This window comes from Leptidea sinapis, chromosome Z, assembly GCF_905404315.1.
Source record: "Leptidea sinapis chromosome Z, ilLepSina1.1, whole genome shotgun sequence".
Classification (NCBI taxonomy): domain Eukaryota; kingdom Metazoa; phylum Arthropoda; class Insecta; order Lepidoptera; family Pieridae; genus Leptidea; species Leptidea sinapis.
The window spans coordinates 28,274,301-28,821,551 of NC_066312.1; the positions used below are offsets into that span (position 1 = coordinate 28,274,301).

Below are 547,251 nucleotides of genomic sequence, written 5' to 3' on the forward strand. Positions count from 1 at the left end.
TCCTCTTGTGCCCATAGACAACCATCATGGTGCTCTCTTATTAAAAATATTTTTTTTAGTATACAAACCTCTGCTTACTAATCCATTTACTAAGACGTTTTTCAATAAAGGGGACTATACCTCAATAAACTATGAATTAGAGAACACGGACTGGTATTATGAACTAAACTCTAGGAGTATCGATGACACAGTTAATTATTTCTGTGAAGTATATAGTAAAGTGATCAGCGAGCACATACCTTCTAAAATTGTTCATATGGTCGATTCCCGAAGTGGTACTCCTCGAGTCTTAAAAAACTAATCAAAGAGAAACATAAACATCTAAAAAAATTAAGACTATATGGAAATAAGGCCGATGAACAAGCTTTTAAGTATTTACGGGCTCGAGTTAGAAGTGTAGAAGAAGAATGTTATAGTAAATATATTTCGTCAGTTGAAGCTTCTATTACGTTTAGCCCAAAAAACTATTGGTCATTTTTTAAAAATAAATCAAAATCGCATTATATTCCAAATTATGTCATATGGAAATAATGTGCTAACTTCCGGTGAAATGATATGTAATAGTTTTTCTGACTTCTTCCTAAGCAATTTTATTGCAGGTTCCACTGCTACTTCTCTAAATACCTTAGATAATCAAAATGTTTCATCCATATCAAATATTGAGGTAGACGCTCGTAGAATAAAAAATCTTCTTTTAAATTTGGATCCCTCTAAATCTGCAGGTCCAGACAATGTGCCAGCTATCTTTTTAATTAATTGTGCTAGTACTTTAGCCGTCCCTCTGGCAATTCTGTTCCAACGATCACTAGCTGATGGCATAGTCCCTACCATCTGGAAACGCGCCTTTATTACACCTATTCATAAAAAGGGTTCCAAAAACAATATTGAAAATTACCGTCCTATTTCCATCCACTATGTATAGTATCCAAAGTTTTCGAACAAATAATTTATTCTCAGGTCAGTCTTGCCTTAAAACAATCTTTCAACTCCCAACAACGCGGATTTTTAAAAAATAGGTCAACTACAACAAATTTAATTCTCCTTAATTCCAGTATTACCGATGCTATGGCTGATGGTCACCAGTTGGATGTAGTTTACACTGATTACAGTAAAGCCTTTGACAGGACACAGCATCGTATACTTATTGATAAACTCAAAAAGATAGGCATCAGCGGTGATTTATTGCGGTGGTTCACATCATATGTTCATAACCGAACTCAAGCAGTGGTCATTAACAACTATATATCTAGTTGGGTTCCTATCCCTAGGGGCGTCCCGCAAGGTTCCCTTTTGGGCCCTTTGCTCTTTGTAATATTTGTAGACGACATATACAGGTGCCTACATCACTCACAGCTTCTATGCTTTGCGGATGACATGAAAATCACATCCTTATCTCATGCTTTGTCTTTGCAATCTGATTTGAAACGCCTTGAACACTATTGCCTTCAAAATCAGTTAGAATTGAACGCGTCTAAGTGCAACATTCTGACATTCACTCGTAAACGTAATGTTCTATTGTTTGATTATATGCTTAAAGGTACTAAACTTCAACGTAGCTGTGTTATTCGAGATTTGGGTGTTCACCATGACTCAAAGTTACTTTTTGACACTCAAATTGATACAATAGTTAATAAAGCCTCTAGAGCTCTTGGTTTCATCATACGTAACTCAAAAGACTTTAAAAATATCAAAACTTTAAAAATTCTGTACATGTTCATTTTGTCAGGAGCAATCTAGAGTACGCCTCTCAGGTCTGGAACCCATCATACTTGAAGTATGTTAACCGCATCGAAAATATTCAAAGGAAATTCCTCAAACATCTTTGTTATCGTGTGAAAGTCACATACCGCTCTGATGACTACCTCAATCTTTGCAGTAAACATCACCTCCTGCCTTTACATAATCGTCGCGAAATAGCCGATATTACTCTCCTTTTAAAAATAGCCCCCTTGGGCTATTTTTAAAAGCAGAGTAATTGACTGTCCAGACCTTCTTGCTAAGCTTCGGTTCAATACCCCTGTTAGATTATTGCGACAGCATGATTTACTAAGACTTCATCACACTAACCTAAACTATAAAAGAAATACTTTTACTTGGCGAGCAAGTAATAGCTTCAACAATCTGTCAAGTAGTGATAATAATTTAGATCTCTTCTGTTCAAGCGTAGACTCTGTAAGACGTGCCTTAGCCAATAAATTCTTTACTAATAACCCTACATCTTCTTAAGTTGTTACACTAACTTTAACTTTAATGATAATGTAAATTGTAATTTTCGAATTGTATATGCTCACGTTGTCAGTTAAATTTTTTACTCTAGCACTAATTGTGGAAACCTATAATTGGCTCTCTGTAATTATCTTAAGTATCGTTTAAGTTTTTAAAGCTGTTGGTTTTCCAAATAAATAAAATAAAAATAAAATAAAATAAAAAATATTTCTTCTCAGGTCAACAAATCATAATTCTTCTAACGTCCTTACTTCCTAAGGAAATTTTATGCACAACCATATATTAATATATGTTTTTATTAATTATATATTATTATATTGATAAATCACAGTAAGGCGTGGCTAGGTTGATAAAATTTTAGTAGAAATATTCAAATGGACTTTGGACTATATCAGCATTTGCGTCTAATTCTTTGGATTTGGAACCCTGAAAATGGTTTTTATTTATTTCGACAAGTGTCTTCACGAACCTCAGATAGTGAATACGTCTGTCCAATTTCTTTGTAGCGTTCTTCTTGTTATACTTTTTCATAAAATTTTGATAGAGCTGGGGAGCTTTATCTAAGTCAAAAAGTTCAGTTGAATTAATTTCCATGTTTCTTTGTCTTCCAGCATATTCTGCATTTTTTGTATCAGACACTTCATAATCTGAAATAAACTTATTTTCTTATATAACGATATTATTAGAAGTTTGTGTTTTTTTCTTTTTTTATTTAAATATATTTAAAAGGTCAAGAGTAATTTCGTTTATAAATAGGATAAACTTCATTCTTATAAGGGCAAAAATATTACAATAAATTATTTTTCTGTACTCACACAGGTTTGATTTATTTCTTATAAATAAATAAAAAAATGAGCATAATTGAATTACGCGGAGAACAATTCTCACTTAATCTCTAGTACTCTTTCCATATAATCACAAACAAAGAACAGCGGCAAGAATTCATCACGGTTCATCTAGACTCCTTGAAATCAGTGCTTGAAAGTAATCTGCAAGCTACATTACTCCCGACCAGCACGACCTAAGGATCATCAAGCATAGAACATACTCATACTTCGAAGGCATTCCCATCAGCAACAGATATCTTGCAAGTGTTCATAAGCATTTACTATGACCAATTGGCCATTTGCCCCCTAATTTAAAAAATGTATATTTAAAATTGTTCTTACAGTTATATCTCTACTTACATGGCATAATTTTAATTGCAAATCGTTCATCAATTTCTGTAGGGTTTAAGTCAGCATATTGATTTATTATAAAAAATGTGTGTTTGTCCAATGTTTTCTCATTTAATGCTTCTACCTTATTTAAATTATCAACGAATGCTTTGTAATGCTTATTTTCTTCATTTTCATTTTTATATGCTTTATTATACTTATCCTTGAAAAGCTTAAATATTTCTCTTGTATTCTCGATAGTGTAAAGAACATTTTCAATTTTATCAAGAAATGAAAAAATAATTATAATTATTAATACGATACAAAAACGTATATTGAACATTGTATCAATTTTGGTGCAATTTCTTACGATACCGTTCATTATCTTTTCTTTCATGTGTAAAATTGCATTCGTTTCAAATAAATGTTGATAATGGATCTATAGTTTTCTTCTTTCATACTTTTATTGCTTATGTGGCATTACTTGTGTCGGCGTGGTGGTGATATTCCCCATAAAAAATGTCATGCGTAATGGATAGTGACTATATATTATCATTTGTCTAGTCAAAACTAATTATTTTAGAAAAATCAGGCAACGCTTGTGACATAGAGGTAGTTTTGAATAATTTTACTATAATTCAATCAACACTAGGTAAATAATATCGAAAGGAGTTTTTAATTTTTTTGATTGTATTACAAAATAATAACACATTTTAAAGTAACCAGCGTATTTGAAACATAATTTAAACTTAAAGTTATCATTAATGACGCAAATTATTAAAGTTAGTTTGAAATGACAAAGTCGCGTGATTCGTGACGCTTGTTTTTTAAGAGTTTCGACGTTTGTCGTTCTCCATTCAACATCGGAAGCTTTATAATTATGTATCACAGTTCTCTTTTTCGCTTTTGACCCTATTTTGTTGCTGAACTTTTACGCAAACTATGCTCTAGTTATCTTTTACAAATTTAAAAATGAAAAATTTAGGGAAGAGTGATGCACGTGAGTAGACGTGCAAACTGTACCGGCACGCGGATTAGTTCGCTCAAGGGAGTGAGTACGATCGGATCCTGGTCGGACGGGATTTCAAAAACAGATAAAACTAGGATTTAAGTTACATCCATGTGTTATAAAGTGATGCAGAATAATACGGATCGTCGTCAAAAGGGAAATTGAATCACATTTCAGGTGTAAGTAGACCAATTACTTATAAAAAGTACAATAAAATGTATTTTATTTGAGGGGGGCCTTATGCATACTATAAGTAGTTATTAATAAAATTATAAAGAACTAAAGTATTTATTCAGTTACTAACATATTCCGGTACACTGCTGTGTCTTTTTTTTCGTGTTATGTTCATTTTTTTTTGGAATCTTTCTACTCTACTGCGTGTTAGTGCGTTTCTTATTTTACGTTATTTTGAATTAAGATTATTACAAGACAGGAGTCGTAAAGATTATGAATTAAAACTGTTCAATTCGAGACATAGAAATAATATACATATAACCTGACCTAACAAGACATCTTAAAAGTGATCACTCCAATTTAAAAATGAAGTTATCTATGTATCCACTAAGAAATTCACGATGCTTTCTAAATGCGCTGTGGCTTTCTAAAGACTCGATGGCAATACAATTTTCAATGACATACTTAATTCCTTAGAAAAATACACACCATCAGTTTTTCAAGAGTTTCAAGCAAATTGCAAGAAGAAACTGGTTGATATACTCATCTCGCCAAAAACTAAATTCACTAACGATTTTTCACGGATTATATGCTTGTAATAATGTGCGTCAATTAAATATTTCTAATATCAAATTCTTATCCAATTATATTCAGTGTAACAATAAGTTTCTCTACATTTTTCTTTTGAACCATATCAATTTTGTTTGTAAGTTTTATGCGCATTAGATTTATGTTTTAATTAATATTCTCTTTACAGTAAATTTTTAATATATATATAGAATAATCAAAGATCTTAATGCTTTAAAATTTGGCAATTATAAAGCGATCATGTTATAGCTACGATTTACACAAACACGATATTAATTCTTATCATTTTATAACTACAAATTATTAAAACATTTAGAAATACCTTTTTTTTACAAATTTCCGATGGTTTTAGACAAAATATTTAATTATGAAGCATTGCGAAATAGTTTTGAAGAATATTAGAGCCTATTGCCATTTTTTTTTTGCTTTAAGATGAGACCATGGAGAAAAATATTGTCCAGTGGTAAAGTTAATGGCATTGATTCAATTCAAATTCAATGATAACTCTCTAAACAGAGAGAGATAAGAAACATCGAGAATCGCATCACAATTTTCCACTGTTTCTACATAGCAATCACGACCTAATGAGAGCGTAGAGAGAGAGAGGGAATGACTCTTATACTTGAATTTGTGTATAATATTGATATAGATAATTAATGTATATTTCTTAATCGTGAAATTATGCACGTCACACAGCTCGTACTCCGCGCACAAGTCAGAGCTGCCAAGGAATTCACAACAATATTCGGTAAGGCGTACCTAATTTGATTAATTGCTGTCGACGCGGTGCTCTTCTGATTGATAACGTTGTAATCTTGTTTTTGGCATGATTAATGTTATAACAGCTGTTCTTCATATTTTTTTTTCATCCGTAATTTTGCTTAATAAATTCAGACTATTAATATGACTGAAATAAAAACGCCTTACAATAAAATTGTCTCAATATTCAACGTCGTGAATGTGAGAAAACAATTCTTAAGTACAAATTTTATTTGTATTTTTGAGCAATTTATAATTTTGATCTTTATTGAGATTATTTTATATCATATAAATAAAAAATAAAAAAAATAGGAAAACAGTTGAACTAAGGGCCATTGAGTTTTTGGACCTCAAAAATATAGTTGTTAGAGAGAGCTTTATGAGCTCAAAAGTCTGATGAAGGATAAATAAAACACTATTTTTGAAATATCTAAAGTCTTTTTAAAATATAGGATGACATTACACTCACTTTTAATATCAGTCAACAAGTCACGTGTTACAGTGTAGTCCGATGTGTCGCGACCGAAGTCATAGCCGAAGTCATTATCATGGAGTACAACAGTTTATTTATAACTGCTTTTAATAAATTACTTGATAGGAATTATTTAATTGATATATAATACATCCATCTACGGATGGGTAAAGTTTACTTCCTATTCTTCAGTTCATTAGTCAAGTCTAATGTACTATGTACCCATATTTTCAATAAATTTTGTGTTATTAGTGCTGTGTACGCTGTAATTGTTATAAGCACAAGAACAAAACAAAATACTAATAATACTGATGTAATGCTGTAATGCGTTAGAAGCTGATAAATAAATAATGCTAAAGTCGAGTGAACGACCAGGTAAGAAATAATAATCTGGTAGCCATCAGATTGCAAGACACACACTGAAGTAAATGAAACCAACTACAAAAGTCCACTTAACGTCCACAAAATAAGTACAGCAGCTTGGGTGAACAATAACCATAACAATAACCCGAATAGTGATAAGGTAATAATAATTTACCAAAAAGGCACTTACTACGTACGTTACACAACATTAAGTCCACTCAAGTAACGTAAAGAATAAAAATGTAGAAGTGACGTGAAAATAAAATACCAACAATAAACTACCACGCAACAATGTGTTATTCAACATTATGTCAGAGCTCTGGCAGCTCTATCTGAAAATGAATGAATAATATGCTTTCTTTGAGGTATTGTTAGAAAGTTTATTTGTTATTGAATGTGTAAGTAGTTTGGATAAATCATTTTCAGCGTTTTCACGTGAAGTAGTTTATGTTATGTCACTTTCCTAATAGATTAAGAAACTTACAATAATATATCTTATTGTTTTCCCGAGAATAGCTATAATATTTTCCTCCTCCTACGGGTTAAAAAAGCTTTTTTTCGAGTTAGTAAGTCTTTTGTTGGGCGATGTATATGCTCCATATGCTATAATATGATCCCAGAAAATGTACAAAAAAATGTGTTACGAAAATTAATTCTATTAATTTTCGTAACACATTTGTTTGTATCCAATCCATTCTTCTTAGATCTGAGGCAGTCTCTTTTGAATGGATGGTAGTTTTTGACGTTCAACACTATCAAAACTTACCGCTTAGAGGTTACTTTTATGAATGCGTTTATTTCCATGAGCAAATCATTTACTGCAGATTTGTTCATTCAGAATCTATATATGAAATCGTAATCGTCATATTTCTCTATATAGTAAACACGCTTCTCGCGCTTTTCTTTATGTTCATCAGATTCCCAATGACTCAGTAACAAAAGTAAGTAATAAAAATATTTGAATTTGAATTTTACCTTTTCATTGTTTTGCTGTTTATTACATTCATTTATGCACCATGAATGCAAAAAAGTGGCAACAAACTATTGAGAGCATTTTTTTGGGAAAGGATTATGTTGCTAACCTTATAAAGCGTCGAAAAAACGTATATATTATTATGAATTCGAAATCCCTAAACATATTCGTTGGTACGTAGCGGGTTAAGATAGAACTAAATTCGATGTGGTTGAAAGTAAACAGTTTGAAGGAAGGGACCTTATATTATAATATGTGAAAAGGTTCCCTTGCATGTAAGTACAATACATAAGTAAATATGATATGATTTCAGATAATAATATTAAAAGAGAGAATTTTCTATGCCTTATTACAATGACTCAATTAAAAAAATACAGTGACATAAACATTCCCCTGAAATGCTTCGGATAAATGATGATGAAGAATTATGAAGTAGACTTAAAGAGCTATAATAGTATACAAAAATATTAATATTACTTCTCTTAATAACAAAAAATATCTTGAAATAAAGTCTTCAAGCTATTTCCATGAATTATGTCAGAAAGAAGTAAATCTGATGAATCACCTCAGCTTTGTCGACACTCATGAGTTTATTTCAGTCCAGGGGTGTCCCGACTAACAAGTTCGAGATGAAATAATTTATAAAGCGTACCTGCAAATAAGACTTTGTAATAAAAATGTAGATGTGGTAATTTTATTGGATTTCAAACGTATACTTCACACCTTTCTTGAATCCCACAATTTATTACGTAAATTTCGCAACATTATTTGGTATAAAAATTAACAACTGTTATTTTTCTCTTCGTTCTTCGCGAATGTCATCACCGATAATTTTAATGAAACGATATTGATCTTAAAGTATAATTGATCAATAACTAGGTGTTGCAGGTAACTGGATTGATCTAATGGTCCTATTAAGAAAATTACAATCAGCACATGAAGGTTCCAAAATAGAAACGACGATAAAAGTTGACACACCAAGGCTTTAGTTATATTTTCACTAATTAGCTTACGTACCTAACGTATACATGTATTTATATTTCTCCTTTCCTAAAATGTTTGCTCAATGTGTTTGATGAAGTTAGTAGTATGAGACGACGAGCGTTCTGATTGGTATTTTCTTTTCATACGCAATTTGCAAAACAAAGATAGTAAATATTGGAAAGTGTATACAATTTTCCATCTAAAATTATTGTTGTAATAGTAGTGAGGGCTGAAGGCCCATGTTACGGCTATTACGGTTCTGGTACTCACCGGCCGCTACCGCGGCACGCTGCGCGCGGCTCATGCGTTGTGTTCAATTTAGATTGATTGATTTTGAGATCTACTAGTAAACAAAGGCCCATATACTTAGATTACAATTATTTCATTACACTAATGCATAACTAAAATTAATGACTATAGAATTAATTAATACAAGAACAATACAACAAAACAAACCAATCAGAAACGGCGCCATAAACTAACGGCTTTAAATCACTATAGTGTAGCCGTGACATTAAAATGTAGCCGTGATACTAAAACCAGGCCGTTAAATTGTTAGAAATGAAGTCAATTAACAATCTACCGGTAAATTATAATACCACTAATGAAATTATAATACTGCGACATATCCAAAGAATTGGGAATAAGAGTATTTTAGCATACAAAGCTTTTATATTTTAGTTTTACTTTCTTAAATCAAAGAACAAGGAAACAATTAGGTATGATATAAACAGAAAAATATACAACTCATAGTTATTAGCCATTGTGAAACATAAAATGTTTTCGTGACAATATGATGATTGTATTGTTCTTTTGTTGACAGTCTTAGTTCGTGAATACTTACTTCCACATTGCTTAAAAATGATAAAGTATTCTTAATTAATAAGGAAACTCATAGCTCTGTTGAATGTATACCGGTGCAATTAACAATTTAATATTGCAAGAAACAATGTTCTGGCCTACTATAATAGTAGCATTCTAAAATCTTACTTAAGTGTGAGTATCAGGAAAATACCTATCGCAATTCGCTTTTGCGTAGATCTATTGCAATTTCCATATATTCAAGATATCTACATTAAGTCTTCTTTTGTTATTCATGACAACTAATTTATTCTTCAAGTTAATCTATGTTGTATCTATAGATTAATAGTTTTAATTCATAAATTTTGACAAATACCTCTGAGTGTGGAAGTAAAAGAATCCAGATTCTTATTTATTCTCACCTTCTTGTAAATTTACTGTTTTATTAATAAATGCAATGAAAAGTTACTATAAATTATTTCTCCTTGTCATGAAATTCTGTAGTGACAAAGGTAAGATAAAGACTAAAAGTTATTTTTCTTTTATTGAAAATAAGGGACGAGACAAGCAGGACGTTCAGCTGATGATAATTGATACGCCCTGCCCTTTACAATACATGAGGATTCTTGAAAAACCCAAAAACCGCACTACAATTATTGCTCTCGTCACCTTGAGACATAAGATGTTAAGTCTCATTTGCCCAGTAATTTCACTAGCTACGGCGCCCTTAAGACCGAAACACAGTAATGTTTACACATTACTGATAAATGACAGAAATAGGCGCCATTATAGTACCCATAATCTAGCCGGCATCCTGTGCTAAGGAGCCTCCCGATGGTAAAATGTTTGTCTTTTTGGAATAACTTAACTCCGCTTTAATCAAAAGCACAGAGCTTACATTAAGAAAGTATACTACGTAATAAGTAAGAAAAATACGTCATAAAGTATTAACATTACTCACCATGGAGCTAGAATAATAAAATCAATTTTAACACGAAGATGATATTAGAATTCCTTTTCTCATCTAAGGGAAAATGAACCACTGAATAACTTAGGGAACTTAACACAGTTCGAAAGCCCTAACTTTTTCTAAGGAGACTTAAATTGACTTTGAATAGGAAAATTAGCCTCCTTTTAAAACAGCTCGTCTTTGAGACGCCATTTTGTGGTTTATAAGTTAACCTAATCAAAAATGCTCTTTTAAAATCTTAATAACTGTCGGTATACTATACTGTCTCCGATAGTGGCTTCGTATTTATGTGACGACTGGGTTGAAATTATGTCGGATCATTTATTTATTTGTTATTTACTTGATATACGAGCAAAATAGTAGTTTGAAAAAACATTTATAACGAATTCCTATAAATTTTTTGGTTTGCTATAATTTGATGGAAAACCATTCTGGCAAGTTACAATTTTTATACAATATCTACGTGACAGCCGTTGCCCGAAGTCTTTTACACTTCATCTGGTGTGCGGACAAATTCGTTCTGCGACACGTTTAGTCACTGGTTGCAATGAAAATCGATGTCCAGTAATTTAACTAACATACCGTTTATTTGTACGATAGAGGTAAAACATATTGAATTGATTTCTGAAAAAAGCTGGACTAATTTGAAGCGTTTAAAATAAAGGACTACTATTGTTCAAAGGTTTGGTGTTATTTTTATGAAACTTATAATTATTGTGGTTGTAATAAATGTGAAAGTATAGTATGACTTCATATTGCTATAATATTCACTACTACCTTGCTATATTAAAGTCACAGCAGTAAACCTTATAATTTATCTACTATATTTACTTTCTATTTATGAAATACAGTCTTGCTATTCTGGTTTTTCTTTTGTGTCCAAGATTAACAATGGCTATGAGAGAAGAAGTATAACGTATTGTGCTAAACTAAACTGTGATAAGTAGATAGTATATTATATTTGGGAAAATCATTGGATTTTGCTCCAAACACGACTTGTACTATAAAAGTCCAGCTAAATGTTATTAAGACAGAAAGCAGAAAAATAAGAGTTAAAGAAATCACAGCTAAAATAGAGTGCTCTCACTTGTCATACACCTGCCATGTCATATTCAAAGTTTTATTTTATACAGTTGTAAAACAAATCGACATTTAAATTTCCCAATCATAATAAATCCAAACTCTATATCATAAAGAAAACTACACGCTCGTATTTGCTATATTGAATTAGATCTACGTTTCACTACGTACAGTCCTCAAACATTTGGTTTAAACCCCTATGCAGCTGTACAATATTTGGTTTTGATTGAGTGTAGCTAATGAAATGAATGATCCACTGAGATTTAGCATCTAATGTGTTAAGTAAGGAGAAAAGCACGATCGCGGGGCTGCATTGCAGTGGGAAAACTTATTAGGGTATATAACTTAGGGGTTAGAAGTAAACGAAGCTGGAGAAGGAGTTTTTTGAGTTTTTCAAGGAGCTTACTTCCAAGTACACAAAGCTACAAAGTACACAAAACTAAAGCTACAAAGGTATCTACAAAAAAAGCGCGTACACCTTTCCATAAAAAGCAGCTGATAAAATTTTGAACATTAACAATAATCACATATTTGTCTAGATCTCCTTTCTACGTCTACTGTTACTATTGTGAAAACATCGACGCCCAAAAAAGAGTAAAGAATTTCCAATTATCAAGAAGCCCCATAGTTTTAGAATGCGGTTCAAGCTTTATCCCAAATTCCCAAGTGACTTGTTGGTCGCGTGTTCCCGATAACGGTATGTGCGAGAACGTACTACATGCGGGCCGGTATCCGCAATCTGATAGCAGGGATCACTGTGCCACTCACCTTAATACTGCAGTCGATAGCGTAGCGATTTACCAGTGGGAGGCTCATTTGCACAGGATGCCGGCTAGATTATGGTATCACAATAGCACCTATTTATGCCATAAAGCAGTTATGTGTAAACATTATTGTGTTTAGTTATGATGGGCGCCGTAGGTAGAGAAATTACTGGACCAATGAGATTTAACATGTTATGTCTCAAGGTGACAAGCGCAACTTAGTGCCGCTCAGAAATTTTTAGGTATTTTAAGAGCAGCACTGCATTGGCACGGCGTATCAACTACATCAGCTGAGTTCTGAGATCCTGCTCGTCTCATCCCTTATTTGCATAAAAACAAGTCGCACTCGCTGGGTTTGAGCCACAGGTAAACTTGAAAAATGTTATTTTTTATTTATTAAACTAACTACATCACTTTTGGAAAATGGTCTGGAGGTCTTCTAATGGTAAGTGATCAGTTTCGCCCACACTTACTACATCTGAAAAATGGAAATATCATCCGAATGATATTTAATGCCTAGCTCACATACTTAAACGAAATAATAAAATTTCAAATAATCTGTATCATTAATAGGCACCATAATTACCTTAACCAAAGCTATGAGATATTAACGGTAATGTGCTGCGAATTCGTTATATTATTGTTTATTCTGTGTATTTGGAAATGTACAACATTGTTTACACAGGATTTATCGACAATCGACTCTAAATTAAAGCCTTCCTAATCCAAGTGTATAAAGCAGTAAACCAAATTTAATACTCACTTAGACAAACTTGTGCTTAACAGACACATGAGAAGTGACTTATACCACACTGTACATAATGTCTACTGTGCTTATAGTGATAATGACGTAATATACAAATATTACGCAGCCGCAATATTTACAATACTTCTAGGAAAATTAAAAAAATCAATAGTTTTTGAAAAGATATAAATGCCATAATACGACTAACTTTTGATGCCGTATACGTTTTGAGCTTTGTGGGAAACAAATGTAACACTATTATAAATATATTGCAAATATTGCTACCATTACCCGCGATGTAGACGAAAACCGCGACCAATCTACGTTTCTACCCTGATTATTTTTTTTTATGTAAAAGGAGGACAAACAAGCGTATGGGTCACCTGGTGTTAAGTGATTACCGCCGCCAGAGGAATCAAAGAAGCGTTGCCGGCCTTAAGGGAGTTGTATGTGCTTTTTTTGAAGGCACCCATGTCGTATCATCCCGGAAACAACGCACAAGGAAGCCATTCCACAGCCTTGTAGTACGTAGAAGAAAGTTCCTTGAAAACCGCACTGCGGAGGACTGCCACACATCCAGATGGTGGGGATGATATGAAACAGCTCGTCGGAACACTCACCATGATAAATACGATAGAAAACACACAATGAAGCAACGTCTCTACGTAACGCCAAGTGATTCAGCCATTCACAGAGAAACCCGATTATTTGAGGTTCTCTGTGTTGCACGCGGTCAAATTGTTCGAACTGATACTGGAGTGCGCCAGACCAGAGATGACAGACAAATTCCTCGTCGTGCGTTAATCATTACTTCTTACATAATAGTGGAGTACACAAATAGGAGGCGACCTTCACACATCTCTTTAATGGCTGAAAAGTATTTTATATTAAATAAATTTGCTAAGAAATATATCACTAGAGAGTCTTCTGAACTATTCCAAAAATGAATGAATGAATTCCAAACCTAATGAGCCTTAAGAAGTTTTCATTTCAATGAAGTTCTTACATTGCGATATAATATTTTATTAATTCAGTATGGACTGTACGCTTCGCTTACCGGAGGCTTCGTGTACGGCGTGATGGGCACAGTTCGTCAGATCAACATTGGACCCACCGTGTTGCTCTTTCTACTTACATTTACCTATACTAATGAGACATACCCTGACTGCAGTACTTCTGTGCATTATCGGTGAAGTTGTACAACTCATATCTGGTGTAGCAGAATTAGGTGTGTATGTAATTTATTTGGTAAAATTTTTGGAGAATTCAAAATTTAAAGAAATCTTTGGAATGATGGCGATGCTTATCCGATCCAAGTGTGGTTAACATCACAATCAATTACGAGCAATCATGTTATTTAGTAGAGCAAAATATATTAACATTAATATATTTGTAACAATTTACGAAAATGTTTATTTAAAATTAAGGTAGTTAATTTTACTGCCCAGGTTTCCTAGTGGAATATGTTTCTACGCCAGTGGTGTCCAGTTTCACATCAGCGGCAGCTTTCACAGTCACGTCGTCACAAATCAAATCACTTCTGGGCTTGCAATATGTCTCGTACACAACATAGCGGCCACTAAGTTACACGACGCCTTGCTTGGACTTGTCTGTTGAATTGTTCTAATGCAAACACAGGCAAAATATAGAAAATCTATTACAAATGTGTACTGTACATTTATTGTCTCTTTTAGGAAATCCATGCACTAAATGCAACAATATTAGTTATTATATGCATCTATTGTATAAAATGTTGAAAAAGTGCGTACACTTCCTTAAAGGCCGGCAAAGCTCTTGTGATTCCTCTGGTGTTGCAAGAGAATGTGGGCGGCGGTGATCACTTAACACCAGGTGACCCGTACGCTCGTTTGTCCTCCTAATCCATAAAAAAAACAGTATTACAAAATAATAAATTATTCCCTAGAACACTTTCCAACGCTTAATAAGTCCATAAATAAATAAATCTTGCAGTATTGTCAAAGTTTGTAGGATAGTCATTTGCCGGACCATTTACATACAATTCCAGAACATAATAATTGTTCATATAATTGTCCGCCGCGCAGTAGTACCAACTAATGTTACAATTTATTACATCTCTATTGTTCCCAGATTGCTATTTAATAAGTACTGTAACAATCGCTGTTGTACCTAATAATACGTTTTATATATTTTGTTACTTTCTAGACCCGGTTCATGATATTGTGTAAAGCTGTTTGTTGTATTAACTGTTTTGGCGTAATAATCTTTTTTTAGTTAATTTACTGATTCACACAAAATTTTTTTTTTGACTCATTTGACCACACAGATCAGAGAAATCAATTCAAATAATTACTTAAATAATGATAAAACCTTGTGTTTCATGTCACCAGTGTAATGCCGGCTAGATTATGGGTACCACAGAGGCGCCTATTTCTGCCGTGGAGCAGTAATGTGTTAACATTACTTTCGGTCTGAAGGGCGCCGTAGCTAGTGAAATTACTGGGCAAACGGTGATGAGGGCAATTGTATTGCGAAGAATTTATGGGGATTTTCAAAAAACCTGAGCGGCACTGTATTGTAATGGGCAGGGCGCTTCAATTACCATCAGCTGAACGCCCTGCTCGTCTCGTCCCTTATTTTCATTAAAAAAATGCCCAAAATTGACATGTATGACACGGTTTTACTTACAGAAATAACTGGTTATTGTTTCTCTATATTTTTTAGATTCGCTCTCTGAGCCAAGTTTACTAACCACAATTATGAGCGGTTTCTTTTATTGAAGTAATAAGCGAATTCTCAAATAATAGACATTTTAATACGATACCAATGATAAGAAAGTAAAGTACTATCATCAAGGGGAGAAATCTTGCGGTCCACGAGAAGTCACCGAGGAGAATTAACATTATTTTGATTTTAGTGGAGTTTAAATCTCTACTTTTTATTTTGAATTTTTTTCAGATTTCATACGAATTTGCTACACTAGGCCCATTAATGCTTTTTTTTGCTATATAGCTCTTAAAGAAAAAAAGAGTTGCAGCAAACTGAAATTGCAGCTTGGCGTGTGGTTCGCTAGTGTGTCCCGGAACGCATTCGTTGTGGTCCTAGCGTCTGTGGATGCCTTTATGCTGCAACGAGACGAACGAAATCAATTTATGCTAACGCGTGAGTTAAACAGTTTGTATCGTGAGTTTTACGAAGTTGAATATCAACCATATTCGTTCATATTTTATAATTTACACTTTTAGATCGCGAAATCACAGTAATAATGTAATTAATGTTCGTAGAGGTACGAATCTATGGACGTCGGTCTATGTCTCTCACGAAAAATTTTTATATTATCTTTTATGTATGTTGACTATCTATCTATTAGCACTGAGTAGGGATAGAAAATTATGTATTAAATATATTTATATCTTATAAAATAAAAGTTTTCAGTCACGATCAGTACAACTTTATTTTTCATATAAAATCAAAATTACTTATATAAGAAAAGGAATATAAATAACTTTGCAAATAAATAAATATATACTGCATTAATTAATGTAAGGTTAGTAGAGTTCCCGATGATAGTATTGTCCCTTTCACGAGTATGACTCATGGACTAGGCATTGCTTTCCTCATCACACATAGACTTAAATCATTAATTCAATATTTTCAAGCAAAGTAAGCTTTAGTCTTTAGAGCAATTCATACTGTTTGTTTCAATATTCTTAACGAACGATCATCTAGAGTACCCATAAAAAGCTTTTTCATTTACAAAGTATGAAAAATTAATCAATTATAATTAGTGTAACTCTTTAGTACAAAAACATCAATAGATTAATACATCATAGGGTAAAGTAAATTTGGCTTTGAATTCAAAACAATTAGTTCAATACAGCAACCCTAGGAACATTAATGATGATGCAATATGAGTGAACGGTTGTTAAAAATACCGAACGTACCCGAGATGATGCATTACTTTCGTACACCGACATGTTATGACTGTCTTATTGCTTTTGTGATATTGTCTCATATCACTGTTATAACACATTTTATAAAGGTGCTGTATGATCGCCACAGTTGAAGTAGAAAATAATGAACAAACCTTCAAACCTTTCTTTTTCATATTATATATGTAAGTATAGTTATAAAATTTACATTATATCAGTTAAATTCTAACTACTACCATCACTTCGGAAAGAAAAGGCCCTCCGAGAGAGAAGAAGCGGCGCAAGAACATCTCCTTGCATTCTTTTTTAATAAAATATAAAACATTGTATTGTAAATTTATTGAAGTAGGCGTTACTTTGTGGAAATCCATAATTATCCGAATGATTTGAGTCCTATTTAGTGTTAATTCCGCCAATGTAATGTCTGTTGCCAGCTTTTGGCGAGTCAACACGTCCTGAGGATGCCTCGTGTGGACGCGAAACATGCGTCGAATTGTTTAAAAACAAATATTGGCGGAATTAACACTAAAGAGGACTCAAATCATTTGGATATTGCACTGTCATTGTTATTGCTATGAAATAATCATCAACTCGTTCCAGGTTGTCCGATAACTTAGATATTAAGTTGTGGAGTAGTAGGATTTGCGACGGAGATATTATTTAATAAAACAATTAAATTAGTTTACAGATAATGCCTGAACAGTGGTTGGGACTTTATTATAAAAGTGTATACATTAACTCTTAAACCTATTATGTATCTTATGAAGCCTACTAGAAATCAAGCAATCCCTTATTTCTAGTATTATAATAATGAAAATCAGTATATAGAGCAAACAGGTGACGATTTTTGAGACTTATATAAAATTTTCATAATAATTAATAATATATAAAAAGAGATGAGCGGAAAATACATGTTATGGTTTTTATGGAACAGAAAGACAGCGTGTTGGTCACCTGGTTGGAAGTGATCACTACCAGATACACTCTTGCAACACCAGAAAGTTACAGGAGCTTTACTGGTCCTGACTCTATCGTCTTTTCCCATACATATTGATACCGCATCCGATGGACCATCTGCTTGTTTGGTCTCTCCCATAAAAAAAAGTGTTTCAAGAAATCATGGGAAGCAATATCTACTTAGTATCGTGTGAATGTTTTAGTGTCCTCTTATCTATGATAATGAAATAAAAAAATGTGAAACTAGGGTTCTAGGTGATTCTGATAATTAAAAAGAGATTTTAATAGCAATGTATTACAAAACCAATTTTGGGCTCGATGTTTACTTATTTAATGTTTATTACAATGTTCGCATGGTTCTTTATTTTTTTGGTTCTCAATAAAAGTTACAGAATATTACTCAACAAATATTTTTTAAAATGAAACAAATACCTATTTTTTTTGAGTTTTTTAACAGCAGCAAATATAATAATATATATATATATATATATAAATCACAGCTTTTTCTTTTCATAATGCTGGTACACATAAAACGCAAGACCCTAAGCAATAAAGACTCACAGAAAACACTGGAAATAAACAGTTGTATCAAGTCAGTTTGTTGCCCCACGCCGGGCTATCTACCAACAACTATCAGTATTACACTTGCAGCGGCATCTCGCTACGTGACCTCGCAATCATAATGTAGCCAATGAAAATGGGCGCTTAATGTGTTCTGCTAATTTAAAAGTTCTTTTTAACATAAATTATGTATTTAAAACGTTTTACTCATAGGATATCTATATAATACATAATAGAGACTCCTTAACATCTTGATGGAGCAATCACTCAACCCAGAGCCTTTTCTTGAAATTTTTCACAAAAGTTTTACTTTACGTTAGTGAGCACTAAGGTATTTTTGGGGGGACTAAGCTCAGCTTATGCTACTGGAAATAATATTTCGTGCATCCGCTGTACAGGCAATCCCTTAAGTGTAAGGTGAGATATACACCATTAATAGTTTATTACAAATCAGAACGGCAGACGTGAAATAACGTGTAAATGGTTGCAAGCCTCCGTGGCAATGTTTTGCCTAAAGCGAAAGTCTTCCCACATTGAATGCTTTGCACTTATAACATTTCTTAGTCATTCACTTTCACATATAGATTTCTATGATCGTAATAATATAAAACAAAGTATGTCATCCTTACTATATTTACTTAATGTATTATTTCTTTTATTTTAGCGCATGGGAAGACCTTGGAGATTAAACCTCTACTAAGAAACATAGTAGGATCTTTGTTCCGATCGTCTCCAGTCAACGGTTCGTTCACACGCAGTGCTGTTAGCGTTGCTTCGGGAGTGAGAACCCCGGCAGCTGGGTTTTATATAAGTTAGCAATTATAATTGATGTCAATGAATATTATATTTATCACAGCATTCAAAGCATCGTGAAGGTTAGGCACCTTCGCGACGCTTTGGTCTTCAAAAATAAATAAATAATTTTGTGTATTTTTTCTGGGATTAACAACATAACGTTGTTTTGGCTGTTAACTCCGTATCTCCACTTCATACCAAAAGCTGATTTAGCTGTGGTGATAGTCAATGCCGTGCTGCACATGGTGGATATAGATATTGTGAATAAGCTATGGAAAACGAGCAGTAAGTACATAAAGTATCGTTATAAAAATATGATAGTAGCTGAAAAAAATTACAATGACAATAATTACTAGTAATCATTAAAAAAAATTATTTTGTATGCCTTGATGAACTTACATTCGGACTGTATGTCACTTTTAGTTTCTCCGAGGAATAGTTTTGTTTTTAACTTTATATTCTATCGCAATCCAATATTGATGATAGGAGGATAATATTTTAATCTATTCCATCCAAAACATGTTGTTTTCATATCAATAACCGATCTATGGAACGTTTGTTGATCTCTTTCAATCCATTCATGGGATGGTGTAATGGTATTTTTAGAATTATATTTGTATTTTATGTGCCAGATAAGCGTTTTCTTTTTTATAATGTGGATTTGTCCTGCTGCTCTTGCTTCTCCCCCGTTCAAAGTTCATTCTTTTCTTTTATCTCAAACTAGCTGACCCCACAGACGCTGTTCTGTCAACAGAAAAAAAATTTAAGTAAGTATTTTCTGTAATGATGTAGTCTAAAGCCATGGGAAATATGCATTCAAAGTTAATGAGAGAAATGAAACAAAAACGTATTTCTGAATGTTTTTATAATATGTAGTTATAAAAAGATATAGATTAATATCGTATTTCTGTAAACAGTTTTTACAGTATCGCTTTATGAGTGCCAATTTTTTAAAGTAATATAGTATATTATCCTTAAGAGATAGACATATGCCCTCGCGGACTTTTCTGTAGACCTATTAAGATACACAATTCCACGATACATTAATTTGTTATACCACTAAGGGTTTGGACAGCGTTTTCGTTGAAACCTCCCAGGCGGTTTTTTTTTTTTTCAAAATACTTGGATTAATTATTATCTGAGCTCAACAACAGGATATATTTGAGGCTGTAAATAAATCATCCATCCAAAGCAGAAGAATATCCACTACCCGCTCGTTAATATCTTCAGGGCCATTTGGATTGGACGACTATATTGAATTGAGGGATTATCGTTTTCATCATTACCTAGATCATCACCTTCTTCAGTTTCGTCATCAGACTATTCCTACGATATACTAATATCTTCCACATCCAACATAAGACATCCAATAACAACCACGCCATAATTTCACCAGTCAGCAAGTTTGCTTAGTAACATACACAAGCCTTAATAATTTTTTGAAACAATTAATATTATTGTAACATCCCCGAAAAATATTGTTCTTATCCGCCAAACCACGTTGTCTCACGAAAAAGAAAATGCTCGGCGAGTAATACAGTTGAGATGACAAATAATATTGCGATTTTATCGCGTTACGTGATACAAGATTTTAAATATTTAAGAAAATCTGCTTATACTCGCCGTATTGACGGTGATAGGTTGTCTAGAGTGGTCTAAGTAGAAAGTTTTTCAGTCAAAATATATAAAAATGATTGCTGTTTCTTCATATAAGTCATAAAATTAATTATGAAAAAGCCATTTTTGCTTTTTTTGTCAAAGTCACGTAAAATCTAATGTGTGCTACATAGTTTATAAAAGAAGGTCAGTGTTAATTAAATACATTTTCTACGTAGAGCCATAATTAATAGCATTGCTTTAAAAAAGAATCATACACGAGACCTAAGGTTCAGTTTGCTCACCACTAATTCAAATTTTAATTACTTTTCACTTGTATAGCGAACTAATCTCAAGGCACCTAGTTTTTATTTGACAAAGAGATTTTATTATACGGCAAAGGCTTAAGGAAATTAAAAATGTTCCGACTTTGTTTTACATTTACGTGTCTATGGTAATAACATTAATAATAATAACGAGAATACTAAAAATTGTTTTAGTTAAAGGTTAATTATTTTAATGTGAATTATTAACGCGATGAAACTTTTGTAATGCCAGGCTGAATTTATTAAACATTTTTATCATTATGTACAACGAAATGTATAAATAATTAATATTATCAAATAAACTAATTTCAAATATTTGACAAACTGTTCGTGAAGTGGTAGATTAGAACTTCACTGACGGCCGTTCCCAATATTCAGTCTATCTCTTACTTGAGATAAAAACTGTAACTATCGACCTTTATTGTGACTATGACTATTGACTTTTCTATCCCAATAAACTTATCGACGGTAACTCACCTTATCCGTGTAATAGTGCCAGAATAAACGCGTTAGCACCGGCGTCAACTCAGGGGCACACGTTCTAAGTACGATTGGAGAAATGCCATCCGGCCCGCTCGACTTCTTGACGTCCAACGAAAACAGAGCTCGTCTAACAGTTTTCTGTCTGAACTGTACTTCAGGCATAGAGCTCTGACACCACGGGATGGTCGGCGGTGTTTTTCCGTTGTCGTCAAGAGTCGAGTTGGAGGCAAAAAGAGCGCACAGGAGATCGGCTTTCTCTTTTGCCGTATGGGCCAGGGTGTTGGCTTTTGATACACTTTTAATATTATATTATCAGCCACGGCCCAAAATAGACATCAAATTTATAAATATTAGAATTTGATACATATTATTATTATTGATAAAATATAAAAAAAAATTAACCAAAAAACCACGGACTTCAAAAACACTATTCCAAAACAATAGATATAATATGAACTAAAAAGTATGAAAGTAATTCCGTATTTTTATACAATCTAATTAATTAATCTAATTCTAGTAACGATTATTGTAATCTTCTCGTTCTCGCCTCTCGCCTCCTCGCCTATAACTATGTATGGGGTTACAAATCTACCTCGACTGACACCGACTTACATATTTTTAGATTATTGATGAATCAAAACTACAAAAACTAATAATTTGTCTAAATTTGTGTAGTTCTACTAAATTTTGCAATACAGCAATGAACGTAAGCGCATTGCAATTTTATTACAGACAGAAATTCTGGCACAAATCGCACCCTTACTGTGTAAGTCATCCAGGAGTTCGATTGATAATCATATTTGACTACAACAATTATTTGACCACAACAACATTTCGGTAGGTGACACAAATATCCGGATAGCATAAAAAAGCTATGGCCGAGTATCGTTAATTTGCTCCTAATAATTGAAGAGTTCCGTTACTTTGTCATGGATACCATAATTAGAACATAACTAAACTCTTACCAAACTCCCTTTGAAGTACTACATTTCTACTTAAAAAAAAGAATTATTGAAATTGGTTGGTTTTGTTGCGATTTTGAGTTATTCATAAATTTGTCACGCACATACTTATAGCAAATAAAATACTTTTATGGTTTTCTCATGGTGGCCATTGTCAGATCTGGACCAAATTACAATGGGACCACACGGGAAGAAAAAATTAACTATCAAAATCGGTTCACCCAGTCGAAAGATTTGAGGTAACAAACATAAAAAAAACATACCGGCTAATTAAGTGTACGCAGGGCGTACTATAAGAAGTGCGCATGTGTATGTAACCCGTAAGGGTTAATCTTATTTTAATCTACGTTTTAGTATAGTTATAATAAACTTGATATATATTTATTTTTACTTAAAAGTTTCTGTACTGCAAAACTGCGGCTTTATTATGTTAGAATCTCTATCAACATTTATCAACAAACCTTTATTTTTAACATTTTAAACCATGAAAGATACTGAGTTGTCACGTTTGGTTATGAACAGTTGTGATATGAAATGATATAGTTTATTACGATACAAGTGAGCTAAATTGCTCATTATATACGTTAGGTTGCAGCCCAAGCCACAAGCTAGGGCGTAAATCAGCCGAGTGTCTAGTGAGCAACTTAGCTCTCGAGTTTCATGCGCACTTTTTCATTTTGTAATATTGTGCGTACTTGTGTGTGTGCTATAGTTCGGTTTATGGCCCTAAGAACGATGTAATAAGATATTACGAGCAAGTGTGTTGAAAATAATACGTATTATAGTTCTTAACAAAACCGCTAGTTGCCAGGCAAAGTGTTGGGAATTAAATAAAAAGGTTGGACTTAAAAACATTTTTAAAATGAACAAAAAATACATGGAGCTAACGTAAACAATAGTTGACTGTAGCTGTTGTAGTTTTACCTGGTATTAAGGTAAAAGAGTAGCTACGTCAATATTGCTGTTTTCATTTCATTCTCATTCGTCGAATCGCTGCAATACAGTCGCCGGTTAAACAAAACCGTTAAAAAAATAAGCGTTGTATTCGAATGATTGATTTTTCCTCCCTTGTACCGTTTAAAACATGAAGATTCTTTATTAAGATGCAGCCAAAAAAAATTTAAAATCGCAATTTAATGTAACATAGTTTTTTAAAGTAAATTAAAGTATGAATAGAATCATAAGATACCAATATTTTATGGAAGTATGTCTTTATCACAAATTTTATTATTTGGCATTCCAAATAGCACCAAAATTCAGTTACGATAATATTAATAGAATAATTTTTAACCTATTAATATTATATTGTTTTAGTTATTATATTTAGTAATTGGAAAAATCTTAGTGATGTCACTAAGACTAACTACTGCGACGATCTAACAAACACGAACTTAAATAAAGTATAGAAATTATTAAATAAAATATCCATTGAAATTTCTGACTTCATATAGTCATTAGAGATGACTTAAGGAATGTCTGTTTCAAAGCATAGTATACCCTTAAAATTTCGCCGTGTGTATTCTATTCAAGTGGTTCGTAAATTTTTTATAGTTATTTATTATAATATATTTTATCGATTTTATTTTATTTTTTACTATAGTATATTTTTTACATGGATAACGTAATCGCCACGTTCACGTCGGCTGGCGGTAATCACGGTTCAACGAACTGTTTAATTTACTGAAAATTGTTTATTAACGGAATAAGCTTCATTTAGGTAATATATCGACCTGTGTGGGTAGAATCTCTTCATTATAATATCATCGTACTTGCTATTACTAATGTTGGTTTTGGCTCACACAAAATGCACTTGTATGATATAGTTCCCAGTACATGAACACAAAATATAATGACTGCCTAACTTACGAATCATTTATTACATGATGATAATACTTTATAGTCCGGTCTATTTAGACCAAAAAATGAGAGTGAAGTTACATAAAGTCCCAACAAGCTGAAAATCAGTGAAATTGTTCAAAACATAGTTATAAACAATGTTTAAGAGTTCCCCATCATTCCTGTGTATGGAAATATTTTTATTCAAGGTCAAAGGTAAAAAAAATGAGTTTTTCTCGATTTTAAGCAAAACGGTAAGTTTTATCATAAAAGTATCTATCAAAAAGGACAAAAATTGTAGATCATAAAATTATCTATAAAAAATGTGTCTATACTTTTTTTCTTACGAGCCACCGTTTCTGAGATATAACGATTTAAAAAGTTATAAAAACGCGCTAAGTACACTACCTCATAGGTGGCGTGGAAACGTGTGCATATTATGACGATAACAACTTTTATATACGAGACGCGACTCCCGAGCTGACAGTGCTATGTAATTAAAAACCGATTATCAAGTATTTCCAGACGCGATATTCAAGTACCTACTACATAATAAATTCTTAACTTATGTGTTGAATGAATGAATAATTATCTAAGTGTATTTTAATTTGCCGTAATGAGTAATTAAGGACCAACGTAAAATAAAAAATATTTTGATTTTAATTTGCTTGGGTTGTTGCCCCTGCAAGAGCGAGGCCCTGGGCGATTGCGCCTAAGGCCGCCACTGTCGGTATGAGTAAAGTTCAGAAAATATTACACGAACATTTTGGCGCCAGGAAGCTTTGTACCAGATGGATTCCCCATACTTATAACCGAGGATCAGAAACACCTTCGCATGGACTGGTGTCGCCAAATGTTAGATAAGTTCAACGGCGATGACTCGAATGCTGTATTTGACATCTCGTCACAGGTTATGAAAGATGGATACAGTCAGCTCAGTGTGTGTTTCCTTTTGAGGATCGGTAAAGAAAGGAATAAGTGAAGGAAAAAAGATGATTGCCTCATTTTGTGGTCACCTCGCGACAGTTGTGCTAGAAGATGGAAGGACAGTTACTGCAAAAAGTCCACAGCAGCACCCTCGAAGCAGGATCTTCCTCGACCACGACAATGCTTCAGCGCACTCTGCAAAACGGACTGTTGAATATTTGAGTATGGCAGGTGTCGAGATAAATGAGTCATCCGCCATACAGTCCTGAACTGGCGCCCTTCGACTTTTTTTTATTCCTAAGAACTAAAGATAAAATTCGAGGTATTCAAGGTGCTTTACGAGCCTTGAAGATGCGGCGAAAGCGTACGAAAACGCCATAGAAGAGACCCCTAAGGAAGAATGGGCCCACTGCTTTTCTCAGTGGTTCCATTGAATGTGACGATGTTTAGAGAGGAACGAAGACTACTTCTAAAAACAATAAAAGTATTGACAACTTTCAACATTTTCAGTGTTACCTAGGTATAAGAGGACAAACGAGCGTAAAGGTACGTGATGTTGTAATCACCACCACCCACACTCACTTGCAACACCAGTTGATTTACAGCACAATTCCCGGTAATTTGGGAACGTGTACGCGCTTTTTTAGTAGACACCCATATTGTATCGTCCCGGAAACACCGCAAAAGGAAGCTCATTGCACAGTTTAATAATATTAATAGACTTCAACAGCCGTTATCTCTCAACAAATTTAATAGGGTGCCTGAAGTTTTCATTTATATAAATAATCGAGCATTTTCTTGCGCGAGCACGTGAGTATCTGTCAGTCTGTTTACAATCAATTAAAAGAGATGAATAATTCATTCTATAAAACATCGCATTATGACGAAAATGCTTAAGCTGCATTTGTAGGTGCAGAGTGCTTCTTTTAACAACTGTTTTTACTCATTGAAACAAAAGCTTAACGGAAATGTGAGATCATTTGATGTATATTAGTTTTATTTATTTTCAAATATCTAAGATAAAATCAGTTATTCATGTACTGAATAAAAGTAACTTCAATGAAAAAGGCGAGAAAAATAGAGTCACAGATAAATGACGTTTGGCCCTGTGTGTTTCTCATAGACGAACCACAGCCAGCCTGCGGACATCGACATGGATTTGTAACAATCACACTAGTAGGATGGAAACAGAGGGCATTATATTTTCTGTAAATAATATTTATTTTTTATCACAATGTTGTCATTGTCAATATATTTTACTCATGAAATAATCGTAAAATAATTTTCATATTGATTCATTTCGAATTCAATAAGACAATATTATATTCAAATTCAATAAACGGCCGCAAGAACCTCAGCGGGATTTTTTATAGCATTGTAATAACAAGAAATTTCTTGTTAATTTTTAATTTAAATATTAACTTTATATTATTAATTAAATGTAGAATCTGTTAGTTAAAGGAAGGCAATTAAAATGACTCTATACAGGGAATTCATTTTTATTTAGACAGCTAAAGAATAGTGTTGTACATGTTTGTACTAAATGTATCCTTCTTTTGCCTCCATTTATCCGCTGTCTAAAAAAGTAACAACATTCGTGAGTGAGTCTATGGATCAAACGAGGTTGTTACATCACACGGTTTGATCGGCCGCAATCATAGATCTTTGTTCGTTTTTCACAAATCAATACAGTTTGGGGCTTTTCCAGATCTGAACTTTGCATCAGCATAAAATTCAAATAAGGTTTGTAAGCGTGTGTTATTTTCGGCAAATATTTATCGGCATCAGAGTGTTTATTTCTTTAAAATAAGGTAAAAACCTTTCTTTACTGGAATTTATAATACGAGATATTATTTTTCCGTTCTATTGTTTTGTTATACATTCTTATGGTCTTTATTTTAGAATTTGGAATGTTTTCCAAAATAAACGTTTTGTAAATTAATTTGGGGCGTAAAAATAATAGGGTTGTCCCAGGCCCTAGGGGGTAAGAGGCGACTACGGACTTTTTGAAAGTGGGAGAGTCACGCTGCCGTCTTTTGACGTCAGCACAAACGGGCCAGACTCGTCCGGGTTACTTACCACAATCGCACAGAATACTGGCGTGTAGTGGCGGCCTTGTGTGTTTTGTTTCACATAAGTTAGTGTCGAGGACCAGAGGCCACCCCCAACCAATAAAATATTAGAGCGGTCCTACAATAGATATTACCCCAGGAGGGTACCGGCTCTACCAGAGCTGGAGAATCCCTCCCTGAGCACCCTTCGCGCGCGGGCTGCCCTTCGTATTCTGGGGAGGGCACAGTACCGTGCATGTCACAGGATAAACAGTAATGTAGGCTTTTGTAACATCAGGGGAATTCACTCCAATTTAAGCACCATCCACCGCCGCCTTGAGACGGCGCAGCCGGCCTTGTATTTCCTTACGGAGACGCAGATATCTCGACCTAGCGATACATCATAATTAACGTACCCCGAGTACAAAATTGAGCAATAATTTTTGCCTCATGCTGGGGTATGTGTTTACGTTATGGAGGATATCTGATGTCGCCGTTTCGGCAATTTTGAGGGTAGGGACCTGTCTACTCTCTGGCTCCGCGTAGATTTAGAGGATCGCGTCCGCATCTATGCGTGTGTCTACAGGTCCCATAGTGTCAGGTCACCTCATGGGCTGCGTTCAAGCGGCATTTAATGACGTGCTTGCTCAGAACCCCTCCGCTTAAATCGTAGTCTTGGATGATTTCAACGGGCACAATGCCGAATAGTTTGGATCACGTGCCACAGACTACGCAGGGCGATCTGAGCATAATTTTGCATTGGCGTATGGTCTGTCCCAATTGGTTGAGTCGCCAACGCGGCTCCCGGATGTGGATAGCCACATGCCGTCTTTATTAGATCTTCTGCTAACTACACATCCCGATACTTACCAGGTCTTTGTCGACGCCCCTCTCGGAACTACTGACCATTGTCTGGTCAGGAGTGTAGTGCCTATCCGACGCAAACATCGCAGACCACCGCCGTGTTTGGTACTATAAGTCAGTAGATTGGGATAGGATGCGTTCCTTTTTTGCATCCTACCCTTGGGGCAAGGTTTCTTTCCCTTCGGATGATCCTAGTGTCTGCGCCGTTGCAGTAGCCGATGTGATGCTGCAGGGCATGGATATTTTTATACCACTACTAAAAACACGCGTATCGAACTGGGGTTGCGGCGCTGAGCTCATAAGATCCGAACTGCAAAGTTCTAAAGAGGAAATATAACCGTGCCTCCAGATTTTTTAAGCAGCAAATCGCCCGTGCAAAATTGAAGCACGACGTCAAAATCGGCGAGCAGCTTTCCAGTTACCTGACCGGAACACGCCAGTTCTGGTTGTTGTTCTAAAGCTGTTCTTGGTAACTTTAACCAGCCGTCCATGCCACCGTTGCACGTGAGGAATGACACCCTGGCCCATACGGCAAAAGAGAAACGCGATCTGATGTGCACTCTTTTTGCCTACAACTCGACTCTTGACGACAACGGAAAACCACCGCCGATCATCCCGCGGTGTCAAAGCTCCATGCCTGATGTACAGTTCAGACAGAAAACGTTCAGACGTCAGGAAGTCGAGCGGGCCAGATGGCATTTCTCTAATCGTGCTTAAAACGTGTGCTCTCTGACTCATGGAAGTCGGCCCTTATCCATCCGATCCAAAAAAAATGGAGACAGTTCGGATCCGGGAAAGTACAGTCCTACTGCTATTACCTCACTGCTCTCCAAAATCATAGAGAGCATAATTAGCCGCCAGCTCTTAGTATACCTTGAGGGTCATCTGTTGATCAACGACCAGCAGTACGGATTTTGCTATTGTCGGTCGGCAGGCGATGTTCTGGTATACCTAATACATAGATGGGTGGCGGCTTTTGAAAGCAAGGGGAAGGCCTGGCAGTTAGCCTCGATATAGCGATGGCCTTTGATCGTGTATGGCACAAAGCGCTCCTCTCAAAACTTCCATCATTTGGGCTTCCCGAGAGCTTACGCAAGTGGACCTCCAGCTTCCTCACTGGGCACAGCATACAGGTTGTTGTCGACGTTTACTGCTCGAATCCCAAGCCCGTGAACGCTGGAGTGCCCCAAGGCTGTGTGCTATCTCCCATGTTGCTTCTTCTGCATATCAATGATTTGTTGGACACCTCCAACATACATTGCTATGCAGACGACAGCACTGGTGATGCCGTATACACGGGCCATGCAGGTCTCTCTCGGGAAATCGTTGACCAGTTCTGGGAGAAACTTGTGTCTTATATCGAGTCCTCTCTCGAGAAGGTCGCGGAATGAAGGTCGTTAAATTGAACCTTGTCCAATTTAACCCCCAGAAGACTTAAGTTTGCACGTTTACCACAAAATAAACCCCATTTGTCGTATCACCGCTCTTCAACAACACTTCCCTTAAAGCCTCGCCTAGTATCGGAATACTGGGTCTAGAAATCTCGAGCGATTACCAATTCTGTGGCCATCTGGAGGGCAAAGCCAAATTCGCTTCAAAAATGCTGGGCGTCATTAATAGAGCACGGCAATACTTTAAGCCCGCCCACATTCTAGCGCTCTACATATCGCAAGTCCGGCCACACATGGAGTATTGCTGTCATCTCTGGTCTGGCGTACCCCAGTATCAGCTCGATCCATTTGACCGCGTGCAACGCAGAGCAGCTCTAATTGTAGGGGACCCAGTGCTCTGTGAACGGCTGTATCACTCGGCGTTGCGTAGAGACGTCGCTTCGTTGTGTGTCTTATACTGCATTTATCACGGGGAGTGTTCCGAAGAGCTATTTAACCTGATTCCTGCCGCCGAATTCCAGCTTCCCACGACATCTGGATATGTGGCGCTCCTCCACAGTGTGGTTTTCAAGGAGCTTTCTTCCTCGTACTACAAAGCTGTGGAATGAGCTTCCTTGTGCGGTGTTTCCGGGATGATACGACATGGGTACCTTCAAAAAAAGCGAGTACACCTTCCTTAAAGGTAGGCAACGCTTTTTTCATTCCTCTGGTGTTGCAAGAGAATGTGGGCGGCGGTGATCACTTAACACCAGGTGACTCGTACGCTCGTTTGTCTTGCTATCCCATAAAAAAAATATTAAGGCGTTCCAAGAAGCGAAACATACCTTGAGTTGAACATTAAACTATCGTATTGCGGTAATCCTTGAAGAAAAGCGATCACCATTTCTAAGCCGTCATTTTAAATGGTCAACGCTAGGACCTGCACACGATATTACTCTTATATCGTAATCTTAATTTTATAGCCAGCAACATTAAGATTACAACTTTTATATATAGATACAATTAGTGTCCATAATACAATTATCATTAATGCTTTTTTTACTCTGTGTCTGAGGATTTTTGCTTATAAGCTTTCGACAATTTTTGTGCAATATAGTAGAAAATAATTGTACATTACAAATAAAAAGGATTCTAGCTTCTTTTATTAGCCTTTTTGTAAACTATAATTTATTGTTGAACGAGAATTTTTATTTTATTAAATCCCACAAGAGTGAACAAGGAAATATTTTTAAAGTATTATTCCAAATACGTTACATTCGTCGCCAAAGTCAATTCCCTCCAGACAAATTCAACATCAATCAAGTGCGTTGGTATGTGTGAACATCAATCACATATACCTACATATGGATTGATCAGCAAAAGTTTTTGAAAAAAAGGTGTTTCTTGCTTTTACCGGATTCAGTTGACATGACTTTGATAAATCATCCATAGTTGCCATCATTTAGGAGTTTGCTCACGTTTCAGGGACTTGTGATTCTCAAATATTCATGATCCTGTGACTTACTAGCCTCAACGTGAGTATTCTATCTATAGTATCTTTATGTGATTACTTGTAATGTTACATTTCGTTGTTTACTTTATACCAATTGTAAGTCTAATATTTAATTTTCAGAGTTTTTATGGATACGATTAATATCATTAATTTCGAATAATATGTAAGACGCATAATTAAACACACATATATTTTTTGATTATAAATGGTTTAAGAATCTTTATTTCTCATGAGAATTAACAATTAACTTACTGAGAAAACTTAAATTACCTTAAAAGTAAAAAAAGTAAATAATTTACTTACAAAGTAGACAAGTAGGTAGGAAAAGTAACAAATGAAAGGTTCACTCATATCTAATAGGAGGGCATTTTCTAATACCAACTCCTTTACAATACAACAAAATATTATGACAACAAAATAATGATATGAGAATAAGTGAGAAGTCATAATTAGTCACAAGCCACGTACAAACAACGTATTAGAGGTTTGGAAAAATTTAAACTTTAAGTAGTATATTAAAGTACTTACTATGGATACTTTTAATTTATTTATATTATCTGTTTCAATGATATAAATTACCCATGTAAAATATTAATTGTATGATTTTAAGATCCCTTGGAAACGCCAATTATTAACGGTATCTTTCACGACATTAGGAATACTATTGTAGAGTTGAGCCCCTTCAACCATTAGGCTATTTTTCCCATTATTTGATAGTGTTCGTATTTGTTCTTGGTGCTCTAAGAATCTAGTTAGTAACACTCCTGAGCCATCTCTTTTGAATTTGTATCTTTTTGGTGAAAGAAATTGGAGTACGAATGTCATAATTGAGAATTTTAAAATCATTAAGTCAATCGGCCGTTTTCAATAACCTATCTACCCTTAGTTTATCTTACGGCCGTTCCCAATGTTCAGTATATCTCTTACTTGAGATAAAAATCGTAACTATCGTTGACTTTTCTGTCACAATAAACTTATCGACCGTAACTCACCTTATCCGTACACGCTGTCTGTCAATGGGACGACGTTAGCTTACAAGCGATAGAAGTTAGTATATATTTCAATTCACACGTCCCAATTTAAGGCGATAAGAATGACTTATCGGGTATATTGGGACATCTTCAGATTATTGGCAGCTAATTAATGACAGTAGAAGGTTTAGGGGGATGAAAAATAGATGTTCTTCCGTTCTCAGACATACATAATATGTACACAAATTTTCATGAGAATCGGTCAAGCCTTTTCGGAGGAGTTTAGCTACAAACACCGCGATTCAAGAATTTTATATATTAGATTTCGAATTGGTATTAAAAAAATTAAAGGTACGTAGGTGGAGGATATTATTATTTTTTTTAAATTTTTAGTAACATTCTAAATATATTGCGTAAGGTTAGAAATTATGTGAGTGTTAACACGGACTAGTAAAAAATAAGGTCACCTTACATACATAGGCTGCACTAAAAGTATCGGGAATGGAATATTTCCACTGTTCCTGTCATATTAAAATCTTTTTAATTGAAAACTCCTTGGTTTTAACAATCGAATACCATTTATTTATTTAAAAAAAGATTCTAGGTCTTGTCACAAGGTCTTGTTTAGTCGTTGAGAAAATGGAATTGACTCGAGAAAATTCTAGAGCGATGATTTATCATGACTTTCGAAGTGGTTTAACACAAAAACAGTGTGTTGACCGGATGATTTCTGCAGTTGGTGATGAAGCCCCATTCAAAACCACAATTTATCGCTGGTTTGCTGAATTTCAACGTGGACGTGTCAAGCTCAGTGATGATCCCCGTCAAGGTCGTCCAAAAACTGCAGTCACCAAAGAAAACGTTGATGCTGTGCGTAAGCTGATTGAGGAAGATCAACATGTGATATACCGCCAAATTCAGGCAACTTTAGATATTGGCATGAGTCAAATACAAATAATCTTGCATTAACAATTAGGTGTAAAAAAGTTGTTTCCCGATGAATACCGCATTTGCTCTGTGAAGAGCAAAAAGCGGCTCGGGTTACTTGGTGCGTCAGAACTCTCGAAAGATTCCAAGCAGGATCCTCAAATGCTGTATACAACATCGTATCAGGTGATGAATCCTGGATATACGCATACGAACCCGAAACAAAAAACCAGTCACGAGTTTGGGTGTTCGAAAATGAGTTAAAGCCAACAAAAATTGTTCGTTCACGGAGTGTTGCAAAAAAATGGTGGCCACGTTTGTCTCCAAAACCGGCCATGTTGCGACTATTCCTCTTGAGGGACAAAGAACGGTTAATGCAGAATGGTATGCTAGTATTTGTTTGCCACAGGTTGTTTCTGAACTCCGTAAAGAGAACTGCAACCGCCACATCATCACGACAATGCGAGTTCTCACACCGCGCACAGAACAAAAGAGTTTTTAAAGCAATAAAACATTGAATTATTAGACTATCCGCCGTACAGCCCCGACCTAAGCCTTAATGATTTCTATGCTTTCCCTAAAATAAAGAATAATTTGCGTGGTCAGAGATTTTCATCACCTGAAGAAGCTGTGGACGCCTACAAAACGGCCATTTTGGAGACCCCAACTTCGGAATGGAATGATTGGTTCCATCGTATGGAAAAATGTGTCAAATTTCGCGGAGAATACTTCGAAAAGCAATAAATACATTTTTAATTAGTAATGTTGTGTCACTTCCTTGATTTCCGAAATTTTCAGTGCCGCCCTCGTAACAGATTAGCACCAAAACAAGCTGATTAACGTGTAAATACTTAGCCCTACGCACACACTTACACTACTACAGACCGATAGGCGGCTATTATGAGAATTGTCATCGTCTGTGACAGATCAGTTTGCGTCTCAATAAAAAAATTTAAAATGCCTTTGTGCGTTGTGAAAGTGAAAAAACGATACTATATTAGTATTTGTGGACATACATATATGATTATTTAAGGGAGAAAAAAATTTGGAACTAGTATCCCCCGTAAACGCACTTCTTTTTTTACTCGTCCGTGACAGTTAATAAACTAAGGACACGTTTGCGAATCCGACAAATATGATATTTTTCGGTAGAGTTTGTGATGAAATGAAACTAAATCTAACAAAACTAAAAATTGACGAATTGGGGAATTCAGGATAACTTTTCTGCTACTACTTACAGAATTTTGTCACCTTAAAAATACGTAAGGAGAGCAGATATAATATTTTCAAAAACACGGGAAATAAATTAATGAATTTGTAATAAATGAACTCAGAAAAAAATAAAAATGAATCGTTTAAAATTTATATATTTTTCTGATAAGCATGAGCTAAATTGTGGTAGGGTTATTTTATTTTTTCACTCCGTACGCATTGCACAGAAAAATCTATCGAAACAACGTCAGCCAGTCAGTCCGCTCTCGGCCGCCGTCATGGGTAGACACTTTGTCGGTTGTAAGCAGCAGCTCGTGCTCAGAACGATCGCTGTACGAACATGAATATTTTTATAAGCTGTACAATACTGTCTTTGATACTTTACATATTTTGTACGCAGTCAGATATTCTAAAAAATTATGTTTGTGTATTTTTTGAAGAATTAGTGATTTATAAGTTCATCTCTACATAAAATTCTAATTAAATCGAAATCCAAGATGGCGCCTATGAAATTAACCAAATTCTCATCATGGGTTTTATTTTCATGGTTTTTGGGGTCAACAATAACGAATATCGGGTCAAAATCGAAATTCATGATGGCGCCTATGAAATCTACAAACTTTTCTTCATGGGTGTCAATAATTATGAATTTCGGGTCAAAATCGAATTTTAAGATGGCGCCTATGAAATTCACCAAATTCTCATCATGGGTGTTATTTTCATGGTTTTTGGGGTCAACAATAACGAATATCGGGTCAAAATCGAAATTCATGTTGGCGCCTATGAAATCTACAAAATTTTCTTCATGGGTGTCATTTAAAGCGTTAAAATTAGAATTCATTCATAAACTTAAATTTTATTATAAAAGGCCTGTCTAAAAATATCCCACATGCTAAATTAATTCTTCATTCCCTAAACAAGCTGAGAGTTGCAACCATACCTAAGAAAAAAAATAAAGTTAATTATATCCAATAAAGTTGCATTTATTAATTCTATAAATTTACTAACCTACGATCCCGAAAGGGGGGGGGGGGCACGTCCAAACCATCAACACATAAAATAGAAATATTTACGCTTCGAATTTTCACCCACAATATGTACAAAACACATTCCGTTACCAATCTAATTAAAAAATCTCAAAATTTGATTTTGAAAGACCTATCTAATGATACATACCTACATGCAAAAAAAAATTCATCCCCTTTTTAACCACAAGAAGCTCTACCCCTCTTATCAATTATTACCACCATATAATGTTGAGAAGAGTTTCAATAGATATTGTAATCATAAGGTATATATAAGCTATTACATAAATGTAACGTATTTTCCTTAATCACCTGTGTTTTGAGAACGCGTCCTTAACTGTCTCAAAAGAGGACATGGAAATTGACATTGAAAAATGCCCAAGAAACTTATTAATAATATTATCTTTAGGCCCCCTTTATGGAAATACTACGCTTATTAATATAACTATGCACAAAGAAGAGGATGACGAGAATTGACCCACATAATTTAAAAATTAAAGAAGCATCGTACCAGTACAGGTTTATATTAATTATAAATTTACGTTTATAAGATGTAAAAAAAATAACGAGGCGCTAAGAAATGGGATTCAAAAGAAATAAATTATTTTAATTTATTGAAAAATAAGACATCTTGCACTAACGGAACGTTTTGCGCACTTAACATATACATTTTTTGACATGACAGTCATTTTTTATAATATGGATGTTCCGACACTATCAAACTATCCATACCTACTCAAATTAGTAATTCAGGAGTCATTCAAAATAAGATGCAATAAGATTATTATCGTTTTCTAATACTAAAATCATTAGGTAAGTATCTTTAAAAGATTTGATACCTGCTTGAAAAAAGAATGAATTGTGAATCACCAATTATTAGCTGCTGGCCAACCTTCCACATATATATTATAATATTATCTTTTAGCAGACAGTAATTAGTAATAGACATAAGATGCAAATTATTGATTGAACAATAGATATTATTGATTAATAATTTTAGGTTATATTTTACTTTTAGGTTTATCATTTTTCTCCCACTTTTTAGACTTACTTACTATTTGCTTTTTTCTTCATTTTCTTACGTATTACAATTATTAATAAGTTTCCATGCCGTACGCCACTTCTTTCAGTGGGTCCCAAAAAACATGCATTCTCGCCATCCTCCTTTTGCATCCAGGTTATTTTGACAGATAGTACTTATCACACCACTAACCTTAAGATATAAAAGGTGTAGTAAAACCTATGGTGTGAAGACAAGGAAAATAATATTAACCTTCCATAATCATTCCTTATCTAAACTATCGAGAATGTCGGGATCATATGAATAGAAACTGACACATCATTTATATGAATTACTAACAGGGTATAGTAAAACCCTTGGTGTGACGACGAGGAAAAAAAGTATTTCCGAATCACACTGGTGTGACCACGAGTCGGGATTGTAATTTTTTGTGATTTTCGTTCGAGGAAGAGTGATTTAAAATGAAATTCGGAGAAAAAACTGTCAAACACTAAAAATATTTTTTATGGAATAATAACGTTTGTCGGGTCTGCTAGATTTATAATAAAATAGAGTGAAAAAGAGTATAGGTACTATATTATTGAAATACCTTATGAAAATGTTATATTTGTAATTCGTAGTAAGTATATCGAATCTAATTAATCATAAGTAGCAGTTAAAATTCCTTTAGATCTGATTTCTTCGAAAATTTATTAATGTTTTACAAAAATAATTTATAGTCCATCGGTAGGGTTGGGTCGACCCATACACAAAAGAGATTTATTATCGTTGGTGTGATATTCACAGAACGTGGACTGTAATGCTCTGATAATCCAAGCAATTCTGAAGATATATGATATATCGCCAACAGGCAGCAAAAGAGAACTTTGGAACAGTTTCCCGAAAAACATGCAGCAAATTACGAAACCTTTGATCAGCTCTTAGTATTTTCAACTTTAGTTAAGATCGAATACGAAATAAATTTGTTATACATTTAAGTCATTAGATTTTATAATCATAATCAATCTAAAATAAAATCTTTTAAATTTGCTTATTCAAAATATGGGATGAACGTTTTTGGAATGGGCAAAGAAGAAAGTCTTATCACAAAAGAAACAACCATATAACTAGATAGGAATAATTGTACTAGTACTATATATGTATATAATATAAGTAAATATAAGAATAATTTTAATCAAAGAGTACAATATATTTGATAAATATATTAAATAAATTTTGTAGATACCGACACGATGTGCATTATTCTGTATAATTATATAATGTAATATTTATGTTCTAGCTGTGCTGTTCGATTGATACGCCTGATAGAGTTGGATAGTATCCGTGAATCGTTGCGGAAAGTGCACCCCAGTATGAGGCGTGACGTACGAACTTTGTTCCTATTTCTGCCCTACGTACAATTATACGCCATGAGGTCAAAGAGTAACGTGCACTATATACAAGAAGAAATGCTGGCTGTAATTAATGCTAGTACGATGATGATGATTCACTTTGTATCTATCTATTACAGTGCATTTATTATGTTTAGTTGAAATATTTGCCATAATTTGTAGATTGCAGGCTTTACCGAGATGTCGATGTTATTTCAAACGTAAAATTCACCTGGAGACAGAAGTCATTTGCAATTAGGATTAATCCTTGAAGCGGCAGTATAATCTGGGCTGGAAGGACTCGTCATATCTGTACAAGAATGTAACGGCGGTAGCATTCTTGAACTGATACTGACGGCTGTTAGATTATTATACATGCGTTTATGGAATGCCAGGCGTCAGTGACTAAAATGAATACAAAAGAGACCAACAGTCAACAGGCCAAGAACAAAACGCCGATATGGTGTAACGATATAATTTTGAATATTTGTAGCCACCATCCCGCGAAAACTGGGGACTCCTGATGGGATGTATGTTGCTGGCGTACTGTAAACAAGAGCATGAAGTGTTCCAGACGAGTTATTCGGATGCAATTAGTCGACTACTTATGCTTATGGACTCGGAAACACGAGCCGAAAGTGCTTTGCGTAGTGTCTTGGGCTTGCACATTGTGACCGAGGCTGAGCAAACTGAACAGGTTTACTGTAAGTATGTTGCTCCGATTATATTTTATAACTATTTATTTAAATTAATCAGCTTTTCTCTGTGAAAATTTATATTATTATTATACTAATGGAAATTTTCGGTAGGAATTACTCTAAATTAACTTTTGTAGATAGATACCTACGTATTTATTTCAATTCATATTCATAAATGTTTGTATGTGAATACATACATAGAAGGATTTTGGTACTACTACAGCTTTTGCAGATTGCTTGCCGACTGTAACCCGTTTGTATTTCCTATGATAAATTATAAAAATTGCCACGATGAAAATGCTTGTTGTCTCGATACGCGGAAGGCTACAGAAATGTCCTTTTATTACTAATGAAAAAATGTTCATAATTGAAGAGTAATAGAATCGTGGCCAGATATAATGACAAATTTAGTCATTTCAAATTGTCTTATTTATCATTTATTGCTTAAACGTCAATAAAATACATTTAAATTTTAAAAGGACTCTAAGGTCTAAGGTATCTACGTCAGAAATAAATTAAAACTTAAGGCCAGAATAGGTATAGGTAATGCGCTTTCATATTACTCGGTAGAATTTCTTAAGATAATTGCCATGTTGTTAATCTCTAATCTTAGTTTGTGTTTCAGATTTGATAAAACTAAGAAGTTTAAAAGTCGTGCCATTATGTCTCGAAAATTTTTTAATATATTGATTTCATTTGTCCAGACGTCTTAATATTTCAGACTCCAAGATTTAAATGACGGAGATCGTCTTGCAGAGAATATTATCAATCAGTTCTTAGACGAATGGCGACAAAGGCTCTCTCTGGTACAGTCAGATCTAAGAAATAGCGAGCCTTTATTGAGAATCGAAGAATCTTATTACAACAGACTCAGATTTGTATCTCGTATTTTATGAATCGAACATTAGATATTACGCGTAATATTAAATTATTTTTTTAATATTTTAATGTCCTACCCAATTTCAATAATGTTTTGTTTGAATGGCTTGTTATGACTTAATAAAAATTATTGCAATCATCCCATTGACGTACAATAAACAACTCCTAATCGCCTATTAAAAAGGTCGTCAAGACACCTTATGTCGTGGCAGTAATGTTCAAAGTTTATTGTATACGTTCATTAGAAGCTTGGACGCGAACACGAGTCAAGAACATTTTGTTTTAGCAATTGAAATATAATTACTTAGGAAAATTATTGTAATCGTGAAGTTAATTACATAATTTTGTTAATAATATGAAGGGGCATTTACCTGAAATACGACACCACCCTTTTTATGTTTGGATTTTACGCTGTTATTTGGACAGCTTTTTTATTGAACACATTGTCATGGCGAGGCGTCGTATTCAAAGCGCGGTCGAAACAGAATTGAACCGAAACTGACTTATGGACGCGTAGTCAGTGTTTTGTTTCAGCGATTTAAATTTTTAAGCGAGATTGTGAGTCTAGTTTTTAATTGTATCTCAATTTATCATAATTGTCTTTTTTGTATTTTGATATTTTAATACTTTTTGACTTTTAGTACTTTGTTTCTTTAGTAACACACATCATTTATTATCATTACTCGTGCGTAATCGGTGCGTGTGATGTCGCACCAGAATATCACCACTCTATCTCCTCCCGTGGATTTCGTATGAGGTGACTAAGGGATACATAGAACAGAGATACAATTGCCAAATATTTCAACGATCAGATAGCCTGGTACAACACAATATTTTATATCAATAGCAAAAGCAAAAGCAATTACAAAATTTGCATTAAATAAAAGTGTATTTTAAAAGTGCGATAAATCAACTAAAGCAGTTTTTAAAGTGAAACTTTTATTACATCGTCTCAAACTTTTTCGTCTGTGTGTTGCATGTCGTGTGACGGTCGGGCGGCGCATATAGTTAGCAGCAGCTGACCGTGTAGTGTATAGACTATTACTCATTTGTGCCAGTGCTCCAGGCAATTTTGTTTGTTTTTGATGTTATATTTTATTAAAGTGAAACAATTATTTGCTTTTGGTAAACAACGACGCTAGTGGAATATTATTCCAAAAATTTTTAGTTAATTGTCTATAATGTCAAAAAATGTTTCACTTTTACCGTGGTTTCATAAAACCACACAATCCTTTTTGTCGAAGAGTCATTTTTTTCTACAACTGCTTCGCACTAGCTAAAGTGAAATAAAAAATAATTACAAAAAAAAGACTTCTTAAAAGAGAAAAGTTAATGTAACAACAATAGAAGAAAACTCATATTTACATAGGAAAAAATATTCCTCAGCTTGTGCTATAACAAAGCGAGCCCTAATCCATTTAAGGTTGAACTGCAATGTTCCGCAAACAAATAATACTCTAGGAAAATGAGTTTGTGCTTTGAGTGTTTCTCTTCATAATTTACTTGGGACGATGACTTGAGTAATTGAGTTTTATATTTTGTTCTGTGTGTCCTTATGATAATGACACACGAGTGGGTCAGTTGATTGGAAATAATACTCCGCTTATAGGAACGAGTCTTTATTTGCGTTCACTTTTTCTGAACTTGCACTTCGCCGGTCTGCCGCTGTTCCTATTGTGGGCTTCGGTACCTTCAACGCGTCACACCGCACCGAACACTAAGTCTCTTCTACCTTCTTCTTCTTCTTCACCTGGATCAGTTTCCACTAATCACTACTTCTCCTTTTCTTCTTCTTCTTCCTTTACACTTTCGAGTCAGAACTAGAACTGCAATAGGCCACAATTAGTATGGCTTATATACCCCCGGATCTGTTCTATTTTCAAAATGATTCTCCCATTCCATCTTTAAATTTAAATTGTACTAGAAATTTCTTTAACTTATTTTATTCTGCTTTCATATTTTCCATCCTTTTTACTCTGTTCAATTTGATCTTGACCTTACTAGAAATTTCCACTAACTTTACAAAACCCAAAAAAATCCAAACACTGGTAGATGTAACAATCCCGTGTCTACAGCGTCTGAAGTGAACACTTTACCGCTGAGCTACAAGTATTGCTGACGGAGCTGTTGAATTTATCAATATCTTGAACTGAAATGTTTGACAACTCTCATCATCTACGTTGCTTCACGATATGAAGTTTGACAACTCTTGTCGTATACGTCGAAGCGTTGCTACGCGACAATAATATGTGATTTAGAACGTCATTTCTATAAATGCCACTTTACTGTATTTCCTAACAGGGTACACGTTGTTTCGGACACTTAAACTCCAATATTTTTATCGAAGTTGGATAAAATCTTTAATTAAATTTAATATCCTGTAATGACTTTATAAAAAGAGTAATAATTTATCTATATATTATGTATATATAAAAATGAATCCCTATCTCCCTTGGTCATGCATCCACGCGTGAACGGCCGGATTGACTTCGTTAAATCTTTTTTTGTTGTGTTTGTTATTGTCAGGAGAAGGTTCTTATGAAAGTGAAAATTAAAAAGTTGGGGGGAAAATTTAAGAATAATCCAATCAGAGTCCGATCCGTATCCGTGAACGTACACGGTCCCGAGTAGTCTAAGAACTAACCTTCTCTATTTCAGTAAAAGTATTTTGCATATCTCAATCATAGTTTTAAATGTACTATGAAGAAAAAAAGGTATGCCAAGTTTGACGCTATTGGTACTATAAAGTTGAGAATAAAGTGAATTAAAAGCTATAACGCTATCAATCTTTTACTTACCGCTAAACCTTTGACCCCGGACTGTTTTGTATATGAAGAGGAGTTTCGAGAGATAAGAAGGATTGATGTTAAATCCTCCAATAACTTTATACTTCTATTTGACACGGGTCTTATGCCGACGACATTAAATTTTTATTTCTGTGAGGTTAACGTATTTCTTATATCCATAGAGAAAATCTTATGTATAGAAAACTATCTTGTGGGGCTCTTGGTGTACAATATCACAATCATTAGGCAAAAGGCATAGGCAATAGGAATTCATTTTTCTCAAAATTGATTCCTTTTTTACTTACTACTTCCGCTTCGTAAACAAATGGCGTTCAGATTCCTCATGGGCCTGAAACGTTGCTGTAGCGCTTTAGAAATGTACGTTTGATTCCTTTAATTCTATTCAGCGTAAAAGAATTGCATCGTTCAGGGTTGACACGTGTAATAACGGCATTAATAGAAGTCTGCCTGACAGGCTGATGCTATCAGCAATGTATCGACGCTGGGTGAATATTGCAACCTAGTTTCTATTTGTAATTTATATTTTTGACTTTATTTTAATTATATATTTTATGTGTGCTTTGTCTGTACTATGGATCAAGGGTCTGAAATATGGTATTATTATTACTATTAAAGGAGAAAAAGCGGCGCAAGAAACTCTTAAATATTCAAAAGTCACAGTGATGACTTTTTCTTAGTTATTCAATGTTTGAGCCATCTTCATAAAGTTCTTTTAATTTTATTTATAAGAAAATAATGTGTTTATTTTTATTATTGAGACTCAGTAACATTTTCTCTAGAGTACTTGAGAATAACAGATAATAAACTTAAAACAATGTTTGGAAGGATGGAGTGAGAGACATTTTGATTTATTTGTGGCCGTGTTATCTGTCTGTGGCTTCTTTCTCGACACAAGCCACTGAGCTATCAATCAACTTGTCCTACTGTAAGTGATTACTTCAATGGTCTCGATGACAATAAGAGCTTCTGTACTCGGTAAATATTTCGTAAATTCTTCTGAAACGGCCATAAGAAATGTTCATTTACTCAATTTAATGATACAGTTTCTTATCATGTCTTATTACCTCTAGTATTTATAGGCCCACAACTTAACTATACATTTTAGTTGTAATTACATTTATGTATAGAAATATTAGCAGTTAATAATTAAATAAGAAGTGGTTAAACTTCAAGGTAACATTTAACTAGTATGCTGTAACTTTTAACGTGTATGTAGGATGAAACTTTAAAAACTTAAAGGTGTGCTTACAGTCGTTTCAGTTTAGTCATAATATGAGTATCTTTGACATAACTTTTATACAAAACTACACCTTGGCATTAATTTATAGGCTCAAAAGTGATTTATTACCAGTATAACATAGTGTATATCCTTTATCTGTATCGTGTATACTAGTATAACATATCATATACTAGCATATTCTAGTTATAACTTTTAGTAAGTTGCCGATAAAATTTTCATTGAAATTTCGAGTTAAGTAGCTACTACTACTTGTTGAGAATATTTTGTTGCACAACCAAGTCATTTATTTTTTACAAATTGCTTGGAAGTCAATTGTACGAGTTCTTGTCATGTGTCGATAGAAATATGCAGATTATTTATTCTCCATTACTTATGACGGGTTTGGTTGTTATTTATATAAAACATAGATACACTTCTATTGGTGGTCTTTGAGGATGGTCCAGATCATGCCATTGTTTATAACTCGTGCAATGAGCTCAAAGATGCTCGAAGCAATCGTGCAATATTGTGAGTGTAGCGGTAGTGGTCAATGCTAGAATCTGACTGCCATATTGACAGAAAATATTGTGATAAGTAAAATATAAAAAAAACCGTCGATAAGAATGATACGGAATACTTACTTAATTTGGGGGTATTTAATTATAATTTTATTAATAGGCATAGCCAGTTTGTTAAGATAATAATAACTAGAAGGATTATTTGAGTATTTTATTTACGTTTGAGTATGTTTGTTGCATCATTTTACAAATTATATTGTCATTGAAATGATTTGTAAATCGATGGAAATGTAAATCTTGATATAAAAGAGTGACAATGAGTTTCTTGCTACTTCTTCTCATTGGCTCAACTATTTACGAAGTAGCGGTTAGATTCAGTAGGAAAATATTTTTTTGACATTATTTTTGTCTACTCTCTGGCTCCGCGAAGATTTAGTGGACCGCGTCCGCATCTATGCGTGCATCTACAGGTCCCATAGTGGTAACGCAAAAACCGATCACCTCATGTGCTGCGTTCAAACGGCAATGGATGACGTGCTTGCACAGATCCCCTCCGCAGAAATCGTAGTATTGGGTGATTTCAACGGGCACAATGCCGAACGGCTTGGATCACGTACCACAGACTACGCAGGGCGATCTGTGCATAATTTTGCATTGGCGTATGGTCTGTCCAAATCGGTTGAGTCGCCAACGCGGCTCCCGGATATGGATAGCCACATCCGTCCTTATAAGATCTTCTGCTGACTACACATCCAGATGGTTACCAGGTCTTTGTCGACGCCCCTCTCGTAACGTACGACCATTGTCTGGTCAGGAGTGTAGTGCCCATCCGATGCCAACGTCGCAGACCACCAGCCACCCGCCGCGTTTGGCACTACAAGTCAGCAGATTGGGATAGGTTGCGTTCCTTTTTTGCATCCTACCCTTGGTGCAAGGTTTCTTTCCCTTCGGATGATCCTAGTGCCTGCGCCGTTGCAGTAGTCGATGTGATACTGCAGGGCATGGATATTTTTATACCAAGCTCTGTAGTACCGATCGGTGGCAGATCACAGCCCAGGTTCGATGCGTCAGTTAAAGCAGCATCTGTCTGCAAAAAACAGGCTTACCGATTTGGGTTGCGGCGCTGGGCACAAAGGATCCGAACTGCAAAGATCTTAAGAGGAAATACAACCGTGCCTCCAGATTTTTTAAGCGGCAAATCGCCCGTACGAAGTCAAAGCACGTCGTCAAAATCGGCGAGCAGCTTTCCAGTTACCCGACCGGAACACGCAAGTTCTGGTCGTTGTCGAAAGCTGCTCTCGGTAACTTCAACCAGTCGTCCATGCCGTCGTTGCACTTGAGGAATGACACCCTGGCCCATACAGCAAAAGAGAAAGCCGATCTCCTGTGCGCTCTGTTTGCCTCCAACTCGACTCTTGACGACAACGGAAAAACACAGCCGACCATCCCGCGGTGTCACAACTCTATGCCTGAAGTACAGTTCAGACAGAAAACTGTTTGGCGAGCTCTGTTTTCGTTGGACGTCAGGAAGTCGAGCGGGCCGGATGGCATTCCTCCAATCGTGCTTAGAACGTGTGCCCCTGAGTTGACGCCGGTGCTAACGCGTTTATTCCGGTACTCTTATTTCAAAGGCGCAGTTCCTGACTCATGGAAGTAAGCCCTTGTCCATCCGATCCAAAAAAAGAGGAGACAGTTCGGATCCGGCAAACTACAGGCCTATTGCTATGACCTCCCTGCTCTCCAAAATCATGGAGCGCATAATTAGCCGCCAACTTTTGGTATACCTAGAGGGTCACCAGTTGATCAACGACCGACAATACGGCTTTCGCCATGGTCGGTCGGTAGATGATCTTCTGGTATACCTAACACATAGATGGGCGGCGGCTATTGAAAGCAAGGGGGAAAGCCTAGAAGTTAGCCTGGATATAGCGAAGGCCTTTGATCGTGTATGGCACAAGGCGCTCCTATCAAAACTTCCATCATTTGGGCTTCCCGAGAGCTTTTTCAAGTGGACCTCCAGCTTCCTAACTGGGCGTAGTGCTCTGTGAACGGCTGGATCACTTGGCGTTGCGTAGAGACGTCGCTTCATTGTATGTCTTCTACCGCATTTATCACGGGCAGTGTTCCGAAGAGCTGTTCAACATGATTCCTGCCGCCGAATTCCATCTTTGCACGACACGCCACCAATTAGGATATCATGCCCACCATCTGGATGTGTGGCGGTTCTCCACAGTGCGGTTTTCAAGGAGCTTTCTTCCACGTACTACAAAGCTGTGGAATGAGCTTCCTTGTGCGGTGTTTCCGGGACGATACGACATGGGTACCTTAAAAAAAAGCGCGTACACCTTCCTCAAAGGCCGGCAACGCTCTTGTGATTCCTCTGGTGTTGCAAGAGAATGTGGGCGGCGGTGATCACTTAACACCAGGTGCCCAAAAAGTGTTGTCTAGTCATCATTATGTTGAGAATGTTACTACTCAACGCTGGTTTTTTTGGTACATCATTTTTTTTCTATTGCTTGTATCGGGTTAGCTAGTATATTGATAAAATAAATAAATATTGTGTCATTAATTTAATAATAATAAATTTTTCAAGATGTGACCTTATTAAAGAGAAAAGGTGAGAGTAAAATTGTCGTAATGAAATATTATTGTCTTTACTGGTGGTTTAAAGTTATTATATCAGAACTGTGGTTCAAATCAGTCATTACTAATCCGCACTTTTACATGAAAAGTTATTCAACTTGTAAAAGTTGTTGAATTACACCGATGTACGATGAGATTCAACCATTCAGCATTTGACCCCATATTTTACGTGTATCATTATACATTGATTTTTATTTCTACACATATATACTAACTATTAATTAATCTGTCACACCTTCGGTTAATAATTTAAGTTTAATCCTCGATTCAGATCAAGTAGTGTAAGTGTTTATTGCAAGGATTAATTAGTATTTGCCAGATTAACTCTAATGTCCGTGTTATATACGTTCCCGGTTCAGACTATTCCTCCGGAATAGGTGCTATATTGGACAACTGTGATTAGTGCAGCTTATTTGGCTAAATCACAAATCTAACTAAATTGATGTTAATACAAATTAATGTCAGAATATTTATGTATTTTATCGACGCTGTTTTCTATACAGGAATAATGTAGTCTAAACCCATCGCAAATGTGTAATCAAAGTAAATAAGTTAAAAATGAAATAAAAACGTATTTCTGAAAAAAAAAATATTATATTATATAGTAATATAAAAAACTACGTATAAAAAAACCAACTTCAAAAACTAAAAGTATCAAATAACTAAAAATTTAATTTAATACTCCTCTCATGCAAACCTTTACCTTTAATATTAATTTATTTTATTTATTTATTTATTCATGTATAGGAAACAAACAGTATTAATAAAATGCTATTATATATATGTGCTACCTATTGATAGATTTTAATTCAGTGCCAAGCTCTAAACAAAATCTAAATCCCTAAAAAACTTTTCTGTTTTTGAAGTCGATTTTTTTAAGCGTATTTTTATTTTTTATTTTTTACGTTTTAGTGTCAGTTAATAATAATATATAATCAATCGGAATGAAAACTCTAAATAAAGCCGTTACAGAAAACAATTGTGTCATCCAGGTAGACAAATATTTTCATATAAATGTTCATAAAGTGAAAACTACTGTGCCGAACTGTGTAAAATTTTTATGGGACCGAATGGCATCTATTTCGCATCGAACAAAAGATCAATTACGTAAGTCGAATTGATAACCTCCTCCTTTTTGAAGTCGGTTAAAAATGATAAGGATTAATATCTTATTTGTGTAAACAGCTTTTACATACCCGCTTTATAATTGACAATTATTCTAAGTTTTAAGAGGTATATAGTATGTAATCGTTAAGAGATAGGCTTATGCCACTGTGGACTTTTCTGTAGATCTATGTAAGCGTACAGCGTTTTCGTTGAAAGCTCCCAGTCGGCTTATTATTTCCCGACACCTCCAACAAATATATATTTAAATATGTTTGCAAAAGCTTCACAAATTATGCTAAAACCTTCCTCGAGGATCACGCTATCCATTGGTTAAAACAGCATGAAAATCGGCGCAGTTTTTTTTGAGTTTATCGTGAACAGACAGATAGGCGCGATGGAGGACTGTTTTATAATGTAGTGATAAGTTTTGTGAATAGATTTAAATATAGTGTTATAAATTGATGTATTCATATATTTAGAAATCAAAATAAGATCTTCATTTAATATAAACAAAAGAAATACTGATATTAAAGTAGATAATATCATCTCCGTTTTCTTGAACCGTCAGACTGCAGTAGCCAGATATGTATGTTTACTTTGGTGAGTTGGAATATTAGTCTGTGGCTTAAATTAGATCTTTAGGAAATCTTAGAACTGCTATTATAAGGCTACGACTAGGTTAGTAGAAATGTATTTGCTATTGTAAGTAATATTACTGCATACTTTATATAATATTACATAATACAGGAACAGACATAAACTTGTGATGCCTACTACTCGGCTAAGTCGAGTTAGTAAGGCTTTTGTGGGGCGATGTATATGTTTTTACAACAAGATCCCAGAAAATGTTCAAAAAAAAGTATTATGTTATTAAAAAGAATTGTTAAAAAAACGTTAGTGATAATATAATATAAATGAATTTCTTAATGATACCACAGGTTGGGAATGGAGTGACCGCCCTCAGGTTATTAAATAATAAGTTTAATTGTACAATATTACTTTGTAAACATATTTATTCGATGAAAAAAGAGAAGCCCGCTGATTTTGTTGCGCCCATTCTTCTCAGGTCTGAGGCATTCATTTTGGAATGGGATAGCTTTTTTCTTTTCTCATAGCGCACGCTTTTTGACATTAATATCATAAATAGTTCTTTATTTCCAGGGAGGTTGTTGGAAAGTTTTAAAACAACTTAAATTGCTTTGTATTTCAATTCTACTAAATACTTATGTAGTGTATTTTAGTGGTATTTTTAGTGCAAAAACGTTAAAGATTAATCATTTTGTAAACACTTATCACGTGAATTGGTTTTTTATTTTTAATTTATGACTTCTTTATATCGAGGGAAAGTCGTGATCTGACTCCTGCTGGAACTCTGTGAGTGTAATAATATGGTCTATGCATCCACAGGTTATCATTGCCATTCAGGGATGGTCAAGCTGGAATAAGTGTAAGTAAAAGTGCTGACTGTGATTGTGACTGAACGTTGGGTACAATGTATCATATTTAGTACAACTATTACAGCCGATTTTGGAATGTTTTCTGACTTTCAATAAGTGATGTCACATCCTATTTTGAATAGAAATATTTGAATTTGAATATATCCTCAATCGTAAAGAGTAAACATTAAAAATGTTGCAAAAGTTGTAGACTTCGTTGGACTTGTTTCATTACCCGTTTACTAAATATTTGAAGTCATAAATGTGAGTCGTTTCACGACTTACACGAGGTAACTTTGTCTACGCCGTCTGTCTTTAGTATTCCTCCTACCTACGACATAATTCAATGTTATTATATTTTGCAATCTTTATTTTTGTACAGAAAATTCTTATCAGAGATTACATTTTATGAATTATTTCAGTTACAGTTACGTTTATTACATTGTTATAACAGATTAATAAGACATAGACTAATTAATTCTAATAAACACATTGTTTTTGATGCACTGACTTCCTTCCATTTTACTATTTTGATAACAGGCTTTTTATGATTCAAATCACGCTATTCTTATGGTTCATTGTAATAATGTCATTTTTTTGGTAATAATGTCAATGTTCATGGTAATAATGTCATTGTTTTGAGCAGATATTGCCGCTCAATATCATATGAACCATCTGATTGCTTCAGCATCTTCTCCCATATTAATATAAGGCTGTAATCACAGAACACACAAAGCTGTGTTCTGTGACTGTAAAAAATTTTTTGACCAAGTTTCAATTTAACATGTGTAAGTTTAAGTAATTACTTAACTACAGTTACTAAAATAAAACTATATATTGACAAAAAGCATTACTTTAAAAAGATACACAATGGAACACGCACTAGGTTAACCTGTATCATGGGCTTACGAATCTTAATTTACCAACACGATTGCTCTATTGAACTGTTAATTAATTACCTTAAAAATGGCTGCAGATATAAAATAGAAGTATAGTAAAAAACAAGAATAACATCATGTTCAATCTCGGTATATTAGTTACGGTTTCTGTTTTTTTAGGATTTATTTTCTCTTTAAGAAAAAGGTATCATTATAGGATTCGTTTTCCTTTCATTAAAATCGTTCTTCGCAGAAACGCTTGTAGCAATTAAGATGAACGTTACATCGAAAACCCACCCACGTTACAGTCTGTAAATAATTAAAAGTGTAAAAATATAAAACTTCAAGAAGAAAAAAAGCTATTGATAAGTGAATTTTATATACATTTTTTGTAATGTAATTGAATTTGAATTTAAAATACTAGTACTATTAAAAATATGTTATGATTTTTGTTAATTTGCGTGAGTGTCACACATACTTATCATATATATTATGTATCTATTATATATAAATGATTAAAGCAATTGTAATGTAATTTTATAACTGTAACCATAACTAAATATTAATGTTAATTGTTTCGTAAAAACAAACAATATAATATTAAAGGCCGGCAACGCATTTCTTGACACACCTGTTGTTGCGGATGTCCATGGGCGGTTGCCTCACCTCTCCCCATCCCGTGAGCCTCTTGCCCGTTTGCCCCCTCTCATATAAAGCAAAAAAAAAATTATCTCAATTGACTCGTGATCGGTTGTACTCATAAGGAATTCAACGAAACTTCTGGATATTGGATATTCTAGATATATATGTCACAGGGATATGATAAAACAGTGATTTTATCAAATCTCGAAGGATGTTAAAATAACAACACGGTTTTATCATTTCTCGAAACAAATTTAGTGATTTGACCAAATGCCAGAGTTTGTTCCGAGAAGTGGCAAAATGTATTTTCTTTGTTATTTTTAAGTTTATTTGGTATATGCCTTACACATACTTTGGTAAAAATTTAGTATCGTGTCACAGGAGAAGGTGAGAGGGGAAGGGGGAGGGATAGAAGTGTCCTGTGTCCCCTGGCTCACTCCCCCACTCCCATGAAAAGGTAACGCACCAGTCTCTTGAAAAATCATATTAATATAACCTAACCTAACTTCAAAACAGATAAAAGTTTATATAAAGTGGAAGTAGAAGCCCCGCTTGGCGTTGCGTATATTACAAAAAAAAAGCCACGAATGAAAATTACGTGCAAATTAGGTGAAAAACCACGAATGAAATTAGGCGGAATGTGGCATTCCACCTAACCTGTCCGGGTCGGGGTATAACTCAAGTCTGATGCTCGCTTCGCTCGCTTTTACATCCTAAGTTCTTCTAGTCGCGTCACTCATTGTTATTTCACGGAACCAACTATGGCATTTTAATCAAATCACTAGATTTGTTTAGAGAAATGATAAAATCGTGTTGTTCTTAAAACATACTCCATGATTTGGTCAAATCAGTTAGGGAATTGACCAAATCTCTGTTATTATCATTTCCCTGCGACATATATATAGTCTTCTGTACGTGTGTTGACAGTGAACTCCTCCTAAACGGCTGGACCGATTTGAATGAATTTTTTTGTGTAGGTTCAAGTGGATTCGAAGATGATTTAGATTCAGAATTGAACTACTTCCTAAACGGCTGGACCAATTTTGATGATTTAAGTGTATTGTGTGTTTTTGAATGTGTATTTAAGAATGGTTTAGATTCTCAGCTGAGATATACTAATTCTCCTGCCCATGTGTATGTTAGTGAACTCCTCCCAACGGCTGATCCGATTTTTCAAATTTATGACGTGTTTACAGGATCATGTCTTCCGGGTCCCGCTATTATAATATATAATTTAACGAAACAAATACTTAATCCTGAAATTCAGTATATAATAAACCTTTGTGTTATTTTATAAATTACTACGTTGCTAATGTCTATTAGAAGCAGATTATGTCAATATTTATCTTCATTGTCTTTTCTAAAAGCTTTATTAAAATCAAAACTAACTTCTTTCCACTAACCATAAAATTTTGTGTGAAAATAGAAAAAATAACTCCTCGTTACGAGTCGTGTTCAACTTGCCCGAGGCTACATCTAATATTTACCTCCTCAACGGTATTATAATTGACTCTTAAAATATTTTTAAAGTTATCTTGAAAGCAAGTTTCTCATAGCGCACGCTTTTTTACATTAATATCATAAATAGTTCTTTATTTCCAGGGAGGTTGTTGGAAAGTTTTAAAACAACTTAAATTGCTTTGTATTTCAATTCTACTAAATACTTATGTCGTCTATTTAGTGGTCTTTTTAGTGCAAAAACGTTAAAGATTAATCATTTTGTAAACACTTATCTCGTTAATTGGTTTTTTATTTTTAATAAATTAATAAAAAAATTATAAAGAAGTCATAAATGACTTCTTTATACATATCGAGGGAAAGTCGTGATCTGACTCCTGCTGGAACTCTGTGAGTGTAATAATATGGTCTATGGGTCCACAGGTTATCATTGCCATTCGGGGATGGTCAAGCTGGAATAAGTGTAAGTGAAAGTGCTGACTGTGATTGTGACTGAACGTTGGGTGCAATGTATCATATTTAGTACAACTATTACAGCCGTTTTGGAACCAATGTATAAAGTAGTATCTTTGGGCCTCAACAAGGCTACTGGACACCCAAGCGCTGGCAGCTATTTCGGTTCAGTATAGCTATCCAACCCGGAAATGAGGCCAGTATTATTGGTACGCTACCACGTAATGATAATTTTAATTTTATGTAGTAATAGTATTGTAAATATAGTTTATAATATTATTTTTTATATTGTAATTATATATTTGTTTTGTTTGAATATATTCTTACAAATAAATTATAAAGAATAAAGAAAAATCGACTTATGTCATTGGTTTTTATTTTCGAAAACCTTTTTGTGTGCCCGTTGCTTAAGTAGAACTCGAACGGATTTCATTTATAGTACATATTAATTGTATCGAATTTAAATTTTTATCACAATTGTGTTCTAGGTAATGGAAATGAGGTTTTACAAGAATTTCCAACAATTTTCAACGTTCACGTTTGCACAGTTTCCCGCTGCTGTTGTAATATTGCAGTTTTAATGAAATTCACCCGTCGACTCTTGTCACAGAGAACTTTAAAGGCTGGTTATGGTTGACAGTTTATTGTTCAATGGGAGAAAAAGGTGTAAAATGTAGAATGTAAGATCATGTATAAAAATCAAAAGTGAAAAAATATATAAATTATGAAGTCAATGAGTAAATTTACTGATATTAATTCTGTGTCTTATTGATTACAATTTTAGTTAAATAACAACACTTATACACAAATACATATATTGTTATTGGAGTTTGTTTCTCTGTAATGACAAGTTTCAATTTATCATGTCTTATTCTGCTTGTGTACATAATAAAACTTGAAGTACGAAGTATGGTTACTCAGGAACTAGGGTAAAATAGGGTTAGATAGAAGGTACTAGTAGAATTAGGGAGAAATGGTACAAAATGATTGCTGTTTATTTATTTATTTTGTTTTTGTATATACAAACACATACTTGTCTAAGTTACAGACATACATTTAGAAGTATTGTATAATATATATCGATTCTTCACTACTCTTATATACTACGCAATACTTCTTTAAAAATAACCTTAAACCATATTACGGTCTCATACAATTTCTTTTAAGAGTTCTTTAGCGGCGTTGAGCATCTTTCTTGGTATGGGTATAAAATGTTAAACTCGCGTCAGGATACGTGAACTGATCGATAATTCGATATTTTACTTCTGTCGATATTTTACTTCTGACTAATTGTAGTTAGGCTATATCTACTTAATGATCATAAGGTCATTAAAAGCCATAAAAGGCATTTATTTTCTCAAAATTGATTACTTTAGAATTACTTGTTGATGTCAGTTCTAATAAACTAGATACTAATACCGCTTCGGAATCAAAACATTGGACCAGGGATTGAATCATTGTGATTGCGATGCCAAAACACCGGTAGGTCGAGGTATCGAATCTCAGCCGTGAATTATTTTTACTGTTTATTATGAATTTAAAGTATTTTTTCTGTGAGTTAAACTTTTTAATGTAGTAGTTCTGAAGTTCTTAATTTTTTATGTAATATAAATTGTCATTTTGGTCCGATAGCGAAAAAATAAATATTGTAAGTAATGTGGTTACTTTCATACATACATATAATCATGCCTCTTTCCCGTAGGGGTAGGCAGAGACCACTTCTTTCCACTTGTTACGATCCTTACATACTTTTTTCGCTTCGTCCACTTTCATTATTCCTTTCATACATGCTCTTCGGTTTAGGGTACTCATGACCTGGCGTCGAAAGTAACTTAAGTTACTTACAGTACTAGTATTTATGTAAATGCTAGTACTTTTATACAGATAAATAGAGCAATTCATGCGAAATTATTCCAAAATATTCAAAAACGCACAACGTAAATGTTCAAGTTTTCACTTCTGCCGGCATTCTCATTTTTTTCAGAACTAAGGTGCGTTAATCCATCAAAACTTATATTAATATTAAGAGACAAGGTATATTATTATAGCTATGTATATTAGTTAATATTTTTCGGCTTGTAATACTCTTCCTTTCATGCAGCTATCAGTGAACTTATGCCAATTTATTTGGTTATTTCTATTGTTTTATAATATCTTCTTTCCGCGGAAACTGATTCATTATATTGTTTTAATTGCCCATTTAGGAAACTTACATTAAGCTTCTTTGACAATAATGCTTTTGTCAATGCGTGTCTGTTTACTATTTAATTATATTATAATAAGTAATATGATCCGACATTTAATTAATGTAAATAAGTCTACTATATTAATATGTTAGCATCAGATCGTCAAGTTGTCGTAATCTTACCAAATTTTTGACCTCATCACCGGTGGGAGGCTCCTCTGCACAGGATGCCGGCTAGATTATGGGTACCACAACGGTGCCTATTTCTGTCGTGAAGCGATAACGTGTAAGAATTATTGTGTTTTGGTATTAAGAGTGCCGTAGTTAGTGAAATTACTGGGAAAATTAGACTTATTATCTTGTGTCTCAATGTGACAAGCTCAATTGTAGTGCCGCTCGGAGATTTTGGGTTTTTCAAGGGTCTTCAGCTGTCAGAGAAGACAGCAGCTCGTCCCTAACTGTTATAAAAAAACCTCGACTGTCTCCTGCACAAAAGTGAATAAATGACAAGTGGCTGATCTACCAAAAGGTTACACTGTTTCTGTCTTTAAATTTCATCCGGGCCGTATAAATCACATGTTAAGCATTCCTTTCGCATTCAAAGCCCTTCTTCTATACGAGTGGTATGGGTGAGATTTCAGGGTTCCTTTTATTCTATCTTTTGGGGGTTCCTAAATTTCGTTATTAGCTGATCTCTGCTTGGCGAATGAAGTATTCCTACCAAATTTCAAGTGTCTACGCCTTATGGTTCGAGAGATATCGTAATAAGTCAATATATGGGTGGAAATCTCTTATATTATCTATATATACATAGACAATAACGAAGTATGTATAAGTTTACTATAAATCCTATAAGACATAATATTTTATCATGTATATGATGTTCTAGTAACTTTATAGTATCATTTAAAAATAAACACTCCAGATGTTTGATCCCCTAAGCGCCCCGCAGTAATAAAATCGTTGCATTTCATTGCGTCACGCAGTCAAATTAAGCACAGTATCTCGCTGTGAGATATGACGTGATAATAGCAGAGAACGAAATATTATATTTGTTGTTAAATTAAAATTACATGTTGCACAATACATTGAATTATATAACAAAAATATTTTGTTAAAATAAATTTTGGTTCATGCAGAGTTAGTAAAATTTCACTGCTTAAGAATCGTAATATTTGGAAAATATTTTAATAGTAACAATATTAATCTAATAGTTAGAGACCATTCGCACTTGATACTTTGAAGAAATACATGTTTAAGAAACATTATACATGAGACTTGCTGAATAAATAATTTAGAATATTAATAATAATGTCTTTAAATAGTTTATAACAGATAAATTATAAAGTAGCCTGGAATTGAATTGCTCTACTTAAGTGTAATCTGTTTTATCTGTTTGATATAATTTATTTATTGTTATGAAATTAAGTGTATGACTGAACTTAAGCTTTTGTCAATCAATATTGTTAACGTTTTGTTTTTTTTTTTGTTGTACCTACTTTAATATATAAATGGCACAATAGGTATAAGAACCGTTGACTCTTGCCATGGTGGCCGGTTCGATAGTCGCCCTCCAGCAACCAATTATGTACCAAAGTATTTTCGGTTTTCGAGTTCAAGTTTTGAGTTCGAGTAAGAATCTCGAGTAAGAGTTCGAGAAAGGTCGACAATGCTCTTGTATAACTTCTGGAAGATGGTATTAATATTTTCTTCTTACTTAAATTATCATGTATTAAGTATAACTTTAAAAAGTGAGCCTTGAGCTAATTTGAATAAAATAAAAATGGAATCGCAGAAAGTAATTGTAAAAATAAAATGGACTTATTAACTAACACAAGGCCTGGGCAATTGTCGACGAGCACTAGGCTTCAGATACCAGATTCACCTTGACACCTTGAATAATAGATGGCAAGAAGAGCTAGTTAGTCTTCGTTTACTCAGCTTACGGGCCTTCATGTTGTTTGTTTTGAAATAACAAAACAAAATACGGATCTTTCTAATAATAAAACATTCATGTATCTTACTTTTTTTTGCGTATTAAGACATGTCGGAGTGGGTGACTAGACGTTGCCTGATTGAACATCATTTTGCTATCGGACTACCAGGCTGTGAAAGGGCTTTTATCCCTTCGTCGATGATAATACCTTTAGACGCATGAAGCGTTTCTTTTATCACTATGCCAACGGGCTTGGATGTGGAATAATCTTACCACTAGAGTAAAAAGCTATGGTAAAGTAAAAAAAGTAGTACCTACTGTGCTTGTTACAATGACGTACGCATTGTCACTAATCATCAAGCTAAATTGAAGACGAGTCACTATGAAAGATAAAATGTCAACAATGAGAAATAAAGATTGATACCAAAAAATTAAAATGTAATATTATCATTGATTCACTTAGGTCAAAAAATTACACTTATTAATGTCGGAGCTATAATATAGTTTACCGTGTATCACTAATTCATAAATTGCTTTAAAGAGGATAAGTGGAAGGTAGCTGAGTATCCATTAATAATATTTACTAGATAATATTCCTCATTCCGTAACTGTCTCTTTTAAAACATATAAAAGATGTACTCGTACATCCTCATAGAAAAAAATTTGTTTGTAGAACATCTCAAGCGAAATAAAACTATGTAAGTGGTATTGTTACAGTTCAATAGTTTGGTCCCTGTCTGACTCGCGCTGACTTAATCCGATGCCAGCCACTTTACATAATATCGTTTCTTTTTATACGCTTTTATTATCTTGATATGTATCTATCTATGTAACGAATTCTGTTAACGGTATTTTCACTAATTTTAAACGTCATATACTCGTATCATATTTAGTTAAATTTGAAAAGTTTGAAAGGATTGATGACAACACAATATAGTCATAACTTTTAACTTATTTACTAACCTACAACTTACTTTATCTTAACCAGAAAGGTTAGCTATGTTGTTCATTATATCAAATAATTGTTGGCTATAGACAACTAAAAAATGCTAAATAAAAATATTCAGTTTTTAAGTATATATTATGTTAGATACTGTATTTTAATATATATGTCATTAACATTACTAGTATTGGCAATTATAGTAGTCTTACTAATTATTATTATAACAATACCACGATTTATCCAAATTCTTCTGATATCTTAATAGCGACGAAGAGAAAATTGTTCATTTGGATTTTTGCCTTTCGTAGCACGTATCGGGCTAGCGATAAACCGGTGTATATATCCTTATTTGTCACATAAAACGTACATAAAACAAGGGATCAAAATATGCCTACGATTTATATAACAACTTGATCCCGCACGAGCGCAGCGAATCGACTAGAAAAGTATCGTGTTCGCAGATACCCTGTGAAGCTTACTGAAGTATGATATGATATATAATATTACAGGCTAAAAGGTTATTTATATATTTATAGTCTAAAGGTAGATTAGTAATTATTTGAAGAAAGGGAAATACTTATTAATAAGTTACATAGTATATTGGGTATTGCGTTGTTTATACACACACTGTAATTTCTTCCCTTAACTAATCCTTAAATATTGTATTTTTGCTAACCTCTAAAAATGTAATTTTTAGCTGTAGCTTCCAGTAGGTAATTCTCCATTATTAAAATATCGAATTGGGTGTATCATTGATGTTATTTATGTGATTCCTTTCAACGAAAGACATAAAAGTTTACTTATTAAATTTCTTTTACTAATGCTCTTGAAGAACTTATATCACTGTCTAAGCACAGATCTGTGTTCGGTGGAATTATGAAGCTATTAATATTTACGTGCCTTTAAAAAATATGTTACAGTAATATTGAAGCACTTAGAAAATTACATTTTAGTAATACATTTTAATGTACCTATTTGAAATTTTCTACTTCAAGCTTGCTTCAATAAATAAAATTAGATTGAATAAGACGCGAAGGGGTGAAGCCCTAACTAGAAAGTTTCTACTTGATGACGTAATAATAAGTCCTGGCTACAGCGCTCTTCACACCGAAACACAATAATGTTTATACATTACTGCTTCATGGCAGAAATAGGCGGCGTTGTGGTAACAATAAAATAGCCGCCTCACATACATGTATAGTCTAAGAAATAATTTTACAAAGTCGCTTATTTTACTGTGAATAAATTGTATAATTAAATTAATAAAAAGATATTCTATACAATGTATAGAATTCCTGGACCGTGCAGGTAATATATTATATGATATGGCGTCATAAATAGAGCACGGTTGAACTTCAAGGCGGAAATCAAGGTAAACAATTATTTTCCCTCAAACACCCCGCCTTTTCCACCTCCTGATTTCAGATCATCCGTAACTTATTTTTTCATTTACCATAATATCTTCCCTTTTCAATGAGTTTCATCCTATTCTTATTTTTTTCACTTTTTATCATTTTCGAAGGCTTCAGCAATGGTCTATACAGACGTCATTGTGTGTTTTCTATCGTATTTATCTCGCGGAGTGTTCCAAAAACCTGTTTTACCTGATTCCTGCCGCCGACTTCCACCTTCACACGACACGCCACATATTAGGATCATCCCCATCATTTGTTTGTGTGATGGTCCTCCACAGTACAGTATTGTTATAATTGGACCCAACTAAACAGTTGGGTCCATTTTGCGTGCAGTATTAACCAGTCATTCCTCCCCACAAGCACACAGCCGGTCTGAGGTTCGAGTCTCCTTAGGAGACGCCCCGCGACTGTTGTTGCGTAGTCTTTGCGGCCTCCACGGCCCACGTCCTACTTCGCTGTGAAAGCCAGGGCTGCTAACAGCACAGAGGAGGTTTTAGTCGGTATGGGGCGTCCGCTTACGCGGACACTCGAGTCCGACATATTACGCCCCGTTCCGGGGCGTATATACGTAACAGTATTTCCTCCTGTCATTCCAACCAGCCCAGCTCCTTCCAGAAGTTCAGATCACTCCTAGGGTGTTCGCAGACTTCCTGGAGCGAAATTATATTTACTAAGGTTTTGGCCCATTGGTTGGCCACCCCAGCACATTCCAGGATTACATGAGTGACCGTTTCATCCTCGGTTACATAGTCCCTACACCTAGGACTCCACAATGCAGTTTTCAAAGAACTGTCTTCCGAGTACTACAAAGCTGAGGAATTAGCTTCCTTTTTCTGTGTTTCCGGGACACTACGACAAATAAAAATCGATAGTTCAATAAAAGCGCATACACTTTAATGGCTGGCAACTCTTCTGTGATTCTTCTCGTGTTGCAGGAGAAGGCGGTGATTACTTAATTAACACCTGGTGACCCGTTCGCTCGTTTATCCCCCATTTCCTAAAAAAATATATTACTTATTACATGTTGCATCTAATACTTTACATTGTTTAGAGTACCTGCTGATCCACTGGATATATAATATTAACGAAATTTAAACAAAATTTATTACCCTGTAAATTATATCGACATGCATGCATATTTCGGAATGAAAATAACATTTCTCTACTACATTTTATTATTGGTGTTGGTGCTGATATCATAAAGTATAATATTTTCGGTATTTGTCTGCATAATACATCGTTTATGTCGGATATTTGCTCCAGGATGGTCATTCTTATGTATTCATACAAATTCAGCTAATTTAAATCTTATTTGTTAAACATAATATCATGTGTGCAAGAGATGTAAACAAAGGTAGGTACTTTTATCTGCCATCGCATTATTCTCTTAGAAAATTATTTATAATCCTGACCTTAATTTATTATTATATGTGTTGGTTTGATCTTAATTTATCTTCAAATCACATTGAAATCTGTCTGTATCTTTGTCGGAATCGAGTAAAATTATTATTGTTGTCGTCTTGTTTCATTAAGTTCTCAATTCCCTCTTGAACTGTTTACAATTTGAAATTTATTAGTGTCGCTTTGTTAGATTTTCAATGTTATCAAATATTATTATCAAGAAACGTTATAATTTAAGTCAACAAATTTAATTGTGTCTTAACGAAGTTTTGATTTCAATAGCAATTAATTACTGAATGAAATTTATTGGTTTTATATTATTATTTATTAATTAGTAGCTGACCCGATAGACGTTATTCTCAAGATAATAAAAAAAAACAACTATTTTAAAAGGATTTTGCCAATAATATTTCAAAACATCAAAAATTATTTCGTAACGTATGCTCCTTGTTGTTATAATGAAATTGTTTCAAAGCAGAATTGTCAAACCGTGCGTCACAAAATTCTCTCATAGAAAATATCGATACAAAACAAATATTGGAAATAAAAATAATTATGGGTCCCGAATCGAAATAAAAAGTATCCTATCTCTCAAGTTGGACTAAACTGCACTCCATGAAGTATTACCCATTTCAATCCGTTCATTAGTTTAGGAGTTCATCGCGGATTAAGATTATATAGACACAATTATTATATTTGCTATATATAGCCAATCCCATTTTAGATAGAAACGTTTTTTTTTTGTTTTACAGATTCCATCAGCAATGAATCGAATGCCTCGACGAAAAAGATTTTTTGAATTAAATAAATAGCGTAAGTATTATGCGATTAAATGTGGATTTACGTTCAGTTGTGAAATTCGGAAAATCGTTAGTCTAGGTCTACGTAGTCCATTCATTTAGTATTTCAATTAAAGGGTGCTTTTAACTACGGCCAATGAATGCGGTGCACGACTAACTGAAACAGATTACAAAGTGTGAGTCTGGTGTTCACGGTTATCATACTATTTTACGCAATAACTATACATATACTGGCATATAGTTACTTATCATACATACTCACATACTTATCCCGTCAGTGGCTAAGATGCCACACCGCGCGTGGCGTCATTGCTATCGTTGGGCTCGGATTAACTAATTTAGCTTGCTTTTCTGAGGTAAAGTTATGTTTGATAATTAATTATGTACTGTATGTTTGGAGAAGTCTGCAAGTAAGATTCACAATCTGTGCTTTCTCGCAAGCACTCATTGTAGTCATCTATAAGGGAAGCATAAAGGTTTGTCCACATTTGAATACGTTATAATGTTAATAAAGCAATAAATATTATTTTCTTACCTTTTTTATGTGTTATGTTCTATTATTTTTTGTACCTATTGTCCTGCGTTTTTCAGTTTCATTTTTTTTTATGGAATAGGAGGACAAACGAGCGTACGGGTCACCTGGTGTTAAGTGATCACCGCCGCCCACATTCTCTTGCAACACCAGAGGAATCACAAGAGCGTTGCCGGCCTTTAAGGAAGGTGTACGCGCTTTTTTTGAAGGTACCCATGTCGTATTGTCCCGGAAACACCGCACAAGGAAGCTCATTCCATAGCTTTGTAGTACGAGGGAGAAAGCTCCTTGAAAACCGCACTGAAGAGGACCGCCACACATCCAGATGGTGGGGATGAAATCCTAACTTGTGGCGTGTCGTGCGAAGGTGGAATTCGGCGGCAGGAATCAGGTTAAACAGCTCTTCGGAACACTCCCCGTGATAGATGCGGTAGAAGACACACAATGAAGCGACGTCTCTACGCAACGCCAAGAGATCCAGCCGTTCACAGAGCACCAAGTCCCCGACAATTCGAGCTGCTCTAGGTTGCACGCGGTCAAATGGATCGAGCAGATACTGGGGTGCGCCAGACCAGAGATGACAGCAATACTGTGTGGCCGGACCTGCGCTTTGTAGAGCGCTAGAATGTGGGCCGGCTTGAAGTATTTCCGTGCTCTATTGATGACGCCCAGCTTCTTCGAAGCCAATTTGGCTTTGCCCTCCAGATGGCCACGGAATTGGCAATCGCTCGAGATTTCGAGACCCAGTAATCCGATACTAGACGCGGCTTTAAGAGAAGTGTTCTCGAAGAGCGGTGATACGACAAATGGGGTTTTTTAAGTGGTAAACGCGCAAACTTGAGTCTTCTGGGGGTTAAATTGGACAAGGTTCAATTTACCTCATTCCGCGACCTTCTCGAAAGAGGACTCGATAGAAGACACAAGTTTCTCCCGGCACTGGTCGACGATTTCCCGAGAGAGACCTGCATGGCCCGTGTATACGGCATCACCAGTGCTGTCGTCCACATAGCGATGTATGTTGGAGGTGATCATTGATATGCAGAAGAAACAGCGTAGGAGATAGCACACAGCCTTGGGGCACTCCAGCATTCACGGGCTTCGGGTTCGAGCAATATCCGTCGACAACGACCTGTATGCTACGCCCAGTGTGGAAGATGGAGGTCCACTTGCACAAGATCTCGGGAAGCCCAAATGATGGAAGTTTTGAGAGGAGCACCTTGTGCCATACACGATCAAAGGCCTTCGCTATATCCAGGCTAACTGCCAGGCCTTCCCCCTTGCTTTCAATAGCCGCCGCCCATCTATGTGTTAGGTATACCAGAAGATCACCTGGATCACCTTTTTCCTTCATTCCTTGGTTACACCTTTACTACACCACACACATTCAATGTTAATTTATGGTTACGGTGTGAGTGTTGCATAAAATCTTTCTCATATTTTGACCGTTAAATCTTTTTAATATTATTATTTTTGCTTACAAATGTATATTCTTGTATTACACTGGCCTTCAAAAGTAAGTATCACACTTTTAAAATTGGGATAACGTTTTAAGTTCCCAAGATATACTTTCGAAATAAAAAGGACTCCAAAGAGAATTTAATTTTGTACATTAAAACTTTATAGTCGGTAACATTCTTTTAAGAATTGGCTGAAAAAAAACTTCAAAAACAAAACCATTCCTTTTTCAAAGTGGACGTTTCCGAATTACAATTTTACCAGTCACATTTTTCTTTCTGTTTTAAATTTTTGTCAAGATCGATGGATCTTGTTTTAAAAATTTATGCTAAAAAGCACATAACATTTATTTATCATGCCTCTTTCAGTTGAAGAATGTGCTAGGAACATGGCTTTTCTGGAACTAGGCATCAGTATGCGTCGCACTGCAAGAATGGTGGGTGTGACGGTACGAACGGTCCAGAAGGTAAAGCAAAGGTACGAAGAGACTGGACACCATCTGAGGAGACCTAGTAATGGCAGACCCAGGTGTACCAGTGCCCGAGAAGATCGTTATATTATTTCCACTGTGTTAAGAAATCGCCACCAAAATGCAGTTGAAGTCCAGCAACAGCTACTTCAGACCAGGAGGGACTACATTAGTGACAGTACAGTGAGAAGAAGACTTGCTGAAGCAAATTTGAAACCCCGAAGACCAGCGAGTGGCCCAAAACTCGAGAGACAGCATTGAGTAGCGAGACTGCGATACGCCCGTGAACACATGCAGTGGGATGAAGAAGAATGGCAAGAATTTTGTTTGTAGATGAGTCTCCATTCTCCTTTTACACTTCTGATGGAAGGCGAAGTGTTTACAGGCGACCTGGTGAACGATACCTACAAGCCTGCATCTCAGAAAGAGTCCAATACGGTGGAGGCAGTGTACATGTATGGGCTGGCATATCTTCAGCAGGTCGCACAGAGCTAGTAGCCATAGAAAATGGCACCATCACTGGGCAAAGATATGCTCAAGAGATTCTCAATGAGTATGCAGGGCCGTATTTATCACCCATATGGTGATGGATCGATGCTGATGCATGATAATGCCCGGCCACACACGGCTCATATCGTACAAGAGTATATTCAGGAGGTCGGTATCAGAGTGATGGCTTGGCCATCAAGAAGTCCTGATCTCAACCCGATTGAACACGCCTGGGATGAGCTTGGGAGGCAAGTCAGAAATCGCCTACTAAGCTACCTACGCCTAAACCTACTACCCTCAGGGCACTAAAGCAGGCCCTGGTAGAAGAATGGGAGAATATTCCCCAACATCGGCTCCGAAACCTAGTATTCAGTATGCCAAACCGGCTCGAAGCTGTAATCAGTTTTGTTGAATTTTTTTACACTAAACTAAAAATGTCTATTTTCATTGTTTTATCTTTTTTAAGTTAAAAATGTTACTAATGTATAATTTTAGTTTCTAAGAATTAAAGCTTATAAAATTTGCAACAAACCGTTTTTAATCTGAAATCTCTACCTTCTATAGTTAAGAAAAAAATTTAATTTGAAAAGTGTGATACTTACTTTTGCAGGCCAGTGTATATCACCTGTGAAATGTTTTTTTTTGCACAGGACCATAGCGCCGCCTTCTTTTTACTATGTAGCGTAAAAGTGCATGTTGTTTGTAATAATAGCAAGTTATTAAAGGGTACCTACCGTAGTCAGTGAAATTACTGGGCTTATGAGTAACATCTTATGCCTCAAAGTGACGTGTGCTAAGATATAAGAGTGTTTTTAGAATCCTAACCAGCTCTGCTCATAATGAGTGTTAATCACTTTTAATGATCATATATTTTGCAATAGAGCAAAGGCGGTCATTATAACTATAACTTGACTACATGATCCTTAATTTTTTTTCCTTTTCCATTTACCTATACGACGAAAAGAGTATATTGAGTATTCAATGACTGACTCACAACTGTTACGTATGAATTGCATGCTGTAACTCATACTAAGCAATCAGCCGATCATTCTCTACAAGAAACACGTTCCTTACGATAATCCTTTAGATTCGAAACGGAAACCTTACATATGATATTCTTCATTTCCTTGAGCCTGTCAACTTCAAATTCATTATTTTAATATTACAAAATACTACAAGAAGATAATGAGCATTTAAGTACAATAAAAAATAGAGATTACATTTTGTTATATAAGCTTATAAAATAATATTATATTACCGTTAACATTATTGCAAATAAAAATTTAATGATATTAAATTAAAATCATACAATATAAAGCTTCGACGAGTGTTTGGTTGAATGAGCAGAAAACTCGTTAAAGAAAACGTGGTGCATCCGCTTGTGATGTTTATTACTGCACTCTTTCTTTTGTTTCTGTTATTACAAAACAAACCGTGAAATACTGAAAAGCTTTTTCAATTACAGGCTTTATTATTTATTTCTGAAGAATTAGAGTTATTTTACCTCGCAGAAATTGACTCTGAGGTAATGAAACTTACTATTGAAAACACACAAAAAGTTAACAGCATTAATTAAGTTTTGAATAAATTAAAGGTGATAAGGGATATAAAGTCATACTACGCGATAGGTAAAATTGTTTTTCTCATAAAAACAATGTTCTTAATAGTTAAAAATTAACCGCGAGAAACCTGAAATGATTCTTGTTGTCTGTCTTGGAGAATTTTGTTGAAGAGTAAAACAAGAATCAATATACAGCGTGGCATTACAATGGCGACAGTAAATAAACATATGGATTTTACTTTTTTAAAGAATTGTTTATCCGTAATCACAAAATAATATTCAAAATACATAATTCTCGTAAGAACATTAATTTTCAATAATATCATTTCGGAACACCCTGTAAGTAATCTAGTAGCCGCGTACTAGCGTAGGCATTGATACCTACTTCGTGCTGTCTCATGCGACGACGTGAGTTACTAATATTTTGTTTACTTTTATAATATATAATTGTTTTAATTATAGTTTGGTAGCTCTATCCGTGTGGTCATTTAATATCGCAATTATGGCGCCACGCTGTATGTATATAGGCGTCATTGCCGCAACAAGTAGAAACTCAGATGAGGCTTGCTTCGAGTTTTGTAATTATTTATTTAATTATTCCTTATAAGAAGTCCTCACTGTACACATACATTTACTTGATTCTTGAGCTATTAAGAAGTTTTTTTTTTTACGAGGAGGAAATACATTTACATACTTCCTCTGTACACTAAGTGGCACAGGGAGTGTGGGACTCAACCACTTCGACTATCTTCTACTTAGGTAGAAGTTGGCGAAGTTTGGTAATACCCACTAAAACCTCCTCGAACCTCATGAGGTTCCCCTGATTGCGAGGTTTTCCGGGGTCTTTACAGGGCATTTCACCGGAAAACCTCGAGGAAAATTTGCCACATTTGGCCGCTTACCGGGTGTCAGGTGGGGCCAGATTCGGAAGGGCATAGCGCCTTCTTCCCCTCCCACCCCGTCCAGTCGCTCTCTGAGCATCAGCTGCGACCCTCTCGCGGGTCCTTTCGACATCCTCCTTCTGCAGCATCACGTGCTCACAGAATTCAGACGCCGCTTTCCAAGCCTCTTCGTTGCCCAGCATGCTCTTCACCACGCTAGGCAACGACAGGTCTGGGCCGAGCACTGACCTCAGGTTGTGACGCCTATACTCCCTGTGCAACTAACAGTTGGTAGGTATGGTCACGGTAGACGGTCGTGCCCTATATAAGCCAGAGCGCTAAATTTCGAGTAGGCATTACTTATTGTGAATTATAAGGGAAAATTATGTCCTAATCGTCAATGATTATTGGAATTCTAAGTGGAAACTTTAAAATACAGATATAACAGTTTTATTGTGTTCGCTTAAATTACCAACCCCTTCTGCATATATTTCTTATACTTGATTAAATAAGAATTCTGATTATTGTTACTCTTACAATTATATTGTTTAACCAATATACAAAAATAAAAGCTAATATTTAGTTGATGCAACTATAAATTTCAATACGCTTTCTAATAACATGCCAACAATATTTGCGGTAAAGCAATGTTTCCATGTTAATAATTAAGGAGCTACATCTAACACAAGTCTGTATTGTTATTTCCTAGCTCGCCTCACAACAATCAAGTTCTCAAACAATCTCAGCTTTGTGGCTTCATGCATCTATATGCACCTCAGTGGATAACTATGTTAATTGATAGATTCCTTACTAGATTTTAACATAATATTTGGGAATATGCGCTTTTTAATTAGTTTTGAGATAGTCGTAAAAGTCAATAAAACCATAAGCGTCGTTAAGTAAACAAACAGCGCTCTGAAAATCTAATATATAAAATTCTCATGTCGCGGTGTTTGTAGTTAAACGAAACGGCTTGACCGATTCTCATGAAATTTGAGTGCATATTGGGTAGTTCTGAGAATCGGACAACATTTATTTTTCATCCCCCTAAATGTTAAGGGTGGTCCACGCCAAAGTTTTTTTTTTATTTTTTTTTGACATTTTTTTTAAATTAGTTTGATTATGAGTCAGGATTAAAAAATACATACAACTTCAAATTTTTACACAGTGTACAATCAACAGTTACTTTTGTATCGCGATTTTAATATCGGCAATACAACGTTTGCTGGGTCAGCTAGTACTATATTTATTTGATATACAGTTAGTACGTCCACGGGGCTCATGTTTATTAAACATCTTAAAATAAGTAGATCTTTTAAACAAATATTGTTTCTCGCTTTGCCAAACTTAATTTAATTTAAAACAAACGTGTTGTGTTAAAATTTCATCTTATAAGAAGCAGGATATTATATTGTCTACTGTGTAATAAAGTGTGTAATCTATTTTACCTGACAATATATAGTAAAATGTTTAACGTATTTTGCTTTGCATAAAATAATAAACATAAGTAAGTTACATGTATGCAGACTAACCCTAATTTGTACGGCGGAATCAGCAGCTGGGTGATGTGGAATTATGTTAATATCAACCTTGTTAAAATTTCTAATTTAATGTAAAACATACCAAATGCTGAAGTTTGGTTGGCTGGTACATGTAATATTAGCCTCTCAGAAATTCCTAATATTGAACAGCCAACCCAACGTCCCTCTTGTTTTTAAAACAATCGTTTTTTACCTGAAAATATAATCACTTCAAAGAATATATAGTTTTAGTTATGCTACATAGTATCAACCTTAAATCTTAACATAGGTTGTACTCCTACCTTTGTAACCAGAGCAAGGCAGGAAGTTTTGGACATAACCTTCGCTACGGAAAATCTTGCCAGACATATCCTAAACTGGAAGGTAAGTAATGAAAACTCCATGTCCGACCACAAACACATAACTTTTTCTTTAGCAGCCACTCCTGACTGCCGAACCATAACCTTTAGGAATCCGAGACGGACTACCTGGGACACCTACCAGGTAAACCTAAGGCGGAACCTAGAATCAATTCCGAAGAGTATCAAGTCCGTAGAGAGCCTTGATCTAGCCGTGTCGGCTCTGACGCAAGGTATTATAGATGCCTATGAAACAAGCTGTCCACTAGAAACAAAGACCTCGAATCGAGAAGTACCGTGGTGGAACTCTAAGCTTGAAAACCTTAGAAAGAAAACCCGAATATTATTCAACAAGGCTAAAAACACCAAAAACTGGTCAGTTTACACAAAAGCCTTGACGGAATACAATAAAGAAATAAGGAGGGCCCGCAGAGCATCATGGAGGAAGCTATGTGAGGACGTCATGAGTACGACTCAAGGTGCAAGACTTCATAAAATGCTCTCGAAAACACGCCCGAACGAACTGGGAGTTCTGAAAAGACCAGATGGGACCTTCACATCCAATGAGAAGGAAACCTTGGAACTTCTAGTCTCAACCCATTTCCCTGGAGCGCTCAATCTTGAGGTTGAAGAACTTAAGGCGAGTACACCATATAGAACTCGTAGGGAGGACTGGTGTAAGTCCGCCAAAGTAATAAGACCGGCACAGGTGAAATGGGCAATTAAATCGTTCCAACCCTATAAAGCAAGTGGGGAGGATGGCATTCTTCCTATCTTCCTGCAGAAAGGAATTGACATTCTCCTTCCACATTTACTCAGGATCTACAGAGCGAGTTTTGCATGTGGACACATCCCAGAACAGTGGAATAAGGTCAAGGTACTGTTTATTCCAAAGGCTGGCAGAAAGGACTACTCAATTCCAAAATCCTTCAGACCAATCAGCCTTACCTCATCCTTATTGAAAGGTATGGAGAAGGTGATAGACAGGTACATCAGAGATAAGGTTTTACCTAATAACCCCATCCACCGTACTCAACATGCCTATTGTAGAGGTAGATCTACCCCCTATTACAAGTCGTAGACAGGGTAGAAAGGGCACTTGAGGACAAACAAATTGCGCTTTGCGCCTTCCTAGACATTGAAGGAGCTTTTGATAAAACACCCATAAAGGCCTTAGTTAAGGCTTTAGCCGATAAAATGGCCGACTTTACCACGGTCAAATGGGTTGAGTCGATGCTCTCAAGTAGGATTGTTAGATTGAGGCTACATGGTGTCTTTCTTGATGTAATGACCACAAAAGGATGTCCACAAGGAGGCGTCATTTCGCCTCTACTATGGACCCTTGTCATTGATGGGCTTCTCTATAAGATGGATGAACTTCGAATTGACACTCAAGGTTATGCTGATGACCTAGTGATAATGAATCGAGGCGACAGCCAAAGTACCATCTCGTACCTTATACAAAAAGCGCTTAACATAATATCCAAATGGTGCCAAGAAAATGAACTGGCGGTTAATGCTGACAAAACTGTCCTGGTTCCTTTCACAAGGAAGCGGAAGTTGGAAGGCCTCATATCTCCGCGACTGAATAATAGATCGTTATCGTCGAGATACCGTTTTCCGACAAGGTAAGTTATCTGGGACTTACTTTAGACAAGAAACTTACCTGGAATAGTCAAGTGGACGGTATTGTGCAAAAGGCAAAATTTGCCTTAAGTAGTTGTAGTCGTCTTGTCGGCCAAAAATGGGGTCTAAAGCCCAACATGGCCCTTTGGCTGTACACAGCCATTGTAAGACCACTTATATCATATGGCTCTGTGGTCTGGTGCAGAAAAATTGCCCAAAAGACCGTTATTGCCAAATTAAGAAGCCTTCAAAGAACTGCATGCGCGATAACAACAGGAGACATGACGTCCACGCCGGGGGCAGCCCTAAATGCACTTCTGAACCTGCCGCCCCTAAACCTATATCTACAAAAGGAGGCGAGGGCCAGCATGCATAGAGTAATGACCCATATGCGGACTAACTGGCTCTCAAACTCGCTGCGGCTATTTGAGCAATTCGTACTGAGAAGTCTTGTATTAGACATGGTGAGTGACGCCATGCTGCCGAAATTTGACTTCATTAGCAACTTTAGTATTGAATTCCCCACAAGAGAGGACTGGTTAAACAATCGAATTACTTGGAAAAAAGGGAGCCTTAAATGGTATACCGATGGATCCAAGTCGGGTTCTGACGTTGGCTGTGGAATCTTCGGAGAGTGCCCCAAATTTGGCAAATCTGTCAACTTGGGAAACCTTGCCTCCGTTTTCCAGTCGGAGGTATACGCCATAATAGAATTTGCGGACACCATCCTAAATAAAGGCTACGTCGGCAAGTGTATTTATATCCACACAGATAGTCAGGCGGCTCTGTCCGCTATAGACTCCAACAGATCAGTCTCAAAGCTTGTAGACAACTGCCGGACTATACTGAATACTCTGGGAAGAATGAACAGAGTTACACTTCGATGGGTTCCAGGACATGCAGGAATCGAAGGCAATGAATACGCCGACGAACTTGCAAGAATTGGCGCTAAAAGCACTCAATTTGGCCCTGAACCCTTCTGTGGTGTCCCAAGGAGTCTTGTTAAATCAACCCTTGATACATCATGTTCACAAGAGTGCATTAAACTCTGGAGCAACACTCCGGGCTGAACCCATTCCAAAACCCTAATCCAAACCTTCAACAAAAAGGCTGCAAATGAGGCATTAGGGCTAAGTAGAGAAAACTTACGCATATGAACCAGGACATTAACGGGGCACTGTAGATTAAACAAACACCTCTCAATCTTAGGTCTCAGAGATTGCAGAGCGTGTAGATTCTGTAATAGTGCAGATGAAACCCCGCTACACATTCTCTCTGAATGTGGTCCTTTAATGCGTAAACGTAGCATCTCTTTGGGAAGTCCAATCCTTCCACCATTTGAGATACGTCAGCTCACTGCAAAAGACATAATAAGATTCATGAAAAGAATCAATGTTTGCAGTGAGCTATAGTTGAACAGTGGCTATCACAATAGATCACATCGGTCGCAGTGTAACAGGGCTGAAATGAACTGGATCAAAGCCACTTTACAAACCATAACCATACATAGTATCAAAATGTTAAATTTTAACGTCTCAAAACTACGAGCGAGTTGTAATACTAACAGTGTTTGAGCTCAGCGGAGCAAATAAGATAATCTTATAAAGTCTAATCAGTACGGTACTCACCGTAGCGATTATTTATAATTGGGTTGATAAATTCAAACTAAAATATTATATTCGCATAGAAATAATAGAGAATATTATAAATATATGTAATAAATGATCGGTGATCTTTAAAATAAATAACAAAATATTAATTAACAACATAGCTTCATAAAGGAAAATACCATAATAAAAAAACATTCTTGATTTAAAGCACTGATATAAGGAAATGAAGGGTTTAAAAAGCAAGAAACCTTCCCTACCTTAACGGAGTATGAGTCGTTTTAGAATTGTGTCATTACTCTGACGTTGAATACGAGCTACGGAGATTGATAAACGCAAGTTTAAATTTTAATTTTTCCTATAACGTTTAGTTCGGTACAATCAGTTCGTGGTAAGACTGGGGACCTACTCTTAAATCGATATGTGATACATCGTGGCATTAGTCGTGTCGAATCCTACTCATAATTACGTCGTATTCAATGTCGAAACGATGATTGAACGAACAAAACATTTTTCGATATTATCGGACCTAACCCTACTCTTAGTTGAAAATGTCAGAGACGAATATTCAAATATGACTAATAATCAAACGTCACTTTTACGACAATCTCAACGACACCTTCTAGGCAGTCATTGGTATTATCGTTTCAAGTTGTATAGATATATTTGACATACAATACGAGTATACATACTTTATAAATATTATTAAAATAATAACATGTGATTTACTATTCAACAGGATTTTTTTACTACCAAGTAATTTAAGTCATTTTGTTGATCGTTATGCGTAGAAAGTAATGCAAATGGCCGCCTGAGAAATAGGAAGCCGACGAGAAGGGTTGAGCTACTTTTCTTTACATTTAGTATACCCAAGTTTTCTATTATTTATTCAATTTTAAATGGTCATATTATATTCATTAAATAATTTTTGAATATTTAAATTTTGTGTAAATGATACCAAATTGGTGATGCAGAGTCTGGCATGGTCCTTAGCACCTAAGCTATGTTTTGACTTTTGACACTTAACAGCGACATAGCACAGATAATAATTTAGATTTTCAAGGTTTGCGCACTCTAACATCGTAAAAACATCTAAATATTAGTCTACGGTTACGATGTTGTTACGATAAACGATATGGAATACGAACATTTGTTAGAGTAGGGTAGGTGCGATATGTTCGGAGTATTATCGTATCATTCCAAATATATCGTTGTCGATTTTGCGAGTAGACCTCCTGAATTAACAGGTAGCTGTGTGCTGCAGCTTACTCTGCACATAAGATTTTACTTTTGGCTATAAAATGCCTACTTTGTATTATGCATAAACATATAACAATATATAACACATACAGATTGTGTATTAAATAAAAATTTTAGTTATTTGATACTTTTGAATTTGTGAAGTCGGTTTTTTAAACGTATTTTTTTATTTTTTTGCGTTTTAGTGTCAGTTAATAATAATACATAGTCAACTGACTGAAAACTCAAAAAAAATCCGTACACAGAAAGCAACAATGTCCTCCGACGACCGACGAAAATTTTCATATAAATATTCATAAAATTAAAACTACTGGGTCAAACTATGTAAAAGCCCCAAACAATTCATTGATATTATATTTAATTTCAGTACATTATTAAAATATATTATGACTAATATATATTACATATTTGTAATTCTGTACGTGTGTTGACAGTTAACTGCTCCTATATGCTGCTGACCCGATTTGAATGAATTCTTTTGTGTGTGTTCAAATGGATTCGAGGATGGTTTAGATTCACAATCGTACTACCTCCTAAACGACTAGACTGATTTTGATGATTTTTTTGTATGTTTCAGTGAATTTGAAAATGAGTGCATAATTAGATCTCCTGCCCATGTATATTCATGAACTCCTCCTAACGGCTGGACCGATTATTCAATTTTAAGACGTGTGCACGGAACAACGTCTGTCGGGTCCGCTAGTATTATATAAGTTTTCATAGGTCACAAATGTCACATTTACAAAAGTCATGCACAGCATTAATTATTAAATTACATAACCTTCTAACATTACCCGTAGCACTTACATTTTTAAATTGTCGCCTACCTATTATTGTCTATCAGAGTCCACCCCTGGGGTTTTTGAATGAAAGAATGAATGATACGAAACTTAATATGAAACATTTATCGGACAACATTACACACACGCAACGCATAAATTTTTATTTGACTAATAATTCAATTTTAACAGCATATAATATTATCTGTGATCACAATCTGAGTTAATACATTTTACCAGTGGGAGGCTGCGTTGCACAGGATACCGGCTAGATTTTAAATACCACAATGGCGCCTATTTCTGCCGTGAAGCAGTAATGTGTAGGCATTATTGTGTTTTGGTCTGAAGGGTGCCGTAGCTTGTGAAATCACTTGGCAAATGAGACTTAATATCTTATGTCTTAAAGTGACGAGCGCAATTGTAGTGCCGCTCAGAACTTTACGTTTTTCAAGAATCCTGAGCGGCACTGCTTTGTAATGGGCAGGGCGTATCAATTATAAAACAGCTGAACGTACTGCTCATCTTGTCCCTTATTTTTATACAAGTAATAACGTTTTGTGACAGTGTATTTAAAATACCCACAAGCAACCAGTCTCTTAGCAATACTTTCTTCTTACTGACTAAAACATTCTATAATATACAAAACTAAACAATCTCATTGCTAAGATCTACTATTAATTTTATCGTTCGACGATAGTACAGAAAACTTCGCCTCAAATTAATTCAATGTCTGATCATTTTGACAACGAGACAAGTACCTCAGGGGAATACTGTATATGAAGTTCACTTCACTTGAAGAAGCAAATTTTACTTTTTTATTTGACAGAGTTTTACTGTTTTTCATAAATATCAACAACATTGTTAAATACTGTCAGCTACAGTTAGTACAGTTAAGTTAAGTCGAAATATTGCTATAACTTTTTGTTTTGTTGACCTCTTATCCAAGAGTTTAGTGACCCTGACGACTTAGAAATTGTCCAGCGTTATATGAATTTTATTTCCTTGTCCGTGATATTTTTAGTTTAAATATGGTATAAATTTATCATGCATATAAAATATATGATAATAATATATGGTTAATTATAAATATATTAAAATGGCGTCATTTGTAGTCTGGCATGTGATTGTTTTGTAGAGTTATATTCTCAATGTTACGTTTCCGGCTAGATTATGAGTATCACTACGGCGGATATTTCTCTGTGAAGCAGTAATGTGTAAGCAGTACTGTGTATCTTTGTGCAACGCGCAGTATCTAGTGAATTTACTGGGCAAATGATACTTTACATCTTATGTCTCAAGATGTCGAGCGCAGTCGTAATTTGTGAGTCTTTCAAGAATCCTGAGCGGCACTGCATTGTAATGGGCAGGGCGTATCAATTACCATCAGTACGTCCCGCTTGTCTCGTCCCTGATTTACATAAAAAAAAAAACAAAGATGTTGTTCTCTTTGATTCTATGACTATTAAATGGCTGCAGGTAATAAACATACCAGATTAATTTGTAAGGTAGGTCATAAACTAGGTCCTAAATAACTGAATAAAAAATTGACTGTTGCATCTCAATATATTCCTTATAATGTTCAATATGTTCATAAGCACATTGAGGAATTTGCTAGAAATTGCAACAATCACAATGTTAACACGAAGAACAAACATAAACTTGTTATGGCTATATTACTCGGTTAAATCGAGTTAGAAAGTATTTTATTGGGCGATGTATATGCGTTTACAATACGATGCCAGCAAAAGGTATAAAACAAATGTGTTACTAAATTTAATAGAATCGTTAAAAAACTCGTATTTAAGAAAGTTTATTCTATTATAAATGATTTTCATAATGATACTACAGACTTGGAATAGAGCGAACACCCTCAGACTCATTAATTATTATAAATGTTTATTGCACGATATTACATTGTAATCCATATTTTATAAAAAGCTCTCTGAGTTCCTTGCGCCCATTCTTCTCAGGTCTGAGGCAGTCTATTTTGAATGGGTGATAGTTATTTACGTACAAGTGATTTGAATCTTATTTTGAATAAAAATATTTGAATTATGTTCAAAGTTGAAAAGTCCTTAATTATGAAATATTTCATAAAAAATTGTAAAAATAAACTGTATACATATAAATTATATATATATTAAATGCATCAGCCGTTAGAGTTAAAAATTCATTGTTTGTGTGAAGATGCTTCATAAACTTAATGGCCGTGAATACTGCGATAGTGTGTACTCGCATCAAATACATTGATTTATTAACAACAGGTCGACCAGGCACCACAGCACTCGCTTACGCGCTGACGCATGGACCAGCCGTCGCACATATTTGAGATAGATCTAATTGTAAAATCTATAAATCTTTATTATAAAATACAAACCTATTAGAGCAATAGCGGCAATTGTCATGCTAATTACAATGGCCTGAAAATTGGGGCTAATGTTATTATGATAATTTGAATAGTATCAGCTACGCCTAGTATAATCACGATTATCAGTGATAATAATTTAAATCAATGTTTGCGAGATATTCAAAATTTTGTAAAGGGCAAAGTACATTTTAAGACAGCTCTTAATAAAAAAATGAATGAATAAGTGGAGTCATTGTTTCTTACTCTTAGTTTGAAAAAATCAAAAATTTCGATTTAATTCCTTGCATATAATTAATCTTGGAATTTAAGATATACTATTTTTATTTCTTCTTCTTATTAAATTCACAGAAACAATACTTACATGAAGTCACATTATTATATTTATAGTATTTCTAGAACTGTTTATATTCTCTGGTTGCTTGTTATGCACAGGGCACTTCACTAGTTGGGCGTAACCCGTCTATAAAGTACGACATTACTGAAGTACATTATTCCAAGAAAAAAACGGTAGTTTATAGGCGTGAGCTGTCAAAAAGAAAATGAAGTGTTTTACTATAATCACAGTAAACATATGTACGGAAACTACCTATAAACGTTCGAAATGACACACTCACACTAACATGCGCTGCGACGAGGTCCCTAAGCTGTTTTCGCGGTCAAGATGAGTCGAGTGTCGCGTTGTTATTTGTCTCCGCGATCTTTTTATAAATGCAAGCGTATTGCGTGTTATACGGCTATTTGAACTCGGCTCCATCAAAACTCCAGTTTTCGATTTTAAACTATAGAATAGCAGTATATAAGAAGGATTTATTGTTATATTAATATTATAATTTTCTTGTAGTTATTCGAAATATAAGTCCCTGAGATCAATTATAATAAGTTCGGGAACATAATTCACAATGTACACTAAGATGGCGGCCGCAATATTAATTATCAATTTTTTTTTATGAGTGTGGTTTAATGGTTTTCTTGGATGTTTTTTTATATTTACTTATTTTGGACAAAAATACTTACCTACATGTGTTTTGTCATGGTTTTCGTGGGTGTTGAAACCAATACCAGGTATTGCTGCCAAAAGGAAAATTCAAAATGGCGGCTGTAAAAACGTATCAACTTTTTCGTCACGCGTGTCGTTTTCATGGTTTTCGAGGGTGCTGAAATAGATAGTGCTGTCAAAACGTAAATCCAAGTTGGAGGCCGCATGAAATTGACATGTTTTGCATCATGGATGCTCTTTTTGTGGTATTTGAGGGTAAAAAACTGATAGTGCCCTCATAACGTTAATCCAAGATGGCAGCCGCATAAAATTTCCTTTTTTTGCATCATAGGTGTCGTTATCTTGATTTTAGAGGGTACTCAAACTGATTGTGCTGTCAAAATATAAATGCAAGATGGCAGCTGCAAGAAAATGACAGCTTTTTTTCATGGGTTTCGTATTCATAGTTTTTGAGGATGTTAAAACTGATAGTGCTGACAAAATGTAAAACCAAGTTGAAGCTACATGAAATTATCAACTTCTTTATCCTGGGTGTTGTTTTCATGATTCTCGAGGGTGTTGAACCTGAAAAATGCTGGACTTTTGAAATAAAATTGTGTGTTCATCGGCACTCCCGAAAATTTCAAAAATGATAAATATCGATATTGATTTTAATGAAAATGTCACATCCGGCATCTTGGATCTCAAAATATACGTCATATTCGTTATTGACAATTGGTGTTATATCATATACATAAATTGGTGTTAATTGTTCTTAATTGAGACTCACGAAAACAATAATTGTCCCGTCTAGACTGCAGGGAACAGTTTCTTAAGACTGTGGTTGCTAAACTTTTACGGACAAAGTTTAAAATCACATAATATTTCAAAGTTTCCCTTGAATATATCAAATAAAATATTTCACAGAAATTTAAAAAAAATATATCCAAGAAAAACATTCCATTAAATGTTGTATTAAATATTACGTAACAGTCATCATGTAGACTATTATATCATGATACATTGTATAGCTATCAGACATACACTATACATAAAAATCTTACACTTTTTACTTTCTTTACGATCCGCAACTCCCTTAAGGAACTTCGTTCCAAAACTCTCTCCTTTTATAAAGTCGGCTAGAAAAATAACCTGACAACCAATAACTAATGCTTCAATATTTTATTAACAAGGCTTAGTTTCCGGTTTGTTACACATGTAACTGCCGGCTACTGTGCTATAATGATGCGTTTCTTTGAAATAAAAACGTTAATCTTTATCGTGTCTCCAAGGCAGTTTTATTGCAGTTTAATTATAAGAGAACTTGCTAAATCATTTTTTTTGCATACAGATATAGTACTTTGAAACAAATGAAACACAAATCTCTGGACTTACAGTTTTCCCCTCAATATAACAATGCTTTTGATTTTAAGCTTAACGCAATGCAAAATATATCAAAATTCAATGTTAGAAAGTTTTTGATTTATACTCGTATCTACTACGGAGCCACCGTCTGAATTTCCCCGTGTGAGTAATGTTATGATGATGAACTCTCAATCTATGATTCTTATTAATCAAGTTATTTGACGTTCAATAAAACAAAATTATAGAATTTAATTTTGTTTAATTATTACAAGGTTCTCTTTGGATACTACAGCGGCGCCATTTTCTGCCGTGAAACAGTAACAGCCCACGGCTAGTCTGATTGCGGGCCTAAAACTCCGAATTTTGGGTTATTTTAATGAAATCCAAATGCAGAAATGAAAAAGCCTATATTATATAGACTCCACAAACAGTTTATCAGCAAATACTATACTGATATTCTGTTTGTGGAGCTTATATCAGTAAACCGACCGCACTTCAATTTAATACTCCCTCAGGGACAAGCTGTGATTGACAATCCGTCGTAAAATGTGTTTGATTTTGAGTCCAAAATATATAACGACCTATTGATATGTAAATGGAAAGTTCTCTTTTTATATTTCATGTTTTATAATATTTTTATTTATTGAAGCGAGGAGGGAGTTTAAATTAAAATTAATTAATTTTAAAATGAATACAAATAAAGAAACAGATTTTATGTTGATTCCTTGTGACCTGTTGGTTGTTGACATCAAATAGTTATACTGTAGTTTATTTCTGCATCCTTCATTCATATTATTGTGTTATTTGATAACATTTGCGACGCCCGTGACCGCAATGAGTTCGACGTATTATTTCAATCACTTTAACTTTTTACTTATGCAAATATTATTGATACAGATACAACAAAATTTTCATAAGAATTCGTGCTGTTTCCTACACAATTTTCTACTATTATTTCAGTTATTTTCAAGGCATCATGCATTTCAGAAATGCCTACCTATTCAGTTTGATCAGTGATTTTCATTGTTACATGAAAGAAATAAGAAATTATTGATAATTACTATTCTAATAGGCTGCTTAACATTTATATTTTATCCTAAAAATGAATGGATGAGTGGACTAAAAATGATTTTTTTAAATTAGCGAGCGATTTTAGCATACATGCACACAATATTATATTAAAAAAACATTGAGTTGTATTGCATAAGAAAACTTTATTGCATTTGAAACCAATTTAATAATGAAGCAAAGCCAGATTGGTAATTTCAAACAATAGGAAATTTCGAGGATCGACCAACTAAGGTAAAGTCCTAAAGAATCATTAAGAGAAAAATTTAAAGAAATAAACATTTTGACTGTTGCTTCTCAATACATTTTCGATAATGTTTTGTATGTTCATAAGCACATTGAGGAATTTTCTAGAAACTGTGACATTCATAATGTTAACACGAGGAACAAACATAAACTTGTTATGCCTACTACTCGGTTGGGTCAAGTTAGTAAGTCTTTTGTTGGGCAATGTATATGATCCCAGAAAATGTACAAAACAAATGTGTTACGAAATTTAAAAGAATTGTTAAAAAACGTTTGTGTGGGAAAGGTTATTATATATATGCTATCATAAACGATTTTCTTAATGACAACACGGACTGGGAATAAAGCGAACACCCTCAGGCTCTTTAATTATAAATGTTTATTGTACGATATTACATTGTAATCCATATTTTATATAATAAAAAAAAAAGCCCGCTGAGTTTCTTGCGCCCATTCTTCTCAGGTCTGAGGCAGTATCTTTTGAATGGGTGGTAGATTTTGAAATTCAATAAGTGATTTTAAATCCTATTTTTAATTAAAATATTTGAATTTGAATTTGAATTTGAAAAAGAAAGGAAAAAATCAATGAATGAAAAGATGATTGCCTCATTCTGTGGTCGGAAAGGTAACTTCGCGACAGTTGTGCTAGAAGATGGAAGGAAAGTTACTGTAGACTGGTATGTCAGTCGCTATTTGCCTGTTGTCTTGGAAAAAATTCAACAGCAGCGCCCCAGAAGCAGAATACTCCTTCACCACGACAGTGCTTCAGCGCACTCTGCAAAATGTACTGTTGAATATTTCAAGTCATTCGCCATACAGTCCTTACCTGGCAACCTGCGACATTTACTTATTCCCAAGCACTAAAGATAAAATTTGAGGTATTCGATTTACGAGCCTTGAAGATGTGGTGAAAGCGTACGAAAATGCCATAGAAGAGACTACAGAGAATACATTTTATTTAACATGACAGTAACACAATCTTGAATCTCTTTCCCTCTTCTACACTGGCCTTCAAGAGTAAGTATCACACCTTTAAAATTGGGATGACTCCAAAGAGAATTTAATTTTGTACATAAATACGTTATAGTCGGTTCTTCGGTTTCTTTTAAGAATTGGCTGAAAAAAAACTTCAAAAACAAAACCATTCCTTTTTCAAAGTGGACGTTTCCGAATTACAATTTTACCATTCACATTTTTCTTTCTGTTTTTTAATTTTTTTTCAAGATCGATGGGTCTTGTTTTAAAAATTTATGCTAAAAATAGCATGACCCATATAATCACATAACATTTATTTATCATGCCTCTTTCAGTTAAAGAATGTGCTATCATGGCTTTTCTGGAACTTGGCATCAGTATGCGTCGCACTGCAAGAATGGTGGGTGTGACGGTACAAACGGTCCAGGAGGTAAAGTGAAGGTACGAAGAGACTGGACACCATCTGAGGAGATCTTGTAATGGCAGACCCAGGTGTACCAGGCCCGAGAAGATCGTTATATTATTTCCACTGTATTAAGAAATCGCCACCAAAATGCAGTTGAAGTCCAGCAACAGCTACTTCAGACCCGGAGGGACTACATTAGTGACAGTACAGTGAGAAGAAGACTTGCTGAAGCAAATTTGAAACCCCGAAGACCAGCGAGTGGCCCAAAACTCGAGAGACAACATCGAGTTGCGAGACTGCGATACGCCCGTGAACACATGCAGTGGGATGAAGAAGAATGGTCAAGAATTTTGTTTGCAGATGAGTCTCGATTCTCCCTTTACACTTCTGATGGAAGGCGAAGTGTTTACAAGTGACCTGGTGAGCGATACCTTCAAGCCTGCATCTCAGAAAGAGTCAAATACGGTGGAGGCAGTGTACATTATGGGCTGGCATATCTTCAGAAGGTCGCACAGAGCTAGTAGCCATAGAAAATGGCACCCTCACTGGGCAAAGATATGCTCAAGTGATTCTCAATGAGTATGCAGGGCCGTATTTAGCAAATATGGGTGATGTATCGATGCTGATGCATGATAATGCCCGGCCACACACGGCTCATATCGTACAAGAGTATATACAGGAGGTCGGTATCAGCGTGATGGCTTGGCCATCAAGAAGTCCTGATCTCAACCCGAACACGCCTGGGATGAGCTTGGGAGGCTAGTCAGAAATCGCAGACCACCACCTACTACTCTCAGGGCACTAAAGCAGGCCCTGGTAGAAGAATGGGAGAATATTCCCCAACATCGGCTCCGAAACCTAGTGTTCAGTATGCCAAACCGGCTCGAAGCTGTAATCAGAGCTCGAGGAGGCAATACCAGTTATTAAAAATTAAATAACATGTAATACATTTTAGTTGAATTTTTCTACACTAAACTAAAAATGTCTATTTTCATTGTTTTATCTTTTTTAAGTAAAAAATGTTACTGATGTATAATTTTAGTTTCTAAGAATTAAAGCCTATAAAATTTGCAACAAAACGTTTTTAATCTTAAATCTCTACCTTCTATAGTTAAGAAAAAAAAAATAATTTGAAAAGTGTGATACTTACTTTTGTAGGCCAGTGTATAATATTTTTTACTAAATATCAAAAATGTAGGTTTTGATATTTAGTAAATTAAATAAATAATTAATATTTTGATTAATTAGATTTTGAAATATAGTTGTTCGAAGGGTAAAAACTGTATATTAATTATAATAGTAAGCATTGTGTAACATCTGTGGTTGTTGGATGAAACGCCTTAGTGTTAGTTAAGTGCGATGAACTTCAGAATACAGGGAGTGTTTGCTTCGACAACACATCCCAATGAATCCCTCTCGACTTTGCTATATAGTATGTACGCTCCGACGAATTTATAGCGTTCTATGTTTTTATAAGTTTTTAAGGATGTTTGGATAAACATTGTTGTAAAATCTATTAAGAATTCTGCCATGTTTATTTTTACATGCTCATGAAAGCATACTTTTATAATATTAAAGTATTATAAAACTTTGGATATGTATATATAACAATAAAAAGTCGTGTGCTTAAGACTATATGATAGCATTGATAATTTAATCGTGGTTAATTATTTAATATGCATATATAATTAATTAATAATTCATAAAGTAACAACACACCTAGTTTGGTCATAGGATCTGTTACAGATAAAAATGCGTTTACTTTTATGCTATAATCTTAATAAATTAATACGTCTTTACTGCACTTAAGGCGCCTATTTCTGCCGTGAAGCAGTAATGTGTAAACATTCCTGTGTTTCGGTCGGAATAGCTAGTGAAATTACTGGGCAAATGAGACTTAACATCTTAAGTCTCAAGGTGACGAGCGCAATTGTAGTGCTGCTCAGAATTATTGGGGTTTTCACGAATCTTGAGCGGTACTGCATTGTAAAAGACAGAGCGTATCAATTGCCATCAGCTGAACATCCTGCTCGTCTCGTTCCTTATTATCAGAAAAAAAAAACGTATTTATTTATTGAATTGTCAGCAGTAAATAACAAATAATTAAATTCGAAATTCGAAACCACCTTTCAATTTCATGCAGGACTGTAATCTGTCTGGCCACGAAGTATCCATTGGAAATTTAATCTCTTGTTGTTCTAAAATTCTTAAATTATGCATAGAAATAAAATAAAAAAGTAAAAGAATTAAAAAAATCAGTTACTGTTATCAAGACTTTAGGCCCTTGCGTACTCATAACGCCCCTTTTCGGAATTATTTTACTCTAATTCCTTTATGACAGCATGTTTTCACGACACCTTCTCCCTCTAAGATTCTTTCTATAAATCTATCAATATCCCTACAGGAGAACGCATCAATATATTCAAATGTGAGTGGAGGTACTGCATTCACTCAGAATGCAATAATGTGTTTCATCCGGTCTGTTGGTGTAACAAGCTGTTTGTGTGTTAGTATTTCCTCCTTCCATAAATTATATTCTATAATTCCGTCTTAAACTTCTTAGGAGCATAAAACTATCACAGCTTTATTTTACCTACTTTTTATGATTACCTACATAAAATACACACATTGGAAAATTAATTATCACTACACTAACTTAAACTTATGGTTGTATTTATTGAAATTATATACACAAAATCTTCATCAAATTATTCCATGTGAAATGAAGGAAAATCACGTGTCACACTTATCGCAAGTAAAACTTATGAATGTTAAACAAAAGTTTGTAGCGAAGAGTTGAAGTTGTGAGACCAACTGAGAATGGAAATGCAGTAGATAAGTAGTTTGTAATAGTAGTTTGTGTAAACTGCACTCAAGTGAGAGCTCACCGCACTCTGTAAGTCAGATCAGATACTTAGACATTGTGTTTGGCAAAGTAAATAAATATTTCTTCAAAAATATCCATAAAGATAACGACCATCTGATAGTTATCAATACGTTTAACGGCCGTTCCCAATATACTACCTACAGATAGAGATAAATTACTACCTTCTATTGTCAGTAAGCTGTCAATAATTTGAAGCTGTCCCAATATACCCGATAAGTCATTCTTATCGTCTTATATTGGGACGCGTGAATCCCATTGACAGACAGCGTGCACGGATAAGGTGAGTTACCGTCGATAAGTTTATTGGGACAGAAAAGTCAACGATAGTTACGATTTTTATCTCAAGTAAGAGATATACTGAATATTGGGAACGGCCGTAAGTCAATAATTATGTTCACAAAAAATTTTTTTGGTAAACTAAAACACAAAATATTGGAGTTAAAATCAATTATTAAAAATCTGGATGTATTTTCGTTTACCTAAATTATGAATAGATCCATTCAAGTCCCTGGTTCTCCATAATATGTCTGTAAGTGGTTAAAGTATTGGAATCCACCGGACTTTGATCGCCAACTTTCCTTAATACTAGCGTAGCCTTTGCTTTGCTCGAGAACTGATTGAGCGCAGTATTCTGAGTGCATACAAATATTCACAATATGGATTTCCGCTTTCTATGTCAAAGAAACCGTTTGCTTTTCAAAAATACTTAAACGTGCACCATAATGTAAAACGACCTTTATATTTATAGCTTCCACTTCTTTTTTGGACATGATTGCATGAAGCCGAATAATTTATATTTTTACACAAATATATTACAGCCACATCACACTGCTATTAATATAAAGTCTTAAGATATTTATTTTATAATACCTACCAACAGCAATTTGTTTGTGCAAATGTTTAATACAAACGAGGATTTCTGTTCTGATTATAGGCTCAGAATGTACTTACTGATCTGACAGCCCGATGATATGTGACAAATTTTGATTTGTCAATGAGTGTTATTCAAAATATTAAAGAGCTAATTACAGCCAATGATATTTAAAAGTATAGATAGGTTACGTGGACAACATTCGGTGTTTGAAAATGATACACTAACGCTATAATAATAACGAATAATTTAACATTGCAATAGCACACTACATTACAATTACACATCAAATAAGGATAGTAAATGCAACTATCGCAAGCGAAAAAGAGAAAACTCTAAATTGCTAATTGCTTCGTATTTTTATAGAGAAAATACAGTTAATTCATCAGATATGATTTTTTACAGTACACCGTGATTTATGCCTAAATTACGATTCATTCATGAGTTCATGTAGTAAAAGCTATAAAGTAGTAAAACTGCATTGTAATTAGGTAGATAATGTCATTGATTTTATAAAAAAAAAATATATTGATTTTCATATATATAGCCACATTGATGATATTAATTATTTATACATAAAACAATAAAAAAACATACAGACACCAAAACAAAACCGAAGGGTATCTACAGTAAGGGTCCCATTTTTACAATTTTACTAACAACGGCTCCCAAAAAGTTGTTAAGATTACAATTATTATTTTTTGTATCTTATATTATTTATGAATGTCTTTTTGTTGAGGGTTTAATACAATAAGGTAATGAGAGAAGAAGAAATATATCAATTGATTCTTCTGCAGTTAGCAAGGGATATACTGAAATAACTCCTACGTAAACAAATAGCACTCACTGTCTACATCCGCAACCTACCCTAAAACTTGTTTTAGTAGTTTGATAGTTCAGCTACCTATATACGCACTTGTTTATTAAAAAATATTACATTCACTGCAACAATGACTTTTTTACATCATTTCCTAAAATATTCTACCTCGGTCATCCCGCAACAGACAGCATCAATATTTTGTCATTTCTGTACGTTAATCTATGATCGGCTTGGCGGCGATCGGCGTTGTCATGGCAACATATTTATTTTGTTGGATAAATAATGAAATCAAATAAAATGTTATAATTCATGATTTATTAACTGTGGTATGTAATTCTATGATTTTTTTTACTTTCGTAATTAGTGCATGTTCCTATAACACAAGACGGCATTTTAATGTTGTACCTATATCAAATTGTAAGCAATTCTGTCAACAACAAACGAGTGTGTACCGTTTTCGTACCGAGAGAGCGACTACAACCATACGAACCAATTGACTCAATTTAGGCTATTGATTTTATGACATATCTACCTCTTTTAATACTATAATATCATTGATTACAGCGTGTTTAGTTGTTTACTGTTTAGGCCCGACTTGTCACTCAAAATCAGTTACAGTTAGAGCGCTTTCGCACTATGTCCGATCTGTATCCGTGTAAACACGGTCCGAAGTAGTCGTAGAACTAATTCTTCGGTTGACGAAAAGAAATCGGGTGACGGAAGCCGGATCTATTATGTAAACTACCATAGAAATAGTTCTACGACTACTTCAGACCCTGTTTTCACGGATACAGATCGGACTCTATCGGACATAGTGCTAAAGCTCTCTAACAGTTCGCTTTCTTTTTTTATCTTGCTGTATCTCTGCTAGAGATATTCTTCTTTCTTGCACGCTTTGTTTGTCTATCTAATATATAAAATTCTCATGTCGCGGTGTTTGTAGTTAAACTCCTTCGAAACGGCTTGACCGATTCTCATAAAATTTTGAGTGCATATTGGGTAGGTCTGAGTAGCGGACAACATCAGCTATTTTTCATCTTCCTAAATGTTAAGGCTGGTCCACGCCAATTTAAATTTTTTAATTTTTTTGACATTTTTTTTAAATATGTTTGATTATGAGTCAGCATTAAAAAATACATACAACTACACCCATCTACGATCAATAGTTACTTTTGTATCGCAATTTTAATATCGACAATACAACGTTTGCTCGGTCAGCTAGTACTCTATATAATTATACTGTTTTGATACACAATACAAAGTGTAAATAAAGCCATTTTAGAAACAATAGGCTCGCGAATCTGCGGGAAATAGCTACTATATTATGTTTTTGCTCTTTTCAGTATGAATTCCTTTTAGAATCATCTGGTTTGTCAACTTATAAAGGAGTTTGCTTTTCGCGTATCATTTATATATACATTTTGCCATATTTTCTTTGAAGTATATTGGGCGGACTGCGGCACATTGATGTTTTATAGATTATTAAGAAATAAATTATGAGCTTTGACTGCTATTATTGATTCTTAAGCTAAAGCATGTTATATTTTAAGAAACAGAAGTAATACCACTTGTTTTACTACAATGTGGATCTAAGTATGGCGGATTATAACAAATACTTAGACTTTGAACCAACAAGCTTGACTTTTTATTTCATTTTAAAATTTCTAACAATGCATTATAATAATTGTAGATTGTTAACCGAGGGTCGAAAGAATCAATTCCCAAGGTATTTAGAGGCTATAGTCCGAGTAGGAATTGATTTTTTTAACCGTGTTTAACACTCTACTTTTCATTTCGAATATGAGGAAAATAAAACTATTTGTTTATCTAAACAATTCATAGATAATATGAAATAATATTAGTAGTACCTATTTAAAATTAATTGTCAAATTAGGGCAATTTATGTCCACTTTTTGAATTTTAAATATGGAACTCACCGCGTAATTGTTGCGGCTTATTCCGCTCAAAGAAGTTTGCGCTAAGTTCACACACATAAAAAATATGCCTGCAGCATATTTTTTATTAGTTTTTCTTTTACATAAAACTCTTCACAGCTGACAGCAGTTCTATTTTTAAAGTTCATTCCGGCTCTTGGGTGGGAAGTAATTTGTATGAGTTTTTCCCTCTCTGTGGAGGGAAGCAGCATTTTCTACCCAATAATCAGATCAAAACAACAATACTTTCCGAGTATGAGAAATAAAAACAATTGTACGCTTCAGCAATTAACTTTCAATTTATAAAGGTTGGAAATATTACAACGCTTGGAAATTAATAACAAGAGATAAACAAAAGCCCCTTTCAATTGGAGTACTTGATGTTAAACATTTATAGCAATAATATCCTGAAGGTGAAATGTAATTACAAATTATTCGAGTTACCCTTAATTCCCGCAATATTCCTTTTCATGAAATTCTATGATCGTGAATAGGAAATAAACGTAAACAATAGTCAGTTAGTTAATTAAGTTAATTAAGTTTTTTTGTAAGTAGTATAGTTAGTATTATAGTATATTACTGTTAGTATTATTGTTAGTATTATCTTTGCACAAGAGCTACTGCCGACAAACTACTTACGTAGTTTGGCAGACTGCACTCATGGAATTTGTAAAGGCTACTGCAATAAATGTATTAAAAAAAAGTTTTTCTTTAAGTAAAACAACGAATTAATTATAAGAAACCTGTAATTGTAATATTTTGATAGTGGATAATGATTGTACTTGATTCCACATAATGAATAATATTGCGTGCGCCAGACCAGAGATGACGGCAGTGATGGTTGGTATTGATCGTAAATTCAATTTTCAATTCCGATTTACTAATTAAAAAATAATATAATAATACGAAGGTCTTGCTTAAAAGCTAGTTAACACTGTGCCTGAACTAGGTAATCGTGTGTTTCAGGCGTAAAGACCTGATATTGAAACTAAATAATCACAAAAAAGGAAAACTGAATAAAGTAAAAAGGTATAAATTAATCTTGAGTTTAAGTAGGTTTATAAGAAAATAATGTCTTCAATGTAATGACGATTAACTAATACAAATAAAATATAGATAATGTTTATTTTAATACTATTAGTATTTTTTCTGTATCTTCGTAGAACATATTATTATAAAGTGCTTCGTGAAGAGCCTTCTTAAAATTTATATAATTAAGGGGATAAGTGTTTGCTATTGCGTTTAGTGTGTAGTAACGGTCCTAGCAATACATAAAACGTTGAAGTAAAAGCAAAGTTTGTTTGGTTTTTGAAGACATACACCTTTGCATATCTTATCAAAAAGTTCAGTGCTATATCTGCGTGCTGTTTCAATATTATGCTCATTATAAATAACTGTCGAACTGCTAGTACTTGCATAATTTATAGAGGATATTGGTAGGAAAAAGGAAAGGGCGACAGTTAATTACAATGTTTTTCCCGCTTCACCCCACGTGAATACAGTAACTTATAATTGATTGACATAGAGCAAAGTAAACTTGTCTAATTAATTTTCTATTACCGTTTATTTTAATATTATTTTTATTACCCTTATTATCGTTTTAAAGACATAAATCAACTTACGAATTCTATTGCACAAAGCTCCGAAGTGATATTTGAACGTAAGTGTTTCATCTAATATATAGATATTGAAATATTCTCATAAAATTAATATTGGAACACGTGCATTGTTTTTCAGTGGGAGCGCTACAATAATAGGCATACATTATTGAGTTACTTTGGGTTGATGATAGATCGCGCATCGAAAATTTAATTAAATTTGTCTTCTCTGCATCTGGGTGTAAGTAAATTAAGACGAAGACATTAATTAACGACATTCAATCCGTATTGTGCATTTTTATATACTTTGTTTTCAGCATCCTCCGAAAAATGAAGAACAGTGTCATCGGCGTATGATATAATTTTGCCATGATCGAGATTAATTTTACAGGCATAAATTATCTAAGTCACAAACAGGGTAGGGCCCAAAAAACTTCCTTGAGGAACTCCGAAAGAGGAATTACGCTGATAACATCGCCTGTCCTCAAAAAATAAAATGCATTAATAGTAAAAATAAAACTACAATTGTGTATTTAAATATAAAAAAAACAAATGTCAATAAATAATTTACCATAAAATACCTGTTTAAACCTCGCAGCCCTACCGTTGTAGCTGACTGAGAGCTGGCAACCACTCTTTTTTCAATTCTTGACATAATCTTCTTTAAAATGACGTACAATTTATTGAAAAAAAAAAACAAGTAGGTGAAATTTATATCAAAAAATTTAAAATGTTTATCGCTCATACATTGCCAACTCCCTAAAAGTTTTTTTTTTTGTTTATTTATCATATTACAATTTATACACAAAATTACGTCAACTAAGTATCTAAAAAACCACATAGTTAACAATTTATACTAATAATTAGAAAAATACTTACTTTATTAATTAAATTAAAAACAGTAAAAATGTTGTAAGACTTAAAATTTATAAATATAACTTTGCAGGTTAATTAATATTGTTACTGTTATCTATAATTAATGGTTTGAGTTGCTAAATTTTGCCGATCAATGGTTATTAGGACATTGAGTGGTTTAATGTTGGCAATATACTGTTTTAGAATCTTTAATAAATGATTTAAAGCAAGTAGTGTACAAAAATATTTAAAATTTGTTTCAACAAAAAATAATCTTACGCTAATAAGAGTATTAATTAATATAATTATCCTAGCATAGTATGATTAAAAAACATCACCATACTCCACTGGATATTTACGCGTCAAAATAAAAATACTGCAATTGAATCATTATTTGTATTATTTATAGTATAGTTGACACGTTACAATACTATGATCTTATGATTCTTTCAAAGAAATATTTTACTTGTGTCCACTGGCACAAAAAAATATCTATTCCGAAGGAAAATCGGCGGTGAAGGCTGTTGGGGAGATTAGGCGAGCGTGTCACCGGTTGGCACGAGGAAGACATTAAGCCCGGTGAAGGTTCATTGACTGAGTCCTCTGAGGAGGATTAGACAGGCTGCTTACGGCCGCAGGAGGCGGTGTCTGAGATCTCCGTGTCCTCGGGGACTGGGGGGAGGGAGGTTGCATCGGAAGACGCGGGGGAATCAGCGATAGGCTGCCTGAGAGGTGTGAAGGACAGGAGAATCTTCTCGTCAAATTGGATAGTCAAAAACTCCGGATATAATGTCAGGATAAAATTTTCTTATTATTGTTTCCTTTATGTAAGATCATTGAGTAAACAGGCAGGAGTCGATACATAATACTATACACCGTTTCTTTAAACTGCTATGTGTATATACCTATACTGCTTATATATGCTTATATATATAGAAATAAAAGATGGCGTATGTATACTTATATATTACTAGCGGACCCGACAGACGTTGTTCTGTTATAAAAAAAACTCTTGCGGATGGAATTTCTTTAAATCCGTTCTAGAGATCAGCTATCTCTACTCGGCGAAAGGAATATTTCAAGTCTCTACGTCTTATGGTTCCAGAGATATCGTGATCAGTGACTATATACATGGAAATCTCTTATATATATATATTGATAATTAACATATCAGAGACAATTACTGTGAAAGTATTATAATTATTTAGCTCATTAAAATATTCTATTCAAACTACGAAGAAATTCAGCAAGTTAGTAAAAGTATAGCAGTCTTATTTATTTTGATTGCTATTCACGCAGGCCCTTTAAAGGAGATAGAAATCTTTTGTGAGTTTTCATGAGGCCTGGGAAAATTACAAAAGTGCTTTCTCGGAAATTACTCTGGCTGATTTGAGAAAATATTTAAATTAATTCTCCAATATCCCATGCTAAACATAAAACATTATGTTTCTATCTTGAATCTAAACAATCGTTCTAACTTTATATAATTACTAGCTGATGCCCTCGACGTCGCGTGGACGCTATGAAGCCGTAAAAATACTATGCCTGCATGTTTTCTCGACCTTTTATGAATGTTCATGTAAAATTTGAATTTAATATTCTCCCATACGCTCCCGTGTACGCTTAAATATGGTAAGCGTTTCTATGGTCCTGTGCTACCGTGTCCAAATAGACACGGCAATACATCCGTTACAAAACTGCCGAAATATATTATATATCTCTAGACATAAACACCAGAGAGATTTTTTTATATGTGGGTGTATTAATTTTATTATTTTAAATTAATCTAATCTAAGAGCCATAAAACAAAGCGCAACGCTTTTTGATTTGAATTTAGCTGGCGCCGGCCATTTTTATTTGGCATACAACGGGAATATTATTTTGTGAAATTTATTTTAGGAAAAATAATAGTATTTTTGAAGGAAATCATAAGATCATATTATGATGTGTCCACTATACTAAAGATAATACAAAGAATTCAATTGCAGTATTTTTATTTTGACGTGTTTACCAAAATAGTCACAATTTCTCGTACAACTCTGAAAAAGCGGCGATATAACTACACGAATCTATCACAAAGCATGTTTTTTGTTTACAATAATTAAGCTTGTTTATTAAGCAACCCGTAACATAATACGCATATTGATAATTTATTAAACTTGTATAGCTATCTAAATTGCTATAGACTAAAAAACTTATAAGAAAAATAATTAAACTACCTACGCGTTATGATAAAAATATTAAAGAAAAAAACGAAAGAACTAAACACAAATAATAATATTAACAAATCTAGATATTACTTGTTAAGATCACTTTTTTAGTTGAAAAAAGTAACATAAAAAAGAGTCATCAGCGGAGAATACTAGGACTCCTATAAAGTCGAGGCGGTGGGACTGAGAATTCCGAGAATTTGAATTATGGGAAGTAGAACTTTAGTGCTCGAATTTACAGATGTTCAAATGTATTGAAAACCACTTGGATTACGGAGTTAACTGCGTACGTACGTACTAATCAACAGCCCGTTCCACGAAAATTTGGTACATTACCTATGATTTATACTAAACTAATGGGCAGATTTTACGGATTCAAAGGACAAAAATTATGTACATTGTTTTTTATGAAGAAGTAATTCAATTTAATGAAAAGTAGTGATATATTATTGCCAATAAAACCACCTAAAAACATCCTAGAATTTAAAGACATAAAGACTTATAGGTGTAGATATAGTGTGCCGCGGACATTTTTTTAGATATTTTTAAGTTCTATAATTCCTTAAAATATTTCACTGCCTATACCTATTTTTGAAGCGGTCACTCGGAATACTCTTCCTTATATTATTTATTTTATATATAAATAGTGTATCTACATATTTCAAATCATTGTGTTAATTGTGGGTGTCAACTTTCTGCATACCAAATTTTATCAAAAATTGTTCCAATACATGTAACGCCCACAATTTCTGCGCCGCATGCATAAATACCTCGATGATTGCAGATTTTTCCTTCTTACTGACACTTTTATCGTATTATTTTGGCCTTAAATGCCAACGAAATAGAGGTAAATAATAATAATTAAAACAATTAATCACTTTTAAAGTAATGATTTGTTAATAAGTATGTATTGTTTATTTTGATTTTGTAAAAATGATCTTAGAAATCAAATGGTGTTCATTGTCTCATTCGCTGGTCAGTTTCTAATGGGGCTACTAGTCGAAAAAGTCCATTCAGCTTCTGCACTTTTTGGCTTTATTGCTAGCATTTAATCATGAACAGCAAATAAGTATTCTCCTTGAACTCTTTCACTTTCAAACGTACTCAAATTCTTTATTAGTACTTTATCAAAATATTTATCGCAATAGTTTCAACAGACCTCCTTTTTTTTTAAATCGGATTCCTTGCTCTGAATATTGAATGTTAGATTATTTATGCCACATTCTCGTCTTGTTTTCAGAGTTGCAGTGTTTTTAAGATATCCGATAGTAAAACAAATAAATAATCATAAGGAAAAATAATTAATGTAATAATTAATAAGGTTTAATACAGTCTAGCAATTCAAGCGTTACTAGCATAATTAAGTATTCACAAATGAGCTTTGGTCTCAGAATAATGGTACTCTAATCGAGTTATCATATCAAAATTTAAATTAAAAAAATCACAATCGGTTAATAGAATTTGTACAATTCCAAGGTATTTATGTGGTTTCAAAGCCTTTTGTAGGAATAACTGCTAACGAGTGGCGTTATGAATCACGTAAATTAACTTTGTTTTCATTTAAAATTGTTCGCAATTTACACATTTCCTTGTTTATCTACATATGTTGAAGTAACCTACGTTACTGCTTCTTATTGAAATGACATTTCTGCTAGGAAATAAAATTTTAAATAGACGAATATTAATGGTCTCGAAACGAAATAAGTTGTATCAAACTCAGCCCAGTGTGCAGAATTTGATTAAAATCTTTTGAGTAGTGAGGTTTGAGTGGTGTTGAACAAAGTGACATGATTTTTTTATAAATAAAGATATACATTTTCATTGCAGAACAGCAGTAAAGAGTTAAAGAACAATCAATGGGGGTTGTATCATAAAACATTTATTCACAATTTATAAAAAAGATGATCCATTTGATGAATGAAGTTTGTAAGAATTTAATATTACAAGCAAACTAAATAAATTTAAATAACACGAAAAGTTTCTGTTAACTATTAGTTCGGAAATAGTTCGGAAAGTTTTGCAGGAATCTTAATAAATCTGGGAAGTTCTTCATATTTGTTGTGGTTTGCAAACATTTCTGAAAGCACTTCATTTAAAGTCACGTTCAAAATAGTTGCCTTTAAGTATGACATCTGAAGTAATATTACGCAAATGAAAATTTTGTGCTGTCAGTTTAACATGTTTTAATGGACCCTAAACAAAGTAACACAGGTGTAGTTTTAGTTGATATTTAATATTAAGATTTTTACATAAAAATAGAAAAAAACAATGAATTTTGGGGGTTCCCCATACTTAGAACAGAAACTCTCAATTTTATTTTCATCAAACCCATATGTGTTTTGGGTATCTATTGATTGGTCATCAAAAATGATATCGAGGTTCCTAATACATTTTTTTCTAAACTGAAAAGTTTACGCGAGAGACACTTCCAACGTGATAAAAATGTGTGTTCTGGAGGGGGAGCCCAGTAACTTCTAAAATAAGAGAATGATAAAACTAATATTTATATATATGATAGGTATACATTACCACGCAAACTTCCTCTGAAAATTGGTTTGAACGAGATCTAGTAACTAGTTTTTGAAAATACGATTTATGACATTTAAATTAAATTTAAAAAAAATACACTATTATTAAAATATCTATTTTATATTATTTTACTTGCTGATACGGAACCATCCATGAGCGAAGAAAGATTTACGCGTCAAATATATAAGGCAAATGTGTGTGGGTAAGACGGTCGCGGGAGACCTCGTAGAACATATTTTGTCGACCGAATTGAGGACGTTTTGAGAAAAGTAAAGGTCTGAGGCACCGCAACCGCCGAGCATGTATGAAAAGAGTAACGAATGTAGAGGAAGCGCGTGAGGACAAGGCGTGAGTATGTGTGTGTGTGGACCTTTCATTGGTGAGTCTAACTAGCGCTTGGCCGCTTTTTATGTCTTGTTACATTTGACAGCGAAATACATATATAAATATACAGACAGCTACATGAGTGCTGACTCTTTTGCGTTAGTCCTTATAGTCCGTAGCCAACGATTTGTACTATAATTTGTACTTTCCTTAACTTCTATAATATGTAAAATTTTTAGTGTTAAATAATCATTTTAAGAATGTGTTGATTAATAAATTGTTTTGGTGGTTAATCACAGTAATGTTGCCATCATACAAATATTGAGCCAACGATTACATTGTTATTTTAATGATAAATGGTACTTGCTGGGTTACTTTCATTTGTCCTCAAATTTGAGTCATGTATTCTTACCAGTGGGTGGCTTCTTTGTACATAATACCGGATTGATTATGGGTACCACAACGGCGCCTATTTCCACCGTATAGCAGTAATGTGTAAGCATTACTGTGTTTCGCTCTGAAGGGCGCCGTAGCTAGTGAAATTACTGGGCAAATGAGACTGAACATCTTATGTCTCAAGGTGACGAGCGCAGTTGCAGTGCCGCTCAGAATTTTTGGAGTTTTTCCAGAATCCTCAGCTGAACGTCCTCCTCGTCTCGTCCCTTATTTTCATAAAAAAATCATTAAATTATTGGTAATATTTTCAATTATCAATACAAATTTCCCACGTGGGCTTAAAATAATTCAGTTTAAAAAACCTGCAACTAAAGAAGTTTTAAAGACATTATAACTTACGTTATAAAATACACATTTGCTTAATTTGTAGTTTCATTAAGAGGATCTTTCACATACTTGAACAGACAATGTATTAAGTAAACACTTGAATGAATTCTACTTGGTTTGTAAAGCTCTTAAGGCCTTATTCCATTAATTAATGATTGTATATTAATCGATTTTCATAAAAACTGGTATTGGGGGGTTGAGGTTAAGCTTTTATGGATTTCTTGGTGTAATTGTTTATACAGCTTTATACTTTATACACAATAGGTGTTTCTGAAAGAATATATGTGTGATTTAAAAACTTTAATGGATTTTATCTATTTATTAACTGTAATATTCACAAGAGTATTCCATTGTATCTACAAGTTTATTCGACACAAGAACATGGTTGTATCAAACCCAATATAACAACTATCCCTAGGCACAACTACAAGTCCCTTTTTAGTTTTATAATCCACTGTGAAACCAGCAAGGCTTTCGACATTTAGGAGCCACGTGGTTGACTTTTTCAATTGACACAAATAACGTAAAGGCAAAATTATGTTCCGATCGAACCTAGTGTTTTAGACGTATTATAATAAGCCAAAACTAAAAGTTTACTGGAGATAACAGAGTCGTCAACTGCTGTTAGAAGGTGGTACAAGAGGCATTCACTCTCTTTAAAGGGTATTAATTATTGTAAGTCAGTGTTATTAAGACAATGAATACACCTGTTGATACACGCGTAGGTATAGACGCGGTCAGTAATAGCGGTAATAGGTCCCTTCCCTCAAAAATTCCGGTTTTTTTTTAAAGTTGAATAGGAATATTTAATTTTGTTATACTTTGATGAATATCAGCATAATTTTCACTTTATCTTTCAAAAACAGCTCATTCTTACTTTATTATCGTTGACTTAATTTGTCAAGCCAAGATGGAATGTTAGTAAATAGATAGGGAAACTCAATTAAGGTTGTGGTCCACACAGCCCTGCCGCTATATTTCAACGTCACCTTAATTTATATCTGCCACTAATCTCACCACCATCTTAACTCCTGGTTTATCATAAGTGTTATATAAGTGGGGTAACAACACACTGAAGCGATTCATTGCAAGTTTTCTGTTGCAATGTAAATATGTCGATCTATATTCTTCGAAAGTTACTATAACAATTATTATAATCTTAATGTGTAGAGAATAATGGTGTAATGAACATTATATTGAATTCTTATTATTTTAGTTTTAATACAGTGATACCCAATCATACCAAGGCTGATAAACGAATTGTTATATGGACAGTAAGGTTGTCCATATAACGATCAATCTAGTAACGGGCGTTCCCAATTACTACCTTCTACTGTCAATAATCTGAAGCTGTCCCAATATACCCGATAAGTCATTCTTATCGCCTTAAATTGGGACGCGTGAATTGCAATTTCCATGCAAACTTCTATCGCTGGTAAGTTATACGTCGTCCCATTGACACACAGCGTGTATGGATAAGGTGAGATACCTCCGATAAGTTTATTGGGACAGAAAATTCAACGATAGTTACGATTTTTATCTCAAATAAGAGATAGACTAATTATTGGGAACGGCTGTAAAACTATAATTGATAAATTCACCCAAAAGGTTTTTCAATAATTTTAATAGTTTTGCTCTGTAGTATTCTTACGTCATAATTGACAAAGAAAAACGCCCTGCTAACAATATGTATAACATTTATTTAATTATCTGATCTTATTTACAATTTCACGAGAGTTAATATTCTGTTTTCTAAAACAGAAGTAGTATAAATTGCTGCGTATAATATCTGCGAGTAAAAGTGCTGTACGCACAGACTGACAAAATTTTATGATTGGTATTTCACTATAAGTTCAATGTGTCACCAAAAGTTCATTTTTGTATAAAAAACTGTATAGGTACTTGAAAGTTTGAAGTACAAACAGGTAACACGTACATCAATTTTATATTAATAATTGATAGTAAATATTGGGTTATATTGGAGTATACGAATATCTAATACATAATATATGTGTAGGTATATGTATTTTACGCATGGATGAATCCCTTTAGTCTGCCGCTAAATACTGACAAAGATGTATTGATGTCTAGACTAGACATCAATACTTAAATTATGCTAGGGTTGTCACAAATTTGAAATAAGTTGTTTACGCACTATTACAGCACATAATATGGTAAGCATATTTAAGTAATAAAAGTACTAATTTGATAATAAATTTTAATTAATGAGTGACCCAAACTTGTGTATGTGAATTTAGATTTGCAATGGAATAAAACGGTACTGCCATAGACAACGCGGGCGGCAACTTTAACTTCAGGTACACCGCTCTGCTTCATTTCCGGACTCCGTCTTTGTTCTGTCAAGTGGTCAAGTTTTGTCATTATTAATAATTGCATTGGTGCACTATGACAGTATTAGTTTGAACCATTTTGTGATATCATGATTGTGATACTTAAAGTGGTATAATTTATCTGCTTATCAAGCTGACGTGCTAAAAATTGGAAGGAAACTTATATCCTTGTTGTTGTATGTTATGATGTATTTTTTATGACAATAAGGAGGAGATGAACAGGACGTTTAGCTGATGGTAATTGTAACGCCCTGCCCATGACAATGCAGTGCCGCTCAGTATTCTTGAAGAACCTAAAAATTCTGAGCGGCACTACAATTGCGCTGGTCTCCTTGAGACATAAGATGTTAAGTCTCATCTGCCCAGTAATTTCTCTAGCTACGGCCCCCTTCAGACCGAAACACAATAATGCTTTACATTACTGCTTCACGGCAGAAATAGGCGCCGTTGTGGTACCCATAGTCTAGCTGGCATGCTTTGCAAAGGAGCCTTCCACTGGTAAATTATCTGCTTATCAACCTTACGTGCTCAAAACTGGTAGGAAACTTATTTCTTTGTTGTTTTTGTTCAGTGTTGTGATGTTTTTTCCGGTTACAAGTAACGTTGACACAAAGTTATGTTGTGACGGTGTAACATAAGGAATAAGGAAATGACAAGCTATTTGTAACTATCGAGAAATACCTATAGTAGACCATTGATGGATTATTCCATAACCCAGTAGATTACAAAAATTATCACGTCGCCTCTGAGCTGAAGGCAATCATTGTACAGCGACTCTGTAAAATTTACTGTATATTATGAAGCAAACCAAGATAGTGCTGCTAGCTGTATTATTAAGATAATGTATTTAAAGCCAATTTAACAATTATATTAGTATTTCTAACTTGTGCAGCATTTATCGTGATGCTTTAGTTACTTATTATAACCTGCTATTTATATTGCAGTAAACATTATCTCTGATTGTATTATGAACAGTGTTTTAAGGAAATCTGTAGGCGCGCGGCAATAGATTTTGCATTTTTCAATTGAAACATAATAATGGTGTAAATTAAATATGGTTTAAAGGACACGTATACATGTAATTGTAATAAAAGCTTTTAAATCAATAATTATGTGATGAAATGGTTTTCGCCAAAAAATCAAAATAAAATTAGCAATTGTAATGTTACACAATATAATTTTAAAATTGAATGTGTGAAGCCCCTGGCAAACGTACTTTGGGATGTCATCAGTCATCAACCGGCAAAATATTGAAGTCTACGCAATCCAACCCAAAACGCATGGGTAAACCAAGGCAGCGTCAGGCTCAGGAGCAGAAGAAGATCGAGATCATTCTTCGGGTCCATTCATCCAAGACTAAGCGTCCTACCAAGGGCTTAGCCTCCTACTACAACCATGGAAGTCGCAACCGTGTCGCTAGCGTCCAGATATATGTGGCCATCAGGGCTCTGCTAGCTCGCCAACCCAGGTCCGCGGCAGTGAGCTCTGGTGATTGCGCTGCGATATACAAGTACGAATCTCGCCGCCGTTGATGTCACTCTTGCGTGCAATAACATTACACACGCAGACTTCTTAGAAATTCCGATAGATCAGAGAGAAACGCAGGCTTGACTTGCAGCTGGGGCTATTTCACAATAAACCAATAAAATTCGTGACATCTAAAAAGTCGCATCAAACCTAATATTTCAAGGTTCTAAATGCAGGCATAGCTAAAAGTTAATTTATTTTTGGTTTAAAATTTAAACGATCCACCGCTAAGTCGAGTCAAATTCACTTTAATTCATGTCAAGTTGCCTTTTTTTTTTATTCACCACCACTTCAGATATGGTTGAGAATCTTATTACCACTCTTTCAATTACAACGCTTACAGCTTCGTATTCTTAAAAATTATTTCAATCACAATATTTGTGAATCCATAAACACTTAAGGTAGTGTCACTTATATCATCAATTATCACCAAATATATATATAATATAAAATTGTGATAAATCTCATATTGAATTAATTTAATAAGTACGAAACTGTTTTAAGTTAGAATTGAACTAAAAATGTTTTTCACTGCACGTAATGAAATCGAGTTTCTGGAAAACTTCATCTCACGTGAATGTTTGTGTGTAAAATACATAGGTGTCTGGAATCCAGAAAACCGCGATGATGGCGCTGAATAATGTGTTCAAAAATATTAATACGAGTATACTTAAAATTTTCACTTATATTCGGCGGCACATGAATAAAATACTTAATCCTAAAATTTACTCAAAGCGTCGCCCCAAGGAAGTTATTAATGACCCCTGAAGGTGCAATCTCATTTTACTCTTTATTATTTGTACAGAATCAAGTTATATCTGTTCTGTGTGTATAACTTACTTCTTAATGGTGAAAAAAACAAAGTGAATAGATTCAAATGAAATATTATTTATTTAAATCGGCTTAACTCACGGCAGACACAGGCTATTTTTGGAACATTCAGAGGTCCTTCAACAAAATGTAAAGCTTATTAAAGTAAACATCATCTGGATGTGTAGCGGTCCTCTACAGTGCGGTTTTCAAGGAGCTTTCTACCACGTACTACAATGCTGTGGAACGAACTGCCTCGTGCGGTGTTTCCGTTACGATACGACATGGGTAACTTCAAAAAAAGCACGTACACCTTTCTTAAAGGCCGGCAACGCTCCTGTGATTCCTTTGCTTTGCAAGAGAATGTGGGCGGCGGTGATCATTAAACACCAGGTGATCCGTACGCTCGTTTTACCTTATTTTCCATAAAGAAAAAAAAATACAGGGTCTCATGAAACTTTATTACATCAGTTATATCAGTTATAACTTAAAAGCAATGTACAAAAATATAACGAGAAATTACGTAATATAATGGATGCTGCTACGTTAGCTGCTAAACTCCAATGAAGCCCTCATAAAGATAACTACTACTCGATAAGAGTAGGCATTGTTCTACTGTATACGTAGTAAAAATGTTCATTCGTTAAGCCTACATATTGACACTGCAACATTACTGTTTTTTATTTACGTTACGCCGTAGTTTCCTTTAGTTTCATTGAAAACTTTTTCTTTTCGTTGATTTCAGTGAATGAAGTACGTTTATTACGTTACAGTAAGGAAACAAACACACGTTTAAGATTTTATTCTTGTGATCTGGGTAACGAAGATAATCTAGAATTACTAGATTAAACATGATTTATTTATAGACAAAAATAACAATTATAACAAATTACGTTATTTGTAGCAATTATTCTCAGCGGTAACGAATATATTAGATAAAATAGTGATATTACCAGATTCAAAAATTACCGGGAGAAGTTGAGCTTTATTCATCAGTTTTAACATTTACAAATTCGAACCCCCAGCTAATTACGTTTCATCTACCAAGAAAGAATTCTCATGTCTAACGCGTCTAGTGACGAATCTCACAGTTTTGTAAAAACCAGATAGATTACAATTGAGGGTAACAAACAATTAGGTGATGGCAATTATTTTTATGGTTAAATTTTAATATAATATCAATCTTATAAAAATTATTATATCATCATCATCATCATTTCAGATGGAAGACGTCCACGGCTGGACAAAGGCCTCACCCCAATATAAAATTATATAGTTTTACTTCATTTCTGGTTTCCAACGGTGATCCAAATAACAATATATGCCTTGCAAATATAACACCAACGTTAAGTAATCATTATTTTGTATTGTAGGAGGCCAAATCTTAATGTTATCCTATCATTGATATAGTATTTGCTCTGCAATAGAGAGCTGTTCATCCAATATATCAGCTTGGACTCTCAAAGAAATATTTAAAGATATAAATATTATGACTGTTCATTTTCAGTACATATTTTATAAAAATTTTATATACGTTAAAAAAAATCATCATCTTTCTGCCTTTAATAATAATTAATTTAATGAAAATCGTTTCATTATTATAACACAAGAAATAAGGGATTGCTTGTAACCAGGGAGCGCACATGTCATGCCGATGACAGGCGTATGACGCCAAGCTACATACAGGATGGAAAAAACGAATTGTTGGTTTTCATGCCTATCTCTTCATTTAATTATGCGTGTTACTTAAAGATAAATTTATGAGTAATTACCAACGTATTTTGTTTCCAACCCCTTAAATACTTACTTTTTATATTTCAGAAACTATTATGTTAGAATCAAACGTTGATAGACTATCTGTCACTACGTTTTTTGAAACATTCTGTGTGTTTATATTAATACGTCATTATGACGAAACGGGCATGAAATGTACTCTCCCTGCTTGTAACTAATTCTAGTAGGCTTCATAAGATACATAATAGCTTGAAGAATAAATGTATACACTTGCACAATTAAGTCCCTGCCATTGTTGAGGCATTATCTATAAATAAATTTAAATGTTTTATTAAAAATACCTCTCTCGTAAATTCTACTAATCCACAGATGAATATCTAAGTGATCGGACAGCCTGGGACTACATTATAATTATTTTATAGCAATAGGGATGACAGTACAATATTGTAAATTTAATTAAAAAGGGTGCAAAAAGAGAATGCTGGGAGAGTTTCTTGCCCCGCTTCTTCTCTCTCAGAGCTCCATTTGTTTCCGAAGCGCTAGTAATAGTATCTAGTTTATTAGAAAAAACATCAAAACGAATTCTAAAATAATCAATTTTGAGAAAATAATTGCCTTTAATACCTTTTATAGGTCAATCATGAACAATTCTTGTTACGGAACATTTATACATTTTCAAGGAAGTTTTTTTATTATTCATTCCACTTATGGATGCTAAAGCTACCAATAATTAGTACGATAAAGTACTTTTCCAGCAACTTAATAAGTGGTTAATCTTAAACAAGCAGCAATTTACCCGCCTAGATTAACTTGACTATATGATCCATGAATAGGATTCCATCACAATTTAGGTGTTACAAATGTTTTGCGCAGAACCCTTAATAGACTTCTAATATAGAAAATATGTAATTATTTTATAAGGAGAATACAAAATGAAATACAAATACAAACATCAAAAAAGTCTAAGCAACATGCTAGATATTACAAATTTACCATTTATATTAATTAATTTCTTAGTTTTTATTCACTCAAAGTGCATAGATATGTAAACTTTTTTGTTATTGATGACATACTGGCTGTTTGTAAAAAAAAATTCGATAATGTTTTGTTTATTTTTTTTCATAAAATTAAATGAAAGGGAATTTGTTTGAATTTAAGTGCTTATGTCCATCCATTTGTACAAACCTTTGGCTCCGATTTTACGTTTATTCATGACAATGCACGTTCACATACAGCTCGGCGAACCAGTCAATACTTGGCATCGGAAAACGTCCGTGTATTGCCCTGGCCTGCACAATCGCCAGACCTCAACCCCATCGAGCACGCATGGGACATGCTCAATCATGTCATAATGAGAAAAACTATCCTAAAATTTAAATAAGTACATGTTGCTTAGACTTTTTTGATGTGTGTAGACACACACCCAGTGTTTACAAAAAGTGTGCTCAATCAAATATAATAAATGTTTTCTAGCAAATATAATATCCAAAATTACCCCTTAATTATACGTCAATCAGTGGAAGTACTATCGAAATGGACTTACCACATCATAATATATTAGCCGCGTAAGTATAAAAAAATAACCCTATGTATACAAGACTTACTAAAAAATGAGACCTACTAGATAAGATATGTTAAAGTTAATAAGGTAAAAATTTAACTTCTTAAAATTTATTTTCTACAATTAATGGCTCTGTTCAATGTCAAATCCTAGATGCAAAACCGTTTTAATTATCTGTGGTAATCTCGCACACTAGACCTCTTATTAAACTTCCGTTACATTCTGAATTTTGGTAGTCAGCGATAGTTACTTAGTAACAGCCGACATTGTGCATTTATTTGGTCTTCCCATTAGAGGGGTAAGATTACAGGAGCTAATTTAAAACATTATGTAACAAGTATACGCGACGCTTCCCAAACAAATTACAGAGAACCATATCAGTTTCAAATTGTGACATTTGTTTGAGGCAATAACGTGCAAGGTTAGATCGTTTAACATTATTTTAGTTACAAAATTATTAAATTGAATAGAAAAAATAAAATGCTAATTTAAAGTCTACATTGTGTAATTTTCTCTGCCCTGTTAAAAATTATGCGATTAGTTGTCAATTATTCCTTTTTATTTTGACATTAAAAATAAGGCATACTGAAATTATTTTCAATATACTCCTAATCGGAGTTTCCATCAAATCACCAACTGTGTTGTAAGAGCTAACTTAGTCCACGTTAAGTACGACTGTAACATTTTAACTTGTCTGTATTTCACTTCAAAGTCTCCATCAATTCTACTTATGAAAATGATCATTTCTGCAAATGCTTGTTTTGTTGTTAAAAAAAATAAAACAGTCAAGTTTATCAATCACTGTCAAATTAAAATGGAATAAATTAGATCAGCTTTATTAATATCCTCTAGTATTTTATATTATTACTTTGTTAGCAGTTAATTGATCATTTCATGTATTCATGTTATACAGGGTGTCCCGTAATCAGTGGACCAACGGGATACCCGTGATAGGGGTGGTCATCATCTATCGAAAACACCAAATTTTTCTGTTCTAGGGCCAGTAGTTCAAAAGATATGATTTTTTAAGCATTATTTTGAAAATTCTACCCTTATCAACACAAAAGTTGAAAAAAAATATTTTTTATTTTTATTTTGCCCTGTTTCTTAACTTAAGGTGGCTGAGGAAACATGTGTCTTCACAATTAAATCCATTTTTGTGAATAAATATTGCCAAATTGAAAATTAAAAACCAAAACATGCGCAAATATCAAATAACTAAATTTGGAACGTGATGTTTGAAGCAAGCTAGTGCAAAAAAAATGTATGACAGCCTTGCGGACCATTATTTAAAAAACATCTGCAGTTCATACTGATTCCAAAAAGGTATAACAATATTACATTTTACAAAAAAAATAACTTAATAACCAATTTTAGACTCCAATTGCGAGAAACATTTAAGCGCTATCTATTCTGAGAATTATTTTGTTATCGAGAGAGAGATAACACAATATGCTATCTCTTTCTCGCTCAGGTACCTTTTTCGTTTACGGGGTCCTATTGGCCGACGCCTATGATCCCCACACCCTAATTTTTCAAATTATTCTTAGTTTCATCAGAGACTTGCTCATAGCTCGTAGCTGCACACGTGTTTTTTACTTCGCTACCATTACGACTCTTTTTTTTGGTGACTGACGCTTGAATTGGACCTTGTTTGTCTTTGTGATTTGGATACTGTTTGCCCGGATTTTATAAAATGCCTAATACCTATACTCCTCGTGAATATGCTGAGATGTATTTTATTTACGGTCTGTGTAATGCAAACGCTCGGCAAGCAGCCCGTACGTATCGTGAGCGCTATCCTAATCGCGACCGCTATCCGGATCATCGAATTTTTCTCCGTGTAAATAACGCGTATTTAGAAGGCAGAATTCCCGGAGCTGCAAACAACGTGGGAAGACCTAGAAGAGTCGATGAACTTCAAATACTGGCCGAAGTGACAGAAGAACCTTCTACGAGTGTTCGTCGTATTTCAAGACGTACTGGTATAGCAAAAACAACAGTACATCGCATTTTAAAAAGAAACAGTTTATACCCTTATCATATTCAACGAGTGCAGGCACTATTACCTGCTGATTATCAACGGAGGATAGATTTTTGTGCAGAGATGCTTCGCCGATGCCGACAAGATCCACTATTTTTCAATTCAATATTATGGAGCGATGAATCGTGTTTTAAAAGAGTTGGAGTGTTTAACATTCATAATTTACATGAATGGGCTGTTGTGAATCCACGTATTGTACGAGAAGATAGATTCCAGCACCAGTTTGGAGTCAATTTGTGGGCTGGAATCTTAGATGGTAAACTTATTGGTCCATTTGAGCTCCCACCGAGGCTTAATGGTGCTCGGTACTTGCAATTTTTAAGAAATGACTTAAGTAATTTATTAGCAAATGTACCACAGGAGGTATGTGAGAGGATGTGGTTACAGCATGATGGCGCACCCGCTCATTATTGCAGACAAGTGAGGGAATATTTAAACGAGTCTTACCCAAGTAGGTGGATTGGACGAGGAGGTACAATCCCATGGCCAGCTCGATCACCTGATCTTAATCCATTGGATTATTTTTTATGGGGATATTTTAAAGAATCCGTATATGAAACCGTTAACGATAACGAAAGACAGCTAAGACAAAAACTGAATGTGGTGAGTGAAAAAGTCAAAAATAATGAAAGGGCGTTAAAAAGTTTAAAAAGAAATTTTATAAGAAGATGCCGGCTATGCCTTAGAGTAAGAGGAAGACATTTCGAACATTTATTATAAGAAATAAATAAAAAAATTCTAACTATTTACTTTTGTTTTATTGTAAATTCCGCCAAGAAATTGCTATCTAATGTTGATTTAAAATAATTATTGTCTTTTATTGTTTCACAATAATGATTAATTATACCTTTTTGGAATCAGTATGAACTGCAGATGTTTTTTAAATAATGGTCCGCAAGGCTGTCATACATTTTTTTTGCACTAGCTTGCTTCAAACATCACGTTGCAAATTTAGTTATTTGATATTTGCGCATGTTTTGGTTTTTAATTTTTAATTTGGCAATATTTATTCACAAAAATGGATTTAATTGTGAAGACACATGTTTCCTCAGCCACCTTAAGTTAAGAAACAGGGCAAAATAAAAATAAAAAATATTTTTTTTCAACTTTTGTGTTGATAAGGGTAGAATTTTCAAAATAATGCTTAAAAAATCATATCTTTTGAACTACTGGCCCTAGAACAGTAAAATTTGGTGTTTTCGAGAGATGATGACCACCCCTATCACGGGTATCCCGTTGGTCCACTGATTACGGGACACCCTGTATATTACAGTGCAGCAACTGGAGACAAGAAGATAGTTTTTCTATATATATTGTCTCACACTCACAGCAATAAGAAAATCAGTTAGTTGTGAAGACCACATAATATAAGAAAGTATGGATGTGGTAATTCAATCAAACGAGCATTACTCGAGAGTAACAGGTTAATTTTATTTAATACCCATAACATGAAGTAATCATCATGCCTAAAGAAGTTTCACTTCATAAGAACAAAAAGGTACACCGAGAAATAATAATATAATAATACTTACGTATCCATTCCTACTCTGTGGTAATAACTAACAAAACCAGTCCGTTATCAATCAGTGGGGTGAACATTGAAATGCCTTCGTCGACAGCAATAATTCATCAATAGTTGTCGTGGCAAACACTGACAGTTCTTCTGAGGTCACCCGCTTCTGTCTGGAAGACAATGTTGTATTTCATCTTATAACTTAACTTTAAAATATAAATGCTTATAGTTATCTAACTCATCATATCTATGTATATTGTTGAAGAACACCTAACACTTTCAATGCGGATCACACAAAATCGCCACGATACGATTCTTTCTTTTTCTTTCTTTCTTTTCCAATACAAGTAGTATTGTGCCTCTGGAACACGTGGTAAACCCATTTTTTACCATCATTAGAATATGAACAAACATTTGACCCATTCTGGCCATAAGTTATGTAATAAATAAAATCAGTATAACTGCATTTTATTTTCCATTTTATAAGTTGATATTTTACGTGGCAACCAACCGTTTCTATTTCTACCAATTTAAGATTATGAGTTCTTTTCGATATTCGTTATGTTACTAATAGTTTGTGGATTAGGTTTAAATAAATTGGTAAAAAATTAAGTTGTTCATAGGTAATAAAATTTGTTTTTCAAATAGCAATCGGCCTCATAGATATTTTGATACCGGCCTGAGTGGATTACCCAGTTGCATATTGTTTCTTCCTGCACTTCTATCAGAACCAAAGGTTTGTCCACAGCGAGATAAACACGCTATCTTAACCGTCTTCTCTTCCGCGATATTGTTTTTGATTTAATATTATAACAACATGATGTTTGTTCATATATACTCGTATTTCGCAATAGCTACAAAATCTTTTCGATAATATCTTCTTAATTTTGCAGATAATTGAATAATTTGATGGTTTCTAATATTTGTGGTAAAAAATACATAACTTTACATTATGGAAACGTGGTGAAACCCATTTAAAGAGAAATAATTACTTTGTTTGATGATTACTGAAATAGTATAGACTTATACTATGCATAATTAAAGTAGTACTTTAATCTTATCGAATTTTTTCCACTTTTTTTTCTTTTAAATGTAACGTAATATTCTATACAAATTTCGATTATCAAAGTATAATTCAAAAAAATAATACTTCTGCCCTATTTTATTAATTTAACATTAGTATCTTGATAACTCAGACTTCCATTGATTGATTTTGTTATTGATTGAGACACTACAAAGTTCAATGCAAAATTTGATTCGATGAAAAATGTAGCCCTAAGTAAAACTAGCAACAACTTTATTAGCAGCTTATCAATCAGTCAAGTAAACGTTTGAAACAATTAATTAAGTGTTGTCTTACTACTACTGTGTTCACTCACTCACGTTAATAAATAATAAATCTGTTCATTTTTTTATGAAAATAAGGGAAAACACGAGCAGGATGTTCAGCTTATAAATGCAGTGCCGATTCTTGAAAAGTTGCCAGTATTCTTGAAAAATTCCAAAGTTTATGAATGGCACAACTGCGCACTTCACCTTGAGACATAAGATGTTTAGTCTCATTTGCCCAGTAATTTCACTAGCTACGGCGCCCTTCAGACCGAAACACAGTAATGCTTACATACATACATTACTGCTTCAAGGCAGAAATAGGCGCCGTCGTGGTACCCATAATCTAGCCCGCATCCTGTGCCAAGGAGCCTCCCACTGTTCCATCAACATATTCGTATAGTTAAAAATATGTAAACATAGTAATGTTATTATAAACCATAAAATAAAATTTAAAACAAAATGTGTGTTCTAGATATGTACGTACTTACCAAGTTATATATTATATCAGTAAAACATAAATGACTACATAGTTTCTATATAATATTAATTATATGATAAATTACTTGTGGATGGGTGGTCGCAGAATAAATTCAAATAAACATTATTCAATTAGGCTTAAGCTTTATACACGAATCGTCACTGTAAATATTGCCGTTAGTTGTTATGTTTCAAGAATGTGACTGGTAAATATAACTTCAAACAATACTATTAGTAAAGTTATCAATTTATGGTGACGCAACTGACGGCACGCGCATCTTAATAATTCACTCCCATAATTTTTCTTCAACAGCGCCAAAAGAAAAAAAAAAATAAAAAAAAAATCATGAATCCGGCAGGCTATGTTAAATAATTTATTTTGATTAATATCAATGAAAACAGTATATTTCGATGTTTAAAATGTCCTGAGTTGCAGTAAATTGATGTTAACATTATAAGATGTACTCGACGTACATCCACACTAGCGACTCATCCAAATATTTGTATTTAAGTCCAAACTTTACATATCCTTCAAGTCAATTGACGTTCAAGAATAAAAATAATACCCAAACAAAGAGTTCAAAAACTGTACAAGAGTGAATCAATGACGTAGTGTTTATTATCGTGAGTTCTCTGGACTCGACCTGTTTAAAGTGTCGGCTTGGGAATTTATGGTTGATTAATTAATTTATTCACCTTTTATTTGACTTTCTTCGAAAATTTCTTCCATGCGCTGCATGTCTTAGATTATTCTTACGTCTTCTTTAATTTTTTATACTAAAACTTTTTTTTTATGGAAGAGAAGAACTTTGTTTTAATTTTAGCCAAATGCGAGTAAATCAGCTGTCAAATGTAAAATGAGCAAAAGAAAAATGTCAAATGACAAGCAGTCAAATAAATTATTGTCATATAATAAAAATATTAGTCTGTAATATTATAGTTTCGCCTTGGCCAAGATGAAATTGAGTTTTGCAGTTGTGTGAAGCTTATTGTATGTAATATAACATTACTTTAAATGTTTCTTTCTTTGTCACTCTTACAAAGAGTACGCGTTCTCTCTCTCTGTTTGATTGATGGCACCGGAGATTGCCTGTCTGGATTACCTCTACGATGGAGTCACGGGTTATTTAGTAGTTAAAGTTGTCAGGAACCAAATGGAGTGAACGAAACTTTCTGACTTGCTAACAGTATGAAGGACATCTCATTTATAAATGTTTATTATAGTCCTCACATTTTCTTCAAATAAAAAATATGCTTTTGAGATATGGCATAAAATGTTAAAACTATATTTTTTACGGTTCTAAAGTCAATGAAAAATAGATCCTCAGCCACGTCCTATGCATTACCTTGCACTTTGAAATAATTACTATCGAAAAAATGGATAATTTCATTTAAATACTTTAAGAGTAGGTACAAAGTCAAACGGAGATCTTTTTACACACTTTAGTTTGCGGATATCAAAGAAAAGGTCTTGCTAAAATATGGTTGTGATATTATTTATTGAAAGTAAAAAACTACCACCTATTCCAAAAAGAATGCCTCAGACCTGTGAAGAATGGGCGCAACAAACTCAGCGGGCTTTTTTTTATCAAAAAATATGTTTACAAAGTAATATTGTACAATTTAACTTATTATTTTATAGCCTGAGGGCGGTCGCTCCACTCCCAATCTGTGGAATCCTTAAGAAACTCATCTTTGGTATAGTAACCTTTTCCACACAAACGTTCTTTTAACAATTCTTTCGAATATCGTAATACTTTTGTTTTGAACATTTTCTGAGATCTTGTTGTAAAGGCACATATACATCGCCCCACAAAAGACTTACTAACTCGACTTAGCCGAGTATAGTAGTAGGCATAACAAGTTTATGGTTGTTCCTCGTGTAACTATTATGATTGTTACAGTTTCTAGCAAATTCCTCAATGTGCTTATGAAGCAACAATAGCTAGCAACTATGCGGGTATGAACGAGAAAAATAGAAAAACTTGACCAAATATTTAAGACTCACGTCTTCCAATATGGTGAACTTCACGCCCTGACCTTAAGGGAATGAATGATACATGAAATACATGAATTTATATAGGACTAAACGGCGGAATTCTATTCTAAGTGTAGTTTTCAGAATAATATTTGAGCTCTTGATTTCAGTTAATCACTTTTAGAGTAAACATTTCATAACATTCTTAGTGTTATGGTTACAAAATTGATAAGTGTTACACTGCATTAAAAATTATTCCATATTTTTATTCATGTGCTCAATCTATAGCATAAAAGTCTTATTACCATAACCTACGATGTAACAATACCGAGATAAACCCACTTCATAAAAGTAGAATTTAGATTTTGAATAGCATTGCCAATTTCCTTTATTGTCGTTTCAGTGCAGATATTTTCTGCAAATGAGTTCTCGTAGTCATTCCTTCGATAACCTGGACAATATCAAACTTTGGCTAAAATGTTCTTGTATAAAAAATTTACCAATTACAGTTTTATGTAATCATAATAATATATATGTTTCTTTATAATGTCTTATATCTCTCTATAATCTCTTTTACGCCCCCTGATATAACCCGTAAAATAAATGATATAATTGAAATAGTACAATAAAATATTTAATATTTAAATGTTTTATTATTTAATAGTCACATAATAGGATGTCATCGTCATTGTCATCATTGTAATGGACATTAATACTCGTAACATGTTTCTTAGAAGCATATATATTTTTAAGGGGAACATGGGCTATGTTCCCCTTAAAAATATAAAGTTCACACGTTCTTATAAAGAATTTGACGAGACGACGGACTTACTTTCGACATTAGAACCGAACAAAGACACGGCTATAATTTTGATAGAATTTGTTATTAATAATTTCCAAAAATTGCTTTATTTTAGAGCAGAGAATACAATTATTTGTTTCAGTAAGCTTGAAATATTGTGAATCTTTGAAAAAAACTTACAGTCAAATCTTAAATGCTTTTTCTTACCAAAATATAAAAAAATCAAATTTTAATATCTGGGCTATATAATTTTTTTTCGTAAAATGTATGAGAATATTTTTAGTATGGGGTCTAAAAATTTGAATAAAATGTTGAAATATTAGCGGTTAAAGTAATAAATTGCCGATTTGTACTGAAAAAGTATTTTTTTTTTATTTAAGATATTTATTTAATCAAAACAATTATTATTATTATCTGTTAATATTGCTGCCATTTAATAGGAAGGTCATTAACACCCTTGCGATAGAGCTGTGGTGATCTAGATTCAACAACCTATGTGAAAGCATTTTTTGTACTGCCGATGTAGAAAATTTTCCGAATCACGAAAAAAACGGCTGTCAGTTGGAGCAAGGTCTGGCGATGACGAATAATTTCTAAATGCAGTTCCTGTAGAGTTAAAACGGTTTCTCGTGCTGTATGAGGTCTCGCGTTATCATGGAGCAATAATGGTGAAGATCGATTCATGAGTCGCGACTATACTCATAGTATTGCTATCGTTTTTCGGAGTTTGGCACAGTAGACATCTGCCGTTATGGCTTGATCCGATTGGAGAAAACTATAGTGAAGAGCGTCATGCTGTGACCACACCAAACTGTTAACATTACCTTTTTATTGGTAAGCTTTGCTTTACACTGTTGCGACGTTTGACTTGTGGTCAGACATTGCATTTTTCGCTTAAGGTTCTCGTGAAAAATCCACTTTTCATCGCATGTCACAGTTCGATCCATTATTATTTAATTCAACAAGGCAACACAAGTTTCAACATGCGTTTCTTTCTGCAGAACAGTCAAGTCTACATGACTGTTCTGCAGAAAGAAGCACCCATTTTTCATATTAATTTTATATATTGATTTGACGCAAATGAGTCAATATTGTTAGTAAGGTAACGTTAAACCATGCCAACAATTCCTGGAAGAATTCTAAGCTGCTGGAATCGGCTTTCACCATCTCTATCAATTCACTGTTATTCCTGTGGTCCTGGCGGTCTTCCACGTTCATTCGTTCTTCAAATCAAAGTTTCCATCACGAAAGCGTTGAAACAAAATTGCACGTTGCGTTCATTGGCAGTCCCCTCTCCAAACACAACATTGATGTTGTAACTGTTTTAGCCGCGTTAGTTCCGCATCCGAACTCGTATTCAAAAATCACTCAAATGTTCGAAATATCCATATTTCTTGTTTAAGCTGACTAAAAAAACAGCTGTAGGTCTATAATCGAATGTTGTTTTTAAAAGTGAACTACATAGGTAATACGTGAAAAAAGTTTGACCTAAAAATCGCAAACCATGAAGGTTCTGTGTCAATTTGAAGTAGCTATTACAATTAAACAGCAATTAGATACTTTAACCTCTATTATTAATAATTAAAACATTTTGTTATCCTTTCGTTCGATCGTTATTCAGTACGTGTTCAAGGATGTAGCGTGTTTAGTAAGTAAGTTAATTATGATTTGTCAAATAGTTTTGTTCAACCGTTTGTTTCTGAAATAAATTAATAAAATAAATAAAGATACCAACCAGCGCAAAATAATTAATTGTTGTGTAAAACTTTGTTTAAAAATGACTAACGATTGTATTGTAACTACATATTTAAATAATAAAAAAATATCGATTTAAAACATAGATACACGTAGGTACCTATACTTTAAAAAATTAAACATATATATTATATAGCATTATAACTTTATAATAATAAGGTGTTAGCGTTCCTTTAGTAAGTATACAAATAATGCTACTTTGGGGTGCTGCAATATACGTCAACGTTAACCGGAAATAAATAAACAAAGATTAAATCGAATCTGATTACACGTTCTGACTTGACATGCGACGTTATGAGACAAAATTGCGCCAACTCGGCCTAGCGAAACTCTCTAAGAAAAAAAGCGATTAAGTCGATGGTATGCAACGTGCAGCATGCAATATATAGACAGATGACGGCTATGTTGTAAAAAACGGAAATTGCTGAAAGCCTACGTTTTAAGCAACTGTTCGCGTTCAAACTACGCCGGATTATACTTCATCTCCAATCGTTATACTGTTTTTACTATTATTTTAAACTTATGTCAAATCACGGCACGCTTCATAATAAATTTTTATTTAGGCAGTTCCGCCTCTTATTAAGTAGTATTTAAATCCTCTTTGCGCCAACTGACTGCTACGAGGTTGAGATGCGAAAAAGCTTAAAATTTTATTTCATAACAATTTGATAAGAGTTTTATTTTATGAATATAAGGGGCGAGACGAGCAGGACGTTCAGCTGTTGATTCTTGAAAAACTCAAAATTTCTCAGCGGTACTCCATTGCGCTCGTCACCTTGAGACGTAAGATGTTAAGTCTCATTTGCCCAGTAATTTCACTAGCTATGGCTCCCTTCCGGCCAAAACACTGTAATGTTCACACATAACTACTTCACGGCAGATATAGGCGCCGTTGTAGTACCCATAATCTAGCCAGCATCCTGTGCAAAGGAGCCTCCTACTGGTAAGTGAGTAGTGTATTAGGAGTGTTTGAGATAATCTGAACTCAGTTAACAAAGAAGAAAGGCTGTTTAGAATAGCGATGTTAAAACAAAATAACTTTATAGCAATAATAATACTCTGTGTTTCAAATGAAGTACATTTCTAAATGTCGGGTTTGTTTACGTGAGCCATAAAGCTGATGCAAACTTGATTGCATGAACATTTGAAAGTAAGACCCATTGGGAAATTATAGTCTTAAAGCCATAAAGAACGCGTCCTTATGTAGTGAAGAGTTACGTGAAAGAATAGGTTGGTATTTATATTTCCGTAGATATGTGCGAAGCAATTTCGCAAAATGCGCAACATCGGTACGATTTTATCGCCCTATTTTTTGTTTATAAAAAATGAAGCCCCAGAAGAAATGCCTAAAGTACGTAATTCATTACTTTAACATATGACTTTCGTTATTTGACAGTTTTCAATGAATTGCAAACTCAGCTCGTTATAAGCCGTGACTCATCCATGTCGATATTTTAGAAATAAATCATACGCGATATCTGATGGAACCTCTTGACATCAAAACTCATATCATATTCATAACCACACACTTAAAATGTATGAAATTGGTTTTTCCACGTTGCAGGAACAAATTTGATAGCAAGATATTTATTGCCTAGTCTTGTATAATGTGGTGTTTTGTTATCTTGTTGAGAATTTAATATTGTTTGCAGAAAATTATCTAGTTTGGTTTAAGAAAATTGATTGAATTAGGCTTGATTTTGCGGAAATCCATAATTTTCCAAATGTGAATTTTCTCGAGTGTAAATTACGCTTAGATTTGTCTATTTCAATTCCACACGTGCTTTGACTCTACACGAGGCATCCTCAGGGGATGTTGACTCGATAAACTCTGGCATGAAACTCAAAAGTCTCTTCAGTCAAATCTGAGCGGAATTTATACGCAAGAAAACTCAGAAAGTTGGGATATTTTGTTTAAATCAATAACTTAACTATAACTTATGCTTGTTTTTTTTAAATACGCCTGTCTAAACTGGAATCCCCAATATGTTATATATTTCACACAACTGGAGGCTGTTCAGAAGAAATTCTTGTGTATTTTAAACTATCGCGTGTAAGTTGGCAGGGCTACTACACTATGAACACTTCACTAAGTCAAAGGCATCTCTTGATAGTTTGTGTCACCTTAACAAAAATATGTGTGTTTGAACTAAATTGTCGCGAATATCTCGAGATTTTACCTTTCACTGTATCTGCCAGGTCTCTTGTCTGGTAAAAATTTAAAGAAATAAATATTATGACTGTTCATTGTCAGTATATTTATGAAAATTTAATATACGTTCACAAAAATCGTCACCTTTTTGCTCTTAATATTGATTTTCATTATTATAACACTAGAAATAAGGGATTGCTTCTAACTAATTCTAGTATGCTTCATAAATCATAAGATACATTTCATAATAAAGTGGGACTTTACTTTATTTCACTGTTCAGGCATTATCCATAAATAAATTTATAAGTCTTATAAAAAAATGGCTCTGTCGTTTTATAATAAAATCCTATTACTCCACAGCTGAATATCTAAATGACAGCCTGGGACTAGATTATGATTATATTATAGCGTTATAAATGACTGTACAATATTGTATATTTATATTGAAAAGAGCGCAAAAAAAAAGAATGCTAGGAGAGTTTCTAGCGCCGCTTCTTCTCTCTCACAGCGCAGTATATTAAAAATGACCATCAAAAAGAATTCTGAAGGAATCAATTTTGAGAAAATAAATGCCTTTTATGCATTTATGTCTTTTCTCAATTCATAGGATAATGGGAATGTTTCATTAAACCTTAACCTCTTTCAAAGTATCTTTTTTCTTGCTTCTCTTATCTTATCGTTTTATGTCCAGATTATTAATAGAATAGGCTAAAAAACTTTTAAACATACAGATTTAATAAAGGTATTCTTCGTTTCAGAATTTATCTTTGAAATAATTCACAATAAGTCACTTGAACTAAGAAGGATAGTAATACTGTTACGTGAATAAAGACGCTATTCTATAATTCATGGAATCTAGTAATTTCCCCCTCCCTTCTGACCTCTTTCCGACGACTAATAGTTTAAATCTGGGTTTTATTTGCGGTTGAATTAAATTTCCCCGACGAAAATGAAACTTTTTTGCTCTAATCAAATAGATTACAGTTGTATTTTATTGATGAGCAGAAATCTAATGCATTGCATAGTAATGACTGTGGTTTTATGAAATGGCTATTAAAACAAAACAGTCAAAGTCACTCAAATTAACACACATAGCAACTTTAGTATAAATTATATTTTGTTGGTCAAGTATTTTCCAAGTCCTTTAACACTGATAATATTTTGATATCTAATTGTTTATTCCAACTTTTTTCTTTCCCCTCCTTCATAATGTAATATTATACATGTTTGATACCAATTTAAAGTTATTATTGGCCTCCGACACGCTTTCCTACATTTAGCAACTTGGTTAAATTCCCCAGAAATTGAAAAGGAAAATATTTTATACTTTATGGGTCCCTCAAAAAGAAAAATAAACGTTGAGCTGAGCCACTAGTATTAGTAGTATATGTTGTTCAATTGTCTTTAGTAAATATTTTAAGAGAGAGTTGATTACACAAAGCTTTCTATTTAATTAAATTAACTCAAGTAATCCGTGCATTAAGTGTAATATACAAACTACAAACTAAATATTATAATAATATGGGACGTGTATTATAATGTAGATTTTAAAGCAAGCGACGTCGTTTCCACATCAGCAATACAAGTGATCTGATGTGGCTGACCGCAGCTCACACACATATTACTGTGCTCAAGGTAGATTACTATCTAACGGGAAGACTTTATATTATCTGCAACATTTTATCTTTGATAAATGATAAAACGCACGCTGATACAACTTATACTAAAGTTCGTTTTGATGTCAATCTATAGATACTTCATCTTGAAAGAATTTACTCATAAATAGTTATTCAGTCATACAATTTATTCGATTTTACTTTGTCTGTTTCCTACAAATCCACGCACAGAATAATGATTGCTCAGCTGTACATTATAAAAGGTCCTCTCAAAAAGAATGATGAGATTTTTAAAGGCTTTCTCGAATTTAACTAAGTTACTTTGACTAACGAGAACCGCTCAGAAGGTCTCGAAATAGAATTAAAACACTCAAAATAAATCATAAGATGCCCCACAATAATTACCGTACAAAATATTATATGAGCTATATTGTTTCAAATATATAGTAAGATATACATAATGATGTATATTAATAATTGAAGTAAGTTAATTTACCGACGGTAAACTTAGTTAACCTGTTTGCCTTATTCATATAATTCGACTCATGTGTGGCAGAATTTCATTGGTCTTAATTAACAGATAAGTTATTTGAAAATTGTTTGGCAATGTAATTGTGTACACATCCATTTGTATGCAATATTCATAGTATTTTTTATTTAACTTTAAGGTTGGTCTACTTTTATCTTGTATAAAAGTTGCAACATGAAAATAAAAAAGTTGAAGTGAATATTCAGAAGTCCTTGGTTGACAGGTTTGGATAGATGACCATTGTTATATCGAGCACTGCGTCTGAGTGGCTGGTATGTTGTTTATTCAAACCGACCCAAGTGATGAAATGGTAGCTGGTTACGACAGTGACTACGAGCAAAGCTAAAAAAGAAGGCGGAATCGTTTGTATTGTTCAACCGTGCTATCCACATATATTTTCTTAAATATAAATACGATTGGATTCACAATAATTTTAAAGCGTTGTTTAGCCTTAAATAGAGTCACTCAAAAATACTTCTAAGCATACAATCAAGAGTAGCAAAAAAAAATGTTTACTGTCTTAAAGATAGTTTAGAATAAATCTAAATTGAACTAATTACCACTGCCTATCTTGTGTAATGCTCGGAATTCAGTTGCTGAGGTTAACAGTAACAGTTAATTAACTTAAAACGGACGTGCCAGAAATTCTTCGGTGTCTCTATGTAGTATTCTCGAAAGGATATATGCAATATTTTATGTAAACTCATTCCCATTTTAAGATATACACTTCGAGGAATTCATTGAAAAAATTTTGGTATTTTTGTTTCTCATATTCAATTGAATGTAAACAAAAAAAAACACACTTTCGGAATAATCATTGATTTAGTTCAATCATGAATGAGTGATTTCGTTTCGTTGTTATATATTGTTTTACTATATTCGAATTATTTAAATGATTTGCATTAGATTGTAAGGTTTAATACGAATTATAATGGTTATATTTTTTTTTCTAAGCTGCTTATAATTTTTTAAGTCGTAGGCTTTTTGACGTGATAAGCATGAAAAGATGAAAATATATAAAATATAATAATAAAATAAATAAATAAATAATTCAATAAAATATAAATAAATTAATGAATTGAATGAAGGAATGATGAGAACTCCATGAGTACCAGAGCAGCGTTTTTCTTCTGTCATACAATAACGTCCTTCCATTAGTATTGCGTTTCGTTTTGTCTCAAAGTGACGTGCGCAATTGCGATGCCAAATTTTAAATTGTTTAAGAAACTTGATCAAAACTACATTGTAATGGTCAGGGCGTATCATTTACTTGTCTTGTTTTTCTCGTCACTTATTCCCATACAATACGTAGAATTTTCTAATTATTTAACACAATATAAGTCTGCCGCAGGTTTATGTGCGATTGAGTTAAGGCGTTCGATCCTCACCATTTAGTAATGTGTTTTCTATTTTGAAATTCATAGGTATGCTAATTATATTTTTTACGAAGAAAGAAATCAGCGTGACGAAACCTAAATACTCCTATACCCCCTGAAGTTGGCCAAACTCATACTGGATGTGGTTCACTCACTGGACTAATAAAACTGAGGCATAAAAATAACTTTTAACCAGGCTAGTTTTCACACAGACATGGTATACAATCGAAAGGCCTGCAACGCATATCTTGATACCTGATGTTGATGTCCATGGGCGGCTGCCTCATCTCTCCCCAGCCACTTGCCCATTTGCTCTCTCTTATATAAAAAAAAGCAACAGCAGAAAATGAAATCGAAGAACGGAATTTTTTAAAACAATAACTATGATTCTAATAATATCGTCACATTGTTCTAGAATGAAAGGATATCCATTTAAAAATTGGCTGTAACGACGTTCTCGTCATTTATTGGCTGCAATATTATTACTACTATCACTTTAAAATAAATAGATTTGAAAACACGATATGTCATGGTTGACTAATGGAGGCTTTATTAATGGGCCCACTCCGTCTTAGAATATTAAGAGCGAGAGTAGTTATTAAAGTTTCAAGGATACCTAACTCTACCTCAGAACCTCATTATTCTGACGCTCAATCTCTTTTGGTGACTTTGTGCCACATATTATATGACATTGCGCTCCTTAAATTTGAATTACTGAAGCTAAGATTTTTTGGTTAAAAACACACATAAAATATACACATGACTTGATACATCCCCATTTTTAAGTTTATTAAATTCAAATTCGAATATTTTTATTCAAAATAGGATGTGTTATCACTTATTGACAGTTAAAAAAAACCATCCATTCCATAATGTATGCCTCAGAACTGAGAAGATCGACCGCAACAAACTCAGTGGGCTCCTTTTTGTCATTAATATATATTTACAAAGAGATATCGTACAATTAAACATAATATTTAATAGCCTGAAGGCGGTAATTTTTCTTTTTTAAAAAGATTTTTCCTTTCCCAATAAATGAAGATTAATCATTAAGAAAGTCATTTATGTTATAGTAACCTTTACCACACAAATGTTTTTAAACAATTCTTTTAAATTTCGTAATACCTTTGTTTTGAAACTTTTCTGGGATCTTGTTATTAAGACATACTACACTACATACATACACACCCCACAAAAGACTTACTAACTCGACTAAGCTGAGTAGTAGGCATAACATTATGACTATGACAGTTTCTAGCAAATTCACTTATGGGCCTATGTTCATACATAGCGTTATCAAGAATATATTGAGAAGCGACAGGCAAGTTGTTAGTTTATTTTTGAATTTATTACGTTTAACAAAACACATGCATCTATATTTTTGACATTTGTAAAATTGGTAAATTTTATATATTTCGTTTTCTTACTATTGAACATTAGGTTATTAGCGCTAAACTAGTACGCGTTATTAGATATAATATCGTGTACTTTGTCATACAATTTATTTTCACTTTGAATATCAGTGAAGTGTCATCCTCCAACAATACAACCCTAAAGTTTTTTTCTGTAAGATCATTTATATAGATAAGGAAGAGGAATGGTCCAATATTAGACCCTTGTGTTACCCCCATACTGAGAGGAGTCACAGGCGATCTCCTACCACTCCCGTCTTCTTCTATTGTATAGATATGAAATCGGAAGATCGAGCATTGCATGAACACAATCAAAAGCCGTAAATGAATCACAGAATATACCAAGTGCATTCTGCAATTCCTCCCAGGCATCAAAAATATTCTTGATTAGTTCAACACCTGTATCTGACAATGAAAATCCCCTACTAAAGCCAAATTGTTTTATATGAATTAACTAATAAGTGTTAAAGTGAGTAAGCAATTGGCTTTAAATAATTTTTTCAAAAATATTACTATAGATCGGCAAGACTGAAACAGGGCGATAGTTATCCGGGTCAGAAGTGAGTCCTGATTTAAAAATTGGTGTAATTTTACTATATTTCAGAAGGTTAGGAGACACGCCTTGGTCAATACAGCTATTAAAAACTAGTGATAATTTCTCACTGTATAGTTCATAAAGCCGTTGTCAACTTCTATAAATGCCAGCTTTTGCCCGATTATTAAATGACAAGAGGCCACCTGAGTTAACTGTCTTAGAAGTAACAATAGAAGCGAACTCTATTTTAAAAAATAACAATGATAAACTGTAATAAAATACCAATTTCGATAACAATAAATAAAATAATTTAAGAATCTTTAATGCTTGTTGTAATAAAATTTCTGATATGAAACTCATACTAATCTCGAATTATGAAAGATTTATAGCTGCAATCAGTATTGATGATCCCGGGCCGCAACACATATCTCTCAGTGTCAAACGGCGTATACAATTAATCTGTCCTTTAATACGGTGTAATAAATAATATGAACTTGTACTAACTCGTTAATACGTGAAGGTAATATCTCCCTATAGGAATTTATAATCAAAATTGAAACAATGAAAAAACTTTTCTTTGAAAACTTAAGTAAAATTTAAGTTGTGTATTCCATATTTTATAATAATGTAGGTGTGGGAGCAATTACACTGATAAATCATTTTCCATCCAACAATCGAGTGTTCGTGTAAACTCTTAATTGTATTATTTCATCATAAAATTTAAATGAAATCTTGAAAAAAAAAACCTTCCTTTTATTTAAATATCTTCTTATTTTTTTTTTGTTTGAGAAAACATTTAATTTAACCGCAAATAACAATCCAAGCACAAAAGTTTTAGTTGCTCGTCGTCGGAAAGAAGTTTAAAGAAAAAAAAATATCTAGATTCTTTGAATTGTTCAGTTTCGTATCATTAGAGTCTAATGATTAGACGGAAGTGTCCTTGTCTTTCAATGTTTTAATTGATTATAATAGTTAGTGACATGTTTAAGTGATGAACATTGTTTTGTTTTTCAATAGATTTCTCGTGACAGGCATCGTCATACTCGCTTAAATGCCTCTGCTTGTGGTGGCAACGTGGGGTGGGTCGTTCCCTTCCCTAAAATATGGTCGAGGGAGGCGATGACTAGTCCATGCGTCATGCTTGTGAACGGGCGCTACTCGTGGTGGCTGGATGATCTTGTCTGTTTGATGTTTTTTTTTATTATTCCCTTTATTTTGTTACCTTAAAGTTATTATATATTTTATTTTATGAAATGTTCACATAATGCCCCTATTTATTTACGGTATGTGTGGATTGATGTGACTATTGTGTTTATAAGTATTAATTTACTTTTTTTTTCTTTTTTGACTTACTCGTGTAAGCCTTTCAGTTTTTGACATTTGAATATTTTTGTTGCGTCACTTTGCATATATTGTAATTGAAATGATTAGTAAAACAATGAAAATGTAAATCTTGATTTAAAAGAGTGGCAATGAGTTTCTAGCTACTTATTCTCATTAGCTCAACCCTTCACGAAGTAACGTTAAGTTCAATAAGAAAAATATTTCTAAAATATACGTAGCCTAAGTTACTCCGTATTACATCAGCTATCTGCCAATAATAATATATATATAATATATAATAAGTCCCATCAAAATCGGTCGAGCCATTTCAGAGATTAACCGCAACAAATAGACAGACAGACACACAAAAATTTTAAAAAATGTTTATTTGGTGTGCCGTGTATACATTCATATACATATAGTAAAAGACGGTTATTTCAATATTACAAACAGACACTCCAATATTATTAATATATATGTAGTATAGATAATTGAAAAATGAGGTCTTAAAAACCATTAAAAACAGGCTTATCGAGAAGAAATATATTACTTAAGATACTTATCTACTTAATTAAAGATACAAGTTTTAACACTCTGCTAATTGCTTGATATCAATTACAATTAAAATAATTGAAACAGTGAATCTACGTTTGGGTTCCTATCATCAGCTATTCTCAGAACTTTCTTCAGTTCCTCATCTACCTTCGTGGTATGTTCTACTGTCTTATGTCTCTCACTATCTGACATATCAGCGTGTTTGTTTAACTGAACCTTCTGTTTTCCATACATTGAATTAATCTCATTAATTTTTCGCAAGGTCTGCATAAAATAACTAAATCTTTCATAGTATTCCAAATCTTTATATGACTTTCCATATTTCTTTAAAAACTCCCTGAATATTTTTTCCCCATCCTTTAAATTGTAAGTAACAGGTCGTTCACTATAACCATCAATAAAATATGCACAGTTTAGTAATAATGTTGGTACAAGCCAATATTTCATCATTCGTTCTACAATGCTAAAAGATAACAGATTTCTCTTGAATGATTAAAACGGTAACTGACAATTATATTGCGTGAAATTACAATTATGAAGTCGTTTTGATATTTGAGAATTATTTTTCAGGCTTGAATTGTTTTATTACTTTATTCAGATTTGATGATTCCGAATTCGAATTCAGTATTAATATCTTAGATAAATTTTAATTAACACATTGGAGAATCTTGGTGGTTCATAACGAGTAACAGCGTCATAAGTTTGATATTAAAAATATTATCTATATTATATTAGATTGAATACACTTTTTATGAAAATATTCGCTTAAAAATACGCTTCTTCAGCGTTGCACAATACTTAAAAGCAATTACCATTCACTGCACTGGATGCAATGATTAAGTACAAAATGAGGATGGTTTTGAATCGGTGAAATTACGTAATTACCCTTTTGTCTATGATGGGAACATACAGAATTTCAGCAGTAAACTACAAAAAACTTTCAACTCAAATAAAACGACGTGCAAGCATTTCCCTGAATTACCACAAATCCCTTAATATCTTTCTTCTTTTATACTTTACTGCAAGAGCGAGGACTAAATACGAAGAATTTACTTTGAAATACATGAGTCGAGGGATTTCTATGTATCATAAAAATTCAGTATTAAAATTATAATCAATTTGAATTAAGCCCATCATTATGTCAATAATATTGTTTAAACTTTTTAACATAATTTTGTTTAAACTTTTTAACATAATTTAAAATCAAGGCCCCTTCTGCAGTCTGTCTGAATATCCACACAGTCCTCCTAAATTGATCATCAGTTGTTTAACTGGTCAGTAAATGTACAATATAACTATTTTCACCAGACAGACAGAGCTACGTATTTCTAACATCAACATTCACATAATCTGTGCCGCGTTCGCGTGTTCTACAGTGAGGGGTTCAATAAAAAAATTCTACTTTCAAAAAACCAGAGGAATAATCTTCCATCCGCCGCGACCGGATCGATCGTAGAGGTTCTTTAGGTTATTAAAGTTTTGTTTATTTAATGAAGAACTCAAGCAGAATTAGTACGGATTTATGGGTCGTGTTCGTAATTTTAAAACCTTAAACCGTGACAATAAATCGTAATTACGAATTGAGAATGTAATGCAAAAATATTACTTATAATGAATACAGAAAATATAAATAATTTTTATTGAGATCTAATGGTACATAATTATCCTTTTTTTGTTAATTAACAACGCTATCATGCAAATGGTATATTGTTACAAACTATAATTTTGACAGTGGCTTATAGAAAGTAGTTGTCCTACTCAGACAGCACAAATAATCAGTTTAAGGTTATTTTTTATGAATAATGTTTACTTATACTGTTTTTTCTATAGTTTTCAGATTTTTAGACTTATTTTAGTTTTGATCTCAATTTAAAGTATTAAATAATAGTTTAATATATAATCTTAATGTTTTATTAAATATAATATGAAATTTTACATTATTAAGTAAGTAACCGTTAGTAAAGTTATACAAAATACTTTAAGCTAAAGTTATAAAATGCATGGTACGATAAAAAGCTTTTAAATTTAAAATCGACCATCAATCTCTCACGTTTAACTGGCACAAGTTAAGCTGTGAAACGTAATGGTGAAATATGTTATTTTATGTTTAAAGATTTTATTTCAATATTATCTTGATAGTCTTTTAAATTACAATTTTTGTAATTGTTACTTGCAAAATAAGCAACTGTGATTACTATATTACTGCTGTTATTATATTACTCAAAAAGCATATCCAGTTTTATTTTACCCAGCAGCAAAAGGAGTAACTGACAGCATTTTGGCCTGTCATACACATTTTGCTCGCAGGGAAACTCCGAAATTGATGGTCGAATTTAAATTTAAAATATTTTTATCGTACCTTGCATTTTATAACGTTAAAGTATTTTGTATAACTTAACTAACAATGTCAAAATTCATAGGATATTTAATAAAAAATTAAAATTATATATTGAACTATTATTTAATACTTTAAATTGTGATCAAAATTAAAATAAGTCTAAAAATCTGAAAACTATAGAATAAACAGTATTAGCAAACTTTATGCATAAAAAATAACCTCAAACTGATTATTTGTGCTGTCTAAGTAGAACAACTACTTTCTATAATCCACTGTCCTAATATTGTTTTGTAAACTATATACGATTTGCATGAGAGCGTCGTTGGTATACAAAAAGGGAAAAAGATGTCCCAGTAGATCTCAATAAAAATAGCTTTATTCATTATTCCTGTAATCATTATAAGTAATATTTTCGCAATACATTCTCAATTCGTAATCTACAATTTATTGTCACAGTTTAAGGTTTAAAAATCACGAACACGACCCATAAAACCCGTACTAATTCTGTTTGAGTTCTTCATTAAATAAACAGAATATTAATCACCCATAGAACCTCTACGAGCTGTCCAGTCGGGTTTTTTATTGATACCCTCACTGTGGAACACGCGAACGCGGCACACATGTGTGGTGTGATATAAGAAATACGCAGCTCGGTCTTTACGGCGAAAAAAGTTATATGGTACGATTAATGCCCAAGAATACTGTTATATTTATTTGGAAAAGGATAAATTAATACCAAAAAGTAGTGTCTATATTGTCGCAAGTAACGCAAATCCTAATTAAAATTTAATGAAAAAAATTGTTACTTTGAGACATAAATAAACATGTAGAGATATACCATCGCCGAATGTTCTTTAGGATTTTTGAAGAACTATAATTCTTTAGAAGAATATTTTTATGAATCTCTTAAGGATAAGTAAACATTTTTATCTACATATTATGCCTTTATAAGCCTTCCGTGAAGAGTTAAGCAACTGATGATGAATATCGGATCAAAATTTATTGTTTTTATTTTTATTTGGAATAGGAAGACAAACGAGCGTACGGGTCACCTGGTGTTAAGTGATCACCGCCACCCACATTCTCTTGCAACACCAGAGGAATCACAAGAGCGTTTGTTTATAAGTTACTTTAGTTTTTTAAATATCCCACGGGAACCCTTTAATATTCCCCGATGAAAAGTAGCAAAATGCCAAAATTTTGAAATTATGTGTATAAGTTGTTATGTATTACGCTATATAAGTAAATATAGGTCTTTAACTTTCCCACGGGAACTCTTTAATTCTGCGGGATGAAAAGTATTTAAGATGTTGACCGGGCATTTAAGATCATGCAAAATTTCAATTAAATCGGTCCAATAGTTTCAGAGATTAGCCCGTACAAACAGACAGAGAAACAATAAATTTAAATAAAAAGGCACTTGTTCTATTTCCCTTCTTACATCCCCCTGACTCGTTTTGATCATTTTTTTTCTATGTACCTACAGAAATAAGATCTCTACAGATTTATTATAAGTAAAGAAGTATAGATTGAGTTTTCCTGTGAGATCGAATCAGATATGAGGAGATCCGTAGGAGAACCAAAGTCATCAACATACCCCAAATGAATGCGAAACTGAAGTGGCTGTGGGCAGTGCACATAGTTTGACGGACAGTCATATCAGATTCGTGAATGTTTTAGGGCGATGAGTCGAACATCTTTGCTCTTGCTGAACGTGGATATCCAACAAATGATGAAAGGATCCTTAACCAATAGGCGCACGGTAGACATCGAGTTGCGGAAAAATATGTCGTGATGTATCTCTTTAATGCTAACATTGCCACGATAATGGCAAATAGTAAAAAACTAAGGTAGCGAATTAAAATTTATACTAATATTATAAAGCTGCAGTGATTGTTTGTTTGTTTGAACGCGCTAATCTCTGGTACTACTGGTCCAATTTGAATGATTCTTTCAGTGTTGGTTAGTCCATTTATCGAGAAAGGCTATGTTTTTTTTTTTTTCAAAATTAGGGATCCGTAATAAAATTGCTATTTTGTAACACAAGGTGTAAAATCGAAAACCTATTTTTGCGTGCGCTGCAAAAACTATTGACAATAGAACAAAATGATGTACAGGCTATAATTTATTACTTATAAAACTATCGCGTGAATTATACTTTATATGGCAAAACAAAGTTTGCCGGGTCAGCTATTATAGTTTTATGGACACGAATGTCTTACAATTAATTTTCATGAGTTAAATTGCGTTATATATTTTGCATCACACAGTCTTATAGTGCTCAAATAGTTTTGTGGGTTTTGTACTAGTTCTATAAGCTTTATTATTTGTTATTGCCTCATTTTTATTTATAAGCTTACTTATGCGGTGTTACCGGAATGATACGACATAGGTACACCTTCAAAAAAAGTCTGGTGTTGCAAGAGAATGTGGGCGGCGGTGATCACTTAACACCAGGTGACCCGTACGCTCGTTTGTCCTCCTTTTCCATAAAAAAAACTATTTATAGTGATAAATAAATCTAAATGAAATATAAAATAAAATACCCTGTGTTTAGCCTCTATTTGCACTCGCACATAAGTGTCAAGTATTAACTTGACCGGTCTTTTATACCTTAGAGGTACGGAATCAAAAGAGATTCGGAAATTCTATATATTTAACATAAATATGTCATTATCATTTATAAATTGTGCTAAGATTCTGTTTTGTTTGCATTTAAATGAATTAAATCATTTATATCAAATCAATTAGAAACGCTTCAATCGAGTAATTACATATTTCCGTAATGAAAATTTGTTTGCAACGTTTTCAACAAAATTAAACGAATTAAATTGAGAGTGAAGTTGAATGCTTATTGATACAAAATATCAGTTATCCATTGCAACAAATGCAAATTAAATCAGTATTTATTCGAGTACCTATCAGTTAATGGATTCAAATTTGGAGGATATTTAAAACATAATTATTGTTGGTACAATTTTAAATCTACTCTCTGGCTTATACAATTTATTTAGAAAACAAAGATAGGTTTCATACCATCTTTGATGTCCAACGATAATATTCAGAATTCAACGAAATTAGAACATAACATATTCAGATATTGGATCTCGGTCGATATTGTGAACTCGGAAATTATCGTAGGCAGTTAAATAATTGTTATTTAAATTATATTGATTGGAATTATGCCAAATTAAAAATGAAAGACTTGTTGAAAACAAAGGGCTATTTATATGATATTCGAAGAAGAGAGGAGAATTTAGTAGACTGATTGGGCTAACAAACATAAGTAGACGCTTATACTCAATATTTTTCTTTTTTGTAATATCTGAATTTGTTGTCTCTTGGGAAAACTAAAAAAACTGTAGCACTGCATACGAGGGCGCCACTGAAAATTTCGGGAATCAAGGAAGTGACACAACATTACTATTTAAAATGTATTTATTGCTTTTCGAAGTAGTCTTCGCGAAATTACGAGGGAACCAATCATTGAAGCAACCATTCCATTCGGAAGTTGGGGTCTCCAAAATGGCCGTTTTGTAGGCGTCCACAGCTTCTTCAGGTGATGAAAACCTCTAATCACGCAATTTATTCTTTATTTTAGGGAAAGTATAGAAATCATAAGGGCTTAGGTCGGGGCTGTACGGCGGATGGTCTAATAATTGATGGTCTAATGTTTTCTTGCTCTAAAAACTATTTTGTTCTGAGCGCGGTGTGAGAACTCGCATTGTCGTGATGGAGGATGATGTGGCGGTTGCAGTTCTCTTTACGGAGTTCAGAAACGACCTGTGGCAAACAAAGCAACACTCCGTGAACGAACAATTTTTGTTGGCTTTAACTCATTTTCGAACACCCAAACTCATGACTGGTTTTTGTTTCGGGTTCGTACGCGTATATCCAGGATTTGTCACCTGATACGATGTTGTATACAGCTTTTGAGGATCCTGCGTAGAATCTTTCGAGAGTTCTGACGCACCAAGTAAAGCGAGCCGTTTTTTGCTCTTCACAGAGCAAATGCGGTATCAAGATTCATTGTATTTGACTCATGCCAATGTCTAAAATTGCTTGAATTTCGCGGTATGTCACATGTCGATCTTCATCAATCAGCTTACGCACAGCAGCCACGTTTTCTTTGGTGACTGCAGTTTTTGTACGACCTTGACGGGGATTGTACTGAGCTTGACACTTCTACGTTGAAATTCGGCAAACCAGCGATAAATTGTGGTTTTGGATGGGGCTTCATCAACAGATGCAGAAATCATCCGGCCAACACACTGTTTTTGTGTTAAACCACTTTGAAAGTCATAATAAATCATCGCTCTAGAATTTTCTCGAGTCAATTCCATTTTCTCAATGACTAAACAAGTTTGAAAAGACCTTGTGACAAGACCGAGAATCTTTTTTTGAATAAATAAATGGTATTCGATTTTTAAAACCAAGGAGTTTTCAATTGAAAAGATTTTAATATGATAGGAGCAGTGGAAATATTCCATTCCCGATACTTTTAGTGCAACAATTTAGCTTTATCATTAGCATTTAAACTCGCAATTAACTTACATTTAGTGTGTTAGATAACAGGACATTGTTAGAAAATTGTTTTGTATAATGATTATAATCAATATGCATTAAAACTTGAAAATAATTAGCTGTGCCATAAACGTTGTAAGGATATTTATATATTATGATACCATTATATAAAAGATCTAATTAGTAGTGGTAAGGTAGAGACAAAACTCATGCTAACTGTCTATCAGTAGCTTGCTTGCCCACCGATTAACAAAAGGATTTTCAAGAATATTAATAAACATTTTTGTTCAAATATTTTTAATAGATACTAAAAAAAATATGACTTTATACGAGCACTTTTGGAATTTTACAAATAAAATTTAACGCTATGTCTGTTAACGTAGATTAAAATTTGTATACATTAATTTGGTTAAATTAATGATTGTATTATAAAAAATTAGATTCAAAGTACTTTTGATACGTTGCGACATTTATTAAACGTCAACGTAATAATAGTGTGCCAGAAATCTACTCACATAATAAAAATAAAATAAAACAAAATAGGCTTTATTATTTACTACTAACTTATTTTTTTATAAATAAAACTTAAATTAACTTAACTAGTAATTTGTCTTTCGAAAAAGGTCTCTAAGTACTTCCACTTAACTCTACTTTACGCCACTCTCATCCAGCGGTCTTGCTATCCATTTAAAATCGTCCTACCATACTGTTTGATAAATAAATCATTAATTTTAATTTTAACGACAGACTGTTACTTAACAATGTAGCCTCGCTAAACTTATTAAAGAAGAATTGAACAAAAGTGACAGTTAACAAAATAACCTGATTAGTATCCCCATTATAGCAGTTATCATAACTGTAGCTTTAAAAGAGATTACATGAAAACTCCGAAGTTACCATTATTTTAAATTAAATATTTTCTTGATAAATTTTAGACCTGGAGAAAATGCAAATGCATTTGTATAACGGATGCGGTAGTTACGTACTAAGGCTACATAAAATAAAAGAGCCTATTTAAAAGAACTCTTTCTCAATTACTCGACTGCTTATAAATATTTAATATAAAGTTCTTAAGATAAGTCAGCACATCGGATATCTGTTCAAGTCAAGTCTGCAAAGCCCGAAAAAGGTATAAAACAACATATTTTCACTATTTATGCAAAGACAAAGAAATATCAAAATAGTCATTCCTTACTGTTATATTATATTGTTAAAAACAGTTCGAATACAAAGCCTTTCATATAAATTTGTTATAAAATAAGCACTTCGTAATTCACTATCAGAACATTTAATTTCACGAGGCACTTAGTCGTTTTACGCTTTATTGCTTAACATGTTGTTAAAGTTCACGCAATATTTTATGTAATTATTTGAGGCCAACTCCGCAACTTAAATCACTACCTGATTATTGCAGGCAGCGGAAGACAGCCTCCACATTCCCCTCTTATTGTGATAAAACGCGTGATGCTTCCCAATTTCTTTTATCTATTTATTGTAATTTGAAAATAATAAGAGATGTTTTCGAGGATTGTTTTGTTGCCTCTGTACCTACACTATTTCATATTTTTAGCCGACTTCAGAAAATGAGGAGGTTCTCAATTCATCGTTCTTTTATGTTTGTTACCTCAGAACTTCCGACTGGGCTTAACAGATTTTGAAATTTTTTTTTATTGAAAGCTGGTGCTTCCTATGTGCTCCATTGTAATTTGGTCCAGATTTAACAATGGCATCCATGAGAACACCATAAAAGTCTTATATTTTCGATGACTTTTTTCTTGAAATGAATATACTTCAAAGGTAGTTTGGTGAGAGGTTATTTCGGTTCTGATTATGGGATCCATGACAAAGTAACGATACTATTCAATTCTTAGGAGCAAATTAACGATACTTGGCCGAATCTTTTTTTATGCTAGCCAGCTATGTGAGTCACCTACTAACGTCGTTATAATCAAGAAATTGTCGTTGTCGAATATGATGATTTACTCACTATTTAATTTTAAACTCTACTCTTATAATATGATAAATAATGAAACATTTAAATGCATTCAGAAAACATATATATTTCAATAATACGGACAAACACTTAATTAAAAATCACATATTTGCTAACGGTCTTAGCTTTAAATGTTTGTCAAAAAGATTTCACTTAAACTATTTAAACCTTTCATTTGTAATTATGGCTAACTATTTAGTTGGAAATCCTTTATCGTTTTGATAAAGGAGTAATATCATTCCTTATCCTTAATACTTATTATATATTACTCTCTGTAACCATCTGTGTCATTAATTTTGTATAATTTATAAGAATCTATAAATCAATCTTTCTTTTAATATTGTAGAAAATAATCAAGTGAAATTACACGAAAAAATATATGCCCATGAAGATAACATTATATTTTAATTTGCGACAACAATTTGAGAACTTGAATATCACTCTGAGAACTCAAAGTGATACTATTGTCGAAGTTATTCCCGGATAAGATCGTCCGATACATTATTAGTCGCCACGATATCTTGAATTGCCTATTTCTCTATTAGATTCCGCTTTACTGTTCTTTTGTTTTATGATCGTATTTTTGCGGAATTATATCAAAAGTGGACACAAAATGTCTCTTTATATCCTCTTAATATTATTTCAGTTTTCGTACCTCTGACATGTGGTTTACACAATAACATAATATTATATGTATCTTATACCTTTAAACGAGCAATTCTTGTATATAGGTATATAATCTGAATCTCGGAAACGGCTTCAACGATTTTAATGAAATTTTGTATGCAGGTAGTGTCGGGGACGAGAAATGGATCTATGATTAAATTTTATAAAATTTACTTTTATCTGTGTTTTAATGAGAAACAGCTACAATAACATTAGGATACAAAGGTAAATTTCGTCACTATGTACAAGACTATAACAATCAGATGACATTGGATGATCCGGAAAACAGAAGACCCTGGTTCGAATCAAGATGTCCTACTAGTTTTTTTTTTGTTCAAGTTTTGTACTTTCGTATAAATCCGAGCAAGGTCGTCCAGATATTTCTACATTGATATGTCAATAAAATATAGTTAACAAAACTTTTGTTCTTTCCTACAATTTTTCATCTGCACATCAATTTTATTTTGGAAGCCTCCAAAACGTATTGTTAAACCAATGTCAAATCGAGTCCGCATACGCTACTCATGCAGGTCTTTGGAAGGAAATTGTCTCTCAGTGGCGAAAGTAACTTGTATTTTTTATCAAATTTTGCTTTTGTACTTTTTTGTGTGCAGCACTCTATACAACTTAGGTGTAGCCACATCATAATGACTTCGCAAACTCTTCAGCATTCACTAGAGCCACAAAAGTTACAATAATTATCTTTTGGAACACTGCAATGAAGTCGCGAACAATCAAAAGATTGAATGCCGTAAATAGAAATAACATACACTCAGAAGGGTATCCAAAAATATATCAACACAGACTCTAGACAATAATCGAAAGAAAGAAAAATCATATATTTTATAAGATCAAAATGACACTTATGTATATCAAATATTTTATCACCTCATCGGAAAGGTTGGAACACTCTTTTTAATCCAGTTCCAGTATTATATTATATACAATGTGATATTGATGATTTCTTATTATTTATTGATGATGATTTATACAAAGTGATGCATGCACCAACATTTCTCAAATGTTTGGACTTATGTAGGTTAACAAAAAGAAGTAATCAATATTAAAAAACACTCAAAACTGTTACGAGTGCAGCTGTAGTTGTAGCAATTCGCATACATTATGAATAAATAATCTCCAAGGAAAACACAAAAGCCGTCAAGCTAGCTACGTCGGTGAACCTTTGTGTTTGTCAGCCTGACATGGTTTGCTCGTCATTAAAAATGCAATCGCCATCGTCCAATTTTAACATTATGTAAGATTGGATACACTACGGTATAAAATAAAAACAGCAGAATCCCAATATTATGTCATGTATAACTTTAAGATAAAGTTTAGATATGACAAAGTAGCGGTCTCATAAAGAATCGTGTATATTCACACAGTCACGTTTTCTGTAAAAATCATTTAGGCATTTCCGTAGAAATAAAGCGTTATGGGATTAGCTACTGGTCATTAGATAGAGCATTCACCATTAATGTTAAATAGGTAAAGTAAGCATATAAAACCTCACATAAAATACGTATCATAAACTTAATCCGATGTTATTTATATGTTTGTAAAAAGAGGCCGCCCAAGAAAAAGATGGGTAGATGAAATCATAAGAATGGCAGGAAAATAATGGAGAGGAAAAGCACAGAAGAGGGATACCTTCATGGAGTAAGCAGGAGGAGGCCTATACCCAGACTGGGGCTCGAGTAACATAGCTTTTATATGATACGTGTAGTATTAAGATAATATTATGCATTCGAAGATTGTTGAAATCAATAAAAGGCTTGTTATGTTTTATAACGATTATGGTATCGCGATCCTTTTTTGTACATTTAACATTTTTTAGATGATTGTATTTAGCTATACCGAACCGTTACGTTGACCATTAGCAGTTTACGAGTACTATTTTTTCCTTCTTTACTTACTTTATAGAAATCTAGCATTTATTGTTCCTCGTGAATCTGGCAATTGGCTATTCGATTGTAAGTTGTAGAGATTTACTTTATCACTACTTTTCCGCTGTTAGTGTATGAGTCACCTGCGAGGTGACAATATGTGTAACATAGCTATGTAACCTCTAGTTCCCTCTTATTTTTATTTCTAAGATATAAACGCAACACATTTTTCTTTTGTAAGTATTCTTTCGCCATCGTTTATTTATGAGGACACAACGTAACAAGAATGAAGTACAATTAATACTCGCATTCTTGTTTACAACATCCATGAATTAGTATTGTTTTGCGTATTTTCAATTCTCTCTTCGTATATACCTCCACACTGTTGAATTGCTCGAAACAAGGAAGCAATAACGACTTTCAGTTATGCTAGTGGGGTGTAAAGTGGACGGTTAGAGCGTGTGAATTGCTGCGATGAAATAATTTATTCGAGCGGGTCTGTTGTAACCGTGGTAAACTATTTATTAAAATTTTATTTTTATTATTCATTTAATAAAATGTACTACTGTTAAACGTTATCGGTATGCATTTAAGCATGTTTAAGTGGTATTATTACTAAAGGTTATATAGCTAATATAGGTATTAATAAAAACTGCTAAAAGGCATATAAACTAGCTACGCGATCAACCTCCTTCCCTTCATAGATCCAGAACTGTTATGTGATACTGAGGAGTCTCTATTCTGCAAATTCATAAGGAAGCAGGAAAACATTGACGCAGCTTACCATTTGGTACTACATCGTCAGTAAGCCAGCTGCTGGAAGCCAACCAGTCAAGGTAATACACCTTACCCATGTATTAATAAACATGAACAGGATAGTATAACAACTGTGAACTCTGAAGGGTTTCTTCTCTGCAATTTGTAAGCCAGGCACCGGCATTCTATTGGGAAGCCAGTTCTGACTTACACGTTCTTTTGAAGTTACCTATTGCTAGTGTAAAAGTGAGTTGGCTTTAATTCTGCTCCAACAGAGCAAGACAAAGCTTAGGCCTTAAGTAATTGTTACGGTTTCGCTTGATAATATGTGTGGCAGAAATAGATACATTCAGGTAAATTCAAAAATCTATTTAGGGAATAGGAGGCTCCTTTGCCCCGAATGCCGGCTAGGTTATGGGTACCACAACGGTGCCTATTTCTGCCGTGAAGCGTGTGTATAGTGTATCGTTCTAATGGGCGCCGTAGCAAGTGAAATTACTGGGCAAATAGGACTTAATAGCTTATGTCTTAGGGTGACGAGCGCAGTTGTAGAGCCGCTCAGAATTTTTGGGCTTTTCAACATTCCTGAGCAGCACTGCATTGTAATGGGCAGAGCGTATCAATTACCATCAGCTGAACGTCCTGATCGTATCGTCCCATATTTTCACAAAATAAGCAATAAATAAATAGGTAATTCGATATCTGAGAAACTTATTTATAGTATAACCATCATCTTAAGGGAGTTTAATATAATATAAAATATAGTTTTCAGTTTTCTAATAACTAATAAACTGCGACTATAATTCGTAAGGGCTGTGAATGCTGAGATAAGCTGAGGCATAAAGGTAGCCTTTGGCGATCTAATAAATTTTATCAGGACTCGGAATTCATTTGATAAATGACCGAGATAATGTCGTGGGGGTTTCAACATATTCTAACATCTATAAGCACTTTCAAACTGTTGGTGTGACCGGTATATGAATGTATTCACCCAACACTATAAATAAAATAATTTCAACTGCTGTTGTAAGCGTCCTTCTCTTTTTATTTTATTACAATACAAATTAATACTATCTTGATAGTAATATGATAGCTTTTAACTAAATGTAAAAAACAAAAAGTATATTTGAACTACATTTTATGAAGTAGAGTATAAAAAAAATGTTTTCGGAGATTTCCGTTTTAAGAAAAATATATTTTTGCACTTTCTCATCCATATTTTATGTCTTTTTTTATATCTAAGGTTATATAATATAATATTTGTCCCGTGATTTGGCCGCGAATATTCCGTTAACTTACTTAATGATATGCCTTTAAATTTATATTTAATAGATTATTGCTTTTTAATTTAAAAAATAGAAAGTTTATAGGAATAGCATTTTTGTATGCTTCAGGCGAAATAACTGAAGTATTTTGTGGCGATGCTTAAAACTCACCACCGCGAATAAAGAGCTTGAGTCAAAAAAAATATGTGTGTCAGCTCCGACGCACGACTGGAGTTTACTCCTTAAGAACGATTGTTTTTGAACAGGTACTAAACAAAATCAAGTCCAATGGAGTTGGTTACAAACAAACATACAGCAGAAGCTAATAAAAGCATATTATTGAAAAATAATATAGAAAATCGATTCTTAATGAGTAAACTCCAAACAAAACAAAGTCAATTTATAATAGTCACGAATACCCTCCGGACACTGCGTTGCACACGAGACACTGCGTTGCACACGAGACACTGCGTTGCACACGAGACACTGCGTTGCACACGATTAGAGTATAGCTTTATTTTAAACATGATTCTATCGTGTGTTCTCTACACTCTTAGGCTTTACCAAGCGTCAGCTTAATCGCGATTTATCAAGAGAGTATTAAAGGTAATACATGACCTACGTTCATATATTTGGTCCGTTCATGATTCATCCTCCAACTTTATCGGCACAAGCAGTGTGAACAAACAAATTAACTGTCATGATTCGCCGTTATGAACTACAGGGCCTTCATAAAATAAAACCAGACTTTTGATGACCTCTTTAGGCGGGCACTTTGCTTTGGGTATTGAACTAGACTGCTGTCACGCTCGGCTATTCAACACTCAATGGACTCGAACTCGACTAGAGATGTCTAAGACTCGTTCGGTGAGTTCGGTTGCCTTGATAAAGTTTTCACTTATGTTATGCAGTTGGTCGCCGTGATGAAGTTGTCACTTATGAAATGCAGTTGGTCGCCTTGATGAAGCTTTCAATTTTGTTGTGCAGTTTGGGATAAGCACACCTCGTGGATGTATCTTTGATTTCTGTCATTTCTGTCTTTGTAATGACATTTATTTTTGATAGGTTCTATAACTTTCAGATTGGTCCTATTTAACAATGTTCGATCAATAAATATAATGAATTGATTTTTAATAAATCTGTAATTATTTCAATGTTAAGAATAAATAAATACCTTCATACATACAAACTGCGATACATTTTTCTAGGCGTCATTCCGAATTGAATTAGTCATCACTAATTACTTAGTAAGGGCTTTATGAAGAATTAATACCTTTTTGTACTTGTTGACTAGTATAAGTGTTTTCAATCGAATGTGAACTTTTTTTGAGTAATTACCTCATGGATATTTCACATTTTAAGTATAAAATATTTAGCTTATAAGCATTTTATTACTTCAGAGCTGCTAAAACTTTAGCTAATAAATTGTAATAATGCTATTTTGTAAAACAGAAAGGATCTAATCGCATTGGCTATTTATTCAAATTGGGTTCAACTTTCATCTGCAGTAAGGATCGGATAATGTGAACTAATAAAACCCTCATATTATATTTCGTAATTAGTTTATTTGAAGTTATATTTGTTTCTTCATCAGATTATCTTTAACCGACTTCAAGAAGGAGTAGGTTCTCAATTCGATTGGTTTTTTATTTTATTTTATGTATGTAAAGTGATTTCGCTGAGATAAATGATCCGATTTACATGTTTCCTATTAAGTTTGATGAAGAATATTTGCCATTTGATCCCATAAAATTTTACATACTTTGGCCCACTACTTTTTATTTTATGGACATTTGTTGCATATTTTTGTATTCGTGAATGATATAATTTGTGTATGGCTATTTTAGGGGTTTTCATTATATCAACATACATTATTATTAACTATTAACCCTGTCATTCAAACCTAACAAACTTCTCGATATTTCAGTGTCTCCTGTCATTTTTGTTTATTAGTAGTTAAAGACTTATACAATTATATTCAAATAATATTTTATATTCGAATACGATTTGAAATGACTTAAATGAAAATTTATGCCTCAGACTTGAAAAGAACGCGCGCAAGATACTCAGCGGGCTTCTTCCTTTTTTTAGAAACGTTCGTATAAAATATATTTAACTAGTCCTAGGGCGGTTGCTCCATTCGCAATCTGTAGTATCATTAAGTAAGTCATTTATGTAATAGTAACCTTTACTAGATAATGATTTTGTAACATTTATTTAGAATTTCGTTACTAATTTCGAAGTAAATTGTTATATAATAATATCTGGTAAATCAGGATAATGTAATTATATTTTGATGTTTGAATTGTGCTTGTCTTTCAGTCCAAGAAATCCGTAATACTTATAATAAATCTGTCATCCTTTGTCTCATTCATATCAGAATTTTATTCATACATCCTTCATTGTCTCTGGCTAAATTGAAATATTTCCATTTCCACTTCTATGAATTCAATCATTTTTCAATAAACTTAAGCGTGGAGATTGACGACGGGTTTATAAGCGTAACAAAATTAATCTGGCTTATGCCGACTACTACACGGTTTTACCGTCATCATTTGAGAGAAAAGATAGAGTGGTGTGAAAATGAAAATGACATATTTGAAGTGTAATTCAATAATTTACCTACGAATTAAAAAAAAATGTATGTTTGGTGATATCCGCATTCACACGATAGGCAAAACACTTTTAGATGAGACAATTTTCAGTGCGTTAGTACTTTCATATCTCTAATTTATCTTATTCCCAATATTTTTCGTATCTTATTCAGTAACTATAATAAAGCACAACAAGAACACCGAACTTTCGTTCCATTTGTAGATTTCTGATTTCAAAAAGTTCAAAAATGTATTAATTATTGTTAAAGCTCCTCAACTCAAAACAATTTCGACATTGACATTCGAATTCTCTCGACTGATTATAAAGATCACATCGATATTGCCAGTCCCTTACGATTTATAAAAAAAATGCTATTCTTGAGTCAAACTAAAGGTTTTTATGGCGTATAATTTCGTGCCCGTCATATACTCAGGATGACGATTCTCCAGGAAATGATCCATTCACGCCCTTTATAAGATTCCCTTTATATCGTTAATATATTGTGCTTTTTGGCGCTACTATATATACTAAATATATATAGGCTCTTTTTAAGTGCGGATATCGCAGATATTGGGGTTGTATCTCATGCCTTAGATTAGTTTGTGATGGATTATGAGTCAGATTATGTTGTTCCTGTTATAGGTAGGATTCAAGCCCTTTGTAAGATTCCCTTTATAACGTTAATATATTTAGCTTTTTGGCGCTACTATATATACTATACATATAGGCTCTTTTTAAGTGCGGATATCGCAGATAGCGGATATTGGGGTTGTATCTCATGCCTTAGATTATTTTGTGATTGATTATGAGTCAGATTATGTTGTTCCTGTTATAGGTAGGATTCAAGCCCTTTGTAAGATTCCCTTTATAACGTTAATATATTTAGCTTTTTGGCGCTACTATATATACTATACATATAGGCTCTTTTTAAGTGCGGATATCGCAGATAGCGGATATTGGGGTTGTATCTCATGCCTTAGATTATTTTGTGATGGATTACCAGTCAGATTATGTTGTTCCTGTTATAGGTAGGTTTCAAGCCCTTTGTAAGATTCCCTTTATAACGTTAATATATTTAGCTTTTTGGCGCTACTATATATACTATACATATAGGCTCTTTTTAAGTGCGGATATCGCAGATAGCGGATATTGGTGTTGTATCTCATGCCTTAGATTATTTTGTGATGGATTATCAGTCAGATTATGTTGTTCCTGTTATAGGTAGGAGATGCCACATCACATTACTTGTTGTATTTGCTCATTTGATCCATATTCACACAGATAATCTGGATGATGATTGACGTTTCTGAATTTATTTCCAAGTTTTTGTAATGAAACTTCTTTAGAATCGAACTCGAGATGATAGAGACGTGTCACAATTAGGACAGTGTTTTTTATATGTCATATAGACATAATAATCTATACATATAGACAATTCACGCCATAAAAAAACAAAGACGAAATATATTTATGTCAGAAATTACACCGTAATAAGCCTCGACTGCCATATAAAATGTATAATTTCTGCGTTCACTCCAGTTGTTTGAAATTGTATTGGTCAAAAGACAGCAAAGTAAGCATTTTGTTTAGTTTAAGCTGCGTATTTTGGATTTACGATTTGGACACAGTAACATCAGTGGAGTAGTAGTTAGGTATTTTTAAACCCTGGCGAAAAAGAGGGTTGCTATAAGTTTTACTTTTGTTGTTGGAGAGTTGGAGGTTTTTAAGGTTTAATCAATAATCTCACTCATATTATAAAGGCAAAAGTTTATATATTTATTTATCGGTTTGCTAATTTTTAATGCTTTAAATGGATTTGACAGCTTTTGTTAAATTATAAATGTGGCTAAATTGGACTTTTGTGTGTGCGTCTATTTGACTGAATATATTGACATTCGAAATAGATTTCAATACTTTGAAAATTAAAAAAGATTTTCATAATTTTTGAGAAGGAATTTTTCAACACTTAAATCCTTTTGGTGGTGAAATATAAATTGGCCTCGAGGAAATGATTCGAGCAAATGACACTCGAATTATTTGTAATAGACTTCACATCTTTCACTTGCTGAAAAAGGTTAGTTGCTAAATAAGTATCAATTATCACTTTTTATATATTGAGATTTACATTTATGTCTTATTGAATTATTTATACAAGTGAATTATTTATTATATGGCGAGCGCACTGTATCTCCAAAGTTAAACGGGCACCGCTGAAAATCAGTGCTGTTTCATAGCCACGGCCGTGTCACAGATAATCCTGAGTCGGTGACCCATTTCCTGCACTGCACAGAAACTCTCTAATTTTAAATCAAATAATATTTAATTACGTTCTTTTTTGGTATATTTTGTACTTTTATCTTTTTATATTAAGTGTGTGACTGTGAGTGTTTTGTGAAATAAATGTTTTTCTTTCTTTCTTTCACTTGGTAGCGATACGTCTGTGATACCGTGTAAATAGCACTAGTTTGTAAATGTTATTGTTAGCCATTCTTATTCTCCGTCAATTACTTTATGTACACATAATACAATATTGCTAATCATTGTTCACTGGGCCTTAAAAAAAACGCGACACAATAATTTCTGACAGTGTGCTGGTCGCGTCCTTTCATCTGTCTCTTTCTGACAAACGGGAGAGAAAGGGATGTCAATAATTGTCAATAATTTTACTATATTTAATGAAAAAAAGCCAATTAAGGCTTTGTGTTAGCCACTGTTATATTAATACAATGAACTTAACGGTGATAAGTCACACCAGTACTTTTTTATAGCACACTTAGGTTTGGTGATTTTGGTGTTTTATCAACACACAGTAGGAGAACACATGACTAAGGAGAAAAGTGTGCTTACATACAAATGTAAGCACACATTTGCCGTTCCATATATATATGTCCATAATATGTATGTAAAAGTCATTGATGTCACGTAATAAGTTATCAAAATTAAATAGTATCATTTTATTATTATCAGTACATAAATAATATATTTATACAATATATTTTTTATGTTTCAAATATTGCGATTTAAATTTAATGAAGAATTATTAAAATTAGTCACAAATAAGTTTCAAATTTTTAAATAACTAATATCTTAAAGATAGCCTAAAGTAATATAATGTATACACAAATAATTTATATCACATTAAAAAAATTATTCAATGTCCATACAATAGCAATGTTTACTGCGTGACCTGTATTTATTTCTGAAACAAAGAAAAATATAGATTAAAAACTTTATTTAAAAATCAAAGGAACTAAATATCTTCAAGATATTCCCTTAGAGAACTTATATATCATGTTTATATTATGAGATATTTTCCTTTTCACGTGAACAAAGTTTTCCAACACAATGAACTTATTTAATTTAAATCTTCGCACACATCTTTGACGAACTAACTTTTGAAGAATCCTTTGCGTAAAATAAGGAAGTTTTTCATTCACGATTTTACCATCTATCTAATACCGTTCAGAGAATAATATAAAAATTCAAATACTTTTCTGTATATAGATTCATTGAGTTTGACCATAAACATGTTTTGGCATTTATATACATACAATACAAAGCCAATACAGAACAAATACATAACATTTTTATCAAATAAGTACCACGAATACCTCAAGGATTTATGTGGGTAACTAGAGCCATTCATTATAAAGTATATATAATAATTAATATAAGCAGCCGAGTTTGACCACTAACCGTCACGTTAAAATATGTGATTCGCAAGACATTTCCTTACCTCGAACAGCCATTTGTAGATTTTCGTTTTTTTGTTTTTTACTAGAGGAATCACAGGAGCGTTGCCGGCCTGTAAGGAAGGTGTACGCGCTTTTTTTGAAAGTACCCATGTCGTATCGTCCTGGAAATACCGCACTAGAAAGTTCATTTCACAGCTTTGAAATACGTGGAAGTAAGCTCCTTGAAAACCGCACTGTGGAGGACCGACACACATCCAGATGATGGGGATGATATCCTAACTTGTGGCGTGTCATGCGAAGGTGGAATTCGGCGGCAGGAATCAGGTGAAATAGCTCTTCGGAACACTCCTCGTGATAAATACGGTAGAGGACACACAATGAGGTGATGTCTCTACGCTACGCCAAGTGAATCAGCCGTTCACAGAGCACATGGGTCCCCGATAATTTGAGCTGCTCTGCGTTGCACGCGGTCAAATGGATCGAGCTGATACTGGGGTGCGCCAAACCAGAGGTGATAGCAATACTCAGGTAAATTGGAAAAGGTTAAATTTACCCCATTCTGCGACCTTCTCAAGAGAGGACTCGATAAAAGACTCAAGTTTCTCCCGGCACTGGTCGACGATTTCTTTAGAGAGACCTGCATGTCTCATATATACGGTATCACCCGTGCTGTCGTCTGCATACCAATGTATGTTGGATGTGTCCAACATATCATTTGTATGCAGAAGAAACAGTGTGGGAGATAGCACACAGCCTTGGGGCACTCCAGCGTTCACGGGCTTGGAATTCGAGCAATTACCGTCGATAACGACCTGTATACTGCGCCCAGTGAGGAAGCTCGAGGTCCACTTGCATAAGCTCTGGGGAAGCCCAAATGATGGAACTTTTGCGAGAAGTGCCTTATGCCGTACACGATCAAAGGCCTTCGCTATATCCACTTAATTTGTGTAATTTCTTTAACTCTTACAATTTACATCATTTTGAATATGAATCCTAAAATATAATGATTTTATTGTTACTATGATTTGAAGGATGAACTAACCTGCTTTTGACACGTATTTAGAGAGTTGTGTTTGAGAAAGCAACGTTACGATAGCTGAAGTATCTCTAACAACTAGAGGCTCCACCATAAGTACTGCTTCACATTGTACTCTCAACGTGCCTGTGGTTTCTGGAGGCATCTTCAAGCGAAGGACTCTCGATGATGACTGAAGACCACCTGGCTGTGGCTCACTCAGTTCCGTCCGAAACCAAGCTACAGGCTAATAAATAACATTTTAAAATTACTTTACGTATTAATGTTGATATTCCATTACATAAAATATTTAATAATTTATAATCTTATGTGTGATTTAGAGCCATTATTATAAAAAGGGCAATCGAGCATGCTTTAACAGAAATATATGGCAACACAGGTACAGACAGGTTCATCGTTCAAAAATGTAAGGTTACCAATAGCTGTCAGTTGTGAAGTTTTTCTCCGTATTTTATATTGAAGTATTGTATCATGTCAACTTATAATATTGTAATCATTAGTAACGTTACTAAGCCCGGAAATATTGTTTTAGATTGACACAACCCGTGTAATCTTCTTACAAAATGATTGTTCCTCTACAGGTAGTGAACGTGTTGATGTTAGTATAACGAATGAGAAAACCCAGATATCATTTTTTTTTAGCTATTTTATGAATGTTCTTATCGTGTATCTAAATCTATTGTCTTAAGCGATACAAAAATCGAACGAAATATATATTAAGCTTCCGAGAATCTTCTTCAATGTAACGTTTATGAAGTGAAAACTTTTTTGGCGGCATTGAACACTTTTGTTGGGATGGGTATAAAATGTTAATCTCGCGTCAGGATCCGTGACCCGATCGAAAATTCGTAAGACAATCTTTGAAATTATGGATGAAAGTTGATTTTTCTGAGAGATAAATATTTTAATGTAAAATAATTGTAATAGTTCGGAAGTATAAAATATTTTATAATTTGAAAAAAGCAATTCGTGCGAAATTATTCCTTAACCATTCTAAAGTATTGAAAACGTTAATGTTCAAGTTTTCACTTCTGCCGGCACTTCCGGAGTGCAATGCGTTATTTCTTTAATTCTGTTGAGTTAGCATTTTTACCATGAGGATTTCCTTTATATTCTCTAAACATATATTAATGTAGAAAATTCATAAAAGTCGTAGCTTTTAAAATATTTTAAGTAATTTAATTTTATAACAATCTAGAGTAAACAAATGTATGATAATATATTTAATTACACCGCCATTGAAATTATCACGCAATAATAATAAAATATCATAATAAATCTCACCATTCTTCATTTTAAAAAATAGCTTTCAATCGCATTTTTATTGTATGAATATTATTATACAAAATGCATTTCATAAATCCTGTAATTCCAAGGATTGATACGTGCCCCATTGAACAACAGTTTCATCACGTTAGTACGTTTCATTTAACATAATATCGAACAGCTGGAAACTCAAGCCAATAGGACGCTATTAACCATTTGCCGTTTAATTTATTTCAACAAAAGCTACATTATCAGAATCGCTCTAAACGTCTTTTGCTTGTCTTGCTCTTGTGTCTGAGGCCAAAATCTAAATAAAACTTGAACAATGCTTTGCTTTAAAATGAAATACAATATTTTGTTTAACTGCGACTGTAATATATTTTTATTGTTTCAGTCTCTAAATATGCTATATCATTGTAGGGTCGTTGAACTATTGAAAATATTTAAGAACATTATTTTCTGGTTTTTAATTACTGATGCTAATTGTAATAAATCTGTCAGGTTCTCTATTAATATAAGCATAACATAAATGGTTCCACATCTTCCTCGGTTTGGCTTAACATACAGACACTTATATTAAAAAAATCAAAAAATCAAAACGTTTATTGAACTCATAACATTGATTTACAATGGCTTAAGTTCAGTCATACACTAAATTTCATTATAATAAATAAATAATATCAAACAGATAAAATTAAAATCAAACAAATCAAATAAGTAATATAAATAACATCAAACAATTAAAATCACACTTTAAGTAGATCAGTTCAATTCCAGGCTGCTTTATCATTTAAATAATCTTGGATATTGTAATAGCCTTTGCTGCTTAATTTACTTTTTGTGTAGGCTTTGAATTTATTTATAGACATATTTGCTATATGTTCGGGGAGTTTATTATAGAAGCGAACACACTGAAACCTAAAGGAATTACTGACTTTATGGAGTCTTGTGGCAGGCATGACAAGTCTACCCCTATTTCTAGTATTAATACTATGTAAGTCACTTAGTTTTGTGAACTTATTTTTATTCTTTTGTACAAACATCAAATTCTCGTAAATGTATTGTGAGGCCACTGTCATAATACCTATTTCTTTAAACTTATTCTTTAACGAAATTCTAGATCCCATGTTATAAATGGCTCTAACGGCTCTCTTCTGCAGCACAAATATCGTATCGATCTCAGCAGCATTACCCCATAAAAGGATACCATAGCTCATAATGCTGTGGAAGTAACTAAAATATACTATTCTGGCCGTATCTATGTCAGTCAGTTCTCTTATCTTCTTAACCGCATATGCTGCAGAGCTTAATCTGTTTGCTAAGGCAGATATATGGTCACCCCACTGAAGCTTCTCATCTAGAGTTATACCCAAGAACACTGTCTTATTTACAAGATCCAACATTTCTCCATTTAATTTAATATGTGTGTTAATCTTTTTCACATTTGGTAATATGAATTTTAAGCATTTCGTTTTCTTACCATTCAAAAGAAGATTGTTTACTTTGAACCATTGTTCTACCTTAGAAATAGCATTATTTACATGTTCAATAGTAGTTGCATGTCGATTAACTTTAAATAATAGTGATGTATCATCCGCAAACAATACTATATCATGTGTGTTCTTTATAAGATAGGGTAGGTCATTGATATAAACTAAAAACAGAAATGGTTCGAGAATTGAACCCTGCGGGACACCCATTCCTAACACGGAGCCTGAAGACCTTACACTATTAACTTCAACATACTGTATCCTGTTATTCAAATATGAGATTAATAAATTTAATGCACTTCCTCTTATGCCATAGTGTTGCAATTTCCTGATTAGAATTTCATGTTGGACGCAATCAAACGCTTTGGAAAGGTCGCAAAAGATTCCTAAAGAATCTTGTGAATCCTCCCAAGCACTAAAAATATGTTCCATTAATGCAACACCTGCGTCAACAGTTGAACGTCCCCGAGTGAATCCAAATTGTTTATCATGTATAATTTTATTTATGTTAAAATGAGCGCGTAGTTGACACAGTATTAGTTTTTCAAATATTTTACTCAGGGTAGGCAAAATTGAGATAGGCCTATAATTAGAGGGATCTGATGAGCAACCCGACTTGAATAAAGGTATTATTTTGCTATGCTTCATGAGGTCTGGAAATGTGCCACAGTCTATACATTTGTTAAATATTAGGGCTAGATCAGGCGCTATTATATCAATCAGAGAGCCTATTACTTTAACAGATATACCCCAGAGGTCAGCTGTCTTTTTAACATTAATCTCTTTAAATGACTTTATGATATCCGAGATATTAACATACTTAAATTGGAAATTATTTGAACATTTAGTAACATTTGCAGAAAGTAATGATATTGCCCTGGTTGGACATAAGTTTAAATGTTTAGTGGTAGATATGGGAACATTGGTAAAGAAATTTTCAAAAGCTCTAGCAACATCTAAGTTTGATTTTACAATTACATTATTAATATTTAGATTAAACTCAGAGTTTTGATCTTTTGTTTTACCAGTTTCATTATTAATAATTTTCCAAGTAGTTTTGATTTTATCGTTAGAATGTCTTATTTTATTTCTTAAGTATAAAGATTTTGCTGCTTGACAAACATGTTTAAATGTTTTTGAATATTTTTTTACATATTCCAGAAAGAGTGGATTATGGTTGAAAGTTTTTTCATCATAGAGGCTGTAGAGCCTCATTCTACTCTTATGAATTCCAGTTGTAGCCCATTCACTAAATTTGGTATTAGTATTAATTGTAATGGTCTTCGATGTAAATATTTTTTTAAATTCAGTATTAAATAAATTAAAAAAAATATTATATAGAACATTGGGGTTATTTTCCTCTAAAGGCATTACTTGCAATTTATTAAATAGGTAAGATTTAAATAAATTCAGACGGCCCTGTGTAATTGGTACAACAGTGATGTCTTTAGTTATAGTTTTCTTTGTCGGCCAATCAAAACTAATAAGTTGTCCACAGTGATCTGATTCTAGTTGATTTATTATACTTTTGCTGTTAGGCTTTATATTTGTAAAAATGTTATCTAGACAAGTAGCTGTGGTCAGTGTTATTCTAGTTGGCTCTATAAACAAGTTACTGAGATTATATGACATGAACAGACTTTTAAACTTAGTACACATGGAGGAATGTTCTTATAGATTAATATTAAAATCTCCACAAATCAGAATTCTTTTGTTGCCCTTACAAACTCTAGACAAGACTGCATCCATCACATTTTCAAAATCCTCATATGGTGCTGATGGAGGTCTATACACACTTATAATAATGAACTGATCTAATTGTATACAAGCTATCTCGGCCACTAGTTCCACAGAGAGGCTCACAATGTCCTTTCGTTCCTTGAATTTAATATTTTTATTAATTAATATTAATGAGCCACCATGTATTGAAATAACTCGGCTAAATGAACTACCAACTCGGTGATTAGTGAAGTTAAACATGATGTGATGTGATTTAAGCCAGTGTTCAGTAATACAGAGTATATGTATGTTATTGCAATTCATGTATATTTCAATTTCAAGTTCCTAATTTAGCATACCCTGAATATTTTGGTGTACCAGATTAACAACATTATTACAACAAATAAATTTTGATTTGTTTGATACTATACTATAACATGGTTCATTGCAAGAGGTATTCCCTTTTGTCTTATAAATTAATTTAAATTGTTTGGAATAATTCCCAAAGTTTTATTTTTATTATCAATGTCAAATTTAGACTGCTCAATAGAAGCAGTGTGATACACCAAGTTTTTGGCTGATTGTATAAAATAAAATGATAGCGATATAGCTAATCGTTGTTTTAAATATATTGGAATAATATTTCTCATAGAGAAATTAGATTTAATATAATTATTTATATCAATCAAATGGAATTTATTTCTATTATTGCATATCAACATGTCAAGTGATAAATTCAATTTATATCTGATATCATTTTCAGATTGTGACAATCTGTGACCGTAGGGGAAAGTAAACAAAACAACATTCTTTATGTTTAGAGAATCTAAACACTTAAACTGTTTGATTAGCTGTGTTCTGTTTGTATTTCCTCTGTTTCCAATTAATAACATTAAGGTAGTGTCAGGGGTGAAGTTAAATTTAGATAGCCTTTGCACAATCTGTGAACAGGTTAGTCCTGGTAAACAATAATTTGTTACTGCCTGTCCCATCTCGCTTGAAATAAGCCGGCCCATACCTTTACCTAAGTTATCACTAAACATTACAATTTTGCTATTCACATTATTTGGTTTAAAGGAACTGATAGACTTAGTATCAGATGAGCTTGTGTTTTGATTATATTTGTGTGAAGGTAATTGCTGATTAGCAAGAGGCTCACAAGTAGGCTCAGATTTCTTCTCTAAGTTGTAGGTAACACATTTGTGGTGTCTTGTCACGGACTCCTTGTTTATAAGAAGTTCATCTAAAACCAGTACTTGATCCTTCACTTGTTTGTTTGTAACATTGTATCTGTTATTCATTGTTTCCAATGATTTCTGTAGATTTAGGATTTCATTATTTAATTTATTTATATCTGATTCATATTTTAATTGGTTCTTTTGAATTGTTAATGAGTATAAATTTAATTGATTAATTAGATCTATTCTTTCTTTACTAAATTTTACATTTTTGTTCATTAATTTTTGCTTATTTACTAATTTATTTGTCTTTTTTATGTATTTATTTATTTTAATATACTTTTTCAGCTTGTTTCTGCTACATTTAATTCTCTTAACCTCTTTAGATGAATTCAGGTGACTATTGTGACTTGTAAGGTTAATTATTAAACTATTGTTGGAATTAGTCTTAGTAGAAACAACTTCAGGAGCGCTACAGACCAACTCATCAAATAAACTTTGGTTATGTGAGGGAGTCAAATTGGATTTATAGATCTGAAAATTACTGATTTCATTTTTAGCATCATGCAATTCAATTTCTAACTCAGTGATGCGCTTCAGGGCCTCTTCATATGCATCACTACAGTTCCCAAAACCTTCTAATATCATTTGAAGTTGGTCACGTTCCCCAATAGCATTTGAACATTTCTCATCCAACTCAGCCATCTCGCTTTTCAACTGTCTATTCCTGGCTAGCATATCAATTAATTCCTTTTCATTTTCATCCCTTTCCTTATGCAACTGCAGGATTTCCTCTTTAGCTGCCTTTAATTGCTGCAAAGTCAGTTGGAGGTTAATCTCCTCCTGACGAGCTAAGGCTCCGCGAGTCATCATTTTGGTCGTTTTATACAAAACAATATCCAAAAACAATGACTTACAAGGTTATAAAATAGTAGAAGTTTATAAAATAAAATACAAAGACAAAAAAAAAATTAAAATTAGTGAAGTAATATCATGTAAAGTAGTTTTATGTGGTGTATAATATATTATAGTGTGTTAGTTATTTTGTTATTTTGAAAAGAAATACTCCCTGAGATTATTTTGAATTCAATCTTCTGGTTCCTTTTGTACAGTTTAAAATCCGACCGTTAGCACGAACAATTTTAAGTACACCGGACACCCGTCTGCCTCATTATTGCAAACACACGCTTAAATTTCATTTGTAATAATGCATAGACAAATCGATACCCTCTAACCTTCCTAAAACGGCAGTGTCCCAAGGCACTAGATTTTTCAGATACACTAAAACCGAAAGTGCCGTACGGCACCCTCCTCCCTCACCAAGTTCTGACGCTTATTTTATTTATAAGATGGTTTCTTTTACATGATCTTACAGCTTGTTTCAATAGTTTTCAGATACATTCACTCAAATCATCCTAATTATAAGCAAACTATTGCTACACGTAAAATAATACGCAATGACATTGAAAATCTCGCCGATCTCAGGCATGCCCGCGCATCAGAGTTTCCCGGATCGGAAAGGATAGTTCACTTCCATTTATTTTAATTCAACGCTTGCTTTAAAAGGTGCTCAATCAACTTAATTGATAGTGTATCTAACTGAAGTAGATTAGATTCGTGAATCCATTACTAAACTCTGAGGGTAAATGGTTTAATCGGATTAGGTCATCTAGAGAGTGCATGCAGGTCACTCTGTGAGCGAGGTTTTGTTCCTTTAACCTAACACAATAATACTTCAATTTCAACTTTGCCAATTTATATTACTCTGGGATTAATTTATATTGAAATTCTGATTTATGACTGAAAAATTTGCTATTATATTATTATAAAGGTCCTATCGTTTCTCGTAGTATATTTGAATGCTTCAACGTACACGACAAGTCGTGTCCGTTACAACTTACAATATTCATTCACTGACCACAATTAAACACATAATAAGGGAAATCAGAAAATAAAAAAAAAATTGACTGTATAGACGACCCCACCGCATGCATGGTAATGTTTTTTACTCCAGTACCGCTGCATCTGTTAAGGACGCTAAAACCTCAAGTCTTCAAATTACTGAAAATTCAAAATTAATGAAAATTGAAATTCAGTTCTTTTTTGTGTCCGTATGTTGGCTGTTGTTCCAACATACGAAACACAAATAGGAACAGATTTTTTATTTACGGCCATTATTATGTTGTCAATTTTACGACCGTGACTTTAGTATAATGTTTCATAGAAGTGTCGTTAATACCTTTTGTAGCTCGTCGTCTATATACCAGTTAATATCAGACGGTGGTAATGAATAGTCCGAGGTACATTTCAGCAGTGCCTCCTCTCCAGGCTTCAATAATCTCGGAGCACCAGTTATAACCGGATCTAGCTCTGGCAGAGCTGGCAAGTAATGGTAATTGTTAAATATAATATAATGTCTTCTGATATACTCTATATTACACTACCACAATATTATTATAAAGAGGAAACTTTTGTAGTTTAGTTTATGATAAATACTATTTCATCAGATGATTAGTAGTTTATCATTGAGTAGCATGGACTGTATTTTAAATAAAATTATTGGAGTTTTTAACGTAAATTTAAATATAATATGAAAAAAGACTTCGTAACCAATTCTGATTTGCAATACGGCTGTGTGAACTTGAATAATATAACTTTCTGTCATATGAACAGGATTGATGGTACTACCTTTGCAATTTATCTTTGTAAATTTGTAATACATAAATACATCTCAAGTTTAGTTACACATATCCATGCACATAAATAAGATGAACACTGCAGAGTCGGAGACATTCACACTCAACTCAAGATACACAATTAAAGATGAAACAAATTAGTTTGAACCACAGTTCTGCTTCTGTGCCTGTTTGATATTCGCCACTTTGGCGCTGTTGGCCATATAGCGAGAGTCTACGGTACTAATACTAGTGATGACAACCTCAGCAAACATCGAAGGATGGTGGGAAACTATTAACAAAAATAATTGTGTACTTTATTACGTTGATTCTTGAAGTATAAATAACACGGAAAATGAACGAAATTAATTCAAAATGCAAAAATACTTCAGAGTATTGTACGTTCCTTGGCAGCCTTGTATTGTACTTCAAAAAATAGTTCTCTGGACGCTCGCGAGTGGCGCTTCAAATAGGCAAAAAAAAATTGCTGTCAAACATATGGAACAGCCTGTCCAGTGGTACTTATCAGGTCTATATTGGTTAGCGGTTTGAACAATTTCGGAACTATGTCCGAAGTGTCAGTAGATATTTGACAGCTGAGAGTAACTTACGCGTACATGCAGGCAAAGTTCACTCGCATTACTTACGTGGCGAAAACAGGTCGTGGCCTTGTGTGCTTGCGTAGCGACCGTGTTTAGTAGTAACAGACATCATCCACTTTGATTGTTCCCTTCCTTCCCGGCTTCCTTAATGCTACTCCTCCAACTGTTCGTATAAGACAAACAATATCTCACCAACAACAGTCATCTGTTTAGTTTCCCTCGCTATCATAAACTTGGGTCCTTCAGTAGATATCTCACAGGTGTAGGCGGCTTGTGTGGCTTCCGGGTCGGGCATCACTCGCACCAGACACCACTCACTCTCACACTCCCCACCTTGAACCATAACGCCGGTCACGTTGTACAAATGTATCTGAGGCTGTTAAAATAAATGAAATTTAATTAAATTGAGTTTAAAAAACACCTTATCGGAAAAGGGCTATCATGTCAAAGTTCAGGCCAATCACTTGAGGACAATTAAAAATTATATTGCTTGATTTGACTTGAAAATATTTTTGAAGTAAAACTTCTTTGCAAGCCTGAGGGTAGAATTTTTAAAGATGAAACGCAATAATAGTAAATTTAGTGATACGAAAATGTGGGACGTTTTTGTCCAAGAAGCGGAAGAGACCGATTGAGACCGATTAAGAGAGAGTGAGAAAGGGCGAACGTATTATGATCTATTCATGGAAAAATAATCGCTAAAATTGGCCCCCGTTTCTAGCTAATTCCTACAAAGCCTTGACTTTCCTTAGAATCTCAAACAATACTTTATTCAGTTTTCTATAACTTGTAGAAACATTTCACACTTCATTATAATAATACAGAAACTATTCAACGAGTACATTAGCACACTGATTATTTGCATACAGAAGCTCTATTATGAAACAAGAGCTATAATAGTTTGCATGAGATGCTCAATGCATTATTTTGCATACATTATTCCGCTGGAACTTGTATAATGTATTATACTAAATATTATTTAATATCTTCATAATAAATTACCTTCTGTGAAGGGTTGTATCTGAATATCTCGTCCAGGTCTCGGTACAACTTGACAGAATGCAGCTCGTAGTTGTCCATTATGAAGTGACAACTCAGCTCGACTGCACGGCGGGGGTCCGCGTACAGCGGCACCTTCAGCTGAGTGATCTTGTACGCTGACGTCACCGCTGAATACAACAGGCTCATTAGAATTCAGGAAAAACATTTAAAATATTATTTTAATGATGCTACCAGCGTGGTTAGTCTCTTTTACTCAAATACAATGTGAAAGAAAAATCTAGCTCATAAGCATCAATAAGTAATCATTGTTAGCGCTGCGCTGCTAACATTATTTTATGTTTGTGCAGGTATTTATCAAAGAATAAATGAAAATATTTCAATGAAAGACTTGTTAAATGATAATTAAATTTTTACGAATGAAACGCAATAAAGCGTCACGAAAATGTGGGACGTTTTTGTTCAAGAAGAGGAGGAGGTTTTTGTTCAAGGGAGAGAGCGATTGACACCGATTGAGGAAGAATATTTCTTACTCTCGGGCTTCCCTACTAGCCTTGTGTCGTGCAGTCGCCGCAGTGGCGCCGCTCAAATTAACAAAAATTATGATTTTAACAATATGGATATGGAATCCGAGCTTCTCGAGGGTGCAGAGAACGAATTTGGGATCATTTTTGAAATCCAAGATGGTCGTCGCGCAAATTTATTATTTCAAAAATATGGATATCGAATCCGAGGTTCTCGAGGGTGCAGAAAGTAACTTTTTAAATCCAGTGTTTATATGTGCCTCTAAAGTGTCACGAAAATGTGGGACGTTTTTACCCAAGAAGAGGGAGAGGGAGATTGAGATCGATTGAGATAGAGAGAGAAAGTTCGCCCGTAGCATGAAGCACATGGCACCGCTAGTAAGTAGAACAACTTCGCTACTAGCGTTGTATCGTATAGGTTTCTACCGCTATATCATACAGGATTAGCGCGTAGCCGTGAGTAAAGAGAACATCTAATAATTTCTAATATTGACAAAGGCATTTGGCTTAGAGAACATTAGGATTATTGATAAAACGAGATTTAAAAATTAGTTTTTCAAAATGTTTCACTTCTGCCATGTGTACTTTGTACGCACGCAATTTTTATTTATTATTATTTTACGACGTTTAGTAACATTTTCAGAACACGTTTCCAGGGGGACTGCGGTTGAAAGGAGTCGAAATAGTATTAGTCATAGTTGTCATTATGAAGTTTAGCGCCACTTGTTGCCTCGGAGGTGGTATTTGCTGTAGACAGATGGTTTTTGGCAAAATTTACTAAAAGTGTCCTCTTCTTATTTGGTATGTGTAGTTTTGGGGTTTAATTTAAAAATTCTTGGATCCCAGGTGTTACACAATTTTAGCTCGTCTGCTCTATTGAAATTTTGGTGCTTTTTATTACAATGGCTTCACAGTACGTGAAGAAGTCTTGGGAGAAATGTATTGATTCTCTTTTGCCAAAACTGTTGGTTGTTCAGAGCGTTGTAGTGGTTTGTGGTCACAGCTGACTTAGTGTTACGTCTGTGTTTCATATCGGCAATATTATGTTCTTTAAGTCTGCTTGAGATGTTACAATTACACGCGTTTTAATCATTAAAATTTTTTTTGTTTCAATGTGTAACACTTGCGTTAATCACAAAAATACTAAATGAAATTGGTTTCTTAATATTTACAATACAGTAAAAACCTACCAAAAAATTATATCGCCTATGTTTCATAGTAGTACAATCATACGACACTACTAAATGTATTCAGATGTTAGGTATAGCAACCATAATAATTAATATAGTTATGATCCTCATATTACTCATACACTTATTTTTATAATTGCATTATTTTCACAAAATGGCATTTAATTTCACAAATAAATTTTACCCGAATATGTTTTTTTTTTATGATAATAAAGGACGAGACAAGCAGGACGTTCAGCTTATTGTATTTGATACGTAATGGGCACATTACAATGCAGTGCTGCTTAGAATTCTCGAAAAACCCAAAAATTCTGAGTGGCACTACAATTGCGCTCGTCACCTTGAGACAAGGTGTTAAGTCTAATTTGCCCAGTAATTTCAATAGCAATGGCGCCCGTCAGACCGAAATACGGTAATGCTTACTCATTACTGCCGGCAAATAGGCGCCGTTGTGGTACCCATAATCTAGCCGGCATCCTGTGCAAGGGAGCCTCCCACTGGTATATGTAAGCTTTTTACGCGAATATATTTACAACAATTGCACATAAGTACAGATAAAGAGATTAACAAAAATGTTCAAGTATGTAGACATCTCAAAAAATTTATGAGTACTTCTTGTAATGTTTTATAAAATATTTTTCTCTGTTTCTGTGAGTAATAAAATAATATATAATATTCATGTATCTTTTATCAGAAGTGTTCATACTATAGAATTGCTTAATTGTAAGTTATCCAGCCTCTCTCAGATAGTAAAACAAAGGACGAATGATATTATTTAGTAGAGACATTACAAATAGTGATATTTATCGGCTTGTTCCTGCATATAAAATATAAAAAAATAGCCAAGTCGAGCAAAACACACAACCTCAGACTTGACAAAAACGAGCGCAACAAAAGCAGCGGGCTTCCTTTTTTTTTAAATAAAAGTATGGTTACAATGTAGAATCTATACTATAATATTATAAAGCTGCAGTGTTTGTTTGTTTGTTTGTTTGTTTGTTTGAACGCGCTAATCTCTGGTACTACTGGTCCGATTTGAATGATTCTTTCAGTGTTGGGTAGTCCATTTAACGAGGAAGTTTTTTTTTTCGGGATTAAAATTAGGGATCCGTAATAAAATTGCTATTTTGTAACACAAGGTGTAAAATCGAAAACCTATTTTTGCGTGCGCTGCAAAAACTATTGACAATAGAACAAAATGGGCAACAGGCCATATTTTAGTACTTATAAAACTATCGCGTGAATTATACTTTATATGGCAAAACAACGTTTGCCGGGTCAGCTAGTCGTACAATAAAATTTATTATTTAATAGCGTGTGGGCGGTCGCTCTATTCCCAATCAGTGGTATCATTAAGAAAGCCGTTTATGTTATAGTTAGCTTTACCGCACAAACGTTTTTTAACAATTCTTTTGATTTTCGTAATAAATTTGCTATGAACATTATCTATGATCTTGTTGTAACAGCATATACAACGCCCCACAAAAGACATACTTACTCGACTTAGCCGAGTAGTAGGCATTATAAGTTTTTGTTTGTTCCTGGTGTTAACATTAGGGCTATGACAGTTTCTTGCAAATCCACTTATAGGCCTATGTACATACATAACATTATCAAGAATATATTGAGAAGCAACAGTCAAGATGTTTATTTCTTTAATTTTTGCTCTCAATTATTCTTTAGGACCTAGGTTATAAATAGTGCGAATAGCCCTCTTCTGCAGTACAATTATGGTATTGATATCGGCACAATTGCCCCATAGCAATATACTATAGGACATAATACTGTGATATACCAAGAACCCTGAATTTTCAGCAGCCAAGCAGATATTGTATAAACACGATATATTTCAATGATAAATAGATTGACTTGGCCATCGCACTAAACAATCTAATTTAATATAATATGTACTAATTGTGAGGTGACCTATATTTTAGTTTAATTATACCAAGTTAATATATTTATCATAAAATATATTTAATATTTATATGGTCACTACAAGAAGTTGTTAGGTTTGCTAATCTTGTAATTACTTAAGACAAAAGGCCCGACCGTTAAGTTAGAACTAAATAAATTGCCCGACTTGGTATTACATGGATCTCACAGCTTTTTACGGTTTGAGAACTGAGATGGGAGATATTACCCTTTATTCATAATAGTCTGCTAACTTAAAGCATTGCTAATTATCACTCTGTCTTCTTCTATTGACCTAAGTCAGAATGAGAAAAAACACTCCTTAGCGGCTGTTTAAAGTTAGCGGACCATTATGAATAAGGGATTAATGTTTATTACGAATTATGTATTTGATGGCATATAATCTGTCTTCTTTGAAAATATTATTAAAATTTGGAATATTTTGGAAACACCTAATACTTTTCGGACACATTTTTGATTTTCCTATATACTGTTAATTAATTTGTTTTATTCAAAGGTTTTTAAGATAATTAAGAAAAAAATTAAAGAAGTTTTGAATAACACACTTACCACAGAGGACAGTCAGCAATAAAAATGTCATCTTAGAGTTTGCGATATCCAGCAAGTTCATAATACCTCATCCAACAAAAAGCATCACAAATTCCATACTTTAAACTTCACTTAAAACTGAAGTAATGCATGAAAACACTCGAACAAAAAGTGTTAGTCATTACTATTGTTTGTTAATGTTCCGATGGCGGGAAAACTCAGAGATTCATATATTGACTGTCGTTACAAGCGTGCTGTTAGGTTTGTGCTCCGGAGCTGTTTGAATGTTCGTCATTGGTTTACTCCAGCAGGGGCTAACTACGTCATACGCAATACGTCCCGATACCCCAAAGAGTCCTTAAGTTGATTAACTTTACGCCGGGAAATAACGTCTTATTAAATTATTGTAATTTTTGAAGTCGGTGTCATCCAAGATAGGTTTGTAACTACATACATGAGATGGGCTTGACTCGTGCGGAAGCGAGAGGCGAGAGCGGCTCGCGGCGGAAGAACACCGATTCCAAAAATTACAATAATCGTAAATAGAATTAGATTGATTAATTAGATTGTACAAAAAAAACGCAATTATTTTTATACTTTTTAGTGCATATTAGATCTATTGTTTTGGAATAGTGTTGTTGAAGTCGGTTTTTTTTTTGTTAATTTTTTTAACAACAAAGGGTAGCTTTTTGTCTATTTTTAAACCAAATATAATCACAATTGATTTCGGAGTTAGGCGTGAACGCGTGACTTTGCTTAGACTTCCATACGAACTTTAATCCCCACAAATGTCGAAATTTCTAAAAAGCTAGAAAATATATTTATAAACATCTAACCAAGTGCCTAAATACAAAGTTTCATGGTGTGATGTTCCATAATGTCGATCCTCCATACAAACTTCTATGTCCTATTTTAACTCTTTCCCTACCTCTAGTCTTTCTATGTACTGAATATCATCAAAAGTAGATCATTGGTATAGGCGTGAAAGCTTAACAAACAAAGTTACATTCACATTTATTATATAAGAAGGGAAATAGGGATATACAATTTCTCATTTTAAAGTAGATTTTCATATTCTTTATTCATTTTTCCAATTCGGAAACTCAAATCGGTTGACGTGTATGCCTGCGACCACGCTGAGTGCGTTTAATTCTCAATCCGCGTTGGCACATTATCATCAATTACTTACTTGTATTGGAACTGTACTTGTATGTGGAATAAACTATAACAGGAAGATGTAGTCTCTTCTAAATCTTAAGCCCTAAAGTATTAGGCAGACACCATTCTACCAAACTCAATCTAATTAAAAATTTGATACAAATTGTAAGTGTCGTTTCATACTTACTAATATATTCGTTTTTCTATTTAAATATAAAAGAATTTCGCTGTTAATAGTATAAAAAATTTCAATTATAGTTTCGTCCGTCTATTTTCACACGCACTGCTATGAAAATTCCATTGCCTTCAACGCCGTACTGCTGGAATCGTTTCAGGAAATTCCAATTTCGTATCAAACATATTCTCATAGCACCACATTATTTGAATGCTTGTCGAACAAAAAGTTTTGTTCAATTGCTCACATAGCGGTTAACGGACACCAGTTTCTATTGTCAACGAAACGCTAAAAAATTTGCTAACAAAAACAATTAAAACTCTAACTGCGTTCGAAATTTCATTGAGAGCAACTATATTTTTTTATTTGCTGCTGGCTGTTTTGTATTTTACCTGTAGATATACTATCATACTTTTTAAACAATTTGTTATATTTTAAGGGGATAACCCTCACTTCTGGGATTAATACAAATGACATTAATTGCACAACTTGAGAGTTGAACAAAGCATACAAGAATTTATCAACGATACGTCACTCGAAGGCTTGGTTTAGTTGAAAAGAGTGCTCGCACGGAACGCGAGATTTCGCGGGCTCGAGTCTCGCATCGTTCATAAAATTTTATTTTCAGTTTTATTTGTGTAATAATACTTTTTTGTTAATGCATGTAGAAATAACATATTTTACAGGAAACTGGTGATAAAATACCTTTCATGTACGATAATATTATGCCTGCAATGTACTACGTACTACACTTGCTATTATGAGCAATCTGTAGAAACCACGAAATGCTAAAAAATTTGCTAACAAAAACAATTGAAACTCCAACTGCGTTCGAAATTTGATTGAGAACAACTATATTTTTTAATTTGCTGCTGGCTGTAAGCCTTCGCATTTTACCTTACCGTACTATGAGGTAGTTATGTGCCTATGTTTATGTTTAGATACTTTGAGAAAACTCCGTATTCGGTGCTAGACCTTGTTTTCGATACGTCAGGGACGAGATTCTCGTTCGGTTCTTCAAGCAGCCGTATTACTATCACTCTATATCTTTCGCTAAGTAAAGCTGCACTGATACTGTTTGGTTCAGTAGAAAAATGATATAAAATAATAATAAAAATAGCCTATATTACAATGTTTTAAATTCCAATATAATTTGGCAACCAGTTTACTTACTATACAGCATGTCTTTGGACATAAGCCTCCTCTAGTATCTTCGACTCCTATCCATGTCGAGCCATAAGTAGCCATAACATAAATCATCCTCCCATCTTTTAACCCGTGTTTCTCTTCTTTTCTTTTTTCGTTAAGTGGTATCGACTCTGTAACAAGAAATGATATTATGTTACGGCTAATAAATTCAAATAGGGTGGGATATCTTTTTCAATCGTCATTTATTTAAATGAAAAATAATTGCGTTCATTAACATTATATCAGAATTATCTGACATGTGGTCAACTCTCAAATTTGCCATAATTTAAAAGATAAAAATCTACAGTGAATACATATAAAAAAGGGTGTGCGTGTAATCTTTACGCGCGTTTGAAGTAAAACTTAATTCTAATTAACTTATCTGAAAGCTCATAGACAAAATATGTTATTTTCGTTTGCCCTTGTTTTCCACCTATTTTCGGATATCCAGTGTATAACAAATATTAAAAAAATAATAATAATAATAAATTAATAATCATTTGAATATTAATAATATTATTATTAATTCTTAAAAAGTTGAAAGACAAGAGGATTTAATTTATACCATTACATATATACTTACATCACTTAAAGCCGCGTTATTAATAAATAATTGAATAAAAATAATTAAATTATTAATATCACACATATCAATATAACGTTGTTATTGTATATGGCTCTATGGTCTCGGACCTTTTACCTGTCCGATGGACGAAGAAAAAATAATGAATGTCGCAAACGTCAGACTGAGACCTTTTATTTACCATTTATTACAAAGTAGTAATAAATATATGAACATAAATGAACAGATACACTTGGAGATATACAATTTGAGCAACTTTTTTAAACCATTAAATAATAATGAGTTACCAAGTCACGCCTAAAGAACTTTTACTTCAAAAAAAATTATCAATTAAAACTTCTTCGTTTTTGAATCAGTTTGAAAATATCATAACTCTGTTAAAATGTCAAAAAAATCAAGTTAACTCGGCTGAATTGACGAGAAATAAATACTAGGATGATGACGCCGGATATTGGACTGAAGTTATTCGATAATTTTTTAAGAAATTTGGTAAGTCTCCTTATTTTTGATGACTATTTTCTACAAAGATTTCTAAGCTTTGGTAGTAAAATAATAGACGTAACAATAAGTTGTAGAAATTAAACTTTTATTATCTTTTTCAATAACACATGCAAAAGTTACTTTACGTATTTAAACGTTACATGTTTATATATTGAATTTTTAGTAAAGCATTCTAAGCAAAAATAGGAATCAATAATCTTATGTAATAGTAGAGTGATCCAAATAAATGAGCTTTATAATATGAAAATTAAAACGAAACAGTCTTTCAGGGTCATGGGACTGCTGTAATGATCTGGGCAAATGATAATGTGGCACACATGACAAGTGTGAGACGTTTTTTTACCCTTTTAAGATGAATGTACTTGGCATCTATTGCGAGTTCCTGGAACTTTTTGTGTAATCCGCTATCTTTTTGCGTAATTGACGAGATAAATGTATACGTGCCTTTCTAGTTTGTAAATACTCATGTTCTAAAGTTAGTCCCAGATTTTTTTAGAAAATTTCGTCTTGTTGTTATTGGCCCGATCTATTATATTTGCATTTATGCAGATATTACAACATTGCAAAGAAAATCGTCTGTAGCCTTTCTTTTCAATTTTGTTTTCGCGTTTTAAGGTGTCACTGAGTTCGTATGCTACATATACACCGCATTGTATAAAGTTATTTTTTCGGGTTTCTGTTTATCAATAGTGATATTATCAATGGTAGCATCATGGTGTAAGCCTGTCATTCATATCCACGAAGCTGCATGGGAGCCTTCGTTGTGTGAATCAGACTTATCTAGTCTAAGATCGCCATAATTCTATCTGGGTCAAAATACTACAGCAGCAATGACGCTGGGTCATAATTACCCGTTTTTACTTGACACAGGTGTAACTCCCAGCGCACGAGCCATCGCACTGAGCGTACCAATGAAGCGAGTAGAGGGGGGCTGTATCTCCAGCTACACTATTTTTTGAACCATTCGACTGACGCAAAAATTAAATATGTTAGTTTAAAATTGCCTCAGGTCAAAATGACCAAGCGTCAATGTCACGGGGTTAAAAGTTAAGGACTATGTTTGTTTTATTATATTCTCAGGGATAGAATGTAACTAAATATAAGTGAAAGAACGCAGATAGAACTCGACGACTAGATATGATTCAGAAGTTAAATTTTAATCAATTTCATCATGAAGTCCTGGAATATCGTTTGTTACCAAAGTTGAATATCAACGTCTACTTTGTTTGTATAAGAGCGAAGTTGTCTCAATATTTATGATGATTCCGTCCATTGAATGCAAACAACTCGCTTCCAACTAGCTTAACCCTTCGAGAATACCCGCGTCGTAACGTGAATTGTAACAATTCGGTCGAATGAAATGGTTCCGTTTTAATCTCAACGGTTTAAGTTAAATAAGGAGACAAAGCTTATTGTTTGTGCTTCTTCACTTGTTTCAAATCTACTTATTTCACTCAAGAACAAATTCAATGTTTTATATAAGATAAATTTTATACTCTGAAATGTAAGTACTTCGTTAGCTTTATGACAAAATGAGAGAGATGTTCTGGCTTTAGATAGATCCACATATGTGTGTAGACAATTTTACATATTAAATGTATTATTGAAAGATTATACATGTTTGAGGATACCTAATATATAAAATTCTCATGTCGCGGTGTTTGTAGTTAAACTCCTTCGAAACGGCTTGACCGATTCTCAAGAAATTTTGAGTGCATATTGGGTAGGTCTGAGAATCGGACAACATCTATTTTTCATCCCCCTAAATGTTAAGAGTGGTCCACGCCAAATTTCTTTTTTAATTTTTTTTGACATTTTTTTTAAATTTGTTTGATTATGTCAGCATTAAAAAATACATACAAATTAAAATTTTCACCCATCTACGATCAACAGTTACTTTTGTATTGCGATTTTAATATCGGCAATACAACGTTTGCCGGGTCAGCTAGTAACATTATATTATTAAGCTCCATATTGTTAATTGATAGAACACTATTATTATCACAAGTGACACATGTTCTTAAATGTTGCAATGCTTGTTCAACTCTCGGGTTGTGGAGCCATTTACAGTAAATTACCTGCTCAACATCAATAATTACATATTAGGAAAGTGACTTGAGATGTTATTATTCAAATCTATAAAAACAATTTGTTGTTATATTCGTTCATAAATCAATTAAATTATCTTAATTATTTGTAATAAATCTATTATAGTTTCAAGGCTTTAATAACAGTTAGAGAAATAGTGGTACAAGTAGATGACGTGTAATTAGATTTCCGTTAGTAATGTTGAACGGGTGTGATGTTAATACGAAAGAAGTTTTTACGAGATATAATTCCCCTTCTTTTCATTACGCTGAAGATGTTTCAAAGTTTTGAAATATGGAATAAATTGAATTTTTTTTTTTTTTCAGTATTCATATTTAAATATTTTAAGAAGTCAGTTGAAAATATAAGAGGCACAAAAGGCAATTATTTTCTCAAAATATATTGTATATTGAAATAAGTGATAATTTATTGCGGCAAGAGTGTCACCTATTACATATAAAAGGCATTTATTTTCTCAAAATTGATTCCTCTAGAATTCTTTTTGATGTCATTTCTAATATACTAGATACTACTACCGCTTCGGAAACAAATGGCGCTCTGAGAGAGAAGAATAGACGCAAGAAACTCTCCCAGCATTCTTTTTTTGCGCTCATTTTAATAAAAATATACAATATTGTACTGTCATTGCTATTGGTATAAATAATCATAATCTAGTCCCAGGCTGTCCGATCACTTAGATATTCAACTGTGGAGTAGAAGGATTTACGAAAGAGCCATTTTTCAATTATACATTTAAATTTTATACAGTGACAGTTTATTATAAAAGTGTATACATTTACCCTTAAAGCTATTATGTATCTTATGAAGCCTACTAGAATTAGTTACAAGCAATCCCTTATTACTAGTAATATACCACCGTAGTCATACACAAACTCTGCATTATAATAAATTAAAACAGATTATTAGTAGAAGTGGCAGTTCCCGGATATTTAATATATCCAAGCTAGCAATCTCGTGTTCAGCACAGCGTGATACTCCTGATGCGTCACGTAGAACATGTATCGTATAAATTACATTATCATTGTCTCCTCGCAAGTTACTCACAAACTTGTCTTAATTTACTCGATTACGTTTAAGTAATTTCGAGTAGAAAAAAATTGTTTTTCTTTTTTATTTTATCAATGATAGTTGATGATGTTGTTACTGTAACATTAGTTACGTGTAACACTATTGTGTATGGTTTTTTAAATATCTGCGTATCAACAGGTTCCCTTAATATTATAGTAACAATAACTATGACAATGTAAAATGTTATTTATCTACACCCATGCTTTAAAGATTCTAAAACAGTTAGCTTATTGCCAACATTCAAACATCCAATGTTCAGTACAACATTACATCATCCGTTTTCATAATAACATTCCTTTGGATGATATTAGGTTATTACGAGTACTAGGACTGGCTCTTTTAATGTTAGCAGTAAGCTAACTGTTTCAGAATCTTTTAAAGGATTCATATTATTGGTGTTGATAAAATTGTATCTAACTGTTGATAATTATGTATTAAAACACTCATGTGATACTATTAACATTCGTGTTTAATACCCCTTATTACACAACAGTTGCACAAATAACTAATATCGACTGATAGCATAAAATATTGGATATTTACGTCCTCTTAACGAAATAGTTTTTATAGTATTAGTAAAATTATACGTACATTATTCCATATTCTTTGTGATTTCAAATACAGCTAATACTTTCAGTTCGGTATTGATAAAGGTGTATGTTAGAGCAAAGAGTACATGGAAAAGGCGGAACTTACTTGACCATTACTCGATGTCCAATCTGAACACGAAGTTAAGATTTAATGCTGAGTCGGTAAGAAAACTCAATCTCTGTAAAGCTGGGGCCACACTAACGAGATACGCCGCCACATGGCTATAATAAAATGAAAAATATATTCTTATTAGAAAAAATTGGTTGAAAATCCGTGTATCAATCCAACTCAAGAAGTATATGAATATATTTATGCTATTGTTACCTATCACAAATGAATAACATGAGGATAGCAACATAGTAATTTCTTGCACTCAAATTTCGGGCACTAAAGTTTTAATCGGTTTGTTCGTAACTTTTTAGTGTTTCGTTGACAATAGAAGCCAGTTACTGTTAACTGCTATGTAAACAATTGAAGATAACTGTTATATATGTGACAGAATGCTTATCAAAAAACTTTCAATAACGATCAATGTAGTGATGCAATGATAACAACCCTTTATCAAATTATTTAGGATGCAATTTTAAGCAATATTGTACCTTATTGAAATTTACTTAAGCATATTTATCTAGTTACTAAATGAAAAAATGACATCAAAAAAAAAAGAATTCTAAAGGAATCAATTTTGAGAAAATAAATGCCAATCAGAAAAATACTTTCTGTACATAAAGCAATATGAGATAATAAAGAACAATTCCACCCAGATAAAGTAATCGACAATTCTGTGGAGTTGAATGAATGTGCCCAATTTGCGACAGCGTTTATCACGTAAAGGAAACTTTCATTATCGCTCGAAATTGCTCTCACTTCACGTCATATATCTGAGCTAATCACATACACCCATATATCAAGCCTTTGATCTCGTGCTATTGAGAAATCTATATTATTTCTGTAATCAATCAATCAATTTTTATATTCATGTGCGGATCAATTTTATTAAATACCCAAAAAATAAAGTTCGCTAGATCAAGTTTCCACTTCGAAAACACCTAAATGTAATCCGCGGTATAATTTAATAAAGATTTAAATGAGACGAGGTGAGCAATACGTTAACCTTATGTTAAATTATACGCCCTGCCCATTACAATGCGGTGCCGCTCAGGATATTTGGTTGAACACAAAACTCTGAGTGGCATCGCAATTGCGCTCGTTACTTTATCATTTTAGGTGGTTATTTTTGTGAGACCAGTAGTTTCACAAACTATATAATATATAATATAATATAAGCGTATTTAAAACCGAGACACTTGGACATTACTGCTTGACATAAAACGGTGCCGGTGTGGAACCAACCCAGCAGCGCAATCCTGTGCAAAGAAGCCTCTTTCTGGCCCGAAATCCAGTGACACTCACTATCAGGATATTTATTTCGTAATTAATTGAATTATAACAATTAAATTAATAAGAATGGAACATTTTTTATTCAGCAGTTGTTGGAGATACGAGCGACATCGCGCCGGTGACGACGGAGACGGGAGATAAAACAAACAAAAGCTTATCAGTACCGTAGCGGGGTCACGTAGAGCGTAAAGCCGTGGAATAACGTCGTGGTTGGCTACAGTTGGCTTACTCTTATCTTTTAACTTAATATCTACCTGAAATGGCCACTTATGAAGGTGAAACAAAAAACCACCTTCATATTTTCTTAGGACTCACTACCCTGATAAGCTTCGCAGTTTTTACTAGATTTCTACGAGAATTGTACATGCTCTCACGAATAATGACTTTTTTGTTTTTTTTTTTTATGAAAATAAGGGACGTTCTGCTGATGGTAATTGGTACGCCCTACCCATTGCAATGCAGTGCCGCTCAGGATACTTAAAAAACCCAAAAATTCTGAGCGGCTCTACATTTGCTTGAGCCATAAGATGTTAAGTCTGATTTTCCCAGTAATTTCACTAACTACGGCGTCTTTCAGACCTAAACATACTAAAATGTACACATTACTGTTTCACCGTAGAAATAGGTGCCGTTGTGGAACCCATAAACTAGCCGGCATCCTTTGCAAAGGAGCCTCCCACTGGTACAAACTCATTGCCACTCTTTTAAATCAAGATTTACATTTTTATCGTTTTACAAATCATTTCTATTACAATGTAATATGTAAAGTGATGCAACATACATACTCAAACGTCAAATTGTCGATACCTTACATAAGTAAGTCATAAAAGTAAATGTAAATTAATCCTATTATATAATATTATAAATGTGAAAGTTTGTATGTCTGGATGTATGTTTGAACTTCTTTAACGCAAAAACTACTGAATGGATTTTGATGAAAATTTATAATAATATAGCTTATACACCAGAATAACACATAGGCTATTATTTATAAATTTATCGCCTGAATTATACTTTATATGGCTAAGCAACGTTTGCCGGGTCAGCTAGTACAAAATAAATGTCAGTTAATGAGTACAGTAGCTGCATCATCCACACACATCGTAAATAAATAAAAGTATTCTGTGAGCATTTTACAAGCGATTATATATTATATAAAAATTAAAAAAAAATCTTAATATTTAACACACACGTAGAGCTAATTCAGATCTTCTTATTAGAAGTCAAAATAAATTAAAGAACATATTACTATTGTCACACTATTGTTGCTACTTACCAAGTAATGCTGTTAATTAGGAGAGAGGTTGTAATGCTGTTATTGTAATGAACGGAACAAAGTCGGTATTTACACGTGTTAATTCAAATCCAGTTAATTAAGGGACTCAGTTCCGTTGAGAATTGCGGCGACATTCGTAAACTTGTCTCGTCGACTCGTTAGAGGCTGGCTCGTCTCCTGAATTCGTAAACGTGTCATCCACGATTTAGAAACTGAAGACGTGACTGTTGACAAAAAAACAATAATAAGATTTATTTACCATTTCGAGAACTGTTATCTTATTTCTTTCTGCCTTTTGATGAGTACTTGACACAGTAAAATAAGTTAAGTTAAGTTAGATAATTTATACGTCATGGTAGAGTCTCTTACTGTCAGATAATCTATATAAACAGGCCAGGAATATTAGTCTAGTGTGCGTTACAAGCTACGTCTTACACGATTTATATGATACTTTGTGTTAGTGTGCGTGAATTGCTGCTCAAAATAGAGGTTAATTATAAATTCGACGTTTTCACAGCTGTCACAGTGTATCTACACGTATAATTAATGATCTAAAGCATAAGGCACTTCTCCCAAAGCGTTCATTATTTGGGCTTCCCGAGAGTTTACGCAAATGGAACTCTAGCTTCCTCATAGGGCGCAGCATACACGTCGTTGATGACGGTTATTGCTCGAACCCGAAGCCGAATTAGCACCTTTGATTCATGTGAATCCTCTAGTGTTGCAAGAGAATGTGGGCAGCGGTGATCACTTCAACATCAGGTGACTGAATGCTAGTTTGTCCTCCTCTTCCATAAAAACAAAAATACCCAAAGTATTGAAGCACAACATCCACTGGGACACAAATTAACATTTTATAGAATACTCTTCAAAAGCGTCAAATATCACATCAACTAAAGTTGTGTGATAATTATAAATTTTCTCCATCGATGTTTAAAAAAATTGAGTGTCTGCGCCTCATTCTATATTTGATAAATGTTGGTATCTATATATCATCATCAGCTGGAAGACGTCCACTGCTGGACAAAGGCCTCCCCTAAAGATCTCTACGACGATCGGTCCTGCGCTTCTCTCATCCAACATATCCTTGCGATCTTGACCAAATCGTCGGTCCATCTTGTGGGCCTAACAACACTACTTCTGACTACCAAAGGAAATATAACCTTCAAAAATACTCCAATTTAAAACCAACTTATTATTTGAAAAGATTTCAGGAAAAAATATTTTTCAGTTAAAGCGAGCACACCTATAAACGCCTCGTGTGATTCTGGTTATGGTAGGATATTATGATAATGGGAGGTCAGAATATATTTCGTAGTATATTCGTTTATATACTACGGCAATAGATACTTTAAATACCTATTTCTCAATACCATAGGAATCGTTTTGCGAGTACACAGATTCTATTTTATGACAAAAATCTATTCAATACATCATGATGAAACTGTAAGCGCGCTGTTTCTATATATGTAATATTTCCAAAAAATATGTTGATACATGATGTACTTATGTTAGCGAGGCCAAAATAACTGCAACTGTATAAGACGCAAATTCGGCCTCTGGGAGGAGTTCTGTTCTTACCACTGTGCGGGCGCTCTCCAGTATCACCTTCTTCAGGCATGAAGTATTGAATAGATTTTTGTCATAAAATAGAATCTGTGTACTCGCACTATTACCGTATACAACGAAGAGCGGCTCAAATGCATTCATGATCAATTCATCTCCGATCGCTTTGATTCTTTGGCGTTGCGTAGAGATGTATAAAGATAATAATAAGACAATATAATATACTAAAATTTGATTGATGATTGACCGAAGACAGCAAGCGTCGCAAATATGTTGGCCTCAGTGAGTCATACATCTTTGTGCCGTTTGGTCTCGAGACATTTGGCCCGTGGGGCCTAGAGGCGCGGAGAATGTTCAAAATACTATCTTCGCGCCTCAAGAAGGCTACTGGAAACCCAAGAGCTGGCAGCTATATCGGTCAACGGATCAGCCTTGCTATCCAACGCGGTAATTATGCCAGTATTCTTGGTACGCTTCTACGTAATGATAGTTTTAATTTTATGCAGTCGTAAGATTTGTTTTGTTTGAATAATATTTATAATGTTATTGAATTGTTATCCATATGAAAAAAAAAAATGATTAAATGATTTGTCTGAATTATTTTGATAAATTTTCATTGTATCAACAATTATCCTTTCATTAGCTAATAGTAACTAAAAGAAGGAAGGAATAATTTATTCAATTCTGAAATTCATGTTAATTATCAAATCCGTGATAGTCACGGCAGTTCATGCTTTATCCACATCCTAAAAGTGTCCAACGTGCTTAAAAAAGTTTTCACTTAGAAATACTACAGTATGTATATATATAATATGTTAGGTACAATGTATTTGTACATAATTATCCTTTTTCATAATATTGCAATCGGTTTTTGACTTAACAACTCCATAGACTACCAGTGCTTATATTTCATTTTCCTGAATCGAATACGTTTTCATTTTTTTTAATTGAATTTATAAGAGTTCTGGCATGCTATGTAAAAAAATATTATATATTTATATTTTACAAGCCTCAACACTTGCTTATCACAAAAACATAGTAAAGCTGAATTGGTAGCATAATCCTTCATTAAGCCTGGTGTCCTGACAAGAATATATTGAGGGGACAACGTTTGTTATTCAAATATTTATTTTTCGTTATATTTCCCAAGAGATAATTCCCTTGTTAATACAACTATAATATTTTACAGGTTTACGTTATAATTTATGAGTGTCAACTTGCTTAAAAAACATGTAAATAATATTTATAAAGACCCCAAGTTGCGAGGTAAGTGTAGCTTGTGCAGGAAAGTAAAATCGAAAAAATGTGTTACGGAATGGTACACAAGGAATGCAAAAGTTATAACGGAATCAAGTAAATTAAAACAAGAACGTGGGCGTAGGATTAAAAGACATAGAAGGCATTTATTTTCTCAAAATTGATTCCATTGGAATTGTTTTCGATGTCATTTATAATATACCAGATACTTATAAGGTATATTATATAGCTGGTATATTATATAGCTTCGGAAATAACGCTCTGAGAGGGAAGAAGCGGCGCTAGAAACTCTCCCAGCACTTTTTTTTTGCGCTCTTTTCATTAAAAATATACAATATTGTACAGTCATTTCTATCGCTATAAAATTATCATAATCTAGTCCCAGGCTGTCCGATCACTAGGTATTCAGCTGCGGAGTAATAGGATTTACGACAGAGACATTTTTTATAAGACATTTAAATTTATTTATCGATAATGCCTGAACAGTGGCTGGTACTTTACTATAAAAGTGTATACATTTACCCTTAAAGCTAATATTTATCTCATGAAGCCTACTATAACTAGTTACAAGCAATCCCTTATTTCTAGTGTTATAATAATGAAACACTATTAAGGGCAAAAAGGTGTCGATTTTTGTGAACGTATATTAAATTTCCATAAATGTACTGTCAATGAACAGCCATAATATATATTTTTTTTTTTAATTTTCTTTGAGAAACTGTCTATAACCAACCTGAAATAAAGCACGAACAGCTCTCTTTTGCAGAGTAAACTATATCAATGTCAACAGCATGAGCCCACAGTAAAATACCATACGTTATGATGCTGTGAAAATAACTGAAGTACACTTATTTGCCCAAAATATCACGAAGAGCAGCACTGGATTTAAGGAACGCGGAACGAGTGAGAGGAGGCCAAGACAGTGTCACCTGATAAATTATAATAATTGATTTTTGTCTGTATTATTTCAGAAATGTTACATAATATAGACTCAACTTCAAACACGATTTAATTATGATTCAAGACAGTATTCGCGAAGTACTCAATGTTTAACTTAATTTTGAAATAAGTTATTTTATATTACACTGTTTCTTAAGCCTATAATAATATAAAGAGCGACATTTGTGCGCGCCTTGAATGCGATTTCTAGTTTAAAAAGTATTCATTTACAATTCCTTCACATTACAGTTTTAAGTCAAAGAATGTGCAACGGTTTTTTTTTCCAATAAGGAAAGCAATGTCATAAATCCATAGAGGCATTTCATAGTGAAGTAAACGATCCCAAAAATTGTTCGCAATTTATTCGGTTCAAGGGTGACCCGAATATAGAGTGAGGCATTTCCCGTTCGTCAATGTATTTATTTATCGGCGGACATTGCGGTATTGGTCCGGATGAAACATTGGCCTCAAGCATTGATCTTGTGTTGAATGAAGTGGAAATTATGTTTGCCTTTGATGCTTAGTCGTACATTCATTATTGACGAGATAACCGACTTCAAAAACAGTGAGTGGTTTTCAAGTAGAGTGTATTTTTTAAATCAAATAAAATACAAATTATTTTGTTCTAGATGAATATATAACACATACGAATTTAAAAAGTTATAATACAGGTCACCATATGCCACTACTTCAGAAACGTTGAGAGCTTAATTTATTAAAGAAATAGCAAGAAATTTATTGCCACACTTTAAAAATTATTATTTAGCACAATTTCATAATTTACCACATTACTTTAAATATAAATATCATCACTATACACAAATGCTAGATATTATTAAAAATAAATATATATTTATATTATTATGAAAAACCACTAGTATTATTAAATCTCAACATAGTGTAAATAAAGGATAATGAGAGTTTATATATGAGTCAAGCCACCCAGAACCTTAGAGTTCATTTTAAGAAGATACATAATGAACATAAAGATAACAATATAACAAGACCTTATAAACACAAAAGTCAGACAGAGGAAGCAGTTATATCAACACACTGGACTTCGAAGAACGAATTTATTAAACAATGAACTCATTAAAAGAACATTATGGACGAATGTCACAATGAACTTATTAAAAGAACACAATGGAGTAATATCGGGTATTGGTATTGAATAACATCCTACACAACGGTAGCCCTCTTCCCGCGCTGCAGTACCGCACCACAGTATACATATATACAGTAGCATTGGCGAGGAGCATCATTCACATAACCATAGCTTAAGTAATACATTTGTTAAAGTAAGATAAGAATTTTGTAATCTATATATATAAAAATGAATTGCTGTTCGTTAGTCTCGCTAAAACTCAAGTACGGCTGGGCCGATTTGGCTAATTTTGGTCTTGAATTATTTGTGGAAGTCCAGAGAAGGTTTAAAAGGTGAATAAATAGGAAAATGCTGCTAAATTAATTAAAAACAACAAATTTGTTTTTCCTTTGATGTGTCCATACATAATTTCTATGAGAGAATTTATTGACGCACGGTTTAACAGTTCTGCTGTGAAACAATTTCATTGAGACAGCAGGGTGCATACTTTACGAAGTAATTTTTGATGTTATGATATATTATTGACAAATTCATATAAAAACATTATTTTATTTATTATATACAGAACAGCGTCTGTCGCAGCTAGTCTACATGTATAAAAATTAATTGCTGTTCGTTAGTCTCGCTAAAACTCGAGAACGGCTGGACCGATTTGGCTAATTTTGGTCTTGAATTATTTGTGAAAGTCCAGAGAATGTTTAAAAGGTGAATAAATATGAAACTGTTCGGAATTAAATAAAAACAATTTTCTATGAGAGAATTTATTGACGCACGGTTTGACAGTTCTGCTGTAAAACAATTTCATTACAACAACAAGGAGCATATTTTACGAAATAATTCTTGATGTTATAATATATTATTGACAAATTCATAAAAAACATTATTTTATTTATTATATACAGAACAACTTCTGTCGGGTCAACTACTTATTAAATAGAGTATTTTTTTTAAATATCTTAAATTCAGATATTTTGACTAATGCGTAAAATGAACATATATATTTTACATTTATATTATTATAATTATTACAAGTATATTATAATTACTTAATATTAACTTTATTTATATTAGTTATACAAAAAGCACAGATCACAGCACCAAGTGCATCTTGAGACTGGGATGCGTCTTTGAAATTAACATTTCTTTTCTCACTACAAGATGAGGCTATCAGAGAAGTACCAGCTCCATGTATTAAACGCAACAGGTAACGATCAAGTTTTCTCCGCTTTGTGAAATCACCTGTCGGCTACAGTCTTCCAGAGCCGAAACTCAGGAATAAAGAAACTTCAGGATTACCACTAACCCTCACTTCAAATGCAACATAAACGCAACATTTGATTCAGATGACGTACCATCAAATCTAATATTATGAACAATGCAATAAACTCTAGAAAGTAGCGACTATCTTATAAAAATAATAAACAATAACATCACAATCTATTTATTTTCACAGCTGGTTAATTAAGGGGGTCAGTTCTATTTGTAATTTGGAGTGAAACAATTCGTAACCTTATCTCGTCGATTCGTTAGCGGCTAGTAAACCTCCTGAATTCGCAAACTTGTCAATCATGACTAAGCAATAAAGGACGTGACAATGAAAAATTAATAATATTTTTTTCAGGAGTTTGATCAAGAGGATTGCACTTTTTTATCTCGATATTGTCAATATGTCGAGTTGGAGATTTAACTAAACACGCCTTTTTTATTTTTAAAAGCCAAATCAATATAATGTATCATGTTTCTTCTTTAGTTTATAACATTAGCACCAGACTGGACTTGGAGTTGGCTTGGACTTTCCTGTTTTTTATATACCGAGAATGTGAATGAAAAATTAATATTTACTTTTTCAGCTTAACGTACCGTATTTTGTTTATAATCTGTGACGAGGTGTTCAAATAACATAAGTTGTAATTCTGTTGATTTTTATAACAAAAAACAATACGGAAAGCCAGAAAGACCTGCCAAGATTAAACTTATGTGCTTATCTGTTTTTGCGTTTTGAATGCAACAATTGCTAATTCATATTATATTATATACTTTACAATATGATCAATTTGCAAAATTCATAAAATTATTCGTATTTAACATTCAAAAATCAATCAAATCTAGGAATATTTTCTGTTTAAGGTTATAAGTTCTACCCGGATATTTGACTAAGTATAGATAAATATTGGAATTACAAAGAAAAGGGTTGTCCTCGCAATGTATTCTTGTCAGGAATCCGAGCTTAATGAAGGATTCAGCGGAATTTGGTTTTACTTCGTTTTAGTGATACCCAAGTTTTCCTTTTATTCTCCTTAGATAGAAAAATACTCATCAAATGAGATATTCATTATTTCAAAAATGAAATAGGGAAATGAAAGAATACGTTTTAGATTTAGAATAATAAAATCAACCAATTACACTATAGTAAATCTTGTAAGCTACAATGACTTGTGATAAAATACTGACAACTGTTTACGATATTGAAACTTGAAACTCGTAAATAATCAATAACATCAAAAACATAACTTGTAAGAAAAAAAAAATTGCAACTCAGTTAATTTACGGTAAAAAGTCAGTAAATGTATTGTTCCAACTTCCTTCTGGTTTAAGTTATTACGTAATTAGCTAACCTAGCAACAGCTTATAGTGGCCATATCAATATTAAAAATCATTTATGTTTTAAATAAATAGTTGGATTTACTTTTCCCTCACATGAAAACACAATATATTTTTTTAACTACCAGATTGACCATTTTAAATATATATATATAATATGCACTAAAATGTATAAAAATAATTACGTATTTTTTATACAATCTAATTAATTAATCTAATTCTAGTTACGATTATTGTTATTTGGAATCGTTGTCCTTCCGCCGCGACCCGCTCTCGCCTCTCGCCTCAAGCACATCTCACCTAGAACTATGTATGTAGTTACAAACCTATCTTGAATGACACCGGTTCCAAAAATTACAATGATCGTATTTAGAATTAGATTTATTAATTGGATTGTGTATAAATAATACGTTATTATTTTTATCGATTAAAAATAGGGTTTTATTTAACATTTATCAGACTTTTGAGTTCGAAAAGCTCAAAACATACAAAAGCTAACTTTTTGAGCTAGAAGAGCTAAAAATAACGCAAATTATATTTTTGAGCTCGAAGTGCTCAAAATCGTCATAAGTAAAATTTGGAGCGTTTGGGTCTGGTATTAGCGGGAAGTTGCAGGTATATCCTCTACAGGTCAACCGTTCTCCTATTTTTTTAAATTAAAATACAATATATCTCACAAGTAACACATATTTTATAAAATTACATTACTTAGTGCGATGGCTAAGTCAATCTATTTATTTAAAACATAAACAACGACATAACATATAAAAAACGACGTTTGTTAAGGATTCTAAAAGGAATATAAGAATAAGGCTGACTACCAACAGCATTATAACAATTTTATGTCCAACTCTGACATCTCTTGACCACTGGTACTGTCCATGGGTGGCCACTTCCCGTCACATGAGTCTAATTTCCCGTTTGCTTTCTCATATATAAAAAATAATCGTTATATGGATTACTTAAATCAACTCCAAGTGAAGATCTGCCTTATGTTATATACCCATCAGTTCTCTAACTTATGCGAAGAAGTAAATTAAAAAATCATTACTGTAATAAATGTCACATAATCAGTGTGTAGTATATTAATAACATCAAACATCAAACAGACAATACTAAACTAAATATTTAAGAAAATCCTTAATTTTAAAACAACGTACGCTTTTTGTTTGAATCGGTAAGTTTAATAAAGTACTCTGAAAGTTATAGCGTTCCCATAGAATACACTTGAAAAATAATAGGAATATTAGAGATAATGAAAAACATATGAATTATTTCTAGTCTTAAGTCTAAGTATTCAATGGCCCACAGTAACAATTTGAAACACTTCAGCATAATTTGCGAGTCCATTTTGTATAATGTGCCCTGTCTCGTTTTAAACTGAAGTACCATCTTGACGTTTGACATTTGAGCGTCATTAACTTCAACATTAATATTCTGTTAAATGGCAACAGGCCAACATAGAATCCTACTCATTTTGGTCATAGCTCGTTACAATAACAGGAAAATAACTATTATTATTGTCACTAAAAGATCTTTTTTTACACTGAAATGTATAGCTTTTGTAAACACTATAATTGGATATGTATTGATACAAACTTATGTGCCAATAATACATACACATTTCATGGCTTATGGTGTCAACAGGTGGTTAGACCATTGTATCATCACTAAATCAGCGCAAACTGTAGGTATGATATTTACAATATGGCGCCTATTGGTCGAATCATTATCTCAATGTATTTAAATAAGATTAAACCTATAATTATTTGGTTCAAAAAGTTTACAGAAATCTTATAACTAATAACAATGTGGACATTACAGAACCAAAATGGTGTCTAGTCAGCATCATGTTGGGAATTTTACTCCTCAACATAGTTATTAAGATAATTATAAATAAAATCTAAAATAGATAAAGTAACGACTACCTACTGTGTATAAATAAGTTTGCCAATTATAACTTGCCAGCACAATTCAAAGACGCACACAATAAACTCCACGTTATTAATGGTAAGTAAATTCCAAATGCGTCGACAAAATTAAATTCCGTTGGTTTCATAATAAATAATTGTGTGTCTGCTTTCCTGGCGCCTCCAATGTTTAACTCTTTTACAGGTAAGGTTAAACATAAAAGCGTCGAAAGTTCTGGAATCTAGAACATAACCATTTGGATCAACTTTTAAATATGTATTATATTACTAACGCGTTTTGATGATATTATATATTATGTACTATCACGTATATACGATAGATAACTTAACTGTTTGTCATACTACATATTATTTAGAATTAACATTATATTGATTCACATAAGTTATAGGAAATGGAAATCTCTGTAGGGGGATGGGGTGAAGGGTGTATGTAGTTGGTGCTGATAAAAATAGCACGAATAAAGATTTTAAATAACAAGAAAGATACCTTGACGTTAACAGTAATGGTTATGCAATCAATTAAAAATAAATTTTGATTCATTTGAATTATTTTGAAAGACTCGACTTTGAATTACTACATAACAAATACTCGAACCTCTCGAAAAAAAGTGTGTGCGTACTTATGTATACACGCAAGAAGTTATACCTCTTTGGCCTAACAAAGCAAAAATCCTTAAAATTATTTATTCGTCGTGCTATTCTTCGTTTGTAGAAAGAACACTATTGTAAAAATCTTGCAACGATGGCTTTGACAATTAATTATTAAATAACGAATACGGCTGTACGGGCTTGAACACTTTGCCTATCCTAATAATGGACGAAGAAACCAAAAACAAAAATAACGAATGTCGAAAACGTCAGAAAATTTTAGGAACCAACTTCACCCTGTTGCTTTTGCATTACAGTGTTGCGCGCGCATCTTAAAATTACACTCTCATCATTTTTCATAATGCGCCTAAAGAAGTATAACTTCACAAATATAAACAAACCGTAAGCGATCACCAAAATGATCGCCAAACGACATCGACAAATCGTTCCCAGTAACGTAAGGCGAAATCGTGCGTGCAGTTAGAGTTCGAAAAATTTATTGAGTACTTTAACTTCAACATGTTATTGGAAAAAAAAATAAAAACCTAGTTAGGGTTCTGTTTGCCAAATCGCAAACAAGGGAACCCTAATGGATTCGTCATGTCTGTTTGTGTCTAACCGTGTATGTCACAGCCACTATTTTCCAAAACTATAAATATAATTATACTGTTGAAAGTTGATAAGTAGATGTATTCTGTGAACATCATTAACAATTTCACACAAAAATAGAAAAAAAAATATTTGGGGGTTCCCCATACTTAGAACTGAAACTGAAAAAATTTTTTTCATCAAACCCATACGTGTGGGTAATATCTATGGGTAGGTCTTCAGAAATGAGATTGAGGTGTCTTATATAATTTATTCTAAACTGAATTGTTTGCGCGAGAGGCACTTCCAAAGTGGTAAAATATGTTTTGCCCCATGGTAAACGAATAAAAATATATGATGTACATTACCATGCAACATTCCTCCGAAAACTGAATTGTACGAGATTTTGTAAGTTTTTTTTTTTATGGAATAGGAGGACAAACGAGCGTATGGGTCACCTGTTGTTAAGTGATCACCGCCGCCCATACTCTCTTGCAACACCAGAGGAATCACAGGAGCGTTGCCGGCCTTTAAGGAAGGTGTACGCGCTTTTTTTGAAGGTACCCATGTCGTATCGTCCCGGAAACACCGCACAAGGAAGTTCATTCCACAGCTTTGTAGTACGTGGAAGAAAGCTCCTTGTAAACCGCACTGTGGAGGACCGCCACACATCCAGATGGTGAGGATGATATCCTAACTTGTGGCGTGTCGTGCGAAGGTGGAATTCGGCGGCAGGAATTAGGTAAAACAGCTCTTCGGAACACTCCCCGTGATAAATGCGGTAGAAGACACACAATGAAGCGACGTCTCTACGCAACGCCAAGTGATCCAGCCGTTCACAGAGTACTGGGTCCCTGACAATTCGCGCTGCTCTGCGTTGCACGTGGTCAAATGGATCGAGCTGATACTGGGGTGCGCCAGACCAGAGATGACAGCAATACTCCATGTGTGGCCGGACCTGCGCTTTGTACAGCGCTAGAATGTGGGCCGGCTTGAAGTATTGCCGTGCTCTATTAATGACGCCCAGTTTCTTTGAAGCCAATTTGGCTTTGCCCTCCAGATGGCCACGGAATTGGCAATCGCTCGAGATTTCGAGACCCAGTATTCCGATACTAAGCGAGGCTTTTAGGGAAGTGTTGTCGAAGAGCGGTGATGCGACAAATGGGGTTTTTTTAGTGGTAAACGCGCAAACTTGAGTCTTCTGGGGGTTAAATTGGACAAGGTTCAATTTACCCCATTCCGCGACCTTCTCAAGAGAGGACTCGATAGAAGACACAAGTTTCTCCCGGCACTGGTCGACGATTTCCCGAGAGAGACGTGCTTGGCCCGTGTATACGGCATCACCAGTGCTGTCATCTGCATAGCAATGAATGTTGGAGGTGTCCAACATATCATTGATATGCAGAAGAAATAGCGTAGGAGATAGCACACAGCCTTGGGGCACTCCAACATTCACGGGCTTCGGGTTCGAGCAATGTCCGTCGACAACGACCTGTATGCTGCGCCCAGTGAGGAAGCTGGAGGTCCACTTGGACAAGCTCTCGGGAAGCCCAAATGATGGAAGTTTAGAGAGGAGCGCCTTATGCCATACACGATCAAAGGCCTTCGCTATATCCAGGCTAACTGCCAGGCCTTCCCCCTTGCTTTCAATAGCCGCAGCCCATCTATGTGTTAGGTATACCAGAAGATCACCTGCCGACCGACCATGGCGAAACCCGTATTGTCGGTCGTTGATCAACTGGTGACCCTCTAGGTATACCCAGAGCTGACGGCTAATTATGCTCTCCATGATTTTGGAGAGCAGGGAGGTAATAGCAATAGGCCTGTAGTTTGCCGGATCCGAACTGTCTCCTTTTTTTTGGATCGGATGGACAAGGGCTGACTTCCATGAGTCAGGGACTACGCCTTTGGAATAAGAGTGCCGGAATAAACGCGTTAGCACCGGCGTCAACTCAGGGGCACACGTTCTAAGCACGATTGGAGAAATGCCATCCGGCTCGCTCGACTTCTTTCGAAATTTTTTTTTTTTTATAATACGCATAAATGTTGAGAGCGCATTAGCACTATGATTTTGAGCAAAGATTTTCTGCCTCCTCCATTTAAATAATTGAACGTAATTTTCCTTTCCATATAACTTTTATATTATGTTACATGCTGCTATGGAACCCTTCATGGGCCAGTCCGACTCGCACTTGACCATTTTTTTTAAATTACTTTTTATTCTTAACTTCCCCCACATTCATAATATTTATTACTAGAGTTGTGGAACGACGTGAATCTTCCTAATAATCATAAATCAGGGGATGAATTAAAGTTGTAAATTTAGATTGTACAATACCCTGACCAAGTGGTACAATTTATATTGCATTAAAACTGGAAAAGCTTTTAAAAGCACGGAGACCACTCGACAACTTGATCTGACAAATTGTTGATAGTGACATTAGACACTTATGTAAGCCTTTAAGGACGGTGCAGATAAGAAATCTTACCGTTTTCTGCTCTAATGTTATAAGTTATTTGGCTTCATTTTATCAGTTTGGCCATTTCTACAAGTTTTTATTTAATTTGCATCCTTTGAAAGTTCTTGGTGTCAAATCTTACAATTTTAAATATTTTAATATCAATAGGCAGACCTGAAATTTGTATTTATAGTTAAATTCAATCAAATTGCCTTCCAGTATTATCTCCATTACATAAATGAATTCTAATTTTCTAAAACTCTTTATCGGTTAACAGTAAATACGATTTTTCTTTTTTTTTGTTATGAAAATTAGGGATGAGACGAGCAGGACGTTTAACTGATTGTAGCCGTAGGAATACCTGCCGCTCAGGATTCTTGAAAAACCCAAAAATTCTGAGCGGCACTACAATTGCGCTCGTCACCTTGAGAAGTAAGATGTTAAGTCTCATTTACCCAGTAGTTTTACTAGCTCACATTACAGCTTCACAGCAGAAATAGTACCGGATACCACATCCATAATCAATCTGGCATCCTGTGCAAAGGATGATGACATATTTTTAAATAACCAGTATTTAATAATATGTCATCAATGACAAACACCTAGGCACCACGTATTATTAAAAAGCTTGCCTTAAATTTTAATACTTATTGTGTACATAATAGGTGATCACCTGACGTAAGATCAACCGCTTCAATAGAACTTTAAAAAATTGGCCTCGGTCTACTCAGTAATTCGAGACAGTACTTCAATTCAATTAAATAAGGTGCATATTCGGCCCAATTAAAATCTTCATTTTAATGTTAATTCTAAAGATTTTAAAGGAAATGCTCTTGTCCAATTAATAAAAAATGACTTAATCTGTCAAAGACTAATAAAAATAATAATAACATAATTATTAAGAAAACCTGAATTTAAGTTAGCAAAAACAATAAATTATAATTTCGCAAAGATTAAATTTATTACATTGTTTAATACTGAAAATCCAATTATTATTATGAAACCTTTTGATCCCATAAGTCCAATTATTATTATGAAAGCTCAACACAGCCTGCGTCAGTTGAAACTTTAATTCTGTTAAAAGGCAGTTAAATTAATGCGATTTGCATTAATTTAACTGCCTCTTAATTTTCATAATAGAGCACGTTAATACGTTATGTTTTTAAATTGTTTTCACACATTGTGTTCAGCATCAGAGCCTCGTTGGAAAATATCAGATTGGTGTTGAGCTTACCTTTTTATTGCATTATTGAGGATTATTTTCGGTCACTGTGGAAACAAAATCATTGCGGTGATTATCATTATTTTCAGGTTAATATTTATGATCGGCTTATAGCATCAATAAGAATCTATTGAATGTTTAAATTTAAACCTTTTACTTGCAGCTTCATCCGCATCAAATTCGAATCCCGATTATATCAGGCTTACTTGGGAATTCTTTAAGTTTAAAAATATTAAAATGTAATCGCATGTCAGCTGTCGGAAGAATTAGCTTTGAATAACTAATAAATATAAAACACAGACAAGTATATCAGGTTTCTAAATGTTAATGAATTTCTTTAGAGTAAAATCCGACTTTGCTCATGCCTCGCCTCTACACGAGGAATCTCCAAGAGCTGTTGACTCGCTAAATGCCGGAACGAGAGTTATCTCTTTGTCACATATGAAAGTGACTCTGTGAAACCTGGAATTAACAATAAATATCTCCATAGATAACATTTTAAATGGAATTATTATTAACAATTAACTCTATCAGTTTCTTTGTTATAAGATTATGTCAGGAATACGGTAAGTCTCTTCATAATTTCTGCGGAACACTCAGCGAGACAAGCGTAAGCAAATAAGAGTTTATGCTAGTAGCTAGTATTATATGAGGCGAATATTCCACACGAAGTAACTGCCTACCTTGACAAGAAACCACAAACCCCTGGGTAAACTCAACTTATTCTGCTTATATTATGTTAGGTACGCCAACTATATTATTTTGTGTAGATTTACATAAATAATATGATCTTATCTAATCCTCGTATATTGTTAACCAAGAATATGTATCTATTAAATATTTGCGTGAGGTATTTAGTGTGATTTGTACAATAAAACACATCTTGTGAAATGATAGTACCTAATGGAAATATTGTTTAAGATTGAGTTAAAATTATATGATTTTACATTTGTATCAAGTTGTAATATTTGTATATTTACGATGTTATGTTTAAGAGGAAGCTCGAAAGTAAAGACTCACACAAGAGTCAAGATTCTTCAAACGATATAATGTAAAATGAATGTTATCACCGATTTTTAGTGCCGTGTTCATATACCTTGTACTTATTTTATATAATATACTGTACGTCTGATTCTTCTAAAAAATAATAATGTTAAAGTATGTCTTGACATTAAATTTCTGAATTATATTTATCTGAAATATTAATATTTATATGTTTTATATTATATTAGTTACAATAATTCTATAACCTCCTCCTGCCCAGGCGTTTAATTCCGCGGTCGTCTAGCAAAGCTAAATTGGCTTCGAAGAAGCTGGGCGTCATACATAGAGCACGGCAGTATTTCCCCACATTCTAGCGCTCTACAAAGCGTAGACCCATCCACATATGGAGTATAGCTGTCATCTCTGGTCTGGCACACCCCAGTATCAGCTCGAACCATTTGACCTCGTGTAACGAAGAGAAGCTCGAATTGTCGGGGTCATCATCTCCTAAGTTCATCTAATTCAATGTTTGTTAACCTTGATTGTGTGAAGAAAATACCCAATGTGATTTTAAAATGACATAAATTTTTCGGAGACTACGAAAAAACAAATACTAGCAATTTTTAAAAAATAATACTAAACTCAAACAAGTTATAGATTAAACTAACCGTTAAATACATTCATTTCAAGAAAACATAAAGGATTATGTGAAAAAAATAGATTTAAACATACCTTGTCTCTGGCGTTGCAACATCTTGGATGTTGATTTGAGTTATTACTGTCCGAAAATATTTTGTCTATGATCACATCTTGTCACTCATTAATTGCGAAATGACCAATCATAAAACAAAATTAATTTTGCTATTTAGCGGCAATTTCAAATCCTGTGTATGAAAAATTATTATGTTATTTTTGCTGGACAAAGGGCATAAAATTAACCTTAAGAATAATTTACTTGGGCAGGAACCATGTAGTTTAAAATGTACTTTAAAAATACCAATGGCCAGGATAAGGCGACAATACCTCTTTATTAGACAAAGCATAGTATTTTTTATTTATTTATTGGAATAAAGCAATAGTTATTGAAGTATAATAAGTAAAATATGTATTATACTTAATGCAAAACCAATCTATCACCTCATAATAAAAGACAAATTATAATTTCGGTATCGTTAAAATGTCGCATTATGTTTTAGCTCACGCTCAGAAAATAAGTTGATTAGAACCATAGAAATTCAAATAAGAAGGTAACAGTATATTGAAATAAGTGATAATTTATTGCGGCAAGTTAGACATATAAAAGGCATTTATTTTCTCAATATTGATTCATTTAGAATTCTTTTTGATGTCATTTCTAATAACTACTAGATACTACTACCGCTTCGGAAACAAATGGCGCTCTGAGAGCGACGAAGCGGAGCAAGAAACTCTCCCAGCATTCTTTTTTTGCGCTCTTTTCAATAAAAATATTCAATATTGTACAGTCATTTATATCGCTATAAAATAATCACAATCTAGTTCCAGGCTGTCCGGTCATTTAGATATTCAGCAGTGGAGTAATAGGATTTACGACACAGCCATTTTTTTATAAATCATTTAAATTTATTTATAGATAATGCCTGAACAGTGGCTGGGACTTTATTACAGAAGTGTAAACATTTACCCTTAAAGCTATTATGTATCTTATGAAGCCTACTAGAATTAGGTACAAGCAATCCCTTATTTCTAGTATTATAATATGTACAATATATTGTTACGTCCGCTTGTTACACTCGAGGTACAACAATGTAAGGTGCAATTAAAAACAAACAGGAGTTAAAAAAGACTTACCGATTACATGTAGTATTTTTTGGTGTATATACTAAACACTTTGTCTTTAGTGATCTATTAGTCACCTGTGCGGCGACATGTTGGATGCGGCTATGACACTCGTAAACATTTCTATGTTTTGATCTAACTGTAGTGTACAATTAAAACTATAAGTAGGTATCTTCAAACGTGTAATTAATTCAACTGCACAATCAAATGAGTGTATACATTCTCAAAGATCTGATAGTAGTAGTATATAAGATTCCTTTATGTCCAGTCGATCGTATCACGGTTGAAAAGTTCACCCATGAAAGAAAACGGCAGAGTAAAACACAATCATCCGCTGGACTGATGCCAAACCGAACGAGCTTCACTATTTCTTACGGTCGAACGAATCAACATTTCAACACACAATTGGTGGCAGTTAACAGCTGGTCATTTTCAATAGAGTTATATTTTAGTTTTAAGTTAACCAAGTTTGTTACATAAGCTTTCGGTCATAATTTAACCACACCTATGTCAGCTCTAGTGATTAATAAAGGGAGAAGATTACTTTGAAATACTATGGAGATTTCGTTCTAAGCCAAGAAACAATAACGTCCCTGTATGTTTTATGTTATTCTTTTTTTCCTAACAAAATATTAATTAAACTTACTAGTTAATGGCCTGATTTCTTCTGATATAGTATGTGTCTCTATATTTTTCTATAACTATCCTAATCATCCAAGTTTGAATAACATAATATAGGATAGGGTAAAAAATCAAGTGTTCGTGCACATTCTCATGTAAATCCGACAATTTAAATTGGGTGAAAATCACGTTCGAAGATTCAGTTACATTAAAATTTTGTTTGGATAACTATCTAGTGAGCGCTTGGTTAGATTTTATGTGCGTTAAATTTATGATTAATGATCCATTTTCTTAAATATAATCAAAGAATCTGAACACAAATATGTGATATTTCGCAGTGAAGGTCACGGCTAAATCGGGCCAAATTAAATACTTAATGATTCATTTATTTATAGTACTAAGAAGAGTAATGACTATATATAGTCGATATACTTTTTAAAAATTCCTTAAACGTTTATATTTATAAGTTCAACTTATAAATACCTATACCTATTGACCGCCGAAGCTCTATTGTAGAATGTTCTTGACATCTATGATGCGCTCTTGACCCAATAATTAAAATACAGTGTACTGTGGACTGAAAACTGATGAAGCAAAATTATTTTATTTATACATTAAAAAATATTTTTTTCAACGTTTCAACATATTTTGAAGTTCCAAAGTTAAGTAAAGTGAAATGCATCAAATGCCACTTGACCTCAGGTAGCTTTGTTTATTCTTATTTTTTTACTTTCAAAAGCAGCATTTTTTAAGAGTTTACTCTTATCTTTAGATAAGAAATAAATTATCTCTCAACTGATATAAAGCTTAGGATAGATCACCGAATGCTATTACTCAAAATTAGACTCGTATTGGTTAGGAATTTACAAACAATTTTGATATTAGATGAAACAGACAGTTTTGTCAAACTATTTGTCGTAAGAAATCCAATAACCTGTCTGAAACATCAAATTCAACTTCTTATGTTCTGAGCTTGTTAGCGAGTATTAATTTGAATTTTCACACGAAATAAATAAATATATTTATGTAACTAATAAGTTACATATCCTGTGTAATTGTGCGCTTGTGAAAAACAAACAAACTAAAAAAAACATATTCAAGATAATATAAAATTCATTTATATCTATTGTTGGTGTTCCAATAAATAAATTGTAACTCCTATGTTCACTACATGCAGAAGGGTTTCAAATTGCAAGTTAGCTAGAAAGTACGATGATTCAACACTCTCATATTATAAATTTTAATGAAATACCTAGTTAAATTTTAGTTTCGTGGTCTCAATTAACCTTTTCTACACAGAGGTCGCACCTGGTACTAGTTGTTAACAGTTTTATACAGAATTATTTTATATTTTTTTTATAATCTTATCACTGTTTTGTATTATTTTATTTATAGTATTTATTTTATCTATCACGATTATAGAACACTTTTACAAAGTCTTTTTCGTAATAAATTATGCGATTTCTATTGTGATATTATTGTTTTGCAAATTAAACAAATTTCCCTTTCATAAATAAACTAACAAGAAACATTCATAGAATGATATGAACTAGAATCCATGACGACCCATATATTCCAGTGTTCAGAGGTCCTGACTACTGAGCTAGAGTTCCCAGGTTCGAATCCCGGTAGATGCAGTCATTTAGATGAAGATTACAAAGAGTTAAATGTATACCACAAACTTTGAATTGATCTTCGGGTTGTTATTTTGATTCTTACTGTATTTTGATTAATTTTGTATTAAATATTTGTATTGAGGATACCTTATAGACCAGTGTCGATAGTTTTTGAAACCAAAATAATAGTAGGATGAAACCCATTGGAAATGGAAGAGAATATAACAAGAATCTAAGGAACATTGATAACGGGAGATCGTAGGTCGGGAAGTGGAAAAGGGGTTGTAGTTTTAGATCTTTTTATTACCTACAATTTTGCCGGAAATCGAGATAAACCGTTTTTTACCTTAAAACACCCCCCTATTCCGCTTCCAGACCTCAGATTGCCCGTAATTTATTTTTCCTTTCATTTTTGTTACATTGTCTTCAATTTCCAATGGGTGTCATCCTACCTATTTTTTTCACTTTTTATCATTTTCAAAGGCTTCAGCACTGGTGTATTTGTAGTATTTGAAGATTTTGACTTATACTTTAACTTCACCCATAAGCATTTAAAGACGTTTATATAATTATCATAACAGCGGTTTACAAAGTTTCAGTAAGTTTACTGCGTTCAAATAATTATTCCATCGTAAGTTATTAATATTATTTATTATACGTTAATTGATTTATTTTATTAATAGTTTAAAATACCTGCAGGCAGCTAGCCAAAACAATCATACAAATTGCAGCGCAAGCATTTGGGTACACGTTTAGCGGATTAAAATAAATATTAAACACAAACAAAAATTTATTTATGACGGATAAATCTCTCAAATAAAAGTAGAAATCTTGATCACATTTTTCTAACTGTCCTACTCATTAATAATTGTAAATGAGAAGTTTATAAAAGACCGAATAAATGAAAGCAAAACTAAAATGATAGAACAAAAAATATTGTACTTAAGTAATAATGAAGATAATCTATATGTCTATATATATAAAAATGAATTGCTGTTCCTTAGTCTCGCTAAAACTCGAGAAAATCTGGATCGATTTGACTAATTTTGGTCTTGAATTTTTTGTGGAAGGCCAGAAAAGGCTTAAAAGGGGAATAAATATGAAAAAGCTCGGAATTAAACAAAACAACAATTTTGTTTTTCCTTTGATGTGGCACCCGTCGCGTCGTTCAGAAATTAAATTGAAAGAATAGTTTTTAATGAATAACTAATTAGAATTTTTATATCTTTCCACATTTCTCAGGAGGTAAAAAAAGAAACTTAATTTTAGCTAACTATAGATGGTAGATTAACTACAGTTGTTAACTATCTATGAGGTTGTTTTAAGTAGATGGATAAATCTTAAATTTTAAATCGAAAGTCGTCATCTACTTCTCATTTACCCCAAAATTTTTATTTTTTTGTTTTTATTACTTAATATAGCTTTACAGCGTTTACTGGGTCAGCTAGTCTTATATATAAAATTCACGTGTCACAATGTTTCTTACCTTACTCCACCGAAACGGCATTACTGATTTTAACCAAATTGTATATGCATATTCAGTAGGTCTGAGAATCGGATACTATTTATTTTTCATCCCCCTAAATGTTAATTGTCCACCCCAAAATTAATTTTTTTATGGACGTAATTTTAAGAAAAATACAAATAACCCTAAATTTTCAACCCTCTACGATCAACCCCTATTTTTGTATCGCGATTTCTATATTATTCTGTTCCATTCCCAAATCCGTTATAGGGTTGCAAGATGGCAATGGATCAATACTTACAATAATTGTAGTACGATAAATTTGGTAGGTCTGAGAATCGGTTGCATCTACTTTTTACATCCTAAAATTTTTTTACTACTTTATATAACAATACAACGTTGGCTGGGTCAGTAAGTAATAATTATATTACCTACTTTCATTTGCATTATAAAAATTAATGGTCCATTGCTATTCAAAATAAGCCATTTAAATTTTCAGATTTTCTATATTTACAACTCTACCTTTAGGATATTATGTTCGTTTATCTTGTCTAATAATATTGGTACCAGCTTTGTTTTTACTTAAGTATATAACTTTCTAAGTTATATTTATGATACCGAAGTAGTATGTTTTTGGATATCTTTCAGACATGTTTAATAGCGTGAATATCACAAGGACGTGAAACTAGAACCTTAAATTATCAAAGTCGAGACAACTGGCTCGTAGCCAGCATTAACAATTCCATCCACCTTTTTACTTCAACCGATAGTATTTTGCAGACTTACATTTACATTTTAATAAACCATTACACACTATTTTTGCTACGGTTCATGCTCTTGATAATTTGCGTTGGCTATATTATGTAGGTTGACTTGTTTCTCTTATGTAACAGGAAAATTATTATGACGAGGAATTCTGTGATAAATAATTGTTGCTTCAATTTTCTATCTCGGTAGCGCGTCATTACGCCGTGGCGTAGCAAATTCGTAGTAATATATTGCAGCTGCTAGGAGTAGACTAAGACGTAGCAATTAACAAAAAGATCAAATATTGCCTCATTTCGGCAAAGATACAATTACTTCAACTACAGAATAGAGATTGTAAATTTTGAATTTAAACAATGTTTGAATGGCCAGCATGATTAACATTTTATTTAGCTCCACATAACGGTAAATCATTTTTCCTGCTTATTCAATATGCACAACTGTTATGATTGGTATATATTTATAGAATATAATTTATTACGAAAATATAATTCTATATAATATAATTATTTCTCCTTTCTGTTTATTTTATCTGTTACTTGGAGTTCTACTTACATTTTGTGCAAGTTGTACCGTTACAAGATTTACGATTCTTTCAGTTCTATAGTATTTTACGATCAAACTTACAAAAAAGCGGAGGTTTTCAACTCTTATGTCATGTTTGTTAGTTCGTTCAGAACTCCGTTGTTATTGAACGTACTTTTTTGTGAAAGATACTTCTAGATTACTCTCAATTTTAAATTAAGCTCTGATGATCAGATCTATAAGTAGATGCTGGACTAATTGAAGGAAATTTGAAAGGAATTAAAAAGTAGCCTCAACTAATCAAACATTTACTTATATAAAACAATAACTATCTGTGTTTGCCTTATGCTTCTATTACATATATTTTCCACTTCCGTGAAGTATGTTTTCTATATACTTGTCTTTACGCAAACTAAGTGGCAGACGAATGCATTTTATTCAAGATAAATATCATGTTTTAGACGAATTTTAGACTTTTACGGTTTCGTGCGTGAAATTTGAAACAAGAAATTCTCGTTAGTAAAAAAAATAATTCGGGTATTATTGTAATAAGGTCACCGCTCAAACGAATAAAGGTCGATTACACAGTGCGGTGATAATCCGAAAGGTATTACTAGCGAGCACGGCACAAATATAAATACATTTCTGTACTGCTTGTATGTTGTGCTAGCACGACAAAACCTTACATTTCATTTAACTGAAGCCACCTAGTAACTCGACGTTGTTAGCTTTCATATTTACAATCAATAAATCTTTCAATTCGTAAAAGGATTCCACGTTGCTAGACAGTTGTTAGATAAAGATATATTCACGTACATACGCAATATTCAATGATAATTAAGGAATTAAGTTTATTTTCGTTCAAATATCACTTAAAAACGCACATCTCAAACCTATTTTCATCATAAATATGAAATAAGATATCGTTAATAATATTAATAACCTTAAAAATGTAAGGCATAATATTCATCAATGGGTTATTCAAATATTATTTAAAAAATTTACTTGTCCTTGAAATTTTTGATTTCAAATTATGTATTGGAAGTCATTCGCATTTCTATTAATGTTCCCAGTACGAGAAACTTGGTAATTTTGTTTTCGTCGTTTCAAAGGAAACAAATACAAGATACAGGAAAGAGGTGGCTCCCGATCTTATGGCTGAATTCCTATTTCCTCGTTGTCACCACAGCTATATTTAGTTTAAGGGGCTATTTTGGTTGCTTTTCCGTTTGTTTTCGATGTTTATTTTTTTATTGTTTCTGTTTCGCTTACATATTATTGTTTTGGAATATTGAGTTAATTCTTAATAAGTGGATAGAGTATAAACTACTTACTACAGTGTAAACGTAAAAAAAAATTGTGTTTTCCCGCCATAAAACCTTCGCAATCCAATCCAACATACTGCAACTGATTTGATACTTAACATACCGCTACAACATATGACTAATATAAAACACAATACGAATAATGTATGCATTGTCTTACAGCTTGTTTCGAATGCTTTCAGATACATTCACTGAAAATGTATGTAAACTATAAGCATTCTTTTGCTACACGTAAAATTGTAATCAACGGAGTTAGAGCTTAGAGAGATCGGACCACGAAGGGTTAACCTTTAGCGCTCCATAGGTCCATGTGTACCAATTCGAGGAACGTAACGTGACACCACCGTAACATATGGCCCAACGGCGAAATTCTCACGACCTCATTCTATTTCTCACTTTATTCTGTTATAAGGAATTGCTATTTTACTTTGAACTTATAATATAACTAGCCGTTCTAACACGCTTCGCTGGGCGCATTTTAAAAGAATCTTGGAATTCGAAAAATAAATCAATCATCATGGATAAATTTCGCATCGAATGGTGGTTTCATTTCGATACGACCAGTGGTTCAGGCGTGAAAGAGCCTCAACTAAAGACAATTTCACTATATATATATAAATAGATAGAAGATAGAAGAATATAAAATTCCGTTAATCGAAAGGTAAAATAAAGACGAAATCTTTCGTGGTGTATCCAGTTTTGTAAAAATTATTGCCATTCGCAGCATTTTTTTAATAACTAATTAATAATTATTATTGTTATTTAAAACTGATTATCACAATAATAGTTAATGACAGTCATTTCCATATATACAATTCCTCATAGAAATTTGCACCGAATTGTAACATGATCGTTATAAATTTTTCCGAAGAATTGTTCACCAAGACGAGACGATATTGATAGCTTCAATACACCCAAGTAATGGAATAGCAATTTCCCCGAGTGCCGCATAGTGCTTAATATTACACCAACGACGAAAACAATAGCATGATGTTTTAATTTAAGCAAATAAATATCAAATATAAATTTTGCATATTGATTTTAAATGCTTTTTGAATTATTTTTTACAGCATTCTTGAGTATATAATAAGGATACGTAGTATTTTTATACAAATGGTAATTGAAAAGTATTGCAGTCAGTCAAAATAAACAATATCATACAGAAGTCAGACATTAAAACACGTTAAAGGTAGATTTTCATAATAACTGTAATAATATTAGTGCTTATTAATTAAATACAACACATTCATTTTAATTTAGGGGTACGAGGTAAAAAACTGTATCTGAAAATCCTCCAAAATGAAACTCTTTAATGAACTTTAATTAGCCCACCGGTTGTTTTGAGATCTACGTACAACCAATAACTGTTGGAATGTAATAACAAAATTATAACTATTAATTTACAATACAATTAACGTCGAAGCAAATTATTAAGCTAAGAGGCTTCGTATCAAATTATCATTAATTAATTAGATTTTATGTTTTATGTTTACACTAGCCGATCCCGTCCGCTTCGCTGGGCGAATTTTAAAACGAAATGAATTAATGCAGAAACATTGGAATTCAAAGAATTAGTAGCTATAAACTATCTAGGATAAATTTTCCGGTGGTAGTTTTATGTCGATACGATCAGTGGTTTAGGCGTGATTGAGCCTCAAACAAAGAGGCATACAAGGAATTCATTTCCTAAGAATTTATTCCTTTAGAATTATTTTTGAAAGAAACGGTGCAAGAAACTCTCCCAGCCTTATTTTTTGCGCTCTTTTTAATAAAATATATAATATTGTACTATCATTGTTATTTCACTTATTGATATTGATCACTTAGATATTCAGCTGTGGAATAGTAGGAAGTACCCAAGACCTATTGTCCACAATTTCCAATCTCTGTTCATTTATAAATACGTTGTTTGTACCTCCGCTGCGGTTGGTGTAATTTACTGTAAACAATTAGTTTTTCTACTGTTTAAGTGCAGATTTTTCGTCTCAAACCAACGCACTATCGTTGAGTGTGCATTTGCATTGTTTACCTCGTCATCAATGTATGCACGTCGTTTTACTTTAAAAATTAGTGAAGTATAATCAGCAAACAATACAATGTCATGGTTATCATGTACCATAAAAGGTAAATTATTAATATATTATAAAAGCAAGAAAAGACCGAGAATAGTACTCTGCGGAACACCTACATTCACAACTGCATTCCTACAGGCATACTCGAAGACGTTTTTCCGCTTACGCCGACTATCTGAACTCTTTCGCTTAAATATGATTTTAAGAGATTTAGGGCTGTATTTTAAATAAGATTGTATATCGATATCTTTATCGTACTAATCAAAATAAACATGATATTATACTGTTTGCAGACGATACATCTTTGATATTTAAAATAAAAACGCCAGCAAAAAAAATCTGTCAGGTTGACGACGACATTGCTGAAGTAGTAAATTGGTTTAATGTTAATAACTTACTTTTAAACGAAAGGAAAACAAAATGTGTAAGGTTTACACTTCCAAATGTAAAGCATCAACCAACACCTATAAAAATTAATAATGACAAACTTGATGTAGTAGATTCCTAGGCATTACATTAGACTTTAAGCTACAATGGGGTGCTCATATAAAAAACTTATGTAATCGACTTAGCTCTGCAGTATTAGCGATAAAAAAAAGGCAGCTGACAGATGTTGAAACGGCTAGACTTGTTTATTTCAGCTACTTTCATAGTGTCATGTCTTACGGAATTATATTGTGGGGCTTGAATTGAAGATATTGAAAACATATTTGTGCTGCAGAAAAGAGCAATTCGAGCAGTCTATAAAATGCGTTCAAGGGATTCATTGAGAGAAAAGTTTAGTGAAATATTATTATGACAGTACACTGCCAGTACATTTACGAGAACCTCCTATACGCTCATAAAAATATTAGCCAATTTAAAAAGAATAGTGATGTACACAGTGTCAAAACTCGAAACAATAACATAAACTCGCAATTCCATCTACTAGGCTCCGTAAAATTGCTAAATCTTTTAAAGTGGATTGTGTTATATTTTATAATAAACTCCCAAATGAAATTAAAATATTACCTTTTAAAAAATTTAAATGTGTCGTAAGAAATAAATTAACATCTAAGGCCTATTATAATGTGAAATATATATAAATGATAAAGATAGTTGGAATTAATGTTCTAAATTTTGTTAATGAATATTGTTATACTCATTTGAATGCTATTGTAGTTTTTGTATTTCATCCTGACTTGCACTAAATAACTTATAAAGTTTTACAGTGAATAAAGATTTTTTGACTTTGACTTTGTACCTAAAACTCCTACAATAAAGTACCTAAAACAATGGAAGATACGTACGTTACGTATAATTTAACAGCTGTAGTGCCTAGTGCGAGAAACAAATTTCGTCTAAAGTAGAGCATTGCAAGTCACGCATTTGTTATGATTTATTTTAGATTTTCCTACAGATTACATTTCGATTATTACTAATGAATATAGTATTTTTTTATTACTAAAAACATATTTAAAAGTTACTACTTAGAAATAGAATAGTTACTAAAACATCTTAGATAATACAAAAATAATTTATAAATAGACTGCTACAGACAATTTTTACGGCTGACCGCATTTTGACGGCTTGTCGTATTTTACACAGGTAAAGTATTATAATTAAATATTTTTACTTTTATTGTCTGTTAATTAAGCATATCCTGTGCTTGGTAAAGAGTTTAGGTCTTTGGTCGCAATAATTAGGATGTAGGAGAAGAATTTGTCAAATTCATTTGCAATTTCTATTTCCGAATTAATAACGCGATATTAATTATTTTAATATTTAAACACATAAAAGTGTTACAGCAAGTTGACCTACCAGTTTCATTATTAATTATATTCCAAGTTACTTTTACTTTATTATTACTGTTTTTAATTTTATGTGTGTTAGTGTTTATAAATTCGTTTTATTTCATCAGTTCAGAGAACACACCATTTTGTACGATATTAGTCGAATAGCCCCATAGGTCCTTTGTATTTTTTTTATTAACTGTTCCACGAGCGTTCGAGCGTTCCACACGGCCTTCCAGGTTTCTTAGGGATCCAGTAATTTATTAGATTCACATTATATAATTATGAAACACTCTTTTACATTTTGTTATGATATAAGAAACGGTTTCTCTAAAATGAGAAATTTAATGTGTCAGCTACTTTCTACATACAAATACCATTTATGGATTGCTGTTTTCGTATCGTATTCGAAGCAACAGAATCTATAGATTATTTTGAACTTTTCTGTATATTAGTAAATCAAATGGTTTTCATGTTCATTAGATTCACGGGTATTATATGTGTTATTTTCAACCAATGTCAAAAAGCAAGAGGTCTGCAGTTCAATCATTACATTATTTTATCGCGTTAATATTTGAAAAATTGGCATATTATTCAAAGTTAATTATTAGGCATCCGTACCTCAACAGGAATTAAATGGAACCCTTACAAGATTAAAGTGATCGTGAAGGTGTGGAGGTATCGAGTTGAAATTAAAACAGAGGTAAGTTAATTGTTTACACTTAAATATTATTTTATTTAATTTTTAGTTCGGCGTGCTGTCAACGTATGTTATTTATGTTTTGTTTTAGTATTTCAAACTTAAATAGAAATAAGTGATAGATAGGCAGATGTTAAGTACCATCTGCGCATAACAGTGGGTATTCTGAGTTGAGTCACAACCGATCACAGAACTACTACTAGTAGAAGAGGAACACTATCGACCGGCAGATATAGTTGTAGTGGCAATAACCCGGATATACACTGCACATACGGTCAGTTCTACTGTTCGGTGTTCTCGTAATATAACAAGCAACGTACTTATTAAATACGTTTTGTCAATTACTAGCAAGCAAAATAAAGTACTTTAAGGTATAAGAGATCCAAAAGGCACAAAAGAAAATATAGTGCTAAATGTCGTGTGTTAGAGCCATATATAGCGAGTAATTTTCGTACACATTACGATCTCCCATTTCTTAGCACACCATTATCCCGCCACGGTCCAATATTGCTACTTACAGCCCAAATTACACACTTAACGACAATCGGACAACTCGAATGGATGAACTCAGATAAATCTATTTTATTTCGATTTGGTTGTAAAGGCTTTCAATGGCTCTTACTTTGATCTCTATGTGAGAAAAATTGCATGTGCTACAGCATATTGGGCTGTTGTTGTGTTGTCGAACATTATTAAAAATATTTATGAACCATAAGCTATCATTGATATTATATTATGTTATATAAAAAAAAACTGTTTCCACTAACAACTTCTCCAGCTAAAATATGAAAAACGGTAAATTTATTCATAACTATATTCTTGGACCCACAAAATTAAAAAAAAAACATAACACCACTATTATAAAAAGGCACAAAAGGAATTGAAGTTTTTAATTCTTTTGCTAACAAATAAAGCACTACATCTGCGCCAAAATAGAAGAGACGCAAGAAACTCTTATTGATTGTGGTGTTTTTATGTGTTGGCAAACCTTTTATATAATAAGGTGTAAGACTCAAGTGTATCAATTATCTGAATTTGCAAAGGAACGCGATTTATAATTTATTGATTAATATCTTAATTACATTATAATACTATATTGTTTATTTGTCACACAGCGCATCTAAATATCAATCACTTACCGAACAACAGTTTAGAAGCTTCTCAGTGTGTACGGTACGATGTAAATACAAGAAACCACATCACATTGTTTTGATGTCTTTCTCGTAACTTCAGCAGACAAAGAACGAAATAGGATATGGTATAGATAGTAATAGTATTTTAAACGAAGGGTTTCCGTAAAATGATCAAAAGATGGAAAAATATATAAAGATTGCGTAATTAAAAAAAAAGTGGGTGTACTTATTTAAACTTCATTGGCCTAACGAAACAAAAATCATTTAATTGATTTATTCCTCGTGCGTTGGTTCTTGCAAAGATGGCTTTGACAATTAATATTTATTAAATAATGAATACGACACTATGGGCTTGAACCCTTTGCCTGTCCTAATAATGGAAGAAGAAACCAAAAAATATAACGAATGACACAAGCGTAAGAAAATTTTTTAGTAACCAACTTCACCTTGTTACTTGTGTGTTACAGTGATGCGCGCGCATCTTAAAATTTCACTCTCATAATTTGTTCACAACGGGCCTAAATAAGTACAACCTTATGTATCTAAATTAATACTGTTATTAATAAATAGTACTTTAATAAATTTCCTTGAACGTAACCTACAGAACGTCCCCCGTAATTCTAAAAAGACAAAATACGGTTGGGAGATATGGTGCTAGAAGCTTAAGCACGTTAATGGAACTATTTGCATTCCCCTTCATTTAGTTAGGGCCGCTTAACTAACTGGTAACACACGTGAAATATTACCTATATTTAAAAAGATCCGTTCTCCTATCAATCAATGGTACAAAAACAATACCTACCTATAATTAATTGTAACTCCAACAATAACATGAATTGAATGAATGAATTGAAAACAATAAAAAGATTAAGGATGAATTGTGCTATAGGTTAGTATTTAAAACAGCATCGTAAATACTGAGCATTGAATGGTTTTTGAATCGAAGTTCTTTAATAATCGTGGTGATCTCGGTTAGGACATAACAAGTAATTTAATTATTGAATTGTTATACATCCTTGATACGTGTGCAAATTGTAAGTAAATTGGATATCATAAAGTGTGTGAAAATCTTCTGTATAGTATGTCAAACATACAGTCATATAAGCATGTGTCGAGGTTTAATAGGTGGAGGTATATGTTATATTTAACGGATTGCCTAATAAATTGGCGAGACAACACATTCATAACAGATTAAAATCAATGGGGCGGTAGTTATCATTCTGAATTAAAATGGAAAAATCATTCGAGTGGAAGTGAGTATTCCGAATTCCCTGTTACTGATTGCTACGTCATGCCTGGTCAGCTATGTGAGAGGAATTGGGCATGTAAATTAATTATTGCATCCGTTCATATATAGACCGCCCCCCATTGACCTTGTCTCAGTAGTCCTAAAGACAAATATTGGCGGAATAAACACTAAAAAGAAACTCACGTCATTTGGATAATGGGAAATATGAAAAATGTCGGAATTTGGGAGGCAAATAGTGTTTTTTTAAAAGGCTACCATCGCGTTCGTCTTAACAGAACGCTTGGGTAGATATAGCCACTTAACCTTAATCAGAAAACATCACGCCCTAAATAAAAAAATTGTCCATAATTTAATTTTGGAACAACCTGTTAGTAATCTATAATAGTGGCCGCGCGCTAGCGTAGGCACTGACATCTACTTGCCTCTCGCTGTGTCGTAGCCGTTCTGAATTATTCGTAGGTGGTGGGTGTAGCGTAGTCACTACACCCACCACCTACGAATCATCCTAACGTAGTCGTTAGGATGATTAAAATTTTATTTATTAAATCTATAATTTGTAAAGATATAATAGTTTGTTTGAAAAATTATAAATTTATGATTACTGAAATTAATTTAACGTCGTCATAATTGTAGCGCCTTAAAAGCTCATATTAATTATTATCAATTCCCACTAACAGCCTTGTAAATGAGATTTGTCCAAATGTATCAAAAGCCAAATACCCATTTCAGATGCAATAAATTATATAGAGAAAGCGTCGGGTTTTAAGCCCATTAATTGTTTACTAAGTGCACATAATTCGTAAAGTTTCTCGTGGAAGCTGTTAACGACCCCTTTGAATACATTTATAATTAAAATCTCGTAAAACAACTATTAGTATCGTTATGTGGAATTGTTCTTAACATGTAAATAAATACCACAACAGCAAGTTTGTATAACAGTCAACAGCTATGCGAAATATCTTCATGTCATTAGTTATTCTGAAAATAAGTTTTTTCAACATATAGGTACAAAAAAGGGTTTATGCTTAACTGATTACCAAACAGGGTCAAGTTACACCTAATTTTCTTTTTATCCAAAGTAAACACATTAATGTTCACCAAAAAAACAGTTTTAATTAAAATGCTGCCCATATAATATTTAATGATTTCTTCACAAGATGTAATTTTATATGAAAACTAGCTGACCCAGCAAACGTTGTATTGCCGATATTAAAATCGCTATACAAAAGTAACTGTTGATCGTAGATGGGTGAAAATTTGAAGTTGTATGTATTTTTTAATGTTGACTCATAATCAAACAAATTTAAAAAAAAATGTCAAAAGATTAAAAAAAAGAACGTGTGGACCCTTAACATTTAGGGGTATGAAAAATAGATGTTGGCCGATTCTCAGACCTACTCAATATGCTCACAAAATTTCACGAGAATCGGTCAAGCCGTTTCGGAGGAGTACGAACGAACATTGTGACACGAGAATTTTATATATAAGATTTATTACCCTAATATTTTCTGAAAAGTTTTCTTAATAAAATAAATATCATCTAGCGTGTTAAAGATTTCACACTCTCACACTCTGGTGTTTCGATAGGATGTTGGTGCCGTGATCACTTAACACCAGGTTAACCGTACGCTCGTTCGTCGTCCTTTTCCATAAAAAAAATATATTAAATATAATTTCCATAATATAAATAATACAGTCCTTTTTATTTTATTTTATGTATTAAATTTTATGTATTTTATTATTATTGTATTTTATGTATTAATTTTATAGTTCTATATTTTTAAATTAAGGTGATTCATTGATATTAATCGGATGGGCTTTGATAAATTATGGTGGAAAGATTTTGGGTTATTTTAAAAAAAGAACCACGAAAGCTAGCGGAAGGAAAGTGAAACAGAAATATAAAGAAGAAAACGCCATTTTATATTACATTAACTCAAAGATGTGGCTAAAGAAAATATCCACAAAACCCGATTAACTTTTTAATCTAGCATTCAATATCGCACTTAATTGAAAAGTTAAAAAAGGTTCTTTCAAAAAGTTTTTTAGATTGAGAGTTTTGTAATTCAGTGAGTTGAACGAGCAGTGACTTGAATAATTGATCGTTTTCAAAAGTCTTTTATTACACGACTGAAGGACGTTCGGTATCTCCGTCTACATATTATTAAGTTTGTCTCAACTTTAAATCGAATGTGATATTGGATCTAGAAATAGGTATTGCTGTTGTTAATAAGTTGAAAGTCAAATGTTGTTGACAAAAAATAGCATTTTTTACCAATTCATTTGAATGGTGAGGTTTTCTACATACTAACTATGCCCTTTTTTGGGGAAGCCTTTGTCCAGCAGTAGAAGTCTTCCGCCTGAAATGATCAGCTGTGCCCTGTAATTATCTTTGCGTGTTAATAAAATAGGTAAATGATAGAGTTTTGTCGGGTGGCTAAGGTTTTAATTACCTTTCTATAGTATTACCTGCATCTATAAATCAATGTAACTCATGAAGATTTTCAACGTGAGTTTTGTGAGTGAACTAACAAAACTCATGTTAAGTCAATTTCAAGACATCCGATGTATTCGAATATTTGCACACCTGACAAGGACTGATTAAAATGCCATATTTTTGTTAGTCTTGTATCCAAACCATTCCAGACAAACCATTTCAAAAACTAATAGGTTCTTAGTCGACTTTATATCAATAGATAATCAATTCTCCATGTTGAAAATTTATATTTAATTTTGTAGTATTTTTTAAGCTATTCTATTATTGAGTTAATATTAAACTATTATAAGATTAAATAATTGTATATAAAATGTTTAAAAGTGGATTATTAATTAAATTTAAAGTTATACATTAAACATTATAATCATCAGCCGGAAGACGTCCACTGCTGGACAAAGGCCTCCGCCAACCATCTCTACAACGATCGGCCCTGCGCTGCCCTCATTCAACGTATTACGGCGATCTCGACCAGATCTTCGGTCCATCTTGTGAGGGGCCTACCAATACTGCATCTTTCGGTACATGGTCACCATTCGATGAATTTACTGCCCCAAAAATGCTTTACTTATGCCTTACTTAATTATAATTGTTGTTTAAACTTTATAAAACCTATATCATAATACTAAATGATATTTTTTGTCGTAGGTACATAGTATTTATATAATAAGAATGATAAACTATTTAGTCAGCGCACGCGGGAAGAATCAATTTGGCTTTTGACTCTTTGTCTTCTGACTTAACTTGACTAGCGTTCAATACAAACGTTCTCAACACTTTTCTGCTAGGTTTTAGCCCAAGATCAAAATTATTTTCAAACACAATCAATATTTTTATTATCTGTGTCTCTCTATTTTGCTATTTTTGATATATTGGTTTGTGTAGTTCAGCATTATGGGAACGCCGGAACAATCCAACACCTCGACAACACAGACCTACTGACTAGATTCAAAATATTTAAACCTTTAGAGTTAGTTTAGTGATAAGTAACATGTACAAAGGGGGCGGCCCTAGAGTTGGAGCCAGACATTTTACGATCTGAAATAACAGCCGCATTACAAAAACTTAAGTGCAAAAAAGCGCCAGGACCTGATCAGGTAATAGCTGAAGTTCTCAAAGCTGCATAGCTTGCATTGTATTTGCAACAAGGTATGGCAAGACAGCGTTTGGCCTGAAGAGTGGACACAATCAACAATACTACCACTGCACAAGACCCCATCTTGTGACCCACCAAGAATTGTGAAAACTACCGCACCCTCACCCTAATATCTCATGCCAGCAACAAGTATTGCTTAATGTGATTAACGGCCGGATTCGGTATCACCTCGATTGGCAGATCTCACAGGAGCACGCTGGTTTCGTCAAGAGAAAAGGTACCAGAGAGCAAATCCTGAACGTGCGACAACTGGTACAGAAATGCAACCAGTTTGACATCCCAATGATTATGTGTTTTGTGGACTACAGCAAGGCTTTCGACTGTGTGGTATGGGATTGTTTGTAGAGGGTACTTGGTGAGCTTGGCGTACCCAGTCACCTAGCAGCACTGATCCAGGCATTATATTATAACAGCCAAGGAGTCGTGAGGGTTGACCATGTGACTTCAGATCCTTTTGGTTTTGAAAAGGGAGTTCGACAAGGCTGTATACTTTCGCCGATTCTATTCAACGCATACGGCGAGTACATCTTACAAAAGACCTGCGACGGCTGGAGCGGTGGAATCAACATTGGCGGGCATAAACACAAAAACTGACGCTATGCTAACGACACAACTTTGTTGGCAGCCAACGAGGCTGAAATGCATGAACTTTTTAGCAGGATGGAGAGCGTCAGCGCTGAGCTGAGTTTCGCTATAAACAAGTCTAAAACTAAGGTTATAGTTGTGGATCGGTCTGGGAGTTTGGAGCTTACCGGAACACTACAATTAGAAATGGTCAACAAATTCAAATACCTGGGCTCTGAAATCTTGTTCTTGCGAGGGAGAGTTTCGTCGTAGGATCGGCATGGCAAAAGGCGCCATGTCACAATTAGAGAAGATATGGAAGAGTAGAACCATCAGCATAAAAACCAAGACAAATCTTGTGCGATCACTGGTGTTTTCCATTTTCATATATGACGCTGAAACATGGATTTTAAAGAAAGCCGACCGAAAACAAATTGATGCCTACGAAATGTGGTGCTGGAGAAAGATGTTGGGCATACCTTGGACAGCACACCGAACTAATGTGTCAATCCTGAAACGGCTGGGCATTGTGACTAGGCTCTCTACCATCTGATTGCGTAGGGTCCTAGTAATACTTTGGCCACATCGCCAGAAGGGATGAAAACAACCTGGAGAGACTGATAGTAACAGGGAAGGTGGAGGGAAGAAGACCAAGAGGAGAAGAGAATTTCTGGGTTTTTCAAGAATCCATCCAGCAGGGCGTATCAATTATCATCAGCTGAACGTCCAGCTCGTCCCGTCAAAAAAAAATTAAAATAATAAAACTTTTCTTAAATAAACAAACTAAAATCTTTATGATTTGCTAAGGATTATTTGTGATTAGTATTCACTTTAAAAATAACTTGTTACAAATTATAATTAACTAATTAATGTAATTATGTAACACATGAGTTCAACTGAAAACATTGAATAGCTTTGCCGGTTAGTTAGTCGGCTATTCTGCCTTGTTGCGACATACTAGTCGGTCAGTTGGAAAAATAAATAATTAAGAATTATGCACATATTTCCTCGAATAAAGCTACAAGATAGCCATCACACTCTGATTTGTAAGTCTTTGCTTTAAAGTCGACTCGACTCGAATATGGGAGACTGAAGTTAACACTTTTGTATATCTTCTAAATTAAGCTTCGTAGAAATTTTTTTATCTTCTTACCACTTATTTTGGCACATATTTGAGTTGCGTTTACACAAAGGAAAGACTTAAATTGAACACAGAATAGTAAGAAATACAAATAACTTAATGGAATAATATAATTCTTATTACAAAGATTTGATTTGAATAAAATTACTACCTACTTTAAAATTACTTTCAAGTAATATTTTACAAAGTTGCATTAAAATTCACGAAATAATATTTCCTTTAAAGTTTGTGTAAAAAGATAGTAATAATGGAGAATAACATTAAGGTGCTTGTGGCTAATGAGCCGCATTATGCTGATAACACTGAGTGCTGACTACGACAGAAAAATATATGAGATCAACTCTTCAGGGTATATTTTTCTTGCAAGCTTATAAAGTAATGTCTCGGAATTTTTTGGAAAAGATCCTGTTTTTACTATGTAATATTGAATGGGTTATTGTTTTTGCTACTACTACTAATTTATTACTAATTTTGTTTATTTACGCGGTGTCCTACGGGAGCGATCTGGACGCGAACGCAAAATGACGCGGTGCGTCGCGAAAACAATAAACAGTAGATTAGTAGTTATTGAAGTGAAAGGAAGCGAACGTGGACAGTTGACTTGATTTTTTGCGTGAACTGGACGTAACGCTGCTGCTACCTCCACCACCATAACTTTGTAGGTATTGTCGCGTAGCAACGCTTCGACGTTCATGACGAGAGTAGTCAAACTTCAAGGCATTTATAATTTCGACAAATCCGTCACAATTCTCGTAGCTCAGCGGTTAAGTGTTTACTTGAGATGCCGTAGACCCGGATCTATACACCTACCAGTGTAAGAAATTTTTTGGGTTTTGTAAAATTAAAGCAATTATAGTAAGTTCGGGATCAAATGCAACAGAGAAAAAGGAATGGAAAGAAATAAAAAGGGAACTAATGTTTGGTGCGGTGTGATCTGCTGAAGGCACTGCCATCAACAACAAGAGGAACAGCGGCAGACCGGCGAAGTGCAAGTTCGGAAAAGTAAACGCAATGAAGGCTCGTTCCTTTACGCTTTGTATTTATTTTACAATCCCTGACCCACTCGTGTCAGTATAATAGTATGGCGGCCTATCAAAGGTATGTGTCAGGTGCGATGCCTGCACGTGACAGAATCGCCGCGTCGCACCGCACTGCCTTAATTCGCATCAGATCTATTCGCAATCGCGTTCGCGTTGAGTCGCCTACGTAGGACTCGTCCTTACTAATAATATATTATATAGACACATTTTGACACAAATTATCTTGCCCCAAACTTGGCATAGCCTATACTACGGGTAAAAGACAACGATATCTTTTATACAATATACTTGCCTAACATACATAAACACATATAAACATTCATGATTCAGAAAAAACATCCATATTCATAATTCAAATGTTTGCACCTACCGGGATTGGAACCCGGGACCTCTAGCGCAGTAGGCAGGGTCACTAACCACTGGGCTATATAGGTTGTAGTCTATAATATAGCCTTACTAATAATACATTAATATTCCTTTATAAAATACGAAGGAAGTAGTATGATTGTGTACGGAATACACAAGGTGCTGGCTAGATAATTGTGCTTTTTCTGCCTCCTTCATTTTTTTGGCACCTTTTTCTGCCGCCAAGGACATCTACCAGTCTAATTACTGAGCTACTGGATCTTGCATCGAAGTAACAAGCGCAATTTCGGTGTCTATCAGAATTTTGCGGTTTTCAAGCGAACAATTTGAAAAGTAAAATCATTTATTCACTTAGGTCAAAATGACATTTGTGAATGTCAAAGATTTTAACATCACATCGGAAAAGTTGAACTTTAATAAGAGGAAGTAGCAAGAAACCATTGACAAGCTTTTATATCTAAACTTACAGTTTCAATATTACACATTATATTTTATAGAATAATTGTAAAGTGATTCGCCAAAATTACTCAGACTTAAGAAAGTAGCACAAGAGTGCTATTTAAAAAAAAAAATAAGAAAAGTGATTAATCTCAAAAAATCTCAAACGAATAACGAGTGAAGTAGATGTATTAATTCGCATACACTTTTAAAAAGTAAATATGCATTGTGCGAGCAGTTATATATTTAAAGTTATAACTTAGAATAGATAAATACAAAGAAAAAATAAGAAAGTAAAAATCCCTGAATACCGGACCGACCACGGTCCACAAGCAGCGTCCATTCATGAGCATGACGCATCGACCAGCCATCGCTTCCCTCGCACATATCTCAGGGAAGGTAACGATCCATCAGGTAAACGCTTTACTCATCGTGTTACTTCTTAATTTGGCGTTATGCGTTAAAAAAAAACCATTTAATGCTGCATCAAATCACTGATAAACGTTAACAGCTTCGTTCTATGTATCTATACGATTAATACTCATGCTGATTTGAAACTTTTGTGTTTGTATTGCGAAGGAAGTTCTCGTAAATATTGGTGCCTTCAACTTAACAACAAACTACATCAAACTGTCTGACGATAAAGTTAACACAAGATATAACTTGCTATCAAAATCTTTTGTAATAGTTTTCGATATGAGAGGATTGTTGAGCTTTGATAGATACAATTCAGGTGGGAAACCAGTGGGAGGCTCCTTTGCATAGGATGCCGGCTAGATTATGAGTACCACAACGGCGCCTATTTCTGCCGTGAAGCATTAATGTGTATGCATTATTGTGTTTTGGTCTGAAAGGCGCCGTAGCTAGTGAAATCACTGGGCAAATGAGATTTAATATCTTATGTCTCATAGTGACAAGCGCAGTTGTAGTGCCACTCAGAATTTTTGGGGTTTTTCAAAAATCTTGTGCGGCAATTAATTGTAATGGGCAAGGCGGATCAATTACCATCAGTTGAACGTCCTGGTCGACTCGTCACTTAGTTTTCATAAAAAAAAACAATTCAGATACATAAAAGCTTACTGCGATGAACTAAATATAGATACGATCGATATTTTATAAAAATTAGTGACGAGACGAGTAAGCTGATGCACTCTATTTATTATAATGTAGCGCCGCTCAGGGTTCTTGAAAACATCAAAGTTCTGAGCTGCTTCGTAATCACGCTAGTCACTTTGACACTTAAGATAAGTCTCACTAACCCAGTAACTTCACTCGCTACGGCATCCCTCAAATCGAAACACAGTAAGGCTTTCACATTACTGCTAGAATGCTATTTAGCATACCCCCTTTGTGTCGAACAATAGAATATTATGACAATCAAGCACATAAAGGTTTAATTAAGATGATTTAACACTAAGAATTAAATTAAGATTAAATTTAGATTAGAGACGATTTAATTGATCAGGTCACATTGACAAGAACAGTAGTATGACAACATGGCGTGAGGTTAATTTAATACAAAACCAATTTACGATTCTATGTATAAATAGATTCTGTATAAAAATGATTAAATAAAGTATAAAGTACGTACTTTTAATGTACGTTTTACCGAAGTTGACGTTAAATACGAGTAAATATAATATTTAAAGTCTACTAAAGCCTCTACACATTTCGACGAGTACCTATAAAAAGCGATATAAACATAAATTTCATTCTACTCTTGTCAATGAAAGTACTTTCATTGACACCATATTTTTCTTACGTTTCTCACTTATGCTGTAGTGATGATTACAAAATCGAAAAGAGAAAATTTCCCCACAGATATTGTCACACACTACGTATTGTAAAGTTCAGATTTATTATACTTACGAATTCATACTTTTAACACAAAGTTATTGTTATGTTGCACATGTAATAATCTATAGTTGGTATTGATAACAGATGAGGATTTTTATTCTATAAAAAAAAACTTGATAAAATAAGCAGTTAGCGAATTTATGTACTTTGAAAGTCGCGCAAATATCAACCTCGCAAGTGGTGATGACTTATATCACAGAACAGAAAAAACTAGTAGAAGTGACATCATGTCATTTTACTATGGGAACCACAGAACAGAAAACTATTAAAGCCGTGACATTTGTATTTCAGTATACATGACTGATGTACCGGACTTTAATTACATGACTGAAATTACATGACTGGTCGTATTTTATAATAATAAACATAATGAGTCATTTTTTAGAATTCTTTATCAGAATTATGTTTTTTTTATTAAAACTATTTATTCTTTAGTACTGTTATCATGTACGTTGGATAGTCAGATAATTATTTATTTCAGATTAATATTTGTCTGTTTTTATCTTTTGAATAAGTACGTATGAGACTTTAAGGCGTCTCACTGGAGAAACGCCAAAACAACCGTAAAGAAGCTTATACCTCAATCATTAATTGAAACATCTAAATATAGCTCATACATATTTATTAAAATGTAAAATATTAGCGCTAATAATATATACTAAGCGTATTGAGAGTATGTTGAGACGCATTCTCACTAACAGGGCAAAATACAGAGTTTTGAAGGCTTACTAATAATATCCCATTGCGACATGTCGCAAAAAAAATATAATGAACTACAACACAACGTAATGGATTAAAATACAAAAGCAATGACAGTGACACTGTAAAATGATAGGCACCTTTTCAAACAAATATGAAGAGCATGAAATGCGAAACTTGATTTCAGTAGTTGTGAAATCGTAATTAAAACTGATTTTCATTGTTAAATTGAAACAGAAAACATATTCGTATTCGGCGTGGCTAAACTACCAACAGGAGGATTCAGCTTATTCATGCGTAGAGTTAAACCGGATTAATCCAGTTTTATCCAGTTTTGCTCTAACATCGATACTAGCAAAAAGAGCACGAAATATCGTGTACAGCGTAGCTGTGTATGCTTGAGCTGATATTGCTGACTTTATTCACTTAGCAAACTAGAATATTCCCCATTTAAAACCAATTTACTCTTAGCGAGGAGTTCCTATCTTCCCTCGGGAAAAGTCACGTTTTATTGGATGCTTAACACGATGTTACTACACAATAAATATAAAAAGAGGTTATAGACAAAATCATTTTTAATTGAACGCTCCGTTCTTTATTTTTATGACGTTTTTAAAGGTAAAGTTTGCAAAACCGTGTATTGTTAGAGTGTAAATTAATTTTTCTTTTATTTCTCTATTTACTTATTTCTTCTATTAGCTACTCGTAACACTATACATTGATTTTATACCCACAGGTTGACCTGTGGGTAACGGTGTGGGTTTTCAGTAGAATTTAATTTAATGCTAACTTTGAATTTATAAAATGTACTGTGTGAATGTTTGATATCCCAAAGAAAAAAAAAGAAAATGTATAAATAAGTATGAAATGTAGGAGAGATTAATAAGTAGCTTAAATTATTAAATGTATGTAAAAATTAAGCCTGAAGTTAGGCTTGGTTACATTTTACTGAAATTTTGATGTTTTCTATAAACTCTGTGCATGCCCATTCTGATATGAATGTTATAATATATACATATATTTTTATACCTTTTTTGTTGTTACTGTAAGATAAGAGTAGCAAGAAAAAGTGTATGAGTTATTTTTTAAATTTTATTCTAAAATTGTATTAGGGGTTTATCTATAAATGGTATTTTTTTGTATAATATTTTGTTTGACGCTACTACGACAAGGCTAAGTTAATAAGTTAAAATAAAGAACGAGGTTGTATTCATCAAATGCCTTTAATTTAGTTCCAAAAAGAAATCTAAATTTAATTTACTTCCAAAAGAGAACTTTATAGGGGACCTTGGCGGTCCAAGGTCACCCACAAACGTGGTCGTCCACGTGGGTAGATGTGTGAGTGGGTTAAGTGCAGTTTTAAGTTTTTTTTTTCATAAAATTTAATATATATATATATATATATATATATTACAAAATTTAAGATATATTTCTAAAACTTTAAACATGCAGATAAATTAATAAGTCAAACAGAATTAGAACAAATATTTTTGAATTAGCTACCAATTTTTATTTTGAATTCGAATCCGAACAAACTGAGCACAATCTTTGATCTGTTGTAACATAAATAGTCGTATCTCAAGTGCTACAAACTATTACCGCGCTACATTTCTAGGCCACATTTTCTCACAAATAGAAACAAGCACATCCCTCGCAACATAAAATACTTCTACCCTCATTTCGTACCGCTGCAGGATTTATACCGTATTCGACTGAACAGGGACGATGTACTTTTTAAAAACTATGCGATGTGAGCAAACATAATCTAGCGTTTTGTACGGATTCGCTTCTCGGGTCAAAAATGCTTACAAGAATGACAGGAGAGTATTCAGCCCTGAAAAATAAAGTGAATATTAAATATCTTTATTGTTTTTAATGTTGCCATACATCTGCCTATATTTGTGAAATGTTCGTGTACTCAATAAATCGTTAGGTTTTATTTTATCAATTATTTACACATTTTATTGATTCCCTTTAGTCTAATCGTGAAATAAGTGCGTTTGTTAGTTTAAAGTTTTGACTTTTATATGCAAAATTTAGTTGTGTTGTTTATATGCAAGATATTTATGGATCACGTTGGGAATCATAAGTATTTGGAAACATTAGTTTAAATTTCCGTTGATAGAATGCAATCCAATAATTTGTCTAAATAGTAAAATGAACCATTAGTATGACGTAGTTATACTTTGAAATTTAAATAATAACAAATATAGTAATAAGTTTTAATGTTATTTTAATTTTTTAATGTTGAATGGATTTTGTTTTATGGAATAGGAGGACAAACGAGCGTACGGGTCACCTGGTGTTAAGTGGTCACCGCCGCCCACATTCTCTTGCAACACCAGAGGAATCACAAGAGCATTGCCGGCCTTTAAGGAAGGTGTACGCGCTTTTTTTGAAGGTACCCATGTCGTATCGTCCCGGAAACACCGCACAAGTAAGCTCATTCCAAAGCATTGTAGTACGTGGAAGAAAGCTAGTTGAAAACCGCACTGCGGAGGTTGGATGCCACACATGCAGATGGTGAGGATGATATCCTAACTTGTGGCGTGTCGTGCGAAGGTGGAATTCGGCGGCAGGAATCAGGTTAAACAGCTCTTCGGAACACTCCCCGTGATAAATGTAGTAGACACACAATGAAGCGACGTCTCTACGCAACGCCAAGCGATCCAGCCGTTCACAGAGCACTGGGTCCCCGACAATTCAAGCTGCTCTGCGTTGCACGCGGTCAAATGGATCGAGCTGAATCTGGGGATGGATGGATGGATCCAACGGTGTGACTGGCTCTCAGACCTACAAAGTGGAAACTGCATTTGCTGCTTACCCTGGCATGATGCGTAGCGTCTACCGAAAAGGCGTGGAGCATCGTGAGGCGCGACGTGTGCTGATTTTTTCGTGCGGCATGGGTGCAGGGTGGCACTTGTACATGCTTATTTACGTGGTGTTCTGATGACCTGCATACTTTAGTATGTACCGGTGGTTTGTCACGGCAACGTGGACGGTGAGAAATTTTCATTTTGTTACGATAGAAGAGCATAGTGGTCATATGAAATTTAATAACTTGAAGGGCGTGCCCGTGCACCGTAATCTTTTATTATTGTTGCAGGAAGAAGACAAGGTTGTTTTGTTGAAGGGCGTGGTTCATCCATGACACTCACGATTTCTGCGAGCTTGGTATTCATCGTGGTTGATTGCAATGATGGCAGCCATTCAACGTGGGAAACATAGCTGAAAATTGGACTTTAAGTCTCTTAATGCAGTTGCCTTGCAGTTATTGGAAGCTCTGGCCATGGTTGCCACTGAGCCTGTGGTGTGCTTATTTATAATTACGGGCATCTCATTCTGGTGATCAGGTGACCGTATCGACGGAAAACGAATCACCTACTCACCGAGATCCTGTTTCATAACTAACCAAGCCCATTCCATCAAACTTAAGAGAAGGGTTGTCACTACAGTCACACTATGACTCACTTATAGTTTTTAGGAGAATATTGCAGGAGCTAGGTATAGGCCATTTGCATCATAAACATTTGTACTTACTTATCCTTACAAACTAGTATTTATAATACCTATTAGTCCTATAATTGGTTCCAATTTACATGTATTACACATATATATGTTCGAACACTTATAACTGGAGAACAGCTAGACCAATTTTCATTATTTGTTAGATTTGTGTCCTTCCCGAATAGCAAAATAATATAAACACATTGAATTTTTGATGAAAAAATATAATACTTTTTAATAGTAATAATCTCTGGATCTACTGAAAGACTTTCGTGGTAGTCGTATTTAAGAAGTAAGTCGGAGAAAAAACTCGAACACTAAAAATAATTTATGTGGCAAAAAAAATAAACCTCAAATTGCCAGCTCACGTCAGCACATTAATAAACACTTTGTTGTCTATATCATAATCAATAAACATTAATTATCTGAACAAAACTATCAAAATTGTATTAATGCGAGAGCAATGGCGTCAACACTCAGTCTAAGTGAAGAGCTATATAATTGGATTGCGTCGGCACGAACATTTTGATAGCTAATAAAATAATAACACTGCGGTTATTGGTTTTTGATATCTTTATGGTTTATTTAGAAAAAGTGACAAGACGTGTAAAGAATTTCTCCTGAAGGCAAGTAATAAGGCCTGCTCATCTCCACAATATTGTGCTTGTTCACTTTAGAAATTAAGATGTTAAGTGTCACTAGCCTAGTTATATTATAAGATAAGGCCCTTTAAACGGAAACATTGCTTACACATTAATGCTTCGAGGCAGAAACAGGCGTCACTGTGGTAGCCACCTCTTTTGCATCTTACGCAAAGAATTGGTTTAAATGTGAATTTTGAGTAAAAAGACTTTGAATTGTAGCTTATGGGTTGTATGTTAATTATTGTAAACCTTGTCATTTTGATATATCCTGCTTCCTTCTACCATTCCTTATATATCTTATTCTCTCATTTACCTATGCTTTTCCATAAACGGCCACACCGCAAGTACCAGTCGCACCTCACGTGAAGACGCCGTGATCATTTAGAAGCCGCATAGTGTGTGCAATGTGTCAAAATACACTCCAAGAACCACGGCCTAGGTTACGTAAAATAACTCATGTATGAACGGGTCATGGCCCTTTTAACAAGCATCTGTTTAATATAGGTGTCACCGACAGTCCACTGTGCAGTGCCTGCATTGAGGCTGAAGAAACAGACACATTATTCTAGAGTGTAGGAGTATTGCCACATGTCACCGAGGACTCTCCCCGATGCTATGGGTGAGATCACAGGTTTGATACACTACCTTGAAGAGCTGGGCTGGCAGGATTAACCGCACACCTCACCACGCAAAATAGACGCACTGTAGTCGTCGAGTTGCGGATAGTAGCCCGTGATAACCTATACAGTCTTAGAATAACAGGTAGGCCTTACATTTACCTATTATTAGTTCCACTCTTAGCATCAAACTGTTACCGACATAATTTGGTGCAATTAACTAACTTACATCACGCACATTCACATATAATTATTATTTATTAAAGAACACTGTTTAATTTTTAAATAATTCATTGATCAGTATTAAATGCTAATTATGTAATTATTTAAATTTCAGGAAGATCGCTATATATTATGCTGTGTATGCAGTGTATGCTGTACTAAAGTCGATTTAGCATGCTAGAATTCGGTACACCTTCAAATTTCACAAAGTCCTTCCCAATTCCTAAGTAACCTGTGGGAATAAAAATGAATATTTAAAGTTATGCAGCTTGAAAGGAAACCGGAAGCACTATCGTTATACGACATTTACTTTATATAGGAGTTATTGACGGGATTGGTGAAAGGCTAGCCGAATTCGTTCATTAAATAATCCCGAATTGTTTTAAAGATTTCCACACAATATATTCGTCATAACATATTATAAAGCATTTTGCATGTCAAATGCACAGGCGTGTAATATTTCAGCTCTTTCCGTTCACTCTTAGATCTGACAGCGAACACGATTGAATACCCTCTGAAAATATGACTTCGTCTGCAAATCTTTTTCACTTTTTTTTGTGGTGGAAGCATCGACAATTTTTATTAACCGTCTTTAGACCTAGAGCTTCAAAATTGGCAAGTAATACCGACTTATACTTCAAGTATAGGGAAAAATCGGGAAACTATACATTTGTAATTAGATCTTTAAAAAGTGCATGGATACCTTGGTGGGTGAGTCCAATTCGCACTTGGTCGATTTTTTTTTCTATTATTAAACTACGCAACAAAAAATTGCGAGTAATTTACTACGTTCAGAACACTAAATAGAAAACGAAGTAAACAATTACAGTATTACAATACTACCACTAGTTCCTGATGGAATGACGCTGGTGGCTTGGGCACGGGGAAGGGCGCTGGTGTGGGACGCTACTTGCGTCGACACTCTGGCTCCTTCTCATGTCCAAGTTACGTCAGCTGGTGCTGGGGCTGCTGCTTCGACTGCCGAAGACAGCAAGCGTCGCAAATATGTTGGTCTCAGTGAGTCATAAATCTATGTGCCGTTTGGTGTCGAGACACTTGGCCCGTGGGGCTCAGAGGCGCGGAGAATGTTCAAAATACTATCTTCACGCCTCGATAAGGCTACTGGAAACACAAACGCTGGCAGCTATTTCGGTCAACGGATCAGCCATGCTATCCAACGCGGTAATGCTGCCAGTATTCTCGGTCCGCTTCCACGTAACGATAGTTTTAATTTTATGTAGTCGTAGTATTATAAATATAGTTATAAGATTTGTTTTGTTTCAATAATAAATGTAGTTACTACTAGTTACAATACATACAATTACTTCCCTGCAGATAGCAGTTAGCCTTCACTATCATTCACGTGCTAAACTTATAAAACCACATGGATATAACAGCTATATTCCTCGAAATATAATTTCAAAAGCAATCGCTAATATCGGATCTGCACCGGTTGAAACCGAAACCAGAATCCCGTTTTACTAACGTAACGATATGTATCCGCGAACATCTGCTCAAAAGAACTTATTTAAGAAAATAGGTTTTTAACGCTTAAAAGCTGGATGTGTCGCAAAAATATTAATCAAAATATAAGTGATAATGAACCAAAAATATTTGCCATTTGATAGCATTAACTTTACGCTAAAATCAATTATGCATAACAAAAGCGTAGACGTGTATTATAAGTTTGATAAGACGACGTAAAACATCCAATTATCTTCCTTTAAATTGAAGTTCAAGTAAATCCCTGAACACTTAACACGCTGAAACATCGTATTATCGTGTTAAACTTCGAGTTACGTTGTCAGCTTTCGTTATAACTTTTCACTTTACGATCTCATCTTAGAAGTAATGCGAGTTTATCAACCTGTCAAATTTGAAGACTTTAAATCTTAACAACCATTTTTCGAGTTCTCGCTTTGCGCATGTCCTTTCGAACGAAATGTAGTGCTAAAGAGCATTTCGCGGGCGAACTTTGCGGAGGTAACAATCCTGGCTCCTTAGCCCAAACGGTAAACAAATACGATCGAGTTTGACAAAAGATTCGTAAAGATATGAATCCTAAAAGTTATATTTGAGGCTGTGAAGTAAACTGCAGTTAATGTGGTGTATGTAACGTGCAAACGTGCTAGTTACAACATGAACGTCTAATAAGTGTTTGAATCTGCCTCGCAACAAAAATCATAAATATGAAGCTCTTAACACTGATAACTTTGTGCGGTATGTATGACATGTTGATGATATGTATTCTAAATTTTTCTCATTACATAAAAGAGGCTTTATACCCAACACCAGCTCTCAAACTGTATTTCGAATATTTGTAGCGCTTCTGCATTTAGACATCATGAATCGCATACAACAAATGCAGAATGACAATTAAATTATTATAAATAGATATTTGTTTACATTTATTTGTTAGACCCTTATTTAATTTACTAAAAGTAAGTGAAGAAGAACTTCACTAAAATTAGACTAACTGAAGCAGAAGACTCAAGTGACTGTTTCTGCTACTAATTGGTTAAAATATCAATTTTAAAATCCACAGTAAATTTTAAATATGAGGAACATAATATGGATGACAGAGTTGCTTAGATTGTAGTCAGAGTCGAGTAAAGGTTACTTCTGTTCATTTCTTTTTATTAACATAGAAATTCTTAATATGTTCACTAGTTCTGAGATGGTTAAATATTAATAACATGATCCACCATTGTATATTTCTTCCTTTTAATTTCGTTATATTACGAAAGGAATTCTTAAAATAATCAGTAATTTTCAGAAGAAAAAATAACGTAACTTATAATAAATTTATGAGATTGATTATTATTAAAGAAATGCATAGATGTATGAGTCTGCATCATGTAAAGTATATACTTTTTATTTACAATGCAATTATTCTTAGTTTTCCTATATTTTAAGATACATTTTAAATACTAACGAACACGGCGAGAGATACATTGATTACATAAATTATATAAAGGTATTATTATAATGCCTCCTTCTTAATATAGCGTAGTTATTCTCAAAAAATATTATTTTTTTAAATTAATATAATGATCAGTTTTAAAAACATATTCGTAATAGATTCGTATAGTGAAAAGAAAGTAGAGATTATAATGTATTTATTATCTTTACTTAGTTGAATGGGTTATAATGCAAGTTTTGATTCGATTCGATTAAATTTAACCTGAATAATTAATGTGATCCTTTGTAACCCTGGTGGGTGTTAAACGAGATCAACATAAATTATTGGTAGTCTACAACTTCTTTAACTATTATGCGATGCTTGCGATACTGAATACGATCGGTACGGTTGAAAGTGTAATAATACCAATTTTTTTTAACCACGTGATCACCAAAACTATTAATCCTACTATATAATATTATAGGCGTTAAAGTTTGTGGGTGTGTGTGTTTGTCTGTTACTTCTTCACGCTAGAAATACTGAATGGATTTTTAAGAAAAATTACTATAATATAGTTTACAATACAGAACAACACATACGCTATAATTAAAAAGATATAGTGTGATTTATCCAAAATAATACGATAATTAGTGTCGAGAAGTAGGAAAAGAATTCACAATCTGCGAACTATAAATGCTTGCGCCGCAAAGCCCGTACGAGTTACAAAAATACATAGAATGTAAATCGGCGCAAATACAACACCTATTATCAAAACGTGATTAAAAGATTAATCATTTTACTCTAAAATTAAATCATAAATCATCATTTGATTACATTGTGATGTAAAATTATTGTTAAAAAGCATTAATGAAAAACACTTACGCCGAGCCCTATAAATACGGCCACACTGTCGACACTCAAGGCGTTCGTGCTCAAGCTGTAGTACGGTACGGACCTCTCTGGGACGTCGTTACGCTGCCTGTCTAATAAACGAAGGTGATCAAATACTCGTGCAGTTTTCTATCGATGATTCAATTATGAGTGATCACCAGCAAGTCGATAATTGTGACATTAGTTAATCACTTCACTATATAAATGGTGCTCTTTTATTCATATATTTAATATAATATATATTTCTTTTCCAAATAAAATGACATAAAATAAAAAAAATATAATAAAAGTAAATATGCGCTTAGTCCTAGTCTTGTATTATTTGTAAAACTGATTTTGTTTTAATTGTTATATATTTGAAAAATTAATTGTTTTAAATCTTATATATTTTTATAAAATTGTATTTTTTTAATATGAATCTAATAAAGATTTTTTAAAAGAATCATAAGGCTACCTCACTCCTGACAATGTTATTATCTACAAATGCGTTCATGTCACGTAGATCTAAGAAAATAGCCACATAAATTTCATTCGTAACAAATATAAAAATAGAAATAAAACATATAAATAAAAAAGCAGTTGTCTGCATATAATATTACTTGTCTTTTCAGGTCTGAGGCATTCATTTAGGAATAGGTGATAGTTTTTGACATTCCATAAGTGATGTCATATCCTATTTTGAATAAAAATATTTGAATTTGTCGAATTGACAATCTAGTCTTTGAAGTAACGAAATATTTAAGTATAATATTTCCGGCCACATGTACTTAAAAATAATTTTAAAAGTTACTAATATTTCGCCAATATCGCGCCATTTTATGGGTCAGTTAACTCGATGGGGTTGCAACACTTCAGAGCTATCGGAATATCAGAAACTCTCTCAAAGTATCACATGAGTGTTTTAATACCTAATTATCAACAGTTGCATACAAGACTTTATCTACACCCAGAATATGAATCCTCTAAAAGATTCTGGAACAGTTAGCTTACTGCTAACATTAAAACACCAGTCCTAGTAGTAACCTAATATCATTCATTACTGATTATATACAAATAAAATAAGAAACAATTATTTATTTTAGTAGTAATTTACATTTTGTATAGTGCAATAATTAAAATTCACTCGTATATAATGTTCTTTTGCAGCGTTTAAAATGAATCGCTTATTTTTTGTAAACAAAACAATAAAAATATCGAAGAAAAATGGCGGGGATTCGAATAACCTACTTTTTTTTTATGGCGCGCGACGTTCTGGGAGTATGGAGCGCGCGTAAACGTAATAGTTATTTTTTTGAAATTCATACAGATACCACACATCGAGCAATAAGAATGTGGCTGTATGTTGAAACTCTTTGCGCATGAAGGGATAAAAAAAAAAAGAGGAGTGTTGTTATAAAATTCAGTACAACATTACAACACTCTTTTGGGTGATGTAATGGTTATTAGAACATTGGGTGTTTTAATGTTGGCAATAAGCTAACTGTTTCAGAATCTTTAATAGAGGATTTAAAGCGTGGGTGTAGATAAAATATTATAAGCAATTGACATTAAGCTCTTATTTTTACAATAAAACACATTTTTATTTGTTAAGTACACAATTCCTAATTTTTACTGATTGAAAATTATTTTGTACTTATTACTTTGGTTTCTGTTAAAGTGTGTGTTTTAAATTTATTTTATATATCTTGATATCGCCAAACAAATAATACATAAAACACACATAAGACGCGGTCAAGCAGTAAACATGCTATTCTAGATGCTTGCCAAAGCATTGTGCAAAATAGGGACTTTCAATGATAGAATTACATATTATTTATTAATAAGAGGCACATTAGACGTTTATCAAGCTGTCCAGTTAAAGTATAAAAATATATATAAAACTCGATTAAAAGTGCCGCAGATGTTTCGAGGAAAAGAGCATCATAAAGACATTCTGTAGAAGTTTAACTGCAGTTCTGATAGTTTAAATAAATTGCAACCATTTTGTATAGTTGCAATGAGTTTTATATCTTATACAAGTGAATTAGCTTGTAATCATTAGTCATTTAATTTTTCCCATTCATGCCCTCAAACACTCACGCCTGTGTTCCATAATGGTGTGTGTAGCATTTGCCTCCATTTGCCACAGTTCTGTTGTAAGTTCCTAGATTCTTCATTGCGCATCATCCCTTTCAAAGAAGCTCTATCATTTGACCTGGTAACTTTCAGAACGGTCTTGATTTCATCGTAGAATGTACGTCCAGGTTAACCTTACCCAGCAACTCTGTCTGTACAATTAGTGTACTTTCCGCCGTATCTACATGTCCAGTGAAATCTTTCTCTATATTTCGCTTAAATTGATTTTATAACCAGAATTCACTTGCATTTTGACGACCCTTTTATGTACTTTTGTTCGCCTTACAATGTCACATCAAAACTTTTCATCTCTTATAAACAAATTTTTCAACTATATAAACTCTTTCAGTTCATCTACTATCAGATATTTATCTAATCATATTATAAAATTCCATTCTTTCGTAAATGACTTTATTTACTTATTGAAATTGATTCTTCACATTGTTTTAGAAAGTGTATTACACGAAAGTCAATATTTAAAACTATTACTGCTTCAAAAACGTATTTCGACAGAAAAATACATTTATCTCTTTGTATCTCATTGTATTGATTATCGCACCTCACACAGATTATTAAGCTCCAAACTAGATATTGCCTGTACTACGGATGTCAAACATTTCATTCCAACTCATTAAAGTACACAATTAAAATTTAAATTTTTACAATAAGTCGTACCTAGAAAAAAATACAATAAAGTCTTGCGAATGATGCGAGGATAAAATGACCACTGAATGATGACCACGTTTTTAATAAGTATCAAGTCTTCTAATTGCAGAAAGTTGTTTAGTTGGTATCTGTATAATACGATTAAAATTGTCGAAGATGTTACAGGGAATATTAGATCATAAAGACAATAATTCAAAATTTAATAGAAAGTCTGGTCTACTTTTAACTAAATTATTACTCCTACGTAAATGAGACATGTTTTAAATTTCAAGCTGGCTTGCTAGTTACGAAGCTTCGACATTCTCATATAAATTTAAACGAAACACCTTGCGGACTTTAATTTTAGTTACGTGGTCTCAATTAACCTTTCTACACCGAGGTCACATCTGTTCTTGCAGTCTTATAAAGAACTATTTTATGTATTTATCTAATCTCATCAATGTTGGTTGTATAATGTTTGTTCTATCTTTTACTTATTTATGTAACAGCTTTTTGTAGCAGGTCACCAGACTTATGCACGTAATAAATGATGAAATGTCTATTTAGATTTTTTGTTTTGCAAGAAAACTATTTAAAACTGAAGCTAAAACTTTAATTTCACACTCCAAGTCATACGTATAAAGCTGTAAATAATAAAAATTTATAGAATAATATTTCCTAGAATCCAAAGGAACATTTGTAAAGGATGGAAGATAGAAGAAATTAATAGGTATACCACTCAGCTTCAGCTTCTCCACGCTTTAATTGAACTATATATACTATACATACTATATGGTGGAGTAGATTTTATATTGACACATTGTCCTTAATCCTTATATTGATTGATACATTAAGATTTGAAACAATCGAATATTATTAGATTTTTATATAATCCTATTCTGAAGAAGTTCTGGTCCAAATAAAAGTACATTTTTTTATAAAAATTTAATATAATCCTAATAAAACTTGTACAAATTTATTTGTTTAAGTTTCAGCAATAAAGAACATGTATTAATATTGTAAGGATCACCTTTGACAATGATTATATGGATTTAGGTACGGTTTCTTTGGCAGATTTAGTCACTGAATCCTAGAGATTTCTTAAGCTTTCTTAATTACGCGCGAAAGAGTTCTAGTGGCATTTTTCCTCACTCACATTATTATTAGGTAATTATTATTTAGTTCTAACACCATATAGCTTCAATGATCTTTTATGGTCTTCGAGAGAGGATGTCTTGGTAAACCTGTCGATAGTACGATATATGAGCATACGACTGGTGCTTTTGAAGTTCTGAAAATGACCGATGGCACCATACCCACATTGTGCAAGGCATTAACTGAAATTTTAACCCTTAACACCTCAGTCCATATGACTGGGATTTTAATAAATCTTGAAAAGTATACGATCGAAGTTTCAAACATAAGAAATTCCAAATTAGAATGAAAAAAAATTAAGAATATGTTTGTTTTTCTTGTCTCATAATAATGATATTACCAGCTTTGTTTTTACTTAAGTATATAACTTTCTAAGTTATATTTATGATTCCAAAGTAGTATGTTCTTGGATATCCTTCAGATATATTTTACAGTGCGAATATCACAAGGACGTGAAACTAGAGCCTTAAATTATCGAAGCCGAGACAACTGGCTCGTAGCCAGCATTCATAATTCCACCTTCTTACTTCAACCGACAGCATTTGGTAGACTTACATTTACATTTAAATAAAACATTATACTTTATTGTCGCTACGGTTAGTACTCTTGATGATTTGCGTTGGCTGTATGTAGGTTGAGTTTTTTCTTTTATGTAACAAGAAGAATATTAAGGAGATAAATTCACTGATAAATAATGTTGCTTTAAGTTTCTACCTCGGTAGCTCGCCTCTACTCCATGGCGTAGCAAATACGTATTTGGTATTGATGTTGCCGCTGGTAGGAGTTGACTGAACGGCAACTAACAAATATATCGAATGTTGCTTCATTGCTGCACCTTTACAATTAGTTCAACCATAGAAAAGAAATTGTAAATTAGAATATAACAATGTATGAACGGCATCATGCTGATGCAATCACGCTGATTAACGTTTTCTGTAGGTCAAATTTACGGTTAATGATTATCCTGCTTCTTGAATATGCAAACCAGTTATGAATTCAATTAATTTATTAGTTTTTGAAGTTATACTTCTTTAGACGCGTTATGATAAAATGATGAGAGTGAAATTTTAAGATGCGCGCGCATCACTGTAACACAATATTAATAGGGTGAAGTTGGTTCCTAAAATTTTCTTTGCGTTGACGTTTGCGAGATTCGTTTTTTTTTTTTCGTTTCTTCATCCATTATTACAGGAAAAGAGTTCAAGCCCATACAGCCGTATTCGTTATTTAATAATTAGTTGTCAAAGCCATCTTTGCAAAATTTTAACAATATTTTTCTTTCTACAAAAGTAGAATGGCAGGAGATATAAATAATTTTAAGGATTTTTGCTTTGTTACGCTAAATAAATATTACTTCTTGCGTGCATACATAAGTAGATACACACTTTTTTTGTTTGTAGAATAATATTTAAAATCACAATACTACACAATTCCTTTTTTAAAGAATTACATAACCTTACATATTATGCTATTTTATCTTAATACCATTTATTTTTTATGTTTGTTATGTAAGCATTCCATCGTTTATTTTTTTTTATTTCTTGCGAAAGATTTTTCCAGATTACTTCCAAATTTAAATTAATTATAATGAAAATGAAAATTTATAGGAAAATAGAGAAATAGCGTCCAGGACATCTCTTTCGAAAGCTAATTAAGAATTGTGATTGGAGATCGCAAATAAAGTAATTAAGTGACTTTAACCGATAAGAAGCTTCTTCTAAAACCATCAATGTGTCCCGGTTACAAAAACTTGAAAACTTGAAACTGAATCTTCTGAAATCGAAAGTGGATGGAATTGGAATTCGATTCAATCTAGATTCAATTTTATAAAACATATAGAACAATAAATATTTATTTTTTGTTATAAAACTCACTCTCCATATATTTCTTTGTAAAATAAAGGGCCACAAACTAAAAATAACCATTCAAATCAATATTTAAATAAAGTTCAAAAATATATTTTCGTATCGTAATATATTAGTAAACGTCATGTTTGTTGACAAATACTTTAATTAATGGTCTCGTTTGCGAAATTTGAAACATGAAATTGTCGTTTGTGGGGAAAAAATAATTGCATCGGGTATTATTGTAATTAGGTCACCGCTCAAAAGAATTAAGGTCGATTACACAGTGCGGTGATAATCCCAGAGGTTTTATATACACGATACGTAGACGTTTGCTTCTAGCGAGCACACCACAAATATAAGTGGTTTTCTGTGTTGCTTGTAAATTGTGCTCAACAGAGGCCTACGATTCATTTGAACTGAAGCCTCCTAACAACGATGTTGTTAACTTTCATATTTCTAACGTTATTTAAACTTTCAATTCCTTCAATTTTTTTTTTTAATATTTATCATATTACTGGACTGTCAAACATTTTCTGCATAACAGAAATTCATTGTCAATTCTTTAATTTGATTTTTTAAATCTATTGATTCTGCTGCCACGAATGCGATGCGAGAACAATTATGATACATAAATGCTATTAAGACATTAAACTGCAGAGGTCCTTAAATACAAAACCTCTCATATTTTAAAGAGTAAACAATAACGATATATTATAATATAACATATCGATTGTCTTGTCTGACTATTAACGCATTGCCATAGATTTATTCATACCGTCTGCTAAGAAATTTTTTATGTAAGAGGGGCCAAATGGGTAAAAAGGCTCACGTGATGGGAAGGGATGAGGCAACCGCCCACGGAAATCCGGACAACCAGGAGTTAAGAGATGAGTTGCTCTTACGTCGGAAGTATCCTTTTAACATTTCATCATAAAGGCTTGTTAATGACGGATCGATTGCAATAACCTCGTATCATATTTTACTATTTCACTACACCCTCAATCACCCCTTATCAACATAAAAGTCACATATTCTAGCGAGAAAGAAACAATATTAAAACATATCTAAACTATGTAACTGAACGGAGGTTCTAACTAAAATAACCTCTCAAACTAAGTGTAGCTGTGACATCAACAAGGAAGTAGGAATTCAGCCATTAGATTGAGATCAACCTCTTCCTGTTTCTGGTGTTTGTTTCCTTTGCAACAACGAAAACAAAATAACCAAGTTTCTCTCACTGGGGAAATTAATAGGAACGTGACTGTTTTCCAAAACACTAACATAATTTGGAATCATAAGTTTTCAAGAAGTTGTTGAATTTTTTAATTGTTGAATATTATGTGTGTTTCTAATATCTTATTTCATATTAGTGATAATGAAATTAGGTTAAGGATTTGCGTTCTGGAGTGACTTGAACGTTTGACCGAAAATAAACTTAATTTTCTCATGATTTGCGCGTGGGTATTAGGATATTCTATTTAATATCAATGATTTGGTATCAATTCAATCTTGGTACACTTCCACGTAATGATAGTTTTTTATTTTATGTAGTCGTAGTATTGTAAATATAGTTATAAGATTTATTTTGTTTGAATAATAAATATCAATGATAATGTATGTAATATCAATGTGGAAATATTTATATTATATATATTTTTGTTTGAATTGAAAGCCATATAACATAACAAAACGACTTAAAATGTTGAATAATACAACTCCGAAGATATAACACGGCGCCCTGAGAAATAATGTCACAGGTTCCAGTAATTACACACAGTATTGAGTATTGTTTGTTATAACTGGAATCTTCGGAACGCTTCCAAACGTAACACACAGTAGAAGTGCAACAGTAGTTTGGATCAGAATTTTTTTTATTGGCGGCAACACCCTGGACACACTACCGATATGGCCAGTTCTACTGTTCATCACTCTCTTCATAATCTAACAAACAACAATTCATAATATTATTACTCTTAATGTTAGCAAGAAATACACGTATTCTCTGAGGTATAAGAGATACAAACGGAATAAAAAAATATGACGCTGATTGTCGTGAGTGAGCTAGTGAGCCATACAAATCAAGTAATTTTCGTACACATTACGATCTCACATTTCTTAGCACACCATTATCCCGCCACGGTCCAATATTGCTACTTACAGCCCAAATTACACACTTAACGACAATGGTTCTCGGAATGGATGAACCGAAATAAATCTATTTTATTTCAATTTGGATGTGTAGCCTTTCAACGACTCTTAGTTTGATCTCCCTATGGGAAAATTTTCAGGTGGAGCTATTGTTGATATTGAATTTATAATAAAATTGTTAAATTTCCAGTAAAGCACCTTATCGAGTAATCTACTTAGTCGGGCCATAAATACTGTTACAATTAAAAATAAACAAAATATTATATTTCTATTTGGAATCTGTAATTTGTATATGATTGTTCATTGAGTTTTCTCATTTTGGCGTCAATACATTGTACAATATTTTGAGATTTTAAAATGGAGTGGGGTGATAAATAAAACCGAATCGCTGTGATTGCATTACACAAAGTAGGTTTGGAGCCAAGAGCAATTTTTAAGACTCCATACGCATACGTAGTGTTCGTATGAAAAAGGTGGTCAAAGCAGTAAGGGAGAGAATTTGAAGAAATCCTGATCGAAAGCAAAAGATTTTATCTCGGGAGATGAAGATAGCACCTAGAACCATGTCACGTATTTAAAAGATGATTTAGAACTTGCAGCCTATAAGAGACCTACTCGTCATTTCTTAACTGATAATTTAAAAAATAATAGGGTGATAAAATCGAAACAACTACTGAAGCGGTACGCAAATGGAGGTCATAGATATTATTTGTTTATAGATGAATTTTTTTTTTACAATTGAGCAACATTTTAACAAACAAACTGACCGTATTTATGCTCTAAGGAAGCTTCCCAATTATTCGACAGACTGCAACGTGGGCATTATCCTACTTCAGTGACGGTTTGGTGGGGATTAGCTATGAAGGAGTGAATGAGCCATACTTTTCTGAAAAATGTATCAAAAAATCGGCACAAGTCTATCAAGATACCATGCTTGAGAAAGTAGTGAAGCTCCTCAACAGCACCATGTGTTGTGGGCATTATTTAAAGTGAAAGTAAAAAAATATTAGAATCACAAAACGTGATCATTGATTAAAAAACAATTAAAGTCAATTTTTTTTTAGCGATGACGTCAGCGTACAAGATCACTCAGCTGAAGGTGCCGCTGTACGCGGACCCCCGCCGTGCAGCCGAGCTGAGTTGTCACTTCATAATGGACGACTACGAGCTGCATTCTGTCAAGTTGTACAGAGACCTGGACGAGATATTCAGATACAACCCTTCGCAGAAGGTATGTTTAACTCATAAAATAGGGAAGCTGTTATGCTTAAGCCTTGTTGAAAGGTTAGTTAATAAGGAACACAGAGTAGGAATAAGTAGTTTAATACTTTTTAGTTTTAGTTTTTTAATGCCGTAAAACAGAATTGCTTGCAATGGAAGGGCACGGAAAGATTTTGATAGTTAGGACCAGATATTGAATTTATGATATGTTATCAGTTTTCGTAGCATATACTCTCCCTCAATAATTCCCTCCATTATTTAAACATTTTCATATTCGTTGGAACTATCATAAACGGAAGTTGAATTGGAAAAGTCTAGCTTCAAGAGGTCTTCTCATTAAAGGTTTCATAGGATTCACGTCCGATTCAGGGCTTTGAAAACGTGTGCTTCTAATTTCGTCTTAATATTAGAGACATACAGTTTATTATTAGATGGCTGGATAGTTTATGGCTAGATAGATATTATGGCTTTTTTATATTTAGATTTTGTTATCAGTTCTTCATTTGAAGCATTCAAATACGTATCCGCTACTTTATCTGAATATGAGGACTTGATTTGATTTTTTTAAGAGGAGTAGTGGCTATGACTGCTAAATACCATTAAAATATTAATAGTGACAATGAATAAACTATATTTGAAAACAAAATTTTATGAACGATGCGGGACTCGAACCCACGACCTCTCGAGTTCGAATGACGTATCGTCATAAAATCTTGTATGCTTTGTTCAACTCTCAGATTGTGGCTTCATCTACAGGATCTACTTCACACTCGATAACCTGCTCAACCCCAGTATTTGCGATTTGAACAAAGCATACAAGATTTTATGACGATATGTCACTCAAACTGTTAGCTCAGTTCGAGTCCCGCATCGTTCACAAAATGTTGTTTTCAAATGTTATTTGTCTAATAATCCCAAAAGTGAGGGTTATCACTTTAAAAATATAACAAATTGTTTAAACTATATTTCTTGAAATTGAGCTGCTACTCTCAATATTTATTGCAAGTTCCAACAAAATATTGCCGTATATTCTTTTTGTTTTTCTTTTAACAACTACGTTACTAACTGAACGATTTTTTGATAGAGATGGCTCTCTGCTATTCGCTGCTGCTGCTGAAATTCGAATATTTCGAATTTTATATTGTTCACTCTGACTCTTGTCTGTTCTTTTCTCTATTTGAATTTTATACTTTATTTTTTTATAATTTCATGTCAAACGTCGACCCACAATGGCACGCGATAATCACTTGATGGTAGGTTACGAAAACTACCCATGACGTTAATGATATCATATTCTTTATAAGAAAACTTCGACCAAAGGCATAGCGGGGCGATCAGGAACTATTCATAATATACTCGTCCATTTATAAACACTTAAATAAACTACAACTTAACACATAAATACAACACCTTTCGAGTTAATATCACCGTTAACTTACACCATTACATCAGCCTCACATAAATCAGTTAGCGCACGTATATTTACCCCTTAAATGGACATCACAAATCGAAGACTGAAGAAGTTCTGTTAAATTTCTGTACTTTTAGTAAAATTATACTTGGCGCTAGACACCTTTTGCGCAGGTTACTGTTTAATTAATAGAAATTTATTTATTACATTGGAGTTTCAGGATAGAGCACATCAACATAGAAAAAGGTGTCATGTATTTTTTCATTTGAAGTGGAAACTTCTTTAGGAGCGAGAGATGAGAAAGACCTGTCGTGCATCTACGTAACTCACCGTACGTAATGTGATCACCGCGGCCCATTCTCTCTTATGCACATTATGCAGCACAAAATCCTAAAGCGTCGTTTAAAAAAAAAAAATAATAGTTTAAAAAACTATAAAACACGCTTTATATAAAATTCAACTAAAATATAGAAAATAAATTTTAATAAATTAAATTGAAAATAGTGTAAAAAAAATATTTTATTGTAAAAAAGGGTGGGGAGATATTATTAAAATAATAATTCTTCTATAACCCACGCTTTTTTTTACAATAAAATATATATTTTTCACACTATTTTCAATTTAAATTTATTTTCTATTTTTAAGTTGAATTTCATATAAAGCGTGTTTTTTAGTTTTTTTTAACTATTATTCATTTTTTAGTTACATTTTCTATAAAAGCGTATTTTTAAAACTATTAAGTACTTTAACATCAATTCCTGCCTTATCGACTATACATAAAAATTATATAAATTGACAAAAGTTTTAGTTTGCAAATTGAATAATGGAATTATCTTATCAAAGTAGTGTATTGTCATCAGTCCTCAATAAATTTCCAAAGTTTGAATAAAATCTGGTCGTTTAAAGTGGGTCAAAATCGCGTATAAAGGAGTCAGTTACAAACATACAGACAAACATACAAGTGAAGCTAATATAAACCGTTTAAAAAACGGAAACACGGAGGAATAATAGTAATAATAATAATAAATCTTTATTTGTTGCAAAAAAAAATACAATTTTGCTTAAAATTACCCTCGACCCCCAAACTAGGACAGCCCGTGACATGGGGGTCAGTCTCTTCCCAGTTGTGTATTGTAAAATGTCAAATAACAGACATCAACATATTTTATGGTCTAACAATGGAAGTTATGCAACAAATTATGAACACAGGAACTATTTTATATATAATTTAGGGCGTGTGTTGTGTGTTAGCTTTTTATTTATCAAATGCTATACCTGGTTTAAGTAGTGGTTCTCGAATAAGATTTTCAGTAGCTTCGTAATTTAGGTTTCTTAACATGTTCTTGAGTTTATGTCTAAGTTCATATATATTAGAATGCATAATTTTAAGTTTTGTATTAATATTTTTGAAAAGATATCGTCCCAAATAGTTATATTGGCGTTGTGCAAATGAACTTTTAGTTCGGGGAATGTGTATTACAGTGCATTCGGTGCATCCGATGGTAACGTGTAACGCTTCGGTCTATATACAGCTGACGTACCGTAAGAAGTTCAGTGATTTTGTATAGTTCCTCAGTAGAGAATCTACAAGGTTTACCGAGCATCACCTTTATCATAGCTCTTTGCGCTCTTTCTACCTCAATAAGGTGTGAAGAGGCTGCTCCACCCCACGCAGATATGCAATAGATCAGTAAGGATTGACATAGTGCTTTCTAAACCTGTATTATCAATTTGGTGTCAGCAACGCCACGGAGGTTTCTAAATACGGGGATTAGCCTCCTGACTAGATTAGCAAGTGCTGTGATGTGGGGGTGCCACTTTAGGTTTTCGTCGATGACAACTCCCAAGTACTTCATGGTTACTTCTTTACCGAGTACTTCACAGGAGCAGTCATTAGGAGTGACTTCTAATTTGTTACAGGGAAACGTGTGTAACTTAAGTTTGAAATTAGAAAGGGGCTGGGTGACTCGCGTTATGCTAAAGCAAATGTACTTAGTTTTTTGAGCATTTATGGTGAGTAGATTATTTTCCAATGTTTTTGTGATCCTACTAAGTCCAATTACAGTTGTTGTGCGGGTCTCATTCGACGTTCTCCCATGAAATATTATGGCAGTGTCATCGGCAAAGGCAATAAGTTGGGCATTATCTAGACTTATGTTGCAAATTTCATTAGCGTATACTAAAAAAGCGTCGGTCCCAACGTGCTACCTTGGGGAATGCCGTGTGTTACATTTAGGTTATTGCTAAAATATTCTGCTACTTTTACTTTTTGCGTCCTTCCTAATAGGTAATTATTAAACCTGTCAAGTGCGATTCCTCGTATACCAAGGCCTTCCATTTTTCGGAGTAGGAGAGGTATGGACACGGTGTCAAACGCTTTCTTGAGGTCAAGAAATACTCCCAGGCATTTGTTTCTTTGGTCCATGTGCTTGTTGACAGTATTGGAAAAGGAGATCACAGTATCTTCTGTAGATTTTTTAGCCCTGAAACCATATTGGTTACTTGCTATCAGATTATGTTGTTCAAGGTAGCGTATTAGTCTTGAATTAACCACCTTTTCCAATACCTTACTCAAGGCTCTTAGTAGTGAGATGGGCCTGTAGTTTGAGATGGACAGCTTATCACCACTCTTATAAATTGGAACAACTATAGCTTGCTTGAATAATGATGGAAAAGTACCTGTCATCATACTGAGGTTACAAAGATGATCAATAGGATAGCAATGGATATCCCGGAACTTTCTCAATATACTCGTAGGTACGCCATCATCGCCAGGTGCGCAGCGAATTTTTAGGTTCCCCAGAATACCTTTAATTTCTATTGGATCTGTGGGGTTTAACATCATCGAATTCCCTTTATGTGCGTGTGTTCCCTGTTGGGATATTAACTGTTCTTCGGTTTTATTGGTGGAATTTAATATTTCCTTAGCCAATGAACTTCCTACATTAGTGAAGAAATCGTTAACTCTTTCTTGGGATTCCAGTAGATTGGAAGCCAAGCTTAATAATTCATTAGCCGAGGTTTTTTGCGGGCTTAATTGGCATATTTCTTTTATAACATCCCAGGTTTCTTTTTTCTTACCATTTTGTTGCCGGAGTTTATTTTGATAATAATTTATTTTTAATTTCTTAGTTATTTCTTTACACATATTTCTATAAGTGATATATTTTAATTTATGTTCCGCACTTTCAGGAAATTTCTTGGCAACTGAATGAACATGGTCCCGTCTTTTAATACACTTAATTATACCTCAGATAATCCAAGGTTTAAGTGGCTTTTTTCGGCGTGAAAGTATAGTGGTATCCGTAAACTTGAGAATAATTTCTTGAAGTATATTGGTCAGTATTTGGGCTGCTTCATTAGTTTCAGTAATTAATAAAAAGTATGACCAATCATATTGTACTAAATATTTCTTGATTCCGTCAAAATCGGTTTTGGTTCTAGTATATGCTGCTTGATCGGGTATTCGGGGTACTGGGGAACCTGGGATCGATAGAAGCAGTGGTAAATGGTCTGTCATGTCTGTATTTAAAACAAAGCATCTGGGGTTTCCTACTAGTTTGATCATGGAGTGGTCAAGACATGTTTATCCATGGGTTGGCTTATTTACTGCAGCGTGTAGACCATGGGACCCTTTTACGTCCAGGTAATCGGAAGTGTTTTTGTTGCTTAGGTTAAGAGTGTCTATATTTATGTCACCGGTTAAGACGATGTTACGAGACCTGGTTGTAGTAAGGACCATATCCAGAGATTCAATAAAGGGCCGGATTTCTCTGAAACAGTATGGTCTGTATATACCGAGAATAGTCATGTTTCCTATTTTTGCAGCCAGACAATTTGCTTCTTTGATATTTACCTCATAAACGTATCCTTGTATATCAGAGTTTATATACATAATAACTCCATCGTTTAGGTTAAAGCTACGCTTTGTAAAATATACATTATAACCGTTTATGATTGGAGGAATGGTTGATGCATTGCACCAGCATTCCGACAAAATAATGATATCTGGGTGGACTTTTAGTAGTGATATACGTATCAAGAAGTTATCGAGGTTTTTGTTAATACTTCGTATGTTAAATGAAATTATATTGAAGTACCGTCCAGAGATAAAATATGCGGCTCGTCAATTACTGAACAGGGAATATTACATGTGTCCTCTATGTCATCATGCACAGATTGACTGTTGAATTTTGAATCTTAAGTATAATATACATTCTTGTTCTCCACATTGTCTAGTAGATTCGTAACACAATATCATAGAGTAGTATAAGAATGCGATCATTTTGAATTTGCTCATATTATTTGGCTTGTTTATAGATTGTAATTTTATGTAATATTTTGTAAATATTGATGTATAACAATTAATTATTAAATATGCAATAGATCTTGACTGTGTTTGGGAGTTTAAATACATAGTAATATAATGAAGCTTGTGTGTGTATGAATGCTTAAAGTTGGAAGGTGTAGTAGTGTTAGTATGTCTTGTTTGTAAGTATGTGTAGCAGTGTGATCCGTAGTAGGTGTGGTTTGTTAGGCTTTCGAATGAATTGTATATTAAAAAACAAAGACAAGCTATTGAGAACTGTATGTAACTTAGTTCAGTATGTATAGTCTGTGTAATAGGAGGTATTTGGTAAACGTGTGTGTTCAGAACATTAAAATAACAAATTATATAAAACAAATTAGTTTTCGTCAACGCAGTATTGCAATGTGTACCCAGTATGCATATGAAAGGTTTTAAATATATACCGTTACATTGACCTAATCTTATAAATGATAACATTACATAGTTTTAGAGGTAATACAGAAATAACGGTTTTAGCGATTATTTTCAACACTTCTGCATATCGGGCCGTCCATTACACCTTATTTTTAATTTCATCGAGTTGTTTTTCATTTCTAACCACGATAAATCGGTCGCCTTCTCTCTTCCACAGGAATATTTTGCCGCGTGAGCACCAGTAAAAGCTGTAGTCGTGGGTTCTTGCGTAATCTCTGCATTGATAAAAACAACTTGCTAGTTTTTGGTGTTAGATGCTCCGTAATATAGATTGGAGCGGACGATGAGTCAAGGCCAATGTGCTTAGTATTCAATTTCTCGTTGTTACCTTTGTTGAATTTTTTGACCGACTCCAATACATTCTCTTTACGCACGATAGATGAGAACTTGACCAATATGGGGGGGATTCCTTCCTTTTTCACGGGAATCCTATACACGTCATGGATTTCTGCAGCCTGTAAGTTCAGCTTAAGGGCGGATCCAATGCTGGACACAACCTTAACGAGATCATTCTTAGTTTCGGCCTGCTTTTTCGGGATGTTTTTAATTTCGATGGTTTATGCTCGTATGCTCTTCTCTAGGCTCTCAATTTTCTCTTCAAGACTGCAAATATGAAACCTGCTGTCATCTTTTTCTTTAAGAACTTGGTCAAATTTTCCTTTCATTTCATCATATTTAGTGGCATTGGCCATCTCTGTATTTGATTTACTCATGTCTAGATTTTGCTTCTTTAGTTGTAAAAGTTCCGTGAGCAGTTGGGAGAATATACTTTCAAAAATTTCGGTTAGCTATTCTTTAAACGCTGTAAATAGTTCGTTCATGCCTAGCCCACGTTCAATTCTCCGTTTCGGTCTCCTTTCGTTAGCAGATTCGCTCGCTACGGTCGCATCAGACTCCGAGTAACCGGGTTGTATATTAATTGTAGGTAACTCTGTTCGCGGCATTTTTAATCCGTGCCGTACCGCAGTACCAGGGTAACAGAATTCTAAACAGGTATGTGTGTACTGACCGCTAGTGGGTGGCGCTTAGACAAGCACTTACCAATATGGGTTGAATGAACTAGGGCATCGTGGTGAGAGTTAGGTTTCGCTTTTGTCAAATGTTCGGTTCTAGCCTTGCGCCATTGACGATATAAAGTATTAACATAGTACAAAATACCTACCAGCTTCAAAATGTTTTATAGATTTTTTTTATTTAGTAACGTTGTTTTATAGTATATGATTGTTTTATTTTTGCTCATGTAAACAGTTATTTATATTCAATAAACAATAATGACACTGATATAACTTTGTTTTCCAACAGCCTACGATACGTTTGTACAACGTGACCGGCGTGATAGTTCAAGGCGGAGAGTGTGAGAGTCAGTGGTGTCTGGTGCGGGTGATGCCCGCACCGGTAGCGACAAAAGCTGCGTACACCTGTGAGATATCAACAGAAGGACCCAAGTTTATGATAGCGAGAAAGACTAAACTGATGACTGTTGTTGGTAAGATAATGGTTATTTATGTAGAATTTTGAGTGAGTGGTGTCTGGTACGAGTGATACCCCCGCCTGTAGCCTCACGCGTCGCCCACAGCTGTGAGATATCTACATTAGGACCCAAGTTTTGCGAGCCAAGTATAGTGAGGGAATCTAAACACTTGACTGCTGTAGGTGAGATACTGGTAACTTATTGTTAACGCCGCTATCCGTTTATCAATTTCCTGATACTATTGCTGTCTCTTCCCCCTTTCACCACACCTTGCACACAACATCTTGCATTGCATGCAAGCCAGCAGGCAGTCAGGAAGAAGCCTTGACGCACGCACGCACTCGCTCCGCAAATCCCAAATTAACGCGCCGCGAATCAAATTGTAAAATAGTGAGGAATTAAGAACTACAGACATGGACCGTAGTAAGCGTCGCCGGCAGTGCAGTTACATCAGGTCAGTTCCACCTTTCATACAGTCCACTTTTCATCAGAAGTCCTCTGAACTACGACAGTATAGCTCAGCTGACAGTGATCTTTACACTTATGTATAATAAGCGATATATTAGTAAGCTAACTTTTCCAGAATCTTTTAGAGGATTCATATTCTGGGTGTAGATAAAGTCTTGTATGCAACTGTTGATAATTAGGTATTAAAACACTCATGTGCTACTATTATCATCCACATTCGTATTTTAATACCCCTTACTACACAACAGTTGCATAAATAACTTTTATGTAATATAAATTGTAATTTTTGTATTTTCTTTTACAAGGCGCAGTAAATTAATACTGTATTTAATAACATTACTTAGTAGCACGTTGTACTTTTATAGGCCCAGCCGTTCTCGAGTTTTAGCGAGACTAACGAACAGCAATTCATTTATATATATAGATAGATATATAGATAACACGTAGCATATGTTTCAAAATTTGAAAGATGCCATTGAGTGTCAAGACGCACGCAAAGTAGAAGTTCCTCTACGCTTCCCAAATTATTATATTTTGATCTTTAATATCAGGTGTTGTTATGGCATTATTTTGATACAAATGACTTTGGAAGAATAAGTTGTGTTTTCTTATAGCTATGCCGGATAAAGATCCAGTTATTAATGGAGCACCGAAATTAGTGAAGCCTGGAGACCAGATAGTCCTCAATTGTACTTCAGATTACTCTTTACCTCCGTCGGATATTAATTGGTATATCAACGACGATCTACAAAAGGTGGGTGATATTTTATTATATATATTGTTAAATATTACAATAGAACATAGTTAGTAAATTAATTTATAGTAAAACTAGCTGACCCAGCAAGCGTTGTATTGCCGATATTAAAATCGCGATACAAAAGTAACTGTTGATCGTAGATTAGTGAAAATTTGAATTTGTATGTATTTTTTAATGCTGACTTATAATCCAACAAATTTAAAAAAAAAATGTCAAAAAAAATCTAAAAAAAATTTCGTGTGGACCACCCTTAACATTTAGGGGTATGAAAAATAGATGTTGGCCGATTCTCAGACCTACTCAATAAGCTCACAAAATTTCATGAGAATCTGTCAAGCCGTTTCGGAGGAGTACGGGAACGAACATTGTGACACGAGAATTTTATATAAAAAATGATAAAAAAACTCTTTTTTTTTATTAATAAGCCATCCATTTATAGTAAGTTAATACTTTAGCCTTAGGCTTAGCTTTCTTTTCGTTGTTTCTTTTTACGAATACAGAAAAACATCGATATGTTAATTTATGACAACATTGTTGCGTATAAAAATAATAAAATCACTGAAATATTGAAGATAATATTATTTAATACGCGCTTCAAAAACACAAAGCATAATATTATAACGATAAAATTTAAATAAAAACTTTGGGTGTAGCGATAATTTGACTTCTTTATGTGCTATTTTTAAATATCGGTCATTCAGATTGTGCATTTATTTCATTGATTTTTTTCAACTTAAACTTTATGTATAATGAGAATTTCTATTTAAATTACGATATAGACTAGTTATATTCCCGCTGTTTCGTCATAAAAATAATATTCTGTAATAAACTACTTTCTGTAGCTTTACTATGACAAATAGGAAAATAATATCGCTAATCTTAGACATGATTCTGAATACGCATTTAGTACATTGTATTTCCGTATCACTTACGATTAAATCAAATCAAGAGCGCTTTTATTTGCGGTTTACTTAAAATAAAATTACTTAAAAAAAGCCGAGAAGTTCAAGTAAAAGAAGTGCTAGTAAAAATAATAATTTTAATCTAGCCGATGTGGCTTAGATTTAACTTTGAGTTATTTGTTCGATGGCTCAAGACCAACAGATTCAACCAACCGCATTGCGCTATTTAAATGCAAACGCTGATTCCCCTTTTATATACAGGGTATCTTTGAGAAGGGCGTTGACGGCGAAGTCGGAAACTACGAGAATTTGAGAAAAGTCGTGAAAATAGTCATACCCTCGATTTATAGCAAACCAAGAACTGCATATTTAGTTTCTTTAATTTCTTGAATATAAGCCGGAAAGCGACCCGAATCAGTTTAAAAAAAATACAGCCTGTTTTATTGAACCAGTGGACTTTGTTGCTGATAAGGATCAAACTTTGGAAAGATAAGTATAATAAAAATGAAAGCAAACAGAAAAAATAACAAATTGATTGTCATATCTCACTTTTACCTAACTAATAAGTTGCTCAAAATGGTTTTCGTTGACTCCAATGCTTAAGTTTATACGTCTGTTTAATGACCTTACCGCATTAATTGATACCATTACAGAATATATCCTCGATAGAATTTCAACAAAAAAAGAAAGAATTCGAACTAAAAGTGGAAATAGGAGGTGAGTTTTCATCCGTGTAAAAAAAAATAAAACAGAAAATTTGCTTTTTCTTTCATTTTTAGTTCAGCAAAAGAGTTCATTGGTCCCATAATACAGATAGTTTTTTATTTTATTTTTTTGAAAAATTGTTCTGGTCGATTTCCGTTAAAAGTTGAAGACATTTTAAGGAACTTAAAATGCAGTTATTCTGGATACTCCACCGTATGGCACGTTTTATAATACGATACCACACAGATCACCTTTATTTTCTTTCTAGCTTTTTATATCATAATTTTGTAGAGCTTCTTTACCTGTCGTCGACAAAGAGGACGTAAATACTACGTAATAACAGGCGGGAGGTGCCTAGGTAAAAATTTAAATTTAGTTTAGTATGAAACGTGTAGTGATTTGACATAAGATTGAAATAGTACTACAATACTACTAGTAATTACAGTATGGCGATTGGCTACGCGTATAATCCGGAAAAGTTTGAAAGCGAACAGTGGATTTCGGCAATATCCGTTTTTTACAAGGTTATAGCCGTCATCTGTCACTCTATGAATGACTGCACGTTTCATACAATCGAGTTAATCACTTTTTTCTTAGAGAGTTTGGCAAGGCTACTCGTCGAATTACTTCCTTGGGCAGTAAACAATAAAAGTACTTTGGCAAAAAAGTACCAATTTATATTAACCGAATTAAATAGCGTACTAAAACCTGGGAGAAGTAATTCAAATAAACAAGTATGATGTCTTACAAAGTTTGCCCAATGTAAGCCAATTATTAGTTAATTATTATGATATCTACATTTGATAAGAAATACCAAGTCCATAAAAGCATTAAATAACGTTTGTTTTGTTTGCCAGTGGGACTCTTTGTTAGAGACTTAACGTTCAAGCGACCCTAAATCTTCAATAACGACCTTTTAAAATGCCTTGTTGTTACAACACAATGCTGTTCTTTTATATTCTATATTGTTCACAGATTAATTGTTTACTCCGCAATGAATATGGTTCTTGACATTCATCGGTATTTTGTATTCTAAACAATAGATGTAAGATTGAACACAATTATTACAAATTATTTCATAGGCTTTGTGTTTCCTTTTGTTTGTCAATGATGTCTTCGTATTACATTATTATTATTAGAGACAACTTTAGGCGTACGATACTCTAATTGGTGACACGGAAACCTACTGCTATTTCTTTTCATTTGTTTTTTCATATTGATGGTATGCATGGTCACATGGTGGACCTTTCTTAGGCAAAATCAATCAATCAATCAAAATCTTAAAGACGATCATATTGTACTTAATATAATGCAAAACACATAATATTCAGCACATACGATAGAATTTTTTTATAGAATGGTTCTATTACACGGCTATAGGATAAGTAAAAGTATGTAAATCCAATCTTACTAGCCGTTAAGAACATATTACAGTATTTTAGATTTAGATCTAGTTACAAGGAGCACAAGACATTATTTAATATAATATTAAAGATAAATAATATTAGGTCTTTGTTGAAATAAATTAGATCCTATTATGTGACGCGCAGCGCCCTATTAGCTTGGATCCGAAGTTGGGATATTATGTGAAATGAAATAGCTTGCTTCACTGTTCTCAATAAATCGTTAGAGTAAAGTTGAACAATGTTTGGTACACACTTTGTAGAGAGAAACACTGCAGCCAGGTATTTAATATCGTGCGTTTCTGAGTGTGGAATGCAATTAAGGTGGAAGGGGAAAACTTTGTAAGGAACTATTTCTTTAGAGTGATTTTTAGTTACATATCCGTACAGGATCAGTTAATGACAAGTGATCACCTCCGCCTGTGTTGCAACACCACGGATTATACGAGTGTTGTCAGCCTTTTAGGTAGATAAAGGGATAAAGACTTTTTAATGGTACTCAAGTAATATCGTCCAAGAAATACCGCATATGGTTGATCATTCCGGAGTTTTGTAGTGTATCGAACTCGTCTTATAAAACCATTGAAAGTCCTTAAAAATAGTTTAAGTTAAATAATTATTCTTTATCAGGCTGAGCTATGGCATCACACTGAACTTAGTGCAGTACAGCCCGGGGGTCTTCGTGCTTCGTGGCGTATTCTCAGAATCTCCGTGCCATCAGATGTCATCGGCGCCCTCCAAGTGAGATGTGAGGCAGTTCTCACTGTCGAGCCGCCGGTTATCCGTGAAACTTCAGCCGTAATGACCTTGTTCTCTCGTACTCAGCTATCTAAATATATGTCTAACAGAGGTATGTATTACTTTCTTATCTTTGGCTCCCATTTATAAGTTAGAAGTGTGTAATTAAGTGTGTTAATGAAATTATAATGTTCCTTATTAATCTTTGGTCACAGTCACATTAATTAGGAGGCTCCTTTGCACAGGATGTCGGCTAGATTATGGGTACCACAACGGCGCCTATATCTGCCGTAAAGCAGTAATGCATGCTGACAGCATTACAGTGTTTCGGTCTGAAGGGCGCCGTAGCTAGTGAAATTACTGGGCAACTGAGACTTAACAACTTATATCTCAAGGTCACGAGCACAGTTGTAGTGCCGTTCAGAATTTTTGGGGTTTTTCAAGAATCCTGAGCGGCACTGCAGGATACGGGACCATACTAGGATAATTGATAACCTGATGATGATGACCAGACTAGCAGGACGTTCACGTCCTGCTAGTCTGGTCCCTTATTTTCATATAGAAAATTCTAATTTTGACACTGGTAACACAGTAGTACCTATTACTGAAAAGTGATAATCAATGAAAAGCAACCAACCATAACAAGGAAACAAATAAATTTTTATAAGTACTGAATACTCTTTGGGCATTGATATCATTGCCTATCTGAATCATATTTTTTCTGAAAAAATTGATTTCACTTCTCAAGTAATTTTTTCCTATTTATATCAAACGTGACACACGAGTTAAGATAACCCTAATTACAGTTTACAGTTACAAAAATACTATTCTGTCATTTTTTATATACTTACAATAATTTTATTCTTAAAATCTACTGATTTGGAGAATGCTATGGCTTCTTCCGTAAACATTCTCTTTAAACACCTGTAAAGGCAACTAATTAATTAATATCTCATTCGTGATTTGAGTCGTTATCATTCAGTGTTAATTTCTGTCATAATGTCAGTAAGACATGAAATATGTTCAACTATAGTAGACATTTGGAAGCTTGGTATTTTTTTTTTTTTTTTTGGAAAGACTAAGATAAACGATCGCACTATTTAACTGATGTTAATGTTAATGTTATTCCCGTGCAACACAATCACACACGGGAGCATTGCGAGCCATTTATAAAAGTGTACGCGCTGTTTTTGATTTTTGAAAAAGCCCATGTCTTACAGCCCTTGAAATACCACGCAAGGAAAGCTCATTTTAAGCTTATTTGTACGTGGAAGAAAATTATTATAGATCGACTTAAAGTAAGCCAAAGAGTTCCTAAGAATGTAAAAATAAAATACATTTCTGTTTAATATGCTACTTTTATTAATATGCCTCTTATGAATTAATTAAATTCTCTTTTTGAAGTTATACTTCTTTAGGCCGTTATGAAAAAATAATGAGAGTGAAATTTTAAGATGCGCGCGAATCACAGTAACACGAAAGTAACAGGTTGAAGTTGGTTCCTACAATTTTCTGACGTTTGCGTTATTTTTTTTTTGGTTTCTTCGTCGTAATTATTAGGACAGGTAAAGGGTTCAAGCCAATACAGCCGTATTCAATATTTAATAATTAATTGCCAAAGCCATCATTGCAAGATTTTTACAAAATTGTTCTTTCTAAAAACGTAGGATAGAACGAGAAATAAATCATTTTAATGATATTTGCTTCGTAAGGCCAAAGAAGTATAACTTCTGGCGTGTATACAAAAGTACTCACACACTTTTCTTTTTATTACAGGTGCACAGATCGTATTTCGAGATTTAATATTAGTCTCAGTAATATTAGGTAATGTAAACAGGATTCTATCAGTAATATGGAGCTTAAAAGCATAGATTAAGAAATAACTATTGGTAATATTATTAGCGTAATATGAATAATATTGATTTAAATGAATGAAAGCACATCAAATTTATTATTTTTAAATTGTAAAAGAGGATATGTTTTCCATAAACTGTTTTGTAAATATCTGCTAACTACACTAATTATTTTTTCAAATTATTTTATATGTTTTATCAGCATTGATTAGTTTCCTAAGATTTCTTTGAGTTAAATAGAATAAAAAACCCGAGTCATGCCATTACTTAATATCTTATTTTAAAATACTATTTGATTAGAGATATACTATTGACATAGAGTAATTAAATTAGATTCCCAAGTCAATATCAACTTGAAAGTTTAATTTGCTCAAAACTCTAGCGATATAGTTTCTTACTTATTACGTAGGGCCCTTGGAAAAAGGTAGAAAATGTTCTTTAATATTGTTTAACGTAAATATAATTATTTTCTTAAAATTATGCGAAATTTAAGAGGGCGAAAAAAGTATTTTTAAGTATAAATTTTTCATTATATCAAAAGCTTAATGTAGACTTTTCCTTTTTACTGCCTTGAATAAGGTTTGAAAAGTAAAGTATTCCCTTTGTAATACAGTCTAGTACAGTTGAACAAATAAACAGAATAGAATGCTGAAGTGTTACGGCTAAGGTATGGTTATTGATATTTATTATTATAGATGCAAATATGTGTGTACAATGATAATATGAATTTCTATATAATAAAAATTAATGAATAATAAGAAAATAAAAAATATAATAGATGTATATAATAGTAATTTTACAATACACCAAAGCTCCTGGCACACGAAACTGTTTAAACTATAAATGAAATGAAAACTGATACTATTCTGTAACGCTCATTTGAGAAACGTATGTTGACCGGAGTTGACAGGGAGCGCGATCACACAGAGCCGAATAAAACAGCGTTATTATACTTCAGAGGCCGACGAAATTATCACTATTTATGTAAGTGTGAGCAAGCGCGCCATATTGGTAATACTCCTCTTTCATGTCGCCAGTGCCTCGAGCTTTGCCGATAACTTTATTTCCTTCTAGCACAACACATTATCTTATATTAAATTTAGCACAAAATTACCACTGCTTATACTTTGTCCTATGAAAACTAGTTTAAGTAAAGTTTAATAACCTATGGCTGTGTATGTATGAAATCGTTTGTTAACGTAATGTGTCAAATAAATTATGATATATGAAATAAAATTGATTTTTTTATTTAAACTTCGTCCTCATATCGTTACCATCTCTAGATATTCTTTTGATATAAAAGATTCTCGGTATACTTTGGTGATATAATGGAAAGAGAGTATGATAATGAGAGGCAGTGATAACCTAACAGATGACATGACGCACAAATATATTATGTTACTACTAACACCGGATCCTTAATTTGACATGATATCCAAGTAGCTGGAACTCAGAGAGAGCTGCCACTCAAGAAACTACTTATGGGTGTAATTTAATTCCAATTTTGGGTGTATAAAGGCATAATAGACCAGGGTCGATAATTTTTGAAACCAAAAAAAAATTACAGTAGGATGAAACCCATTGCTAAAGGACGTGAGTATAACAAAAATTAAACGAAAAATAAATTACGGGCGATCTGAGGTCGGGAAGTGGAAAAGGGGGGTGTTTTAGGGTAAAAAATAGTTAATATCGATTTCCGGCAAAACTACAAGTCCTGGCAAAAAGTTAATCGTCAAAGTTGTAGGTAATAAAGAGCTTTTGCAATTTCACTTTTTCCACATAACTTCAAAATTTTGGTGAAAAATTCAAAAAACCAAGTTTTTGGTTTTTTATTTATATCTTTATCAAAAAAATATTTTTTTTTCTACGAAATTTGGTGAAAACTTACCTTATTTTGTACCAAATACACTGTAATTTGTTTGATTTAAAATATTTAATTTTTCGCCTTATTTTAACTTAATATCAAAAAAGAACCCTAATTTTCAATCGAAAATTCTGACGTCAAAATATCAGCTTTTTTCAAAAAGTTTGGGGGCTTTTTGTTCGATGAAATATCTACTTTCTGATGTTGTAAAAAAAATATAAATTACAATTGTAAATGTTCGGAAAATTTAGGTCCAACAAAAGGCATTTCATAAAGAATTCACAACTGTTATTAAGTAGCAGCAAAGATATGGATTAGAAAATCAATAAAGTTGAAAAAAATGTTAATTTAACACTGAATCATTATCCTTTTTACATTTATAAATAGATTTGATTAATCGTCGTAATCCATATTTTTGCTGCTACGAAACAACAGGTATGAATTCTTTATGAAATGCCTTTTGTTGGACTTAAATTTTCCGAACATTTACAATTGTAATTAATATATTTTTTTTACACCATCTATCCATTTTTTTTATTTTTCCCTTAATTTTTGTTATATTCTCGTCATTTTCCAATGAGTTTCATCCTACTATTATTTTGTTTCTCTTTTTATCATTTTCAAAAGCTTCGGCACTGGTCTATAAAGGCATAAAAGGCATTTATTTTCTCAAAATTAATTCCTTTAGAATTCTTTTTGATGTCATTTCTAATAACTACTAGATACTACTACCGCTTCGGAAACAAATGGCGCTCTGAGAGAGAATAAGCGGCGCAAGAAACGCCCCCAGCATTCTTTTTTTGCGCTCTTTTCAATAAAAATATACAATATTGTACAGTCATTTCTATCGCTATAAAATATTCACAATCTAGTCCCAGGCTGTCCGATCATTTAGATATTCAGCAGTGGAGTTGTAGGATTTACGACAGAACCATTTAAATTTATTTATAGAGAATTCCTGAACAGTGGCTGGGACTTTATTATAGAAGTGTATACATTTACCCTTAAAGCTATTATGTATCTTATGAAGCCTACTAGAATTAGTACCAAGCAATCCCTTATTTCTAGTGCTATAATAATAATTGTATGTGTATATTATAGTACATTTGGGAAACTTAAATTAATAGTATTAAAACTTAAATATAATATTATATTTATTATTCCATAATTTGATTTCGTTATATCGTCGCATCCAAATTATGCCTGAGGTAAATAAATAAAATAGGTTCAAGCAACAGTGAAACACAATAATCTGTTAAAGGGTCTTTTATTGTTGCCGCCCGGATCCCATTATCTGAATTACAGATACAAATAATTTGTAGCTCCGCCGGAACGTGACATAATGGTTCAATTGAAACAGGAATTAAATTTGTGTTCAACACAATAAAAGATATCAGTATTTAATGTTAGTCATCAATTGACGAGTATGAGATCACGTCTCCCATAATTCCGTCAGGTTTTCCTCCATTGTATATATTTTTGAAATTATTCTTATTATCATTATAACATTATTACTAGATTGTGTAGCATGTCTCTGTTGTCAACTGAAAAGCTTTTATTTTCTACGGTTCCCCACCAAGTTCTTTTATCGGTCTTTTAATGGGGGCTAAATAATACACATATTCGTGATCAGAGTTCAATGAAACAATACAGCAGTGTCAATTATATCAACAGTATGATATATTTTAAAAACAAATTCAATGTGGCAACCGTTAAACAATACAAGTGAATAACAAATAGATCACTTGAACTGTGAAATGCTTGCATCAAAACTAATTCCAACAATGAGATGTAAACTTGAAATCCTTAACAATGCACAATGTACTTCGCTTCACAAATCATCTAATGGATACTAAAAATAGTTCCAAGCAACATCAATGTAGGTTTTTGCTACTGTTCATACAGCATTTTTTTATGGAATAGGAGGACAAACGAGCGCACGAGTCACCTGGTGTTAAGTGATCACCGCCGCCCACATTCTCTTGCAACACCAGAGGAATCACAAGAGCGTTGTCGGCCTTTAAGGAAGGTGTACGCGCTTTTTTTGAAGGTACCCATGTCGTATCGTCCCGGAAATACCGAACAAGGAAGCTCATTCCACAGCTTTGTAGTACGAGGAAGAAAGCTCCTTGAAAACCGCACTGTGGAGGACCGCCACACATCCAAATGGTGGGGATGATATCCTAATTTGTGGCGTGTCGTGCGAAGGTGGATAAACTTATTTTCGGCGCACAACAAGTAAATCGTGGATCTCACCACTGGTCTGTGAACCTACAAAACTTATTGTTCCTTTATGTTATGTGGTAAGAGAGCAGCGGCGGTGTTGATTTCTAAATGCAGGCGACGTGTTTTCTGGTTTGTCGCTATTCAATAATAATCTCTAATATTTCTCAAAGGTGTTTTTTTTTTCAAATCGTCTTTTACTACCACTTATTCAAACTCTTAGCTTATGTACAAAAGTAAGACACTAAATATTTTCATAAAAAAAAAATTATAATAAATTATTACAATTTGTTAAATCCAAAGTTACGCGAATAGACGATTTAAGGATGCCTCACCTCAAGTTCTGCCGTGACCGTGGTTCATCCAGTTGGATCGAAATAGAGGCATCAAGTAAATATATTATAAGTCACAGTTAATAATAATCACATTAGTTTTGTTGGATTATTTCTCTGTTGGTATTTATTGAGCGCCAAATACTGGCACGGCTCATCTTGTACTATTCATATTATATAAGAAGATAATATACCTCTATGAAAATTTTAAATCCACACACTTTGGTATTTATTAATTGTTGGTAAAATATATGTTAGTTAGTTAATTTTTATAAACAAAGGGTTTGTATTTTAATATGTTTATATTTTTGTTTGAAATGAATAATGTCAAGCACAATTTGACAGATTTAAATCTCTCGCACAAGATGAATGATCGATTATCACTGAGTAAGACGTCTTCCAGAACTCCTCACGGTGTGGACTACAAGGGTCTATTCTTGGACCTTTACTCTTCCTTTTTCACATAAATTATCTTCCAAAACTCGTAGAAAAAAAACACAAGGCAGTATTGCGGATACGATTTCAATCATATTTAAAGTCAAAGGAAGACAAGTATATTTTATGGAGATATAAACTATTATTTATTCTATTTGTCATCGTTTACTGGTTAAGTGCAAATAAACTATTTTTAAATAGAAAGAAGACAAAATGTGTAAAATTTACCGTGCCAAATGTCAAAAACAAGGTAGATGTGAGTATTTATTAAGCGAAGAGGTGGTAAAACTGATGGAATTAATTAATTAATTACTTGTGTTGAATTTTTAAAAATATATATATAAATATTTTTGAAATATGAATATAATAAACTAATATCCTTCAATATTACGTATAATTCGTGTTTACAAAACGTTATTGATGATTTAATAAAAGAGTTTCAGAGGGAACAATGAAACACAATATTCTCTTAAACAGCTTTTCATCGCTGCGTCCCGGATCCCATTATCTGAATTACTGATACAAATGATCCACTGTTCCGTTGGGACGTGCCAAAATGGTTATATTAAAACAATAATGCTTTGAGTCGTTAAATTTGTTGTGAACAAAATAGCTATCAGGCTAGAAACAAGTATGTACCCGGCAATAGTCCATTGTTTTATTCCTAACGAAGGAAAATTTCCATCATCATCATTTCAGCAGGAAGACATCCACTGCTGGACAATGGCCTGATAATTTTATCAATAAGCTCTAATAATCTTATGTTATATAATAATATATAAATTTAAAATAATATTATATAGAAAAATGTTACTTTGAACTCTTACATGTAATGAAAATGATTTAGGGAAAATATAAATAAAATAAACTATACTACTTATTTATTGAAAAGACCAACAGTATAAATATTACAAATGAGTCTTAAAAATATGTGTACATATAACAGCCAATTACAGGTCTCTCTATTTAAACAAAAAATCAACAAATGAATTTTCAATTTAAATTACTTTAACCTAATAGTGTGTATGTAGCTTAAAAACGTTATAAGAACAATATTATGCGTATGAATGCGAATGGAATATAATATATATATATATATATATATATATATATATATATATATCTATTATTATATCTATTATTATATTATGTTTTGATCGTCGCTTTGAAAATTGGATTATGATAAAAGCAAGGATTCTAGATAATAATATACACATTATATTTTTTTTTTTTTTATGGAATAGGAGGACAAACGAGCGTACGGTTAACCTGGTGTTAAGTGATCACCGCCACCCACATTCTCTTGCAACACCAGAGGAATCACAAGAGCGTTGCCGGCCTTTAAGGAAGGTGTACGCGCTTTTTTTGAAGGTACCCATGTCGTATCGTCCCCGAAACACCGCACAAGGAAGCTCATTCCACAGCTTTGTAGTACGAGGGAGAAAGCTTCTTGAAAACCGCACTGTGGAGGACCGCCACACATCCAGATGGTGGGGATGATATCCTAACTTGTGGCGTGTCGTGCGATGGTGAAATTCGGCGGCAGGAATCAGGTTAAACAGCTCTTCGGAACACTCCCCGTGATAAATGCGGTAGAAGACACACAATGAAGCGACGTCTCTACGCAACGCCAAGTGATCCAGCCGTTCACAGAGCACTGAGTCCCCGACAATTCGAGCTGCTCTACGTTGCACGCGGTCAAATGGATCGAGCAGATACTGGGGTGCACCAGACCAGAGATGACAGCAATACTCCATGTGTGGCCGGACCTGCGCTTTGTAGAGCGCTAGAATGTGGGCCGGCTTGAAGTATTGCCGTGCTCTATTGATGACGCCCAGCTTCTTCGAAGCCAATTTGGCTTTGCCCTCCAGATGGCCACGGAATTGGCAATCGCTCGAGATTTCGAGACCCAGTATTCCGATACTAGGCGCGGCTTTAAGAGAAGTGTTCTCGAAGAGCGGTGATACGACAAATGGGGTTTTTTTAGTGGTAAACGCGCAAACTTGAGTCTTCTGGGGGTTAAATTGGACAAGGTTCAATTTACCCCATTCCGCGACCTTCTCGAGAGAGGACTCGATAGAAGACACAAGTTTCTCCCGGCACTGGTCGACGATTTCCCGAGAGAGACCTGCATGGCCCGTGTATACGGCATCACCAGTGCTGTCATCTGCATAGCAATGCATGTTGGAGGTGTCCAACATATCACTGATATGCAGAAGAAACAGCGTAGGAGATAGCACACAGCCTTGGGGCACTCCAGCATTCACGGGTTTCGGGTTCGAGCAATATCCGTCGACAACGACCTGTATGCTACGCCCAGTGAGGAAGCTGGAGGTCCACTTGGACAAGCTCTCGGGAAGCCCAAATGATGGAAGTTTAGAGAGGAGCGCCTTATGCCATACACGATCAAAGGCCTTCGCTATATCCAGGCTAACTGCCAGGCCTTCCCCCTTGCTTTCAATAGCCGCAGCCCATCTATGTGTTAGGTATACCAGAAGATCACCTGCCGACCGACCATGGCGAAACCCGTATTGTCGGTCGTTGATCAACTGGTGACCCTCTAGGTATACCCAGAGCTGACGGCTAATTATGCTCTCCATGATTTTGGAGAGCAGGGAGGTAATAGCAATAGGCCTGTAGTTTGCCGGATCCGAACTGTCTCCTTTTTTTTGGATCGGATGGACAAGGGCTGACTTCCATGAGTCAGGGACTACGCCTTTGGAATAAGAGTGCCGGAATAAACGCGTTAGCACCGGCGTCAACTCAGGGGCACACGTTCTAAGCACGATTGGAGAAATGCCATCCGGCCCGCTCGACTTCCTGACGTCCAACGAAAACAGAGCTCGCCTAACAGTTTTCTGTCTGAACTGTTAGGCGAGCTCGAACTGAAGGCATAGAGCTCTGACACCGCGGGATGGTCGGCGGTGTTTTTCCGTTGTCGTCAAGAGTCGAGTTGGAGGCGAAAAGAGCGCACAGGAGCTCGGCTTTCTCTTTTGCCGTATGGGCCAGGGTGTCATTCCTCATGTGCAACGGCGGCATGGACGGCTGGTTGAAGTTACCAAGAGCAGCTTTCGACAACGACCAGAACTTGCGTGTTCCGGTCGGGTAACTGGAAAGCTGCTCGCCGATTTTGACGACGTGCTTAGACTTCGCACGGGCGATTTGCCGCTTAAAAAATCTGGAGGCACGGTTATATTTCCTCTTAAGAACTTTGCAGTTCGGATCCTTTGTGCCCAGCGCCGCAACCCAAGTTCGATACGCCTGTTTTTTGCAGTCAGATGCTGCTTTAACTGACGCATCGAACCAGGGCTGCGATCTGCCACCGATCGGTACTACAGAGCTTGGTATAAAAATATCCATGCCCTGCAGTATCACATCGCCTACTGCAATGGCGCAGGCACTAGGATCATCCGAAGAGAAACAAACCTTGCCCCAAGGGTAGGATGCAAAAAAGGAACGCATCCTATCCCAATCTGCTGACTTGTAGTGCCAAACGCGGCGGGTCGCTGGTGGTCTGCGACGTTGGCGTCGGATAGGCACTACACTCCTGACCAGGCAATGGTTCGGACGTTCCAAGAGGGGCGTCGACAAAGACCTGGTAACCATCGGGATGTGTAGTCAGCAGAAGATCTAATAAGGACGGCATGTGGCTATCCACCTCCGGGAGCCGCGTTGGCGACTCAACCAATTGGGACAGACCATACGCCAATGCAAAATTATGCACAGATCGCCCTGCGTAGTCTGTGGTACGTGATCCAAGCCATTCGGCATTGTGCCCGTTGAAATCACCCAAGACCACGATTTCAGCGGAGGGGATCTGTGCAAGCACGACGTCAATTGCAGCTTGAACGCAGCCCATGAGATGATCGGTTTCTGCGTTACCACTATGGGACCTGTCGACACACGCATAGATACGGACGCGGTCGTCTAAATCTACGCGGAGCCAGAGAGTAGACAGGTCCCTACCCTCAAAATTGCCGAGACGGCGACAGCAGATATCCTCCCTAACATACACACATACCCCGGCATGAGGCAAAAAGTTGTGCTGAATTTTGTACCCGGGGTACGTTAAATATGACGTATCGCTAGGTCGAGATATCTGCGTCTCCGTAAGGAAACACAAGGCCGGCTGCGCCGTCTCAAGGTGGTGGTGGACGGCGATTAAATTGGAGTGAATTCCCCTGATATTGCAAAAGTCCACGTTGAGCGTGGAGCGGGGTGCCGTGGTGTTACTGCCTCGTTTGTCCTCGGTCATGCGCGGTTCTGTGCCCACCCCAGAATACGAAAGGCGGCCCGAGCGAGAGTGCTCGGGGAGGGATTCTCCGGCTCTGGTAGAGCTGGTACCCTCCTGGGGTAATATCTTTTTACGGACCGCTCTCATAATTTGTGTGGGGGGGGGGAAGGGATGGCCTCCGGTCCTCGACACTAACCTATGCGAAACATAGCGGCACTAGGCCGTTACTTCACGCCGGTATTCTGTGCGAGTGTGGTAATTAACCCGGACGAGTCTGGCCCGATTGTGCTGACGTCATAAGACGGCAGCGTGACTCTCCCACTTCTAAAAAGCCCTTAGTCGCCTCTTACGACACCCATGGGCCTGGGACTCCCCTATTCTTTTTACGCCCCGGAGAAAGTACAGGGCATTATAACATTTGAATATGTAGATTCAATTTATTCAGTTAGCGTTCTAGTAGAAACGCTTTTATTCAGTCTAAGTAACGGCGCATTCCTGAAGAAATCCGCTTTGCAAATTGTTTGTTGACATGCCTTACCAATCACACTAGTAATTATTATAGGTATTTTTCTCATAAGTGTTTGTAAGTTTTCATAGCGATCTGTTAATGAAACAATGAGTTTTTCATTTCACTTGTTAACGAATTTTTTTTATTTATTTATTTGGGGAGCTTACAGCAACATCTACAAATCAGTCAACTAAACATTTTTCTAAATGCCAATTACCAGCTTTCACAGAATGAAAGAAATTTGCTTAATCTAACTATAGCTATGAATTTAAAATACATACACAGATATAAAGATACACTTTTGATACATTTTTTCACTAAATGTTAACTTGGTATCAAAGGTGACACCTAAATCTCTGATCTTATAAAAACGAGATACATTTTGGCTTTTAATCTCATAGTGAAACTGAATGGGTTCCTGTTTGCGAGTAAAAGTTAATAAAAAGCATTTCGCAACATTAAGGTCCAAACTATTCAACTCAAAAGATCTTCTTCCAGATGAAAAGCATCGCTAGTGGAACCAATAGATTTAAAGACCTTCATATCGTCAGCAAAAAATAGAAATTTAGAATGATGAAAACAAGTGTTGATATCGTTTATAAATATTACATTTAAAAGAGGCCCCAATAAAGACCCTTGAGGAACTACTGAATGGGATCTGTTGTGGACATATGACGTGAACCGACGGTAAAGATCCCCATGAATACCTAACGCAGGTAGTTAAGCTTATAGCTAATTGTGATCAATGCGATCGAAGGCTTTACTGAAGTCAGTGTATACCGTGTCAACCTGATTACCGTTATCCATAGCTTCAGTAACAAAGTCACAAAAAACAACTAGATTGGAGACTTTACCTACCTCTAGAAAACCATGCTACTGTGGAATAAATACGTGCTTAATTTCATTATATAATTGATCAAAAATGATTCGTTCAAAATTTTCCCTAATAAACATAGCTTATAGATGGGTCTATAGTTTCAATCACGTTTTTTGGACCTTTTTGTGAATGGGGGTGATATAGGCTGATTTCCACAGGGACTAAACCTTCTTTTAATGAATACAGTTTGTATTCTATGTTGTTTAATATAATCTGAATCACACAACCAATAACGCTTTCATCTTTTATTACTTAATTAGTAATCTATACCAATAAAAGTTAGAAAATGAGGGCAGTGCAACCCTAGGTTTATATTTTTGTATTTACTGAATACAAGCTATGTACGTATTTGTACGTTGATTTGTCGAAAATTAAAGCACTTGATAGATTATACAAAAAAGAAACGATAATATGGTGTCGTTGTCATTCGTAGGATACCATCCCCACCATCTGGATGTGAGGCGGTCCTCCACAATGCGGTTTTCAAGGAGCTTTCTTCCACGTACTACAAAGCTGTGGAATTAACTTCCTTGTGCGGTGTGTCTGGGACGATACGACATGGGTATCTTAAGGAAAACGGAACTTCTTGAGGATTGACAACGCTCCTGTAATTCCTCTGGTGTTGCAAGAGAATGTCACCGCCGCCCGGTTATCACATAACACCAGATGGCACGTACGGTCGTTTGTCCTCCTTTTCCATAAAAAAATAGCAGTGTGTATAATTATATAATTGTATTTAAAACATGATATATACAGTGATAAAGTATCTCAGATCTTATTAAGATATTCGGGTTAGTAAGTTATATGGCATTTTATGTAATATTTGTAGTAAGGGTTGAAATGATGAAGTCAGTAAAATCAGACGTAAAATAAATTTGGATACAATCAACAATGCAGCTGACACATAATATTTCGGCTTTATTTTGTAAAATCGAGGGTTGCTTTTGTTGTGGTATTAATGGTTTCGACGGACATATGTCTGCCACGCGTAATGAAAAGTTAAAATAGTTATTTCAGCTTTTGTTTTTGGTGTTTTAAAATAAATTTGATTCAAGGGTTAATTAAATATTGAATTCAGTTAATTTAGCAATTGTTTTAATAAAATAAATGTAATAATAAGGTACAATTTGTTCTTAAATGGTTTGTACAGGGTGGACCAAAAACCCATTTATAATTAAAATGATGATTAAGAAAAAACTAATTACAGTAGATCAAAATTGTTTATTGTTTTCGATAGTAAACAAAAGGGGAATTTATTTCTTAAAAATCACATCATCCATATGCAATCCCTCATTATTCTGGCATTGCTGCAATCTAGAGCGGAAATTTTCGATAACAGCTTTACATGTTTCTGTTTAGATGTTTTGGATTTCTGTGCGAATACGATCCTTTAATTCGTCAAGAGTTACTGGGTTGGTCGGCTGGAATGCAGGGGTTTTTGATCACCATGACATAGTGTCACTCCAATAACGACACTTTTGTCTATTAACATGCCCATTTAGGTGGAAGTGTGCCTCGTTGAGAAAAAAATGTTTGTAAAACTGGTGAATCGCTCTACCATTTCGTTCGCAAACTGCAACATAGTGGCATGGTCTTGAGGCCTTAATTCCTGCACCATTTGGATTTTATAGGAATGTAGACTTAAATCTTACTTGAGAATGCGGTTTAATTCATCATACATTATCTTGGCACGTTAAGGACAGCAGACCGCTTTCGAGTTGAAAGTCCAGGTTGGTCACGAACAGACGTTTCTACTCGCTCCACATTTTCGGGGTCCCTCGACGTTCTAGGCCAGCCAGATTGAGGTAAATCCATTGTTGAACCCGTCTTCTCAAACTTGAGCACCCATTTTTTAATTAACACACTCGACGGAGCTTGATTTTTGTGTCGTATCTTGTAATGATTGCAAAACTTTCGTTGAGCTAAGGTCGCAGAATCGTTGTTTCGATAGTACTCGCGTACACAAACCGCACGTTGACTACCGCTGAACGACGCGATGGTACTAAATTCCCATTGGCCGCTCTTGCAATGTGTAACCCTTCTACCCCCCTCCGCCGCCACTGCTAGACGCGGCAACCGATTCAAATGTTAACGGACTTTTGGACCACCCTGTAGTAATTAATTGCAGTCTTGAAATTATAAACTTACTAGCCGTTCCCGCCCGCCACACTAGGCGAAGTTCTAAAGGACATAAATTAAATTTATTCATCTTATTACAAATACAATAAAAAAATAAGTAGCAATAAACCATGTAGGATAAATTTCGCATCGAATGGTGGTAGTTTCATGAAGTTAATGCGTGGTAGCTACAATCAAACGATAACACAATCACAAAACAAGATCGATTACTATTAATAGTCAAAATAGTATATATTGTAAGTATGCATATTATATAATAATATTATAGTGATAGTGAAATGTAAAATTAATTCTTCTAAGTGTGGTGGTTCTTGGTTTTTTTCTTTTTTTCACTTCTTTTGAAAAGCAATAATTGTGTGTTCCGTATTATTACGTTTAGAACCATGCCGCCAAAACGTTTGCGGCAAAGCGCATTAGTTTGGGTCAAAGAACTCAAAATGCTACAAACGAAGAAAATTTTCGAAATAGTCGGACTTCAGAAGAACGTTATTTATAGCTGTGACCTTTTTGGGGATGCCTTATTATTAAGATGCGCTTTCCAACATTCATTTTATTTATATCAATATATGATAGATAAATGGTTGTCCCCTGTATGACATAATTTTGCAAGGTCGAATCGTAATGTATTTATAAATCTCGCTTTGTATCAACTCTTACACCTTTTTTATTTGATAATTTATTATAACTTAAAATGAAATACCACTACTTTTCATGACAACCTATTTGCCAGAACAGGTTGAAAATTTTTCGTCGTATTTTATTCGGGAATTTCTGAAAACATTTTATTTTAAAGGAACACAGATCTTTCATATTTTATGCTGCAATAGTTCGTTTTAGTTTTTCTGCTGGAATACTTCCTACCTTTATCTGTAACTATGATACACTTTCATCATCAAGTGATGGAAGACGTCCACTGATTGATAATGCTGACTATGGGCCTTTTGAGCCAAGTAACTTAGCAAAGTACTTCGCCAAGGATTTCCCCAAATACTTTGCCAATTACTAAGCAGAGTAATTCGCCAAATACTTTGCCAAGTAGATCGCCGGGTACTTTGCAAGTATATTTCATTAATAAATTACAAGTACAAGTGCAAGTGCAAGTGCATGTGCATGTGCAAGTGCAAGTGCAAGTGCAAGTGCAAGTGCAAGTGCAAGTGAAAGTGCAAAGTGCACTTCGCCGAGTACTTCGCCACGTAATTTGCACAGATCTTTCAGTAACATCATAATCGTTAGTCTATAATTGATTAATTAAATTGTATGAGATAAGTTGCGATATACTATTGTAAACAAGTTGATTAGTGTGAAAAGTATAAGTGAAATTGTTATGCTAATAAAAAAGTCTAGATTTGTGTTCTAAAAGTGATCTAAAAGTATTATCATCGCCACTCTCATAAAAAAGAACAATTGGCTGGCAGTAAGTGAAACTGTCCAACATAACTTTATAAACAGAGTACCAGTACGCAAGGGAAACAACACCAAAAACAAACCAATTATAATTTCTTTCATAAACCGATATGCCAAAGAAGACTTCGTTGCAGCCGGGCGTGCCTATAAGGGTCTCAATAATTATATCGGACATAGGATTCGAAGGAAAGGAGCACATCTTTACTAACGACCATCTTACAGCTCGGAATAAACAGCTCCTTTCACAGACCAAGGCACTAGCAAAGGAAAAACTACAAGTATATTTGGGTACAGCATGGCAAGATACTGGTGCGTTTCACCGACAGTTCTTCCCCTTTATAAAGTTACGATATACTATTGTAAACCTGTTGATTAGTGTTAAAAGTATACTTGAAATTGTTATGCTAAAAAAAAGTCTAGATTTGTGTTCTAAAAGTGATAAAAATGCTGATGCTTTAAAACAGATATACTTTTATTGTAATCTCGTAAACATGTTTTTATTTATAATAATATTAATGGAATTTCTCGACAGATTCTATCCTGTAATGATACTTGTTATGAGTTCAGACATAAAATGATAATAATATCGTCGATTCCTCGCACGACAATCTCCCTTCACGCGTGAAGTCATCTACTTAGATATTCAAATCTTGTTCGCTGAGCTCCTGCGCAATTTTCCTTGAAACCTATGCGTATATATACCTATCCAACCATAAACAAGTCAGATTTCTTTACGACACGACACAGTGTACATAATAATTATTTATATAGGGTATACTAACGGCCGATTTCAATAATGTATCACTAGTAACGGATAGATTGCTGTCACGGTATGACAAGATCTTATCTATCCATAGTTATGTCCAATATAGTTATTAGTTATAGTCCAATGCTTTATGTCGATATGTTATTGAAAAAGTAAGCGTAAAAGGATAGATTTGTCTACCTCTAGTAAGTTAAACTAAGGATAGATAGGTTATTGAAAACGGCCGCAAGTGTATAAGCGCGTGCGCGTGCTTAGGAAAGCATAAGATATTCAAAATGAAAATAAGTTATGGCGAAACAGTAGACAGACATCCTTGAGGTTCCGAGGAAGAGATGGACTCCCTGGGCCCCCGATAATCCTCTAGGAACTTTCTGGACGTGCTAAAGTATGTGTCCACTCGGCGTTTGGTGAATGAATGCGTTACACGGTTACACCGATGACCGAGTACCTTAATGCGATGCGATGTGACCACTGAAGAATGAATATGCGTGCGACTGTTCCAGTGCCCGGTGACAATTAATTATTAACCGGCGCGAGAGTCAATTGGCATTAGATTAGTAAATCAGATACAAATGCGTCTATTGTCTATAGATATCTCTCTATTAGCTGCAAGAATCTGCACTATAGATAGGGCACAAAATAGGTACCGATACTTATATATACTACGAGCTTTACCGATAAAAATTCGCTGAAATCTATGTCAGAACTCTTGGGAACCAAACCATCAAAATGTCAATTATTTCACCCGAAATCGTTATAATATTTATAGTACGTCTACCAAAACATTACCAGAATGAATTGTAATTCTTTTATTATCAGTTGAAACTTGGCCATAACAAGCTCACATAAGATTCTCTGTAAGAATCAAAAAAGTTTGAAAGACAGTTTACTTCAGATGGTTTTTGTTAGAATTATTGAATATTGTGAACAAAAACGGCCAGTCGCCAGATGTGTCCTCTTCACAAATGATCAAACAATTTATTTATTTGCTTACGAATGAAACTATATTATACAAATATGAGAGGTAATGTATTTTTGCGCATTCTATCGAGTATTTTACCTCAGAGCGTGATGAATCAACCTAACCTACAAAAAAGAAGTTTTCGCTTCAAAAACATTTTCTATCAAATAGCCGAAGTTTTTAAGTACCTTTTTGTAATTAATTAATGCGCTGATCTCGTATTTAAATTATCAATATCAGATACTCTTTTAAACTATTTTTTTTTTATTTATGGATATAAATCTAACTTATGTTATATCATAATAATTTTAGTAAAATATATTCCAATTACGACCAATGGGTGACTCTAGTATTATTTATTAGAACCATCTTATAATGCTTGTTTAATATTTTACCGGAAGTAGTGAACATACACGTTATGAATGACGACAGACGGAAAAATTGTAATTAAAATCAAATTAAACTACATTTTGCCATTTACCACAATTTTTCATTTTAATTTCCATTTATCATTGATATATACTCAAGGATGACACGCAGATATTTCACTTGAGTTGATATAGAGACTACTCATTGATTGGATCGTCAAGAATAGAGGATATAAATCTCAGTAAAATTAGAAACAATTCTAAAAAAAAACTCAAAAGGAAACTGAAGCTGTTAATGTAAATTGTGAGAACAATGTACCGGACGTTTAATTAAACCGTTACTCATTCAGCTAATCTTCGGTCAGACCTCATTGTTAAATCGATTTAACTTTGGGAGCAGGTTCGATAAGCAATTAATGAATACGATTAATGTCGTTACCTAGTAACGACCACGGAATCTACAAAAGTTAACAAAATTCAATCAGATGCACCAAAAGGTAGTTAAGAAATAGATTCAGTGTTACGTCGGAGAGATCGTAATGGCAGTTTTAGGAACGTGCATTGTTAATTTTTTTCTAGCATTTTTTCTAACATTCAGCTAATGGTAATTGATACGCCCTACCCATTACAATGCAGTGCCGCTCAGGATTCTTGAAAAACCCAAAAATTCTGAGCGACACTACAATTGCGCTCGTCGCCTTGAGACATAAGATGTTAAGTCTCATTTGCCCAGTAATTTCACAAGCTACAGTGCCTTTCAAACACAATAATGTTTACACATTACTGCTTCACGGCAGAAATAGACGCCGTTGTTGTACCCATAATCTAGCAGGCTTCCTGTGCAAAGAAGCCTTATACTGATAAAAAGAATAGGTAACTACAAAATATAATTATCATACATATGAATTGCTATTATTTCTCATAGCAGATTTTTCTTTCACAAAAAGAAAAGTTTTCAGCTCTAATATTAGGTCAAAATGCCGCTATTCTCTAGTGCTCACTTAAAGTAAATACGTTAAATCCTTATGTGAAGCTCAGATAGAATTCGTTATATAAGGATAAAGTCAAATACACTGTAATCCTCTCAGCAATATTAGGTCCTATTCGCTTTGATCTTTGAAATGTTGTTCGTTTTGAATGTAGGTACCTGAAATCCAGCCCTTGGGGCGTAATAATTCTAAAACATATGTGGCTATCAAATGGCAGCTGTCTTCGCATGAAATATAAAATACTTTCATCAAATAAGAAATTAAAATGTGCAATTTGGAATAATTTGAAAAATATTTATGAATACTGCCAGTATTCATTGAGTGGGGTAGTTCAGTCGTTACAAAATAATTTTCTCAAATTTCTTTGCAAATGAGAATATACCTCTGGCTAACCTCTTGTGTGTGAAAAAATTGTTAAAACACAAGTTGTAGATCTTTTTATTACCTACAACTTTGCCATTATACATATTTCTATAGGACTTGCAGTTTTATCGGAAATCGAGATACCCTTTTTTACCCTTAATCACCCCCCTTTTCCACTTTCCGTTCTCAGATCGCCCGTAATTTATTATTCCTTTCATTTTTGTAATATTCTCTTCCATTTACAAAGGCTTTCATCCTACTATTATTATTTTTGATTCAAAAACTACCGACACTGGTCTACTTTAGAATATAAATAGTATAAATGTATCGATTAAGAGAGTCTTAACAATCCATTCATTTGTAAGGGCGCATTAAACATAATAATACTTAACTATTAAAACAAGACTCCGTAGATATATTAAACTAACCCGCTGCGCTCCATAGTGCGGCAACTAATAAATACTACGCCCAAGTGGGCGTACTCGAGCCAGTCTCGAACAGTCTGTGTCGTTGACGTGCCACATGTCTTATTAAACTTTGCTAATAATTGAACCTAAATTGCCGGGTTGCGTTGCAAAAATAATACTACAATAAATAAGAAAGACAGTGGGATCACATATCATCAGTAAGTATTTTGTATTTTATTAATTTCAATGTTAAATAACACAAAGCGTATAATAATTATAAGTTACAAAATTTCAAAGATGCCATTGAGTGTCAGGATGTCACGCACACAAGCATCTAATAGTTGCCGTAATAAAAAATAAAAAGCTATTGTTCTTAGGTAGTACAGTATCTAGGTGGAACGCAGCGGAGACCAATCCGTTATCTAGGGTACAGCGTAAATAAGCAACGTATGAAAATAACCGTGTCAATGACAAGAGTTGAATGAAATTTATGTTTATATCGCTTTTTATAGGTACTCGTCGAAATGTGCGGAGGCTTTAGTACACTTTAATAACATATTTACTCGCATTCACCATCTACTTCACTATAATATGAAATATAAGCACTTAATGTTTGTATTAACAAACTTATTTTGATTATTTGTTTTATAAAATTGTTGATAAATCGTATCGAAATAGAGTGATCTTCTATTAATATATTTATAAGCAAATATTATGTTAACAGAATTTCTGCAATTGATTATTTTACAGTGATTCACAGAGTTACGTCAAAGTTATTACTGTGTGGAAGGAAAAACATATTTCTGTATATTCTTGTAATTGTTTTACGATTAACGACTATCAGGTTGAAGAGCTTCTTAGCTAGTGAAATAACTGAGCGAATAAGACCAAACATCTTATGTTTTTATTATTCCAATACGTCAGCAATAACTTAAACAAATTATCAAAACAATTAGATCTTGACTTATTCTGTAGCAGCTCTAATTCCATTAAGCCTCAGTTAGGAAATGAGTTCTTTGGTCAATTTGGTGGTAGAGTTGTTAATATGTAAGTAGACATTTGATTTGTATACGTAACTCTCACATTGCTTTTGTTTTATATTTTACATAGCTACTCGTGAGAATCTGTAAATGGCTTTCTGTTATTTTAACATGTGACTATTGTAAAGTATTCAGATGTAGATTCTTGAAAAATATAAATAAATAAATAAATTAATTACCTATAAAGGAGATTGCCCAAAAATGTTTGGAGCGTCGCCAAGACTTTCATCAAATTCAATGTTCTTTTACGGCCACGTTACGTTTTAGGTTAAACTAAGGATAGATAGGTTATTGAAAACGGCCGAAAATAAATACATATCTCATAGTGACGAGTGCAATATAATTGCAATGCACACTTTGAATTTTGAGTATTTCAAGAACCCTGAGCGACACTGCCTTGTAACATCACGGGGCCTGTCACTCCCATTAGGTTATATAAATAGGTGAAAAAAGTTTTGTTTTGTTTTTGAATTTGAATTTTTTCATCGCAGTAAGTTTATAAGTATCTGAATTGTATCATGTAATACCCAGATTGTATCTATCAAAGATCAACAATCCCCTCGTATCGCAAACTATTACAAAAGATTTTCATAGTTAGTTTATATCTTGTGTTAACTTTATCGTCAGTCAAACAGTTTGATGAAGTTCGTTGTATAGCTGAAGGCACCAAATGTTGCGAGAAGTTCCTTCGAAACATAAACAATAATGTTTCAATCAGCTTAAACTTAATATTAAAGATAAATAGAACGATGCTGTTCAAGTTTATCAGTGAATCTTTCAAATATTATGAGAAATATTTGAATGAATTACAACGTCAATTTATTTTAAAATAATATATGACGATTATTAACACTAATGTACGAGTAACCTAAATTCATATCTAAACCCACGCAAGCACATTCGCACATTCTCACTTACACACACACTTTATTGACAGCGCTCTTAATAATTAGTATTTCTGTTTTTTTTGCAATAAACTCTACCTACTCCCTATCAATTATGTAATATTTTTATTTAATTTAAACTGGAATTAGATAAAAAGTTTAAAAGTATCACGGGGATAGTTTTGTACTTCTGTTGGTCAATCTGTTAGTATCAACGGTGGATTAAGGCGTCGTGTGCGGAAACATCCGATATGATATGGGCACCATCAATAAAGTACGTAAGGGGTGCTGGTATGGGAAATGACTTGACTTGACGCAACAATCTGGCTCCTTCTGATGTCCAAGCTGCTTTAGTTCGTGCTAAGACTATTGCGTCGACTGCCGAAGACAGCAAACGTCGCAAATATATAGGTCTCAGTGAGTTACATCTTTATGCCTTTTGATGTCGAGACAATTGATCTGTTGTGCCCAAAGTACTATCTATCTACGCGCCTCAATATTGCTACTGGATATGCATGCGATGGTTTTAATTTAATTCAATTATATGAAGTATTTAAAACATAGATATAATGATTGTTTCATTGTGAGCAAAATTGAAAGAAATAGACATCTTGACTGTTGCCTCTCAATGAATTCTTGATAATGGTGTGCATGTATAGTATATTAAGTATAGCATTCTAAAAAAATAATGATAAAAATCTATGAAGCGCTGTCAAATCAAACGGTGGATGTTACTCTTGTATTATTTTAATTAAAAAATATTTAAATGATTTATGATTAAGCTTATGTCATAATCATATTGGCTCAAATTAACATTATTAAAATTCCGTGATAATTATTTGTTATCAATGGCAATATCAGCTGTCTGGCTCTTTATTCGAAGCAGTGAATAAATGGATAAAGGAAATATAGTAAAACATTACATGAAAGAATAAACGCCATTTTGGCAAACAGCCCGACGCGGACGGTAACCGACTGTATTCATTAAGGGTGTATACAGCTGATGCTCATAATGATGCATAACAGCTTAAAATAATTAATGTTTTCTTTGAATAACGAAATTGAGGTGTGCTGCTGTTTTTATCACAAAAAAAGTGTGTGTATATATACTTATGAATGAACGGAAGAAGTTATATTATATACTTCTTTGGCCTAACCAAGCAAAAATCATTAAAATTATATATTCATCTTGCTTTTAAATTGTTCTTTCTAAAAACATAGAATACATTTTTAGAAAGAACAAATTCAAAAATGAGTACGGCTGTCTGAGTAGGTGTCTTACGCGCGTTAAGCGTTGACCAACGAAGAGACAGTTAAGATGGCCGACCTCGAAATTTTATTTTGGCTGATTGCAATAGACGACGAGGCCCGTCGGTTTATTGAACTAGTCGTGCTTGGAGTGCCACGTGTTCGTTACCTCGTCAGGAGCTTGGTGAACCGTTTTAAAAATATCCCATCTTACAAGTATTTTTCCTTAATGTATTTACTTATTCTCCTTGGGTGGACGGCCACATAAGGATGGCGACCATTTTTATTCTGTATACAACACGTCTCAATAGAATGAACAGTCAACTAACTTAATTTTTATTTTTTACGTGACGATTCAACTCAATGCGTGAAGGCAATAGTAAGGTTTAATTTGAACTAATATATGTCTCAATAGTAATTGTTATTGCCCACTGTTAAAATGTGGGCATTTTTTATTGTTATAGGAATGATAACACTACAATACGTAGCCAAACAGAGTCGTCCCTAACAAATGACACGAACATTTCTATGGTTGAGACCCTATCGCAAAACCGTAGAGACCCTATCGCTTAACCGCAGCGTCACTGGCGTTACGTTTCAGGCCAGCGAGCTTATATATAAATCACCAGAAAAAAATGTAATAGGTAACACTACAAAGACTTCGTATTTCTTGAGAAATTTCAACAACACTCAATCTTATAAACTCGTTAATCGTAGTTGGCTGAGTACTTGTCGGCGTCTGACGTCAAATGCCATGTGCAGCAATCTCGTATCTCAAGTGTAATAATAATAAAATCCATAATCCGCTGAAATCAGTGTTGGGAGTTAAGTACATTTAGTAAATGTTGAAGTAATCTAAAACTTCACCCTCAGGCTATTTATGTAATAGGTCATAATATTATGGAATTACTTAATGTTTATAATTATTATATTCAAATATTTAACGTTTTTTTTAAAGTTACATAATATATACATGTTTATGAAATAGAAATATTATACATACTGAATATTCTGAGTCGATTAAATAAGTAGATCGATTACAAAAAAAAACTCAATGAGCAATGTAGAGGGCTATGCTCGAGGTTTACCTGCGAGATCGAATCAGAAATGAAGCGATCCGTAGGAGAACTAAAGTCACCGACATGGCCCAGTTGATTGCGAAACTGAAGTAGCAGTAGGCAGGGGACATAGCTCGACAGACAGATGAACGTTGGGGCAGTAAAGTCCTCAAATGGCAACCACGTTGCAGACACAGTGTTGGTAGACCTCCCACAAGATGGACTGATGATCTGTTCACGATCGCAGCAATAGGTTAGATGAAAGCAGCGCAGGACCGATGGTTGTGGAGATCTTTGGGGGATATCTTTGTCCAGCAGTGGACGTCTTCCAGCTGAAATGATAAAGACATAAATAGATACTAGGTCTATACCTAGTATCTATTTATGTCTTTATCTATCTCCGCTATCGGAGAAACAAGTTTTACAGACCAGTCTAAAATAGACATAACAAGAATGTTCCAGCGACACTAAACGTAGTCTAATGACGTCATTAAACAGCTGTTGAAAGTTGAAAGTCAAGATGTCACCGGTACTTATATGATGCGAAACATTTATAACTCGAGCATAAAAATACTTTAACATTATAAAGTATTTTTTAACAAAAACAGGGGAATATTCCGGAAAAAAAAAGAAAACGTATAAGCTTAGATCATAATACTCTGCTTATCCGATTGACATCAGAATCAAAATCAAAATATTTTCAAACGATTAGGTAGAGGAGAGTTTTCCCCCAAACTGCCAAAGTAAAGACTAAGTGTTCATTTTAAACGCCATCTACCACTACCTTGAGACTGCGCAGCCGGCCTTGTGTTTCATTACGCAGGCGCAGATATCTCGACCTAGCGATAAGTCATATATAACGTAACCCGGATACAAAATTGAGAGACGATACGACATGGGTACCTTCAAAAAAACGTGGCTCCTTATAGGCCGGCAATGCTCCTGTGATTCCTCTGGTGTTGCAAGAAAATTTGGGCGGCAGTGATCACTTAACACCAGGTGACTCTTACGCTCGTTTGTCCAGCTATTCCATAAAAAAAAAATACACAGCCAACTATGCCGCATCAAATGTGATCAGTAACTGTGATCAAATGAAACAAACTTAAAATAACTGACGGCCTACTTCTGCCAATCACTATATTCAGCTAAGCTCACTGAATTGCTTTTATTCAAAAAAATACTTAAACAATTCTCAGTGTATGTGAACGATTCAGCCTACCGTTTGTTCATAAATAAATAATGCTCCTGGCAAAGAATTATTCATATGCGTAAAACTCAAATAAGCTCACCCCTGGCAAGAAATATTTTCATTTTGATATGCATTTTAAAAAGTGCTATTTTATAAAACGCAGTTCGACAACAATATAAGCTTTTCATCTCACAGCTTATATTAAAAGAACCCAGTATGTATTTTTTATGTGTAAATAAATAGGAGAACTCTGTTTTCCACTACTTGACAAAACTAGATTTATTTAAAATATTCTACAAAAACTTCTTCAAAAAAACATTAGGAATTGAAAATTTATTTTAATAATTAATAAGTATTTCAGTATATGGAAAATATAAGCCAATAATAATAATAATAAATTTCTTTATTGGGGCAACAGAGGCCCATTTTTTGTTAGAAACAGGCTTAAAAAACTATGTTAGTATATTACAATTAGCTTAATATAAAAATAATTAATCTTAATACATAATAAAACATAGGATAACTTTGATAACAATCTGAGACAGCGTGTTTTTATCGGACAAGAACTTGATTTGTTCGCGAATCAAGTTTCCCCGCTATCATATTCAGGATACTGTTTGAGCTCGAACGCAGCCTCGCCAGGACGGATGACGTCCTTTTCCTTATGATGGCATAGAAATCATCCGTTCGTGCTTCAGCAAACATGCCTGATGCCGAACAAAACCGCGGCAAGTATCCTGAAACTGTTGTTATACTGCACCCTTAGCGTGTCGAGTGTCTTTTGAGTGTAGTTGGTTCACAGCCTCCCCGTGTAGAAGGTTTGACAGTAGGCGTAATTTTTGCTTGCTTGCTACATCGGGAGAACCTTCGATTATAAGCATTACAGTTATACCTACCTGGAAGTGTATAATGAATGTCAAATATAGATATTAGAATATTGTTACCTAGTTATAACAAAATAGAGAAATAAAATCTGTCTAACACTAGCAATATTATAGAAATTACATATGACATTTGCAAAATGTCATCTGTAATTTCCTACTTTTGGTATTCATACATCAACAATTACCCTACCCTATTAGATACCAGTGGGAGGCTCCTTTGCATAGGATGCCGGCTAGATTACGGGAAGGTACCACAACGGCGCCTAGTTCTGCCGTGAAGCAGTAATGTATAAGCATTACTGTGTTTCGGTCCGAAGAGAATGAGACTTAACATCTCATGTCTCAGGGTGACGAGCGCAGTTGCAGTGCCGCTCAGAATTTTTTAGTATTTCAAGAATCCTGATTGGCACTACATTGTAATGGGTAGGGCGTATAAATTACCATCAACGAACGTCCTGCTCGTTTCGCCTCTCATTTTCATAAAAAAGTTACCCTACTAATGAAAATCGGGTAACATACCAACACATAAAAAACATTTACAGATGAATTCGAAGCCTTTCAAGAAGCTGGCTAATATTATTGACCTGTCTGACAATATATTATTGAACAACAAAGATCCCTAGGATATTAACTTTGTGGTGGAAACGAAATATTTTTATCACTTAGGTAGGCGCTGCCCCTTCTCCAGTGCAGCATCACGAAACTTGCGTTTGCAAACATATTTTTAACACAAAAGTGGCGTACTATTCCACAACCGTCTTAAAGTTTTGATTTAGTTGGGTAAGAAAATCGCTTTTCTTTTTTTTCGTATTCTTGCTATAATTATATAGAGTGTACATCAATATCTGACCAAAATAAAATCACGTTAATTGGAAAACTCAGAATCCATCTACCTCTCTAAATATCTAAACTCTATAAAAATTAAGAATATCAAATATTATACATTTATACAGTCACAACCTCGTAAGACCAGCCGCCCCTTTAAAAGGACCAAATGATCATAGTCATTAAGGCCGAGACACTTGAAATGGCAAGTTACAATTAACGGCGACGGTAATTTTAAAGCTACCAAAACTTTGGCGTTCATTCAAATTCATATACTGGCGCCTAGTAAATAAGTAAGTATTTTGTCGATGAGTTTAGAGATTGTAGTAATAGAGGGCTTAAGCAAAAGAAAAAAGTGTCAACTGTCAATTTTTGACATTTCGTCATCTAAGATGGTGCACACGACTTTGAGGTAAAGATATCCCAAATAATATTAGTAATCTTTAGGTTTATGACTTTAATTATGCATGGTAATTAAACTTAAATTATCAATGAACGTTCCTACACAGTTATTTATTTGATTTTATATGAATTCCAATCAGGAGTCCAAAGCAAACATTTATAGACCCTTGCAAAGAACCTTCGGTGGCATTGTCTTGTCTTTTAACTTTTTCTTCAGAGTTATTTGTTTTCAACTATTGTTATTAAAAAATTCTAGTAGATTATTATTATATTAAATTTAAAAAAATAGTCCTATGTAAAGGACTATCATCGGCTTTAGTAACTATTAAGAACATTTTACTAACCAGCGTTATTACCTTTTTAGTTTTAACGGAAAAAGAATAAGAACTAATAACTTGAAATGATCCTCAACGTATCTAATTTTTTATTAAATTCCATATTTTTTATCAAACAAATATTTTCATACATAAACCTATAGTACTTCCAGAGGTACTAATTATGAATGTTGCCATTAATTCATTCATTAATAATTAAACAATTATTTTACCTCGTATTTTGAAATGCATTAAATAAACCATATTTATATTGCACAAGTGCACATAGTTACGTTTTAATTCAGCTAGAGTTTCAAATGGCATCATTATTTATTTTTTGCATAAAGTAGTGGTTAAAACCGGAAGAACTTCCCAAAGAACAATTTGTTTCTTTTTTTACAAATCTCTTTAAAACATCGTAAACAATGACTCCACTTAATTTCAAGCCAATCTCATATCTATAACTCTTAAAAACTTTAGTTGATGTCTTCGGCCTTTATGACTTCACAAATTTGGACCTTTACAGAGTACCGTCGGTCATTATTACAACCTGCTCTCAAATTACCTTCGGTCTTACGAGGACAAGCAAAAAAATATATTTATTTTTATTTTTATTATATTATACTTTCATCCTTCGGGTCTAGATCAAACAGGCTGATCATCCCATCTAAAGGGCTGGCAACGCATCTTTTGACCTCTGGTATTGCTTTTTTTTATGAAAATAAGTGACGAGATGAGCAGGATGGTCAGTTTGATGGTAACTGAGACGCACTGCCCATAACAATGCAGGGCCCTTCAGGATTCTTGAAAAACATAAAAATTCTGAGCGGCAATACAATTGCGCTCGGAATTTGAGACAAAAAGATGTTAAGTCTCATTTGCCCAGTAATTTCACTAGCTACGGTGCCCTTCATACCGAAACACAATAATGCTTACACATTACTGCTTCACGGCAGAAAGAGGCGCAGTTGTGGTACCCATAATCTAGCCGGCATCCTGTGTAAAGCAACCTCCCACTGGTATTACATTGATGTTGTCCATTGGACGTCGTATTTTTACTTTCCATGAGGTGAACCCCTTGCCCGTTTGCCACATATTAAATAAAACAAACTCGAATATATCACAAGCACATTCTACATATAAAACAAACTTAATTCAACATTTAAACGATACCTACACAGATTTTGTCAGGATTGCGCAATTCCACAGATGGCCCAGTTCACCTTGATTGGCACTTAATAATACGAAATTGAGCACTATTGTCTCTGCCTATAGTACCCTCGGCTGGACATAAATTGAACTGAATTCTTGTTAGCCAATAATTTACGGACCCGTTCAGTACAGAACTATCAAGGCACATCGACAATCGAGCATCGATTTATGAGTGTAGGTAGACAACCCGTTGATTTATTACCAGTAGCAATCAAACCACAGCTAAAGTATGTGATAAATTCGATTATTCAATGTATGTAAATGTAATCAAGTTAGTTATTCTTTGACTCTTTTCAAATGATTCATACACTCTTATTATTGCTCAAGGACCTTTTTTACATAATTTTTGAATCTTAGTCATAATTTGTATATTTTTATTAAAGGCTTAAAAAGGCATTTATTTTCTCAAAATGGATTCCTTTAGAATTCTTTTTGATGTCATTTCTAATAGATACTACTACCGCTTCGGAAACAAATGGTGCTCTGAGAGAGAAGAAGCGGCACATGAAACTCTCCCCGCATTCTTTTTTTGCGCTCTTTTTAATAAAAATACACAATATTGTACTTTCATTGCTATTGCTATAAAATAATCATAATTTGGTCCCAGGCTGTCTGATTACTTAGATATTCAGCTGTGGAGTGATAGGATTTACGATAAAGGCATTTTTTTTATACAACTTTTAAATTTATTTATAGATAAAGCCTGAACAGTGGCTGGGACTTTATTATAAAAGTGTATACATTTACCCTTAAAGCTATTATGTATCTTATGAAGCCTGCTAGAATTAGTTACAAGCAATCCCTTATTTCTAGTACTATAATAATGAAACCCACTATTAAGAGCATAAAGGTGACGAATTTTGTGAACGTATAATAAGTTTTCATAAATGTACTGATAATGAACAGTCGTAATATTTATTTCTTTAAGTTTTTTTTTGAGAGACTGTCTATATACAAGCTGATATAACACAAACAGCTCTCGTTTGCAGAGCAAACACTATGTTAATGTCAGCAGCATGACCCGCCAGTAAAATATCGTACGTCATGATTTGTGTTATATTTTATAACACACACCCACACTCACAAAAATTTATACGTACCTACACGTACACATACACTAACACACTAACACACACACACACAACACAGACATGGAAACATGAATCCATGATCCCATGTCAGGTTTGTTTTATCGCCTAGCCTAATTATACATTTTATTTTTGTAATGTTCTGTATGGCAATAAATAATTTATTTAGTTATTTATTTTATTAGTGACGGATCCAGCAGAGGTCATTACAATGACAATTATATGATTTGACAATTCATATTACGCAGCGATAAGTTTGTTTGGTGATATATTCACCAGTGTGAGGCTCCTTTCGCCTATCGCCTTGAAGCCGTAATGTGTAAGCACGACTGCGTTTCTGTCTGATAGGCGCCGTAGCTAGTGAAATTACCGGGTAAATGAGACTTAATATGTCTCGAGGTGAAGAGTGCAGTTGTAGTGCCGTTCCGAATATTTGGGATTTTTTCTCCCATCGATAATTTCCTCAAAGTACTAAGTACTCTCTTGTGATTAATAGTAGAACTATGTTGCCAATAGCAGTTGTTGTGCTCTGTTTATCGAGTTATGTCTTGAGAGTTCAGCTACTCAACGCTAGGTGGCGCTGATCGCTTTTGCACAGGATCACTTACGACTCTGATGCAAAAACAGATTCCATAAGTTCACGATTTTATCAGTGTTTTTAATGTCATCTTTGCTTCATCCACTGCATTGAACAAGTATTACAACAATACACTTAAATAAATAGATAAAAAAAACTTCAGTTACGTGTCCTTTGATAGTAGATTTTGCACTGTTTACAATAAGAAAACAATTGTCCATTTGGTTCTCATTATTGCTCATTGATTTATCGCTATATTAACACACTTTCACCAATACTACTATTTATTATTTGATCAAAACACAGACATTGAAGTTACCGTGGCACAGTATCGCCCCCAATTACATGTATTAATATCAAATTATGCCCTCGCAAATCTCAGTAGTCGTTGGTATTAACGATACAGTAATTATATCATCATTGGCTTCTTATCTTTATGAGATGAGAAACAACAGCTGATGTACGCTAGAGTGTTATGAATTATCGGTTAGTTATCGGCCAGTGAGGTAAGAGAATGGAGAGTCTTCAAGAATTAATATAATTAATGAATGAATTGGTACAACAATGAAATATAAAAGATGTTGTTTTATCATTGACGTTCTAATATATATTTGTATTTTATTAGTTTTATTTATATTTATGATGAAAAACAACATACAAGCATAATATTTTAAAAGAAAGCTCATGTCGATCTAAGTACCACTTGTCAAACTTTTTTCCATTTTTCACACTTGATTTGTGTTCCGATTCCGATTAACTTCCCCCACCTCATCTTGCTGTATTCTCCCAAGACTTCAGGCTACCAAGGAACTGTCAAAAGATAGCCAACTTTATAATTGGGAACCTTTGCTCCATAATCGCAAAATGTATCTAAATCATTACTTCTTTCTTTTGAGTATTTTAAAGCAAAATGTAAATAATTCCTTTTTCTTCTCAGGAAATTCAAGAGGAATTCAGGAACAATAAGATGTCAACTTCTTTCAAACAGTTTCAACAGAAGTTGTTCCTGTTTCAATTTCGCACACAAATATAAATTATAACTTAGCCATTCTGAGCCAGTGTGAGGTTATTGCTCCCACGAGAGAGGGGTGTCTTTAAATTCTCACACTTTGAGAAAAGAATATATCCTACTTGAATCTCTTGAGAATCCTGCGTATCTTGAAAGAATAACCCACGGTATGCTTTAGGTTTCAATCCAAACATTATAGCAACAATCAGGTGGCACATACAAATTTATTAATATTAAAGGTCGAATACCGTTGATGTGTTTGCATAAGATGTGCATTAAATTAAATCTTTATTGAGTCTTTTCATACAATTTTAGTTTTTGAAGTCGGTTTTTTAAACGTAGTTTATTTTTTATGTTGTGTCTGTAGTTTTTTCTCAATTACATCAGGTAAACTATTATATTTCCTTGCTTTATTTTGTCATATATTAAATAGTAAATATCCATAGCCTATGAGTAGGCCTACAAAAGGTGCAGCGAGCCTTAAACAATTTAGATCCTATAAACGTGCACGACGATGAATCGACTCCAAAAAAAATCGAAATAAAAGGAAAGCTACTGAGCCAAACCTTGTCCAATTTTAATGGAACCAAAAAGCATACATTCCGCATCAAACTAAAGAAGAATCATGTAAATCGGATCATAAATCTAACCTAAATGAAAACTACATAAAAAGCTGTACAATGTAAACAAAAACACGTTCATTCATAAATAATATTCATAAAATGAAAACTACTGTGCCAAACTATGTGAAATTTTTATGGGGCCAAATAACAACTATTCCGAATCAAAGAATTACGTAAATATGTTCATAAAACACTGTAATCAGTGTACATATAAAAATATTTAATTAATATCAATGGAATTGAGAACCACCTCCTTTTTGGCGTCGGTAAAAAGCCAAATATATTTTATAAATTTCCCGCAGCAGGGGTAAGGGTTTTGAGATTTAATATAACATTTAATTGTGAAGTTACATCACAAAGGGAAAACCAAAATTTGTTTTTAATGAGTTGCCTAAAGAAAAGGCTACTCGAAACAGAGTTGGCAATTCCTTTGAAATGGTAACAAAGCTGAGCCCACTTAAGGGTCGGGGTCAAGGCATTCTCAGTCGTTACTTAATTAATGTTACCAGCAACATAAGAAAACCATTCCCTTGTTGCTTTTATTACAAACGAGTCTTGATGTCCCTTGTTATAGCGCAAAAGTGCTAATGGGACCCTATCTAGATAAAAAGTAATTAAATTAATAACGAAGGGAAAGACGACCGAGCACCTTTTGTATCCAACGTAGTGATTTAATTTATATAAGAAATATTCTCAAGGATTTATTGACTTTAATAAGCTGTTTTAAAGATCCATGCATAAAACTTCATTACACTCTAAATTACACAGCCGACGTATTTTTTATAATATTTGAGTGTTTGTTTTAATATAATCAGATTATATTAGAAAGTATAACTTTCCGTTTTCATGTGCGTAATATTATGTCGTCGTTTATTTAAAATAAACCTTGCTCGTTTAGCAAAAGTCGGACATCCCGAATAGACCCGGTAACATTAAGGATGTGTCGTGAACAAAATCCAATAAGGGCAACATGTGGCTATCCCCGGCTATCCGCGTCAACGACTCAACCAATTGCAACAGACCATACCAATGCAATCGGTATGGCGTTAAAGATATCCAAGACTCCGTCTGTGGAGGGGATTTGGGTAAGCACGTTGTCTATTACCACTCGGAAAGGGACATGAGATCATTCATTTATAAAACCTGTAGATACACAAGGAGATGCATAAATACGAAAAAGTCGATACGAAAACTTGTGCTAGAAGATGATGTTGTGAAGTGCAGCGTGGGTTGAACACTTTTTTAACTTGTCTGCTAATTATTCACTTTTTCAATTCAACTACAGACTGATACCAGTTCTAGAATTTATTATTTTTATCTGACCGTAAATCTTTTCATAATTTTATAAAGGCTGCACGATATTGATGAAATTTTGTGTGTAGTTGGATCATGTGACATGTTGGTTAATGGGTAGGATGGACTAGATCCGGATAAATCTTAAATAAATCGGGATATAATGGACCCTTTTGTACCTAAGATGTGTGAAAATTTTCATTATTGGCAATGAAGTTAAAGCTTGAAAGCATTAAAAACAAACGGTCAAACTCATTTAATGTTAAATATGTATTTTGAGGTCTGTTTTGCACTGTTTTCGTTTGCACGCATCTCTTTAATAATTAGGCGAGGCTTAATAATAACAAAGATACTGTGATTTTGATGAGTAGCGGGTACTTAAATTTATCATTTTAATATACAATCGTGAGCTTATGTAAAGTAGTAAACATAAAAAGCAGTAGAACAAGCTAAATTAAACTTAAAATTGCGAAATCAGTTATGGCTAAATAATACGTCGACGTACCTGAGATTCCTAGGCGCGATGGTCTGCAGCTGGTGGCCCCTGCTAGTCCTCTATGAACTCCTGGTGCTAGAGTGAGAGTTAAAACTTTGTATCCTTTAGCACGAATTTGGATGTAAAAAATATTGTAGTTGATAGAGCTTTAGTCCACAATTACAATGATACCACTCTTATTACAAGGTAATGCACCGTTTTCAAGAAAATCACAAAAAAAAATCTTACCTAAAACAGGTAAATCACGTAAATAAATATCCCATAGCACGAATTTGGTTGTAAAAAATATTGTTGTTGATAGAGCTTTAGTCCACGATTATAATGATACCTCTCTTATTACAAGGTAATGCACCGTTTCCAAAAAAATAACGAAAAAAATTCTAACCTAAAACAGATAAATCACGTAAATAAACACTAGATGAGCGCTGCCATCGCGGTGGAAGGCTATAAACTGTCATAAAATGATTTTGGTTTCTTAGTAAAATATAAGTATATGCAAAGGGTTCAAGCTCATACAGCCATAAATTAGTAAAAGTAATAAATCCCCAAAGCTCTATCAACTGCAATTCATTAAAATTGGTTAGGTTAGGTTATGTTAGATCAGGTAAAACAACGTACGAGCCGAGCGTATCGTGCCGCGGTAGCGGCCGGCGGGTGCCAGAACCAAATTGTAGGCGTTTCCCCCCATTAACAAAGTAGGGAGGGGGAGGGTAGACTTTTATTTTGGTTTTTCTTGAAAACTGTGTATTACGTTATAATAAGAATGGTAGCACTATAAGCGTGGACCAAAGCTCTATCATATACAATTCATTAAAATTGGTTAGGTTAGGTTATGTTAGAACAGTTAAAACAACGCACGAGCCGAGCGTAGCGTGCCGCGGCAGCGGCGATAGATGTTTGGGGATTGATGAACATGACCAATAAACCCTTTTGGAATGTTTTCCTTTTATCTAGAAATAATTATTGATGAAGCCGTCTAATCTCTCATAGACTATTTTTTACATTTCATTTCACTGTTTTTCATACGATTTATGGCTGTATGGGCTTAAACCCTTTGCCTGTCCAAATATTTTAGGAAGCAACCAAAATCATTTTATGACAGTTTCTAGCCTCCCGCCGCGATGTCAGTAGTGTTTATTTACGTGATTTATCTGTTTTAGGTTAGAATTTTTTTCGTTATTTTCTCGAAAACGGTGCATTATCTTGTAATAAGAGTGGTATCATTGTAATCGTGGACTAAAGCTCTATCAACTACAATATTTTTTACATCCAAATTCGTGCTAAAGGATACAAAGTTTTAACCCTCACTCTAGCACCAGGAGTTCATAGAGGACTGGCAGGGGCCACCAGCTTTAGACCATCGCGCCTAGGAATCTCAGGTATGTCGGCATATTATTTAGCCATAACTGATTTCGCAATTTTAATAATTTAAACATACACACGCGACCATAAAGTAACTTAAAAAAAGCCTTACATCTAAAACAACGTACAGTTTCATAGATAAGATAGGGCGAGTATTCTCGCTATCTTCTGATGAGAGTTTCTTAAGTTTCTAAGTTTAACGCATTAACGCAAATATTTCATCCTTTCATAAAATCTTTGGGAAACAAATCATAAACATTTCCAGCACAAGTACCGTCGAAACTATGTTGCAAGCATCTCTGTAGGTAATTCATAACCTTCTACATAAATAATTTTTAATCTCCGCTGCTTACTAAGCTGCAAAAACCAGCTCTAGATAGCAATTTATGGTGCAATAACCTTACTACGTTGGAGCTACTCCAGCTAATCTATTTACAATGCAACGAAAACTACCCTAGTTTCGAATATTCACTTTCATAAACTTCGCGTAGATCTTTGGCTTAAGGAGAAATTCACGATGTACAGAGTTCAGTCGATTCTTGAATAAACATACTGCTTGATCGATTTTTTTAAATTAATTTTTGCACTTTTACACAGATTAACTAGGCTTAGCCTGTGGCTGCCAAACAATAATATATAGGAGCATTTCCTTAGCGTCTCCATGTAACAATAACAAATATTTATTAAATATTAGTTAAAATAACTTAAAAAACACGCTTTTTATATAATTTTTAGTTTGGTCTATTTATAAAAGCGTATTTTTTTTAGTTTTTTTAAACTTGCACTTAATTCGTATTGAAAATTTTCTTTGGTATTCGAAAGTATCTTCATAATTAGATAAATCGGTTAAGGATAATGGTTGAAATTTAAAATTAATATCAATTCCTGCCATATTGTAGGATTGTAGATAGATGAAAATTATGTATATTAACAAAAATCATTTTTCCTTTTGAAAAATGGAATAATTTTATCAAATTAACATATTGTCATCGGTCCTCGATAAATCTACAATGTTTGAACGAAATCTGGCCGTTTAAAGAGGGCCTATATCGCGCCTAAATGAGTCGGTTACAAACAAACATACATACAGGTAAAGCTAATAAGAAGCGTGTAAAAAGAAGCCTAGTTTTCGATAATATGTACTTATATAGAGTTATGTTTGTTTTTTTTTATGGAAGACGAGGACAAACGAACATTAAGGTCACCTGATGTAAGTGATCACTGATACTCTCTTGTAAATCTAGAGACATCACAAGAGCGTTGCCGACCTTACAAATCGTAGAATAAACGTTCGAATGTTGAATCAAGTCTCATGTCATAAAAATATTAAAAGTCAAAGCATTATAATTACTATAAATTTAGTAATAAAGCATTGAATATAATATAATCACTGATCGGTAAGCATAGTGACCAGACGTGCAGCAAATTATTTTATTTAGCATTATGAACATAATAACAAATTTTGGAAAGTTATTTAAGATTTCTTGTGCATTATGAGTATGCACTTACTACATTTATACACTGTGACTAGAGCAAAAAATACGTACGCGCTTTGCGCCAATTCTTGGAAGAGGCAAACATTGATTCGGTGCGTGCTCCACTAACACGCGATAAATGGCGATCTTTATAGAAATATAAATTCATTACTCACACGAAATGAGTGCTACTCACTCTCCTAGCAAAGATGGAACTCAAAGAAAGACTAAAATGATATCTACCGAAGGAAGCAGTAACTAGCAGCCAGATTTAGCATTCAACAACTGGCACACAAAATATTTCTCTGCGTAAAAGAAAGTAGAAGAAGTAAACGAAAATCACCTGAAAATTATTTAACTCATCAATTAAATGAATTTAAAAAAAATTATAGGAATACTTAAGGAAACCAGTGCAAATGGAAATTATAACGAAAATGCCCAGAACGTTACAACAACCATAACAGAAAAACTTGAATAAATAAATCTCACGCAGGGTTTATTAATGGAAGAGAGCAACAATCTCCTCCCATACGCTCCAATACACAAGTGGACACGGCAAGCGTTTCTATGGTTCTATGCTACCGTGTCCCCGTGTGTGGAAACGGCAAGATAGCCGTCAAAAAACTGCCAATATCTACGAAGACAAAAACACCAGAAATATTTTTCGAGAACCATAATAAAGCGCAACGGTTTTAAAGACAACATATACAAGTATTTATTTGGCTTTAGCTGGAGGCGGCCATTTTTGTTTAGCATACGGCGGGCATGATAGCAACGACAACATTATAATGTGAGATTAAATATTAAAATTTAATTAAGAAAAACAATTTTTTTTTGAATGAAACCATGACATCATATTATAATGTGTCCACGTAGTAAAAAAATACAAAGAATTCAATTGCAATATTTTTATTTTGACGTGTTTAGCAACATAGTCAATTTCTGTACAACTCTGAAAGCGCGGCGTCATTTTACAGCACGATTCTATCATTAATCAAAAGTTTACAATAACCAAGCTTGTTTATCTAGCAACCCGTAACATTAACCACAATTAACGATATCTCAAGTATTATAAACACAAATCGTTATCGCGTATCAAGTGGTGAACGCGGTGTTTGGCGCCAAAATAGCTCAGCATGTAACAGATTGAGGTCGCTCGGGACGTGAGCGTTTCAGGGGTGTTGCGTGTCGTAAAGTAGTTGATACAGTGAAATCCAACAAAGAGCTAATAACTGCTCTTTAAAATTGAATGTATATATTGTCATCAGATTTGCAAAAAACACCAATGACTCACTCGAAAGTACATGTAGTGCTTAATGACTTAATTCTTGAAATCCAAGAGCGAACTATAAAAAGTAAGAATGTGATAATAACTGGAATTACTGAGCGCTACTGTCTCAACAAAGAAGAATGACGTGAGAGGGACAAGTCTGAAATATAAAGAATTATACATCTTATTTATCCGAATTGTCTACAAGTTGAAAGAGTTATGCGAATTGGTAAATATGATAAAAAGAAAACACGCCCGATGAAACTGTGTTTTAATTTTCTTAAATAATATTTTTGAAGTAGATAAAATTAGCCCAGAATGACCGAAACAATTGCTTAAAGTTAAATATGATACACTTGACAAAATAATAAAAACTACTTAGCAGATAAAAGAATGAATAATCTGCCACTGAGGCACAAGCTTTATTTATGTAACTGGTTTTGCGGCTCGACTCGAGTCGGCTCAAAAAGTAAAACATTCTAGCGAGCGACAGCATCAACGGTCACCCGCTGACGCGATATCTTAACAAGTTACTAGACCAGCCATATCATTTTAAGTCTCTTTGGTGCATCAGCTACATGTACCAATTACTAGATATCTATCTCTTTTAATGTGTTGTAAAATATTTAAACTTTTTTTTTATTACCATATTGAAACTAAATTTACCGTGCACACACTTTTATATTTAAGTTATGAAGTTGTTTTCTGTAAAAGTGAATTTGTAAATTCTTATGAGAAATAATTTTTTTAACCGTTAATATCATAATTCAGCCGTAAAGTTTTTAGCCGCTAATTAGATAACAGCTGTTAATTATTAGAGAACTAATAATTAATTTATCTAATAAGTATAAATCTTTCAGTTAAATAAAAATAGAGTTAATTAGACAGATTTATCGGCTAACGATAACTAAGCAGGTGATGTTAATATTAAACAGTGTGGCCCTACTGCAGGTAATGTAGATAACGATAATGGAAAAGACTCGAAGTCTTCAGACTAACCCCCTTATTCATAATGGTCTGCTAACTTAAAACAGCCGCTAAGGAGTGTTTTTTCTCATTCTGACTTAGGTCAATAGAAGAAGACAGAGTGAGAATTAGCAATGCTTTAAGTTAGCAGACTATTATGAATAAGGGGGGTAAATATCTATGCTTTAAATAATATATTCATACAGTTTAATATTATACACTTGGTCTAATTATAGAGATTAACTTTACCTGGGGTTCTCAGATAATATGTATGCAATAAATCTTTATATATATATATTTCTTGTGTGCGTGTGTATGTCACTGAACTCCTCCTAGACGGCTGGACCGAGTTTGATGAAATTTTTTGTGTGAGTTCAAGGGGATTCGAGGATTGTTTAGATTCACAATTGAACTACCTCCTAAACGGCTGGACCGATTTTGATGATATTTTTGTGTGTTCCAGTGAATTTGAGATTGGTGTGTGTCTTCAGGTGGATTCGAGAATGGTTTAGATTCACAATTAAACTACCTATTAAACGGCTGGACCGATTTTGATGATTTATTCGTTTGTTTCAGTGAATTTGAGATTGGTTTAGATTCTCAATTCCGTCCATATAATATAATTCTCCTGCTCATATGTATGTTAGTGAACTCCTCCTAACGGCTGGACCGATTTTTCAAATTTAAGACGTATTTACAGGACAACGTCTGTTGGGTCCACTAGTATTTTATATTTACTTAATTTTGTCGGTATGTTTTGTAAATAAACTTAGTTATTGAATTATGTCTTCTATCATAATATAACTAATTAAATGTAGAAATATAATAAAGTGGCCTGAGAGGTTTTGCGAGTGTATATAATAATATGTAAAAAAATCTGAATTAATTTTGATTTCATAATAAATTTAATGGGTACCATATTAGGTTCATAATTGTTACATCACTGTTAATATTTATGCATTGGTTTTATTAACTTAATTTTACAGGTATTCTGACCTCATGCAAGGATTTCCTGTGTCGTGAGCTCCGCTCGTAAATAAATTAAAATAAATGATAAAGCCAAATTTTCTGTAAACCTATATATAGATAGACACACAATTCCACCGTACATTATTTTGTTATAACTCAAAGGCTTTAGACATTCAGCGTTTTCGTGGAAAGCTCCCAGACGGGTTTTTTTCAAACACCTCCAACAAATCGTTACCCCAAAAATGTATACAAAAACTTAATATATTATATTCTTACACACTTACTAATCTTATTTAAAAGATCTATCAATTGTTAAAAACAGCACGAAAATCGGTGTAGTAATTTATGGGTTTATCGCGAACAAACAGACACGGCAGAGGACTTTGTTTTATAATACTCATATAGTTTAATAAACTCATTGGAAATTTTTAATCAATATTCTTTTGAACATTTATCAGGAAAATATCAAATTATAATATTTCACAAGGAAGCTCTTGTCGGTCGAACAACCACTTTGTCTAACTTTTCTTTCATTTTTCCCGCTTGATTTGTGTTCCGTATTTCCAGGCTGGATAGTTCGCCACTACTACCATCCCCCTCCCCTGCGGGGACGGAAGTCTCCAACCAAAGCTTCAGGCTATATTGGATATCTGTCAATAGAAATCGCATACCGACTTTATAATGTCGTATCTTATCCTCCATCTATATATCATCTTCTTAATATATATAAATTACGTGACACGTTGTTTGTCCGCGATGGACTCCTAAACTAATGAACGTATTTAAATGGGGATTACTTCATGGAGTGCAGTTTGGTCCAACTTGAGAGATAGGATAGTATTTATTTCGATTTGGGACACATAATTATTTTTATTTTCAATATTTGTTTCGTATGGACATATTTTCTATGAGAGAATTTAGTGACGCACGGTTTGACAGTTCCGCTGTGAAACAATTTCATTGTAACAACAGGTAGCATTTTTACGAAATAATTCTTGATGTTTTGAAATATTATTGGCAAATTACTATGAAATAGTTTTTTTTTATTATCTACAGAACAACGTCTGTCGGGTCAGCTAGTAAAATATAAATAATTCATGAAAAGTAAAGACATATCTGTATTGTTGCAAGTTCTACAGCGGTTATTGCCTGTTCTACAATTTAATAAGATTGAGGCCATTGCCAATATTATTCACAAGCCAGTAAACGTGTAATATAACAACTAGCAATGACTTTTCGAATATTAATTTAATGTAAGAACATACGATCCGGCATAAATGGCCCTACCTTTGTAGATATACCAGTTATTACCATTTTACCAGTGGAAGGCTCCTTTGCATAGGATGCCGGCTAGATTATGGGTACCACAACAGCGCCTATTTCTCCCGAGAAGCAATAATGTGTAAACATTATTGCGTTTCAGTGTTTTTAATGAAAATAAGGGACTAGACGAGCAGGGCGTTCGGCTAATGCTAATTGATACGCCCTGCCCATTACAATGCAGTTCTGCGCTCAGGATTCTTGAAAAACCCCAAAAATTCTACAAACTAGCTAGTCACCGTCACCTTGAGACATAAGATGTTAAGTCTGATTGGCCCAGTAATTTCACTATCTACGGCGCCCTTCAGACCGAAACACAGTAATCCTTACACATAACTGCTGAAGGGCGCCGAATCTAGTGAAACTGATGTGGATCACAAATAGTACATTAAAACAGTCAAATATATATTTATTTATTCACTTTTTAAGGTAATTTGAGCAGCAGATGATGTTAATATTATACAGTGTCGCGTTACTGCAGGTAATGGAGAGAGCGATTACGTTAACGACTCGTTGTCTTCAGACTCAATATATTATTCAAATTATATTCATAGCAGTACATTAAGCTTACCAGTAACGAGGAAAGTATAATAAAAGTATATCAAACATACATTTATAAAAAATCTTTAATAGAAATGCGAACACAAAAATGTCAGGTAACAAAATTAAGAGCCGTTAAGTGTTATTCGTTTCCGTTTCAGTTTTTTGAAGTGAAAACTTAAAATCTTATGAGTTCGCATCATCAACATGCTCAAGACTGGCGCAAGCGATAAATAAATAGAAAAAATACATAAAAATACATACAGTTACACACTTTTTGGATAGGCAAAATCTCGTGAGTTCGCGTCAGCGAAATGCTTATAGCAGTATATCTGTAGCTATACAGCTGACGTATTGTGCAACATTAGTGCGGAGTATAGATAACAAGTGAAAATGAATGAAATTATTGAAAAATTCAATGTAATGTGCAGTGTTTAAATAGTGTTATTGTTTGATTAATTTAATATTGTGTAAAAGTTGTAAAAATAAATTGAAATTAATAATTTATTGATGATAGCCGAGTGGTTAGCGATCCTACCTACTAAGCTAGAGGTCCCGGGTTCGAATCCCGGTAGGTGCAAGAATTTATATGATGAATATGGATGTTTGATTTCGAGACATGGATGTTTATATGTATTTATGTATGTTTAAATAAGTTGTAAGTAATTGTATTGTCATGTCTTGCAACCCATAACACGGGCTACATTAATATAATTATATAATTTGGGGCAAGATAATTTGTGTAAAAGTGTGTCAAGATTATATTATTGTTATTATATTATTTGTTTTCAACATTATGAAATTTAAAATTTTAATATCGAAAGTTCTAAGTGTTCACTTCTATGAACAGTCTTCGCAACAGCCAATTTTTGTACAATATATGAATTAAAAGAAGACATAATATACTACATGACAAGAGATGTACAAGGCTGAAGTTTGAGACAACAATTCTTAGTGAATAGTGAAAACTGACATATGACATATACGTTGCCAGGTTTAAGACTAAACAAGTTAGTTGAATGAATGAATGAATGAAAATACTTTATTAAACATATCATTACACATATAAGAGCATGTAATCACATGCTATGTTTGACTGTCAAAATGAAAAAGAAAGTGACGGTGTATTAACGGCCGTTTTCAATGACGTATCTCTAGTTACGGATACATTTATGTCACTGGTTATTGAAATGTAAGTAATCGTAAAAGGATAGATTTGTCTACCTCTAGTTACTTAAAGTAAGGATAGATAGGTTATTGAAAATGGCCGTTAATGAAACATTAACTTGGGGTTTATTAACTTAATGCTTTCTGTAATTAGCGGTCAAAGTGATAATGATGGATGTAACATGTTATATTATGAGGTTTTTTGTTGTTCTATGGCAGAGAAAAATTACCAAATAACCTTCTCCGAGCTACAAATCCGATTTTTGTCATCTGCCATTCCATCTGCCATCAGCCATTATGCCATGATTCTCCTTTAACATTAAAACATCAGTAAACATCACAAAAAATTATCAAATTATCTAATCTATTTATTCGTAGGAAGAACTTCGCAATGCGTACACTGTTCTTAAAAAGAAATTCAATTTCACTCCTTTTATTAATACATAAATTATGTAGGTAAAGTTTATGATGATAATCACTACTATTACATATCGGTACACTTGTTTGAAATAGTTTTCATGAAAAGCACACAAAATTAAATTTAAAAGTACAATCTTACCAGGTAAAAGTAATACTAATGAAAAAAAAAAAAAACAGAATTACGAACACATTTTCTGATAATTTTCATGATAATTTAAACAATACTTTGTACGTAAGAGCAAAAACACAGCAGAAATATTTGATTTACCCAAAAAGTACGTAATGTTAGATAAACAATAATTAATGAAAAATGATGTTTGCTTTCAATTACAGCCCTCGTCATTATATTAACAATACTGAAAATCTAAATTGTTATATTTTTGTGAGTTTTACTTCAAATCATTATTTGGCAAATTTTGTGTGCCCTCTTGGTAAATTATATTAATATTTATTTACACACAAATATGAGGTGTACACTTAAAGTATCTGTTTTCAAACATATTGTTAGTTTTTATATAAGACAAGTTTCCCGCCAAACGTTTATTCGCCATTTAAATTATTTTATGTTGCTTAGTTGAAGGCAGGACTCTTAATTAACGAGCTGTAAGCTTAATAAAAATAACTATAAAATCTGTAAAACTGTCTGTGATATGAGAATTTTATACATTAAATATAGTTATATTAAAATATCAAATTATGATATTTTAATGCATTAATATTTACTCGGCTCTCATATTAGAATCTGTTGTCTGTCTATCTGTATTTCTCCGTTTGAACTCCAAAACGCTTATAATATTAACACTAATTTTCTAAGCGTTTTGTTTGGATTATTTTGACAATAGACAAATCCTTTTGTATTTGGTAATGTTGCGTAGCAACGCTTCGACGTATATGACGAGAGTTGTCAAACTTCAGGACATTGTTAATTTCAACAGCTCCGTCAGCAATACTCATAGCTCAGCGTAAAACTGTTTACTTTAGACGCTGTAAAACCGGGTTCGATACACCTACCAGTGTATGGAATTTTTTGGGTTTTGTAAAGTTAATGGAAATTTCTAGTAAGTTCAAGATCAAATCAAACAGAGTGAAAAGGATGGAAAATGTGTAAGCAGGATAGCAATAGTTAAAAGAAATTTCTAGTACAATTTAAATTTAAAGATGGAAGGAGAGAATCATTTTGAAAATAGAACAGATCCGGGGGTATATAATCCGTACTAAGCGTGGCTTACGGCAGTTCTAGTTCTGACTCGAAAGTGTAAGGAAGAAGAAGAAGAAAAGAAGAAGTAGTGAAAAGTGGAAGTGTTCCCGGAGGAAGAAGATAGAAGAGACTTATTGTTCGGTGCGGTATGACGCGTTAGGCTTCGTTCACACGGCATTGTCCTGCACGTTTTTTTGCAGTATACGTCTTAACGTATAAATAGTGACCATGCAACGTACATAGATCCATTCACACGTCGATTGTACTGCAAAAAAACGTGCACCGCTTATACGTTTAAACGCATACTCAACGGACTTGTCAAGCAAATCGAATGAACTTTGACGTATTCGGTTCGCAGTGGCATATGGTATAGCTTTGTCTCCTTCACACGACACGATGTCATACGTTTTTTATCGAATAGCTACCGAAGAGGCGTTCAGTACCTGAGCGTCTTTTGGAGGAGTGGCAGCGTGGATCCATCAGTGACGTCTACTCACTGTGACAACTGTGTGGAAACTGCGGCTATTCGTTTTTACACGAATGAAAATTTACCATATGAACACCCGATGGACTACACGTTAAAAAACGATTACAAAAAAACGTGCAGGACAATGCCGTGTGAACGAAGCCTTAAAGGTACCGCCACCGACAAGAGGAACAGCGGCAGACCGGCGAAGTGCACGTTCAGAAAAGTGAAGGCAAATAAAGACTCGTCCCTATAAGCGGAGTATTATTTCCAATCCCTAACCCACTCCCGTGTCAATATATTATGATAGAGCTGGCGACATTAGGCGCATCTTGACATCCAACTATAAACAGCTTTTTGTGGGGTTTTCAAGAGTCCTGTTTGGCACTGTATTGTGATGTGCATGTGTTGCATTATTAACCATCGTATATGTTACTCATGAAAAGAAGACACGAGCGAATTTCCGTTTGCCTTATTTTCTATTACAATATTAATCTGATACGTGAATATTAAACATAGTTACTATGTAGGTAATATTGAAGGAGTGGTATAAATTGGCACTTAATAGTTTAATCTGTACTTATAGTAAAACGTAGGTAATAAAGCTAACGATTCCTAATTATCGTGCAATTTGTAGGCACAAGACGAGTCGAGCGCCTCAATAAAGTCAGGCTGTCACAGTTTGTATGTAAATTGCAGTAAAATGTAACTTACTAGTGTCACAGACAATCAAAATATTTAACACATAAAATAAGATCAAATAAATTATGCGTTGGAAATTAAATTTTATAAAAATTTTGACACGCATGTTTGTAAGTAAATAAATGTATGTTCTGCGTAAATTAAATTAATATGACATTTTTAACGGGAGTATTAATATCACCATGAAAACAATTTATTGACATCAAAATTATTGTGTATACATAAACTCATTCGAGTTTTACCGTGTACAAAAGGTCGTCGGAATACATAATATTATTTAAATTTGAAGTTCAATACTTGATTAATTATAAAAGTAAAAGGAAACAACTTAAAACTACAAACAAATATTAAGTAGAAAAAAAAACAAAACAAAACAAAAGCATAAACATTCAGGTATTAAGACATTATATGAACAACATTACAAACTAAATAATTTACAAATACCCTCAATATTAACACTAAAAGTATTGTTGCTTTTTATACAGAGTGATTATTTTGTGAACAAACAATATAACAATACAATAACGAGGAGGAGAGTGAAAAATATTTTTTTATATCTATAATAATAATATAACATATCTTAAAACATATCTTAAAGATATCTGTCTAACGTAATATAATCTAGAAAATCGAACTGCAACAAGAAGTTGTCACAAAGAGCAGTATATTGGAGATCGGTTCCAACTATGGAGGTATGTAACTGTCTTTGAAGTTAATCGCACCAAAGTTTGGAAAGTTAGAGAACTTCTAAGTCTACACGAAATTGAAGTAGCTTCGTATTGCCCAGCAATTTCAGTCGTCTGCACTCTGCACTCGGAATGTAATCACTTTACATTCATTTAAGAAATATATTAATGTGACTTTATTAAAAAAGCTGAAATTTATATTCCATTAAATCCTTCTATGTTGATTTATTGAAGGTTTTATAGGTTTAGGAAGACTGATTTACGAAAAGTATTTAATATTTGTAGATCGTTTTTGATGATTTATATGTAAAATACAATCATGAATGCTGTTAAATCATGGTACTAAAAGTATGATACTTGTGAAAATAATGAAAATAATAATTTAATTATTTTTTCTACTCCTCGGCACAATGTCACTCTTAGATACAAGAATGTGAAAACTATACTAAAATGTTCCCCAACAATAATTTTTATTGATGTAATTTTATTTAGTACATCATAGACCTGGGTGATTGAGCTTTATTCGTTTTCAAGGTAAAAACTCACCTAATATCGAGGATATAGAGGATGTAGTAAATCTCATCGTAGAGGCGATTTCGATATGCGCAAAATTGAGATACATTTTATGTAAAAGAATAGCAAGTTTAAACGTAAAAGATAAAGATACTTAATCATGTAAAAATATATTCTTACTAGCTGACCCGGCAAACGTTGTTATGCCATATAAATTGTATTGATCTTGTGCTTGCTAGTTGATAAGAGATGGCGCTAGTTGTATTCATTAGTAACAATCACACTTCTTTTATATTTTGTAAAATTCACACTAAAGTTTTATAAATTATAGCCTATTTGTTATTCTGGTGTGTAAGCTATATTATTGTAAAGTTTCATCAAAACCTATTCAGTAGCTTTTGCGTTAAAGAAGTTCAAACATACATCCAGATATACAAACATTCACATTTATAATATTAGTAGGATTTAACCTATACCCACAGAATATATAGAAACAATTATTATTCGTTTCTTAGCAACACTGAATGTAAAGTATCGTAGTAGTATATATAGTAGTAATAAAATTCTATGTTCCCGAGACAAATATAACCATATCATAAAGAATTCAGGCAATGTTACAGCTAGCTACTTTCACTTCGACCAAGTCGTAACACGTGCATCACATTCCTCATACAATTTTTCAGTGTAATATACGAATGAAATAAAAATGGTACCGTTAAGCCACTAGTAATGTACTTTTTATGATTAACAAATTAAAATTTTATTTGAAATCACTTCAGCCTCGTAAAATATCTAGTTGAATATTCACTAGAGATAAAATTGATATAATATTATGATGGTTAGTTACCTATATGTTCCTGATAGTTCCCATCATGAATACTGGTTTTTATTGCATATTATGTAACCAATCTGGAGGTAGAGCGGAGTTTTAAAGTAGCAAACAAAAATGATACACTTTTAAATGCAATTACGAAAATTGTTTCTTGAAGTATTTTAATAATTCTGGAAAGTCTATTTGAGATAACCATTTACAATTATTTTCACGCTATAATAGGTACGTATTTTGATTTTCATAATCCAAATAAACTATTTTTGGTAAAACTCTAGACACCTACTTATTGCAGTGCAATTATTTCTCGAAGTTATATACATCAACGTTTTTAAGATTTCTAAAGTTGCCTGACTGAACCTCAGAAACAGGGTAATTAATTACCAAAATTAAGTTGATTAAATAGAAGCTTAACACGTCCGCTCGCTGTTATAAGGGATGCTTAGATTCATGTTTAATAAAAGGAACACGGGATTGGCCCGTAATGTTGTGAGTAACAGTTAATTAAGTCAGAACATAGGAACTCCTTGACCCCGCCTTTGAATGGCTTTGTAACCTGTTAAAAGGATTTCTGAGCCAACTTTATCTGGGGCAACGTATTCTTTAGATAACTCATTAAAAACAAATTTCGTTTTGCTTCTGTTAAGTAACTTTGCTACTGAGAGTAATATTTTCACCCCTGCTGTAAAGACTCATGAAAATTTGTATTCAAGAAAATATCAGACAAGAAAAAGGCGTTCTATTTCAATAAGCTGTTTACTTTATCCCAGCCCGATAATGGGGATTCAATAAGCCTTATTATTTACAGAAAAATAGCTTCAGACTTCTCATTTATATTATTTAAAATTCACTTTAACAATCTAACACCTTAAGTAAGAACTACGATTTGATTTTTAATTAATTTAAATACCTGTGTTATTTGGCTCATATATATTTTCAGCAAGTATTGTAGATTAATAACAATTCTACACTAACGGAGTGGTAGTGATGTGAAACAAGGTATAAATGTGTAAGCATTACTGTGTTTTGGTCTGAAGGGCGCCGTAGCTAGTGAAATCTCTGGGCAAATGAGAATTAATATCTGGTGACAAGCGCAGTTGTAGTGCCATTCAAAATTTTTGGGGTTTTTCAAGAATCCTGAGCGGCACTGCATTTTAATGGACGGGGCGTATCAATTAACATCAGCTGAACGTACTGCTCGTCTTGTCCCTTATTTTCGTTAAAAAAAGACAGAGTCAGTACCGGGTTGGAGTCAATTTGTGCGGAGGAATCTTGGTGGACAGGGTTTTCGGGTCAATTTGAACTTCTCTCAATACTTAATGGTTACCAATAACTTTAATATCAGGTTTACCGCTAGAAGTTTGCGAGCTGATGTGGTAACAGCTCAATGGTACACCTTTTTGTCAAGTTAAGTGACCAATTAGATATTAGGTGTGGTTTGTCCAAATCGCTGGAATGGTCAAGAAGACATTACTGCTTGGCAACTCCGCTGTCCTGATGTAAATCCACTATTATTTGTCAATTAGGAACAATCAATAGTTTCCTTTTTGCTAGCTATTATTTTGACAACTTTCTATCTGGACAATATCTGGAAAAATCATTATTGCAGTTTCAGTGTATATTCAGCTTAAAATGATGCCACAAATACAAGTTGGTATATTTTATGAATTATATTCATTGACGTACAATAAGCAACTAGACTCCCAAATGCCTATTAAAAGGTCGTGAAAAAATGTCCGAGTGTTGTTTTAGATAGGTATGTATACATTCACTTATACTGATAATATTAAAACATTCATTCGAATTGACACCTTATTTCGTGGCATAGCATAAGCTCATTAGAAGTGCGGTCTCGAACACGAGGCAAGAACATTTTGTTTTAGCAATTGACATCTAAATCTATCTATCCCGGCACTTATAATAAGACTGTCACACAAATACTGTAGAAATTCAACCAGTATATAAAACAAACGGTAGTAGGTACTGCAAAACCACAATATTAATTGTTTTCTTGTCAAGTGATATTCTACTTTCATTAAGTATTTGATCAGATCTTTTATCAAAGAGCCATCGATTTATCAAAGCAACCCGGCTGAGAGTTGGCAATGACTGACGTGTTAATTAATCTTCAGATACATTAACCTTACAACATACATTAACAGCTTCTGTTTGCTTCTGACGTGCTTCCCACATTCTGATATTGGTTCTGGTGTTCACTAATAGCCTACATGGTGTCATTACTTAAATTAAATGAATGTGTATGTCGCAGGGAAATGATAATAACAGAGATTTGGTCAATTCCCTGAGTGATTTGATCAAATCACGGAGTATGTTTATGGAACAAAACGATTATATCATTTCTCTAAACAAATCTAGTGATTTGATTAAATGCCAGGGTTGGTTCCGTGAAATAACAATGAGTGACGCGACTAGAAGAACTTAGGATGTAAAAGCGAGCGAAGCGAGCATCAGACTTAAGTCACATATTTAGCCCCGACACGAATAGGCTAGGTGGAATGCCCGCCAACCCATTCGTGTTTTTTTTAATAATATGGACCCCGCGAAGCGAAGCGAAGGGGCATCTTCTTGGCCTTTAGAGAAACTTTTATCTGTTTTGAGGTTAGCTTATATTAATTTGATTTTCAAGAGACTGGTGCGTTACCTTTTCATGGGAGTGGGGGAGTGAGCCAGGGGACAGAGGACGTCTCCCTCCCTCCCCTCCCCCTCTCACCCCCTTCCACCTGCGACACGATACTAAATTCTTACCAAATTATATCTAAGTCTTACCAAATAAACCTTTTAAATACCAACGAAAATACTTTTTGTCATTTCACTCCGGCATTTGGGTAAATCACTAGATTTGTTTAGAGAAATGATAAAATAGTGTTGTTATTTTATGACCAAATCACTATTTTTATCATATCTCTGCGACGTATATAAGTAATATATTATACGTTTACGAAAGTTGTTCTTAACTCTAAAAATTTAATTACTATATTATGTACACAGTTTAGTTGTATTAAAATATTTAATTCTTATTTCTTTATTTTAGAAGCTAATTCATGTAACTCGTCCATTTTGTTAAAGTAGTAAGAACTGCTAACACCCAACTGATTTAGGATGGTCCTACATTGGAAGTGGAGTCGGTCTGGCGAACAGGCCCGACCCGGCCAGACTAGACCGGCCCAAACCAGTCCAGACTCGGCGCTCCTACACTGTAGCTAGACAGAAGCGGACGAACCAATCAGAATCCAGAGTCAGTAATGTGTGAACTTGTCTGGAGTAGACGAAAAACAATCCGATTTGGTTGTTGTCAGTCCAGTTCAGACTTGTTCCACCTCCCCGGAGCGAGCACTGGCTCCAGTGTAGGAGGGGACACGGCGCGTCAATGTTTGTTTTGTTCAGTCGGTCTGGGCGGTTCTGGTCGGGAGAAATTTGAATTTTCAAATTCAAATTCCAATGTAGGACCGGCCTTACTTTACTCGTATTGTTACTTTAATTAACTCAACCAATTACTTTTTATTTATTTATTTATTTGGATCATCAACATTACATATATTACACATTTATATAAACTTATGCAAGGTACAATTATTCTGATATATGTAACAATTAAAGATGAACACATCATTCAATGGTAAGAGTGAACAGTGTGATTTATACAGTCAAAAATGTCTAAGTACTAAAATGTATATAAAGTAAGGATATAATTTATATGGTTTTATAATGAAGAGGATATACTACTTGGAAAAAAAAACTTCACAGGTTAGCTTGATGTGCGAGAATTTTTACAAGCTTTTTTGAATTATCGTTGAAAATATCGATTTCTGAATTTTTTGAGTTAACTTCGTTGTATAATCTACAAAGCCTGACGATGGGGGCGTTGAGTCCAATGTTTGTTCTGTAGTATTACTAAAGCACAGATAAGACTACATGTCATGTATAATTAATTCTCAGGCAGAATACCTGAGTACTGGAAATTATTGAGCGATAAAATTCTAGTTTCCTACACATATCCATATTATATAAACAATTCAGGCCGTTGATACTAAAATTCCCTTCTTTTACTACGACTAAGTCGTAACACGTGCTTCATATATCTCTTTGATATAAATGTCTGTAACATGTGAAATTACAATTGCACTGTAAGCTACAATTATTATCACTCAATATAATAATTTTATAGGAATTGTTGACTGATATATATTTTTATGAGAATAAGGAACGAGACGAGCAGGACGTTCAGCTGATGGTAATTGATACTCCCTGCCCATTACAATGCAGTGCCGCTCAGGATTCTTGAAAAACCCCAAAATTCAGAACGGCACAACAGCTTCGCTCATCACCTAGAGACATAAGATGTTAAGTCTCATTTGCCTAGTAATTTCACCAGCTACGGCGCAAATGAGCCTCCCACTGGTATGTGTATAGTTATAATCGATACTTATAAACCTTACGTCTTCCTAAGAAAGAAAACAAAACTCCCAAATGAACCCGAAAGTAACAGGTTTTAGGTTTCAATAATAATCTAATTAGTTAGCAATCATTGAACCAAGAGTCTAATATCTAGTCAATGTTTAGTGAAATATATTTTAAATAACCTTCATGGTATTCTGTTTTAATTGATATACCACTTAATTTCATTCATGCGTGTCAATGAGGTTATTATAATATGCACTACGTACTAGAGAAGCTTAAAATATTAAAATTCATTTGATAACAGCGGACACAGCACTTTGACATTCACATTTGATAATTTATACGTCTAGATATAGTCTCTTGTTGTTAGTCAACCGATAAAAACAGGCTAGGAATATTAGTTTAGTGTACGTGACAAGCTACGTCTTACACTTGCGATTTGTATGACTCTTTCTGTTAGTGTACGTGAATTGCTCAAAATAGAGGTTGGGTCTAAATTTAATAACGACTTTTTCACAGCTGTCACTTTTTATCTAAACGTATAAAATATAATAAATAAGACATTGACATACATTCAATGATAAAATATAATTTTTCAGTTGTCACCTTTCAAGAAACTGATTGTGGATACTCTTTGACTGTTGCTTGTGTTCACAAAATTTAAGATACGTTCACAAAAATCTCAAATCTCTCAAATCACCTTTTTGCTTTAAATAGTGATTTTCGTTATAACACTAGAAATAAGTAATAGCTTTAAGGGTAAATGAATATATATACTCTCTTATAATAAATTATAAATAAATTTAAATGTTTTATTAAAAAATGTCTCTGTCGTAAATCCTACTACTCCACAGCTGAATATCTAAGTGATCCGACAGCCTGGGACTAGATTATGATCATTCTATAACTATTGCTATTGCATATGGTTAAAAAGAGCGTAATAAAAAAATGCTGGGAGAGTTGCTCGCGCCGCTTCTTCACTCTCAGAGCGCCATTTGTTTCCGAACCGGTAGTAGTGTCTAGTATATTAGAAATAACATCAAAATGAATTCTAAAGGAATCAATTTTGAGAAAATAAACGCCTTTTATGCTTTTTAGAAGTTACAAAGGCTTAAGTATCTCAATACATAAGAGGGAATATTTAAAAGAACAGCACTTTGCACGTTATTGCTACAATCGCTTACGATAATGAGTTGACTGCAGCTCGCCATAACTCGTTTTACAAACAATCGCGCTGAGTAGTCTTCCCTAATACGTCGTACAAATAGCATCAAAGATGGATGAAAATATTATATACAGTGTTTTCGTGTTCAAGTTAGGATTACGTAGATACTTCACCTAACGTTCTGGAAAGGCTGCTAGTTAAATTAAATTATTGATTAATAGTATATTATACTCCAGCCAATGACCGTACTCGTTTTTAAACTTTTGTAACGTAAATATTGATAATTTTATTTATTCAATTAAACTGTCAGACACGTCAACCTCAATTCACGCACATAATTTTAAAATGGACAAACGGCTCTTTTTCAACCGCAACAGCGAGCGCCAAGATACTACTTTTCCCGAATGAGTAATCTATGTATATAAAAATGAATTGCTGTTCGTTAGTCTCGCTAAAACTCGAGAACGGCTGGACCGATTTGGTTAATTTTGGTCTTGAATTATTTGTGGAAGTCCAGAGAAGATTTAAAAGGTGAATAAATAGGAAAATGCTGCTAAATTAAATAAAAACAATAAATTTGTTTTTCCTTTGATGTGTCCATACATAATTTCTATGAGAGAATTTATTGACGCACGGTTTGACAGTATTTATTATATACAGAACAACGTCTGTCGGGTCAACTAGTACAAAATAAATTTTACGCGCATTACTGCTACTGCTCACATACAACATTCACACACATAAATTATAGAGGTATAATCTTTGACAAATAAAGACTTATAAGGTTCGAACCAAAATCACCGACATAGCACAAATGATTGCGAAACTGAAGTGACAGTGGGCATGACAAAGTCACTATACTAAGGTATGATCTCATTGACATTACAACTTCAAATCTGACACGACTCCCTTCAAACTTTCTTCTTTCCGTCGCAAACTTATTTGATAGTCGGTATTATCAAATAAACACGTACTTCCTTCACAGACCTGATCAATCAAACTGAGATAGACTGCACACTGAGAGGGGACAAACGTTTTCAAAGCAAGGATTGTAAACGCACAATTAAACGGACGTATCTGCCCATGATTTATAGTTTGATAAATCTATTTTGTCTGTGGGCAGGGCACATAGTTCGACGGACAGGTACCGGAAGACGCAGTGTTGGTAGGCCCCCCAACAAGATGGACCGACGACCTGGATCGCCGGAATACGTTGGATGAGGGCAGCGCAGGACCGATCGTCGCGGAGATCTTTGGGGGAGCCTTTTGTCCACCTGTGGCCGTCTTCCAGCTGATGATGATGATGAAAGTTCAAACCTTAAAAATGAATTTAAACATCTGCGCGAACACTAGTCTCATTAAAAACTCTAAATGCTAATATCTTTACAATTTTCTTCACTGTCTATAAACTTGCAGCGATGTAACAAAAAGTTTGAGTTTTCACCTCATTTGGATGCATATTGGATTTAAAAAGTTTCTGTGGTGGAACATCGGTGCTCGGTTAGCTAAACCTCGTTAGCTTAGTATCTTAAAGCGAGTAATTTTATTGAATCTGTGTATATTATATATACCTGACTTTTCTTTAAATATTTAATGAAAATGGTCTTTGTTTGAGATTCTTTCACGCCTAATCCACAGATTATATCGACATGAAACTACCACTATTCGATGCGAAATTTATCCTAGATGATTTATGGCTGTTATTATTTTTCGAATTCCAACGATCTTTCCTTTTAAAATTCGCCCAGCGATGCGGTCGGGAAATTATAATTTTTTTAATGGAAAAGGAGGACGAAACGAGCCTAAGGTCACCTGGTGGTAAGTCATGACCGCCACCCACATTCTCTTGCAACACCAGAGGAATCACAGCAGTGTTGCCGCTATAATTATTATTACGTCATGACCTGATAGACCATAATAGTTGTACGAGGTGCAATAGTTATTGTCCAGCTGTTTGAATCATTTCTATTTAGATACCTACCTGGTACGTATATACGTTAGGGTTTCAACATGGCAGAGTTTTTTTTTTAATCATTTATTATTAATTTAACTAAGTAGTACCTACCTAGTTAGTATTACGTAAGCAGTTATAGTTTTGATGCTTTTGATTAATGATTATTAACTTTCTTAAATACTATTGTTGTTAAAAACGTTGTTTTTAGGGTGGTGGCATGTTTGATCTAAATAACAATAAGTAAGTAATGAAGTAGGTATTTGGTAGCAACTGTCCGATACAAGTTTCCACGTACACCACTATGTTTAATGTTATGCTATCTAAGTAAAGATCCGTGGTCTTTAAAAGTTATTTCGCAATAACGATTATCGAAAATAGACGTGTTTTTAATTCCCTAAGTCATCAAAGTAGTTCTGGACCATATAAGTGATAACATACTCACAATAAGAACTTAATTGATTGTAAATTATTTGATCTGCTTCAGATCACAATTTTTTACTTAAATATAAACAAAGCTTGGATTAATTGAGTTCTCAACATATTATTATGTAAGGCTTAGAGATTTTAGTTCTGATAACAAAACTGTATTGATAACATATTTACCAATTATAAACCCATTTCTCAGGCAATAATTAACAAACTGAGTTCAGACCACTTTGGTCAGTTAGCCTCTTTTAATATTGAGGTCAATAAATGTACCAAAATTAAAAAGTTTACGTTTGTTCCTGTGAATAATAGGCGAATGGAGAAATATAGAGGCAATGTGTCAGTTAAACTCTATTAATCCAAATGAAATGTATGATATGTTATTTAAAATAATTTAAACAGAGTTTGCTTCTATATTTACTTCTAAGACAGTCAAATCAGGTGGTCTCCTGTCATTTAATGATTGGGCAACAGCTGGGATTCATAGGAGCAGACAAAGGCTATATAAACTATATAGTGAGAGATCATTGTATAATCATGATGCATCTTTTCTCGAGTATGTTAAAAAATATTCTAAATTATTTAAAAGTGTTTGTTCTATTGCAAAGTCTATGCATATCAGACAAATAATTAAAATTGGACCAAATAAAATAAAAATGACTTGAAATATTATTAACTGGGAATATGGAATATGGAAAAACCGCAACATTGAATATAATCTATCAATAAACAATACAATAATTCAGTCTCAGCAGGAAGTTGCTACTGCTTTTGAGAAATTTTTTTCTGAGATTCCAGTTTCTATCACAGACACTCTTGTCTCCTCCACCAGTGTTGCTGAGTCACTTCTTCTGGAAAATGTTATAGGATGTCAACAAAATTTCAATTTTAGTTTTGTTAGCCCTGGAGAAATAATTAAAACTTTTAAATCTCTAGACATGAAAAAAACTGCTGATATATGGGGCATTTCTGTTAAAATAATAAGTTCAATAATTGATGTCATAGCACCATATCTTGCAATAGTATTATTTAGTAATTGTATTAATCGTGGCGTGTTTCCTGACCTTCTGAAACATAGTAAAATTACACCAATATTTAAGTCGGGATGCTCTTCTGACTCGAACAACTATCGTCCTGTGTCGGTTTTGCCGACCCTTAGTAAAGTTTTTGAAAAAATAATTTTAAGCCAAATGCTTACTTACTTTAACTCTCATAAGTTACTTCATTTGAAACAATTTGGCTTTACTAGGGGACGTTCAACAACGGATGCAGGTGTTATATATATAGCAGATATCTCACTATCTTCTAAATCTCCGATGTTATTTAATCAAAAGGAGTTTAAAAAAATATATTTTTTCAAGCGGTTTTTAAGCCTCAGCCTCGTTTTGTAAGCATCTACGTGATACAAAAAGCTGGCCTTTAGATCGCAATTTATGCTCCAATAAACGAACTACGTTGGAGCGGCTCCAGACTCCGAATTTGTTTGTTACGATAAAGAATGACTTCTCTCGAATTGTTTTGTGCAGATGGGGCTCTTATAATTAAATTATTGTCTTACTGTGTTAAAGGAAAATATTTGTAATGCGAGAGTAATATATATTGATTTGAGAATTTTTATTTATTATTAGTGTTACAAAGTTTATTAATAACGTAAGTAACAGGCCACCGTTTTGGCAATTTTTATACTTAACACCGTCTCCACAATTAACAATAACCATTCATTAGATTAATTACATTGTATAAAATTGAGCAAATATTTAAATATTTTAAAATTCATATTATATCTATTGTTTTTCTAAAGTTGTTTTGAAGTTGATTGTGTCAAAAAAAAATAAAATATTTTTTTTTACAATACAATAAATACAATTAGTTAAAAAAACACGCTTTGGTTGAAAAGATAATGGTTAAAATTTAAAATAAACATCTATTCCTGGCATAGTGACAATAAATGAAAAAAATATATCTTTTTTTTTTATGGAATAGGAGGACAAACGAGCGTACGGGTCACCTGGTGTTAAGTGATCACCGCCGCCCACATTCTCTTGCAACACCAGAGGAATCACAAGAGCGTTGCCGGCCTTTAAGGAAGTGTACGCGCTTTTTTTGAAGGTACCCATGTCGTATCGTCCCAGAAACACCGCACAAGGAAGCTCATTCTACAGCTTTGTAGTACGAGGGAGAAAGCTTCTTGAACCGCATTGTGGAGGACCGCCACACATCCAGATGGTGGGGATGATATCCTAACTTGTGGCGTGTCGTGCGAAGGTGAAATTCGGCGGCAGGAATCAGGTTAAGCAGCTCTTCGGAACACTCCCCGTGATAAATGCGGTAGAAGACACACAATGAAGCGACGTCTCTACGCAACGCCAAGTGATCCAGCCGTTCACAGAGCACTGAGTCCCCGACAATTCGAGCTGCTCTAAGTTGCACGCGGTCAAATGGATCGAGCAGAATAATATTTAACAAAAATATTATTTTGCAAATTGAAATAAGGAATAATTTTATCAAATTAATGTATTGTCATCGTTCCTCGATAAATCTACGAAGTTTGAATGAAATCTGGCCGTTTAAAGTGGGTCAAAATCGCGCCCAAATTAGTCGGTTACAAATAAACATAGATACGGGTGAAGCTAATAAAAAGCGTGTAAAAATGAGTTAAGCTTGGGAATGATTTTATATGAATGTTCGTTGGGATTAGACCGACGCAGTTCGACCATCAAATCGTTATAAACGTTGTATTATGGTGGTTGGTAACTCAATATTGACACATACCTCACGAGCGTTCTCAAATCCGTTTAGCATAGTTGCGGTTTATACTTGCAGTTATGCGATTACAAAAAAAAATAAAATTGCTGACTTTCACCCACAGTTCTGCTCTTCTATTAATTAAATGCTTTGTGTTATTAATTTTATGATCTTTTGCAAGCAGTACTCGTCGCATCTTTGAATATAAATAGCAATAGAGTGTGATTCAAAAAGAATGATAGACGACGAAATTTTAGATATTTTATTTAATCTATTTACGTAGCATTGTACTACGTCTTGCACTTAAGTGCTTTTAAAATATAACCATTGTTTTTTATAAAATACATTAGTAAGTGATATTATATAAAATAATGAAGTTAAGGCATTTATCTGGAGGTGACCTGAAAAATCAAACAATCGATTGACCTAACTTCATGAGCGGGATAGAGCCGCTGGCAATTAAGAGTCCACATTGGACCCATATGATGGGTTGAATTCCAAATGGTCACATCATAACTGTTAGTGGAATGCTAATTTTTTAATCCAGTCAAGACAGAATAAGACTTGCAAAGACTTCATATTTGCAAAAATGTCCCTTAAGTAGTACGCTATACACCTTATTATACAATGAATGGGCCATGAACGTATCAAGTTTTATTTACAGACGAGCATACATACGAGGATCACATTAATAGATAACCTAAGAAATATTATGTTCTATGCAGCGAAAATGCAGCTCCTAAGCAGCACCAAATAGTAGCCATAAAAGTATAATTAAGTGATAAATACCCGGAGGAAGTAGTACTTCCAAAGAGAAATAAGTTCAAACCTACATAACATGTTGAGTTATTCAAAGGAGATATTTATTTATAGTCTTTGACAGGCTGACATAAAAGAGAAGAATAAGAATAGGACTCCATTCAAGCAGTGATAATAGTTATAAAATGAGCATATTCAGCTTCTTAATAGAGAAACTTATCAAAATAGTCCAGTCATTTAAGCTCGAATTAGGTAAGAATCTTGGAATTCGAGATACCCAGCTGTAAGTCTGTAAATACTTGTATATTGACACCCTAAAAGTTGTCTCAAAACCTACATATGGTAGGGTGTATGCAACTATTAAATTTCAGGGTCAAAGGTCACAAATATCGGTTTTTTGCGCTTTTTTCGAAAATATGTCATTTCCTATGGGTTTTTTGCTATTTGTATTTATTATCAATATTGTAGAATACAAAATTCACTACAAATTTTGATAAAAAAAAATTTTATACGGTGAACCGTTTTCGAGATAGAGGGCGAACAGCGCGCGGTCACAGCATCACTTCAGGTCAACCGGTGCCTCCGGTCGACAACGCGCCATATATAGTTGATGAACTATCGATAAATGAATGATTATAAATATTTGTCAATTTTTATTAACTATTCTATTATATCAGTTTTTTTCCTAACCTATCCACTTGTTATTCAGTATTAATTTATTTAACAACACTTACCTGCCATGTAATTACAGAATTGTTAATGAAAATATAGGAATTATATTTGAATTTTAACCTAATTAGTATTCATAACTTCTTACATGATGAAAAAAAAAACGAATAAATTATGAATTAATCTTTTTATTAAAAACTATCATTCAATACATTTATTTTTATTGAAAGTAAAAAAAATGGAATAAAGGGTACAAAAACTACAATTTATAATTTTAATCATCTTCTTCCTCTTCATCGTCGTCTTCTGGCTGCTGGTAAATTTCAAACTGGTCTTCATTATCGTCTTCAACGACATTTGTCTCAAGTTCTTCCATGATTTCCGGGTCAAAGGTTCCATCTTCGTTAATGTCACTCTGATATGGTAGAGCATTGGGACAAGCTTGCCCATTACATTGGCCACAAGCTAAAGAGCAAGCCCGCTTTCCTGCATCCGCATCGCGAAACACAACCACTCTTGCAGTTGCAGAAAATTGTATTTAGCAAATCTTCTGGAGCAGGTGGTAAAATTGTCATGATAGGCTCCATAAAATCGTTTCGCATTGCCCAACCCCATACCTTGGGTTCCAAATCATGCTCTAACCAAGTTTGAACTTGATAATATATTGGTGTTGGTGGAATATTTGAAAGCTGCACAGGTTTATTAAGTTTTGTAGACTTGACGTTATTAGGGGTGAGACGTATTTATCGTCACAGGTATTTGCAACAGGTATTAAAATATCACCGGTTATCACTGTGACAAGATATCAAAAATAACAGTGACAAGTATTAGGAGTATTTTGTAACAACTAGTATTTTATAACACCTAGTATTTTTGTAACGACTGTTATTTGAGTAACACCTGTTACTGAACAAGTATTTGATAACAACTAGTATTTTAGTAACAACTGTTACTGAACAAGTATTTAATAACAGCTAATATTTTAGTAGCAACTGATATTTGAGTAATACCTGTTATTGAACAAATAATTAGGAGTATTTAGTAGGTATTTTTAACAGTATTTTGATACAGCTATAATTGTGTGATTTGTAGGTCTGTTATATTATTTTTAATTCAATAGGTAATAAAATAGTTATGGTTCAACTATTCTTTTAAAATATGTGGGATAAGAAAAACCCTGTTTTCTTTTATTGTTTACTGAATATTTTTCTTTTGACACATTTGTAAATAATAGATACATCACTTTCATACATTTATTTAACATACTATTGTTAAGATAAGATAGGTAGGTACCTAATTAAAATATTGAAGTAAATTTCAAATGGAAGACCCTGTCTCTGATATCAGTTTTCGTAATCGTATTTATTCAGTTATATTGTGCCTACAAGCAGAAAAATACGGCTCACCTCTTCGAAAGAAAAAACCTATATTGGTAATTTGATAGTACCTACTGAATAATATATTTTTATGATGTTTATTTCTACTTTATTGTTGAATTATTCGTATGATTAGGGCACATTTTAATTGTGTACTAGGTAAGGATCACTGTTTAAGCATAGGTAGTATTGAAACATAATGCATATGAAAGTATAATGATTATTTTTATTACATCAACACTATAAATATAATTAATAGGTCTGTACAGCTTTAACTAAACAGAACTTTTGAAATTCGAAGTTACCACAAGAGAAAGTACTATGTAATACGTATAGATGGCGCTAACAAGTAACACCAAACAACGAAAAATATACGCCTCACTACAGTAGCTAGTATATTATCACAGATAGTATTAAAATAACAGCTAGTATTTTGTAACAGGTATTTGTCGCTGTTACTTTTGAGTCACAGTCACCGTCATACCTAGTATTGCATTTTGCCTAGTACGTCTCAACTCTAGACGTAATGCATATAACGAAGATGATCGAGACTTTTCACAGATTTCGGAGCATTATAAACTGCCAATAAGGTTTGAGTTCCACTCTCTAATAATCTCTGTGCCGAACAATTTTCTTCCTCAAATGCGAAAGAAAATGATAAAATTTAATAGTTAATAAAAATTGACTAATTTTTTTTTTTTTTTTGCGCCCAGACAAAGGGAAAGGGCTACCCTCCGGGATTACGAAGGGAGGGAGGTGGTGAATGCTCATACATACCAACGCAGCCTAAGGCTGCGTTGATTATGTGGGACTCACGTAAGAACCTAAGTGCCTACCCACTAAACACCACCTGAGGTTGGCTTTGGGCAGTGTGCCCTCTAAGCCTTCATCGTAGGCGACCATCTCTCGGGGAAGAGAGGCGCAAGCGGCACACCCTAGGGAGTGTTCGCTGGGAATGCACAGAAGGTGCTGTCTAATAGAGACTTGGCGACATCAGAAGGATGATCACAAACGGGAGGTGAGGCTACATGCATCTGGTACCTGTCAATCCAGGTCAGACGAAAGATTGAAGGAGGAGAAAAAATTTAAAATAGTGATTTGGTTAGATCGAGTGATACGCCCCTAGGCTTCACTCGTACCGCACTATGTGGTAAGCGTTAAGCACTTTAGGTATTACAAGGAGGCCACCAAATGGTGGTGCTCCGCCAGCGCAAAGAGGCGCTCCTTGGAGGACTTAGCCGTCCTGAGTTTCCGTGCCAGGACGGATATTTCGTGGATGTCGACTTCGCCTAGTGAGGCGTAGATCTCTTCCAGGTCTTTCAGGGTGCTTTGCACCTGTGATTGAGCCTGGGGAGGTACTGCCCGCCTGGGGCCACTGAAGGTGGCCGGGGCGGGGCGGGAGTAGACATTGAATTGTTGATTGTCTCCATGAGGTGGAGAGTTGGGGCCCGACAGTTTTATTCCTCATATGAGGAAAATGGGATGGGTGTTAGAGGCCAGAGGTAGCCTTTGTTTTGGCGGCCTGGAAGTCTGCTTATTAGCAGCCTTCGGGGCGGAACGAGGAGCACAAGGGCATCCGCGATAATTCGCGGTATGGCCCTCCTGCCCGCAGAGCACGCATGCGGGAGGTGTTACCTCGTCGCGAGTGCGTTTGCACTCTTTGGTGCTGTGGGGTTCGAGGCACTCTACGCACCTGGGTGGGGCAGAGCAGTTTGCCGCTGCGTGACCATACATCTGGCAGCGGTGACATTGACCGGGGAACCCCCGCTTGTATGTTGGAGAGCCCACATACGGTGAACTCTCCTTTGAAAAGTTCCCTGGCTTCAGGGACGTTAGTTAGAATGACTAACGCTAACGGGTACTTCTTCCCGGTACGGCTGTACATAAAATGTACCTCGACCGGAAAGCCTTTCTTGACAAGGTCCTCCTGTATGAGCTCATTAGAGAGCTCGTACGAGAGGCCTCGGAGGACAGCTTTGACCTTGCGCTCTTCCGGGAGCGCATAAGTGTGGTAAGGCACGTTGTTACGCGAGAGGAGGAGGGTGAGGTTGCGAAAGTCGTCCGTGGTCGGTACGACTATGCGTATTGCCTCACCTGTGTTTGAGGCACGGGTGTATCGCACCTTGTGATCGATGCAAAGTTAGGCTACGTATGTCCACTTTGCCTTATCACGGAGAAAGATTGGCGGTGGAGGCTTGTTATTAGGGTGGACGGGCGAGCGTGTCGCCGGTTGGCAAGAGGAGGGGACAGAGTCCGGGGGTAAACTAATGTCGAGGGACATTAATGGTACTGGGTAGGAAGAGGAGGTTGAAATCTTATCTGACGCGATGCTCTTGGCCTGACGCTTCTTTCTGGACTGAACCAGTTGAAATGAATCGTCTGAGGGACGATAGGGACGGAGAGAGGTGTCGAGTACGGAACCAGTGAGTGTTCCGTTATCTGATTCCTCCGAGGAGGAATGGACTGGCCGCTTGCGGCCGCAGGAGGCGGAGTCTGAGAACTCCATGTCTGCAGGAACTAAGGCATGAGCGTTGGGCTCGTCGGGGGACGCGGGGGAGTCAGCGAGGGGCTGACTCTGGGTGGTGGCCATGGAACGGAGTACTTTGAAGATTTCTTGGGTATCCTCGGGTGAGACATTTTTAAGTAATGCCTTAATGTGTGGCATCACGGCGTTGAGGGCCTCCGCTGCTGGAGGAGCCATGCTGTTAGAGCCTCCCTGCTGAGGGCAGGGAGCAACGGGGGTCGGAAGTGATGCGGCTATCCCTAATGGTTATAGCCGCGAACCATCACCCTTGGGAAAGCCCAAGTGCAATGGGATCGGGTCGTCCGGTTTCTCTCGGGTCTGGAGGCCTGAGAAACGCACCGGGTCAACGTTAGCCGAGTTAGTTGTCACCGTTAGGTATCCTTCAGCTCAACCGCGATGACACGCAACTCACTTACTACAATAAAAATTGCTGTAAACAAGCTGCGGGCCGGAACGAATTCGACGTAATCAGTCGAACTTGGCGTAGTATACCTCGTACCACACGTAGCGGAGCTGCATAGCGTAGTATTGGGCGTAGCGTGCCGGCGTAGCGGGGCGTAAGCACAGGCGCGTGTAGTAGTCTGCTCGGCGCGGGGGCCGAGACAAGAATGAATTGACTAATATTTATAATCATTGATTTATCGATAGTTCATCAACTATATATGGCGCGTTTTCGACCGGAGGCACCGGTTGACCGCGTTAATGCTGTGACCGCGCGCTCTCCGCCCTCTATCTCGAAAACGGTTCACCGTATAATTTTTTTTTGTATCAAAATTTGTAGAGAATTTTTTATTCTACAATATTGCTAATAAATACAAATAGCAAAAAACCCATAGGAAATGAGATATTTCCAAAAAAAGCGCAGAAAACTATTTTTGTGACCTTTGACCTTTAAATTTAATAGTTGCTTACACCCTACCATATGTAGGTTTTGAGACAACTTTTAAGGTGTCAATATACAAGTATTTACAGACTTACAGCTGCTATCTAGAATTCCGAGGTGAACTTACTATCATAACTGGACTAAAAATTAGCTATGAGACGACGCTAGAAACAAAAGGAAAGATAAAAACTCCTAAACAAATCCAAATATAACACCGTCAGGAAGAAGCAAAAGTAGTATTTCCTACTCAATTATAGATATATGTATAATGTAAATGTTATTACTTTGTAAATATAAAACAAAAAATATATTATATTTTGTCATACTAACCTCGATTTGGTGAAGATATGTGATGACGCCTTTTGTTGGTTTACTTTTACTTCTCCTAAGCATTAATTTTCTGATTCTATATCACATACGATAAACTTTGAATTGTTAAATCTATTTCGGCAAAAGTTAGACAATAATGGAAACAACAACATTAATCCTCACTTTTAACAGTAATGGCGATACAACACTTTGCTCTATGTTTTAATGGCGGCCTCAGTGCTGGAATTAATGAATATAAGTTGCGTGTTCTCTTTTGTTAAATATTATATAATATATGGCTCAGCTTTATGATGTGCTCCGCGTCATTTTAAATTGGTAGTTTTTAACATAATAAAAATATATTTAAGCAATTAATGGAACTAATATTTATGATTAAAGCTTTTTCACTTGTGTAAACATTTACAGGTACACACACAAATTATCACTTCCCAAATTAGGTATAACCTGCATTGAGTAAGCCAGACAACGAGATATTTAATACAATAAACATATTGTATGGGCCCGAAGCGCGGAGAATGTACAAAGTACTATCTTCGCGCCTCAATAAGGCTACTGGAAACCCAAGCGCTGGCAGCTATTTCGGTTAACGGATCAGCCCAGCTATTCAACGCGGAATTCTGCCAATATTCTTGGTACGCTTTCACGTAATGATAGTTTTAATTTTAAGTCATAGTATTGTAAATATACTTATAAGATTTGTTTTGTTTGAATAAATGATAATTGATAAACATACACAATATATTATCTTTTTAAACATTCATGACTCAGAAACAAACATTAATTTTCTTCATACAAACACGACACGCTTTGAGAGAAAGCGGCCACAGAAAGGGTGTGGTCTTTCATCTTTATTATTCACGCGTTATCACGCTTGCAAAAACTAAGAGAGTTTGGCTGAGAGGTGTTAATACGACCGCCATATAACCGTGACATGCACATTCAGATTTCAACATGTTTCGGTCTCTTCAGAATTCTTTAGACAAAGTCAGTTTAACATTAAGAGAGGATTGTCAAACTTAATTATCGCGTTTTTAATATTCCGTATTTCCGATCACTTTTTGTCCGTCCATCCATCTGTCAAGACCCTTTATCTCGGGGACGTAGAGGTATCGATTTAAAATTAAAACGACATACTCAAGTCTACAGTATCTAGAAGCTGTGACATAGTCAAACTTCTAAGTAAAGGTAAAAAAAGGGTATGGCCGCTTATGCTGCCAAAAACGTATGTTTTGACGCTCGACAGAACTATAAAATTTTGCAAGTAACACCGTTTTATACTACAAGTACAGGAAAAGCTCTGATTTTATAAATTTTTTAATAAAATTATAATTAAACAGGGTCTTTATGTAGCGGTAAAATGTTTAATTAAATAAATCAGTATCATAAACCATAAATTGTTAGAAAAACAATCAATCAACTAACGTTCGCCTTTTAACTGTTATTTATAACAGTTTTTACTACTCTAAGTCAAAGCAGTTCTTTCCCTGTATTCCTACACTGGATTTCATTAAATTCTGGATTTTCATTAGGGAGCAAAAACCGTGAAAGCGTAAGTTAGGGGAATTTTAAATGAAGTGGTAAACTTTTGACAGGGGTCGAATTTCTATCACGTTTAGATAAAAGCAAGTTAACTGAAATGCTAATAAGGTACGTTATTTATAAGGAAAAGCATGGTTTTAAATAGTTTGAAATTAAATTATTATATTAGTATCAAGAAATTTGTTTCATCAGCCAAATTTAAATTTATATTTTATAGATAGAATTGTGAAATCCGACATAACAGTAGTAGATATGTCTACTGTGTTTGTAGGTAATTTCGGTACTGGTACATAAAATGTCTACTGTGACAGTAGTCTGTTGGTACTTAGACAACTCTGTAACATATTTTGCATGGGAATTGACGAAACATATTGAATCAATAATAATATTATGTTTACATCTTAACTATAATGTTACTTGCGAATAAATTTCATTTCAATTCAATATTGAGTTTTCTTTCGCTGAGATTTTGTCTTTAACCAATTTGACACGTGTTTCGCCTCTAAGCGACAACACGAGGCATCCTTAGGAGAAGTTGAGTTGCCGATATATTGGAGAAAATATTATATACTTAACTAAGAAGATTACAAAATATAAAGATCTTCTTATATCTTAATACGAGTATGTGACATTTGTAGTTATCCTGGAGATCCTCGTTAGGATACAATGCCTAAGTAATGAAATATTGTGTCGTCATTGGTCCTTGATTAGTTTGTATATTTTCAAGTAAATCGGACGTATTTAAGTGGGTGTAAATACATACGTATAATATTAGTAAAATGATATAATTATGTATGCATGCAAAGTGGAATATTTATTAAAATCAGGTGGAGTTACGTTATTACTTAACTTTGCATGATAAAAATTACGCATACTATAATTATCGTTTTAAGCTGATGAAAATTTACGCTACAAGCAATAGTGAAGTGTATACATATTTTTATTAAAAGTAAAAATTAAAAAAGCCGTATAGAGTGTTGAGTATAATGGAACGCGGCCGCATTTTGCTGCAATAAAGCGGTTTAGGTACTTCAGGCTTTATTAGAGAGGCTCGATAAAATATATATTCTCCGCTGGGAATATCTGTTTTCATATCAATTAATTTGATATTATCTGTGGTTTTTCCATCCTATTCAATACAGTGAACGCATATAAAACATGGAACTTCCTCAATCAGCTTACGCACAGCATCAACGTTTTCTTTGGTGACTGCAGTTTTTGGACGACGGGCTTGACACGTGCACGTTGAAATTCAGGAAACCGGCGATAAATAGTGGTTTTGAATGGGGCTTCATCACCAAATGCAGAAATCATCCGGTCAACACACTGTTTGTGTTTAACCACTTCAAAAGTCATAATAAATCATCACTTTTGAATTTTCTCGAGTCAATTCCATTTTCTAAACGACTAAACAAGTTTGAAAAGACCTTGTGACAAGACCGAGAATTTTTTTAAATAAATAAATGGTATTCGATTTTTGAAACCAAGGACTTTTCAATTAAAAAGATTTTAATATGACAGGAACAGTGCAAATATTCCATTCCCGATACTTTTAGTGCAGCCCTCGTATAAGCCGTAGTAAGCGTGGCCTACGGCAGTTTTAGTTCTGACTCGAAAGTGTAAAGGAAGAAGAAGAAGTAGTGAAAAGTGGAAAGTGATCCAGGAGAAGAAGAAGAAGAAGATAGAAGAGACTTAGTGTTCGGCGCATTGTGACACGTTGAAGGTACCGCCGCGGCCACCCACAAGAGGAACAGCGGCAAACCGGCGAAGTGCAAGTTCAGAAAAAGTGAACCCCAAATAAAGACTCGTTCCTATAAGCGCAGTATTATTTCCAATCCCTGGCCCACTCTCGTGTCTATACTAATAAAATTAAACTAGCATAATAACCTATTAAATTAATTAAAAATCATATATGTATATAGTTCAAACTAGAGTAAGATGTAAAATATTGTTGTAGTAGAAAAATAAAGACTATTTTTATTTTATTTCTTATATCCCTTATTTATTCTGAAGAGACTAAGGCTTTTTTCAGCACAGACAAGTTTTTGTGTTTTTTTTTTCTAATCCGACCTCTATTTCAAGCTTCTAGCTCTTCTTCTTCTTCAGGCAACCTTAACTTGCGTTTGACCTTAAATATTATTTTTGTCTTTTTAATACTAGAACTACTATGTATAATGTACTATCTAGTAATAAGTATTCAGTATTTATTCTATGTTTGCTATTTATAATACCAATATACGTTATTTTAATTAATTTATCTGTTCTTAATTTCAAATGGTTAGTAGATATAAAAACACATGAATACTACACATGTCTAGATAACTAGCTCAATTGCATATTCTTTAGAAGAGGTACGATTATTAATATTATTATGACCTCTTTTGAAGGCAATTTATAATAATCACGTATTAAAATTTATAGCCAATTTGTTATATTCTGTTTAACTCGGTCAAGTCGAGTTAGTTAGTTCTTGTTTTGGATGTATAAGCTTGAAGTTTATGTGGTAAAGGTTATTATAACATAAATTACTTTTTCTAGATCATAAAGATACCACAGATTGATAATGTAGCGACCTTACCACAGAACATGTAAAAGACGTCATAGGCTATTTAATTTAAAAAAATTATTGTTACGAAATTTTAGTGAAAAGTTTATTTTTCATAGTAAAATATTGCCGCAGAGTTCCTTCCTTCCTCTGAAAAGAATTCTAAAGGAATAAATTTTGAGAAAATCAATGCCTTTTATGAATTTTTATGCCTTGCGCCTGTTCTGCTCCGGTCTGAGGCACACATTTTCGAATGGGTAAAATAGTTTGAAAAAAATATTTGAAATTAAGAATTATTAAAGAAAGATTTGTTATTAATTGTATAACCGAACTAATACTGTACCATGTTCCTCTTCTGTTAAAAAAACATCATTTTGAAGAGTACTTAAATATATGTTGTATAAATCTCGCAGTATCTGTATATGGCTATTTTAATAACCAACAATCTATAATTTTCCATTGAAAAAACGGTTCCGTTGCGAGCAAGGGTTCGAAATATATGGACTGAACAAATTGCAGCAGCTAAAGAATAGTGGCACAATGAGTATTTCTAATTGAACTTGGAAATTTTGTACAAAAGCTTTAAAGGAAATAAAAAGAACCAAAAGGAAAATTCAAGCCGGTCTTTGTAGAACCGTTTACACGCGGAACTCTCACAAAGCACCACTTCATTTAGGGCTCGTTAATGACCGCCATAAAGCTTTCGAAAGAGACACCTGAATGAAGAAATAACATGTACTTTTAATAATTGAGATACAATCAGTGAATAAATTAGAAACGTAATCTTCAAATTAATAAATTAAACTAAGTAATTCAAACGAGAAAATCCACGATCTAGTCCGTTACTTTGATTCTGGGTAAGAAATCTGTTAATAGTACATATAGCAGACCAAAATATTATTTTTATTGTTTTACAAAATAAGTTTATCATTGATTGATAGTATTATTATGTTTTTATATTCATATTGTAGAACCTGTGGTTAGCATTATATTAAAAGAACAAACAATACATATTTCCTAAGATGCAACTGAAAATTTAATCCCATCCAATTGTGAAGATAGTAGTCAAAGGTCTAAGGACTTTTCATTGTAGACCGTTTTGTCTCATGTGTTATTCAGAGCCACTTTGGACAGCTTGAAACTCATCTTTCAGTTGGAAAGTGAGCTGTGTAAGTCGATATACAATACATATGTACTGTAGATTAAATGCGCCTTAACGAATATATTTCTTATGTTATATTATATTAAAATTTCGATAAACTTCAATTGATGTTTTTAAACGTATCTTATTTTTTGTTGTTTAGATAAATTATTAGTTTAAATAAAGTTATGATTAACGTATTATTTGATAACTAATAAATAAATCATAGCTGTTTGAAACCTACATTTACGATTTAATACCCTAGTAAAATATTAAGCCATGTGATATTATTTAAGTACACTATAATTAAGTACTCTGTCGTATGGACCTTATAAATATTTAAGTGTATCGACCTTTTTACTAAAAAGAAACGAAAACGCTTTCGGCTAGAAGGTGGTATCATTAGGAAAACAGATATTTAAATAAACCTCTTTTTAAAGGGACGCATAAAAACTAAAAAAATAAGTATTAAAATGGTTACTGAATATATATCAATGAATCATAGGTATTAACAATGACAACTTGAATATTGCTATGAATCATGTAAATTATAATAGTGTTATAACAACCAATAAAATTTTATTTTGATATCGATTAAGAACATTTATTTCAACAAGATATTGGTAAATCAATAGTTGAATAAGTATTTCGTGACTTGAAATGTATAAAATTCTAAAGAGAAACTTAATTGGCCTATGACAATCTTGAATGAAAAATGAAAAAAAAATATTACTATTTTCTCCTCTCCCCAAGAGAAGGTCGCCTTCGATGAAGGCTTAGAGGGCACTTGCCCAAACCCAACGTCAGGTGATGTTTAGTGGGTAGGCACTTAGGTTTTACGTAAATCCATAACCCATGTTATCAATTATGTTTATGGCGTTTTTCAGATAGAAAGCAACGTCACTAGCCCTTGCGTCACCACACTCCTGTATATCCACATATAAGGGCGAAGCTAATTTGACACCTTTGTTGGTGTAAGACATTTTGACTGGTAATAGTCACTCACTATGAGGTGACCCGTATACTCTTATATCACACATTTCACTTAAACAACATCTCTTGATACAGAACCGACGTTAAAGCTACAAGCTAATATTTTATGTGCATATTTGTAACGAAAATATATTTCGTTAGAACTTCTGGCTGGACTTGATAAATGTTTAATGTCCTGCTGCAGTATATTCTCCTTCAGTTAATCTAATATTTTATAGCAAAGTATTTTATAAGTGCGGTAAGCATAACCTTGGCGGAGCGAATACTAAGATGAAACAACATAGATTTCATTTTGTATGATAGATAGCTTTTGTATGCCAAATTGCAAACTATGTAGTATATTTGTTACCAAAAGTCTGAAGTGGAAAATTATTCTTTTTTTTTATGGAATAGGAGGACAAACGAGCGTACGGGTCACCTGGTGTTAAGTGATCACCGCCGCCCACATTCTCTTGCAACACCAGAGGAATCACAAGAGCGTTGCCGGCCTTTAAGGAAGGTGTACGCGCTTTTTTTGAAGGTACCCATGTCGTATTGTCCCGGAAACACCGCACAAGGAAGCTCATTCCATAGCTTTGTAGTACGAGGGAGAAAGCTCCTTGAAAACCGCACTGTGGAGGACCGCCACACATCCAGATGGTTTATATTCTCGATTTACATTGCAATTATTGGAAGGACGCAAATGTTTAATTCTTTTTCGTTCGTTGATTTATGGGTAATAATATCTAATTGATATTTGAATGTCTAATAATGAACTTAGTGTTCCTATTAATTTTAACAGGTTACGAAATAACAATAATTTATAAATACAAACACAATTTTTCTAGATATTAAAATGGAGCTGAAATAAATAAAACAATATCACTAGATCGTTCAATCATAAGTCAGAGCTCTTGTAACGCCACTTCAATTATCGAGCTGTGATCTATGTTGTACGCTGGGTAGTAGACGATGGGTTTAATTTGTAGTTACATTTTTAGTTCAGATCACGATTACGTTCAGTGGTACTGAAAACGTGGTCTGAAAATGTCTCGAAACGCCGGGTTGGCTTGAATTAATAATAAAAATGTAAATTTTACGCAAAATCTATTGTAAAACATGGTTACAATTACACAAGAGAAATGGAATGGAATTTACATTTCACATGTCATTTTACATGTACAAAACACTTCATAACTCCTTTACATCAATACCATCAGAATCTCACTTCTCAATCAGGTATTATTTGAACACGATATTTTCTGTATCTATAGCTTTTAATTCGTTAGCTCTTAGCTCATGAATTTTTAAATTTGAGTTTTTAGTTCACTCAGAAAGCCCAGGATCAATCCGGTTATTTTAGTGAAGTGGCACTGACACTGTAATAAAGTGGATACGCATTCCGATATATCCTATTATGTACTATTTATCGACTAAAACATGTACACCCAGTTTGCCCTATTCAACTTGAGCCGAATTCACTCAACCTAGCGTTACGTAGCCGTAGGTTTGATAACGTTAGTTTTATTCAATAGCCACAAAATAAAATGCTAATTGTGCCTTAAGTTTTCACTTCAAAATAAATCTTTTGAAGATTTAAATTCTTTCTTCTTTATATAGGTATTTCATGTAAGTATATTCAGATAGTACTAGACTAATCTCCATTGTACTCTGAGTTGGAGTATGAGCCCATTTACCACAGTAGAGCCTCCATTACATGTTTTTATTAAATACTAGCTGACCCGTCAGACATTGTTCTGTATATAATAAACAGAATAATGTTTTTTATGAATTTGTCAAAAATAGAAAATATTATGTCCATAGAAAAAACATATTGGAAATAAGAATTATTGCTTTAGTTTGTAAATTTTCTCCCACAATAACAACAGCCACTTCGTCAATGGTGGGTGAATTAAACCTCCTTGTGTGTTCACCGGCAGGTGTCTTGTCAGCTCGAATAACAATATTATGGCTGTTTGATTTGCACGAACTCTTTGCATTCTAAGCCTATGTACTTCATTCACTCCCAAACTTATGACTTATCAGTTTACATAAAAATAATCTGATAGATAGTTAACAACTATAGTTAACAACTGTTGTTAAGCTACCAACCATTGTTAGCTAAAACTTAGTTATATTTTACCTGAGAAAGTTATAAAGATATAAAAATTCGTATTATTCATTTTAAACTTTTCTTTCAATTTGATTTCTGAACGACGGAGGACACATCAAAGGAAAAACAAAAATATTTTTTTTATTTAATTCTGAATATTTTCATATTTATTTACCTTTTAAACCTTCCCTGGATTTCCAGAAATAATTCAAGACCAAAATTAGCCAAATCGGTCCAGCGGTTCTCGAGTTTTAGCGAGACTAACGAAGAGCAATTCATTTTTATATATATAGACAATTTACACTATTCAAAAAGAAGTTTCATTTCGATACTAACATTCATATTCATATCATTGTCGTACATGATAGTACTTTTAATAAAACATTTTATAACAAGAATAACATTCAAGAACGCAATTTCAAACCATTTGAAAATGAAAAGGTCTTGAGAGAAAAGCTTAAGTTTTCTTATGTCATATGTGTTGCAATTCGTAAAGTAAGACCCCCGGCATAATGTAATTGAGTCATAACAATTCTTAACTTTGTTACTTACAAGAATTTCTATTCATTGTTAAGTATAATACAAAAATATGCGAAAACAATGCATTTTTCTAAATGACATAACATATAATATTGCGAGGCATGAAATAGAACATATTATATTTAAATAACAAAGTGTCGGTATAAATTGAATATAACTATTGACTTTAACGGCCGTTCCCAATATACTATCTACAGATAGAGATAAATTACTACCTTCTACCACAGTAGACACATATGTCTACGGTGCTTCTACTGACAGTAATTAGATGTCAATAATCTGAAGCTGTCCCAATATACCCGAAAAGTCATTCTTATCGCCTTATATTGAGACTTGGAATGTACGGATTAATCCCAAAAATAGTTGAGATCTTAGCCATTCAAATAATTACTATATTAACAAGAGCAATGAATTACTTCCACAATAATTATAACAATATGACTATCGGTAAGAGAATTTTCAGCGTTAATTCAGTATTTTATAAATGTTTATCAATGTGATAACAATAGGGTTATAAGCCAATGTTATAATAATAAATAAATGCCTTGAAAAATATGATAATGTATGATATTATGACCTTTAAGTTTTATACATAATAACTAAAATTATAAACTATTTCACAGAATGAGTAACAATTGAATTAAAGTGAAGCACTCAAAAAAGATTCGTTGTCAAATGAATTATTTAGAAATACAATATTTTTTTTTATGGAATAGCAGGACAAACGAGCGTACGGGTCACCTGGTGTTAAAAATAAATAAATAAAAAATAAAAGGTATTTATTTCAGGCATAATAAAACTCATAGTTACAATTTTTTTTTTTTTGTAGTTGCTAAGTGATCAGCGCCGCCCACATTCTCTTGCATCACCAGAGGAATCACAAGAGCGTTGCCGGCCTTTAAGGAAGGTGTACGCGCTTTTTTTGAAGGTACCCATGTCGTATCGTCCCGGAAACCCCGCACAAGGAAGCTCATTCCACAGCTTTGTAGTACGAGGAAGAAAACTCCTTGTAAACCGCACTGTGAAGGACCGCGGACACATCCAGATGGTGGGGATGATATCCTAACTTGTGGCGTGTCATGCGGAGGTGGAATTCCGCGGCGGGAATCAGGTTAAAAGAATATTCAATTATTCAAGCGCTTTAGTATAAATTGTATTGAACGGCTTTGGTACTTTTACATAAAATTGGTGCGTTTATTATCTAAGCTCATAAGTATTACAAATATATTATATTTTCATGGCACTTCTGACAATATTTATTATTCTCTGCTCGGCTCGAGTGGACCTAATGTAGTGTAACGTTAGTAAGTGGCTTTTCTGTAAATTATTATTACCTTATCATAATTCTGGAAATTGCTATTATCATTGCTGTATTTGTGTTGTGATAGTGAAGTTTGATGAAGTGGGCTACATGTACAGTAAGTAATTATATTCCAGAGTTAAATAAAACACTCACTTTCAATATGTTAAGTTTGCCTATGATTGGATTAACACTTTAGCCAAGTATTCATATTCATCTAATATATAAAATTCTCATGTCGCGGGGTTTGTAGTTAAACTCCTTCGAAACGGCTTGACCGATTTTCATGTAATTTTAAGTGCATATTGGGTAGGTCTGAGAATGGGACAACATCTATTTTTCATCCCCCTAAATGTCCACGCCATTTTTTTTATTTTTATTTTATATTTAAATTTGTTTGATTATGTGTCAGCATTAAAAAATACGAGTATGTACATACAAAAATCAAATTTTTACTTATCTACGATCAACAGTTACTTTTGTATCGCGATTTTAATATCGGCAATACAACGTTTGCTGGGTCAGCTAGTATCATAGTGTTAATTCTGTTGGCAGACCTATTTAATTAAATAAATAAATAAATAGTTTTAGTTTTATAATAATTTTTTAGGCGTTTCAGAACACGTTTCGCAAACAAAAGCCATTTATTTACATATAGTCTAAAAATTTGCTTTAAATCTGTTTACGTTGGCGCTTATTCTTCTTAGATTTCAATTTATTAAATGTAGTTTAACTCTCTTGTAGTATAACTCCCTTTGTTTTATTGTTCATTAACTCTATATTGTTACATTATTCAAATTGCCCATTGCCATTATAAATCAGATCGATTCTCTAAAGAAATTAAATTTAAATTAAATAACATATTTAAGTTTATAAGATTGATTTATTTCACTTACTTTTTAGTTTGCTACCAATAATAAGTTTTGGTTTATTTGTATCTTACTATATTAGCACTAGCTGATACCCCGCAACTTCATCTGCGTACACACAGGACAAAAGAAAAAATAAAAGAACACTCACAACATAATATGCTGTCGCAATACTTTTTCTAAATAATTATGTGTTCTGCAAAGCCATGAATACATTTCGCAGCACACACGATGAAAAAAAAATTTTAAGTAATTTTTTTCACACCTTGAGTTACATTATTGGAGTTTTAGTAATTTAAAAAAAAATATATAGCTTATATCATCCGAGGTTAGTGTAGCTTTCCAACAGTGAAAGAATTTTTCAAATCGGTTCAGTAGTTTCGGAGCCTATTCAATGCAAACAAACGAACAAACAGTTAAATATTTCCTCTTTATAATATTAGTATAGATTAGGTGACCAAATTGCCCGACGGAAGATCATGGTTTTCAACCCAGCAAAGTCAGTATGAGTTGGGACCATTTTTTCAATCGTATATAACTAGTAGAATTGCTTCAGTGTTTTTGTTTTTTGCTTGCTTGTGTATCATTAGTATATTTTTATACGCGTTATATTAGCTTCACCTGTATGTTTGTAACCGACTTCTTTAGGCGCGATTTTGACCCACTTTAAACGGCTAGATTTCGTTCAAACTTTGTAGATTTATCGAGGACCGATGACATTACACTAATTTAACCAAAAAATGAAAAATAAATAATAGTTAAAAAAAACTAAAAAGCAAGCTTTATGTAAAATTCAACTCAAAAATAGAAAATAAATTTAAATTGAAAATAGTGTAAAAAAATATATATTTTATTGTAAAAAAAGCGAGGGTGTAAAAAGCACAATTTTTCTATTTTTTAGTTGAATTTTATATAAAGCGTGCTTTTTAGTTTTTTTTTAACTATTATTTATTATATTATATCTTTTGTATTTATGTCTACTTACAACTTGTTTGTTTAAAAAAAATCTTTATTTTTTTCCATTTATGCTTCTGTTCTTGTAGAGTTCTAAATGTTATGAGTTAACTTAATTGTTAATTTCATTAAGATTTGTTAGTATACATGTGTAATGCACTTAAGGCCTAGGCACACGTCTTACAATTACAGATTACACGCGCCATTCAACGGACCATCCGCCCACGTTGACACTCCGATCCCACAGCCGGTCTGGTCGTTAAACTCTCCAACGAATTCGACACGTGTCTCACCCTATACGAGGCATCCTCAGGAGCTGTTGACTGACCGAACTCTGGAATGAGAGTCACGAGCAATTCCGTCAGTTACTAGGAGATACCATGGGCAGATCTAACATCTTTTAGTTATTACCAATTTTGAAGTGGGTATGGGATTTATAAATTGGTCCATAAACGGCGGAAATGGTATTAGGTAATAAACTTACAAAAAAAGTAGAACTGTGAATCTCCCTCTGTATTTAAAGTCGCTTCAAAACTGGGAATATTTGGAAAATAAACAACCTTGAATTTCATACTTCGTTAATATTCAAGAGACATTGTACTATTGTAATATTATATGATCAAGTAATATAGGAGAAACACACGCGTAACACATTTATAGACTACATGTAAATAGCTTGTGTTCGCGGAACGTGTTCTGAAACATCGTAACTAGAAGGCATGTGATATGAATGTTGATCACTTTACACTTGAGGTAACAGCTCCACGCACCGTTTTGTTCAAACTAAACACACTAGTGAATAAAGCCTATTCTTTGACCTTATTCATTAATTAGACAAGGCTTAAAAGCAAAAGGATAGATTATGGTTATCACAATTACGCCGATTGCTGCCGTGAATCAGCAATGTGTAAGCATTACTGTGTTTCGGTCTGAAGGGCGCCGTAGCTAGTGAAATTACTGTGCAAATGAGACTTAACATCTTATGTCTTAAGGTGACGAGCGCAGTTGTAGTGCCACTCAAAATTTTTGGGGTTTTTCAAGAATCCTGAGCGGTACTGCATTGTAATGGGCAGGTCGTATCAATTACCATCAGCTGAAGGTCCTGCTCGTCTCGCCCCTTATTTTCATAAATAAAAGTAAATCCGTTGAGTATCACCACGCTGACCCCGGTTCGATCCTCGTTCGCCACGTACCGTTACGTGTATCAGTGTTGCTTTCTTTAGTAAATAAATTTTATTTATCTTAAATATGAACTTTACAATAATATAGCTTACACATCAGAATAATACATGGGTTATAATTTATAAAGATATAGAAAAAAATGTAGATCTTCCAGCTATTTGGTTTCGCGTTGCAAAAACCGTTCGAGTTACACGTATCTAATGTGTAGTAGAAATGTTTATCTTAAATAGTCCTACAAAAAAGCCAGCGACATCATATAGCTATCATTTATGTGTAAGCCATTATCGTCAAAATAGTGAGCCATAAAATACAATAAAAATGTATAATTTAAAAAGAAAGAGATAGACTATGTGATCATAATTACATATCATAACCACACACAATCACACATCATAATATATAACCATGGACTAGTAAAAGAATAAGGACTCCGTGTCACATTACGTAACAGTGTAGCACCAAAACAAGCCGATTAACGTGTAAATACATAGCCCCACGCACACATTTACACTACTACAGGCCGATAGGCTACCATTATGAGAATTGTCATCGTCTGTGACAGATCAGTTTGCGTCTCATTAAAATATTTAAAAAATGCCGTCGTGTGTAAAAGTGTAAAAACAATAACATAAATGTATATAATATGATTATTTAAGGGAAAAAAAATTGTGTAACTGGTATACCCCGTAACCGCACACACACCAGCATAAAGGTGCTTCACTTGCTAATATCACGGCGTGGAGTCCTTCTTTTTATACTAGTCCGTGTATATAACATACATACTCATAAAATGACAAAGTAGGTACAACAGAATGAATTTAAGATTATAGAGCGGCTGCCAACATTTTTAAAAACTTTTGTTTCGTTTTGCCACCTAGTAAAACAAACTAGAGAAAATTCCACAAAAAATGCGCCGGGTTATTACCCATTACGTAGTTAAACGGGTTAATTATTAGGACTATGAAACACTGAATGTAGCGTCAACGTCGAGTTTTGTGAAAACTTGTATGAGTTAGTGTCGTCGCCGCTTTATAGCTCGGATTATATATTTTAAATTTAGGTCATGTCTTGCTCAAAATTTTGGCTCATCTTTCTCTTCCTTATCTTATAATAATGATTGTACAGTGATTGAACAACATAAATCTCACTGTCCCTGATTTTGTTTAAAAAAGAAGTTGTTCTAATTTTATTCATATATAGTCGATTAGTAAAGTCTTTTCACAAGACCGTATAAATTTTTAAAGCTCTGGTGAAGAAAACTTTATAATACTTACATAAAATTTGTTGACCCAAATGCGTCTGAACTAAAACCCATTTTATTTTGTTATTTTTTATGATCAGTCAAGCCGTTCTTGTCTCTGGATAGAATTTAGGAAAAGTTTACAACATTATCAAGAGTCCAGTACAACAAATAAGCATATTGTATCGCTAGATGCACGGATAAACAACATTATTATTCATAATATTTATATCTTTATATATTACTAGCTGACCCAGCAAACGCATCAACAAACTTGAGTGAAATATAAATACCAGATGTCGGTAAATTTATATAGCACGTTTTTATTTTCTGCGGCGACTTGTTATAACGCTGTCTGTCGGTGATTTAAGTAAGCTTGGTTGGACCCAAGCTAACATTGTAATTTGTAATATTGGCGAAGGTGTGAATATCAATATGAATTCGATGTTTAAAGATTTATTAAATCCAAATCAGGTTTATAGATTTTACAAACGTCAAAAAATACGTTATAATAGTTTAGGGACAAATGTTAGGCATTATACATTCTTATATATAATACGTTTATGCCACTTGTTTCCGAAGCGGTGCGAGTGTTAGAAATGACATCAAAAAGAATTCTAAAGGAAAAAATTAAGAGTAAATAAAATAAAACAAGGACCACCCGTTAGAAGCTGCAACATAGACAAAATGGACGGAAATGTACATTAAAATGGCAATTATGAATGTGTTTTTATGGTTGAACGATGCACAAGTAGATATGTTGCAGCGCCACCTTTGGGGGAGACGCAACAAACTTCTGTTTAGTACAGACCTTTTCCACACACCGAACCGCAATAACACAAAAATAGAAAAAAAAAACAATAAATTTTGGGGGTCCCCTTAGTGAGAACTGAAACTCAAATATATTTTTTTATCAAACTTATACGTGTGCAGTATTTATGGATAGGTCTTCAAAAATTATATTGTAGTTTCTTATATATTTTTTTTTTCAAAACTAAGTAGTCTGCACGAGAGATACTTCCAATGTGGTAATATGTGTGTCCCCCCCCTGTAAGTTCTAAAATAAGAAAATAGAAAAAAAAAATATTGTACTATGCGAACTTTACCGAAAATTGGTTTGAACGAGATCTAGTATGTAGTTTTTTTAATACGTATAAAAGATGAGAGCTCATTTGCACTGCATGACTTGAAGCAGACGTATTGCCTTTTCCATTTAAATAATTTCATATCATATTCCTTTCTATATAACTTTCATACTATGTATTTTTATACATGTGTAAAGATTTACGTTATAAACTATTAGTTACTTGATGAAATGGAATCGTGGCTTCTCTGTCAACGTATTGAACAGGCAATGAAAATAAGTGGTTCTAATGATAACCAATTAAACAAAATTTTTTAAATGATATAGTTAATTATTTTGCCATGAATTATATTGTGCGTGAGTACTAAGTTGATTGAATGAAAGTAGATTAATTGGTTTTTAATCTATTGAATAAAACGACGGCGGCAGGATTATAAGAGGGTTTTATACTTAGCTACAAAGTGAGTGTTTTAAAGTTAATGTTATACTAATCCAAAACAAACATTTTATTTAGGAGCGAGTCGTTACTTAATAAATACTTCACTTGACTTCATATATAAAGAATCGGTGATAATTATAACAATGATTTGTTTTGATTGATTACTGCCACTATTTTTATCTTATACTTTTTTGTCTATGTTCAACTAAAAACAAAATATTTTGAATGACACAAGATATGACGTGTGTATTTACTTTATTTGTATAATACAATGATATTTAAAAGTAAAGATAGTTTAACTAGACAACATTCGGTGTTTGAAAATTATACACTAACGCACACATGAATAATTTAACATTGCAATTTGCACACTACATTACGATTACACGTCAAAGAAGGATAGTAAATGCAATTATCGCAAGCGAAAAAGAGATAAATCTAATTTGCTAATTGCTTCGTATTTGTATGTAAAAAATACAGTTAATTCATCAGATATGATTATTTATCGTACACCGTGATTTATGCCTAAATTACGATTCATTCATGAGTTCATGTAGTAAAAGCTATAAAGTAGTAAAACTGCATTGAAATTAAGTAAATAATGTGTCATTGATTTTATAAAAAAACATTTTAAAATTGATTATAATAAATAGCCACATTGATGACATCAAAATATACATAATATAATAAAAAACATACAAACAACAAAACAAAACCGAAAGGTATCTACAGTAAGGGTCCTAATTTAATATTAATTAATTGATAATTTTTACAATTTTACTAACGACGGCTCTCAAAAAGTTTTAAGTATCCAATTATTATCTATGAATGTCTTTTTGTTGAGGGTTTATTACAATAAGGTAATGGGTGAAGAAGAAGAAAATGATCCATTGATTCTTCTGCAGTTAGCAAGGGATATAACGAAACGGACAGTGTTACTGAAAAAACTCCACCGTAAGCAAATAGCACTCACTGTCTACGTCCGCTACCTACCCTAAAACTTGTTTTAGTAGTTTGATAGTTCAGCTCATTATATACGCACTTGTTTATTAAAAGTTATTACATTTCGTATGACATTCAGTGCAACAACGGCTTTTTTACATAATTTACTAAAATATTATACCTCGATCATCCCGCAACAGACAGCATCAATATTTAGTCATTTCTGTACTTTAATCCATGATCGACCTGGCGGCGATCGGCTTTGTCATGGCGAAATATTTATTTTGTTAGATAAATGATAATGAAATCAAATAAAATGTTACAATTCATGATTTCTTAACACCGACGAACAAAAAAAGAAAGACTCCGCGCCACGATATTAAGAAGTGAAGCAACATTACGCTAGTGAGTGTGTGTAGTTACGGGGCATACCAGATAACACAAATTTTTTCCCGTTATTAGTCATAGTATTATATAGCCACGTTACTTGTAACTCCGATTTTTTAATATCTGATAGTCGATTGTTTTCTTAAATAAAAATAAATATCGTCATATTCGAAAGGAGTTATCCCATATAAAAATGAATTTTAAGGAAGATATTAAAACAATACTATAAAAGTAGGTCAGAACATTGTTTCTTGTTGTCATTGTTCACATTAAAATTATTAATTGCACTGGAATGCATTTAACCTCCGTTTTCTTAAACTTAAAAATTACTTTAATTAAACGCAATAGGTACAGGAGAAAATACATTAGTTATAAAATATTCGTCGCCAATTATTATCCCCTTCGGAATTGGTAAAAGTGAAACCTCTCATCAAATCTTTGATTTTGGGGAAAATACAGAAATCACCGGGTGCTAGGTCGGGGCTATGTGCAGGATGGGTGACGAGTTTTACTTTTTCGGAAGCTAAAATTGACTTAATTTTGATGGCCTATGTGAAGATACTTTGTAATGACGTGGGCGAACGCGGCTTTTTGGTCATCTTTCGCGACCTTTTTTTAATACCCTGAGTAAACAAATGGTAGAATACCACTCGGCATTAACACTCTTTTAATCTTCAAGTGGAAATATGCAGATGGGATCCGCAGCTGAGAAAAAAAAACGATCGTTTTCAAACACCCATTCACAAGATTGCCTTTTTTTGGGTTCAAATCAATAAATCCACGTTTCGTCTCCAGTGACAATGTCATAAACAGCATTAGAATGTCCGTGGTCGTACTTCATTATCATTAGCATCTGTGGGTGCTCGGCTGTTATTTAATGAGGGATCCAACCTTAGCAAACTTTCCGAACTTTCAATTCTGCGTGTAAAATTTATTGGATTTGGCTCATACCAATCCCCAATAGTCCTCGAATTGTCTCATAGGTAATCCGCGGGCTTTCTTCAATTAGCCGCTAAACAGTAGCCACATTATTTTCGCAGACGGCAGTTGAAGGCTGCCCGAAATTCACGAAATTCGTCCTGTAAAGAAACTCAACTTCTCTCAAATTCAGCAAACCTTCTCTCAAGGTAGCAAAGCGTGTTCAAGCAAGGTGCTTCTCTCCCAAAAGCATTTTGAAGACGAGCGGCACAGTCTTGCCGAGAGAGAGAACTTTTAAAATCATAAAAATCATCGCTCTAATATCTTTTCGACTTAATTGTTTCATTTCGTGGCGTACGTAGAACTTTTACGTACGATAAAAACAATTGATAAATGATTTCCCGCCAATTGTTTTTTTTTTATTACTAAAAAGGTGGCAAAGTTTCAAAAAACATAACATTCGAAATTCAAATAGTTCCGATTAGCTAGAAGAGCAAAACTTTTAGTGTGCCTTACTAAGAGCGTTAGTTAGACATCAATCTAGTGACCGTTAGCACAAATGCATTTCTTTAGTTATTCAACCTTGATCGAATAGACTTTCAGTTTAGTATCGTTTTATAAAAATTATCGGTGAGCACTTTCCAAAGAACTGGGAGAAAACTAACATTTGTATTTGCATATATTATATTTATATAGCAGCAGTTCTTAATACCAAATGTTGCGAAATTTACGTAATAAATTGTTGGATTCAAGAAAGCTGTGAAGTATACGGTTGTATTCCAAAAAGATCTACTTTGAAGATAAATCCCCTTATAAATTATATCATCTCAAGCTTAATAGTCAGAAGTCCCCTGAACCTCTTGCGATTGTAGAAATGTACTCATACGAGTGTCGACTAAAGAAATGAATCATCATTAGATTTACTACTTTCTTGCAACATAATTCGGGAAACTAGCTATAGCTTTTTAGTCTTCTTCCATAATCCTTCATCAGCACTAATTCGAAGCATTTATGGTTATGTTTGTCACTGTACTTTTATTTAGTAATATATAATAAGGCATAGAAAATTCTCACTTTTAAGTTATTACAAATATAAAAAATCATGTAGTTTGTCTCTTAATTTGGTAATAATTAGATCATATCTAATATCGTATTATATGAGGGCTATGCTTGGAGTTTTCCTGTGAGATCGAATCAGAAATGAGTAGATCCGTAGGAGAACCAAAGTCACTGACATAACCCAAATGATTGCGAAACTGAAGTGGCAGTGGGCAGGGCTCAAAGTTCGACGGACAGATGGCCCTTGGGGCAGTAAATTCCTCGAATGGCGACCACATACAGAAAGACCAGTGTTGGTAGGCCCCCTCAAGATGGACCGACGATCTGGTCAAGATCGCTGGAACACGATGGATGAGGGCAGCGCAGGACGGATCGTGGTGGAAATCTTTGGCCGGCTGATGATTATGAGGTAACGTCGTCAAGTAAAAATCTTGGTGGCACATTAGGTAGAACCTTGTCGTATCATGACGCGCTGTCACGGCTTCGATGCAAGCCCACGTACTTAATTCGATGCTTTATAAGATTGGCAACGATCTTGTGATTGCTTTAGTGTTAAAAGAGAGTATAAGCCGTGGTGATGACATCCTTTTCCCTAATTAATGCTATGTTTTAAATTATATTATAATGTATAACGTTTCACTAAATACGAGGAAGAAAATAATGATGGTTGTTCTCGGGAAAACCATAAAATGTACTTTTTACAATATTGATTTAATTATTGCCATATCTGTTAAAGAATATTAAGCCATTGAATTAAAAATAGAACTAATATTCTAAACTAAAACAAGAATAATTTATAATTGTATCTTCTAGGAATATCTATCTTTTAGGAAAGTGACATAAACTTCTTCACATGGAAAAACGCTGAAAATGATTTATTCAAACTACCTACACATTCAATATCAAATAAATTCTATAACAATACCTCAAAGAAAGCATATTTTTCATTCAGTTTCAGATAGAGGTGCCAGAGCGCTGACATAATGTTGAATAACACATTATTACTTGGTAGTTTATTATTGGTATTTTATTTTCACGTCACTTCTACATTATATACTTTATAATGAGTGGTCTTAATGTGGTGTAACGTACATAGTAAGTGCCTTTTTGGTAAATGATTATTACCTTATCACTATTCGGGATATTGTTATGGTTATTGTTCACCCAAGCTGCTGTACTTATTTGTGGACGTTAAGTGCTAGTATTGTAATAAAGGAAAAATTTAAGTGCCTTGTTGTTTGGATTGACTATTTCATACCTGCTCGATAACTCGACTAAAGCATTATCAATTTATCAGGTTCGCCGGTACACACAATTTAACATCGGTATTATTACAAGTGAAATAAGTGTAAGTGTTGTAACCAATGACGTTTTAAGTGTAACACATAGCATAAATAGTACTGCTGACATAAAATATATTTATTATAAAAATACCTACGTCCGCAACTCGAGGGGGGAGCAACTTGCGCACAACGTCTTTTTATCTCTATTTGCTTAAAAGTTTCACCCAAATGTATTATTATTTTATATAAACTGACCTAACTAGGTCCGTGAAAATTGCCATCGAAGGTAATTGACCGCCGACAATTTCAGTCTCGAAATATTGGACTACGTTACGTGACCCGACTGATGTTAAAAGTGAGTGTAACGCAAACCTCTACTTTTAGAAAGACTGCTAGACGTACAATGCAAAGATAATAGGCATATAGGATGTTTCTTTTCATATGATGTAAATCCGCGTTAGAAATCAGATGAAACAACTATTTGAAACATCCTGTGAGAGAATAGAAGTTGTAGAGATATCATGCGCTGAGAACGAAGTTGTCAACCGCATAAAACTAAATTGTATCATATTATGTAAGGTAAGAGCATTTTACACTACTGTTTATACTATAATGGTTCGATAATTTTCTTTCAATCCAGTGGAATAAATAAAACATTCCATTCTGATAAAATCTTCCCTAAGCTTCTGTGATAACTCTCCTAACAGATAAAGATAAAAATCAATCTATATAGAGTGACTCCCATACATGAATTTAAGTGTATAGAGTTAATATTGACAGAGACAATGATTATTTATTTTCTAACTGTGATTATCTGCATGTTACACAAATCGAGCACAAGCTAGAGCTGCCAAGGAATTCACAACAATGTTCGGTAAGGCCTGATTTGATTAATTGCTGTCGACGCGGTGCTCTCCTGATTGATAACGTTGTAATCTTGTTTGTGACATGATTAATGTTAGTTGTTCCTCATATTTTTCTTCAGTCGTCATTTTGCCTAATAAATTCAGACCAGTAATATGGCAGAAATAAAAATGCTTTATAGTAAAATAGTTTCAATATTCATCGTTGTGTATGCTAAGTTGACCACTCCGCTTTATTTAAAGACTGTTTTATATACTAAAAAATTACGTCATTAATTCCCAAAACTAATTAAAGTGAAGTAAAAAAAATTAATATTAGATTGCAAAAATCGGGGACAAATTCAGTAGCGGCAAAGAAAACAATAATTTTAAAACTATGCTTACATTACTTTCACTTGCAGAGCACATAACACGACAGATGGCCCTTATGGCAGTAAAGTCCTTGAATGGCAACCACGTACTGGAAGACGATCACGTACCGAGATGGACCAATGATCTGGTCAAAATCACCAGTTTGATTCGCGGGATTGGTCATCGTGGAGATCTTGGTGGGAGGCCTTTGTCCAGCAGTGGATATCTTTCGGTTGAGGCTGAGATGATGATGAAATGCAAGTAAGTTGTTGAACAGAAAAGTGACTATTCTATGGCCGAGGATTCAAGTAGATTTCTTGTAAAAGGGAATGCCCCATTTAGGCTATCAATTTAGGCTCAGTAATTTACTTTTATTTAAAAAAAACATGATATTTTTCTTCTTTTACAAAAATATTAATACATCAAAAAAGATTGCTACACTTTTACACATAAAATGAGTAACGCAACCATATTTTACAATACAAACAACAATAAGACTAAATAATTGCTAATTACTAATTACGAAGCAATTTACTTGGTTTAATCGTTTTTGAACCTGTTAATAATAATCTATATATTTTTTACAATATCATATTGTACTATTGTTACACAGGTTTTAAATAACAGGAATAAGTGAATTGCTTTTTGTATTATAATAATTAAGCGTATTTTCATACAGCCATTATATACCTATTCATTGCATCTCTTGAAGGATTTGAATATAATAAAAACATAATAGAGAGAGATATAATAAAAACGTGGAATACGTTCTTTCTACTTTTTAGCCTTTGATATAAAAAGTTCTCTCAAGTATATGAAGGCTTCATATTTTTCTTTTATTTACATGGGTAGTCTTAGTTATAGTGTATACCTGCACAATACATAAACAGAAAATGTACTCTTAATTGATAAGCAAATTGCTTGGTAAATGGCTTGGTAGAATGTAGTCCAATGGAATTTAAAAATTTTAATATTGCAACAAACTTAACTTAAAATTGACGTAGATGAACATCATGTTCAAGGAATTAAAATTTGTCTTCTTCTTACCTCGTTTATTGATTTACGGCCATCAATTCAATATATGCACTATTATTTTAGATCATGTAGAGTCGAATCTGCGCTTTCATAGCGCTAATTAATTTTCCAAATCCTAATATTTATACCATAATATCGGCTAGTTTTTCACCTCCCAATACATACCTCTTAGTCTCTCACTCTTACATAATTAATAAAGAAATCAAATACGAACGGCGATTTAAAATTACAGACATTAAAATTTATTCCAATACGCTATCTTGTAACTGAACATCCTAACAATACCTACTTACTGAGGATCACTCTTGAGCCTGACGAGAGAAACTTAAGTACTCATGAGGACCTTTTTCGACAAAGTGAAATGAGATTTATTGAACAAAGGGACAGTGATAGGCGTATCGATACCGGCTTGTGGACCTTCCTTCACTCCTGAATATTTAAATATTTCAGGGATTCGAGAACGATTAACTGCCTACTGTTTTGTAACTTTAAATTACTGTCGCTATCAGTACGGCGGGAAAGTTTATATTACTTATTAACCGTTTGCAATATTAATTGGATTTTTTTTTGCTTTTTTTTCTTATTTTGGCAATTTTTTATTAATCTTTAAATTATATAATGATAAAACAATAATACAAAGTCAGCAGATCCATTTTATGCTAAGAAACAATTGGAGTTTATTCCTTATCAACGATTCATACTAATATGATAGACATTTCTATGTGTATATGATATATAATTCTGCAAAGCAGCCATCTTGGATTTAAAAATGAGCCCACATTACTCCTTTGTTACCCCAAGCACCTTTAAAAACATTTTTACTCTTTGTATTACTGATAATTCTGCACGGCGGCTAACTTGGATTTAAAAAAATATTTAAAATGAAAAAAAATATTTGAATTCCGTTTCATATAACTAGCATTAACATTTACAATACATAAAAATAAATATTATATATAATATTCACGGGCGAGTAAAAAAAAAGGACTACGCGCCGTGATATTAGCAAGTGAAGCACAGTTATGCTAGTGTGTGTGCGGTTACGGGGGATGCTAGTAACGCAATTTTTTCTCCCTTAAATAATCATATATGGCCACAAATACTCATATAGTATCATTTTAATCGGCTTGTTTTGGTGCTACACTGTTATGTAAGGTAAGATCTTCGAGCTCTTAAATATAATTTGTGTTGTTTTCAGCTACTCGAGCTCAAAAGTCTGGTAAAAGTTTAATAAAACACTATTTTTTGAATTTTCAAACGGCAATAACTTTTGAATGACTGAACCGTGAATGATTTTTCACGCGGTTAGCGGCATTTGACGCAATTATTTGAGCCTCATAAATAATCATCGAGTTTCGATTGATCGAACTAGAAATTTCTAAGTTATGCCGAAAAACATTTTTTTCCGTTTTCTTTCTTCAATAATAACTCACGAACGAATCAACCGATTTTGATCGGCTTGATGGCAATCGACGTGATTTTTTGATGTTAAGAACTGATTAGTTTATGGAATCGAACGGTAAAGCAAAATTTATATAAAAAAAATCACAACGGAAAAAAATTGTCGTAGTTTTTTTGAGATTTCTTAAAATTAACCGGTCCGAATTGTATTCAAAATCTAAGTTTGCTCAAGCCCTTTCAAATGTTCAAAAAATGTTTCAAAACTCGACTTTCGAAAAACGGGGTAAAAGCAAGAACTTTGTTGAAAAACATAATTTTAATTTTAATTTAAATATTAAACATTTATTCAAATAAAATTACCGTGGATTCCTCTCTGTTATCAGTTTAATTGAGGCCTTTGACAGATTAATTGCAAATAAAAGCCCTTTCGATGGAAAATGCAAATGAGTTGAATGTAAAATAGTACATTGCTGCTAGTAATTAATGTAGTGCTAGTGTTCTGATGTATTTTGCAATTTATTGATACTGTTATCCATCAATAATCTAGTGATTATTGATATGTCATTGCCTAATTACAATCAAGGCGAATAATTCTCATTAACAATATTATGTCAGGAAAGATCTGTTTTTATATTTTTTCCATCGGGTTTAAAGGGGCAAAGAGCTTCTAGCGGAAGCAGAACGAAGTCGGTAAGGATAAAACGTGGCCACTATCGGTTAGAAGGGTCTTAACGCGCGCTATAAGTATTTTCTTCTTGTTCTTTAAAATATTATGAACATATTAAAAAACTAGAGTACAAGTTACGGAAAACAAAACGTATAGTGTGATAATAATCAATTTTATCATGACTAGTTTGAATTTTATCATGAAATACTACATCTACTCATTTTTCTAAATTGTACGATTTATAGAACTAATAATTAAATATCACGTATTGAAATAACAAAGTCAAAGTTTAAATAATAACAAGGTATATAAAAACAAAGGCACACTTTTATAGTACAAAATATGTATCGCTGTCTCAGCGTGGACGGTGGGTGACACTATTCTGATTATGTATACTAAGTATTAAAACTTCACTGGTGCTAATAGTGAAACATTATATTAAAGCTTTCGCATAGTGCTTAGTGTAAGCTTGGTATAATCTTTGATTTTATTACTCTTACACATTATAAAAAGCACATCAATATAAAGCTGAGATACTAATGAATCCTTTTTTAAGGTTGTCGAATACGTATTAATATAAAAAAAAATTTCATTGAAAAGAAAATATCGTGGACGTCCTCGAGAACGACTTGACGAAATGACTTAATTATTTTTCACAATTTTCAGAATTAAGCAGAGAAGGTTCCTTTCGAAAATCACTACTGTACGCCTTCTCGTTTTTTTTTAAAACGCAGGTGCTTCCATTTTATTCAAAATTGAACTTTAAAAAAATATAGCATGAGCGTTCGAGGCGTCCACTTATGGATTTTCCAATTTTTTGGAATTATCATGAGACGCAATAACCATAGGTATTATAATATGGTCCATAATCGTAACAAAAACAGTAAAAAATAACTAAACTCTATTTTTATTTTCGTGAGCAAGATATACAATAATAATTCCACTTAACTCATCATTCATTTTGGCAGATTTTGATAACGTAAGTAATTATTAAGACAATTCTATCAGAAGCAAGAAAATGCTTGTACCAAATTTATCTATTTTTTGCTTCCATTCATCCGCAGCCTAAAGAAGTAACTTCATTCGTGAGTAAGCTTTGAGTCTGTGGATCAAACGAGATTGTTACATCACACGGTTTGATCGGACCCAATCATACACCTTTGTTCGTTTTTCACAATTCTATACAGTTTGGGGCTTTTCCAGATCTGAACTTTGGATCAGCATGAAATTCAAATAAGATTTGTAAGCGTGTGCTATTTTCGGCAAATATTTATCGGCATCAGAGCGTTTATTTCTTTAAAATAAGGTAAAAAACCTTTCTTTACTGGAATTTATATTTCGTTTCATTATTTCTAAAGTGGCATGTTATGACAGTAGAAAAATGGACAGTGATCTCTGTTGAAAGTGTAGAAGTTCCAAAAATTAAAATAAATAATTCTGTTTTTGGATTTTCAATCTAATTTCAGTAAACTGTGGAGTTTGATCAAAACACATAGGGGTTCACACGGTTCATTTTTGCATGTAGTCTTGTAGTAGGTACTCATCAACTAATCAAATGAAATCGAAGACATAATAATTGATGTATGACATCTTTACATTTGGCGCTTCAAATATTTTTTTACTTTCTGCTTAAGATTGCTATAGCTGCATTGACTATCTTCAATAGAATTCAACAACTTATTGTAAAGTCTGTTCAATAATTCATTGATACAACTTTTCAAACAAAAGATTTTAATTTTCAACTACCTAAACTAGCTAGAAAGACTTAATTTTATTTATTCTCAACAGAGATTAAATTACAATATGAAGTGGGGAGCTAAAAACAAAATATCTTAATTTTGAAATACTTAAGAAGATTTATAACCTATCAGTGATAATATGTTCGCATGTTGTAAAAACGAGAAATCACATTTCCTCAGACGGAGACCACTAAAGAACTATAGATCATGGCGCTCAGGAGTCAATGGTGTTATATCCATTTATGTTCTATCCATCACAATATTAGGAGAAAAAATGTCACCAGAAAATATCTCTAAGAGTACTCTAACTTTAACCATCAATATATACATAAAACTAGGACGATACGAGTATTTTCTGCCCCCAAAGATCAGTAATGCATTCCTTAACATCCGAGATTCATATATCGATCAAAAGACTTTGCGCTCTCGCGCAACGTGGGTGAAAGATACAGAAATATCCTCCTTACTGATGAAAAAATGTTCACCCTGTCTGTATTCAGCGAGAATTGTATAAATTGTGTCGTCCATCCAACCAACTCTGTATAAAACATTTTATTTATTTTAATCAAGTGCAGGGTTATTTTGATGCCGCGATGTTAACTGTGGCAGTAGTTGCGTATTCGATATTCTCCCGTGAATTCCTGTGTCCGAACCTGTGGTCAAATGAATATTTTAACGTTTTACATAACCGATGAGTGAATTTGTTTCAAACAAAATGTAATTTCCATGCATTAAATTTATTTTAGGTGCCATTATTGACTAAATATATCAAGAAGGTTATCTAATGTTAACATATGCATGACTTTTGACGCGACTGAAAATAGCTTTTGTAGGGCTTTAATTTATTATATATATGTTTCTGAGTTTCTAACATCACGAATATAATAAATTCTCAATATGTCTTCCAGTAATTGTTTAGCACGTTGTGGTAAAACGTTTCACACAATAGATGTTTACTGAATGCACTGAATCAAGTAGACAGCATGAATATTTTAAACATGGAGCTCATTTTGTTATTTAACATCAATATAACATATACCAAAATAAAAGTTTTGAAATTCTAACTATAATAATTATATGAAGGCGTACCAAGAAGCGAAACCTACCTTCAGTTGAACGTTGAACTATCGGGTTGCGGTAATCCTTGAAGAAACGCGATTACCATTTCTAAGCCGCTTTTTAAACGTTTTAAAATGGTCAACGCTAGGACCTACATCACACGACATTACTCATATATTAAAATCTTAGTTTTCCAGCCAGCATCATTAAGTATATAACTTATATACATACATACAATTAGTGTCCATAATAAAAGTATTATTATTGCTAATTTTACTCAGCGTCTCACATCTAAGGATTGTAGCTGAAACGCTTTGGACAATTTTTGCGTAATATAATATTAAATTGTACATTACAAGTAAAAGAGAGAGCAACGAAGGATTCTAGCATTCATCTTTGGTGAACGACGTTCAACGACTACTATGGAACATTATTTTATTTAACTTTTTGTATACATTATACCTACTAATGTTTAAAATATATTTTCACAATATTGCAAGGGAATTATATTTTATTATATCCCACAAGAGTGAAGAAGGAAATATTTGTGAAAGTATTATTCCAAATACATTCGTCGCCTAAGTCAATTCCCTCTAGACAAATTCTACATCAATCAAGTGCGTTGGTATGTGTGAACATCAATCACATATACCTACATATGGATTGATCAGCAAAAGTTTCTGAAAAAAAGGTGTTTCTTACTTTAAGCGCATTCAGTTGACGTGACTTTGATAAATTACCCATAGTTGCCAAACATTTAGGAGTTTGCTCACGTTTCAGGGACTTGTGTCGTGATTCTAAAATATTCATGATCCTGTGATTTATTAGGCTCAACTTGAGTATCCTATCTATAAATTTTTCTTTCTATAATATACACAAATTTTTATTGAATAATCATTATTATAGATTTTGTCAGATATATAAAGATATAATTTTTTTACTTTAAGCACACACTACTATAATAGCCATACAAATGCAATACTAGATAATGTATGTATACTAATAATTATTATTAGCATCAACGACATTCTATACATTATAGACAAACCACATCGCATAAAAACCAACCCAAAATATGAAACATACCATAAATTACACCATAATAAGCTTCGACTGCTATATCTATACATTGCCGTATTTGTTCCAGTTGCTTAAATGTTCTTGATCAATAAGCAGAAATGTAAAACATTTATTCAGTTCGGGTTATGTACGAGGGCGGCACTGAAAATTTCGAAAATCAAGGAAGTGGCACAACATTACTATCTAAAAATGTATTAATTGCTTTTCGAAGTATTCTCCGCGAAATTTGACACATTTTTCCATACGATCCAATCATTGAAGCAACAATTCCATTCGGAAGTTGGGGTCTCCAAAATGACCGTTTTGTAGGCGTCAACAGCTTCTTCAGGTGATGAAAATCTCTGACCACGCATTTTATTCTTTATTTTAGGGAAAGTATAGAAATCATTAGGGCTTAGGTCGGGGCTGTACGGCGGATGGTCTAATAATTCTATGTGTTCTTGCTCTAAAAACTCTTTTGTTCTGTGCGCAGTGTGAGAACTCGCATTGTCGTGATGGAGGGTGATGCGGCGGTTGTAGTTCACTTTACGGAGTTCAGAAACGACCTGTGGCAAACAAATGCTAGCATACCATTCTGCATTAATCTTTCTTTGCCCCTCAAGAGGAATAGTCGCAACATGGCCGGTTTTGGAGACAAACGTGGCCATCATTTTTTTTGCAACACTCCGTGAACGAACAATTGTCTTTAACTCATTTTCAAACACCCAAACTCGTGACTGGTTTTTTGTTTCGGGTTCGTTTGCGTATATCCAGGATTCGTCACCTGATACGATGTTGTATACAGCATTTGAGAATCCTGCGTGGAATCTTTCGAGAGTTCTGACGCACCAAGTAACGCGAGCCGCTTTTTGCTCTTCACAGAGCAAATGCGGTATCCATCGGGAAAACAACCTTTTTACACCTAATTCATGCAAGATTATTTGTGTTTGACTCATGCCAATGTCTAAAGTTGCCTGAATTTCGCGGTATGTCACATGTTGATCTTCCTCAATCAGCTTACGAACATTATGTTTTCGTTGGTGACTGCAGTTTTTGGACGAACTTGACGGGGATCATCACTGAGCTTGACACGTCCACGTTGAAATTCAGCAAACTTCTTCCATGCAGGGCTTCATTACCAAATGCAGAAATCATCCGGTCAACACACTATTTTTGTGTTAAACCACTTCGAAAGTCATAATCCCGACCCACGTTCGACTGAAATCAGTACTAACTAAATGCGATTACACCATCCTAAATGCGTTTCTAATTAGGCTTCTAAATGATTTAGTCAATCAGAAAACACTTTTGCTTCTTAATTTAGGAAGCTAGATTGCTGAATGCGATTATACTTTTCTAAATTAAGTAATGACTGAATTAAGATAACTTAAATTAGTCAAGTGTTATAAGCCTGTGTAATCTACATTCACGCACACTAACAGAAAGTTTCATACAAATCGCGAGTATAAAGGCCGGAACGCATTACAGCGGCGCTGCGCTGCGCGTCGCTTCACGTCGCTCGACGGTACCTATCGCACTACAACTGCAGTAAGCGGCAGCTCGCGTCATTTCTATTACAGTTTGCATGCGAGTAACATTACAAGATGGGTGATAGTGACGAGGATTAGGTCATTATTCCTTTATTGTGTGCAGAAGAAGAACCTATTAACGGATGAGAAAAAAAAATAAGATTTCAAAGTCGAATAAACTTTTTTCAATTAGGCCTAAACTAAACTCTTTTGAATCGTCCTATAAATATTTATTTTAAATTACTGAATCTACCATAAAATTTCGGAAAAAGTAGAGCTCTTGAAAAGAACATACAAGAAACACAACGTCCACTCTTTTCAATCAAAAGAGTATTTTACAATGGCTGTAATATACAAAATAAATTATTTTGTAAGGGTATGCATCCAAAATAAATGAATGTAATAAAATTATTAATTTACTAAGTTAAACTAGTAAAATTCATAATAAAATTATTTTTATTTAGTTATTAAATTAATTAAATTATAAGACAAATTTCTATAAATTTAACAATTAACAGTATGCATACTGAAGCGACGCGCCGCTTGCTGTGTCACACTGAGCGTCGCTGCACTGCGCGGCGCGGCGCTGCGCTTCAAAATATTCTCTCGGAGACAACGCTGACGCGACGCGCAGTGCAGTGCCGCTCTGGTGCGACACGTTCCGTACAAAATAGTTGAAATAATATTATGACGCTTAGTGCCGCGCAGTGCAGCGCTGCGCAGCGCCGCGCTAATGCGTTCCGGCCTTAAGACGTAGCTTGTCACGCATACTATAAAGATATATTCCTAGCCTGTTTTTATCGGTTGTCTAACAGTAAGATACTCTATCTATTAATTATCTAAGCTGCAATACTTCATTTGGAATAACAGAGCAGCAAAAAATTTAACAAAACGTCAAGCTGTCAAAAATTGCCAATATCTAACATATTCCTTGCCAAAAACACCAGAGAGAAAGTTTTACCGGGTGTATTATTAATAATTGTTCTTGGCTCTAGGAGCCATAAAACAAAACCCAACGGTTATAAAGACAATATTTATTTGAATTTAGCTGGCGGCGGCCATTTTTGGTTAGCATACAACGGGAACAATATTTTGTGATTTTTTTTTAGAAAAAAAGTATTTATTAAAAACAATCATAATAATATATTAGAACGTGTCCACTATTATTGCATTATTTTTATTTTGACGCGTTTTGCAAAATAATCACAATTTCTCGTACAACTCTGAATGAGCGGCGATAACACAGCACGAATCTATCACAAATAATGTTTTTTGTTTCCAATAACCAAGCAACCTGTAACATAAAAAATACCTCGGCTAATGTAAACACAAGTGGCTATAGTGTCTCAAGTGGCCGCACTGGGTTTGGCGCCAAAACAGCTGAGCAGGTGGCGACTGCGGGCGCGCTAAGCGTGTGCATAGCAGAGGTTAAGCAGTACCAACTGAAGGCGACTAACTAGAACCGACCTACATGTTGGCTTATCGTTTTTCTAGTTAAAACTTTCAGTTTATTAAAACAACTTAGTCTGTTATAGGAAGCTTACGAACCATGCATTTTAATACAGTTTAGTTGGATTACGTTCAGTTTATTTCCAGATTTTGTGTCGTAGCTGGGACACGAGCCCTCACGGCGTTCACTAGCCAGAATGGGTCTCAGTGAATCAAATCTGTGCAGATTCTGCTGCGAAGCCGCTGAAGACCCCATACACATCCTTTAAGGCCTAGGTCGCACTACGGTTAAACAGCAGCAGTTTTTAACCGTGTGAATTTATGAAACAAGAAAACGAATATAAACCGCACTTGCGTTTTCTATCGACTGATTTTACAACCGTCTCTTTTGAAATCCATCTTCTAACTATAAAAACCGTGGATAGTTTCGCGGCTTTTAATCGAGTAGTTTCGACATTTTGTTCGTTTACTCTTTACCCACACTTTATGAACAGGAATGGCGAAAAATATTAATTAAAAGAATAACACCCACTAACTCAGTCACGTTTATAGTTAGCCAGGTTAGTTTTTTATCACAATTATAACACACAAAAAAGTTCAAAATCACACATTGCCTGTACGTAATGTAACAATTATTATCAGCGTTTTATATTCGAAAAGAAATAGTGACACTAAGCTGAATTTTAAGAAAATACTAGATTGAAACCGCAAACTGTGCTAGAATTGCAATGATTCAGCAATATATCCTACACTCGTTCGCCTGGCAACGCCATCGGCCGTTTCTCATATTTTATCACTATGAGAAATTATTCGTGTAATTTTAAAAATATTCGCTTTCCAGTTTTCCTTATTTAAGCAATTTATTGAGGATTATCGACTCCACACATGTAGGCATTTGCATAATAACAATATAATAAAACTAAGAAAGGGAATTCATATAAAAATATATCAATCCTCTTTCTTTCTTGCAACAAGTGCGTTTCGCGATAATACCAATCAGTCCAAACGCAGTTCGCGGGGGGTTTGGTGTACAGTGCGAGTATGTTTTGAAGGCTAGCAATTATTTATTAATAAGAGGGATAAGTCATAAATTCGTGGAACTGAAAATTCTGTTCATATAAGCAACGTCCGAGCAGCAAATGTTCTCCCCTGGGATGGGAAATGGAACTTATTTTTATGAAAGTAAGGGACGAGAGGAGCAGGACGTTCATCTTATCTTAATTGATACGCTCTGCCCATTACAATGCAGTGCCGCTCAGGATTCTTGAAAAACTCCAAAAATTCTGAGCGGAACTACTACAGCGCTCGCACCTTGAGACATAAGATGTTAAGTCTCATTTGCCCAGTCATTTTACTAGCTACGGCGCCCTCCAGATCGAAACACAGTAATGCTTACACATTACTGCTTCACGGCAGAAATAGTGCATCCGATACAGCGATTATGTTGATTGAGTTTTTGGAGGCAAAATTAAATTTGAAAAATGTGCAGCAATCGCACTGTATCAACAGTAATTGACGCAGTTTTCCAAAGATATTTGGATATATTAAGACTAAAGTATTTATTTCATAGTCTAGTTACCATACGCCTCTTGTTATATTTATCGAAACCGGGGGGCCGCCTCGAGGACAACCACTCACCCCTGATACAACTTTCATTACAAGGTAATAGAGCGACAGAGAAGGTCCCAAGAAAAACAGTAACATAACTTAATCTCAAACTATGATATTTTTAAGGGTTGGGTGGTTCCTCCGCCTCCCTAACTTGTAAATTGAGAGGAAAGATAGGGAAATTTCCTTAAATTTCCTCAAAATGTTTAACATCAGGTGACCCGTATGCTCGTTTGTTCTCCTTTAAAAAAGGTTTATGTTCGACAATTGATTCGGAAAACCTATAGTCGATAGTCCATTAATTTGGTGTTTCCAATTTAAGGTGCTTTTAACTATAGCTAATGAATGCGGTACACGAACCACTGGAACATATTACATAGTGTTCATTCTGGTGTTCACGACTTTTGTTAATTACGTGAATTTCACTCTCTGTGATATGCGTGTCTACTGATTCACTGTTGCTTGTGTTACTTAATAAAAGGATGGTTATTCAGTACCAACTCTGTTTCAAGAAGTATGCAAGTTAGTATTACTGGTGGCGAAGGAAATAGCGGACTGTAATTAAATATTTATTGACAGCATATAGTAACTTTTTTTAATGAAAATAAGGGACAAGATGAGCAGTACGTTCATCTGATTTTTAATTGATACGCCCTGCCCCTTACAATGCAGTACTTAGTACTCAGGATTCTTGAAAAACTTTAGACATAAGATGTTAAGTCTCAATTGCCCAGTAATTTAACAAGTTACGGCGCCCTTAAGACCGAAACACGGTAATGTTTTTACTTGACTGCTTCACGGCAGAAATAGGCGCCATTGAGGTACCCATCATCTAGCCGGCATCCTGTACAAAGAAGACTGGTAAATGCCCTTAGTCGCCAATCGTCTTACGACACCTTCGTGCGTGGAACTTCCCTATTATGCCCGGGGCACAGGGCGTAAAAAGAATAGAAAATAGCATCCATAAAACATAGAGTTTTGAACAAAAGAATCATCTCATTATAATATAACAATAACAAACTTACTATTGGATCATATTCACCAACATCATATTATCTGCTGGAAGCTGTCCACTGCTGGGCAAAGGCCTCTCCCAAAGATCGGCATGACCATCGCTCTTTCGCTGCCCTCATCCAACCTATTATGAAGTAATATTTTGTTGATGAACCTGGTTATTACCGGCTCTACTAAATTGTATTGACACTTAAATTTACATTTGGAATAATATCTGGATGTGTGGCGATCCTCCACAATGCGGGTTTCAAGGAGCTTTCTTGCATCTACTACAAAGCTGTGGAATTAGCTTCCTTGTGCGGCGTTTCCGGCGCCTTTTTCTGCCGTGAAGGAGTAATATGTAACCATTATTGTGTTTCGGTCTGAAGGGCGCCGTAGTGAGAATGAGACTTAACATCTTATGTCTCAAGGTGACGAGCGTAATCAAAACAGCGTGCCAATTAGATTTTTCACTTGAAAAATAACATACAGTCCAATATAGAAGCTGCTTCCTTTTTAAATACATAAAACTTTTCATACAATAATAATTAGTTAATTGTTTCGTGACGTGAGATAAATGTAATAACAGATTAATTCTAGCCTAAAAGATTGATAAGACTGAATTTTATGAACTTAATATTACTGACCGCAGCACTATCGTAGAACGGGTCATAGTTTATCAAACGACAGTTAATATCATAACGAAATATTTTCATATATATCATTATTAATGTCAAAGGTTTTGAGGCAATTTTAATCTTATATTTACTTAATTATATTTTATTATTTGCATTGAATAAAAAACCTTATATTATATAGGTAGAAACTTAAATATAGATTAAGTTGGCATTTCAATACTTTTCAAAAATAAAGAGAATTTTAAAATTCATATTTTCATTATACTTCAAGGGATTATAAATTTCAGTACGCTTTCAAACTACATGCCAACAATCTTCCAAGTACGGCGATGTTTCCACATTAATTAACGAGCTACATCTAACACAATTCTGTATTGTTGTTTCCTGGCTCGCCTCTGATCAAATAAGTTCTCTCATAACCTCAGCATTCTTACAGCTATATAAAGTTATATTATAATATAAAGATGCTTCTTAGCAGATGCTAAAGATGCTATGGTATGAATATAAACGCCATAAGATAACATTGAACATTGTTAATTGATAGATTACGATGAGTAAGTTATAAATATAAGTATTTATCTTATTAGCTTTAAACCCATTGATTTGCGAATATGTGCTCATTAATTAGATTCAATATAGTCGTCAAAGTCAATTATAAACCATGACCTCCATTACGGAAACCATCGGCACTCTGAAAAATAGTAAATATATTTGATATACAGTTAGTACATCAACGGGCCTAAGTTTACTGGAAAATCTAACCCGGCGAGCATGAGCCAGGGTATCTCACACCCTGGTAAGATTCTAAAGTAGCGAATTTTTTTAAATCTTTGTCTGGCAACCCTCGCTCGGAGGCAGGGTCGTGAGGGAGAGAAGAATGACGTGACTGTATGGCGTCTACGAACCTCTTACGTGTATGTTATACCCTGCCTCAGTTTTGACATATTTCTTTATGTAATTTTTCCATTAATTAGTTTTTTATGTTAATAAAACATTGTAATTTTTTGATGATTTACTATATTAGTTGTGTTTCGTTTCTTTAGTTGAGTTTTTATTATTATTTACATTTTTGATCAGAATGTATATTGAAAGACAAAAAGAGTGAATCCTTGCCTTGTCAGAGGAGGAACCAAGTGATTATTCTAATGAGTCCAGTTCAGAAGATGAAACTCAGCGAGCACGAAGCGAATTATGATTGTACCAAAGCTGGCGTTGATGTGGTTGATGAGTTGAATGCCAATTCAACGTTGATCGCAACAGTAAACTATGGCCTATGACTCTTTTCTATGGTCTCTTGTACATGGCAGCTATAATTATATCAAATAAAACATTACTACCAAGAGAACAGAATTCAGAATAAAGAAGAGAAAAAAATTATTTGGGCTTATACTGTTTTACGAAAACTTTCAATCCAGAAATAAAAAAAATCCCACATACCTCCGCCAGCAAATTGAGAAAACAGCTAGGTGAACCATCACTTGGACATGAGAATGTACCAGGACTAAATATCAGAGGCCAGGATTGTAAATACAAAAAAATCAAGCATGCCTGCAATGCTTATGCCACGCCCATTCGCATGGAGCATGCAATATTTATTTGCAAAAACTGTGCTGATCTGTACAGTAGTAATTAATCATATGTCCAGTAAAAAAAAATATTTTACGTTTTATAACGAACAGAATTTAATTATATTTTATTTTTAAGTTGAATTGCAAACCAAAAAATTTTTCTTATAGTGTTGATTTTTGTGAACCTCAAATAACTTAGTGTAAGAAAACATTAACAATTAATAAAATATTTCATTTTTTAAAACTTCTTTTACTGAATTCTATTAAATTATTCATTATTTGACTAAATAAGATCAACAAAATTAAGAGATAAATAATAAGTTCTGTATCTATAGGTATGTTATATATCCTGCCTCATTCTATTGGTAACTGTTTTTCACCTCATGCTCGCCAGGTTAAAATAGTATTTTTTTATCAAACATTGTTTTTTGCTTTGCCAACGTTATAAATGTTATTGCAAACATATTGTATTAAATTTTCACCTTAAACGAAGCAGGATTTAATATTGTCTACTGTGTAATACATGTGTAAAATATGTATCTAATCTATTTAACCATTATAACCAACCATTTGTAGCAAAATGTTTAAAGTATTTTGCTTTTATATCAACAAAATGTTAGTTAACATGTGTAGAAAGTATCCTAATTTATGATGTGTAATCATTATAATTTAATGTTACACATATCAAATGCTGTAATTTGGTTGGTGCGTGTAATAAAAGTCCCGCGGAAAACTCAAATATTGGCCAGTCAACCGACTTTATACAAACCCTCAGACAAAAATAAATATTATCTCGGATTGTGGCCGGAGTATAATACTATGAACACTTTAATTTAAATTTGTGATAGATATCATCTGTGTGTAGTGTAATTAATACAGCGAGCTATGCTCTCAACTACGATGAACTCTTAATCCAGTGACTAGATTAATTATTAATTATTGCAGCGAGAATTGTGATTGCATAAAGAATAACTTTTATTAGATTTACATTACAGCTTTGTAGTTGAAACTGGTTTGACTAACTGGAATCTGACTTTTATATTATAATTCAAGGGTTACCTTAAAACGGAACTGCGAGGATTAAAACCGATGATGATTCAACGGGCTGTGTAGTCATTACCTTACTTATGGTTCTTCTCTCTCAGAGCGCCATTTGTATATTAGAAAATACATATAAAAGAATTCCAAAAGAATAAATTTTGAGAAAGAAAATGCCTTTTATGCCTTACATTGAATAACGTGCAACGTAAATGGAAATATCAAGTTATAGATTATTATTACAAAATTTAAAATAAAAATCAAAATCAACATAATTATATAATTACTTAACATACCAATTTATTTTACATGTTATTCTAATATGCGAAATATTACTTTTGTTGAGGATGAGGTTGTAGTCCTAAAACAATATTAGTTAAAGCATAAATTGTGGAATAGGTACAAAATTATAAAACAGAACGTATTTTGGAAGCGGGTTGACTTTTTATTTAATGGTTGGTGATTGATGATGGCTGAAAACTATGAGGAATCTCCACTCAACTTAAAGCGCAATTTTCGCAATAATTATTTAACATATCTATTGAGATAAGGCTTATGTTTATCGTAAGTATCAACGTTATTTGGATACCGATCAGTATCCAGATTAGATGACTTGTTTATATCTATAAAATGAATTGCTGTTCGTTAGTCTCGCATAAACTAGAGAACAGCTGGACCAATTTGGCTAATTTTGGTCTTTAATTATTTGTGAAAGTCCAGGGAAGTTTAAAAAGGTGAATAAATAGGAAAATGCTTGGAATGAAATAAAAACGATAAATTTGTTTGTCCTTTGATGTGTCGCCCGTCGTTCAGAAAACAAATTGAAAGAATAGTTTTTTAAAACTATTCTAATGATGTGAATGAATAACTAATTAGGATTTTTACAATTCTTTCTAATTTTTTCAGGAGGAAAAAATAAACTTAAACTTAATGTTATCTATCTATAGTTGGTAGATTAACTACAGTTGTTAACTATCTATCAGATTATATTTATGTAGATTGATATATCATAAGTTTTGTCACAAATTAAATTTCTGAACCTCACCATAATATTTTACATTTGACAGCCAAAATGTCGATCCATCTTCTATATCGATCGGAACAAAGAGTGCATCCTTCTACCTTTGTGAGTGACGATTACCTCTACAACTTTCTTTATTTCGGTTATCCTAGGTGATAGTGAAATTTCACGTTGTGTGCTCTTTTTTACAGGCGTTTTACTAGCTTCACCTGTATGTAGGTTTTAATGTCGGACTCGTTTGGGCGCGATTTTGACCCAACTTAAGCGACAAGATTTCGTTTAAACAATTATTTTTATTTCCAATTATTTGTTTCGTATGGACATATTTTCTATGAGAATTTATTGACGCAACGGTTTGACAGTTATGCTGTGAAACAATTTCATTATAACAACAGGGTGCATATTTTTCGAAATAATTCTTGATGATAATGATATACACATTATTGACAAATTCATAAAAAAACATTATTTTATTTATTATATACAGAACAAGGTCTGTCGGGTCAGCTAGTCTTATATAAAATTCTCGTGTCACAATGTTAGTTACCTTACTCCTCCGAAATGGCTTTACTGATTTTTACCAAATTTTATATTTATATTCAGTAGGTCTGAGAATCGGCTACTATCTATTTTTCATACCCCTAAGTGATAAGGGTTATTCACCCTTTTCTTTTTTTTTTTTAATTTTTGGACAAAATTTTTCGTATTCGATTCAGCATTGAAAATACACACAAATTTAAATTTTCGCCCTTCTACGATCGATAAACCGAATCGAAAATAGTTCTACTATTTTTGTATCGCTATTTTACATTATTCTGTTCCATTCACAAAACCGCTATAGGGTTGCAAGGTAGCAATCGAATACAATAATTGTAGTACGATGTATTTGGTACATCTGAAAATCGGTTGCATCTATTTTTTAAACCTCAATTTTTTTTTTAATTACTTTATATGACAATACAACGTTTGGGTCAGCTAGTCATTGATAAATATTTCTAACTAAACTGTCCGTCTCGGGAAGGTTATAATAAAGGCATAAAAGGCATTTATTTTCTCAATTTGATTTCTTTAGAATTCTTTTGATGTCATTTCTAATACTACTACTGCTTCCGATACATATGGCGGAAAATGGCGCTGTGAGAGAGAAAAAGGGGCACAAGAAATTCACCCAGCATTATTTTTTTGTACTGTCATTTTTATTGCTATAAAAAATCAAAATCTAGCCCCAGGCTGTCCAATTACTTAGATGTGGAGTAGTAGGATTTACGACAGAACCATAAAACAATGAAATTTATTTATAGATAATACCTGAACAGTGACTGGAACTAAAGTGTATACATTTACCCTTAAAGCTATTTTGTATCTTATGAAACCTACTCAACTGACGTTAGAAATAACTTACGTAAGAAATAATAAAAATAAAAAATGAGCATTTTTTCTTGAAAAAACATTTCTTTTTATGAAAATAAGGGACGACACGAGTCGGATGTTCAGCTGATGGTAATTGATACGATGCATTGTAATGGGCACATTACAATGCAGTGCCGCTCAGGATTCTTGAAAGACTCAAAAATTCTGAGCGGCACTACAATTGCGCTCGTCACCTTGAGACATAAGATGTTAAGTCTCATTTGCCCAGTAATTTCACTAGCTATGGCGCCCTTCAGACTGAAACACAGTAATGCCTCCCACTGGTTCTTCCAAGCTCTCTTTCTAATGCTCATTCCCAAATATTATTTGTTACAAAAACGTACCATATTACTGCACAAAACGTGTAGTGACTTTATGCATATCTCATTGATTTTCGAATGAGTGTATTCCATGTTATTTTTGTGTTTGCAATTCCTTCATTGAATACGTTTTCCTCTTTATCCGTCACACAATGGGTGGTATTTCTGTTTGATTGATGGCATCGGAGATTGCATATTGGGATCACATGTGTGGAAGATCTTCGAGTTATACAACCGTTTGCATTGTCCAAATAAATGAATTTATTGATACTTTGAAGGTTGTGAATTTAATATAATAAGTATTAAGATTCATCGAAAATATTACTACTTATATTTAATAAAAGCTAGTTAACTTGAGCATTCAATAAAATGGCTTATTGCAAAATGCTGTATTGTAATAGTAATAATGTAAAAATTAAACTAAATTGAATATTTTTACAGGGCTTAACATATAATCATGTCTCTTTCCCGTAGGGGTAGGCAGAGATCACTTATTTCCAATTGCTACCTACCATCCTTACATACTTGTTTCGCTTTGTCCACTTTCATTTTTTTTTATAAATAAAAATAACGTAAATAACTTTGTAAAGTCTCTTTAAACATTAATTATGTTTATAAAATCGGACTACATTATTCAATACTAAATAAATTACAATTCTTTTGGAGTACTTGCAAATGTAATAAACATGTCGTAAATTTTTATTACTTATTTTTGGAAAGACTTTAAAGCGATTCGATTCCCCGAGATTTCGTTTCATTTTCCGCCTACTTACACACATAATTGATTTTATTAATATAAAACTCAACTCAACTGCCGATCACAGCATGCGTCGCAAATATCAGTTCAGTGAGTCATACATTTTAATGCCGTTTGGTGTCTCACACAAGTGTCTCGACACCAAACGGCCAAGGCCTGTGGGGCTCAGAGGCGCGGAGAATGTACAAAGTACTATCTTCGCCTTCAGCCTAGCTATCCAACGCGGAAATGCTGCCAGTATTCTTGGTACGCTTCCCCGTAATGATAGTTTTATTTTTGTGTATTTATTTATAATATTGTAAATATAGTTATAACAGGCCATACCTATTATTAGGCACTACAATAATATAATCATAGGCAGCTGCAACTCACGAATTGTGTTATAAAAATTGTTAAAATATATACCTACAATATATGTGGAGACTAAAACGTAGAAAGTAGAAAGGTCCAAGCTTTAAAACTTACTGCAACTTATTTTATTAGAAAATTTTATGAAAACTGTAGACAATAACTTCTAAAAGCAACTTCACTTCCCTAGCTAGTAGTAAATAAGAAGGTAAAAATAATAAATTAATGCCAGTAGGTATACTGCATTATTCAGCTTGAGGAATTTGTTACAGGCAACTTTTAAAAATTTTGCTCTGAAAAGTTGGCTCCACAAGAGCTACTGCAGTATTGCCTCGGCGTCTTTTAATAACTGAAATAATATGGGCCTTTATCTTGCCGCGCAATAATCCTTTAGATAATTTAGATTTAAGCAATTTTTTATTTTTTAAGGTGACAACCTTCACTTCTGGAATTAATTACACAATTAAATTTGAAAAAAAAATATGAACGACGCGGTACTCGAACCCGCAACTTCTCGCGTTCCGTGCGAGCGCTCTTTCCACTGAGCGTTGCATTCGAGTGAGTGGCTTCATCTACAGGATCTATTTGCATATCCATCAATGCAGATCCTTTTAATTATAATTGAGTTTAAGTTCTTCTGGTAAATTTTGCTTTCAGCATACCTAACTCAGATTTCCATGTCGAATAGTATACTGAGAGGCTACACCAACCCGTTGCATGAAATCAAATTCATTAAAATACGTTTGAGATCATAGTTAACTACATATATTACTCAATTCAAACCTAATCAAAAGCTGGTAGCGTTTTGCAGTTAACTTTAAATATAACAGTAATATCACTGAAACTACACTCACAGAACTATTTAACATTGCAGATGTTTTCTTGCATGAAAAAGTAATTTCCCAACTCTGCAACGTGTCATTTCTGCCACATCGGCGTGTGTCAAGAGGCTATTCCGGATTCTGCTGAGTTTACAACGCTAAAGTCCATTACACATACGACCGAATTTTGAGCACTTTTTAAAATTGAGTATAATAGATTAAGATTACTACGTGCCCTGTCTGGACCCTCTGAGGATACAACGCTTCTTAAAGGGTCTTGAGAATACAATTAAAATCCCGGCACACGTTTCCTAGTCAGTTCATCAGCTTTTTTCAAAAAATTTGTCTGTTTTCTGTTCGTCAAAATCTCTACTTTCCTACAGTGTAAAAAAATATTACAATGGTAAAAGTTCGGAAAATTTAAGCTCATCAAAAGGCGTTTCATAGAGAATTCATACATATTATTTGGTAGCAGCAATAATATGGATTAAAATGATTTGAATAAAGCTGATATGGGCTTACGGGCTATATTTGACAGGTTGACGGGACAAAAGTTGTATATCTTTTTATTACCTACAACTTTGCCATTTGGCTTATTTGCATAGGACTTGCAGTTTTGTCGGAAATCGAGATAAACCGTTTTTTATCCTTTTTCACCCCAGCTTTTCCACTTCCCGACCTCAGATCGCCCGTAATTTATTTTTCCTTTAATTTTTGTTATATTCTCTTCCGATCCCAATCTTGCTATTATTTTTTTGGTTTCAAAAATTATCGACACTGGTCTATATGTAATTTACACAAATTAAATTTGTAAACAAAATTTATGAACGATGCGGGACTCGAACCCGTGACTCTTCCACAGAGTAAACCATTCGAGTGACGTCATGTGTATAAATCTTGATATGTGGGGTTCAACTATCAGGTCGTGGCTTCATCAACAGTAGATCCTACTTTACAGTTGATAACCTGCTCAACCCCAATAATTGCATATTAAGAAATTGACTTGAGATGTCGCTGTTTCAAATCTAAAACTGTTGTTATTTTTAAAGTGATAACTCTCACTTCTGAGATTAATTAGACAGACAAAAAAAATATTTTTGTTTTAATTTAATTTATATAACGTCTGTTAACAAATCTTATATCTTTAAACGAGCAATTCTTGTATATAAATATAATATATCTGAATCTCGGAAACGGCTCCAACGATTTTAATGAAATTTAGTTTACAGGTAGTTTCGGGGGCCAGAAATCGATCGAGCTAGGTTTAAATTTTGAAAAATCTAGTTTTATCCGTGTTTTAATGAGAAACTGCTGCAATAACATTAGAATACAAAGGTAAATTTCATTACTATATACAAGACTATAATAGTTCAGATGTTACATTAGGTGATCCGGAAAGCAGAAGACCCCGGTTCTTCGAATCCAGATGTCCTATTTGTTTTTTTTTTGTTCAAGTTTTGTACCTTCTTAAAAATCCGATCAAGGCTCGGTCGTCCAGGTACTGTTATCTAAATCGAGTAACAACCAGATGTTTCCACTTTACACCAACAATAATACGACGCTTAATCTGAATAACAGCAACAGATCAGATAATGTCAAGGATGTTCTGCGTCAGATTATTTAAATTATTTCATACAAACCGGATTCGTATTTGTAGCTTAAATATTTATTGCTGCGATAAAATAAAACGAAGGATACGATGAAAGATTTTGTGTTGTGTTCACTAAACGTTAATTTATAGACGTGAGCTGTCAACAAGAAAATAATAGGGTGGACACACTGTTTTGATGCGTTTCTTTGAAATAAATGCGTTAGACAATGTCGTGTCTCCAAGGTAGTTCCATAGATTACTAGCTGACACAGCAAACGTTGTATTGCCGATATTAAAATCGCGATAGAAAAGTAACTGTTGATCGTAGATGGGTGAAAATTTGAAGTTGTATGTATTTTTTAATGTTGACTCATATGCAAACAAATTTAAAAAGATGTCAAAAAAATTAAAAAACAAATTTGGTGTGGACCAACCTTAACATTTAGGGGGATGAAAAATAGATGTTGTCCGATTCTCAGACCTACCCAATATGCAATCAAAATTTCATCAGAATCGGTCAAGCCGTTTCGAAAGAGTTTAACTACAAATACCGCTACATGAGAATTTTATATATTAGAAGATAAACACAGCAGAACTTGCTAAATTATTTATATTCCATGCACACTACTTAAACACGACTGAAACACAAATCTCTCAACTCAAACTTTTCTCCTCAAGATAAACAAAGCTTTAGATTTTAAACTGAATACAATGTAGTTTACTAGAAATATATCAAAATTCAATGTTAGGAAGTTTCTGATTAATACTCTTATCCAATATGAAGCGACCGTCTGAATTGTACGTAAAACAATTCCCATGTGAATAATATTATGATTGAAATGAACTCTCAAAGTATGAATTAAATTATTCAATCTATTTGACCTGTAACAAAAACTTTTTAAGGAATTAAATTTCGTGTAATGTGTATATTAAATTTGAATTTTCAACCAACTTCTAAATAAAATATTTTTAATTTATTCTAATTTTTAATATGGAGATAATTTGTTCCGATATCTATGCAGTCTCTTACATAATATTGCAATAAGAATATTTTTAGTTTTCATGGTTTCAATTACTATTCTAGGAAGAAATCTATTATAAATCACTTGAAATTGGTCGGTGAAGTGAATGTGAATGATTTAGATGGTCTGATATGTTTTATTATATCGCTGATTTAGAATATGTGTTTGAAATCAGGAATATGTTTTGTTAGCTTAAAACTGTGTTTCGTTTGCCAAATGCACTAAGACCGTTTACAGCCTGCATTTTTTGGGAACTATTAATATTTATTTATTTCTTTGACTAGCTGACCTGGCAAACGTTGTTTTGCCTTATAAATTATATATGTAAGCCTTCCTTGAGCTTCAACGAATTTATTACAAAAGATTTCATTGAGATCGGTGGAAGAGTTTAGGAGTTATCAGGGAACATACAAACATACATTCTCTTTTAAATATATATATATATATAGATTATGCATAGTTTAATAATACAAACATTCGTTCATTCATTTTGACCTGTAGGAGGCTTCTTTGTACAATCCCTCTAGAGTACCACAGCAGCGCCTTTTTCTATTGTGAAGCAGTAATGTGTAAACATTATTGTATTTTGGTTTGTACTGCGCAAAAAAAGAATGCTTGAAGAGTTTCTTGCGCTGATTCTTCTCTCTTAGGGCGCCATTCATCTCCGAAGCGGTAAAAGTATCTAGAATATTAGAAATGACATCAAAAAGAATTCTAATAGACCAGTGCTGAAGCCTTTGAAAATGATAAAAAGAGAAAAGAAAAATAGTAGGATGAAACCCATTGGAAACGGAAGAGAATATAACAAAAATGAAAGGAAAAATAACTTACGGGCGATCTGAGGTCGGGAAGTGGAAAAGGGGGGGTGTTTTAAAGTAAAAATTGTTTGTCTCGATTTCCGGCAAAACTGCAAGTCCTATTGAAAAAGGTCAAATCGTAAAGTTATGGGTAGTAAAAAGATCAACAACTTTTGTATTCACCATTTTTTCACATAACTTCAAAATTTATGTGAAAAATTCAAAAAACCAAGTTTTTTGTTTTATATTTTTATCTTATCCAAATTCATTTTTTTTCTCGAAATTTGGTGAAAATTTACCGTTTTATTTTCCAAATATACTGTAATTATTAGAATTGAAATATTTATTTTTTCACCTTATTTTGACTCAAATATCGAAAAAGAACCCTTATTTTCAGTCGAAAATTCACCCGTCAAAATATCGGCTACTTTCAAAAAATTCGTCTGTTTTGTTTAAAAAATATATAAATTACAGTTGGGAAAAATTAAGCCCATCAAAAGACGTTTCATAGAGAATTCATTTTTTTTATGGAAAAGGAGGACAAACGAGCGTACGGGTCACCTGCTGATAACCGCCGCCCACATTCTCTTGCAACACCAGAGGAATCACAGGAGCGTTTCCAGCCTTTAAGGAAGGTGTACATCATACATCTTATTTTGTAGGAGCAATAATATGGAATAAAATAAATCAAATCTATTTACAAATGTTAAAAGGATAATAATTTAGTGTTATGCAATCAATTTTTAATTTTTTTTTTTTTGATTAATTGTAATATATTTGTAGCATATTATTGCTGCTACGAAATCATATATCGTGAACTTATAAACATTTACAATTGTAATTTATATTTTTTTCTTCTATCCTACTATGATTTTGTTGGTTTCAAAAATAATCGACACTGGTCTATAAAGGAATCAGTTTTGAGAAAATAAATGCCTTGTATGCCTTTTTATAGCGCCGTAACTAGTACCTAATGACACTCTTGAGGGTTGAGAGAGATTTCGGGTTGAATTAAAATTAAGCGAGCCTACCATGAAATCTTATTGCGATTCATTTGACAACCTAAAATTAACTGCTTTGCTATTACATACCACGACATCATTTAAGCGATCTTATTTAGGATGACGTGAAATCAACTGATTAAATCGCAATGATGTCAAAAATGATATCAATGGAATCGCAAACTGATATAGTTCGTCCATTCATTCGTACCATGAGCTAATATTTCAACCTAAACTGGATAGCTTGGAGCAGAGCGAATCACATTCACGTGAATGTTTCGCCACTAAAACATACATGGATTAGTTTTTATTAAATTAAAAGTTATAGTTTACCATTTACCACTAAATCGCACATTAAGGTTGAATGAGAACAAGTGGAAATAAACAATTCATTTATAAAATTTACTAGATAATATTGTGAAAGTCCTCATTCCATAACCGTCTCTATTAAAACATATATAAGAGATACGCTACCCTCATAAAAACAAATTTGTTTGTAGAACTTCTCAAGCGAAATAAAACTAAGTAGGTGGTATTGTTACAGTTCAATAGTTTGGACCCAGTCTCACTGGCGCTGACTTAATCCATTGTCAGCCATTTTAGAAGATCACTTCTTTTTATACGCTTTTATTAGCTTGAACTCTCTCTATGTATAACGAATTATAACTACAGTATTTTCACAAACAACAATACGTCATATTTACTTTTTAATTTGCACGCGTTTATAGGACCGATGAGAATACAATATTCTGGCATTTTTTTGTGACACAAAACTGACAACAATTGTATGGATTGCAAGGTAGTAAATAGTAAATGGTAGCCAATTGAGTCTACTGGGTGTGGACGTGACATGCATGAATAAACGGTGCAATAACTACAGCTCAACAAACACGCTTAACAAAGAAACAACCCACTTCAAAAGCACTATTCCAGAACAATAGATATATATATATATATGCACTAAAAAGTATAAAAATAATTGTGTATTTTTATACAATATAATTAATTTATCTAATTCTAGTTACGATTATCGCCTCTCGCCTCCTCACGACTCAAGCACATCTCACCTATAACTATGTATGTAGTTACAAACCTTGGATGACACCGACAACAAAAATTTTCAAATAAAAAAAATATGAAAATCAGTTCACCCAGTCGAAGATTTTGAGGTAACAAACAAAAAAGAACATACCGACGAATTGAGAACCGCCTCCTTTTTTGAAGACAAGCTTGATAAAAATAAAACTTATACAAATTTAACAGATTACTTACTTTCTAAGTTATGTGCGTACTTAATTTTTTTATATTCTGGGTATATTGTCACAGAAGATATCTATAGCGTATCTCACACAACACTCACAAAAACACACACTCACACATAGGTACATACATTTATCATTTATGTTTATAATAATAAAAAATTACTTACATGTTCTTTAAAAATTAAAAATTGTAATTGTAAATCTATGCCGCTGTAATTGCTAAGGTGTTCAAAAATAACTTTCCAAATATTTAAATTGTAAATTTATATTCATTTTCATAACTTTATTATTATTTCACCACCATGTCAATAAAACTTTTGTTAAAAATAACACATTGCTGAAATGGAAGAGCGGAAACACTACTGCTGTAAACTATGTTTTTAAGAGAAATAAATTATTATTATTATTATAATTATCTGTAATAATTTGCAAGAAATTGCATTCTATACAGAGGACTATGATCCCCAAGTTTGGTCTACCATATATTATTATAGTTAGCTCTATAATTAACTTAAGAAATACTTCATAATTTAAACGTTATGTTACGTGGTCAGAAAGATATAATTGGCATATGTTGCCAATAATAACACGCTGCAAATGACAGAATCAGAATAGCTGTAAACAATTGGAGCTTAGCTAGGCAAATAGTATCATCAGTATCATAAAATATATCTATTAACATACGATATAATCAGCAATCCAGTTTTTAAGTATAAGTTTGACACTGTACTTTCATATCTATTTCATTAACATTACTTATATTGGCAATTAAAATAGTTTCATTTGTTTTTTTAATATGAAAGCCACGGTTAATCCACAGTATTTGGATATCTTTTTACTGAAAAAGAGAAAAGTTTTCATTTAGATTTTTCGTTTTCCCGTCATAGCACGTATCGGGTTAGCGATAAACCGGCGTGTATTTCCTTGTTTTTCGCATAAAAAAGGGGATCAGAATGTGCCTACTATTTATATTACAACTTCATTTCGCAGGAGCGAAGTAAATCGTCTAGAAAAATATCGTGTTCGCAGATACCATTTGAAGCCTCCTGAGTTATGATATAAAATATTATATTCCAGAGTAGAAGTTTCTTTATATTATATTTACAGTCTAAGGTAGATTAGTAATCACGTGGAGAAATACAATGTGACGTAAATAATGGAAAAACATATATTTTGTTAATCACATACTATATTCGGTATTAGCATTATTTACATTATAACACTAAATTATTTTGTAACTCTCAACTATAATTCTTAGGCCTGAAGAACTTCCCCGAGTCCATTGATGAAACATAATATTTTCAATTACCTTCAAAAGTGTTGGAAATTTATTGATGTAGGCGTTACTTTGCGGTATCCATAACTATACAAATGATTTGAGTTTTCTTTAGTTTTAATTCCGCCAATATTTGTCTTTAAACAATTCGACACGTGTTTCGCCTCTACACGAGGCATCCTCAGGACGTGTTGTCTCGCCAAAATCTGGCACGAGACTGAATCAAGTGAGCCGGAAGCCGCTCCGGAATTAACACTAAAGAAAACTCAAATCATTTGTTTAAAAGTGTTATTTTTAGCTTGAGTTGTCGGTCGGTAATGTTCCGTAAATCCAATTTATGTATTCCCTTGGCGCTTACTTATTAAAATACACGTCCTGTTTTTCTATGGAGTGTGATTTTTTTAAATCTTACAGACATTAACTAAAACAAAACTGAGATGCACTTTAAAACGTTAAATTATATAGTATTAAATAGCTACGATAAATTTAAACACCTACGTTTTCACGAAAAAAAATTTATCACTGAATTTGTCACATCACCTAGTATCTGAAAATCTCATTTTTTATCATTATTTTAGTATGGATTAGTATTTTATCATTTACATAAAAAATGTTTTTTTATTATTTTTCTGAAATAAAATAAATTAATACTTAATACATTTGTACATGCTGGCAATACAGTCACAGTTTTTATTTATTATTTTCAAAACTTTATCTTTCATGTATTACAATATCACTATAGCACAGACTAGTGTACCCGTGACATTACAATGTCACTAAAACCAGGCCATTAAATTGTAAGAAATGAAGTCAATTTACAATCTACCGTTAAATTTTAATATCACTAGTGAAATTGTAATATCACGGCTATACCTACGACATAATACATATATGTATTAAAAGCGTCACACGCACAGAACACAGAAAGATAGGTCACACATATGTCGGATTAGCTCCTACATGAAATGCAAAAACCAAAGAGGTTTTATGTTCTGCTATACAATACGAACGGCAAATGAATCCATTTTAGAAACAAAAGGCTCGTGATTTTACTGGAGCTTGCTACTATAATATGTTTTAGCTCTTTTCAGTGTAAATTCCCTTTAGAGTGACCTGCTTACTCAAATTATAAAAGTTTTTGGTTTTGACGATCCATGTAGGTATTATATCTGTAAACATTTTATTTCTTTCTTTTTTATAAATATTGACACCAGCTGTGGCATATTAATTGATTATTTAAAGATTTGCATATCTTTAAAGCCTTAACTTGTTTTTCTTGTTTGTAAAGTCATATATTTTCTTTTGCTATTCAGAATTCGTGGTAATATTACGTTTTTTCACTAAACTGTGACTCCAGGTATGAAAGATTATAACAATTATGTATATAATTGCACCGAAAACCTTCGTTTAATATTATATTTTCTAATTTATAACATCACAATATTAAAAGCAATTGTACGTTTCAGTTTACCTATTATTTTTTTAAATTATTTACTATCTTGGAAATATTGTACCACTTGAAAATTAATAACAGGAAATAAAAAATAGATTTTTCAATTCGAGCACTTGTTGTTACAGATTATAACAATAATTTTCTAAAGGAAAGATTTAAATACAAATTATTTGAATCACCCTAATTTCCAACAATATTCCTTTTCATCAAATTTTGTGATCATTAATAGGGAATATACGAAAACAATAATCATTTTCCCTCTCAGTAGGAAACTAATTAATGACAAGAAGCCCGTAGTATCTCAGTTAATTACTCATAAAAGATAATGTCTGCTCATTATGTTATTGTCTTATGACTGAAACTTATCAATCTTATCTCTCACCAATGGAAGGCTCCTTTGCACCGGATACAGAATACCGAAGAAGTAATGTGTAAGCATTACTGTATTAAGGTCTGAAGGGTGGCGTAGCTAGTGAAATTACTGGGCAAGTGAGACTTGATATCTTATGTCTCAAGGTGACGAGCGCAGTTGTAGTGCCTTTCAGAATTTTTGGGTTTTTCAATAATCACTCGTCCCTGATTTTCATAAAATATTCAAGGGATGAAAATTGGTTCACGTAATGGTAGGCTATCACCATCACACACAAAATGAGCACGATATGTGTTGTACTCGATATCTTTACCTATTTCTCTTTAATCTATATTATAAGACTTTCAATGATTGCCAGCAAGGACCAAACCTCCGATGCGTTATTATGGAATATCCGTTTAGATATTATATTAGACAACAACATTACAGTAGATCTATCCGCATTATAAGAACCATATTCCACTCGCATCATGTTGATGTATATATCAAGTACCTACTGTGTCAGTAAACATATTACATCACATCTTGAGATGGCGCTACAAAGACACACTTCAATTAAATATAAAGAGCCTAGGTGCTATATTGAAAGAAAGCACTTCCAATCTAGCTTTTCTCTATCTAGTTAGTTCTTTGGGTACAAAATTGATTCTTAATTCAATGAATAACTTCCTAAATTTAAACTTTATTGAAGTGAAACTTCTTTAACGACTTATGAGAGAAATTTCATAGCAGATCGTCACGATTTTCGATTACGCGCCATTTTGTTTTTTTAAATCAAGATGGCAGCCGCGTAAAATTATGTTTTCCACATTATGGATATCGTATCCGAGGTTCTCGATGGTGCAAGAGAACGAATTTGGGATCATTTTTAATTTGAAGCAGTTTTAATTTGAGAGATTATTATTTTATAATTTTATTTTTACCAGCATTACTTATTTTTATAAAAGCTTATTAGCAATTATTTTGCCATTACTAAACAAAAGCAATAACTTGCAAATATGTAAGAGTAAGAAGCTTATACACGCCAAGTGAATACTGAAGCCTGAAGAATAAGATTCTCCAGGAATTAGAAAATCAGTTCAACCAACGGGATATTAACAATGTGCTTTGTGTTTGTCATCTGTATGTATAGGTCTTTTAACAAATGGTGCAACATTAATTAAGTTTTTCATTTAATATTTATGGTGGTAAGTGTACATAAAATAATTTAAAAATTTCTTCGTCTTTAAAATTCTTTATTGTAGTTATTACATACCTCCGTTAAAAACACGCGACACGGGAATAAAAGGTATCAAGATATTCCCGATGGGATACCATCGGGAACGTAGCCTGCTCCAGGGATTAGCTACTAGATTGCTTCCGTAAAGCGATAGTGTGAGAGTTCGCTATAAATATATAAACTGCTCCGTCGTATTTTGTATAGTATTCCATTTCCACATCAATGCGGAAAATACACTATAACAAATATCGTCACATAACATTGATCGGAATGAATTTTGTGTGTTTTATAATATGATTTTGATAATTACATGAAGAAGTAAACCTCATGCATGTTCATGATGAAATGAACTTTTTGGAAACCCTTTATCTCTGAAAGGCTTTTGATATAATACTGTTATATACATGAGTCATGAGTTGAAAAATGAAATTATTGGATAATTTTAATAATATTGTAATCTTGTTAACGCTAGATTACTCTTAAAGCTTTTGTAGTAATTTTGAAAAGTTTTATCAAAATTATATTATAATACAAGTCAATTACTTGTATTTAATAATACTGAATGATAGACATAGGAGCTGTGCACTGCAGCACCAACTACAACACAATAATAGTTAATTGGTTTATTATATTTGTTGAACACACACTGAATGAAATCAATGTTACACGGCATGAATATCAAACAAATGGATAATACAGGCAGACTAGGTTTCAGTCTATCATAATATTGTTTTAATCACATGCATTTAAACATTAAACTTGTTTAGAAATATAATTACAATACATACATACATACACTCTTACATTACACTCTCTAATTGCTATTTCTTTATGAATAACACTTTACCAAATGATATATTTTGTTTACAAATACTCCATTGTCGTTAAAACAATCACAAACGCCTACTGGAGGAAGTCAATCAATTACTCATAGATTCCATCATCAGATTTTTATTTCCTAAGGGACCAATCTGAGTATACCGTTAAAATCTAAAAAAAGTCAAACTCAAACATCATTTATTCAATAAGTTCAACTAATTATGTTTATAAAGCGAAGTTATTTACCATTTTATTATATTGTATTAAAGTTCAGCAAGTTTAAATCGCTTAACTGACTCGATCCCGAAAATTATATAATTTCAATGAATAAAATATTTCAGTAAAATTACTTAATTTGTTAATACAAAGGTTAAACTTCATTTTAAATATTTAATTTTGTTGAACGCGCCGCGAACAGATTTTATTAAGCATTACTAAACTGGATACTTACGCAAATGAAGCGTATGTTATTGATTTTTATACAAAGCTTTTATAAATGTTAATTTAAAATGTATTTAAAATATTGTTTGTTATGCTTTCGCGCCCTAATTACAAAAACAATCATGAAATTTTGCACATATGTTTTCATATTTCATAACTTTATGCAAACATTTTAATAAAGTTCCCGGAGAAACGTGATATGATTACAACGCAAATCGTATTATTTGTGAATATAGTTTATGAAGTTATTAATATGAGAATGAGATGGAAAATTAGCTCGTTGAGTCAATTCCAAAAAAATAATTGGCTACATTTTTCTCATAACATCATAAATACCATCACTATAATTAGGCCAAGTTCAGATGACAAGCGCTCAACTCGCGATTTGATAACGCGCGCTTACAACTTCATACATTTTATTCAGGCCGTACACATTCTACCGCGCGTTTTATTAAGCGCGCGTTGAACACTGCGCTTTGAGATAATTTGTTTTCTATGTTTCCGTTCAGTTGGGAGCGCGCTTTTGACGCACATAGACGTAGACGAAAAGATTTAGAAAGAAATTATTTGTCACAAGAGCAGCGTGGTCAAGCTTCTATTGAAGGCTTTCAACTTTGTTTAACAGCAATTTAGTGTGCCAAATAATTTAGCACATTATGGTTATACTACAGCAATGGGGGTCTCCATCACCAGCAACTAATGTCAGCAATGAATCGGAGGTGAAACTGAAACAGGGCGGCGCGCATTTAACGCCTGACAAACGCGTACCTTGTGAACACTATACAAAAATTTGCGCTTGTCATCTGAACGTGGCTTTATTCTGAGCAACAAACGCTCGTGTTAAATTTGATCAAGCTTGTGGGGATTCTAATCAGTCACTGTCTAGCTAACAATGTTTAATACTCGTGTAATTCTGATATCGTGTGACCTACTCAGATTAAGGATTGGTCTCCGATGTGCTGCAACTAGATACCGCAGTACCTAAGAACAATGGCTCTTTTACTACGGCAGCTATTAGTGTGCGTGGCATCCTTCAAATTTTGTAACATACGCTTCATGTTATATTACATTCAAATTAATAAAATGCAAAATACTTACTGATGATATGTGATCCTAGTTTCTTGCTTATTTCTAGTAGTATTATTTTAAACAAGTTTTACTACGCAACCCGTTATTTTAGTTTCAATTATTAGCAAAGTTTAAAAGTACATGTGGCCTGTCAACGTCAAACATTGTTCGATACTGGCCCGAGTACGCCCGCGTGGGCGTAGTATTAGTATTCTCCTCACTTTCCACTACCTACTTCTACTTTCTTCATTTCCTTTTCGAGACCGAACTAGAACTGCAGTAGGCCACGATAGTACGGCTTATATAGTCCCGGGTTTGTTCTATATTCAAAATGTATATAAAAATATTTAAATTTTAATTATACAAGAAATTTTAGTAAACACTATTTCGTTGAGTTGTTGACCGAGCTGTCCAAATTATCAGTGCCTTGAAGTTTGACAACTCTCGTCATGTAAATCGAAGCGTTGCTACGAGACACTATGGAATGAGCTTCTTTAAGCGGTGTTTCCAGCTTTTGTTCTTCCTCCGGCTTAACAGGTAAATGTGGACGGCAGTGATTACTTAAAAACAAGAGATCCGTACGCTCGTTCATCTTTATCTTTCGTAAGAATAAACCGATGCTCCACTCATCTAGACGGCTGACTGTGCTAAGGAAGCTACTACATTCATCAAATTTTAAACATACTACATAATAGCTACTTTCAGCTTACTTGAGTCACCAAATAATATGCAAATATAGTTTTACAACCAATGTTACAAAGTAACTAATTATAATTTTATAAAGATAAAGTTATATTCAAGAATCGGTCAGTTTATGAGAACGAAACTATAGAGAAACAAGGTTTGAAGGAGATATCTGTAAAAATCTAAAGTCCTTGTCTTTCTAACTACTTGTTTGTTTCGAGACGAGCCACGAAATAACAATGCAGGCTTGTGTTAGATGTAGCTCGTTAATTAGTGCGGGAACATCGCCGTACCGCGAAGATTGTTGGCATGTATTTCGAAGGCGTATTGAAATTTATAGTAAAGAAAGCTATTTGTGATACACGGAAATATATAAGTTATAATATAACTCCATCGAGAAAATATATTTTGAAATGTCTTTATTAAAGGAATAAAGGGTTTAAGCACAATATATCTTTTGTTATCATTATTTCACATTATCTTATTGTTTTTATCTATTTTTATTTATACTAGTACAAACAAAACAAATCTTATAACTATATTTACAATACTATGACGACATAAAATTAAAACTATCATTACGTGGAAGCGTACCTAAAATACTGGCGGCATTTCCGCGTTGGATAGCTAGGCTGATCCGTTGACCGAGATAACTGCCAGCGCTTGGGTTTCCAATAATATTATTTTATATATCTTAGCTTGATCTTATTTTGTTCATTTCATGACTGGATTAGGACATGGGACATAATATTTATTCCTGTAAATTACATGGCTTGACGATTATATCTTATTATAATAATATATTTCCATTGATTGGCTTCTAAAACTACTTCATAATTCCATGTAACCAACTTGCTACTTCAAGTTGGTTACGTGGAAATCTTCTGATAAGTATCTAATGTGGAACTTAATATAAATTGCTAATTTAAAACCCCTTTAACTCAACTGTAAATAACTCAATTTATGCACAGAACTCAATTTTAAAAAAAAAATAATACTCAACTATAAATTTGAAATACTAAACTAACTTTAGTGCGGTAAATCAAATTTCCCAACAGTAATTCAATATCCATGTCTCAAAGGCACAAAAGGGGATTTGACGTTGTAATAATGAGGCGTTATTCCAGTAAGTTATCCTGAAACTTCGATAATTTATTCTCAATGTTAATATTCCAAGATAATACGGGCCTATTATTTAAGCCCAAACTAGTTCGCAGTAAGACAATGTAATCATACCTAGTTCTCTAAAACATTCAACGAACTAACACATATTTGTGACCGTATTAGAACTAGTACATATATTTCAAAAACTGACACTATAATGATTGTTCTATTTAAACAGAAGCCAAGTAAACATTGAAATAATATTTATAATGAACTAGCTGACCCGACAGACGTTGTTCTGTATATAATAAATAAAATTATATTTTTATATGAATTTGTCAATAATATATTATCATAACATCAAAAATTACTTCGTAAAATATGCACCCTGCTGTCGTAATGAAATTGTTTCACAGCAGAACTGTCAAACCGTGCGTCAATAAATTCCCTCATAGAAATTATGTATGGACACATCAAAGGAAAAACAAATTTGTTGTTTTTATTTAATTTAGCAGCATTTTCCTATTTATTAACCTTTTAAACCTTCTCTGGCCTTCCACAAATAATTCAAGACCAAAATTAGCCAAATCGGTCCAGCCGTTCTCGAGTTTTACCGAGACTACCGAACAGCAATTCATTTTTATATATATAGACTAGTGGACCCGACAGACGTTGTCCTGTACACACGTCTTAAATTAGAAAAATCGGTCCAGCCGTTAGGAGGAGTTCACTAACATACGCATGAGCAGGAGAATTATATAACATGGACGGAATTGAGAATCTAAACCAATCTCAAATTCACTGAAACAAACAAAAAAATCATCAAAATCGGTCCAGTCGTTTAGGATGTAGTTTAATTGTGAATCTAAACCATCCTCGAATCCACCTGAAGACACACAGAAAGTTTCATCAAAATCGGTCCAGCCGTCTAAGAGGATTTCAGTGACATACACACGCACACAAGAAATATATATATTAAGATAAACAAAAAAGTTAATTAAACCATGTTAACAGTTATAACAGTGATCTTTGTCGGGTAACCGTTTATTTAATTAGTAAAATTAAATTAAAAAAGCCATTTTATTCTTATACTAAATTAAATAAATAATTAAACTAAATTTAAAAATAAAATCACTTATAATTATTGTTAGTAAACTTAACTTACGCCTAATATTATAAGAATTAAAAAGGAGAAAAGTTTTATGTTAATCAGTTTTTATCTATTTCTTAATAATTAATGTTTTAATAGTATAGGCCCCTCTTTGGTTGAAGGCCTTCTCCATTTATCTCCACACTATACGGTTTTTGCCCAATATTAGCTAGTCTTTTCCAGTGTATTCAATCACATCATCAGCACACCTCTTACACGGTGTTCCAACTTCTCTAATGCCCACCGGCCTATTCCTTTTCGTTGCCTGTATCATCCTCGTCGTTTGATTTATTAACCTTCAGCAAATACTGAAAGATTATTATTACAATTTCTAAATATTGATCTTTTCAGTGCAGCGATCCACATAACTAGTGTTACAGTGTTATACCGTTTAGTGACAGAATTACTACAGAGAAATATTTTTCATCGTATATTTATCTTTCAGATACAAACCGTGGCTACGTTCACTTCACACGGCAACGGCACTCCCTACAAGCTTGAATATCATCTGGATGCATGTCGTTTCTCCGTCGATTTTCCAGAAACTTCCTGTACGTACAACCAATCTGTGCAAAGAGCTTCATTGTAGCATTCTTTTTCAAGTGTTCGAAGGACCTATAAGTATAAAATGACCACAATCCGACTACGTAAGCCAATATCCGGCTCCGAAGGCTATGAGACTTAACATCTTGTCTCAAGGTGACGAGCGCAGTTGTAGTGCCGCTCAGAATTTTTGGGGGTTTCAAGAATCCTGAGCGGCACTGCATTGTAATAGGCAGGGCGTATCAATTACCACCAGCTGAACGTCCTGCTCGTCTTGTCCCATATTTTCATAAAAAAAAAAAAAAAAAAAACAGGAATCATGAGGAAAGAAGTAAAATGCATTCCACTAACCTTTAAACACTCCCACGTCACTGACTCTGGTGTTCCAGGTGAACGTCACATTGGCGATCGCACGATTGCAAAGTTTATATATAGACACCTGCATTGAACGTTAACACTAGACTTGATGACCACAGGTTATCACTCGGGGTAAACTCGGTTTATATATGTAGTGCTATTGACCACGCCTAAGCAAAGCTCAATTGTCTCTGTCCGCTATGATTTGTAAAATTAAATTGAAAATAGGAATACCATTCTCTTTTAAAAAGTGCAACCTTAGAGTGTCTTGCTCGTTCTTCTCTAAGGAAATCTGCCTTCTGAACGAGCTGTATGTATGTTACTACGAAATAAAAATTATTTTTTGTTTGTTTAATGGTTTGTTAACATCTGGTATGCTCATTTTTTGCATAAACACATAAAAGAGTTCAGTGTGTTTTAATTGCAAGTACAGAAGTATAAGAAGTTTGAGTTTACATGCAGAAGAACACCAAACCTTTAGTAAATTTTACATTAAATTCAATAAATAAATTTACTGTTTACACATTTATAAAAATTTTCTGAACAACTGAGCAAAGTATGGAGCGATTCTTAAAGCGAAATCCCGTAGGTCATTTCCTACAACATTGTGTACGAGCTCGGAAGTTAATTAGAACGTCAATCAAGTGCAGTATCCGCTTCAGTTGGGTCACTTGGTTTTGAATCCAAAGTTTGTCGTAAATAATATACAGCATGGTTTGGAAGTATAAATTACATTCGGTAATGTGTAAAATTGTTTGTTGGATTTCAAATGGTAAATCTTTTTGCATTAGTAACGCTTCTATACATATCTGGATGTGGTGAGAACATTTCCAACAATCTTTGAATGCCGTTTTGCTTGTAGAAAAATTTCTTACTCGAATACTATTCCTTCCACCTTCACACAACATGCCACTAGCTTCAGATATCATCCCCTCCATCTGGATTTTTAGCGTTCCTCTACAGCTTACAGTGGTTTTCAAGTAACTTTCTTTCATATACAACCAAACTGTGGAAAAGGCTTCCTTGTGCAGTGTTTCCAGGACAAGGATACCTTCATAAAACCGCGTACACCTTTCCAAAGCTCCACTACTGTCATTCCTCTGGTGTCCCACATTGGGCGGCGGTGATCACCTTACGTCAGATGAACCGTTCGCTCGTTTGTATTCACTAAAAAATAGCTATGTTAACTATTTATAGTACATTAGAAAATTATTTGAAAATGATTACAGTGTACACTGGCCTGCAAAAGTAAGTATCACACTTTTCAAATTAATCGATCTTGAAAAAAATTTAAAACAGAAAGAAAAATGTGAATGGTAAAATTGTTATTCGGAAACGTTCACTTTGAAAAAGGAATGGTTTGGTTTTAGAAGTTTTTTTTCAGTCAATTCTTAAAAGAAGGTTACCGATTATAAAGTTTTTATGTACAAAATTAAATTCTCTTTGGAGTCCTTTTTATTTCGAAAGTATATCTTGTGAACTTAAAACGTTATCCCAATTTTAGTAGTGTGATACTTACTTTTGAAGGCCAGTGTATTTTACGATAACTCAGCTAATAAGACTTAACTTTGCAGCTCCGGTTCAGATTTTCAGGAATCCTGGGCCCTGGCCCTGGGCAGGATGTACCACCATCAGGTAGACGTTGTGTGCGTCTCGTCACATTTTGTCACATGAAAAGGTCAGAATATTATGCAAACTTCAATCGGAAATTATTCTGGCTAATATGAGAAGATATTTCAATTATTTTCTATTATATCACTCACTAAAACAAAATGTCCGCAAAACCTAAATCTTTGAAACTTAACAATCGTATTTAATTACATTCAACGTTAATAATGGTACACTTCCTCGTAGTCACACTTTTATGTATGTACACAACTTTATGTATATTATATGTATTGTAAATATAGTTAGATATATAAGCATAGTTTTTTTTTATTATTATTTCTTGATTCATTCCAAACTGTTGAAATAAACACTGACTAAACTAATGAATGTTAATAAGTAAAAAGAATACTTTAAATTATGTTTGTTAACACTACAACTACCTAAAGATTACTGATAATTAACTTTTTTTTAAATGACGTATTAAGCCTTTATAATAACATTGTCGTTAATCTATTTTAAAAAATCTTCAAGCAACGTTCGGCGACTAAACAATGCAATTTATCAAGAGAGTATTAAAATCAATTTGGTTCATCCATTTTTCGTGCGTAAACGTTATCGGCACAAGCAGTTCGGAATGAACAAAAATGCTAACTTGCTAAAGTATCAAATTCATTTTATTACCGCAATTAACTTTAAGTACGTGTATCTGTTTGAGCGGTGTCAAAATGTGTAAATCAGAAATGAACATCGCTTTTAATGTCGTCGATAATCTGGTCATCCTCAACAACACAAATTTCAGATAATGAATAACAAAATCGTGTTATATCATGACAACACTAAACGCGTTGAACTCATTTCGTGGGCAAGTCATGCCTTAATATGAATTTTGATTTGCAGTGAAATAAAACGGTACTACCACTGACGGTGCGGGTGGTAACTTTCAGAACAGGTAGGCCACTCTGCTTCATTTCCGCACCCCATCCTTGTTCTCTCTAGTGGTTGAGTTCAGTCGCTATTTGTATTGGTGCACTATGAGAGTGTGAGCTTAAATTTTTTTATGATACAATGATGGATACTTAAACCACCAATAGTAAATATAAATATCTGATTATCAAGCTACGTGCTGATAATTGTTGGCAACTTTATTTTCTTGTTATGTTGTTGTTGTTTTTGGATGTTATGATGTATTTTCCGGTTAAGAGTAACTTTAATTTGTTTAGGTTTGTAATGTAAATGACTAACTAACCTAAAGTGGATTACACATGATAAGCTATCTATAGCCATTGAGTAAATCCCAGAGTAGGCAGTTGATAGTTTACGTAAAAATAATAAGTAGATATCCTACGTTAAAACTGTTTAATTTTGCAGTGTCAATACCGTATTATGATCACTCAGTAGATTATATTATATAGATCATAGATTGCCACTTAGCTTATGAGCTGAAGGCAATTATTGTTCAGTGATTCTGTTCAATTTGCTGAAACTTATGATTGAAGCAGCGATAGTATAGTTGTATAATTAAGATAATAAATTTAAAGCCAATTATACAGTTATGTTATTATTTCCAACACATTCATCATGATTATTTTGTTATTCATTGCTATCTTTTATGTACGTTGTATTTGTAAAGATGCAGTGTAATTTTTTCTGCTAGTATTTTGAACAGTCTTTAAAACATCGTTCGTACGGTTCTAAATTATAAAATTTGATCGTTAACATTATTTATGGTTTTTGGTCATCATTAATAAATAAAAGAGGATGTATATAAAGTGCATTTTATATCACTCATACACATATTATATACATACACTCGCTGTTACGAATCTATATAAAAGACAAGGTAAAATTAGGAAATGTAATGGTACACAAGATAATACTAAAATATAATATGTGGAGCCAACGGCATGCTTACATTGCAGTGCCATTGGTCATGCAGCAACCTAGTCTAAGGCATCCAAGCCAAAACTCATGGGACAAGCTTGTGAGCGTCAGGCTAATGAAAATTAAGATCAGCCCAACAATATTTCTGCGCCCATCAGGCCACTGCTACCCTCCGGCGACAGACAGCCCTGGTGATTGCGCCGCGATAAAGGACTGAGCCGCCGCTGATGTCGTTCTTGTGTGCACCATTATTTCACAGCTAGATTTCAAAGATATCCGCAGGCTTGTATTACAGCCATTTATGTGAACGGAAAAATCGCCGGAATCAGCACCTTTAACAATAATTCAACAACATTGTCGATCTTTGATAATTCTGGTCGCATCAAGCCTAGTATCTCAACCATCCCTAGGTGCTAAGTGCGAGCATAGCAACAAGATTTAGTTTAAAAGATCCACCGTCAAAGCAAATTAAAATCAAATCAAATTCACTTTATTCATGTAGGTCATAGATTCCTTTTCTTTTTAAATTTACCATCACTTCGGAAAAGGTTCAGCTTTAATTATAAGAAATGTCCAGTTCTCTTATTGCCAATCTTTTGAATTATCATTTACAGCGTCTTCGTTTTCCATTCATTTCAATTACAATATAACATGTGGAACCATAAACGCTATTGTTAATGTCGCTTATATCAATTGTATAAAACAATATGAGATTGTGATAAATCTCATATTGAATTTATATAATACGTATGGTATGAGTACTTGTTTTAAAATATAATAATTTAACTCCAATAGTGTAAATGAATTCTACGTTCCCACAGAATTTTCAATTTAATCACAAACGTTTTGCACTGCTGGTTATGAAATCAAGGTTCTGGAAAAAGTTTTCAGGATTTTCTAGATCGTTCAATTCACGTTTGCATAGTTTTTGCACCGCCATTGAAATAACGAACATGATTTTAATAAAATTCACGGGTGAATTTTATTTCATTTCACGTCTCTTGTCACTGAGAACTTTAATGGCTGTTTTCAAATTGAATATGATTCCTGTTATTTATACAGTTCTTCTTTCTAGTCAAATATAAAACCTCTAATCCAGTTAGGTTTTTATAATATAAGATTAGTAGTAATAGAATGTAACAAATAAAACAATTGACAGTTAGTGATGACTATCAACAGAAGTGATACAAAAAAATTATGAAAAACTATCATACAAAAATATAAATGTATTCGAACATACAATAACCTAAGCTCTTCACCAAAAGCAGTACTGTACAGTAGTACAGGATATGCTTAAATTACACGTACAGTATCTTCCATTGCAAGAAATTTAGGTGTGTTAAATGAGGCGATATACAAAAAACGTTTAAAAAATTGTATAAAAACATACTTCACATTATAGCACCTGAATAACAATTTGTGAAAAAAGTGTGTGTGTCAACAATAATATTTAACGAAAGCATGCATAGATGAGGGTGTGTTCCCTGACCTCATGAAATAAAGCAAAATATATTTAATTTAAATCGGGCAGTTGTTTTGACCCTGCTAATTTCAGGCCTATTTCAGTGCTGCCTGTTTTTAGTAAAATTTTATAAAAACTTTTGCTTCAGCAGGTACAAAGCTGCATTTTTGTAATTTATTGAACAATAATCAATTTGGTTTCAATAGGGACTTATCAACAATAAAATCGAGTATTAGACTCCTTGAACACAATGTGTCGAAGATATCATTTTTGACGCCTGGGAAGAGTCACAAGATACATTGGTTATTTTTTGTGATTTGTCTAAAGTATTTGAATGCGTCCACCATGAAAATTACTACTAAAATTAAAGCATTATGGAGTAAAAATACAGCCCTAAATCTTTTAAAATCATATTTAATCGAAAGAGTGTAGATAGTCGATGTAAATGGCAAACGATCTTCGGGTAAACCTGTAGGAATAGGTGTTCTGCATTGTTCTATTCTCGGTCCTTTCTTATTTCTTATATATATTAACGATTTACCGTTTGTGGCAGATGATATCCATGAGATTGTATTGTTTGCCAAATAAACTTTATTCAAATAGGCTTTAAATAAGCGCCTCTGAATCGTCACTATAAATATTTCTTATTCATTAACATGTTTCACATCCAAACGCACATCGTGATATATTTTTTAAAAGTTCCTGAGGGACCGCGATACGCATTTAACGTGGACGAAGCCACGTGAAATACGGACCTTCTTTATAAAATAATGTACAAATCTGTTGATTTCATTACTTCCTTCAATATTTTTTATTGAAGTTAAAACTTCTTTAGGTGTGCCTAGCACCTTATTTGTGAATGAAATTAAGCTGCTATGATGCCCACTTGTTCGGGTAAAAGTTAACTTGACTCAAAAAAGGGGCCTCGCTCGGTGATCATAGTTGTATTTTACCTTACCTTGATGGAGTGTCTACTTCTGTCGTGTTATCTTAAGCTCGTACCTTTTTTTAATATTCGAGAGTCTAACTCTCATAACATAAAGCATTGGACTATAACTATATCGGACCTAACTGTGGATAGATAAGATCTTGGCATTAAACGGTGACAGCAATGTATCCGTAACTAGATATACGTTATTAAAAGCGGTGGTTACAGCGCTTTCCCACTAAGTCTGATCAGAGTACGATCCGTAGCCATGAAAACACGGTCCTAAGTAGTCGTAGAACTATTTCTAGGTTGACGGAATGACATCAGATGACGAAAGCCGGATCTAGAGAGTAAACTACAATAGAAAAAGCTCTACGACTACTCCTTTGGTTTCGGGTTCGTAGCAATATATCCAGCTCTCATCTACTGTGACGATATCAAATACAGCATTTGAGCCGCCTGCACCGCCGTCGAACTTATCTAACATTCGTCCATGCGAAGGTGTTTCGGGGTGTCGGTTAAAGTATGGGGAATCCATCTGGTACAAAGCTTCCTGACGCCTAAATGTTCGTGTAATATTTTTTGAACTTGTCTCATACCAATACCTAGGCTTGCCCGTATCTACTGATAGGTAAACTCTCGTATCTTCTCTATCATGCGTCGCACAGCACTGATTTTATCTTCAGTAGTCGCTATTAAAGGACGTCCCTCACGTGGATCGTCATTGAGATTGCTACGTCCGCGCTTAAACTCGTTAAACCAATTGTAAATAGTGGCCCTCTTGTGCCACTTCATTAAGAAATAATAATCGCAGCCTATCACACCTTTGTTGTTGAGTAAGCCCACAACAAAAGTCATAATAAATCATTGACCGAAAATTTTCTCGCGTTAGGTTCATTTTCACGTGTAACAAGAATTTTAGATTTGCCGCCAATTCACAAAAACTAATGACAAATGAATGCAATATACTACATTAGGTTACCAAAGAGTTCTTAAGTTGAAATTGATAAAAGTTTTCACTAGCAATGTTTCTAACTGGCCAGTTCTAAACATTTTCAATGTTACCCACGTATAGCTGATGGTTATGTACGAGGGGTGTTCAATAAATATTAAGAATGAAGTGCAAACTCTTTGGAAGCAAAACAAATAAACACTGAAAACTGGAACATTAATGAATATCTTTCATTTTTAAGACTGAGTCTTTTGTTTTGTTGTTGTCGAAAATGAATAAAAATTAATTGAGTGCTATTATTATTATCTGAGCTTGAAAAAATTCAGTACTGAACAAGAACAATCACGCATTGCAGGATACTTAAGGAGTAGATGCTCCATCGTATTCTACAGTTGCACGTTGGTGTGTGTGAATTTAAACGTGGAAGAACATGAAGAAAAGACCTCGCTCGGGTCGTCCATTAATTGCAGTGTCAGAAGATGGTTAACAAAGTTGAATTAATTGTTAAATTGTTCAGTACGTTTTATAGCCGATGAAAAAAAGATTTCTACCATCACTACCATGTTCATAGAATTTAGCATACAGAGTTGCTAGTGAGCTAGGGGTTTTAATTATTGGATTTTTCACAGAAGTTGGCACTTGTTTAGATCTTAATTCTGTCGCCTGTGATTTCAACAACAACGCAAATTTATCGTGTCAAAGCTGGCTCCCATTTCATTTTCCTGTAGTTGATAGAATTAGTGCGGCCTTCTTTATATAAACCCTTAGATTATAATTATGAGCAGTTGGATGACCAAAACAGCGATCGTCTAATTAAAGAATTGTATGTTAAAATTAACGTTAAAGTTGTTAATATAAGGCAGTCATTATTTTATTACGTTACGCTTTTATCTAGGAGCTTGTTCATAGCTTTTAAAGCAATTTATTATCGACGACAGCGAAGGCGACGAAACGAGACCGCTTGAATATGTATGAACTGTGAATGAAAAATCGATTTCATTACAGATTATTCAACAGGGACTAGTACTAGCTTGGATTTGAAAATAGCTTTAAATTTAGTTACACTTGAAAGGTTATGTTGCGAATGGAAGTCTTTTAAATCTAAATCTAATATAATCTTAATATGATCTTGTCATTTAAATACAATTAATATCCAAAATAGGTTGTGTTGTGTACTCAATTCAAATATGAAGTACCTTGTGTTTGGATGGAGTTCACTACAACTAGGAATAACACTAAAACTTAAAAACCTGAACTTAAAGAGATTTACAACAAATTTCACTTAAATAATACGAAAGGGCTATGTCCATAGCGTTTATAGGAGATTGTTTACTCAGGGAGCAAATCAACTAACTAGACTAGAGTCGACAGCAGAGCAAAGGTTTCTTAAGTTAAGAATGTTAAAGGAATCTTAAAATAGTCAGCGATTCAAACAATTTGATGAATATGACTCAAGTTTAAAATAGTAACTCTATGAAGTTGGACATAGTTAGTTAAGTGAATCTTATGAAAACAAATAGTACGTTTATTTATTTATATTAAACTAAGAATAATAATATATCTAGTAGTAGTAACATTTCGACAATTTTTTTAAATGAATTTAAAGCCACATTATCATTTCAGTCATCCTTAGTAAAGTTAGTTTTAGTTTTTATCCGTGATATTATTTGTGTACCTTTGTCAAAAAGTTGTAGAGGCCAAAAATGACAAGATGATTGTATTTGAAGACAAACTTATAGTATTCTTATAACAGCCAGGTTAAAAGTATGGCGTAAGGATTGTTAGTAAGTCAGGAAGGGGCGAACTCACTGTCTAGCCATAGAATACTCATAAAAATGTATGATGATGATATGTTAACGTTAATGTTGTTTTTCCAAATTATTAGGGAACATAGGTTTCACATTTGATAGCCAAATTGTATCAAAATCCTGTAGCTAATAATATTCCATATCCTCGCCTGCAAGCGTTACAAGAGTATTTTATTTTATGTAAATAAGGGACGAAACGAGCAGGACGTTCAGCTGATGGTAATTCATATGCCATGCCAATTACCATGCAGTGCCGCTCAGGATTTTTGAAAAACCCTTTATAATTTTTTTTATTTATTATTTATCTGATACGACTTTGATATTTTACAACTTAGCACAGCCCTTCATTATATCAAAGGTATTTGAGTTGCTTTAAAAATATTAAGAAATTAATCTGGGTTTGCTTATATTTCTAAAATAGAAAAAAATATCCAACTTCATATTAAATGAAACAGTCAAAGTCGGCCGAGAGATCATTTAGAAATATATTATTATGTCACAGGTCCCAGCAGTAACTTAGTTTATCTACACCCATGCTTTAAATCCTCGATAAAGTTACTCTGTGGTTCGATTTTATTCATAACTTATTATTTTCGTTGATTTCAGAGACTGAAGTACTTTTTTAGTATAAGAAAACCCCAGTTCTAACAGGAAGGAAACAAACACACATTTTAACTTTTGATCTTGTAATCTAGGTAATAATTTTTAATCTAAAATTACTATATTAAACATAATTATGTTATAGACCACGGTTTGTAATCATTTTGCACGTTATGTTTATAAAAACAACAATAATTATAAATTTATATATAAATAAATAAACGGCCAAGTGAGAGTCGGAATCGCTCATGAAGGGTTCCGTAGCAGCAAGTAACAGAATATAAAAGTTCTTGTAATTGGAACTGAAACTCAAAAAAAAACCCATAATTTATTGTTTCTTTTCTTCTATTTTTGTGTGACAATCTCAATGCGGCTAACAGAATACATCTATTTACCAAGTTTCAACCGTATAGTTCTTAAAGTTTCGGAAAAAAGTGGCTGTGACATACGGACAGACAGACATGACGAATCTATAAGGGTTCCGTTTTTTGACATTTGGCTACGGAACCCTTAAAACTTTAATAGTAGCAATAATTCTCAGGAGTATCGAGTCCATTAGGCAAATTATCGATATTACCGAATTCACAATTACCGGGAGTAGTTGAGCTTAATTGATCAGTATTGCCATTTGCGAATTCAATTCCCCGATAAATATGTTCCGTATACTAAGCAAAGGATACTAATGTCTGACGCGTCAGTTACAAATCTCAAAGTTCTGTAAATTCAAAATTAATTACAACGAATTGGGAGTAATGAAAAACGACTCAACAACAAACTCTCAACAATACCATGATGGCAATTATTTTTATAATATCAACCTTATATTTATAGAATTACTAGCTTTTACCCGCGACTTCGATCGTGTGCACTAGTTAATTTGGGCAGTATTTTTTATTTTTTAATATACTCTTTTTGCAAATAATACACTACAAGCTGTTGTGGTTAATACATTTTTATAAGCTACCAACTATAGAACTTACATCTCCCTTTTTCATCCCAGACAGGTCTACATTTTAAAAACACTAGAGCATATATTTATTTATTTATTCATATGTGCCTAAATACAAATTTTAATGGCGCTATCTTGTATAATGACGAATTTCATAAAAATTTCGACACCCTATTTCAACCCCGCCAAGCCTTTTATTCGCAATTAAAGGTATCCTACGTCCTTTCCCAAGCTCTCTTCTATCTCTGTAATAAATTTCATCAAAATCGGTTCATTGGTTTAGGTGAGAAAGCGTAACAAACAAACTTACATTCACATTTTAAATATTAGTAAGGATATTATTAATTAATAATTAACTTATTTCTGGTAGAGCCATCTGTGGTCTGCTTTTATAACAGCAACGTTAATAAATGTCGCCTTTGTGTTTAAGGAGATAAAATCCCACACATCGGCGATAAATTATAATAATAAAATACCAGTGGGAGGCTCCTTTGCACAGGATGTCGGATAGATTATGGGTAGCTAGACCACAACGGCGCCTATTTCAGCGGTGAAGCAATAATGTATTAGCATTATTGTGTTTCGGTCTGAAGGGTGCCGTAGCTAGTGAAATTACAGGGTAAATGAGACTTAACATCTTATGTCACAAGGTGACGAGCGCAATCGTAGTGCCGCTCCGATATTTTGAGTTGTTTCAAGAATCCTGAGTGGCACTGTGTTGTAATGGGCAGAGCGTATCAATAACCATCAGCTGATGATGTCCGTCTCATCCCTCAGTGTCATAATTAAAATGAAATGATTACAAATATTATTATACATTTTCAAAGAAGTCATTATTAAGAGATATTATTATTCCTGGTAATATGGAGACTGAATCTATTGATAAAAAATACGACAAAATACTTTCCCAACAATATCACCTATAACTGTTCATTTCTAACAAGCAGCCACACGTGAATTCATTCTCCCAGATTAACGTGACTATATGATCCATGAATAGGAATCCTGCACATTTTTTTTGGGTTTCGATGTTTTGCGCAGAACCCTTAATATAACAATTTAATCATTTATTTTATTAGAAGAACATAAACATATACAAATAGATTGGTAACATGTGAAATTTAAGAATTATAATAATTGTATTCTAGAAAATAAAATATCCAAAATTACTCCTTAATCATACTTTCAATCAGCGGAAGACCCGTCGAAATGCACCTTTACTTTATAATACTATATTAGACGCGTCGGCGTCAGTATAATATAATAAATAACCCAACAGCATACTTAAGTGTCCATCCCTACACTGTGCCAATAGATAAGAGATAATACTAGTCTAGATAAGACTTTTTAAAAGTTAAAAAGGTAAAAAATAAACTTCTTTTAATTAATTCCCTTCAATTAATTTAGTCAGTGTCAAAGCCTTTTAATTGTCTGTGGTAATCGCGCGCGCTCGACCTCTTATTAAACTTCCGTTACGTTCTGTATTTTGGTATTCAGTGTTAGTTAGTTAGTCACAGCCGACGTTGTCCATTTATTTGGCCTTCCCATTAGAGGGGTACGCTTACTGGAGCTAATTTATGTAACAAGTATATGCGAGCGAGGCTTCCCAAACAGATTACAGAGAAGCATTTGTATTGCGACATCTGTCCAATGCAATAACGTGAAAGGTCGGACGACTCACAAAATTATTATTTTTATGAATGTTTTAAAAAGATTTTGTTATTTCTGAAATATATAAATTTATTTCCCTGCTTCAAAATATACGACGAGCACTTTTGTTTTCATTTTTACATGGACATTAAAGACATACTGAAATTGTTTTGAGAAATCACACACTGGATTAGAGCTAACAAGATCCTCATTTTTTTTTTATATTTACTGTAATATTTTAGTTCGTCTGCACTTCATTTCAAATATTTCATCAATTCCAATCATCATTACCAGTGGGAGGCTTCTTTGCACTTTTGATGCCAGCTAGATTATGGGTACCACAAAGGTGCCAATTTCTGCCGTGAAGCAGTAATGTGTAAGCACTACTGTGTTTCGGTCTGAAGGGCGACGTAGCTGGTCAAATTACTGGGTGAAAGAGACTTGACATCTTATGTCTCAAGGTGACGAGTTATAGTGCCGCTCAGAATTTTCGGGTGTTTTAATAATCTTGAGCGGCGCTGCTTTGTTATGGACAGGGCGTTTCAATTACCATGAGCTGAATGTCCTGCTCATCTCGTCCCTTATTTTCATAAAAACTCCTTAATGATAGTTTCTGATTACAAATGCTTGATTTATTGATTTGAAAACCAAGAACAATTCGTGTTAACCTATAAATTTTGAGGCATTCAGGTAACAAGAAAAGAACCTGATTTGCGAATGAAACCAATGCTAAAGTACACACTATCAAATTAAAAAAAAATTTAGAATTGGTTAATTAGTTTAATAGTTCTTGGTAACAAAATATTGGTGTCTCTTACTATTAGTGACCAGTTTACGTTTCGTTTGTCCATGTCTTCCTACAATTAAAATATTATAAAAACCCTTTTACTTTCTGTGAAATCGCTTCAGAAATGGATATTTCGGCGGAAGTGACAATAAACGTTCGTTAAACCCTAAGAACTGGTAAGATAATAAAACTGTAATATTCAGGTTGCTGCTCACCTTAAAATAAATAGACTCCTTTCACACAATTATTTCCTCTGTTTTAGTTTCGGTAATTGGAACCACAGAGTAAGTTAATTAGTTATAAAACGGAAGGCGGCGTCTTCATTTATTGCTTCTGTTACTGAAACTAGTTTGTTGTGGAATTAATTTCAACTGAACTACATAGTTGGATGGAAAATAAGTTAAATTTTTAAGTTTTTTTCGTTCTGGTTTCATATCTTTTTCTGTCACAAACAGAGGAGGTCTAATTATGCCATTTAATAGCCCGGTACACAAACATTTACTAATACCAAGCGTATGGAGAGTTTTAAAAATTGCATTTGGCTCCATACCTACTGTGTGTAATGCAATCACAGCGATTCAGTTCTCTTTATAACCCCACTCCATTTTAATATCGCAAAATATTGTACAATGTATTGGCGCCAAAATGAGAAAACTCAATGAACAATCATATAAAGATGACAGCTTCCAAATTCAAATGTTATATATTTTTTATTGTAACAGTATTTATATAATACCTCCAAACAAGATGCTCAGATTGCTATACAAATTTGTGTATCGGGTATTGAATGATTGTTTTGGACCCCTCTGGCACTACTCCGTCCAGAGAATGATTCATCACTTAGACCAGCTGCTTCCAGGAAGTTTTACTTTCTTTAGGCCGTAGTGAATTGTTTTTTCTCGCTGCAAGTGCTGCTAAGTGGTTTCTCCGGTTCGGCATTATTGTTTCCTACGTGTCTAGTCAGAACGAAATGCTTTTTCAGTCTCTAGTTACCAGTCAGTGTCGTAAATACACACGTCTTAAAAACTTTAATAAAAGGACTACTATTTAAGGACATGATTATTTTCATATCTCCAATTAATTATTTTAAATGATTTTGAACTTTTACGAATCACCACCACCTTTTTCGGTCTGAAGGGTGCCGTAGCTAGTGAAATTACTGGGCAAATGAGACTTAACATCTTATGTCCCAAGTTGACCAGCGCAATTGTAGTGCCGCTCAGAATTTATGGGTTTTTCAATAATCTTGAGCGGCTCTGCATTATAATAGACAGCCGTATCAATTACCATCATCTGAACGTCCTGCTCGTCTCGTCTCTAATTTTCATAATAAAAAAAAAACACCATAGCATTTTTAATCATGTTCCAATTGGTGAGACAACAGAACATCTGCACGTATTAATACATGATAAAATATGCATTATTTATAGAAACAAGAGTCTAATTAAGCATTCGATAAAATCTGTTATTACCAAGTTATTCCTGATAACGGTAAACCTGAATTTAATGAATTTTCCTCTACCTAAAGGATTTTCCTCTTTGGTTAAGGATATAACATAGAAGAAGAAATCATTATCTCAACAAACTCTTATAACATTTTACTTATATTTTTATGATTTACGCTTTAAGGTGAACGAACACGCGATCGTAAGCCTCTTCTCTACCGTGATATTGTTTTTGCTTTATTATTATGAGAACATGGTGTTTATTATACAAACAAGTGCCTATAACGCGCTAGAGTGGTTCCGCGTTATAGGAAAACGTGTTATAGGTAATGTCATATAACGCATTATTACAACCTCGTAATTCGTAATAATAATAATTAATCATAATTCGTAAGAAATATTTCCAATTGTTTGTCTTGTTTTACTATTTTATGGAGGTTTTTAATACACTTTAATAAAATAATTTAAGTTTGTAATTACACAATTGACACACGTGCAAATATACGCGACGCTAATTATGAATTAAAGAAAATATCATTAGAAATTTCACAATGTAGAAATATTATATACGTGGGAAGTCCCGCGTTTTGTGTCCGTGTTATATTATGGGCAATTGAAAATGCGTAGTATGTGAACGCGTTATAAGGATACCCCGGTATAGGAGGTATTACTGTAAAAATACAAAACTTGACTTTGAGGGATCATAGTGTTTATTTATAGAGGAATTATATTGTTAAGTTAGGTTAATAAGATATGAAAAATATGTGAATACGGAATCGTAGTTTAATGATTCCTGAAGTAATATGAGTCTACCATTTTTATTAAATTAACCTTGTTGCATTTTTGCTACAGCTTATTTGTCGATTAATTTTACAATTATAAATAGTTGTAATGTAACCTATTATTGACAAATTGGGTTAATTAAGTTATACTCCAACAAAAACTGCTTGCCCTTTTTTATAAATAATTTCAAAATCTTTACTTGAAAACACCGAATACAAAAAATCTGTAGTAGGAATATTGTATCATTTAGCCACAGATTACCCAACAAATTTCAAAAATAACAAGTAAAAATTACCAACAACTAAATTAGAAGGTTATCAATCAGTCAAGGAAACGCTTGAAGCAATTCATAAAAGTGTTTTCTTATTACTCACGTTAATGAACAATCAATATCTTATATTAACATAGTTGTTTAAAATATATAAACATAGTAATGTTATTATATACCAGAACATAAGATATAAAACAATATGTGCGTACGTACATAACGTACGTATAAAGTTATATTGTGTATTTTGTTGGTATAGCAAAAGTAAAATGACTTCAAAGTTTCTTAATATTATAACATACATACACCCACGCCTCGTTACCGTCGGGGTAGGCAGAGACGTGTATGCCACTTGCTTCTATCCTTACAAACCTCACGCGCTTCCTCTACAGTCATCTTTTCACACATGCTCACCAGTTGCGGGTGCTTCGGACCTTTCCTTTTCTCAAAACGTTCCCAAATTGTTTCGACGAATGTTCTACGAGGTATACCGCGACCGACTTGCCCACACACACTTGCCTTATATAATATTTGCGTCATTCTTTCTTCACTCATTCGCTCCACGTGTCCAAACCATTTCAGTATTCAATAATATTAATGATATGATAAATTACTTGTCCAGTAACATATCTCGGGTGGTCGCAGAATAAATTCAAATAAACTTTATTCAATTAGGCTTAAGCTTAACGCTATTGTATTGTCACTATTAATATTTTTTTAATTTTGAATCTACCATATGTATGGGAACTGTAGAGCTCTTGATAAGAACATACAATAAAATCAACAGCGACTCTTTTAAATCAAGTAGAGTAATTTACAATGGCCATAATATACATAGCAAAATAGTTGGTAAGGTTTTTCAAATTTAAAAGAATATAAAAGTGATGGTGTTCAAAGTTAAAAGCATTTAAAATTATATACTTTTTACTCAAATATATTTCCTAAAAAGTAATAAATAATAAACTGTATAAATATAAATTATCGTATATTACAGTACTACTACAACTGCGCTCGTCACCTTGAGACATAACATGTTAAGTCTCATTTGCTCAATAATTCCACCAGCTATGGCGCCCTTCAGACCGAAACAAAGGAATGTTTACACATTACTGCTCACGGCAGAAATAGGCACCGTTATAGTAGCCATAATCTAGCCGGTATCATGTACAAAGGAGCCTCCCACTGGTACAAAACTATCAGGACCCTGACAATTTGGTTACCATAGTTATTTGTTGTTATGTTTCGAGAATGTGTCTGACTTTAATATAACTTCAAACTATACTAGAGAGAAAGTAATCAACTTATGGAGACGTAAATGACAGCCTGCGCATCAATAGAATTCACTCCCATTATGTTTTTCTCAAAACAACTAAAAGAGATATAACTTCAAAAAAATAATATTAATGAAAACGTCAGGCGAAGTTAAACATTCATGAAATCAGTACAGTTTGATGTTTGAAATGTCCTGAATTGATATGTTAATATTATGGGTATGTTCCGATATGCACTGCGAGCACTGCACAGTGCTATCACTGTAGAAAAATTCGTTCCGTTATGGACTGTCAGTATACTGCCGCAGTACCCTAGGGAAATATATGACTTCATAATCGCCGCCATTTCTACTGTGAGCACTGGCGTTTTCGAGGTAAGTAGTCGCAGTACTTTGATCACGTGGTCAGTCAAAACCACTCGAGTCCCTAACTTTTATGCCTAATGTTTTAGTTTGAAAGTATTTTTTTTAATGAACTAGTAAACTTTAATACACTTATTTGAGTGCTGCGTCAAAAAATGCGGCTGACAGTATACGGGATTGCGTTCCGTTTTACAGTAACCAGTATAAAGGAACGGCTTCACAGCATACTAAATTGACGTCACACTGTACAGTGCTCGCAGTGCATATCGGTGCATACCCTATAAAATGTACTCGACAGTCGACGTACATCCAAACTAGCGACACATCCAAGTAATATTTGTATTTAGGTCCAAACTTAACATATCCTTCTCAAACTAAAATTATTTTTGTAATATTAATTAACGTTTGAAATTTTCAAGAATAATAATACCCGATTTCATTCATTGTAAATTAAACAAATAAAAAGTAAGCACGTGTATTCAAAAACTGTAACAAGAGTGAATCATTTAAGTAGTTGATCGAATCAACCTGTTTGAAGTGTCGGCTTTGGAATAACAAGAAATTATCTGACGTATACGTTATACTTGTATTATTATTCACTTTAAAAAAGGTGTGTTTGTTATGTACGGTAATCATCATTCTCTATAGAATTTTTTTTGATGTAGTTATCAACTGCCAGTAAAATGTTAATTAGCAAATGTCAAATAAATGTTTGCCATATTATGAGTATCAATTTATATTTATTTAAAATATAGGTTAAACCATAAATATATTAAACTGTCAAACAGGGATTTTTGAAGTGAAAATTTCTTTAACATCGTTGTGATTTGAAAGTCGATGAAAAGAGCGCGACAGTAAAAAGAGACAGACACATAAATTCATAAAATTTAACGTCGGAGAGAATGAGATAGTAAGCATAATACAGTGTGTAGGTTAGATTCCAGGCGATCATAGTTAAAGAAGAGATTATCATATGTCATACAAATCACAATCGTGAGTACCTATACCCTAACGGCCGTTTTCAATAACCTATCTATCCTTAGTTTTACTTACTAGAGGTATACAAATCTATCCTTTTACGCTTACTTACATTTTAATAACCTATTGAAAGATAGCATTGGACTATAACTATGTTGGACATGATTATGGATAGATAAGATCTTGACATTGAACGGTGACAGCAATATATCCGTAACTAGAGATACGTTATTGAAAACGGCCGTAAATATATTCTGACGTCATTCGTATGACGTATCACTACATAGTCACCAGCAGAACATAAATATGATAGCGGTGATAGTAATATCTTTCATTGCGGTTGAAATTATGTGTCATTCTACAAGATGTACCAGAACTTCATATGCAGTTTAGAGGTTCATGCACAATGCAGGTTTTACTTCTGAAATGTTTACTTCGTACACACGCAATTTGTTTAGTTTGCGGATATCTAAGAAAAGGTCTCAGGTCAAAAATATTGCGGACGTGATATAGTGCTATAGCTAGAGCCAGAAGCTATGCGGATATGTACAAGAGAAACAGAAAAACTTGGCCAAATATTTGAGACTCACGTCTTCCAATAAAGTGGAATCTACGTCCTGATCCTTAGGGGAGTACATTTACACACACTTATATCGGAATAAACGGCAGAATTCTATTTTTAGCGTACTTTTCGGAATAATATAATACCTCTTAATTTAAATATAAATTTTAAGAGTAATAATTGCATAGCAATCTTTGTGTTTTGATTACAAGATTAAAATAACAAAATAACACCTTTTATTATTTTATTTTATACATGTAAGTTGTATAATATCAGAAAACAATTTTTGTCTGTTTGCCAGTGCCATTCCAGCCAAGCTTAGAAACAGCTGAATCTACTTTATTAATATTAAAGCAAGCGATTTTGAAACACATTGTTAAACATTATTTATTCATGAGTACAATCTATAACGTAAAGTCTTATGTTATACCATCTTACCTTCTCATCGTGCCGCCGCGCAAATTTATGATTTCAACTATATGGATATCGAATCTGAGGTTCTCGTGGGTGCAGAGAACGTATTTGGGATCATTTTTAAAATCCAAGATGGCCGCCGCGCCAAATTTATGATTTGAACAATATGGATATCGAATCCGACGTTTTCGAGGGTGCAGAGAGTGCCGAATTTGGGATCATTGTTTAATAATCATAAGCGAGTAAGTAGAACATCTTCCCTCCTAGCGTTGTATCTTGCAGGTTTAGCACGCGGCTGCATAAAAGTAGAACATCTTCCATATTAGCGTTAGAACAGATTACGATAACTAATATAAACGAGATTTAAAAATTAGTTTTCCAAAGAAGTTTCACTTCTGACATGTGTACTTTGTACGCATGCCATTTTTTTTTGTTTTTCTTTTTTATCAACCTTCGAACAAACAGTCTATTAAGTTTTGGTGAGCACCTTAGGATGCCATTGAAGTAGGTCGGCACTTAATAAAATGGAGTAGGTAATCAATTTGTTATATTTTTAAAGTACCCTCACTTCTAGGATTAATAAACAAATAAAATTTGAAAACATATTTTTATGAACGATGAAGGACTTGAACCCACGACCTCACGCGGTCCGTGCGAGTGCTCTTACAACTGAGCTAACCGTTTGAGAGACGTATCGTCATAAAATCTTGTATGCTTTGTTCAACTCTCAGGTTGTGGCTTCATCTACAGGATCTACTTTACAGTTGATAACCTGTTCAACCACAGTATTTTCGTATCAAGAAATTGACTTGAGATGTCGCTCTTGCAAATCTAAACAATTTCTTATGTTTTTAAAGTGATAACCCTCATTTCTAGGATTAACACACAAATAAAATTTGAAAACAAAATTTTATGAACGATTCGGGACTCGAACCCACGACAGCCTTACAAATAAAATTGGCATAAAGTTATATCTAAGCATAAACCAAGAGTATGTAAAATGTTTACAAATAGATATTTTGCTTACGAATGGTTTGTTCGGACGTATAACGTTTCCCGCGTTTATTTGCAAGGCAGCTTGTCATTCGGAAAACTTCAGAATTATCCTTGTATTGACAGCGTTGTCAACGATATTGTAAACATTTTGCATTTTCGTTGTTTATCATCAGTTATAAGTTTATACCAAGTTTATTTGTAAGGCCGTTAAAGTCATAACCTACAATGTAACAGTATTGCTAAGACCGAGATTAACCCACTTCTTAAAAGTGGAATTTAGATTTCGAATAGCAACCCTATTTCCTTTATTGTCGTTTCAGTGCAGATATTTTCCACAAATAACTTCTCCGAGTAAAATATTTGATGTTGAGCAATTTTTGGAAGGGAATAAAGTTATATATATTCCCGTTAGGGATAGCCTCGACATGTCCATTACGTATTTCTATGAAAAATTCATATATATATATATACTTGTTGACCCGGCAGACTTCGTACTACCTCAATCGATAAACAAAAGACCTTAAAGACCTTTTTATTAAAAATAATAAATTGATGAAATTTGTATTATTGTTTTGGATCAATTACACATGATGTTGCTTACTTACAAAACAGAGTTTTTCTGCAATACTGGGTATTTATGCGGTTTCAATTTGATATAGACAGACACACACAGTTATAATACAGTCTGTTAAACAATTTGAAGCTTTCTGATATACTATTTTGTTTTGTGGTTCGGTTATGTTCAAAAATTTAATTTTTTGACTTAAGATTTATCAAACTATATAAAAATAATCTAATAGATAGTTAACAACTGTAGTTAATCTACCTACTATAGTTACCTAAACGTAATTTTTTTTTTACCTCCTTAGAAATTTAGAAGGATATAAAAATTGAAATTAGAAATTCATTTTAAACTATTATTTTAATTTGGTTTCTGAACGACGGGGGCCACCTCAAAGGAAAATCAAAATCTTTGTTTTTATTTAATTTCGAGCATTTTCATATTTATTCACATTTTGAACCTTCTCGGGACTTCCACAATTAATTTAAAACCAAAATTAGCTAAATCGGTCCAGCCGTTCTCGAGTTTTAGCGAGACTAACGAACAGCAATTCATTTTCTATTATTATAACTAGCTGACACGGCCGACTTCGTACTGCCTCAATCGATAAATATAATACCTAAAATTTTGTATAAAATAAACTTAAAACAAACAAAAGGAATCTTTTTTTTAATTAAAACAAATAAAAAAAAATGTACGCTATGAATTATATTATTATTTCGATTAATTACACATGATGTTGCTTACATACAAAACAGAGTTTTCCTGAAATACTGGCTATTTATCAGGCTTAAATTAGATTTTTCAAATTTAAGCTTTTCGATTAACTATATTTTTTGTTTTGAGGTGCGGTTATTGATTTTTGACAAGACATAAGATTTATCAATCCATACAAAGTTTGTTATCAAATAATTAAATATATAATGTTTGCGTTCAGAAATTTAATTTGTGACAAAGATTTATCAATCTACATAAAAATAATCTGATAGATAGTTAACAACTGTAGTTAATCTACCTACTATAGTTAGCTTGAATTAAGTATTTTTTCCCTCCTGAGAAAGTAAGAAAAATATAAAAATTCTAATTAGTTATTCAATTTAAACTATTATTTTAATTTGATTTCTGAACGACGGCGGACAAATCAAAGGAAAATCGTTGTTAGTATGTAAATCCGAGCATTTTAATATTTATTCGCCTTCTAAACCTTCCCTGGACTTACACAATTAATTTAAGACCAAAATTAGCCAAATCGGTACAGCCGTTCCCGAGTTTTAGCGACACTAACGAACAGCAATTCATTTTTATATATATAGATAGATATAGATAATGAAGGCTCTTTCAAGCCTAAACCACTGATCGTATCGACATGAAACTACCACCTTTTGATGCGAAATTTATCCTAGATGGTTTACGGCTACATATTTTTTATTGTATTTGTAATAAGATGAATAAAATTTAATGTATCTCCTTTAAAGTCCGCCCAGCGAAGCGGTCGGGAACTGCTAGTATATCATGAAAATGGTCTTTGTTTGAGACTCTTTCAAGCCTAAACTCCTGATCGTATTGACATGAAACTACCACCATTCGATGATAAATTTATCCTAGATAGTTAATGGCTACTTATGTTTTGAATTGCGACGTTCTTTCCTTTTAAAATTCGCCCAGCGAAGAAGCGGGAACGGCTAGTGTATCTATATAATCTCTTTGACATGTATTGCCTCACTAACTAAACATAAGCTTGTTATGCCTCCTACTCAGTTAAGTGGAGTTAGTAAGACTTTTATTGAACGATGTAAATGTTTTTACAATATGATGTTATACAAAATAAATGTTTTGCGAAATTTTAAAGAATTGTTAAGAAACGTTTGTGTGGGAAAGGTTACTATAACATAAATGATTTTCTTAATGATACTACAGACTGGGAATGTAGCAGATACCCACAGGCTCTTTAATTATAAATGGTTTTTGTACGATATTACATAGTTAAGTCTTAATTATACATACTGTAATTCATATCTTTAAAAAAAGCCCGCTGCGTTTCTTATGTCAGTTCTTCTAAGGTCTGAGTCAGTCTATTTTGAATGGGTGGTAATTTTTGACTTTCAATAAGTGATTTTGAATAAAAATATTTGAATTTGAATTTTGTTGCTTCTGCATTAATATGAGATATTGAATTTATAAATATCAAAATAAGGTAAATATCTTAATTTTTAAAAACGTTTAAGTTCACAATTACCTACATAAAAAACCTAAAAGGGATTTTAGTAATAAAAATTCCACCAGTACTTTTGTACGAATATTAATTCTCGTAACATGTTTCTTAGAAGCAAGTCCATGTTTTCCCTTAAGAATATAAAGTTCACACGTTCTCATAAAGAATCCAACAAGACGACGGGCTTACTTTCGACATTAGAACCGAACAAAGCCACTGCTATAATTTTCATACAATTTGTAATAAATAATTTCCTTAAATTGCTTTCGAGTCTTAAATTTTTGAGCAGAGAATACAATTACTTATTTGAGTAAGCTTCAAATATTGCGAAACTTGTACGTACTTCTTCAATGACAGATCTCTTATAATTTATTTTGAAATCTGTTAAAATATTATTATAGGGTAAACATTGGATAAATTTGGTTTTCTGCATATTTACTGAGAGGTAATTTAGTTCTAACCGTTCAATTACATTAGACAATGCTTTATTTACTTCAAATTCAATTGTTAATTTATTTTTACTTTTTACTACGATAGTCGTGTCATCCGCATACATTATACATTGTTGATTAATTACGTCAGGAAGGTAATTTATGTAAAGGGGAAATAATAAAGGGCCTAGAACACTGCCCTGTGGTACACCATACGGATGTTGCACTTTACATACAGAGCGATAAGCATTACAATATGAATTGGTTGTTTGGAAATAATTGGTAAAAGCGTGATGGTGTGATAATGCTTCATATCATTTTTTCACCTTTTTTTATGAAAAGGCAGAATTTCAACCATCAAGGTTGAAATTTTAAGCCTATCAGCGAAAACACCTTCTGTAAAAGATGTTTACCACCCCATATTTTTAAAGTTTTTGTGCAAATATTATCGTGGCCAATTGAGCTAGTATTTTTTAGTCCCAATATGATTTTATGCACATTATTGGCGATTATTGGTGTAAGGTATAAAGTCTTGCCGTTTGTACTAATGAAATTACGTATATTATGCCTAGGGTGAGCTGGTTAGAATTTATACTAATGTTTAAAAAATAATTACTGACCGACGAATTGAGAACCTACTCCTTTTTTTAAGTCGGAAAAAAATAACGACTCTATTGTTTTCATTTCTGACTCTGTCCTTTCATCTGCCTCATTCTGCGCGTCTTGTCTGGGGAGTTTTCAATAATTGTAGCATTCGAGAAAAAATACTCGTTTAAATAAATTTCTTAAGCTTTTTGCATATCAATCTTATTTAAATAAAATAACCTTACCGATGATAAGTAATGCCATCTTTTTTTTGAGTCGTTAATGTATTATTTAAGTCCTTTTTATAGCACACTAAGGCTTCTTTATTGACACACAATTGACACATGACTAAGAAAAAAAGTGTGCTTACATTGTCCTTAAGCACACTTTTGCCGTTCCGTTGTCAGAATGAGAATGATATGGCCATATATTTAGAACGTTATTGGTTGTTAACTTCAAAAACATAGGACTTTAATATAACCTTCAAACCCGCATTACCCCGTTAGTTATATTTTCATTACAAAATTTCTTCTTACACTTGCCCCCTAGAAAGAACCAACATTTTAAATTTCTAGTTGAAATAACTATAATTACAACTTTTATTACCCTAGTACTAGTGCAATTACAATTCAAAACGTGTCGAGTAAGTCGAACAACGTTTTGGAAGACATTATCCATTTTATGACGTCATACGAGAGAGCCAAATAAATGAGTTGAACTCGGCAGAAGTGAGGAGAGCTTGGAAATGAATCTATGAATATTCGCTACGATTTCCATTAAGACAAATTTGTAGCTTAGGTATCTTAATTTTTGATTATTATCATCGCATTTTTATATTTTTGAACCAATGGTAAATTTATTAATGTAAACACATGTCAACTGCTGAGCGGAGCGGAGGCTTCTAATAATAAATAATAATATTAACTGTATAAATACTAGTAAGTCTGTAATAATAAGGTTAATGTCAAATAATCATTACTCCTGTAGCAGTTTGATGTAAGCGCCATCTATCCCACCTCTCTGTACTAATATTTGGCACACTTTATTACAAATTATTTATATCCTCAAACTAATTCCCCTACTTCTAAAAGAGGTCTCTATGTAATATAACTACTTAGAACGAATATTTAATACAATTTACATCCTCAAATTTATCAAATTTACCTTATTGATGCTAAATTTGTAGTTAGTTGAGTTTTTGGAATGGGGCTTACTTGGTCGTGATAAGCTAAGAAGCCTCTTGTAAGTATAAAATGACATGACCATACTAACTAGTACTTAGTATTGTAAGGAATATTTGTCCTGAGGACCACAAGAGCTCTTTATGTAGGGTGCTCATTAATAATAAAACTATAAAAATTAAAATAAATGTATAATTAAATTAATCTTACTCTTAGACTTAAAAAAAATCAAATGTGTTGTTTAGTCTTAGTAAATAGTATCCTCTACAGTCTACACGCGAATGCAGTGAAATTTGGTAATAATTATAATAGCTTTTTAGCCTTTAGGAATTACTAACAGGTTTATATACAGAGTGGTTTTTTGAGAAGGGCGGTGATGGCCAAGTCAGACACTAGGAGATTTAGAGAAAAATCGTGAAAGGAGTCATTCCCTCGATTTATAAAAAAAAACACGTACCATAAATACGTAAAAGTGAGATATGAAAAGCAATTTGTATTTCTTTTCTTTTTGCTTTCAAAATTAGTAATACATATCTTTGCAAAGTTTAATCCTTATCAGCAACAGAGTCCATTGATCAATGATGCAGGCTGTAATTTTTTGGAAAATGATTCGAGTCGATTTCCGTCAAAAGTTGAAGAAATTTTAAAAGAACTAAATATACAGTTATTAGTTTCTTAAAAATTAAGGGCATGACTCCTTTCACGACATTCCTATAATTCTCGTAGTTTCCAACTTGGCCACCACCCGTCTCAAAAAAGCAACATTTATATTTAGTAAATTATTATTAATGTATATATCATTAAATACATTTTTCAAATTCAAATATTTTTATTCAAAACAGGATATATCCGTTATTGAAAGTCAAAATTGAAAGTTTTGTATTTGGCGAGATTACGATTCTTCATAAATATTTAACAAATTTGCTTAAAGCAGCTCATAATATTTTCTGCAGCAGCGGCGCGCGGCTTGACTTAATATCAGTAACTTGTTCCACGACATGTTTCCCAGTTTAGCGATAACTAAGTGATACTTATTTGCATCGGAAAGTTTTCGATTGTATAATACAGACTCAGCTTGGATAAACCAAGTACGGGGCTAATAATTAGGTAAGTTACGCAAAGTAAAAAAGTAATGATGGTGAATTTTGCAGTTAACTTACCCACGGGAACTCTTCAATTTTCCTGGATAAAAAGTATTTAAATTGTTGACCGGCAATATAAGGCATGAACATGCAAAATTTTAAAAATTATGCGCTCAAGTTGTTGTGTACTACGCTATTTAAGTAAGTAGAGGTTTTTAACTGTCCCCGGGAATTCTTTAATTTTCCGGGATGAAAAGTATCTAAGATGTTGTCCGGGGATATAAAGTATCATTATGCAAAATTTACATTAAAGTTTCAGAGAGTAGCCCGTACAAACAGACAGAGAAACAAAAAAATCGGTACTTGATCTATTTCTCTTCTTACATCCCGCTAAATCGATTTTAATATTTTTTTTCTTTGTTCAGAAATTTGATCTCTACAAATTCATTAAAAGTATAGATTGTAGTTCAATAAATTTTATGTACGATACAATTGGTAGGTCTGAGAATCGGTCATTATCTATTTTTTATATCCCAAAAACTTTTATTATTGAATTTTTTTTATTACTTTATATGGCAATACAACGTTTGTAGGCTCAGCTAATAAAATACTGTTTTTTTTTGTTTTTTGTATGTTTATTTGTTAATAATATTTCATATAATAATAATCAATACATCAAATCATTATCATCATTAAATAATACATCAAGAATTATTTTGTAACGTATGCTGCTTGTTGTTATAATGAAATTGTTTCACAGCAGAACTGTCAAACCGTGCGTCAATAAATTCTCTCACAAAAAATATGTCCAAAACAAATATTGGAAATAAATATAATTATGGGTCCAGAATCGAAATAAAAACTATCCTATCTCTCAAGTTGGACTTAACTGAACTCCATGCAGTAATCCCCATTAAAATCCGTTGATTAGTTTAGAAGTCCATCGAGGACAAACAACGTGTCACGTAATTTATATATATTACATTTTAGTCAAAAAATTACAACATAAAATGGAATCTCAGTGAAATTTCTTTGATTTTATAATAATATACTAAGTCTACGCTCCCACTTCCTGCTTTTAATAATAACAAAATGATATTAAAAAGAACAATATTACTATGAAATGACAGTCTACGAGAGAATGTAGAATATTCGCTTCAAATTTACATATTAAATAACTATGGCAGCTGGTATCGACGAGAAACAGATGTTGTTAATTTAGAAAGAACTCGCAGCTTCCAGCATCTCATATTATATTAAGTACACAGTAAGGTTAACTAATTCCTACTTGTATATTCAGTATATATTGCTTATTAAACTAAACCCACACTTAACATATTCTATACTCACGAATGTTATTTGAACACAAAACGGAGTGTATTGATATTTTTATATAGTATTATATATAATATATCGGGGAAAAGTATTTATAAACTTGTGATAAAATTTCTTTGCGTGTACTATTTGTATGACAAAAATAGTAGATTTTACAACGAGTGCACAACACGAAAAATTTTTGTCCGAGACTTTAAGGCGAGGGCTGATAGTAATGTAAAGGATTAAATGGTTTTGTGGACGAGTTATAAACTCTGCTTTTCATTTCGATTGCGAGGAAATAAAACAGTAGTATAACATGGACATATTTCACAATTTTAGCAAATTTGAAGAAATTAATAAATGCACGAAAAAACAAGAACTGTTTCCCGACGTTTTCTTTTTTAATCTTATAACATTGATATTAGGCTTGGGCTCCAGATCTATACAGCCTACTATTAAATTAATTTTGTAATATATATATATATATATATATATATATATATACCACATGAGGGAAATAAATTAAAGTAAATATAATAAAATAACAAATTCTATCTCTGAAATTTTTATTGTGCTTGGCTGTATGGCTCATTTTCTTTGCCTTAATATAGATATGTAGAGTAGATACATTAATGCACTTGTGCACAAAAATCGATTTTGTACAGCCTATATCGTCCACAAATAAGCAATTTCAGAGCATGAAAAGTGAAAAGGTTATTTTTCAAACACGAAAAAAAAACACTGTTAAATCTATTTTGCATCTATTTTATTTATTATATTATAATGACCTATTTGCATCAAATCGGCAAGATTTGCAAGCTCCACGAATATCCAAGATCCACCTAACAAACACACACCTCAAACAACCTGCTTAACTCTACAGGGCCAACTTTTGTCAACCTTCCACATCCTTGGCTACACCCGACTACCATTATTCCAGTGATTGCGATTTGATTTGCCTTATTAATGCCTTCACTGAATTTGTTAAGTCAAGGTCTTCAGAGTTAGGCAGTGCTAATACTTTTGCTCAGCGTCAAAGCAAATAAAGTTGGTTATTTTTTTTTGTACGACACAAACGTATAAAGCGAAACTTAAGTATCTTTGCAAAGACGTTCAAAGCTTACATCTCAGCCTAAAACATAATTGAAGTCGATTCTTTGTCGTATATTGCAAACGCATATACGTAATTAGTAAATAGCTTTATGAGAGCTTACCGTAACCTTTTGATTAGGTTATAGTTAGGTAAAAGTATTTTATCTACACCCATGCTTTAAATTCTCTTAAAGATTCTGAAACATTTAGCTTATTGCCAACATTAAAACACTCAATGTCCTAATAACAATTAAATCATCCAAACGAGTGATGTAATGTTGTACTTAATTTCATAACAACACTCCTTTATTTTTCGATCCCTTCATGCGCAGAGTTTTAACAGAGAGTCACATTCTTATTGCTCGGTGCGTGGTATCTGTATGATTTTCAAAAAAAGAACATTCTCGTTTACGCGCGTCGCGTACCAGAACGTCGCGCGCCGTAAAAAAGAGTAGGTTATTCGAATCCCACCAATTTTTCTTGAAAAAATTAGCAATTCAAGTTTTGATAGCACACCGCCGGTTATTTTAAACAGTTGCATAAATAACTATTAACACTGAACATACGTAATTATAATGGTTATTTGTAAATGATAAAATTGTTTTACTTCGCTCCGTTATAACGTGTTTGAAATTATAACGAACATTTGTACATTGATGACGTTTTACACCGAAAATGGAAGTTTGGTTTCAATTTTGAATACATTTCATATTATTATGTAAACGAAATTACAAGTTTCAAAGCCTTTCATTTAGAAGCGGGTGCTTGGTGACCCCGAGCTCATTTTTTATGTAGATTGTGTCGAAGAAAAGTTTCAAAATATAAGCAGCTGACGCTGAGGATAGCAAGTATTACATCAAAGTTTATTATAGTAATGGTATAGCTGAGATTTGAAACATTATCCAAAATAAATTTAGTTTTGTGAAAAAAAAAATTCTTGCACGACAAAATAATATTTAGTTGATGAACATTGAAGTAAGTGATATGCTCTTACTTAATAATGAAAGGATTGGATGGAAAGACTAAGGCTTTATACAGATAACACAAACAAGTTGTTGTGGTTTTTCTACACAGACCTATATTTCAATTATAGCTTCTATTGTTGCAGGCAACCTTAATTCGGATTTGATCTTATTTTTTTATACATTTCCTAATAATATAATATGTACCTATAAATTAGCATTGAGTATTTAATTCTATATTTTCTATTTATAGCTAGCTGACCCAGCAAGCGTTGTATTGTCATATAAAGGAAAAAAAAACATATTAAAAATTTTTGGAGTATAAAAATCAGATGACGACCGATTCCCAGACCTACTATATCGTATATATATCGTATATCGTAAAAAAATTATCGTACTACAATAATCATTATAATAGGTGTTGATCGTACACCGATGAAAATTTGAAGTTGTATGTATTTTTTAATGTTGAATCATAATAATATAAAAATCAAAAAATTTTCCAAAAATAAAAAAAATGTTAAAATGTTAAGGGTGAACAACCTTTATCACTTAGGGGTATGAAAAATAGGAAGTAGCCGATTCTCAGACCTACTGAATATGCATATAAAATTTCGTAAAAATCAGTAAAGACGTTTCGGAGGAGTAAGGTAACTAACATAGTGACACGTGAATTTTATACGAGTTTATAAGATAACAATACACGTCATTTTAATTTATTCAGTTACGTCATATAACTTTCCATTGAGAAAACGTTTCCGTTGCGAACAAGGGTCCGAAATATATGAACTGAAAAAATTGCAGCATTTAAAGAATAGTGGCGCAATGAGTATTTCTAATTTAACTCGGAAATTTTGTACAAAAGCTTTAAAGAAAATAAAAAGAACCAAAAGGGAAATTCAAGCCGGTCTTTGTAGAACCATTTACACGCGGAACTCTCACAAAGCACCACTTCATTTAGCGCTGGTTAATGACCGCCATAAAGCCTTTCAAAGAAACACCTGAATGAAGAAATAACATATTTTTAATAAGTCAGATACAATCAATGAATGAAATAGAAACGTACTTTTCAAATTTATAACTTTAACTAAATAAATCAAACAAGAAAATTGAAGATCTAGTCCATTAATTTGAATATGGGTTATAAATCTGTTATTACTCGTAGTAGCAGACCGAAAGATTATTTTGATTGTTTTACAAAATAAGTTTATCATTGATAGTATTTTAAGGCTTTCCTATTCACATTGTTAAACCTGTGGTAAACGTTATATTAAAAGAACAAACAATACATATTTCCAACACTGCAACTAAAAGTTTAATCCCATCCAATTGTGAAGATAGTAGTCGAAGGTCTAAGGACTTTTCATGGTAGACCGTTCTGTCTCAAATACGCCTGTTTTTTGCAGAATGATGCTGCTTTAACGCATTAAACCAGGGCTGTGATCTGCCACCGATCGGTACTACAGAGCCGCGTCGGTGACTCAACCAATTGGCCATAACCAAACAGACCATACGCCAATGCAAAATTATGCACTGATCGCCCTGCGTAGTCTGTGGTACGTGATCCAAGCCATTCGGCATTGTGCCCGTTGAAATCACCCAAGACTACGATTTCAGCGGAGGAGATCTGTGCAAGATGGTTGATGACGATCAAATACCGCTTGAACGCAGCGCATGAGGCTATCCATTTCTGCGTTACCACTATGGGACCTGTAGACACGCATAGATCTGGACGCGGTCCTCTAAATCTACGTCAAGCCAGAGAGTAGACAGGTCCCTACCCTCAACATTGCCGAGACGGCGACAGCAGATATCCTCCCTAACGTACACAGATACCCCGGCATGAGGCAAAAAATTATGCTCAATTTTGTACACGGGGTACGTTAAATATGACGTATCACTAGGTCGAGATATCTGCGTCTGCGTAAGGAAACACAAGGCCGGCTGCGCCGTCTCAAGGTGGTGGTGGACGGCGTTTAAATTGGAATCTATTCCCCTGATGTTACAGAAATCCACATAAAGCGTGGAGCTGGGTGCCGTGGTGTTGCTGCCCTGTTTGTCCTGTGACATACGCGGTACTGTGCCCTCCCCAGAATACGAGGGGCAGCCCGAGCGCGAATGCTCGGGGAGGGATTCTCCGGCTCTACAAGAGCCGGTACCCTCCTGGGGTAATTTATCTTTAAATACCGCTCTCATATTTTGTGGGGGGGGGGGAAGGACGGGGGGGAATGGCCTCCGGTCCTCGACACTAACCTATGCGAAACAAAGCGGCACTAGGCCGCTACTTCACGCCGGTATTATGTGCGAGTGTGATAAGTAACCCGGACGAGACTGGCCCGATTGTGCTGACGTCATAAAACGAAATAGATCTGCCCTTTGCATAAATCTGATAAGCTTTGAGGTTGCCTGATATCAGAATCTCCCTATTAGTGCCAAAGCGCTCTATCAGCCTGGCGTCATGATTCGGTTGACACCAAGGATTAGATTTTTGTTTCTTTAGATAAAATCGATTATGAAGAAGAAAGTTCATTTTTACCAACAATGTGATACAGCTTTTATTTACGATTCTTTTGTGTGCACGGCATGCTAATTAACTAAATAATAATAAAAAAACAACTCCTATCATAATAAATGTTATGTCAGTGATAAATTCTATATTGGAAGTCAAGCATCTTAAAATACGTAAACAAACATTACTCGAATTTCATTGAGAATTGCGCTGTTCTAGTTGTCCGCTTGAGACCATTGTTTGGTTCAACCCATAAAGTAAATTATATTTTCATTTATCATTATTTATATTTTAGTATATAAAAATCACCATCACAAGACCATTCATCGTATAACCAATTCTCTTCTTTTGACTTAGTAAGTGGTCCAAATCGTTCGTGTTGTATTTCATATGGCTGAAGCGTCGCCTGTGCTTTGCTTGAATAGCTTTAGTCTACATAGGTCAGTATGCATTACATTAGCTCTCAAAGCAATCCCTAAAGTAATTCATTATTTTAAGATGATTTTATGATTAATTATTGAGCGTTATTTGACAGTATTCGATGAATTGCAAATTCATCTCGTTATAAGCCGTAACTCATCCGTGTCGATATTTTAGAAATAAATCATGCGCGATATCTGATGGAACCCCTCGACATCAAAACTCATATCATATTCATAACCACACACTTAAAATGTATGAAATTGGTATTTCCAGTTGCAAGAACAAATTTGATAGCGGGATATTTATTGCCTAGTCTTTTATTATCTGATGTTCTTGTTAAGGCTTTCATATTGATGTTGAATTTAACTATTTTGATTTAATTAATAACTTGACTATGAGAAAATGTTCTTTCCTAAATTCTTCAGTTTTAGTTTTAAATGTAACGTAAGTTTTGACCTCTGAAAATCTGTAAAAAATACCAATGTAAGAGTGTGTGTAATGTGGCAGTACCTAACAAATAAACACAAGAACTACACATTATATTAATAATAAGTACGACTCTAAAAGGACCCAGTAATTTCACTAGCTACGGCTCCCTTCAGACCGAAATAGAGTAATGTTTACGCTTACAACGCCTATTTCTACTGCTTCACAGTATAAATAGGCGTTGTGGTACCCATAATCTAGCCGGCTTCCTATTCAAAGTAGCCTCCCACTGGTTGTTTATAGTACGTCAATGGTAACAGTCTGATGCGGTCGTATAATGCTAATAAATCTGACATTGTCGTGTAACGATAATAAATCTGACGCTAAGCTCGAGTAGACAGCCCACGTGGCGAGCGGCCCGATTTTCCGTATAAAACCATTGCGCTTCAATAATTGTTCAATACCTACTCGGTAGCCGTTACGTAAACGAAAACCAAAGATGTACAAAAAAAACACGGTGGCATCGGGTTGTTTCAGAAAAATAAATTGTTTCGATAAAAATACCTAGTTTTGTACTGTGTCGTTTACCGTATTTAAAGCTTCGATTCATTTCGTTTATATATATAAATAATATATTTACATATCACTATAAAGATAAAGAAAAAATATATTTTTACTAATGACAATGCCACTCTATTATCTCACCCACATGTTTATATTAAAGACTAACATGGTCTGGGTCATAAATGGATCAAACTGCATAGCGACTAGTACAGAAAGGCATAAATGGCCTCAATTTGTGTAATTGCTTTCAGGAGAATTTCAATCTCCTCAATTGGGAACTGTTTCTAACGGGATTATTGTGTAAATTACACTACTGAATGAGGCTATTTGAGCAAATTAGGTAATACTGTAATTCCATTTTATGTTTGCTTCTTTCAATATATCTTGTGGACAATACATAACAATTTTGTTATGTTGAATTTTCGTAGGAGCGTTGCCTGTAGCGGCATCGGCTTGGGTTGCCGTTTTCTATTCAGGAGTATGATGCATGGATCAGCCATCTCTTGACCTTAACCATATATTAGAAAAAGGAGCGCCCCTCCCCGCAATGCCGCCACAAGTAATCAGATTCTGTCACGAGAACTCAATGAAATAACAAGAAATACCAAATAACATCTTGATGAGGGTCTTCTGAATGTATGCCATCCATAAGCTACTGCTGTAGAATAGTTACTTTGGCCTCATATAAAAAAGTGAATCTGGTGTATAGAATACTCGGTCTTACCGTCACCACTCCTTCCTTGTCCATTTCTGCCGATCACACTAGTCCTTGCAGACAATAATATGTCCAAAGTAATTGTTTAAATCTGGTGCGAGAATACCTATCTGTGTAGCGGCAAAGGTATATGTGTATATGTAACCAAGTCCGTATTTACCTTTTGAAAACACCATATGTTTTTAAATTTTAAATTAATACTTAACATTACTAATAGAGCTTATACTAAAGCATTATAATTCTCTGTTTCAGTCTGAAAACCTCTAAATCTGACATATAACTTATGTAAAGCAGTAAGCCAGTTCGCCAGCCCTCCTCTCCTCTCCTCTCCTCGCCTCTCTTCTCCTCTCCTCGCCTCTCTTCTACTCGCCTCACACGTCACACCCCTACACTTGCGCCACCTCTCAGACACCCGCGGCTCACTTCACTTGACACGTTACACGTTCAAAATTCAATTACAATCAAATTAATTTCCTTATCTACTCACGCAACAAATAAATATATATTATAAAATGAAAAAACAATAAAATATACGTCTTCGCAATAAAGATAAATGTAGAGAGATGATGGAACGAGTGACATTTGAGTTTCTCGCTTCAATTAATATTATATATCTCTGATCTTGTTGATTGATGTCATAATTTGATGAATGAAATGCTTAGGCCTGTGAACTCTTTATCCAGTCACTAAACGAGCCACCAAATAATAACTGGTAATAGTAACCATATAATATTATGATATACAATAAGATTTTTTTTATTTCAACAGTACTAAAGCATTAGTTTAGCCCTGGATGTGTTGCATGGTCTATATTCTACTCGTATTATTTACTGGAGATACCAACGAGGTACAGGTAAACTTTTATATATATTTATTTATATCTATGAATTATTAGTGTATCTGTAGCGATGAAATTTCTGTACAAAGAAAAAAATAGCTAAAACCGAGTCAGGGGGATGTATGAAGAGAAATAGAACAAGTGCCGATTTTTTTGGAATTTTTTGTTTCTCTGTCTGTTTGTCTGTTTGTACGGGCTAATCTCTGATAGTATTGGACCGATTTAATTGAAATTTTGCATGATGTTACCTTACATCCCTGGTCAACATCTTAGATACTTTTCATCCCGTAAAATTAAAGAGTTCCCGTGGAACAGCTTAAAACCTCTACTAATTTATATAGCGTAGTACACAAGAACTTGTGCACCTAATTTAGTAAAATTTATGATGTTGATAAATATATTTCCGGTCAACATCTTGGATACCTTTCATCCTGGAAAACTAACGAGTTATTTACCTAATTTAGTAAACTTGTCAAGTTGATACCTTATATTATCGGTAAAACAATGTGTAAGTATTATAAAATTTAAAAATTCCATCAACATCCCATACATCGATACATACTAAACTTAATTTAACAACCCTGTGAAAATTTCAGCCCTACCTTCCGGCTTTCCAAAGTAGTATCACCTCACATTATTAATACGAAAGTTTGTATGAATTTATGGATGTCTGGATGTATGGACCTGTGAGAATCTCAGCCCTACCTTCTGGGTTTCCAAAAAAGTATCTGCTAATATCGTAAATACAAAAGTTATATATATATATATATATATATATTATATATAAAGTTATATATTTTTATTGCCAATTCCATGGTCATCTGGAGGGCAAAGCCAAATTGGCTTCGAAGAAGCTGGGCGTCATCAATAGAGCACGGCAATACTTCAAGCCGGCCCACATTCTAGCGCTCTACAAAGCGCAGGTCCGGCCACACATGGAGTATTGCTGTCATCTCTGGTCTGGCGCACCCCAGTATCTGCTCGATCCATTTGACCGCGTGCAACGTAGAGCAGCTCGAATTGTCGGGGACTCAGTGCTCTGTGAACGGCTGGATGTCTGGAAGTATGGACCTGTAAAAATCTCAGCCCTACCTTCTGGCTTTTCAAAGATGTATCTACTAATATTATAAATACGAAAGTTTGTAAGAATGTATGGACGTCTGGAATTATGGATGTTTGTTTGTTGCTCTTTCTCGCGAAATTTACTAAATACATACATATCAGAAATATACTAACATAACAGATATTTAAAGTAGATAATATTTGTCTATACTTCATTATTTGAACAAATATTTGGATAGTTATGACGATAACGATAAACAACCGAGTGCGCGATATTGTGATGCGGTCCGGTGGCAGGTGGTTGGACGGGCTTGCGGGCGATAAGACGGCTGTAGTTGGAGGGTTTTTTAATTTTAAACGCCTGCAGTTTCTATTAATTTGCATTTTCAATGACTGTCAACAAATCGCAGGGTCAAACTTTAAAAGAAGCAGGCATACATTTGGGCATGCCATGTTTTTCCTATGGCCAACTCTACATGAGTTGCGTTTTTAAATCGCAAAATCTGCATGTTTATGCTGACTGAAATAAATCGTTTAACATAATTTAGGAGGACATAGGAATATATTGCAGTAACTACCTAAAACTTTTGCATTACTATCAACCAGCATAATATGCATACATCTATACCTATCTATCCTTACAAACTATAGATAGCTTATAATACCTATTGGTGAATACATCATAAAAATTCTTAGTACAAATTAACATACATTACACAATATAGTTGTTCAAACACTTATATCTGGAGAAAGGCTGGACTGAATTTCATGATTTTTAATTTGTTGGATTTGCCTCCGAATCGCAGAAAAATATAAAATCATTACAAAATTGACGAACAAAGAAAATACTTTCTTTCATTTAAAATCATTACCACAATTTTCTAGAGGGTTATATTTTTTTCTGGAAAAGGAGGACTAAAGAGCGTATGGGCCACCTGCTGTTATGTGATCACCACCGCCCACATCCTCTTGCGAAACCAGAGGAATCACAAGAACATTGCCGGCCTTTATCTCTGGATCTACTAAACCAATTTTGAAAATTCTGTTAACAATAGAAATTCATTTTTTGTGTTCAACCGTTTTTTCTCCGATATATTTTACAAATACAATTACTATGAAAAAGTTTTTTCACTTTTGGATTAATATTATATAGTATATATATGACACTCACAAAAATTTTATCTGTAGTGTGTACAGGTTGACTCACGATTCCACAAGGTGTCCCAACGGTATCTCTTGTGGATTCATCACGTATTTGTGGTTATCACAACTATATAACGTGGTTAAGTCACAGGTACCATGCTCCAGACACTTGTTCTCGTAAGTTTTGCTCGTAGATTTATAAAATATTTTTCGTGGGCTGTTTTATATTATTGAGTAGAAATACTTGCCCCTAATTATGATTGATTATTCTTACACTGTGAGTCGTAGCGCAGCTGAGTGACAACCCTTCTCGTAAGGTTAATGGAATGGGCATGGTTGGTCATGCAAAAGGATCTCGATGAGTATGTGATTCGATTTCCACCGATACGGTCAAATGTTCACCACAATAAGGTGCCCCTACGGATTATAAATTAGCGCACCACACGGTCAGTTGCAACCACGTCCAGAGCTTCGATTAAATGATAAGCAACTGCATCATGAGACTAAAAGTTCTATATTCGGCTACGTTGCCCACGTTAAAGGTCAAGCTCGCAGAGATCGTGAATTCCTTGGACGCAACCGCGCCCTTTAACAAAAGAATCTTGTCTTCCTCCTGAAACAAAAATAAATCAACACCGTTCACGGGCACGCCTTTTAAGTTATTAAATTTCATTATAGCACTATGATCCTCTATCGTTATAATATTAATATTTCACACCGTATACGTTGCACTATCTATCAGCACACAACGTAAATAAGCATGTACCGGTACCAACCTACAGCACCACACCGCAGTGCCAAGAGCAGATGCCGCGATGGAAAAATCAGCACGCGTTGCGCGTCACGATGATCCAAGTCTCTTTCGTAGACGCTAAGCATCACACCAGGCTAAGCAGCAAATGCAGTTTCCACTTTGTAGCACTCCAAGCCAGTGGCACACCGTTGGATCCATTAAATATGAAAAATAAAATTAAACTTATTTCATTAAATGCAATAAAAACGTGAACACTATGTAGTTTCACGACACGTGTCATGTTCCGTTATATTCTCGTTCGGTCTAACCTGACCAAATGTCCCAACACTGTTTAGTACCTAAACGTAAAGATCTCTCCAACTATGTCTACAAACTTTAATTTTAGAGCGTTGCGTTTGAGCACACAAAGCGGAAGCTTTCTATTTAATTTAATTACCTCAACTAATCCGTGCATTGAGTGTAATATACAAACTACAATCAATTTATGATAATATGGGTCGTGAATTATAATGGAGATATTAAAGCAAGCGATGTGGTTTCCACATCAACATTACACGTCATCTGATGTGACTGACCGCAGCTCACATACACTTTACTTCACTACTCTGCTCAATATAGATTCCTACCTAACATATTGCATGTTTGATTAATGATAATATTTACGCCGGTACTACTCGTATTGCTGTTCTTTGCACATGCTCCTTTTGATGTCAATCTACTTCAGTTACTATGGTCGAGGAGAGCCGCTCAAAAGGTCTTGAAACATAATTTAAACAGACAAATAAACCAATCATATAGTGAGGTGTGCCACTACGATACACCGAAGAAATTACATGAGTTATATTTTTTCAAATAAATAGTTAGTTAATTCACCGAGCGTAAACATAGTTAACCTGTTTGCCTTATTCACATAATTCGACTCAGGTGTGGCAGAATTCCATTAGTTTTAGTTGGAAGATAATTTGGCAATGAACCAGCGTGTAACTCGATTCAGTAAAAATATTATTGTCTACTATACACATCCATTTGAATGCAAAATATAAAGTACATTTCAAATTACTCTTAAATTCGTCTACTCTTATATTTTAGGTGATAAGTATATAAAAGTTTTAAAATTAAAGTAAATAAGATTAAATGTATATTCCGAAGCTCTTTGCCTAGAAGTCTAGATTTTTATATTGAACACTGTGTCTGAGTGGCTGGCGACTTGTTAAAACCGGCCCAAGTGACGTGAAATGGAAGGTAGTTACGTCAGCGACTACGAGCAACGATAAGATGCTACGAGCTACAAAACAAAGCGCAATCATTTCTTCTAAGTCCTACGCGTTATATTACTACCATGCTGTGTCATCTTTATTAGTGAACAAATAGAATTAAATAAAAAATATGTGTTGTGTGTGTGTGCAAGACACAAACGGTAGAAGTGAAAGCTCTGAAAACTTCCTGATTAAAAATACACATTGAAAAGTATTTAAAAAAATAAACAGTCGCTTCATGTAAACTGTATATTTTATATATAAATACATAAAAAATCTGATTATTGAAAACAATTGAAAATTCACCATTTTCAGTACATTTCAATGAGTATTTTTAATCAGGGGTAGGCTACGAGAAATTGAGATGGATATAGAGTAACAGGGGTGTCAGGATAAATATAAGGTTTATTATTTTTCACCAAGCTTTAAAATTATTTCACACGGTGTCCTTATTAAACGATTTTAGTTCCATGTGATACAATAAATTCCGAAAGATGCCCTTTAGTTGTTTGTCATTAGGGTCATCATTTTAACCACCACGCATACGTATAGCCCCAAAAATTAAGCGCGGCGGCCATGTTGGATTTAAAAAAGGATCCCACATTCGATCTCTGCTCCCTCGAGAACCTCGGATACGATGTCCACATTGTTGAAATCATAATTATTTTTGCGGCGGCCATCTTGGATATAAAAAATTACCCCAAATTCGTTCTCTGCCTCCTCGAAATTGAATTGTATTTGGATCAGATATCGGACTATTATGTAAGTAATATCCGAATTCGGTCCGAGATTCCTTAAACTGTATTTTACGGGTACGGATCGGACTCTAATCCGATGTAGTGTGAAAGCACTCTTAAAATATTAAAAAAATAGTAAAAATAATCCATATTTTCACTTCGAATTCAATTTTATATGCCTAGAAGAAACACTGTTAATAATCCTCTCAGGGGAAGACTGTAATTTCCGCTAAGGAAGCTATAATTGAACCGCAAATACAACCCAACATTAAAACACTTAGTGGCCCGTCGTCGTCGGAGAGTAGCACAAGAAAAGGAAGATCACTGGCTTGTTCAACTCGACTCATTACACGAATAATTAGTCGTTGCTTAGAAACTGGAGTGCTAAGAACTCTCAATCGTCTCATTCATTGTCCTTATTTGATTAATTTAACATGAGTGGGGAAAATTATATATTTCTATCGTTATTTATTAATCTTTATTAAATCACTAGCCATTCCCTCCCGCTGGGCGAATTTTAAAAGGAAATAAATTAAACAATAGAAAAAATAATAGTAGCCATAAACCATCTAGGATAAATTTCGCATCGAATGGTGGTAGTTGCATGTCGATACGATCAGTGGTTTAGGCGTAAAAGAGCCTCAAACAAAGACCATTTTCATTGTATATATTATATAGAAGATTTCAATATTATTACATCTAACATTTTAATAAAAAATAATTTAATGATAGACAAATAATCGATTTCGGATACGGGAGTTAAATACGTCAAAATGTTTTCAATTTAGATTTTAATCAATCTTCATACCTAAATATTAACACTGTCGATACTAGAAACTATATATAGCATTTGAAATAATTACTCCAGTACTAATATGAGCTTATAAAGATAAAATTGCGCTAAGTTGGTAGTTATTATATATTATACTAGCTGCCCCGACAGACGTTGTTCTGTAGATAATAAAAAAATATTGTTTATAGGAATTTGCCAATATTTCAAAACATCAAGAATTATTTCGTAAAAAATGCTCCCTGTTGTTATAATGAAATTGTTTCACAGCGGAACTGTCAAACCGTGCGTCACTAAATTCTCTCATAGAAAATATGTCCATACAAAACAATTATTTAAAATAAAAATAATTATGGGTCCCAGATCAACATATAACGATGTTAATGAATCAAGTTGGACCAAACTGCACTCCATGAAGTAATACCCATTGAAACAGTTCATTAGTTATGGAGTCCATCGCGGACAAACAACGTGTAACAAAATTTAAATATATTAAGATTTAAGTTCAAAGTAAGTAAGTTATTGTTAAGCCATTCGCGATACAAATTCGTGTTTCAGCGGAATGCTCCCATTTCGATTCTTTTTATAATTGTGACTCTGTCACGTGTAAAAATATTTTGTTATCTATAATTAACTACAACTAGAAAAACTAATTCTAAAACAACATGTACAAATATATCAGGTAGTTAAATCAACGTTAATTTTGTGAGGTTTACTATATGTTAAGTAATTTCCATATTCCATCGTATTTTTGTCTTACCCTCATTAATAAACATGAAAATAATATTTTGAAACTAATATTTAGCTAATGCAGAATTTCCAGTTGTATCCAGATAGATATTATATGTTGTCCAATGACCTCCCTCTTCTGATTTTGCTCCAACATTTAAAGCATTTTGGATTATTTTCAGTGCAGAGAAGATCATGCACAAGAAGATAATAATATTTATTTAAAACAGTACTAGGTATTTTATAACGGATAGTTACCAAGTACACCTGCTGAAAGTATTTGATGGAATAAATATCTCTTATTATCCTGACCACTCACAAAAACTCAATGAATAATATTTATTTATTAACAAGAAATTTTTATGAAACAATTTAAAAAAGATAAGAGATAACAAATTAATAACAAGGAGGAGGTTCTCAATTCGTCGGTATGTTCTTTTTTTTTGTTTGTTACCTCGAAACTTTCGACTGGGTGAACCGATTTTGATAATTATTTTTTTATTTAAAAGCTGGTGCATCCTGTGTAGTCCCATTGTAATTTGGTCTAGATCTGACAGTGGCATTCATTAGAAAATCATAAAAGTCTTAAATTTGCTACACATACGTATAGCAAAGTGGATGATAAATTTACGAATTACTCAATATTGCGCCAACTGATTTCGATTATTCTTCTTTTATTGGAAAGGATATACTTCAAAGATAGTTTGGTGAGAGTTTCGTTAGGTTCTGATTACGGAATCCATGACAATTTATCGGAACTTTTCAATTCTTAGGAGCAAATTAACGATTCTCGGCCGAATCTTTTTATGCTATCCAGATATTTAAGTCATCTACCATAACATAGTTATGGTCAAGTAATTGTCGTAGTCGAATACGATGATCAATGGTCCCATTGATCATATAATAAATTGTGTACATTAGTATAATATCAACAGGCTTTATATTATAACTAACTTTAAACTGTTACTGTTGTGTTCTAAACCCACAATTGAAATAAAATAAAATATTGATAAATATTCCTCTGGCGACGTTATAAATTTAGGGACTACGCTGTTTGGTATTCTCGGCAGAATTCCCGCCAGAAATTATTTGAAATGTGTTACACTTTAAACGTGTCTGAGCAAATATAAAGAGGTCTCTCTGTGTACGTTACGATACATAAAATGAAATCTGACAATTTTGGCAATCTGCAGTTTCAATTTTCTATGAATTCAATGTATTTTATAGAGTCGCAGTAGTAGAGCGTAACACATAATAAATATTGAGATTATAAAAAGTAGTAGTTTCCTTTCTGAAGCGATTAAACCAAGAACACACGGTACGTTCAATCACCGTATCCTCTTAAAATATATCGTTAACGTTGCGATGTGTTTCTATCTTTACCATTAGTAAAGATCTCAAAGATAGCCTGCACAATCTCTGCTCTCTCGTTTTACATTTTTGAGTATACCTTAATATATTATAGCGGTGATAGTAATGTCTTTCATAGCGGATACGATCATGTATCATCCTAGAAACATGTACCAGGACTTCATATGCAGTTTAGAGGTTCATGCACAATGCAGGTTTAAATACTTACGCAATATTTAAATCTAGAATGTTGTAGGTGAAAAATTTATCCGTCTAAGATCTTGCCAATACCTTGTAATGATAAGAGTTTATTTTAGTTTTTCTTTACAAAAATGCTTTGTATTAACATGAATCGCCCATTCAAAATAGCATCGATCTGTTATACCCCAGTTATGTAGGTATTAATGCTGACTTAATTGCTATTCCATCTCAACCAGCATTATTGGATCAGTAATATAAGCCCTAGCTGCGCGCGGGCAGCCAGTTCGTGCTCGCTTCTCATAAGTTACGGTTCTGCCCAAGGGTCTCTAAAATTATTATTGTATAATCAAGTCTTCATATACCTTATAATATATTATATTTCTTTGTGTTAAATAAATGTTTTTTTTAAAAAGCGAACTCAAAAGAGACCCATAACATTTTTGGTGGCAGCGGTGGGATACGGAAATCCCCAGTGACCTTAAATTATTCATAAACCAATAAAAATCATTACTCATAAAAGTGTGAATCTGTGATCGTGAAAAGTGTTATTCATCGTGTAATCAAAAAATCCCCAGTGATCTTAAACCCAATAAATCAAAAATCGCTATTCATAAAACCGTGAACCTGTGATTGTGAAAAGTGTTATTCATTGTGTAATCAAAATCTCCAGTAATCTTAAATCATATACAATCCAATAAATCAAAAAGTCTCTATCCACAAAATCGTGAACCTGTGATCGTGCAGTGTCGTTCATCGTGCAACTTGCAACACAATCGTCGTGAAGGACTGAAGAGTCAGCATTTCGGGAATCACGTCTTATCGCATCAATGCTCGAGGCATTCGCCGTATTAGCCGCCTTATCGTAAGTCTTTTGTCATTGTTTTGTCTAGAGCTGTTTATTAGGGTCCCTCCAGACTATTTGTTAAAATTATTATAATCAATTAGTTTGTTAATTATTTTACAAGATCTTATATATTTTATGTCAAGCATCATTACACCTGCGACGTGTCGCGTGACGTAATATGCCCAAAGTCTCCAAGGTTGAAGATACTAAATTAAATATTAACATCCCCGAAGTGGACGAGGCCTCCACCGATCTAACTAAATCACCAATACATTCGCCAAGAATCACTAGAGCCACTCTCGCAGCAACAGTCATGGCTGAATTAGACCTAAATACCCTATTTAAATTTATTAAACCTTACGACGGCAGCCGAGAATCAGTCAATTCATTTATAATTAATTCTAATAACGCATATGAGCTAGCTTCCGACTCACAAAGACCAGTTCTTTTTAAATATATTCTTAGCCAGTTGCATGGAAAGGCAGAAATTGCTTGCTCTATAAAGGAATTCACATCCTGGGATCAACTCAGAGAATTTCTTAAAACCCAGTTTTGTGAACGCAAACATTATTCACATCTTCTTACGGACTTACAAGAAAGTAGGCAAAACCCACAGGAAAACGTTAGCCAGTATTCGCTTCGAGTGGAAACTTGCCTCTCACAATTATTAACCGAAATTTCCTTGTCTAACACTAAAGCTAAAGAGTTACCTGGTCGTACAGCCGCTATGGAGGATCTTGCCCTCCACCATTTCCTTATGGGCCTTCAACCACGGGTCTCGAACATTGTGAGATGCAGGTCGCCTAAGAATCTTAACGAGGCCATAAACCTCGCGATATCTGAAGAGAGAATTCAACAAAGTATTTTCAAGAGAAATCCTAATAATGAGCACAAACCAAAACCTTTGAATCAGTATCGGCAACCACAAAGGTCACCAAATCCAAACACCAATTCACAGCCTTCAACTTCTAATTTTCGGGGATCAACAATCCCATCATCAAGTATCATTTGCCGATACTGTAAAATACCGGGTCACGATATATCAGTGTGTCGGAAACGCGACTATAACAATCGTTTCCGTAACCAACAAAATACCTTTCAGAAACAAGGGCCTCTCAGACCACCCTCACGTGTCAATTTCCTTCAAAACACATCTAGTGAAGCCTATGGCCAAGACGAGGTTGATGATGCTCAACCCGGTCAAGGTCAGGATTTAAACTAAGGCCTGGCCCGCGCTTGTGCCGTCCGGGCCGGAGATCTTCCAAAATCGACACAACACTCAAAAATCACAAATTCCTACCATGTACTAACCGACAGGGTAGCCAGCCCCAAACCGACAGTACTATTCACCTTAAATCCAACACTAACCGACAGGGTAACCAGCCCCAAACTGACAGTGTTACTACCATCTTACTATGTACTAACCGACAGGGTAGCCAGCCCCAAACTGACAGTACTACTCACCTTAAATCCAACACTAACCGACAGGGTAACCAGCCCCAAACTGACAGTGTTACTACCATCTTACCATGTACTAACCGACAGGGTAGCCAGCCCCAAACTGACAGTACTACTCACCTTAAATCCAACACTAACCGACAGGGTAACCAGCCCCAAACTGACAGTGTTACTACTATCTTACCATGTACTAACCGACAGGGTAACCAGCCCCAAATTGACAGTACTACTCACCCTAAAACCAACATCAACCGACTGGGTAGCCAGCCCCAAACCGACGATGTCTCCAATTTCATGTCTAGCCCAAATCAAGGAAACACTCACAATCAAAATATTTACGAAGTAAATATAGACACAACTAAAAGGTTGTTACCACACGTTCTTTTAAACACGCAAGTTTCACATGTTCCCCTTACGCTCTTAGTTGACTCAGGATCAGCTATATCACTAATAAAACAGTCCAGTATATTATATAAACAACATCTAAAACGGGAATCGATTAATATTAAAGGAATTGATCCAGGTGAGGAAACTACACCAACACTTGGCCATTTTGGTCTAAAATTACAGCTGGCCGAAAAGAAAACGATTTGTCATAGGTTTCATGTCATATCGAATATAAATTTACCATATGATGGCATTATAGGTACCGACCTCCTTACATCATTCAGCTGTAACATCGACTATGACACAGACATTTTGAAAATAGGTAATTTTAAAATACCACTTCATTTTTATGATCCATACTATGTAATTCCACCTCGTACAGAGACTGTGATCGAGTGTTCAATTCAAAACACTGACCTTAAAGAAGGCCTAATCCTGGATCAACATCTTTCCCATAACCTACTTCTATCCAACTGCATAGTAAGAGTCAAAGATAACAAACGTGTTAACGTAACGGTCGCAAACATATCGGAATCCCCTATAACCATTAACCCAAACTTGAAATTAATCTTGAACCCCTATATCCCTCAGCCTTGCAAATTAACAGTACCTTCACCGAGCTCGTTGACCGAACTACAGAAGTAATAAACTCTTTAAGGACTGGTCATTTAAATCATGAGGAATCCCAAGCTCTAATTGAACTCTGCTCACAGTACTCCGACATATTCCATCTACCCAATGATCAGCTCACTTATACTACTGCACTTAATCATCGAATCAAAACGAGCTCCGATGTTCCAGTTCACACAAAATCATATAGGTTCCCTGAATGTCATAAGAAGGAAGTCGAAACCCAAATTGATAAAATGCTTAACCAAAATATTATAAAACCATCATCATCACCCTGGAGCTCACCGATCTGGATCGTACCTAAAAAGGCCGATTCCCAGGGGCAACGCAAATGGAGAATTGTAATTGATTATAGGAAACTAAACGACATTACAATTGGGGAAACATATCCAATTCCCCAAATTTCAGAAATCCTGGACCAGTTAGGGAAAAGTAAGTACTTTACTACTCTCGACTTGGCTTCGGGCTTTCATCAGATCCTCATTTCCCCAGATGACGCACCCAAAACAGCCTTTTCAGTGCCTCAGGGCCATTTTCAATTTACTAGGATGCCATTCGGCCTTAAAAATGCGCCTTCAACTTTCCAAAAATTGATGAATAATTGTCTCTCTGGTCTCCAAGGTACTAGATGCTTCGTATACCTGGATGATATAGTTATCTACTCTTATGATCTAGCTTCACATATAAAAAACCTTACATCTGTTTTTGATAGACTCCGAAATTTCAATTTAAAATAACAACCTGAAAAATGTGAGTTTCTCCGTAAAGAAGTTGCCTATTTGGGGCACATCATTAGTGAAGAAGGCGTTAAACCGAATCCCGAAAAGACTAGATCAGTCTCCGAATTCCCAACTCCAAAATCCCCCAAGGATATAAAATCCTTTCTTGGGTTAGTATCGTATTACCGAAGGTTCATTCCCGATTTCGCTAAATTAGCCAAACCACTAACTTCTCTCCTAAAAAAGGACACTTCTTTCAGCTGGAATAATGAACAGCAATTGGCTTTTGAGTCACTCAAAAACAAATTGATTACTGCACCGATACTAGCTTACCCGGATTTCACAGAGCCATTTCTTTTAACTTGCGACGCCTCAAACTTTGCTATCTCTGCTATCCTATCCCAAGGTAACGTAGGACAGGACCGTCCAATTGCCTATGCATCTCGTACACTTAATAAAGCAGAGTGTAATTATAGTGTCACCGAGAAGGAGTGTCTAGCCATAATTTTTGGCACAAAAGTCTTTAGACCGTATCTGTATGGTCATCGTTTCAAAATTTTAACCGACCATAAACCACTACAATGGCTATTTAATTGTAAAGATCCGGGATCTAGACTCATCCGTTGGCGACTAAAACTCGAAGAATTCGAGTACGATATTCAGTATAAAAAAGGCAGAACCAATTCCAATGCAGACGCTCTCTCTCGTTTTCCTGTGAATCCAATTCAATCGACAAACCCCACAACAACTTACCCGAACGCCGAACAAAGATCACAAAATCTCGATAGAGATTTAATGGACCTACTCATCTCTCCACCCTCATTTAATCCTGAGGAAGATTTATTAAATCCACCTTCCAATATTCCTGACACCTTAAGGGATGAAATTGAACACGAACTACTTGACTTACCTCTTCAAAACTTAACTGACTTACCTCAACAAGAATCAGCTGACTTACCCCAATTAAACTTAGACGATCTACCCGACTGTTTAATAGAACAAGGTACACCTGAAATCCAGGTACATGATCCTATACCATCCACTAGTACATCCCCGGATGTGCCAATTGACGATTACTCAACTTTCCTAAAATCAATATCAAATAAGGATAAGACCTTCGACACTTGTATCGAAGAACGCAACGAAAGTTTGTTGAAAAGCCCATCAAAAATAATCCTAATCCCCACTTCAATTGACTTGGATGAATCAAACCCGTACATCTCAGAAATCCTAGGCAACTCAGGAAATTCCGATACTATTACTAGCAGTGAAAAGGAATTATTCAAATTTATAAAAATAAATAACGGCAACAAAATTTATTACCTCTTATTCACCAGAGTTCATCACTTTGATAATGCTACATATCCTGAAATCTATGAAACATTTAAACATATTAGAAACGAATTACTAGTAATTGAAAATATCTCCGAAATTAGCATTTCTGATTTGAAAAACCCATTTGAAAAACATTCCTTTATTAAAATCTATAATATGTTGAGTTATTTATTCCATGAAACAAACATAAAAATAGTTATCTATCATAATAATATTATATATCCTTCCCCATCCGAAATAAAGAAAATTATGTATGAAAACCACGACATCCCCGCGGCAGGTCATTTGGGATCCGTCCGTATGCTCAATAGGATTAAAGAAACGTACTATTGGAAAGGTATGCGTAGTGACATCGAAACATATGTCAAACAATGTAAATCATGTCAGGAAAATAAAGCTTTAAGGAAAATAAATAGAGCCCCAATGCAGATCACAAGCACTTCAACTGCTCCATTCCAACGCATATCTCTCGATGTCGTAGGTCCACTGCCTGAGGCTGGCACTGCAAGGTTAAAGTATATCCTTACTGTCCAAGATGACCTCACGAAGTTCTCTTCTGCATATCCCATGCGGAGTACCACAGCCGAAGAAACAAGCGAATGCTTGTTACACTTCATATCTATATTTGGTATACCCAAGATGATTCTCACTGATCAGGGTACCAATTTCACGTCAGACCTATTCAAAAAGACATGTGAGTTCCTTAAAATAAAAAATTTATGGTCTTCACCTTACCACCCTCAGACTCAAGGTGCTCTTGAACGAAGTCACTCGACCTTAAAAGAATACCTAAAATCATACATAAATAACGAACAGACAAATTGGCCCCGATACGTTTATACAGCCATGCTCGCGTACAACACATCCGTACACTCCACGACGCATTATTCACCATTTGAGTTAATGTTTGGCTGTAAGCCATTCATCCCTAACTCAATTTATAATGACGCCCCAGGAGCTACATACCCAGACTATGTCCGCATGCTCCAAAATCGCCTCAAGCACTCACGTGATAAAGCGTTAGAATTTATAAGGAGTTCAAAAGAGTCATCTAAAACCTACTACGACTCTCACACTCGTCCGGTCCAATATAAAAGTGGTCAATACGTCTACTTGAAAAATCACCTTAGACTCAGACGGGCACTCTCCCCGGTGTGGAAGGGCCCTTACAAAATAGTTAAAGTAAACGGAAATAACACTCTCACATTACTCATCAACCGGCGTCATGTTACACACCATGTAGATCAAGTGAAACCGGCAAATGTCGAACTTGACCCGTAGTGTAAGGATTACATAGTTGCATTATTTAAAATTAATCATATACTCACTATTATAATTTGTTTTTGTTTCTTTTTATTAGATACGATATTCACCTTTACCTAATCATACCGTTAGGAATAAGAAACACAAGTTAGCCTCTAGGTTTATTAGAATAATGTTTTATGTTTAAAATAATTACTAGTATACACCCATTACATTAAGTATATATATATATTATAATTTACAGAATACTATGTCAGGCTCGAAACCAACAAGACTATTACATACAACAGATAGATTCAAGCCCCGGACTTTATTTCGACTATCTTGGTTACCTGAAAATCAACAGCGGACAACTAAACGTCATAATGCCGTTTGACTTATCCCATTTCAACTCACATATTGAAAACATAAACTCAGCCCTGACCATAGCTCAAGATTTATGTAAAAAGACTGGATTGGCTCAAGTCGAAATAAGCTGTCATAATATGATAAGTCCTTTGGTTGCGCGATATTCAGATATGTATAAGGAATTTTCGTCCATTTCACATTTATTAGAGAAAAGATCAAAACGAGCTTTGATAGGTGGAGCAGGAACAATAATAAAACAAATATTCGGAAATTTAGATGAAACCGACGGTCTCCGGTTTAATGATGCCATTACTTCTCTACATGAAAATCAAATTAAATTGGCTTCACTGATGAAAAACAATATTTTATTAACTACATCAACAATCTCATCATATAATGATACAGTAAACAAAATAAGGGTCAATGAAATCAATTTAAATAAGGCTATCGACAAACTCTCAATAAAACTAGCAAACGTCACTAATGCAACAAATCAAATGTTGTTACATTTTAATATGTATCAAATTCTTAATAATTTAGAAACCTCAATCTTAACTTTATCATTCCAACTGGAAGATTTAACAAATGCAGTTCTATTTGGCGACCGAAATATTCTGCATCCATCAGTAATTACCCCGCAACAATTATTTAAAGAGCTCGTCGATAACCATCAATATTTGCCTAACGATCTGAAATTACCTGGAAAATTAGATTTAAGTTCCATTAATGTTATTGTAAATGTATCTAGGCTAATTTATCACTATACTAACAATAAGATATTTTTTATATTACAGATACCTTTAGTCTCTATCACTGAATATGTTTTATTTCACAGTGTTGCTCTACCAACGCCACATAATCTAGATAAGCCCAATACTTTTAGTCTCATATTACCCAGCTCTAAATACATAGCAATGACAAAAGACAAAACACATTATTGTACCTTAAATGATCTAGATATTTGTAAGAATATTGTCCCTGGAAACTATATTTGTGATATAACAAACATTTACTCCTCAGGAATGAAACCCATTTGTGAAAGTGAATTTATGACGAAAGTGATAAGTGAAACACCCAAAAATTGTGAATACCAATTTATTTACGGTCATTTAGATATTTGGAAATCCATAGAGAACAACAAATGGTTATTCATACAATCTGCATCGAACAAAGTTTCCATAGATTGTCGAAACTCAAAAATTTTCGAATTTGACATTTTAGGTACCGGCATACTCACGCTACCCAGTAATTGTATTGGATATTGTAAAAGTACTACTTTAATTCCTAAGTATAATTCGTTAAATGTTTCTGTACCCATTGGTTATCCAAGTTTTAATTTGTTAAGTGATAACTGTTGTAACATAACTAAATTTAATCAACTCAGTTATAATGTATCCCCTATTGAACTACAGAACATAGATTTAGATGATTTTAAATTAAATAAACACATTTTCTTAAACCAACTTCAAAACATAGACAAAATTATAGAAAGTCCACACATTATTAAATACGGGATACATTATTCTGTTCTAACTATATTCATTTGTGTAATAATATTATTTTATGTTTCGTATAAATTTTATAAATGTGTAAGACCTGGCAGCAGACCTAAAGTAACGATACCAAAAGTAATATTTTAAACAAAATCAGAAGATATAGAAAGTAATAATTCCGGACTTCACGAAATTCCATCACCTTCTATTAGAACGAAAATTTAAGATGATGTAACTTCGGATTCTCCCCGAAGTTCCTTCTAAGGGGGGAGGTGTTATACCCCAGTTATGTAGGTATTAATGCTGACTTAATTGCTATTCCATCTCAACCAGCATTATTGGATCAGTAATATAAGCCCTAGCTGCGCGCGGGCAGCCAGTTCGTGCTCGCTTCTCATAAGTTACGGTTCTGCCCAAGGGTCTCTAAAATTATTATTGTATAATCAAGTCTTCATATTCCTTATAATATATTATATTTCTTTGTGTTAAATAAATGTTTTTTTTTAAAAGCGAACTCAAAAGAGACCCATAACAGATCGCTCAGCGAAGAAGATTATATATTTATATCTATCCACAGATACATATTATTTATAATATTCCTTTCCTCCTGAAAGTGCTCAGCACACCTATTAAAGATTTCTCTTTGAAAATTTTAGAAGCTGAATTGTTAGTATTTTTTAAGATTGATTTATTATTGAGACACTTTCACAAAAAATAAGGTGCTATTTTATAAAATATTACTTAACTTATACATTACAAAATCAGCTGAACCAGGAGTTCGTCAAAATTCCAAATAGTACGGACATTGTGTTACTCATAACAATATTAATAGAACCGAGGATAGTAATCAAGCAATCCTTGTACACCTGTGTCCTATTCTGGTACAAACAACTCGAAAACTACATAATATTCGTAATTGAGTCAATTTAGGTAAAGCTTGGTATTCATGGAAATTTGATCATAGTCGAGGATAATATATTGGATCAGATAATTGTTTATTCCAATTAAAATATCATTAACTGACATAGGTCAGTTTTTTTATGAATATAAGGGACGAGACGAGTAGGACGTTCAGCTGATGGTAATTGATATGCCCTGCCCATTAAAATGCAGTGCAGCTTACGATTCTTGAAAAACCCCAAAAATACTGAGCGGCACTAAAACTGCGCTCGTCACCTTGAGACATGTTAAGTCTCATTTGCCCAGTAATTTCACTAGCTACGGCGCCCTTCAGACGAAAACACAGAAATGCTTATACATTACTGCTTCACGGCAGAAAAAGGCGCCGTTGTGGTACCCATAATGTGCCTCCCATTGGTAAATGATACAACGTTTTACCATTTACCACCACATCGGTAAATATAAAGAGCATGAAGAATTTTCAAGAAGCTCTTTTACAAATTATTACCGCTTTAGCAATTTGCATCATATTATGCAAAGTGATGCAACAAAAATTCTCGACTTACTTGGGTAAGTGAAGAAAGATAAAGTTATTAAATCGTAGAGAAACTAAACAATTACATTTTATATTCAATCTAGCGTCAGTTTATGCACAAATATCTTTCTTTCGGATAGGAAACAAAATTATTGTATATCATAAATTGTACGGTGTTTCCGGGACATGGGTACCTTCAAAAAAAGCGCGTACACCTTCCTTAAAGGCCGGCAACGCTCCTGTGATTCCTCTGGTGTTGCAAGAGATTGTGGGCGGCGGTGATCACTCAACACCAGATGACCCGTACGCTCGTTTCTCCTTATATTCCAACATGGTGCATATTTTACGAAGTAATTTTTGATGTTATGATAATATATTATTGACAAATTCATATAAAAACATTATTTTATTTATTACATATATACAGAACAACGTCTGTCGGGTCAGCTAGTCATATATATAAATTTCTCGTGTCGCGTTTGTTACCAATCTCCTGAGAAACAGCAGAACCGATTTGTATGAAATTTTTGTCCATATCGTGTAGGTCTGAGAATCGGCCAACATCTAGTTTTTAAAGTCCAAAATTTATTTTGTAAATTATTATTGCACTACAAAGTTAGCTAGGTCAGGTAGTAAACAATAAAATTATGAATTGAAGATAAAATTTATCAATGACTTGCTTTTCTCTAAGGGTACATTTTAAATTTAATTACATTATACGAATTTAAGGAACTACCAACTGCATGCAGAATTAATTTGGTTAGAACAAAGACGATAAAATTCAAATTGAAATTCAAATATTTTTATTCAAAATAGGATTTAAAATCGCTTATTGAACGTCAAAATCTACCACCCATTCAAAAGAGACTGCCTCAGACCTGAGAAGAATGGGCGCAAGAAACTCAGCGGGCTTTTTTTTTTAAATATAAAATATGGATTACATTGTAATATCGTACAATAAACATTTATAATTAAAGAGCCTGAGGGAAGAATGAAAAAGAATGTTGATTGTCTTTTAAACATCATATAAGCTGATCAAGTTTCTAAAACCAATTATTTCTAGTTACATTTTGTATGTATATTTGTTTTAAGCTTAAGCAATTTCTAATCTTTACTTAATATTAAATTAATATTCACAGCTAGCCTTGTCTGTGCACAAGTAGGGGTTTTTGTCACATCTGGTTGGGGTTCGAAGCTCACCATCTAGGAGTGTGTTTTTGATTTTTAAATTTGTAGGTATGTTAATTATATTTGTAACGGTGTAATAAAACAGTGTGATGAACCTATTCACTCCTACACCTCCTGAAGTTGACCAAACTCATACTTAATATGGTAGATAGACATACTGGTTGACTAACGGCCGTTCCCAATATACTATCTACAAATAGAGATAAATTACTACCTTCTACTGTCAGTAATTAGCTGTCATTAATGTGAAGCTTTCCCAATATAGCCGATAAATCATTCTTATCGCCTGATATTGGGACGCGTGAATTGCAATTTCCATACAAACTTCTAACGCTGATAAGCTATACGTCGTCCCATTGACAGACAGCGTGTACGGATAAGGTTAGTTACCGTCGATAAGTTTATTGGGACAGATAAGTCAACGATATATATAGGAAAAGTAGCGACATCTATCGGATATGCACAGGACTTCGAACGACAATCGGAACACTAAATAAACTGCAATTGTACACGCGCAATTAGTTTGCTGCCTTAGTGCTTTTCTGACAGCAAACTTCATTACCCATGTACAATTGCGAAGAAAAATGAATCTATTTAATAATATGTACTACTTACACAAACGATTATGGAATAAAAGACGGAGAAGATATTATGATGTTTAACCAATTATTATAGTGTCAAGTTGACACGAATTTTTGTGTACGATATTAAAACGCGCGTACAGGGCGATAGCTCGGTCATCGTCGCACTGCCGACTGCGGCACTGAACGCACAAAGCTATCGCCATAGCGCGTCAGAGCCAGAGGACCGACGAACGCCAGACCGACGAGCTCGACTGACGATTCTCGTCAACACGGCGTAGCTGTATTCACGTAGCAACTTATCAGCGCTGAAATGTACACGTTCATAATAATATGTTGACATTGCTATAGCTACGCTTTACCTACGTTAGCGCTCACAGTCGGTCGAGTACTAAATGCGGTCTGAGAGCGAAACCCGTTTAGTGCGTTGCGTCGCAACGGAACAACGCATTGTATGCCACACCTGCCTAAGAGGGTATGCACGCCGCGGTTGCAGCTGCGTCTAAGTTTACCCTTCGCAATGGATATACAAACGTGTTCTTTTGTTGCTTTTATTTCGCCACCGCCGAAACAAACCGGCAATGATTCAATACAAAGTTATTAAAAGCTGTTGGATGTTGTACTTATCTTATGTTAAATGAGTGGGTACTTATACTTTATTAGTATACAAAATTAAAATCTATATACTAAGCGTAAAGACTAATATAAACACTTACTTCTATGGTCAGAGTTCTATCGACTTCATAACTTGGAGTGGAGGCCAAACATTAGTAAGCATTTTTTTAAGTCTGATTTGGATTTAATTTATCTTTCAATATCGAATTGATAGTCGATATTAATATTCACATCTTCACTAATCTATATAAATAAAAATGAATTGATGTTCGTTAGTCTCGCTAGAACTCGAGAACGGCTGGACCGATTTGGCTAATTTTGGTCTTAAATTAATTGTGGAAGTCCAGAGAAGGTTTAAAATTTGATTTGTCTCCCGTCGTTCAGAAATAAAACTAAAATTATAGTTTAAAATGAATAACTAATTAGAATTTTTAGATCTTTGTAACTTTCTCAGGAGGTAAAAAATAGACTTAATTATGTATTATGTAACTATAGTTGGTAGATTTACTACAGTTGTTAACTATCTATCAGATTATTTTATGTAGATTGTTAAATATTAAGTTTTGTCGCAAATAAAATTTCTGAACCTAAACGCACCACAAAACAAAACAAAAAATATAGTTTATCAGAAAACTTTAAATCCATTAACAGACTGTATCATAGCTGTGTGTGTCTGTCAATATCAAATTAAGCAACATCATGTGTAATAGAAAATAATAATAAAATTTCATTGATACCTAGCATTTTTTTTATTTGTTTTAATAAAAAAAGGATTCCTATTGGTTGTTTCAGGCTGCGTTGGTTGTGTGTCACCACCTCCCTCCCGTCGTTATCCCGGAGGGTAGCCCATTCCCTTGCTTGGGCGCAAAAAAAAAAAAGTGATACGGTAATTCCCAGCGAACACTCCCTAGGGTGTACCGAATGCTCATGCATACCAACTTTTGTAGGGCGACTTATTTGCATCATGAATTTAATGCTCTTATGTAATTAAAAAATGAAATGTAATATGTTGTTAGTTACATTGTCATTTGTCATATAAAATCATAGTATGTAATATAAATTACGTGACACGTTGTTTGTCCGCGATGGACTTTAAGCTAATGAAGGGATTTTAATAATTATTTTTATTTCCAATATTTGTTTTGTATCGACATACTTTCTATGATAGAAAGTATTGACGCAAGGTTTGACAGTTCCGCTGTGAAACCATTTCATTATAGTTAACAACAGGGTGGAATGACATTCTATACATAATATAGAACGTCATTGACAGGGAGCATGTTTTACAAAATAATTCTTGATGTTATGAAATATTATTGACAAATTCATAAAAAAACAGTATTTTTTTTATAATCTACAGAACAACGTCTGTCGGGTCAGCTAGTAATTATATTGTTTTGATTATAAATATAAATCTTATAGAAAGTAGTGTATTTCTATTTCCTATTCCTAATCTTTACCTTATGGCTTATAATTCATATTATTATTATTAGGTAGATTATAGACATAATTAATGGGATACAAAGTCATTTAACATAATTGAAAAGAAAATATTAAAATGTAGCCATATCTATGAAAACAATTGGAAGTAGAACAGAGAACTGTTTCCTCTGCGTTAAATTATTATAGAACTTTTGTTAATTCCTTTTATTCTATTCTAAAATAATATGGCTACAAATTTCCTTCGACCACTACTCGGTTCGGAACTTAACAATGCTGTATTTGTTTTATTTACCTTTTTTACTGAGAGTGTTTAGATATGAATTATTAGTACGCACCTACTCTCGTTTGTCCTCCTTTTCCATAAAAAAATGTTCCACTGTCTTCTGCCTTGCGCCTCTCTCTCCCCAAGAGAAGGTCGCCTTCGATGTAGGCTTAGAGGGCACATGCCCAAAGCCAATTGCAGGTGGTGTTTAGTAGGTAGGCACCTAGGTTTTCACGTGAGTCCCACATAACCAACGCAGACTTAGGCTGCGTTGGTATGCATGAGCATTCACCACCTCCCTCCCGTCGTTATCCCGGAGGGTAGCCCTTTCCCTTGTTTGGGCGCAAAAAAAAAAAAGTCTTCTGTCTCTCACTATCTGACATATCAGCGTGTTTATTTAGCTGAACCTTATGTGCTCCATCATTAATTTGTCGCAAGATATCCATAAAATAACCACATATTTATAAGTTATTCCAAATTTAAAAAAAATCCTTAATATTATTTTCCCATCCATTAATTTGTAAGTAATAGCTCGTTCATTATAATTAGCTACTTATAAAATATACACAGTTTAGTAATAATGATAATACAAGCCAATCATTTATACCTAGTTCATTCAGCAGTGGTTAATAAATACATTACACGTGAATCAATTTAAACGTTATCAAATTGAATGAAATTTCAATTATTGAGTGCCTTTTGATATTTGGGAATTATAATTCAGGTTTGAATTGTTTTGTTACTTTATTCAGATTTGCTGATTTCATATTTTATTTCAGTATTAATATATTAGATGATCATCACGTTAGAGAATCGTGGTGGCTTCATAAAGCTCAAGAAAGTTAGCCCCCCAGTTTTGTTTTTTTTCTTAGATCTTGCAATTGATTAAAAGTTAGGTTATGTTAGAACAGTTAAAACAACGCACGAGCCGAGCGTAGCGTGCCGCGGTAGCGGCCGGCGAGTGCCAGAACCAAATAGTAGGCGTGTCCCCCCATTTCTAATTAATTGTTTTTAAATAAACAACAAAAGAACAAACAATTATTTATAGCGAACAATTGAGAACAATCTACGAACTAACGATATGCAATATTGAAAATTCAAAAATAGAAAAAAAAAATTTTTTTTGGGGGGCTAAGTTTGATGAGTCGCTTCATAACGAGAAGCAAACATTAAATAACTATGGTGCGCCATCTAATAGAAAACATCGAAACTAAGTGAACAATTATACAACTATGGTATTGATATTATGTTATGACTAAATACACTTTATACAAAATAAAAAAGTTGTGTATAATACATTAAAATAATTACCTTTCCCTGCACTGTATGCAAGGATACAGCAAAACAGTGTACAAGTCTACGATAATACAAAATGTCAACGGTATACTCCTACGTTCTTTCAACTTAAATAAAAGCCACAAGCCATGATTACTCTGAAACAGAAATTACCACAAATCCTTTAATAACTTTCTACTTTTTTTTGGAAAGCATGCTGCATGAGTGAGTACATATGAGTCATTACTTTTTAAGCCTATAATTCAAGGATTTTCCTATGTATCTCAAATGTAGCATACAATTTGTATTAAGGCCATCATTGTGAAAATAATAACACAGAAACTTCTAGAAATAATATAAAACGAAGGTGCTTTCCGCTGTCTGTCTGAATATCCGAAAAGTCGAATTTAATACGAATTATTAATGTTTTGCAAAAAGAAGTATTATTTGTAATGAATACGGCACTAGTAAATAAAAATATTTATATTAATATCTACAAAGAACTTCTTAATTGGGACATAACTTTCCTTTAGTTATACTAACGATGCTATTATGCAAATCGTATATTGTTTACGAACCATAACTTTGACTCCGGATGTAGAATGTAGTTATCAGACAGCCCAAATAATGAGTTTGAGATTGTTTTTTATGCCTGAAGTTTGCCATTACATGTGTAATGTATTAGTATTCACATTTTTCTTTCGAAGTTGCCAACTTTTTATAGGAGTTTTGATCAGGATTAAACAAAAGTTCAACGTATAGTTTTAATTGTTCAAGGAATATAAACATAAATTTGACATTGTTAGTAATGTAATACAAAATACCTTAAACTAAAATAAAGTTGGAACCTAGTATATGAAATGCAAGTGACGATAAAAAGATTTTAAATCTAATATCAACCATCACTCTCGCGTTAAACTGGCACAAGTTAACCTGTGAAATATAATGGTGATATAATATTATGTTGACTTTATGTTTGAAGTTTTTGAAGTGAAAATTTCTGTAGCGGCGTTAAAAAGGGAAGGACACTAACAACAACACTAGTTACAATAATTATGTTTATAATGTCGGTTGAATACATTCATACAGTGGTCATAACAAACAGTTTATAATTGCTGTTAGATGTTACAGAATGTAGAATTCACCACATCATTATCTCAGTCATTTATCAAATGGATTCCGAGCCCTTATACAATTTATTGAATCTCAAATGGTTGCTTTTATGGCTTGGTTTATCTCAACGTTCACATCCCTTACAAATTATAGTTGCATTTTATCAAAAATTGGAGGAACTCATAACTGACAATGTCTCAAGGTTACGAGCTGGATATTTAATAATAAAATCCTGTAACGTAATGGTAATTCTATTTTATAAGATTCACAGATGTGGAATCAAACGCACACAATCGCACGTCGTTAGAATCTGCGGATTGGAGACTCCTCAGCATCACGTAACAGTTCTGGATCTACGAATGGAAGCAGGTTGATTCTTCAGCAAGCTTATGTCCTTTACCAGTTTTTATTTATTTATTCCCATACTAGCTCTATGACGTATAGTAATAATACTACTTATACATGCTTAAATGCGAACTGATAACGTTTAACAGTTGTACATTTAATACATAGCATAAAAAAAAACTTAAAAACTTTTAGTAAATAGTGAACACACACCCGCTGGAATAACTTAATTCATCGCAGCAGTTCACACGCTCTAAACGTCCACCTTACACTCCACTAGCATAACTGAAGGTCGTTATTGCTTCCTTGTTTCAAGCAATTCAACAGTCTGTATGTATACATGATGAGAGAATTAAATTTTATAAAACAATGTTAATTATGGTGACAATGGGTTTGAGAAGAATGGGAGTTTTAATACAGTTTATTTTGTTTGTTTCCTCATGTAACGCAAAATTTGTGCGTTTATATCTTGGAAATTAAAAAAGACGGTACTAGGAGTAACATAGCCGTGTTCTACATGTCGCCTGACAGGTGACTCATACACCATCAGCGGGAAAGTAGTGATAATGTTGACTTCTACCTACTTATCTATAATATCTACACCTAACAATCTAATAGCCAATTGCCAGAATTATCAGGAACATTAAAATTTTTTTTTGTGTAGTAAGTAAGATGGAAAGAGATAGCATTCGTGAACTGCTTTATCAGCGTGAGCTGAACGTGAAGGGTCAACATCTAAAAAATATTGAACGTACTAACAAGAATCGCGATACAATAATCGTTAGAAAACATACACTTGATACAAATTAAACAACTATGATATGCAAATTAAAGTTGTAACCAAAATTTATGAACGATATAGGACTCGAACCCGCGACCTCTCGGGTTCAAACGGAACCCAAAATAAGGGTTATCGAAATCTCAAGCGACATCTCAAGTCAATTTCCTAATATGCAATTATTGGGGTTGAGCAGGTTATCAACTGTAAAGTAGATCCTGTAGATGAGGCCACAACCTGAGAGTTGAACAACACATACCAAACTTTACGACCCATGCGAACTCGAACGGTTGGCTCAGTTGGAAAGAGCGCTCGGACGGAACCCGGAGAGGGTATAGATTCGAGTCCCGCAACTTTCATAAATTTTGGTTACAACTTTAATTTGTATAATTAATCCCAGAAGTGAGGGTAATCACTTTAAAATAACAAATTATTCATGTAATTAATTAGCTTTAAAATAAATGTTTACTCAAAGATCTTAGTTTAAATTATGATATGTTTATTATTTTATGGGAGGTTTTATATGCTTACTTTACTCATCTAACCTTACCTTAACCGTATAAGCTCCATCTATTCACCAGTAGCTAATCCCATAACACTTTTCAGTAGTCCTGTCGTTGTTTCTACAGAAATGCCAAAATGATTTGTACTGAAAACGTGACTGAGCAAAAATACAGAGATCTTTCTGAGAACGCTTCGTTGTCATGTTATCTAAAAGTTAATATGAAACATGACACGATATTGGGATTCTGCAGTATCTATTTTATAGCGTGGTGTATCCAATCTTATACTGTTTCTAGCTGACGCAGCAAACGTTGTATTGCCATATAAAGTAATAAAAAAAATAAAAAATAAAAATTTTAGGGTATAAATAGATGACGACCAATTCTCAGACCTACCTACTGTATTAACATCAAACGGCACAAAGATGTAAGACTAAAGTTCTTACTAGAATGAAAATACTTGACAAAATAAATTGTTAGAAAAAAAACTAAAATCTCAAAGTAAACATTTATTGGAAAGCTAACAGTAATTACATAAAATTTTCGAACAAAACATTAATTCTTATATTTTATGCTACTTAATCGGCAACTTTCGCTTGAATTTGTTTAATTGTGAGGGGTAAAAGAAGATAACAAACTGGCAGTGCCTATTAGTATAAAAAAGTTGTTTTAAAAGATAATCAATATTATATTGAAATAAAAAAAAATAGGGCTGCACTCCGTGAGTACCGGCTGAAGTCAAAAATTGAACATTAACATTGTGCATTGCAGAATATTTCGGAATAGTTAGGCAATATTTTCGTACGAATTGCTTTATAGTAGTAGTAATATTTTATATTACTATCTTGAAAGTAATACATCATATAACTAAATGAATTTTATTATGACAATAAGGGACGAGACGAGCACGACGTTCATCTGATGGTAATTGATATGCCCTGCCCATAAGAATGTAGTACCGCTGAGGATTCTTGAAAATCCCAAAAATTCTGATCAGCACCGCAATTGCGCTCGTCTACTTGAGACATAAGATGTTAAGTCTCGTTTGCCCAGTATTTTCTCTAGCTACGGCGCCCTTCAGATGAAACACAATAATGCTAACACATTACTGCTTCATAAGAGAAACAGGCACCGTTGTGGTACCCATGATATAAATAAATAATATTTGGACTTGGAAAACATCCATAAAGTAGAGTTTGAAAAAAAACGCATATGTTAAGGGTAGGCTCCCATAATTATATGAGATTTTACAACTAAACTTAATATTCTATCAAAGAGAAATTTATAAAATATGTATTTTCAAACCTTCTTCTTACCGTTTTCTAAACTGAAAACACGATAGACAGATCGATCGATCATTTACTTAATATTACCACTATTTCGTTTTAAATATTCATTGAATTCTTAGTTTACTTATTGAATAACTACATAACTATATATATACATACTTACATAACAAAGCTTGAGACGTAGTTTACTTCAAAGTTCAGACACAGATGTTTAGTTTTGAAACTGATTATTTATGCAGAACAAAACTAAGTATTGAAGCCACAGGAAAAGTTATGGTTTATAAAAGTCCTCCATGTACTCCCAAGTGAAGATAACGTAATTTATACTTTTAAGTAGTGTATGTTTACGACCAAACAAAAGATAACAGTTAACGACAATAAAAAAAAAGTAATACACACGATACGAAGTTGTTGTTGGAAAATCAGATTTGATTAAGTCCCTGTTGCTTGTAGCTACTATTCTTATTGAGACGTAATTTCTTTGTTCATTTCAGACTGCTTGTATCGATAATATTGACGGATGAAACATAGAGGGACCTTATTGATGAACGTAGTACGTGACTAACCTTTTAATAATCTCTTGATAAATCCCGAGCGTATAGTCGCTTAGCTTAAGTTTGACAAAATCTTTAAATGTACAATATATATGATGGATTTTTTGAAGTTGTAATTTCTTTAGGCACGTTTTTTTTTTGATAAAATGAACTCGAGTCCACTAAGTGTATCATCAGCCGGAAGAAGTACACTGCGTCTTCCGTGGTCGAAGACTTTTCTGCCCCACCGGCCATTTGTCCGTCGAACTATGTGCCCTGCCCACTGCCAATTCAGTTTCGCAATCATTTGGGCTAGATCGACTTTGGTTCTCCTACGGGTCTCCTCTTTCCTGATTCGATCTCGCAGGGAAACTCCTAGCATCGTCCTCTCCATTGCCCTCTAAGTGACCGTGAGCTTTCTCCTCAGGCCCATAGTGAGCGACCACGTCTTCGTAGGTACCGTAAGTCATCACTGGCAACAGACACTGGTTGAAAACCTTCGTCTTCTACACTGCGGTATTTGGGACGAGTTGGATTCGACGAGTAACCGCTTTCGCGAAATTGGACCAGCCTCACTGGATTTTTTGTCCGAGGTAGACATACTCGTCAATAATTTCGAGAGTACAGTTCTCAATTGTTACGCGAGTATGTGTGACATGGACATTTGACGTTCAGTTGATGGTGATTGATATTCCCTGCCCATTACAATCCAGTGACGCTCAGGATTCTTGAAAAATCCAAAATTTCTGAATGGCACTACAATTGTGCTCGTCTCCTTGAGACTTAAGATGGTATGTCTCGTTTGGGTAACTACTAAACTACTGGGTAGTTTCACTAGCTACGGCGCCCTTCTGACAGAAACACAATAATGTTTACTCATTACCGCTTCACGGCAGAAATAGGCGCCTTTGGGTTTAGACGAAACGACCCTGCCGTCACCGGTCTTCAGCTTCGTCAGTTGGCTCTGCCCAGTAGATAAATCTCGTGAGAATACTTTGGAGCATTTGTTACGCTCTATAGCCGCTTTCACACAATCTGTGTTATGGCGGTGTATATAGTGAGTCAATGACTTGGAGATCTGTCTATATAGCTGCCTATACATATGTCAATTTGAGGGTGGAGTCTCAGATTTTTCCGGTTCTTTTTGAACGGCTGGCCTTAAAAAACTTGGCCCCAGCCGTTTGAACAGCTGCCACGAACCTGTTATTATACTCAGCCACGTCACCGCAGTCACCGAGGCAATCGAGTTGAAAGTTTTTGGGGTTTTGGATCTGGATGGATGCGTCGGGTAATCGGAGCGTAAACTTCACCAGTCGAGACCGCTCAAGTTTTGGATTGATATTCAATATGCCTCTTACTATGCGGTGATCACTCTCAAATGTCTCTGGTCAACATAATAAAGTCAATCTCATTTTAGGTGGCACCATCGGGGCTGATCTGAGTTCATTTGCGTTGTGATGGTTTCATGAAGAAGGATTCCATCATATACAGATCCTCCTTCTTCATGAAATCAGCCAGTATGGCCTCAGGTGTTCCGATTTCCATAACTAAATTGCCCCACCCTCAACTAATCGCCGCGACGTTGTCCAGTTTTGAAGTCTCCCATGACAACGTTGAAGTGTTGAGATGTCATCACACATGGCCTCCACCTCCTCGTCTGGTGTGTCGAAGTTGGAGCGTAAACCTGAATGATCTTAAACAAATACCGTTCAGATCCAGTGTATTAGTTACGCTACCCTAGTCGACACGCTCCCTACCTCAGTTACGTTGTTGACGAGAGACTTGTGAACGAGGAAACCGTAACCATCCTGGGAGAGTTGGTCGCCCTCCCGGCAGTAGAGCAGGTGTATGGAATAAAGGATTATCGAGTCCTCACCCTATCTGCGGACCTCAGATAACCCCACGACACCCCATCGTAATCTGCTCACAGCATCCTCCAATTCATCCAACTTCTCGTCGGTCCGCAGTGTCTTGTGACTTTGTATGTCGCCAGGGCCAAAGTCTTCGTTTATGGTAGCTTTGAAAAAACCCGAGTATTCTTAGCAACCCCTGCACCGTCGTTTATGTAGCTACGACCGTGGCCATCACGAGCAGGGCCGCCGGAGACTAGGGGACGGGGCCTAACAGTGTCTGTCATGTTTTTGGGAGGTTCTGCCATAATCGCCACGCTTGACAGGCGAGTTGGCGATCGCAGTAAATGGTAGTTGCTCTTTAGAATGTTGCTGCTGCCCATCCTACGTTGTTTGTATCTCTTAGTGGCCTCTTACGACACATACGGATATATTATACATACCTATTATTAGCTATCGTGATATAATAAAAGAATAAAATGACGTTAGCCGACAACGGGTACTCTCCGTATCTTGGTAATTCAAAAAAATAAATATGTCTCTTCGAAAATATAATTAATAACACAATTAGATAATAAGTTTACTAACAATCGATGGATCGTTCTCAATAAATATTTTTTTGTTATTTAATGATAATAGAACCGTCTTAATTGAAGTTACACATTTGTCGAATAGTCATTAGAATAGACCGTCTTTTTATAATTTATTTTATATTATTTTTGCTCACAGTAAGAAAGAAAAGAAAGAAAGAAAAACCATTTATTTCAACACACACACAAATAACAAAATGAAGCAACTTAAAAATATACAAACATAAAAACGAGTGGTGTTAAAAAGGCGCCACTCAGCATGTGTTTCAACACAAGTGTGTTGCAACGCTAATCTTCTGTAGTGTAAGTATTGGAATTTGTAACCGACACATCCTAAATTTCTGCAGAGTAAATAAACCCAGAAGCTTATAAAATATATTCTTATAGCAAGATCGCACATTATTTCTTTTCCGAAACCATTTTGTTGTTAATCCCGAGAGCACGGTACATCCTCTTGTCCCACCATTAGGGGATGATATAACTACTTAATAGTTATTATTCCCAAGATCATCGTTTATGACCGCAAGTACTTATTAACTGCTACGTAAGCGTTCTCTAAAAGATAAACCGATGAGTTGTACTTACATAAGCGAATTTTCTAGAAACTGTGTTAATCATAATATTAATGCTTGCCATATCATCCTGAAAACACCGGCCAAAGAAACTGATTCGTATATTTAATTATAGGTAATAGAAAGTTCCTTAGATCATTGTAAAGACTGTAAAGATCGTACTAATATTATACTATATTTTAATAAAATAAACACATACATTACATGCGCTATCCTGAACACATAATCTGGAATTCAAAATGAAGTTGAATTTTCATTAAAGCCAATCTGCGTCTGTTACCTGTGGAATGGGTTCCTGTAGGTATTGTAGGTACAAAATTACAATATATTTTGTAATAATTCTTGATTATAATAATTATCTTATTACGTATTCTTGTATTTTATTTTTGACCGCAGATTTGGTACACACCGATAAACTTATATCAGACATGCTAAGCGCTTTCTTCCTATTATCCCAAAGTTATATATTTTCCCCAAGAACAGCTTCGAACTAAAATAAACTTTATTCAATTAGGCCTCATCTTAGCGCTTTTGAATCGTCACTACTAATATTTCTTAACAATTACCGAATTTGCCATATTCAATATGTTCGTAACAAGTTAGTTTGGAAATTGCTGCATCCAATATTATGTATCGTGATTAATAATATAAATGATTTCAGAAAAAGTTTTTTTTTTTCGAGAGGAGAAAAATACATTTAAGTATTGAAGACCCCGAAACGGGGCCCATATGTCGGGCTCGGGTGTAAACACCCCCTGCCAACTAAAAACCTCCCCTGTGCTGATAGCCCTGAAGGCTTTTAAAGCGAAGACGGGTGGGGGCCTTGGAGGCCGAAAATGTAGCTCACAGGCGCGGGGCATCTCAGAAGGAGAATCGAGCTTCGGACCGCCTGCTCACTAGGCTGGATGGAGAGAAGATCACTAACGATCTAATATATCTGTTAGTCCAGTGGACTCTAGGATTGAAGAGACTTCGCACTTCGTGTGAGTGTATGTTAGTGTGTTTCAGAAAAAGTATAAATCAATTAACTGTATTAGAATATAGATCTCGTCACTCGTCACTTTGACGATTTGGAGCGGCCACAACCTACTATAATACGATTCACACACTTTGATAGAAGCCCGACGAGATAGTCCTCGTCCTGTAATCGTTTAACACCAATCACACTCACATCACAAATCACACACCTACAATAACACTACACACAAATAGTCACACACTTATATACACTCACACAAACTTACTTACATATATCACCGCACTCGCCGGCGAGTACGAAGTCTCGTCAAACCTAGAGTCCACTGGACTAACAGATATATTAGATCGTTAGTGATCTTCTCTCCATCCAGCCTAGCGAGCAGGCGGTCCGAGGTTCGAGTCTCCTTCCGAGACGCCCCGCGCCTGTGAGCTACATTTTCGGCCTCTAAGGCCCCCGCCCGGCTTCGTTGTAAAAGCCTTCAGGGCTATGAGCACAGAGGAGGTTTTAAGTCGGTAGGGGGTGTTTACACCCGAGCCCGACATATGGGCCCCGTTTCGGGGTCTTCAATACGTAAATGTATCTTACTCCTCTCGAAAAAAAAAATAGATATATATTATCGCATATTTCGCTAGAGGGCGCTCTGATCTGTAAACATTGGAAGTCGATTCGATCCACAGTTATTAATTCAAAACAAAGAAAAAAAGACAGTGTATTAAACAAAGAATGAAGTGTAATGCATCTATAGAAGTAATAGAATCAGTGAAATAACCAGTTAATAGTGAATGTTAAAATTGAACAATACTAAGTAACATTTTGTAAATAATATATTGTGTAAAAGTCAGAAAAGTGTTGAATTTGAAAGTATATTTCAGACTGAGAACAGTATTAAACACAGTGAGACTTTTAGAAACAAGTGAATTTAAAACGAATATTCATCATGACCAGAAGTTCGTTACACCAAATTTTATCGTATCTAACAAAATTTTCGTAAAGACGACATCTATGTTCTAAGCGTTGAACTGTCTACGTAACGGCTTGAGAATCGGGGTTCTGATTTTTTGGAACACAAATCCATACGAACCTACCTGTAGTTACTGAGCAAACCGTAAGAGGGCGCCGAGATGCAAAATATTCAATAAATCGTAAGTGATTTAGCCCTAGTAATCTACGCCTGCGGCTGCGATGCGTACACACTACCGAATATCGGTTGTGTTTTTCTAACAATTGAAGTTTGCGTGTCGTACTCTTTAGCCAACTCAGTGGCCGATGGGAGTTAGCGGACTTAATTAATACTTAATTTTACATTTGTTATTTATCCCATTGTTCCTGAATGTGTAGAGAACCCAGAACGTGGAGTTCTGGGTTCTCTACACATTCATTTCGTCGAGCGCGATTCCCGTGACGTATCTGTGGGCACCTAATTGGGCGTCGACCTCATAGGCCGTACACATGCAGTAGATTTCGCAGTTTGGGGACTTACATCAACACCACTTGAATTTTGTAGCCTCAAACTTATCTCTCGAGCGGTTAACATCGGCTGGCATCTTGCAGTCAGTTGTATGTACCGGTCTTGCCGAGTGGTTGTTCTCCTTTTACGGCCTGAATGCTGTTCAGCGGGTTCCCTTGTATTATTGTAGCGCTGCCAAAGACGACAAATAACACTTCTATGAATGCCAAAATGCCGAGTTACCTGAGATTGATTACTTTCCGCTTAGAACATCCCTACAGCTCTTTGCATTTCATTTGCCGTCAAATGACGTCAATCCATGACGTAAAGAATATCTAACAATTCAGTTTTGTCGCTTACTTTATATAAATAACCATTTAACCAGTAAAATTATAAAATCAAGACTAAACGCGCAATAAAAGCGTACTTAAATTCAAACAAATTTCCTTTCATTTAATTTTAAGAAAATAACAAAACATATTCGATTCTTTTTTTACAACCAGCCAGTATGACATCAATAACAAAAAAGTTTACAATACCTATACCACTTTGAGTGTATAAAGACTTAGAAATTAATTAATATAAATGGTAAATTTGTAATATCATGCATGTTGCTTAGACTTTTTTATGTGTGTAGTTATAGTTCAATGATATCTGTCAATAGGTTATTCAAATGTAAGTAATCGTTGAAGGATAGATTTGTCTTAGTCTAGTCAGATAAACTAAGGATAGATAGGTTATTGAAAACGGCCGTAAAACTATATTGGACATAACTATGGATGGATAAGATCTTGTTATTAAACGGCGATAGCAATGTATCCGTAACTAGAGATACGTTATTGAAAACGGCCGTTAATCAATTTTGATTGCGTTGTTACGTATCGAAAATATGAAATAGGTTAATCGTATCTCGACTCTTTCAATATTTAAACAATAGTTATAGCCTGACCATAACATTAGATATAGAGAAAAATTAAACAGATTTTTATCGGCTATTCCCAATATACTATCTACAGATGGGGATAAATTTCTACTTTCTACTGTCAGTAATTAGCTATCAATAATCTGAAGCTGTCCCAATATACCCGATAAGTCATTCTTATCGCCTTATATTGGGACGCGTGAATTGCAATTTCCATATACTTAAACGTCTATTGCTGGTAAGCTATACGTCGTCCTATTGACAGACAGCGTGTATGTATAAGGTGAGTTACCGTCGATAAGTTTATTGGGACAGAAAAGTGAACGATAGTTACGATTTTTATCTCAAGTAAGAGATAGTCTGCATATTGGGAACGGCCGTTAAAGTAACATAGTACATACTAATATATCTACTAATAATAAGTTACCACAACAATATGCATTGCGATTCAATAAACAATTCTGATTTATTCACCCCGGTCATAACTACCTGAGACCAATACATAATATCTCATAAGCATTAGATTGTATCTATCAACCGTATTAATTTTTATAATAAAACTAACTGAACCGACAAACGTTATTATGTAAATCATTAAAAAAAAAACATTTTTATAGGAATTTGCCAAAAATATTTAAAAAATCAAGAATTATTTCTTAAAAAATGTTCCCTGTTCTTATAATGAAATTGTTTCACAGTGGAACTGTCAAACCATGCGTCACTAAATTCTGTCATAGAAAATATGCCCATACAAAACAAACAATGAAAATAAAAATAATTATGGGTCACAAATCGACATAAAAACTATCCTATCTCTCAAGTTGGACCAAACGGCACTCCATCAAGTAATCCCCATTAAAATCCGTTCATTAGTTTAGGAGTCCATCTAGGACAAACAACGTGTGACGTAATTTATAATTTATGCGTAAAAAAAAACAAAGATAAGTGGGTAGTTTGTAAATTTTTCGTCACTACATTTCTTTCACAGTTCAATTATTTATGCCCAATAACTTACAACTGCGATAACATCAAAATTTGCCACTTTAAAAGGGTGGGCGGTTAATTGTGCTGCTGAGTTTATATATTAAGATTGGTACCGACTTCAAAAGGTTGAGGGGAAATAAAGAAAATAATTTATAAGCTTTGCTTTAAATTGTATAATTTTTTATTGTCATAACTATCTTAAGTAAATAAAACACTCATATTAATTAATAAACTTTATTTTTGAAGACATAGCTTAATGGATTACAAACTGTTTAAGATTTAAAATTAAAATGGTTATCAATACATTGTAATTGTGTTTTTCTTCTTTGTCATCGTCAACTCCAATATTATGACTCATTTCCCTGAAAGATGAAAACAACAGAATTATAAATTATAATACTGGCAGTATTTATATTTTTCGAAAATACGATATTATATATCGTCAGATTGGATGATAACGATGTCATAGTATATGTTGTCGATATCGGTATGTGTTGCAAAAACTTTTACTGGTGCGCGATGTTTGAGGTGCCAGAATGACAGCAGTGAACGAGTTGCATTAATTAATAGCTTTCTATTTTACTAGCAGCCTATAACGAACCTACATTTCAAATTTCAAGTTGAAATAATTATAGTTACAAATTTTCTACACAAACTTTCCCCCCCTGTTTTACCACCCTTAAAAGAGTACCTATTCCCAAAATAACTTATATGGATTTCTATTATTTTACGCTAATAACATAAATGTCGATTTTCACGTCTCTATCTTCAAAAATATAGCACTTTCATATAACCTTCGCCCCCTTTTCACCCCCTTAGGCCTTTTCTGCTGTGAAGCAGTAATGTGTAAGCATTAATGTGTTTCGTTCTGAAGGGCGCCGTAGCTAGTGAAATTACTGGGCAAAATTTTAGACTTAACATCTTATGTCTCAAGGTGACGAGCGCAATCGTAGTGTTGCTCAGAATTATTGGGTTTTTTTAAGAATCCTAAAGGCATTGCATTGTAATTGATGTCCTACTCGTCCCTAACTATTATAAAAAAAAGGTGCAATGAAAGATTCAATTTTAAATATATTGTACGATGAGCGCAGAATGATGTGATCCGGAATATATTGCATGACGCTACATGTTAGGATGTTTGTTAGGTGATACGCTATGCCCTTACTACTTACTTACGTAGTTACTCTTGTAGGTGTATCATCTGCGCATGCCGTAGCTAAAATACGTATCGCAGATTTTTCTAATCAATAACATTCATACATACCTATAAAACACAGACAAGGTCATATCTTTCTTTGTATTTAAAGTTAATAACAACACATGATTTGTTTAATGTTACAGTGAAGTACTCACGTTTCGACAATCCAAGCAAATGCCTGCTTTCCTCCCGCGTGAAATCGGAGTATTTATTGATGTCAAAGGTCGCCTCTGGAATGGTAGCATTTGCTTTGTTTATCTTCGCTAAATTTCTCACAAACGCGTCGTAGTGAATCTTTCTATCTTCGTCGTTTGCGTACTTTCTGTCGTAATCTTTGATAAACTTTTTAAATAGTTGTGGCGCATCTTCTATTTTGTAATATGGCTTTTCCGATGAGCTTTTTCCGGCTGCCATTTTAACACTGCAAAATAAACATTCAATAAATCAGTAAGCACAGAGAATACAGACACTACGCATGCGCGCTAGTTACATGAAGTCTCAACCGTCTCAACTGACAATGTTAGACTCCAGAGAATGCATAAAATGCAGCCAATCAGGGTCTGTCAAGGTTAATGTTGCCACACGGTTATTCGATTTGTAAATAGTTGATGGTAACATTGGAATACTAGTATTTGTTGTTGTTTATTCTCATATTTATAATAGTTCCAAAACTTGTTTAATAACATGATGTATACAAATGAAAAACAATATTTGTTAAATTTAATTGACAATAAGAATATTCATATAAAAACAAAGCCGAAATATGCACATGCCACAAATTATACCATAATAAGCTTGGACTGTCATATTTATGCGTTCCAGCGTTTACTCCAGTTGTTTCTAATATTATTGGTCAATATTGCGTATGTTGAATTTAGGACCAGATTGGACTGTGACATCAGTGGAGTAGTAGTTCGATATTTTTTAAACCCTAAAGAAAAAAAGGTTGCTATAAGTTTTACGTTTGTCAGTCTTTATTCCTATTTTTTGTTTTCGATCTGTTGAGTCGGACGTCATTTTTTTACGTTTTTATCAAAAGTCACACTTATATTATAAAGACGAAATTTTTTATGTTTATTTATTGGTTTTGTGGGTATATTTATCATTCCTTAACAATCTAAATGGATTTGGATCTAATAAGTTAAGGTTTAATGCGAGGAACAGTTCGGTAAAGTGGTTATTTATATTCATCTTTATATGAATCAGCCTCGAGGAATTGATTCGAGCGAATGACACTCGATCTACTTGATTTTCGAAATTCTCTCTTGCTACCAACTGGCGCCAATTCTCTTTCATTATCTCCTGTACAGAAAGCTGACAAATATTATTAGCTTTTACAGATTTGCGATGTAAATAATTATCTATTATCACTGGGTAACGATACGTCTGTGATACCATGTAAATAGCACTCGTTTGTAGTGTTGTTATTGTTGACGTTCTTCTAAGCCGTTCATATTCACCGGCAACAACTTTCTGTACACAAAATACAATATTGTTAATTTTTATTCACTGGGCCTTTAAGAAATGAGCGACTCTATAGTTTTCATTTCTGACTTTGTGCTTGTCACGCGACATTTATCTGTCTCATTCTGACAAGGTGGAGAAAAACGGATGTTAATACTTGACAAAACAACGGTAAATTCAATAAGAAAAAATATTTTAATTTTTTGACATTCATTAGTGTCATTTCCGTGACCTACATGAATAAAGTGTAGTAGGTTCCCAAAATAAATTGAACAAATTAAAACTTTGAAATAAATTTTTAAGGCCAATGGCCGAAGGTTCAAGGAAGTTTATATTAAAATCTCCACACACTACAATTGACTTGCTGGTTTTGCTAAATTTTGATAGTACCTCCTCCATTCTATATTGGAATTGTTCATATGATGCAGTGGGGGGGCGGTATACACTTACAATAATAAATTGCTCTAGTTCTATACAAGCTATCTCAAATAGTTGTTCTATAGAGAGATTAACAATATCTCTTCTATTTTTTACATTTTAGTCTGTTATTAATAATAATTAGGGAACCTCCATGTATAGCCCTACTTTTACATAACGAACTGACTACTTTATGTTCTCTAAAACTAAACTGGAGCTGATGATTCTTACGCCAATGTTCTGTAATACATAATATTACAGCAGCTCAAAAACAGTTCGATAGACTGCGTATTGGGAACGGCCCTGATATTAACATAGTACATACTAATAATAAGTTACCAAAACAATATGCATTGCGATTCAATAAACAATTCTGATTTATTCACCCCGGTCATAACTACCTGAGACCAAAACATAATATCTCATAAGCATTAGATTGTATCAATCAACCGTATTCATTTTTATAATAAAACTAACTGAACCGACAAACGTTATTCTGTAAATCATGTAAAAAAAAAACATTTTTATAGGAATTTGCCAATAATATTTCAAAATATCAAGACTTATTTCGTAAAAAATGCTCCCTGTTGTTATAAAATGAAATTGTTTCACAGTGGAACTGTCAAACCGTGCGTCACTAAATTCTCTCATACAAAACAAAACATGTCCATACAAAACAAATATTGAAAATAAAAATAACTATGGGTCCCAAATCGAAATAAAAACTATCCTATCTCTCAAGTTGTACTAAACTGCACTCCAGGAAGTAATCTCCATTAAAATCCGTTCATAAGTTTAGGAGTCCATCGCGGACAAACAACGTGTCACGTAATTTATATATATTAAGATTGGCACCGACTTCAAAAGGTTGGCCGAAAAAAAATGTAAGAATTTATACGCTTTGCTTTAAAATGTATAATTTTTACTGTGATAAGTATCTTAAGTAAAACAAACACTCATATTAATTAATAAACTTTATTTTTGAAGACATAGCTTAATGGATTACAAACTGTTTAAGATTTAAAATTAAAATGGTTATCAATACATTGTAATTGTGTTTTTCTTCTTTGTCATCGTCAACTCCAATATTATGAATCATTTCCCTGAAAGTTGAAAACAACAGAATTATAAATTATAATACTGGCAATATTTATATTTTTCGAAAATACGATATTATAAATCGTCAGATTGGATGATAACTATGTCATAGTATATGTTGTCGATATCGGTATGTGTTGCAAAAACTTTTACTGGTGCGCGATGTTTGAGGTGCCAGAATGACAGCAGTGAACGAGTTGCATTAATTAATAGCTTTCTAGTTTACTAGCAGCCTATAACGAACCTACATTTCAAATTTCAAGTTGAAATAACTATTGTTACAACTTTTCTACACAAACGTTCCCCCCCTATTTTACCACCCTTAAAAGAGTATTCCCAAAATAACTTATATAATTTCTATTATTTTAAGCTAATAACCTAAATGTCGATTTTCACGTCTCTATCTTCAAAAAGATAGCACTTTCATACAACCTTCGCCCACCCCTTTTCACCCCCTTAGGCATTTCCTGATGTGAAGCAGTAATGTGTAAGCATTATTGTGTTTTGGTCTGTAGGGCGCCGTAGCTAGTGAAATTACTGGGCAAAATATTAGACTTAACATCTTATGTCTCAAGGTGACGAGCGCAATCGTAGTGCTGCTCAGAATTTTTGGGTTTATTTTAAGAATCCTAAAGGCATTGCATTGTAATGGATGTCCGTCTCATCCCTAACTATTATAAAAAAAAGGTGCAATGAAAGATTCAATTTTAAATATATTGTATGATGAGCGCAGAATGATGTGATCCGGAATATAATGCATGACGCTACATCTAAGGATGTTTGTTAGGTGATATGCTATACCCTTACTTACGTAGTTACTCTTGTAGGTGTATCATCTGCGCATGCATGCGATTCGTATTTTAGCTTCTAATCAATAACATTCATACATACCTATAAAACACAGACAACGTCATATTTTTGTTTGTATTTAAAGTTAATAACAACACATTATTTGTTTAATGTTACAGTGAAGTACTCACGTTTCGACAATCCAAGCATTTGCCTGCTTTCCTCCCGCGTGAAATCGGAGTATTTATTGATGTCAAAGGTCGCCTCTGGAATGGTAGCATTTGCTTTATTTATCTTCGCTAAATTTCTCACAAACGCGTCGTAGTGAATCTTTCTGTCTTCTTCGTTTGCGTACTTTCTGTCGTAATCCTTGATAAACTTTTTAAATAGTTGAGGCGCATCTTCTACTTTGTAATATGGCTTTTCCGATGAGCTTTTTCCGGCTGCCATTTTAACACTGCAAAATAAACTTTCAATAAATCAGTAAGCACAGAGAATACAGACACTACGCATGCGCGCTAGTTACATGAAGTCTCAACCGTCTCAACTGACAATGTTAGACTCCAGAGAATGCATAAAATGCAGCCAATCAGGGTCTGTCAAGGTTAATGTTGCCACACGGTTATTCGATTTGTAAATAGTTGATGGTAACATTGGAATACTAGTATTTGTTGTTGTTTATTCTCATATTTTAAATAATAGTTCCAAAACTTGTTTAATAACATGATGTATACAAATGAAAAACAATATTTGTTAAATTTAATTGACAATAAGAATATTCATATAAAAACAAAGCCGAAATATGCACATGCCACAAATTATACCATAATAAGCTTGGACTGTCATATTTATACGTTCCAGCGTTTACTCCTGTTTTTTCTAATATTATTGGTCAATATTGCCTATGTTGAATTTAGGACCAGATTGGACTGTGACATCAGTGGAGTAGTAGTTCGATATTTTTTAAACCCTAAAGAAAAAAAGGTTGCTATAAGTTTTACGTTTGTCAGTCTTTATTCCTATTTTTTGTTTACGATCTGTTGAGTCGGACGTCATTTTTTTACGTTTTTATCAAAAGTCACACTTATATTATAAAGACGAAATTTTTTATGTTTATTTATTGGTTTTGTGGGTATATTTATCATTCCTTAACAATCTAAATGGATTTGGATCTAATAAGTTAAGGTTTAATGCGAGGAACAGTTCGGTAAAGTGGTTATTTATATTCATCTTTATATGAATCAGCCTCGAGGAATTGATTCGAGCGAATGACACTCGATCTACTTGATTTTCGAAATTCTCTCTTGCTACCAACTGGCGCCAATTCTCTTTCATTATCTCCTGTACAGAAAGCTGACAAATATTATTAGCTTTTACAGATTTGCGATGTAAATAATTATCTATTATCACTGGGTAACGATACGTCTGTGATACCATGTAAATAGCACTCGTTTGTAGTGTTGTTATTGTTGACGTTCTTCTAAGCCGTTCATATTCACCGGCAACAACTTTCTGTACACAAAATACAATATTGTTAATTTTTATTCACTGGGCCTTTAAGAAATAAGCCACTCTATAGTTTTCATTTTTGGTGGTGGTGGAGAGAAACGGATGTTAATACTTGACAAAACAACGGTAAATTCAATAAGAAAAAATATTTTAATTTTTTGACATTCATAAGTGTCATTTCCGTGACCTACATGAATAAAGTGATTTTGAATTTGACAATAATTGTACGATATTTAATGAAAAAAAAAACCGTTTTTGCCGCCCCATCTTATATGAATGAAATAAACTTACGGATGATACAGTAGTATCTCTGTTTGCGTCGTTAACGTATTATTTGAGCACTTTTTTATAACACACTTAGACTTGGTCATTGACACACGACTAAGGATGAAAATGTGCTTACATTGTCTTTAAGCACAGTTTAGCCGTTCCGCTATAAGACTGATATGTCCATATGTATAAAGAACGTCATTGACTTACGTCAAAAATAGATGAATAACAAAATTAAGTATTTTAGCATTTATCACTTCACTTCGGAAAAGGTGAGCTATAATGAAAAGAAGTGCCAGTAACTCTTCGCCACTCCTTAAATCAATATTTACATCATATTATTTATCCAAACAAATAATAAAAATTAAAATAACTGTATATTATGCTGTCTGTATGAGAATGAAATAAGAAAGATTAAAAAAATTAAAAGTGAAAATTGTACCTATTCGTCACCAGTAATATGAGGCCACCATCGACTTTGAGAGCTGGCAACACTGTACTACTGAGATAAATAATTACTGCAAGCTGCTACTGTAAATAAATAACATAACAGATAAGTACGTACAGGCCATTTGTAATAATCTATATATTATATGCACTAATATTATTTATATAAGCACAGATGAATGAACTGTTTATATTGTTGACTACCTGGCCCGACAGACGCTGTTCTGTTCATAGAAAAAAAATGATAAAAGTATTAGTCTTACGGCGGTTCGCAATATACTATCTATAGATAGAAATAAATTACTACCTTCTACTGTCACTAATTAGCTGACAATAATCTGAAGCTGTCCCAATATACCCGATAAGTCATTCTTGTTGCGTTTTATTGGAACGCGTGAATTGCAATTTCCATACAAACTTCTATCGTCGGTAAGCTATACGTCCGCGTCGTCCCGTTGACAGGCACCGTGTACGGATAAGGTGAGTTACCGTCGATAAAATATTGGGACAGAAAAGTCAACGATAGTTACGATTTTTATCTCAAGTAAGAGATAGACTGTATATTAGGAACGGCCAAAGCTATCGTAACTGGTTCCTTGTTTGTAGTAGGCAAGACGGTGCGAGGGGAGAGTCGTATAGCATCTAGTAAATATATGGTGTAAAAGAGTAAAATATGTAACTTATTTAAAGTGATAAAGATTAGTGTGGAATGGTCATTTTTAGTTTGAAGTTTTCTATTTTATTGTTTTATTGCACCTTTGTACTTAGCAGTAAGTATTGTTTTCAAAAGGTTGTAAATAAAGGGATTGAGAAAAATTCCCAAATAACAGATGTTTAGTTAAGATATTTTAGAAAGCGTGGCAACGTAAGTATAGTTTTGTCTCGTGGCAAAAATGTACATTATAAGTACTGAGAGTGTAAGAACGAAGTATGACTGATGCGGGGGTGAGAATCCAGGTAGTAAGTAAGATATAATTGTATGGGACTCAAGCGGGCAGTTCCTACTTAACTTCGATGTACGACAGACCTCTGTCCTTTAACTCTGTCAGTTTTTTCTAATAAATATACTCACTTTAAATTAACCGCCCCGTGATTCCTTAATTATAACATCTTAATAAATATTTAGTATCCTATCCAATAAATTGCAATACTACATTAGTATTTGTGTAAACAGCCATTACATTATCGCTTTATAATCATAAATTATTTAAAGAATTAAAATGGATAATGTATGTTATCCTTAAGAGATAGACATATGGTATCGGGGTCTTTTCTGCAGTCTTATAAAAATACACAATTCCACCACACATTATTTTGGTATATCTCAAAGAGCTTAGACAGCGTTGTAAAGCGCCCGAACGGCTTATTTTTTTGCGACACCTTCAATAATTAATATCGTTAATGTAAACAAAAATGTATACATTAATTTAATAAATTATATATTTAAACCTTCCTCGAGAACCAATCCATTGGTGAAAACAGCAGGAAAATAGGTGCCGTAGTTTTTGAGTTCATCGCGAACAGACAGACAGACGCAGCGGAGGTCTTTAGTATTCTTTACTATATTGTATACCGTAAAGATTCGTACAACTGTACATAATAATGATAAAATCGTTGGCATGCAATGTCTGAGCACGCTCATCCCAAAAAACGGCCAAACAAATTTGAATGCGGTTTCTATTGATGTATTTGTAAGCAAGCTCTCCGTAACATGTTTAATTCCAAACAATTTGCAAACAGAAAATTTAGTTTTTTGAAATAATACATTTACTTACGCCTCGCTATTAATAATAGATCTCTCTTCGATTGTTTGAATTTAATAGTAAGTATTTAGTAAGCCAAAAAAACCGAGTTCAATATGCGACGTGCCACTCACCAAAGCTTCCATGCAACTGGAGTCTAGACTCGACGAAAAACAACAAACCTGTTTGATTGTTGTCAGACCAGTTCAGACTTGTTCTCCGTCCCCGGAACGAGCACTGGCTCCAGTGTAAAAGGGGACAAGGTCAGTATTTGTTTTGTTCAGTTAAGGCCGGTCCTACATTGGAAGGGGATTTCTCCCGACCAGACCCGGCCAGACCGTCTGGTCTGATCTGGTCCCCTTCCAATGTAGGATCGGCCTTAACTTGTGGCTTCGCTCATATTAAGTTAAATTAAATAAAATAGCCTTTATTCAGACAATTTAGTTTATTCAGACATTTATCAGTACTTACTATTTTTTTTATATGCATAGTTATTATTTCAATTCAACAGTAATTTCCTTCATTTTTGAATTAATTGAATCATTATCAGTTTTGTCTATTATAGACATAGGCTTCTGCAGCAGCAGCTTAGGCAGCTGTTCTAGTCCATGTGCTACCCGCAACTGCTTTAATCTCGTCCACCTATCACCTAAATGATCTACCTCGGTTCCTTTTTCTCTCTCTCGGGTACCAAGTATATTATAGTTTTACATCATTTGTCCTGTCCACTTATAGCAGAGATTATCAAACTTATTTCTTATAGCGCCCCCTTTGAAAGTCACATTTTATACACTCCTATTATAAGTATTTCTAGTTTTACACCATTATACAGGGCAGAAATATAAACTAATTAGAGCGTCTGTGCACTCATACGTTTTAAATTCGTATTCTGTGATTCCTTAAAGTTACAGTCATACAAAAACGTACATTCAATTCAATATGAGTGTACAAACACCCTTATTCGAAATTTTAAATATAAAGTATCTAAATGACATTACAAATCAACCATCGCTCCTCTAAACTACGCCAATGTTCCCCATTTTTTTCCGGGCCCTTTAACGCCCCCATCTAGGTCTCTAACTACATCCCACAAGGGGGCCTTACCGCCCACTTTGAGAAAGACTGTCTTATAATATGCTTCCATTTTAGTTTCCTTATTATAACTGAAACATCCTTGTGTTTGTTTGTTGATTGCTGATGTTCTAATTTATCTGATAATCTTTTCCTCATCATATGAAGTTAGTTAATATCAATAATTTTGCCAACGGTCCTACCACGTCGATAGCGAGAGCGGTAAGTATAAAATTACAGACAAAAGACGCCGCAGATACGAAACCAGCGCTACAAATTACCTAAGAACCTTAATAGTGTTGCTTTAGATGTTCATTCTAATTAATAACTTCTATTACTGCAAATCTCGGACAAGGTCCATCATGAGATTGTAGAGAATATTTTTTGGTAAGCCTCTCGCCCCTACTTCTATAGTAAATAAATTATCTGCATATCCAATCAAAAAGCTTGGTATGCTTAATAATAAGAGACAGTGCTTCACTTTAGAACACGATTTTATTACCCTAAAGCGAAACCAGGTGCTCCATTGGCAGGTTTGTCCCGTAAAACGAAATAATCCTATAATGGTTCCTTTTCTCATTTGGCCTAATTAGTCATTCTTTGTTAGTCTGATAATGGCACTGGCAGTAAGAGTTCAAAACTAACAATCAAGTTTTTTTGCTAAGATTAGTAAGTTAGAAAAAGCTTAGTAAATTGCAACAAGTATCTTATGTATAAGTATAGTGATAAGAGAGAAATTGATTAATGTCATACATATTAACAGACAAAGGCACAGTTGAAATTTGTTGGTTGTAAAAACGATTTATTTGGGAGTTGGTTATTACCAACTAGGCATACCAATAAGCATAAATTATAATTTATGTTATAACATATCGCCACCCTACCCGAATAAAGCCGTAATGGCTGGAAACAATAGAGAACGTCAACAGAACTGTTCGTCAATATATGGCCACACTTAGACACATAGTGATATTGTATCGTTTTTACACTTTTTCACAACGCACTACGGCATTTTTATAATATTTTATTGAGACGCAAACTGATCTGTCACAGACGATGACAATTCTCATAATGGCCACCTATGGGCCTGTAGTAGTGTAAGTGGGTGCGTGGGGCTATGTATTTGCACGTTAATCGGCTTGTTTTGGTACTACACTGTTATGTAAGGTGAAACCGAGACCTTATTTTTTTACTAGTCCGTGTCTGCAAATTGAAAAATGGAATAATTTTATCAAATTAATGTATTGGTCCTCGATAAATCTACGAAGTTTGAACGAAATCTGGCCGTTTAAAGTGGGTCAAAATCGCGCCCAAATGAGTCGGTTACAAACAAATATACATACAGGTGAAGCTAATAAGTCGTTTTAAATAATGATGTTCCAATTTCCGTACGGATTTAGCTGAATCTTGTAGAGAAATCGAGGTAGCGGAACAATTTCGTATGCAAACATAACGCTGCGCTCAATCAGTCCTCAAAGGAAGCAAAGAAGACGAAAAGTTGGAGATCAAAGCCTGCCGCTGTTTGATACTCTACCATACTCGACTATGTGCCTGAACGTGACTATTGAAAATATATTATGTAACTACTACGCAATTTTAATTTAAGATTGAAATATTTAAGTAATAATGAATGTTATGTTATAGTTAATTATTTATTAATAATTTTTATACAATCTTTTTAGCCTTATTCTAGTTACGATAATTGTTATTTTTGAAATCGGTGTCAGGCAAGGTAGGTTTGTACCTACATACATAATTATAGATGAGATGTGCTTGAGTCGCACGCGCGACGTGAGAAAGCGAGTGTTGCCGCGGCGGGAGCACAACTATTCCAAAATTAACAATTATCGTAACTAGAATTACATTATTACATGTAATTTGTATCCCTACTCTCTCATATTACCAAAATTCGTCTTTAAATAAATTAGGGCAAAATAAGAAAAATATAATCTATATTGATGATTGAATTGTACTTGTCTTTCAGTCCAAGAGATCCGGAATACTTATAATATAATAATAAATCTGTCATCCTTTGTCTCATCAAATGAGAATTTTATTCATACATTCTACATTATTTCCAGATGAGTTGAAATATTTCCAATTCCATTTCTATAATCATTTTTCAATAAAAAAATGCGTGAAGATTGACGACGGGTTCATTGGCGTAACAAAATTAATCTGGCTTTTGCCGACTACTTACTTTATTTATAACATGGTTTTACTGACGTTATTGTGATAAAAGATAGAATGGAGTGATCGTTCGCTAAAGGATGAAGGCATCTGGCGTTAGCTTGTTTATGATCAAGTAATTCAATAATGTTTTCAATATCATCTGAAAGGATGGATCTCTATTTAACAAGCTTTCATTTGTGTCTTTGTTCTAAAATTCAGGAATAATAAATCATTAGAAGTAAAATTATATCCTCAAATACAAGATTGAACTTCAAGTTCAATTTCAAGTCTTGAATGGCGTTTGGTGTTATTACTTGAGTACAGGAGCCAAACAATGCAGTTTGTATCACAAGTTCAGCACTTCGCTGGAATCTTTTTTAAGTGAAATCTACTTCAGGCGCTCTCTATTGTATGGACATTGAATAAGTCTGGGCTGTCACGTTCAGATAATGTATGTTCGTTTGGGTAAAGCCTGTACGATTCGACTGAAGAATCGCGGCGCTTTTGCCCTATGCTTATCTGTAAAAGGACTACGGAGTTCCCAGGCCTAAGGGTGTCGTAAAAGTCTTCTACCGCATTTATTACGGGGAATGTTTCCAAAATCTGTTTGACATAATTCCTGCCGTTGATTTCCACATTCGCAGGTCAAAAAGTGTTTGCAGGAGACACGTTGCAGCACACACGATAGTGATAGATACTTCGGTTTATAATAATTTGTTGTGTAGGTTTACTGAGCAAACGTTGGGGAATAATAATGAGACTTTCCCAATATTACTCTTTTAATTATATATATATATATAAAGTACGTGACACGTTGTTTGTCCGCGATGGACGCTTAAACTAATGAACGGAATTAAATGGGAATTACTTCATGGAGTGCAGTTTAGTTCAACTTGAGTGATAGGATTGTTCTTATTTCGATTCGGGACCCATAATTATTTTTATTTCCAATATTTGTTTTGTATGGACATGGTTTCCAAAGAGAATTTAAACATGATGGTTTCTACGAGAGAATTTATTGACGCACGGTTTGACAGTTCTGCTGTGAAACAATTTCATTATAACAACAAGGAGCACATGTTACGAAATTATTCTTGATGTTATGAAAAATTATTGGCAAATTCCTATAAAACAGATTTTTATTTATTATCTACAGAACAACTTCTGTCGGGTCAGCTAGTATATATATATATTTGCAATCAGAATCAGCAGCTTTAATCAGATTTGTTGATCATTACAATTAATTTTGGTAGTGCGCATCCAGTGATGTGTCAACTCTTAATTACCTATTAGGCACTTCGAATTGTATTTAGATTGACACTATTCGCGATCTTTTCAGCCGAAATATGGAATCTTTTGTATTCATAAGATTTATATGTCCTTCAAGTATTTGTTTATAGGCCCCAGAAGTCTGTGATTGATGGGATTTCCAGGTTATCGTGCACTTCGGTGTTCCTTATGAACCATGGCGCATTGCTCAAGGTCTTTTGTACTTTATTCTGGTAGCGCCGGAGAATTTCAATATTTGACTGTATAAATTTGCTTGAAGATGAGTCGTCTGGGTTGTGGGGAACAATGTTGTCCAGGGGGAAGTGGTTGACACTAGATTGTCATATAACGCGAATCAACGTCATATAACGAAGATCATTTTGTATTGACTGATATAATGAAATCTGCTATGGGCTGTTCTATCCTAGAGTGATAACTCTCCTAGCGTCATAACTTCCCCTATTGGTGCATGACAATCATGACCACTACTAACTTAACAAGAGTGTAGAGTGACTCTCATACTTGAATATAATATAGGTAATATAGATATATATAATGATTAAATGTTCCTTAATCAATAACATGCATGTCACACTACTTGTTCTCCATGCACAAGTAGAGCTGCTAAGGAATTCATTACAATAATTTTTTATGAAACTAAGGGACGAGACGAGCAGGACCTTCAGTTGATGGTAATTGATACGCCCTGCCCATTACAATTCAATGTCGCTCTGGATTCTTGAAAAATACATAAATTCTGAGCGGCGCTACAATTGTGCTCGTCACCTAGAGACACATCAACATGTCTCATTTTCCCAGAAATTTTATTAGGGACGACGCCCTTCATACCGAATCACAGTAATGCTTATACATTACTGCTTCACGGCAGCAATAGGCGCCGTTCTGGTACCCATAATCTAGGCGGCATCCTGTGCATAGGAGGCTGGTAACTGGTAAAATGTTCGGTGAGGCGTGATTTTATTAATTGCTGTCGACGCGGTGATCTTGTGATTGATAACGTTGTTGTTGATAATCTTGTTTGTAGCTTGATTAATGTTAACAGTTGTTCCACATATTTATTTTCAGTCGTAATTTTTCGTAATAAATTTGTTATTCTTGTAATTTCAGCAAGAACCTATTTCACCAACTACCTTCACCAGAGTATCCTTATTATGAAAGATAATATCTGAAAAATCTGTATGAGACGAAATTTGAAAATGATTGATGATATGTAATTCTCACAAAAATTTTAATTTATTTATTAAATAAACTTTAGTTTAAGTTAATTTTTGCTTCTTATAAATAATTTGTATGTATAATTCACCTCGAATTGGTAACATAAAGTCTGTAATTAGGATAAATAATGTTATTATCGGCCACATTGCCGTAATATTTCGTGATAAATTCAGATTCACATTCAAAAACACTTTATTCATGTAGGTCACAGAAATGACACTTATGAATGTCAAAAAAAAAATAAAAATATTGTTTCTTATTGAATTTACCGCTACTTCGTAAAGTGTTGACCTAATGAGAAGAAGTAGCAAGAAACTCATTGCCACTCTTTTAAGTCAAGATTTACATTTTAGTTGTTTTACAAATCATTTCAATTACAATATATGCAAAGTGACGCAACAAAAATACTCAAATGTAAAAAACTTAAAGGCTTACATGAGTAAGTCAAAAAAAAATTAAATTAATACTTATAAACACAAGAGTTATTGAGTATAGTAGATGCATCAATCCACACATACCGTAAATAAATAGAGGCATTATGTAAGCATTTCATAAAATGAAATATATAATAACTTTAACTTTAAAGGAAATAATAATAATAAAAAAAACACATCAAGCAGACCTAACAAGATCATCCAGCCCCCACGAGTAGCACCCGTTCACGAGCATGACGCATGGACCAGCCATCGCCTCCCTCGACCATATTTTAGGGAAGGGAACGACCCGCCCCACGTCGCCGCCACAAGCAGAGGCATTTAAGCGAGCATGACGATACCTGTCACGAGAAATCTACCGAATAACAAAACAATTCAAGTTCATCTACATATTATGCAATACTTACTAAAAGCCTCTACTTACAATTTGGTTTCAAATTACATAACTCATGATAATGATTATTAAAATTGATTAAAAAACAGAAACAATATTAATATTTATATCATATAACTTATAATGACATTTATCAAACTAAGACAGACATGTAACAGCCCAGCAGCTCAGTCCCAAGGGTTCTTTAGATCCAGATATTCAGATATTTTATAGTACCATTTTGTACACAACTTTTTCTTTAGCACTGATTTATATTCATTTAAAGGTAAGTTCTGAATGACAATAGGGACCTTATTCTAAAAACGTATACACAGACCTCTGAATGAATTTGTGACTTTTTGGAGTCGACTTACATGAACAGCAAGCCTATCCCTATTTCTAGTATTGACATTATGAGTGTCACAAATTTTATTTTTTTACATAAACAAGGTTTTCATATATGTATTGCGATGTCAAAGTCAAAACTTTTATTTCCTTAAATTTTTCCCTTAGTGACTTGACTCTTGGTCCTAATTTAAAGATGGCACGAATTGCTCGCTTCTGCAGTGTGAAAATGGTGTTAACATCGGCAGCATGTCCCCAAAGTAAAATACCATATGTCATCAGACTATGAAAATAGCTATATATAGAAGTAGACCAACCTCGCGGTATTTTCATCCGTAAGTTGCCGAATTTTTTTAACTGCGTATGCTGCAGAACTAAGCTTTTTTGCCAAATTCATAATATGAGGACCCCACTGAAGTTTGGTATCTAAGATAATCCCTAAAAATACGGTTGTATCTACAGGATTCAACTCATCGTCTTTTACTGCAATATTTGTGTCAACCTGTCTAAAATTAGGCAGGGAAAATTTAATACATTTGGTTTTTTTTTTTCATTAAGAAGGAGATTATTCGTAGTGAACCATTCCACTACTTTGGAGATAGCATTGTTCACGTCATCAAAAGCAGTATGCTGTCTATGTAGTTTAAAAAGTAAAGAAGTATCATCTGCAAACAATACTATCTCATGCTTATTTTGTACAAAGTATGGTAAATCATTTATTTATAGAAGGAATAGGAATGGCCCAAGAATCGAACCCTGTGGAACGCCCATGGTAATGGGAGATCCAGCTGATCTCTTACTGTTCACTTCAACCATCTGAAACCTGTTGCCCAAATAAGATTCCAGGTGCTTCTCCCTTGATACCATAATGATGTAGTTTTCTGATTGAGATTTCATGATGAACAACTGATTTAATGATAGCAACGCTGCCTATTAAAATCTTTGACAAATTAAATTTGAAAACAATTTTATGAATGATGCGTGACTCGAACCCGGTAGTTGTAGCGTTCCGTGAGAGCGCACTTCAACTGATCAAACGGTTCAAGTGAAGTATAGTTCATAAACCTTGTATGCTTTGTTCAATTCTCAGGTCGTGGCTTCATCTACTTTACAGTTGATAACCTGCTCAACCCCAATATTTGCATATTTGCAAATTGACTTGAGATGTTGCTCTTGCAAATCTAAGCAATTTGTTATTTTTTTTTAACAAACGAATCACGCATCGTTCATAAATTTGTTTTATGAGCGATGCGTGACTATACAGACAGTATATGACTATACAGCTACCGTTTTGTGTAACATTAGCGCTGTGCATATCATGTTATTAGTGAAATTGAATGGATTTAGTGAAAAGTTCAATGTGTACCTATATAATGTGCATTTTTAATTAGTGTTTTTGATTTATATATTAATTAACAATTTAATTGTTTTTAAACATAATGAATATTCGAATTTTAATGCATATAATTCTAAGTTAACACTTTTATCGGCAGTCTCTACAACTATCTATTTTTTTATATTTATAATTTCTAAAAGAGAGAATTTCCTATATTTCGTTACAAATGATCCTTAAAAACTTCGTCGTCAATTTTTCACTTTAAATTCTTCGGATTGATGCTGATAATGCAAGAATACTAAAAAACATATTAATATACTTTTATGTAAAAAAAATCGTGCACAAAAGTCCTGAAGCCATTTTCCTGAATTATGTTTCAAGAAAGCAGTAAATCTGATGAATCACCGCAGCTTTAGTCGACACTAATACGAGTACATTTCTACAATCGCCAGAGGTCCAGGGGACTTCTGACTAATAAGCTTAAAATGATATAATATATATAGCGAACTATCTTCAACGAAGATTTTCTAATAAAAATGTGAATGTGGTAATTTTTTTGGATTTCAACCGTATACTTCACACTTTTCTTTAATACAACATTTATTACGTAAATTTCGCAACACTTACTATTAAGAATTGCTATTATATAATCATATATTTGCAAATGTTAATTTTCTCCCACTTCTTCGCGAACGTGATCACCGAAAATTTTTATAAAATGATACTAAGCTGAAAGTGCAATCGATAGAGGTTTGAATAACTAAAAAAAGTTTGGTGAATCAAAATGTGCGGCTGCCGCCAAAGTCAAAATTGTAAGTTTAGTATGAAACCCGCAATGATTTGACATAAGTTTGAAATAGTAGTAATTTGAGTATTGCGATTGGCGACGAAGTTTGAAATCGAACAGTTGCTTAAAACGTAGTGGATTTCGGCTATATCCGTTTTTAACAAGTATATAGCCGTCAAGTGTCAATCTATCAATGACTGCTCGTTTCATACAATCGAGCGCTTTTTTCTTAGAGAGTCGCACTAGACTGGCGGCTGCCTTCAGTGTGGCTTAGTGCTCGAAAGACGGTCAAAATATTTCATTTATTATATTGCAATTGTATCATTAACATGTTGACTATCGACTCATTTACAATGTTATTGTTTTTTTGACGTTCTGATAATTTGTATTTATTTATTACTGCGCTCTTTATACATTAATGATCTGATTAATGTACTGACGGAAGTGTTATTTCCTGGAAAAATAATGAACTACGTATATTAACTTTTAAATCTATTTATAAAAATATTATAATAAGAATTTTGAACATATGGTTATTCTGCAACAATAAATCACCACTTTCATTAACCACTTTCGCCTATGTCCGTCTCTGATATTTTAAAAATATACCTTTAATCTTGGATTTTGTCCAATAAATAGAGTAATACATAGTAAGTGGAGGTCTCTATAACAGCCTTCATTATACTGTCATAGTTAATCTTAAATCAAAGAACAACAAAACAATTGTGATATAAACAGAAAATAATAGAACAACTTTTAGCCATTTTGAAATATTAAATGTTTTCGCGACAATATGAAGATTGTATTGTTCTTTTGTTAACAGTCTTAGTTCGTGAATAACTCCACATTGCTTAAAAATGTTAAAGTACTCTTAATTAGGAAGAAAACACATAGCTCTCTTGAATGTATTCCGGAGCTATTAAGAATTTTAGTATTGCAAGAAACAATGTTCTGGCCTACTTTTATAGTAACGTTTTAGAATCTTCCTTAAAAAGAGAGTATTCGGAAAATACCTTAATTGGTGCAAAGCGAAACTCATTTGTATTTAGGGTATAATAATTTTCTGCGTAGATATTATTGCAACTCTCAATAATTCTGTAAGATGTTATCAAAAAATTGTAAATTTATTTAGATGAATGACGCTATGACAGCAAAAATACTATGCCCGCTATCTAGCCTAAATGTTATCAAATTCAAATATTGTTATTCAAAATAGGATATGACATCACTTATTGAAAGTCAAAAACTACCACCCATTCCAAAAAGAATGCCTCAGACCTAAGAAGAATGGGCGCAACACACTCAGCGGGCTTTTTTTTCATCAATAAATATGTTTACAAAGTAATGTTGTACAATTAAACTTATTATTTAATAGCCTGAGGGCGGTCTTTCCATTCCCAATCTGTGGAATCGTCAAGAAAGTCATTTATGCTATAGTAACCTTTAACACACAAACGTTCTTTAACAATTCTTTTGAATATCGTAGTACTTTTGTTTTGAACATTTTCTGGGATCTTGTTGTAATATCTCGACGTTTTGTGAATATTCATAGAAAATTAGAATTAAATCTGGTTAATATAAACATATTTATTATGTATTATCCATCTATACATACCATACTCAAGAAATAAATAGTTGAGTATTAATAGTGAGTTTTTTCATTCTTACTGACACTTATCGACAATGCACACTATATTTTTATAAATTGTAGCCTATGTGTTATTCTGACGTATAATCTACATTGTTATAAAATTTCATTAAAATCCATTCAGTAGTTTTTGCGTGAAAGAATAACAAACATATATCCATACATCTAGACATCCAAACTTTCGCGTTTATAATATAAGTAGGATGATAATATTTCTAGATAGTTTCATCTGAAACTTGTAAACAAACGTTAAGTTTCTTATAAACAAAACTTGTAAACAAAAGTGAAGTTTTCTTTATCCTTGTTATCTTTTATTGTTTTGCAAGTCGCAGTGACAATGACGCCGGTCAATGCACTTGTAACTGCTTGACTTGTCACATATCTGCAATTATTTATATTTATTGTTTTATTTATGTGTGTGTTAATTGACAATTAAATAAATAATATTGATAACTTTTTAGTGATTGCTTATTCACTGTGCATATAAGCAATTTTGTATTAAATTCGGTGTAACTTAAGTACAGCTTTAAATCATCTTTTATAAAAAGTATATATTTTTTGAACACGTACCGGAAGACGCAGTGTTGGTAGGCCCCCCACAAGATATACCGACGATCTGGTGAAGATCGTCGGAATAAGTTGGTTGAGGGCAGCGCAGAACCGATCGTCGTAGAAATCTTTGGGGGGGTCATTGTCCAGCAGTGGACATCTTCCAGCTGATGAATCATCATCAGATGATGATATATTTTTATAGCTTTTACATATTTTTTTAACGAGAACAAGTGACAAGGCGAGCAATTGATAAGGGAAAGGGAAATAGGCCTTCTTTTAAAACAACTCGTCTAAGAGACACCACGTTTTGTACTTTATTACTTTACCTAAATCAAAACTCTCTTTTAAAATTAATTATGTATACTTATAAAATATGAACATCTTAATTACTGTCAGTATACTTGTCTGTCTCCGATAGTCGCTTCATATTTATGTGACAACTGGGCTAAAAGTGTGTGTCGCGTCATTTATTTATTAATTATTTATTTTATATACGAGCAAAAAAGTAGTTTGAAAATCCTTCCCTAAAGTATTCGTGTTATTTTTGTTTTTTTATTAAAAATTTTGACAAAAACCATTATGTCCAGATTTTATTATAAGAATATCTAGATTGAGCTTCATCAGTAACGGTCGTTCCAAATACTATCTACAGATAGAGATAAAGCTGTCAATAATCTGAAGCTGTCCCAATATACTTATTTCCATACAATCTTCTATCGCTGGTAAGCTATACGCCGCCCGTCCCATTGACAGACAGCGTGTACGAATAAGGTGAGTTACCGTCCATAAATTTATTGGGACAGAAAAGTCAACGATAGTTACGATTTTATCTCAAGTAAGAGATAGACTGAATATTGGAAACGGCCGTTAATCGCTGCGTCAAAGTCAGCTCGATTTCCATAGACGTGTTTGCGTGCGTGTACAAGCGCACTGTGTCTGCGTGAATTGATACAATATGATAGCGAACACAGAAAGATTATCACAGAACACAGACTTTCTGTGTTTTAATTTCGACAATTGATAAGTGTATTTTATTGCTAAGTTTTTAATATTTCTTTTTTATTATCCACTTTGGTGTAGTATAAACCACTAAATATAACTCAGAAGAAAATAATAATAATAATAAACTTTATTTCAAGTATCATGACTCATACAGGACATTTATTTTCAGTTTTAGTATTTAACCTATTACTAATTAAGTTACAGATGCGTGTCATTGCTCCGCCCTTCCGTTAGAAATACTGCAGCAATGACCCACGTATCTGCAGTCCAACCAGCTCGAATTCATCTTCAATGAATTCAAATGCTGTTGGTACTGTTCCTCACTCTGCTTACCAGGGATCCACATCTTTTGCGCATACTTGCATAAAAACAGTCGACCCGTGCTTTCGCGACCATTCCAAATGCGCTACAAAATCGGAGCAGCCCATGAGCACCCTGAAAGCATTGAACATGTAACTTCTACTATAAGAGAATGATAAAACTAAAAAAATATATGATGTTCCAAACAAACTTCACCCAAAAATTGTTTTGAACGAGATCTCGTAAGTTTTTTAATACGTCATAAATCGTATTATCAATAACTTGAAAAAAATACACTATTTTTAAAATGTCGATCAGTTATAACGAACTACAAGAACTTTTATATTCTGTTACTTGTTGCTGCGGAACCCTTCATGGGCAAATCCGACTGGCAATTGGCCGCTTTTTTTTTAATAGAGGTTCTCTTTTTTCTTTTATTTTTATAATTTAAATAAAACAATTATTTATAATGTCAGTTGTAGTTTATTTACTGCTTTTACTATTTTAATTCAATCACGTTTAAAGTATGTACAAAGTTTATTACCTGGATGCCGTTAGAGCGTTGTAGGATTTTTCTTCTTCTTTTTCTCCCACAGGTTGCACCTGTAGGAGGTTGTACAAAAGGCTCTGAACAGCGTAATATTGACCCTGTTTGAGCAACGGTATTCCATTACTTGATGGTTCTTTGTATTAATGGTCTCAGCTTCACTTCATGACTACAAAGTACATTCTCGAAGGTATCGCTTATATTCTCTAACACATGTGAACAATATATATAATTATAATATTATTATTCAAGAGACACTGAACAATAATTATTATGTCAACAATAATATACTGGAGCTCTCCTACCAAAGTCGTAAATTTATAGAGAAGATATGTAAATAACTCGTGTTTGAGAAACGTGTTCTGAAACATCGTTACTGCGAGTAATGTGATGTGAATGTTGATGGCTTTTACACTTCAGTTCAGGAATTTTATGCTGTATTACAAACTGGGACATGAAAATGAAATAAATTATCATATTGATAAATTATCTATTATCACGGGGAGTATTCCGAAGAGCTATTTAACCTGATTCCAGCTCCCGAATTCCACCTTCGCACGACATGCCACAACTTAGGATATCCCCACCATCTGGATTTGTGGCGGTCCACGTACTACAAAGCTGTAGAATGAACTTCCTTGTGCGGTGTTTCCGGGACGATACGACATGGGTACCTTCAAAAAAAGCGCGTACACCTTCCTTAAAGGCCGGCAACGCTCCTGTGATTCCTCTGCTGTTGCAAGATAATGTGGAAGGCGGTGATCACTTAACACTAGGTGGCCCGTAAGACAGTTTGTCCTCCTTTTCCATAAAAAAAATATCGTGCATTTACACTACCATCTCAAATAAAAGTTTAAAGATTGTCTCCATTTGAAAAATAAACGAAAGTAACTAATGGAGTGGTGCTTTCTGAAAGTTCTGCGTGTAAACCGTTCTACAAGAACCGCTTCATTTAAATTTTCTGCATTTTATTTCCTTTAAAAGCTTTTTCACAGAATTTTCCAGTTCAATTAGAAATCCTAGTAGTGCCATTCAACTGTATAATGGTTTGTTCTTTATAATTCGGAAGTTCTTTTTTCAGTATAACTGCATATGTAATAAGAATTCAATTTCAATATTAATTTTTAATCGTAAGTTTGTTGTTTTTTTTTCGCCCAGACAAAGGGAAATGGCTACCCTCCGAGATAACGACGGGAGCGAGCTCGTGAATTCGTGGGACTTAAAACCTAAGTGCCTGCCCACTAAACACTACCTGGGGTGGACTTTAGGCAATTCCCTCTAAGCCTTCATCGGAGGCAACTTTCTCTTGGGGAGAGAGAGGCGCAAGCAGCACTCCCTATGGAGTAGGTATCCGCTGGGATAAATGTTTGTATTATTTATCATTATTATACACATTTAGTAAATACACACATTTCTTGTGTTTTCTCAAAATGATTTGTTTTTTCATAAATAGTTAAAGATAAAAATAGCGGCAGTCAGTCAAAACAAATCATTGTAATAAGTTTTTATCGATTCTATAAATATTTTGGTGAATTCAAGTACTTAATGTATCTAATAGCGTCTTGCTCTTTACTGAAATGTGTGTTTTGGATTTGTTAATATTCCATTAACTGTTTAACACTCCCGAGTGATTGATATAGATAAAGGAATACACTTTGAAATGAAGTATAAAACTCACTAATTATCCTGCTGATTTGATAAAAAGACCATACGGATTGTATGCTATTGCTTGTGTCTCACTTCCAAGATTTTGTGAATTTTGGTTCAAATTTGATTTATTTTAGGTTTTTACCACACCAATAAAATATAAGGAGTTTTCTTTATGGCTAAATGACTGATCAATAGTTATTAAACACACTTACTCTTATTTTTAATACAATCTAATTCTATTTGTTAGTTTTGGAGTCGGTGTCGGCCAAAGTAGGTAGTAGGTATGTATACACATAGTTATAGGTGAGATGTGCTTGAGTCGCACGCACGACGTGAGGAGGCGAGAGGCGAATGCGGGGCCGCGGCAGGAAGACACCGAGTTTTAAGTTTATCGCGAACAGACAGATAGACAGACGCAGCGGAGGACTTTGTTTAATAATCCGTAGTTGTTTGTTTGGTTCGTTACTCAGAAATGTTTTAAAAATACAATTAATGTATTATAAATAGTCAAAATTTATATATTTTGGTAACTAACAATATTTTACTATCGAATTTTAGCATTATTTTTTATACTTTATTGTTAACACTCTTTTATGCCCTTTAATAATAAATAATATACTTAATTATACTCCTTCAAACTTTCTTACATACATCCGCACAAAATATAGAAAATTATTTTACATTACATATATATACAGTGGTAGCCTGGTGCATACCGTATTAAGAAATTCCACACATACCCACCAGTACCTAAAAGCAAATTCCCATCACTATCCGTCGCACTCGTCGTCTGTACAACGCACTCTCATGAATCGAATCCCTTCGTTTGTGCGATTCGCAATTTATTGAGACAGAATTTGACGTGCGGCAAGTGTCGGAGGCTAATGGCAACAACTGGCGACAGTGTTACCGATTGGCAAACACGACCATCAAACAGCTAAACAGATCAAATTGGACACCTGTTATGGCATAGATATAGCATTAGGACAATTTTCCGCCCCCTGACGCAGATTGGTAGTCTTCTACGATCTCCTAAGGATCGGGACCCTATGAAGAGCCCTAGTGTCTACGAAATTCCATGTGAGTGAAACGGGACGCAAGATAAAAACTCTGAAACACAAAGAAACAGATTCACCGATCACATCCGCATTGTACGAAAGTTAGACAGGAACACCTCGACAGCGGCAGAGCACACCCTAAACTCCGGCACGAGACATTATATTAGGTTCGATAGGGTGAAAGTATTAGCTCGCAATAAAAACTTTGTATCTCGCAAGCTACGGGAAGCCAAAACCGTAAACCTAATTTAAACAGAGACAAGGGTTGGTCTCTGCCTCCTACTTGGAAACCAGTGTTACAAAACGCATCTCGCAATCAGACCAATAGTGCTAATGATCACGTAGTAGACAGTGTGAGCAGATTTTGTGCACCCTTGAACAGCAATAGTTTAATAATATAGTTTACTTTAGTAATAGTTTAATAGTTTAATAATTGTTTAATAATTGTCACTGCTACTGTGCTCGTCATCACCACCGGCGCACCTCGCGCCCCTCACCTTGTCCAGACGCGCACTACGAGCCCAAGTACGCAGTAAGATACGGGATACGTTATCGCGAATCCACTACACTCACCCTGATGAAGGACTTCCGAATGGTCCGAAACTAGTTGGTACCCACACCGATAAAACGTGAGTAAATCCGTATTAATAAATAAGTTAATAATGTCGCACGAAAGTTTAATTATTTACATGTGTTTGTTTTTTAATCGCTAAACTATGTTTATTGACTTTTCATACCCTTCGCTTTCTTATTATCAGAGATATCTTATGTGAAATACATTAAAATTATCAAAAAAAGTGTCTGTAGCTATTTGTATTAATTTTCATCACTTCAACTGCACTAAATGATTTTTTCTATAAATGTTTACTTTCATGTTGAAAATGGAACTAATCTGAAAGATTTTTATCATTGTGCTTTACTATCCTCAGAGATATCTTCCAAAGGAATTCAGGAACCTTCATGAAATTAAAACGCGTGATTTTATCTTCATTGTACTTCTTAAATGTTTTTTTAGATGTTTGTAGTTTTTAATTTTATCAACGGTAATAAAGCAGAAGTACAGTAAGTACTACAGAGATACCACAACATAAATGAAATCCTAAATGTACCCGTATAATATAAAAGTGGAGCGTTAAATCTGATGAATTACTCGAGCTTCAGACCACAATAATTATACTCATACAATTTCAGAAGCGTCAAAAGTCGAAGGGACTCCTGACTAATAACCTCAAGAACATACAATTTATTAGGTGACCTGTTTACAGAGAACATTTTCTAATATAAATGGTAACATTGTGGTGAGTTTTTAGACTTACTTCAACCGTTTACTTTATTTCTAACCACCCATAGCACCAGTCGTGGCCAACCTATTTATGGAACATTTCGAGGAAGAAGCGTTGAAGCGTGTGCCAATAAAACCAGTACCTGGTGGAGATATGTAGACGTTGTGTTTACCAAAGTACCCAAAAAAGGAGTAAGGAAACTACTGGGCCACCTGAACAAAATGCATCCGAAGATAGGTTTTACTACAGAGGAAGAAAAAGATGGCACTTTCCCATTTTTGGATGTAATGGTGAAACGCGAATCCAGTGGTAGCCTGGTGCCATATTAAGATTATTAATTTAAAACCATATTAAGAAAACCCACCCCCCCAGCAGATTCCCATCACCATTCCCACCACTTGTCCTTTCTACAACGAACATTTTCTAATATAAATGGTAATATAAAACAAATCTTATAACAATATTTACAATACTACGACTACATAACATTAAAACTATCATTACGTGGAAGCGTACCAAGAATACTAGCAGCATTACCGCGTTGGATAGCAAGGCTGATCCGTTGACCGAAATAGCTGCCAGCGCTTGGGTTTCCAGTAACCGTAGTAGTAGAAGATAGTATTTTGAACATTCTCCGCGCCTCTGGGCCCCACGGGCCAAGTATCTCGACACCAAACGGCACAAAGATGTATGACTCACTGAGGCCAACATATTTGCGACGCTTGCTGTCTTCGGCAGTCGAAGCAGCAGCACCAGCACAAGCTGACGTAACTTGGACATGAGAAGGAGCCAGAGTGTCGACGCAAGTAGCGTCCCACACCAGCTCCCTTGTAATATTGTGGTCATTTTTAAGACTTACTTCAACCGTTTACTTTATTTCTAACTGTCTCGGATCCGCTAACTTATTACGTCATTTTCGCGTGTGGTCGTATGAAGCGATAGTTGTTATAATATTTGTTCTGAGTCTTAGAGCTCGAGGGCAAACGAGTAAATTGGTAACAATAGGTACACGTATTATTATGTTCAAAATGCTGAAAATGTAATCGATCCTCAGTTCTAACAATCTATTCTTATCATAATTTCCTTGTTAAGAAAGACTTGACTTATCAATCTATCTATATAAAAATGAATTGCTGTTCGTTAGTCCCGCTAAAGCTCGAGAACGGCTGGACCGATTTGGCTAATTTTGGTCTTGAATTATTTCTGGAAGTCCAGAGAAGGTTTAAAAGGTGTAAATAAATATGAAAATGCTAGAAATTGAATAAAAACAACAATTTTGTTTAATTTGTCAATTTTGTTACTCATCCTGTGAAATAGAGTGTAATATGAACTGCTATGTATAAAACTCAAAGGTCATGATATAATTCAGATTCATATTTTTTTTTCAAGGTTATAAAAATTACATACAACCCTATTGTAACAACATCAAAAAACATATACTGATTTAACGTTCAAAATTTGCTTTCCAGTAGTTATTTTATTTATTAAGGAAGTAATTCATTACTCCTGTTAAAATGGCCATTTTATAAATGGCTAAAATCTCTTACTTCTTGGGATAATTTCAGAAATTCCAGGCCCCTGGGTAAACTATCATTGCTCCATAATGTCACGTGTCACTTTTACACCCCAGCAGAGGGTGCGATAAAAGGTAATAAATTATGTATTAAAAAAGTGGTATTGAAAAATATGCGTATACAGTGTTATTATGATAATATTGCATATATTTGTGAAGATTTAGTAATAATTTCTTTTGTTGAAGATGTAATTAATAAGAGTTATCAGTTCTATTAAGAATACAATTACAACTATTATTATAAAGCTGAAGATTATTTTGTGTTTCAACGCGTCTATCTCTAGATTAATCTCTGATCTGATCAATGAATACACTTAAAATCAATAGCTTCTATAATTTTATGACTACGAACATTCAACAAAACGCAATGTGAAGTAATTTATTTAATTCTTGTAAGTAGCAAAGTCAAGAATTGTTGTGACTCAATTACATTATGGCGGGCGCATCACTTTGTGAAATGAAACACAAATGACTTAAGAATACTGAAGCTTTTCTCTCAAGACTCTTTCGTTTTAATGTGGTTTTAAATTGCGTTCTTAAATGTAATTCTTGTTTAACATATATCATTTTAAGGACTATTATTGACAACAATTAAATGTCTTTTAATCTTATTATCGAAATGAAACTTCTTTTGGGACGGTGTGAATAATAGAAAATAGATTTTATGAAAATATGTAACAAACTCAAGTACGGGATGTACGTACGGTCAGTTATCTCCTTTTTTGCAAGATTATAGCCGTCATCTGCCTATATGTTAATGACTGCACGTTTCATACAATCGAGTGAATTGCTTTTTTCTCAGAGAGTTTCGCTAGACTGGTTATAGCCGCAAAATAATATCAGCTGTTTGATGACGAATTCTCGTGACCTTTTTAGTAAAAATCAATAAAACTACTGGAAAATTATATATTATAAATTATATTATTGATAAAACCGAATGAAGAAGATCTTAACTTTTATCGCATTGCAATAGAAATGTAAATTGTGAAAAATGTACTGTTTCAGACTTTTCCAACATACAGATATTTATTATAAACATAATTCATACCATTGTTCAAGTTGTCATTATTTATATTATAAACCTATGATTCATTGAAATGTTTTCAGTAACCATTTTACTGAATAACAAGGTTAGTCTCACAGTAAAGTGATTAATTTGATAATAAAATTCTTGTAACACGTTCATTTGTCAACTTTCAGAAGGTCCCCTGAGAATTAACTATCATAACTTTGTGTAAATAAAACATTAATCTTTATTAAGAACATACCTATTATTATTTATTAGAGAAAAATAACATTAAAAGAAAATTCTCGAATTCCCAGGCGTATAAATAACTGGCGAGTCAGTGATGAAATTTTGTTATTGGGTCACCAGCTTATAGCATTTGACTTCTTGGTTTATCTTGACGATATACACACGTTTAGGGATCCAAAGAAAACAAACTGGAATTAACATACTAACAAATATGTACTGATATCTGAAATAAAGGATTTCAATTTTATATTTTTTCTATGTGTATGTATGTGTTATTCATAATTTTATTTGTGTATAGCTAATAAGGATTGCAATGTGGGCTATATGTTATGATAGTTATGCATAATAATTATTAGATAAGGTTCTTTAGTATTAATTTTATCATATAAGATTAAGTGTATATAATTAGATAAGGTACCGTATGTTATTTTTTAGTTTATGCTCATTTTAAATGTTAATTTATTTTTATAAGATGAATGTTACACTAGCGCATTAGGAATAATCCTGTAAAGCTAGATGTAAGTGTTGAAAACAAATAAATAAATAAAAATAAATAAATAAACATGAATACGGAATAGCTACATGCTTACGGTATAATAAGGAACTTATTGTATGATCCGGTCACGTTATATAAGATAAATGCAGTATCGTATCTTACTGTCTTTATTATACGGAACCTAAAGGAAATGCTTATAACATCTACTAAACAAGATTACACTATCGCCATATACTGCTTTTAAGACTAATTAATCAATTTATAAATATTCAAATACTGCTAAGCATAAAAGCAGTATAGATGTCATACTGTATTTTCGCCAAGTAACTCTCAGAAAAACCTCTGCAGTAAGTCTAACTCATTTTTGGCAAAAACCCGACTTACTGTGTTTATGCTATTGACGGCAAATAAGGAATAATAAAATACACTATTTTTTAAGATTAATAACATCAAATATTTAGTAAACAATAAGTACATATTATATTAAGTTAATATATAATGAAACATAATAATTTAATGATTTATAAGAGCATTATATGCATAGTGCAAATAAGTCGCCCTACAAAAACAAATTTAATATGGTAGAGTGTATGATAAGCATATGAAATAGTCCGAGGAAAATATATTAATAGCAAATGTCGCTTAACTTATTTTAGCACGTTTTATTTTCTGCGGAGACATTTTATAACGCCATCTATCGGTGACTGAGGTAAGCTTGGTTGGAAGCAAGCTACAATTTTATTTTAATACTAGCTGACCCGACAGACGTTGTACTGTATATAATAAATAAAATAATGTTTTTATATGAATTTGTCAATAATATATTATCATAACATCAAAAATTATTTCGTAAAATATGCACCCTGCTGTCGTAATGAAATTGTTTCACAACAGAACTGTCAAACCGTGCGTCAATAAATTCTCTCAAAGAAATTATGTATGGACACATCAAAGGAAAAACAAATTTGTTGTTTTTATTTAATTTAGCAGCATTTTCCTATTTATTCACCTTTTAAACCTTCCCTGGACTTCCACAAATAATTCAAGACCAAAATTAGCCAAATTGGTCCTGCCGTTCTCGAGTTTTAGCGAGACTAACGAACAGCAATTAATTTTTATATATATAGACTATCTGACCCGGTAAACGTTGTTTTGCCATATAAATTATTTTTAGATTTAAACTGTTTGAGACATTGAAACATTACTTTATTTAACTAAAATAAAAGATTTTTATTTCCATTTGTTACATTCATGAAATAAACATCGAAACCATAGTTAGTGACCATGACTACCAATATTTGTATAATGCATATAAAATACTTTAATTACAATACAGGCCCAACAAAAGATACCGATTTTTTTTTGTGAAAATCAGGACAAACGAGCGTACCTGGTGTTAAGTGATCACCGCCTTAGATTCTCTTGCAACACCAGAGGAATCACAGGAGCGTTGCCAGGCTTTAAGGAAGGTGTATGCGCTTTTTTGACGGTACCCATGTCGTTTCGTCCTGGAAACACCGCACAAGGAAGCTCATTCAACAGTAGTACATGGAAGAAAATTTTTAATTTTTCTTTATGGAAAAGGAGGACAAACGAGCGTACGGGTCACCTGGTGTTAAGTGATCACCGCGTTGTTAGTAAGTTATAATGAAATTGTTTCACAGAATGACCGTGCGTCATAAAATTCTCCCATAGAAAATATGTCCATACAAAATAAATATTGGTATTTGATAATTTGTTGTTGTCCCCAAGTTGGACTAAACTGCACTCCATGAAGTGATCCCCATTAAAATCTGTTCAAGCTTGTGCCGATTTAGCCCTTTCATACGATGAGAGAGACCACACATGACACGTTTTCGCTATACTTGTAGTATAGGACGATATTACTTATCAATACGCCATAACTGTGAAAAGTGAGGATTACTGTTGTTGATACCATTATTTCCGAAATATGTTTAACAATTCAAAGTCATTCAGTCAGATTATATATAACGCACAGTAGGTGTCTTATTGGTAACTTCCACTGACCTGTATAAAGTACCACTGGACATCTAGAGAACTAATTTTGACTTATAATACAAATATGGCTGCGAAGGAACGTACAATACTCTGAAGTATTTTTGCATTTTGAATTAACTTCGTTCGTTTTCCGTGTTATTTGAAATAAAAGAATCAACGTAATAAAGTTCTCTATCTCTCATATATCGATGTATTCTGAATTTTTCATCACTAGTTTTAGTACCACAGACTCTAGCAACATGGCCATCAGCGCCGAAATGACGAATATCAAACAGGCACAAAAGCACTTTGACAGCCGCCAATCCAGTGGTTTAAGGTAGCGGTCAGTGGTAACTTCTGATGAGTTCCAGTTTCTCTGTTAACTAGCTGAATAATGAATAAGTATACTTTTATTATTCTAGTCTTTTGTATCAATAGGATTTGATTCCTATTCTAATTTTTCTCTTTGTCAGCCTTTCAAAGGCTATCCTTTAAAGAGCTCTTCATGTATTTTAGGTTTGCACTCTTATTTTTCTTTATAAGTACCACAAGTAATTTTTGTTGTTTTGAGCTGCATTTCCGCTGCCTAGAACATATGTATTAAATATGAATGTGATCCATATGTATGCTCGTTTGTTCTCCTCTTTTCTATAAAAAAAACCTAATACGCTCATAGCACATTCATGGTATAAGACGATTTAGTGTGTACTCCTGAGGTTAACCTTCAAGTAATAAAAGTCTTAGCATGTTTTGATTAGACTATGTTCGACGTAACAACTCATATAGAACCGAGTTTGCATTCCACTAACAGTTATCTGTGACCTTTTGGAATCCAGTCCACCCATTGGGTCATTGAGGGTATTTAATCACCAGCAGATTTATCCCGCTTATAAACTAGGTCGATGGATCTTTTGATTTTCCGGGTCACCTCCAGATTAATCCTATTAATATTATAAATGTGAAAGTTTGTATGTCTGGATGTATGTTTGAACTTCTTTAACGCAAAGACTACTGAATGAATTTTGATGAAACTTTGCAATAATATAGCTTACACAACAGAATAACATATAGGCTATAATTTATAAAAATATTGTGTGAATTATCTATATATTGAAATAAAATTGGAGTGTATGTTTGTAATATTGAAATAACCGTTTTTTACTAAATGTATATTATGAATACATATACGTACCGTATATGCACTAAAATAACATTTTTTACAATTTTTGTCTGTCTGCCTGTTTGTTCCATCTAATCCGGCGGCTTTTATTGACAGGTAGCTGATGTAATAAGGTTACTCCTTAGGCTACGTTTATTTAAAAAAAAATAAAACAATGTCCCAGAAACGGTCTACTTCTAAAAATAATTCAAATGGCAAAACAACGTTTGCCGGGTCAGCTAGTCATTTTATATATTATGACTTACAAATGTAAATTTATTAAAAGCAATGGTTATATTTTATGGGGAACCAATAGTGTTAAAACAAAGAATATAAAATGTCATCCCTAATCATTATTTTTCAATCACACTTTATTCCTATCTGTAAGCAGTCAGGATTCAAGCAGTACTGTCGCACCTGTGACTATCACAGGTGCGACAGTACTGCTTGCAAATAAACACTAAATAAATGACGCAACGCCTTTATATCAATAGACGATCAAAACTGTTCGTGAAAGGCAGTAGTTTTATTTTTTTTCTAACCGCACTGCCATAATTGCAAGTATAACTTTAACTTATTTATTTGTCTGAATATCAAGTTACCAACCACCATAACAACATAAAACTTTCATTACTATCGTTTGAATTCAGTAACACATTATTTTTTTATTTATTGAAGTAGGCGTTACTTCGCGGAAATCCATGATTATACAAATGATTTGAGTTTTCTTTACTGTTAATTACGCCAATATTTGTCTTTAAACAATTCGCCAATTATCAGTCTCGTGCCAGATTTTTGCGAGACTACACTTCCTGAGGATGCCTCGTGTAGAGGCGAAACACGTGTCGAATTGTTTAAAGACAAATATTGTCGGAATTAACACTAAAGAAAACTCAAATCATTTGTAACATTATTTGTTTTAAGCTTCTTCTCTTGTAAAATTCGTATGGTTTTAGCGTACCTAATATACATCGCCGTATAAAAGTCTTACTTAATCAAACTAAGCGAGTAGTAACATAATAAGTTTATGTTGGTTCATCGAGTTAATATTATGGCTACACAGTTTCTAGAAAATTCGATAATGACGCTAAACACTAATACGCTCACTCATCACTCATCATCATCGTTTCAGCCATTGAAGACTGCTGGATAAATGACAATGGATAAACCATGTCCTCCTCCAAAGATTGCCTTATTGTCCTGCCATGCTCTCATCCAAGCTTTTCCGGCGATCTTGATCAGATTGTTGGTCCTTCTTATGGGGGCCTACAAACACTACGTCTTCCGGTACGTGGTCGCCATTCGAGGACTTTACTGCCCCAACGACCATCTATCTATGTGCAGTGCCCACTGCCACTTCAGTTTCGCAACCATGTGGGCTACGTCGGTGACTTGCTTCTCTTACGGATCTCCTCATTTCTGATGCGATCTCGCAGGGAAACTCTGAGCATGACCCTCTCCATTGCCCTCTGAGCGACAATGAGCTTTCTCATAAGACCCATAATTAGCGACGTTCAATTCAGGCACTGTAGTATTTTGGACGTGATGATTTTACGAAGCTACTCGAACACTGCCCATCCGAGTTGGATTCGACGAGTAGACCTGCGCGACTGGATTATTTTTCCAGGTTAGTCATACTCGTCAACAATTTCAAGGGTACAGTTCCCAACTGTTACAGGAGTAGGTGCGACATGGGCATTATACATGATCTTCGTATATTATATTATAGATCAAATACGCCCGCACGTCAGCTACAAATTTGCGTCTACCGAACCCCAACGAACAGTCATATAAAGTCATTCCCAAGCTCCACTCATTTTCCTCATTTACCCTCTCCTACGTGAAACTTATGACGTCATAACTGAGAGAACGAGTGTAATTAGACTGAAACGTGGGAAAAATGCCTGCACAGCGTGACTCGGCATGTTTTCAAATGTTCGAGCGCTTGGCATGAAATTATTTATACAAGCGAGGAACAGTTCGACTATAGACGATTACTTGTTTTTGTATGAAGCGCGGATGGTGCAATACTAACCACAGTTTTAACCACGGTTTTATCCTCTCCCGTTATATTCAATCTGAATTCGGTTTTTTAATTCATATTATGGACGTTAATTCTACATTATATAAGGACGGCAACGCTCTTGTAACAATCAGGTATATGTGTTTGTGAAATATAATATTAATTTGTTCGAGTTTATTTCGTAACCGCGGCAACTAGAGTATTGAATTTGATGTTCACAGTTTTATGCATCTTAAGATTTGGGTGGAATGGCGTTTTTATGGCAATAAGGGACGAGACGAGCCGGACGTTCAGCTGATGGTAATTGATACGCCCTGCCCATTACAATGCAAACTCAGGATTCTTGAAAGACGCAAAAATTCTGAGTGAAATTACAATTGCGCTCGTCACCTTGAGACATAAGATGTTAAGTCCCGTTTGCCCAGTAATTTCACTAGGTTGGTATTTTGTTTGTGAACCAATTGTAATGACACAATTATTAAATTTCACAGGTACCTTGGCGTAATACATCAGTGAAAAGTTCAATCAAATAAGTTTAACCGATTTTGAGATGAGCATTCATTAACGCAATACATACTGAAATACAAACATAAACTCATAGAACTGCTAGAAAAACAATGATACCTGATCAATGCTATATTATAAGAACCACTTACGGCCGTTCGCAATATACTATCTACAGATAGAGATAAATTACTACCTCCCACTGTCAGTAATTAGCTGTTAATAATCTGAAGCTGTCCCAATATACCCGATAAGTCATTCTTATCGCCTTATATTGGGACGCGTGAATTGCAATTTCCATACTTACAAATTTCTATCGCTGGTAAGCTATACGTCGTCGTATTGACAGACAGCGTGTACGGATAAGGTAAGTTACCGTCGATATGTTTATTGGGACAAAAAAGTCAACGATAGTTACGATTTTTATCTCAAGTAAGAGAGAGACTAAATATTGGGAACGGCCGTTAATGGAACATTACAGACTTAAGCGGTCTCATCAACGCACCCTTCTGTCATAAAGATAATTACTTGGGGTAGCCATTAATAGGTAACGTCTTCATTATCGCCTCACAACGTCACTGTGGGATTTGTAACTTTCAAACTGTCTGAGACAAGACGTCGACTGTTACAACAAACTCAGAGTAAAATGAATAAAAGTAGTTTAAAAAAACGTAAAAAACACGCTTTGTTTGAAAAGATAATGGTTGATATATAAAATGAACATCAATTCCGCCTCATAGGCGGACGATAGATGAAAAAATTATATAAATTAACAAAAATCTTATTTTGCAAATTGAATTATAGAATAATTTTATCAGATTATTTTATTGTCATCGGTCCTCGATACGAATTTAAAAAAAATAAAGTGAAAAAAAAACGCGCAAAAAGTCAGTCAGTTACAAACAAAAACACACAGGTGATGCCATAAAATGGCGTGTAATAAATACCTGTCTTAAGGCAGTCTAATTATATATAGAGACAGACACATACGAGTACTTTTTTATTATGATATTTAACTGCTACGTTTGAATTAATTATTATTTATTTTATTTATTTATTTATTTCCTAATAATCCAACAGCTTTATATACCATTACAATAGACTTACAAATAATTTTACAAATATGCCAATTTAGGATTAAGAATAATAGTTACAAAACTTTAATAGGTATACATCTGTTATTTAATGCTAATATTATTACATACGTGAATAATAATATTATTTAAGAGGTGTGTACACACATGTGTGTGTGTGTGTGTATAGTGTAGGTGAGTGAGGGTGTAGGTGATTGAGTGTTTTCGTGTTTATGTTATACAATTTTATTTTTGTGTGTTTTAAGTATTGAGATTTCGTATAAAAAGCGTTGCTTAGACGTCGCAAAAATGTCAGTACCTGCGTACTCGGTATTATATAAGTATGGTATACGTTTTAAAATATTGTTCTGGGCATAATTTGTAGTTACTTGGGGGACTTGAAACAAGGAAGTGTGACGGGTTCTGTAGTCCGGTACGCTTAGATATATAGATTCTAATAATTCCGAACAGTCTATAAGGTTATTCCATAACATATGGAGTAACAGTAAATCGCTTTTTTTCCGCCGTATAAACAGAGGTTCCATTCTAAAGCGTACACAGACATCGTCATCATGTCGAAATGAGAGTAATAATTAACTTTTATGTATAAGTATTTAACAGCATACGTCTGTGTCTAATTTATAAAACAAACAGTGCAATAATTAATATGATTAAGTATGTTACTCTATTTGAAAGGGTTTCTTTCTAACTTTCTTTTCTTTTTGAACTATAGGCGCCGCCCGACCGTCACGCGAAATGCAACACACAGGCGAAAAAGTTTGAAACGATGTAATAAAAGTTTCACTTTAAAAATGAATTTTGAAATTATTGTATGAACGGCAAACACGAACGATTCACACTTTTATGTCTCTTCTAGAATAGGCAGAACGGTAATAATTTAAATCCACCACCATACAAAATACTATGAAATTCGTATTTAAATTATATTTCTAGCACCTAATGTAAGTTAGTGTAACTACTTCAGCTTTCTTGCAGCTTCTATTTTTTGCATGCCGTACCTTTAAGTCTGTTTCTTATGAAAATGAAGGACGAGACGAACAGGGCGTTTAGCGGATGGTAATTAATACGCCCTGCCCATTACAATGCAGTGCCGCTCAGGATTATTGAAAAACCTAAAAATTCTGAGCGGCACTACAATTTCGCTCGTCACCTTGAGACACAAGATGAAAAGTCTCATTTGCCCAGTAATTTCACTGGCTACGGCGCCCTTCAGATCTAAACACAGTAGTGTTTGCACATTTCTGCATCACGACAGAAATAGGCGCCGTTGTGGTACCCATAATCTAGTCGGCATCCTGTGCAAAGGAGCCTCCCACTGGTGATGTATAAGTATTTAACAGCATTGATACGTCTGTACCTAATTTTTATAATAATTAACAGTTCATTATTTAATCAGAATCTAATGCTATTTGAAAAAATTTGCAAACAATTACATAAAATAATACTAAGAAAGTATGAATATCTTCTAGTCAAACAACAAATTTCATATATTTTACTGTTATTATAAAAAAGCTGTTTTTATAAAAAAAAACGATTTCATAAATATATTATATCTACATATAAACAAAGTGCCTGACTTAAAAATTATTTTGCAAGTACATACCAATCAACGTAATATTTGTTTCATTTCTAATCAGCCCAAACACAGATCTAATTCAATAAGGACTTTTGACGACTATCTTCCAACTTTATAATTTTGAAGTAGGCTGTATGGCTTATGTAATCAATCTCGTTACATTTTACGCGTGCATAAGATAATATTTCTCGCATAGTTAAACGATAAATAAACACAATACCTGTTTGTTTTTTTCCTCGCAAGTGTGTTGAAAAAGTGCGAATAAAACTCGTGAGCAACTTACGCACTAGACACTCAACTTTACGCCGTCGCCTACCGCTCAGACTGCAACCCACAGCCTCGTGTATAATGAGCAACTTACAGCCGTTCCCAATCAATAGATAGAGATAACTTACTATCTCATACTGTCACTAATTAGCTGTCAATAATCTGAAGCTGTCCCAATATACCCGATAAGCCATTCTTATCGCCTTATATTTAAATTTATTTAAATTTCCATACAAACTTCTATCGCTGGTAAGGTATACGTCGTCCCATTGACAGACAGCGTGCACGGATAAGGTAAGTTACCGTCGATTAGTTTATTGGAACATAAACGTCAACGATGGTTAAGATTTTATCTCATGTAAGAGATAGACTGAATATTGGGAACGGCTGTTAGCCCACTTGCATCATAATGTACTCCTAAAGTAAATGGCCTCCTATAAAGAATTGCCAAATCAATGGCCTATTTTTTAAATACACTTTTAATTAAAGCATATTTCTCGTATTTCAAATATTTTCCTTAATTACAATTACGGCGTACAATATGTTAATTTATACTTTTCAGTTTTTGAAGTCGGTTTTTTTAAATGAATTTTTTTATTTTTTTACTTTTTAGTGTCATTTACTTATAATAATAATATAATCAACCTGAATGCAAACTAAAAAAATCATATACAAAAAACAATTACATCAAGGTAAACAAAAATTTTCATATAAAATGTTCATAAATCGAAAACTACTGGGCCAAACTATGTAAAAATTTTATGGGACCAAATGGTATCTATTCCGCATCGAACTAAATAAGAATTACTTATATCGGATCATAAATGTCAGCGTAATCGGTGTACAAACATAAAAAAGATAACTGAGAACCTCCTCCTTTTTGAAGTCGGATAAAAACAAGGTCCTTTTTAAAAATAATAAAGATTAGAATGCAAACAGAGATTATTTTTTTAAATAAAACCATGCTAACCAAAATCAAAAAAAAGTTTCGAGGCAAATAAGAGTTGCTTTAATTTGAAATGAAATTATTATTCTACCCTTTAAGTAAATTACATTAACAAAAACCTTTTGTAACCCGACCTCGTAGAATCTATCGTTTGTTATCTTTTAATTTGCTATAAGAGCTGCGCCTTCCAAAGATAACACAAAACAACAACTGAGGTAAATTTGTATACGAAAACGGCCTTAGAAATATAATATTCATTTAATTAGAATTTGTAATGGTAAATATAAATTCTATTACATACATTTTTGATTTTTTTTTTTTAAATAACGGCTTTGGATTACTTTTATTGGTTAATTGTTACAAAATCATTTTAATATTGGTGTATTGTCTTTTGACCTAATCGGAACAAAATTCAAACACTGTAACGGCAGTTCCCAATATACTATCTGCAGATAGCTATTGCAACGTCCGATTAATGACAGCTGGCAGGTAGCGAAACGTCCGATGACGCGATTAAGATTATCCGACGGCGAGCGCGAGATTCATCATTATTAAAAGCGATATAATTATATAACGACTCCACCTATGGCTATATAAAAAATACATTCACGTAGTTAAAAGTATAGAAAATCAACGTGTAAAATCATAAATTATGTTTTTGAACCCAAGTTATATATAAATAAAAGGTTAAAGCTCGAGATTATAGGTAGAAATGTGATAACATTTTCATTATATTAAGTTTTTATGTAAAATATTAGCGCACACATTAATAAAACTTAATTATTATTGAAATAGACTATATAACCTATTTTTTGATATTAATATGTCATTACTTCGACTTACGGGATTGTTGCATTAAACTAAAATAAAGCACCCATTCTTAGTATATACCTACAATTTATCTGCGGAATGCACAAGTAAAACGTGAAATACTTGGTTGTCTCAATACATCCAGATTGTTGAATATTATAAACATTATATTTATGATATTTTGTCCCTATTACAAGCAATGATTTACTGTTAATTAATTGGATTACAATAAAAATTTGATATTTAAACCAAATCGATAAAGTAGTATCGATCATACTGTTATAACTTGTCGATTTAATGTCGTAAGAAGAATTTTATATGAAATTTGTAGATAAAATCGGAAACTAGATATCATGAGGATTAATTTCATATATAAAACAAATATAATACGTAATTAAAATATTACACTTACATGATAAACAAAACAATAACAAAACACTTGACACTACAAAAATAAACAAATGACAATTCCCCCCGCAAACCGATTTTCAATTAATTATTTCTTTTAATTTTTGCTCGGATACTTGATATTTAAAGATAAGCCTATTACAATTACTTACCATAGAGTCTTAAAAATCGTATTTGACAAGCTAATTCACTCATACTACAGATTATAACACAAAATAAATACGCAAGTCGACTGGGCCACTCTGGTTGCCTGGACGTTTGACTGTCTAAAGAAAAAAGCCGCTCTAGTTGCCCGGACGTTTCAGTAGATAGAGATAAATTACTTTCTTCTACTGTCAGTAATTAGCTATCAATAATCTGAAGCTGTCCCAATATACCCTATAAGTCATTCTTATCGCCTTATATTGGGACGCGTGAATTTCAATTTCTATACAAACTTTTATCGCTTGTAAGCTATAGGTACGTAGTCCCACTGACAGACAGCGTATACGGATAAGGTGATTTACCGTCGATAAGTTTATTGGGACAGAAAAGTCAAGTTTATCTCAAGTAAAAGATAGACTGAATATTGGTAACGACCGTAAGACATTCATCGTTAATCTTTATATTCCATAAGTTAAGGATATCTCCTCACATCAGATTAATATATTTTGATGGATTTCTTCGATATTTATGTTTCTTTTTTTTATTGGCACAGAGTATAATTTTCTCAATATTTTGTAAAAAAGATTACAATTGTTTTTTTATAATTTGTTATTTATTCAATTAGTTTAATGAAAATGTCACTTTTTAATTCTAACAAACTATATTAATATTTATTTTGGTCATAACAAAATAAAAAAATCATAAAGACTGCTCTTACTCATTTTATAGCTTAGTGGTATTATCCTTTCAAACATTTGTTGTATCTTGTTTAAGCAAACACCACACGAGTTCACAACAACATAAAAAAAGCAAAATATAACGAACTTAAATAACATCAAAATCGATTTATTATATTTTTAAATCAATTACCACTAAGACAGCATTCACAATTTAAACTCTTGATTCAAATGCATTTACTATGGATTTATGTGAAAAGCATCATAATTCATAATACCCATATTTGGAGCTATAATCAATTATCAGTCTCAGTCGAAAAATTTGTTTAGCTGCTTATTTTCGCATATACAATATGTCCCGGCATATAGTAATTAAAATTTAGGAGATGTAACTATAAATTATTTGTCTTTGGCAGTCGTCTACTTCGATGTAGGTTTGAAGATTTACCGTATTTCCTGCCATGTTGAACTTTGAATCCACACAAGAATGAAGGTCGTCGTCGCTATCAAACTCAGGATCTTTTTCCACCTCATCACTCGAAGATTTGGTACTAAGTCCAGCATGTCGAAAACAGTGGTGTATAGTTGTGGGTGTCACTTTTTCCCAGAAAAATTCTTCCCAAAAATTTTACTGTATGCAGCATATTGACTGAAGTTTTACCCTCAGATTCGACTAGCTCTATCTATAATTTTCTTCTGTAGTGACCATTGAGGCTTTTAATCACACTCTGGTCCATTGGCTTTAAGAAACTAGTCGTATTTGGAGGAAGAAATGCCAACACTATGTTTTGAAGGTTTGATATAAACGGGTGGGCAGGGCAGTTGTCGACGAGAAGTATAATTTTTCGTACTTTTAATTCTGCATCCCACTTTTGCACTTCTTCTACAAAGAGTTGACTGGTCATCCATCAGCTGATTTATTAGCTTTATACGTCACTGGCAATTTTTTAATTCACTTCAAAAAGGCGTGCGTATCAAACCTTTGAGAATGTGATTGTTAATCCAAGTAATTTGACTAAGGAAAATGAAGAAAGAGTATATTAGGGTAAAGTGAGTATATTATTCAAATCTAAAAATCACATTAATACAGCCAATAAAATTAATTTAATTTCGTATTTCTTGTGAAACTTCAACATCACAAAATCTTTGAAACTCGTTAATCTAAGTTTGCTGAGTACTTCCCGGCGTCTGATTCCAACTGCCTTCAACAGAATCCCCTATCTACAACACCAATTTAAATAATAATAAAGTTCAGTGCTCTCTTCGAGATAATCTGATTGTTATGCTATATAGAAAATTTTGGTTTGTTTTACTTATTTGATGTTATCAAAACTAAAACCTCTAAGTCTTGTGTTAAGCATTGAATTAATCGTAGGTATTTATATTCAAATGAAAAATATTGAACTGAAGCAGCTCAAATGATTTTCAAAATTCGTATTGACCAGTTCTGTCAAAAATGATTTACAATCAACTTAAGGCGCGGTCATACTTCAATATCAACAAAAATCGGTTTCTTAGGGAGTCGATTACAATATAACGCAATGAAAATATTACGACGCAAAAAATACAGTGCACAAAGAAGGATTTAATGATAATTTTTAACCGAATAGAATATTTATATATAATTCGAAATATCCAATAAAAAATATGGAAGTTGCTTCCCAAAAATAAATTTTGGAGTCAAAAATCTCCGAATTTTAAGCGATAAAAATATTATTTTTTTAAAGAATTGAATAGAATTAGTACTTTTCTAAAACTTAAACCGAACAATTTTTCAATTTATTATGTAAATTTTGAATAAACAAAAGAAAACCAGTAAAATAAATCCCCATTTGCTTAGCTTAGCCACATGACCAACACAAATAATGTAGGGTTGGTTGTAGCGTTTACAATCCTAGTCAGTCCACGCCTTAAGTTTTTATTGTGTTTTAATAATATACGAATACAAAATAACACACGTCATAATGAAACCCTTACGTCTGAATGCAACAAATATCTTATTGAAATCACTTATGATCTGACTGGACAGTATTTATTCAATATACCCATTGCTACTGAAAAAATATACTTTGTAATATGACAATAAAAAAAACGACATGTTATAGTTTACCTGATTTATAGAACAACCTATTACAGACACTAAAAAGTATAAAAAATACAAGCCGACTTCAAAAAGTACATAATAACTTAGTATATAATAACTTGCTGTCATCTCTGGTCTGGCGCACCCCAGTATCAGCTCGACCCAGTTGACCGCGTGCAACGCAGAGCAACTCGAATTGTCGGGGACCCAGTGCTCTGTGAACGGCTGGATCACTTGGCGTCGCGTAGAGGCGTCGCTTCATTGTGTGTCTTCTACCGCATTTATTACGGGGAGTGTCCCGAAGAGCTGTTTAACCTGATTCCTGCCGCCGAATTTCACCTTCGCACGACACGCCACAAGTTAGGTTATCATCCTCACCATCTGGATGTGTGGCGGTCTTTCACAGTGCGGTATTCAAGGAGCTTTCTTCCACGTACTACAAAGCTGTGGACTGAACTTCCTTGTGCGGTGTTTCCGGAACGATACGAGATGGGTACCTTCAAAAGAAGCGCGTACACCTTCCTTAAAGGCCGGCAACGCTCCTGTGATTCGTCTGGTGTTGCAAGAGATTGTGGGCGGCGGTAATCACTTAACAACAGGTGACCCGTACGCTCGTTTGTCCTCCTTTTCCATAAAAAAAAAGTAAAGATTTAATTTAATATACCTCTTCTGCAAATCTAATACCTTTAATATTAATAAAATACTATTATTTGCATGTGCTACCTATTGATAGGTTTGAAGTTGGTGCCAAGTTAAATGTAATAGTATGTACCTACACTCGCCATGCGTGCCTTTGAGCGGATTAGATTCTCCTGGAATAAATCTACCCAAGCGGGTAGACACGCGCGGACAGACTTTGTTGATAATAATTACACTTATTAAGCTGTTTATAATAGGTATTAAGTTTATTTTTTTTAGGGATTGCGACCGACTTAAAACCTATTTAAATGAAGCAATCCTGTTTTGCTCAGATATTGTCCAGATTGAAAGTTATCAAAATAATAGCTACCAAAAAAGAATAAAGGTATTTATTACTCCTAATTTACCTATAATATAGTGGACTAAGATGAGTTCATAATGTTTTCTTAACCATTTCACCTATTTAGGAACCTTACTTAATAATTTGTTACTTATCTTGAAAAATGGATAGGTGTACCATTAGGTGCACCAGTGTAGCTGTTACCAAATCTGCTTGCAGACTTCTTGTGGTAAATCTGATATTGAAATTAAAGGTAACAATTAAGTCTTGAGGAAGTTCTAATCCTGAAAACCAAGTTGCCATCCAAGATTCCTGCGCAGGAATTGACTTTGAGCTGGTGCTGACTTTGTCTTGTTTCACATCACTACCACTCCGTTGGTTCACTTCTTACAGAACATCTTTGTATAGAATTGTTATTACTATACAATACTTGCTGAAGATGTAAATGAGCCAAATATTACAATTATTTCAGTTTATTATAAATAAATCGTAGTTCTTACTTAAGGTGTTAGATTGTTAAAGTGAATTTTAAATAAAATAAATGAGAAGTCTGAAGCAATTTTTTCTTTGTAAATGATAAGGTTTATCGAATCCCCATTATCTGGCTGGGATGAAGTAAACAGCTTATTGATATAGAACGCCTATGTCTTGTCAGATATTGTTGAATACAAATTTTCACGAGTTTTCAATTGAACAGCTAGGGTGAAAATATTACTCTTAAGTTAGCAAAGTTACTTCACAAAAGGTAGAACGAAATTTGTTTTTAATAAGTTATCTAAAGAAAACGCTACTCCAGATAAAGTTGGTATAGAAATCCTATAAGCAGGTTACAAAGACACTCAACAGTCGGAGTCAAGGCTTTACTAAGTTCTGCCTTAATTAACTGTTACCAACATCATTAGCAGGCTTATCCCTTTATTTATTAGAATCCCACTTTCCTTTTATTAAACATGAATCTAATCCTCCCTCATAATAGCGAGGAGACGTGTTAATCTTTCATTTATTCATCTCAATTTAAGGTAATTAATTACCCTGTTTCTGAGTTACAGCCACGCAATTTTAGAAGTGTTAAAGTTGATATATTTTATGGATGTTTGTAAACGATAATATTGGACTGCAAGTGTCTAGTAATTTACCAAAAATATCCATTCACCTGGATTATTAAAACCAAAATACTACAGCAAAACAATTGCAAATGGTCATTTCAAATAGATCTTCCAGAATAATCAAATGACTTCAAAAAAGAACTGTTATTGCGTTAAAAAGTGTATCGTTTTTGTTAGCTACTTGAGAACTCCGTCATACTTCCAAATTGCTTTGCAAGAAATTACAGTTCTCATGATAGATACATGAGTAATAGATAGTTAGCTGACTACAGCCAACCATCAAAATATTTTATTAATTATATATTTAGTGAATTGTTAGTCACAAATATGATGAGTCTGAGGTACATTAATTTTAATTATATTTATTATTTTATTAAGTAAAGTATGTTACTAGCGGATTAACCGTACCATTTTTAATTCATTCGCATATTAGATTGAAAAATTACATGAAGAATGTGATGCACGTGTTACGAAAAGTAGGTGGATTTAGCATGGTCTGAATTCTTTATGATACGGAAATTCTGTGTCGAGAACATAGAATTTTATTATCTCAGATCTCAGAGTATGCGTTGAAGCTGTTTAATAACATTCAGTAAGTAATCAGAAATAAAGAACAATATAACGATATGTAGTAACACGCTGTGTATTGAGTTAAAAACAACAAATTATTAGGATATGATATAATTAAATTAACAGTATTAGATATCACTACATATTTTAAAACAAGGTCCTCCGCCGCGTCTGTTCGCGATAAAACCAAAAACAACTACACCGATTTTCACCAATTTGTGTTAATATATAGTTTGTTAAGTTTCTGTATATTCAAATTCAAATATTTTTATTCAAAATAGGATTAAAAATCACATATTGAACGTCAAAAACTACAGCTACTACTACAATAAACATTTATAATTAAAGAGCCTGAAGGTGTTCGCTTCATTCCCAGTCTGTGGTGTCATTAAGAAAATCGTTTATGCTATAGTAACCTTTCCCGCACAAACGTTTTTTAACAGTTCATTTAATTCTCTACATTTCAATTCTATACAATAACGATATTTGTCGGAGGTGTCAGAAAAAATAGACCGCCGCTTACAACGAAAACGCAGTCTAAGTCCTTTGAGATTACTTTAAAAATTGGCAATTTAAAAGCGGTAAATGGAAAGCTCTTTACACAAATACTACATTCATCCTTATCATTTTATTATTAACTTCATAATTTTTTTTCTATTGATAGAACAACGTCTATTCAGTCAGCTAGTATTAAATAAAATGCTATAGCTTTATTTGTTTCCACTTTACAGTATATTATATTCAATTATTTATTAAAAAAATTCGTGTTTTTAAATAGAATAATGCTGTAGTTGCTTGGAATGGATCGTTCCGAGCTATCAAGTCAACTTAGGACTGTGAAGGGTTGAGAAATCCCGTGGACGGCGTGTCTCCGTGATCTAAATTGTCAAAGTTTGTTCCCAATCTGAATTTCAATTTAATGTACCATTATTTTGGTCCATACAAATAAACGCTTCCCTCGGCTAATTATTTTGCTATGTAAAGTTTTATCCATACTTTACAGCGGCTTTAAAATTTTTAATATTTGAAGAGCTTAAATGGTAATCTAAAATAATATTTTTTTTATGACAATAAGCGATGAGACGAGCTAGACTTTCCGATGGTAATTGATACGCATTCCCCATAACATAGCAGTGCCGCTCAGGATTCTTAAGAAACCGAAATATTCTTATCGACACTGCAATTGCGCTTGTCACCTTGAGACATAAGATGAAAAGTCCCATTTGCCCAGTAACTTCACTAGCTACGGCGGCCTTCAGAACGAAACACAGAAATGTTCACACATTACTGCTTCATTAGACATTTTAAAATTTTCATAGTAAATTGAGTGTAAATTTGTAATCAACGGAGATTTTCATACAGCACTTACATAAAAATATAGTAATGTTAATGTGTACGTCCTTAAGCTATAAAATGTGTGTGATTGTTTTAATTATATAATCTATGAATATACACCATACATAATTTCATACATGCAAAAGTAGCTACAAGAATTTTTTTTTGTGTACCATACCCAAAGTATAAACCAATAAAGTAACTTACTAAAACTCCGTTGTCTGTCCATCTGTTTGTCAACGGACTGAATCATATTATAAAAGTTAAATCTTATCAGAATATGCATTAGTATTACCTCTAAAAACACAAATTAAAACCAATATGGAGATCTTAGAAGCTGACCACTTCTGGCCAAATTTAAAAAATATTATTTTTGTACAACTGTGATGGACTCCTCGTGTGATAGTCACAATCGAACTTGTATTATGTATTTAAGTACCTATTTATAGAAAAGTGTTTACAGTAAAAGTAGTTTTCATACCAGCTCAAAAGAGATTGTAAGTATCACTTATATCTTTTTCCTGTTCTGTAGTTATAAAATACTAAATATATTATAGGAGGGTAAGTTAATAAAATATAGTAATCAAAAGAAATGAAAGCAACTCTATATCAATTATTAATACAAACTTATTCAACATTCTCGAGGTTGAGAGGGTAAGTTTTAATTATTTATTTATCTTGTTAGGAAATACATACAATAAACGTATGTAGTATGTATGGCAGAGTGGCTTAGAAATTTCATTTTAATTTAAATATAGTTAATTGGATAGAGAAATAAATAAAACATTTCATTTCATATATTCAACCAATTCATATGTTATCATCATAAACATTGAAAACAAAACGCTGAATGTAATTGGCGTGTGCATTTCCACTTTATTTGAACTACGTATGTAGGAGATATGCAATACACATTGTAAACAATATTTCAAAACTATCTAGTTTATGGTTCGATCAATGGGGCAAGTAAGAGACAATTAAGTGACCCGACCTACTCATTATAAGTTATAAAACAATAATATAAATTATGTTTATGAGACTCAGTCAATCAGTAATTCAACTTGATTTGGTGCCCATATGTGCCAATATACAAATAATGCTTGCAGAACAATACGCTACTGCTCACATAACCAGCATCCTGCACTGAGGAGCTTTCTACCGGCTTTGTCAATAAACACATATAACTTGTTTATTAGGATCATTATTGCCGGGTCAGCTAGTAGACCCGGCAAACGTTGTTTTGCCATATAAATTATATTGATCTTGTGCTTGCTAGTTGATAAGAGATGGCGCTAGTTGTATTCATAAGTAACAATAACACTTCTTTTATATTTTGTATAATTCACACTATAGTTTTATAAATTATAGCCTATTTGTTATTCTGGTGTGTAAGCTATATTATTGTAAAGTTTCATCAAAATCTATTCGGTAGATTTTGCGTTAAAGAAGTTCAAACATACATCCAGACATACAAACTTTCACATTTATAATATTAGTAGGATTTAATAAAGGTATTATATTAACAGCAGCTATTAATAAAATTTGTTAACTCACAGGGAAAGTGACACAAACATAATAATGCCGTGTAAACATTTTTGTATAACTTATCCCGCCGCAGTGTAAATGTCACATGCGATGTTATTAAAACCGCAGCTAGTATTTACATCCTCTTTGACAGCCGGCTTTAATATCCGAGCTGTTATCAACGAGTAACAATTTGTCATGCAGCAACAAGATATTTGATATATAGTTTGTTGGAATCTATGTGACAACAATTGATATGTTGCTGTCAGATATAGAAGTACTTACAAAATTATAAATGGAAATACTTTGAAAATGTTTGGACTCGCTGTTACGTTTAAAGGATTTTTTAAGTGGGTACTTCGAATAATACCACCTCGAATAAAAACATTATTAACTTATATTTTTTAATTTATAATAAAATTTTAACATATATAAGAAAACATAATACCCCCAAAGAATACCTGCAATATATATACTTCTAACTGTTCCTTCTATTTTTTAAGAACCGTGTCCGAGTTCACTCACATAAATATCGTGTTTACAAAGTTACGAGTAGTGTTCAAGTGATCACCGAGCACACACACTGAATACCTTGGATTAGCTCTTTTTATTATTCCTCCTGAATAGTTTACGCCAACTCTTTTTTTTTATGGAATAGGAGGACAAACGAGCGTACGGGTCACCTGGTGTTAAGTGATCACCGCCTCCCACATTCTCTTGCAACACCAGAGGAATCACAAAAGCGTTGCCGGCCTTTAAGGAAGGAGTACGCGCTTTTTTTGAAGGTACCCATGTCGTATCGTCCCGGAAACACCGCACAAGGAACCTCATTCCACAGCGTTGTATATATATATATTATATTCCACTCTATATCCTGCCAATAGTAAGGTATATGTTTCGCGGGAGACATCATGTTTTTTAACAGCTTATCGGATTCCACTACTTTCTTTACAGCGGCCCTGTACCCGCTCCGACCAGGCCTTATTATAGGGGTCTGCCTCGACGTCTTTGCCCGTCCTGAGGCACCCAGTGCGTGACGGCCTGTGACCATCAGTCTGTGTGCATTCGACATACATGCCCAGTCCAGTTCCACTTTAGCCTAGCGGTTTTTTCTCCAGCATCAGCAATGTCAGTTCTGGAGCGCAGTTCCGTATTTCTAATGCGATCGATTAGTTTAACTCCCATAATACTGCGCTCCATAGATCGCTGGCAAGTATTTTCAATTATTTAATCATACTTTTCAATTATTGCTGATATTAAAATTACGATTATTGTATTACGTAGCACGACTGTACACAGATATTATATTATAAATAGCTGACCCAGCAAACGTTGTATTGCCGATATTAAAATCGCGATACAAAAGTAACTGTTGATCGTAGATGGGTGAAAATTAGAAGTTGTATGTATTTTTTAATGTTGACTCATAATCAAATAAATTAAAAAAAAAAAAATATTTGGCGTGGACCACCCTTAACATTTCGAGGGATGAAAAATAAATGTTGTTCGATTCTCAGACCTACCCAATACGCACTCAAAATTTCATGAGAATCAGTGAAACCGTTTCGAAGGAGCTTAAGTTTTAACTACAAACACCGCGACATGAGAATTTTATATATTAGATAATAGGTAAAGTAATATGTAATGAGAGCATCGTATGCAAAAATATAGTTCCAATAACAGCATAACCATACTCTAATCTTATTAAAAATAAACATAATTATTAGAATATAAAGCTGAGTACAATGTAATGTATCAAATGAATTAACATTACACAAGTTTCACGCAATATTTCCAGGACACATGAAATAAATCAATTGTATTTGGAGAGACAGAGCTTCGGTACATTATAATGAATGATTTATTTGAAAAATAAAACAGCGACCGAATTTAACCATCAGAAAATATTGTATTTTCCTGATCATAAGTACTTCAAGTAATAGATTGCTTGTATTATCAAATTATTGTGAAGAGTTATTATACACATTCTCTATAAAATTGCAAACGTGTTTATTCATATTTATAAAGTTGAATTAGTGATGTTTTGTTTATTACAATATTATTATTATTTTATGAAATTGGAGGACTCACGGCGCCTATTTCTGCCGTGAAGCAGTAATGTGTAAACATTACTGTGTTTCGGTCTGAAGAGCGCCGTAGCTAGTGAAATTACTGGGCAAATGAGACTTAACACCTTATGTCTCAAGGTGATGATCGCAATTGTAGTGCCGCTCAGAATTATTGGGTTTATCAAGAATCCTGAGTAATGTAATGGCGTATCTATTACCATCAGCTGAACGTCCTGCTAGTCTCGTCCCTTATTTTCATAAAAAAACGAGCATACTGACATTATGTGATACCCGCGTACCCCTTTCTCGGTTGTAACACAAGAGGAATTGGAAGAGCACAATAACAACAGCGTTGGTCACGTTATAAAGTGTTGAACTTAGATTAAGGAATAATTTGACTTAGAAGAAGGATATGAAACAAATAGAATGGCCAAATAGCATGCATCTGTTAAACTGTTTTAATATTGTTTCATTCATAAGCAAATAAATAAATATTAGATCACTTACGAAGTGGACACAGCTGGCTTTTACTCGTTTATGTTGGTGAAATTCAATAATCCGCACAAGAACCATCTGAAGTAGATAGTCTTTGTAACTTTTTATATAGTAATACTGGTTGAGAACTTCTTATATAATATAGTTAGTTCCAAGTTCGAGCTATTAAAGAAACAAAGGAAACTTTTGTTCACGCCTGTACTAGAAGAATATTTTTGGAACGAAGTTCCTTACGGCAGGCTTGGAGGGGATAGGGATTTTGCTGCGCGACCGAACTGAAAAAAATGTGATAGTAAAACCGTAAGAAAAAATCCGTGGAAAAAAGTGCGTGGAATAAAACCGTTAAATGAGACGTGCGCAGGCGCGACAGTCGCATACACAAGCGAGTAGTGTATATATTATCAATATTATTATATTAATATATGATAACGGTTATAGCAATATTAGAACGATTTTTTTTGCAATTTGTGTCGATTCTACATTAGCCGAAGGAACTTCGTTCCTACCTGGTGTCCCACGACACCACATCATTTTTTTTTACAAAAATTATTAACTGCTACGTGGTTGACCCGGCACTGACACGTGCTACCTATTGTATCTATTCTTATTAGTATAGTGATTAATGTAAATATAACATATTATTATAAAACAAAGTCCTCAGCCACCTCTGTCTGTCTGTTCGCGATAAACTGAAAAACTACTGCACTGATTTTCATGCTGTTTGAACCAATGGATAGTGTGGTTCTCTAGGAAGGTTTTAGTATATAGTTAGCTTAGCTCTTCGAAAACGCTGTCTGAACCCTTTAATACTCCTCTAATACTTTAAAAAATTGGCAATACGTGTTTGTTTCATTTTTAACTCATTAACTTGATTACACATTTCCGATGGCTTTAGACTACATTATTCCCGAATAATTTCATTTTTTTTTTCACGGTGATTCAGTACTCTTTATCACCCCACTCAATTTTAATATCGCAAAATATTGTACAATATATAGGCACCAAAATGATAAAACTCAATGAACAATCATAATTTAAACATTACAGATTCCAAATTCAAATGTAATATGTTGTTTATTTATCATTTTTATAAATTACTAGTTGACCCAGCAAACGTTGCATTGCCGATATTAAAATCGCGATACAAAAGTAACTGTTGATCGTAGATGGGTGAAAATTTGAAGTTGTATATATTTTTTAATGCTGACTCATAATCAAAGAAATTTAAAAAAAATGTCAAAAAATTAAAAAAAAAATGGCTTGGACCACCCTTAACATTTAGGGGGATGAAAATAGATAATAGAAAATAAATAGATGTTGTCCGATTCTCAGACCTACCCAATATGTACTCAAAATTTCATGAGAATCGGTCAAGCCGTTTCGTAGGAGTTTAACTACAAACACCGCGACATGATTATGTAATTGAATATTAGATTATGTAAACTGTGCCGTATCATAATATAAAAACCTGATTTATTTGTGGTTTGATGAATATGTCTTTACGCTCGAGTTTCAAGGAAAATTGAACAGGAGCTCAGCGAGCAAGATTTGAATATCTAAGTGGATAACTCTACTTGTGAAGGGTGATTGTCGTGCTACGATTCGACGATATTACCATTTCATGTCTGTATCATTACAGAATCTAATCTGAACTGTCGAGATATTACATAAATAAGCAAACGAATCTTAATATCTAAGTGGATAACTCTACTTGTGAAGGGCGATTGTCGTGCTACGATTCGACGATATTACCATTTCATGTCTGTATCATTACAGAATCTAATCTGAACTGTCGAGATATTACATAAATAAGCAAACGAATCTTAATATATTATAAGAAGTATATATAAGTAAATATAAATATATTTATATATGCCGTGGGGTATCCGGCAGAGTAGAATATGCCGTGGGGTATCCGGCAGAGTAGAATAGACCTCCCTCACTCTTACCGAGGCGTCGTAAAAGCCGACTAAGGTATTTTGACGTCCATAATATCATCAAGCTTTTAACGTCTCCGATCTTAGAGAAGGAAAACTTGAAATAAACCCGGTATTCTGTCCCGCCGCTTAGGGGCTGGCTGTCAAACCCCAAAGACATCATACAGCCTAACAAACAATTACCGTCGGGAACATGGCTGTAGGAAAAAAAATACTGTAACTGTACCCCAGGGGGGTACCGGCAGAGCCGGAGAATCCCCTCCTCCTCCTGTATCTGCAGGACGAGGCTGCTCCTCGTATTCTGGGGGGAGCAACCTAACAGCTGTAGGCGGCGACGATATTCGCCATACGTCACGCCAAAACCTAAGTCCAAATTGTTCTCGCCGGGGCGGAAAGTGGGCATCGGAATGCCGTTTTGCGACTTTGAATGTTAGAGGAGGAATGAATGAGAAACTGGATGAAATTTACGAGTTAATGAATGAAAGAAAATTAGATGTGCTGTGTGTGAATGAGACAAAACGTAAAGGGAAAGAGATACTGACGCGCGGCCCGTTCACAGAAATATGGTCGGGAGTTCCAGATGAAGAACATGGCAGTAAAGGCGTCGGTATACTTCTTTCAGAGCAAATGTCAGAATGCATGCGAGAGTATGAGTGCGTAAGTCCCCGCCTTATCTGGGTCCGATTGAAAGTAGGTCTGACACCTCTATTTTTGGTAGGTGTATACGCTCCGGACTCTTCCCATAGTAAGGCGGCAAGAGAAGAATTTTGGGAACAAACGAGAGAGGTTTTGTTATTGCGTAAGTTGAATGAACGTATTGTCATGCTTGGAGATTTCAATGCAAGGGTTGGAGTGAAGCGTGATGGGTATGAAAATGTGCTTGGGACGTTTGGGGATATGAGTGTGAATGACAACGGCGTATACTTGTTAGATATATGTGTGGAGATGGGTCTGTCTGTGATGAATACGTGGTTTCAGCATAAGATGATACATATGTACACGTGGCAAAAGAAGGAAGGCAATGTTGTGTTAAGGAGTATGATAGATCTTGTGATAGTCGATGAAAGAATAAAAATGAAAGTAGTGGATACTAGAGCCTATCGTGGACCAGATGTCGGCACAGATCACTATTTGGTAATTAGCAGAATAAGTGATTTGTTTAAGCGCTGGCGGCATAGATCAAAAGGGTCAACTACTGAATTAGATCGTATAAAAGTGGAAAGATTGAAAGATCATCAAGTAAAAGAGATGTATAAAAAGCAATTGAGTGAACGGCTAGAAAAAAGCTGGAGTGATGTTAATGAGGAAAGTGTGAATGATGTATGGTCGGTATTTAAAACCAACATTATTAAATGTGCTGATGATGTATGCGGTGTGAGTAAAAGAAGGCGCAAGAAATGCCAAAATGCCGACTGGTGGGATGATGAAACTAGAAGAATGGTTGAGGAAAAGAAAAAAGCATGGCTGGATGTCTTGGCAATAGAAGCAACAAATAGAGCGAGTGGCGGTATGAATGAAGATAATGTTAAAGAAATCAAGGACAAATATAGATGCGTGAAAGCGAAAGTTAAAGAATGTATAGAGAAGAAAAGGAATGAGAAAAAGGTGAAATATAAGGAACAATTCGGCGCAAGTTTCCGAGATAATATAAAACTGTTTTGGAAACTCGTGAAAGAAGCGCGGGGAACAAATATAAATTCATCTATGAAACTGATTAGGAATGAACAAGGTGAGGTCATACATGAAGAAAGTATGATACTAGAGTGCTGGAAGAATTATTTTGAGAACTTATACGAGAAAGATGTAAGTGAAAAAGAGCAGGAAGAGATAATAGATATGTTTGTGGACCCGAGTGATGAAATAGGTTTGGATGAAATTATGAAAGCGTTAAGAGGTATGAGGTCGGGAAAGTCTGCTGGGTATGATCGAGTGACGACTGAAATGTTGAAGGCTGGCGATGGACTAATAGTGAGCCTGCTGCATCGCCTTTTTAATTTATGTTGGAAACAGGGCCAAGTTCCAGACGATTGGACGAAGGCAGTGATTGTCCCAATTTATAAAGGCAAAGGCTCGCAGCAGGAATGTCAAAATTATCGCGGGATCAGCCTTCTTAGTGTTGTTGGAAAAGTGTATGCCAGAATATTGATTGAAAGAGTAATGAATGTGTCTAATGACAAGGTATGGGATGTGCAAGCGGGATTTCGGAAGGGAATGGGATGTACGGATCAAGTCTTTTCCTTACGCTGCATCACTGAAAAATGTCTGGAAAAAAACCAGAAAGTATATTGCGCGTTCATAGACTTGGAAAAGGCATATGATAGGGTGAATAGAAAGGAATTATGGAAGGTCTTATCTATGTATGGGGTGGACAATTTTCTGATAAGGGCTCTGAAATCTCTGTACAGGGATTCTCAAGCCTGTGTTCGTGTTAATGGTGCCTATACGGGCTGGTTTGATATCTCCAAAGGTGTCAGACAGGGTTGTGTAGCGTCGCCTTGGTTGTTCAACCTATTCATGGATAGATGCATGAATGATGTGAGAGAAATGCAATGTGGAATCAATATGGAAGGGTTGTGTGTTAAGTGCCTCTTGTACGCCGATGATCAAGTCATTTTTTCATCATCGGTAAATGAGTTGCAACAAATGATTGACTGTTTGAACGGGAGCTTTAAAGAGAGAGGTTTGAAAGTAAATGCAAGAAAGACGAAAGTGATGGTATTTGAGAAGGATGAAAGGTTGACTGAGTGTACTATCACGATTGAAGATGAAAGGGTAGAACAAGTAACAGAATTCGTATATTTGGGTAGCATGTTTACAAGAGACGGAAGATATGAAGGTGATATTGAAAGGAGAGTGACTGCGGGAAATTGTGTGAATGGAGCGCTGCATGCCTTTATAAACGGTAAGACTGTGCCAATAGAAGCGCGAATGGCTGTACATAATGGAGTGCTTGTCGCCACGTTAATGTATGGAAGTGAGAGTTGGGTATGGTAGAAGAAGCATAAAAGCAGAATTAACGCAGTTGAGATGCGATCACTGCGTAGTATGTGTGGGGTAAGACTGACTGATAGAATTCCGAATGCGGTAATACGAGCGCGCTGTGGTTTGAAAGAGGATGTTGTGACAAGGACTGAAAAAGGAATGCTTAAATGGTTTGGACACGTGGAGCGAATGAGTGAAGAAAGAATGACGCATCAAATATATAAGGCAAGTGTGTGTGGGCAAGCCGGTCGCGGGAGACCTCGTAGAACATTCGTCGATCAAATTGGGGACGTTTTGAGAAAAGGAGAGGTCCGAAGCACCCGCAACCGGCGAGCATGTATGAAAAGAGTAATGAATGTAGAGGAAGCGCGTGAGGTTTGTAAGGATAGAAGCAAATGGCATTCTATTGTCTCTGCCTACCCCGACGGGAACAAGGCGTGAGTATGTGTGTGTGTGTGTGTGTAAATATATTTATAATGAAATTAAAAAAAATGATGTGTAAACTACACGATAGTTTCGTTTAGCTTACAATATTGTTTTATTAAAAAATGGCTCTGTCGTAAATCCTATTACTCCACAGCTGAATATCTAAGTGATCGGACAGCCTGGAACTAGAATATGATTACTTTATAGCGATAGAAATGATATATTTTTATTGAAAAGAGCGCAAAAAAAAGAATGCTGGGAGAGTTTCTTGCGTCGCTTCTTTTCTCTCAGAGCGCCATTTCCGAAGCGGTAGTAGTATCTAGTATATAAGAAATGACATCAAAAAGAATTCTAAAGGTATCAATTATTAGAAATAAATGCTTTTTTAGGCTTTTTAATAGACTAATCGATATGTGCTCAATACATACGACATCAGTGAAAACTTCATCAAGGCGATTTTAATAATACACTGCTTATTTTTAATGTTTTAATAACATTAACAATATCATACTATAATGTTGTGTAAATTGCTATAGTAAACTTTGCTATAACTGATTGCACTACCTTAGCCGATTCCAGCCGACTAAGCCCGGACGAGATTAAAACAAGAGCTTCGCGTGGCTTAATAAGTTTTTACTTTAAAAAGTATATATTTGTGAGGCAATAACAACAACAGATCCAATAATAAAATGAATTAAAACTGTATGCCAACTTGCTGAATATTTGTTGGAGGTGTCGGAAAAAAAGAAGCCGTCTGGGAACAACAAAAACGATGTCTAAACCCTTTGAGATATAACAAAATAATGTATGATGGAATTGTGTATCTTATATATTCTGTCTACAGAAAAGTCTGCGATGGCATATGTCTATCTCTTAAGGATTACAAACTATATCCATTTTAATACTTTAACAATTGGCAATTATAAAGCGGTAATGTAAAAGCTGTTAACACAAATTCTATATCAATCCATATCATTTTATTACTATATATTATGAAGTCATTGATTTCCTATAGCTTTACTACCACTACACTATTCCTAAATACTTAGGTTATCATATTTTTGGTTCTATTGACAGGACAGCGTCTGTCGGGTCAGCTAGTAGTATATAAATACAGCTAGTCTATCTATATATATATATAAATGAATTGCTGTACGTTAGTCTCGCTAAAACTCGAGAACAGCTGAACTAATTTGGCCAATTTTGGTCTTAAATTAATTGTGGAACTCCAGAGAAGGTTTAAAAGGTGAATAAATATGAAAATGCTCGGAATTAAATAAAAACAACGATTTTGATTTTGCTTTGAAGTGTCCCCCGTCGTTCAGAAATCAAATTAAAATAATTGTTTATAATTAATAAGTAACTAGAATTGTTCCGATTATTCCAAAAGTATACTATAATATCATTAATATAACACGTGTGTACAGGCAACGTCTGTCGGGTCTGTCGGTATATTTTTGATATAATTAAGAGGCACATTCCGGTCGCGTGTCTTTGATACAGATAAATATCATGGTTATTATTGTATTAGAAAATATTAATTCTACGCGAAATAATTCAAAAACAGCTTCCAGATATTCTGTTGAACATTATCTTTAATAGAATGTCTTCCGAATGAATTCTCTTTCGTTACGGATGAAAGTGGAATACTGCCGGGTACATACTTGTTTCTAGCCTTATATCTTTTTGTTCACAACAAATTTTACGACTCAAAGTATACTTCGTTTTAATTTAACCATTTTGGCACGTCCCAAAGGAACTGTCGATCATTTGTATCAGTAATTCAGATAATGGGATCGGGACGCAACGATGATAAGCTCTTTAAGGGATTATTGGATTATGTTCCCTCTGAAACTCTTTTATCCAATAATCAAATACGTTTGTAAACACGCATTACAGGTAATATTCAAAGATATTTTTATGTCGTAATAATGAATAAATATATGAATATTCATTATTCCATTGAAAGTTATGACTGCAATTTTTGTGTTATTTAGTGGGTATTATAAATATAGTTATACCTGGGCAGTGTTTCACCCTATTTGATGGTCAATCAAAAGTAATGAATGCTTAATTTTTTTTTTTGGAGAGGACGAAAACACATTTACGTATTTAAGACCCCGAAACGGGGTCCATATGTCGGACTCGGGTGTCACCCCCGACTTAAAACCTCCTCTATGCTGTCAGCCCTGAAGGCTTTTACAGCGACTTAGGACGTGGGCCGTGGAGGCCGCAAACACTACGCAACAACAGTCGCGGGCGTCTCATGAGGAGACTCAAACCTCAGACCGGCTGTGTGCTTGTGGGAAGGAGAAAAGATGGTGATGAAGATGAAATGATGAAGATGTAAGATGAAAAATTGAGAAGAACACACTCGTCGGCGAGTGCGGTGATGTATTGTGTAATGTATGTAAGTGTGAATGTAGGTGTGTATGTTTGAATGTATGTTTGTTTGTATGTATGTAAGTTGTGGTTGTGGTTGTATATGTGGTGTACGTCAGTCCGTATGCGAGTGTGAGTGGAGTGAAACGTTTGCAGCACGAGGACTAACGTCTCGACGGGTATCAAAACAATGTGTGTCCTTGACTGCCGTGGTAGCGTGGAATTGACACCGTATGAGAATGTACTCGGTGAGTCGGTGAGCCTGCTGGGGACACGAGTGAGCGGTTCTGAACGCGAACTGTATGTCGGGTATCAGGTTAAGTTCCGCGATGTTAAGATTAAGACGCGCGAGAATTAGTCTTTCGTAAAGTTTCTTAAAAAAGCAACCCTAGTAGTTACAGACCAATACGTCTGTAACTACTAGGGTTGGTTTTAGGTTTGTTGGGTTTTAGGATGCCTATAATAATGGACTCCTTCCATTGTTCGGGGAACGCGTTATTTGCCAAAAATAGTAACCAATAAAGTAATAAGAGTGGGATCTGTCGGAAACAGAACAAAAAGTATGTAGTAATGAAATGATAAGGATTAATATCGTATTTGAGTAAATACCTTTTACATTACTGCTTTATAATTGATCATTAAAATGGATATATATGTGATCCTTAAGAGATAGACATATGCCATCGCAATTTATTCTGTAGATCTATATAAGATACACAATACTACCGTAAATTATTTTGTAATATCTCAAAAGGTAGCGTTTTTGTTGAAAGCTCCCAGGCAGCTTATTTTTTTCCGATATCTCCAACAAATATCGTTAATGTATACAAATATGTATATAAAACTTTATAAATTATATACTAACACCTTCGTTGAGAACCACGCTACCCATTGATGAAAACAGCATGAAAATCGGTGCAGTAGTTTATGAGTTTATCGCGAACGGAGACAGACAGACGCGGCGGAGGACTTTGTTTTAAGATAAATGTAATCATAATAAAATTCATCAAATGAATACTATTAGGTTGTTAAAATGGCTTGGACAGAGAATAAATAACATTTTCTCTACTGAATCTATAATTTGCTTGGATACGAAGACTCAGGGTGACATTCATTAAGTTTTTCGTAAATGGTTCACTGTCGTCAGGCGTGGACTTGAAAAGCAATTTTCAAGCGTCAGTGTAAGCCACGAGATACTGCTGTAATATGTATTAGATTAAATATTGACTCTGTCGGTTATTGGTTTTAGAGGCATTAAGTGCATGTGCAGTATTTGTCCGGGACTATACCGTCAGAACTTCTATTTCTGACACAAAAGAGCGGGTTGAAATAAATACCGTTACTGTTCGACCGGTGTGGGTGCACGAAAAATATTTTTATTTATTTATGAAAATAAGGGCCGAGAGGAGCAAGACGTTCAGCTGATGATAATTGATACGCCCTATCCATTCACATCCATTACATTGCGCTCTTCACCTTGAGACATAAGATGTTAAGTCTCATTTGCCCATTAATTTCACTAACTACGGCGCCCATCAGACCGAAACACAGTAATGTTTACCCATTACTGCTTCATGGCAGAAATAGACGCCGTTGTGGTACCCATAATCTAGCCGGCTTCCTGTGCAAAGGAGCCTCCCACTGGTAAAACAAGCACGTGAGATATTAAATGCGTCATGATATTATTATTATTAGTATTAGTATTTTTGTCTCTATTATTTATTCAGCTGTTGAAATAGAGCGCTTTCGCACTACGTCCGATCAGAGACCGACCCGTACCCGTGAAAGACGGTCTAATGTAGTCGTAGAACTATTTCTATTGTAGTTTACGCACTAGTTCCTGCTTTCATCATCCGTCAACTGTAGACATAGTTCTACAACCGTGTTTTCACGGATGCGGATCGGATTCGGATCGGAGGTAGTGCAAAAGCGCTCTTAATGTTATTTAATTCTGAAATTAGAAACGTTATAAAAACTATAGCTTGAGAGCTTATTGGAGGATGAAATAGAGATATATTTCCATCACTTTTGGATTATGAGTAAAAATTCCAATTCTAGTAATACTTTTGTTATGTGAGCCATCAACGAACGAGTTGAGCTCACGTGATAGATGAAGACCATCCCCGCCCACCGCGTCAGGATGAAAGCGCCACGATTTTGAGATGAAAACTTCTAAGCGCGTTATTTTTAAAGATATTTTAAGTATTTATTTGCATTTGAATAAGGTGAATTTTACAATCGGTCTTATTTAACATTAAAGCTTCTCTTATTGTACCTACAAGGCATGCAAATATAATATGTAGTATAAAATTTTATTTAATACAAAATTGAACCTAACAAATAAGTATTATAAACTAATCAATACAATTATCAATCTAATAAAACAGTTATATTCATTTCATATTTATATGTCAATTTTCCTTAAATTTAAACAGTCATTTATCGAATAAAAACAATTATTTATTATCCATATTGTTCATTTATATTTAATTTGATTAGATGTCACGTCTTTGAAATGGTCGTGTAACTTATTACATATTTTTATCGCCATGTAATGTACATTTTTATGGCAGTGTCAATTACAAATTCCATCAATTCCCAGAAGAGTTCCTAGATCTCTCAGAGCATCATTTACCAGAGTAATGGATACACAATTACAACTATATACATTATCAATTATATTAATATAAAAAATGATTATACATCGTTTTATTAACCTCACCTTGATAAACCTTTCACATCCGTAGTCTTGTTTTTAAGCGTACGCCGTTTTTCCATTACGAATTGAATGAATTGAGCACTGAGATAAAAACTACGGCTAAATATGGCCTTGGCCTTTTAAACTTGGCCCTTTAAGAAAAAATAATAATGTGAGTATGGAGGAGGAAAAATATCAAGAACATGCATGATTAAATTTCGCGAATTCCGCATCAGCTCGATCCATTTGACCGCATGTAACACAGGGCAGCTCGAATTGTAGGGGACAGGTGGACGGCGGGATCACTCGGCGTTGCGTAGAGACGTCGCTTCATTGTGTGTCTTCTACCGTATTTATGACAAGGAACGTTCCGAAGCTGCTGTTTCACCTGATTCCTGCCGAAATTAGCATATCATCCCCTCTAACTATTAATGGTTTTTATTGGCAGCATTGAAGATATATTAAGGTATGTAAGCTGTTTCAAAACAAAAAATCCAGACATTTCATCATTAATTACGTGAATGAGTCTGGCGACCAGCGGCATAACACAAAATAATTCTTTATCAGACTGCTAGCAGCTAGGACCAGATGTGACCTCGGTGTAGAAAGGTTAACTGAGACCACGAAACTAAAATTAAAGCCCGCACCGTGTTTCGTTAAAATTTATATGAGAATGTCGAACCTTTGTAACAAGCAAGCTAGCTAAATTTTAAAACTTGTTTCGTCACTACTTAGGAGTTATAATTTAGTTAAACCCAGACCAGACTTGGAATTAAACTTTGAAGTATTTTCTTTATGATCCAATATTATAACAGCTGCAACTCTTTTTATCACATTTTACGTAAATTGCAACTTTTTACAATTGGAAGTCTTCATACAGATTATAAACGTGGACATTTAGCGTTCATTTGTCTTCATATCATCCACAAGACTTTTTATTGCATTCTTATTTTAAGTACGTCATATTTACTGTTAGAATTTAAATTTAAACTTTACAGAATGATCTGGCATTAAATATCCAGCATCCATAGTGGAGACTTTTGCCTGGTTTGGAGCTAGATAATTTGTGTGAAAGTGCGTCAATTATTACCAAAATGTGATAGGAAGGAATAGACCAGTGCCTTTGAAAATGATAAAAAGTGATAAAAAAAATAGTAGGATGAGATTAATTGGAATAGGAAGAGAATAAAACAAAAATGAAAGGAAAAAAAATTACGGGCGATCTGATGTCAAAAAAATTCAATAGTAAATGTTCGGAAAATTTAAGCCCTTTCATAAAGAATTCTAATCGATATATTCGCTGCCAAGAAATAACAGATATGTATTCTCTATGAAATGCCTTTTGATGGGCATAAATATATCGAACATTTACAATTGGAGTTTTTTTTTTTACACCATTGGAAAGTAAATATTTCAACGGACAGAAAGTACACAAACTTTTTAAATAAAGCTGACATTTTGACGGATCAATGTTCAATTGCGAATAAGATTGTTCTTTTTCGATATTTGAGTCAAAATAAGGTGAAAATATAAATATTTATAACATTACAGTATATTTGGGGCATAAAAAGGTAACTTTCACCAAATTTTTGTGAAAAAAAATACAAAAAATATATTTTTGTAAAAGATAAAAATAAAAAACTAATGACTTGGTTTTTTGAATTTTTCACATAATTTTTGAGGTTATGTGGAAAATGTGTGAAAACAAAAATTTTTCCATAGGACTTGTAGTTTTGCTGGAAATCAAGATAAACCCTCCTTCCTTTTCCAATGGGTTTCATCCTATTATTACTTTTTTCGGTTTCAAAAATTATCGATCCTGGTCTAGAAATTCATACTAAACCAAATTCTATAAAGTAAGTGCTATAATCATAACCATAGAAACCTCAATAAGAAGTTACTAGAAGTGACATACCATAGACCACGGCGTAAGTTGTGATTGTAAGTAGTAACTGACAGGTTCATACTCAATAACAATTAGAATTCGTATTATAATTTAAAGGACTATTTAGACGATAATATTTATACACAAACAATTGTAAGTAGAGGTATTTAGTGAGTATTGCTTAATATATTGTAGATGAACATTCTTGTTTTGTTATTTGGTTGAGTTCTCGTGACAGGCTTCGTCATGCTCGCTTAAATGTCACTGCTTGTGGCGGCAATGTGGGATGGGTAGTCCCCTTTCATAAAATATGGTCGAGGGAGGCGATGGCAGGGCAATGCCTCAAGCTCGTGATCGGGCGCTACTTGTGATGACAGGATGATCCTGTTAACAGAAACTCTGCTTAAGATTCTTAAAACATTTTAATTATTTTTTTAAAATCGCTTATAAAATGCTTGCAAAATACATACCTTTATTTAATTACGGTGTGTGTGGATGGTGCAACTACTGTACGCAATAAATTCTGTTTTGTATTAATTTACATTTACTCTTTTGACTTGGCAGTGACTATTTGACGTTTGAGTATTTTTTTGCATCACTTTACATATTATATTGTGACTGAAATGATTTGTAAAACGATGAGAATGTAAATTTTGAATTAAAAAAGTGGCATTGAGTTTCTTGCCACTTCTCCTAATTACCCCCTTATGAAGTGGCGAATATATATATATATATATATATATATATATATATATATATATATATATATAAAGTTAAAGAATTCTCTCCTGATATAATCGAAATTCAAATTCCATGCGGACGAAACTTCCATGAAGTAGTTTAGGTAATTTAAACATTTAATAAATTCTTATTGATGCATTCATAAATTAAAACGGACATTTATAAAAATTATATTATCTAAGACTTTGTTTTCACACAGCTCGAAAACACCACCTCAATAATTAAATAAACAGACAAGCCAAACACTGAACTCTTTCCAACGAGGCTCCGATGACGAACACATTTTGTGAAAGCAATATAAAAATGTAAACTATGATTTTTGGCCAGACGCCATTGTGTTATTGAAAGACAGAAACGTTTTAACGTACTCTATTATACATTTTGTATTAATTTAACTGCCTTTTCAAATCATTAATGTTTTCAATAGGCGCCGTGTTAAACCTTCAAAATAATTGGATTGCCGGGATCAAAAGGTTCATAATAATAACTGGATTTTGGTTTTAACGAACGAAATGAATTTAATCTTTGTGAATAACTTGTTAAATTATTTTGTTTGACTGTTTTTGATTCAGATTCGATTAATGCACAATTATTTTATTCTTTAACTTTTATACTCCTTAGATATTATAGTAAAGGTTGATTTTAAAATTAGCGTTTTATTATCTTATCTTTTCAGTGACTTTACGTACGAGTTTTTGTCCTTCAGATGGAATAAAAGTATCAGAAGGGAAATGGAAAGTTCATTCTATATATTACTGATACTTTCGCAGAGCACGTAATAAAAAATATACATTGGATAACTCGAAGTTTAACACGATAATACTATTTCAGCGTGGTAAGTGTTCAGGGATTTTCTTGTACTTCGTTTTATAGTAGATAATTGGATATTTTACGTCGTCTTATCAAACTTATAACACACGTCTTTGCTTTTTTTATGCTTTAGTGATATTCAGCGTTTATGTCAAATATTTGTGATTTATTGTTACTTATATTTTGAGTTATATCGTGTGCATACTTTGGACAAAATAGTTAAAAATTAAAAAACCACTCACCTCGTTTATCCTATTTTCAACCAACAAACTACGCCATAAGTCAGTTGCACCATGTTTGTCTGTCTGTCATTTGTGGGATACCTACTCTTCACAATTTGTTATGTTTTTAAAGTTATAACCCTCACTTCTAGGATTAACACACAAATAAAATTTGAAGCCACCTGAGAGTTGAACAAAGCAAACAGAATTTTATAACGAGGCGGTACTCGAACGGTTAGCTCAGTGGTTTAGAGCACCGGCACGGAACGCCGAGGAGGTCGTGGGTTCGAATCCAGCATCGTTTATATAATTTTGTTTTTCAAATTTTATTTGTATACCTACTCTTGTTACTAGAATCCTCTTATTTGGTATGAGTAGGTATACAAAGTAATAAAATAAAACGGGTAAAGTTAGGATTAATATTTTCTCCCTCTCTGTTACCTCGGGGATTTCCGTTGGACAGGTCATTGAAAAATATAGCCGTTGAATGGAAACCACTTTGTATTGTTTGTGAACTTATTTTTTCATATGTTCTTTTGAGCAGATAGCCATGTATACTGTCGCGGATGTGAAATGAAAACTTTCCCGCATGAAGAGTAGGTTTCATGCGGGGAAGTTTACATGTTTATTTTCTTTATGCGATTGCTATTCACATAAAATTTCAAAGAATATGGCACATGACAGATAGTGAAGGCTGGGATCAGATCTGCAGAGAAATTCTGGAATAGGAAAAGAAAAAATGTGTGAATTTGTACTTTGTTCTCTATTTAGTATTTCGAATGTAATGTCTTACTCGATGAATATGGTATCTTAGTTATTAAGTAATACTTTATATTTTTATTAGTGACATTTCATTCAATTGCATTTTTAATGACAGGGTCTACTGCTATATTAAATGTTACACATTGTTCGAGACTGGCTCGAGTACGCACACTTGGGCCTCATAATATTTGCCACACTTTGCGACTACGCCTGTGGCTATATGTATAGTGCGCAGCGGAGACCAATCCTTAATATAAGGGCAAGTAGAATCTTTGACATTCAAAAGTGTCATTTTGACCTGAGTGAATAATGATTTTTCTTTTTTTATATAGATATTATAGATAATAAAGAGATAATAATGTTTTATAAAACATAGCGAAGAAGATATAATGTGTAATAAAATGTGTATGTAAGAATAAAATTAGTGTTTCAAATAATAACCTATTCAATATTATTAAGTGAAAGAATGGTAATTTCAAACTACAAGATTATCAAATTTCAAAATAAAAATCCCCTAAGGAATTTTCTCTCATATATTATTATTCTTTTGCGTAGTACGCACTCAGTAACTCAAATGTTATCAGCAAAACGCGGCTCATTAGCCACAAGCACCTTAATGTTTTCTTCATTATTACTATCTTTTTATACAAACTTTAAAGGAGATTTTTTCCATTAATTTAAATGCAGTTCTTTGGGACCAACTACGAGTATCGAGTCTTGAAGTTGGTGTAACTCACATTCAAAATCAGTTATATTGCTTCATGTATACATGTACTAATAGAAAGCGAAAAATCTATCACTATTTTTTCTATTTACACACGGGTGCAATTACAGTGCACAGCTAGTATGTAGAAAACCCCATAATCAAATAATTGGTAACCCAATACTTATTTTATGAAAAAAAGGACGAGAAGAGCAAGACACTCAGCTGATGGTAATTTATACGCCCTGTCCATTACAATGCAGTGCCGCTCAGGCTTCTTGAAAAACCCCAAAAATTCTGAGCGATACCACAATTGCGCTCGTCACCTTGAGACATAAAATGTTAAGTCTCATTTTCCCAGTAATTTCACTAGCTCCGGCGCCCTTCAGACCGAAACACAGTAATGCTCACACATTACTGCATCATGGCAGAAATAGGCGCCGTTGTGGTACCCATAATCTAGCCGGCTTCCTGTGCGAAGGAGCCTCCCATTGGTAAAATACTGTCTTCTCCATACTATTAAAGTTGAGACAAACTTAATAATATCTAGACGGAGATACCGAACGTCCTTCAGTCGTGAAATAAATGACTCGTTCAATTCACTGAATTACAGAACTCTCGATGTAAAAAACTTTTTGAAAGAACCTTTTTCAATTAAGTGTGATATTGAATCAAAGATTAAAAAGTTAATCGGGTTCGTGGATATTTCTTTGGTCACATCTATATGAATAACGGCCGTTTTCAATAACTATTATAGTATCTCTAGTTATGGATACATTGCTGTCAGCGTTTAATGACAAGATCTTATCTCTCCATAGTTATGTCCAATATAGTTATAGTCAAATGCTTTATGTCATTGACCTTTCCTTCTTTACTTTTCTGCTTCTCATCACTTCCACTAGCTTTATTGGTTAATGTTTATAGAAACACTAAATCCTTCCACCCAATCAGTGCTGCTCCAAATTATTGTCATTGAACTACCTTCGTTAAAAAATGTATAGCTGACCCAGCAAACGTTGTATTGCCATGTAAAGTAATAAAAAAATCAATAATTATAATTTTTGGGGTATAAACAATGGATGACGACCGATCTTCAGACTTACCTAATAAATCGTACATAAAATTTATCGTACTACAATAATTATTATATTCCATTGCCATCTTGCAAAATCCTATTTCGTATCTGTAGATGGAACACAATTATATTATAAAAACCGTGATACAAAAATAGGTGTTGATCATAGACGGGTGAAATTTGAATTGTTTGTATTTTTTATGCTGAATTATATTAATATCAAAATAGAAAATTTTGTCAAAAAAATTATATTAAGGTGGGTCACCCTTAACATTATTTAGGGGTATGAAACTAGATGTTGGCCGATTCTCAGACCTACCCGATATGCCCACGAAATTTCATACAAATCGGTTTAACCATTTAAGAGGAGCTACAGAATGTCTCTGAGTTCTGTGTGCCTCTAGGCTTCTCAAAGTTTCCATTACTACCCTCCTGTAACAGTTCATGGCAAAGCATCTCCAATTGTGAGGTCGTTCGTGCTACTGGCCTCTACGTCTTTTACCGGCTCTGTAGTAACATTCTCATACTAATTTACTGCATTGGTCCAAGATCTATTATTCTACGCATCATGTGACCTGTCCATCTCGACCTGAGCTGATCTATTTTCGACAGCATTGGACCTGTACAAAAGCTTAACTTTTTTATGCCAAAACTAAACGTTCTTTAAAGTAGATATTTAATTAAATTTTCATGAAAAATTACTACTTTTAAGGAAATGGTTTTACATTTTTTTATGTACTTTATATGATGATTGTAAAATTAAACATATGAGAAGCATTTTTGTTAAACAAAAATGTTTTTTGCAACACGTGTCAAAATTTAGTAAATATGTTTATTTCGGATAAAAATAAACTGTTGGTATAACTTTGACCCAGTTTGGTAATCAGTTAAGCATAAACCCTTTTTAGTAGCTCTATATTTCAAAAATATAGCGCTTAGCTGTTGACTGTTATACAAACTTGCTGTTGTGGTATTTTTTTTTATTTACATGTAATGAACAATTCCATACAACGATACTAATAGTTGTTTTATGAGATTTTAATCATTAATGTATTCAAAGGGGTCGTTAACATATTCCACGAGAAACTTTACGAATTATGTGCACTTAGTACACAATTAATGGACTCAAGACCTGACGCTTTCTCAATATAATTTATTGTATCTGGAATGGGTATTTAACTCTACGCTATTTTTAAAACATTATATTTTAGAAGTGACCAAATGCGACTCCGCCAGAGTAGTTATAGAACGTGGCGCTAAAATTTTGGCGACATTAAATACACACATAGGTACTTAACAAAAATCATAAAAAAACTTAAAAATTGCGTAGGTCATCACTTTATTGTGTGTCTCTACCTCGTTTATCACGGGGAGTGCTCTGAAAACTGTTTCACTTGATTCCTTCCGCCGAATTCCACCTTCACGTGACATGCCACAAACATGGATATCATCCCCACCATCTGTATGTGTGGCGTTCATCTACACTGCGGTGTTCAATGAACTTTCTTCTACGTATTCCAAAGCTGTGAAATGAAGCTTTCTTTTACGGTTTTTCCGGGACGATACGACCTGGGTACCTTCAAGAAAAGCGCGTGCAGCTTCATTAAAGGCCGGTAATGCTCCTGTGATTCCTGTGGTATTGCAAGAGATGTGGGTGGCGGTGATCACTTTACAACAGCTGACCCGTATGCTAGAAAAACATTTAACATTACGATATACTACGACTCACTTAGTAGATTATAATATAGAGAAAAAAAATACATGCTTCAGTATTATTATAAGTAGGATACGCAATTTCGTAATGATTTAAAAGATGGGCTGGGAGTTTCTCATTACTTATTCTCCCCATGTCAAAGCCTTTTTACCAATTACTACTGATGTAGCTTCATGACGTGTGGTGGTTCAATTTATGATATTATTGTCACAGCCTATGGTAAATAAATATATTTCTATTCTATTCTTTGTTGTCAACAACAAAACCAACGCAAACACCAAGTATTATGAATTTTGGGCAAATTTTTATAGCATAAATATTAAAGTCTCTTTAGAGTTCTTTCCTTGCCTGTGATGTTTTCGTCTATAAATAACAATTGTTTGCTACTTTTCCTTGCAACGTTACGGGGAAAGTCCTTTATAGTAAACATTTACCTACAATCCATTTTAACTCCTAGATATGATGTCGTATCCTGATTATTTGAAATAAAATAGTAGTACTCTTATACAGAATAGTCTTTAATTAGGTACATAAACCATGACTAAGTTGAAAGTCTATACTCAATGGCCTAAAAAAGCATTTTTTGCTGACACATACAACAAAATCTAGGGTAAGTATGGTAGTAATAAATAAATAACACAAATTTAAATCATCACGTATTTATTTTATACATAATAAAACTTAAATAAATTATGTAAACAATACAAAACAAATACTTAATGAAAAAAATAAAAAATTTAAACGATATATTATTAATTTTCTAAATTAGCTACGAATGACAGTAAGTATAATTATACACTTTAGCACATTTACATACATTACAGTGACCATAATATGAGTTAATATAATAATTTCGTAAGTGAGAAAACATATGGAAATATGTTTGCATTTGACATCATAGGACCTACAGCCGGATAGCACTTGAGACAGTTATGTATGTAGTATTATTATTTGGTTCCAATATGTTACCATGTACTATAATTATTTTAAGCAATTCAAAATATTAAAAAGGGCACACAATAAAAATTAGCCTTAGATAATTTGTATGTGTAGATAGCCTTAACCAATCAAAACAAGCCAGGTGTTACACTCGCGATTTGTATGTTACTTAATGTTCTCCGTGCATTGGTTAAAATAGAGATTAACCGTCAACTTTATTTTTTAACGTCCCGCTAAGAAAATTGAAAAATTTCCAAAATTCGGGAAGTTATTCGTTTTACCCCGTTTTTCGAAAATTGAGTCTTCATCAGAGGTATTAAGGTCCTAGGAAGCATCCCTAACTATCCTCGCAATGGTGTTTGTACGTCTGTATGTATATATGCGTGAAAATCGGTTCATTCATTCAAAAGTAATTGCCGTTTGAAAATAAAATAAATAGTGTTTTATTAAACTCGAAATTGAGCTCGAAGCTCGTCATAAGTGCAATTTGAATCGTTTAGGTATGGAATTAGCGAGAAGTTGCAGGGATGGTCCTTTAGGGTCAACCGTTTTCCTCCATTTTTTTTTTAGTTTTTACAGCTATCACAGTATCTAGACGTATAAGTGATCTAAGATATGAGCATGCGCATCGCGTAATTTGAAATTGTCTCAATTGGAAACCCTTTTAGACAATATTTACACACACTTTGACAATGACAATCACAGTGACAGAGATATAGCGGTCTTATTTTTAATTATGGTCTTAATCACTCCATCCTTTTTGAATCACTTCAATGTGGTGTGTGGAACATATTTAGTGGCTGTTTTGTAAATCTTTAATGTCACGTTGATAGTCCTCGAGGCACAACTCAACAAACAAATTTTGCACATTGTGATATTTTTAACAGTTTGACAGTTATGCTGTGACATTATTTCATAACAAGAACAGGAAAAAACGAAATAATTATTGTAGTTATTAATTCTACAAATTTCGCAATGTAAAAATGTGATGTAAAATTTTGATATTGTATCAATGCAATATCCACAAATTTAGGCCAAGCGGTGACCAGCTAGTATAACATAACCTGTGTTAATTTACTATTCAATCAAGTACCTCTATTTTATAAGATTAAAATATGACCAAGTTAAGTAATTATATATTTTTAATGTTTAGCCTACTGACTATCTCAAGAATTATACGGTATATTTGAAATCATCATTACAATTATACTATTCTATTCTAATGTTCACATTCATAGTGATGAAAAACAATGCAATTCTAGTGAAATATGTTAATATTTGCAATATTCTACTTAAGCAATATATAGTTAATAATTAAAATCTTCATAATTTTGTGAGTCCAGAGAGAAGTTGGAAATATTTTGATATTTTAATTTATTTTCAATCGGTTTGCTTATTAATATCATATTATACTATGGAAACATCATTAATGCCAATAATAATCTAGCAGCTGTCAATTTTATTATTATATTTTGCAACTTTGGAGGTTATATCAAATCGATTGTCATATTTATTAGACACGATATTTATAATTATAGCAATTAATATATTATGCGTGATGGTTATTAATTTAGTTGCGATAGGGCCTCTAGTATATTATATTTAATTTGATCGTTGTTTTAGACAACTTGTTGCATTTCCGTTTTCCAAAATTAATGAAGTGTTGCTGCCGATGTGCTTAGTCTAGGGCTTCCAGTGTCGGTATTCCGAGATCCCTAGTCATTTTAAGTCACTCGAAATGTGGTATTACGAGTACGATATCCCACGGGAGTACAGAGAAACAGAAGAAATGCCTTACATTATATATTGGTTACTAAGTACGGGATCCCGCGGAAACGACAATGTTGACTCCCGCACATACCGAGATTAGGGATAGAATGCGGGATTGGAAGCCCTAATTTATTTCAAGTCTCAGTCAAAACTAATCAGTTCCGCGGCATTGTTGTTTGGCTCTGGTTTAACTTGTGGCTGATTTGTCTGTGTTTGGTTAGACGCTGGTTGCTGGTTTTGTGTGTTTGCAAAATTTTGCTGAGCTTTCATTTGCCCTTGCATATTTGGATTCTGGCCTTGTTGCTGCATATTTGACGGCATTCGCATGTTAGACTGGACAGGAACTTGTCCTTGCTGCATTCCGTGGGTCATGTTTTGTTGATTCTGCAAGCTTTGCGGACCTTGAGGCATATTTTGGGTTGCTGGTATATTTTGAGGCCCTTGTGTTTGCATATTTTGCGGGCCCAGATTTTGGGTAGCTTGTGTCTGCATTTTTTGGGTAGATTGGGCCTGCATATTTTGAGGCACCTGCGCCTGCATGTTTTGGGGTACTTGTGCCTGCGTATTCTGAGGCTGGGCTTGCATATTTTGGGCAACTTGTGCCTGTATGTTCTGGGGAGGCTGGGCTTGCATATTCTGAGGTCCCTGCACATGCATATTTTGCATGTGACCTTGATGTATCTGCTGCGGCATTGATACCGGCATCATATTTGTTGGGTGGATATTTTGTCCTTGATTTGGTAACTGATTTTGAGGTATTTGACCGTGCGGCATCATTTGCGGGTTTTGAAACTGCGGTTGTCCAGGCATAGGCACAGATTGATGCTGTGTCATTTGAGGCTGTTGACCCGGCGGCATCTGCTGAGTCGGGTTCTGCATGGACATTGTATGAGGAGGCATTGACTGGTGCACCATTTGTGGCATACTCGCTGTTTGTTGACTCGCCTGAGGATTCTGCGCATTCATCGGATATGAAACTGGTATTTGTGGGTTGTTAGGTTGGTTTTGCATTATCGACATCCTCATATTCGGCACTGACATGTTATACATGGGATTATTCGGGTTCGCTTGATGAGGTTGTGCCATTGTCATTGGTGGCATCATATTCGGTTGGTTTTGGTTTGGCATCTGTTTGGGAACTTGCTGGCTTGCATTTTGGGGGGGAGGTCCATTCGGCATGTTTTGGGTCATCATTTGGTGAACTCCTGGTTGCTGTAAGCGCATTTGTTGCATCTGCATCATCATTTGCTGTTGCTGCATTGGCATCTGACCCATGTTTGGTCGCATATTCTGTTGACTCATAGGTCCTTGGATTGTTGGAGGCGCTTGCGAAAGTTGTACTCCAGATGTTGACATAGCGAAGTTGGTATTGGCTTGAGGGACAGAAATGGAGCCCATCGGGTTCATATTTAATGGCACGTTGGCTTGAGATACTTGAGCTTGTCCAGGCATAGATACGGATCCGTCGGTAGTCTGAGGGATTTGGGCATGGTAGGGGTTTGTATACATCATCTGGTTTGTAGGGAATCCCGGTTGAAATTGATGCATAGAGACACCAGGCATGTAGAATCCAGTGCTTGACATCATATATTGGTGTTTCTGTTGTTCTTGCCGCATTTGCATTTCTCTCTCTTGTTCCTGTTAAATTAGGTACGAGTTATTAGTTTTTAGTTATTACTATAATAGTTATCTGGCACATACAAAAATCTCACAGTAAAGCTAAAACGACTAATACAAAAAGCTCACGAAACGATAAAAGACAGGCCGTGCGATTTAAAGCAGTGATTTTTTTTTAATAATGATTTTTGTTTCAAAACGATTCTATGCAGCCTAATACGATTATGAAGACTAATTTGATGGAAATAAAATATGTCAATATTTTAACAGTGTTTAAAAAACTATTCTTAATAACTTTTACAGGCACCACGAATCCAGATGTTTTGTGGAAGGCTTTTCGTTACACAGGATGTAGAATTGTATCTAGTGAAACTATCTTAGATGATTTATCGGTCTAGACGATGAAAAGTCTGGTTATGAAAAAAATATGCCACTTTATAAGATGATACCACAGATTGGGAATGGAGCGACCACCCTCAGGACCACTGATTAAATTATATATTTGTTTTTAAAATATAATAAAATGTTATAAAAAAAGAAGCCCGCTGAGTCTGTCTTTTTTCTCATTTTGATTAAACATATTTGAATTCAACCAATGTGATCCTGCAAAAACCACATATTGTATATTTTTACATTACAGCCACATTTACACGGACTTTTATCCTTTTAAAAGTATGCATTTAGCCTCCAGTGGGAGGCTCCTTTGAACAGGATGCCAGCTAGGTTATGGTTACCACAACGGCGGCAATTTATTGCCGTGAAGCAGTAATGTGTTAACATTTCTGTCTTTCGGTCTGAAGGACGTCATAGGTAGTGAAATTACTGGGCAAATGAGACTTAGCATCTTATGTCTCAAGGCAACAAGTTCATTTGTAGTGCCGCTCAGAATTTTTGGGTTTTTCACGAATCCTGAGCGGCAGTGCATTGTAATGGGCGGGGCGTATCGATTGCACTCAGCTGAACGTCCTGCTCGTCTCGTCCCTTATTTTCATAAAAAAAATATTTAGTAAAAGGTTATGTCATCACCTTTGGCTTAGTGTTTTTTTTTCTCATCCCCTTTTGGCTCATATACACACTATTGCGCCTGTAATCCCTTAACACGCACTGACAATTTTGTGTGTTTGCGCGTGTTGTATGTTTGCATTCATACATCTAGACAGGCAAATCATCTAATGGTGAAGAACACATTTGGACTGTTCACTTATGTCGTGCCTGTCTCGAATCTTTTTTGTCGATCATAAAGCATATTAGAATCTCCTAACATATATATATATATATATATATATATATATATATATATATATACATATATATATATATATATATATAAATAAAAAAATGATAAGGAGGTTTTAATCTCTGCGCACATCATGGAAACTACTGGGTATATATCATATCTTCGTTTAATATAAATGTATTAAAGTATTAAGAAACAGCGAATTTTATAAGTAATACGTGCTCAGTCATGTATGACGGGCACAAAGTCAGCGGCACTACAACTGCGCTCGTCACCTTGAGACATAAAATGTTAAGTCTCATTTGCCCAGTAATTTCACTAGCTGCTGCGCCCTTCAGACCTAAACAAAATAATGCTTACACATTACTGCTTCAAGGCAGAAAAAGGCGCCGTTCTGGTACCCATAATCTAGCCGGCATCATATGCAAAGAAGCCTCCCATTGGTAATATACTGACTTCTCCATACTATTAAAGTTGAGACTAACTTAATAATATGTAGACGGAGATACCGAACGTCCTCTGTAAATGTTGATAGTCGCCACTTCCCTATTATTTTGATGGACCCGGGGAAGCACAGAGCGTGCTATACAATATTAAGAGACAAACCAACCTGTACTCTCTGGAGCGCCAGTTGCCGCTGATACTGCAGATACTCGTGCTTCTTCTTCCTCATGGCCTGTAGTTTGGTCGCCATTTGCATCTGTCTCTGACGCTCTGCCGCCTCCGCCGCTTGTGCGAGACGGTGCACGTGTTCAGCCCGGAGCGTGTCGAGGGCAGCGCGACTGTCACGCACTTGACTTATCTTGTCCTGGTAATTTTATACATTATTATTGCGATACCGACACACTCTTATTTAAAGGCGTATACTGCCCGGTCTATCTCTAGACCTGGCGTCGAAGACGTCACATCGGCGCTTTGCTACGATGTGCAAAACATGCAACACTAGGATATTGTTTTTACTAAGGAGATCCTCCACAAACTTCAGGTGGCTCAGAGGGCAATTGAGAGAAAACTGGTAGGAGTTACACTGAGAGACCGTAAAAGAAACGAACGGGTCAGAGAGTCGAGCAAAGTGAGCGATATAACCAAACGTGTTGCGAAATTGAAATGGTAGTGGGCTGGCCATGTCGCCCGCAAGCATGGCTCGTGGTGCAAGGCAGTGATGGAATGGAAACCGTGGAGTGAGAAACCCCCGAGAAGAAGACCGCAGATGCGTTGATACGACGATATCAATAGACTGGCGGGTACAAAGTGGTTGGAAACTGCTCAAGACCGGTAGAGATGGCATAAGCTGAAGGAGGCCTACACTTTAGAAGTTGATAACGCCTAAAGAAGAAGAAGAAGAAGATTGATGTTAAGGTGTTATGTTGTGATGCTGATTATTATTATTGTGATGATGAAAAATTATATTTAATATAAAAAAAATCTGGTAGTACTATTAAAGCGACAGAACAACAATAACTACATAAGTTTTAAAAACAAAAGTCAAAACGTAACAATGAAAACTTCAAAAACAAAGCAGTGATCGCACTAAAGTATCACATGTTCTTAACGTAGTGAAAAAACAGGACGAGCGCGAGGGAGTGAAAGGGGAAAGGGAGGGGGCTTCACGTTCCAGCGAGGTTCAGAGATTATGGCCGTGTTACATAAATACATGTAATTAGTATGGATATGTGTATGTAATTAGATTCCACAATAGTTAGAATACAATTTTAAGTGTAAAATTACCTGCAAACTTTCTAAGTACACTCGTTTGTCGTCTTGCTGTTGGATGTACTTGAGGAGTTTCGAGTGCATCGCGGTGATGTTCATGAACAGAGTCTGAACGGACGTGTCATTTGCAATTGAACGACCACTGAAACAAATATAGTACACGTCACCTTAGATAGACTGCGACAGCTGTGAAAATAATTTAGGTTGACAGTTAACCCCTATTTTGAGCACGCACACTAACACAAAGTGAGTGACGTATTGCGAGTATAAGACGTAGCTTGCCACGCACACTAAAGCAATAACCCTCGCCTGTTCTCATCGGGTATCTAGCAGCGAGAAGCTATGTCCATTTAGAGGCATAAATTATGAAGGTACACATAAATGTAGATTTTATTATTGATATTATGACATTTAATAAAAACTTAAAGTGTATTTATTTTGTAAGAAGTACAAGCCCGTATTATAACTCGATGGAATATGATCACCGCAGTCCATTCTCTCTTGTAACACCAGCAGAAGCACAAGAGCGTTGCCGACCTTACGACGTGTCGAAGAAACGTAAATATATTCGAAAACTGAAAACACATTGATACGACGCGGCTGAGAATCGAACCAATGTCACAGTGGAGAGAGTAGACACTTATACCCACAGCGCCACAGACGCTTTATAAGCTTACAGATTTTTTATGGCTCCGACTCCACTGCGCTCAGTCTAGCCATCAGAGTTTTGAGTTCTGAGTTTCGCGGTCACACTTACGCACACTGCGACCGGTCCGATCTAGTTTGGAGTTCAGTTTGAGTGGGTAATCTTTGACACAGGTTAGCTGACGCGACACATGCTCTTTTAAAAATTAAAATGCCACTCAATCTCGATACACTCTATCTAGAAGTTCATCTTTGGAAGATGAAATTCTATTATTGTGGAGCCTTGTCCATTCAGATAACAAGAGTAAGTACTGGAAGCATTCTATTTGCCTTTCTTGACGATTTTTATAGTCCTCGTCGCTCAAATCATAAAGCAAAGGTTTTATCTCTCACTAGCTAGATAAAATCTTCCATATTGTTGGACATAGTGCGTGAACTTGATATCGACAAAAATAGAACTCTGACAGAACGTAAGTTCACGTTGACTCGTGATTCTATAGACCCACTTAAGTATCTAGAGCAAATTCTATTAGTTACCTTACTCTCTGTATGAAAGTCTCTATTATTCATATTCGAATTTAATATTTTTTATTATAAAAATAGGATATGAAATCATTTATCGTAAGTCAAAAATTACCACCCATTTGGAAATTTATTTAATGTATCACCAACATAAGAAATGGTAGTAACAGTGTTAATAATTACATTGCATTAAATTATAAAATTTAACTTTTCCTACAATAAGGTAATCACAGAATGCTTTGTGTTACAAAAATTATTAGTAAGGAGAAATCTAGAAAAATATTGATTAGAATTAGTAAATTACGAGCTATTTATATTAATTACAAATCTGTGAATGCAATATTCCAACCAATTTATTATATAAGACTACCTAAGTATTACATTCTGAGGCTGTAGATAGGTCACATTTTATAAACTTTTATTTAAAGTTGTTAAGACTATCAAAATTACTGTCGATATTTTACTTTGTATAGTCATTATAGCGACCAGAAATGCGTACCACAGGTGAATCACGTCCTAGATTGGTTTTACATAAACTTGGCTCAAACAAATCACATAAATGTCGTGCTTTGGAATTGGAAAATTTTGGAATTGTTTCTTTAAAAATTCAATATTTGCGTGTGTGTTCCGATCATCATGTCATTTGTATAGTCATTCGTTTGAAGGCAGAAGGCGAAAAGCACGACACCCTTCTCTCATAAGCGATACGCGACTGAGCGGTCAAGCCCACGTAAAAAATCCGCATCGCGATTGTTTGTGGAAAAAACTTTACGCGGACTTCGCATGTGCGTGCAGATTCATACAATTACATGTCACATAATTTTGGGGCAGAAATCGCGCGGCAAAAATTCGCAATGCGTGCTAGCACTTACAGTGAACGCGGAACGCAGAACTCGGAACTCTGACCGCCAGTGGGGCCGGCGCCTTAGATTATTGAAAACGAAAATTAATATCAGATCGCACGTCACTAATGGTTATTACTGTGTGTAATAATAATTCATGTTATAATTTAGTAATAAACATTGCCGCTCAAAAATATTCTGAAGCAAAACTCTGCCCACACTCTGTCCAAACTCTCCCTTATTAGGCATCTAATAAGGCAGACTTTTATACAATAAACTTTGAACTTTACTGCCACGGAAAAAGGTGTTGTATGTTATAATGTTATCAGTATAAGTCAATAATGATGATTGTTTTACATGAAAACTAACATAAATAGTAATTAATAAAATGGGTTTAAGTATGAAATCGCCCTTTAAGCGTCGGTACACACGACTTTACACGAGGAATCCTCTGGAGATGTTGACTCGCCAAATTCTCGCACGAGACTCTTGCCAGAATTTATACTCAAGAAGGCTCACAACATTTGGATAATTATGTATTTCCGCATGATAACGCCTTGATTGATATTTTTTTAACAGATGAGATCTTACCGAGACGAGTTGCTCTTCATCCTGTTAACGAAGATCTCAACTTGTGCCTTGAGTGTCTCCACAAAGTCATCAACCTCTTTGTCTACGGCCTCGTCCTCTTGGGACTTCGCTGTCGAGGGCTTCGCGAAATCCTGAAAAATGTGAAGAAGTTAAGCTAAGAAAGCTAGGTGTATCCCTGTTCATGCCCGGAGATTAAAAAGAATGCTACTCTCACACGGAAAATCGACGTCACGTAGCGGTCAAACGACGCTATATTATTTTAAAAGTAACACCCGCAATATGACAGCGATCCTTTAAGAGATTAACGGCCGTTCCCAATATACTATCTACAGATAGAGATAAATTATTACCTTCTACTGTCAGTAATTAGCTGTCAATAATCTGAAGCTGTCCCAATATACCAGATAAGTCATTCTTATCGCCTTAAATTGGGACGCGTGAATTGCAATTTGGTAAGCTATACGTCGTCCCATTGACAGACAGCGTGCACGGGTAAGGTGAGCTACCGTCGATACGTTTATTAGGACAGAAATGTCAACGATAGTTAAGATTTTTATCTCAAGTAAGAGATAGACTGAATATTGGGAACGGCCGTTAGGCTGAGATCTATATAGTGTACTTAGACGTACTTAGCATAAGAAGAAACTTAACTGAGTGTAAGCTTAGTATTATAATCTTTGATTTCATTTTTATAGTCATTTGACAGCTGTAATTTAGCTAAGCTTAAGCTAAAACAGTCCAATGCAAAAGTCAAGTTCGCGTTTTATCACACTCAAGTAAGTTTTACGTAAGTCCTTAAATCATTTAAACGTCTAATAAACAACTACAGGAACGTTGTAAACATACCAAGATTTATGAACCTTGCGTCGCTCAAACGGTTGGCTCGGTTGGTAAGACTAGTAGCTGGGACGGAACCCACGGTCGCGGATTCGAGTCCCGCATCGTTGATAAATTTAATTTGTATAAAATAAACAATATAAATTACAAAATAGAAACTAGGTGGCAATATCCACCCAGCGTGATGGTAAAAAAGGACGAGACGAGCAGGACGTTCAGCTGTTGGTAATTGATACGCTCTGCCCATTACAATGCAGTGCCCCTCAGGATTATCACCTTGAGACATAAGTTGCCAAGTCTCATTTTCCCAGTAATTACACTATCTACGGCGTCCTTCAGACCGAAACACAGTAATGCTTACACATTACTGCTTCACGGCAGAAATAGGCGCCGTTGTGGTACCTATAGACAGCATCAGCTTATGAGACAGACTCCTGGTAATGTCATTATTACACGTATAAACTCTGGACATGACGATGCAATTCTATTACATTGAATGTCATTAAACGAATTCAGCCTAGCCACGGCGTACATTTCTGAAGCGCTGCAGCAACGTTTCAGGGTCATAATCAACCGAAAATTGTTATTATAGACGATTCCTATCATGTGACTTCTTACATCTCGTTTACATTCAGCCCCTTCCGCTTCTCCGCGAGCTATCGGCAATATTGCCCTTGATATTGCCGTGTCAGGATCGTGAGAAGTATTGTGTTAACATACTGCCCTACCACTCACATTTCTTTCGACAGTGCTGTCGTCTCGGAATACAGAATGATGTTAGAATTTCAAAAAGCTAACGGGTTTTGCCAAAACGACCGATATTGTTATTTCCGTTTCTATCAATTTAATTTTTGTTCATTGCTCCAAACAATAGGCATATTGGCGGCTCTCGTAAAAAAAGACGGTAGACTTAAGAGATTTGAGTGTACCTACCTCGGAAGCATCGTTGGTGCCATGAGATGAGGGCGCGGTGGGCGCGGCACTGTCCCGTGATAGTCTCTGCTCCCAGTAGTTGCGATCCAGATACCGCGACAGCTCAGGGTTGCCCACAGTACTATGTTCAGGTGACGCGCTCACTGAAGACGGCGTGGGCGACACTGAAATTTATAATTTTTATGTGAAAACTACTGCACATTCCTTTTTGGATATTTTTTGAAGTAAAAACTTCATAAGCCGCGTTGGGCACATTTTGATCGGGGAAAATCTTTCCGTCACCGACGTGCTCATGACAGGCACACGCGATACATAAATAATTTAAAATATATATATCTATATACTTGCTGACCTACCAGACGTTGTTCTGTAGATAATAAAAAAAATACTATTTTATAGAAATTTGCCAATAATATTTCAAAACATCAAGAATTATTTCGTAACGTATGCTGCGTGTTGTTATAATGAAATTGTTTCACAGCACAACTGTCAAACCGTGCGTCAATAAATTCTCTCACAGTAAATCATATGTCCATACAAAACAAATATTATAAATAAAAATAATTATGGATCCCAAATCGAAATAAAAAGTATCCTATATCTCAAGTTGGACTAAACTTCACTCCATGAAGTAATCCATCCCCATTTAAATCCGTTCATTAGTTTAGGAGTTCATCGCGGATAAACAACGTGTCACGTAATTTATATGTATTATATTAAGAAGAGGATAAGATAGTTAAGACATTTTTTGGACTGGGTCAAATCTCAGAGTTCGCGTCACCGAAATGCTTATAGCAGTATACCTGTAGCTATACAGCTGACGTATTGTGCAACATTAGTGCTGTGTATGTAAGTGGCGAGCGAGGATCAAACCGGGGGCTCCGTGGTGGACAACCGGAGATAGACTGAATATTGGGAACGGCCCTAAGGGACCGCAATTAGACAGCAAAATTTAGCATGGTAGTTTATAATTATTTTATTAAACAATTAACAATTTTTAGTTATTTGATGACAGTCATGTGATACTATTATCACATGACTGTCATCAAATTGTTGCAAAAAAACCCACACTCGTGTTATAGTACTCCTTATTACACAATAGTTGCATAAATGTTTATTACACGTATCGATGCGCCTGATTTCGAGCATGATCTGTTACGAATGTATCTGACAACGATCTCTATAACCGAAATCATAAACTTCGGCCCAACGCGCATCCTCCCCATGTTAAATGCATTATTTGATATTTAAAAAGCTTTTAACTTTGAACACTATTCATATATTGGATGCAGCACCTTACAAACTAATTGATTTTGTATATTACAGCCATTGTAAAATACTCTATTTGATTGAAAAGAGTGGCCGTTGGGTTTATTGCTTGTTCTTTCCAAGAGCGCCAACTTTTTTCGAAAATACCTACAGGCAGTTTTTTGAGAAAGGTGGTGATGGCCAAGTCGGAAACTACGAGACTTAGACAAAAGTTGTGAAAGAAGTCATGCCCTCGATTTATAAGAAAACAATGAATACATATTTAGTTTCTTTTTTAATTTCTTCAACTTTTGACGGAAATCGACCAGAATGACTTTGCAAAAAATTACGTCCTGTATTATTGCACCAATAGACTCTGTTGCTGATAAGGATCAATATTTGCAAAAATATGTACGTATTACTAATAACGAAAGGAAATACCAAATTTTCTGTTTTATTATTTTCACACGGAATAAAACTCAACTCCTTTTCGAACTTTTTGTTAGAAATCTTTTTTTCTTGATATTCTATCGAGAATACATCCTGTCATAGTATCACATGCAGTAAGGTCATTGACAGACGTATAAACTTATGCATTAAAATCAACGGAAACCATTTTGAACAACTTATTAGTTGGTAAAAATATGAAAAGCAATTTGTAAAAATTTTCTATTTGCTTTCATTTTTAGTAATACATATTATGTAATATTTTAGAAAAAAAAATTCGGATCGATTTCCGTCAAAGTTTCAAGAAATTAAAAAAAACTAAATATGCAGTTATTGGTTTCTTATAAATCGAGGGCATGACTCTTTTCACGACTTTTGTCTAAGTCTCGCTGTTTCCGACTTGGCCATCACTGCCCTTCTCAAAAAACCACCCTGTATAGTAGATTCACAGTTTATTTCACCTTGGCTTGTTATCAATCCTAACTGCGTTTTGTTCGAATATAGGTCGATAGTTTTATTGTGTATTTTTGGGCTTACAGTGAGAAGAATGTAATATATTAGTTAAATTTATATGTATATCTTTAATATGTGTATGTGCTTGGTCTGGGCCGTACTTTTTAAAGTAAAATAAAATGAATAGTAGCTATTATTAGTCAGGGCGTATCACTTACTATGAGATGAACGTTTCGCTAGTCTCAACACTTTAAACGGAGCACATTAGGTAGTCGCAGTTTTTTTTTACATAATTATTGATTTAAATTCATACACGTAGGATGTGTGACGGGCTCTGGTGCAATGAAAGCACGTGACCGTCTCTCCTTTTCTTTCTCCTTCTGCTCTGCCTCGGATTGACTCAGCGCGAGTGCCAGCTGCAACTCTTCTTCCTCCTGAAGCTCCTCCGCCGATTTCCCAGGCCGTTTCTATAAATATAAGAAAAAAAATCAGTTACTTAAATATGTAAAATTTTGGGATTGTGCAGTTCCACAAATTAAATTTATTTCAATTTGTTATAATATAAATCTCCAGGACTCGCCGCAAGCTTCGCATGTGAGTGTTTTAAAAATAAATGAAAATGTGAAATGGTTCGTTTGCGCCTTTTCGCAAGCAATACGAACACAATTTTTTTGAAAGGACCCACAAAGAGCTACGCTTTCCATAGGAAAGCAATCAATGCTCAAGTCGAAGCCCGCAACGGTGAGTCTGGGTTGTTTTGAGTTTTGATATCTTCTAAACTCTAAAGCTTAGATTATTATTATATTCCCTAGCAGCATTACTCGACGTTTTCGCAGCTGTCACAGTCTATGTAGATGTATAAATTATCTAATATGTCGGAGGACATGGAAAAGTTAAAAGTCATATTATTTCCAAATAAAAAAAATATATAATGTAGTATTTTTAATTAAGTAGTTATTGTTGCCGAAATTGTTATAATTAGGTATATATTTAATTATGTTCTCCATATTTATTTAAAGCGAATGTAAAAAATTAACGTACGTACTTACTACCTACATTATTTACAATTATATTCTGGACTTATTTTAAATAAGAAGAAAGAATAAATGGCATGATCATAAGTTGATTACAGAACTTTAAAATTAGGTAGAAACTTCAACACATTATTACGTATTTATGTAGGTTTATTTGTTTATTTTGGAAATATTTTCGTGTTATATTTTATTTGGTGTTTTTTTCCAAGCCCAGTAAGTAAGCTTCATAAGATACATAATAGCTTTAAGGGTAAATGTATACACTTCTACAATAAAGTCCCAGCCACTGTTCAGGCATTATCTATAAATAAATTTAAATGTTTTATAAAAAAATGGCTCTGTCGTAAATCCTATTACTCCACTGCTGAATATCTAAATGATCGGACAGCCTGGGACCAGATTATGCTTATTTTATAGCGATAGAAATGACAGTAAAATATTGTATATTTTTATTGAAAAGAGCGCAAAAAAAAGAATGCTGGGAGAGTTTCTTGCGCCGCTTCTTCTCTCTCAGAGCGCCATTTGTTTCCGAAGCGGTAGTAGTATCTAGTAGTATAAGAAATGACATCAAAAAGAATTCTAAAGGAATCAATTTTGAGAAAATAAATGCCTTTTTATGCCTTTTTTTTGTATTATTGTGTGTGTTTGGTGTTTGTCATTGAAAAAAAATACTATTTTTGTGACTATCATTAGGGTATATAAAACAGACATCACAAAGCGACTTTATTTTATACTATGTAGGTAATATGCGTGTGAAAATCTTATAGGTTATAGTTTTGGTATTACATATTTATTTTCTAGTTTATAGCTAACCTTAATAAAAAAAAATTTTAGTTTGTTAAACATTTGGGTATATATTCATTATACTCCAAACAGTCTTAAAGTACTTAAAATGAAATTTATTCCTTCTAATAGTATGCAAGTGCATGTACTGAGTGTGTGCAAACTTCCCTATCAGTTTTCTGTAAGTTTCTTGCAAATAAATTACTTTATAAATTAGCTGAATTTCATAAACATCCCTTGCTCCAAAAATTAGAACAACTCGTCACTCTACACAATATCTACTATTACTCTAAGGACTATAATAGTCCTAAGCACCAAACAAATTATAAGGGTAATTTTCCTTTCCCACATTAACCTTTGAACCCTCCATAAATTTAGACTTAGGCTTTTATAAAAACACAAAAAAACCTAACATAATCTTTTCTCACATTACTCAAATTTCCAAAGGAGGATGGCAAGAATGGACCCACATAATTTAAAAATTAAGGATACATCGTACAAGTACAAGTTTATATTAATTATAAACTTAAGTTTATACGATGCAGATGTTTAAACAAAAATTATTGAGGCGATAAGATATGGGAGTCAAAAGAAATAAATTATTATAATTTATTAAAAAAATAATTATCTTGCACGAACGGAACGTTTTGCGCAATTGACATCTATATTTTTGACATGACAGTAATTTTTTATATGGATTTTCCGACACCATTGAACTGTCTATACCAACTCAGATCAGTAATTCAGTAGTAATTCACAATAAGATTATTATCGTTTTTGATACTAAAATCAGAAAGTAATTAAAAGTTTTATATATTATATTATATATATATATATATATATATATATCTTAAAATGTTTTAATACCTGATTGAAAAAAGAATTAGGTAGTTAATTGTGAATCCTCAATTAATAGCTGCTGGCCAACCATCCACATAATATATATTATACCTATTATCTTTTAGCAGACAGTAATTAGGAATAGACATAAGATACAAATTATTGATTGAACAATAGATATTTATTAATAATTGTAGGTTATATTTTACTTTAAGGTATATCTTTTTTCTCCCACTTTTTTAGACTTACTTACAATTTGCTTTTTTCTTTATTTTGTTACGTATTACAATTATTAATAAGTTTCCATGATGTACGCCACTTCTTTCAGTGGGTCCCAAAATAAATGCATTCTCGGCATCCTCCTTTGGTAAAAGATTTTTACAAATACTCCGACTCTTTCTCAGTCCCGTTAGAGTAGCAGTACAGATTGCCTCTATGAGAAATATAAATTCAAATTTCAAATTCAATTAATATTACTCAAAATAGGATTAAAAATCACTTATTAAACATCAAAAACTACCACCAATCCATTCAAAGTAGTGTATCTGTGTCTGAGAAGAATGGCCTTTTTTAATTAAAAAGATGGATTTAAATGTAATATCAAGGGTGTTCGCTCAATTCCCAGTCTGTGGTATCATAAAGAAAATCATATATGTTTTAACAAACTACCACACAAACGTTTATTAACAATTTTTTTAAATTTATAACATATTTGCTTTGTAAATTTTCTGGGATCATGTTGTAAAAGCATATACATTGGCCAATAAAAGACTACTAACTCGATTTAACCGAGTAGTAGACATAACAAGTTAACATTTGGTCCTCATTTTATTTGAACATAATGATTGTCGCGGTTTCTATGAAATTCCTATTGTTGCTTAAATGCCTATAACAGTCAAAATGTTTATTTCTTTAAAATTTTCACTTAGTGATGATGAATATATTAAGTTATATCTGCCCATTTGTTACCTATACCAATCAATTACCATTCTTGAGGCCATTCTATTAAACACTAATAGTCTTTTACAACTTCATTATACTCTAACAGGTTAAAAAAACTCATTAAAACAGATTTTATTCAAAAAGTTTATCCCAATTATATTTAAAATAAGAGAGTCATTTACAGAACATAATTTTATCACTGTGTCCCCAGCTATTCAGATATCTTGGGGAGTAAAAGTGCAGATCCAAACATTCTAATCACAAATATCATTAGTAACAACAATGCTAGATTTTCTCTTTGTTCTCATGACTTGAATACTATAAAAGTGATGATGAAAGATGTATGATAGTTATAATTTTCAAAATAATAACCATACAAATAGTCTTTACTTGGTAGCCTACCTCAACCTTACATTGGCCAAATAATAATGGCCGTTCCCCAAAAGCTACAATGGGAAGATAATAAGACAGTCTCAAGAGTGGAAACTCCTAACAATGTATTATACTGTGTAAACACGGAATTCTGGATGCACCAGTGATACACAACCAAACCATTTGTCTCCTGAATGAAAAAAAAGCTTACATAATATTTCATTTTGGTTGTTCATCATTAAATAACAATGTTAGCACTAATAGGTATAACAATATTTAATTGACCTATGTAATTGAGTAAGTTACAAAAATGTACACCTTCAGTAATATAAACTTTTTGCTTGCTTTTATATATGATTGGCATATTTCATAACAAAACAGTATATGTAAATTAGAATAAGTTCTAATGGATAAATAAATTTATTAGTATTACTTTATAAAGAACATAATCATGAAGATATTGTATTATCATCAGCCTGAACATTTTAAAGTACCCACATCACCTACTACCCAAACTACTGCACCTGCAAATCATATATATACAATACATATCAAATATGTACATTATACGATGTATAATAAATCAGTTGCTTATAATAATTATATTTGGGTATTGAACGGCATGATTTCATGTTCAAGGTTAATAGAGAAAATAACTAAATTTCGTTTTATTATACAAAGATGTCTGAAAGTGAATTGATTCCACAGACTTATAGACCTGAATTTTATAAGCCGATCAGGTATGTATCAACGTAAAAAGGAACTAGGCCAGCAATACCATGAGAAAGATACTGTAAAATCACATCAACAATCACATCCAGTAAAATAAGCTCACCTATTGATCTGGAAGATATTAGATTGACATGACTGTACAAAATTGATGATACGCGGTTTAAAACCAGCATTATATTATAATAGCTCTATTGTGTAACAATGATGATGTAACATTAATAAACAGAGAATATTAATTTTAAAGATTTTTTTAAATAGCACTCATTTTTATAGTTCTATGCTTATACTTTTATACACTATTGGCAACAGAAAATAAAAAAAAAGCTATAAAGCATTCAAATATTATTTATTCAATTAAAAAACTATTTTAAAACATCAAAAACTTTTAAAAGATCATAATTTCATAAACAAAAATATTCAGTCTTACATTATTAGAAATCATTTATTATTTAAACGTCTAACAAATTTGGGGGTTTCAGGAACAGTTAACGGAAGTTTGATTTTTTCTGGCAAGATTGGATTAAGATTTGGGACTGGCTTGGCATGATGCACTAATTGAGCACGCGACTTGGCTATAGCCTTCTGCTCTTTTTCTTGTTGTTCCTTTTCCTTTAGCTCCTTTTGTTTCCTTTCTTCTTCTTCCTTCTCTTTCAATTGCTCTTCAAACTTTTGTCGTTCTGCGGCTCTTTTATCTGATGTTAATTCAAATGGTGCCAGTTTAGTGTGTCCAGTCAATTTGCGGACAGGTTTGAAAGGTGCCTTATATAAAACAGTTGGTGGCTTAGCTTCAAACTTTACCACATGGTTTTCTTTATCTGAAGTAGATGAGGATGCACTTCCATTAGAACTTTGCAATTGCTTTTTCACACACGGGGGCAGTGGTTGTGCCTTAAACTGTGAAGCCATTCTACGTTCTTCTTCTATCTGATGCTTTATTCTTTCATCTCTACGTCTTTTTAACTCTTCATCTCTCTTCTCAAAGGAAAATGGTACAGTTATTGCAGATCTTTGGTCGATCTTTACCGTTTGCTTTACGGCATGATTTGATTTATTACTAGCAACTTTTTTGACATTATCATTGAAATTAATCTTTTTTGTCTGATTAGGTAAAGGAGAAAGCAAGTGTGATTGTGTCCTTACCGGTACATCGGGTTTTTCTAATATGTTTTTAGGTGCAGGGCGAGCTTTGAAAAAATTTTTTTTCTCTGGTGACCTGACAATCTTTTTCTGAATTTCAGTTAGATTGAATGGTTCAATCACAGTAGTTGGTTTTTTTGGCACTTCTGGTAAGGGGTGGGGTTCACACAGGACTGATTTAGGGACTGGATTCGCCTTGATTTTTATTTTTTTTAATTCTTCAAATTCTAAATCTTCTCTTTCCCTCTGAGACAAGACATAACGTGGACGCATTCGCGCTTTGCACCTCAGCATTGGAGATTGAGCTACAGTTAACCCACTTCTAAGAGTATTAAAAGATTGAAATTTTTGTGGTTTTCTAGAATGAAATCGACCTGGAGTGTCCCTTTGGTAATGGAATAAAGCTTCTGCCATTGATATGAATTCGTTTGCTGGACTAGCTTTGTCACCTTTATCAGTAAAATTTAAATTGTTCATGCCGTCATCAATCGAAGTGAGGTCACTCATAGAAAAAGATTTTCTCATTGTAATCAATTGGTCTTCATGTTCTGGTGTTAATCGTTCTTCTTTTATACGAAGGGTTCCATTAGGTGTAAAATATATCTCACCAGGGAAGTTTGTTACAAAGTTATCACCCATGTTGTGCAGCCACCAACAATTAACAACTAGATTTAAAGTTTCGCTAGGCAGCTACCGTTAAAATTCGAAAAACGATAAATTCAAACAATGAGGCTACGTCAGCGACTAGGCTGTCAGATGGCTTGACATTCGACAAAATCTTCTGCATGTCAATGTCAACCAAACCGCGTTCTACCCATAGGGCATAGACTGTTCAACCAAAAAAATAAATAAACCCAAACATGAAATTTACAATATTATGGTGACAGTTGACGGTTTCAACTGTCAATGTAAACTTCATAACTTCACACTTTAGTTCCTGATAGAAGATTCAAGAATAGCATTTGTATAAATATTACTATTTAATATTCTTAAATCATCAGTAAATCGTATTATTCGTCATAGATTTTCGGTAAAATAAGATGATTTGAACATTGCCAATTTATAGCACGCTCAACGGTAGTGAATGGAACAATAATAAAAGGAAATAAACTGTTTCTTTTCAGGAGATGTCGCAGGCACTAGCAAATCCAAATACTTTACTACCGCTTGAACTGGTAGACAAATGTATAGGTTCACGCATTCATATTATAATGAAAAATGACAAAGAAATGATTGGGACATTACAAGGATTTGATGACTTTGTAAATATGTTACTCGACGACGTTACAGAATATGAATCTACACCCGAAGGAAGGAAAATAACAAAATTGGACCAAATTCTCCTCAATGGTAACAATATTGCTATGCTAGTTCCAGGAGGTGACATGCCGGGTGAGACATACGAAGGACATTGATAATAATATACTACATGTAAATTAAAGCTATAAATAAATCATTTAAAGCAGTGTGTTATTGTTTTATTTAAAATTCTATTGTAATAGGTTTCATAGATAAGTACTTTATGAATATTTAAAAAAAAGACACTGTATTCTATAATGCTGTTAAAAGATAGAACATATATTTCTTTAACAATTATAGTACTAGTAGAAAGAGGTATAAATGTGTTTATATTCTTAATTTTATTGGTAGACTAGTTGACCCGACAGACATTGTTCTGTATATAATAAATAAAATAATGTTTTTTTATTAATTTGTCAATAATATATCATAACATCAAGATTTATTTCGTAAAATATGCCTGTTGTTGTAATGAGATTGTTTCACAGCAGAACTGTCAAACCGTGCATCAATAAAATCTCTCATAGAAAATATGTCCATACAAAACAAATATCGGACGACGGGGGACACATCAAACGAAAAACAAAATTGTTGTTTTTATTTAATTCTGAACACATTCATATTTGTTCACCTTTTAAACCTTCCCTGGAGACTAACAAATAGCAATTCATTTATATATATATATATAGATATAACATAATGGGAGTCTGAATAAATTGCATGTAGTATATCATCAGTTTGTGATTTTTTTGTACTTGAAGTAAAATAAACTTGATGAGTCACAGCAATTAAAAAGATAATTTTGACAAAGAAATTGTATTGCAAGTATTTTGACAAACCTGAGGTTGGGCTGCACCATATTCACTTGAGGTATCAACACTTTCAATCTTAGCAGTGGAAGATGGAGGTCGGCTTGCTTTATCAAAGCAGGCATCACAGACTCTAACCTAATTGGATGGATAAAAAATGTTAATCACAGTGAACAATATGTATCTTAAAGACAATTATTTAAAGTTTAAAAAGGCTACAATTTAACTTTTCATAAAATCACATTTTAGTTTCCTCATCACTAAAAAGTATGTTAGTAGAAATATTTCGTACAAATGTGAATAAACAATGATATTATTCAGCACTTGGGTATTAAAATACACAAATTGTATATCTAATTTAAATTACTTACTATGTTGATGTGCCAGTATGTATTTCTCTTTGTTTTGCAAAGCAACCACGTGTTTGTCATTCAGGTAATTATTTACAATATAATAAGCCTTTATAATTAAGATTTTCTTGATTACCGATTTTAATCTAATAATGGGCAATTCTTGGACAATTGTACCCATTCCCACAAAAGAAAAATGTAGTTGCAGACAATAATAATCAGCACAAATTTATTATTGTGTCTTGTGTTGAAGGTGTGAAATGTGAATGAAACTTCTCATACAAATTTGTTGAGAGGCAACCATCAAACAATCTTTATCCTTAAAAAACTCTCTTAGGGAAACTCTAGAACCTAGCTGATAAATTGATCATACTACCCGTTTTTGTAAAACAAGGATGCTGTTAATATCAGCCACATTTCCCCAAAGCAGAATATGATATTCTTGATACTATGAAAATAACTAAAGTACACCAATCAGGCCTTTTCAATGTTTGTGAGCTGTCTAGTCTTCCTAACGGGATATTCAGCAGAGCTTAACTTTCCAGCTAGACAAGATATATATATCTTCTCTATACATATGTTTCTTTTTTCTTTTATTTTTTTTATTTATTTACTATTTTCCTGTAACACTACAAACTTTACATGTTTTATTAATTTTAATTAATGTACTAAAATTCAAAATATAAGTTGTTCTACATACCTCTTTTTCAATTCCAAACTTCGGTAAGGTTGAAGTTTTTGAGCTGCACTGTTGACAAAAAACCTGTCCGCAGGCACGACAGTGATGACGTCGCACCATCAGAGAAAAAGCTACACGGCACCTAGATAATTAATAGAATCAGTAGATACAAAACTTACTTTTTTTATGATTTAAATTAGCTTTGCCAGTGGAAGGCTCCTTTGTACCAGATGACGGCTAGATTATGGGCACCACAACGACGCCCTTTTCTGCCTTGAAGCAGTAGTTTTAACATTAGGGACACAGAAGGGTGCCATAGCTAGTGAAATTACTGGGCAAATGAGATTTAACCTCTTATGCCTCAAGGTGACGAGCGCAATCGTAGTGCCGCTCAGAATTTGTGGTTTTTCAAGAAACATGAAAGGCATTGCATTGTTATGGGCAGGGCGTATCAATTACCATCAGCTGAACGTCCTGCTCGTCTCGTCCTTTACTGTCATAAAAAAAACTATACAGGAAGGCCCACGCATATGCCACATGGAGGGGAAGTACCTTAGATACGTATTGAAATAGAGCACTTTTTAAGGGATTAATATGCGTGTAATTATCACTATGCTTTTACATTAGATTTTGCGTAAAACACAGTTACAATAAAACGCGTTTTAATCCTTTAAAAAGTGTTTTATTTAAATGTGTAACACTCGCATAAATCAAAGTAAATACTACCTTATATATTGTAAATGTAACATTTAACTGAAAGTGGACTTTAGTTTAAATAAAAAAAAGAACACTTAAACTGCATTCATAGTTTTTTTTTAATAATTGCCTGATGGAACTGGCAATCGAACCCACTACACATCCCTCCCCCCCAGTGATTTCAAATCCTTACTATACCTTGTTAATTCCCCTTTTGTACTCTAAGCTAATATACAACTGTCACCAATGTCTGAGGGAGTTATGCGAAAATAACAACCAAGTAACTCTTCAATGGATAAAGGGACACAGTAACTCACGAGGGAATGATGCCGCTGATGAATTGGCCAGGAGAGGCTCAGCGATGACAGCAAAAGGACCAGAACCAACTATCCCTCTCCCGCCTAGCTGGCCTACGAAGGTAATACGCCAACACACCAAGGAATTACATAATAAGTACTGGATGAACGTAAGTGGGTGTAGACAAGCAAAAGAAGCTCTACCACAAATAGACCCCAAGCTCTCTCGCAAGCTAGTAAAACTTCCACGACCTAGGTTACGGAAAATAACTCATGTACTAACGGGTCACGGCCCTTTTAACAAGCATCTGTTCAATATAGGTGTCACCGACAGCCCACTGTGCAGAGCCTGCACGGAGGCGGACGAAACGGCCGCACACGTCATTTTGGAGTGTAGGAGTGTGGCCTCATACCGGGCCAAACACCTGGGGTCACCGAGGACTCTCCCCGAGGTCATGGGTGACATCAGAGGTTTGATACATTACCTTGAGGAACTAGGGTGGCAGGATTAGCCGCCCTCCTCACCACGCAAAATAGGCGCGCTGTAGTCGTCGAGTTGCGGATAATAGCCCGTGATAACCTATAACCTATATAACCTTCCCCTTTTGTATATAATCTATGTTCATTAATTGTCCAAAAGAATATCTTTAGTTTGTTTGTCTTTTAACCAACTATGCCTTTGTTTTAGATACATCAACAGTGTTCTTTACCTTGTTCGTTCACGAAGCCCGCTTTCTATAGCAGAGTTTAATAAAATCTAAAAGGAAACGCCATCAACCCAAACAATAATAATAATACCACCACTTCGAAAAGATTGAGCTTTAATGAGTTGTTCTCATAGAGTGGCAAGAAACTCATTGCCACTTTTTCAAAACAATATCTTCATCGTTTTACAAATCATTTCAATTACAATACACCTATTATGTGAAAGCAAAAAAGCAAAATTATCATAACATTCTCTTGATTAATAAATAAATCACCGTAATTATTTAGAAGACTTATTAATTTGATCAGGTATGTCATAATTCAAATTTTATTAATTTTAATTAAAATAGTGCTGATATTTTACTTATTTCTCATAACGATTTTTATCTCAAGGGAATTTCGTCCAAAGTTCGCTCGTTCGATGCTTATCTTTCTAATAATTACTTTCATATCTCTCCAGATAATTTTCAACATGCTGTGAATAAAAAAAAGTACCTACCTGTGACAAACTTCCCCATCGGCCCATTCCGGAGCTGTGTCTGCAGAAAACATTGCATCAGATTCTTTGAGTGGCGGAAATTTGAATCCCTCTGCTTTTAAAATGTTCACTGTATCCTAAACAAAAGGAGCATTGTCAGTTATAACTGTAACACCAAACTTATTTAATATTCCACACAAAATATCGCAATTGTTTTCACCTTAGCACTAGCATCTCAGACAGCATGATTCATACTGTCACCAGGTGATTTTCAATGATAAAAGATTAATGACGTCATACAATTGAATCGTGACTCGACAAAAGCAATTATAGTACCTACTCTAAACTCTAAAAGGCATTCATTTTATTTTAGAATTCAAAATATTGAAGTTTCATTAACACAAATACCAAACAAAGCAGCCTCACAAAAAAGATAAGATTATTGACTTGTTTAACAGATTACCTAAGGACATTGACACTGTGTGTAACAAAGATAATTATTATAATTCGTCACAAACTAGAATAATACATATGAATTGCACCCTCTACATGCTTATCTTGTCAACAGACATAACTTATACTGGTGTTGAACACAATGAAACATAATTAGATTATAAAAATCAATATGAACAAGATTTATGCTTGCTTACTAAAGATAATTGATATACTACACTCACACACACAATTTAAAATTGTACAATAACTCATACAAATAGTAACAATTTTATAAACTTACTGTGTCCTTTTACAAGTGACACTGACCACATTTACCTACAATTGTTACTGTGGCATTGAAACTATAAATGCTAATTTCTGTATAGTTTTCTCATAGTTCAATGATGTTTAGTTAAACTGATTAATTATGGCTTTTTCAATAAAGGTGTGTACAGGCAACTTTCCGATATTACGATTTTTAAGAACACAATGTAATGTGTTAAGTGTCTAAGCTTGGTGGTCCACTTTAATATGACATTGGATAACTTACGTACACAGGCCACAGTAGGAAGAATTGAATTTGTTAAATGTAACATGGACACATGGAGACATTAAGAAAGAATGATGAATCAGGTATATAAGGCAAGTCTGTGTGGGCATGTTGGTCAAGGAAGACCTTGTGGGACATTCATCGACTAAATAAAGGATTTTTAGCAAAAAGGAAAGATCAAGGAAGGGTGAGCATGTATGAAAAAACTAATGAATGTAGAGGAAGCGAGTGAGTTTTACAAGTTTAGAAGCAAGTGGCTTTCTGTTGTCTCTGGCCGACGGAAAAAGGTGTGAGTGTGTGTTTATAACATATTTTGTAAAAGTGCTAATGTAGTATTCATCAATAGCTAAAGACATTATTTGGAATTTTAAATAACACAATGTATCAAATAAATTTGAGATATATAAAGGATTTGTAAAAGTATATAAACATTTAATTATATATTGTATTATGATACACATGTATCTTGTGTGCTCACAGAACAATAACCGAAGACCAATGGGGATAAATTTATTTAAAAATTTCCTTCAAGCTCTTGAAGCTCAAATAACGTCAAATTATTAGAAGATAAGCAGGTATTAAAATTCCTACAATTCATTGCTTGATAGGCATATACCATAAGGGTTGAACATATTAATCTGTCTACATAAGGTAATATACGGTAATATGTCTACATAAGGTAATATAATTTTAAGAAGTTTTTTTTTGTAAGCTTTAAAGTCAAAGTCAAATAAAGTATATTCACCAAAGAGTACCCAATCCAAATTGTTACAAAAGAATCCAGTACATTTTGCATAATTTTTTTTATATACAGTGTATTTTTCTAAAAGATACTATCATCAATTAAAATTGTACAGAATTCATGCAGTTTTATTCTATTTTTAAATTTCTACCACACATCACAAACCATGTACTGTTAGAATCCTAACTTGTTTCAAAATGATTTGATTCTTTAGGGGGTATACAATGAAGTTACAAATATTATTCCTATGATTGTAGCACTATGTATTATTTTGCCAAGATTTAATTTCTTTAGATTTTTTTATGTCACGAAGTCACTACCATCACTTCAGAAACAAATGGTGCTCTGAGAGTAAAGAAACTGTAAACTTGCACTCATTTAGAAATTATATTATCTTAACATTTATATTTAGTGTATGAGGTGCACAATAGGTAGATTCATTGACTCTCCCCACTGTGGCTCCAGTTCATTACTCTACATATAATATGTTTTTGGTTTTTAAACTCAAATGTATGTTTACTCAACACTTTATAATGTCCGCAACACACTTGTGATTTCTCTGGTTTCACCAGATAGCATGGTCTGCATAATCACATTCAATCACCTGATTCCACACTTGTGACTCATATGTATGCATGCTAGACCTACTCTTCCATAAAAAACTGATATATATTCACTCACCTGGACAGCTCTGTATTTTGGATTGTTCCTGAATGCAAACCCCCAAGCTTGAATTAATTCAAGAATTTTGCTCTTTAAATTTTCATGTGCTGTGGTTTTCACTAAATCCCTTAACATTTCACAAAATGCCTTTGATGTAACCTCATCATGAACTCCAGAACCTAATAACAAATTTATGAATAAGTTATTAAATATCTTAAGCCATAATACGAGGGGAGGTCAAAAAGTTCGCGGAATGACTGGGAAAAAAGATGAAATGATACATTATGTTATTTTTCCTTTTCAATATATTCCCCCTTAACACGAATACATTTTTGGGATCTGGCATATAACTTATTAATACCGTCGAAAAAATAGGTTTTGTCTTGGGCGTCAAAATACGCCGAAATCGCCGACTTGACTTCATCATCGTCTCTAAATTTTTTTCCACGCAGCTCTTTCTTCATCTTTGGGAATAAATAAAAATCGCTAGGGGCCAGGTCTGGACTGTAGGGTGGATGGCGTAGTTGTTCAAAACCGCATCGATGAATGGCAGCCGTCGCAACATGACTCGTGTGAACGGGCGCGTTGTCGTGCAAAAGGAGTACACCTTTTGTCAGTTTTCCTCTTCTTTTTTCTTTAATAGCTTCTTTTAATCGGTCCAATAGGGAAGCGTAGTACTCTCCCGTTATAGAAACACCACGTTCTTTATAATCGATCAAAAGAATACCTTCAGTATCCCAAAAAATAGTCGCCATGATCTTTCCGGCCGATTGCGACACTTTAAATTTTTTTGGGGGTGGTGTGCCTTTTTTGTGCCACTGCATCGACTCCTGCTTTGACTCAGGCTCATAGTGGTGAACCCAAGTTTCATCACCGGTTACAATTCGGGCCATAATTTCTTCCCTAACTTCTCCACAGCGGTCCAAATACTCGCGGGAACAGTTGACGCGCTCACGTTTTTGCAGCGGCGTGAGCATTCTCGGGACCCACCTTGAACACACTTTACTCATGCCAAGATGTTGATGAAGAATATTTAAAATTGTGGTTTCTGATACTCCAACTGATGCTGCAAGTTGTTTCTTCTTCAACCTTCCGTCTTCCAATACAAGTTTTTCAACTTTTTCAATGATTTCCGGCGTAGTGGCCTCAATGGGCCGTCCAGGTCGAGGATCATCTTCAATTGACTCCCTTCCTTGCTTGAAAAGGCCGTGCCATTTGTAAATCATGGTTTTACCAGGAGCAGAGTCTCCGTAAACAGCTAACATCTCTTGCAAAATAGTTTGAGGCGTTTTTCCTTGTTTGGTGAGGAACTTTACGACGGCGCGATGTTCAATTTTCTCCATAGTGGCTAGTTTGTTCCCGATTTACTTGTTCACTCGTTTGTAACTCGAAAGCTAATGACCCAATTAGGCTAGAAATTGGCATATATAGTAATTATGAGTTACTCAAGTAGCGGCTACCTGGAGGAGCGACCTCACCCCCGCCAACCCCGCCATTCCGCGAACTTTTTGACCGCCCCTCGTAGATGCTAAAAACAATTTGAACTTCCTTGTTCATCCACCTGCTCCAATTAAATTGCAGATTGTTTATTAATAATCATTTTGTTATTACAAAAAAAAGAAAGTATAAAGTCTATAGATCACCAATGAAAACACTTTCACCACCATTTATTCTTACTTATGCGGAACAACAGCCTTTTGGACGGTAAATTACTGTATTTAAATTATTGTACACATTTTATTTACTTACTATTAAGATAAATGTTGAAGGCATTAACAAAAGATAATATGAAAAGGGCAGGTTCAGACCAAACAGTAGATAGCATAACAACATCCTTAAAAAAAGTATGCAATAATAAAGATCTATAGTTCCCATAGAGGGGTTGGGCAAGGCCTGCCCTAAAAGCCCTATGATGAAGGATAGTTTCTTTTTGAATTTACTTATGCTTCCTACAATTTCATGATACTAGATAAACTCAAGGTAAGTAACCAGGTGTAAATATCCTAACACTGGTGGTTTTGTTCGAGTAAGGTAATAAATTACATAAATTGTAATAATAAATTTAAGTAAACACATTCAAAATACATGAATCTTTTAAATGTGTTAACTTACATGAATTTCTACTATTACTAGAGATCAATCTTAGTATACTAGATCAATTTCAATTTTATACTCATAAGCATCTACATTGTGACACAGTAATTTTATGCAAAATATTAACATTAAAGCTTTTTATGTTCTGAATCACTGAAATAAAACAAGAGTGAGATGTTTTGGTATGTAAGAATTGAGATAGTTAAAGCAATTATGATGAATCATTTTAAGACTTACCACAATTTTTCACAATGCTTTCAAGAGTAAGCAAAGCAAACATGGCCTGGTGCGGATTTTGAGAGTAAAGTTTCTTCTTCACTGCAGCCACTGCATATTTTGGTCTTAAATAATATAATTTAAAAACTGGTATAAATATAAGTCAAAATAAAAATGGTTTTAAAGTATGAACAAGTTTAATTTTATAATAAAGTATACTCACGAACAATCGTTTTGTCTTATTAAATCACAAATTTGCAAAATAGATGGCCAGTCAGGATCTAGACGTAGACTACACGTAGCTTTTTCTAGAACATAAGATTTAGTTAGAATAAATATTACACAAGTAGAGTTAAAACTTGAAATCTGTTAGAATTTATCTAAGTAGGTACTAATTACGAAAAGGTGACATACATTTTCCTATTAGAGATAAAAATAATAAAAAAATGAGTCATTTCATAAAACTTATGCTTCTGATATGCGAAATAACACCCATAAAAAATTACTAATTGGAACTTTCATAACTCACCAAGTAATTTGTCGAAAATATTCGCCCGAAACATGTTAAACAGTAGTCTCTCACTGTGTTAACCTTAGTAATTATTGATAGATAATCTTGTAATTTATAGAGTAAATATTAGTATAAAAATCTTTTTTTTTGTGAAATTCAGAAATCAGTTTAGGAAAATATATGTTTTTTAATGACACATTGATAGACGACAAACGCTAGACATTGGACAAGCGACAGATCTGTTATTTTTTTTTTTATTTAGAGCAATAGTAACGAGACCATAAGCTTAAACGTGGCAACCAAAATATTTTAATCCTTTTTCAATATATTCAGTAACAATAGGAATCCCAAAGAATATATTTCCTCTAACGAAAGAACCCCTATAAGTTTATGGAAATAAATATTGTGCTGTTACTCTTCACTACTTTAGACCTCTGTTTTTGTCAGTACTAGTCTGTGTATCTCTTATGTGACGTAGCAGGTTTAACCCGACGCGTTCCGGGCACTCTAAGCCTTGATTAAATAATTTTTTCCAAACCAAAAATACTAAATTGACTATTTCTGAAACCAGAAAAAATATAATTTTTTCTACTAATTACAACTTCACAGAAAGTCGGTAGATAAGGCTTAAGAAAAAAAAATCCATATTAAATTAAAGCGATTTTATTTTTATATACATGCATACAAATAAGACTTTTTATTTTATTATTTTTAGAATAATTTATTATTATTTATGTCACAATACAGTAATAAAAAAAATAAACTCAAATTAATTGTCTGCACCCTCGAGAATGTCGGATTCGATATCCCTATTGTTGAAATCATAACTTTGCGCAGCGGCCATCTTGAATTTCTCAAATTATCCTAAATTCGTTCCCTGCACCCTCGAGAACCTCGGATTCGATACGCATATTGTTGAAATCACAATTTTTCGCGGCGGCCAACTTGGATTTAAAAAATGATCGCTTCAACGCCCAAAGTGCGGAAAGGAGTAGTTAGTATTATTTTGATTGAACTTTTATTTAATATGAGCTTATGTTAACTTACTTTTGAAAAGGACGTGCAAACTATTTGCGGATTCTCTTTGAACAATGATCTTAAGCAACAAATTTTTGAGGCCTATTCGCATCTCCGGCGCTGAGGGAAGGGCAGCCATTCATCCTTGCGTAGCTACGCACGGGTAGCCGTTTGTGCTGAGGCTGGACGCCGAGGTCGGTTGCCCACTCTCCACGCTTCCGGCTTTTATAAAACCCGTGGTTAAGTGCCAGACAGAAGTCGTCGTCTACTGTCAAGCTTCCATAACAGTGTAATAATAATTATATATATACCTATAATAACTTCGAAAAAAATAATTATTTAATAAATATTTTTAAAACTTTTATTACAAGCAAGGCAGTCATAACAGTAGGTTGCAAAACATACCGGTTTTTTCTTTAACCTCCATTTAATCATTTTGGGGGGAAACCTCCATTAAATAAAACCCTTACCAAACCCAAATTAGGATGCGATTTTTTGTGTATATGTCGGATTTTCTCTTCATTTGTTTTGTAGCTAATTTTAAAAATTGATAAATAATATACAAAATGTATATGAATGCGGTTTTCACTGGTTTATTGCGACTAGCTCCCCGTCATCATTAGTCCTTGTTTTACGCTGGTCATGAAAGAATGAACATTATTTATTGCACTGAAAAATAATGTTACAATTTGTACGTAACTGATAATAGTAGGTAGCACAATAAGTAGACCTCTTGACAAGGTGTGACAGGTAGCACAAGAATTCTTGTCCTAAGTTAAATAAGATGGAGGGGAATCACGTTCAAGCTATTGTTGACCTAATTATATATAAAAATCTACAATTTTCAAAATGGTGTTTTTTTTCATCTGCTACAACACGGGTGAATCAACATGATACCTGGCTCGAATTACGTTTGTGTATGTACACTGTGGAAAAAAAGTGTTCGTTTTCATTTTACTTTCTCGTACGAAAATTATTATTATTATTAAATAGCTTACATGTATCTTATTTAGATAGTGACTTGTAGTTTTCATTCGGTATGTATGGAAAACAAAAATAAATAGATGTTCTTTCATATGATGGTCATAAACATATTTCATTCCTAAACCTAAAACAACACATACAATTAATAACAAAAACACATATTATACTTTCAGGTATGGTAGGTATAAAATTTAAAGGGGACCGATGAGCTAAGCCACTGTTCTATTACTTGTATTGTGCACTAGGTGACATATTATCTCTGACTATTTATTTTTAAGTTGAACTTAGACGGTACGATCTATGGTTCAACGCCATCTACTAAGGTTTACATTAAAGTACAAATATAATTTTAATATAGTACAAATAATAATACACTTAAATGTCAGTCCTTGCGGTAGTGACGTAGGATGCAACATTCGCTTCCCTTATATATGTTAAAGGGAGGCGATGGCTGGCTCATGCGTCATACTCGTGAATGGGCGTTACTTGAGGTGGCAGGACGATTCCGTAACCAGAAACTCTGCTTCATGTTTTTAAAATTAAAGATATTATATTTATATAATCGCAAAGAAAATGCTCGCAAAATACCTTTATTTATTTACGGTGTGTGTGGATGATGCAACTACTGTACTCAATAACTTTTGTTTTGATTTTAACCAAAGAGAATTAAAACACTACGTTCAATTCTAACTTTGAATACTAACACGTTGTAGCTAGGTAGTGATTTGGCTACAAATCACACGTCGCAGTAACTGATCCATAAATACAAAAAAATACCTGTGTAGTTTAGTCAAAGAGAATTTAATTTAATTTAACATGAATGTCGCTCTATAAAATATCGCTATACTCAAAAAACCTGCCACTTATAAATTATCCAAATGAAATTCATACAAAATTTCCATTCATAACGTGTTTCTCAATTCCACTCGACATTGGCGAAATAATTCGCGCCCGACTGGCGCAGCCACACGCCATATCTCAAAAATTGAATTGAATTTAACATGAATAAAATATAGTGCTACTATTAAATTAAATAACGGCGATATTTAATAACTACGCATTAAAATATAACGCTGTAGTTACTTTTAATTTTTAACAGTGTTATAATAATAAACGTTTTGTGTTAACAATTTAACGATTGGCCCAACTCTATTTATCGCTACTGCCGTCGCAAGGCGACCCTCAAGATATATCAAGGTGTCATGTTAATTTGCTCGTCTTGCATCTTTTTTGTGTATTAATATTGGTACTGCTCACATGAGCAGACTTTCTTTACTGATGGTACTATAACTTATCTGAATGATCTAGCTGCTAGCAAATGATATACTATAGGTACAGTATCAAGTATTGGTTGCCGAAGAGCTTTACAGAATTTTATGAATAAGGTAGATATACGATAACTACCAGAATCTTTATAAGTGTCATAGAGACTAGATAATAGCTTCCATAGGACTTTTATCTAAATTAATTTTGTACAAATTATTAAAGCCTATTCTCGTAACAAGATGTAACGTCAATTATTGTAGGGAGATGCTTATTTTGCAAAATTTTGACGTTGAGTTAAGGTTTTAACCATAAAACATTATCTAATAGAGCAATAACCATAGACCTTTTTTTTTTGTTCTGTTCGTCCATCTGGGCAGGCAAAGGGGTCAAAAGCCCATACAGCCAAATAACCATAGACCTTTTTTTTTGGTTCTGTTCGTCCATCTGGACAGGCAAAGGGGTCAAAAGCCCATACAGCCAAACCATAGACCAAGTATAGTAACTATACATCGGTTTTTCTTTTTTGGATTTTATGGTTTGGTAACGAGACCTTTAAGCCTGTCTTTTTTCGGTCACTTTCGCTTTGAGAGCGTTTCACGACTGTTCACTTACTTTTAAATGTTATTTACTGTACTCTTAATATATTTATACAAAGGCTTGAAATAATGTACATCACTTAACATTTTTTCAAGCGGCGGCGGGCGGGAAGAAAGATCATAATCATTGACTTCACTCAAGTCACTTGCAAGCACTAATCTGTCAATTGAAAAGCTTTGACAATTGAAAATCAGGTGTTTCATGTCTGCGTTGCTACATCCACAGTGCGAACATTCGCTATTTCAAATAATGCCAAGTCTTGCTAGGTGTGACGGTGCAGTATTATGGCCAAAACGCAATGTATTAATGGAGGTGATGTAATCACGGCTGGCTTCAGGAATTTTGTTGTACCAAGGTCTTGGTGGTAGGTTGGCTTGAATGCTTCCGTACCATTTGCCTTTAATCTTCTGATCCTCTTTCCATAATTCTATCCACAGCTTTTCAATACTATACTTGGTCTGTGGCAGTAACCCTTATAGTAGTAGGAATATTTTAGTTTTCTTAGAACAATATAGGTAACTTTGAGCAAGCTTATCGTTCAAATGTCGTTGACGCACGGCTCCAGTTGTTGATCCAGTTATAGTTCAGTTAACGTTAGGGATATGATAGTCCCAGAATGTCAATTATAGAGTAAAACCTGGATAGGATTGAGACTTAACTTCTACGATTTTGAAATTACGAGAATGTCACCGCTGACTATAGCGAATTCATAGAAAATATTAAGTAGTGTGTGGCCGGCTTTAAAAAAACGGAGAAAAAAGCTCAAGTAGAGTCTGGCTAATGAAAACTGAACCCAGCCATTTTTTGTGGGTGTTCGGTGATACGAGAAATGAGATTTTTTTGTGGTAAACGCGTACACTTGAGCGTTCTGGGGGTTAAATTGGACAAGATTAAATTTACTCCATTCCGCGATCTTCTCGAGAGAGGATTCGATAGAAGACTCAAGTTTCTCCCGGCACTGGTCGACGATTTCCCTGAGAGAGACCTGCATGGCCCGTGTATATGGCATCACTGCTGTCGTCTGCATAGCAATGTATGTTGGAGGTGTCCAACATATCATCGATATGCAGAAGAAACAGTGTCGAGATAGCACACAGCATTAGTACACTCCAGCGTTCACGGGCTTTCGATTCGAGCAAGAACCGTCGATAATGACCTGTATGCTGCGCCCAGTGAGGGGAAGCTGGAGCTCCAGTTGCAAAAGCTCTAGGAAAGCCCAAGTGATGGAAGTTTTAAGAGAAGCGCCTTGTGACATACACGATCAAAGGCCTTCGCTATATCCGCCAATTGGGCTAATTGCCACGCCTTTCCCCTTGCTTTCGATAGCCGCCGCCCATCTATGTGTTAGGTATACCAGAAGATCACCTGCCGATCGACCATGGCGAAAGCCGTACTGTCGGTCATTGATCAACTAGGTACAACCAAGAGGTGCTAATTATGCTCTCCATGATTTTGTAGAGTAAGGAGGTAATAGCAATAGGCCTGTAGTTTGCCGGATCCGAACTGTCTCCTTTTTTTGGGATCGGATGGACAAGGGCTGACTTCCATGAATCAGGGACTATGCCTTTTGAATAAGAGTGCCGGAATAAACGCGTTAGCACCGGCGTCAACTCAGGGACACACGTTCTATGCACGATTGGAGAAATGCCATCCGGCCCGCTCGACTTCCTGACGTCCAACGAAAACAGAGCTCGCCTAACAGTTTTCTGTCGGAACTGTAGTTCAGGCATGGAGCTCTGACACCGCGGGATGGTCGGCGGTGTTTTTCCGTTGTCGTCAAGAGTCGAGTTGGAGGCAAAAAGAGAGCACAGGAGATCGGCTTTCTCTTTTGCCGTATGGGCCAGGGTGTCATTCCTCATGTGCAACGGCGGCATGGACTGCTAGTTGAAGTTACCAAGAGCAGCTTTCGACAACGACCAGAACTTGCGTGTTCCGGTCGGGTAGCTGGAAAGCTGCTCGCCAATTTTGACGACGAATTAAATTAAAAGAAATAATAAATCACAAAATAATACATCCAGTATATAACAAATATTCTTAAAAAGTTGAAAGACAAGAAGATTTAATTGCTGTCATATCATGGAATATATTATGTGCTATACGTAGTAGTGTGTGAGTTGTGTATTGAGATGAATGAAATCATTTTTACATAAGAGATTATTTCCGCATATTCGCAGAGGTTTAATAATTTTTAAAATTGATAAAGATAAACTACCATTGATTTTGGCTTTGGATTTCAATTTTAATTTTGCTAAAAATGAACCAATGTCATTAATTTCATTCCGCCAAGAAGAATTTTAACAGATGCTGTATTTATTATTATATCTTGATAATGTTATGTCTTATACTTTTGTAACATACTTAAGTTATCATCGACCAGTTGTCACAGTATTAGGCTCCGGTCCTCGACAATAACCTATGCGAAATATAACGGCACTAGGCCGCTACTTCACGCCGCTATTCTGTGCGATTGTGGTAATTAACCCGGACGAGTCTGGGCCACTTGTGCTGACTCCCCCTTCTAAAAAGCCCTTAATCGCCTCTTACGACATCCTTGGGGCTGAGACTCCCCTATTCTTTTTACGCCCCAGGGAAGCACAGGGCAAATATCCTGGGCCTATAATCACCATATGGATAAACAATATTTCATAAACATAGCAGTCTTAATAAAATGATTTCAAGAAATTGCTCAATTTATAAGTTTTTTGTATCTTATCTGTAATGCTCTATCAACTGTTTGCTCCAATTCCACTAAGATTTAGATATATTTTTATCAAGTCACTAACAATACGTACCTCTGTAATTCAACAATTTAGTGTCAATTTACTACTGATGATAAAAAATAATTGTAACTATTTAAATAAAGCAAAATCGCCAAATTTGATCTTAGATTTATCTTGAAATTTTGAATACATACATTTAATTTTAATACTGTGTGTCTGTTGATATTATATATGGAAATAAATAGAAATATGATAATATTTTTCGAACAACGAATGCAGCACAATAAACTAAAGCTTCGCGAACTAAATGACGATATTCAAAAATGTGTTATTTTACTAAGAACAATTAAAATGAGACTCTCAACGCTACAATTTCAATTGAATTCTTTGAAGATAAGTTACGAAATTGTGATGGAACTTCAAAAAATTGGTTTGATCATACATCCTTCATTAAAACTGAAAATTGTCTAAACATCAAAGATATAAGGTGGGTGAATTTTTGTCTAATTAATTTACACATTAAAATATGCACAAAAAATAAGTTAGCAGTAAATAGTTTTAGTTGAGAATAAAGTTGTTGATTTAATTAAAATAATTTAATAGTAATAACAATACATAGTATCAATACATAAAAATAATACACACAAATAAATTGCCATAGATAGAAAAACTACACAGATCACAAAATGAAAATTTGTTGTTCACCAGGTTATAAACGATCACAGAAACTACATGCTTGGATATTGGCCTAGAAATTTGAGTAGGTATTTTACAATTGGAAAATGAAATTTCAAAAAATATTCTAAGTATATTTATGGAACTCATTTACAAATGCGTCTTATTTTCTTCTAGTCTGAACTTGCCAATCATCAACATAAAAATTCATTTTAATCTATTATATGCAATCTCTCTATCGTAATAATATTTTCTCAAGTCTTCTGCGTTACACAGTGGTGTGTTAACACGATAGGTTTCATCAAATTTTGAATAATCGATTACGAATCCGCGCTTTTGCTTTTTATAATACAACGTCTCCAAGAATCGACGACCCCAAAGTATTTCAACTGTTGTATAACTTGATCTAGCTTGCACGTACTGACCTGTCGACTCAATAGTGCCTTCAAATGTAACGAGAATTTCTAACTCTAGTTTTAACAACTCTCTCGCTGACAATTTGTAAAAAGGACTTGTTTTGTCAATTTTATGTACAGCTGTTATTGGAAATATAAATAGTATATTGTTATCATCTTCTACATTTAAATTAAGATTGATTTGAACGTTTTCTAGCTTATCTATACCATCTTTCACATGTCTTAGCAAAACTGCTTGCACTTTAGACGCGATTATTCTAGATTTCCTCGTATTTCCGATTCTGAAGAGCATACATAGGTCACCGTCTCTCTGATTAATAATGACATTTTTGGAGAATATTAAAGTCTGAATACGATTTTTTGGCCTAGTTAACTTTGCAAAAACAACGCCAATAATTACCGATTGAATTATTTTCCCCGCTATACTTTCAATGCACATTGTAAATATTGCTTCTGGACATTCCAAAGTAATGGATCTTGAACCGTACCCTATGCTTGTCTGAACTTCGATACTGAAAAGAAATATAGAAGTAAAATTGTAGATTTCTTTAACACATGGCTTCCATTCTGTAGAATTCCTTGTACCAGGTAAATGGTCATTTTCAAGATCACCATGAAGAAATAATATAAGCCACCAAATCCCAGCAAACAAAAGCAACTGGAGTAAACTCACTAAAATACAATACAAAATAGTCCACCTCCATCTTGATTCTATGAACACGTTCACTAAATTCAGAGTCAACTGGTTCAATTTATGTCTTTTTATATTTAACTCTCCATTTTTGAGCACGATGCGATGCTGTCGTTGGATATTATAAAATGTTCTTCGTCTTGTGTGCCTGAAAAAAATTAAATTCGCAAATGAATAACAAAACAATACATTTAATGAGAGTTGGTCAGAAACCTTTTAAATCTATTGGACCTGTTCCTTCCAATACTTTATACATATTTATACTTGCGAAATTATGTCCATTCATGGCTAATCTGTAAAAATTTTAATAAATCGCTTACCATCCACAATAATCGGAGAGAAATAGCCTCAGTAAGAGTCCTTAACAGTTTCGAAACGAAATTGAACATTTAACCTTACAAGAAATGATAATTTCTTAAATTGAACATAATTGCAGAAAAACGTTCCAAACCACAATCATGTCGAGATTGAGTTAAGAACACACAACTAGTCACATGATTCATATTAACGGACTGACCAAAAAATAGCAGCTCCACTTAAGTGACATCATGACTTAGTAGCCCAACCCACATGTATGGAATACACTAATATTTATTAAACTTTAAACACGAATTCCATAAAATATGATGTTTGTGGCTTGGAACGTTTTTCAGGAACTACGTCCAATCTTCATCCTTTATGCATACCTTTCACAATTGCATCTTGCAGAACTGATACCTTCGACACTATTATTTGAATTATTAGTTTTAGATAGTGAATTCTTTTCACGTACCATATTTAAATTGACTGAATTATTACAAGTTATTCCTAACAGATTGTTATCTCCCACGAAGTACAAACGACGTTTGAAGTTATTATACTTCCGCCTTTTCAAGATGGCTGGATAAATATTTATTTCTTGATTAATGATAATAGTCATAGAAATAAGTCAATGTTATTGTCTCTTACTGACGTAATAATATGATCCACGAGTTAATTGGTGAAGGCTTACTTAGGCTACCAGCTTTTTAATAAAGCTTTCCTTTGGGATATGCACAAACTCTAGTGGAAAACAAGTAACCTTCAGGATCCAAGCTAGTCTAACCCTTAGATATAGTAAATCGGCCTTACAAATAAAATTGGCATATAGTTATAACTAAGCATAAACTAAGAATATGTCAAATGCTGACAAATAGACATTTTGCTTACGAATAGTTTGTTCGGACGTCTAACGTTTCCCGCGTTTTTTTGTAAGGCAGCTTGTCATTCAGGAAAACTTCAGAATTATCATTGTATTGACAGTGTTGTCAACGATATTGTAAACATTTTGCATTTTCTTTGTTTATCATCAGTTATTACTTTTTATTTGTAAGGCCGAATGTCTTTTTTACATAACCTAGCTAAAATCTAAGGTTTCATGTGGCTGACGGTTAGGCACTCATTAATGCATGCGGACAGTTAGCTTAGTTGGTAGAGTGCTAGGACGTATTTTTTTTTCTTTTTTCCTCGTTGCATGCGGCAGTTCAACAACCTTAACCATGATGACCGTTTTGACCTCTTTACTTGTAGTCCTCGTGTAGCTAAGAATGTGCTTACCAAAGACAGTGTCGATGTAAGTCTAACATAAAAAAAAGAAAGCACTTAATCTCATATGTTAGAACCTATTTTGTGTTACAGTATTGTTCGTCTTATATATTAATCTGAGCTTAAGCAATTTAAAAACATATGTGGAAGCTTGTAATTAGCATTTATTAATCTATTTGTTGTGTAAAATTTGTAAAAATGGCTGTAAGTTTCCCAAATAAAATAAAAATAAACCGAGAGCCGCGGTTTCGAATCCAGCATCGTCAAAAAATTAGTATAAATTTAATTTGTATAACTTATAATAAGACGGAAGGTTCAACTGATCAAGTTTGTTTTCAGCCTATAACGCGATTAGTGTGTTGATAAATGATTCTCGACTGAGAGTTTTTTTTGGAAACATCAGTTTATTGGAGATTATAGGAAATCGTCAAATACGTGTCCGGATATCTTTGGGCCATTATATTTATGAACTATAATTAATTATTACCTCAACGGTATTTATTTGTGTTTCATTTTAAATCTAAGATTATTAACTTATTCACTTAGCTCAAATATTACATTTAATATTCAAGTTAGTTTTAATGACAAGACATGGCTAGAAACTCATTGTCACACCTTTGATTCAATATTTACAGCTTCAGCATTGAACATAATATTTATACAATGAATGCAGAGTGATGCAACAACTACTCGAACATTGCGATGTGTGTACAAAAATAGAAATCAAAATGACACCTCAAAAGGGTTTTAAATTCAATATCTGCATAATACTGAACACACTGTAAATTAATAAATGTATATATCAACTTATGAAATTACTTTAAAGACATAAATATCGTAACACTTTTTATATTATCAAAAAGAAGCAAAATTCCGCTGACTGGATGGATTAGGTACTCCATGCGGCGCGCGTTCATGTTGCCAACACTTGTACGTGTTGGATGGATGGACCATCCTACACTTTCACCGCAAAAACATAATGGCTTGTGTTTAAATGCCTTCTAGAAATGCACTTATTTACTTCTAATAAATCCGAATTACCTGCCAAAATGCATTTCTTCCTTCCTTACCCAATATTGTTTAGTGTTATGAAATATTCCAAAATAAATCCATGCAATCAAGGCAAAAATAATATCTCAACAATACGTAATAGGTCCTATTATTTTGATGTGTGTATATTTATTTTTAATTTAATAACGTAAACTTAGTCTTAGGGTATAAAAATTAATTTGGTGAGCATTTAATTAGTGCCACACACCACGGAAAGCGATCATCGTTTCAAAACTCTTAGATTTATTTTTCTTCCTTACTAGTCATTTCTTATGATGTATTTAAAGTCGTGAATGAATGTGAATTTAAAACAGCCACACTTTAGCAATAAAAATGACCTTGACTTGTGCTAGCGGATGGAAGCGGTTTATTACTTAACACTTCATCACTGAATTATTGGTATGACAAGATCAGTTTGTTTCCAGCGCGTGGACTGTCATTTCCCCCGGGATGCACCTGAGGTCGCCAGGACAGAGCAATGGCCCTGACAGAGGAAAGAGCATCGCTAATGGGGAACGTAATTTAGTAATCGTTGATAGGGCTGTGTATAAATAAAATTAAATATTAAAATATACTTTATTGTATTATTTTATTAAATATGTTGGCCTGGTTTTGTAATTTATTTACTTTATCTTTGTTATTATTTTAGTAGTTAGGTCGCATCAGATCGCATTACAATTTTATCTAAATAAGAAAGTACTAGAAGAAATGACGTTCTATTTATACACATATAGGGACATATCATTCGCAGTCTGATAGCGGAACGGCAAAAGTGTGCTTAAAGACAATGTAAGCACACTTTTCTCCTTAGGCGTGTTTCAACTGTCACTGTCCGAGTCGGATTGAGCTGAATAAATGTTTTACATAGCTGCTAGACCGAGAATATTTAAAATAACTGGCGTAAATGTGGCAATGTATCGGATGAATAGTCAAGGCATATTAAGTTGTAATTTGTGACATTTTCAATATATTGGCTTGGTTTTTAAACGTAACATTGCAGCTTTTAGCATGTCACACGCCTCATATATGACTCACAAACCACCAGCAATAGCTATTTGAGAATGAAAAAAATTTAAAAAATCCGAGAGCACAACACCGTAATAGTCAAAGAAAATAGTCAACAGGGCTCTGACTTTTTCTAGCGTGTAAGCGACTCTTGATTGAGTTTTTGGAGAAATTTTCAGGGTCAAAAAGTAAGACAGAACTTGTCCTGTTCAATGCTTTTGTCCATCTAACTAAAACAGCACTGTATTTAATTTTAATGACAGATGTAACTCAAACTCCCACTGACCTGTATAAATACCACTGGACAGGCTGTTCCATATGTTTGGCAGTAATTTATTTGTACCTATATGAAGCGCCACTCGCGAGCATCCAGAGAACTAGTTTTTGACGTAAGTATAATACAAATGGCTGCGAAGGAACGTAAAATACTCTGACGTATTTTTGCATTTTGAATTAAATTCGGTCGTTTTCCGTGTTATTTTTACTTCAGGAATCTACGTAATAAATTACACATTTTTTTTGTTAATAGTTTTTTAGCTGGTTCGAATATCAAACAGGCACAAAGGCACTTTGACAGCCGCCAGTCCAGTGGTAAATAGTAGAGGTCAGAGCAAACTCCGTGGCAAAATAAGAAACAGTTTTGCCAATTTTACAAACAATACAAAAAAAATATTTGAACCTCAAACAAATTCCTATCCATTAGCCACTTTTAATACTTTTTTCACTGAATGTATGTCGGAAGCTACTCAAAATATGGACAAACGCAATATCTGGCTACGGAAGCCGAACATTTGGATCCGTAATTTGCGGATTTCCGCAATAGCAACCGCTGAAATAGTGGCCAAAACTACAAACACGAGTAGGCAAATCTCCCTTTAGCTTATTAATTTTGTTTATTAAATCACTTTTGTACCCGTATAAAAAAGTCATATTCGGTAAAAAGCATAACAGGCATTTCTCAAAATTGATTACTTTAGAATTCTTTTTGATGTAATTTCTAATATACTAGACACTACTACCGCTTCGGAAACAATGGTCCTCTGAGAGAGAAGAAGCGGCGCAAGAAACTCTCCTAAGATGGATTTTTAACTGGGTAAATGCGCTGAGTGAGCTTTTTCCTTAATTTTTGGTTAATGAAAATAAGTAGTTGGATTAATTGTGCCACCTATTCATATTTGAAGCATATTTTTTGTGGAAGAGGAGGAAAAACGAGTACTTATACTTGTAACCAACACGAGAGGAATCACAGGAGCGTTGCCGGCCTTTTAGAAAGGCGTACCTACGCGCAAAAGGCATTCGGCATTCCGCAGCTTGGTTGTACGTGGATGAAAGTTACTTGAAAACCGCACTGTGAAGGAACGCCACACATCCAGATGGTGGCGATTTTATGATTAGATCTCCATTAGAAGGTATTGTATTTTATGAACTTTAACTTTGTATTGTTTCCAATAAATTAATATAAATATCTAGGGTATTTATCAAGGCAAACATAGACGATTATCAGCGAAATTGACAACTTCATATAATGCTGTTACTGTACAACTTGGCTCGTGTCTATCCAATTTTCGAAGTGAAAACTATTATATGTATTATATGTATATTGGCACACACCTTTTTTCTTAGTAGGTTAGGCTGATTCATCACGCTCTGAAATCACGGTGAAAGGCTCGATCAGGCAAACACGGGACCGCCGAGTGTACCCGAGCGAAAAAGATAAAGACAGCTCGCTGCCTCTTCGCTGCCGAACGGTGAAAGGCTCGTTTAAATTTCTAACTATTTGCAATTACCTTCACAACTAAGAAAAAAAAATAGTCTTAAGATTTTAAGCGCTCTATAAGCTGATAATCAGATGATATTTTCAGTCCAGTGCCAAGGTAAGTAACAATTGTCTATCCGAGTCATGTTGCCTTGGTTTCAATTTCCTCGTTTGCTTTGTGTTTCAATTCTGCTGATATTATGCAGTTACTGTGTCGTAGATGGTAAAAATAACCCATGCAAATACACAGCGAGAGATGCAATCAATAAAGAAGTCTAAATACTGATATAACTTGTCAGGCCCTAACAATTGTTGTAATTTAAAAACTTAACAAGAAAATACGATTCGAAATCACTTATTGAACGCCACAAACTAGGCCACAAACCATTTGAAAATTAATGTCTCAGACTGGAGAAGAACGGGCGCAAGAAACTCAGCGGGAAGGTATTATATTTCTTTTTTGTTATAAAATTTCGTTACTACGAGTATAAGATTAATTATTTAAATAGCTTGAGGGCAGTCGCTCCATTCGTAACACATTTGTTTTGAACATTTTCTGGGATCATGCTAAAAAAAGTATGCATACATCGGCCCAACAAACGATTTACTTACTCGACTTAACCGAGTAGTGTGCATATCAAATCTATATTTGTTTCTGGTGTCAAGATTATGATTGTCACAGTTTCTAGAAAATTCGCTTTTGTGGTTATGTACATACATAACTTTATCAAGAGATTAAGAGGCGACGGTTAAAATGTTTGTTTCTTTAAAAATTTTGAAAGATTGCACTAGACAAGAGATGAAAACAGTATTGTTTTCATTGGAGTATTCCAAAAGTGGCTGGATCAGATAACGTTTGTCTCTAATGACCCCAGTTTCTTCGAAGACAATTTGGCTTTGCCTTTGGTGACCATAGAATTGGCCATCGCTTGAGATTTCTAGACCCAGTGTTCCGATACTAGACGAGTTGATGGTATGTCATCGAAGAGCGGTGATACCACAAATGTATTGGTAATTTTTTTTTCAATCTTGTACCTTTCTTTATTGTAATCAACATAATATAAATCGTAGATTAGGACAAGGTCGGTTCTGGAAAATATTTCCGTATTGTCACGCTTGGAATGTAAGATGCAATCATTGTATTATGTTATGTTCTTTATAATAATCTTGTTGTTTTTACACCATGTAAAGTTTTGTTATAATAAATATGTCATTCATATTATGTTAATTGTGAACAAAATCAATTCAACTTCAAATTTACGTCACGGAAAAGAACTACGAAAGCATAAGCGTCTTACACGAGCTGCAATATTAATACATAGGTTATGGAAATTATTGTTAATAAAATCAAAAAATACTTGACTGAGTTTTAAAATTATTTCACCAGTAGAACAGTATTCTGTCGACTGAGTCAGTTAGAAAATTTCTTCCGGAAGGTTTATTAGTTCGGAAAAATGTTTCTTCGCATTTTATGTAAAAAAAACAAGAATATTATTTTTTTCTTTGCTTATATTTAATTACAGTAGGTATGTCCCGTTGCTGTAGAAATTTTGGGACTTTTAATGATGTGAACATGAAACTGCCTTAAGAATTCTGAAAAGACCGAAACAGGTGGAAATCTAATGGTCAAGATCAGGGTTATATGACAGTTCCCAGCCAAACTGTCTTAAATTTTCCTGAGTAGCTAAAAATGTGCGTGGTTATAGTGATGAAAGACCACACCCTTTCTTTTAATCGATTCACGCCGGTTTATTTAAAGTCCATGCCTTAATCCCATCAGATGTTAGCAGTAGCGATCCGAATGGCTGTGCCCGGTGGTACAAGCTCATATTGAACAATGCCCAATCTCACCATACACAGCATCACCTAAGTGCGAGTTAGCTCAGGTTGAACAGTCTTTCAAGCCTAACCGACTATTGAATACGACCTTCTTCGTATATTCATGTGTCACTTGATATACTTTTCATCACCAGT

At 33.9% G+C, this 547,251-nt stretch overlaps 10 protein-coding genes and 1 long non-coding RNA gene across 27 annotated transcripts; 5 read left to right on the forward strand and 6 right to left on the reverse strand.

Annotated features, from left to right (window-relative positions):
* Window positions 1-2,521: 2,521 nt before the first annotated feature.
* On the reverse strand, window positions 2,522-3,747 carry LOC126979257 (uncharacterized). The gene is made up of 2 exons (XM_050828535.1): window positions 3,414-3,747; window positions 2,522-2,873 (listed from the first exon to the last, which is right to left on the reverse strand). The coding sequence occupies exons 1-2, from the start codon at window positions 3,724-3,726 to the stop codon at window positions 2,584-2,586; spliced, it is 603 nt and encodes a 200-aa protein (XP_050684492.1). The 5' UTR covers window positions 3,727-3,747; the 3' UTR covers window positions 2,522-2,583.
* Window positions 3,748-4,265: 518 nt separating this feature from the next.
* On the forward strand, window positions 4,266-241,903 carry LOC126979245 (uncharacterized). 2 transcript variants are annotated; one of them, XM_050828520.1, is made up of 6 exons: window positions 4,266-4,571; window positions 226,020-226,186; window positions 233,673-233,856; window positions 234,924-235,063; window positions 238,707-238,926; window positions 240,591-241,903. In XM_050828520.1, the coding sequence occupies exons 2-6, from the start codon at window positions 226,022-226,024 to the stop codon at window positions 240,683-240,685; spliced, it is 804 nt and encodes a 267-aa protein (XP_050684477.1). In that variant the 5' UTR covers window positions 4,266-4,571; window positions 226,020-226,021; the 3' UTR covers window positions 240,686-241,903. The 2 variants fall into 2 exon arrangements, with proteins under 2 accessions (XP_050684477.1, XP_050684476.1); XM_050828519.1 differs by lacking the exon at window positions 4,266-4,571 and adding an exon at window positions 215,232-215,472.
* Window positions 69,625-72,055, forward strand: LOC126979109 (uncharacterized). Its single transcript, XM_050828319.1, has 3 exons — window positions 69,625-70,055; window positions 70,103-71,054; window positions 72,032-72,055. Exons 1-3 carry the CDS (start codon window positions 69,625-69,627, stop codon window positions 72,053-72,055), a joined length of 1,407 nt encoding a protein of 468 aa, XP_050684276.1.
* LOC126979243 (uncharacterized) lies at window positions 142,290-158,421 on the reverse strand. Its single transcript, XM_050828518.1, has 6 exons — window positions 158,178-158,421; window positions 153,983-154,149; window positions 153,173-153,356; window positions 151,943-152,082; window positions 144,057-144,276; window positions 142,290-142,518 (listed from the first exon to the last, which is right to left on the reverse strand). The coding sequence occupies exons 1-6, from the start codon at window positions 158,236-158,238 to the stop codon at window positions 142,448-142,450; spliced, it is 843 nt and encodes a 280-aa protein (XP_050684475.1). The 5' UTR covers window positions 158,239-158,421; the 3' UTR covers window positions 142,290-142,447.
* Window positions 241,904-432,171: 190,268 nt separating the features above from the next.
* LOC126979260 (uncharacterized) lies at window positions 432,172-441,042 on the reverse strand. 14 transcript variants are annotated; one of them, XR_007732792.1, is made up of 4 exons: window positions 440,924-441,034; window positions 439,144-439,232; window positions 433,310-433,575; window positions 432,172-432,318 (listed from the first exon to the last, which is right to left on the reverse strand). XR_007732792.1 is itself a non-coding variant. In XM_050828539.1 (3 exons), exons 1-3 carry the CDS (start codon window positions 438,800-438,802, stop codon window positions 432,311-432,313), a joined length of 354 nt encoding a protein of 117 aa, XP_050684496.1. In that variant the 5' UTR covers window positions 438,803-438,901; the 3' UTR covers window positions 432,172-432,310. The 14 variants fall into 14 exon arrangements, 2 of the variants coding, with proteins under 2 accessions (XP_050684496.1, XP_050684495.1); XR_007732786.1 differs by lacking the exons at window positions 439,144-439,232; window positions 440,924-441,034 and adding exons at window positions 433,133-433,220; window positions 438,723-438,901; XR_007732785.1 differs by lacking the exons at window positions 439,144-439,232; window positions 440,924-441,034 and adding exons at window positions 433,129-433,220; window positions 438,723-438,901.
* A 35,066-nt stretch (window positions 441,043-476,108) lies between these two features.
* LOC126979111 (uncharacterized) lies at window positions 476,109-491,930 on the forward strand. The gene is made up of 3 exons (XM_050828322.1): window positions 476,109-476,198; window positions 485,213-486,949; window positions 491,919-491,930. The coding sequence occupies exons 1-3, from the start codon at window positions 476,109-476,111 to the stop codon at window positions 491,928-491,930; spliced, it is 1,839 nt and encodes a 612-aa protein (XP_050684279.1).
* Window positions 491,931-502,026: 10,096 nt separating this feature from the next.
* LOC126979205 (hepatocyte growth factor-regulated tyrosine kinase substrate) lies at window positions 502,027-531,734 on the reverse strand. Of its 2 annotated transcripts, XM_050828457.1 has the most exons (13): window positions 531,556-531,734; window positions 531,250-531,334; window positions 531,048-531,151; window positions 528,735-528,895; window positions 526,348-526,463; window positions 524,173-524,293; window positions 523,153-523,260; window positions 515,488-515,641; window positions 513,027-513,190; window positions 511,257-511,387; window positions 508,672-508,798; window positions 507,554-507,751; window positions 502,027-505,727 (listed from the first exon to the last, which is right to left on the reverse strand). In XM_050828457.1, exons 1-13 carry the CDS (start codon window positions 531,587-531,589, stop codon window positions 504,231-504,233), a joined length of 3,000 nt encoding a protein of 999 aa, XP_050684414.1. In that variant the 5' UTR covers window positions 531,590-531,734; the 3' UTR covers window positions 502,027-504,230. The 2 variants fall into 2 exon arrangements, with proteins under 2 accessions (XP_050684414.1, XP_050684415.1); XM_050828458.1 differs by lacking the exons at window positions 528,735-528,895; window positions 531,048-531,151; window positions 531,250-531,334; window positions 531,556-531,734 and adding an exon at window positions 526,547-526,593.
* Window positions 520,203-521,799, reverse strand: LOC126979228 (targeting protein for Xklp2-like). Its single transcript, XM_050828501.1, has one exon. The coding sequence runs from the start codon at window positions 521,651-521,653 to the stop codon at window positions 520,316-520,318; it is 1,338 nt and encodes a 445-aa protein (XP_050684458.1). The 5' UTR covers window positions 521,654-521,799; the 3' UTR covers window positions 520,203-520,315.
* LOC126979264 (U6 snRNA-associated Sm-like protein LSm5) lies at window positions 521,880-522,482 on the forward strand. Of its 2 annotated transcripts, none has more exons than XM_050828546.1 (2): window positions 521,880-522,044; window positions 522,139-522,482. In XM_050828546.1, the coding sequence occupies exon 2, from the start codon at window positions 522,142-522,144 to the stop codon at window positions 522,427-522,429; it is 288 nt and encodes a 95-aa protein (XP_050684503.1). In that variant the 5' UTR covers window positions 521,880-522,044; window positions 522,139-522,141; the 3' UTR covers window positions 522,430-522,482. The 2 variants fall into 2 exon arrangements, with proteins under 2 accessions (XP_050684503.1, XP_050684504.1); XM_050828547.1 differs by having other exon boundaries at window positions 521,897-522,044; window positions 522,142-522,482.
* A 6,534-nt stretch (window positions 531,735-538,268) lies between the features above and the next one.
* Window positions 538,269-543,090, forward strand: LOC126979269 (uncharacterized). The gene is made up of 2 exons (XR_007732794.1): window positions 538,269-538,608; window positions 542,942-543,090. It is a non-coding gene; the product is annotated as an uncharacterized LOC126979269 (long non-coding RNA).
* Window positions 538,763-540,730, reverse strand: LOC126979233 (inward rectifier potassium channel 2-like). Its single transcript, XM_050828508.1, has 2 exons — window positions 540,590-540,730; window positions 538,763-540,051 (listed from the first exon to the last, which is right to left on the reverse strand). The coding sequence occupies exons 1-2, from the start codon at window positions 540,676-540,678 to the stop codon at window positions 539,004-539,006; spliced, it is 1,137 nt and encodes a 378-aa protein (XP_050684465.1). The 5' UTR covers window positions 540,679-540,730; the 3' UTR covers window positions 538,763-539,003.
* Window positions 543,091-547,251: the final 4,161 nt, after the last annotated feature.

Coding starts and splice junctions, on each gene's coding strand:
- LOC126979205 (XM_050828457.1), bottom strand. CDS start 531,589: ATGTTTCGGGCGAATATTTTCGACAAATTACTTG. Junction 531,152..531,249: donor ATAAGACAAAACGATTGTTC/GTGAGTATACTT, acceptor ATATTATTTAAG/ACCAAAATATGCAGTGGCTG. Junction 511,388..513,026: donor GCACCAACGATGCTTCCGAG/GTAGGTACACTC, acceptor CACATTTTTCAG/GATTTCGCGAAGCCCTCGAC.
- LOC126979245 (XM_050828519.1), top strand. CDS start 215,442: ATGAAGCTCTTAACACTGATAACTTTGTGCG. Junction 215,473..226,019: donor AACACTGATAACTTTGTGCG/GTATGTATGACA, acceptor ATTTTTTTTTAG/CGATGACGTCAGCGTACAAG. Junction 235,064..238,706: donor TCAACGACGATCTACAAAAG/GTGGGTGATATT, acceptor ATTCTTTATCAG/GCTGAGCTATGGCATCACAC.
- LOC126979109 (XM_050828319.1), top strand. CDS start 69,625: ATGGCCGACTTTACCACGGTCAAATGGGTTGAGTCGATGCTCTCAAGT. Junction 70,056..70,102: donor AGATACCGTTTTCCGACAAG/GTAAGTTATCTG, acceptor TACCTGGAATAG/TCAAGTGGACGGTATTGTGC. Junction 71,055..72,031: donor GTGGTGTCCCAAGGAGTCTT/GTTAAATCAACC, acceptor TATAACGTTTAG/TTCGGTACAATCAGTTCGTG.
- LOC126979264 (XM_050828546.1), top strand. CDS start 522,142: ATGTCGCAGGCACTAGCAAATCCAAATACTTTACTACCGCTTGAACTG.
- LOC126979233 (XM_050828508.1), bottom strand. CDS start 540,678: ATGGTACGTGAAAAGAATTCACTATCTAAAACTAATAATTCAAATAAT. Junction 540,052..540,589: donor GCAAGATGCAATTGTGAAAG/GTATGCATAAAG, acceptor AATTTTTTTCAG/GCACACAAGACGAAGAACAT.
- LOC126979111 (XM_050828322.1), top strand. CDS start 476,109: ATGGATAGGTGTACCATTAGGTGCACCAGTGTAGCTGTTACCAAATCT. Junction 476,199..485,212: donor ATCTGATATTGAAATTAAAG/GTAACAATTAAG, acceptor ACTGTACCCCAG/GGGGGTACCGGCAGAGCCGG.
- LOC126979243 (XM_050828518.1), bottom strand. CDS start 158,238: ATGAACTTGCTGGATATCGCAAACTCTAAGATGACATTTTTATTGCTG. Junction 154,150..158,177: donor ATTGCTGACTGTCCTCTGTG/GTAAGTGTGTTA, acceptor TGTTGTATTCAG/CGGTGACGTCAGCGTACAAG. Junction 152,083..153,172: donor TAAACAGATGACTGTTGTTG/GTGAGATATTGT, acceptor ATTACTTGCCAG/CTCTGCCAGAGCTAGATCCG.
- LOC126979257 (XM_050828535.1), bottom strand. CDS start 3,726: ATGTTCAATATACGTTTTTGTATCGTATTAATAATTATAATTATTTTT. Junction 2,874..3,413: donor TGCAATTAAAATTATGCCAT/GTAAGTAGAGAT, acceptor AGTTTATTTCAG/ATTATGAAGTGTCTGATACA.
- LOC126979260 (XM_050828539.1), bottom strand. CDS start 438,802: ATGACCAAGTCTAAGTGTGTTATAAAAAAGTGCTCAAATAATACGTTA. Junction 433,576..438,722: donor GAGATACTACTGTATCATCC/GTAAGTTTATTT, acceptor TTTATTTTGCAG/TGTTAAAATGGCAGCCGGAA.
- LOC126979228 (XM_050828501.1), bottom strand. CDS start 521,653: ATGGGTGATAACTTTGTAACAAACTTCCCTGGTGAGATATATTTTACA.